Source organism: Homo sapiens, chromosome 15 (assembly GCF_000001405.40).
Source record: "Homo sapiens chromosome 15, GRCh38.p14 Primary Assembly".
Taxonomy (NCBI): Eukaryota; Metazoa; Chordata; class Mammalia; order Primates; family Hominidae; genus Homo; species Homo sapiens.
In genome coordinates, this window is record NC_000015.10 from 31441668 (window position 1) to 32018383 (window position 576716).

Genomic DNA, 576716 nt, shown 5'->3' on the forward strand with positions numbered 1-576716 from the left:
TTGGGATTACAGGCGTGAGTCACCGTGCCCGGCCCTTTATTTTTATTATTCTTTTGAGGCAGTGTCTTGCTCTGGAGGAGTGCAGTGTGGCGATCTCGGCTCCCTGCAGCCTCAGAACTCCTGAGCTCAAGCAAGCCTCCTTCCTCAGTCTCCTGAGTAGCTGGGACCACAGGCACGCACCACCACACAGGTTGTTTGTTTTTGTAGAGAGGTGTCTCACTATGTTGCCCAGGTTGGCCTTGAACTCCTGGGCTCAAGCCATCCTCCTGCCTCACCTCCCAAAGTGGTGGGATTACAGGTGTGAGCCAGGGCGCCCGGCCCCTGTTGATGATATGTTTACATGGCTACAGGGACAGGATAGCTAGTTCACATGAATGCCACTGGCTAAATACGTCCTTGCCAGTATTGGGAGAAGGGCTGCTGCCGGCGGTGGTGAGGGTGATGATGGTAGCCACTGTTTCTATCTTGAGCGCCTAGTGTGTCCAGAGACTTTGCTGAGCGGTTTGCATACAGGGTCTCTATCCTGACTACAGCCCCGCGAGGGTATATCGATTCTTATCCTAACAACAACATTTTACATTGCTGTATAACACATATCAGTCTAAGGCACAATCTCTCGGCCTTTGACGTCACACTTGCTTTTCCTTAATTTCTTCCTTGATGCCCTTTTGCAGTCACTATGGCTGTGTGCCAACCCACCTGGAAACTTAGTGGCTTGACAATGATAACATTTCTTTTACTCTTGAATCTCTGCAAATTGGGTGGGGTTGGCTGGCGGAACGGTTTTAAAGACCCTGCTCTGAGGAGTGTTTTTCCATGACAAAAACCAGTCTCTGTCTGGGGCCACCGAGGCTTGGAGGAAACTGACTGCCAGGACCCAGAGAGCCACATCGTGTTTGATAATTCTGCACCCTAATGCTGGAGGGGGCGCCGATCAGGAGCCTGAGCCCCGCAAATAATAAATGACCCGATCCAAGTCATGCAAAATTACAAAGCAGTTACATTAGGTAGGAAGAGGGGAGACTTGGGTACAAATTGGTACCATAGGCTTCTCTATGACGGTCTGATTTACAGTCATCCAGCAGATGGAGGGAGACAGGGAGCTCAGAGAGGCTTAGCTGTCAGCAGCTGGGCTGGGATCCTAGTCTCCCCACCCTGTGCCTGCAGGGGGACCAGTCTCTTCTCAGAGCAGCCCTTAGTGTTATTTATCAAGACTAGACATTTTTTTCTCATGTAATTCACTTACAACTTTTGTTTTTGTCCTGACGTGTGTGTCTTTTAAAGCACATTCCTCGCATCTTATTTCTGTTTTTCTGACTTCATCTGTTGACTACTCATCACATGTCTATTCATTTCTTCTTGCTTAGTAATAAAAACAGGCTGTGGCCATGTCCCATAAGTTTTGCTGGGCAATTTTCTCATCATTCCCGTCTTATGTAAATGCAGTTTTGTTTTTCTCGGTGAGCTGACATTTCTTTAGGACAGTGGTTTTATTTCTAAGTTTCAAGGGGTTAGATGTTTAAAATTGGGGTGTGATTTACATACATGGCATTTTAAAAATTAAACTTTTAGTTATTGACTTGAAGATTTATTACATTGAGGTTTTTAACCTTATTACCTTTTTTGCCTTTTGGTATTTATTGAGGTTTCTCTGTGGCCCAATATTTCATCGATGTGTATAAATATTGCTTGAATTCTGGAAAGGAAAGTTCTCTGTCTTTGGTGGGTTTTTTTTTTTTTTTTTTTTTTTTTGAGACAGAGTCTCGCTCTGTTGCTCAGGCTGGAGTGCAGTGGCACAATCTTGGCTCACTGCAACCTCTGCCTCCCAGATTCAAGTAATTCTCGTGCCTTAGCCTCCCCAGTAGCTGGGATTACAGGTGCCTGCCACCATGCCTGGCTAATTTTTGTATTTTTAGTAGAGACGGGGTTTCACCATGTTGGCAAGGCTACTCTTGAACTCCTGACCTCAAGTGATCTGCCCCCACTTGGCCTTCCAAAGTGCTGGGATTACAGGCGTGAGCCACCATGCCTGGCCAGTTCTCTATTTTTATATAAAATTTAACATAGATATGACTCATATGTCATAGCCTATAACCACAAAGTCATATGCACACTCATGTTACACCCAGATTATGAAGGCCTGTTGAGACTCCCACCCTCCCTCCCTCCCGTCCCATTGCCAAGGGCACAGTCCTCCATGGAATATGGCTTATGTCCCTACAGCAGTGGAAAGATCAAAGGTACAAACCCAGCTCGAAGCTAGACTTTCTCACCTAGACCAAGTAAGGCTTCCTTTGTTCCCTAATCTGGGCTCTAAGACTTCCTCTTCAACAGTTAGATGACCTCAGACTATGACCTCATGGCCTAGAAATTTACCAGATTGCTCAAGAAAATCTTGGTTTTGGGCCCTCAAACCGATCTCAATCCCAGGAGCTCAAACAGAGCCCAAAAGCCCCAAGAGAGAACCTTTGCCATGGTGTTTCTTCAACCTCACCCACCCACCAGCCTGCATGTGGTCCTCAAGAAAGACTGTTTCCCTTAAAAAAAGAAAGAGTTCACATGACAACTGATGTCTCTGAACAAACGTGTGTGTGTGTGTGTGTGTGTGTAGGTGTGTGTCGGGGGGTCGGGGGGTGGGGGTTGACTTCATTAGCAGTGTCTATTCAATCAGCGATATTGATTACATTATTCAAGGCCTTCATATGCCTGTGGATTTTTAATATACTGCCTCCATCAAAAAGGTGTGAGTGAGGCTGGGCGCAGTGGCTCAGGCCTGTAATTCCAGCACTTTGGGAGGCCGAAGAGGGCGGGTCACGAGGTCAGGAGCTCGAGATCATCCTGGCTAACACAGTGAAACCCCATCTCCACAAAAAATACAAAAAATTAGCCGGGCATGGTGGCAGGCGCCTGTAGTCTCAGCTACTCCGGAGGCTGAGGCAGGACAATGACCTGAACCTAGGAGGCGGAGCTTGCAGTGAGCCGAGATCACGCCACTGCACTCCAGACTGGGCAACAGAGTGAGACTCCCTCTCAAAAAAAAAAAAAAAGTGCGAGTGATACAGTAAAACCTCCCCGTGCAATTGCATTTTTGTCAATTTCCCTTTGTATTTTTTAAAGTTTTCATTTAATACATTTTAGTGGAATAATATTTCCCATGTAAGAAGGATTGTGGAAGTTGTCATTTCATGATTTAGAAAAATAAAATGACCACCTTTGCCTTATTTTCATAGTTGTTGTTTTAGATTCTATTTTCTGTGATTTTTTTTTAAATGTAACATCTGTTCTTTTCACTTACTTGTTTGCAGTAGACCTAGAACATTTTCGTTTGTTCCTTTGCTTTCATTAGCAAATCCACAGTGAGCATCTCCTATATGTATGCCACGTGGTGTCTCAGAACTGGGCTTTGCAGAGTGTCATAGAGACATGGTTCCTACCTTCGTGAATCACATTCCATGCCTCACTCTATTTTAACTGTGTCTCTTATAGCCAGCATATAGTTGGATATTATTTTTTGAGTTTAGTCAACCAATTATGTCTTAGTATAGAGGTATTTGAACTACCCACATTTGTCACTATAACTAATACTTTCGGTATTATTTTTGTTATGCTGTTTCATGCTTTCTGATTTTTTTTTTTTTTTTTGAGACCGGGTTTCACTCTGTCACCCAGGCTGGAGTGCAGTGGCACAATCTCAGTTCACTGCAAACTCCACCTCCCAGGCTCAAGTGATCCTCCCACCTCAGCCTCCCAAGTAGCTGGGACTACAGGCCTGCACAACCACGCCCGACTAATTTTTGTATTTTTAGTAGCGACAGGGTTTCGCCATGTTGGCCAGGCTGGTCTCGAACTCCTGACCTCAGGTGATCCACCTGCCTCGGCCTCCCAAAGTGCTGGAATTACAGGAGTGAGCCACCATGCCCAGTTGCTTTCTAATATTTATGCTTACTTACTCTTTCCTTTGTTTTCTGTCTTTCACTGTCTGGATTTTGTCATCTTTGGTTGTTATATTATTCTGTATTTTATAAGGCATCGTCTCTGCTTCTTTTCTATTAGTAGAGCTCTTTTAGATTATTGCCTATATTAAAAATAATAAGTTTAGAAAAGATTCCTCTTCACCTGGTCTCTTATCCACTCGCTTCTTGGTTCTTAACAAAATAAACTGGCATTGACATCTAGACCACTGGCATGGGACTAGTGCTATGATGTTATGTACTTTCAGCCTTAAGAATAATTCTAAGCATTCACATTCAGTTGTGGAACTGTATTCACAGCACCAGTATAGATTGATCTCTTCTTTCAAGTGATTTATCTGCTCACCATCCATCTTTGACATCATATCACTCTCGTTTTTTGAACCTTTAAATAATTTCATATGTTATTCAATTGGGGTTATGTTTTCAAGAATTTTTGGTGATATAATTTCTGAGCAAGCTTTTGCATATAGTCTTTTGGCTTTTTCACATAAGATGAGATACAATTTAGTTAACTATATAATTCTTGGGTCACAGGCACTCCTTTTTGTAAGTTTCTTAGAAAGAACTTTACTGCCTTCTGATATTTAGCATTGTGGAGAAGTCCGATTCCCACCTTAATTTTTTTTCTTTATAAAGAAACTTTTATTTTTGCTTTCTGCTTAGATATTGGAAGGATGCTAAAAGTGAGGATGTAAAACATTATGGCCACTCTGGAAACCAGGATGGCAGGTTTTTTTAAAAAAAATTAAAGTAAGCATGCTAGAGGTTTATCAATTTTATTGTTTTGATTAACCAGCATTTTACTTCATTGATTTTAATTTCATTGGGTTTTCAGTATAACAACTGTTTTAATATATAATTTGTATGCCTTACAAGTCACCCATTTAAAGTGTGCTGTTCCATAGTTTTAACAGATCCGCTTAAGCCATCACCATAATTTTAGAATATTTTCATCACCCCATAAAGAAACACCATATCAGGCTGGGCGAGGTGGCTCATGCCTATATTCCCAGTACTTTTGGAGGCAGAGGCAGGAGGATCCCTTGAGCTGAGGAGTTCGAGACCAACCTGGGCAACACAGGGAGACCCCACTGTTGCACCACTGCACTCCAGGTTGGGCGACAAAGCCAGACCTTGTCTCAAAAACAACCAAACAAAAATCTTATTTGAGTTCGAAACGCATGTCAATTAGCAGTCACGCCCATTCTTCCCATCCCTCACAGCCCTGAGACAACCACCTGTCTCTTTAGATTTGTCTATGCTGGATGCCTCATATAAATGGAGTAATACAGTATTGGCTCTTTGCCCCTGCTTCTTCCACTTAGCATGTTTTCAAGGTTCATCATGTTGTAGCACGTGTCAGCACTTCCTTTCTATTTTGTATATTATTCCATTGTATGGCTATACCACATTTCGTTTACCCATTCATCAATCAATGCATATTTAGTTTGTTTCCATTTGGGGGGCTGATACGAATAATGCTGTTATGAACATTAGTGTACAGGTTTTTGTGGAGGCATATGTTTTCATTTCTCCTGGGGATATACCGAGAAGCAGAATTACTGTGCCACACAGGAACTCTCTGATTAACCATTTAAAGAACTGCCAGACTCTTCTCCAAACTAGTGGTATCATTTTACATTCCTGCAACAGTGTATTGATATAAGGGTTTGATTTCTCCACATCTTTGCTGACACTTGTCATCTGACTTTTTTTTTTTTTTTTGAGTTGGAGTCTCGCTCTGTCGCCCAGGCTGGAGTGCAGTGGCGCGATCTCGGTTCATTGCAAGCTCCACCTCCAAGGTTCACACCATTCTCCTGCCTCAGCCTCCTGAGTAGCTGGGACTACAGGTGCCCGCCACCACGCCCAGCTAATTTTTTATATTTTTTAGTAGAGATGGGGTTTCACCGTGTTAGCCAGGATAGTCTCGATCTCCTGACCTCGTGATCCACCCGCCTCGGCATCCCAAAGTGCTGGGATTACAGGTGTGAGCCACTGCGCCCGGCCCATCTGGTTTTTTAATCGTAGCCATCATAGTGGTTGTGAAGTGGTATCCCATATCCCACTGTGGTTGAATTTGAATTTTCCTGATGGTTAGTGATATTGACCTTCTTTTTTTTTTTTTATTATACTTTAAGTTCTAGGGTACATGTGCACGAGGTGCTGGTTTGTTACATTTGTATACATGTGACTTGTTGGTGTGCTGCACCCATTAACTTGGCATTTACATTGGGTCTATCTCCTAATGCTATCCCTCCCCCCTCCCCCCACCCCACAACAGGCCCTGGGGTGTGATGTCCCCCTTCCTGTGTCCAAGTGTTCTCATTGTTCAATTCCCACTATGAGTGAGAACATGCGGTGTCTGGTTTTTTTGTGCTTGCGATAGTTTGCTGAGAATGGTGGTTTCCAGCTTCATCCACGTCCCTACCTTCACAGCACGTCTACACTGATGTTGTGGCCAGGCAACTTGGCACTATAGCCTAGCCACGTCGACACACAGACTCAGTCATCATAGTTCACCCCTTGTCACCAGACGCATTTCCTTTAAACTGTACTTCATCTCCAAACAGAGGCATTAAATAACAAGGTCATACTTCCACCTAGCATGATACAACTATTCTGCCTACAACCAAAAATGCACTAACCCTTACCCCAGAAAAAGACAGAAAGTCCTTGAAGGACATTTACTTTTCTTTGATATCCTATAACTTAAACACTAAGATATAAAACTAATACATCTTATATGATAAGGCAATAAGAGATGGAAGAAAACAAATGTTTTTTCAAACACATACACACAAACATATTTGTAACAAAATAAGGAAGAAGCACTTATAACAGTTACAGTCCTTGTTTCTGTCACGTGGTCATAGCTGGTATTTCCAGTTACCCTTGTCTTCTGTGCATTCTGTATTCCCTTTGCCTTCAGTGAGCACCTGATGAAGTGACCTGAACTTCATTATTAAAAGGTTTGGGCCATTAGTAGTTCTGCCTGCGTTGTGCTCTGTTTTTGTTTTTTTTTATGGACTTTAATCACAGGGCATGGTAGTATTAAGAGATGCTCTAAGGGAGCTCTTCTATTCCACACGTGTTCTTCCTTATCTTCTGTGTGCAGTAGCGGTCCGGTTTCCTGTTTGTACTCCAGATCAGTTTCCCCAGCCAGTACAGTAACTCTCTTCTTTGCCTGTTAGTTCATTTGCACAAGGAGCTCAAAGTGGCCGGATGGCAGTCTTAACTTCCAGTTCAATGGAATCAGTATTGTGTCTCTTGGTGGAAGCATTCCTTGCTTTGGAACTAAAACCTCTAGATGAGCAGAGCACAGCACAAAGTTGCAGAGACAGGAAGCAAACAATGTCCTAGTGGTTACTACGCGTAATAGTGAATGGTGCCACTCCCATTTCCATCCTAGATTCCTGGACTATTGAAGAAATCCTGACTATCAGAGAAACAGCACCCTATATGGGACACAGATTCAGAGAATGCACAGCCTGCTGGAGAACCTTGCCCCAGCCCCACAAGGTGTTGCCACCTAGTAGGTGCTGTAACTGCATTTTCAAAAGGCCATTCCACCATTCTATGAAGCCAGCTGCTTCAGGATAGTCAAAAACATAATAAGATCAGTAGATTCCACGAGGATGAGCCAGGGCCACACTTCATGGGCTGTGAAGTAAATTCCTTGATCAGCAATACTGTGTGGAATACCGTGATGGTGGATAAGGCATTCTGGAAGTCCACAGATGGTAGTTTTGGCAGAAGCATTGTGTGCAGGGAAAGGAAATCAATATCTAGAATGTCTATTCCAGTAAGAACAAAACTCTGTCCCTTTTGTGATGGAAACTGTCCAACGTAATCAACCTGCCACCATGTATTTGGCTGAACACTTTGGAAAATGGCACCATGTTGAGGGCTCAGTGTTGTCTCTGCTGAGGGTAGATTGGGCACACAGTAGATTGGGTATATTGTCTCTCTTGAGGGTAGATTGGACACACAGTGGGAGCAATTGCTGGGTCAGCCTTCGTGAGTGGCAATTCTGTGTTGCTGAGCCTGTGCATAGCTTCCATCCCTGCCACCATGGCCACTTTTTGCTCAGGAGCCCATGGATGATGACAAGGGTGGCTGGACAAAGAGGCTGACTGGTGTCATCCTATCCACTTGATTATTGTTATTATTATTATTTTTGAGATGGAGTCTCGCACTGTCGCCCAGGCTGGAGTGCAGTGGCGTGATCTCCGATCACTGCAACCTCCGCCTCCTGGGTTCAAGTGAGTCTCCTGCCTCAGCCTCCCGAGTAGCTGGGATTATAGGTGCCCACCACCACGCCCGGGTAATTTTTTGTATTTTTAGTAGAGACGGGGTTTCACTATGTTGGCCAGGGTGGTCTTGAACTCCTGACCTTGTGATCTGCCTGCCTCGGCCTCCCAAAGTGCTGGGATTACAGGCGTGAGCCACTGTGCCCCGCCTCCACTTGATTATTAAGCTCCTCCTTTTCTGAGGTCACTGTTTGGTGAGCTGTCACATGGGACACAAATATCTTCACTTTTTGTGCCCATTCAGAGAGATCTATACACATACCTACCTTGACACATAATATCAGAGATCTATACACATGACCTCCTTGTCGCCAATTTTCCAGTTATATTCCCTCCAAGTCCCTGACCATCCATTCAGACCATTGGTCATAGTCCATAATTGGTACATAATCACATGTCTGGCCATTTCTACTTCTAAGCAAAAAGAACGAGAGAGAGAGAGAGAGAGAGAGGCTTAAGGGGGAAGGGGAGGGAGAAGGGAAAGGGAAGGAAGACGGGGAAGGGGAGGGAGAGGTGGAAGGGAAGAGGAAAAAGGAGTGGGAGGGTAGGAGGTAGGGAGAGAGAGATTTTAAGAAATTGGCTTGCACTGTTTTGGGGACTGGCAAGTTTGAAGTACGCAGGGCTGGCTGGAAGGCTGGAAATCCCGGCACAAGTCAGTGTTGTAGTCTTGAGTCCAACAGCAATCTGGAGGCAGAATATATTTTTCTGGAGACCTCAGTCGTTTCCCTTAAGGCCTTCAACTGATTGGATGAGGTCCACCCACATGATGGCAGGTAATTTGATTTTACTCAGTGTATTGATTAAATTATTAATTTGAATTAAAAAAATAACTTCACAGCAACATCTGGACTGATGTTTGACCAAGCAACTGGCCCCTGAGCCAAGTTAACCATCACAGTCATGGTGCCTAATCCTTTTTGTAGTTACTGGATTAGTTCTGCTAGTATTTTATTGATGATTTTTGCATTTATATTCATGGGAGATACTGGTCTGTAGTCAATTTAATGGATTTATATTCCTCTACTTCTTATTTCCTTCTTCCTTGCTTTTGGTTTAATTTTGCCCCTTCCCCGGTTTCTTGAGGTAGAAACTTAGACTACTTATTGGAAACCTTTTCTCTATTATTGAAAATGTGGTATTGAAATCTGTAACTCTCATTGCTGAATTGTCTGTTTCTCCCTTCCTTTCTGTCAGTTTATGCTTCCTCCATGTTGGTGCTCCATTACTGGGTGCATAATTTTTAAATAATTGCTTTATCTTCCTGATAGATTAATCCCTTTATCACTTTTAAATATCTCTTTATCTTGACAAACTTTTTTTGGTTTGAAAGTCTAGCTTGTCAGATGTCTGATGTTAGTATAGCCACTCCAACTTTCTTGCAATTGCTTTATGCATGGTGCATCCTTTTTCTATCCACTTACTTCCATCCCACTGTGTCTTTGGGCCTAGTGCATCTCCTGTAGAGAATACATAGTTAGATCATGTTTTTTTAAATCCAGCCAGATAATCTTTGCCTTTTGATTGTATTATTTAATCCATCCACATTTAATGTTATAGTTAGATTTGCATCTGCTATTTTACTTTTTGGGTGCTATATGTTTTACGTCTTTTCAGTCCTCGATTCCCCTTTATGTTAAATATTTTCTAATGTACCATTTTAACTTCATTAATTTTTTTTCACAATTCTTTTAGTTATTTCCTTAGTGGCTATTCTAAGTCTTACTACATACGTCCTAAATTATTAGCATCAGTTTCATATTTATACTAGCTTAGTTCTAGTGATACATAGAAACGTTACTCTTATATAGCTCTGTTCCTTTTATCCCACTTTTGGTGATATTACTGTTATACATATTACATTATTGTTACAAACCCAGAGACTCTTTAATAATTATTACATTATATACTTTTATGTCTTTTAAAGAAGTTTAGAGAAGAAAGAAGACTGAGTATATATTAATAGCTTCTGTTATATTAACCTTCTTCCTTATTTCTAGTTCTTCTCTTTTGTTCCTGTGGACTCAAGTTACCGTCTGTAGCCATTTCTTTAGCCGAATACAGCTTTGTTGCCACCTACCTCCTTTTTATTGTTATTGGCAAGTATATTGCACTTCTATATGTTATATGTCCAACTATACATTCTATATATGTAACTTTATATAATTGCTTTTAAAATCAGTTAAGAGAACAATGAAAAAAACATGCATTTTATATGTCTTTTGCAATTATACGATGTAATTACGTAATTACCTATACCAGCACTTTTTGGGTTTTTTTTTAGGGTACATTCTAATTACCCTCTGGGGTCACTTTGTTTTAGCCTGAAGAACTTCTTTTAGTATTTCTTGTAAGTGGGGAAGTGAAGTCGGGTAGCAACAAAATCTGTCAGTTTTTGTTTATTTGAGAGTTTATTTTACCTTCATTTATTTTTCGTTTTATTTTTTGTAGAGATGGGGTCTTGCTAAGTTGTGCAGGCTGGTCTCAAACTCCTGGCCTCAAGCCATACTTCCACCTCTGCCTCCCAAGTGCTGGGATTACAGGCATAAGTCACCATGCTCAGCTCATCTTCATGTTTGAAAGATAGTTTTGCTGGATATAGTTTTTTTTTTTCTTTTTGAGCATTTTATTTTATTTTTTATTTTTATTTTATTCATTTTTTTTCAAAGTAAACTTCTGCATTTATTTTAAATCACATCCTCGGTGTGACTGCACCTTTTCTGTCCAGCTGTCAGGTGGCCCAATAATGCCTTGGACTCCGTCCCCTTGTCAGTGCCACTGGCTGTTCCTGACTCTAGTTCCCAGGGGAGCCTCAAACTGGGGCCTAGCCAAGAAAGCTACTGGCTAGCATCACATAGCTTCTCCAGCTCAAATAGCCCAAGGTCGGCATGTCTGCCGACCTCCAGGAATAACCGCGGTCACCGTGCCCAGACGACACATCCTCGTGCTATGGGGAGAAGCCTCTGCTGGGTGACCCACCAGCCAACCCTGGGCCAATTTAATTTAGATAAACGCTCAAAGTCCAAACGGCCACAGGAAACCCCTGATGTAACACCTGTTGTGCCGGCCAGCCGTGTCTCAGGAGCTGACTGCAGACACCTGGTCTGGGTCCCTCAAGCCCAGCAGAGCTTGTTATGTCCCCTAAGACAAAGGAGGAAAATGTGGCTCCCCGAGAGGAAGGTGCTGAGCCCCTCACCCCAGGGTGTCACTGAAGATAAGCGGTGACAGTACCGTTGTTCCTTCTGACAGTTGTTCCTTCTGAACAACTTCAAGCTCTTCTCCCTGCTTGAGGTTCTCAGGCTGAATCCCACTGACCGCTGTCCTATAGTCCGTCACGGGCTCGGTTGGTTTGACTACTTGTCATAAACGCACTTCCCCTACTGGTTCATGATGGATACACGGGCGGCCACGCTCTCCTCCCCTTTAGGACTCACGCCCACCATCTCACAGTCCAAGGCTAAGGCTCTTGTCAGGCCGCCGAAGGCCGGCTCTTCCACGAGTCTGAGGCTGACGCTGCCCTCACTGTGACTCAACTGTTTCCTCGCTATCTTGGCCACCTCTGGACCTATGGCAGCTTCGATATCCGCCGGGTCCACGTCGTCAAACCACATGTCTTCCTCGGTGGGTGGGGCAGGGTCTGCCTCCTTAGCTTTCTGCTTCTTATGCTTGATGTCCCCTCATTCTGGAACAATATCACCATTTGTCCTTTCCTTGGTTCCTTTCTTATTGTGCTCTGCTCCGCCGGCCTTGGTGCGAGGTACTGGCGCCTTCCTGTCCATCTTGGAGCCTGAAGGAACAGAGCCCCTGCTGGCCTCTTGGTCTTTTCCCGCCAGCATTTCCTCTCCCTTCACTTGAGGCGAGATCTCTTTTTTGTTTTGCTGGATAATTTTGGGCTTCTTTTTGGAACCCATCTGAGAGATGACAAAAGGCTTTTCTGGGGCCTGAGATTTTTGTTTCAGCAGCCACTCTTGCAGCACCTTCCAGTTTTGAGAAAAGTCTTCTGGTGCCTTTGGAGGTCGCACCACAGCACCAGGGCCGCTTCCTGGCTTCTTGCTTACTTCCTGCGCCTTGCTTTTCCAAAACCTTTTTTTCTTCTTGTTTTTCTTCCAAGTGAGCGTCTTGACAGGACCCGGCTTAGCCACGGGGCTGCTCGGGGCGCGCTTGGAGGTGGGGACCTTCGCCTTCCCCATCCTGCTGCAGTCCAGCGCCTGGGCCGGCCGCCACCCGAGACCCCGGCCTCCCCGGGCCCGGCGCCCTGGCAGCACAAGCGCCTGCCCAGGCCAGGCCGAAACACACCCGCCGCAGGGACCTATTTTTTATTTTTTTGAGACAGAGCCTCACTCTGTTGCCCAGGCTGGAGTGCAGTGGCACGATGTCAGCTCACTGCAACGTCTGCCTCCTGGGTTCAAGCGATTCTCCTGCCTCAGCCTCCCGAGTAGCTGGGATTACAGGTGTGTGCCACCACACTTGGCTAATTTTTGTATTTTTAGTAGAGATGGGGTTTCACCATGTTGGCCAGGCTGGTCTTGAACTCCCGACCTCAGGTGATCTGCCTGCCTTGGCCTCCCAAAGTGCTGGGATTACAGATGTGAGCCACCATGTCTGGCCTGTTTGAGCATTTTAAATATGTGATTCCAGTGCTTTTTGGCCTTTTTTTTTTTTTTTTTTTTTTTGAGAATGCAGCTGTGAATCTTATGGGAATTCTTTTGTAAGGGACATGTTTTTGTTTTGCTTTGTTTTGTTTTTTTGTTTGCAGGTTTTCAAAATTGTCTACTTGATTTTGGCTTTCAGCTTTTTTTTCCTCCAGCACTTTTACTATTTGAGATATAGTACATTTTACTCTTTGTGGATGTCTGTGGTTATCCTACTTGGAGTTTGTTGAGCTTCCTGGATGTATATTGTTTTTCAATCAACTTAGAAATTTTACAGTCATTATTTATTTGAATATTTTTCCTTCTCTTCTGTCTGCTCTCCTGGTATTCTCATGATGTGTATACTAGTGTGCTTGATGGTGTCTCATATATCTCTGAAGCTCTGTTCACTTTTCATTTATTTTTCTCTCTGTTCTTTGGCTTGCATACTCTCTGATGATCTATCTTCAAGTTAATGAATTCTTTCTTCTGCCAGTTTTAATCTTCTGCCAGTTTAATCCACTAAAAACTCTAGTGAATTTTATTTCCATTATTGTACTTTCCAATTCCAGTATCTTCATTTAAAAAATAATTTCTCTCTCTTTGTTGCTATTTCCTATTTGATGTGATATTGTCATCATGCTTTACTTCTTGAATCATGGCTTTCTTTAGTTCTTTGAACATATTATAATGGCCACTTTAAAGTCTTTGTTAAATCTGACACCTATTTAGCTGCTCTTGTCACAAAAAAGTAGCTATAGGAGATGACAGCTATGTTCATCTGCTACACTATTGTAACCATTTTTCTGTGTATACATATAACATCATGTTGTAAACCTCAAATATAGACAAATAAAATTTATTTTTAAAAATCTGACATCGAGTTACTCTCACAGGAAGTTTCTCTTGCTGTTTTTTTCTGAGGTACAGATGATGCTTTCCTGTTTCTTAGCATGTTTCATTATTTTTTGCTGGGATATTTTAGATAACAGATAATATATTGTAGCATCTCTGGGTGCTTGTCCCCATTTCCCCCAGAGGGCTTGCTATTTACTTGTTTATTTTTTAGTGAAGGGCTGGATTGTTTAAGTGAAACCTACTCCCCTGGTGTTGAACATTTGCTATTGCTTCTTCAGGCAGCTTTGGCTCCACAGTCACAGTGATGGCAGTGGTTTTGGCAGTCCCTCTTTGACTGTCTCTTTCCCTGACCACACCAGCTTTAAGCTCCAGTAATTGCTGGCTGATTGTGGTGTTGTTCTCAACAATGCCCTTGAGATTCAATTGCTCTACAGACGGAGTCAATCAAATACAGGATCCTTTGAAGGAGTGGTTCTGGAGGTTGGTACTGTTGGCCCTCCATATCATTGAGTTCCACAGCCATCATTTAACCAACCGCAGATAGAAAATACTGTTAGTTTGTTTTTTTTTAAAGAAGAAGATGGTTGTGTCCATATTGAACTGCCTTTTTTCTTTGTCATTATTCCCTATGCAATACAGTATAACAAATATTTACCTAGCATGTATATTGCATTAGTATTTACCTTGCATAAGTAATTTAATGATTCAAAGTATATGGGAGGATGTGTGTATTTTATATGCAAATACTAGGCCATTTTATACAAGAGACTTGAGCACTCATGGATTTTGGTATCCTTGGGGAGTCCTGGAACCAATCCTTGTGGATATGAACTGAATTTGATATATGTTCTGACTCCAGATGAACTCCTCAGGTTCTCTGGGAAAAATCTCCAAGCAATGGATATTGAGCTGGGGGTGGGGACAAGGGTGCACTTCTCTCCAGGTGATAGTCCCACCTCAGGAGCTAGGCACTTGATGGATGGAGGTGGGCAGTAGCTTTGGGTTTTTTCAGCTTACCTCTTCTGGTGGGGCCTCACTATTCTCAGCAGCACTGTGCCCAAGGCAGAGCCTTCATGTCACGAGTGGTGGCTGGACATCAGGGAGCCCCCACCTCTCGTCACCCTCACCTAGAACTTAACCTCAGGCAGCTGGAGGCAGGATAAGAAATGCTGACCTGCCTCTCCTGGGAAGATACTGTGGACCTCCAGCTGAGACTCCAGGTACAGGGGAATGTGGCTGCTTCTCCTACATGCAGATGAATGCAGCTGCTTCCCACTCATACTTCTGGAACAGTTGTCCCCATCCACTGCACCTTGCTCCTCAGGCTGGAGGGTCTACAGGGCAATTGGACTCAGCACTGCTTCTGGTCCTCTCAGCTGGTCCTGGATGGGCAAAGCCTAATGGGAATCTCAGTCTTATTCAGATGCCTGAGTCTCCTCAGCCCTCCTCTGCTCCTCCTCCCTATGGTGGTGCTGACTGTGGGCATTCGTCCTGTCTTCGGGGCATGCTGGCGCTGCTCCTCTGGTGCCCCCTGGGGAGTGTGGCCGAGGTCAGAGGCCCTGTGGCTGGTGTCTGGCCAGTTTTGGTGTGGACCCCTCGCTGGGCTCTGCCCACCTCGACTCCCCACGGCTCCAGCAACATCACTCAAACAAACTGTGTTTGCACACATGTGACTCAGTGATTTCTTCTGTAGGATTTTATTCTGCAAATGTGCTCATGATTGAGTAAAGACAATGACAAATGTGTTCACTGAAGCAGTGTTTGTGACAAAAGTCAGGAAACACCCAATGCCCACCAAACAGGATGACTTAAGTATCATCCATTCACACAATGGCATGTGTCTTTCCAGAAAGCAGGATTCTGTGATCAAGATATTTGGACATGTGCACAGCATGCTCCCACATGTACAAAGCACTCACACAAATATCCTCACGCATGCGCATATGGCCTTGGGTGTCTGGAGGGACACGTGGCACATTGCAGGCTGTGGCTCCTCGGGAATGGGTGTCCAAACCCCAGTTCTCTGCATCACTCTCTTTTAACTAAATCAGCATTTCATCCCTTTTAAGCCTGCTTTCACCGTCCTTCTACTATATGTGTTTAAAACCCATTCATGACTTTATAAAAACATCTCTTTGGGAAAAAGTGAGCCTGGGAAGGAAGTGTGGATTAGGAGTTTTGTTTTTTCCTTAAGATGATCTATTTTCTCCCTGGTGTTTGCAAGTTATTTTCATGAGCCATTTGGGAATGTCCTTTTTATTTACTGTGGATTCCAGACAAACCCAGACTCTTGTACTGCACAGCACAGCCCGAAGCAGCCTTGGCCCAAGAAGCCGTCTGGGCTGGAGCTAAGAGTGTGACTCAGCTGGGACCTATTTTTCCCAACCTGCCCTGCCTGCCGCAGGGGCACAGGCAGCTGTAAGTAGAGGTGGAGGTGCCCCAAGACAAAAGGGAGCCCCCCACAGGGTGCCTTCTGGTTACAGAAGGGGTCCGCCAGGATCTCTGCCTGCAGCTGTGCGACACCTGGACTGGCCATTTTCTCCCCCTTAGCTTTTGTGGGCAGAGATTCCAGGTGCAACTGCGGAGGAAGAAAACCAATGGCCTCTTCATGCAAAGCTGCGTCCCACGAGGTGGCCTGGTGAACCATGCAGAGCAGGCCTAGCCGGCTTTAGGACCCTGCAGGCTGGGGTGAAGGGAGTGCGGAGATTTTCTAGGTTAGGGGCCTCAGGGCAGGTCTAGTCCCATTTTGTCAAAGTCCCTCTGATGGCAGCACAGATGAGTGGTGTCACTGACTTTGAAGGGATGGACCTGAGTTGAAGCATATGACAAAATGAGCTCCAGCTAGACCTGGGGCAACCCTGGGGGTCTCCCCCAACTCAGGCTGAAGGGAAGCAGAGATATGCTGCAGCCTCTGCCTTTCTTTCCTGGATTTCTCCTTTCTCCAGGGATCCTGTTTCCTTTGATTGGAAAATGGTATAGAGCCCAAGACCTGGGCGCTGGGTGTTCTCCTGGCCACTGGAGAGTTGTTGCTCTAGCCTCTCTTAGTGGACAGAGCTAGGACACATATGTATGTGTACTCACCCATTTGTATATCATGTTAGTCTATTTGCATTGCCATAAAAGAATACCTGAGGCTGGATAATTTATAAAGAAAAAAGTTCATTTGGCTCATGGTTCTGCAGGCTGTGCAAGAAGCATGGAGCCAGCATCTGTTTCTGGTGAGGATGTCAAGAAGCTTTCAGTCATGGTGGAAGGAAAAGTGGGAGCTGGTGCGTCACATGCCACAGAGGGAGCAAGAGAGAGGGGAGGGGTGTCAGGCTCTTTTCAACAACCACCTCTCGTGTGGACTGACAGCACGAAGTCACTTATTACTGTGAGGAGTCACCAAGCCATTCATGGGAGATCTGCCAACATTGGGGATCACATTGGGATCACATCCAAACCATATCATATCCTGTGCCTTTAGTGATTTCTCTCTGTCCCTCTTTGTCCACTGAACTAAGCCTGGATTCACACTGATATCTCAGACTCAAGGCCAGCCCTACAGGACTCATTCCCGCCCCCACTGTTGATCCATAACCCCCCTTCCACACTCGCCACACTGAGACACTGGCTCTAACCACCCAGCATGCCTTCACTTGTTTGTTCAAGCCCAGTGTACCTGTGTGGAAGCTTCGGAATCATTAGCCTGCTCTCACTTGACATGCATGTGCTGAGTAGAGCATCGCTCCCTTTGTCTGCAGGTGTTTCCAGTAAGAACACCGCTTTCCCAACTTACTTAGGCCAGCTCCTCCTCCCACCCCCTCACGGAGGTCATGTTTGTAATTCAGTGAGTGTCTTGTCACAGTCTGTGTTCCATCCTGGGATTCCCCAACCTACTGGTTGAGGTTTTGTAATTTGCATGCACTAAAAATGAACTCTTTGTAATGTGTACAGTTCTATGGGTTTTGACAAACACAGAGATACTTGTAGCTAGCACTCCAGTAGCAGACAGAGTAGCTCCATTACCCTAAAAATTGTCCTGTGCATCCCCTTTATAATAGCCATCTCCTGATCCTCTGAATCTCATAACCCCTGATGTGTTTTCCATCCTTATAGTTTCATCTTTTGCAGAATGTCATATGAATGGAATCATATGATATATAGCGTTTTGGGTCTGGCTTCTTTCATTTATGCTATTTCATTTAAAAAAAACAGTTTCAGTTTCAGCAGAATTTTTAATTATGTGTTTTATCTTTTTGAAAGTAGTAAGCATAGCTAGTTAAAAATCTCCATGTGATATCCTCACTACTTGGGGCTTGTATGGGTCAATTTCTATTGCCTATTGTTTCTACTAGTTTTCGTTTGTGTTGATTTGTCTTCTTGAATTCTTGGTTCTCTTTCATTTTGAGTTGGATATTAAGTATGCAAAACTTTATAAAAATACTTTGAAGCATAGGATAATGATATTATTGTTATTATTATTATTGTTATTTTTACAGAGACTTGCTTCTGGCAGGTTCATAGCATAAACATTCTCTTTAATCCAGCTCAGAAATTGAGGTCTCCTGAGCCACACTGATGACTGAAGCCAGGCTGTAGCCCTCATGAGGGTTAATTTTCTTGTTTTCTCAGAGAAGGCAATCTTTTGGTATCCCCATGCAAAGGGTGACACCCACCCCAACTAGTCTTTCTTTTTTTTTTTTTTGTTGAGACGGAGTCTTGCTCTGTCGCCCAGACTGGAGTGCAGTGGCGCGATCTTGGCTCACTGCAAGCTCCGCCTCCCGTATTCACGCCATTCTCCTGCCTCAGTCTCCTGAGTAGCTGGGACTACAGGCGCCCGCCACCAGCTGGGACTACAGGCGCCCGCCACCACGCTCAGCTAATTTTTTTTTGTATTTTAATAGAGACGGGGTTTCACCGTGTTAGCCAGGATGGTCTCCATCTCCTGACCTTGTGATCCACCCGCCTCAGGCTCCCAAAGTGCTGGGATTACAGGCATGAGCCACCACACCCAGCCTCTTTTTTTTTTTTTTTTTCTTAAAGATGGAGTCATGCTCTGTCGCCCAGGCTGGAGTGCAGTGGTGCGATCTTGGCTCAGTGCAACCTCCGCCTCCCGGGTTCAAGTGATTCTCCTGTCTCCTGAACAGCTGGGACTACAGGCACCCACCACCATGCCTGGCTAATTTTTATATTTTTAGTAGGGATGGGGTTTCACCATATTGGCCGGGCTGGTCTCGAACTCTTGACCTCAAGTTATCTGCCTGTGTTGGCCTCCCAAAGTGCTGGAATTACAGGCGTGAGTCACTGAGCCTGGCCCCAACTAGTGTTTCTATTCTTGGTGGGCCCTGAATTCTGCTTTTTGTCCCCTTAACCCTACAAAAGATCTTCATGTTTCTTTGTCACTCTTCCAGCATCAGCAGTCACCTCTAGACTTTAAATAGTCCTAAACAAGGTCATTCTTTATAACCTCATTAATCTCATATCTTTAGCAGATGTTTCTCATATTTTGAGCATTTTTTTTAAGTTGTTGGCTGGATTGATGGGTGGACAGATTAGCTGGGTTGATTCAGATGAGTTTATTCATCCCTCCTGGCAGTGGAGATCCCTGTTTCTCTCTCGGGCAAGCCCTTCCACCAGATCATTGGCCCCTGAGCTCATTCTCCACTGCAGGCTTGGGATGTGGACTTGTTCTTCACTCTGGGGCACTGAGACCCATTTCTGAGCGAGATCCTTGAACTGAATCTGAGGAACGTTCTTGAGGTGTTGTGCCAGATCCCTACTGACTCCAGTAGCGATGGCAACATGTCTAAGAGCTGGAGCCAGCGAATGAGACCTAGGGTTTATTGGGGCACTTCCAGTGGTGGCAAACTAGACAGGAAGATTGCTACCATTTGTAAAAAGCAGACAGTTTATGTAGCATTTTCACTTAGCACCCTCCACCTAGCAACCTCTATTTAACCCAGAACAAAGGGCTCCTATCCCCTGTACAGTCTGCATTCCAAGGGATGGGCCAGGGGTTCGGATGTCCTTCATGGATAAGGAGTGAATCTCCAAATTGGCCACTCCTGGATTCCTTAACTCAGAACTCTGCCAACACTCTTCTTAGACCATAGGACCATTCCCAGGGTAAGCGCCAGTGATGGCTGTCAGATGCCTCCGTCATACATAGAGGTGACTCACATACCCTGGTGTTCTGTGACTGTGCCGCTGGTGTTTGTGACCAGCACCCCAGAGGAGCTCCGAGGTGGGTCCTGGCATACCTGCTAACTCACCTCCTTCCTGACCTGCATGTGGCCCCACTCAGGGCTTGTTTCTCTTTTTCCAGAAGGTTAATTAATTAATACATAATGTCCAAATTGAAAAAAATAAATATTTCCACCATTTTGTCACGTACATTTTGGAATGACATTATAGAATGCTGTTATAGAATGCCATCTCAGGAGTTCAAAGTCAAGGTGGCAATGACGGAGTCATTTCCTAAAGGCTTGGGAGGGAAGCACAGAAGAGAATTCAAAGTCTTACCTTAAAGCCTTTGGATAGCGACATGAGCGCAGCATTCCAGTTCACAGCCAGGTTCTGCCCAGGGCCCTCTGCCCCCTCCTCCATCACTGACCTTTCCTGTTTGCCCTTCAGCCTGATGGGGCTTGGCACCCCTAAAGCAGTGGGTGCCTTGGCCACAAAGCACCTGCTACACGGCGGACCAGAATAGCAACATGCGTGCCAGGAATAACTGTGAGCACGGACAAAGCAGAAAAGGGCCCGGGGTTTATTTCAGGAGCTTGGGGGAGGAGCCATAAAACAGACTCAAATGAGCCCTCACCCCCAGACCATCAAAACCACTTTTAAAGCATTTTCCTCCAGGGGACAGGGTTGGTTACTCTTATTCCATCTCCCCTGGGTAGAAATTCTCCTCATGGTGGCAGTGCTGAGGCTCTTACAAAAGGATTTTTAAAAACCTGGTACAAAAAGGAATCTAACTAATGAAGTTGATGATGATGATGATGATTTTTTTGCCCAGGAGGGAGTGCAATGGAGCAATCTCGGCTCACCGCAACCTCTGCCTCCCAGGTTCAAGCGATTCTCCTGCCTCAGCCTCCTGAGTAGCTGCGATTACAGGCATGTGCCACCACGCCCGGCTAATTTTGTATTTTTAGTAGAGATGGGGTTCCTCCATGTTGGTCAGGCTGGTCTTGATCTCCTGACCTCAGGTGATCCACCCACCTTGGTCTCTCAAAGTGCTGGGATTACAGACATGAGCCACTGCGCCCGGCCTATGAAGTTGATTATTCTTAAAGAAGTTGTTTTTGAATATGATGTGTTTAGTATCTGTGGTGTTATTATATATATATGTGTTTCTGTCCACGGTTCCTGGCTTGTAACTCCCATAGCCTGTGTTAGGGTCTTTTGTTATAACGTTGGGTGCTTTAGGGCTCAGGAAACAGAATCTCTCTGGTCTTCTCCTGACCTCCTTTTACCTGCCCCAAGACAGGACTCTATTCCTCCTGCACCTTTCTGATTGTGGGTCACCAGACCCTCCCCAGAGGGAGTCCTGCCCTATACCTTGGGAGATGGAATGCTGATGTCATGGAGCTGCCATCAAAACCCAAAAGGAGGCTGGGCACAGTGGCTCACGCTTGTAATCCCAGCACTTTGGGAGGCCGAGGCGGGCGGATCACGAGGTCAGGAGATTGAGACCATCCTGGCTAACACAGTGAAACCCCATTTCTACTAAAAATACAAAAAATTAGCCGGGCGTGGTGGCGGGCGCCTGTAGTCCCAGCTACTTGGGAGGCTGAGGCAGGAGAATGGCGTGAACCCGGGAGGTGGAGCTTGCAGTGAGCCGAGATCATGCCACTGCACTCCAGCCTGGGCGACAGACCGAGACTCCATCTCAAAAAAAAAAACCAAAAAAAAAACAAAACCCAAGAGGACTGGGTTCGGGAGCTTCCCGAGAGCTGAACACGCGGAGGTTCCTGGAGGGTGGTGCCCAGGGAGGGCATGGAAACTCCGTGCCCCTTCCCTCGATTTCATCCTACGCATCTCTTCATCTGTAGTCTTTGTAATATCCTTTATAATAATAAATATTATATATAATAGTAAACGTGTTTCTTACTGAGTTCTGTGAGCTGCTCCAATAAACTAATAGAACCCAGAGAGGGTTGTGGGAACTCTAACTTGAAGCTGGTTGGTCAGAAGTTCCAGAGGCCTGGACTTGCACCTGGTGTCCGGGAGCCGGGCAGTCCTAAGAGAGGATCTGCCCCACTTTCCAGGTAGACAGTGTGGGAGTTGAAGTGGAGGACACCCAGCTGGTGTCTGCTGCCTGGTGTGTAGGAGAAACCTCCACGCCTTTGGTCACAGAAGTCTTCTTCTGTGATGATGGTTGTGGTGGTGTGAGAGCAGAGGAAAAACACAACTGAGAGAGTTTTTCCAAAACAGTATCGTTGCTCATTCCTATTTTCCGGTAGGAAATGTATGGGTCAGGCGTGTTCCTCCAACTGCTTGCTCGTGACAAAGGAGAATAAACTGCTGGGCTTTATTTGATAATAAACAAAGCATCAAGCCCAACCTTCCAATTTTATTACTGTTGGGTGTAGCACAAGTAGGTTATGGATTCCAGATTATGAATTACTGATCAAAAACTGCAGTAAAATCTAGAACTACAGAATTAACTCACTGGTTAAGATACTAGATTTGAAAGGAGAAATAAATAATTGGTTGGCTACAGGCAACTTACTTTTTTTCTCCTGGGTGAGAAGAATAAAACATGAAAAACCCTGATGTGGACACAGCACGTGGCCAACCAGGGGTCTCTTCTTCCACGGTGCTCACCATGCAGGTGTCCAGCTCTCACCTCACTGCTTAGGGCAAAGCATTTTCTGCAAACGTGGGAACTCTGATAGCAGCTGTTCCTTGGACTGGCAGGAAATATTCTACGCTTCACTGGTTCCCACCCCTGAACCAGTCTCTGAGGTGCTCCTGCTGGTCCTGGGAGGTCAACAGCAGACAGGCTGGGGCTCCCGCCTCTCCTCCTCCAGAACTCCTCCTTCCGTTCTGCTGCCGAAGTGCTCAGGTGAGGGCTGCTGAGCTCATCAGAGCAGGGGACACGTGGCTCAAACACCCTCATCCACCCCACAGAGAACTCCAGTTCCAGTGGCTGGGATGAGTTATGGAAACCTGGAAAGTCAAAAACACAGAGCACAAATCTGGAACTGATGAGTGTTGGGACTTTGTTGAGACAGTCCGTGGAGGAAGGCGAGCTAGCACAGTGGGAGCCATCAGTGGCCTCATGCTGCCCAGCTCTAAGGGCTGGGAGGCAGGGACAGACTTGAGTGCAGGAGGGCCATGCTGTCTCCTGCAGTAAAGCCTGGTGGGGACGAGGACTGCTCTGGTCACATTTCCTTCCCTTCATGGCCCCTGCACTGTTTGTGACAATAGGGTGGACACGAAGGGGCCATGGAGGATGGTGCCCGCCTAGCTCTGATGACCTGAGGGCTGGCCAGCACCACCAGCTACTGATGAATGGCCCCTGGTCACTTCTGGCTTCCTGTCCCTCTGCTGGCTTGTCCAGGACAAGTGCAGATTTAGGGACTCGGCCAAGTTACCCTGCAGCCTGGCTTGGCTCCTTCCTCCCTGTGTGACCCTGGGCAGATGATCTTATCCCTTCTGAGCCTCATCCACAAAGCTGCATTGGTGATCCTCCCCGTCAAGGATGTGAGAGTGGCCAGGCTGTGTCACGACAGCCCTGGGCTCACTGTAGGAGCCCCCAGACCCAGGGGAAAGTGGCCACCGCCCTGGCTCTTATTGTCCCTGTTCCTTCTTGTCACAGCAGCGCCTATGCTAACTTTCCTGCCTTCTGTACCACTAAGGGAGGACACTGGGCTGTGTTATTCCTGGACAAATCCACAACACTTAGTGAGCCCAGCACAAAGCAGTCCTCAGGCAGTTTGTGGAAGGAGTGCACGTCCTATCTGCTGGGGTGCCCCTTTGTCCCCTTCTCTGTCTGAGTAGATCAGGGCCCTGTGCAGCCCTCACCTCCACTGAGAAGTCTTCCTTCCTGGGCAGTCCCTGCCTGGGGCAGAGCTGAGCCCTGGTGCTTTGTGGAGCTCCTCCCAGGGCACTCCCAGACACTCCCTGGGAATTGCATGGCAGGGAGTCACCTCTGTTCCCCGGGCAAGGGGCATGCCCAGGCTCAGGCTGCTTACCCAGCTCACCTGGGCGCAGAGGAAGTCTTCTCTTCTGCACCAAAGGAAAGGGTGCTAATCACACCATCGACTGAGCCTTCAAAGGCACAGGGGCAAATCAAGATCCTGGCACCCAGACACCAAACACCTGAGGGAGGAGAGGAGGCACAGGTGAGGCTGACCAGGACAGAGGGCAGAATGTGAGCTCCACCTCCAAGAGGAAGGGAGTAGGAGGAGGCATGAGACAGGGGAGGCTCCTGGGAGGAGGAACACATGGCGCAGGCCTGTGCAAACATGCCATGGGGCATGGCGGGATTCTGTGCTTCCATGCATGTGCCTAACTCAGATGTGGAAAACCCCATGTGCAAGGAACAGACAGCTACTTGGGCTGCTCCAGGTACGTTTGTGGGGGCTACTGCATGGGCACCAGAAAAATGGACGTGGTATGGTCCTGTCTCAGGTAACTGAATCCATTTGCTGGTGGAATGGAAAACCATGCAACCTGTTTAGATCACTGTTTGGCAATTTCTAATAAAGTTAAGTACACACTTCTCATCCTGTGACCCAGCAATTTTACTCTATGTATTTTTTTTTTCTTTTTTTTTTTTTGAGACGGAGTCTTGCTCTGTAGCCCAAGCTGGACCTTTGCCTCTGGGTCTCAAGCCATTCTCGTGCCTCAGCTTCCCCCGTCGCTGGGATTACAGGCGTGGGCCACCATGCCCGGCTAATTTTTTTTTCTTTGAGACGGAGTCTTGCTCTGTCGCCCAGGCTGGAGTGCAGTGGCACAATCTGGGCTCACCGCAACCTCCGCCTCCCAGGTCAAGCAGTTCTCTGCCTCAGCCTCCTGAGTAGCTGGGATTACAGGGGCCCACTGCTACGCCCAGCTAATTTTCGTATTTTTAGTAGAGACGGGGGTTTCACCATCTTGGCCAGGCTGGTCTTAAACTCCTGATCTCGTGATCCACCTGCCTTGGCCTCCCAAAGTGCTGGGATTACAGGCGTGAGCCACCGCGCCTGGCCCCGGCTAATTTTTTTGTATTTTAGTAGAGATGGGGTTTCACCATGCTGCTCAGGGTGGTCTGGAACTCCTGAGCTCAGGTGATCCACCCGCCTCAGCCTCCCAAAAGTGTAGGGATTACAGGTGAGAGAGCCTCCGCGTCCGGCCCACTCTATGTATTTATCCAGAAGAACTGAAAGCCTGTGTCTACCAAATGCTCACAAATGTTCATAGCAGCTTTATTCCCAAACTGGAAATAACCCAAATGTCCATTAATAAGAAAACAAACACAAATGGTGGTGTGGCCAATGCAATAGGAGACTATTCATCAAAAAACATTACAAACTGCTGAAACCCACAACAATCGCAATGAATCTCAGAAACCTCAGGTTGAGCAAATGAAAACTGACTAGAAATGGCACATGCTGCATGAGGTTTATACAGAATAAATCTAAAGTGAGCACACCTGTGCAATCGCTGCTTCTGAGGGCAGGGGGCAGTGGGAAGGGCAGGAGGGTCTCAGGGGTGGTGGGAATGTTCTGTATCTTGGCTGTGATGATGACCTGGGGGGTGTCTTTGCCAAAATTAATCAGAGTATACTTTGATATTTGTGTATTTTACTGTATATAAAATACACCTCAATAAAATTAATTTTATTGGAAAACACTGCAGATTTGAAGGTGAAATTTCTTACTTAGGTAGCCATATTGTAGACTCACAGCAGTGCATCAGGTTTTCCAGAATTCCAGAGCCACCTGACAGGTATGGAGCTCCTTGACTAAACGTGAGCCAGGCCCCCTGGAGAAAAGTCCCTGGAGAAGGGACCCGGCCATGTTACCCCAGATGCCTACTGCCCATGAGCCTGTGGCTTTTCTCTAGGGTGACTGTGCCCTGGGGCAAAAAGAGTTGTTCTAACAAATGTCTCCTCCTGAATTACGGCAGGGGAAAGGAACGCCTTGATAATCTGGTGATTACCTGGCACTGGCTCTGAGATGTCACCGATCTGGGGGACTTCAAGACACTACCATGGCCCAGCAGTCAAAGTGGGGGCTTATGGAGGTCAGATGATAAAAAGTGTTTGGTCCCAGGTGTGAATTTCCATGGGACGGTGTCTGCGGGCTCTCCAGGGGTCATGTCTCCCATTTCTGAATGTACAATTGAAATAGTTCCACTCGGCAACCAGCAGAGCCCCCACAGAGCCCCCACATTGGCTCTTCTGCCACGGAGTGAATGCCATTTTGGTAGAAAGTGGAAAGAAAGGGAAAGTGGAAAGAAAGGGAATTTTCCCTCCCTACTTCAATAGTAAATCAAAAGTAATTAACCCCACATCCTAGGGGAGTTGCAGAGATTAGTGCCGCTATCAACTACTGGAGAGATTTCAGGGTGCAAGTTCCTATTATGTCTCTGCTTCCCTGGCCTGCTTAACCTCTAATGAAGACAGACGCGTCTTGGGGAAATACAGTGCTTCAGAGTGAAGGTAACCAGCTGGTGACTCCAATTGCAGCTGCTGTTCTGGATGAAGCTTCCTCTTTTTTTTTTTTTTTTGAGACTGGGTCTCACTCTGTTGCCCAGGCTGGAGTGCAGTGGTGCAACCTAGGCTCACTGCAACCTCCGCCTCCTGGGTTCAAGCAATTCTCCTGCCTCAGCCTCCCGAGTAGCTGAGATCACAGGCACATGCCACTATGCCCAGCTAATTTTTGTATTTTTAGTAGAGATGGGGTTTCATCATGTTGGCCAGGCTGGTCTCAAACTCCTGACCTCAGGTAACCCACCCACCTTGGCCTCCCAAAGTGCTGGGAATACAGGTGTTAGCCACGGCACCTTGCCTGAAGCTTCTTCATTGGGAGCCACAGTTGCAGCCCCGCAGCACTGAGAGTTGGCTCTTAATCTCTATGTCAATTTCCAGGAACACCAGAAACAGTCTGCTCGTGTCTAGGGCACCCACAGCACCCCTTCCCAGTTTGCCTCAGGGTTATGCCAGTTTTCCTGCTCTCTCTGCCATGATAGCATCCACAGAGATGCCACAGAAAACCATAGTGGGCCACACCATTGACACTATGCTGATTGGTCCTGATGGGACGGGAGTAGCAAGTACATTAGGATCCTTTGTTTCGGGATCTTTGGGGAGTTGATTGGTGTTGATTTTCTTCCTGGAAACCTCCATGGCGTCTTTGTCCGAGTTCTCATCCTGCATCTGGGAAGAATGAGGTACGCAGACAAGTGAAGGGTGAAGAAGACGAAGAACTTTATTTAGTATTAGAACAGCTCAGAGAAGACCCACAGTGAGTAGCTCCTCTCTGCAGTTGGTCATCCCATCATCTCTCCGGCCTCTGGCTGACCGTCCTCTGTCCTGCTCTGGCTGAGAGCAGGGCTGTTATGGACCTCAGAGGGGAGGAAGTGCATGCTGACTGGTCCACTGGTGGCCATGGGTGGGCCAGAGGAGGCACCACGAGTCCCCACTCTGGTCCGTGGGACTGGTAGCCCGGCCCCAGCCTTCAGGCCCTCCTTGACCTGAAGGTGGGGTCTTACAGGGACCCCCCGCCCCCGACTTCTGCCCAGGCCTTCCGTTGCCATTCGTGGCCCCAGGGCTTGGCCCCAACCCGGCTTCGAGATTGGAGCAGGTGCCAGAGAGGAGAGGGGCCAGGCAGTGGAAGCAGACACCCCTGAGCCTGCAGGGATGGAGGATGGGGGCCGAGGCTACAGGCTGCAGAGATGCCCCCGTCCAGCACCTGGGAGGGCTGCAGCTGCACCTGGAGAGCTCCCGCCCCACCAACTTGGAAGGGGCGGGGGTCCTGCTTGTCCCTAGCGCCTTCCTGCTCTGTGGAGCAGGAGGGCCAGGTCTGCAGCCGCCGCTCAGGCAGCTGCACCCAGGAGGGCAGCTCCTACCTGCTCCTGCCCCCCTCCAAGAGCACAGGGAGGCTTGGAAGCACAGCTACAGTTTGGACGGCTGTAGCCTTGTCCAGGAGGGCGGGGCTCCTGCCTTCTTCGAAGCACAGGAGGCCTGGGTCTGCAGCTGTGGGTTGGGCGGCCACAGCGACTTTCAGGGAGCTTCTGCCCCAACTCAGAAACGCAGGGCTCCCACCAGCTCCATGGAGTGTGCAGCCCCAGCCACCTCCCTTCTGCAGCCAGTGTGATGGCAGCAGCCACTGCCATCACCTTGGTAAGACACAAAAGTAGGAGATGAACCCCATAAATGCTCAGGGGCTCACCCACTTGGTGAAGTGGCTGAGGATCCTGTGGAGCATTTCAGGACACCCCAAGAAAGTGAAAGATAAGAGGTCATACCCCAAAATGAGGCATGATGCTTGCTGAGACTTTTTGCATTTTGAAGGCATCCTATACATGATTTGGGGGTGCTATCCCAATGCATTGACCAGGGTGACTTTGAGACTACCAGTTGCAGGTGGGGTCCCCTGGGCCTCATCACCCAACAGATTCAGTGGTGCTCAAGTGTTTGTGGCCAACAGCAACATAGCAGAGAGCTCCAGGAGGTGAACTGTAGTATTGAACTCCATATTCTGGAGCAAACCCATGCCTTCTTCTATATATACATTCTGCTTTCTAAAAAGCAGCTCCTGGCGTACCCCTGGGTCCTGGTAAGGACTGAACAGATGACCGGGGACATCAGCTGACTCTGCAATACTAAGCTGGCCATCAAATACTGGGTGTTACTTGACCCGCCCATCCATAAGGTTGGGCACATGCAGCTGTAAGCTGTCATCAAGTGAAGATCGGGTATGAGAGGATGGGTTGGAGAAAATCCAGAAGGCACGTGTCAGTGTGTGAACAGGTGGCTGAGACCCCTGTGACATGCACTCCTGCTTGTGTTGACTCCTCTCTCAATCTGTCTGTGGCTCACAGAAACTCCCGTGACCAAATGGCTGAGACCAGCCTTCAGATGGTTATCTGGGATAGTGGGTACCAGCTGAGAGTGGGCCCTGGGAATTCTGGAGTGTCCTTGGAAGATGGCAGGGAAGGGAAATTGTCCCAGTGGATGGCGCTTGAACAGAACAAATGGCTCTCGCTTTTCTGGACCGAAAGACAGCCAGAAGAATTAACCTACACTAGTGATTCTCAGCAGTGGGTGCTCTCCAGTTCCAGTCCCCAGGGACATTTGGCAATGTCTGGAGACATTTTCGATTGCCATAACTAGGTGGGGGTGCTACTGGCATCCAGTGAGTGGAGGTCAGTATATTAGTCATGGTTCTCCAGAGAAGCATAACCAATGGAATATAGAGAGATACACAAAAACAACAGATTTATTATGAGGGGTTTGGTTACGTGATTGTGGAGGCCAAGAAGTCCCATGAGCTGCACCTGCAAGCTGGAGGCCCAGGAAAGCCCCTGATGTAGCATCAGTCTGAACCCAAAGCTCTGAGAACCAAGGAGGCCAATGGTGTAAGTCTGGTCTCAGTCTGAGGGCTGGAGAGCCAGCAGAAGGGCAGGAGAAGATTGATGTTTCAGTTCAAGCAGAGAGTGTAAACTCAACCTTCCTCTAGGGGCCTTTTTGTTCTATGTGGGCCCTTAACGATTTGGATGAGGCCCACCCACATTGCTGAGAGCCATCTTTACTCAGTCTATGGATTCAAATGCTAACTTCTTCTGTAAACACCCTCACACACACCCAGAGATAATGGCTTACCAGCTAGCTGGGCATCCCTTAACCCAGTCAAGTTGACACGTAAAACTAACCACCACAGTCAGCTAGTGATGCTGCTGAACATCTTACAATGCACACAGGACTGTTCCCTACAGAAAAGAATGATCTGTCCCCAAATTTCAATAGTGCCACTATTGAAAAACCATGATTTACACTGATTCATGGGCAGGTGAAAACAATTTGACTAGATGCTCAGGAACTTGGAAAGAACAGGATTCCAAGGTTGGTGACAAGGAAGCATGGTAACAGATGTATGTACGGGAAGGTGGAGTAGGATGTATGTGGATGGATCGCTCAGAAGGTGTAGAGAGACTGGAAATATTTGGGTGGCATGTTTATGCTCACCAGGAGCTCCCTGTGCAGAGGAGGCTCTTGAGACTCAGGTGGACAAGAAAGCATGCTCTGTGATGCTAGCTGACCCTCCCACCAGCCATCCTGATGTTTATTCAATGCGCCCAGGACCATGATTACAGGGATGGAGGCTGTGAATGAACACGACATGAATTTCCTCTTGCCAAGGCCAGCCTGGAGGCCACCACTGCTTTGTTGGAGTGATCTTCTGACAGCCTCCCCTGTGGTGCATTCCTGGGGAGGGCCAGCCAGATTCCTGTTGGCCAGCTGGACCCCTTCATAAAGGAAAATAATTTTCCCTCACTGGAATAGGTGTGCCCTGGATTCAGATTTGCTTTCCCTGTCTGCAATGCTGCTGCCAAAAGCCACTATCGTGGACTTAAAGAGTGCCTTATTCATCGCTGTGGTATTCTACACAGTGTTACTTCTGATGAAGAATTTCAATTTTAAAGCAATGAGATCATGCACAAGGATTTCACTTACTCCACATCCCACTGACCCAGAAGCAGCTGGCTTGATAGTGCTGTGGTCCTGCCTAGTGAAGACTCAGTTAGTATGCCAGCAGGGAGACAGCTCCCTGAAAGGTCGGAGTTCTACCTTACAGATGGAGTTTGGGATTTGAATCAGCAACTGCCATATGGTCTGCCATATGATGATCCCATGGCCGGAACACATGGTCTGGGAAACAAGAGGTGGGCATATGAGGAGCTCTTGTCACTATGAAGCCTTGTAACCAAGAATCTGTACCTGCCCCTGCCCCATACCTCGTAACCAAGAATCTATACCTCCCCTGCTCCACACCTTAGCGCTTTTCTGTTTTGTAGTTCTTACTTCCCCAGGGAGCTTCCCAAAAGGCAGCACAGTGATTTCGCTGAACCTGGAGCTGAGACTTGGCCATTTTGGGCTTCTGAGCTAGGTGAATCAATGCAAAGAAAGTCGTTACTCTATTGGCTGGGTGACTGAATGAGTTGTTGCTACATAATGGGGGCCAATAAATGATGTCTGAAATCTAGGGGACTCTTTGGGGTGCCTTTAATTTTGTCCACATCCAAAAATAAGTTAATGGTAAATGATGGCATTGAAAAAAAGGGCTTGTGAGGACTCAGCATCTACAGGAATGAAAGTTTGGATTGTCCTTCAGGTAAAGAATCCCAACAACCTGAGGTCTGCCTGAGAGCAAAGCCAACATGGAATGGTTATGGAAGAAGGTAGTTTCAAACACCAACAGTGCTCTGTGGCCAGCTTCAGTTCCAGGGGGGCCTGCAGTAGGGAGGCATATTTGCCTATCTTTCTTCTTGCTCAGTGTGCGTGTATACACACATACATGTACGTTCATACATGCATACATGCATATATATGCATGTGTGTAGGTGGGTCAAGACACATAAGGACTTGCTCATTCCTTTTGCTTCCAGTTTCTCTCAATGTTGTCTTAGCAACAGCTCTTCACTTGCTAGCTGCAGTTTGTTTCAATTTCATTCTTCCCCCCACAGGAAAGAAGTGGCCAAATCACAGCCTCTACTGAGACACCGGCAACCCCTCCCTGGTGATCTGAGCCTAGCACTGCGAGCCTCCCCCTCTGGCTTCCTGAGGCACAGGCACCAGCTGGGAAGAGCTCCCTTTTCAAAGGTCTGACCTCAACGCGGTGGAGCCCTGCCCTATCTGCCTGTGGATTTTAACAACATGCTCTCTTTGCTTTGCCCCTGACCCTGTGAGGAAGCTGCTTCCTGTATGTTCTCTCCGTGGGACGTGTATGTCTCCTTTTTGTGTTTTTTAGGCTTCCAATACCTGCTTGACTAGTTTCCTATACTAAATTCTCTGTCAAAATAACTGAGGTGACTTCTGTTTTTCTAAATAATACACAGATTTTTTGATTTGGTGGGGAAACTTCAAGAGCCTTGAGTCGCTTTTTACAGAACAGAAACCTGGGGCTGGAGGGGTGAGATGCCTTCCTCAAGGTCAATTCTGGGGCCAGCCCAATCCAGGGTTCCTACCACCATCCTATATAGTCTTCTAAGCACATTTCAAAGCTTCAAATGCAGTATTTTGTCTTTCATACGGGATTCTCTGCTTGTCCTGAACAAACTAAGAACAGTTTCCTGTTTCCTCGTGTAGAAAAACATTAGAGCCAGAAACGGATGGTCCCATTGGCCTTAACAGGATTCCATGGGTATGTAGTGGCCATGGCTCCAGCAAATCCCACAGCCCTGCCAGGTATCTTTCCTGTCCTTCTCCCATCTGTGCTAACTCACCCCCCACCTGGAGCCAGATGGACTTGGGTGTCACCATCCCCCAGACTCTGAGCTCCTCCTGGGCAGGGGCCTTGCCCATTCCTCAGGATGACAATGTACTCTGATGCTGGGAGCACAGACCCTCATGTCAGACACACCTGAGCTGGAATCCTGGCTTTACGACTTACCTCGCCAAACCTTACTTTTCTTCTCTACAACACAGAGATTTTGCTATCTCACACGGTTGCTGCATGGATTGAATTCCACTAGGCACAGAATGTGCCACCCCCCAATGATGCCTATTCAGTGCGTGAGACCCTGTCATTACCTCCTCCATCACTGTCCCAGTGCATGGCACACAGTGGGTTGGGACTGAGTCCTGGGTGCATCACACCTTCTTTAGATAGGCCTGTGGCCTGGACCCCACCCACAGCTTCCTGAGGGGGCTTCTTTCTTTTACAGAGGCAGCGCCTCTCCTCCATAGAAGAGCACTCACAGATAAAAATTCACGGCAAAATCCTCCTCCTCCTCCTCTATGCTCCCAGCTGCCATTCTCTTGCTTATGGTTGCAACCTCTGGTGAAGACATGTTAAGGACAACCCTATTCAGCTTTTGATATGGTTTGGCTGCGCCCCCACCCAAATCTCATCTTGAATTGTAGCTCCCATAATTCCCATGTGTTGTGGGAGGGACCTGGTGGGAGATAATTGAATCATGGAGGCGGTTTCCCCCATACTGTTCTCGTGGTAGTAAGTCTCATGAGATCTGATGGTTTTATAAGGGGTTTCCCCTTTCACTTGGCTGTCATTCTCTCTTGCTTGTTGCCACGTAAGACTTGCCTTTTGCATTCTGCCATGATTGGGAGGCCTCCCCAAACACGTGGAACTGTGAGTCCATTAAACCTCTTTTTTTTTTAGAAATTACCCAGTCTCAGGTATGTCCTTATCCGGAGTGTGAAAACAGACTAAATACAGCTTTCATCCAGATAGAATGTGTCATGGTCATTTTAGAAAGGAGAGAAACTATTTTCCTCTTATATGAATGAAACTTGGCCAGGCGTGCTGGCTCGCGCCTGTAATCCCAGCATTTTGGGAGGCTGAGGCAGGTGGATCACTTGAGGTCAGGAGTTTGAGACCAGCCTGGCCAACAACAGAGTAGTGAAAACCTGTCTCTACTAAAAATACAAAAAAAAAAAAAAAAGATTAGCTGGGCATGATGGTGCGCACTTGTAATCCCAGCTACTCAGGAGGCTGAGGCAGGAGAATATCACTTGAACCTGGGAGGCAGAGGTTGCACTGAGCCAAGATCACGCCACTGCCTGGGTGACAGAGAGCTAGACTCCGTCTCAAACAAAAAAAAAAAAAAAAAAAAAAAAAAAGAGAATGAAATGGTGACAACTGGGTTTACATCTCATCTGGCTGGGAAAACACTTAAACAAAACAAAACTGGTATGGATGGATGTCTGATATAGTCCTCTTCCTCTTGGCAATAAAGCTTTTCTTAGATGGCATTTTACCAAGAACACAGGAGTCAGTGGGCAAATAATTGGACCAACCAATACTTTACAAACATGTTAATTTTATTGAGTAGGCATCAAAGCTTCTCTCTGTGTCAGGTAATGGAGAAGCCATGTCACACAGATTACAGAGCTATTTTTACTTGAAATAATCTTTCATAAAAGAAAGAAATTAAATACAATTCTTCTATAAAAAGTGCAGTAGTCATTACTGGAAGTTTTCCAAAATGAAAGCAAGATTTACTACATATTGCAAAAACTGGTTTAGTGCTTTAATACTTTACAAAGTAATATCCCAACCACAGAAGACAGCTCTTACAATGGGTTTCTTCTCCAAGAATGGACCGGATTGAAAAGGATATTTGCATTGAATTGGAATTAACACCTGCAGGTAGAAAGGGGTTCTGCACAACTGGGTCAAAGTAATGTGATTGACGACCTACTTTTGCCTCAGTGTTTTCCTTTGTCCACAGTAATCAAAGAAAATGGGAGAAATAAAGCAACATATATCATCCAAAAATCAGTCAAAGAAACCAAAAAAGAAAAAAGAGGAACATTCACTGACTTCATTAGGCCAAACGCACGTTTAATGGAACAAAGCAAACACAGGGTGAGGATGGTCCCTTGTTATAATTAACTTCAACAATCCTTAGTTAAAACAAGGCCAAATTCTCAAAGGTGATGGTGAATGGAGTTCAAACTCCGTAGATGAGGCAGTAACAGGTCACTAAGGAGCTTAGTCCCTCTGTGGACCCAGCTAAGCCTGCTCCTTGCTCCTAACAGCGCCTTTACTTGTAGGACTAAGAGCCCAGCCTTTCCCACCTGGGGGCCCAGGGAAGACAAGCTCCTACTGAACGGTGACTGGCTCTGTCAGAGGTGGGGCTTGCCTCTGTGTGTACAGGGGCTGGAGGCCACAGCTGATCTCCAACACATGCTCATGGTGAGTTTCCTAGTTTTGGTCCTAAGTTAGCGGAGACAAGCTGCCCCACTCCCCACTGCCAAGTCATCATTCCGTATCAGGTGTTTGGATTCCATTCCTGCAAGCGGGAAGAATGTGTGCAAAGAGCTGGACAGCCCATAGGGCCTGGGAGACCTTCACGGACACCTGCCATGGAGAAAGTTTGCATGGGCCAAGGGGGCAGGCTCTTGGGAAGCACACACTCCCTCCCTGAGTGCTGGCAGGAGCAGGCTTCCAGTCTGTTTGGGCAGCAATGAAAGGGACACTGTTTATTTGGCAATTCAAGCACAGGAATGCACATGTGTGGGCCCACTCACTGCTGGCTGGACAGCTGCAGAGAGGGCATCACGATGGAGACCTTATGCCCCCTCCCACGAGGGACCTGAAAATATGGCATCAAGAGAAATGACAGCAAAACCACGGAAGTGGATTAAACAGGAGGACAAAGCCTTTAACCAGGCCACAGTAGGACAAAAGTCCCATAAGAAGCTTGTAACAGTATTTTGCCAACAACTCTTAGAAGAAAACGCATTTGGCCAAAGGACCTAGAAGTAAACACCAAAGTTAGGTAGTTGTGAAAATCATCTGGCAGGGGCAGGAAGGTCATTGGAGGACCCACGCCTCCCCTGCTGTGGGTGAGGCCACCTGCCAGCACTGGAGGGCCACCGTGCTGGGGCCTGGGCCCAAGGAGGTGTGTGTTGCTTGGCTCTGTGGTGTCAAGGCCCTGACCTTCCAGTGCACCTCCACCAGTGGCCAATGGGGATACCCGGGGGCCTTGGCTCTCTGGCCCTGCTGCTTCCAAATTTGTCAATGCAGTTACCCAGCCCTGAGCCGGTTAATGTTTGTGACAAGCTCCTCTTCCTCTGCAGCCTTGCTTTGGTGGCTGGAGGATGAGTCCTTCTAATGGTCAGGTGGACTTTCCCTGGGCTGGGCCATCTGCTGCCACCCGTGTTGAACTGGGAAGGACTGGGAGACACCTAAAGACTGATTACAAAGGATTCTCTGGAATGGTCCAGGTCTACAGTGACCTCATGGAGTGATGGGAACCCACTACTGTGCATCTGGCTACAAAAGCTACCTGCAGAAAACTGTCTTCATCCCAGCTGGTTCCAAAATGCTCCCCTGCGAACAGTGAGCCTCATATTTGTGAGGTGGGGCTAGCGGCAGGGCAGGCATTCACTTGTCTGTGAACAGAAGCCACCGCTGCTGCCCGGTGTATCTAACCATCTTGTACCCATAGGAGCCAGGTCACTGGGTCAGCTAAAGTTCTCACAATAATAGAACCTAGATTTGATGAAAGCTGAAATTGACATTTTCTGGCCTCTTAATAGTTTTCAATTTACTGATTTAATTTCCTTTTTTCAATAAATACTTATCCAGTGCCTAATATGTGTCAGGCACTGTTGTAGGCACCAGGATACAGCAATGAGCAAGACATATAAAAGTTCCTGCCCACATGGAGCTTACAGTCTATGGGAGATGGGGAGGCGAGAATCAAATAAATGGATGAATGATTAACATCTGCAGCACTCAGATGGTGATAGGTGCACAAGAAGAAGATGCAGAGAGGTGGGTAGGGAGGGAGGGTGGGGTGTGTTGTCCTTTTAAATAAGTCAGGGAAGGCCTCGTTGAAAGGTGACATTGGAGCAAAGACTGGCAGGTAGTGAGGGGTGAACCATGTGGCTCTCTGGGGAAGAATGTTCAGGTAGAAGGAATGGCATGTGCAAAGGCCCTGAGGCAGGAGGGTGCCTGTGACTAGAAACGGCAGGAAGGCCTACGTCCCAGGGCAGAGCAGCAGGCAGAAGAAGTACTGGGATGGGAGAGGCCTTTGTAAGGACCTGGCTTTTCCTCTGCCATGGGAGGCTGTTTCTTCGTTTAAAGGAGCACTCCAGTGTCTGCAGATAAATTCTAAAACAGCTGGTTTCACTCATTTGTCCTCATTAAATAGGTTGCTTTGGTCTTGAATAAATTCAGCCTATATTTACTCTTAAAACCAAATGGTACTCTTCGCCTTATGTTAAACTAACAAATTATGTATATATATATCCTTGATATGCTCTTTGGGAGGAATAAAAAGATGCAAGCAATGTGCATCATTCTGTATGTACATAATTAGGATTAGTGAGGCCCCCTTTTTTGGCAAGATTAAAATAGCAAAAATGCAATTTTCAACAAATCATTTGGCAAAATAAATAGAAACAGTAACATTACTAGCATGGTTGGAGATGATGGCTTCAGTGCTACTCTGCAACTACGTGTGTCTTCGGCTCAGCCTGGTGGGGCCAAGTTCTTCATACTGCACAGACTGCACATAACTGTTGTTCCCAAGGGGTCCCTGCAGGGCATCTCCCTCGCTCTTTTCTGCTGGGGGTGCAGTGGGGAGGAATAATAGATCTTTTGGCAAAGAAGGGACCTGCATAACTGCTAACAGGCCAATTTGCACAGTGCCCGGAGCTGTCTTTTGTGACAGAAGCTTGCAGAGTGGTCCAGCCTGGATGTGCCGCAGGGCCTCCTGGGGTGAGCGTGGGGGGCTCTCCCCATGGCGTGTGCTGGCCTCTCTATCGTGAACTACCCAGGACCCACTCCCGAGTCAGTGAGGCAGCACTGGCAGAAATACACTCCGGGCCAACAGACCCAGAGCTGTGGAGAGGACACGGGCAACAGGGTGGACTTGAATTAAACAAGAACAAAGCTGAGCGCTGGTCACTGCCCCGGCCAGCCACACTAAAACAGGCCAGCTAGAGTTTAGAGTCAGGAGTAAATGGGAAGGTGGTGCCTCAGATCTCTAGAGAGCCACCACTTTAAGGCGTTTTGGAAGGGGCCACCTGCTCCCTGGCATGCCAGCCACCTCTAGGCCCTTCATACGGTGTGTCTGTCCTCAGCTGGCAGCAGAACCGGACTCAACTAGAGCAGGGGCCGCCTCTGCAGCCCAGCGAGGATGAAGCCAGGGCTGGTAAGGTCTGTCTGGCCCAGCAGGGCTTGCTCAGCCACAGAAACACATTTCTTCTTATCTATTAGAAGCACTGAGGAAAGAAAAAGGACAGAACACTGGGGGTACTTAATTTTAAAGTCCACACCAAGATGAGGAGAAAAAAAATCATGGCCATAAAGAAAGGAGCCCCAAACATACAGTAGATGCCTTCAGCTTTTACTCCAGGTCTCTTCGTAAATAAAAGACTCACATGGAATGGAACTTACACACATGGATTTGGAAAAGTCTGTTTTTTCTTGTACAAATTTCCCACCACTGATAAGTACAGCCCTTTTATCTTAACCAATGGGAAGTATATTTTAAGTTTATTTTTGCAAAGTAGAATAGTTCGCAAAATAAGTTTGTGGACACTAAGTGGGGGGGGGGGGTGATGGGCCCATGACCCCTCCCCAGAGACAGGGCGGGCTCTGCATGGAGGATGTCCACACCCTGAGGTGTGCACCTGGGGGGCATGGAGAGTCCTTTTATCTTCAGCACCCCCAATTCTTGACAGTAAGCTACGAGAAGTAGTAAATTAAATCATTTGGGAAAACATTCGATTTGTAAATAGATTCAAATGCCACTGGGTGGTAATAGGTATGAAAAGGTCCACAGTAATTTAGTGAATACAAAGTATTCATTTAAGAGGAAAGGTGCAGTACCAAAATCCATGAACAGAAAAAAGGAAATCAAGCTTTCAATAAAAAAAGACACTGATACATTCCCACTTTCAGAAGGTATTTGAACAAGCAGCAAAAAGCGTTTAACCCCCCGGAGCCCACAGTGGAGCTCCTTCCCACCTCCAGTTACCCTTCCAAGGGACAACCCTGTGGCAATAACGGGTGCAAAATATTGCTCTGTGGCATGTTCTGAAAATAATACAAAAATAATTTTTATAGTACAGTTTAAACTTGGCTTGTAAAATTTCAACGTAACACAGCATAAAGTCTACCAACAGAATACACTGAAAAACACCTTCCCTTAACAATATTTTAAAAAAATCATTTACCCAGATAACAAATGTGCAGGAAATGTAAAGTAAATTTCTGAAATAACCTTCGCAGGGGTTTAGAAGTATCTGGGATCCTCTGGAAACCTGCAGTCCCTTGGAGACACCTGTCCTTCCTAGAAAGGGAAGTGTGGCCAGATCAGGTGGGGAAGGCTGCTCTCAGGCAGGGTCAGCTAGGGCAGCAGGGCCATGCACCCCGGTAGGACTCACCTTCTTCCCTTTCTCCCTGCTCCACAAAGGGCCCTCACGCCATGGAACACGAGGGAAGCCCTTGGCCCACATGCAGTCAACACAGTTTTTAATAGTTTCTGGCCAGCCTGCTGAAGTTGGTCTCTGGCCAGGGACGAGGTCTACACGCCTCTTCTCAAGGAGCATGCTGTCGGTGCACGGGACTAGCACATTTAATATGACCATCCGCTCTCTCCCTTTTGCATTTTTAATACTGTTTAGAGGAAGGATGGATCCAGCTCTCTCACAAAAGGAAATGGCTATTCCTAAGTCATGTGGACTGAGTGGTAATGTATCAGCCTGGAGCAGGTGTCTACAGGCGTCTGGCGCCTCGTTACCACATTGAGAAGCTGGGGTGCAGGATGCAGCCAGTGGCTTTATCTCAGGCTCTTATTTAGGGCACATCTGTCATCAGATGGTGATGGGTGGAGGTAACTTGGAAATGCAAGGGTAGAATAGGTCCTGGTGTTTTGATAATTACGTACTCTGCCTGGTTTGGAAGGTTTTCCTCTATTACAATGGACGGTTTTTATTCTGTTTTATTTTTTTATTTTTTAAATTAGACAAACCTGGCAGATAGCGTGAGAAAGAAAATATCTGAATTAGCATAGCCAGTTTTAGAAATTTCTGGTTGGCTGTTTTTACATTAAGAAATGAAAAAAACAAGCAAGAATTGACTTTATGCCTCCTTGACATCTTGTGCATATGAGTTTGGTTTCTGAATGGATTATTGGAGCATTTTTAAGGTTGGGTGTCTCAATCTTTTAAGAGTGACGAGCATGAGGAGTGGCTGGCATCCACACCTGAAGCAACACTTTCTGTGATCCCACAGCTTTGGATGCCAAAGCAGCTGCTCAGCGTGACACGAAGAATCAGTCCAGAAAGCTGCCACAGACCCTCTCCATGAGATTTTTAAAAAACCACTTTTGTTTTCTGAGTAATAAAAGAAACCCCAGTAATATTAGGGACATGGATGTTAGTACAGTAATTACCACACATTGAAAATATTGTTCAGCAGGAAAAGTAAAACTTTCAAAAAATTTCTTAAAGATCCTATTTAATAAATAATTTTTGATTTAAGGAACCACTTATGCAAAACTTGAACAAATTACTGAAAACTCCACCTGCTGTGGAATAATTAAAAACAAAAAGGCATTACTCACAGGAGATACTCAATTATTTTATTATAATTTCTCAAACAAGTAAAAAAAATCCCCTCGCCCCCCCTTTTTTTTTGTTTTTGCTGCTCTTTAGTTAGGGAAAAAAGCATCGTTTCTAGAGGAGAAGCTGGCTCCAGTGAAGAGATGGTCGACCTCCTGCTTTTTCTGAGGATACACTCACAGCAAAGCCAGGCGCTTTCTCCTGTCCTAGGATTATTAGAAGCTATTCTAAGGCTCTCACAGGTTTTATAGTATTCTTTGTTAGTGAGGATTTTACCCATCTTATCCTCATTTCTTGGAAACAAGCTCGTTCCTTAGTGAGGCAGATTTAGCTCCTCAGTGTCCTTGGCCAAGAACGGTGTTCTCCGGAGGTAATCTTGGAAGGAAGAGGCTGCATATTGCTGCTCAAAACAGGGTAGCTAAGGACACATTTTTTTTTTCCTCAAGAAATGTAGGAGGCACCAAAAAAGAGACCGCTCAGGGATCGGGCTGCTCCCTCATTGTGTCACGAGACGGAGGCAGGGTCGTCCTGCCCCGTGGAGGGGCCACGATCACAGTGAGTCCCTTTACCTGGCTGAACCCAGACAGATGCAGGTGTGGGGGTGGGCTTCCTTCCTGGTTCCCCCAGCCCCTTCCCTTTGGAAAGAGCAGCAGCCTAGTGGGGGCTTACACAGTGACCAAAGGGTCAATTCCTCGCTGTCTCCCGGGGCACCGATGGTCACCGCCCAGGGGCCCGCCAGCGACAGTCCACTGTGGAAGTGCCTTCAAAGGAGAAATGTGAGCAGCCTGTCCTATCTGCTCCTCTATGAGCAAATCCAAATTGTGAGATGGGAACCCTGCTTTTTGGACCCTAGGTGTCTTTGGAAAGCTCCTGTCACCTGAACTGCCCGGCACTGGGAGCCATCGCTGTACCTCACGGCGCCCGCGAGACGGGTGGTCCAGTGCCCTTTCCACGGCCGCCCGCGGCTTGGATGGCAGTGTGAATGGTGCTTGAGCCGGGGCTGGGGGAGGAGGTTTTGCTTATGAAATGGAGCTGTGTGTTTCTAAAGGGCCACAGTGACCACCAGGGCGTCAGCTGGCGGCCAGGTACCCGCCTTCTCCTAGGCCTCGGGATGGGAGGCAGGTAGAGCTCACAGAGGAGCCTCCACCGCAGCCCCGGGTGCGCGCTCGCTCTAAGCCCTGGGTACTACCAACCGCGCACAAGGGACCGCTACCTGGAAGAGGTCATCGCTAGGGTAGGAGAAAAAAAAAAAAGCAAAAAAAGCATGTAAAACACTCCCTTCTTAAAACAAAGGGCTGCGAATTTCTTTATTTCTCTTACTGAGGAACAAAAATACTCTTGCAATGGCTATTGAGTTTCCACAGGTACGAGGCAGATGCTAGGCTAGCACACCCACTTCCAACAGTATGACTTGTTTCCTATCCGTCTACTACCTGAGTGGCGTCAGTGTAGGTTCAGGCACCATTAGGAACGTTTGACCAAACACGTACACGGCACTGACAGAGGAGGCGCCGGCCTTCCGGTGGACCAGGGCATGTAAAAAAGACACCGACACAATGGAAAAGAAATCCTCGAAGGTAGAACCTCGCCGCCCGCGCCGCGCCGCGCCGCTCAGGGCCGGGCCCCGCGCGCCTCGCGCCGCCGCCGCAGCTCCTCGCGGTAGCAGTAGGAGCAGTAGTGCTCGGTCTCGGCGCGCCCGTAGAACGCACAGTTCTCGCGCTGGCAGCGCCGCTGCACCGGCCCCGGGCCGCCACGGCCGCACTCACCGTTCGAGCGCGCGGTCGGCGCGTCGGCGTCGGCGAACTCCAGGCCGTCGCGCAGGGCGCCGAAGCCGTTGGTGTAGGTCTGCGACTTGTGCTCGGCCGCCCCCGCCGTCCCCGCCGCGCCCGGTAGGGCCCCGGGCACCGCGCGCGCCAGCGACTCGACCGTGTTGACGGTGCGCAGGGCGGCGGCGCGCGCCGGGCTGTAGCTCTGCGACGACAGCGAGCGGTTCTGCTGCGGGTACGTGGCGCACGGCCGCAGCGCCCCCACGGCCGGCGCGCACGCCTCGTCCCGCGCGCCCGACGCCTGCACGTGGATGACGCTCTGGCGCGCTGGCGCCGGGGGGCTGCGGCCAGGCACTGGTCCGCTGGCGCTCGCACGCCGCGCGCCTCCCCCCGGGGAGGCCGTGCCGCCCGCCGCCGCCCGCGCCGCACGCCCTGCCGCGGGCCCGGGGCTCGGCCGCTCCTTGAGCTTGAGCACCAGCTGCGTGGGTGGGCCCGGAGAGGCGCGCTCCGGGACCGGCACGCCCTCCGTCTCCGGTCTGCGCGGCGGCCGCTTGGCCGTGGCGGCGGCGGCGGCGGCGGCAGCGGCGGCCGCAGTAGCGGCGTCGCGGCGCCGCTGCTCCTGCTCGGCGCTGAAGCGCTCCTGCGCGCTCGTCAGGTAGTAGCCGATCATCTCCTCGTGGAACTGGTGCCGGTGGCTGGTGAGCAGCAGGCCGGCGAAGATGAACTTGCGCTCCCCCTGCATGGCGGCGCGCAGGATGTTGAGGCTCAGCTTCACATCCGTGCTGTACTTCCAGGCGTCGCCCCGCGGCCCACCGCCCTTCTCCGCCGGCGACGCGCCCGCTGCCTTGTCTGTGGGCGACGGCGTGGTCTTTTCCGACGGCGACGTGCTGGCCGACGCACCAGACTCCTCCTTGCTGCCCTTGCGCGACTTGGCCTTCTTCTCCTTGCCCCGCTCGGCCGAGTCCCCGTTCTTGCCATTGGCGGAGTTGGCGCGGCCCATCTTGCCGTGCACCAGGCCGCCGAGGCCGCCCATGTTTTTCTTCAGCTTGATGCCCAGCGTCTTGCTGAAGCTGCCCAGCTTGTTGGCCACGGAGTCGGCGCGCGTCTTGTCCTTCTCCTTGCGCTGCTTCTCCTTCTCCTTGTCCTTGCCGTTCTTGCCGTTATTGCTGTTAGAATTGCTGCACACCGAATCGCGGTCCGAGTCCAGCGAGTCGGCCAGGGACTGCACGTCCTCCCCTGCCGAGGCCGTGGGAGACTCCGGCTGTGCCAGGGGCGCCTGTGTGGAGAGGGAGGGCCGGATCGAAGGTGGTTAGAGAAGAGCTGTCCACGCGCCAGCGAGGAAGACACACCTTGCCCCTGTGTTGCCGAGGCTAGGGCCCTGGACCTTCACTGTCCCAGTCCCCACTGTCGCTCTGGTGACTGTGACATCCGGATGGGCGGTGCTGAAGGAGCGGATAGGAGTGGGCTCTGATCTGCTGCGGTAGTAAAAGGATGTAGGGACCTCTTAACTGCGTGTGTCTTCTGGCCAGGGAAGCTGGGGTGTACTCATTCTTTCTCTCTGGGGGACCTCAGGTACTTGGTACCCTGGAACCCTGAGTAGGGTATTGCAGCAGGGTGCAGATACCCTACTTGGTCTTGGTCCCCAGAGCCTTGTCACAATTTAGAACGGTCAGGTTCAGACTCTGGCCTTCCCCCACTGGCAAGGCCGCCTGCTTGACCAGACACAGGTCCCAGGCTGGCCTCTGTAAGGATGGAGGCCTTCAGGTGGGGAGGACACTGGGCCTGCACAAAAGTGCCTCCTCTGAAAAGATGTCTCACCTCACGCCAGGCATGGGACAGAAACCTTGCACTCAACCTCATTCATCGGATCTTGGATCAAACACCCCCTTGATTCAGGGATGCCAAATCGCTTCAGGAGTTCCTTTCTCACTCAGTTTGGCAAGGTGGAATGCTAAATTGAGGAGGATTCTGAAATAGGCCTGCGCTCAGCAAAAAAGATGTTCCCATTCCCAGAAAAGTCCCCCTGGGTGGGGTGGGGTGACGCTGGGGAGCACTTCTTGGATGAGACCCACTGATGAGGTCAACCAGTCTGAGGGGGGCACGACCATATCTGGGGTGGGGGGACCCTGAGAAAAGAGGTGGGAGAGCAGAGAGGCAGGCAGCACCTACTACTACTCTGTAGGGACCTCCCTGGGTGAGGAGAGAATTCTGACCGAGTGTCATTGGACGAGAGGCAGGGCCCATCATGCTGGCCGCTGGGTGCTGCAGGAACTGGTGCTCATACCTGAACAGGCGTCCCTGGCTTCCAGGGGATGAGCCTGGGAGAAGGCCCATTGCTCTCCCACTTAATTTTTGTCCCCCCCTCAAACCCTTCAAGCAAGTTCAAGAGTCGGTGACTCTCCTGTGACCAGGTCACCCCAAAGCAAAGGTGGGCAGAACTGACCCTCACCACCTCCCACTCTGACATTCCTTTCCCCTTCCCACCTGGGATAGGAAGGTGTGAAGTGTCTCAGACTGGTGCGTGAGACACTAAAGGGTGGACACTCGGGCTGGGCCAGGAAGGGAGGTGCGCCTGGTGCTAGCAGGAGCGCACTGAGAGCGGGCTCAGGAGTCCCTGGCTGGAAGGACCCTTCCCACAGTTGTCTGCTGAGAGCCCTGCATCTAACATGAAGGCACCGAGGCCTGGCAATTGCAGGCAGAGCTATTCTCAGCCCGAGAGCCTCCTGATTCTACATCTCGAGCCACTGCCATCACTCCCCATGTGGGTGCTGAAGAAGAACAGCCACAGCACTACGGGAGTGCTCCAGGCCTTTGAGACGCAGGACTCAAACTGCCACCGACTGGCTGTCACTTATGCCATCAGTAAAATGGGGTATCAGTCCCTGCCTCATGGAGCCCTGGGAGATGACGTACAGGCAGAGGCTGGAGTCTGAGAGCACTGAGCAGTGCTGGCCACCGCCCGACTCCTTGACTCATGCCACTCCTTTACTAATTCTTTGTGAGCCCCACTTTAAGTAAATGTCTGGAGAGGACCAATTACTTGCAGGCTGTTTTTTACAAATCCTTTTCCCTGGCAGTTCACTACTGAGATTTCAAAAAACATCAATCAGTCAGATGCTTAAAATGAATCCCTCAGCGTTTGCAAGCAGGGGCAGCCCCGGACCCTCTGGAGGCAGGCAGCCTCATGGGGCGTAGGCCCCTCTCCTCACCTTCCTGCCAGCTCCACCCACCAGTGTGCTGCCTCTGGGAGGGGAGGAAGGGGGCGCCGAGGAATCGCGCTCTCAGTTCCCTGGCTTTTTTTGAGGACCCACACGGTTTGTAATTAATTCCGCTCTGCGGCAGCACATTGTGTTCTGATCTTAGCAGATAGTTTTGTGTTGTGACTTGCCTGTGGCTTGTTTTCTGAGTGGGCGTGTTGATTCCTTCTGCAGAAAATAGGGGGACAAAAAATCCCTTTACAAGAGCGCATGCTTGCATGCACACATGCCTACATGTGTGTACACAGCCACTAGGTCCAGCCAGAGCCACTTCAAGCCATAGCCAGGGTGGCCCCAGCTGCATGCAGCTGGGATGGCTAGGTCAAAGGAGGTGGAGGAGCTACTGGGCTGTGGGTATGGCTGGGGTGGGCGGCCGGGCAGGGGCAGGCAAGAGTGTGGGAGCATTTGGGAGGATGCACCCTGGTCAGACTGGAGCTGAGCAGCCTGGACCCTGCTGCCAGGTCTGGTCCCAGCACAGCCAGGCTCACCCGTGTCTCGGAGGGGATCCGGATCCACGTCACGTTCATGTAGCTGTGCAGAAGGTTCAGCTTGGCTTCTAGCGACAGGATAAGGCTGGCAAGAGAAGAATATCCTATTGAAATGGTCTGAGCTGGCCCTTATAGCACCCAGTCCACTTGCATGCCAGCTGTCCCAGGAGGAGCAGGGGTGGTACATTCCCTCCCCAGGATGCCCCAGCCATAGCCCTCCCTGTGGGCGCTGGGGAAAGGGACAGAGTAGGATCTTACTGGGCCAGCCGGGCGTTATCGTTGTCGTCTTTCCCCCACTCCCAGTCCTTGCCAGGGTCCACTGCAAAGTGCAGAGGCAGCAGCTTGTGCTCAGAATCCGTCAGGGGGATCACGGCTGGAACAGAAGAGACAGAGCCGTGCTTGGAGCCCCGGCAGTCCCCAGGCAGGATGGCAAGGAAATTCCCAAGCCAGGTATCTGGGTGACAAATGCACCGAGTGGACATCTACACAGATCTGTGCCAGCAGGAGCATGAAGACCAAAACCACTATTGCTAGTTTTTAAAATTTCGTATTTATTGCGGACAGTGGAGAGCAGTTGGAAGCGTCACCTGGACCCTGGCTCTCTTTGGGTCTGTCCAATGGCAGATACTCCATTGGGCAGCAGAATGGGAAAAAAGCTATTGCTGCCTCTGCTATTTCTAGGAAGGATCTAGGCAGGTTAGGCACACTTTGGGAGGCCACCTTGCAGGTGGGCCTGGGGCTCAGCTCTCCTGTCTCGTCCCAGAGAAGGGCCGAATGTGCAAGTCAGGTGAGCAAGGGTGTTGCTGACCTCTACTGGTTTGTAATTTTGTGCCACAAGTCTGTATCAGTGCCTGGGACCCATGGACCCACCCGCCCCTGCCCGTGGGAAGCTCACCTGTGCTGGGGACAGATAAGCAGGTTAACAAACATCTCATAATGTCAGGTGGTGATGAGCCCTGGAAGGGTAAACACCAGGCAGAAGGCAGTGATGGTGAAGCCTTTTTCGGATGGGGTCAGGGGGTCCTTTTGAGGAGGTCACATGTAGGTGGAGATTGCAGTGATGAGCCACTGGCTGGTCATTTCTCAGAGGGATTGACTCATCACAAAACTTCTGTGGTGAAACTCACCACCCGTGGGAAATCCTGGCTCACTCCAGAAGGGCTAGGGTGGAGGGGGTATCTACAGGTTTGGGATCTTCTAGGAGCTTCTGAGCTGCTGGGGGACCTGATGAGAGGAGTGCCTAGTGACACGGTTGACTCCTCCCAAGGGCATTGTCAGGGACAAGGGCAGGAGGAACTGGGAGATGGTCTCCCCAAGTCTTTCCTCGCAACAAGCAGCAGCCTCCTCCATGGGCTCCACTTAGCTCCCCTGCAGGCCCCACACCTGGGAGTCACACACAGCAGAGAAGCACAGCCACCTTGGACCAGCTGCTTTGCCTCTTTGCTGGTGCCCATGGTTCATGGCAAGGGTGCCATGGCAAGAACAAAAAGGCAAGGAAATAGATCAAATCGAAGACTGAACACCAATAGTTGATTTGGTAAGAAATTGGAAAAACTGACTCAATGCTGCCCTCCAGTGTTGCTTAAGAGGAAAAGTGGGTGCAAATAATTCCCCTCTCCACCCCCGCACCTCTTCTTCTCCAGCTTCCCCAAGCTGCCAATAAGGGAAATGCAGCTTTGCTGACCAATGACCAGCTCCGGGCTTTTCATTAATCTGGCTTGGGATTGGAAAGTGCAGTGCTCTGATTTGAGAGGTCAGGGGTGGCTTGGCCTGGCTTTGCTGCAGCCTGCTGGGTTCTGCCTTGACGTGGCCACCCTTTCCAGATCTGAGCTGCAGGGCAGACACACCCAGGGAGGGCTGCAGGGCTGGCTCAGGGACAGGTCTCCCTTGGGTGGTGCCCAGCAGCCTGTCCCATAGTTCTATGAGTCACTACACAAACAGAGAAGGGGTTAGCCTCGCTTCTTACTCATGGGGCAGGGGGTGGCACAGGCTCTCCCCATCCACAATGTTTCCCAGAATAGAGCAGTGCAGCTCCTGGGAGTTCCAAGCCCCCATGAATGGATGGGCCAAACCAAAGTGTCCAGGAAAGGGACTCAAAAAGCAACATTTTAAATAAGCATCTCCTGTGGCTTTTAAAATCAAGCAAATTCAGGAAATATTGTTCTAGAACAAGAATAATCTGTTAGAAGCAGTTCCTGTGGGTGCAACTTGGACATTTTGGGTCTGGCTGTCCACCCGCTTCCCAGGGTAGAATTGCTGTTGGAGAACATCAGCCCAGCCACCACTCCATGTCTTAGCCACCCCGGCCCCAGGATTTAGGGGGAACAGGCACCTAGTGGCATCCATGGTCTGTGGGCAGAAGCAATGTGGGAAGTGCTGGGTGATGTGCTCAGGCATGGGGGTGTCTCTCCCCACTCCCCTTCCATGGTGCCTGCAGAAGACAGCAGATCTCCACTGAAGAGCTGCCTGACAATTGAGAACACTCCTTTTAGATTTCCACTGTGTTAAGTCACTGTGATTTTGGTTTGTTTGTTTCAGATAAACCACCTAAGCTAAGACGGCACCCCAGACAGTCACCCTCACTTCCCTATCATGGGGTTCCTGGGGACTCCTCCCCTCAACAGCAGGGCTGGAATGGACTCCTTGGGCTGCCCAGGGCTCCAGTGCACGGTGGGAATACCCCTGAAGGGGCTAGTGCCTGTCCACCTAGAAGGGTCCAGCAGCCTTGCGGCCTAGATCTGGCTGGGGTGAAGGGCCAGGTACTGAGAGGCTCTACGGACATGCCTGCTCACAACTGAAGACACCGAGGGGCTCAAAGGAAGGCTTTTCTGCAGAGGGTCAACTGCGGCCTGTGGTGAGGGCTGGGGCTGCAGAGCCCAGGGACAGTTCCGGCCAGGAGGCCATGAAAACAGGTCCTCCTCGTGAGCAGCGGCTGCTCAGGATGCCTCTGCTTCTCAACTGTACACCCTGACATTTCCCTATTGGAAACCTGGCTTTACCAGTGAGGAGCAGCCATGCAGCGGCTTGCCCTCTGGTGGTAAATGTCTAGAACAGCAACTGCTTTTCAAAATGAGCCTAAAAAGGCCGGAAAGGTGTTTTGTTTTTGTTTTTGAAAGGCCTCTTGTATGTCTTTTAGCCTGGAAACATATAGGCATCATCTCATGCTAGCCTGAATATATTCTGAGTACTTATTTTCTAAAAAAAAATCAAGATTTCTGGTTTTTGTCTCCGATGTGAAAAGCTGGAAGAGCATTGTTCCACCATGAAAACATTCCAGTCAAACTGCAAATTCACAACTTATCTTTAACCCACCAGACAGCTGAAGTCACAGGGAAACCGACTTATCCAATATCTAAGGAAAGACAGGTGCCTCCAAGGAGAGACAGACATGAGCTTAAGAAGGGCCAATTCAGCTGGACCCCAGTAAGAATCATTCAGCTAAAATGGTTAAATTGGTAAAGGAACAGTATCAGCTAGTGAAATAATATGGAACCCTGGGGGCTGAAGATATAAAGGAAATTCACATGCACCTGCAGGCTCCTCTCCACAGGACCTACCTGGTTCTCCCAAAAAAGACTGGCAGGAGTTCTAAGAGAGTGTCTCCATAGATATTTCCATCCTACCTCTACCAAGGAATAAAAGCTTAAACTGCAGAGTGTAGGGCAACAAACACTGGGTGCACTAAGGGTCATCTTCTGTTACTCTGATTAAGCATCTGTCTTAGGCAGGCACTGTATCCCTGGATCTGGGGATGGGGGTGACCTTCCTGGGCTATCATAACTAGACTGGTCCAAACCTAGACTCTGAAAACCTAGCAAAAGGAAAGGCATGCTTCTTTCCAGGAATAAAAGTGATTTACTGCAGTCTTTACTGTCCTACTCAAGATGCCTGGCTTTCAGCAACGACAACAAAAAACCTATGAGGCGAAAGGAAAGATAAAAAAAAAAACCCAACACATTGATAAAAGACAAAGCAGTTTATAGAACAAGACTCAGATATGACACAGGTGTTGAAACTATCAGACAAGGAATTAAAAATAACTGATTAATAAGTTAAGGACTAATAGAAAAGCCAGATACCATGCAAGATTTGATGGTTAATTTCAGCATACAGAACAAATCTATGAGAAAGAAATGAAAATGCTAGAAATGAAAAACACCATAATAGAGGTGAAGAATGATTTTGAGGGGCTGGTCAGTTGACTTGATATAGCTGAGCAAAGAATCTGATCTGTAAACCTCAAGATAGGTTACTAGAAATGACACAAACTGAAACAGAAAAAAAGGAGGTGGGAAACTGAACACAGCATCTAAGAGCTGTGTGACAATATCAGCACCTTAAGTTCTGTGTAAATGAAATCCCAGAAGAGGGAAAGAACAATGCAAAATAAAATTTTAAAGAAATAATGGCTAAGAATTTTTCAAAATTAATGACAACCATCAACACAGATCTAAGAAACTAAGAGAACATCAAGAAGAAAAAGTAACACCACCACAAATATTCCTATAATAGCCTCTTAACACTTCTGAAACCCAAAGACAAAAAGAAAGTCTTGAAGGCAGCCAGAGAAAAAAGAGGATACATTATACAGAGAAAAACAAAGGTACAAATTACAACAGACTTTTCATGGTAAAACAGGTAAGCCAGAAGATAATGGAGTGACATTTTTAAAGTGCTGAAAGAAAAAAAAAAACTGTTAATCTAGAATTCTATACCCAGCCAAAATATCTCTGAAACATGAAGAAGACATAAAGAGTTTTTCAAATAAAAGTGAGCAAATCATTGCCAGCAGACCTGAACTACAGGAGATGTTAAAGTGCAAGAAATATGGTACCAGTAGAAACTTGTATTTACACAATTAAGAGTGATGGAAATGGAATAAATGGATGTGAAAATTCATTTTTTTCTTCTTTTTAATTGCTCTAACAGATAACTGTCTAAAGCAAAGGGCAGCAGTGCATTATGAATTTATAACAGATGTAAAAATAAAATGTCTGATAATAGCAAAGAATGGGAGGGAGGGATTGGTAATACACTGTTGTAATATCCTTATACAACATGTGAAGTCAAGTAATATTACTTAAAATAGAATCTCATTAATTAGACCAGGTGTGGTGGCTCACACCTGTAATTCCAACACTTTGGGAGGCCAAGGTGGTTGGATCACTTGAGGTCAGGAGTTCAAGATCAGCCTGGCCAACATGGTGAAACCCCATCTCTACTAAAAATACAAAAATTAGCTGGGCATGGTGCTGTGTGCCTGTAATCCAGCTACTCTGGAGGCAGAGGCAGGAGAATCGCTTGAACCCAGGAGGCGGAGGCTGCAGTGAGAGCCTGCAAGATCATGCCACTGCACTCCAGCCTGAGTGACAGAGTGAGACTCTGTCTCAAAAAAAAAAAAAAAAACAAATCTCATTAATTAAAGATGTTTATTGCAAACCCTAGGGAAACCACTAACAATTAAAAATAGGGGTATAACAGGTCCATAGTGGAAATAAAACGGAACCATTAAAAAGCTCAATTTACCCAAGATAAGATAGCAAAAGAGAAACAAAAGGAAAAAAGAACTCATACAGTACATAGAAAACAGGTAGCAAGATGGTGGATTTTAATCCAAACATATCATTAATACTATTAAATGAAAATGGTCAAAACGTATCTTTTAAAAGATAAAATTGTCAGACTGGATGAAAAAGCAAAACCCACATATATGCTGTCTACAAGAATCTCATTGTAAGGGCCAGGCACTGTGGCTCATGCCCAGCACTTTGGGAGGCTGAGATGGGTGGATCACTTGAGGTCAGGGGTTCGAGACCAGCCTGGCCAACATGATGAAACCCTGTCTCTACTAAAAATACAAAAATTAGCTGGGCATGATAGTGTGTGCCTGTAATCCTAGCTACTCGGGAGGCTGAGGCAGGAGAATTGCTTGAACCTGAGAGGTTGAGGTTGTAGGAAAAAAAAAAAAGAAAAAGAATCCCATTTTAAATATAAAGACATATGGAGGTTAAAAGATATTCACTAATGGAAAGAGAGCTAGAGTAGCCATATTTATGTCAAAGTAGGCTCCACAACATGGACTGTTACCAAAGAAAAAGAGGAACATTACATAATGCTAAAGGGGTCAATTTTCCAAGAAGCCATAATCATCCTATGTGTATGCATGCTAACAACATAGCTTCAAAGTACATGAAGCAAATACTAACAAAAATGAGAGAAATAAACAAATGTATTACAGCTGCAGACTTTGCTACTTTTTGCTCAGTAACTGACAGAGCAAGTAGGCAGAAACCAGTAAGGATATAGAAGAACTGAGCTGCACTCTCAGAGAATTTGAGGTAATTGACATTTCTAGAACCTAACAAGAGCAGAGTATATATTATTTTCAAATACATATGGAATATTCACCAACACAGAACATATTCTTAGCCAGTCTGAGTGCATTAAAAAGAACAGAAATCATGATGTTTGTGCTCATGTCATAACTGAAACTATAAACCAGTAACGAATATTTGAACAATCCCCCAAAACTTGAAACTCAAACAGCCTGTTTCTAAATAATCCATAAGTCAGAGGAAGTCTCATGGGAAATTAACGAATAGTTTGAACGGAATGAAAATGCAAATATAGCACATCAAAATTTGTATGGTGTAGTTACAGCAGTACTTAGGGGAAAAGTTATAGCATTAAAATGCTCATATTAGATGAGAAAACAGTCTCAAATTAGTAATCAAAATTTCTGCCTTAAGAAACTAGAAAAGGGGTAGCAAATTAAACTCAAAGCAGAGAGGGAGGAGGGAAGTAATGATAGCCTGTACGTGAGGCCAAGGCCAGCCCCTGAGGATCGGGCCCCTAGGCTGGGGCATCAGGGCCAATGGTGGCAGACATACATTCTCTGGCCTAAAGTTTATATGTAGATAAGATATTTGGATTGGTCATTGGTCTATAGACTAAGCTTGCTATTGACTGAATATTTGTGTTCCTCCAACATTCACTGTTAAAGCTTAGTCTCCATGTAAGAGTATTAGAAGTGTGGTCTTTGGGAGGTGATTAAGGCATGAGGATGGAGTCCTTGAGAATGGGATTAGTGCCTTTATAACAACAGGCACGAGAGCGCTCTTCTTTCTCTCTCTTGGCCACGTGAGGACACAGTAAAAAGTGGCTGTGTGTAGACCAGGAGGAGGACACCCTTACCAGACTCCAAATCTGCTGGCTCCTGGATCTTGTATTCCCAGCTTCCAGAACTATCAGAAATAAATTTCTATTGTTTATAAGCCACCCAGTCTATGGTATTCTGTGGCAGCAGCCTGAATTGACTAAGACAAAACTGGAAAAAGTGCTGACCAGAATTAAGGAAACTGTACTGCTGAAAAAACTCTCAGGCTGAGAGAGCGTTCAGCATCTAACACAATTTCTGGGCTCCTGAACTCATGCCAAAAGTGGGTGGTGAAGCTCTCAGCCCCAGAGGGTGCACTCTGTGCACACATCAGATGTGGCCCTGTGGGACAATGACAACTGGGGTCTCCTCAGAGAGCAGAACCAGGATGTCACCCTGGCCCACCAAAAACTCACTCCCCACATCCAGGGCAGTGAGTGCTGGCTGCTCCTGTCCTGCAGGTAGGACAGGTGGCTGGTGCTGCTGCCTCCCAGCCCCTCTCAGAAGCGGTTTTGTTGGAGCACATGTTCTCACTCCAGTACCATGCATGGGAGCATGGAGTCCTCAGGAGCCTGGAGTGGCCAGATGGAGGAAACTGCACATCACACAGAGATGGCTGGGGCCCTCATTTGGGAATCAGGGGCGATGGTGGCTGGTATGCGCTTCCTGTGGGCATGGACGTCTTGGGGAGGTCTGGTGGGGGATCCAGGTGTCTGTGCCTAATTTGTAGCTCAGGAGGGGACAGGCAGGGCTCCTGAGGGGAGGCTGGCATCTGGGTGCACTCTTGCTTTCTCTTCTCTCCAGGCCTTCAGGCATGACTGAAAAACCCTCAGCCAGTTCTTTCCGTGGAGTTAACTGTGGCTGGCATCCCTTTGGAACAGTGCTTTGGGTCCCTGAGTTGATGGTCATTGGGGTAGGGCATGAACCAATCAGCAGATGTATTGTGGATAAACACACCTCGTGCTTTTAATCAGCGTTACTCAGCTCTCTGGGCACCTGCCCACTCTATAAGCTGAAGACAGAGCTCCATAGCCATGAAGTCCCTTCCATAGCTCCTGGCCACCTCATGGTGCTTTGTGATCTGTAGGTCAACAGTGTCAAAGATGACAGACTTGAGAAACAAAGGTCTCAGCTAAAAGTCTGGATGCCCCCAACCCCAGCTCCTCGGCCTCTCACCCCTTAGCCAGGGGCCTTTGCAGACAAAGGTTCTTCAGGGTTCTGTGCTCTGGGGCTCCTGAGAGGAGTGGCAAAGAAATATGGCCCAGTGAGACTGGCCACACACCACAAGGGTAGGCGTAGCTGTGCTTTTTACTCCCACTCTGACCCTATCTTTCAGTGGCAACTGACAAACTTAGAAAGTAGCCAAGAGAAGGGAGACTAATTACAAACGTAATTCAGTTTGGGGGCACTTCTGGTTTCCAAAACCTTCTTGCTGGCCGGGCGTAGTGGCTCACACCTGTAATCCCAGTACTTTGGGAGGCTGAGGTGGACAGATCACTTGAGCTCAGGAGTTTGAGACCAGCCTGGGCAACATGGAGAAACACCGTCTGTACCAAAAGTACAGAAAGTTAGCTGGGCTTGTGGCATGTGCCTGTAGTCCCACCTACTCGGGAGGCTGAGATGGGAGGATCTGTTGAGCCTGGGAGGTGGAGGTTGCAATGAGCCAAGATCATGGCACTGTACTCCAGCCTGGGTGACAGAATGAAACCCCATCTCAAAAAAAAAAAAAAAAGTTTCAAAAAAAAAAACTTTCTTGCCACCATGAACTAAGCTGATTCTTACCGTAATGTCTTGTAATAGGCATTACATACTTCCTCCATTATTTTATTCAGATAGGTACACAAATAGACCAATTTGATTGGTATTTGATAAATGATTTTTTTTTTTTTTGAGATGGAGTCTCGCTCTGTCGCCCAGGCTGGAGTGCAGTGGCACGATCTTGGCTCACTGCAAGCTCTGCCTCCCTGGTTCATGCCATTCTCCTGCCTCAGCCTCCTGCGTAGCTGGGACTACAGGCACCTGCCACCATGCCCAGTTAATTTTTTGTATTTTTTAGTAGAGACGGGGTTTCACCATGTTAGCCAGGATGGTCTTGATCTCCTGACCTCGTGATCCGCCTGCCTCAGCCTCCCAATGTGCTGGGATTACAGGCATGAGCCACCGCGCCCCGCCGATAAATGATTCTTTAACACAATTTTAAAATCAAGTTGAGCAGAATATGTAATGATACTTGTAACATGTAAAGATACATTTCTATTTAAAAAGAGATTGGATCTGTTTATTATAAATTAATCCTGCAAGAAAAAGCATGGTTCATTGTCAAACATATTGAAAACTGGAATGTTACATTCCGTGTGGCTTGGGGAATAGTAGAGCATAGGTGAGCATTTGATTTAACCACGAGCCATACATCAAATACAGATGGAAGGCTGCTTCCATGGCCCGGTGGGTAGAAGTACTCTGTTTGGCTCCCAAGATCCCTAGCAGACACTTATAAACTTGCTGTGTTGTTTCTAAGCAGCAAGAGACAAATTGGTAAGCTGCTCTTTGCAAAAACTTTTTTTTTTTCAAGTATCACATTTTGAATGTGTTGAGTCTCTGTTCCCAATAAAGGGATGGCCAACCTTGGTGTGATCATCTGTAAGCCTCGATCCTTGCAGTCTGCAGCCGTTTCAGAGCTCTCTGTTCACACCAGCATCTCCCCCTCCATCTGTAACCAGTGGACTCCCTCAGGGCTCCTGTGTGCTGCTCTCTAGGTTCCTTAAGTGGGACCCTTGGGGGAAGGCACTGAGGACACACTGAGGGTGCCCTGACCTCTGTGTGGCCCCTGGATATGCCTCAGAGGCTCACAGGCTGTTTGTATATATGAGGGAAAAACTATTTAAATAATTGACTTATATGTTAATTTTTTTTTTTTTGAGATGAAGTCTCACTCTGTCATCCAGGTTGGAGTGCAGTGACGCAAGCTTGGCTCACTGCAACCTCCACCTCCCAGGTTCAAGAGATTCTCCTGTCACAGCCTCCTGAGTAGCTGGGATTACAGGCACATGCTGCCATGCCCAGATAATTTTTTATATTTTAGTAGAGATGGGGTTTCACCATGTTGCCCAGACTGGTCTTGAACTCCTGAGCTCAGGCAACCCACCCACCTCGGCCTCCCAAAGTGCTGAGATTACAGGTGTGAGCCACTGTGCCTGGCCAATAAATATTAATTTTTAAGAAAAGAATAGCCACAGATGGCATTGACACCTTCCATGAAACAAAGCACCCCCTCCCTACCCTCTTCGACCCTGAAGGTTCCTGAGTCCTGGGTCTGAGACGCTATCTTATCCCAAGCAGGCTTTGACTTGGGGTACCACTTCCTGAGCCTCTTCTCTTGGAGATGCCACTCTCTTGGGCCAAGTCTTTGTGGAAGCCTCGCCATCCACCCTCCCAACCCTTCACTGGCTGCAACTATTCCCTGGGGATGGTTCCTCCTTTCTCAATTTCCCCCTCTGTAAAGTGGGGAAGAGGAAATGGGAAGGGTTAAATAGGTATTCCTGGAAAGGACCTAGAACAGCCCTTGAGCACAGGAAGCACCTGCAAATATATGAGCATGAAGGTGGGGTGCAGACCTAGGCAGCACCTGTATGCACCCAGCCCTTCCCAGTGCAACCTGCTGGCCAGGCCGAGAGCTAACATGTACACATGGGTATGCTCTGCACGGCTCTATATCCACCCAAAGGGAAGAGGAGCTGTGGAGATGGGCAAGGCTGTGCTTGGCTTGTTTGGGACTTTACCAAGAGTTAGCTGCCATTTTGGACTGTAGAGCCTCCTGGGGTATTTGAGGGTATGCTCAGCACACCTGTGTCCCCTCTCTGTGTAACTGGGCACCCCACATATGGGTGCCAGGATCTGATTGCTTCATTGAGTTTTGCAGTATGGCTGTGTGAGAATATTTACAGAAATGCAGATTATTTTATTACATTGGTTTCCTTTGATTTCTCCTGATGTGGGGGTACTAAATGGACTTTATTCCAACACAGGTAACATTATCCATGAATTTCATTTCAGGGTAATGAAGAGTACACTGGACAATGTTTGCTATAAAAGGAGGGGAGTTGGGATTGTTGCACTGGATGATTCCAAAGTTCTTTCCTAGGTTCTATGTTTCCAGGAACTATGCGGCACCTCTGCTTCTCCTGTTAATTGATTTGATTTTTCATAATGTACACATTTGCTCAGTGGCCAGTAGGAACTGACCTGAGCTGGGTGCTGAGAGAATGCCCAGATCTGGGTTTCACAGAGCTCCCCTGCAGGCCATTTTAAGATGTGGCTGCAAGGAGGCTGCTTCCTGCAAAAAGCTGAAGGCCCAAGGCTCAGGTTGTCAGGGAGCAAATGACTAATGTCCTCCCCAGGAGAAAGCAGGTGACCATCATGTGTGGAAGCTACCAAGAAAGAATGCATACATTTTATCTAAAAAGTCCTAAGATAAATTTGCAAAGCCTGGGCCACTGAGGTTGCCCATAGCTGACCAGTCCCACCAGCTCCTGACCTTCCACCTCAAGCCCTTCCCTCTCCCCATGTTGCATGCCTAGCCTGGGAAATGGGAGGATTCCTGAACTTGAAGATGGTCAGTGGCGGCATCAGCAGTAGCCGGGCCACGGCAGTAGCACCTATAAGAGGGGGCTTCCCTTAGAGGGAGAGGCACTCGATGAGAAGTTTAAAGAATGCTTCATGGATTTTTAAGCCTCCAGGAGCTGGACACATGTGGATGAGACATGATGGGGCATGTAAACAGAGGAGGAGGAAGTGGGTGGTGGGAAGAAGGGAGCCTTGTCTCAGCCTGAAATACATTTTTTATCTCATTTCCAGGCTCTCAAAGCATCGTTCCGCAGGCACAAGGATGCGGTGTCTGCTCTTCCTGGGGCTTGTGATTATTGTATCTATTAGCCTCTGTCACAGGGTGCTGTTTATAGGACGGACAGGGTACCATGGCAGAGGGTGACACCTGTGCTTCACAGTGGGGGCCGGTGGCATCCTGGGGCTCGATATTCTGGAGTCTCCCATCTCCTGCCTCCCACCAGGTCCTGCGACTTTGCGGTCTGGCCAGCTCACTCCAGCAGGCCTGAGTCTGCAGCTCATCCTGGAAGCTGCAGCCTCACTGTGATTTCCACGTCCCTCTCTGCTGAGATGTCGTGTGACTTGAGAGCACAGCTGGGACTCTGTCCCGTCCCCACAGTGTCCTTTGAGGCACAGAGGGAAGGCTGCAGAGGTGAAGGTCTAAGGGGGCACAAGGGTGCAGGTGACAAAGAGCGTGGCCATGGCACCTGCCCTGCAGTGGGTCGTGGGGACCTTATGGGTGAATGTGCAGCCTGGCCACAGGATGGTCTTAGAGGCAGGGACCTGCATCGCCCCAGGAGGATCCCAGTGGGCTGCTTTGACTGTGAGGGAGCCAAAGACCCACACCACAGTGGCTCTGAGAGGTGCACTGGGACCAGATCCCAGTTTTTAGAAACCAGGTCATCAGAAGTGAAACCACCCACAACTCTGCAAGGCCCTCCTGAAAGGTCCCAAGCCACAGCGCCCTCCATGGGCATCCTTTGAAGGGAGGATGCTTTCATATGTGCCTTGAAAACACCAAGCAGCAGTATCTGGAAGGCCTGGAAGAGTACTCGGTGCCTTTTGCGAGGAGGGGGTCGGGTATCTGAACCCCATGCTCGGAACTGGGAGACGCTGGCCTTGGGACCATCACCTTCTGACCACAGAATCTCCCTGGGGACTGGACAGAGGGCCCCGCCCCTGGCCGATCCCAGGTCCTGAAAAGGCCCTTCTGGTCTCCCAAGAGGCGGGGTCAGCCCTACGAAGAGCTAAATCCCCGGGAAGGAGGTGCAGGCATTCCGCATTCCGGATTGAAAGTGGGGAGACAATGGAAAGACCGGAGCACCTCCGAGGCCTTACTGATTAAATCTTTCCTTCTGTGGCCAGTGCCACATCTGCAAATAATAAAGAACCATGATGTGACATTCTTGTCACGGCCGGCTGTAGCCTCCAGTCGTCTCTCTTCCTGTGACTTGGGTTCTGCGGCTGCACCACGCATGTCAGCTCCTGGGAGCTCTGCATCTGCTCTTGGGAAGGGGTCTCAAATGCCCTGTGCATTTCTCACCTTCAGCTTCTGCTCCACAGCCCCAGCCTCATTCCCGACTCAACTGCCAGGCCAGGAAGTGACACGCTGGTGCCGCCTCTGGCGGAGGGCTGGGGGAGGCTGGGTTCTGTTCATTTGTCTGTGTCCTTTCCTTCCCAGCTGTCTACAGGAAGGAGTAGCATTTGGGAGTCCTAGGGGTGCAATCTTGTTGCTATATTTACTTCCTGAGCTGCACACTCAGTGGAAAAGGTCAGAAGCAGACACCCCTGAGCTTCCTTCCCCCTGTTGGCCCTGGACAGGGCACTTCCCATTCTCTGGGACCATACCTAATGGCAGGGACTCTGAAATAGTTGGTCTTGCCTGTCCGTCTGTCCCCTGGGGGAGTGAGTCTCTGCCTATACTACAAACAAGAATGACAACAGGAAGGGGTTTCCTCTCCACTCAGCTGGTCACACATCCATCAGTAGCTAACATGAGAAAACAGCAATTGTTCCAAACAAAATCCCCCTATTTCCCCAGTAAAGACATTGACTGGTGCCCTGGAATTGTGCAGTGCACAGCCTGTGGGCTGGCCCAACATCAGCAGCACTGAAATGGCTGCTTAGAGGAAACTCAGCTGCAATGCTTTGAAAGGAAATGTTGACCTTTTGAGTTAAAAGCTTACCCTGGAGCAGGGGTGAGCAAACTCTTCCCATAAATAGCTAATTAGTAAGTAAATATTTTAGGCGCTGCAGGCCTTGGTGTCTGTGGCTGCTCCTCTCTCTACCACTGTAGTGCAAAAACGGCCACAGATGATGCATCTGTGAATGAATGTGGCTCTGTTCCAATAAAACTTTATTTATAAAATGGGTGGTGGGCCATAGTTCATTAATACTTGCTTTTGAAGTTTTTTTCCCTTTAATTTATATCTAAGACTAATTGCATTCCTATAAAATATGTATACATGTGAAAGGGAAAACAGTAAAAGCTATTTAAGGGTAGGTTGCCTTTGTTTAGTATTTTAAAGAGAATGTTGTCTTTAACATTGTTATTTTCAATGAAAACGTTCACACATGCATAAGGTAGCTTTATGCAAAAACTGTCACTGCTGAGTGTGCACAGGTGTGCTTCTAAGGGGGGGTCTCCACAATCCACCTCCCCGTGCAATGGGGTCCCTTCTGATGGCTCTGCCCCCACCCTAGGCTCCTGCGTGCACTCTCTTGGGAGACAGGCATACCTTGTTCTCTTTGCTGGTCTCTCTGTTCCATGGACACAAGGGCAGAGAAATGGGCTTGATCATAGGCCAGAACCAGAGGCGAGCAGTGGCATCTGTTGGGAGGGACCTCCAAGGGCAGGTAGATCCCTCCGAATGGGATGGGTGCGAACGCTGTGGACACAAACCAGGGTGAGGGTGTGAGGAGCAGCCAGCTCGAGCTGGGAGGGGAGGCCCCTGCATCCCTGTCCCTCACTACCCCGGGGGGACTCCGTGGAGAAGCGGAGGGACAGGAGGGGTGGATGGAGGCGGTGCTGAGGGATGGGGCTGAGGGTTTCCAGAGTCATCTGTCTGCCCCAGGACTCCTGCTGCCCTGAGACCTGCACAGGTGTACAGGAGCCCCAGGGCTGGGATGACAGTCACCCGAGATTGGTCAGAGCAGTTGCAGCCTGGAAGCCCACCTTTTTCTGGATGTACTTCTTCCTTTCCTAGTGTTTGGTAAAGCATTTGTATACAACAGAGTATGTGCGCTTCTCAAGGGTGTATATTTGCTCTATGTTTTGAGAACCTCTTCTATTGAATTTGAAGGAACCAGTCAGAGAGCTCCAGGACCAAGATGTAAGTCAGATGGGAACTGAGAATCAGAGGGATCAAGTCCTTCAGTGACAGGGACACAATTTCACTCATTTTCTTACTTGTAAAAAAAGAGGGCAGAAAAGCCTAACACCCTCAGCAAAATAGAATAACTTCTGGAAATATCTGTCCTAAAGCAGCATCTGCTTTGAGGTCATGAAACGTCTTTACTTTTGGCCCTAGAGTGAGTGTATTGCTGCACTCCTTGAGCAGAATTCAGGGACGGTAATTTCAGGGATGTCTTTGATGAACTCTTATGAGTTCCTCCGCCATCCTCACTTTGTCTAAATTGATCACTGTGCTCACAGGAGAGTCAGACTGAGAGGCGACAGGGTGGGGGTACCTGCAAGAGGGCTGTGAGTAGCATGGTAGGAAGCGTGGACCTTCCTCTGCCCCGCAACTCAGAGATCTGATGGTGCTGGGAGCTCAGTCCTGGGCTTACGCAGCAGTGCCCTGATGCAAGCCCTGGTGTTGCACGGAGACCTGCAGACCTCAGCAGGCCCGCGTCCCTGAGCCACACAGGGAAGGGGGTGGGCCAGGCAGGACCTGTGTCCTACCAGTTCCCTGGCTACATAACCATCGTGGCCACATCAGATTTTTTATGGCAGCTGTGATTTAGCGTGAAGAGCCACATCCTGATTCGTAGAGCTCCCTGGAAGACCTATGACTTTTGTTAAGGTGCAGGTGTAAATTCAAACTGGGCAGCTGCACGCTGGAGGGAGGACAGGCTTTGGATCACTCCCTGCCCTTGGCTGATCCCCGCTGGGGACATTGCCTAGCCTCTCTGGGCTTCAGTTTCATCTCTGTAAAGTGGGGAGGGTGGTGTCCACCCTGGGAGGTTGTAGCAAGGGCTGAATGGAGGAACATTCTAGAAGGGGCTGTGCACAGAGTGTGGCTTTTGGTGGGCAGGCCATAAACTGCCCTTGCCTCTTTCTCTGCCAGTTCTGATTCTACCATAGCTTTTGCCAAATGACTCTATGCATTCTGTCTTCCTTTCTTTTTAGTCTTTAACACACATGTGGTCTGCGGAGGGGTGGGAACACACCTGAGTGACTGAGTGCCTCCAGGACATGGCCCAGGGCTGTTGGAGGGGTGTGGGCTGTCTGCTATGCCCTAGGCACACGACAGGAGACAGGAGCCCCTCTGGGCTTGGTCCTGGTCCTCACATGACCAGATTTCTCCTGGCCACCTGCCGTTGATAGGCAGGGCAGCTAGTCAAGAACAATCTCTGCTGCCATCAGGGAGGAGAAAGAAACACGTCGAGGAGATCTTTGCACAGAGTGATGCTTTGTGGCCTCTGGGAGCTCGACCTTGTGCTGTGCTATCTGCTTTCTAGCTGGGATGCTATGCTTTCTGTGTCATGAATACAACACATCTCTTTGAGGAACTTACCTTCTCCACCTGAGTCTCTTAACATTGTATCTGCCACAACAACGATGGGCCTTCTTAATATATGGGCTAGGACAAAAACGTGGAACTCTTCCAGGCTCTCGTACACGGGGTCCTCAGAGTTGTCCACACTGTGAAACAAAACAGAGCCAGCTGGTCACTGACTAAAACAGGGTGGAGGATGGAGAAAGTGGGGACTGCTTCATGCAGGGGCTGAGCCCTCCCCACTCTGGATATTATCTTCATGGACCCCGGCAGCTGCGCCATCCTGGGCCACTTCTCATGCCATCCGCCGATGGCAAATGCACAGGTCCCAGCTCCCCTACCCCACCGTGGGAGCGGTCTCAGAAGATGAGTTGGAAAGAGCCCGCAGGTGAAGGGTGCCGGCCGCTGTGAAGGCGAGTCTCTCTGCAGGCGGAGGCAGCCCACCAGAGCCTGTGGTAGCAGGGCTATTGGCTTTCTGGGGGTGTTTCACAAGGAAGCAGTGGGGGCCAGAGGGATGGAGGGGTTCCTCTCCTGTTTATTTCTCTCAGGGACCCAGGGGTTCCCTGGGCACATCTGATGGGCTGGTGGGGTCATTACCACCAAGATCTGAGGAGCCTTCTAGAAGACACTCACCCCAATGGAGGAGAACAGTGAGAAGGCTGTCTGGATTTCAATCCAGAGCTGGAGGGGATGCGATGTGAATGTGCAGCCCAGGTGGCCCAGACCCTCCCTGACCATGCCCAGGCTCACGTCTGAGGATCAGGGAAACCGCAGGCTCAAGAATGCTTCCACTCAAACCCTAAGACGTTCGGGCAGAAGGTGGCAGCCTCGATGTCCCCCCATAGCAAGGCCACCCAAAAGGGAGGTGCACGTTGAGAGGACAGCCAGAGCTCACAGCGTTATGGAGCCTCGGCTGCACCTGCAGTGCCTGCCAGCTGAGATGACAGCACCAGCCAAGACTCCCCAGAGGTGGCTCTCAGACTTGTTCCTGAGTGTTTGAGGAATGCTCAGAATTAGCTGACGGCAGCAGGTGGGGCCAGGGCTGGCAAATGTGGCCCCTGGCATGGCCTGGGGAAAGAGCTTCATGGGTTCATGGGCACAGTTCCCAGCCACCTGGGACTTCCAGAATGCAGGGTGTGAATCCTAGGGAATGCATTACCATCACCTGTGGAATTTTGGTTACATACTACCCATGTTTTTTCTTTTTCTTATGACTCAATTTACCTTTTTTTTTTTGAGACAGAGTCTTGCTTTGTTACCCAGCCTGGAGTGCAGTGGCGTTATCTCAGCTCAATGCAACCTGCTTGAAATGTTTGTTTTCTGGTGGTGTAAAGAAATAGCACTTGAATATAAATTTTTTTAGTAAGGCTATTTTTATATTTTTTGTAGAAAGGGTATACTTGCTCGCAGTTTTGTTATGAGAGTATATTGAATAAAGGAGATAAGGTTATTTATAACCTGACATGTCCACCTTATTGCTGTGTCCAGTTTTTATTGGGTGGAATGGGATTTTACATTTTGTATTTGTTTTGATTGGTTAGTAACTTTGAATTTTTTAAAAGAGGCAAACGCAGAGGAGAATAAAGGAAGGAATGTTGAGAAAGGTAAAAATACTTTTAAATAAGGAAGAGGAACAGGATGTGACTTACTGCTTTCTTGGACTAGTATAAGTATGCTAGGGCAAATATTTAGGCTAAATTGTGGGAGCTAAGAATATAAAGTATACTGATTTTTTTATTATGGCTAGCAGATATTTAAGAATCTTAGCACAGGTCTTTGAATAAATTTTGCTTCTAAGAGAAGTTACTATTTATTTTTAATTAGATGGGGAGGAAAGGCTTTGAAGAGAAAACTCTATTTTACTTTTTACAATTCTCCCTCTTATAATTTTTTTTTAATTTGTCTGTTTTAATAGCTTTAAGAGAAGTAATTTTTCGAATAGGGTGGAGGAGAGTTAGGAGTTAACTTTGTAAGAGTGGTAGAGATAAGTTTTTGTATAAAATTTTGAAGGCAGGGAATAACATAATAGCTTATAAGTATATTAATAAGAGCGAACAAGGTGAGAATTGAAGTTAATTTTTTTTTTTTTTTTTTTGAGGTGGAGTCTCACTCTGTCGCCCAGGCTGGAGTGCAGTGGCATGATCTCGGCTCACTGCAAGCTCCACCTCCCGGGTTCACGCCATTCTCCTGCCTCAGCCTCCCTGGTAGCTGGGACTACAGGCGCCCGCCACCACGCCCGGCTAATTTTTTGTATTTTTAGTAGAGACGTGTTAGCCAGGATGGTCTTGATCTCCTGACCTCGTGATCCACCTGCCTCGGCCTCCCAAAGTGCTGGGATTACAGACGTGAGCCACCATGCCTGGCCACAATTTTTTTTTTTACTTATCGAATTAATGTTTTATTATTTTAGAAAAAGGGTTATTTATTTTAGAATTTTTGGCAAGTTTATTGGATAGTGCTGTTAATTTTTGTAGTGCTTTTGTTATAGTTTTGTTAGGGGCAGTATTAGGAATAAAGGTACAATATTGAGTTTTAATTATGACTTTTTTTTTTTGCTGATATTATATTTAAAGCTTTTTTTAAGGCAATTTGTCTGGTAGGTCCTAATTGCTTAGCTATTTTTTTGATGGCGTTTTCAGTGTAATTTATGAATTGTTGCTGATTGTAACAGATACAGTTTAGTTTACATTTTTTAAATTCATACTTACCAGAATAACGTGGACTTAAATTTTGCAGCTATTTGATTTTGTATTTTAAATTTATTTGAAATTTTTTTTACAGGATTTTAATAGCATTTATATAAACTTGAGGATTAAAGGACTTACAAGGAATTTTTTTTGGCCTGCGGTGTTTTGTTTTTATTTTTTTAGATTGATGAAATGCTAGAGTGAAGGACAGCTAACTGGATTAGTACTGTTTCAAATATTTGGCACAGCGTTTAGTAAAGGTCCTTTACAGTACTACCATATATTTGCTTGGGGATGGCTAAGCATGGATTGATGGGCGAGCTTTTGGAAAAAGCATTTTTTAAATGCTTTTAAGGAATATTAAATTTTTTTCTTGCCATGAGAGGCACAGTGTAAGTTTGGCATTTAGAAAAGGTGCAAGCTGGATTGTCCTCAGGGGCTGACCCGCACAGTGTTAAATTTTAGGAAATAGCAGAGAGAGCTTGGCATGATGGATTATTTTAAGCAGTGGGATTTTGAAAAAGAGCTACTATATAGTTTATATTTGGTTGATGAGGTGACCATTTAAGTGGAAAGGGGATAATTTGGGCCTCTGGAGTACCATGTGTACAAATGTAATAGTGTAATAATTGTTTTTAAAGTGTGAATGGAATATTTTAGCTAGGCATTTGTATTTTGATGTATTGTTTTGATGGCTAAGGTCTGTCTTTAATTTTTTATTTTTATAATAGGCATTCTACTTTTATTAGATGCAGGAGTAACTGGTGTCGGATTTAGAACTTAGGCTACTGAAGAAGGGGAAGATGGGGGAATAATGTGTATTTTAAAAATATTTAGGGTTTTTAAAAATTTATGTCAAATTTCTATATTATAGAAGTGATTAAGGGTAGGTTTAGAGTTAGTTAAGGTGGAGGTGGTGACAGAAGGACAGGGTTATATTGAGAAGGTTGGGTAGGTTTTTTAATGAAATAGATGAAGGGTTTTAGATCTGTATGTTTTTTTTGTGTGTGTGTGGAAGTTTAACTTTGCTCTTGAGTAATTTAAAGGACGTCGTTCCATTTATTATAAGGTTGTTAGGCTGTAGTGTATCCGGAGTTGGTTCCTTCCAGTGGCTTTGTGGTCTCACTGACTTCAAGAATGAAGTCGCGTGTTACACCTCTTAAGTGTGGCACGGACCCAAAGAGTGAGCAGCAGCAAGATTTATTGTGGAGAGAGAAAGAACAAAGGTTCTAAACCATGGAACAGGACCCGAGCAGGTTGCTGCCGCTGCTGGCTGGGGGGCGGGGGTGGCAAGCTTTTATTCCCTTATTGGCCCCTCCCATGTTCCATTTCTGTCCTATCAGAATGTCCTTTTTTCAATCTTCCCTGTCACTGGCTACTTTTAGGATTCTGCTGATTGGTGCGTTTTACAGAGCACTGATTGGTGTGTTTTACAGTCCTAGCTACAGAGTGCTGATTGGTGCATTTTACAATCCTCTTGTAAGACAGAAAAGTTCTCCAAGTCCCCACTCAACCCAGGAAGTCCAGCTGGCTTCACCTCTCAGTAGGAGCAGAAAATTGGCGTTTTGGCTGCAGGTGATTATAACAATAAGTGTTAGGGGTAATTGTGTTAATTAGAGGGCCAGGACATAAATATTTGTGTGAAAAGGCTAGCTGTCATTGATTTTTTAATATTTTTACAAGGTATGATAGAGCAAGCATTAAAGGCAATGGTTTGAGGTGAGTTAGATTTAGTTACATTAATAACAAGGGAGCTATAACAGAATAAGGAAAGGAAAGGAAGTAATAGAGAAAGTATATGAAAATTAAGCTTTTTAAAATTTTAACTTAGTAGGGCTTGATTTTAGTATAGTAACCTAAGATGTTTTCTTGATTTGAGTATAGTGGGTCCTTTTTTTCTTGGCTGTGTGGACAGGGGTCTTAGTGGTTAACAGCATAAAATAGGGTCCTTCCCAGGCTGGCTTGAGTTTTTTATTTTTTGATAAGGATGTGTTTTTGTTTTGTTTTGAGACGGAGTCTTGCTCTGTCACCCAGGCTGGAGTGCAGTGGCGCCGATCTCCGCTCACTGCAAGCTCCGCCTCCTGGGTTCACACCATTCTCCCGCCTCAGCCTCCCCAGTAGCTGGGACTACAGGCGCCCGCCACCACGCTCGGCTAATTTCTTTTTGTATTTTTAGTAGAGACGGGGTTTCACTGTGTTAGCCAGGATGGTCTTGATCTCCTGACCTCATGATCCGCCTGCCTCAGCCTCTCAAAGTGCTGGGATTACAGGCGTGAGGCACTGCGCCAGGCAAGAATGTGGTTTGTAGGCTGGTGCTGATGTACTAGAAATTTTAGGGTTGGTACCTGTGTTAAAAGATTTTTAGTTTTGAGGAAAGGGAAAGTGGAAGATAAATTACGTATATAATTTTTGTTGCGTATTCTGGGGCTTGAGGCCCCATGGTGACGTCTTCTGCTCCATTTCTGCTTAGCGTTGCCTAGGGGACATTGTGGCCCTGCCCCCTCTTAAGGTCTTGGCTTTTTTGTGGCCTTCACCGCCCCTGCGCGTTGTGGCCTTGGGGATGAGGGGCCTTGTGACTTATTCGGCCGCCCTCGGGCTTTGAGAAAGTTAAGCACTATTTTATATTTGATAATGCTTTTTGTATGATTTTATGTTTTTTAACATTAATGTGCTATTAATGTTAAACTTTATTTTAATAAAATTTTGAAGACATTATTTACTTTTAATGTCTGACTATAAGGTAAGGTTTTTATAGACTTTTTAAAACTTTTTATAATTTTTCTTAAAGAGCAGGTTAGTGCTTTAAGAAAAATTTATTGTGCTTTTATTTTAATGTTTAGTTTACAGAAAAATTGGATACCTCTTTAGCTAATATGTTTACATACAGAATTTTCTTTATAATTAATATTTTTAAATTTGTTTAAACTTTTTTTTTTGGAGACGGAGTCTTGCTCTGTTGCCCAGGCTGGAGTGCAGTGGTGCGATCTCAGCTCACCGCAAATTCCACCTCCTGGGTTCACGCCATTCTTTTGCCTCAGCCTCCCGAGTAGCTGGGACTACAGGTGCCTGCCTCCATGCCCGGCTATTTTTTTTGTATTTTTAGTAGAGATGGGGTTTCACCATGTTAGCCAGGATGGTCTTGATCTCCTGACCTCGTGACCGCCTGCCTTGGCCTCCCAAAGTGCTGAAATTATAGGCATGAGCCACCACGCCCAGCCTTGTTTAAAGTTTTAAAACAAAATTTTTTTAACCTTTTAATGTAGGTAAAAATTCATATTTTTATGTCTTTTTGTAATTTTATTAAAAGTATATATTTTTACATATTTTGTATATAAACTGTATAAACTGTTTTTTAAATAGTTTTACATTTAGGAGGCCTAATTACTTTTAAATTACGTAATATTTTTTGCATAAATTTTTTTTATAACTTTTTATGACTTTTATAGACAATTTTTAACATGTTTTAACGTTCTGCCTTTTACATTATTTCTTTTCCTAATTTTACCGTGTCTTTCTTTGATTTTTGTCTTTTCTAGTTATTTTTTTACTTTTTTCTATTTTTTTTTCTTATTTGCACTTTATTTTCCTTTTTTTTTAATTTGCATTTATTTTTCTCTCCCTCTCTGTCATTTTTTGTTTCCTTTTTTTTTCCCGGTCTTGCGGCGCAGGCTGGGCAAGGGACGGGCCCCGCCTGCATGTATGCGCTGCCGTCTGTTTCCCCTGTTTTTTTTTTTTTTCCCTGATTTATTTATTTTTTCTACACTTAGTTTTCTGGGCTGGGTGGGATTTGCATGGCTGTAGTCTTGGCCCCCGGCCGGCTGCAGTCCTGGCCCAGGGCCATCACTGGCCCACAGGCTTGGCAGACACCTGTCGTTAGTCGTAAGAGTTAGGTCCTTTCATCTTGTTGGCTTTTCTTTCTGCGACAGTCCCCGCTCTCTTTTTCACACAGAGCTCGGGTGGGGAGAGGGACTTAATTTTTGGTGTGCCTGGCTGTCTGGCGTCATGCTTGGTGTTTTTGCTTTTTTTTTTCCCCTTCCCCTAGAGGAGCGACTGGCAGGAGTGGAGCTTAGTCTTTTTTTTTTCCCCCAAGAAGAGGGGAAAGGGGAGTTTTGAATATATATATGTATGTATATCTATATGTAACATACATATATATGTATATCTATATGTAACATACATATGTATATCTATATGTAACATACATATGTATATCTATATGTAACATACATATGTATATCTATATGTAACATACATATGTATATCTATATGTAACATACATATGTATATCTATATGTAACATACATATGTATATCTATATGTAACATACATATGTATATCTATATGTAACATACATATGTATATCTATATGTAACATACATATGTATATCTATATGTAACATACATATGTATATCTATATGTAACATACATATGTATATCTATATGTAACATACATATGTATATCTATATGTAACATACATATGTATATCTATATGTAACATATATGTATATCTATATGTAACATATATGTATATCTATATGTAACATATATGTATATCTATATGTAACATATATGTATATCTATATGTAACATATATGTATATCTATATGTAACATATGTATATCTATATGTAACATATGTATATCTATATGTAACATACATGTATATCTATATGTAACATACATGTATATCTATATGTAACATACATATATATGTATATCTATATGTAACATACATATGTATATCTATATGTAACATACATATGTATATCTATATGTAACATACATATGTATATCTATATGTAACATACATATGTATATCTATATGTAACACACATATGTATATCTATATGTAACACACATACATATGTATATCTATATGTAACACACATACATATGTATATCTATATGTAACACACATACATATGTATATCTATATGTAACACACATATATATGTATATCTATATGTAACACACATATATATGTATATCTATATGTAACACACATATATATGTATATCTATATGTAACACATATATATGTATATCTATATGTAACACACACATATATGTATATCTATATGTAACACACACATATATGTATATCTATATGTAACACACACATATATGTATATCTATATGTAACACACACATATATGTATATCTATATGTAACACACACATATATGTATATCTATATGTAACACACACATATATGTATATCTATATGTAACACACACATATATGTATATCTATATGTAACACACACATATATGTATATCTATATGTAACACACACATATATGTATATCTATATGTAACACACACATATATGTATATCTATATGTAACACACATATATATGTATATCTATATGTAACACACATATATATGTATATCTATATGTAACATACATATATATGTATATATATTTTACTATCGGAGGTTTGTGTGAGGTTCAACTCCTCCCCCATGGGGATTTCTCACCTCTTTTTGAGGTTTAACCCCCGACAATGGGGATTTTTTACCTTGAGGCTTAACCCCCCCGCCCATGGGGATTTCTCACCTCTTTTTGAGGTTTAACCCCCACTCAGTGGGGATTTTTTTTACCTTTTTTTAACCTTTAAGACATCCTGGCTAAGAAATATTTTACCACCTCCCATGGCTTTTTGTGTCTAGTCCTAAGGAATGTTTTACTGCCCCTGCAGTTTCTCTCTCCTTGGTATGTTTTAACTAAGGAATGCTTTACTGCCCCGCAGCTTTTTCCTCAGTCTTGATTACTAAGGAAATACTTTACCGGTGTTTTTTCCTGGTGTTTTTTCCTCAATCTGTGCACAGTTTTCTGGTTCACGTGATATGTGAGGAATTGTTTTTTTTTTGCATTGCTGAGACTCTGAGTTTATTCCACATACCGGGTGGGTTTTGAGCTCTTATCCTTGAGGCCACTGCAATGTGGCAGAGGAGCACGCTCCCTTATGAGGAGGGACTGGAGACCACCCCCGGCAGAGAATGTATCCCCATACGGGTCACCAAAATTGTTTGAAATGTTTGTTTCCTGGTGTCGTAAAGCAATATTACTTGAATATAAATTTAATTTTTTTTAGCGAGGCCATTTTTTATTTTCTGTAGAAAGGGTGTACTTGCCAGCAGTTTTGTTATGAGAGTATATTGAATAAAGGAGACAGGGTCATTTATAACCTGACGTGTCCACCTTACTGATGTGTCTGGTTTTTATTGGCTGGAACGGGATTTTACATTTTGTATTTGTTTTGATTGGTTAGTAACTTAGAATTTTTTAAAAGAGGCAAATGCAGAGGAGAATAAAGGAAGGAGGAAGTAACTTGTGGAATGTTGAGAAAGGTAAAAATGCTTTTAAAGAAGGAAGAGGACCAGACTATGACTTAGTGCTTGCTTGGACTAGTATAAGTATGCAAGGCAAATATTTAGGTTAAATTGTGGGAGCTAAGAATATAAAGTATGTTGATTTTTTTATTATGGCTAGCAGATATTTAAGAATGTTAGCACAGGTCTTTGAATAAATTTTGCTTCTAAAAGAAGTTACTATTTATTTTTAACTAGATGGGGAGGAAAGTCTTTAAAGAAGAACCTCTATTTTACTTTTTACAAGCCTCAGCCTCCCAAGTAGCTGGGATTACAGGCATTTGCCACCATGCCCAGCTAATTTTTTTGTATTTTTAGTGGAGACGGGTTTTCACCATGTTGGCCAGGCTGGTCTCGAACTCCTGGCCTCAAGTGATCCACCAGCCTTGGCCTCCCAAAGTGCTGGGATTACAGGCATGAGCCACCACATCCAACCCAATTAACCTTATTTTAACAGTTCAAAAAATTGGCAGCAATCGAAACCTCACAAAATAGTTGCGCACATACAGTAAAAAGAGCTTTTGTTTCCCTGAACCATTTGAAAATAAACAGCCAACCTGGCACCCCATCACCCTGGAAAGTTCTTGCTCATTTTCTATGAACAGAACATCCTCCTACACAACCACCACACGGCTACCGACATCAGGAATTCACACAGTTACATGCAATCACCAGACCCCACGTGTGTGTGCCAGCTGTCCCAATAATGCCTTTTAGAACAAAGGTTCCTGCTCAGGATCAGGTGCTGCATTCAGCGGTGGCGTCTCCTTAGTCTCCTTCACCTGGAACATTTCTCAGGATATCCTTGACTTCCATGACCTTGACATTTTTGAAGATTACAGGTTGGGTATTTTGTAGAATGTCCTTCATAAGGGTTTCTCTGTTTCCTCACAGTTAGATTGGATTGGGTCAAGCTGAGTCCTTCTTGTGACATCTTATCAGGTTGTGTGAACTGCAGATTGTCCCATCACTGGTGAGGTTGTCCCATCACTGGTGAGGTTGACCTGGACCACTCCTTAAGGTCATCTTCCAGGCCTTGCCCCTGCAGACTACTAATTTTTCGTTTGAAATTAACAAGCATTTTGTGGAGAGGAACTTGAACCTATGCAAATACTCCATTCCTCACCAAATCTTTATAGGTTTATTGGTATCACTATGGATTTCTGGTTTTCCATTTTATTCAGTGGGTTATAATCCATTAGTGTGATTATGTGGATGCTCAGATACTCCTTGATGTGGTCAGTGTGGCTTCTCTAAAGCTGGATCTGTGTCCTTTTGACATCCTCATCATTTCTTTTTTTCTTTTCTTTCTTTCTTTCTTTCTTTTTTTTTTTTTTGAGACAGGGTCTTACTGTGTTGCCCAGGCTGGAGTGCAGTGGTGAGATCATAGCTCACTGCAGCCTCGAACTCCTGGGGTCAAGTGAGCCTCCCATTCTGACCTCCCAAGTAGCTGGGACCACAGGCCACCATTATGCCCAGAAAACTTTTTTCATTTTTGTAGAGACGGGGTCTCGCTATGTTGCCAAGGCTGGTCTCGAACTTCTGGGCACAAGTCATCCTTCTGTCTCAGCCTCCCAAAGTGCTGGGATTACAGGTGTGAGCCACCGTGCCCAGCTCCCATCATTTCTTAGAGCACTTTCTTGCTTCCTGGTGCAAAAAGATGGTTCAAGTTCACACTCACACATGGATACATATTTTTGCATGTTTATTTTCATCTTTCTCTCCCTCTCCATGTTTATTTTCATCTTTCTCTCCCTCTCAATATTTATAGAAAACCTTGAGTTCACTGATACCTCCAATTCCAATCCAACCCCACAAAGTTAATTCTATTTGCAACTTTCTTCACTTACTTTCAGAAAACTTGTTCGTATTCATTCTAAAGCATTTCCTTATTTGATCAGTCTTCCCATATGTCAGCCATCTCCCACCTCTGCTCCCCATCCGTGAGGTGGCCCTCTTCACCTGTGTGGCTGACATCTGGCTCTGGCCCCTGGTGTCCTCCCATCCCCCACCCACTCCAGATGCCACCTTGCTTTGCCCCACCTAATGGCTTTAGAACTTACTTTTTCAGCAAGGAAGGAAAGGGAAGTAGAAGAGGAATGTTTTAAATATGTATTGACATGAATACATATTCACACATACACACACATATATTTTATGCCAGGTCTAAATGCAGTGCTCCTGGGTGTGCATTTTGAAACACTGCAGGTGATTAGCCTGCCCAGCCACACCTGAAAGCCAAGCTGCAGTGCCTGGGGGGTCAAGTGCTTTTGGAAGTTGCTTGTTTGTCCCTGTCACCTAGTATGCGTTGAGTGCCGGCGAGTGAATGGTTGAACAACATAATGAACAGCACAGGGGGAGAGAATATGGAGTTAAAACCTGCATACTTGGAGAGAGAAATACCCCAGCTAGAAATGTGGAGCACTGTTCCTTCCCTAATTCAAGGAATGGAGGGGGCAGTGCTGGAAAGAGAGGAGCTGCTCTTGAGTCAGGTACTAATACTGAGAAGCGGGCAGAGCAAGGTGAATGGTAGCCCTCTCAGGCCTGGGTTCTGAGTCCCATCTTCACTTCCTGGCAGAACACTCTGGGATCTGAGCAGCTACACAGGAGGACCCCCATGGTAACAACAGCGTGAAGGCTCAGTATTGGGCACCTTTGTACTGGCACAGCATTCTCCTCATGCAAAACTTAAAGCAGGGCCATCATATTTCCAACCAAAAAACCAATAAATATTCATTGAGCACTTACTATACACTGGTGCTGTGAAAGGCACTGCAGAGGCCCTCAGAGAACTCTGCCTTCATGTAACATCTACCAACCTATCCATCCTTCTTCCTATCTATCTATCCATCCATTCATCCATCTATCCATCTACCCACCCACCCACCCATCTCTCTTCCTTCCCTCCCTCTCTCTCTTCATCCATCCATCTATTGATCCACCCATCCACTTGTCCATCCATCCATCCATCCATCTGCTGTCTGTGCATCCATCTGTCCATCCATTCATGCCATCCACCCACCCACCCACACAACTGTCCACCCAACCACCCATCCACCTGTCCATCCACCCACATGTCCATCTATCCATCCATCCATCCATCTGTCCATCCATTCATCCATCCATGCCATCCACCCACCCATACACCTGTCCACCCACCCACCCATCCACCTGTCCATCCACCCACATGTACCTCTATCCATCCATCCATCCATCCATCCACCCACCCACCTACGCACGCATCCATCCATGTACTCATCCTTCAATTCTTCCATTCAACCATCTATCTGCCCAAGCACCTACTTGTCTGTCCATTCATCTACCCGTCCTTCAAGTTCTGTGCTAGGGCAAAGGCATGGAGTTGGACCATGCCCAGCATGGAGCCTCCTGGCAGAACACTCTGGTATTTGAGTAGCTATGCAAGAGGGCCTCCAAGGTAACAACGGTGCAAAGGTTAAGTATTAGGCACCATTGTACTGGCATGGCATTCTTTTCATGGCTAACTTAAGGCAGGGCCATTTTATTTCAGCAGCAATGATAGGATGGCGGGCCCAGTTGAGAGGTGATGGAGGACAGCTGGAGCAGAGCAGCCTTTCTCCATTCCAGTTTTGGTGTTGAGCATGGGAGCCATGTGAGCAACTGAAACCTGCTCAGTGACCCAGGGGGTGGCGGAGAGGATCCCAGCTCCAGCGGGGGGCAGCCTGAAAATCATAATGATGTTCCCTACTTGCTTCTGGCTCCTTGTCCAAGACTTAGGGAGGGTCCTGGTTCTATACCAGGAGCCTCAGTGTTGAAGGCAGCCAGAGAGCACCTGAGGGTGTAGAGGGTGTAACAGAAACAAAACAGCAGAGGTTGCTGCCTGGGCATTAGAAGTAGAACACCACACCCAAAGACCCAAGCTGGTGGCCAGAGATAAGAACTTAGAGGCGACTCTCTGCCTAGCAGACTGGGCTTTCCACTTTCCCACCACTTCCTTTAAATGGACCATTCAGACATTTGCCCATGAACTTAAAGTGACCCACATCCTATTCCCCTATATATATTTCTAGTTGGATCTCTCTGCCTGAATCTTAATCCCTGCCTCAATGTGACCCTGGGATGGAGCACTGCCCTCCCAACTCATGATGGCCTCCATGCCCAGGATCTATAAGTAAAAACCTTTGAACTTGCTTCCCATTGTGGCGGTGGATTGAATTTGCACCTTCCTTTGGAAGAAGCAGAGGCTACCCCAGGCCATGTTTTCACCAGACGCCAAGGAGAACACAAGGCTGGTCCCAGCCACAGAGCGATGGTCAGGTAAGAAAAAACTAGACACAGGCCAGACAGGAGCCACAAAGCCATCTGCCAGTACAAACAAGCTTCCCATGTGAGGGACATGGGTCATGGGTTAGGCAACCAGGCATTAGGACACCTGCCAGGTAAGAGAAGTATCCCATGAAAGGCACACTGTAAACGCCTATGTCCAGGTCCCTTTTCATTTCTCCTTATTGCAGGTTTTCTAGCTGCTCTGGTACTGGAACTCCAATTTAGCTGGGGGCTCTAAAATGAAGGGCAAACAAGATCTTATCTGGGACGAGAGTTTGGAACTGTGACCTGCACTCTGTGACCAGAGCCCATTGGTAGAAATCAGTTTCAGAAAAACCAATTCTGAAAATTCACTCCCACTTTTAGCCCTGAGACTTCATGTCTTCTTCTTGTGAGTTTGCTGAGCAAATGCGAGATCTGGGATTGTGGGGAGAATCTGGCCACTGGGCAAAGACATAACAATTCCTAAAATGCTTAAAAATCAGTGCTTACTGCAAAGAAGACTGACATGCAATATAATGACTTCATCCTCCAAGATGTGCATGTCCTGAGAACTTCCTAACATGCTTTGGGCCCCACACACTGAGTTCTCCAGGGCACCTACATCTGCTTCTCCAGTGGGTACTTGAGGAGGGAGAATTTCCAGGGTTAGGGATATACCGTCTACCCAATGAAAACACCCTGAGAAAGATGGGGGTGGGCAGAGGCTGAGGAGTCCCTCCTGGCAGGACCAAGAAGCAAAGGTCATGGAGCAAGGTCCAGATGGTATCTCAGGCCCCAGGGAACAGTTTGGGGGCACCCTGGCTTAAGCTGTAGCCACCATCCTTGGAGACCATCCTCGGCAAGAGCGCGTGTCATAGATAAGGAAGCCAGTCTGGGGCCGGCAGGTCTTGTTAAAGGGCAGTCACCCAGCCACCCAGACGGAGAGCCTGGATGAAGCCTCCCAGGTCCCTCCCCATATCCCCTCCTCCAGATGGGGTGTCCACACCTCCTGTTTTGCTTGGGAAAGTCCTGTTCACACATCCCAAGTGGTTAGTGCCCACTTTCCTTCCCCCAAATGAACCAGTTTGGATGATAAATTGTAGTCACCTCACCTATGGGGACATAGGTGTTGGTTTTTGGTGTACCCTTCCATAAAAAAAGTAAGTGCAAGGCCAGGTGTGGTGGTTCACACCTGTAATCCCAGCACTTTGGGAGGCCGAGGCGGGTGGATCATGAGGTCAGGAGATCGAGACCATCCTGGCCAACATGGTGAAACCCTGTCTCTACTAAAAATACAAAAATTAGCCAGGCATTGGTGGCTTGTGCCTGTAGTCCCAGCTACTCGGGAGGCTGAGGCAGGATCATCGCTTGAACCCAGGAGGTGGAGGTTGCAGTGAGCCGAGATCGCACCACTGCATTCTAGCCTGGGTGACAGAGCGAGACTCCATCTGATTAAAAAAAAAAAGTAAGTGCACATCTGTGTGCACACACGTATGAATGTGAGTAAATGCGCATAAACTGTATGCACACATCCTCCCACCTCTAGGTAGCATGTTTATACTCACTAGTCCAACCACTGCCTTTTCCTCCTCCTGATGCATCCTGAGACACCCACAGCACAGTAGGTGGGGATGGTCCTTACTCCTTTTCACAGGTGCAAGGTTCTCCTCATGCACAGATCTCATGGGCAGCATTTCTGAGAGGTGTGCCTCAACCCCTCTCTCAGGTAGGGCCCTGCACAGCAGAGCCAGTCTGAGGAGGCTCAAGGGGCTGAACCCAGCCTATGTCCTGCTGTGGGCCTTTGCCCCTGGTCAAGGACTGTGCCTGCCCAGACAGGCACCTTTTACAAAAGACTCTCCAAAGGCACAGTACAGGCTAGCAGGGACTCTGCTAAGAGCTATGGCCTGGGAAGCTGAGATGGAAGGACGGGGGCCTCCCAGTGCTTCGAAGGGACTGAATGGATCTTAGGCTCTGAAAGACCTTCTAGCAGTGGCCAGTGTGGCTTGAGGAACAAGACTTATTGCTTAGGATCAATAAGCTGAGGTCAGTCATGTGACAAATAGTTACTGATTATCCACTACAGGTCTAGCACTGTGCTGTGTGTGTGTGTGTGTGTGTGTGCACGCACGCGCACTCACACTTGCCCATGTGTGCCCATGAATGCAGGTTTAGGTAGGGAGAGATACTAACACATGATCAAATAAGAAATTATCAGTTATTTTTCTGCATCTATCAAGATGATCATATGGTTTTTGTTCTTAATTCTGTTTACGTGATATATCACATTCATTGATTTGTGTATGTTGAATCATCCTTGCATTCCTGGGATAAATCCCACCTGATTATGGTGTATTATCTTTTCGATGTCCTGTTAGATTTGATTTGCTAGTATTTTGTCAAGGATTTCTGCATTCAATACAATTCAGCATCACTTCATGATGAAAATCCTCAACAAACTAGGCATAGAAAGAACATACCTCAACATAATAAAGGTCTTCTATGACAAACCCACAGCTAACAGCATACTTAATGGGGAAAAGTTGAAAGCTTTTCCTCTAAGGACTGGAACAAGATGAGGATGCCCACTTTTACCACTGTTATTCAACATAGTACTGGAAGTACCCACAGCGCAGTCAGGCAAGAGAAAAAAACAAAAGGCATCCAAATTGGAAAAGAAGGAGTCAGATCATCCCTGTTTGCTAGTGATATGATTTTATAATTAGAAAACCATAAAGACTCTACCAAAAACCTGTTATATTTGATACACAAATTTAGTAAAGTTTCAGGATACAACATTAACATAATGAAAGCAGTAGCATTTCTATATACCAGTAACAATCTAGCTGAGGACTAAATCAAGAAGGCAATCCCATTTAAATTAGCTACAAAAATATCGAGGAATATATTTAACCAGGGATGTGAAAGATCTCTATAAGGAGGACTACAAAATGCTGAAGAAAAAAATTGTCAATGACACAAATGAATGGAAAAACATCCCATGCTCATGGATTCCAAGAATCAACATCATTAAAATGACTATATTGCTACAGTAATCTACAGATTCAATACAATCCCTATCAAGTTACCAATGTCATTTTTCACAGGATTATAAAAAACAATAAATTTCATATGGAACTAAAAAGGAGCCTGTCTAGCCAACGGAATCCTAAGCAAAAAGAACAAAGCTGAAGGATAACATCATCTAATTTCAAATTGTACTACAAGGTTATAGTAAACAAAACAGTATGGTATTGGTACAAAAACAGACACATAGATCAATGGAACAGAATACATAACCTATAAATGAAGCCACATACTTATAACCAACTGATCTTCAACAACACCAACAAAAATATACACTGGGGAAATGACACTATTCATTTTGCGTCATTCACTATTTAGTGTTGGGAAAATTGCATAGCGATATGCAGAAGAATGAGATTGGACCCACACTTCTCACCATATATAAAAATTAACTCAAAATGGATTAAAGACCTAAATGTAAGACCTGAAACTATAAACATTCTACAAGGAAACCTATGTAAAACTCTTTTGGACATTGGCCTATGCAAATAATTTATGACCAAGTCTTCAAAAGCAAATGTAACAAAAACAAAAATAGATGTTGGTGAGGATATAATGAAAAGGGAACACATGCTGTTGGTAGGAATGTAAATTCATACAACCTTTATGGAAAACAGTGTGGAGATTTCTCAAAGAACTAAAAATAGAACTACCACTCAATCCAGCAATCCCACTACTAGGTATATACCCAAAGGGAAATGAATCATTCTATCAAAAAGATACCTGCATGTTTACTCTAACACTATTCACAATGGCAAAAAGATAGAAACCACCTAAGTGTCCATCAACGTAGGATTAGATAAAGAAAATGTATATATATACCATGGAATATGACTCAGCCATAAAAAAGAATGGAATCCTGTCTTTTGCAGCAACATGGATGGATATGGAAGCGATTATCCTCAGTGATATAACTCAGAAACAGAAAGTCAAATACTGCATGTTCTCACTTATAGCTGGGGGCTAAACAACGCGTACATATGGACAGGCAGAATGGAATAACAGACACTGGAAGCTATGACAGGCCGGAGGGTTCGCGGGGGTGAGGACTGAAAAATTACAATGTTCACTACTTGGGTAATGGGTACGCTAAAATCCCAGACTTTACCACAATGCAATATTTGCATGTAAGAAACCTGCACTTGTATCCCCTAAACATATTTAAATAAATAATAAAATAATAAAAAACTCTCAGTAGAGTGATAAAAGGTGGATTCTTTAGACAGGAAGATCAGAGAAGGCTCCTACTTGAGAACCATCCCTAGATAGTCAACTTTGGTCTTATTTTCAATTAGAAATGTCTTTAAAAATTTGAGCCGGGTCCCACATCTGCAAAGTGAGGACACCTTACGTTAGCAGATGCTCTTTCTGCTTGGTCTGCTGGTGGAAGTCATGGCACCTTCAGGAATACACATAAGAATGCCTCCTTTCCTTCACAAGGCCAGCCCATGGCCCGGGAGCACCAGGCTGTGGTGTGGGCATCTCCCAGGAATAAAATGCCTCTTGCTTTTCCTCAAAAGACTGACTGAAATTGACAACTCTCAGACTGTGTGCTAGGAAATCACTTGGGATTCTAGCTACTTCCGAAAAAAGCTAATAAAAAGAAATGCAGCAAACACATTGTCAGTGAAATTTCAGAAACTCAACTACAAAGAGAAAGCAGAGAGGTTAGCATGTGAGAAAAGTAAGGACCTAGACAGAAGATGCCCCCGGGGGCTGCCAGAGGGTCCCCCAAACGGTCCCTCTTGCTCTGCTCTCTTCTCCTCTTTGTCTGTCGGACTGGCCTCTCAGCTTCCACTTAGCCCTTCTCATCAAACAGAAAACAAATAAGTAGTTCTTTTAAAAGTTTAAAGAACAAAAATGATTATTTTCACCATAGTCAAGATAAGTTGTTGATTCCTACTCCTCATGCCTGGTCTGCATTTGTCAAGAGTGTGGGCTTAGGTTTCTTTGGTCAGTTCTAAGTTCAGGTTCTGGCTTTGTGTCTTTCAGGCTGTGGGACATTGGAAGCTAACCTGTGATGGTTAGATAGCTGGTTAAACGTTATTTCTGCATGTGTCTGTGAGGGCATTTTGGGTGAGATTAGCATTTGAATTGCTGGAGAGCAGAAAGCAGAGGGCTTTCACCAATATGGGTGGGGCTCATCTGATCTATTCATGATGGGAACAAAACAGTGGCGGAGGGCGGAATAACCAAACCTGTTTGAGCTGGGACATGGACTTTCTGCCCTCAGCACTCCTGGTTCTCAGGCCTTCAGATTCAGACTGGATCCACACCATCAGTTCTCCAGCTCTTGGGCCTTCGTGTTACACCACTGGCTTTCCTGGGTCTCCAGCTGGCACATGCCAGATCGTGGGAATTCTCAGACACCATAATCACGTGAGCCAATACCTACATTAGATCTCTTTATATGTATGTCTTTTATTGGTTCTGTTTCTCTGGAGAACCCTAATACATTATCTAATTCTCTGAATCTCAGCCTCCTTCTCTGTGATTGGTGATGATAATGACAGCTCATAGGCCTGCCTGACACATAACATGGGCTCAGTAGATGACACTGTTCACATTCCCATCTGACCTCACTAATCCCTCCCCAAGCCCTAGGGAAGGCCTGGTTCTTCCACGTGGCCGGGGCCTGGCCACTGTGAGTCCTCCTGGGAGGCACAGTGAGAGGAAGCAGGTCTAGCTCACACCCACACCTGGTCTCTGGTCCCTGCTGACCTCTTCAGATACGTGACATAGTTGCTTTCTGGGAAAGTAACAAGTTTAAAATGACTCCAGGCCATCATCTGTGTCAAGGACCAATAGTACAGGGGCTGCCCCATCTGTCTCCATACCAGGGGCTCCCAGAGCAGGATGCAGGGCCCGCACTGCACCCTTTACCCTCATCCGTGGGGAACAGGTTCTGGGAAACCCAGGCTGGGATGAATAAAGCCACCTTAGTTCTTCTCGCCATCATGCCTGCAAACTCTCCCTTGACTTGCTCTTTCCTATTCCCGGGTGGCACCCTGGAAATTTTGTGTGGTTCTTCTGGTTACTTTCCTGTGCAGGGGGCTATCAGCCCCAAGCTTGAGCCTCCTGAAAGACTGGGTTAGCTTCCAGCTGGCTTCTCTGTTTCACCTTTTGCCTCCTCCCCTTCTCTGGCTGCTGTCTGTGTCCCCTGTGGGGCCGGCACAGGCAGGGAGGAGGGGCAGGAGGGTGGCAAAGTCTTTCTTGCTGTCTTCCTTCAGGGCCCGCTGGGCTCGCTGGAGGTCCCAGTGCTGACCTGCTGTCTGAGGAAGTGCTTTTTTTGGGTCTTCAGAGCTCTCTGCCAGTTGAGGGGCTGTGTCCTTAGGTCCCTGGGCTGCAGTGGTGGCTCCTCTCACTGACTACTCGTGTCCACCCTCAGCCCTGGCCTCAGGGGCTGGTCTTCTGTGTGGTCCCCACCATAGATGAGTCCTGAAGCCAGCCCGCTTGGGGCCTCCTCCCTGAATCCATGCCTGGACCTCGGGCAGCTCGCAGCATCCTGGCCTTACATCCCCTACGGCCCCATGTCCTGGCCTGTACAGCCCACCACAGCCCTGTGAACCCTGAGCTCGCCAGTTTCTGCCTTCAGGTGCTTCAGTCAGGTGTCAGAAACTCAACCCTGCAGCCCTCAAGCCCCAGAGATGATGCCCTACACCTCTCAGCTCAACATGGGGAGAGAAGACACAGGCAAAAGGCAGAGCAACTGTGCTTGTGCACAAAGGCCTCTCTTGTGGACTCTGAACCCCAAGTGAATTCTTGGAGCAGGTGAGCTCTGGAGCACCCTGTTGGCGAGTCCTGCACAGCTGCACGGGTGCCTTGCTGAGGCGCTCTCTGTCCGTTACCCCAGTCCATGGGACTCAGCCAAAACTCCCCATTCCCAGGAAAATGTTTTATGCCTGGTTCCAAAGGCCTCCCTCCTTGACTGGCCATGCAAAGGTTCCAGGTAACCCAAGGAGGCATCTGGCTACAGAAGCAACTCTGTTTGGTAGATTCCTATTGCATATGCTCTGTCCTCTTCTGAGTTTTTTGTTTTTTTTTTTCCCTTTTTCTTTCTCCACTGGAAACACCTGTTGCTGAAACCCTAGAAATGCCTCCTGCATCACTGGCACAGGATTCTGACCTGAGCATCAGTGGCATCTGTGGGGACCAGGTGGCTGTGTCCTTTCTACAGACTGCTGTATTTGAGGGATTTTGTTAGGCTGTAGAGCCTGGTCAAAAGAGGAGACTTAATGATCAGACCAAATTTTGACTTTTTGGCTCCTTCCATTTATCATTTTTGTGGGGTCTTGGAACAGTTACCTAATCCCATTGAGGCTCAGTTTTTGAATCTGTGGAAGGGGTACTGGAGGCTTGTGAGGCAGAGTTTGAAAGGAGGGGAGAGAGTGCCTAGCACAGGGCCCTCTTATGGTCTCCCCGACCCCACCCCACCCCACCTGTGCTCGCCTCCCTCCTTCCGTTCCCCCAACACCACCCATACCTTCCTGCCTCATCTCTCCATTCTTTCCTGATGGGGTCACTCCCATCCACCCTTGGTTGTTTAGTTTCCCCTCTCTGGCCATTCCCCGGGTTCTTCCTTCTCTTTTGTGATGTGGCAGCCAGAACTATGGCTCCCAGGGGCAGGGGACCAGGCTATCCTACATAAATGGGACAATGTCTGGGCCATTTTGGATATTCCTAAAGGGACCTAATCCTTTTGTTAGATTAAGGTTGATCACTCAGACTCTGTGGGAGATAGGGACAGACACCAAGTGGCCCCTGTGTCCCCATTAGCATCTGAATCCCTCGGGCCCCAGGGAGCAGGCAGCAGGGTACCAGACTGTGGCCTTAGGAGTCAGATGGGCTGACTAGCCATGAGACCTTGGGCGAAGCTCCTCCTGGATGGGGGTACTCAGGAGATGTGTATGTGATGGTCACCTGTGATTGATTTTCACCCACTATCAAAGTCATCATTGCTGCTGTCTTTCCCCACTCCTCCCTGTCCCTGGCAGAGACACCTGGCCTGGATCCAGTCTGCCAGCACCTATCAGGCGTCCTCCCTGTGGCAGGAGGGAGAGAGGCAACTGTGAAAACGATGTCGAGGAACACTTAAGACCCATCACAGGCAGGACTCGGGAGGCGTGCAGAGGAAGAGAGCAGTTTTCCACAGTCGACTGAGTCTTCAGAATGCTTGTCCTCAAATGTCCTGCCAAGATAGACTGTTGGTATGGACATAACATAGCCTTAAAACACAGTGACAAGACAGCCCTGGAGGAAGGGTGTGCCAGCGTATGTGGGTTTCTAATGATTTCATCTTCAAACATGGTCTTGGACGCCACTGCTGCAGCTGCAGCTCTGTGGGAGCCTCTTTTCCAGCCGGGGCCTCCAGGGAGAGCTGGCCCATGAGGCACTAGGCCCTGCCTTGGTGGGTGGGTGAGGACCCAGTTGCCCGCTGCAGGGCCCATGAGCCTGAGGGCAGCCTGGAGCTGCATGCAATCCTCCTTCCATGGGTCTCCCTGGTGTTACTGCTCACACTTTCTCATGTTTGGCTGAGACCTTCTCTAGGAGCAACACCTTTGCTTTCAGGTTCCAGAGAATATGAACTGAAGAATAAGCCGCGGCCAAGGCTCTATGGCTGCCCCACTGGTCTGGCCACGGTCTTCATTCCATACTAGAACATCCAAGGTGTTTCTGTAGGAACAAGCTATTCCTAAACATGCACAGATGTGAAGTCTTTTTGCTGGGAACACATATAATATCCATGGAGCCCATCTGGGAAACACCAGGCTAGCTTAATGAGCTTCTGCTTTCAGGGCAACTTCTTGAAGCCACAAATTAATTAGTTGGGGGAGAAAACCCAAACTTCAGAGCCAGGTTCGTGCGATGGCAATGTGTGGGAATGCTCACCATCACGTGTGACCTCCAGAGGCCTGCTGTGCCCTGAAGGCGCACACCCCAACTGTTGTGCACAATAAAGTTCAAGGAAAGTGGCCTGGAGGCAGCTCATGTGAGCTCACCTCTGCCTGCATAGTGCATGTGGGGGCTGCATACCCTTCCACTAGCACCTGGCGGGGCCAGCCATCACCCACGGTCCTCCCGTGCGTCCTTGTCTTGAAGCTAATGCTGGAAAGCTGGAATCTTTCTGTCTTCCACAGCACAAGAGTCCCACATTCCCCCCCGTGCCATCCCCCCATGCTGTGTGTAGCCCTGGGTGGCCTGGAGCTGGAGGTGACTTCTGGGGAGAGCAGGGGCAGCACTTACCCCCCGCCCGTGCCGCCATTCTTGCTGAAGTGTGTGCGCGGCTCGCTGGAGGCCAGCTTCAGCAGCTCCGTCCACTCCCGCTCCCACTCCTCCTCTGTGTACACCAGCCCTGACTGGCAGAGGGGAGCCGGCTCAGAAGGGGGGTGGGCCACAGCTGCGCTGCCCTCCTCTCCTCACCCTCCCAATCTGGACCAGCCTCACCGGGACCCAGGCCAGGCACATCTGTAGGTAGCTACCAACTATACCAACTGCACCCTCTTGGCCACCTTTGCTATGCACAATATATTTTCAGAAGCCCCAAGCTCTAATTCCAGAGCTGCTGGGAATCTGCCCACCAACAAGGGTCATTCTCAGGGGCTGGGGATGACCGAGCATTAACCTGTGCCTGCACCTAACTGGGGCTGGCCGTTCAGATTCTTCTAGGAGAGCAAGGTCCTCATGTTTACCATGGTTGGGGACAATCGGGAATCCCTTTGGACTGAGCTCACACACAGGGGCTGGGGCCATGGGCTGCACCTGACAGCAGGCAGTCATATATATAATTCATCATCCAAGCCAGGATGCTTTTGGGAATGAAGGTAGGCAGCTTTCATGATTATGCCTTAAGGAAGCACAAGTGGACGCATAGTTGCTGTCTGCCGGGACTCTGCTATTTTAACAGGCTCCTCCTCTGTGGGCTTAAAAGCAGGAGACTTTCCTGATCCCAGGGGCTGTTTCTGCCTTCCCCTCATAAGACTGTCTGGGGCCTGGAGGCCATGCTGTGGACTCGACCACGGCCCGAGGCTGCATCTGGCCTGGGTCCCGGGCTCTGGCCATGCCAGTGGATACCAACCTCCTTATTCTGCTGCGTCTGCTGCCACCTCCACCTCCGCTTCAGGGCTTCCCTCTCAGCTCCCGTCCTCATCATGGTATAGAGAGCTTTCCGTAACACCAGGTCCCGGTCGTGAAACCCCCACATTCCTGGAGCCAGGAGGCCAGGGAGAACAGAGGAGAGAAAGGACATGAGAAAAGACAAGCCAGAGGTGATGCAAACTACCACGACCCACTGGGAGAGCCTCCTGTCTGCACGCAGAACAGCCTCCTTACTCAGCGGTTCTGTTAATTCCCCTCCAGCCTTCTTCCTGAGGCTTCCCATTAAGGCAACTAGGTGAATGAAGCAGCACATCCTGTTCTTAGCAAAACAATAGTGGGTGAAAATCAAGTGCTTTTCCTCTCTGGTGCCCTTGGCAACCCATTCTCAATGTTGCTGGTTTGCTTTGAGGACCTAATGGTCATTATTCAAGTCTTACATTTGGGTGGGGGACTGACTAGGGGACAGGGACAGGCTGTCCAGTGTCCTTATGGAGGGCTCCAGGTGAGGGAGGCCATTAGCATCCTGGCTTCTCCAGGGTCTGCCATTTCCCTCCTCTCCAGCCCTGAGGCATCTCAGCTTCCTGAGAAGCAGAGCGTCAGTGACACCACTGCACACACCTGGCCCAGGAGAGAGCGCCTGCTTCCTAGTGAGAGGGTCTCACCCTGTGCCAGGTGCTGAGAGGATATAGAGAGAAACCAGCCATCTCTGAGAATGTGCTCTGGGCAGCTTAGATGTGATCAAGAACCCCAACTCATGGGAGAAGTGCTCAAGAGAAGGGCAGCTCTGGCTACAAGGGAAAACACAGGGGAATCCATCCATCCATCCGTCCATCCAGCCATCCACCCACCCACGCACCCACTCACTCATTCTAGGTGCTGGGAATATATGTGGCAGTGGCCGGGACACATGAAGTTCCTAAAATCTCATGGAGCACATGTTGTGGGGAAGTGGGAAGTGAGGATAGCCACGAGGCTGGCACAGAGTGTACGATGTTGAGGGTGGCAGCCCCACGAGGAGAGGTGAGGCAGGCAGATCTGCTGTGGCGTGAATGGAGACATAGGAGCAAAGGCTCAAATGGGTGGAGGAAGGAGCCAAGTTGCTGTCCCAGCACAGGGAAAGGCCAGGGACAGACCCAGAGGGGGCAGTACTTGAGAAAAGGCAAGAGGGAAAGGTGGCTAAAGTGGGATCGAGGAGAGAGGGAGAGTGAAAAGGGGGCTCTCGAGGGAACTGTGAGCCTCTGGAGAGTCTACAGAAGGAGAGTAATGTGAACTGATGTTTTCAAAGGCTCAACTGGCTGGGCATCTTTGGATATGCAATAGCCCAGGCCTGCCACAGGCTTCTAGCCAGCAAGGCTTCGCCTTTTTCTATAGGATGGCAGGGGAGGGGGAATGACCACTGTCACTCCTCGCTCATCCTCAGACCTCTTTCAGCTGCCTTCTGGGACTCTCCCACAGCTCCTTGGGCAGGTCTCTCTTGCAGAGATGGCCTCCTTGTCCTGCATATATCTGCCTACAGGCCTGACTCCAAGATGACTGTCATTTCTATATGTGCCCCACAATCCTAGCTCAACGTCAGGCCAGGCCAACAGGGGTTCCACAAGGACTGCTGGTGAATGTCATGTGGCAGCTTTGGGCAGCCCCAGTCCTGCGGAGTTTAGCTATATGGGCACAAAATGAAACAAAGTGCTGGGATAAGAGGACAGATTGCTATGAGCTCTGGGCTTATTGTTGTACAGGGGATTCTTGGAGGGGGGTCTCACAGCCCTGGTCAGTCATGGCCCAGGCTCTCTTGCAGATGGAAATGACCAGCCTGAGGGAGGCTCTCTCTTCCCAGGCAGGCCTGGGAGGCCCACTGTGCTCACAGGGAAAATGCTGTGGGGTGTGGCCTTGCCCCGCTGTTGTGCTGATGGGGACAATGACTCTACATGCTGCAGTTGCTGAGGGACAAAAACATTTCCATGCCCCAGACTTCACAATGAGGCTGCTGTTTGACACAGATGAGAGATTTATTCTTTTAGATTCTTTCTCCAGGTTTTAGAAAGAACAAGGCAAAATATGCTCAATAACAGGGGAATAGTTAATGTTATCCACTATGATAAAATAAGACCCAACTACTTAAAATCATGTGTTTGAAGGATAACAGCAGGGAAAATTCTCAGATTGTAAGGGAAAATGTTGGATTCAAGACTGTGAACACAGCAAGATCATCATTTCACCTGAAGAACAGACAAAAGACCGGAAGATGATGACAATACCAAACTGTTAAGAGTGGCCGCCGCTGGGTGGGGGTCGCTGATTTTCATTTTCTCACCATGGTGAATGTGGAGTACTTTTGCAATGCCAACAAGCAGAATGTGCTCCAATGACATGGAGATGAAGCAGGTAAGTGGCTGCCTTGCCTTTCCTCACTGCAGGTCAAGCCTGGGGAATGCTTCCCTTGTTCTCCATCCTCCTCTGGAACCCTTCAAGACCCTGATGTATTTCCCTTGAAGCCCTTTACAGTCTTATCTCACCTACCTCTTGCTGAATAGGCCTCACCGCAGGTCCAAAGAGAGAGAGGTCTGGGGGCTGGCCCTTGATGTAGGTCATGGCACCCAGTTAAAGCCATGTTTGTTGGGGATGCAAGTTTGACAAACAAGGACTGCATTCCTGTGTGAGGGTTGTGTGTTTTGGAGAGGCGCTATCCTCCAGGGCGGGTAAGAACCAACCGGCCCTGATGGTCCCTGGTGCAAACCCAGACTCACCTATCAAAATGGATTCAGCCTTGTGCATATAACGCTGGGCCTAAAGGGATAACTGAGGTTCCAGAAAGTCGATGATGATCCTCAATTATCCAAATATTTCTGTGTTGTGTGGCTTTGTGTGATCGGGAAGCTCACGTCTCTATTGGACAAGTGTGCTGATCTCTCTGTGGTATATTCTGACTATGCTGACTCCCCTGTGATTTATCTGAGCAGTACCTACGTCTGTTTCCATTAGTCCATGCCAACTGTTGACTGCTGTCAACATAGTGGACCCTCATTTACCCAACCTCATGCACTGCTCCCAAAACTTCCTACTCCAGCTTTACCTCGTTCACCCCTACCTCCAAACACCCTGTCCATTCCTGCCTTTATGCTTTATCTGCAGGGTCTCCCTGCCTGCAATGCCCTCTTCTAGTCTCTCAAGTTCTTCAAGTTTCAGTAAAGATCCCACCTCCTCCCAGGAAGTCCTTTTTATTTGTACCAGGCGACGGTCTCTAAGTCCCATCCCTGCAGCTATGCTCAAGGCCTCCTTCTATCACGCCAGGTCTTTTCTTATGTGTGTTCTGTCTCTCCAGCAAGTGCTACTTGACAAGAAGGGCCAGGATTGTTGGCTCTGTCTCCTGGGGACTTTCTCATGACAGTGACATGGGTGACTCTATTTAGTGTATGCTTTTCCTTCAATAGTGTTTCCTTCAATAGCATATGTCTTTCCTTACGCAGGCCTGGAGCCTGGCCACCCTCTGTCTGTGCTGTGGAGCTTACCCAGTGAAGCAGCATGTAAAAGGCAGTTCCCATCCCCTGTTGTGGCCAGAGGAAGAAGCCGTTTACAGCTCGTGCACACAGTGGACCACCAGTTCAGGCGACCTGGAAAAGAAGCTCACTTTAGAACAGGATCCCAGAAAAGGAAGGGGCCACTGGGGGTGTTTGCTAAGGAGGCATAAACATCAGGGACAGATTTTCTACAGGTTTCAATAGAAAGGGGGAACATTATGGCTACTTCTCTCCTCAAATAAAATATAGATTTCTTTTCCCTTTGAGGACAAGAAGTGGCCAAATCCTCCCATCAATTAGCATGAGCATTAAGAAACTCAAGGCCAGCACCTTCTCTCCTTGAATCTGGAAACGTATTTTACACAAGATAAAACATTTCTTTGTAATTTCCTTGAACACAGCTTTCCCTCCTGAAAGCTATTTTTTCCTTTCACCGTCTTGCTTTTTTGAGGCACACATACCTTTGAAAGTATAGTTCATATTTCATTTGATTCATCAAAACCATTATAGTTACATAGGTGTAGTTATGTTAAATTTCATGAATATTTACATTTAGAGACTTCCACTTCAGGGAAGATAGATCAGATGTACTTTTTCCTATTTCTCTTACTAAGTACAACGAAAAGCCCTGGAAATTATGTATAAAATCATATTAGAAGACTCTGAAAAGTGGAGAAGAAGTGGCAGACTAACTAGGGATCTTGAGACTTGAGGAACGACATAATGGTGGGTTCCCTGGAGTTTCTTTTTGCCTCACATATCCCAGATTAGATACTGTAAAAACGAACCAATGAGAGTAGGCCACAAAAAAAAAAAAAAAAAAAAAGATAGAAAAGAAAAAGCATGCTCTCTCTAGACAGAATACCAGGAAAGGGGTAGCTTAGCAAAACAGTAGCTGCTTAGACATTTCCTCTTCTATTCCAGCCAAACATCACAGAAAAAATTATAACCCGACCACCACCCCTGCCAGCAAAGTTCTAGTGAGAAGCCTAGACTTCCACCCTCACCAGGCTGTAACAAGGTGCTCATCACTGCCTGCTCCATCACCTGGGGAGTGTCAGAGAAGGCTGAGTACAAAGCCAAGACCTCAACCCCACTGGGTGGTAATAAGCACCTTGCCCTCTATCTTCAGAGGACACACAGGGAGCCTGAACTTTCACACTCATCTGGCTGTAATGAGAATCTCTGCCTCCTCTCAGCTAGGAAGTACCCCTGCCAAGAAGTACCAAGCCCATTCCCCAGGTATCAACAGGGGCAGAGGGGGAACCTGTACTTCAATTACCCTCTGGCAGTTGTCAGGCAATGGCCCCCTGAACCTACCAGAGTGGTGTCAGGAGGTCCGCTAAAACACAAGATTTAAGTAAGACCCAGAGTCCTATAACTTAATACCAAATATATACCCTTTTAAACAAACAAAAAAAATCACTTATACCAAGAACCAGGAAGATTTCAAACAGAACAAGAAAAGATATGAAAACTGAGATGACAGATGTTAGAGTTATCTGACTGGGATTTAAAAGTAGTCATCCTAAGAATACTTCAACAAGCAATTACAAACATACCTAAGACAAATGAAAAATTAGAAAATGTAGTAAAGAAATAGAAAGTCTTACCAAAACAATAGAAGATACAAAACAGAGCCAAATAAAGAACAAAAATATGGGCAGATATAATAGGGACTGAAAAATACAACTCTGATTTTAAAAACTCAATGGATGTGCTGAAAAGCAGATTGGAGAGAAGAGAAAAAGAATCAGTGTAATGTAAAGGTATAACATAGAAATCACCCAATTTGAACAACAGAGAAAAATTAAACTTAAAAAAAAAAACACATATACAGAACACAACTCAGGAACATGTGGGACTGCGACAAAAGTCTGGAGTCCGTAGAAGAGGCGAAATAAGGTAGAGCTAAAAAAGTATTCGAAGAGGCCAGGCGCGGTGGCTCACGCCTGTAATCCCAGCACTTTGGGAGGCTGAGGCGGGCGGATCACGAGGTCAGGAGATTGAGACCATTCTGGCTAACACGGTGAAAGGTGAAACCCCGTCTCTACCAAAAATACAAAAAATTAGCTGGGCGTGGTGGCGGGCGCCTGTAGTCCCAGCTACTCGGGGGGCTGAGGCAGGAGAATGGCGTGAACCTGGGAGGTGGAGCTTGTAGGGAGCCGAAATCGCGCCACTGCACTTAGGCCTGGGTGAAAGAGCGAGACTCCGTATCAAAAAAAAAAAAAAAAAAAAAGTGTTCAAAGAAATAATCACTAAATCACTAAAAGGTTCCCAATTTTTGCAAATGAACAAACAAACATACAGATTCAAGAAGCTGAGCAAACCCTAAACAGAAAAAAAACCCATAGAAACTCATGCCAAAATACATCATAGTCAAACTTCTAAAAACTAAAGACAAAGAAACCTTAAAAGCTGCCAAGGAGAAACAACGCCTTACTTATATGGGAAAAACAATTCTAAAGACAGTGCATTTCTCATTGGCTACCGTGTAGGCCAGAAGGAAGCAGGATAAATTTTTTTTTTTTTTTTTTTTGAGACAGAGTCTTGCTCTGTCACCCAGGCTGGAGTGCAGTGGTGCAATTTCAGCTCACTGCAACCTCTGCCTCTTAGGTTCAAGTGATTTTCCTGCCTCAACCTCCTAAGTAGCTGGGACACAGACATGCACCACCAAACTTGGCTAATTTTTGGTATTTTTAGTAGAGATAGAGTTTTACCATGTTGGCCAGGCTAGTCTCGAACTCCTGACCTCAAGTGATCTGCCTGCGTTGGCCTCTCAAAGTGCTGGAATTACAGGCATGAGCCACCACGCCCAGCCAAGATAATATTTTTTAAGTGCTGAAAGAAAATAACTGTCAGCCCAGAATTTTAAAGCTAGCAAAAATATTCTTCAGTAATAAGCAAGGAGATTTTGTTCCTAGCAAGCCTACCTTAAAGAAATGGCTAAAGGAAGTTCTCTAGGCAGAAAGGAAACGATAAAAGAAGGCATTTTGGCATATAAAGAAGGAAGAACATGGAAAGAACAAAAATATGGGCAAACATAATAAGACTTTCCTTCTTCTCTTGAGTTTTCTAAATTATGTCTGATGGTTAAAGCAAAAATTATGACATTGCCTATCTGTTTATATGTTTCAATGTATGTTGAATAAATATTTAAAACAATTTTATTATAAATGGTAGAGAATAAAGAAGCAAAAAGGCAGGTAAGGTTTATATGCTTCACCAATAGTAGTAAAATGTCAACACCAATAGACTTTGATAAAGTATGTGTATATAATGTAATAACTAGAACAATTCCCAAAAAGGTTATACCAAGAGGTATACCTAACAACAACCAATATTACACAAGCTCCTCCAGAAAATAGCCAACATTACCCTGATACCAAAATCAAAAAAAGTACAAAGAGAGAAAAGTGCAGAGTAACATCTCTCATGAATATGATGCAAAATTCATAAGAAAATACAAACAAGTAGAACACAGTAACATATACAAAGAACTATATACCATGACCAAGGGATGCAAGGATGGCTCAATATTTGAAAATCAATCAATATAATTCACCATATTAATGGGCTACAGAAGAAAAATCACATAATCATATCATGAATACAGAAAAAGCATTTGACAAAATTCAATACTCATAATTAAAAATTCCCATAAAACTAGGAATAGGGGGATCTCCATAACTTGATTTAAAAAATCTACACAAACATACAGCTAACATCATACCTAATGGTGAAAGACTGAATGCTTTACCTCTAAGACTAGGAAAAAGACAAAGATGCGCCCTCTCTCCACTGCTATTCAACATAGTATGAGAAGTCCTAGCCAGTGAAATAAGTCAAGAGAAAGAAATAAAATCTGTATTCGCAAATCAGAAAGGAAGAGATAACACTATTCTTCTTAGCAGAGAACATGATAGTTCACACAGAAAATCATAAGGAAGCTACAAAAAACCATAACTAATAAGCAATTTTTTAAGGTCACAGGATACAAGATCAATATACACAAATCAATGGTACAGTCATCCCCAAGTATCTGCACAGGATTGGTTCTGGGACCCCGCCGACATACACCCAAATCTGTGTATACTGAAGTCTGATAGTTGGCTCTGTGGAACCTGTATGTCTAAGAAGTTGGCCCTCCATATACATGGATTTTGCATCCTGTGAATACTGTAATTTTGATCCTCACTTGGTTGAAAAAAATCCACATATAAGTGGAAGTGGACCTGTGCAGTTCAAACCTGTGCTGTTCAAGAGTCAATTGTATTTTGCATACTAGCACAGATGTCTAAGGGGCCATGGAGCAACTGGAGTTTTCATACTTTGCTGTTGGGATTGTAAAAAGGCACAATTATTTTAGAAAAACTTTTGGCAATTTCTAATACAGTTCAACATACTCTGATATCGGTTTGGCTCTGTGTCCTCACCCAAATCTCATCTTGAATTGTAATGCCCAGGTGTCAAGGGAAGGACCTGGTGGTAGGTGATTAGATCATGGAGGCGGTTTCCCCCATGCTGTTCTCATGATAGTGAGTGAGTTCTCATGAGATCTGATGGTTTTAAAAGTGGCAGTTTTCCCTGTGCTGTCTCTCTCCTGCCACCTTGGGAAGAAGGTGCCTACTTCCCCTTCCCCTTCTGCCATGATTGTAAGTTTCCTGAAGCCTCCCCAGTCATGCTGAACTGTGAGTCAATTAAACCCCTTTTGTTTATAAATTACCCAGTCTGAGGTAGTATCTTTATGGCAGTGTGAAATGGACTATTACCTACCTTTACCATATGACCCAGCAATTCCACTCGTGGATATTTATTTACCCAAGAGAAATGAAAACATAAGACTCATATAAGAAATTCAGAGCAGCCTTATTTCTCAATAAAACTAGTTGCTAACACATCTGGGACTGTGTCTCTGAAATAAATAGCCATTGGGAGTTACCTTGGGTTCTGTTTTTGTTTTTTTTTTTTTTTTTTTTGAGACAGAGTCTCGCTCTGTCACCCACGCTGGAGTGCAGTGGCGCGATCTTGGCTCACTGCAACCTCCACCTCCTGGGTTCATGCCATTCTCCTGCTTCAGCCTCCCGAGTAGCTGGGACTACAGGTGCCCACCACCACGCCTGGCTAATTTTTTGTATTTTTTTTTAGTAGAGACGGGGTTTCACCGTGTTAGCCAGGATGGTCTCAATCTCCTGACCTCGTGATCCGCCCACCTCAGTCTCCCAAAGTGCTGGGATTACAGGTGTGAGCCACCGCGCCTGGCCGGGTTCTGTTTTCTAGTGAACTCATGTCAAGACATCTTCATTCACTCTTTCTCAGGAAGCTTCAGGAGGATGTACTCCACAAAATGAGGGTGGAAACCAAAACCAGAGAAATACAGGAAACAGGAGGGAAATGGGTGAATAGCACAGAAGCGAGGCAAAGGTAATCTCCAGGCTGATGGCTACAGGAGACTCTATCCTACCTGATGACAGGTGCATCTGCACTCATGGCTGCTTTTCAAAAGAATGTGTCTATGGAAAGGATAAATAGCCTGGCTCATTTACATGTTAGGCAGGTGACACAAATGTCATCTTACATGTCACTTCTTGGATAATACTAAAATTGTTTAAAAATTGCTTCAAGCTTATGAGTGGTTGTATCAAGCTTCTAATGTTATGTGAAACTTCTAGTGACATATATATGTTTTTATTTGGAGGATGAAATATAACATGCACCTCCCTAGGGCCTTCAACACTTTGGGAACTTCAATCAAATGAGAATGTTTATAATAGATATTTCCAAGAAATTATAAAAGCATTTTAATCAAAAATTCTTTAAAAAAGAGAGAAATATTAATAGGATTTGAACAACTGAAGAAGCAGAACATGTTTTACATTTCTACATTCCATCTGTCAATGGCTAAAGAAAACGTGTAAATACACAGGAGAATACTATTCAGCTATTAACAAGAATGATGTCATTCATTTGCAGCAACATGGATGAAACTGGAGGTCATTATCCTAAGTGAAATAAATCATGCACAAAAACACAAATATTGTATGTTCTGAATTATATGTGGGAGTTAGAAATGTGATCACATAGAGGTAGAGAGTGCAAAGACAGATACCAGAGACTGGGAAGGGTGAGTGGTGAGGGACGATGAAGAGAAGTGGGTTAAAGGGTACACACATACAGTAAGATGGAATACATTCAATGTTGGATAGCAGAATAGGGTGATTCTACTTAACAAAAATGTATTGTACTCGGGTGATGAACACTCTGACTCAATCACTACACATTATATACATGTAACGAAATTTCAGATATACCCCATAAATTTGTACAAATAAAAATATCTAATTTTAATAAAAGGTGTTGTTTCTATCAGAATAGAAATAATGAAATATGAAGGATAAAGACTGCGAGTAAGCTTGAAAATTAAGGCCCTCAGGAGTATATTTATTTTAGAGTCAGACAGTTATTGCCTAATGTGTTGCCATATTAACAAAGTTTAATATAAAAAAACTTCTTGGTTCTTTGTTTAAACTGAATCCTTATCCACTCTTCAGCGCTTTTTGGTTAAGATTCAGTGATTCCATTGTAATAAGTGGCATTACTGATAAAAAATAACTGCGCCCTTAATTCTAAATAAAAGCATGTATTAAAATTAACACTACAAAGTTAAGTAGACGAACATCTATTTATTATATGAAGATGTTAATGCTTACACTAACAAATTGGTATATTCTTACCACCTACAAGTCACCTTATTAAAGCTAAATGAGAAATGCAAGTAAGGGCTTTAACTGACACTACCACTGGATGGACCGTTGTGGACGTCATTGGAAAAAACACGCAGTTACTTAGTCACTTCTTTGTCTCTAGGCTGTGAAATAGCAACCTGTCTCACTTGACTTTTAAAAAGTGTTTATAACAACCAGGCTGGGATACAGTAAAACTGGGTTGCCACAGAGTAAAATAAAATGGCAGGATCTTTGCTTACAAAGGCATAAAACTCAACAAAATGGCTGTAACACCTGGAAATCCGACACATTTGACACCAAAGTGGGCAGCCTTGTTCATCCTCTGCATTGATCTCAGCTGCTAGTGCTCTGGGCAACCATCAGGGAGTATAGGGAACATGAGTAGACAATCAGGGAGAGGAGGGACAGGGAATATGCTAATGAGGCAGGTGGTCTGCATTTCTGCGGCAGACCTCGTTGTCTTGCCCGCCCCACAGCGTTTCCCTCCCATCCTTGCTGACAGCGCCCTGCTTGTGTCTGGGGCTTTTCAGGCAAGCCTCCTTGCCTGCCCCATGGGGCAACGTGCAAATGTTCATACGTCCAAGACGATCTGTGCAATTCCACTCCCCTTGCCATGGACTGCTGTCGCCTGGCTCACAAGATGTAACAGGAGACCTGCTGGGGCTTGCTCCTCCTTCACAAGGGCCACAATCAGGGGCTCTCTCTTGCTGCCCTGAATGATGCAGTGTGAGGATGTGTGGCCTGATGCGGCCACAGCTACACTGCATCCCCAGCTGGAGCTAGCACTGACCCGCTGGGGAGAGAAGAGCAGGGTGCTATGTGTGCCTGGGTCCTCCATAACACTGTGCAGCTGCCAGCCCTGCCATGAACATCCCTGTTTTCAGACTCTGAGTTGTGTGGGATAATGATGACCTCACAGTTTAAGCTCCTGCTGGCTGGGTTAGTGTGTTCTCCTGCACACTGCAGGACCTTCAATAAATCAACCAGCTCTGTGTCAGGGGATGTTATTCCCATTTTACAGAGAAGGAAACTGACGCTCACAGGGAGTAAGTAAACTTGCCCACGATCCGCTGACCCTTAACAGGAGCCCTCACACATCCAGGACAAAATCAGATCACAAAAAAGGCCAGTCTAATTTTGTTTGTTATGGTTGAGTTTGTGGCAAGCCAATTTTAACTTCTCTGACCTATATGATTTCAAAAGCCGTATTACTGAGTAACGAGCAAAACTGGAGCTCAAATTTTGTAAAGTGCCAAAAGAAACACACCCATCACCCAAAACCAAATGAATGTCACCCCTCTGCCATATTTGCACCAGCAGGTTCCTTTCAACATAAAAGAAAAGAAAAACGAGTAAAGATCAAGCTGAAGTTCCCTCTATTTGCCTCCCCCATTTCACTCTCATTCCTTCCTCCCTCGCTGTAACACCAACATGAATTTGGCAATTTTTTTCATTATATCACATGAAGACAGTATTTAAAAATACATTATATATTCAAATCTTCAGATAAATGATACTATTAAATGCTGACGAATATGTGCTGTACACAATGTTTATTCCTCTGCCACCGGTTCTGGGGAGGCGCTGGCTTGGCCTCTCCCCTGCAGTAGAGACTGAGGATTCTTCTTTAAGACTTCTGACTTGTTATTCCTAGGTGGGGAGTGGCTATCCAATGGGTCCATATAATGAGCAAGTGCCTCAAATCCATGTTATCCCATTCCTCCCATATTCCTTCCTCCCCACACCCCAATTCCTTTCCCTTGAGCTTTCTCTCTCCCCAACCTGGCTCACTGCCAGTGTCTAGGCATAGCAGGACTTTCCCCTTCCTATCCCTACAGACTGTGCAGATCAGCAGGGCCTCTGCTTGTTCCAGCCTTTATTACAGATATAAGGAGAGTAACCCAGGGTCATATGACCCCGAGGTCTACACTTGGGAGAAGGGTGAGGAATTAACCCCACTGGAGCATTCAACAATGAGATATGACCATTGTACGTGAACTGGCTGGGAATCTTAAAATATCCATTTTCATGAAAAACAAAAGAAGAGAGAATGTTTTTCAAAAAGTGCATAAAGAGCCATAACAACCAAATGTAACGCATAAAGTTGGGTTTTTTGGAATGAAAATAAATTACAAAAATGACTTTGGGGCCAATTGGGAAAATCTGAGTATGGGCTCTACTAGTTGACATTACTAAGTTAGTGCTAATTTTCTAATGCTGTTAAGTCATATAGGAGAATGTCTTTATTTTCAGAAGAAGTGAAGTATCCACAATACACATTCAAATGATTCAGAAAAAGTGTATGTACTTCCATACACATAAAGAGAGATAAAGCAAATGTGACAAAGTCCCGAAAACTGGTGATTTTTGGTGCAAGATATATAAATACTCATCTTCCAATTTTCCTGTAGATGTGAAGATGTTCAAGACGAAGGAAATGGCATGTGGGTTTACTCTATAGTCTTACAATGGAGACATTCTGTTCTGGTGCCAAAGACAATTTCTATGTAAATTAACTCATTTGTCTCGATTAAGTTTTAAAAATGGGTTGAATTCAGTTAAAAATATTTTGGGCGAATCTAACTAATGCAAACTAATGCTAGTTTGACTAAATTTTTCCGCTGTTTCAATAGATTGAGTTGAAATTTTTAGTTTGGTTATAATTTTCAATTTTTTTGAAGGCACAGAGCCCTGAAGCTAATAGGTGACTTCTCTGAAGTGTCTTCTGTCAATCCCCTCTACACCATAGCAAGCAGCATTGAAAAATCACCACACTTTCCATGGCAGACACGCTAACCAATCATCACTCTTCCCACAAAGGAGGTGAAAGACCTGATTTCCCTTTTCAATTCAGAGGTCTGTGCAATAAAGACCAACTGATTCAAGTTGAAAATGAGGATGAAATAGTGGGCTTTGGAACACCTACCCTTGCAGAATCTGGACTAGAGTGTCTAAGGTAGTCATCAGAGAGGCAGCCAGCAGACTGGTTAGGCACAGAAGCTGGAGTTAGACTTCCTGGGTTCAAATCTCAGTTCCACTATTTCTTAGCAGTGTGGTGTTGGGCAACTTACTTAACCACTCTGTTTCAGTGTTCAATTCTTAAAAATGGAGATAATAATAGTCCTGATCTAACAGAGTTTTTATGAACATTATATTATTTAATATTGGGAAAGTACTTAAGATAGGGCGTGGCATATAGAAAGCCCCATATATGTATTATGCATATACAGGTCCAAAATCCTGAGTTAAATAAAGGAGTATATTTATGCATATACTAATGAATGAATGAATGAGTGAACCAAAATGCTTTGGCTTAAAAGGTACCTTTATACACCAAAGTCCTTTTTAGAGTAAGCACAACTGCTCTGACATTCATGCAAGAAAGACTATGAACTGCAAATAAAGGGAAGCTTTTGCACACAGAGTGCCTGGTGCTGCTTAAAGGGAGGTCAGCTGGTGCACAATGAGGCAAGTACAGAAAATGGGAGGAAGTGTTTAGGAGCTTTTATAGCAATGCGCTTTGCTGTAATATTTTTATTAAATTTTATAGAAGCATAGGGAGACAGTGAATTGGAAATCTAAAGAAAAGAGTTGTCCTTCAACACAGATTGCTTGAGAAGCACTGTCCAGAGGTTCTCAGAAATGCAAATTACACTCTTGAATTGGGTAGACATCTAAATACAGCATGTTAAATTTTTTTTTGCCTACATTCATTGGTTAGATTGTAGTATTAGGATAAAAAAGATTTAAAGAAAAAAGTTGAGTAGATCTTCGGGAAAAGGAACCATGTGAGGAATGTAAGGAAAGACCTGGCCTTTAGGTGTTAAGCCTAATGAACCAAAGAAAGCAACTTTTAAAAACCAATGAAAAGATTTCTTATATCCCTACAAACCCTCATTGATTTTTACTTTTGTTAGTTACTCTATGCTTATTTATTCCTGATTTCTCTGTAATACTTAGCAAAAAATAATTTAAAATAAGATCTTGTGTGAATGCGTGTAGCACTGCAGATAAAGTAGGGGCTGAAGGCTTTGTCTCTGGTCGTTTGAAAAGAGAAATCCCTCTCCCTAAGATGAGCAGGAGGGCACAGATTTAAAGAGGAAAAGAGGTCAGAAAATAAAAATACTTATTTTCAATAATCCTTTCAAATGTATATCCAAGCTTGAAAGAAAGTGTAGTAAATCTCCAACAACCGGAAATAAATATGGGATGGAAATTAGTATGCACCAAACCAGCAACTGCCAACGAGTGAAGACATTTAACTGTTTAATCACTTCATAAGAACTCGAAAAAAGGCTGGAGACCCTGAAATGTGGGGAATTGGGACTGGGGATGGCCTTTTCCTTCCATATAGAGTTAGGATCCTCAAAAACTATATCCTGAATGCAAAGATTAGAAATAATTTTGCTCTGGCAAAGGCAGTTGGGAAGAAAATTTGTCTCTTTTAGCCTAGGCTTAGCAGAGGAAAATAAAAACTTCCCCGGAAATGTTGACTGTCATGAAGACTTGACCTAAATTGATTTGTGGCTTGGAACCAGTAAGCCAAGAAATTAACCTAAAATTGGTTCTAAGTACCAAAGGTAATTCCTCTTGGGAAACTGGTACAAACAAACAAACAAAAACAATCTCTCTAAGAGGAGTACACTCTCAACACAGGCCACACAAGAGTCCCACATATAACATCCTGCTCACAACCCAAAACTACAAACACAACAGAAAACAAGCCACTGTGAGTAAGAGTCATACACACAAAATCAGCAGTTTATAGATACCTATAAACTTGAGGTTAAAAATGATTAGAGACTGTAAACAAGCATGTTAAAAATGTTTAAAATACACAAAAGAATTAAACAAAATATGACCAAAGAATAAGAGGCAGATTTGGAAAACACATATAGAACTTAAAATGAAAGATATAAAAATTAAAGTAAAAAAGTAAGAATCAGTTTAATATCAGGTTGGACACTGTTGAAGGAAAAAGTTAATACATTTGAAGATAAGTAAGAAGCAACAAAGAGGGAAAGAGAAAAGATGCAAGAGAGTTTATGAGACATAAGAATAGACTGAAAAGATCTAACATTGTCCAATCAAAATTCAGAAAGGCATGAATCAGGCAATATTGAATACTGACTGAGGATTTTCCAAAATATGTAAAAATAAACTCACAGATTTTAAAAGTCTAAGACATTCTAAGAACAATAAAATTAATGTCTTCCTTAACATATCCTAGTGAAACTGCACAATATAAAAGACAGGGAGAAAAGATGTTAAAGCACCTAGAGAAAGAAAAAAACCAGATTATCTTCAAAGGAGTGATAGACTGACAGCCTACCTCTTCAAAGGAACAATGGAAAGAAGAAGCCAAAAAAAAAAAAATCTTCAATGTGCTGAATGAAAATAACTGGCAATCTATAATACTAGACCCATGAAAAGTGTTTTCAAAAAATGAGGGCAAAACAAAGACATTTTAAGACTAACAAAAACTGAGAGAGTAAAATTAGCACTCACCTAAAGAAACTGTAAAGGATGAACTTCAAACAGAAGGAAGATCTGACATGCAAGAAGAAATGAGGAGAAACAAAAAAGGTAAGCATATGGGTAAATCAAAATGAATGTTGACTATATAAAACACTAATGTCTGATGAGATTAAAAGTATACAACTAAAATAAATGACAACAACTTACAAAACAGGAGAGAATAAGGATGAATAAAACTAAACTACTCCAAAGTCCCTGTCTTGCCTGGGTGTAAAGTAGGTTAAGATGTTAATTAATTTGAGATGTGATTCATACGCATATTTTAGGGGTAAACTCTTAATAATGGAAAGAGAGGGTATAACTTCAAAACTTGTAGAATTTTTAAAAAGACATGATTAAACAATATTTAATTGATTTAAAAGAAGATGTGTAAGGAGAGAATAAACACCACATTGAATGGGGGAAAATGGCAATTGCATTAAAAATAAATGCACCTGTTAAAAGACAAAGGCTGTGAAACTGATTTTATGAATAAATTAACTACATGCAGCTTGCAAGAGATAAATCTAAAACAGAGGAATACAAAAGTGCTATAGGTAAAGGTATGAAAGGTGGCAAATGGTACATCAGGAATGTTTTAACTTACGGAAAGCTAACATAGCTGAATCAATAGCAGATAAAATAAATCAAAAGGCAAAAAGCATTAGTAGAATTTAATAAGCACCCTCTACACTGTTCAACTGCTCAATTCATGAGGAAGAAATCAGTTTAATTGCTGTATTCAATAACATAGCATTATATTTATGCAGGATTAAAAATCCATAGGAATAAAAGGAGATATAGACAAGTACTCAATCATGATGAAAGATTTTAACACATCTCTATCGGTAATTGAGAGAAAAAGTAAAAAATAAACCAATAAATGTACAGAAGATGTGAAAAACATAATAAATGACCAAATGGACAAATACAATGCAGCCAAAACAGAAGACTAAACATTATTTTCAAGCACACATGGAATGATTTTAAAAAAACTGATCATATTCTGAATCGTGAAGCAAAGTTCTCAAGAGATTTCAAATCATACAGACAATGCTTTTTGTCCACAATGGAAGTAAGAAATCTATAATAAAAATAACTAAAAATATTTAGTAGTTTTTACATACTTGCAAACAAAGAAGCACTTACAATAATTCATGGGTCAAATAATAAACCAAAATGAAAATCAGAAAATATTTTGAAACCATGTAATAACAAAAATATTACATTCCAAAATTTTGGGGATATAGCTAAAATAGTATGGAGAAAAAAATTAATAACCTTAAATACTTGCAAGAGTTAAAAAGAAAGGCTAGGAATTAATGAATTAATCATCCATGTTAAAAAGTTACAAAGGAACAGTGATTAAATCCAAAGTAGAGGGAGAAAATAATATAGATCAGGAGTCAGTAAACTTTGGTCTATAAGAGGTATAGAGGGAAGGGAAAGAGAAAGAGAGAATGAATATGTGATAGAGAACTTACATGGTCTGTAAAGCCTACAACTAGCTGTTAAATATGAAAGTAAAATAATGCCATTTTCAGACAAATGAAAACCTGAGACTTCACTGCCATCAGGGCTGCATCTAACAAAACTTTAGTTTTGTTATTACACCAGGATGGTGTAATAATTCTAAGTGTCTATGCATCCACTAACACAGTTTCAAAATATATAAAGCAAAAGATAACTAAGGAAGAAACAGAGAAACACAATCATAGTAGGAGATCTTAACACACCCTGTTCAATAGCTGGTAGAATAAGTGGACAAAAACTTAGTGAAGAATAGAAAAGATCTGAGCGACAAAATTAACAAACTTGATATAATTAACATATATAAAAAGTACTATACCTAAGAAGGACAGAATTCAAATTTTTTTCAAGTGCACATAGAATATTTATTAAGCTTAATTATATGCTGGGTCATAAAGCAAGTCTCAACAAATTTAAAATGTCTGAATTCATTCATTATACATTCTTTGACCACAGAAGAATTAAGCTAGAAAAAAAAACTCCTAGAAATATCCCCACAGTGATTAAGCAACATATTTCTAAGTAATTTATGAGTCAAAGGAAAAATTATAATAAGTATTTAAAATGATTTAAACTTAATGATAAAGAAGAATAACATCAAAATTGTTGATGGAACAGAACAGACCCAGAATCAGACCCACACCTACACAGTCACCTGCTGTATCTCAAGGTTACACTGCAGCATAATAAAGAAAAGATGATTTCAATAAATGGTACCATGTCAGGTTGATGAATATATGGGAAAATGGACTTTCATTACATAGCACATCATTTATGAAAATCACTTTTAGGTGGATTATAGATTTAAGTATGAAAGGCAGGAGAATATTTTCAGGACCTTGGGGTAGGCAAAGGTTTCTTAAGCTGAAATAGAGGCTCTCAAGTAAGGGGAAAAAAAAGGTAAGTTGAACTATTTTAGTCATGATCTTCTGTTCATCAAAGTGTATCAGTCAGTGAGTGAAAAGGGAACCAGTAGGGTGGGTGAAGATATTGGCAATACACACCTGACAAAGGTCCCATATCTAGAATGTATAAATAATTCCCACAAGTCAATCAAAAAGGCAATCTTAAAAATGGGTAAAAAACCTGAAAAGGCACCCAACAAAAGAGGATATGCAAATGGCCAATAACATGAAAAGTACCTAATTTTACTAGTCATCAGAAAATAAAAATTAAAACCACTGTGTGGATACTCCTACACTTCCAACACAGTAACTAAAACAAAAAGACAAAAAACATGGAGCAACCAGAACTCTCAACAGAGGAAGAGCAACTGGTACATCCACTCTGGAAAACTATTTGGACAACTGTTATAATGCTGAACATATGTAAATCCTATGATCCAGCAATATCACTCCTAAGTACAATTGACCCTCTGTTATCTGTGGGTTCTGAATCTGCGAATTCAACCAACTGCTGATAGAAATAATCCAGAAAAAAAAATTCCATAAAGTTCCAAAGAGTAAATCTTGAATTTGCTGTGTGCCAAATAGTATGTCAAATCCACATGGATGAAATGATGTAGGCATTGTGTTAGGTATTACAGGTAATCTAGAGATGATTTAAAATATATGGGAAAATGTGAGTAGGTTATATGCAAATAGCACACCATTTTCTACAAGGAACTCGAACATCTGAGAATTTCAGTATCTGGAGGGTCCTGGAACAAATTCCCTATGGATACTGAGGGATGACTGTATATATCTTTAGAAATGTGTTCATGGCTTACCAGAAACCTGTACAAGAATGTTCATAGCACCCCACTTTTATTATAATAATGACAAAGTTGCAACAGCTTGTTATGGACTGAATGTGTCCCCTCCAAATTCACATATTGAAATCTTAATCACCAGTGTGGCTATATATGAAGACGAAGACTTCAAGGAAGTAATTTAAATTCATTAAATGAGGTTATAAGGGTGGGGCCCTGATCTCCCAGAATTAGTGTTTGTATAAAAGACTCTAGAGAGCTTCAACTCTCAAACTGTCCCCCACCCCAAGGCATGCACTGAAGAAAGACCATGTGAGAATACAGTGAGAAGGCAGCCGTTTACAAGATAGAAAGAGAATCCTCACCAGGAACTGAATTGGCCAGCACCTTGATCTGGGACTTCTAGCCTCTAGAACTGTGAGAAAATAAATTTCTGTCATTTAAATCACTTGGTCTATGGTATTTTGTTATGTTAGCCTGAGCTAAGACACCAAAAAATCCATCAATAACATAATGGAGAAGTTATTTGTAATACATGTATATACATTGCAGTGCAATACACCAATGAGAATAAATAAGCTATATGGTAATTACACAACTCTATGAATGAATTGCATAAGCTTAATGATAAGCAGAAGAATCCAGAACTTAACCCATTCATGATTCCATTTATATAAAGCTCAAAAAGAGGCAAAATAAACCTATGCTATAAGAAGTCACTTTTCTTGATGTGAGTTTCTTGTCTGAGTCCTTGTTATAGGATGTGATCTGTTCTACACTTATGATTTGCACACTTTCCCACATGTACATTTCAATAAGGAATTAAAACAATGAAAGGGTAATGGGTCTAGCTCCAGAGATGACTCTAAGAGAAAAGACAGCTGGAAGCTGCTTGAACCTGAGATGACATTTTGAAGGCAAAGAAAGGATTCAGGTGGTGAATCTGCTGGATGGAATGTCTTCAGAAAACCCCAATTTGCAAATATTTTCACCTCATTTTATTTTTTCCATAAAATGCAAAAGAGTATGTCTGAAATATTTAAGGGGTACCTTAGATGCTGACTGAGTCTATAAACAAGGCTACAACATAAAACTGTGACTACATATTGTCATTAATATATGCTTTAACATCACATGTTTCTTATTTTTACCCAGAATTGTTGAACAGGCTGGCTTCTCATGGATCTGATACACTGCCAGTTTTATTTTACCACTTCTTAAGACATCTAAAGGTTCTATTTTCTAACCCTTCCTTAACTCCCACCTGAACACATGCTTTTCATTTCCAATACCTAGATTAACAAACAGATTTCTATTTCTTCCTCACAAAAATAAAAGTGAGAACATAATGACAATGCAATAGTGACTTAATGAATATTTTTTGATCTTACGAGCTCTGTTACAGCAGATTCATCACATGACTTGCTTCCAAACTTCAGTCTTGGTGGGTAATAGCTCATCAGTAACATTATGTATCCCTGCATTTTACAGGACTGTTAAAGAAAAATAGAGGCCCCAGTTCAGACACACCCCAAGGCCAACCACCTATAACCATGTAGCCAAAACTTAAGTCATCCTGATTTCCCCGAGATATTAGCTCTAATCATAAACAAAACACAAAACATTGGCTAGTCCACATGATTCAGTGAACCAGCTGTAGACAAATCAGCTTAAACTAACTCTGTTTGCCCTAAAAAGAAGGTTAATGTGTAACAGTCAGTCACAAAAATGGTCAAAATGCTTCCTCCTTTACGCTTTCTCAGCTGTGCTGGAACTGCCGCAAGGTAGGCTTCTTGCCACGCTTGGTCTGAAGTCTCCTGGGCTTGTGAACTGTTCTTCTGTACGTACCATATACTCCTAAAAATTTGATAACTTCATTTGATTTTCTTCCTGACAGGACTTGGGGATCAGTCACTCTGTGTGAGGAGTGTTAAATGTAAAGCTTGGGGACTGCCGTGATTTGTGGGCCTCCCGGGCCACCCCCATCATCTGTGGGCGCCCTGGGCCACCCCCCTTCACTTTGCCTCTGTCAGATGTTCCTGCGCGGTGCCCTCAGCAACGTGTCCCTCTAGAATTGTGTAACTCGGCTGCTGGCTTTCTACTTGGCCTCTCAAAGAGTGTTCCTTTGGAGATTTTCTCTGGTATTGGTGATTTATTCTTTTAAGAAAATCCAATAAATCATGCAATTCATATTTGGAATGGGTCACGTGGCAGAAAGTATCCTGAGGGAAAGGATGACAGTTCCCAACGCTCTGAGCTGAACTGAGGAGGTCTCGTGGCATGGGCAGGATGAGGACATTTCACAGCCAGGCAGCCATGGGCAAACCCTTCGGCTTCCCCAAGTCTCTTCTGCCTGTTCTGTAAAATGAAGAGCATCTTGGCAATTGCATGCAGCCGATGTGAGATCTGGACATAATTAAAATGGCGTATAATACACCTAGCACATAGGAGATCCCCAATACGTGAAGGCTGCTATTATCAAAAGCATAGTTGCCATAGTGCCCACCCCATCCTATCCCAGATGACCACATCCATGGTTCTGATTGTCAAAAGAGCCCAATCAAAGGGTATGATATCTTTGGAGGGCTCAGAGACAAGCTGTTTGAAATTTGAAGCCATCAAGAGTAGAATTCTGGCTGGACACAGTGGCTCATGCCTATAATCCCAGCACTTTGGGAGGCTGAGGTGGGTGGATCACTTGAGGCCAGGGGTTCAAGACCAGACTGACCAACATGGCAAAACCCCATCTCTACCAAAAATATAAAAATTAGCCAGGTATGGTGGTGCATGCCTATAATTCCAGCTACTTGGGAGGCTAAGGCAGGAGAATCGCTTGAACCCGGGAGACACAGGCTGGAGTGAGCTGACATCGTGCCACTGCACTCCAGCCTGGGAGACAGAGCGAGGCCTTGTCTCAAAAAAAAAAAAAAAAAAAAAAGTAGAATTCAGTCCAAATGCATGCCTGCCTCTAGGCACAGTGTGCTGTAACATACCAATCCAAGTGAAATGGTTAAAAGTGGCACATCAGGAAATCAAAAAAATTCCCCTGACCACAACATATTCAGTATGATTTAATCTCTCATTCTGGATCTTTTAGCATAGAAGAATTATCATACTGCAAGTAATGACACTGTATCTGTGGCAGGCAGAATTCTAAAGTGGTCCTCAGATTCCCACCTCCTGGGGTGTACTCCTGTGTCATCCCTTTCCCTTGGGTGTAGGTGGAACCTGTGACTCCGACGGGATGTCACTCCTGTGATTAGGTTATAATATGGGGTAAAGTGAGGGGATTTTGCAGATGTAATTACTTTACTATTCACTGACTCTGAGTTGATCAAAAGGGAGATTATCCTGGGTTGGCCTGACCTAATCTGAGGACCAAAAGAGGGTTTAGTGGTCAGAGAAAAGGAAAGTCAGAGAGATTTACAGAGAAAGGGCAGATGGTAGAATATAAAGGGAATACGGAAGAGGGAAGAGGGAAAGGGGGAGAGAGGAGAGATTCTCTGGCTGGTCTTGAAGCAGTAAACAACTGCCATGCCAAACAGTAAACAACCCAAAGCAGTAAACAACTTCACTGCCATGCCATAAGAAGAGAGCTAGACGGCAAGGATGTGGTGTGGGGTCCTGGATGGCTTTGGACTGACCCCGTTCTTTCCCCTTTCCTGTAGTTCTCAAGCATTACTGTAGGCAACATGCTACTACATACAAAATACTCTACTAAAATACAAAAATTAGCTGGGTTTGGTGGTGGGCACCTGTAGTTCTGGCTACTTGGGAGGCTGAGGCAGGAGAATCGCTTGAACCCAGAAGGTGGAGGTTGCACTGAGCCGAGATCGTGCCACTGCACTCCAGCCTGGGCAACAGAGGGAGACCCTGTCTCCAGGAAAAAAAAAAAAAAAAGAATGTGCTGGGAATGCAGTATCCTGAGATCACGGGAAACTAGCTGGACCAGTCTGGACTCTGTTCTGGTCCCTCCGAGAACAGGATGTATTTCAATGTTTTAGCCCAATAATGACTGTATCCCCCAGGTATCAAACCCACAGCAGGCTGCTTTCTGGGGTCCCTCAGCTGCAGCACAAGACAGCATGCACCCTGGGCACTGTCCTAACTCTTGTGTGACTGTCTTACCCTGAACCCTAGGCTGCTATTGTCCCTCACTGCCTGTCTGTAAGACACCTGCTTTGTGCAACCTGTACACATGCATGAGACTTGGCAAGGAAGCAGCGCACAGTGAACCTGCATCACTCCTGAGTCTCTTGGGTACTCTCTAGGCACCAACAGTTAGCAAGAAAATGGAACCTCAGTCATTCAGCTGCAAGGAACTAAATTCTGCCAACCGCAGGGAACTTATGGATCTGCCCCTAGATGAGCACACAGCCAGGGGACACCTTAATTTCAGCCTTGAGAGACTATGAGCAGAGTCTCAGACCCAGCTAAAGCACAGCAGACGGCTGGCCCCCGGAAGCTGTGGGATGATACACTTGTGCTGTTTTAAGCTGCCAAATGTGTGGTAATTTGTTAGGCAGAAATAGAAATGCATACAGCGTCCTTTAGCCCAAGGATATTTAAATAGGAATTCTGTCCATTCATTTCACATGTGTATCCTGGGAGGCGTATCCTGGGAGTGTTCAGCAGGTGTCTGGGAGGTTTACTCGTGTCCCTGAAGTGCATGCTGCTAACGGGAGCTATGCACAGAGAAACACCTGAATGCTCAAGGGCAAGCAGACAGCTCCTGTAACCTGTGCAGATAACAGTGTGGCCCAGGCTGTTGAGACTGTGCACACCTGGGAGAGGGCAGGTAGGCAGGATGCAGCCTGCTAGAGCAGCTGTGTGGATGGAGGGCAAGGCTTAGTGGTTTGATGTAAGCCAGCTTCTAGAAGTTAAGACTCTTACTCAGTTGAGAGCACTCCTAGGGCTGTACATCAGACGTGACCGCCCTGAAAAGATGGCCCAGCCATGGTAAATGCCAGCACTTTCCAGCCTCCGGAGACCCCATCATGGCCCAGTGCTATTCTAACATCCAGCAGAACCTAGAATGTGGTGCCCGAGATAAAGGTGTGCTCCATACAAGGAGTGCGATTGGGAACATGCAAAGTTTCATGGTTTCATGTTTCTATTCCTGGCTTTGACAGAGTGGTCATTCCCAACTCCCCATGACATAACCACAGAACAGGAACAAGACACGGGCACTGGCATTGTGAATAGCTTGAAAACTTGAGGTTCTGCAAATAAGAAAATCACAGGTGAACACCATTGAGAGAGGCAGGTGGTTTCACACGTGGGGAGCTATTAGTCACTTATTCTGACTTTTCTGAGCAATAGTCCTCTGATTCATCCGTGATAATGGGACCAATTAACTTCAGCTTTGGAGCAGGTGGTTACCACACACTTTAAAATAAGATGTCTTTTTGCTCATCACCCCACGACATTTTGATGAAAGAAAACAAAACGTGACAATTCTCTATCAGAAAGATGAGGGGATTCTTGCCCTAAATGTGACACTGTAACTCCTTTTAATATCACTGGAGTGCTCCCTCCCCACCTGGGCCCTCGGATGTCCCCTCTCTGGGCATCACTGTGCTTTGCACGTGCTTCTGTGAGAGCTCCTGCCATGGGACTGCGGTATTGCCTTCATGTCCTTTGCTCCTCTGGGGCAGGGGCCTTGTGTTCCTCATCTTGGTTGTCCCCAATAATCCTGGTAGTTGATATAGTTTGAGATGTTTGTCCCCTCCAAATCTATGTTGAAATGTGATCCCCAATGTTGAGGGGGGCCTGGTGGGAGGTGTTTGGGTCATGGGGGTGGATTCGTCATGAATGGCAGGGTGCCATCCTCGCAGTAATGAGTGAGTTCTTGTTCTATTGGTTCCCATGAGATGATTGTTAAAAAGAGTCTGGCACCTCCTCTCTTGCTCCCCTTCACATCATATGATACATCTGCTTCCCCTTCCCCTTCTGCCAGGACTGGAAGCTTCCTGAAGCCTTCACCAGAAGCAGATGCTGGCCCCATGCTTCTTGTACAGCCTGCAGAACTGTGAGCCAAATAAGCCTCTTTTCTTTATAAATTACCTGGTCTCAGGTATCCCTTTAAAGCAATGCAAATGGGCTATGACAATAGGATTTGAGACACCACAGGTGCTCAATGTTTACTAATGAATAATTGTAATGCTGGAGAAGATAACTTAGTATTTGGTCACAATTTAAATTCTTTATAGCAAAAAGTGTGAAGAAAGAAAAATAGGAAATACCACTCTATGAAAATAAAAAATTAGTAGAGGAGGCCATTTACTTGATGCTGAGTATGCATCCAGCCCTGTGCACACACGACCTCAGTTCATCTTCACAACAGCCCCACAAGGTGGGCTGCTTCATCACGACGTCACAGAGGAGAGCCTGACGCCCCCTCAGGGGGCTGCACAGGAACCACACTGTGACCACTACGCTGAGGAGATGTGAACCCTGGCCTCTGTCTCTCCCACACTCTGGCCCAGGCCCTATGCCCAGGGTTGCCCAACGCTGCACCTGGCCCACAAAGGAACGTGGTATTTCCAGGCTTGCCCAGAGTCGCAGCCGCGACTCTGCCTGACTGATGGGTGGAGGAAGCTCCAAAGCACAGCAAGGATGGGAAGGCAAACTTGGCAACTGGCCATGGGAGGAGCTGCCTTTGGAAGCAAGGAATGGTCCCAGGTAGCTAGGAGGCCAATGGAAGCCTCACGAGATGGAAGGCAAGGGAGTGTAAAAGTAGCTGGAGGAAAGAGATGACTCACAGCAGCCGATGGTGAGAGCTATAAGGAGAAGGGGAATGGAAGCCACTTCCTGACCTTTCTCTGTATCAAGCACAGTGCAGCATGGCTTCCCGAGAACCTTGCCCTCACAGTCAAACCCAGCGGTCAGTTTCTAGTGCACACTGACTTACTGGCATATTTGGCACCACTGATTGCTCCCTTCTTGAAACACCTTCCACCCTGGGCGTCAGGGTCACTATCCACCGCTGGTTCGCCCTGATTCCCAGGCCCGCACATTCCCAGTCTCTTCTGCTGGCTCCTTCTTCTGTTCCTCAGCCCTCAATACTGTAGGGCCCCAGCCTGAGTCTTTGGAAAGCTTGTTTTCTGTCCATGCTCCAGACAAGTGTGTCCAACTCATGCTCACCACTGCATGGAGCCAGGTTGGGGGCATGGTGGGAGGGTCCTACGAGGAGCTCACTCCGGGATCCCACGGGTTTCACTTTAGGGCACTAACTCCACATCTGCATCCCCAACGCAGGGCTCTCTCTGACTCCAGACCCTCATGTTCATCTGGGCAGCAACTTTACAAGTCTCACTACAGTCTCGGGCTTTGCCTGACAGTGCTGGCCTCTTCTTCTTGCCCTTCCTCCAGGGGTCTGCATCTCCTCAGGCAACATTATCTACCCCCATATTCAGGGTAACATTCTTAGGGCCATGCTGGACTCTTCCCTGCCTGCCAGAGCCCCAGCCCTCCATCATCAAGGCCTGTAGGTCTGCCTTCAAAACGTACCCCATAGCCGTGTCTCTCTACTGCCCCTCACCTGCACTACCACCCCCACGACCCTGCCAGCCGTCTCTCTCTGCCCTGGTCTGGAGCAACTGCCTCTCCCTGCTCTTCCAGCTTCTTCTCTTACCACCCCATAGTCCATTCTCCAGCAGCCAGAATCTGTCAGATGTGAATCAAGACGCGTCAGCCCCCGGCTCAAAACCCTCCAGGGGCTGCTTATCTACCTTCAGTGAAGCCTAAAGGACGAGGCTCCCTAGCGCCCGGCTCCCATTCTCCTGCCCTCCTTTCCAAATCCTCTCACCCTCGCTCCACCAGCTCAGGTGACACTGGCTTCCTTAAATATGCCAAGACTTTGATGTTAGACTCCCTCTGCCAGGAAAGCCAGGCCCGCAGGTGTCTGTTGCTGCCTCCCTCCCTGCCCTCCAGCGGCATCCCGGGATTCCCTCTCCTTCCTAACCTCCCCAGAGTAGCCTCTGAGGCCCCACTTCATTTTCATGCTCCCCTTGTTCATCGGCTTTCTTCCACTGGAATTTCACCTCCCTGAGGGCAGGGGTTTCATCTGCCTGGAGTGTGGAGGTAGCCCCAGACCTGGATGGGGCATTTCGTGGGCATTCAACACAGGCTGACACTGGGTCAATCTGTCTCCATTTGGCCGCCGTTACACATCTCTGACTTTCAGAGGGAAGGAAGTGAGGCTCCAGCCGGCCAAGTGACGTGGCCAAGCTCCCCCTGCCAATCCGGGCCTCAAGCCAGGGTCGGGCTGACTCAGAAGCCCACAAGCCTCCTCTGTAACTTACCATTCTCTGGCAGATTCCCCTCAATCCAATTATCCTCCCCTGGAGCACAACTCAAAGGTGTGCCTAGAGATTTTTCAACATGCGTTTCCATCTCCCATGTATGCAGTGACTCCTGCATTACACAAAAATGCCTCTGCCCTCTGCCCCCAGACACACTGAAGAACCACACCATCTCACCCACATGGTGGTTAGCTGCTGCCACAGGCAGCAGATGATACTTCCCAACCCAGAGACCCCGGTCTCCGAGCCATCTCCTGTGTAAATGCAGCAGGATCAGCTGATGGCAAAAGGAGTGGTTTCTTGCCTTCTCAATGGCAGGCTAGTCATTAAAGAACGAAAGGTGTTTCCCTTCCTCTCAGGAGGTCAGCTGGTTTTAGGCCCAGATGATCCGGCCCTTCTGTTGCCCTGAGACTGTCATGAGGTGGGAGTGGGTTGTGTTTTCCAGGGTTTGAAGACTTGGGGAAGACCAGTCTCCCAGATCTGTGGGTTTTATGGGAGTTCAGACTGGCACCCCACTTGACACAGAGGCCTCAAAAATAGACGGGGCTGCCTATGTGGCTCGGGAGGCCAGGCAGATACCACGCAGGGCCCCAGGAGAGTGGAATCAGGCCCCAGGATGGACAGCTGGATGGTGGGCAATGTTAACTGAGTGAAGGCCACTGTTTGCCAGTTTTCAGAACCACCTGAGCCCTGGGTTCATGTTCTGTCCAAGGGAAAAGGAAGTCCTCCACCCAAAGTCTTATGACAGAAATAATGTTTCCTGCCAAGCACAGCTAGAACTGTCCCTTAAACAAATGGATTTTTTTTTTACTAAATAATTTTTTGACATCTGTATTTCAATCTCTCATGTATTCAGTAAAATAATATTGCATATAAATAGTTTATTCATAAAGATTCTAAGCACTAAGCTATTAGGAAGAGGCATTTACCCTTTGTACCCAGCAATACTGAGCAGCTTTCTTGGATGGCCACTTCATGATGGAAAAGTGGACTGTGACAGTGGGGGCCACGGGAGCAGAGCCTGGCTGTGGGGTGGAAGGTACAGGAGCTGCCAGTGCTTTCCAGTGACCAAACTCCTCACCCAGATGGGCTGTGGGAGACCCTTTAGCACTGGCCGGCTGAGGGTCTTCACGTGAGTCTGAGCATAGCAGGGCACTGAGAAATGACCTAGTCTAAGACCTCGCTTGAGAGCAGAGGAAAGGAGTTCGGAGGAGTCAGATGGATGGTGGGCAGGGGTCAGGTTCATGCTATCACCCAGCCCAGAGACTGCTTCACTCCTCTGAGGGAGCACACACACAGTTGTCTGCGTACCTCTGTTCTTTTTCTTTTTTTTTTTTTTGAGACAGGGTTTTGTTACCCAGGCTGGAGTGCAGTGGTGTGATCATGGCTCACTGCAGCCCTGACTGCCCGGACTCAAGCAATTCTCCCACCTCAGCCTCCTGAGTAGCTGGGACCACAGGCGTGCACCACCATGCTTGGCTAATTTGTTTATTATTTGTAGAGATGGGGTCTTACTATGTTGCTCAAGCTGGTCTCGGACTTCTGAGCTCAAGTGATTCTCCTGCCTTGGCCTCCCAAAGTGCTAGGATTATAGGCGTGAGCCATCGCGTTTGGCCACTTTTATTATTTTTCAGCGTGAGGGACGAGGAAGACATGTTGGCTACTAGGACTCCTGTCCCAGGCAGATCCCTGATCTTCAGGCGCGAATTGCACCACAAGCACCTTTGACCACTCCCTGAAGAGTGAGACCCACTTCCTCAAGGCCTCCTGCGAGTGTAGACCAGATGGCTTCTCCACCACTGGGTGGGAGCCTGAGCTTCCTGCCTTCACTGATCTCTGCTTCCAGTTGGTTCTCTTCGTGGTGCCCAACATAAACAATGAGCTATTCATAATTTAACATCTTAACTCACTAAGTTTGGGTTTTTAAAAGGTATTTTTCAAGACTGGATGAAGCCAGAGTCCCATCTTAAAATGCTAGTCTGGAAGGTAAAATATAAGTGATAAAAATTAAAATGCAAAATATGGAAAAAAATAACAGAAAAGACGTTCAAAAGAAGTGAAGGCTTTTGCTAAGCATGGTAGGGCTCAAGGAGAAGGTAACATGGTGGGGTCTACCTACAACCTTGCATGAGACTGTGCTTCACACGAAACACAGCACTCAGGCAGCTGCTATGATCACCCAAGCTATTAGCAATCGTCAGTGCTGAGCTGTATAAAGGTCTACACCGCCGTAGCATTCAACAGAGAGTAACCCATGAAACTTGTTTCTTTCTTAACAAATACTAATTTCCGCTTCTCTATGAATAGTGAGCTTTTTCTATTGAAAATATCTTATCTGAATTAGTCATATAGAAGCGTCTTTAAAATAGCCAGCCCCCACAGTGAGTGGTTTAGATTATTGCTAATCTAGCTGAATTGTTTTGTTTGTTGAGTCTTGCTGAGGTAAGACAGAGCAAGGCTGTGGGTGCCAGTCATTGGATTGCTCTTGATGGCTGCGAAGCAGCTGAGATGAGAATTTCTCCACAGTCACAACATGAGATCCAGCTGTTGGGAATGTAGAGCCTGTTCTAATGTCAAGCATGCCATTGGTGAGGCTTCTATGAGTCCTGTGGCTACGACCTGACTGCAAGCCTGCCCAACACAAATAAGCCCCACTAGGCACATCTCGTCCTTTGTCTAAACGCATCTTGTGCCTTCCCTCTTGAAAGTGGTGGATGACGACAGCCCTGGGCAAACAATGACAAGCAATGGCATGAAAGCAGGTGTACACGTGTACACAGAAGCCAGGTCTGGTAAAACTTCCCGGCACATTGACTTTCTGGATGTTTCCCATTGGCCCCACAGATCTACCGTCTATCCTTCTCCATGCTGCTCTGTATGCAGAGGGTGACCTGCGTGGACCACATCAGTGAGCTCCCCGCAATCTGCCCTTCTGCCATTAAGAGGCACTGGTCAGAACCTGGATGGTGGAGGAAGAGTGTGGTCAGAGTATTTATTTCCCCAGCATCTTCTCTCTCCCGGATGCCACACCTACTGCCCGTGGCTATCTCCATCAGCCACTCTCATCCCTTGTCTTTTTGCCAGGCCTGAGGGTAGTCCCAGGAACGGTAGTATCCTTCACTAGTGTCCTTAAATCCTGCCCACTCCTTGGAAAGCAGTCCCTTTATGGAGTCCTTTATCTCACAGTTTTGTGCTGCCTTTTCTTTCCTACCAGGGTCCTGATTGGTCCATCCACCAATATCAGAATCATACCAACCTACAGGTACTTCTCTCCTGTCTTCTTCTGGAACTCTAGAAAGTGCTTGGTAATTTTATTGGGTCTTCGCCGAGCACCGAGAAAAGCTCTACTCCCTAACAGTGCATTGCTGGCTGCAGCCCTAAACTCCTGGGATGACACATCTGGGGACGTCTCCACGGACCAAGCCTTGGAAGTGGAGGCTCCACTCCACAGTGGACATGAAGAGCTGGCTGAAGGCTGGGTCAGCACTGGAAGGCGATGCTTCCCCACCCCAGCAGGAGCAGGGCTTCCCACTGGCTGAGGACATGCTCCATGTGCACTGTCAGCCCGTGCAGGCAGGCGGGGCTCCCACTGGGAGGGGCGTGGTGGGCCTGAGGAGACAGCCATAACATCTTCCACATGCGTGCCTGAGAAACCCCCAGATATGTGATTTTGCAATGTTTATAATGTGAATGATTATGAGTGAAACTGGCATTGCTTTGTCTCAGGAAGAACCTAAATCTGTTTTAGACATTTGTTTTGGACTCATTATTTTCTCCTTAAACATTCCAAAGAAGAGAGTTTGTCTTGCTTCTTGAACGCTTTCTTCATTGGGATGTTAGGGTGGTGAGGAAACACTAAGGAGAAGGAAGGAGACTGAGGTCAGGTTTTGTGCTTCCTTAACCTGGAAGCTGGAAGAGGCTGCGCAGGCAGGGAATGGACAGCTATGGAAAGCACATGTCACTTAGTACCCCAAAGCGTTGCCGGGTCAGCAGTCTCCTCATCTTTGCAGATGGAGAAACTGAGGCTGAGAGAGATCACCTGACTTGCCCAAGTCCACAGGAAGTGGCGGGTCTCCCGTTTTCTCTAAAGCCCATGGTCTTTCCTATCTTTCATTCAACACCCACGGAGGAGTTGTCTGGGGAAAGAGAGAAGCAAGGCAAAGAAGCATAGAGTTCTCCTTAAAGGAGGACTGGGATTTAGGAGCAAGGGGAAAACTCGAGAGATTTCAGCACCACCTAGTTATCGGCCCCTCCATCCAGCCCATGCTGGCTAGAACACTGTCGGCCCGTAGAGCAGGAGGTGCGGTGCAGCATCTAGAATCCTAACTGAAAACTGCCCAGAGTCTGAGAACATGTGCCCTTCTCTTGCTCATAGAGTAGGTTAGGCCAGCTCACCATTCACCAAGCCTAAAGAGGGTGGGCCTGCTGGCAGGGGCAACTCACCTGCCTGCTCCAAAGCCACCATTGTTGCCTGCTCGATCAAGTCCCGCTCGATGAAGCTCCTGAAATCCTCGCTGTACACGCTCAGGTCTGGCAACTGGAATGTGTAGATTGGCATCTCCAGGGGGAACTGCTCGTTGTTGCATTCACTTGCCACGTGGGACCGGGCCAGGGAGACGATGGCTGAGCTGGCGTGGGAAATCCCCCGGGAAAGCCGCTTTTCTGCAGGGGGAGAAGGAAAGATAGCCCCAAGGGCTGAGTGGGTGTAGGTGTGGCTCTATGTACATAAACACACATACTATGCACACACAATACACACACACAGGTACACATTCATGCACACAGACCACACACATGCACATACCACACAACACACAAAAATACATATGTGCACACATATGAACACACCATACATGTTCACACATATATACTACATGGCACATGCGCACATACATATACATGTGCACACACACTTATAAGCAGAGATATACATGTGCATACACATACTGCACACATACGCATACACACACATGCACACACATAAATGCTCACACATGAATACGAAAGCATACACAGGATCATATGCATGCACACACTAGACACATATACACTGCACATCCACTTGTATACATACATGTGCACACACTACATAGCATACACATACATGCATGCAGACACACACATAGAAACAGTTGGCACATATACTACACACATATATACATGCCCACGCACATACACTACAGACTATACACATACTATATACGTGTACACATATAGATGTATTTGCACACACAAATACACAGGACACACAGCGCACATACATGTACATACATGCACAGACTATATGCATACACACGTACACATACATGTGTGCACACACATACACATGCACACCCATATTCTCTCTGCAACAGCCCTTATATCCTACAAGCCTTTTCTATCCTGCAGGCCTTCCTGCTGCTGGATTAATCACCACCACCTGGTATGTGGCACTTATTCACAAGAGTCATGAAACCACTTAGTAAGTGGGGAGCTGCAAGCCCACAGTACAACTGCACATCAGCACTGTCAAAGAGCACCAGGCTTGCTCTTGGGTCTGAAGTTACATCTACCTCAATTCCACTGAGTTGTCCTCTCCCAGGACTAAATGGTACAAGGGAGACCGCTCTTTGTCTCGATGCATTTATGCACTTAATGCAAAGAAACAATCATTCAGGCATCCACAGCAGCTCAGGTTTTAAGACAGGTTGTTTTACTAAAGTTACGCTGATAAATGCCTCCTACATGGCCCTCCCAGGACACACAATATTAAGTCAGTCCATGTGTTTCTCTTCTGTCTGGATATTCTTTTGCCACAGCACTCTCAAAAATAATGCTCTCCTCTGGCTTTATTCTTCTTGGGCTTTTCAGCCAGGGAATGAGAAACGCAGTGTAGGATTTCTCTAAGGTACAATATGTTACCATGTTAGGAAGTCGATTACCTAGAAAGTAGATGTATCTTCTTGATGCTGCAAAAGCACGCTTGTTTTTATAAGCCCTGTGTTCTAATGACTAACATTGAACATAAAACAAGAATGCTTAAATATATGTTAAGAATAGGTTATCTTTTCTCATAGTGTTTTCAGTAAGGAGAAGTCTTTTTAGCAGGGCAGTAGATCTTTCATTTTTCTCAGGAAAGCATGGTCTCTGGTGTTTTATTCAAAAGCCTGCTGCCTGTGTTGCCTAAATTAAGTATAAATAAGCATTGTCTAAGCCCTGTGGCAAATTCCTGAGGCTATTCCCTGAGGTCCCAAGGAATCCCACTGTCCTCCAGTTCAGCCTGCCCACTGGTGAGGTCTGTGCTCCTGCAATGCCCCTCTGAGGTCCACACTGACCAGCACACCACGGTCACACGGAAAACCCAGCCCCAGCTTTCACCCGGAACAGCAGCATTTTCCTTCCCCACTTGCAAGAGCACTGGACAGAAATGGCATTCATGGAGTTTTGTTACAACAGACTAAAAAGCATAAGCTTTTGATCCTATGGCAAGTTAGTTTTAAATCCGAAGCTAATTTCCAGAAGGTTCATGTATTTTTCCCATTAAAATGAATACAGAGTCACAGAGACAGACTACATTTCGCAATGGGTGGTTTAGATTCACCTTCAATTTCATTCAGAGACCAACAGGATTAAGTTCTTTGTATTTTGCAGAAAGGTAAAAAGAGAAGTTAAACCACACAGGACATTAGAAAGAAGAGGGAGGGAGCACATGGGCCCAGCTTGGGTGGTGGGGGACGGCCCATTGCTTCCCACGCTGGTTCAGGTCCTTGAGTGCAGGAGCAGTGGAGGCTTGTGTCTTTCTGCCTCGTGCAAGCCATGCTGAGGCCACTCATCTTGCCACAAACTACCATTTTTGTATCTGGGAAAGAAGGAACTGCCCCATTTTTCGGAATCTGATGGAGAGGGACATCAGGCATTAGAGAATCGAGGTGCTATGTGCACCTGCAATCGGTGGGACAGACAATCTCAAGGCTGCTCTCAACAGTGGGCACCTGTTGTCCAGGGGCACCCATGCTCCTCCCGGGCCCATCAATCAGCACCCACATGAGACACTTCGATGGCCTTGGAAACACGGTGATTCCTAGGACAACATGATGTGGTTCTGCAGTTCTAAACATGAAATATTTGGAGTTTGAGGGAAAAAAGTATTTTTGAACTAAAAATATTAATAGATTGCGTTGAAGATCATATAAAATGAGAAATATATGCTCCTAATTCTAACATTTCCTGTGACACCCCAGGAATGCACACATATCATCTCTCTCACACACACACAGAGTCACACACACACACACACATTCACACACTGATTCTTTAAACGTGAACTCAGTGATTCTACTTTTGGATGTATAAATAAAATGTTTTACAGGAATTACCATGATCAAAGTTATGTCTCAGAAAAATACAGAAAGATTAGAAAACAAAACAAAACATAGTACAAGAATGTACAGAATTTCCCTGCCACTGACAAAGGGGAGATGTATTAACTATATATTCTTTTTTCATTTATTTTCCTTTTATTTTTAATTTTTACAGAGATGGGGTCTTGCCATGTTGCCCTGTCTGGTCTTGAACACTTGGGCTCAGCGAGGATTACAGGAATGAGTCACTGCATCTGGCCCTGCGTTTTCTTATTTTCTTTGTTTTTGTGGCTCTGGCACCTGGGACCTCCCTGACTGGGGAGAGGCTGCCCCTCCCAGGTGAGCCAATGTTAAGAGATGGCAAAGGCCTTGCCCCGCAGCACACCTCTCCTATGCGGAGCAGCCAATCCAGAATCTACACTCCTGACTACCCTCTCCAGCTGGCTCTTACTCTCCAGGAGGCAACGTTCCTTTGCCCTAAGCACTTCAGGCCAGGGACCAGGCAGCCGGAGACAGGCCCTGGTACCTGGTACCTGGTGCCTCTGAGCTGGCTGCCGTTATGCACACTAGCTGGGGTAGGGGGCTGCTCCCCCTGCCCTGCCTTCCCATAGAAACCACCTCAAAGGCTTTGGCCCATGCTTCCCCTCACTCCTATCTCCAGATGACCGGCGCCTCCCCGTGTGGCCCTGCATGCTGTGCTGGGCCTCCTGTTTCCAAGGAACTGTGAGTTAAAAAAAAAAAACAACTTCCACCTTCATGACAGTCATTTCTGTGTCTGCGTGTCTTATGACACCTGATTAAAACCGATCCTGGGTATATTTTAAAACAGGTGGACAAAACTTTTCCTAAAGGGTGAGACAGAAATATTTTAGGCTTTGTGGGCCATGCAGTCTCAACTACTCACCTCTGTCTTTGCAGCACTAAAGCCGTCGAAGACAGTACATACATGAGTGAGCGTGGGGGTGTTCCAATAAAACTTTACTTAAAAAACAGCCCAGATTGGGCTCACAGGTCTTTTTCTGGGCCCTGATTTAGAATATGAAATGTTCCATTTTCCATTTTGGCACACTATGGTTTCAGGAAGAACTCAACTAAAGGAGACATAAATTTAATTCAGAAACTCTGTAATTCAATAGGAATCGATATGATTGCTCGCAAGGCTCAATTAATAGGATTATGCTGGGATAGAGTCCTATTTTTTTTTTCTTAAATGATATCTAAGAAAAGTCAGATCACAGTATGTAACAGCTACACTTACTAGGCCCTGATTCTGCCAATCTCTCTGGTAGCAGAGAGAAGGGTCCTTCTAGCCCCTGTACCAGGAGGATAAGATAATGGGTTGGTTTGTTTGCTGCCAGCTCAAAAGAGCAGGACTGCCATGTGGCCATCTGTCTGGATTGCTGCTGCCTGAAAGATACCAGCAGCCTTAACCGTGTGGTGTAGTCAAGGAAGGCCCTGAGCACAAGACCGAGCCAAGGACTGGAAGGGGTGGTTCCTCTGGAGTCAGGTCTAATGGCAGAAATGAAACCGAATTTAAGAATAATCAGCAAGAGGGGCAAGACAGTGCATAGCCTCAGTGTCCTGTCCTCACACACACCTAGAAATCCTCAGGGGCAGGAGGTGGGAATGGGTGAGGCCGACAGAGAGGGCCTGGGGTAGGGCGTCTTGGTCCTGCCTTTCCTCTCCCCAGCATGGCTCCAGCATGGCCTGCCTTCCCTATCATCCCCTAGCCCCAGCCCTGTGCCAGCTGGAGAATGTCAGGTGGTGCTGGAGCACAGCTGGGTGGGGCACCAGTCACCATAAGCACTGCTTCCCTCCTTTCCCTAACACACTGGGGAGCTTGGCGGTTACACCAGAGCAGGGCAGTCCCTACAGGAAACAAGGACTTTCTAGAAGAGAGGAGCTGGGAGCAGCCCTCAGTAGACAATCCAGCTATGCAGAGGGGAACAGGCAGGGAACTTCTAGAGCCCAAATGACAACATCTAAGGCTCTCCAGCTTGAGTACCCTTCCCCGACTCTCATCTGGAGGAGCATCCACCAGAGCCTGTGCTCCAGCACAGTGAAGATGGATGATAACTGCGTGCCCCAGGAGCTTCAGGGAAACTGTTAAAGAAAGGCAACAAAGTACTGGCCAGGAGGACTAGATTAAAAAATGAGCCTAGTAAATACATGCAAAGAGATAAATAGAATATCAGAATGCAAAATAATAATAACAATAATAAAGACAAAGAATTAACTTGGGATTAAAAAAAATGTTAATGGGACTAATAATGCATTCATGTGCAGAATAAATAGGGATGTGAAAACATCAGGTCAAGTGAATCTCTTAGAAGACATGAGAACAAGGTGCAAGAACATGATGGAGGAAGGGTTGGAAGGTGTTCAAAGAAAATAATTTCAATCTAGAGTTTTTAATCTACTAAATGAAAATTTAAGTATACCATGTAAATCTTTTTAGGCACTCAAGGCCTTAGGAGATTCACCATGCAAAAACTGTTTTTGGAAGTAGTCTTTGAGGAAGGTTTTTTTTTTTTTAGCAAAAGAGAAAAGAATACATGTGAATAAATAAAGGAGTTAATTGTTATCTAAATAAGCAAAGGCAACAAAAAGTATCTAAATAAGATTGAGAGCAAGTAGAGGCAGGACAGAACAACATAAAATCATATTAATACATGTATTTTGCAGGGGAAAATATAGTTGTTAAGTTTTTAAAAATAATAGGAAGAAAACCAAAATAATGATTTTAATAGAATAGCAGTAATTGCAATGTGAGTAAAAGTAGAATGTGTAACTTGCAAACCAGTAGAAAAATTTAACTAGATAGAGAAGATAGGACAGAAGAATGGATTGAATTAACCACTCAAAAGACAGAGATTCTTGGATTGGATAATAAAATGAAACCTAATAATAAATTGTCTACAAGAATCACATTTAACATGAAAGGATATGGAAAAGTTGAAATTATATCAGCAGAAAAAATGATATTTCTGGCAAATATGAACCAACAGAAAGCCAGGGTAGCTGTTTAATATCAACAAAAGCAGATTTCAAGATAAAAACCATTATATCAAATGGCTTGACAAAGAGACAGCCTATATATTGGTCAAAAAACACACGAGGAAGATAATCTAAAAAATTATGAATATACATATACCTAACAAGATAGCATCAAAACAAATACAGCAGAAAGGATGAAACTCAGAGAAGACACAGATAATATGTATTAAAATTTCTAACTCAATTATGGCTTTTCTAAACAACAGAATAAACAGTTGAGAATAATCCAAGATATAGATTCAATATAGCTTGAATAATAGGCTGAGCTAATAGAAACAAAGACAGCATTCATTTGCAACAGTTCAGGAGAGTCTACCTAATTCAATAAAATAAAAAACTGAATTAATTGTATAAATATGAAGAAGAACTTACAATTATTTCAGATGATACTATTGTATACTTAGATATCCAAGTGATTCTCTTAGTCATTAAGCAAATGACTAATAAGAGAATTTATGTAGTTCACTGGATAAAAGATAAATAAGTAAAAAATGAGTTTCTTTTTTCCATGCTTAAAATCTGAACAGAATCTGAATATGTGGAGAGGCATACATAATGTTCTTGGATAGAAGAACAATATTATAAATGCAAATTATTTTTAAAATTAAATAAAAATCCATTCCAATTCCACTCAGAATTATAATTTTAAGGTTTAGATGGCAAAATAAATATTCAAAAACAGCACACACAAAAAAAGGAAAAGCATAGCAATAGAAGGTGAGGGTGAGACCCTGTGAAACCACTGAGTCAAGTGTAACAGGGGGGCAGCCACAGGGGTGGGCAGAACAAGGTATGGAAATAGGTCCAGGTATGTTGAGAATTTAATATAAGGCAAAGCTGGCATTTAGTTCAGTGGGAAAATGTACTTGAATAACTCTCTCTCAATCCAGGAGAAAGCAAAACCAGATTCTTTGCTATTTACAAAAATTTCAAATTGATGAAAAGACTCAAAGAACAAAATTTAAATTAAATATAAGAATATATTTCAGGCCGGGCACGGTGGCTCACGCCTGTAATCCCAGCACTTTGGGAGGCCGAGGTAGGTGGATCACAAGGTCAGGAGATCGAGACCATCCTGGCTAACACGGTGAAACCTTGTCTCTACTAAAAATACAAAAAATTAGCTAGGCGTGGTGGCGGGTGCCTGTGTCCCAGTTACTCGGGAGGCTGAAGCAGGAGAATGGTGTGAACCCATGAGGCAGAGCTTGCAGTGAGCCGAGATTGCGCCACTGCACTCCAGCCTGGGCGACAGAGTGAGACTCCATCTCAAAAGAAAAAAAAAAAAAAAAGAATATATTTCAGTAATTCTGTAGTCCAAGAAACCTTCCAAAGTGAGAGAGAAAGCTCATCAGCCATGAGAACAAGATAATGTAAACATTGTGTATGGGAAAATATTCTGAAAAGAAAGTCATAAGGCAAGTGATATGTGGGAAAAACACATATACATATAGAGGAAATATATGTTTTAGTCTTTATTACAAAGAGAGCAACAAATTGATAAGAAAAGACAAACCAATCAATAGAAAAATGGACAAAGTATGCGAACAGCCACGTTACAAAGGGGAAATCCAATGGCCTAAGAAGCAAATGACAAGATGAGACAAGACACCATTTTCCACTCTTCAGAGTAGAAAAACAACATAAACACATTTGATGTAGTTTGAATATTTGTCTCCAAATCTCAAGTTGAAATGTGATCCCCAATCTTGGAGGGGGGGTCTGGTGGGAGGTGTGTGGATTAGAAGCAGATCCCTCATGAATGTCTTGGACTATCCCCTTGGTGATAAGTGAGCTCTTGCTCAGTTCACACGCAATCTGGTCATTTAAAAGTGTGTGGCACCTCCCACCCACCACTCTCTCTCTCTTGCTCCAGCTCTGGCCATGTAAAGTGCCTGTTCCCTCTTTGGGATTTTAAGCTTCCTGAGGCCTGCCATGATTTTAAGCTTCCTGAGGCCTCCCCAGAAGCTGAGCAGATGCCGGCACCATGCTTCCTATAAAGCCTGCAGAACCATGAGCCAAGTAAACCTCTTTTCTTTATAAATTACCCAGCCTCAGATATTTCTTCATAGCAATGCAAGAAAGGGCTAACACAGAAAATCAGTACCAAGGGGGTACCTGAAAATGTGAAAGCAACTTTGGAACTGGGTAATGGGCAGAAGTTGGAAGTCTGGAGGATTCAGAAGAAGACAGCAAGTGAGGGAAAGTTTGGAACTTCTTAGGGACTGGTTAAATGGTTATGACCAAAATACGGATAATGAAATGGACAACAGAGTCAAGGCTGAGGAGGTCTTAGATGGATATGAAGAAATTATTGGGGACTGGAGCAAATGGTCACGTGTTTTGCCTTAGCAAAGAGCTCAGCTGCATTCTGTTCATACCCTAGGGATCTGTGGAAGTCTGAACTTGATGATTTAGGGTATGTGGTAGAAGAAATTTATAAGCAGCAAAGTATTCAAGAGGTGGCATGGCTGCTTCTAACAGTCTGCATTCAGATGCTGCAGCAAAGATAGGAGTTGGAACTTATATTTAAGGGAAGCAGAATGTAAAAGGGAAGCAGAATGTAAAAGTTTGAAAAATTTGCAGCCTAGCCATGTGGCAAAGAAAGAAAAAGCTTTTTCAGAAGAATTCAAGCAGCCTGAGGAGCAACTACTTGCTAGAGATATTTGCATGACGAAAAGGAAGCTAAATGAGTGCTATTACCTAAGACAATGGAGAAAAAGCCTTGAAGGCATTTCAGAGACCTTCACAGCAGCCCCTCCCATCAAAGGCCTACAGGCCTAGTTGGAAAGAATGGTTTCATGGGCCAGGCCCAGGGCCCCGCTACCTTGTGTAGCCTTGGGACACTGCTCCCCACATCCTGGCTGCTCCAGCTCCAGCCTTGGCTCAAAAGGTCCCAGATACAGTTCAGGCTGCTGCTTCAGAGGGTGCAAGCCATAAGCCTTGGTGACTTTCACATGGTGTTAAACCTGTAGACATGTAGAATGCAAGAGTGAATGAGGTTTGGCAACCTCTGCCTAGATTTCAGAGGATGTATGGAAAAGCCTGGGTGTCCAGGCAGAAGCCTGCAGCAGGGGCATAGCCCTCACACACAACGTCTACTAGGGCAGTGCCAAGGGGAAATGTGAGGTTGGAGGCCCCACACAGAGTCCTCATGGGGGCACTGCCTAGTAAAGCCGTGAGAAGGGGGCCACCACCTTCCAGACTCCAGAATGGTAGATCTACCAGTGGCTTGCACCCTGCACCTGGAAAAGCTGAAAGCAGAGAGCAGCCATGGGGGCTGAACTCTGGAAAGCCACAGGGGCAGAGCTGCCCAAGGTCTTGGGAGTCCACCTCTTGCACTGGTGTGCCCTGGATGTGAGACATGGAGTCAAAGGAGATTATTTTGGAACTTTAAGGTTTAATGATTGTCCTGCTGGGTTTTGAACTTGTGTGAGGCCTGGAGCCCCTTTCTTTTGGCCAATGTCTCCCTTTTGGAATGGGAATGTTTACCCGATTGTATCTTGGGAGTGAATAACTTGTTTTTGATTTTACAGGCTCACAGGTGGAAGGGACTTGCCTTGACTCAGACAAGAGTTTGGACTTTTGAGTTAATGCTGGAACAAGTCAAGACTTTGAGGGACTGTTGGGAAGGCATGATTGTATTTTGCAATGAGAAGGACATGAGATTTGGGAGGGCCCAGGAGTGGATTGATATAGTTTGGATATTTGTCACCACCCAAATCTCATATTGAAATGCAATCCGCCATCTTGGAGGTAAGGCCTAGTGGGAGGTGTTTGGATCACGGGGGCAGATCCCTCATGAATGGCTCGGGCCAACCCCTTGGTGATAAGTGAGCTCTCATTCTGAGTTCACATGAGATCTGATCATTTAAAAGTATGCAGCACCTCTGCCTTCCAACTCACTCTCTCCTGCTCCTACCCTGGCCATGTGAAGTGCCTGTTCCCCCTTTGCCTTCTGCATGATTGTAAGCTTCCTGAGGCCTCCCCAGAAGCTGAGCAGATGCCAGCACCATACTTCCTGTAAAGCCTGCAGAACCACGAGCCAAGAAATCCTCTTTTTAAAATAAATTACCCAACCTTAGGTATTTCTTTACAGCAGTGAAAGAATGGCCCAGCACACCATACATTGTAATTTCCAGTGCTGGCAAGATTGAAGGGAAACACCCGGTTTCACACATGGTGAGTAGCAATATATTAGGAAAGAAGCCCTAAAATTATTAAGCTAGAAACACACATGTGTTGGCACAGCAAATCCATTCTGGGAATGCAAACCCATAGAAACAAAAGCACCAGTATGTAAGATTAGAGGTATAAAGATGTTTCTTTCAGCATTGCTTTCAGTGGCAATTAACAAATAATAACAACGACAAAAACCCAAGCAAAAACAGAATCACCATGAATACAGCAGTGATCTAAAAATTAACACATTATAGAATAAAATGTAGCTATTGAGAGATTATGTTCATCATCTCCTGCTCAGTGAAACAAGCACTTTGCAGTGTGCTGTGCATTTGACTCTGATGTGTTTGATTTTGAACAATATAGCAAGAGGAGCAGGAGGAGACCACCAGAATGTTATCAGCCGTCATTACACTGGTGAGATCTGGGAGGTGTGGAGGCGAATGCTCTTAAGTTTTCCTCATATATCTCTGTATTGTTTCCTTTGTTATAATAAGCATATCTTACTTTCATAATGAAGAAAAAGGATAGAGAAGATGGAGCGCATGGGACAAGAAATGTGATGCTGAACAGACTTGGAGACTGTGTTACTTTGGAAATATGTGAAAGAACTAGAGATGTTTGGTCTGAAAAAACCAAGACTCCAGGAGGAATGCTGGCTTTTACTCACTTATTGGGCTTTTGGGGTCCTAGGAAATCAGACTCATTTTTCTGCTTTTCTGAGGTAGAGGTTGGAACCATGGATAGAAGCAACAAAGGACATTTCGGCATAGTGTGAGAAAGAAGGCACTGAGAGGCCAATATGTCTGCATCCGGGAGGTGATGACCCCACCATTCTTTGTACCACGCAACCCGCCTGCAAGCTGCGGTGCACTGGCCTGGGCGGCTGTGCCTAGGCTCAGTCCCTCAGCGGTACCTTGGGCAATGTCGTCCTGCCTCTGCAGGCAGGGTCGCTCCACCTTGTGCCCGGGCTGTGGCTCTCGCTCTGGCTGCTTGGGACCCCGCCCTTCATTGAACACATGTGGCAGATTGGCTGTGTGCACCTGGCGGAGCTGCTCATAGTCGCTCAGAGCGGCTGTCAGGTCCCAGTTTTTGCCTGTGGACAAGAAATGACAAGAGGTGACAATACGAACGCATGAATAACGGTCTCATCATAGAGAAGAACTGTGACAAGAAGGGTTTCCCATTAGGACATAAACTAATGAATTTTTACCAGTAGTTCTTGTTTTTCAAAGGGGAAAAATGGCCCTCTGCATGACTCTAAAAGCAGAATTTCACACCCATAAGTGACGTCCATCTAAAATATGTGACTATATACAGTCTCAGAGCCTTTAGGTTCATACACACACACACACACACACACACACACACACACACACACACACATCTAAACACTGCATCCCTGATCATCACATCCCCCTTTGAAAATCAAGTTGTAGAGCTTACTCTCTGAGGGGAACAAAGCATCAATTAAAGAAAAATGAATTGAAATAATTCTCAAAGTTTCTTTGGGCTTTTGCTCAGAGTTTTACTTTTTATTTTAAGCTTAATATGAGCGAAGCAGAAGCTTGGGAGGGATTCTCTTGTTAGTGAGCTTTGGTGGGAGATAGGCTTCTGAGCTCAGGCCCTGCACCAGGTGTGATGCCAGGCTGGGCAGGTGTGCCCAGCGTGGGTACGCACTCAGCAGGGCTCCCACCCCGACACGGGGTGCTGGACTGGCACTTCGCAGCACTAGGCACAGCTACACTGGGGAGTTGGAGGCAGCGTGGGCACTCTGATTCCCGACTCTGAGAGTCAGTGGGCTTGTAACGGCAGGAAGGAGTATCACACACTACACCCGATTCAGTTAGGCATCATCCTATAGCACGATTGGGCAACTATAGTTAACAATAACTTAATGTATATTTCAAAATAACTAGAAATGTAGATTTGGAATGTTCCCAACACAAAAGAAATGATGCATGTTTGAGGTGATGGATATCCCAATTAGCCAGATTTGATCATTATACATTGTAGGCTGGTATCAAAATATCACATCTGCCCCATCAATATACATATTGATGTATGTATATATCAATACATACAACTATTATGTATCCATAACAATTAAAAATTAAAAAATTTTAAAAAGAAATCAAAGAATTAAAAACTTAGCCTTAATTTTAAGGAGCAAATAAAAATAAGCTCTCTTCTCATCTTTTCCATTTTAAGTTACTGGGAACCCCAACAGATGTCACATCAAGTAAGGATGAGAAGGAAAGGCGCAGAGGCCCATGGTGAAACCTGAGGCTGGAAGACTGGGGCAGCCACAGGCTACATGTCCCTGATGAAGGAATGCAACCCAGAAGAACAGTCAAGAACACAGGTTCTAGGGCCTGGTTTTGAGCCCTGGTTCCACCTTCTAACTAATTCTCTGATGGTGAATATATCATTTCATCACCCAAGGCCTTGCATTCCTTCCTGTACAATTAGGATAACACAATCCATCTAATGAGAATTCTTATGAGGGTTAAATGAGAAAAGGAGATAGTGTTTGTAAAGTTCTTCCTTTATGGAAAGCACTAATACATGGTAGTTACCATTATTCTCATTAATTATAGGTTTCTGTTTTATGTTTAACTTCCAGCACTCAGAGTTAAAAGCCAGCTAGTAAGCAACGGAGCTGAGATTCAAATACACGGACTTATCTATACTCCGTGAGTTTCTCATTCAACTGTTACTAATGCCATCTCCCAAACACACTGAGGCCATAAAGTCCATGGGAGGGCAGTAGAAGCCTAATTCTAACATGGATATTTTCACACTTCCTCTTCTGCACCCTGGGACACTCTATGGTCCCTTCACTGTTTCCTTTGCCTCTTCCTGCCCTTAAAACACATGGATTCCCCTAATTTTTCTTCTTGCTCTTCTTTTCTCTTAATTTATACCCTCCTTTGAAGATTAATTCCATCTCTATGAGAATAAGCTTAATTCTAGTTACAACTTACATCCTAAGTTTTAAAGCCAAATATTTGACTATGGGAGATATTAGCTGACTATCCAATTTCTAGTCTCCTTATCTAATTCTATATGTTCAGAATTCTAATTTATTTTGGATAGCAATACACACAGCTGAAAATATTCATTTTCTCCTGCAGATCTTCAAACTGTATTCCTGTTGTCCTATCTTTCTGTATTTGCTTACTCTGTTTCTTCTTCCAGGAATAGTTCCTCCAAGCAGCAAGACAGTATAGCTGTATGGAAGAAGACCTTAACCAAAATAATTCAAAGACTGAGGAAGCTTCCTGTGAAGTTTTTCTTCCAGGATGCCTCAATTTCTGATTATCACCAAAAAGCAAGTTATTGGATTACTAGTAGACACAGATTTCATGGTAAGAACTACAACCTCTAGTACAGTTTACTGCTGAAAATGTTTATGCCTTAAACTCCTAAATCATTTGATTTTTTTTCATTGTCTTAAGAGGCAGTGGATTTCAAGTTAAACTTAACATATGTATTTTGGCACTCAGAGAGGGATGAGCTGCTTTAATTTAGTACAAAAGTATCACAGCTCTGAAGAAAAACTATAAATCAGATATACATGAACTCACAGGAGGAGGTGAAACAGAAACTGACTAAACTCAGGGGAAAAAGGAGTCAAACTGTTTTAGGAATGAAGTTAAATTATAAGGGAGAAAAGAGAAAACAGACTGCAGATAGCATAGTAAGAATGATAAAAATGAAAAGTAAAGTAGACAAAACAGAAATAAAGAAACACAGGGTTAAAGAAAAATGTTAGATACCGAGTATAGGTAAAAAAATCCAACATACTCATAATTTGAGCCCCAAATAAAAAACCTGAAATAATGGAAAGGAAAAAAAAAGAATTTAAAGACTTTAATTAAAAAAGCAAACTTTTTGAAATATTTGATTTTACACATTTAAAGGGCACACTGTATATAAGGAAACTGTTCTAGTATAGCCAATACCAACATATTTTAAAATTATCCTCTTTTAAAGATAAAGAGAATTTTTTAAATATGTAAGCAAAAAAGAAAGAAAATCAGGTTAGCAACATACTTCTTGGCAGCAACAGTCAATGCCAAAAGACAATAGGGCCACATCTACAAGATACTGAAGGAAAGAAAGCAATATGAGCTAAGAAAGCTTTATGCCCATCCAGTCTACTCTTTTCTGTATAAAGGCTGTAGACAAACCATTTTAAACATGAATCGTTCAGAAAACATTTCTCAAATGGACACTTTTTGAGAAAATTAATAGAGGATGAACTCCAGCCAATCAAGAGATGAATAAGAGTCTGGCAAAGGAGCAGTCAGGCAGCAGTAAGTTTATTTAACTGCACATCTAAGGAAAAGCAAAGGTAGAGATACAAGTGATGAAGAAGAATATCAATATTCTGTCAAAATGAAAATGACACAATCAACAAAAATGGTAGAATTTAGAAAGCAGAATAAATTTGCAATGCCTCAGCTGTTATACATGAGACTGCAAAGATAATGTTTACAGTTGACAGATCAGGCCAGGTGCAGTGTTTCACACCTGTAATCCCAGTACTTTGGGAGGCCAAAGTAGGCAGATCACTTGAGGTCAGGAGTTTGAGACTAGCCTGGCCAACATGGCGAAACCCTGTCTCTACCAAAAATACAAAAATTACCTGGACATGGTGGGACACGCCTGTAGTCCCAGCTGCTCAGAAGGCTGAGGTACAAGCATTGCTTGAACCTGGGAGGTGGAGGTTGCAGTGAGCTGAGATTGCACCACTGCATGCCAGCCTGGGCGACAGAGCAAGACTCCGTCTCAAACATAACAACAACAAAAAAAACAAAACTACAGTTGACAGGTCAAATATGTATATGTAAGCATATTTAATAGTAGAAGGGCAAACAATAAGAACAGACAAAAGATATACTATTGGTTAAATTAGATGGTAGAAGAGAGAGGGGAGAATGAAGGAAGAAGATAGAAGCTTGTTTTATTGAGGCATATAGGGAATAAACTGATATTGTCTAAAGAAAAAGGGATATAGGATATTACATAAAGGCAAACTTATATAACCACTAGTTATAAACATAATTGTATTGTTATACTAGTGGTTAAAAAAGTAACCATTAACATAGTTTTTTAAAATATCAGAAAAAATATTCTAAAATAAAAAGCTAAGATAACATAGTGAAAGACATTTAAAATATTTACACAGAAAAATAGAAACTATGACAGAACTAAAACCAACCGTATCTGTGAGAGCAATAAATTTAAGTAGGCTTAATGCAACTATTTAAAGAAAAGGATTTTTACATTATCTCTAAAAAGAAAGATGAATCATTTGCTGTATATAAGAGACACACCTAGAGCAAAGTGATTTATAAAGGTCACAACTAAAACAGATAGATAATAGTTTATCAGGTACACAAGACAAAGACAAAACAACAGTAACAACAAAACTGAGATTATGATCTTGTATCAAACAAGGTAGAATTCAGGCCAAAAAGCATTAAGTAATATGAGGAAAACCACTTTATAAGGCAAAACTGTTCAATTGGCAATGAAGTATATTAATCATGTTTTTTATTCTTTGTATTTTATGACGCTTTGACATCTTGGGGCCTTTGTGACCTGGGAGAAGCTGCATCTCCTTGGGCTAGCAAATTCCTAGAGATGACAAACTACTTTTCTGCAAGCCTGCCTTTCATATATAAACCCATTAATCCAAAGCCCAGACCCCTCAACCACAGCCTTTCCTACACTGCAGGCCAATATTCCCCTCCTCTAATCAGCCCAGGGCCAGGTACCAGATAACTCAGGACAGCCCCTCCACTTTGGGCCTGCTGGAATTACTCAGACTAGCCAACCCTCAACCAGCTTAGCCTGCTTGCCGTGCCCTGCCCAATCCTTCCCATGGAAACTGCAACAAAGGCTCTTGCTCTGGTTTTCCTCCTACTCACTCTGCCTCCTGACTGTGAAACAGAAACTGATTAAACTCAGGGGGGAAAAGGAGTCAAACTGTTTTAGAAATGAAGTTAAATTATAAGGGAGAAAAGAGAAAACAGACTACAGATAGCACAGTAGGAATGATAAAAATGAAAAATAAGTCAAGTAGCCAACCTAAAACAGAAATACAGAAACAGGGCTTCCCCATGTAGCCCTGTGTGGTATGTTGTACACCCTGCTTCCAGGGAATTGTGAGTAACAAACTTCTTCCTTTATAACAATAATTTCCATATCTGCATACCTGATTAAAACAAATCCAAAGTACATATGAAAACAGAAGATATAAGAGGTATGAATATCTGCATAGGAAATTAAAAGGCAGAAACTTTATAAAGTGGAAACTACCATGAAACACACTACACTGACACCACAATTACCTAGAGCGTACCATAAACAGCAGGAGTGACTATAACATGGTAACAAACAGCCTCCAAATCCTAGAGGTCATAACAACACAGGTTTACTTTTTGCTTGTTCCACACATCCACCATGGGTTGACTGAACTCTGTGACATAGCTTGTCATTCCAGGATTCAGGCTTATAGAGCAGCCACTATAAGCCTATGACTGTGGAAGAAGGATAAAAAGCCAGGAGCATCTCCCATCAAAAATCAAATACTCTGGTCCAGAGGTGATATCTCACCTCTGTTACAATCCATGGCAAGAACTAGCCACAGGCTCCCTCCAAACACGGGGCCCAGGAACTACATCCTCCCATGTGCCCACAAGCGGGAGGCAGAGAGCTGGACATAGTCCGTGAAGGGCATTAGTGCTGAATACACGGGATGTGAAATGAACACACATAAATAAATAGCCTTAATCTGTGAAGAAAAACATGTTAGAAGACATAATGGAAGAATATTCCATACACAATTGCAACTAAAATGATAAAGTACTGAGGGATATATTTAAAAGAAATGTACACAATGTGAAAGAAAAATAAATCTCAAGACCCCAAAATCACTAAGCCAAAGGGTGTCAGGCAAACCTGCCTCCCATTTTATTCCTAAATAAGATAGCTAAAAAGATAAAAAACACTACATACCTCCCTCACAATTTGCTCACCAGGAAATTCCTTATGGGCCTCAAGATCTTTCTTTAGGGACTCAGAGCCCTAAAACAGTTCTGTGGCATTTTACCCTGGCAATGTAAATTGATAGCTTATCCCACAGGTGTGGGACAAAGGACAGACAGAACTCTAAGTCATCTCTCTGCTCACCTGAGACAAATGCATATCTGGTTGCTTCCTCTGCCCTATTGTTTATGTAAAAATTCAGATTTACTGAGTCAGACTAAGGCATAAGTGATTATTCCTCTACCTGCCTCTCACATGTAAATTGTGTATTCAGTGAAAGGCTGATCAAAGACATAAAAGAATGCAAACTTTTATCTCTTATCTACCTATGACCTGGAAGCCCCCAGGTCAAGTTGTCCCACCTTCCCAGACAAAACAAATGTACGTCTTACACATATTGATTGATGTCTCATGTCTCCCTAAAGTGTATAAAACCCCACTGTGCCCTGACCACCTTGGGTACATGCACTCAGGATCTCCTGAGGGCTATGTCATGGACCATTGGTCACTCATATTTGGCTCAGAATAAATATCTTCAAATGTCTTACAGAGCTTGAATCTTTTTGTCAACAACAACATAAATGTGGAAAACTTAGAATATTCCTGAAGGGCATAAAAGTTAAACTGTGTATATCGTAAACTGAAAATAAAATCCTAATCCCCACCAACTAACCAAATGAACCCTCTCTGGGCCAAGAGGACCTCAGAGATGCCTGAAAAACTGAATTCCTGGACATGGCTGGAAGGGAGGTCAGACACACCTTGTAATACCGCCTTTCTTTTGGAGTTTAGACACAACAGACCAGCATTAACATTAAAATAGAGATCATAAAATAGAGATCACCAAACAGACTGTGTAGCAATGAGATACCAAATTCCAACCTGACTCTGGTAAGCATCACATGACAGATAGCAGACTCTAAAGGAAATCAAATATATTTTACTCCAAAATATATTTCTTTGAAATATTTTTAAATGGCTCTGCAAAGCTATCTTTGTGGGGGAAATTTGCATCTGTAGAGACTCTCCATTAACGCAGCTAGCACTTTCCTGGATTCAGGAAAGATTAACTAAGAGTCTGACACGTTGTAAGGTCTGAAACATTTGCGATGTATTCTCTCTGAAGGCTGCTAGCTGGAGACTTCCTCTACAAAACAAGAGCCTCGGCTTCCACAATCCCCTTATCTTAACTCAAGCATTTCTTTCTACTGACTTCAAATCTTTAGGCAAAGCTGAACTCTTTCAACAAATTGCCAATTAGAAAATCTCTCTGAATCCACCTATGACCTGTGACCATCCCCACTCCTTGCCTTTCTAAGCATCTTTGAGACGTCCCACCTTTTTAAGCTGAACCAATGTATACCTTACATGTATTGATCCATGTCTTTGCTTGTAACTTCTGTCTCCCTAAAATGTATAAAACAAAACTGTAACCTGATCACCTTGGGCGCTTGTTCTCAGGATCTCTTAAGACTGTTCCCTGGGTCATGGTCATTCGTACTGGCTCAGAAGGGCGACAGAGCAAGACTCCGTCTCAAAAAATATATATATATTTTACAGAATTTGGTTTTTCCATCAACAATACTATGTTCCTAGTTTAGGAGACTTAATGTTGTAATTTATTCCTCTAACTTATACATTTGATTTGATTCCAGTAAAAAAAAAAAAAAACAACACAGAAGCAGGTTTTGTTTTCCTTCCTTGGAATCGGACAAGCTGATTTTAAATTCACATCAAAAAATAAGCAAGAATAACCAGAGAAACTCTGAAAAGTAAGTACAAAGAGAAGGAAGGAGCACTCTGAGACACTGGCATGAACTCTACTGCCTCAATGACTAGTCTCTGATCAGACTCAACAATGGAACATAATAGTGTAAACCAAAAATAAAATTTGAAGGCCCCCCGACAACCATCTAAATAGGCTCCCTCCTTGGCCAGGGTACCCTAAAATTTAACCTGAAAGACTGGTTCAGGCCAAGGTGGGAAGTAGGAGTCAGACAGGCCTCATTATGCCCTCCTCTTTTTTGGAATGCAGGAAAAGCTGACCAGCATTTAACATCCAGCATTTAACATTTAAATATCCACATTTAATATCCAGCATTTAAAAGCTGACCAGCATTTAACATCCACATTTAACATCCAGCATTTAACATCTAATTGGACTTAAGTCTGATAAGAAACATTTAAAATCTATTCTCTCTGAAGCCTGCTACCTGAAGGCTTCATCTGCATAATAAAACTTTGGTCTCAACAACCTCTTTATCACAAACCAGACATTCCTTTCTATTAATAACTCTTTCAACCAACTGCCAATTAGAAAAATTTTAAATCTACCTATAATCTGGAAGCCCCCACTTTGCACTGTTTCACATTTCCAGACCAAACCAATGTCCTTTTTTTTTTTTTGAGACAGAGTCTCACTTTGTCACCCAGGCTGGAGTGCCGTGGTGCAATTTCAGCTCACTGCAATCTCTGCCTCCCAGGTTCAAGCAATTCTCCTGCTTCAGCCTCCCAAGTAGCTGGGACTACAGGCGCCTGCCACTACGCCCAGCTACTTTTTGTATTTTTAGTAGAGGTGGGGTTTCCCCATGTTGGTCAGGCTGGTCTCAAACTCCTGACCTCAGGTGATCTGCTGCCTTGGCCTCCCAAAGCACTGGGATTACAGCCATGGGCCACTGTGCCTGGCCCCAGTGTACATCTTAAATGTATTTGACTGATGTCTCATGTCTCCCTAAAATGTGTAAAACCAAGCTGTGCCCCAACCACCTTGGGCACATGTTATTAGGATCTCCGAGACCTGTGTCATGGGCCATGGTCACTCATATTTGGCTCCAAATGTCTCTCCAAATATTTCAGAGTTTGACTCTTTTCGTTAACAATGAAAAAGCCCCAAAGAGAATCAAATATGCACAAAATGTTAAAAGACAGTTGTCGATTTGGGAAAATGTTTGCAACTCATATCACATACAAGAGGTTTGTATCTGAAGAAGGTCAGGTCCTGGAAAAATCTGAGGAAAAAACATGAGGCAGGAAGTTTGTAAGGGGATTGGGCAGAAAAAGCAGCAGGCCCACAGTGCAGGTGCAGTATATTGTAACAAATACTGTAATAAAAAATATCTTTTTCTTTAAGTCAGGAACTTTCACCTTTTCACTTAAAGGAAGCACACTATGGCTTCTCTTTGTCTTATCCAAATTGCCAGTATCACTGTTCTTGTACTTTGGGGCCACTATTAAGTAAAAGAAGGGTTACTTGAACACAGGCACTGTGATGCCAGAATAGCTGATCTGATAACCGAGATGGCCACTTAGTGATGAACGGGTGGGTGACATGTTCAGCCTGGACCCACTGGACAAAGGGATGATTCACATCAGAGTGAGATTTCATCATGCTACTCAGAATGGTGCATGATTTAAAACTTATGATTTCTGGAATTTTCCATTTAGTATTTTCAGATCGTGATTGACCACAGGTAAAACTGAAACCTTTAAAAGTGAAACCGTGGATAAGGGGGGCTATTGTATGTATGTGCATGTGTGTATGTATATATGTATATATGCACATGTATACACATGCACACACATACAATAGCTCCCCTAATCCACAGTTTCAATACATATATACTCTCTCTAGATAGTATATATGTGCACTCATACACACTATATATATTATGTGTGCGAGTGCACGTGTGCATATCTGTACCACACAATCCACTGTTTTGTGTTTTCCATTACTTGGAGCCCAACGCATTCCTAAATAATGTAGGGAAAAATACAGAGAACAAACAATGGCAGTGAAAACTATGTGCTATGTAGAAGTACAGATTCCACCAGGATATCTAGGAAAGAACCACTATAATTTGGGATCCAAGGGGCTCCCTGGGAGAAGTGTCATTTTAGTCTGAGATCAAAAAGAAGAGTAAAAGTTGTCTTGGCAAAGAATCCAGCAGGGTGAGCAGGGAGAGGGGTGTTACTGGACAGAAAGTTGCGTCTGGATAAACCTGAAAGTAGAATGGGCAAGTACATTCAAGGTACTGAGGTCATTAAGTGTGGATGAAGTGGAGGGCAGCAGGAGGAGAGGTCTGGTTAGGATGATGGTAGCAGGGCGGCAGGGAGGATGAGATGCCAGGAGAGAGATGCCCTGCAGGAATTGTACAGTGGGGTTTAGATTTGACCTCAAAGGCAAAGATGAGTCACTGAGGCATTTTCAATAGGGGTGAAACTTGATGAGATTTTTAATTTAGAAAATAAAGTATTTGCATTTAAGAAAAATTACTCTGGTTGCATAGCAGAGACTGCATTTGCATTTGCGCAATACTGGTGCAAAATGAATGCTAGGTGGACACCTGTATTAGTCTGTTCTCATGCTGCTAGTAAAGACATACCAAAGGCTGTCTAATTTATAAAGGAAAGAGGTTTAATTGACTCACAGTTACACATGGCTGGGGAGGCCTGACAATCATGGTGGAAGGTGAATGAGGAGTAAAGTCATGTCTTACATGGTGGCAGGCAAGAGCTTGTGCAGGAGAACTCACATTTATATAACCATCAGATCTTGTGAGACTTATTTACTACCATGAGAACAGTATGGGGGAAACTGTCCCCATGATTCAACTATCTCTACCTGACCCTGCCCTTGACACATGGGGATTATTACAATTCAAGGTGAGATTTGGGTGAGGACACAGCCAAACCATATAATTCCACCCCCGGCCCCTCCCAAATTTCATGTCCTCACATTTCAAAAATTATCATCCCTTCCCAACAGTCCCCCAAAGTCTTAACTCATTTTAGCATTAACTCAAAACTCCACAGTCCAAAGTCTCGAGGCAAGGCAAGTCCCTTCCACCTACGAGCCTGTAAAATCAATAGCAAGTTGGTTACTTCCGAGATACAATGGGGGTACATGCAATGGGTAAACACTTGGCCAAAAGGAAGGGGCTACAGGCCCCATGCAAGTTCAAAATCCAGCAGGGCAGTCAAATCTTAAAGCTCCAAAATGATCTCCTTTGACTCCATGCCACTTCCAGGTTATGCTGATGCAAGAGGTGGGTTCCCATGGTCTTGGGCAGCTCCACCCTGTGGCTTTGCAGGGTACAGCCCTCCTCCTAGTTGCTTTCACAGGCTGGCATTGAGTGTCTACAGCTTTTCCAGGTGCACAGTGCAAGCTGTTGGTGGATCTATCATTTTGGGGTCTGGAGGATGGTGGCCCTCTTCTCACAGCTCCACTGGGCAGTGCCCCAGTAGGGACTCTGTGTAGGGGCTCCCATCCCACATTTCCCTTCCACACTGCACTAGCAGAGGTTCTCCATGAGGGTTCTGCTCCTGCAGTAAACTTTTGCATGGACACCCATGCATTTCCATACATCCTCTGAAATCTAGGTGGAGGTTCCCAAACCTCACTTCTTGACTTCTGTGCACCTGCAGGCTTAACACCATGTGGAAGCTGCCAAGGCTTGGGACTTGCACCCTCTGAAGCAGTGGCCTGAGCTCTACATGGGCCCTTTTTAGCCATGGCTGGGATTTGAGACTGCACAAAGCAGCAAGGCCCTGGGCCTGGCCCATGAAACCATTTTTTCCTCTTAGGCCTCCAGGCCTCCTGTGATGGGAGAGGCTGCTGTGAAGACCACTGACATGCCTGGAGACATTTTCCCCATTGTCCTGGCAATTAAAATGTGATGCCTCATTACTTACGGAAATTTCTGCAGCTGGCTTGAGTTTCCCCCCAGATAATGGGTTTTTCTTTTCTACTGCATTATCAGACTGCAAATTTTCCAAACTGTTATGCTCTGCTTCCCTTTTCAACATAAGCTCCTATTCCAAACCATATCTTTGTGAATACACAAAACAACATGCTTTTAAGAGCACCCAAGTCACCTCTTGAATGCTTTGCTACTCAGAAATTTCGTCTGCCAGATGCCCTAAATCATCTCTCTCAAGTTCAAACTTCCACAAATCTCTAGTGCACGGGCAAAAAGCTACCAGTCTCTGCTAAAACATAGCAAGAGTCACCTTCGCTCCAGTTAGCAACAAGTTCTTCATCTCTATCTGAGACCACCTCAGCCTGAACTTTATGGTCCATATAATTATCAGCATTTTGGTCAAAGCCATTCAGCAAGTCTCTAGGAAGTTCCAAACTTTCCCACATTTTCCTGTCTTCTTCTAAGCCCTCCAAACTGTTCTAACCTCTGCCTGTTACCCAGTTCCAAAGTTGCTTCCACATTCTCAGGTATCTTTACAGCACCACCCCATTCTACCACTACCAATTTATTAGTCTGTTCTCATCCTGCTAATAAAGACATACCAGAGACTGGGTAATTTGTAGAGGAAACAGATTTAATTGGCTCACAGTTACACATGCTGGGGAGGCCTCACAATCATGGTGGAAGGTGAATGAGGAGCAAAGTCAAGTCTTACATGGCAGCAGGCAAGAGAGCTCGTGTAGGGGAACTCTCATTTATATAACCATCAGATCTCATGAGACTTATTCACTACCACAAGAACAGTATGGGGAAAACTGCCCTCATGATTCAATTATCTCCACCTGGCCCTGCCCTTGACCCATGGGAATTATTACAATTCAAGGTGAGATTTGGGTGGGAACATAGCAAAACCATATCAATACCACAGCAATGTCAATGAGGGATGATGAGGATGAAGAAGTGGAGGGTTGGAGAGGTAATGAGGGCAGAATCTGCAGTGCTTGGTGACCAACTGGAGGGAGAAGGGAGGGAAAAGGAAGTGTTCATGATCTACTTGGCTGGCTGAATTACTGAAAGCCACATCTGGAGTATTAATCAGCATTAAAAAGAAGGAAGTTGCATGTACATATGATTTGAGGGATTTCAGTGAAGGATTGTTGAGTGAGAAAAGCAGTATGCTGGAAAGTGTGTTCAATGCAACCCAGTTTGGCAAAATAAAGCAACAGCGTCCTTGCCTGGTCCATGTTGTGCCTTACTGTCCAAGGTCAGTGTCAGTTCTGCACCACCACTGCCTTTCTCCATCCCTGCAGCACTGCAGGAGAGAAGCTTGCAGGACTTTTCCCAGAACTCTCTTTCTGGTGCAGTCTAGTGATAGTCTCTAGCAAGAGGCATTCATGCAAGGTGGAAGATGAAGCCAGGCCACTTTTCTATGGATGCAGTTGCACAGATGCATGGCAGAGGCAGACATGAGATTTGCTGCAGCTGCCAGGGAAGCTCCTGTGAAGCACCTGCTTTGTAAATCCAGGCCACTGAGAAGGGTAGTGGCAGAGATGCTGATATGGTTTGGCTGTGTCCCCACCCAAATCTCATCTTGAATTGTAGCTCCCATAATTCCCGTACGTTGTAGGAAGGAGCCAGTGGGAGACAATTGAATCATGGGGGTGGTTTCCCCCATACTGTTCTCATGGTAGTGAATAAGTCTCATGAGATTTGGTGGTTTTATCAGGGGAAGCCCCTTCTGCTTGGTTCTCATTCTCTCTCTTGCCTGCCACCATGTAAGACATGACTTTTGCCTTCCACCATGATTGTGAGGCCTCCCCAGCCATGTGGAACTGTGAGTCCATTAAACTTCTTTTTCTTTATAAATTACCCAGTCTCAGATATGTCTTTATCAGCAGTGTGAAAATGGACTGTGTGATGCTCCCTGGGACTCATGAGGTGTCCATGACCTCCAGGGAACCCTGCTGAACCTCCCGTAGTTAGCAACGCTTCTCTGATTTCATGCAGTTGCACTGGTTGTGTAAACCTCTAGTTCCCCTTCCTACTTGGAATACCTAGAACAGCTTCTGTCTCCTTAAGCAAATGTTGATGGATACAGAATTTCATACTGGAAATGGTTCCAGGAAAACAGAGCACAGAGATGAGATGAGGTCTCTGTCAGTGCAGGCAAATCAACAGCTGGTATAGATTGACAACTCTGATGAAAAGAAAGAGCACAAAGACAGCAGGGTGGGCTGACCCTTCATGACTTATCTAGAGAGCAACAGGAACACAAGGGAAGCTTTAATTCTCAGCTCCAGGTATAGCTGTGGAGTCACAGCTCCCAGTTCCTTTAAGGAACCTCTTAGCTCTTATAGCCATGGAGGCATTGATCCAAAGAGCCAGACCTTTCTGACACTGCACACTGATGAATTACACAAGTTTAATTGAAAGCCTTGCTAGACCTCCTAAGAACATAGTATGGCAGTGATCACAAGACTGGGGCTTTGGAGCTGGATGGGATCCTGAGAACACTTAAGTGGTTTTTGACAAACCAGAGGGCCTTGAAATCCAACATCAACATCAACTGACCCGCCCTGGGCTCAACAAAGCAGCCTCTGCTCACTTGACTGAGAGAAGCTTCTCCTTGTCTGAAGACCTGCTAATGACCTTGCCTGAGCAGACAAGTTACAGGGGGATGCCTACGTCACCTTAAAACCCAGCTTGTTTTGGAATCAGATTCTTAACTACGAAGACAGCCTGGGAGGATATACCATACACATCCAAAGAATCGCAAGATTGTTGCCAGTAGAAATCTGAAGAAAGTACATAGGAACATGTCACCAGCAGCAACTAATGCTGAGCTCTTTGGATATGAAAGTCTGGGTGCTTGCTGCAGACAAGGGGTGCCCAATAGATGCAGTGGAAAAGGGTCACAGACACGTCAGCTGGAGTCTGCAAGGTGCAGTGTTCAAGATCATGATGGCCTGCCTATTTCTCTCCGGTTTGGTGATTTATCTAGTGGAGTATAGAAATCCTATGTGCCCTCTTGCTTCCTTGTCATATGCCATAAGACCTATTGATGAGGAGAAATTAAACTCTTAATTCAGTCTTTAAGGTATAGTTTATCACAAATGGGTTGTGAGTGAGCTAGATGGCAAATGAACAAAACTCAAGATGGGTTTGGTGACTTGGAGGACATTGCGCCTCCCTTTGTTGGTGAGATGCATGCACATTTCCAGTGGAATGAAGAAGAGTAAAATTAGCAGGGCACGATGTTACTGCTGTTGCTTGCTGGTTAGATATGGGCCAAAGGATATGGATGGGTGAGGATTTGACAAAAGGGGTGGATGGTGCTGGAGAGCCTGTGCTCAACCTTTCCCCTCCCTTCATTCTCCTCTGCGTAATTTGGGAACAGCCTGGAATGGCACTTCCCAGAACTGCTTTCCAGACAAGCTCTAGGTTCTCAAATGACAAACATTCATGCGAGGCGTGGAAGGCAGCAGGAGAAGTCTTCGAATACTGAGGTTAGCTGCGAGCAGAAACAGACAGCTTCTGGCCCAGCTCTGGGGAATCTCATCCTCAGCAGCCCAGATGGTGACAGTGGCTCTGCCTGTGAGTCATGCTGCACCCAGGAGAATACCTACAGGTGAGCTGCTTCGGTGCTCTGGGGCAGTAGGCTGTGACAGCACAGTGCGTCCCCACCCGGCATCCCCAGGGTTGAGAGCTTGACCTTTGAGTTATGTGTTTCTATCTGCGGCTTCCCTGCCCTTCACTCCTCTACCCTTCCAGCTGGGGTGCAAGCCTCTAAGTGGTGGTCTGAAAATCCTTCTCACTTGCAACCTCCAGATTCTTATGTGCTCCAGAAAGAGCCCCGGCTGTATTCATATGTGTATACATATATGTGTATACATAAAGATGTATATGTACATAGGTGTCTACAGACCACTATTTGAGCTTGGAGAAAAATATGGAAGAACACATACTAGCTTGCTCACATGGGTTTCCGGGAGTTGTAATGACATCAATAGAGAGAGGAAGGAGGGATTGGGATGAGCCAAGCAACAAAGAAGACTTTTTCTAGAAACAAATGATATATATGTTATGATACCATTCATGCAAAATGACATATGCATGTGAATATAAATGTATACATTAAAATAGAAGAAAGGCAGGTAGGGTCAGGATGGTCCCTCAGCAGGAATTCTGAAGGTGAGGCTACGCTGGTTCACCCTATGGAGAAAGGCTCCTGCCAGTTACGATTACTATTAACCCTTCCTATTACTCTAGGAGTGAATCCATTTATCTGGTTTCTTTCCTCCAGGATAGAATGACCAAAGAAGGGAAATGCAGGCAGAACATAAAGACTCTGCAGACAGCGCAGATGTGGTGGGTGGGAGGCTTAGCCTCAGCTTTTATAGTCAATTTCTTTAAATGAATTTACCCTGAATTTAAATGAAAGTCTAAATTCCATACATACAGTGTGAATAGCTCACATACCTATCAATTTACAACATGGCTATGGTGTGTTAGATAGCAAGTCCTAGAAGGACTGAGGGTAGGGTTTTCTGCACAGCAGCCCCCCAGGGCTGTGGGTACCACAGGCATTCACTCAGGGGTGGGAGTCAGAAGAGCGGGGAGTGTCAGGGGCCAGATTTTGGCCACAGCCCTGCTGTGAGCTTGCCTTGTGACTTTGGGCAACTTCTGCCTCCTCTTTGAGTCCCAGTTTTGGCAATGTTAAGGAGAGATGGTTGAGATTCATCTCTAAGGGGCAGTGTAAGTCTGAAGAGTCTGAAAGTTAAAAACAACACGATTGGCCCACTCTCCTCATTTTCCTCTCATTCCCCGACTCCCACCACTCCCCTTACACCACCCATGTCCCTAGCACTGATGGCCTGCACTTTGCCAACCCCAGGAACACTGAGAGCTAGCCACTCCCTTAGCCATGTTCTTCTTGGCATCTGGGATGCCACATTCCCTTGGCTTGCCCCCTCTCCACTACTGCTCAGCTGGGTCTCCCCTGCTGGGTCCTCCTCCTCCTCCTGGCCTCTGCTTGCTGAAGGGCTCCAGCCCCAGGACCACTGCTCTTCTCCACCCACATTGCCCGCCAGGGCTGCTCGCTGTGAGTGCCATCTAAATACTGATGACTCCTGGAGTTTTGTCCTCAGGCTAACTCTTGACTCACACATCCAGCTCCTGACTCAACACCTCTGCTCGGCTATCTAAGAGCATCCCAAGCCTAACACAGCCTAAGCCAAAGATCCATGCATCATGCTTGACTCTGTTCTTACCCTCACACCCGACATCAGCAAGTCCTTGCAGCTTCACCTTAAAATATGCATTCTTGATCTAATCATAATCAAAATCTCTACCATTGCCACCCTAGGTTGGCTGCATCTCTTGCTTGGATTATTGCCAGAGGCTTCTGGTTCCTCTCCTTACTTCCACCCCAGTGTGCCCTGTCACCTGTTCTCCACAGGACAGCCAGAGTGGCCCTTTGAAAATGTAAATCTTGGCCGGGCGCGGTGGCTCACGCCTGTAATCCCAGCACTCTGGGAGGCTGAGGCAGGTGGATCACGAGGTCAGGAGTTCAAGACCAGCCTGGCCAAGATGGTGAAACCCCGTCTCTACTAAAAAAAAAATACAAAAATTAGCCAGGTGTGGTGGCAGGCGTCTGTAATCCCAGCTACTCGGGAGGCTGAGGCAGGAGAATTGCTTGAACCCAGGGGGAGAGGTTGCAGTGAGCTGAGATTGTGCCACTGCACTCCAGCCTGGGAAACAGACTGAGACTCCATTTCAAAAAAAAAAAAAAAGAAAATGTAAATCTTATCATGTTCCTCTCCTTTGAAACCCCAGGGACTTTCAATCACTTTCCAAATAACTTCGGAGTCTTCCCCATGGCCTCCAGGCCCTTGGCAATCTGGCCCCGGGCACCAAGTGACTTCGCCTGCTGTCCCTCTTTGGGCTCCAGCCACTCTGACCTGGGCCAGGGCTTTCTGCCATAGGGCCCTAACGCTCACTGTTCCTTCTGCTTGGATTATGCATTCTCAAAATATCTGCACTCTTTCTCCCTCACTTCATTGTGGTCTCTCCTGAGCTATCACCTCATCAGAAAGGCTCTCCCTGACCTTTTTATCTAAAATACCCTGTGTCCTGGCATCCAGCAATCCCACTTGTTGGTATAATCCCTACAGAAATGCCCGTACATCTGCCATATGCACATAGAGCCACTAAAGATGCATACAGCAGCCCTGTTCATAACAGCACAAAAGAGAAACAAGTCAAATGTTCATCAAAAGTAGAATGAACAAATACATTTGGTTTATTCAAACAATGGAATGCTATGTGGCAATGAAAAAGCAATTTAATTCCATACAACAATACAGAGGAGTCTCAGGAATATCTTGTTGTAGGAAAGGAGAAAGTTCCTAAATATTCATGCAGTCTGGCTCCATTTATTTGAAGGCCAAAGCTTGCAATACTAAGCAACATATTGACTACAGGTGCAGACATGCATGGCAACACGCTAAGGGAAAGCAAGGGAAAGGTAAACACAAACTTCAGGTGAGTGGTCGTTTCCCAGGGGGAGGCAACATGATGGGTTAGCAAGAAACACAAAGGGATTTCAAAGTTAATGACAAATTCCATGCCCCTCACCCTTTCTAAGCTGGGTATTTTCATAATGAATTCTGATAAATTAATTTTGTACCACCTCAATATTTAACAGAAATAATGAATCAGGGTAGGTTAAACTGTGGCAATCAGTAGAGCCTCCTGCCTCCCATCAGGAGCTTAAACACAAAAGGCCTATTCCTTTCTGCACACAGCAGTCCAGGGTGGAGTCCAGGCCTCTGATGGTTCCGCTCCACACACTCATCCAGGGATCCAGGTACCATCTTCCACACGTGGCTTCCAAGGCTGCCTGGGCGGCAGCAGCCCACTCAACCAGCAGGGACAGGGGAAGTCCCTCACAGCCGAGACTGCTTTTCCAGGGACTATGGCAGCCTGGAGGGCAGGGATTGCTACTCAGAGGGGAGGAGGGCCTCTTCCTCTTGGCTTCACTGCAGACTCTCCTCAAACTTCACCTCCTCAGGCAGCCTATGATGGGCCAGCCTAGAAGGGCACATGGCACACTTTCTGTTGTTCCACTGTGGGGTGGGTGACATGGCCACATTGAAGTGCAAGGGAGACTGGGACATGAGGCCTCGTAGCCTGCTTAGGCAGAAGGAAAGATGGGTTTTGGAAACAGCTAGTTGCTTCTACCTCAAACATTTGAAAAAGATGTATGCTACAAATCCTGTGTATGTATACATATACATACACGCATATTACATCTACACACACGTGTGTATATGGATATGTGTATGGAGAACTGAAAGAAGAGATATCAAAATAGCCTTGGGATTCTCTTTAAAGAGTAGGATCAGGAGTGACTTTTATTTTCTCATTTTGTTTTTCTGGGTTTTTTTTTTTTTTGAGACAGGGTCTTACTCTGTCACACAGGCTGGCGTGTAGTGACATGATCTTGGCTCACTGCAACCTCTGCCTCCCAGGTTCAAGCAATCCTCCCACCTTAGCCTCCCGAGTAGCTGGGACTACAGGTGTCCACTGTCCTGGGCTTGTTTTTTTTTTTTTTTTTTCTGTAGAGACGGGGTTTTGCCATGTTGCCTAGGCTAGTCTCCAACTCCTGGGCTCAAGGGATCTGCCTACCTCGGCCTCCCAAAATGCTGGGATTACAGGTGTGAGCTACCATGCCCACCTGTATTTTCTCATTTTGTTTGCATTTTTTCAATGAATTTATACTAATATCCTCAGGGCCTCAGTTTACCTAAATGCCTGGCGGATGTGATTGTTTGGGTAACTAACTGGCTCCTTTTGGTTATTTTTAATGAATATGCAGACATCCAAAAGCTAAACTAAATTGTGTACTCAACTATTTCAAACAACTGGCTAAATAATGTAGAAAAGTAAATCATTCAGTTTTAGTACTGAATGATAACTATTTTGTGTTACTCTGTAAGATTAGTATTGAAACTATCAATCTCATGGTAATGTAAAATATAATTAGTATATTCTTATGATAAAAGGATAATAATTTTGGGAAAAAAACCTTTCAATTTGGTTATATATATATCAACTGAGTGAAAGAAGAGCAAGTTATAATTATACACACACATACATACACACACCATCATGTGCTATATGACAATTCCGTCAATGACAGACCACATACAATGGTATTCTCACAAGAGTATAGTGGAGCTGAAAAATTCCTATTACCTAGTGACATCACAGCTTTTGTAACTTCATAGTGCAACACATACCTTTTCTATGTTTAGATATACAAATACTCACCACTGTGTTACAATTGCCTATAGTTTTGTAGCTTACGATCAATAGGTTATAGCCTAGAGCCTAGGTATGTAGTAGGCTATGCCATCTACTTCATGGAAGTGAACTTTAATATTTGTGCAATGATGAAATTACCAATCACATGTCTCATAAGGTATTTCTGTCATTCAGTGATGAATGACTATATATGTGTGTGTTTATTATTGTATATGTGTGTATGTATATAGTATGTGCATAGTGTAATTTGGTGTATGTGTATATACACATATACAATAATAAATTAAACACACATATATCATCATTCATCACGTGATGGAAATACCTTACACACACACATACATACATAGCAGGCATTAATTCATTGTTGACTTATTCCACAGACGAAATTATCTTATTGTTGTATGAATAGATAAAAGAATATGTACTTACAGCCTGATAAATTCTACTTTTGGGCTTCACACACTCCATATCTTATAAACAAAGTGAATTCTTAAGTATTTCCAGATGCTTGGGTTCTCTGTACTCAGAATACAATTAATCTAAACAATGATGCAAATATATGGTAAAAGCGTTTTCATGGCAGCTGAAGAAATAGCTAAACTGAACAGCCTATAGCTACAGAAAAGGAAGTGCTCCATGCTGTGCCTTAGGGAAGGCTGGCTGGCTTGTGGCCATGGATTCACTGAGCATACCCCCACGAGGCTCCCTGTACGTGCAGGCATCCTTGGGTGCTGATAGCATGGATATGAATAAAGATGCGTATGTGCTTCTTAAGAGGCTAACAGAGTAAGAGGTAAGACAGACATGGGAACAACTGTCATGGACTGGGATGACTGAGAGGTATTGCAGAGGAGCCAGGGGGTCTGCACAAGGGCTGACACATCCTGCTATTTGTGAGCGAGGAGTGGAAGCTTCCCGGGAGAGGAAGAGGGAGGGCAATATGGGGCATAGAACATAGAAAGGCTCAGAGGCTTGCAAAACCACCATCTGCATAGAGGTGTTGGGAGTTTGAGAGATTTGGTGGCTTAACAAGGAAAAGAGATGAGACCACAAGCAGGCAGCGGCATGCACAAGCTTAACTGGGAGAGCTTGGAGTGGTCTGCAGCGGATACATGGGGAAGGGGCACATCCTCAGAGCAGGAGCTTACCTAGACAAGACATTTGCTCAGACATTACTCGAGGTGTATCTGTGAGGGTATTTCTGGATGAGATGAACATTTAATTTTGATTTGTAAACTGGGCAACGCACATTGCCCTCCCCAACATGGATGGGCCTCATCTAATCCACGGAAGGGCTGAGTAGAACAAAAGGCTAAATAAGAGGAAACTCACTCTCTCTGCCTGACTGTCATCGAGCTGGCCTTGGACTCAGCTGGAACTTACACCCCCAGCTCTCCCAGTTCTCCAGCATGCTGACTGCAGGTCGTGAGACTTCTCAGCTTCCATAACCTCATGGGTCAATTCCTTATAATAGGTCTGTCTCTCTCCCCCACTCTCTCTATAATATACATGTACATGCACACTCACACACAAACATGTATGGATATGTGTGCATACTGCACATTCATGTGCCACTTAACAATGGAAATACCTACTGAGAAATGCATCACTAGGCGATTTCATCATTGTGCGAACGAACATCACCAAGGCACTTACACAAACCTAGATGGCATAGACTACTACACACCTAGGCTCTGTGTACAGCCTACTGCTCCTAGGCTACAAACCTGCACAGCATATAACTGTACTGAATACTGTAGGCAACTGTAACATAATGGTAAGTATTTGTGCATCTAAACATGTCTAAAAATAAAAAAGTACAGTAAAAATATGGTATAAAAAATAAAAAATGGTACACCTGCACAGGGCACTTACCATGAATGGAGCTTACAGGACTGGGAGTTACCCTGGATGAGTCAGTGAGTGAGAGGTGAGTGAATGTGAAGGCCAGGACATTACTGTACACTACTGTAGACTTCAGAAACACTGTACAAGTAGGCTATACTAATTTAATTTTTTCTTTCTCAACAATACATTAAACTTAGCTTACTTTATTTTATAAATTTTTAAAACTTTTTGACTCCTGTATTACAAAGTGTTACTAACACTTAGACTAAAATACAAACATATGTACAACAGCACAAAAATATTTTCTTTCTTTATATCCTTATTCTATAATCTTTTTTTAAAAAAAAAATTAAACATTTTTTCTTAGCCTAGGCCCACACAGGGTCAGGATCATCCGTATCAGTGTCTCCACCTCCACATCCTGTCCCACTGGTAGGTCTTCAGGGGCAGTGACATGCATGGAGCTGCCATCTCTTATAACAATGTCTTCTTCTGGAACACTTCCTGAAGGACCTGCCTGAGGCCATTTTACATTAACTTTAAAAAAATATATAAGTAGGGCCGCGCGGTGGCTCACGCCTGTAATCCCAGCATTTTGGGAGGCTGAGGCGGGCAGATCACGAGGTCAGGAGATCGAGAACATCCTGGCTAACATGGTGAAACCCCATCTCTACTAAAAATACAAAAAATTAGCCATGCTTGGTGATGAGCGCCTGTAGTCCCAGCTACTTGCAAGGCTGAGGCAGGAGAATGGCGTGAACCCAGGAGGCGGCGCTTGCAGTGAGCCGAGATCGTGCCCCTGCGCTCCAGCCTGGGTGACAGAGCAAGGCTCTGTCTCAAAAAAAAAAAAAAAAAAAAAAAAAATATATATATATATATATATATATATATATATGTATATATACACGTGTATATATATATGTATATATATATATATAGAAGGCATGCACTCTAAAATGATGATAAAAAGTATAGCATAGTAAATACATAAACCCATTACATAGTCATTTGTTATCAAGTATTATGTACTGTACATAGTTGTATGTGCTAGACTTTTATACAAATGGCAGCACAGTAGATTTATTTGCAGCATCCCTGCAAATACATGACAGCTACAATGTCATTCGGTGATAGGAATTTTTCAGCTCCACTGTAACCTTATGGGACCACCATGGAATATGCAGTCGATCATTGACTTCAAAGTCATTATGTGGCACATGACTGCACACAGGACCTACATCTCCTATTGGTTCTGTTTCACCAGAGAGCCTAGACTGAGACACGTGCCCAGGTGATGTCACTCAGAAGTGGGGTCTCGGGGTCAGAGCTCTGAGGGCAGCAGCATCTCGGGGCTTTATAGACACAAGGCTCTATCTTACCAGTGGGCAGTGGATGCTGGGGAGGTTTCATGCTGGATGCAAAGCTGGCAGGCTCTCCGTGGCGAAAACTCTGCTTATAATTGGCCTATGTTTAAAACAACTGGATATGTAAAAACTTGAATTTGGGGCGGGCAGACTTTCAGCAAATGGGTCTGCAGTGAATGGGTCCACCAGCCTAGGGGCCAGGACATGGAGGCCACCTCTGGCTCATGTATACAACAGGAGGTCAGCGGGGCTGGGCTGTAGGGCGGGACCAGAGAGGACCAAAATGATAGTCCAGCGGGGGGGACTTTTAGAAAATATATAATTTCATTTCAAAGTGTCAGATGAATTTTTAAAAAACATATAAGTTGATTTTAAAGAGAAATAAATGAATTCAGTGGCTATATTCATTTCTACTCAGCCCCACTCTCTGCCATTCCCCCGATGTGTAAGCAACAGTGTTTCTACTATTGCCTCAGTGCAGGTGGGAACCTGTTGGAATAAAACGTCATGCTGCAGAAAGCCAGAGTTAACTTGCAAGTCAATCTTCTCACTGAGCCCAATCATCTTTCTAGACAGCCTAAAAAGCTACTTACTGAAATCAGCAACACCGTTAACTTCATTCACCAAAGTAAGGTCTCCTGGCCTTTAACCTTAAAATGGTTCTTAAAAAGGAATTGAAATACTGATTTTCATAAAAATATCAAAGACAGTGAAGCCAACTGTCAAAATGAATTCAGTCCTAAAAATTAAAGTATGCTTGCTGAGAGTGACAGCAGCCTTCTCATGTGGGATTTACCAGGCACTCTGCACCCTGGTTCTGAGATCTGCACGGTACTTAAGAAAGAAATCCATTCCTTTCAGTTAAATCGTTTCAGTTAAAAATTCCCGAGGCACCTTTTTAAAACTGAAATAAAACTAAATCCCAAAGACATGAGAAATAAATCACTTCATGTCTCTTGAGTGTTTTCCAATCTGGCTTCCAGGAGGAGCTTAATTTGTCACTTCTAAAGAAAGCCTTCTAGCTCTTTCCATCTTATTTTACCAGGAAGTCCACTCGCTTCCTTCCCACAGTGTCTGTGTATGCCAGGGTTAGCAGTGGAGTCTGCTGCAAGCCACCAGGGTCCAGGCCTCACACCCTGGCCAGGTCATCAAGCCCAGAGCACAGTTAGAGAGCTGGCGTGGGTGGCCAACCAGCCTACACAAATGACAGAAAAAGGCTGCTTGTCCTAGGAAATTTCCTGCTTGTTCAGATTCAATGAAATCCTGCTGGATCTCTATGTCTACAAAATAATGAGCCCCCACTCATGGAGGGATCAGAATTTGGGTGAGCAGTGCCTGCCCCGCTCTTCCCAGGTTGCCTGGTGCAGAAGGCTGGGTACCCAGGAGAAGCAGATGAGGGTGGTGACAGGGATGGGTGCAGGTGCAGAACCCACTGTGCTGTGTGAGCCTGAGGGCTGGGAGGCCCTGTCCACCCAGGAGCACTTGTCTTCCCAGGAGACTGCATCCCTCAGTGACCTGCATGCATCAGGGGGACTGTGTCCACCCAGGAACCATGTTCAAGCATTCATCAGAGATTCAGGGGGCACCTACTGTGTGCTGTTTTAATACTCAGGCACCAAACAGTTCCCTAATAAGATGACTTCAGGACAGACATCTGAAGAAATGAGGAAGGGAGTGATGTGGCTATTTGGAGGGCAGCATTCTTGGTCATTAGAACATCACGGTCAAACTGTGCCCTGGGCCTGTGTGGCTGTAGAGTCTATCGATGAGTTGGACAGGGAAGCCTGTGCCTGGAGTGTGCAGCATGGGGCCATGGTAAGGACGCAAGATTTTACCTTGGAAGAGACCAGACCATTGGCAGATTCTTAGCTGCAGAAATGTTCTCACAGTCTTTCATTTAATTAAAAGTTTTAAAATGTATCTTTCTGTGCTTGGCTTGTTTCACTTACACAATTACCTCCAGTTCCACACACGTTGCTGCAAATGACAGGGTTTTATTCTCTTTTATGTCTGGATAATTTGTACATGGTAGAATGAATGCCCAGAGCTGTGCCCAGCTGGGTGAACTTCTTCAAGTGTGCACATCACTGTAACCACTAGCATGATCAAGTAGATCACGGCTACATCAAGTTCATCACATCAGATGGCCCCATGCCCCTCCCAGCCAATCCCTCTGGCATCATTTCCTACAAAGTATCACACACATAGTAGCTTAAAACAGTGCAAATTTACTATCTCACAGTTTTGTAGGCTGGATGTCCAGTAGGCTCAGCTGGCTTCTCTGCTCTGAGTCTTACAAGGCTGAAGAGGTGTCAGCAGAGCCGTGGTCCCTCCTGGAGGCTTGAAAGAGAATTGGCTTCCAGCCTCCTTCAGGTGTGCCAGGACCCTGTTCCAGGTGGCTGGCTGTAGCACTGAGTCCCTGTTTCCTTGCAGGCTGTCAGCTGGAGGTCACTGTCAGTGTCCAGACACCACCTATGTTCCTTGGCTTGTGGCCCCTTTCTCCATCCCCAAGCCAGCAATGACTGATGGAGTCCCCTTTATACTTCAAGTCTCGGTGACCTCTTCTTCCTCTTCTCTCAGGGCCCTGTGTCTTCCTCTTTTGCTTCTAAAAGCCCTTGATATTACCTTGGGCCCACCTAGATAATCCAGGATAATCTATTTTAAAGTCACCTGATTAGCGACCTGAATTCCATCTGCAAAGTCCCTTCGCAGTGGTAACCAGAGCAGTGTTTGGCTGAATGTCAGGGAACAGGAATCTTGAGGGACATCTGTAGAATCTTGTCTTCTACATGGCCCCTGTGCTCTTGAGCTCCATATAAATGGAATCATGCAGTAAGTGTCTTCCGTGTCTCTCCTGGTGTGCTCAGAATAAGGTCTCTAGTTTCATCTGTGTTGCAGCATGCATCAGTAGTTCACTGCTTTTAACCATTGAGTACTATCTACTGTGCGGATGCGCTGCAGTGAATTCACCTATTCACTCGCTGAGGGATATGTGCGTTACTTCTAGGTTTGTGTGATTATAAGTAAAGCTGCTACGAACATTCCAGTAAGTCTTTTTGTGGACATATGTTTTCATTTTTCTTTAGTTAATATCCAAGAGTAGAATTGCTGGGTTAAGGGCTTAAATGTATTTTTAATTTTGTAAGAAACCACCAAACTGTTTCCCAAAGTGGTTTTATTATTTTGCCTTTGTAACATTGGAAAGTTCTATTTTTCCACATCATTCTAATACTTCGTATTGTCAGCATTCTTAATTTTTTTTTGTTTTGGTGGGTGTGCAGTGATATCTCATTGTGGTTCTAATTTCTATTTGCCTGATGACTAATATGAAAATTTCCTCATGTGCTTACTGGTAATTCATGTATCTTCTTCTTTTCTGTTTTTAAGTCTTTTGCTCACTTTTCTATTGTTTGTATTTTTATAATTAATTTGTGGTTGTAATTTATTCATTCTAGATACAAGTGCTCTATCAGATACATGTTTTATGAATATTATTTCCCAGTTTGTGGCTTACCTATTTATTTTATTTTATTTATTAAGACATGGTTTTACTCTATTACCCAGGCTGGAGTGCAGTGGCATGATCTTAGCTCACTGAAACCTCTGCTTCCCGGGCTCAAGTAATCCTCCTGCCTCAGCCTCCCAAGTAGCTGGGACCACAGGTGCATGCTATCATACCTGGCTAGTTTTTTTTCTTTTTTTTGTAGAGACAGAGTTTTGCCATGTTGCCCAGGCTGGTCTGGAATTCCTAAGCTCAAGTAATCTGCCGGCCTTGGCCTCTGAAAGTGCTGGGATTATAGGTGTGAGCCACTGTACCCAGCCTATTTATTTTAAGTGTCTTTTGATGAACCAAAATTTTTTGTTTTGGTGAAATTCAATTCATCATTTGTCTTCCTTTCCATAGCCCTTTTTTGGCCTCTCTAAAACATGTTTGCCAACTCCAAGTTCATGAAGATTTTCCCTCCATGCCTTCTTCTAGAAGCTTTTTAGGTTTTGTTTTTACATTTAGGCCTAACCTGCCTTGAAGTAATTCGTATGCATGGTAGGAGGCAGAGCGTCAAGGCCCTCCTTTTTTTTTTTTTAACATACCATTTTACAGTTGTTTCAGCACCTTTGTTGAAAAGACTTTCCTTTCTTCCCCTTGCCCTTGGTGCAGGCCTCTCTCTGGACTCCATCCTGTTCTGGGATACACGGTCTCTGTGTATGCTCATATTACCCAATCACTTTAGCTGGAAGTCAGGGCCTGCAAGCCCTCCAGCTCTCTTCTGGAGGACTGTCCTCCCCTAGGTCCTCAGAGATTCAGTACAACCCCAATCAGCTTCCAGCAGTACCCCACCCTGCCCAGCCCTTCTTGTTTTTGGAGAAACTGAATGACTTCTATTTTATATTTGGCTCTGGCTGCTGTCTGAAAAGTAGAAGCAGTGGGCAAGGCAAGGGGCATAGAGCCTGGGCTGTGGACCCCCATAGAGGGGCTGCTGGGCTTCTGAGGGGAGCCAGCAGGATTTCTGATGACCGGCTGTGGGTGTGAGTAAAAGCAGTGGGAACTTTCGAGTTTTCAGACAGGAAGAGCAGCGTGTTTCCAGTCCCCTGTGGCCAGGGCTGAGATGGGCTGAGTGGCCCTGGAGGTTTATATGATGGCCAAGGGAGCCTGGTCCGGGAGAGCCTGGGAGTTCTGTGGTGGTGATGTTGCCCCTAGGTTAGGGGAGGCTCTGGCTCTCCGCTCGCAGTCAGCCAGCGAAGTTCCACCTATTTGACATGTGGGCACGCCCTAAGATTTCAGTTGAAAACTATATTCAGATTGATGGCAAGATGGTTGAATAAGAACAACTCCAGTGTGCAGTTCCCAGTGAGATCGACGCAGAAGGCAGGTGATTTCTGCATTTCCAACTGAGGTACAGGTTCATCTCATTGGGACTGGTTGGACAGTGGGTGCAGCCCACAGAGGGCGAGCCGAAGCAGGGCAGGGCGTCGCCTCACCCAGGAAGTACAAGGGGTCGGGGAATTCTCTCCCCTACCCAAGGGAAGCCGTGAGGGACTGAGCCTGAGGAACTATGCACACTCCGGCCCAGATACTGCACTTTTCCCATGGTCTTTGCAACCTGCAGACCAGGAGATTCCTTCCAGTGCCTATGTCACCAGGGCCCTGGGTTTCAAGCACAAAACTGGGCAGCCGTTCAGGCAGACACCAAACTAGTTGCAGGAGGTTTTTTTTTCCATACCCCAGTGGTGCCTGGAACACCAGAGAGACAGAACAGTTCACTCTCCTGGAGATGGGGCTGAAGTCAGGAAGCCAAGTGGTCTGGCTCAGTGGGTCCCACCCCCATGGAGCCCAGCAAACTAAGATGCACTGGCTTGAAATTCTCGCTGCTAGCACAGCAGTCTGAGGTCGACCTGGGGCACTTGAGCTTGGTAGGGGGAGGGGCGTCTGCCATTGCTGAGGCTTGAGTAGGTGGTTTTACCCTCACAGTGTAAACAAAGCCGCAGGGAAGTTCGAACTGGGTGGAGCCCATCACAGCTCAGCAAGGCCGCCGTGGCCAGACTGCCTCTGGACTCCTCCTCTCTGGGCAGGGCATCTCTAAAAAAAAAGGCAGCAGCCCCAGTCAGGGACTTATAGATAAAACTCCCATCTCCCTGGGACAGAGCACCTGGGGGAAGGGGTGGCTGTGGGCGCAGCTTCAGCAGACTTAAATATCCCTGCCTGACGGCTCTGAAGAGAGCAGTGGACCTCCCAGCACAGCGTTTGAGTTCTGCTAAGGGTCAGACTGCCTCTTCAAGTGGGTCCCTGACCCCTGTGTATCCTGACTGGGAGACACCTCCCAGGAGGGGCCAACAGACACCTCATACAGGAGAGCTCTGGCTGGCATCTGGTGGATGCCCCTCTGGGAGGAAGCTTCCAAAGGAAAGAACAGGCAGCAATCTTTGCTATTCTGCAGCCTCTGCTGGTAATACCCAGGCAAACAGGGTCTGGAGTGGACCTCCAGCAAACTCCAGCAGGCCTGCAGCAGAGGGGCCTGACTGTCAGAAGGAAAACTAACAAACAGAAAGGAATAGCACATTCACTCAGAGATCCCATCCAAAGGTCACCAACATCAAAGACCAAAGGTAGATAAATCCATGAAGATGGGGAGAAACCAGCGCAAAAAGGCTGAAAATTCCAAAAACCAGAACGCCTCTTCTCCTCCAAAGGATCACAACTCCTCGCCAGCAAGGGAACAAAACTGGACAGAGAATGAGTTTGGCAAATTGACAGAGGTAGGCTTCAGAAAGTGGGTAATAACAAACCCCTCTGAGCTAAAGGAACATATTCTAACCCAATGCAAGGAAGCTAAGAACCTTGAAAAAAGGTTAGACGAATTGCTAACTAGAATAACTGGTTTAGAGAAGAACATAAATGACCTGATGGAGTTGAAAAACACAGCACAAGAACTTCGTGAAGCATACACAAATATCAATAGCCGAGTCGATCAAGCGGAAGAAAGGATATCAGAGATTGAAGATCAAATTAATGAAATAAAGCAAGAAGACAGGATTAGAGAAAAAAGAATGAAAAGGAATGAACAAAGCCTCCAAGAAATATGGGGTTATGTGAAAAGACCAAATCTACATTTGACTGATATACCTGAAAGTGATGGGGAGAATGGAACCAAGATGGAAAACACTCTTCAGGATATTATCTAGGAGAACTTCCCCAACCTAGCAAGGCAGGCCAACATTCAAATTCAGGAAATACAGAGAACACCACAAAGATACTCCTCGAGAAGAGCATCCCCAAGACACATAATCCCAAGATACATAATCGTCAGATTCACCAAGGTTGAAATGCAGGAAAAACTGTTAAGGGCAGCCAGAGAGAAAGGCCAGGTTACCCACAAAGGGAAGCCCATCAGACTAACAGTGGATCTTTCTGCAGAAACCCTACTCAACACAACCCAGAATTTCATATCCAGCCCAACTAAGCTTCATAAGTGAAGGAGAAATAAAATCCTTTACAGACAGGCAAATGCTGAGAGATTTTGTGACCACCAGGCCTGCCTTACAAGAGCTCCTGAAGGAAGCACTAAACATGGAAAGGAACAGCCGGTACCAGCCACTGCAAAAACATACCAAATTGTAAAGACCATCAACACTATGAAGAAACTGCAGCAACCAACGAGCAAAATAACCAGCTAGCATCATAATGACAGGATCAAATTCACACATAACAATATGAACTTTAAATGTAAATGGGCTAAATGCCCTAATTAAAAGACACAGGCTGGCAAATTGGATAAAGAGTCAAGACCCATCAGTGTGCTGTATTCAGAAGACCCATCTCACATGCAAAGACACACACAGACTCAAAATAAAGGGATGGAGGAATATTTATCAACAAATGGAAAGCAAAAAAAAGCAGGGGTTGCAATCCTAGTCTCTGATAAAACAGACTTTAAACCAACAAAGATCAAAAGAGACAAAGAAGGGCATTACATAGTGGTAAAGTGATCAAGGCAACAAGAAGAGCTAACTATCCTAAATATATATGCACCTAATACAGGAGCACTCAGATTCACAAAGCAAGTTCTTAGAGACCTACAAAGAGACTCAGACTCCCACACAATAACAGTGGGAGACCTTAACAACCCACTGCCAATATTAGACAGATCACTGAGACAGAAAATTAACAAGGACATTCAGGACTTGAACTCAGCTCCGGACCAAGCAGACCTAATAGACACATACAGAACTCTCCACCCCAAATCGACAGAATATACATTCTTCTCGGCACCACATCGCACTTTTTCTAAAACTGACCACATAATTGGAAGTAAAACACTCCTCAGCAAATGCAAAACAATGGAAATCATAACAAACAGTCTCTCATACTACAGTGCAATCAAATTAGAACTCAGGATTAAGAAACTCACCCAAAACTGCACAACAACATGGAAACTGAACAACCTGCTCCTGAATGACTCCTGGGTAAATAATGAAATGAAGGCAGACATAAAGATGTCCTTTGAAACCAATGAGAACAGACGCAACGTACCAGAATCTCTGGGACACATTTAATGCAGTGTGTAGAGGGAAATTTATAGCACTAAATGCCCACAAGAGAAAGCAGGAAAGATCTAAAATCGACACCCTAACATCACAATTAAAAGAACTAGAGAAGTAAGAGCAAACAAATTCAAAAGCTAGCAGAAGACAAGAAAAAACTAAGATCAGAGCAGAACTGAAGGAGATAGAGACACAAAAAACCCTTTAAAAAAAATCAATGAATCCAGGAGCTAGTTTTTTGAAAAGATCAACAAAATAGACCGCTAGCCAGACTAATAAAGAAGAAAAGAGAGAAGACTCAAATACACACAATGGAAAATGATAAAGGGGATATCACCACTGATCCCACAGAAATACAAACTACCAGAGAATACTATAAACACTCCTATGCAAATAAAGTAGAAAATCTAGAAGAAACGGATAAATTCCTGGACATATACACCCTCCCAAGTCTAAGCCAGGAAGAAGTCAAATCCCTGAATAGACCAATAACAAGTTCTGAAATTGAGGCAGTAATTAATAGCCTACCAACCAAAAAAAGTCCAGGAACAGATAGATTCACAGCCGAATTCTACCAAAGGTACAAAGAGGAGCTGGTACCATTCCTTCTGAAACTATTCCAATCAATAGAAAAAGAGAGAGTCCTCTCTAACTCATTTTATGAGGCCAGCATCATCCTGATACCAAAACCTGGCAAAGACACAACAAAAAAAGAAAATTTCAGGGCAATATCTCTGATGAACATCAATGAAAAAATCCTCAATAAAATACTGGCAAACCGAATCCAGCAGCACATCAAAAAGCTTATCCACCATGATCAAGTGGGCTTCATCCCTGGGATGCAAGGCTGGTTCAACATACGCAAATCAAGAAATGTAATGCATCACATAAACAGAACCAATGACAAAAACCACATGATTATCTCAATGGATGCAGAAAAGGCCTTCGACAAAATTCAACACCCCTTCATGGTAAAAACTCTCAATAAACTAGGTATCAATGGAACATATCTCAAAATATTAAGAGCTATTTATGACAAACCCAGAGCTAACATCATACTGAATGGGCAAAAACTGGAAGCATTCCCTTTGAAAACCAGCACAAGACAAGGATGCCCTCTTCACCATTCCTATTCAACATAGTATTGGAAGTTCTAGCCAGGGTAATCAGGCAAGAGAAAGAAATAAAGGGTATTCAAATAGGAAAAGAGGAAGTCAAATTGTCTCTGTTTGTAGATAACATGATTGTATATTTAGAAAACCCCACCATTTCAGCCCTAAATCTCCTTAAGCTGATAAGTAACTTCAGCGAAATCTCGGGATACAAAATCAATGTGCAAAAATCACAAGCATTCCTATACACCAATAATAGCCAAATCATGAGTGAACTCCCATTCACAATTGCTACTAAGGGAATAAAATATCTAGTAACACAACTTACAAGGGATGTGAAGGACCTCTTCAAGGAGAAGTACAAACCACTGCTCAAGGTAATAAGAGAGGACACAAATAAATGGAAAAACATTCCATGCTCATGGATAGGAAGAAACAATATCATGAAAATGGCCATACTGCCCAAAGTAATTTATAGATTCAATGCTATCCCTATCAAGCTACCACTGACTTTCTTCACAGAATTGGAAAAAACTACTTTAAACTTCATATGGAACCAAAAAAGAGCCCACATAGCCAAGACAATCCTAAACAAAAAGAACAAAGCTGGGGGCATCACGCTACCTGACTTCAAACTGTACTACAAGGCTACAATAACCAAAACAGCATGGCACTGGTACCAAAACAGATATATAGACCAATGGAAGAGAACAGAAACCTCAGAAGTTAACACCACACTTCTACAACCATCTGATCTTTGACAAACCAGACATAAACAAGCAATGGGGAAAGGATTCCCTATTTAATAAATAGTGTTGGGAAAACTGGCTAGCCATATGCAGAAAACTGAAACTGGACCCCTTCCTTACACCTTACACAAAAATTAACTCAAGATGAATTAAAGACTTAAACGTAAGACCTAAAACCATAAAAATCCTAGAAGAAAACCTAGGGAATACCATTCAGGACATAGGCACGGGCAAAGACTTCAGGTCTAAAACACCAAAAGTAATGGCAACAAAAGCCAAAATTGACAAATGGGATCTAATTAAACTAAACAGCTTCTGCACAGCAAAAGAAACTATCATTAGAGTGAACAGGCAACCTACAGAATGGGAGAACATTTTTGTAATCTTTCCATCTAACAATGGGCTAATATCTAGAATCTACAAAGAACTTATACAAATTTACAAGAAAAAACAAACAACCCCACCAAAAAGTGGGCAAATTATATGAACAGACACTTCTCAAAAGAAGACATTTATGTGGCCAACAGACATATGAAAAAAAGCTCATCATCACTGCTCATTAGAGAAATGCAAATCAAAACCACAATGAGATACCATCTCACACCAGTTAGAATGGCGATCATTAAAAAATCAGGAAACAACAGATGCTGGAGAGGATGTGGAGAAACAGGAATACTTTTACACTGTTGGTGGGAGTGTAAATTAGTTCAACCATTGTGGAAGACAGTGTGGCGATTCCTCAAGGATCTATAACTAGAAATACCATTTGACCCAGCAATCCCATTACTGGGTATATACCCAAAGGATTATAAATCATTCTACTATAAAGACACATGGACACATATGTTTATTGTGGCACTATTCACAATAGCAAAGACTTGGAACCAGCCCAAATGTCCACCAATGATAGACTGGATAAAGAAAATGTGGCACATATACATCATGGAATACTATGCAGCCATACAAAAGGATGAGTTCATGTCCTTTGCAGGGACATGGATGAAGCCGGAAACCATCATTATCAGCAAACTAACACAAGAACAGAAAACCAAACACCGCATTTTCTCACTCATAAGTGGGAGTTGAACAATGAGAACACATGGACACACAGAGGGGAACATCACACATCGGGGCCTGTTGAGGGGTGGGGGGCCAAGGGAGGGATAGCATTAGGAGAAATACCTAATGTAGATGACGGGTTGATGGGTGCAGCAAACCACCATGGCACGTGTATACCTGTGTAACACAACTGCACATTCTGCACATTCTGCACATGTACCCCAGAGCTTAAAGTATAACAAAAAAAGAAAGAAAACTATATTCAGCTGCTTCACAAAAATACTTGCAAATAGCTGCTAGAGCAGTGCCTTTACATAAAGTGCATTAAGTTAGTAACTGGCTCATGCATGTGGCCAGAGAAGTGGGTCAGAGGACAACCTGTGGCTCCCACTCAGGAGCCCAGGGGAGGACTTCCAGGGCAGGGTGGGGTGAGAAGCTCAACAAGATGGGCAAGTGTGCTCAGGGCTTGTGGCAAAGCTGTGCCCCTCACCTCTGTGCCCTGGAGTCCAGACTGGCTATTGGACTGGAAAGGAGGTCCTGCATGAGACTCCGGGTCTAACTGAGCCACCAGGGAGCCAGAAGCTTCTACAAGCAAGAGGCACGACGAGCAGAGCAGCCCGGGAGGCACAGGGCGGAACAAAGGCTCTGCTCTGGGTGCAGTGTGGCTAGGACGCATGGCCAGGCCAGGAGAAAGTAGGGCCTTCCACAGCTGTTTGTTTCTTTGCTTTTGTATTTGATTTTAGTTTGCTTTTGATGAGATAATTTGCATTTTGGGTGGGAGTTAGAACTTACTCTCTCTGTGCTGTGTAGAATCGGTGCGTGTGGGTGTGCAGGGGGAATGGGTGGTAAATATGTTATGTGGCATGTGTGTGGCAGGTGTGTGTTGGGTTATGTGTGCACAGCCTGAGGCTCTCCATCATTCTGGCTCCCTCTATCGCAGCCACAGACATCAAGGACCCTGCATCAAAGGAATGTGGGGGCCACTCTGGACACACAGGGGTGTGCTGGGGACAGTGGCCACGCATCTGGTCACATGGGACCACAGGCATTTGGCACCTGAGTTCTCTCCTCTGAAACATCACCCTGGGCCCTCTGGGGTGGGTGGACGGCTGATTCTCCTTGGTGGCCTCTGGGCCTGCATCCTAACTGGGTAGGGCAAGGAGTGGCTCCAACTAACAGCATGGAAACTTCCCTGGCTGTGAGGGGCTTCCTATTGGGCAAAGCCATTAGGGGGCGCCTCCGTGCTCACTTTCCAATGTAGCCTGCAATCATGGAACAAATCGATTAAAGCAGAGAACAATCAGTTATTTTTTCAGACTCATTTTCTTAAATGGCTTAATCTATGCCTCAGGCCACACAGACTGTTGGTTACGTAAGCAACTCCAGTGACTGCATTCCTGTGACATCGCTACAGTGCTGCATGCAAAAGCTGGCCTCTCTACTCCTGAGCAGACTCTGCTCTTTCCACGCCCTCTCTCCAGCCACCGGGGAGACTGTGCCACTGTGCCCGTGGACAGGGAGTGACAAAGGACAGAGCTCCCATTCTAACCAGTGAACCATTTCTGCTGGAGCCTGTGGGGAAACCACAAATGCCAACATCAACAGGCCTTTCTGTATACTCTTGGAGTCCAGTTTCCATTTTAGAAGAACATTATTAAAAACAAACCTAATTTACCACAACCAAAATTAAACAGCTAGATGACCTTCAACCAATGTCTCTGGTTTGGATCCAGTGATCTGCATGTGGCCTCACATCCCCATCATAGTTGCTCTTTGCTTGCAATTTTTAGCTCAGTGTAAATGCAGAATAACCTATATTTCACATAAACAACTCTTGCTAGATATGCAGGGTTGTTGTGAAACTTTGTTTAACTATTTTACCATCTTCATGTGCAAAGCTCTGGCAGGTATGCTTTAGCCTCAGGGGAGGGAGAGACGAAGTGGTGCAGAACTGAGGTAGGTTTCAGAGGCCTCCGTTATGAACACACACGTGACCGTGCACAGAGTTAGTAGCTTGAAAAATGTTACATTCCCAACATGGGAGTCACTTCTTAGTATTGGTGGCTTTTGGAGTTGTTTAAAATAAATTAGTCAGAAATGGATGAATAACAAAGTTAACTGGATTTTTTAGTATGACTAGTAAAATGTAAACAATAGCAGATCATCTGTGTTCATGACGTTGAAAAAAATCCCTATACTGCAAATATGTACTAAGTCAGACAGTAATGGAATTACACATCCTGCACCAAATTCATCTGTGTAAACTGTAACACTACAAAGCTGATGTCAACATCTGTCACATTAACTGTCTAACGCACGACTTCTGTTTTGGAAGTCAGCAGCCCTTTATTCAATTGGCAAAACCAGATACCCTCTAGGCATTAAATGGGTAATATTTACAAACACTTTTTTTCATGTGTGAGTTAAGTAATAACATTTTATTTCAAGATTAGTTATATAATGCTGACATTATATATCATATAAATCAGTTTAGAATTCTTTCATAAAAATTTTCATACACAAAACTACTACTGTCCGCTTATTCCAGCAATGAAGTAAGTGTTTATCAGTGATAGCACAGTAAACAAATTCAAACTGCCCTGGGGAGTTTCGCTTCTGGAAATGGTGGAGTAGGTTGTTTTACAACAATACTGACACTGGAATAACTAGGAAACATGGCAAAATATAAGAAAGAGATCTGTTTGATGACATCAGAGAGTATAAAGGCAGTGAGGAATGTTAAGCTGAGAACTAGGAGAGGATTAGAGACAAGAGAGATAAACTAGCATTTGGAGTTACTTTCCCCATTGGGAATATTGCCAGTGACAAAAGCAGTGGCTGAGAGGCTGAGGAGCTGAAGAGAGCTTTTAACAAGTCTTATGGATCTGGGCAGATAGAAACTAGTACTCAGGGCCCTCAATGAAGAACAAACCTTGGCCAACACCCCAGGCTTTTGGCTGGGAACTTGAAGGGCTATACCCCAAGAGTGAGAGTAAACTAAAAACAAACTAGCCATAGTAGGGAATCAAGGCCAGCTTCAAATTACTTAAATACCTGATTGGCTTAAAGTGGCCTTGGATTACTAATGTCCTCACCCCAGTTGCCTAAAATAAGCAAACTTCACTTTCTCAGGAAAAAAAATAAAATCACCCATAGCCTAAAATTATATCTCAAAATCTTAATATATAATATCCAAGACCCAATTAAAATTACCAGTGGTCCCTTAAGATTAAAATGGAGCTGAAAAATTCCTATTGCCTAGTGATGTTGAAGGTGACATAATGTTCTAGTGCAATGTATTACCTTTTCTATATTTATATAGGATTACATGCACAAATACTTAGTATTGTGTTACAATTACCTACGGTACTGAGTGCAGTAACATGCTGTACAGGTTTGTAGCCTAGGAACAGTAGGCTATACCATATAGCCTAGGTGTGTAGTAGGCTGCACCATCTAGGTTTGTGTAAATGAACTCTGTGATGTTTGCACAATGGGGAAGTTGCCTAACAATGCATTTCTTAGAATGTATCTCATCATTAAGTGATGCATGACTGTAGTCTAAAATAATTATATTTAATATGGTAGATGTTAAAGAATTTTGGGCTGGGTGCAGTGGCTCATGCCTGTAATCCCAGCACCTTGGGAGGCTGAGGCAGGCGGATCATGAGGTCAGGAGATCGAGACCATCCTGGCCAACATGGTGAAACCCCGTCTCTACTAAAAATACAAAAATTAGCTGCGCATGGTGGCACATGCCTGTAGTCCCAGCTACTTGGGAGGCTGAGGCAGGAGAATCGCTTGAACCCGGGAGACGGAGGTTGCAGTGAGCTGAGATTGTGGCACTGCACTCCAGCCTGGAGACTGAGACTCCATCTCAAAGAAGAAAAAAAAAGAATTTTGGCAGGGAATTGAATTGAGAAACATAAAAATAAGTCCAGTCTAGAACTGAAAAATAGATGAACTAAAAATAAGAACTCGGTGCATATGGTTAAGAGCTGACTGGGCAATCAAGAAAAGAGAATAAATAAAGTGAAAGATAAGTTCAGAAGAAAATATTGTTTGAAGCAGACTTACAGACATGCAGACACACAGACACACAGTGGGAGGTGGAGGTGTGGAATGAGAGCTAAAAGCACAAGACCATACACATAAGCATGGGAAAGGGGCTTTTTGACACATGTGCACAGAAGCTCCTCAACTTGCCATGGAGTTATGTCCCAACAAACCCATCCTAAATCAAAAATACTGTAAGTGCCTATTATAAAGTTGAAAAATCGTAAGTTGAACTATCATAAGTCAGTGACCAGCTGTAGCTGAGTTCCAGAAAGGAAGAATATACAGGATGGGATAGAAGCAATATTTTAAAAGATAATGGTGGACATGAGGCAGGACTAGACTGTAGCTCCAACTTGGAAGAACAGAGCAGCGTGCGGAGGCTCGCATCATGAATTTTAGATCCAGAATGACTGCAGGAATAAACCAGGAATCTATAGACCCTCTGAAAGAAGCAGACTGCTCCTGCAGGACCTGGTAGATGCCCCAAATACTGGGAGTGCCCAAACTGCAGAAGCAGGAAAGGGAAATCCTCTGCCCCCAAACACACACTCTCACTGGGGAAACTGAAGGTCTAGTTTGTGGGAGAAGTTTCTGACCTTACCTGGAGCAGAGTCAATTTAGAGAGCTGAGCGAAATACAGGGGTAGAGGAGGCAGCGGGAAAGGCCCTGGGAGCTCACTGGGTCCCCAAGCAGGCCATTCTTGCCTGTCACCACAGGGATCGGGGGGCAGTCAGAGGCAAAGGAAAAGGAAGTCTCAAGCTGAACTTTTTAACAATTTGAACTGGGCAAGAGCCTCCTGGCCAGAACTCAGGGGAAGGCGCGAATCTGACGTGTAGCCTCCACAGGATGGGGAGGAACTAAAGCCCTTTTCTTTTGCATCTGGGAGGTGGATAGCCTGGGGTAAGTTCTCAGCTTTGCTTGCCCACTGCCAGGAAACAAACTTGGTGCCGTTAGCAGGCACACGGTGGAAGTGAGACTGGCCCTTCAGATTGTGTGGGAGCTGGGTGAGGCCTGTGACTACCGAATTGCCCCACTTCCCTGACAGCCTGCATGACTCAGCAGAGGCAGCCATAATCCTCCCAGGAACACAACTCCATTGACCTGGGAACCTCACCCCCATTCCCTACAGCAGCCGCAGCACAGCAAGACCCAACGGAGAGTCTGAGCTCAGACACGCCTAGCCCTGCCCCCCATTGATGGTCCTTCCCTACCTCCTCTGGTAGCTGAGGACAAAGGGCATATACTCTTGGGAGTTCTAGGGTCCCACCCACTGCTGGTCCCTCTCCATACTAGCACAGCTGATGCTCTCTCGAAAGCGCTACCTCCCGTCAGGAGGCCAACCGGCACAAAAACAGAACATTAAACCACCAAAGCTAAGAACGCTCACAGAGTCCATTTCACCCCCCTGCCACCTCCACTGGAACAGGTGCTGGCATCCATCGCTGAGAGACCCATAGATGCTTCACATCACAGGACTTTGTGCAGACAACCCCCAGTACCAGCCCAGAGCCGGGCAGACTTGCTGGATGGCTAGACCCAGAAGAGAGATAGCAATCACTGCAGCTCAGCTCACAGGAAAGGGGGAGAATACTACATCAAGGGAACACCCTGTGGGACAAAAGAATCTGAACAGCCTTCAGCTCTAGACCTTCCCTCTGACAGAGCCTACCAAATGAGAAGGAACCAGAAAATCAGCTCTGCTAATGTGATAAAACAAAAGCAGAAGTAGCTGTTCTTATATCAGACAAAACAAACTTTAAAGCAACAGCAGTTAAAAGAGACATGGAGGAGGGGTATTATATAATGCTAAAAAGCCTTGTCCTGGAAAACATCACAATCCTAACCATATATGCACCTAACACCGGAGCTCCCAAATCTATACAACAGGTACTAATAGATCTAAGAAATGAGATAGATGGCAACACAATAAGAGTGGGGAACTTTAATACTCCACTGACAGCGCTAGACAGGTCATCAAGACAGAAAAGTCAACAAAGAAACAATGGATTTAAACTATACCTTAGAACAAATGGACTTAACAGATATATACAGAACATTTCATCCAAGAACTGTAGAATACACATTCTATTCAACAGCACATGGGACTTTCTCCAAGATAGACCATATGATAGGCCACAAAACAAGCCTCAATAAATTTAAGAAAAATGAAATTATATATATATATATATATATATATTTTTTTTTTTTTTTTTTTTTTGAGACGGAGTCTCACTCTGTTGCCCAGGCTGGAATGCAATGGCGCAACCTTGGCTCACTGCAAGCTCCGCCTCCCAGGTTCACGCCATTCTCCTGCCTCAGCCTCCCAAGTAGCTGGGACTACAGGCGCCCGCCACCACGCCTGGCTAATTTTTTGTATTTTTGGATTTTTAGTAGAGGCGGGGTTTCACCGTGTTAGCCAGGATGGTCTCGATCTCCTGACCTCGTGATCTGCCTGCCTCGGACTCCCAAAGTGCTGGGATTACAGGCGTGAGCCACCATGCCCGGCCAGAAAAATGAAATTATATTAAGCACTCTGTCAGACCACCCTGGAATCAAACTGGAAATCAACTCCAAAAGGAACCTTCAAAACCATGCAAACACATGGAAATTAAGTAACCTATTCCTGAATGATCATTGGGTCAAAAATGAAATCAAGATGGAAATTAAAAAATTCTTCAAGCTGAATGACAATAACGACACAACCTATCAAAATCTCTGGGATATAGCAAAGGAGGTGCTAAGAGGAAACTTCATAGCCCTACACGCCTACATCAAAAAGACTGAAAGAGCACAAACTGACATTCTCAGGTCACACCTCAAGGAACTAGAGAAACAAGAACAAACCAAAGCCAAACCCAGCAGAATAAAGGAAATAACCAAGATCAGAGCAGAACTAAATGAAGCTGAAACAAACAAACAAACAAATACAAAAGATAAATGAAACAAAAAGCTGGTTCTTTGAAAAGATAAATAAAATTGACAGACCATTAGTAAGATTAACCAAGAAAAGAAGAGAGAAAATCCAAATAACCTCATTAAGAAATGAAATGGGAGATATTACAACTGACACCACAGAAATACAAATGATCATTCAAGGCTACTATGAACATCTTTACTCACATACTAGAAAACATAGAAGAGATGGATAAATTCCTGGAAAAATACAACCCTCAGCTTAAATCAGGAAGAATTAGATACCCTGAACAGACCAATAACAAGCAGGGAGATTGAAATGGTAATTTAAAAATTACCAACAAAAAAAAGTCCAGGACCAGACGGATTCACAGCAGAATTCTACCAGACAAAGAATTGGTACCAATTCTTTTGACACTATTCCACAAGATAGAGAAAGAAGGGACCCTCCCTGATGCATTCTATGAAGCCAGCATCACCCTAATACCAAAACCAGGGAAGGACATAACCAAAAAAGAAAAACTATAGACCGATATCCTTGCTGAACAAAGATGCTAAAATCCTTAACAAAATACTAGCTAACCAAATCCAACAACATATCAAAAAGATAATCCACCATGATCAAGTGGGTTTCATACCAGGAATGCAGAAACGATTTAACATATGCAAGTTGATAAATGTGATACACCACATAAACAGAATTAAAAACAAAAATCATGTGATCATTTCAATAGATGCAGAAAAAGCATTTGACAAATCCAGCATCCTTTAAGATTAAAACTCTTGGCAAAATCAGCAACAAGAGACATACCTCAATGTAATAAAAGCCATCTATGACAAACCCACAGCCAACATAATACTGAATGGGAAAAGTTGAAAGCATTCCCTCTGAGAACTGGAACAAGACAAGGATGCCCACTCTCACTACTCTTCTTCAACATAGTACTGGAAGTCCTAGCCAGGGCAATCAGACAAGAGAAAGAAATAAAAGGCATCCAAATCGGTGATGAGGAAGTCAAACTGTCAATGTTGGCTAACAATATGATTGTTTACCTTGAAAACCCTGAAGACTCCTCCAGAAAGCTCCTAGAACTGCTAAAAGAATTCACCAGTTTCTGGATACAAGATTAATGTACACAAATTGGTAACTCTTCTATATACCAAGAGTGACCAAGCGGATAATCAAATCAAGAACTCAACCCCTTTTACAATAGCTGCAAAAAAATAAAATACCTAGGAATATACCTAACTGAGGAGGAGAAAGACCTCTACAAAGAAAACTACAAAACCCTGGTGAAATAAATCATAGATGACACAAACAAATGGAAACACGTCCCATGCTCATGGATAGGTAGACTCAATATTGAGAAAATGACCATACTGCCAAAAGCAATCTACAAATTCAACACAATTCCCATCAAAATACCATCGTCATTCTTCACAGAATTAGAAAAAACAATTCTAAAATTCATATGGAACCAAAAAAGAGCCTGCATAGCCAAAGTAAGACTAAGCAAAAAGAACAAATCTGGAGGCATCACACTACCTGATTTCAAACTATACTTTAAGGCCATAGTCACCAAAACAGCATGGTACTGGTACAAAAGTAGGCACATAGACCAATGGAACAGAATAGAGTACCCAGCAATAAGCCCAAATACTTACAGCCAACTGATCTTTGACAAAGCAAACAAAAACATAAAGTGGGGAAAGGACACCCTTTTCAACAAATGGTGCTGCGATAACTGGCTAGCCACATGTAGGAGAATGAAACAGGATCCTCATCTCTCACCTTTTACAAAAATCAACTCAAGAGGGATTAATGACTTATATATAAGACCTGAAACTATAAAAATTCTAGAAGATAACATTGGAAAACCCCTTCTAGACATTGGCTTAGGCAAGGATTTCATGAGCAAGAACCCAAAAGCAAATGCAATAAAAACAAAGATAAATAGCTGGAACTTAATTAAACTAAAGAGCTTTTGCATGGTAAAAGGAACAGCCAGCAGAGTAAACAGACAACCTCCAGAGTGGGAGAAAATCTTCACAATCTATACATTTGAGAAAGGACTAATATCCAGAATCTAGAACCCAAACTCAAACAAATCAGCAAGAAAAAAACAAACAATCCCGTCAAAAAGTGGGCTAAGGACATGAACAGACAATTCTCAAAAGAAGATATACAAATGGCCAACAAACATATGAAAAAATGCTCTACATCATTAATGATCAGGGAAATGGAAATCAAAACCACAATGTGATACCACCTTACTCCTGTAAGAATGGCCATAATAAAAAAATCAAAAAACAGTAGATTGAGGCATGGATGCAGTGATCAGGGAACACTTCTACTGCTGGTGGGAATGTAAACTAGTACAACCACTATGGAAAACAGTATGGAGATTCCTTAAAGAACTAGAACTACCATTTGATCTAGCAATCTCACTACTGGGTATCCACCTAGAGGAAAAGAAGTTATTATATGAAAAAGACACTTGTACATGCATGTTTGTGGCTGCACAATTCACAACTGCAAAATCGTGGAACCAACCCAAATGTCCATCAATCAATGAGTAGATAAAGAAACTGTGGTGTATATATATATGTATACACAATGGAATATTACTCAGCCATAAAAGGGAATGAATCAAAGGCATTCGCAGCAACCTGGATAAGATTGGAGACTATTACTCTAAGTGAAGTAACTCAGGAATGAAAAACCAAACATCATATGTTCTCACTGATATGTAGGAGCTAAGCTAAGAGGACACAAAGGCATAGGAATGATACAATGGACTTGTGGACTTGGGGGAAGAATGGGAGGAGGGCAAGGGAAAAAAGACTACAAATAGGGTGCAGTGTATTACTGCTCAGGTGATGGGTGCACCAAAATCTCACAGATCACCACTAAAGAACTTACTCATGTAACCGAACACGACCTGCACCCCAATAACCTATGGAAAAATAGAAAAAAAAAGACAATGACTGAGAATTTTCTAAAATTAGTGAAAGATATCAAGCCACAGATCCAGAAGTGGTATGAACCCCAAGGAGCATAAATATAAGAAAAATGCAAGTCTGCATGTTATAATAAAACTGCTGAAAACCTATGATAAAGGAAAATATTTTAGAAACAGTATAAGAAAAAAGACTACCTTGACTTTTAAATGGAAATAATAAAGGCCAGAAGAAAATGGAATATCTTCAGAGTTCAAAAATAAGTAAATACATACATAAATGCCAGTCTACAGTCCTATATCTTGTAAAATTATTCTTTAAAAGCAGATGCAAAATAAAAAAAAATTTCAGACACTTATCACCAGGGGACCACACTATAGAAAATACTAAAAGGTGTTCTTTAGGTAGAAGGAAATAATCTCAGATTGAAGCTCAGAGCTACAGGAAAAAATAAAGAACAACGGAAAATCATTATAGCCAAGTGGGTATTGACCCTATAGAAAATAACGTTGCCCTACGGAATTTGAAAGAGAATCAAATTATGGGACAATATTAATATACAAGGCAGAAGGGGCTAAATGGTGTTCAGAAGTACTAAGTTCCTTGAATTGTCCAAAGTATGGTACAAGTACTATTTTAAGGGAAACTCGATAGTCAAGGATGTATATCGTAACCTCTATCGTAACTACCAAAAGAATAGTAAAGGAATGTACCGGGAAGAAGCTAATAGAATAGAACATTAATAAATACTTTGATTTATACAAAATTATGCAGGAAAGATGAAAAAGGAAATGACAGGGCAAACAAAAGCAAATAATGAGATGTTAGATCTATAACCAACTAGATCAGTTATCACATCCAATGTAGGTAAACTAAAATGCTTCAAGTAAAAAACAGATGATCAGACTGGATTTAAAAAACCTTAATTTTACATTGCTTACATCTGAATCACAAACTGTCACAAAGGTTGAAAGTAGAATGATTTTAAAAATATATCATGCAAACACTAATCAAAAGAGCTAATGTAGAAAAACCAATGTCAGACAAGTTGACGTTAATGAAAATAAAACTTTAGTAATGACAGAAAAAAGTTTATAATAAAATATCAGTCCTACAGGAAGCTATGACAAGTCTATTCTTAACTTCAAATTATATAAAGGAAAAATCGACAGAAAATAAAGAGAAATATACAAGTCCACGATCATAGTTGGAGGTTTTAACAAAGTGCTGTCAGTAGCTGATAGAACAAGCAGACAAAAATAATCAGTATGGATTTAAATCACATGAAAAATACGATCCAATTAACATATACAGATCACTGCACCAAGAATCACAAAATCCACTTTTTGTTTCTTTGTGAACATGGAACGTTTACCAAAATTGATCATATGCTAGGCCATAAAGCAAGTCCCAAATTTCAAAAGGCTGAAATCATTCAGACTCTCTTCTCTGACCAACTGGAAGAGGACAGGGAATTGTAGGGGACTGGCTGTGCCACCGTGCCCAGGTGACCTTCCAGGTACCAACAGAGACCCCACAGGCACAGGCTTCAACCGCGGTCTGAGTCTTGGCAGAATGCCTTGGGATCCTTCTGGCACAGGGGCAGATGGGAGGTCTGTCAGGCACTGCTCTGAGGACATCTCTCCCTCACCTTCTCTCTCCCCTGCAAGGCAGTCATCAGACAGCTCCACCTGGCCTCACTGTTCTGATGAGGTATGGGCCTTTCTTCTCCCACCCCCTCAGGATGGTAGACATGAATGAAAATAAAACTGTAATAAAGCGGTGAAACCTCTTAGCTGCAGCGCAGAACAGGCTCCCCAGCAATGGGGTCTTGCACAACTCATGCAGCACTCCATCCCTTTTGTTTCAGTGTCATGCTTTCTGGCATGTGAAACAAGGACCTGGGAGCTGGCACCTTGGCTACTCTCTCCTTTGCTGTCTATGTAAGTAATAAACCGTCTGCATCTAAAACTGGCCTGTCGCATCCTTACTGGTTGAATCAGGCAGACCTTGCTCTTGCCTTGTCTGGTGTGTGCGCTTGACAGAAATCAATAACAGAAAGAGAAGTGGAAAATCCTTACATGCTGAGGAATTAACTGGAAATGTATAACCATTTATATATATATGTGAAAAGAAGAGGCTGGGCCTCAACAATCTAAGTTGGGGGTTTGCAAATTATGACCCATGGGCCAATTCCACTCTGCCCCTGTTTTTGTACAATGCATAAACTAAGAATAGCTTTTACATTTTACTTTTATTCATTTATTTGAGACAGAGTCTTGCTCTGTCTCCAAGCTGGAGTGCAGTGGCGCAATCTTGGCTCACTGAAACCTCCACCTCCCAGGCTCAAGCGATTCTCCTGCCTCAGCCTCCCGAGTACTGGGATTACAGACAACCACCACTGTGCCTGGCTAATTTTTGTATTTTCAGTAGAGACGGGGTTTCACCTTGTTGGCCAGGCTGGTCTTGAACTCCTGACCTCAGGTGATCTGCCCACCTCGGCCTCCCAAAGTGCTGGGATTACAGGCATGAGCCACCGTGCCCAACCAGCTTTTACATTTTAAGTTTAAAAGAAAGAATATGTGACAGGAAGCATGTGTAGCTTGCAAAGCCCAAAGTACTTACTATCTGTCCTGCCATGGAAAGAAGTTTGCCAACCCCTGATCTGAGTACCGATCTCAAACAGTTTTAAGAAATAGCAAATTTAACCAACAAATAAAGAAGGAAAAAAGGAGAAACAACAAGACCAAGAAAAGAACTCACAAATGCTGAGAGGGTAGATCTACAACCAAATATATCAAACATTTATGAGGATAACATCAGATTTTAATGGAACAGACGACAAATGATAAAGAGAATCGATGAAGCCAAAAAATGGTTCTTTGGAAAGACTTAGAATAATCGATAACTTGGCCGGGTGCAGTGGCTCACGCCTGTAATCCCAGCACTTTGGGAGGCCGAGGTGGATGGATCACGAGGTCAAGAGATTGAGACCATCCTGACCAACATGGTGAAACCCCGTCTCTACTAAAAATACAAAAATTAGCTGGCCGTGGTGGCAGGTGCCTGTAGTCCCAGCTACTTGGGAGGCTGAGGCAGAAGAATTGCTTGAACCCGGGAGACAGAGGTTGCAGTGAGCCCAGACTGTGCCACTGCACTCCCCTGGTGACAGAGTGAGACTCCATGTCAAAAAAAAAAGAAAAAAAGATAACTGATAACTCTGGCAAGACTTATATACATTTATATCTATGTGTCTATGTGCAAAAGAAGGCAGATACACAGGAATATATACTGCATGATTCCATGTATACAAAGCTTAAGCACAGGAAAGACTAACCTAAGGTGTTAGAAGTCATGACTGTAGTTCTAGTTACCTCTGGGGAGAAAGAAGGTGCAGTGATAGGAAGAGGGAAGGAAAGAGATTTCTGGCTGCTGATAGTCACAGTTTGATTTGATTTCCTTTTTTATTTTTATTTTATTATTTTTTAATTTTTTTATTATACTTTAAGTTCTAGGGTACATGTGCACAACATGCAGGTTTGTTACATATGTATACATGTGCCATGTTGGTGTGCTGCACCCATTAATTCGTCATTCACATTACGCATATCTCCTAATGCTATCCCTGCCCCCTCCGCCCACCCCAAAACAGGCCCTGGTGTGTGATGTTCCCCTTCCTGTGTCCAAGTGTTCTCATTGTTCAATTCCCACCTATGAGTGAGAACATGCGGTGTTTGGTTTTTTGTTCTTGTGATAGTTTGCTGAGAATGATGGTTTCCAGTTTCATCCATGTCCCTACAAAGGACATGAACTCATCATTTTTTATGGCTGCATAGTATTCCATGGTGTATATGTGCCACATTTTCTTAATCCAGTCTATCATTGATGGACATTTGGGTTGGTTCCAAGTCTTTGCTATTGTGAATAGTGCCTCAATAAACATACATGTGCATGTGTCTTTATAGCAGCATGATTTATAATCCTTTGGGTATATACCCAGTAATGGGATGGCTAGGTCAAATGGTATTTCCAGTTCTAAATACCTGAGGAATCGCCACACTGTCTTCCACAATGGTTGAACTAGTTTACAGTCCAACCAACAATGTAAAAGTGTTCCTATTTCTCCACATCCTCTCCAGCATCTGTTGTTTCCTGACTTTTTAATGATTGCCATTCTAACTGGTGTGAGATGGTATCTCGTTGTGGTTTTGATTTGCATTTCTCTGATGGCCAATGATGATGAGCATTTTTTCATGTGTCTGTTGGCTGCATAAATGTCTTCTTTTGAGAAGCGTCTGTTCATATCCTTTGCCCACTTGTTGATGGGGTTGTTTTTTTCTTTTAAATTTGTTCGAGTTCTTTGTAGATTCTGGATATTAGCCCTTTGTCAGATAAGTAAATTGCAAAAATTTTCTCCCAATCTGTATGTTGCCTGTTCACTCTGATGGTAGTTTCTTTTGCTGTGCAGAAGCCCTTTAGTTTAATTAGATCCCATTTGTCAATGTTGGCTTTTGTTGCCATTGCTTTTGGTGTTTTAGAGATGAGTCCTTGCCCATGCCTATGTCCTGAATGGTATTGCCTAGGTTTTCTTCTAGGGTTTTTATGGTTTTAGGTCTAATGTTTAAGTCTTTAATCCATCTTGAATTAATTTTTGTATAAGGTGTAAGGAAGAGATCCAGTTTCAGCTTTCTACATATGGCTAGCCAGTTTTCCCAGCACCATTTGTTAAATAGGGAATCCTTTCCCCATTTCTTGTTTTTGTCAGGCTTGTCAAAGATCAGATGGTTGTAGATGTGTGGTATTATTTCTGAGGGCTCTGTTCTGCTCCATTGATCTATATCTCTGTTTTGGTACCAGTACCATGCTGTTTTGGTTACTGCAACCTTGTAGTATGGTTTGAAGTCAGGTAGGGTGATGCCTCCAGCTTTGTTCTTTTGGCTTAGGATTGACTTGGCAATGCGGGCTCTTTTTTGGTTCCATATCAACTTTAAAGTAGTTTTTTCCAATTCTGTGAAGAAAGTCACTGGTAGCTTGATGGGGATGGCATTGAATCTATAAATTACCTTGGGCAGTATGGCCATTTGACGATATTGATTCTTCCTATCCATGAGCATGGAATGTTCTTCCATTTGTTTGTATCCTCTTTTATTTCATTGAGTGGTTTGTAGTTCTCCCTGAAGAGGTCCTTCACATCCCTTGTAAGTTGGATTCCTAGGTATTTTATTCTCTTTGAAGCAATTGTGAATGGGAGTTCACTCATGATTTGGCTCTCTGTCTGTTATTGGTGCATAAGAATGCTTGTGATTTTTACACATTGATTTTGTATCCTGAGACTTTGCTGAAGTTGCTTATCAGCTTAAGGAGATTTTGGGCTGAGACAATGGGGTTTTCTAGATATACAATCATGTCATCTGCAAACAGGGACAATTTGACTTCCTCTTTTCCTAATTGAATACCCTTTATTTCTTTCTCCTGCCTGACTGCCCTGGCCAGAACTTCCAACACTATGTTGAATAGGAATGGTGAGAGAGGGCATCCCTGTCTGTGCCAGTTTTCAAAGGGAATGCTTCCAGTTTTTGCCCATTCAGTATGATATTGGCTGTGGGTCTGTAATAGATAGCTCTTATTATTTCGAGATATGTCCCATCAATACCTAATTTATTGAGAGTTTTTAGCATCAAGGGTTGTTGAATTTTGTCAAAGGCCTTTTCTGCATCTATTGAGATAATCACATGGTTTTTGTCTTTGGTTCTGTTTATATGCTGGATTACATTTATTGATTTGTGTATGTTGAACCAGCCTTGCATCCCAGGGATGAAGCCCACTTGATCATGGTGGACAAGCTTTTTGAGGTGCTGCTGGATTCGGTCTGCCAGTATTTTATTGAGGATTTTTGCATCGATGTTCATCAGGGATATTAGTCTAAAATTCTCTTTTTTGTGTGTGTCTCTGCCAGGCTTTGGTATCAGGATGATGCTGGCCTCATAAAATGAGTTAGGAAGGATTCCCTCTTTTTCTATTGATTGGAATAGTTTCAGAAGGAATGGTACCAGCTCCTCCTTTTACCTCTGGTAGAATTCGGCTGTGAATCTGTCTGGTCCTGGACTTTTTTTGGTTGGTAGGCTATTCATTATTGCCTCAATTTCAGAGACTGTTATTGGTCTATTCAGAGATTCAACTTCTTCCTGGTTTAGTCTTGGGAGGGTGTATGTGTCCAGGAATTTATCCATTTCTTCTAGATTTTCTAGTTTATTTGTGTAGAGGTGTTTATAGTATTCTCTGATGGTAGTTTGTATTTCTGTGGGATCGGTGGTGATATCCCCTTTATCATTTTTTATTGTGTCTATTTGATTCTTCTCTCTTTCTTCTTTATTAGTCTTGCTAGCAGTCTATCAATTTTGTTGATCCTTTCAAAAAACCAGCTCCTGGATTCATTAATTTTTTGAAGGGTTTTTTGTGTCTCTATTTCCTTCAGTTCTGCTCTGATTTTAGTTATTTCTTGCCTTCTGCTAGCTTTTGAATGTGTTTGCTCTTGCTTTTCTAGTTCTTTTAACTGTGACGTTAGGGTGTCGATTTTGGATCTTTCCTGCTTTCTCTTGTGGGCATTTAGTGCTATAAATTTCCCTCCACACACCGCTTTGAATGTGTCCCAGAGATTCTGGTATGTTGTGTCTTTGTTCTCGTTGGTTTCAAAGAACATCTTTATTTCTGCCTTCATTTCGTGATGTACCCAGTAGTCATTCAGGAGCAGGTTGTTCAGTTTCCATGTAGTTGAGCGGTTTTGAGAGAGTTTCTTAGTCCTGAGTACTAGTTTGATTGCACTGTGGTCTGAGAAACAGTTTGCTATAATTTCTGTTTTTTTACATTTGCTGAGGAGTGTTTTACTTCCAATTACGTGGTCAATTTTGGAATAAGTGTGACGTGGTGCTGAGAAGAATGTATATTCTGTCGATTTGGGGTGGAAAGTTCTGTAGATGTCTACTAGGTCTGCCTGCTGCAGAGCTGAGTTCAATTCCTGGATATCCTAGTTAACTTTCTGTTTCGTTGATCTGTCTATCGTTGACAGTGGGGTGTTAAAGTCTCCCATTATTATTGTGTGGGAGTCTAAGTCTCTTTGTAGGTCTCTAAGGACTTGCTTTATGAATCTGGGTGCTCCTGTATTGGGTGCATATATATTTAGGATAGTTAGCTTTTCTTGCTGAATTGATCCCTTTACCATTATGTAATGGCCTTGTCTCTTTTGATCTTTGTTGGTTTAAAGTCTGTTTTATCAGAGACTAGGATTGCAACCCCTACCTTTTTTTTTGTTTTCCATTTGCTTGGTAGATCTTCCTCCATCCCTTTATTTTGAGCCTATTTGTGTCTCTGCATGTGAGATGGATTTCCTGAATACAGCACACTGATGTCTCTTGACTCTTTATCCTATTTGCCAGTCCGTGTCTTTTAATTGGAGCATTTAGCCCATTTACATTTAAGGTTAATATTGTTATGTGTGAATCTGATACTGCCATTATGATGTTAGCTGGTTATTTTGCTCGTTAGTTGATGCAGTTTCTTCCTAGCATCGATGGTCTTTTCAATTTGGCATGTTTTTGCAGTGGCTGTACCAGTTGTTCCTTTCCACATTTAGTGCTTCCTTCAGGAGCTCTTGTAGGGCAGGTCTGGTGGTGGCAAAATCTCTCAGCATTGGCTTGTCTGTAAAGGATTTATTTCTCCTTCACTTATGAAGCTTAGTTTGGCTGGATATGAAATTCTGGGTTGAAAATTCTTTTCTTTAACAATGTTGAATATTGGCCCCCACTCTCTTCTGGCTTGTGGAGTTTCTGCCGAGAGATCAGCTGTTAGTCTGATGGGCTTCCCTTTGTAGGTAACCCGACTTTTCTTTCTGGTTGCCCTTAACATTTTTTCCTTCATTTCAACTTTGGTGAATCTGACAATTATGTGTCTTGGAGTTGCTCTTCTCAAGGAGTATCTTTGTGGTGTTCTCTGTATTTCCTGAATGTGAATGTTGGCCTGCCTTGCTAGGTTGGGGAAGTTCTCCTGGATAATATCCTGCAGAGTGTTTTCCAACTTGGTTCCATTCGCCCCCTCACTTTCAGGTACACCAATCAGACGTGGATTTGGTCTTTTCACATAGTCCCATATTTCTTGGAGGCTTTGTTTGTTTCTTTTTATTCTTTTTTCTCTAAACTTCTCTTCTTGCTTCATATCATTCATTTGATCTTCAATCACTGATACCCTTTCTTCCAGTTGATGGAATTGGCTACTGAAGCTTGTGCATTCGTCGCGTAGTTCTCATGCCATGGTTTTCAGCTCCATCAGGTCATTTAAGGACTTCTCTGCATTGGTTATTCTAGCTAGCCATTCGTCTAATCTTTTTTCAAGGTTTTTAACTTCTTTGTGATGGGTTCTAACTTCCTCCTTTAGCTCAGAAAAGTTTGATCGTCTGAAGCCTTCTTCTCTCAACTCGTCAAAGTCATTCTCCGTCCAGCTTTGTTCCATTGCTGGTGAGGAGCTTCGTTCCTTTGGAGGAGGAGAGGCACTCTGATTTTTAGAATTTTCAGTTTTTCTGCTCTGTTTTTTCCCCATCTTTGTGGTTTTATCTACCTCTGGTCTTTGATGATGGTGACGTACAGATGGGGTTTTGGTGTGGATGTCCTTTCTGTTTGTTAGTTTTCCTTCTAATAGTCAGGACCCTCAGCTGCAGGTCTGTTGGAGTTTGCTGGAGGTCCACTCCAGAACCTGTTTGCCTGGGTATCAGCAGCAGAGGCTGCAGAACAGCGAATATTGCTGAACAGCGAATGTTGCTGCCTGATCTTTCCTCTGGAAGTTTCGTCTCAGAGGGGTACCCAGCCGTGTGAGGTGTCAGTCTGCCCCTACTTCGGGGGTGCCTTCCAGTTAGGCTACTCAGAGGTCAGGGACCCACTTGAGAAAGCAGTCTGTCTGTTCTCAGATCTCAAACTCCGTGCTGGGAGAACCACTACTCTCTTCAAAGCTGTCAGACTGGGACATTTAAGTCTGCAGAGGTTTGTGCTGCCTTTTGTTCAGCTATGCCCTGTCCCCAGAGGTGGAGTCTACAGAGGCAGGCAGGCCTCGTTGAGCTGCAGTGGGCTCCACCCAGTTTGAGCTTCCTGGCCGCTTTGTTTACCTACTCAAGCCTGAGCAATGGCGGGCGCCCCTCCCCCAGCCTCACTGCCGCCTTGCAGTTTGATCTCAGACTGCTGTGCTAGCAATGAGCGAGGCTCCGTGGGCGTGGGACCCTCCGAGCCAGGCGTGGGATATAATCTCCTGGTGTTCCATTTGCTAAGACCATTGGAAAAGCGCAGTATTAGGGTGGGAGTGACCTGATTTTCCAGGTGCCATCTGTGACAGCTTTGCTTGTCTAGGAAAGGGAATTCCCTGACCCCTTGCACTTCCCGGGTGAGGTGATGCCTCACCATGCTTCGGCTCATGCTCGGTGCGCTGCACCCACTGTCCTGCACCCACTGTCTGACAAGCCCCAGTGAGATGAACCCGGTACCTCAGTTGGAAATGCAGAAATCACCTGTCTTCTGCATCGCTCACGCTGGGAGCTGTAGACTGGAGCTGTTCCTATTCGGCCAACTTGGAACTGCCCCACCGATTTGATTTCAATGATATTTGCACTGATGCTACATTTTCTGAGAATTCATTAAGTTGTACAGTTATGTTGTAATTTCTAGAGGTATGCAATACTTCAATAAGAAACTTTGAAATATTTTGACTTTGTCTTATTGGCTTTGCTTTGTAGTAGGTTTTGCAGTGTCACTGTAAAGTGGCTACTTGGAATACATTTGATGTTAAAAAGCTGTTACTTTATAACAAAACATCAACAAGCAGGAACTGAGCACATGGGCATGTAGTTTTATATACCTGCACCATTTAGATTAGTCTGACCATTATGATTCACTCAGTACAAATTTAACATTAAATTAAAATCAGTGGTACTTATCCTAGAGGCCTGATTATAATCAGCAAAATAATTCATGCTAAAAGCTGCAAGATTGCAAGGTAAGCATTAATATTTCACAAGAAACCATGGAGAATACTATCCAAGGAGTCACCATGACTAGTTAGGCAGAGGACACATAGAAACAGAAGGAAGAAAACTTTCCAAATATCAAGAAATAAAAACAAAACGATGATAAAGCTGGCTTTTTCAAAGGGCTTCTCAGTGGTGTACTGGGTTGGCCCCAGAGGGACTTTGGCAAATCTAGTCCTCAAAAGTAAAATGAGAGAAAATGACCATTGATGAAGGGCATAAAATTGCATTTTGTATGGAAATATTCATAACTGTCCTCTGTTCAGGCCCTATTATGTTCCATTTCAGTGTTGCGGATACCTTGTTTCATTCATTCATACCACCATTTTATAACTGCAGAAACTAAGGCTTGGCAAGTTAAACTACTTGGTTCAGGAACCCCAGCAGGCCAGAGAAGGGTGATAAGTCAGACTCAGGATGTTCTGACTGGCTTCAGCAAACTGCACAGAAACACATGGGCTCCATGCTGCTCCTATGGGTCCTGATTACAATCTGCCTCCCTGAGGTGGCTGCTTCCACCTTCTCCCCACGGGGTGGCCACCCTCCAAGATAGCCCCCAAGGATCCCTCTGTGTGGCCCCCTCCACTTTGTACTAGGGTTAGTCTGTATGACCGATGGATTATAGCCTATGTGATGGGATGTCACTTCCGAGATTACTCCATGACACACTGTGGCTTCCACCATAAGCTGTCGCTTTATCTCTCCCTCATCACTCACTCTGAGGGAAGTCAACTGATGCTTTACAAGGTTGCCCAGGCAGCCAGGGAAGAGGCTGTGGTGAGGCTCTGAGGTCTCCTGCTGACCGCCAGTGAAGAATTGAGGCCACCAGCAGCCCTGCGAGTGGGGATGGAAGAAGGTCCTGCAGCCCCAGCTAGACTGTAGCCTCGAGAAGGACCCTGAGCCAGTTACACCACGCTTGGATTTATGAGCCTCAGAAATGGTGTAAGAAATATATGATGGTTATCTTAGGCTGCTAAATTTTGGGATGATTTTTGTATGCGGCAATAGATGACTAGTACACCACAATATCAGACTTCGACTAAACATTCCTGATTTAAAAAAAAAAAAAAAGAACTGCAATGGAATGACATACAAATGCACCAGAATGGCTAAAGTTAAAAAGACTGACAACACTAAACATCAAAGATGATGGAGCAAGCAGGACTCTCGTATGTTGTTACAGTGGGAGTATAAAACAATATGAACACAATTGAAAAGGTCTAGCAGTTTCTGTAATACTCAACATACATCTGCCTATGACCTAGCTACATCTACCTGGGATCCAGAGAGTTCACTCATAGGTGTTTACCCAAGAAAAGCAAAGCCACATCTCCATAAAAAGACTTCTACAGAAATGTCTGTAGTAGCTTTACTGATAGTAGCCAAAGCCAGAAACCACCCAGATACCCATTAAATAGTGATGGATAAAAAAACAAACTGTGGTATAGCCACACAATGAAACACTACTTAGCACACTTCATTCTTTCTTCAAAAGAAATGAACTGCTAATATACTCAACATAGATGAATTTCAGAAATGTGCTTGGTGGAAAAACCAGACACAAACCTTGCACACTGTACACTTTCATTTATACGAGGTTATGGAACAAGCAAAATCAATCTAGGAATGCAAAAAAAAATTGAGAACAATGGTTGCTGAGGGGTGGGCTGAGGTGGGGAGGGGTTTTGACCAAGAAAAGAAGTGAGGAAACTTTTTGAAAGGAAGGTAGTGTTTGATTTTTTTATTACAGTTTCAGACACAAGGTGTGTCTATTCGTCAATACCTATTAATGGCATACCTAAGGCTTGTGCATTTCATTGCACATAGATTTTACCATAAAGAACCAAAAACATATTGCACTCCAGTTAATAATAGCCAGGCGGAAACATTTAAGGTGAAATGTAAGCTACGTATCTACAACTTACCTTGAAATATACAAAAAATTAGATGAATTGATGGATTCATGGAAGAATGGGTAGATGGATAGGTACATATATGTGACAAAGAAAGTAGGGTAAAATGTTAATTGTAGAATCTAGGTGGTGGGTACATGGTGTTCATTGAGCAATTCTTTCATCTTTTGCATGTTTGAAAAATTTAATAGTATACTAGTGGGGAAAATATTTGAGAGTGGTGGGTTCTGTGTGTGCATGGAACTATCTGTAACTTGGAGGAGCTAGAAAAATCCATTTGGACAATGTGTTCATGGACTCAGAAAATCAGAATATAATTTTTTTTGAGGCAGGGTCTCACTGTGTTGCCCAAGTTGGATTGCAGTGGTGCAATCATAGCTCACTGCAGCCTTGACCTCCTGGGTTCAAATGATTCTCCTGCCTCAGCCTCCTCAGTTGCCAGGACTACAGGTGTGTGCCACCATACCTGGTTAATTTTTGTATTTTTAGTAAAGACAGGGTTGTACTATATTGCCCAGGCTGGGCTCCAACTCCTCGCCTCAAGTGATTCTCCTGCCTTGGCCTCCCAAAGTGCTGGAATTACAGGTGTGAGCCACTGCACCCGGCCTATATTTGTTTTTTTTTTGTTTTGTTTTTTTGTTTTTATGGTTTCTTTTTTACACCTTAAAGATTACTTTATTGTTAAAAAAAAAAGTGCTAACAATCATCTGAGCCCTCAGCAAGTTGTAATCTTGCTAATGGGGGGTCTCTCCTCCACGTTGATGGCATCTGATTGATCAGGCTGGTAGTTGCTGAAGGTTAGGGTGGCTATGGCAACTTCTTTTATTATTATTATTATACTTTTAAGTTTTAGGGTACATGTGCACAATGTGCAGGTTTGTTACACATGTATGCATGTGCCATGCTGGTGTGCTGCACCCATTAACTCGTCATTTAGCATTAGGTATATCTCCTAATGCTATCCCTCCCCCCTCCCCCCACCCCACAACAGTCCCCGGAGTGTGATGTTCCCCTTCCTGTGTCCATGTGTTCTCATTGTTCAATTCCCACCTATGAGTGAGAACATGCAGTGTTTGGTTTTTTGTCCTTGAGATAGTTTGCTGAGAATGATGGTTTCCAGTTTCATCCATGTCCCTACAAAGGACATGAACTCACCATTTTTTATGGCTGCATAGTATTCCATGGTGTATATGTACCACATTTTCTTAATCCAGTCTATGGTTGTTGGACATTTGGGTTGGTTCCAAGTCTTTGCTATTGTGAATAGTGCTGCAATAAACATACGTGTGCATGTGTCTTTATAGCAGCATGATTTATAATCCTTTGGGTATGTACCCAGTAATGGGATGGCTGGGTCAAATGATATTTCTAGTTCTAGATCCCTGAGGAATCGCCACACTGACTTCCACAATGGTTGAACTAGTTTACACTCCCACCAACAGTGTAAAAGTGTTCCTACTTTTCCACATCCTCTCCAGCACCTGTTGTTTCCTGACTTTTTAATGATCGCCATTCTAAGTGGTGTGAGATGGTATCTCATTGTGGTTTCGATTTGCATTTCTCTGATGGTCAGTGATGATGAGCATTTTTTCATGTGTTTTTTGGCTGCATAAATGTCTTCTTTTGAGAAGTGTCTGTTCATATCCTTCACCCACTTGTTGATGGGGTTGTTTGTTTTTTTTCTTTTAAATTTGTTTGAGTTCATTGTAGATTCTGGATACTAGCCCTTTGTCAGATGAGTAGGTTGCAAAAATTTTCTCCCATTTTGTAGGCTGCCTGTTCACTCTGATGGTAGTTTCTTTTGCTGTGCAGAAGCTCTTTAGCTTAATTAGATCCCATTTGTCAATGTTGGCTTTTGTTGCCATTGCTTTTGGTGTTTTAGACATGAAGTCCTTGCCCGTGCCTATGTCCTGAATGGTATTGCCTAGGTTTTCTTCTAGGGTTTTTATGGTTTTAGGTCTAATGTTTAAGTCTTTAGTCTATCTTGAATTAATTTTTGTAAAGGGTGTAAAGAAGGGATCCAGTTTCAGCTTTCTACATATGGCCAGCCAGTTTTCCCAGCACCATTTATTAAATAGGGAATCCTTTCCCCATTGCTTGTTTCTGTCAGGTTTGTCGAAGATCAGATGGTTGTAGATATGTGGCATTATTTCTGAGGGCTCTCTTCTGTTCCATTGATCTATATCTCTGTTTTGGTACCAGTACCATGCTGTTTTGGTTACTGTAGCCTTGTAGTATAGTTTGAAGTCAGGTAGGGTGATGCCTCCAGCTTTGTTCTTTTGGCTTAGGATTGACTTGGCAATGCGGGCTCTTTTTTGGTTCCATATCAACTTTAAAGTAGTTTTTTCCAATTCTGTGAAGAAAGTCATTGGTAGCTTGATGGGGATGGCATTGAATCTATAAATTACCTTGGGCAGTATGGCCATTTTCACGATATTGATTCTTCCTACCCATGAGCATGGAATGTTCTTCCATTTGTTTGTATCCTCTTTAATTTCATTGAGCAGTGGTTTGTAGTTCTCCTTGAAGAGGTCCTTCACATCCCTTGTAAGTTGGATTCCTAAGTATTTATTCTCTTTGAAGCAATTGTGAATGGGAGTTCACTCATGATTTGGCTCTCTGTTTGTCTGTTATTGGTGCATAAGAATGCTTGTGATTTTTACACATTGATTTTGTATCCTGAGACTTTGTTGAAGTTGCTTATCAGCTTAAGGAGATTTTGGGCTGAGACAATGGGGTTTTCTAGATATACAATCATGTCATCTGCAAACAGGGACAATTTGACTTCCTCTTTTCCTAATTGAATACCCTTTATTTCCTTCTCCTGCCTAATTGCCCTGGCCAGAACTTCCAACACTATGTTGAATCGGAGTGGTGAGAGAGGGCATCCCTGTCTTATGCCAGTTTTCAAAGGGAATGCTTCCAGTTTTTGCCCATTCAGTATGATATTGGCTGTGGGTTTGTCATAGATAGCTCTTAATATTTTGAGATATGTCCAATCAATACCTAATTTATTGAGAGTTTTTAGCATCAAGGGTTGTTGAATTTTGTCAAAGGCCTTTTCTGCATCCATTGAGATAATCATGTGGTTTTTGTCATTGGTTCTGTTTATATGCTGGATTACATCTATTGATTTGTGTACATTTAACCAGCCTTGCATCCCAGGGATGAAGCCCACTTGATCATGGTGGATAAGCTTTTTGAGGTGCTGCTGGATTCGGTCTGCCAGTATTTTATTGAGGATTTTTGCATCAATGTTCATCAAGGATATTCAGCTAAAATTCTCTTTTTTGTGTGTGTCTCTGCCAGGCTTTGGTATCAGGATGATGCTGGCCTCATAAAATGAGTTAGGGAGGATTCCCTCTTTTTCTATTGATTGGAATAGTTTCAGAAGGAATGGTACCAGCTCCTCCTTTTACCTCTGGTAGAATTCGGCTGTGAATCCATCTGGTCCTGGACGTTTTTGGTTGGTAAGCTATTGATTATTGCTAAAATTTCAGAGCTCGTTATTGGTCTATTCAGAGATTCAACTTCTTCCTGGTTTAGTCTTGGGAGGGTGTATGTGTCCAGGAATTTATCCATTTCTTCTAGATTTTCTAGTTTATTTGTGTAGAAGTGTTTGTAGTATTCTCTGATGGTAGTTTGTATTTCTGTGGGATCAGTGGTGATATCCCCTTTATCATTTTTTATTGTGTCTATTTGATTCTTCTCTCTTTCTTCTTTATTAGTCTTGCTAGCAGTCTATCAATTTTGTTGATCCTTTCAAAAAACCAGCTCCTGGATTCATTAATTTTTTGAAGGGTTTTTTGTGTCTCTATTTCCTTCAGTTCTGCTCTGATTTTAGTTATTTCTTGCCTTCTGCTAGCTTTTGAATGTGTTTGCTCTTGCTTTTCTAGTTCTTTTAACTGTGACGTTAGGGTGTCGATTTTGGATCTTTCCTGCTTTCTCTTGTGGGCATTTAGTGCTATAAATTTCCCTCCACACACCGCTTTGAATGTGTCCCAGAGATTCTGGTATGTTGTGTCTTTGTTCTCGTTGGTTTCAAAGAACATCTTTATTTCTGCCTTCATTTCGTGATGTACCCAGTAGTCATTCAGGAGCAGGTTGTTCAGTTTCCATGTAGTTGAGTGGTTTTCAGTGAGTTTCTTAGTCCTGAGTTCTAGTTTGATTGCACTGTGGTCTGAGAGACAGTTTGTTATAATTTCTGTTCTTTTACATTTGCTGAGGAGTGCTTTACTTCCAACTATGTGGTCAATTTTGGAATAGGTGTGGTGCTGAAAAAAATGTATATTCTGTTGATTTGGGGTGGAGAGTTCTGTAGATGTCTATTAGGTCTGCCTGCTGCAGAGCTGAGTTCATTTCCTGGGTATCCTTGTTAACTTTCTGTGTCGTTGATCTGTCTAACATTGACAGTGGGGTGTTAAAGTCTCCCATTATTAATGTGTGGGAGTCTAAGTCTCTTTGTAGGTCACTCAGGACTTGCTTTATGAATCTTGGTGCTCCTGTATTGGGTGCATATATATTTAGGATAGTTAGCTCTTCTTGTTGAATTGATCCCTTTACCATTATGTAATGGCCTTCTTTGTCTCTTTTGATCTTTGCTGGTTTAAAGTCTGTTTTATCAGAGACTAGGATTGCAACCCCTGCCTTTTTTTGTTTTCCATTTGCTTGGTAGATCTTCCTCCATCCCTTTATTTTGAGCCTATGTGTGTCTCTGCACATGAGATGGGTTTCCTGAATACAGCACACTGATGGGTCTTGACTCTTTATCCAATTTGCCAGTCTGTGTCTTTTAATTGGAGCATTTAGCCCACTGACATTTAAAGTTAATATTGTTATGTGTGTATTTGGTCCTGTCATTATGATGTTAGCTGGTTATTTTGATCGTTAGTTGATGCAGTTTTCTTCCTAGCCTTGATGGTCTTTACATTTTGGCATGTTTTTGCAGTGGCTGGTACCAGTTGTTCCTTTCCATGTTAAGTTCTTCCTTTAAGAGCTCTTTTAGGGCAGACCTGGTGGTGACAAAATCTCTCAGCATTTGCTTGTCTGTAAAGTATTTTATTTCTCCTTCACTTATGAAGCTTAGTTTGGCTGGATATGAAATTCTGGGTTGAAAATTCTTTTCTTTAAGAATGTTGAATATTGGCCCCAACTCTCTTCTGGCTTGTAGAGTTTCTGCCGTGAGATCAGCTGTTAGTCTGATGGGTTTCCCTTTGTGGGTTACCCGACCTTTCTCTCTGTCTGCGCTTAACATTTTTTCCTGCATTTCAACTTTGGTGAATCTGATAATTATGTGTCTTGGAGCTGCTCTTCTCGAGGAGTATCTTTGTGGCGTTCTCTGTATTTCCTGAATCTGAATGTTTGCCTGCCTTGCTAGATTGGGGAAGTTCTCCTGGAAAATATCCTGCAGAGTGTTTTCCAACTTGGTTCCATTCTCCCCATCACTTTCAGGTACACCAATCAGACGTAAATTTGGTCTTTTCACATAGTCCCATATTTCTTGGAGGCTTTGTTCATTTCTTTTTATTCTTTTTTCTCTAATCTTCCCTTCTCGCTTCATTTCATTCATTTCATCTTCCATCACTGATACCCTTTCTTCCAGTTGATTGCATCGGCTCCTGAGGCTTCTGCATTCTTCACGTAATTCTTGAGCCTTGGCTTTCAGCTCCATCAGCTCCTTTAAGGACTTCTCTGCGTTGATTATTCTAGTTATCCATTCATCTAGTTTTTTTTCAAAGTTTTTAACTTCTTTGCCATTGGTTTGAATTTCCTCCTGTATCTCAGAGTAGTTTGATCGTCTGAAGCCTTCTTCTCTCAGCTCGTCAAAGTCATTCTCCGTCCAGCTTTGTTCCGTTGCTGGTGAGAAGGTGCGTTCCTTTGGAGGAGGAGAGGTGCTCTGCTTTTTAGTGTTTCCAGTTTTTCTGCTCTGTTTTTTCCCCATCTTTGTGGCTTTATCTACTTTTGGTCTTTGATGATGGTGACGTACAGAAGGGTTTTTGGTGTGGATGTCCTTTCTGTTTGTTAGTTTTCCTTCTAACAGACAGGACCCTCAGCTGCAGGTCTGTTGGAGTTTGCTAGAGGTCCACTCCAGACTCTGTTTGCCTCAGTATCAGCAGCGGTGGCTGCAGAACAGCGGTGCCTGTAGAACAGCGGTGGCTGTAGAACAGCAGATCTTGGTGAACCACAGATGCTGCTGCCTGATCTTTCCTCTGGAAGTTTTGTCTCAGAGGAGTACCTGGCCGTGTGAGGTGTCAGTCTGCCCCCACTTGGGGGTGCCTCCCAGTTAGGCTGCTCGGGGGTCAAGGACCCACTTGAGGAGGCAGTCTGCCCGTTCTCAGATCTCCAGCTGTGTGCTGGGAGAACCACTACTCTCTTCAAAGCTGTCAGACAGGGACATTTAAGTTTGCAGAGGTTACTGCTGTCTTTTTGTTTGTCTGTGCCCTGCCCCCAGAGGTGGAGCCTACAGAGGCAGGCAGGCCTCCTTGAGCTGTGGTGGGCTCCACCCAGTTCGAGCTTCCCGGCTGCTTTGTTTGCCTAATCAAGCCTGGGCAATGGCAGGCGCCCCTCCCCCAGCCTCACTGCCACCTTGCAGTTTGATCTCAGACTGCTGTGCTAGCAATCAGGGAGACTCCGTGGGCGTAGGACCCTCCGAGCCAGATGCGGGATATAATCTCCTGGTGTGCCGTTTTTTAAGCCCGTTGGAAAAGCACAGTATTCAGGTTGGAGTGAACCGATTTTCCAGGTGCCGTCTGTCACCCCTTTCTTTGACTAGGAAAGGGAATTCCCTGACCCCTTGAGCTTCCCGAGTGAGGCAATGCCTTGCCCTGCTTCGGCCCACGCACAGTGCGCTGCACCCACTGTCCTGCACCCACTGTGTGGCACTCCCTAGTGAGATGAGCCTGGTACCTCAGATGGAAATGCAGAAATCACCCGTCTTCTGTGTTGCTCACGCTGGAAGCTGTAGACCAGAGCTGTTCGTATTTGGCCATCTTGGCTCCACCCCCCTGTATTTGTTTTAAACCAATTTTGATCTCTATCTTGGAGGGAGATCCAGTTCATTAGAGATCATTCCTATGGATGCCTCTCCAACTTCTACACTAGATATTCATTTCTCACCTTAGACCTTTCAGATGATCCTCTGCAGTGAATTCTTATAATGTTATGCTTTCTTGGTACCTATTTTGAATGTATGTTGGACTTTCTCATACCAGAAGCAGGGCTTAGTCATCCTTGAAAGTTTCCAGGTCTCCACCTCTTCCCAGGCCCTCAAAATGGTCGATCCAGAGATGTGCCTTATATAGCTGCCTCCTGGTGACCAAGTCCCTAAGGGACAGCTAGATGCAACCTACTTGACCCACCCTGCAGACCCTCACACCCAGCATGGACTGCTCAGATATGCTGCCATGACCACCCTTCACTCACAGCATGGCCTCCTGTAACTTGTGCCTACCTGCTCTAACCCAACGAATTACAACTCCTTGTGGGGAACCTGCTGGGGTGATGGCCTGGACCCCATAAAGGCTTCAGCCCTCAGAGCCCACACTCCATCTATCTTGCTCCCCACCCGCTAGCGAGCACACAGGTCCTGACGGCTCCCCTAGTCCAGCGTGCTGCCCTCTTCTCTCCGGACCTGCGAGGAACTCACTGCTTCTGGTATTTCATAGGTTTTGTTGAGTGGCCTCCTCTGTGTCTCACTCGACCGACACACCTGAACCTAACTTCTTTCCAAATTCAGAACTGTCCTAAAGAGTGGCTATCTTGGTAGGCTAAATAAATAAATACACCAGACACAGACAAGAGACTCAAGGGTGTCTAAGAGGGTAAACAAGTCTCCCAGGAGAGACCTGGGCACAGGTCAGACACAGGGATTCTGCCATCCACCAGGATAAAGAAGTACCCCGTGAAGGCACATCATAAACATGCACAACCACCTCCCCTGGAGCCCCGTCAGGGCAGGGCTGGACTTCACAGCCACTCTACAGAGAGAGGGAGACCTCAAAAGCAAACTAAAAAGAGAAAAATGCAACCCCCTCTCTCTGCCACTGCTGACAAAAGCCAGTCTATGGCAGTTTAAACACAGCAAGCAAACCAGCCATGACCTCGCGTTGGGTGTCTCCTCTTCCACGACGTTTCTCTACACACACTCTTCCCAGGGCACCTGGACCTACTCCCTGCCTTTACACAGCATACATGTCCCTGCCAGCAAGCCACAGCACGTGCTCTGTGTTCTGCCGGGATGTTCTCCACCCGTCTCCACCCACCATGCCTCTGTCTGTCAAGGCCTTCCTTCACGGAGCTCTGTGCATGCTCATGGCCGGAGTTCCCTCCTTATCCCTCAAGGCCTCCCTTCCTACAGGCTTCTCCCGGCACAGTGCCCATCTGCCCTGTATACAGCAGGCAATGTTCCTGCAGGTCTGCACCAGGGCATGAGTGCCGATGACAGCGATGGAGTCCCGTTCCCCTGTGCTTCACAGAGCAGGGGCTGCCCCACACAGAAACCGCCCAAGGCTTCCCCAGTGTCCTCGCCTCAGTCTGGGGCCCTTTTTTCCTGAAGGTTTCTATCGGGCTCTGACTGAAACCTTTAACCAAAGGGAGTGTGAAGCAGGACAGAAGGACAGCAAGCTTTCCTCAAGGTTGGGACCCTGGGGACGCAGACAGGACTCTTCCCACCTTCTGGAACCTGCCTCTGGCACCCAACCATTCCCAGTCTTACTGGATGTGACAGGAAGGAAATCAGCTCTAACTTCAGTTCCACCTTAAACTCCAAAGACACCATCAGCAAGTCCTAGGTCCTTAGTGGTTCTTGGTTTCTGCCTTCTAAAGCAAGGGGTTTGAGCCCCTCCAAGTCTGTGACTGAAGCTTTTAAACCCCAAGCAAAGCTCCATTCATAGTCCTTCTTGGCAAGTTTTGACCCACTGCTAGTCCTTCCCTATCTAGAAAGACTCTCCTTTGTTTTGACCCCAAGTAGCCCCCATTTCCTCTTAGGAAAACCTGGTACTAAATACGGCACTACCTTGGTGCTCCTGGGACCTACAGGTCACCTTGCTCACTGCCCTCAATTTTACAGATGAGAAAACAGAGCAAGAAGATCAAGAAACTTGTTGAAGATTGCACAGTAAATTAGTAAGACCTAGGGCTAGCGGAGCAAATAATATTTCCTGCCTGAAAACACAAAGACCTCCCATCCAAGCATCCTTCCCAGCAGCCAATGGAACCAGGCGGGGAGAGACCTGGGGGCAGAGAGCCCCGACACTGCCTTGCCGCTGCACTGAGGATGGCACCTGGTGCTTCCAGGGAGGGTGTATGAAGGCGCTAACTCCAACCTGGATGTTTTAGAAAGCAGACAGTGGGGCATGTACTACAACTCTCTTATTCAACATAAAAGAATGCAAATGATAAAATTCTAAGATGCCTAAGTGGGGTTTGAAAAAGTCGATGTAACTGGAGGTTAAATGTGACATGTGAAACCCACAAGCAAGTGAAGATCTGAAAACTGTCTTGTTAATTCACTTCAGGCTGCCCAGTTTTTGTAGGGACAGCTGTGGCTACAAACGGGGGCCATGTGGGAAGGGCACTCTCCCTGCACTGTCACCTGCATGCCCAGGATTGGCAAGGAGAGCCACTGCCCCCCACTTGCCAGCTGGTCTCCGGCAGCATGAAAACAGGGGGCGTGGCAGTTCCTGCCATAAAGAGGAAAATGATACACCTTATCCCAGACGCCAGGTGCTGTCTGCATCAGTCCTTTTAAAAATTTAATCGCTTTATACAATTGACACCAAATAAAATGCACATATTTAAGTTTATAATTTGAGAAGCTGACACGTGTCCATACAGACACACCTCATTTTACTGTGCTTTACTGTATTGCCCTTTGAAGATACTGCATTTTCTTTTTACAAATTAAAGGTTTGTGGCAACCCTGTGCTGAGCAAGTTTATTGGCATCATTTTTCAAACAGCATGCACTCACTGTGCATCTCTGTGTCACATTTTGGGAATTCTCACAGTATTTCAAACTTTTCCATTAGGATTATATCTGTTATAGTGATCTGTGCTCAGTGATCTTTGATGTTACTGTTGTAATTACAACAGTTCTGGTTCTGGGGCACCACGAACCACACCCACACATACCGATGAACTTAATAAACGTTGTGTGTGTTCTGACTGCTCCACTGACCAGTGATTCTCCTGTCTCCCTCTCCTCAGGCCTCCCTATTCCCTGAGACACAACATATTAAAGTTAGGCTATTAACAACCCTAAAATGTCAAGTTGTTCAAATGGAAAAAAAAAAGAATTTCATGTTTCACTTTAAATCAAAAGCTAGGAATGGTTAAGCTTAGTGAGGAAGGCATTTTAAAAGCTAAGATGGGCCAAAAGCTAGGCCTCTTACACTAAACAGTTAACTAACTTTTGAATGCAAAGGAATAATTATTGAAAGAAATTAGTAGTGCTACTCCAGTGAATACACAAATGATAAGAAAGTGAAACAGTCTTATTGCCGATACGGAGAAAGTTTCAGTGGTCTGTGGTCTGGATAGATCAAACCAGTTACAATATTCCCTTAAGCCAAAGCCTAATCCAGAGCAAGACCCTAACTCTCTTCAATTCTACGGAGGCTAAGAGAGGTGAGGAAGCTACAGAAGAAAAGTTAGAAGCTAGCAGAGGCTGGTTCATGAGGTTTAAGGAAAAAAGCCATCTTCAATAACATAAAAGTTTCATGTTATTGCACTGGGGAAGTGGCAAGTGCTGATGGAGAAGCTGCAGCAAGATCTCTAGATCTTAGAAGATCTAGCTAACATCGCTGATTAAGGTGGCTACACTATACAACAGATGTTCAATGTAGACAACACAGCCCTCTATTGGAAGAAGATGTTATCTAGGCTAGATGAGAATAAGTCTCTGCCTGGCTTCAAAGCTTCTACAGACAGGGACAATTGTAGCTGGTGACTTTAAGTTGAAACCAATGCTCATTTATCATTCTGAAAGTTCTAGTGCCCTTAAGAATGACACTAAATCTACTCTTCCTGTGCTCTATAGGAACAAAGAAGCCTGGGCACAGCACATCTGTTGATACCTTGGTTTACTGAATATTTTAAGCTCATTGCTGAGACATGCTGCTCAGAAAGAAAGATTTCTTTCAAAATATTACTGCTCATTTGACAATGCACCTAGTTACCCAAGAGCTCTGATGAAGATGTACAAGATCAATGTTTTCACGTCTGCTAATACAACATCCATTCTGTACTCCACGGATCAAGGAGCAATTTTGACTTGCAACTCTTATTACTTAAGAAATACATTTTATAAGGCTATAACTGCCATAGATAGTGATTCCTCTGATAGATCTGGGCAAAGTACATTGAAAACCTTCTGGAAAGGATTCACAACTCTAGAAGTCAATAAGAACATCTGTGATTCATGGGAGGTGGTCAAATTATCAACATTAACAGGAGTTTGTAAGAAATGGATTCCAACTCTCATGGATGACTTTGTGGGGTCCAAGACTTCAGTGGAAGAATTAACTGCAGATGTGGTGGAAGAGAACTGGAATTAGAAGTGGAGTCTGAAGATGTGACTAAATTGCTACAATCTCAAGTTGGGGAGTTGCTTCTTATGGATGAGCAAGGAAAGTGGTTTCTTGAGATGGAATCTGCTCCTGGTAAAGATGCTGTGAACACTGCTGAAATGACAAAAAGGATTTAGAAATTACAAAATGCATTTGATAAAGCAGCAGCAAGGTTTCAGAGGACTGACTTCAATTTTGAAAGAAGTTCCACTGTGGGTAAAATGCTATCAAATAGCATCACACATGCTACAGAGAAATCTTTCATGAGAGGAAGAGTCAATTAAATGCATCAAACTTCACGATTGTCTTATTTTAAGAAATTGTCACAGCCACCCCAACCTTCAGCAATCACCACCCTGATCAGTTAGCAGCCATAAACATTGAGGCAAGACCCTCCACCAGCAAAAAGATTATGACTCACTGAAGGCTCAGATGATTGTTAGCATTTTTGGCAATAAAGTATTTTTTCAAATTAAGTTATGTACATTTTTTAGATATAATGCTATTGAACACTTAGTAGACTACAGAATAGTATAAAGATAACTTTTTTTTTTTTTTTTTTTGAGACAGGGTCTTGCTCTGTCACCCAGACTGGAGTAGAGTGGCGTGATTTCCACTCACTGCAACCTCTGTCTCCTCGACTCAAGCAATCCTCCCACCTCAGCCTCCCCAGTAGCTGGGACGACAGGCATGCACCACCAAACCAGGCTGATTTTTGTAGGTTTTTGTTTTTTTTTTTTTCAATAGAGACGAGGTCTCACCATGCTGCCCAAGCTGGTCTGGAACTCTGGGCTCAAGCTATCCGTCCTCCTTGGCTCTCAAAGTGCTGGGACTACAGGTGTGAGCCACTGTGCTTAGCCAACATAATTTCTATATGCACTAGAAAACCAAAAAATTCATGTGACTTGCTTTATTGCTATATTTATTGCAGTGGTCTGGAACTGAATCTGCAATACCTCTGAGGTCTGTTATCACTGCAAGATACCATACATATATACCACTCTCAAAAGATTCCTCAGGCCAGGTGCGGTCGCTCACGCCTATAATCCCAGCGCTTTGGGAGGCCGAGGTAGGCAAATCATGAGGTCAGGAGATCGAGACCATCCCGGCTAACACGGTGAAACCCCATCTCTACTAAAAATACAAAAAATTAGCCAGCCATGGTGGCGGGTGCCTGTAGTCGCAGCTACTCGGGAGGCTGAGGCAGGAGAATGGCGTGAACCCGGGAGGCAGAGCTTGCAGTGAGACGAGCTCGCGCCACCGCACTCCAGCCTCTGTCTAAAAAAAAAAAAGATTCCTCAGCTGCTTTGTAATCCCCACTGCTCACTGCTGCCCTCAGCCCTGTCTGAGGCAATCACTGACCTGCATTCCATCGCTATAGATCACTATGCATTTCCTAGACTTTACATAAGTGGAATTGCACAATATGTAGTTTTTTTTTGTCTCACTTCTTTCACTTCATGTAATTATTTTGAGAGTCATCTCTGTTGTTGCACGTTATCAATAATTCACTCCTTTGGATTGAGAGCCGAGTAGCATTCCAGTGTATGTATCTACCACCATTTGTTTACCCGTTTACCTGTGATGGGTATTTAGGTTGCTTCCAGTTTTTTAGCCCTCACTAAGAATGCCAAAAACATCTGTGTACAAGCTTTGCTATGGGCAAAGGCTTTCGGTTTTCTTAAGTAAATAAATAGGAGTAAAATTTGCTGGATTGTACACTAGGTACATGTCTAATTTTGAAGAACTTGCTGAATTGTTTTCTAAAGTGGCTGCACCACTTTCCATTCAAAACCAGCAGCGTACAAATTTACCAGTTTTTCCACATCCTTGCTGAGATTTGGTATGCTCAGTATTGTTGGTTTTAGTCATTCTCATAGGTGTGTAGTGCTATCTCATTCTGGCTTTAAGTTACATTTCCCTAAGGATTAATGATGTTGAGCATCTTTTCACCTGCTTATTTGCTATCCATGTATCTTCTTTGGTGAAGTCTGTTCAAAGCTTTTGCTTATTTTTAATTGGATAGTTTTTACAAAAATAATTGAGTCATGAGAACTCTTTACATATTCTAGAAACAAGTACTTTACCAGATATATGATTTGCAGTATTTTCTTCCAACTTGCAGTTTATCTTTTCATTCTCTTAACACTATCCTCAAAAAGCAGTTTAAGTTTTTAATGAAGTCCAATTTATTAATTTTTCTTTTATGGATTGTTCATGGGGTATCATGTCTAGAAAATCTTTTCCTAAGACAAGGTTAAAAAGATTTTCTCATGAATTAATGGCATTTGAGCGACCTGGATGAGACTGGAGACTATTATTCTAAGTGAAGTAACTCAGGAATGGAAAACCAAACATCGTATGTTCTGACTTATAAGTGGCAGCTAAGCTATGAGGATGCAAAGGCAGAAGAATGACACAATGGACTTTGAGGACTCAGGGATAAAAGACTACAAATAGGGTTCAGTGTATACTGCTCGGGTGATGGGTGCACCAAAATCTCACAAATCCCCACTAAAGAACTTACTCATGTAACCAAACACCACCTGTACCCCAATAACCTACGGAAATAAAAAAAAATAATAAAAATAAAATAAAAAGATTTTCTCCTGTGTTTTTTTCTAGAAGACTTTTTTAGCTTTAGGTTTTATATTTAGGGATACCATCCATTTTAAGGTAATTTTTGCATATGAGTGAGATGTAAACCAAAGTTCATTTCTTTTGCATATGAAAATCCAATTATCCCACAATTTGTTGAAAAGATTATTTTTTGCACTGAATTACTTTTGTATGCTTATTGAAGACCAGTTGTCCACATATGTGAACTATTTCTTAACTTTCCAATTTGTTTCATTGATCTAATTCTCTACATTAAAAAAACTACTTTATTGTATATATTAAGGTATATGATATGATGTTCTGATACACTTATACATAGTGAAATGGTTATTATAGTCAAGCACATTAGCTTATTCATCATTTCACGGTTACCCCTTTGTGCATATGTGTGTGTATGTGTGTGTGTATGTGTGTGTGCCTTGAAAGCAAATTTTCTAGTACACTATGCAATATTATTAATGATAGTCTTCATGTTGAACATTTGATCAACATCACAGTTTTGATTACTGTACTCTTATGAGTTTTAATATCAGGTATTGTCAGACTTCTGATATAGTTTGGCTCTATGTCCCCACCCAAATCTCACTTTGAATTGAAATCCCCATAATCCCCACGTGTCAAGGGCATGAGTGGGTGGAGGTCATTGGATCATGGGGGCAGTTTCCCCCATCCTGTTCTTGTGAATAATGAGTGAGTCTCACGAGATGTGAAGGTTTTATAAGTGTCTGGCCTCTCCCCTGCTTGCACTCACTCCATCCTGCTGCCCTGTGAAGAAGGTGCCTGCTTCTCCTTTGTCTTCCACCATGACTGTAAGTTTCCTGAGGCCTCCCCAGTAATGTGGAACTGTGAGTCAACTAAGCCTCTTTCCTTTATAAATTACCCAGTCTTGGGTATTTCTTCATAGCAATGTGAGAACAAATATGCTTTCTAACTTTATTCCAATTTTTCAAAGTTTGTTTTGTTTATTCTCTGTCCTGGGATTTATGTATGAATTTTAAAGTCAACTTGTTAATTTCTACATAAAAAGCTGGCTTGGATTGTTATTGAGATTATACTGAATTTAAAGCAATCTAGGGAGAACCAACATCTCAACAATATTGAGTCTTTTGACCCATGGATATGGTACATTTAACCCTTTATTTAGGTTTTTCATCTCTTTAAGCAATGTTTTGAAGTTTCAGTTGTAAATTTATTCATATTTTATATTTTTGGATGCTACTGAATAAAGTATTTTTAAAATTTATTTTAAAAAATAATGCAATTATTCATTGCAATTGTAAAAATGCAATTGATTTCTCTATATTGGTTTTGTATCTTACAACACTGCTAACTTCACTTACTAGTTCCAAAAAATGCTTTTAAATTCCATTAGATATTCTACATATGTCATCATGTCACCTGTGAATAAAGATAGTTTGCTTCTTCTTTTCCAATCTGGGTGCTTTTTAATTATAATTTATTGTTTGACTGCACTGGCCAGAATGTCCAGGAAAATGTTGGATAGAAGTAGTGAAAGGGCGCATTCTTATCTCCCTCTTGATCTTTGGGGAAAAGCTTTCTTTCATCACTAGGTGTCAGGTTAGCTGTAGGCTTTTTTGTAAATACTTTATATAAGATTGAGGAAGTTTTCTTCTATTCCTAGTTTTCTGAGTGTTTTCTAAAAATCAAGGACGAATGTGGATTTTACCAAAAGCTCTTTCTGCATTTACTGAGATGATTGTATACCTTCTGTTTCTCAGTATGTTAATATGGAAAATTATGTTGACTGATTTTTGAATGTTAAACTAGTTTTGCATTCTTGGGATAAAACCCACTTGGTCATGAGGTAGTATCCTTTTTATATGCTGCCAAATTCGATTTGCTAAAATCTTTTTCAGTGTTTTCACACTTTTCTTCATGAGGAATATTTGTCTGTAGTCTTTCTTGGTTTTGTATTAGGGTAATGCTGGCGCAAAGAATGAATGAGTTGGGAAGTATAACCCCTTTTCAATTTCCTGGAAGAGCTGGTATAATTTTTTCTTTATATGTGTGGTAGAATTTACCAATGAAGCTATAGATGCTTGCAGTTATCTTTGTGAGAAAGTTTTCAACTACAACTTAGATTTCTTTAATAAATATAGACCTATTCAAATCATTTTTTTTTTTTCTTGCATAGGCTTTGGTATTTTGTACCTTTCAAATAATTTGTGAATTTCATTTAACTTGCTGCATTTATTGGCATAGAATTGTTTATAATATTCCTTTATAATCCTTTTAATATCTTGAGAATCTGTACTGAGGTCATCTCTTTCATTCTTGATATTGTTAATTTGTATCTTCTTTTTCCTCTGATTATGTGGCTATGGGTTTATCAATTTTATTGATCTCAAAGAACCCACTTTTGGTTTCACTGACTTTCTCTACTATTTTTCCATTTACTATTTCACTGTTTTTTGTTCTGGTCTTTATTATTTCATTTCTTCTGTCTGGGTTTAATTTGCTCTTTTTTTTTCTAGTTTTCAAGATAAAAATTAAGGTAACTGATTTGAGGCCCTGCTTCTTTTCTAATAGAGGTGTTTAACTTATACATTTTCTTATAGGTACTGTTTCCTTGAATCATTTTTTCCTATTGTTCATGCCTCTCCTTCAAGGATTCCAATTACACTTATTTTAGGCTGCTTACATTTTTCCACAGCTCACAGATGCTTTAATTTTTAATTATTTTTTCTTTTTTAGAGATGAGGGTCTCATTATGTAGCCCAGGCTAGCCTCAAACTCCTGGGCTCAAGCAATAATTCTGCTTCAACCTCCCAAGTAGCTGGGATTGCGGGCATGCACCACTGCACCTGGCTTTCACTGATGCCTTTAATATTTCTTTACTTCTATTTTTTTCTGTGTTTCATTTTGGATATTTTCCATTGCTATGTCTTCATGTTCACTAACCTTTCTCTTTTTTTTGTATTAAGCAATGTGCTGTTAATTCCACTGAGTTACTTTTTCATCTCAGATGTAGTCTTCATCTCTGGAAGTTCAACTCAGGCTTTAAAAAGTATCTTCCATAACTTTACTTAAACATCTGAACAGCATGTCAGTATGTACCTTATTCTATTCTATAGAGTACAGTTATAATAACTTTTAGTGCCCTTGTCTGATAATTTTAACATCTCTAGCAGTTCTGGTTTGACTTTGATTGAACAGTTTCTCCTCATTATGGGTCCTATGTTCCTGCTACTTTGCATTCCTGATAACTTCTGATTGAGTGCCAGACAGCAAGACTTTTACATTATTTGGTGCTGGACAAGTTTATATTTCTATAAATATTATTGAGCTTTGTTGTAGAATGAAGTTACATTTCTTGGAAATACTTTTGAGAGAGGAGGTAAAAAGAGACCAGCTAGGCAGATAGTTAGGGCAGAGAGTCCTTGGCAGAACTTCCCTTCTAACAAAAAGCAGCCCAGGAAATCACTCCTCTTCTAATAGAAAGCAGCCTGGAAGACCGGGCTGCAAACAGATAAGGAAGCTGGAGCTTGCACGGGGGGATGCTTGCAGCTGCACAGACAGAAAGGGGTACCTGGGGCCAGGTGTGTCCACCATGGAGGCTCCACCTCCCCCTTTGAAGCACATACACAGTAGGAAAGCAACGTGGAGTAGCTCAGGCAAAAGACCTGCCTGTATAATAAAAGGGTGGGGTGGGGGATGCCAGAGATTCATGCTCTACGCAGATGGCACACCTGGGGTTTTTCACACCCTATGTAGGTAAGATAACACCTCACCTCCCCACTAGCTAGCTTATAAAAACCCTTGCATTTCACTGCTGAATGGCAACGCTTTTGGGGATCCCTCTCTGCTGCAGAGAGCTGTTATCTTTCTTTTGCCTAATAAACTTCTGCTTCTGCTCTAACCTCACCCTTGGTGTGGCCGTGTCCTTGACTTCCTTGGCTGTGAGATCAAGAACTTTGGATCAGGCAATGAGGCCATTTCACTGTGATCCTTGTGGATCTTGCTTCTTGCTTTTAAGGTTCATTAGGTATGATCAGAGTGATTTATTTACTTTTATTTTTTTAGAGTCAGGGTCTTAGTGTTGCCTAGGCTGGAGTCAGCAGTGTGATCATAGCTCACCATAACCTCGAACTCTTGGGCTCAAGTGATCTCCTCAACTCAGCCTCCTGAGTAGCCAGGACCACAGGTATATGCCACCATGCCCAGCTAATTTTTAGAAGATTTTTGTAGAGACAGAGGTCTTGCTATGTTGTTCAGGCTGGTCTTGAACTCTTGTCCTCAAGCGATCCTCCTGGCTTGGCCTCCCAAAGTGTTGGGATTACAGGTATGAGCTACTGTGTCTAGCCCTAGAAAAGTTTTCATTACAGGGCTAATTATTCCCAATTACTGAGGCAAGATCCTTCTAGGTATTATATTCAGTGCTTGTCCAGCCTGGCTGGTGAGCACAGGCACTTTCCATGGCTCTGTATCAGCCCCAGGCACTGTTTCCTCTAATCCTCTCAGGTGGTTCTCTCCCCAGCTGCACACAGCTTCCTCACACACAGGCACTGATCGGCACTTGGCTGAGTGGCAGAGGCAAACCCTCTGTGAATCGCTGCAGTTCTCTCTGTGTAGCTGTCTCCGCTCTCAGGCTCTGACCTGTGGACTCCAGCCTCCTGGACTCCTGGGACTCTAAGCTCTGTCTCCTTCCACTGTGGAGTCAGGCAAGCTTCCTCTGGGTTCCCCCTCCCTGTACCACGGATTAGAAACTTTCTCAAGGCAGTGAGCTGGGCAATTACAGGACTAACCTTGTTTGTTTCCAATCTCTTGGGGACTACTGTCCTTTACTGTCTAATGTTCAGTGTCTTGTTTATCATATTTGTCTTTTTCTTTTTCAGGCAGGAGGGCACACCCACATTCTGATACTTCATCTTGGCTGGAAGTGGAAGTTTCCTGGTGCTGTCTGTTTTAAAACTTTTTATTATGGAAACATTCGTACATCACTTATAATAAACCTGTTTGCATCTACTATCCAGGTTTAATCAAAATCAACTCATGGATAATATTGTTTCATCTCCTCTCCCACCCATTCGCCTGTCCCCAGAAAACCCCTGCATGATATTACTTCATCCATCCACGTCAGTATGTATCTTATTTTTCTTAGCACTATCATAATAAAAATATCATATCTAAAAGTAGTTATTCTTTAATATCAAATATCCAGTAAATGTTAAGTGCTCACATTTCCCAGATTGTCTTATAATTTTTCTTTTTTAGTTTGTTGGAATCAGTATTCAAATAATGTGCATACATTATCACTGTTTGACAGATCTCTTAAGCCTTTTTTAATCTACAGCACAGGTTGGCAAACTACTGCCCATAGGCTGGCTGGCTGCCTGTTTTATAAATAAAAGTTTTGTTAGAACACAGCTGCCTATAGATTGCTTTAGGCAGGAAGGACCTTGAAGGCAGGGCCTACTCTTCTTTCTTCCTGGGTCTCCCACACTCAGCCCAGAGGCCCTCAACGCCTGCTTGGAGATTGGAAACATGAAGGTTTGGCTTAAGTGGGAGTTCTTAATATGCAGCAGCCTCCTCTTTCCTGCCTAATCAAAGAAAATAGTTTAAATTGATTTCAGTTCGCACAGCCAATTTTTTATCTTAAAAAGTGTTTAACGACATGACTCTGAATCTGAGGGCTTCTGGTTGTTTTTTTGCTCCTTCCCTCTTCAGCTTACGCCCACATTACTGAGTGCCCACTCAGGACAGCTCATCCACAGGGCTGGGGCTCTCAGCCATGTGAAAGGGAATGGCATGGAATTCCTGGACCTCAGGGAGCCCTGGAGTGGTGGGCACATAAGTGAAGCAAAGTGAAAGGACACAAAGTGGTGGGGGGCACGGGGGAATGGGGAGGCTTTATCCATGCACAGACACCAAGAAAGACGCTGGGATGAATACGGCTGGCTTTCCAGAGAGGAAGTGTCTTTCTTTCTCTCTTTCTCTCTCTCTCTTCCTTTCCTTTCCCTTTCTTTCCTTCTTTCTTTTTCTTTCTTTTTTGTTTTTTTTTTTTGAGACAGAGTCTCACTCTGTTGCCCAGGCTGGAGTACAATGGTGTGATCTTGGCTCACTGCAACCTCTGCCTCCTGGGTTCAAGCAATTCTCCTGCCTCAGCCTCTTGAGTAGCTGGGATTACAGGTATGCACCACCACGCCTGGCTAATTTTTGTATTTTTAGTAGAGACAGGGTTTCACCATGTTGGTCAGGCTGGCCTCGAACTCCTGACCTCGTGATCTGCCCGCCTTGGCCTCCCGAAGTGCTGGGATTACAGGCGTGAGCCACCAAGCCTGGCCAAAGTGTTTAATTTTAAGCAGCCACAATGGCACAGACTTCTGAGTAAAACCAACAAAATAGGCCAGTGATGGTACCTGGGGGTTACAAGCTTCCCCAATAGGAAGGAAATAAGATCTACTTAATTGATCAGCGTGACACAAGGAAACTCACTGCAAATGGTCTTAATGGGTCTGTTTAAGAGTATTTAAATACACTCATCTCTCTAAAGGAAGAATGTGTCTTCCTGAATGAGGCCAGGCGAGAGGGAGTATCTTAGAATTCTGATCTGGAGATGTTTATTTTTATTTTTTTTGACATTTTTTCCCCAAATACGTCTGGTCTAACGGCAGAGCTCTCTCTAGTGGGAACGGGACACTTGGAAGGGCAGCCAACGGTTTCCTTTCAGTATTTCTAGACCCACTGATGGTCCCAGCCCCGGCCAAGGGCCATCACACCTTGTGGTCGAGTGTTAACTCCTGCTTAGGATTCATGGTCCCTAGACCACCTTTTTGTTCCCATTCAAGGGTGTGGGATTTGCCCATGGCAGTCCTCTAATCGCACACACTTGAAAACGCCAGAGCCGTGAATTCTGCTAAATCAGTGGCATGTGCTCAAGACTGGGCAAATCCAGCTTGATAAGCATGTGATGAATTATAAAATAAGGCACAACCAAACACAAGCTGCAGCAGAAGTCCACAAAGTTCCACAGGAGGGCAAGGAATTATCAGTGAATCCTTACCTCGTCATAGAAACTTCTTCCTCCAGACATCCACGTGGCTTGCTTTCTCACTTCCTCAAATCTTTGCTCAGATCCTATTTTTTTTAAGTGAAGCCTTCCTTGACAACCCTAATTTAAAACTGTACACACTCATACCTGCTTCCTTCTCCCCGACTTAGTTATCTCCACAGCACTAATGGCTAACACACTATATAACTTATTTCCATCTGTCTCCATGTGGGCAATTTCTGTCTGGCTGCTCATCACTGCACCTCAGCAGCTATTAATAGATCACTCTACTGAGGGACTCATACGTGCTGGGTGTTGGGCAAACAGTGAACAAAACCTTGTATGGTCCTTGCTGTCGGGGAGTTCATGATCCATCGTGGAGGGAGAGCTGAATTTCAACAGGGAGGCAGTGTGTGCAGGGGGAGGAGCAGCAGGAGCAATGGGCGGAGGCAGAAGCACAGAGGTGGGTGTCAAGTCAGGGAAAGGGATGGTGAAGAGATGCCTCAGGTAATGAGGGGAGGGACGGAATAGGACTAGATGCTGAAGGGCTGGAGTACCAGGTGGAGAAGTTTATTTTGCAGGTAATGGGGACGGAGTATGAAAAATTGGAGGAAATGGAGTTACCTGACTTGAATTTGTTTGGGAGAACCACTTCAGGGACATGCAAGGGACTGATATGAAGATGAGATGGAGCAGAGACCCCTCTTAGGGGCCTGCCGGGCACCTGCCCCCAAGCATGGAAATAAAAGGAAATCTTGAGTTCCTTCAAAGGCATTTCCAGGTACCTAGCCAGCACTGGGAAGTAAATGAGCAACTGAAGCAAGAAGGGAAGAATAACTTAAAACAATAGCCAGGGAAGTTTAAGTCACAGAATAGATCAAAGTTCCCACAGAGACTAAAGATAACATTTTAACACAAGTCCTTGAGCTGATTTCCAGAAACCAGGACACCAACAAATGAAAAGTGCTATCTGCTGGCATGCAGACCTCAGACAGGGGAAACTGAGGACTGAGCTTGGACCACCACTCTTTGTTCTAAATTTCTTCCTGAGGGGCCTGGAGGAAGTCATGCCCAGAGACCAGAGCTAACGTTCTTTTCTCCTGATCACAAATTTGCAGACAAAGCTTCGTCTCCTTAACCCATTGTAAATCAGAAAATCTTCAAATCTACCTATGACCTATGCCCTCCACCCCACATCTGGTTCAAGATGTCCTGTCTTTTTAGGTCAAACCAATGTACAGCCTCCGTGTATTGATTTATATCTTTGCCTGTAACTTCTGCCCCCTGCCTTTATTTTATTATTATTATGTTTTCAAGATGGAGTCTCGCTCTGTCTCCAGGCTGGAGTGTAATGGTGCGATCTCAGCTCACTACAACCTCCGCCTCCTGGGTTTAAGCGATTCTCCTGCCTCAGCCTTCTGAGTAGCTGGGATTACAGGTGTATGCCACCACACCCAGCTAATTTTTGTATTTGTAGGAGAGACAGGGTTTCACCATGTTAGCCAGGCTGGTCTCGAACTCCTGACCTCAGGTGATCCACCAGCCTAGGCCTCCCAAAGTGCTAGGATTACAGGCATGAGCCACCACGCCCAGCCTCTTCCTGCCTGTAAAAACGCTTACCTATATGGCACTGGGGGATTCAGGGCTTAAACATGAGCTGCCCAATTCTCCTGGCTTCCTGCCCTGAAATAAATGTCTCACTTTCTCTTACTGCAGTCTTGACGCCAGTTTTTGGCTTTGCTGTGCCAGAGAGCCAGACCCAACTTTGATCTGGTAACACAGGAAGCAGGTGAACAGGCAAGGCCACCCTCTTCTGTTTGGAGGCAGGTCAGTGTTCACTTGCCTCAGTTTACCAAGGTTGTGATCAGCCTCTGCTCCTCCTTTCTCTTATTGGCCTCCCTCTGCTGTACTGTGATTCCCATCATTGCAGTGTTTTTTTAACTTTTTTTTTGAAATAAATAAAAATACAAGAAGTTACAAATGAGGACCATGTACCTTCCGCTCAGCTTTTGCCACCATGAGGATTTATTTCCCTTTAGACATCTCCCCTCTAAATTCCTACATTACTGACATCCTCCCAATACACATCTTTCTGAGGACTTACAACAAAAATATTTCATTCTTTGAAACACTGGGTTTAGAGAAATCTTCACCCAAATAACTTTGACACCTTAAATAATCCATCATACACAATGGAACCACAGTCCTCTTACCTGTGAAAGCCAAAGGCAGGACCCAGCAGTGGGTGAGGTGAGTGAGCACTCACCACTGCCACCCTCTGTCCCACTGGGTGCAGCCGGGACCCCTGGACAGCGTGCAGGCAGCAGCGACCGGGCTCAGGAAGGTGGATCACAGTTGGAGGTGCTGATGCAGAAAGGAGACCACAGTTGGAAGTGCCACAGAGTTGGAGGTGAGCGAGACACTTCCCTTCCTCCAGTCTCCCCAGTGTGGAGTCAATGCAGCTCCTAACCCAGAGTGGGCACTAATTCCAGGAAAAGCCCAGCCAACTCGGGTACAGAAGCAGGAAAGGGGTCTCTACCGTTCTAAGAAAGTCTGGAAATCTCTAATTTATCCTTTTTTTTTTTCTTTTTCTTCTAAAATTTTTTCTTCTCTGTGCCCCAGACCTCAAGAAATTTTGTGGCCCTAGTGAGAAATGGCAGATAATTAAAGTCATCAGGCCAGGCAAACTTCCTTTCCAACCAGAGAGTCTGAGGTCCCCAGAGGGTGGGGAAACCTTCATGCTTTTTCTCTCTGGCTTCTCGCTGCTTAGCTCTGACGTGGTTCAGTCAAGTGCACCAGAGAGTAGGGTAAATCAAGCCTCAACCACCCAAGCTGGCTGGAGGGCTGAAAAGGTAGAGCCCAGGGACCCAGACACTACTGGGCAGGTTACAATGAGGAAGGGCTTCGGGAGAGCAACCCCTGAAAGTTGCTCATGAACTCTTGGGCTTACCCTTGAGCTCTACATGTATGGATCCGACCCTACACGGACCACACAGACTTTGAGTGCTGAAATGTGGGATAGATTACCACCAGAGTCCCAGGCTGGCCACTAGGTGGCGCTTGTGCCAGACAGATCCACATCTCACAGACTCACAGCAACCACAATCCACACAAGTCTTGCAGGAACTTGGAATTTGTGGTCTGAACCCATTTGGGGTGATTATCTTCTAAAATAAAGTTAATAATGTTCACTGTAAGATTTTAACAATAACCAGAATCTCAAAACATAGTATTTAAAATGTCTAGGATACAATTCAGCATACTGAAACCATACTCAGCATACAAAAAGCCAACAGCTACTCTGAGATGAAACAGATACTGGAATTATTTGACAAAGATTTTCAAGCAGTTGTTAAAAATATTGTACAAGTAAAGGAGGGTACTCTTAAAACATATAGAAAATTTTGCAAAGAAATGGAAGATATGAAGAAGAACTAAGTGGAAATATTAGAAATGAAAAAAATCAACTACAAAAATAGAAAACACACTGGCTGGGCTCACTACTGGGATGAAGATGATGGAGGAAGTAGTCAGTCAGTTCATAAATAAATTAATAGAAATGACTGAATCTGAATAACAGACAAAGCTTGAAAACCTTGAACAGAACCATAGAGACCTTAGGTAATAACAAAAGGGCCGAGCTTCCTATCATCTGAGTCCCAGAAGGAAAGAAAAAAAGGGCAGAACATAGAAACATGGAAAGAAATAGCTGAAAGTCTGGTTTACCACTAGAAGGCAATCAGTTTAATCTAGTATAGCAACAGTTTAAAGCAAAAAACCCACTTGATCTTCATTTTAAAAATTCAGTATCTATTTATTATAAAACGCTCAGCAAACTTGGAATAGAAAGAAATTTTCTTCACCTGATAAAGACCATCTACTAAAACCTATAGCCAACATTCTACTTAATGGTGAAATACTGCTTGTTCTCAGAGATTAAGAACAACACAAGGATCTTCTTTTTTAACACCACTATTTAACCTTTTGAATAGTCTTCGTCAGTGAAATAAGACAAGAAAACCAGAAAGGCCTAGAGACTGGAAAGGAAGAAATAAAACTGTCCTTACTCACAGATAACATGATCACCTATGTAGAAAATCCCAAGGAACACACACACACACACACACACACACACACACACACACACACACACAGCCCTCCTAGAACAAACTGAGTTTAGCTTTAGCAAGATTGCAGGATGCAAGATCAACACACAAAAATCAGTTATATTTCTGTATATTGCCAATGAACAAGTAGAAACTGAAATAAAAAATACCATGTACAATAGTTTACAACCCCGCCCCCCAATACACATAGAACAAAACATGTATAGGATCTACATGCCAAAAACCATAAAATGTTGACGAAAGAACTTAATGGAGGCCCAAGCAAATGGAAATTATGGCACTCCTTCATGGACTGAAAGACATAACATAGGATTGAGTTGTAGATTTACTAAAATTGTAGACAAAATCTCAGCAAAACAGTTTAGAGTAGATAGAGGTAAGCAGATCCTAAAGTTCACATAGAAAGGCAAAAAAAAAAAAAAAAAGAATAGCTGAAACACTCCTGAAAAAGAAGAATAAATTTAGAAAAATCACACTATCTGATTTTAAGACTCATTACAAAGCTACAGAAATCAATATGGCACAATGTTGATAAAAGAACAGACATAATGATCAATGGAACAGAACCACTGTCCAGAAATATATTCCTTACAAATACCCTCAGTTGGCTTTTCGTCAAATTGCAAAGGCAATTCAATTTCAATGAAAGAAGGAGGATATTTTCTATAAATGATGTTGAAACAATTGGATATCCGTATGCATAAAACTGAATCTGGACCTAAATCTCACATATTATACAAAAATCATCTCAAATGGATCATAGATCTAAATGTAAAACATGAAAGTATAAAACTTTTAAAAGACCAACTACAAGAAAATCTTCATGACCTGGAGTTATGCAAAATTTCTCAGATATGTCACTCAAAGCATGATCCTCAGAAAAAAGTCAGTTGGAACGCATCAGAATTTAAAACTGTGCCCTGTAAAAGGCCCTGTTAAGAGACTGAAAAGTCAAGCACAGATTGGGAGAAGATATTCACAAATCACAAATCTGAACAAAAGATTTATATTCAGAATATGTAAAGAACTCTTAAAACTCAATCAAACAACTCAATTTAGACATAGGCAAAAAGCCTGAACAGACATTTCACGAAAGAGAATAAAAAGATGGAAAATAAACAGCATGAAAATTTTCAACGTCATTAATTATTAGGAAAATGAAAATTAAAACCATGAAGAAATACCATCACACAGCTATCAAATGGTTAAAATGAAAAAACAAAAAAGGAAGAAATACCAAGTGTTGACAAGGATGTGGGGCAGCTGGAGCTCTCAGGCACTGCTGGTAGGAATGCAAAGTGGTACAGAACTCTGGAAAACAGGTTGGCAGTTTCTTACAAGGTTAACATGTATTTAGCCTAGAAAAATTAAAACTAGGCCAGGCACAGTGGCTCACACCTATAATCCCAGCCCTTTGGGAGGCTGAGGCGGGCAGATCACGAGGTCAGGAGCTCAAGACCAGCCTGGCCAATATGTTGAAATCCCGTCTCTACTAAAAATACAAAAATTAGCTGGGCATGGTGATGCGCGGCTGTAATCACAGCTACTCAGGAGGCTGAGGCAGGAAAATTGCTTGAACTGGGACCCAGGAGGCGGAGGTTGCAATGAGCCGAGATAGCGCCACTGCACTCCAGCCTGGGCTAGAGTGAGACTCTGTGTCACCAAAAAAAAAAAAGAAAAAACAAAGAAAAATTAAAACTATATTCACAAAATCCTGTTCTTAAATGTTTCTAGAAGCTCTAGTTGTAACTGCCAAAAATGGAAAACAACTGAAATGCCCCTGGACAGATGAGTGGAGAAATTCTGGAGTACCTGCAGAATGGAATACTACTCAGCAACAAAAAGGAACCGGCTACTGACACATGACTTGATGAGTCTCAAAATGATCTCCCTGCATGAAAAGGAGCCAGTTTCAGAAGATTAGGCTCTGTAGGACATTTATCTGACATTCTTGCAAAGAGACAAAACTAGTGATAGAAAACAGAGCACTGACTGCCAGTGGTTGGGGTAGGGGAGGGTCTGATTATAAAAGACATCAGGACAGAGAATCTGGAGGGGATGAAGTGCTTCTGTGTCCTGAATGTGGTAGTAATAACACAAATCCATACATGTGTTAAAGTTCATAGAACTAGACACAAAAAACTCAATTTTTCTGTATCTTAATGTGAAAAATATAAGTAAAAAAAATAAAGAAAAGAGATGACAACTCTTGCTTCCTATAAGGCTGTCTAGACATTAATACTGATGTTAGTACTAATTACAATAATGGCCACCACAAGCATGGTCTTCTATACTTTTTTGAGCATCTGCTACATGCTGCTTCTTTACCACACATTTTATATCACAACTTCTAATATTCACAGTCACCTTGTAAGGTGGGTTAAGCTCAACATAGAAGAAATCTCAGGGTAAGGGAAGTAAAATAATTTGTCCTATATCTCATAGTTGATAAGTGGCTGAATCTGAACTCAAACTCGGATTTCACTGCCGACCTTATTCCAAGCCTGCTTCTCCACTCTGCTGCCCACTTAATGAAAATAATGGAAACTGACAGGGAGACATTATATAATATAAATAGCAGGAAGGGAGAATCATATTTTGATTTCCATAGATTGCAAAAACTCTCAGCATATTTTATTCTAAACTTGGAGTTGGTTTGAAATTCTAATAGGTTGGGGAAAATTTAAAAACTATGCTTTTGCCATTGCCATTTTTTGATAATCCTCCAGTAGGTGGTTCTTAATTTTCAATATGATTGAATAGTTCTCTCCACTTCTGCAAATGTACAATAATTCTTATTTTCCCTAAGTGACTTAAAGAATCATTGTGACTTACAATTCTTGACCAAGTATTTACTAACTCCACAAATTGCAGTTTATACATTTGAAGTAAAGAGTAAACATTACAAAGTTCTCTCCTCTCACACAGCTGACTGTCCTGAGAAGTTGTAACTGGTCCCTCCCACCTTTACATACCACTGCCGCCATCAGAAAAAAAAAAGAAAGGTAAATCCATTTTAGAGACATAGAAACTACACTTTCATTTTAGTTCACTATGGTTATGGCTGAATACATATCTGAAAACATCATACATACGGAGGATGCAATTTCTCATGCAGCAAATGGTATCTACGTGAAAAGCTGGAGGATGAAGGCTGTCTTCTTGCTTGTGAATTACTCCCAGTGGCTTTCCTGGATAGTAGGTGCTTTTTCCACCAAAAACCCTGGCCTAGAGTATTTTCGTCTCCGCTAACACAGAGATATGAAACTAAGGCCTACCACAAAAGTATTTTCTTGAATGTTTTATAATTTCTGCTCCATTGAACATATTTTCTTAAATATAATAATTAGTGATAAAATTTTGACTTAATATCGGTAAGATGTAACACAAAGCAAAGCCCACTTAGTGCTCAAGTACCACTGTCATCAGGTATTGGAAATCTTCTTATTTGGAAGGTGGTTATGCCCAGAATGGTGGTGTGGGGAACAAGGAGGTGGGCTTACCTTCCAGCAGGTCTCTGGCCAGACCAGGTTCTGCCCCCGTGGACCGAACAAAGTCTGACAGGACTGCGTCCATATCAAGAGTCATAGGATCATGTAGAAGTGCTGCCCAACACTCAGCCGAGGTGGGGTTTGGAAGCACACTAGAAACCATCCATCTGCAGGAAAGAAGAGAAAGGGCATTTTACCACGTGATGGAAATGGAGCTGCAAGTGACAACTACATGCAGAGACCTGAGCGAGAGAACCCTCGAGGGTGGAGCCATTTCCACCTGCTGTCATATTTTTTAGAATTGGTTTGGTCCAACTGCCTGATTCTTCATGCAAGACATTATATTATAGAATGCTAACTAAAATTTCATCCCTGTGTACATGCCATGTGAGAGAAGGGGTATTATGAGCCAAATGTTTGTGTTCCCTCCCAAAATTCATATGTTGATATCTAATCTCCAAGGTGATGGAGAAAGACAGTGCCATCTATGAAGCAGGAAATGGGCCCTTACTAGACACCAAATCTGCTGGTTCCCTGATCTTAGACTTCCCAGCCTTTAGTACTGTGTGGAATACATTTCTGTTGTTCATAAGCCTCCCAAGCTATTGTATTTTGACATAGCAGCCCAGATAGACTAAGGCAAGGGGTCATCACTATCTCCAGCACTCCTGAACTTACATTTTATTAATTCCAATAACTGATGAGGAAAAAAGACTATTTTAAAATTTCAAACACCTAAGTATACCTAGAAAAATTCAGTTGGAGTTGCTAGATTTCTAATCCTCTTCCGAATTGTATAGACTTGTAATACTTCCACAATGTGATGAATGTTACCCACTCTATTCCAATTATGCCTTTATCAGTGTGCCATCCTACCCCCTCAGCTCTCACCCCTTACTTGGCTATTAGGAAAGACTAATAGCCAAGGTTAATCCACAGTTGACGGAAATACCACACTTGCTGAAGATGGCTACTGAACTATCTACCATCCCTCTAAGAGCTGCCATCAATCCAACAACATTCTTAAGAATGTCAGATTTCCCAGGCAGCATGATCCCAGCCAGAGAAATAGAATGGATGTACAGCAGCTTGACCCAGGCTGACTGTAGCAGCTGACTGCTGGGGAAAAGCAACTGTGACATTACAAGTGAGAGTAACTTACACTAGTGAATGGTGCTGGGGCCCCAGTGGGTGCTCAATCTTTGCCGGTGGAGTGCAAATGCATCCTTGTGTTTGTGTAGATAAGAGGTCTGCAAGTTATAGACCATGGGCCACATGTGGTCTGCCACCCATTTTTGTAAATGAAGTTTTATGGGAACACAGCCATACCCACTCATTTGCATAGCGTCTGTGGCTGCTTTTGCACCTGGCTGAGTTGAGTAGTTAAAACAGAGACCCTTAAGGTCCACAAAATTGAAAAGATGTACTTCCTGGAACTTTATGGAAAAAGCTTGCAGACCCCATTACAGGCAATGGAAAATTTTATGCTAGGAAGTATGTAATTAATTTTACATATTGTGGGGTGAGTTTGAATCCCATGCTATTGATGACTGTCCTCTGTTCTTTCTTTCACAGTAACCCACTGGGATGGGTGCTGCTTGGTGGAGTAGGTCCTGTGTCAGTGGCCCATGCTTTAGAGCCAGGCACATAGCCTGATTTGACCCTGGCCCTGCCCCTGTCCAGCTGTGACATGGGCTTCACCTCTCTGAGCCCTCCTGATTTTCTGTAGGAATGCAGGAAATGAGCTCACCTAACGTGCAAGACCCTGAGGACTGAGGGTCTCAGGCAGGGAGGTCTGTACCCTCAGAGACATTCACTGTGACCACCCCGTCTTGCACACAGCTCCTATTGGGTACAATTTTTAGTTGATGCGGCCAGAAAAGAAGAAAATTATTTGACCTGATGTATATGGTACCAATTAGGAAATTGATTTCTTCCTTCTCTCCATGCACTGGGGCCTCGGCCGGGAGAGTCTCTTCTTTCGTCACTGCCACCTGGGGGACAGATCAGAGAACAAGAGCATGTGATCTCCTTACTCTCAGACTGAGGCCGAAGGCTTGGCTTTTTGTCACAGGAGGCTGGATCTTGGCCTTGGCCAATTGCCTGAGGCATGTACTCTGTCTTCCTGGGCCCTACAGGTCCCCGCTTACCAGCTGACCAGCAACTCCCATGCCCGGGCCTGGCCAGGGGCTGTCTCAGCTTTCCTCGTTTTAGCAAGCACATCTATTTCAGTGAGGATTACTTGCACAGCACAGAGCTGTTTTTTCCTTTTCCTTTTTCTTTTTTTTTTTGAGACAGAGTCTTGCTCTGTCGCCCAGGCTGGAGTGCAGTGGCGCGATCTCGGCTCACTGGAAGCTCCGCCTCCCGGGTTCATGCCATCCTCCTTGCCTCAGCCTCCTGAGTAGCTGGGAGTACAGGCGCCCACCACCATGCCCAGCTAATTTTTTTTTTGTATTTTTAGTAGAGACAGGGTTTCACCATGTTAGCTAGGATGGTCTCGATCTCCTGACCTTGTGATCCGCTCACCTCAGCCTCCCAGAGTGCTGGGATTGCAGGCGTGAGCCACCACACCCAGCTTTCCAGATGTATTTCTTAAACCTCACACTGCCACCATCACCACACCCTCACATTCATGTCCCATGATGATATGGGAGGGACTGGGCTGGTGGGGACATTTGACCCCAGCTACCTGGGCCATCCTCACCCACTGCTCCGTGCCATCCTCCCAAGCATGCACTGTGCCTCTCAACCTGCCTTGTGTGGTCTAAAGCACTCACTCAGCCGCTTTGAACAGCATGAGGCTCTGGGTGGCCGTGCCCTGGCCCTGCATTCCTGTTCTCCTCAGTGCATCCTAGCCCTTGGACAGAATGTCTCTGAAGGTCTCATCAGCCACCCCAGGGAGAGTAATGTGTCCCATCAATGCATGGTGACTGCCTTAGGAGGGGCAGTGCCGTGTGGGGACAGAGCGTTGGCCCTGGAATCAGTCTCTGGGGCCAAAATGGTTCCACCACTTTGTGTGACCTTGGGCATGTTATATCGCCTCTCTGTGCCTCAGTTTCCTCATCAATACAATTATAATAATAATTGTATCTCACAGTTATTATGAAATTTTAAGGAACTCATGCACAAAATGTACTGGCCCATAGTACATGCTCAATATACATTAATTATGAGCCAATGAATGAACTCTCAACAGGGACCCTGAGACCACCCTTGCCTTCCCAGGTCTCCACTGAGCAAGAAAACTGCTTCCACCAGCTTGCTGAAGGCAGGAATAAGGGGCCTACCTCTAGTGCCTTGGCTTGGAATCACAGAGGGTTAAACTGGTGGGGGCTCCTGCCTTCAATTCCGTCTTCTTTCCCGTATCCGAGGTTGCAGTGTTCATTGATCACTTAAGCAACCTTCATGGAGCTGCTACTCTGTTCAGGCCATGACTGCAGGGACTCTGTGGGAACTATGAGCCCCCTGAGCCTTCCCAGGATCTCCCCAGTAAGCAGAAAGGGACAGACACACACATACAGGTCTCAGAGACCAACTGCTGGATTTGGAAGACACTTAGTGGAGGAAGTGGTCCAACCAGAGAGAGTAAAATTGCAAGACAGAGGTGTAGCAGGATAAAGACCAAACTACCTCAGGATCCATTTTTCATTAACTTCTGTTTTGGCCAGGTGCGGTGGCTTACACCTGTAATCCCAGCACTTTGGGAGGCCGAGGCTCGTAGATCACCTGAGGTCTGGAGTTCAAGGGCAGCCTGGCCAACATGGTGAAACCCCGTCTCTACTAATTAAAAAAAAAAAAAAAAGCCAGGTGTGGTGGCAGGCACCTGTAATCCCAGCTACTTGGGAGGCTGAGGCAGGAGAATTGCTTGAACCTGAGAGGTGGAGGTTACAGTGAGCTGAGATCGCGCCATTGCACTCCAGCCTGGGCATGAATGAATGAATGAATGAATGAATGAATGAATAAATAAATAAATAAATAAATAAATAAATAAATAAATAAAATAAAATTAAAACTTCTGTTTCAATGAAGCTCAAATAAAACACTGCTGCATTATATTTGTAGATGTTATAACTGGACACTGGAAGGCAATAAAACGGGTAGATGGAGAATGAGACTGGGAGATGATGGCAGAGGCTTGTGGTCTGATCCCTGGGGACAGGTACAGGAAGACTATGGGTGAATGAGTGCCTGGAGGTTACTCTTCACTCTCAGGACAGCAAACAGGGTAGTGAATGCTTTTAACATCTGTCTTAACAGAGGGCCAGCTGCCTGAGAGCTGGGATCCACTTCATCCTCCTTTCTATCCTCCTGCTCACAGTGCCTGGCACACAGCAGGGCCAACTCTAAGGTGAGGCGAGGAGGCACCTGCCACTGCTGCAGAATCTAAGAGGGTGCAAAAACACTCAGGAATCGACATAAACAACATTTTAGTGCTATATTTGCAAAAATAAAAATTAGCGCAAAAATATCTTTGAGGAACAAAATGTCAGCCTTTTAAATGAAGGCAAGGTTGGCATGACCATTTTTCCTTTGCCCCTGGCTCTGCAGGGCTGCCAGGCCCTGGCATGAGCTCAAAGCTGCTGCCTGGGAGGCAGGTGGTTGGGAGGCAGCCCAGTGAACACCCATCACAGCCAGAGAGCCTGACCTCAGAGAGGGCCAGCGAGGGCCACGGGAAGGGGCACACAAGTGAGTGGGGAGTGGGAGCTCGCTCTCATCAGGTCTGTTTGATGATACAGCACACTGAACACAGGGATAAGGGAACAGAGGGGTGGATGAACAGATCTGGGGTCGAGCACAGGCTTGGGAGCTGATGGCCTGGCTGGGTGCAAAGCCCCTGCAACCCTGGAAAGGCTACTTCATTTCTTGAAGCCTTGGTTGTCACATCTGAGCAATGAGGGTGAGAACAACCCTGCCTCTTAGAATTGCAGTAAGGATACAGTGAGATGACACTGAAAGAACATGCACTATTACTATTATTACCATTGACATAGATTAAAACAATAGGCAAATGTACTGTTCTGGTATTGAGAATCCACCCTTGACTACCCATACATTTATACATCCCTGTTAAGGGGGTGAATGGTTAAATATGAAAAAAGGTCAGGCATGCGTTCATCTTGTCCGGCCTGGCGAGGAAGCCCACCCTGGTAAGAAGATCAGATGCCTGGGCTCCCGTGGTGAAATGAATTGGATGTCTCAACTCAGATGTCAACATTCCAAGAGCCTGTGTGGCCCATCCCTTGCCAGACGCCATTGTGACCTTGGGCAAGCGTGGTGCACTAGGGCAGAAAGGCTTCTGTGGATGCCACATTAGGGAAACACATCTTCCAGAGCATCTTCACGGTTTAGATGAAAATTAAGAAAGCCCAGTGTCTTTCAGTGCGGGGGCATGAGTTCTGGGAAGGTTGGTTCTGCCAAACATTCATATGCGTAGAGCACATTATCATTTCCAAAGCTTGGCCACGTATATTACTTACATAACCTCCACAACACCAGCTAGAGATAAAGATGAGTCTAAGAGTAATTTGGACTGTGATGAAGCAAGTTCTCCAGGAAATTCAATGTAAAAAGCCCTGGGTGAGGAGAGGAAAGGTGCTTCTTTCTGAGGAATAAGAAGAGAAGTTTGGCCAGACAGCGACAGATAGGGCTGTGTGAAAATCAAAAGTGGCTATAGGAATGTCTGTGGGGCACATTGAAGTTCTTCGCATTGTTGCAGGATCATTTCACTCTTTAGTTTTCCCCTTGTTGAAGCTGATATTCTCAAACACATTGTCTTGTAGGAACTGAGGAAGGCTCCAGCAGCAACAGTGGGCAGTGCTGGGACACACCACTTGTACCTGAGGCTCGGAGAAGGCACATGTGTGGGCTTTGAGCCCATTTCACTTGTCCAGCAGGTGCCGCGGGCTGGACACCCAATGGGCCCAATGGGAAGGAGACATGCCTTCTGTTCAGGGGCCATGACTGGGCCTTGTGCCAGCTCTCAGAGCATCTGGTGCCTTTAAAATAAAATACGTGCATAGATGCATGATTGGAAGCAAAACAATTCCTTAGTTGACACTCACTTATTATACTTTTTCATAATTTTCTCCTAGTATGGAAAGATGGAAGAAAAGTCTCTCCTAAAATGTATAACTTTGGGAATAGCAGTAAGTGTAGGATCTACTGGGGTTTTGTCTTACATGCATTGAAATGATATACTCATCAATGACATATCAAATTCTTCAATGGTTCTTAATACGAGTTAAACAGTAGTTTAACTGACAGGAGAAAGTGGGGCACTAGAAATTGTAAATGGCACCTCAACATTCCAGTCTCTCTACTCTTGAGCTTAGATTTTTAGGCTAACAAGGAGAACACAGAATTACCTGATGGTATATATTTTAAAAATATTTTTCTAATAAAAATTTAAATATGTATAAAAGTAGACAGAAAAGGATATTAAAGCCAATGTACCCATGCCTCAGGCATGACAATCATCAATTCTTAGCCAACCATGCTTCTTCTCTATCTCCAACCCTTCTCCTGCTCACATAATTTTGAAGCAAATTCCAGATAACACATTATTTCATCCACAACTACTTCCATCTCTCTCTAAGACTCTTTAAAACATAACCACAGTACCATAATCCCACCTAAAAATAACAAAAATTCTTCAGTGCAATATCCAGTGTGCAAATTTCCAATGATATCAAATGTTGTAAGTTCACATATTTACTTTTTCAGTTTGTTTGAATCAGAATTCAAGTAAGATCTCTTATTGTAATTGGTTGATATGTCTTTTTTAATCTACAGATTTTGCCTCCGTCTTTTTCCCTCTGTTTGTTGAAAAATCTTATATATATATTTTTCTCTAGAGTTTTCTATCATCTGGCTTTTACTGATTGCTCCTATGGTGCCATGTCACATGCTCCTCTGTCCTCTCTATTTCATGTAAATCAGCACTGGGATGTAAGACTCGATCAGATTCAGATTCAATTTGGGGCACACTTTGGTGCTGTCTTCTTCCATCAGTTGGCACTGAGTATCTGTCTCTGCCTGTGATGGTCGCAGCCACTGATGATCATTGCCTAGACCCAGCAATTCAAGAGGGGTTGCGTATACTGGCAGCATAATTCTTTTATTCATTCTTTATTTATTAGCTGGAATTCTTAAAGGGAAATTTCTACTAATCTACTATTTGGTCACCCAGTGGTAGACACCTAATAGAAAAGGCAAGATAGATGCTTTATTTATGACCTTTTAATTCATCATTTTACTTGGACAAGTTGGTTCACTAGCTTCCTTCCACGGGATCAATTTGTTACTTCTTTTTTTGAAATATTTTGCATTCGTCGATTTAAACATATTTTATGCATTTCAATCTATCCAATATAGAGCAGTTGTTGTCTTTATTGATGCTTAAGTCCTGAATCAAGTTCCCTTGACACTAGTGTAGCTGATAGAGTCTTTTCTACATATCTTGTGTGACAAAATGTTTCAGGTCCCTTTTCTACATTTACTGTTCCGGATCTAGAATTCAACATTTCTCCAAAGAACTATGAGTCTTTTTTATTGAGAATGGTTTTTCAAGACCACAATCTGAATGCTTGGTGTACCCATAACTAGTGGTTTAGTCATTGTTTACAGGACTTCTTGGACAGCTAAGAAATATGTTTGTTTTAAAAACAAATTTTGAGTTCATTCTAATATTTCCAATTCAAATTGAAGACTTAGGAGTTTTTACTTAACCTAATCTCTTTTACAGATGAACCTCCTTCCCACACCAAATCCTAGTTCCTAATAAAATCAGGAATGATAGCATATTACACAGTTACTCTTTCAATTTATCCTGCTCAAATCAAAGCTATTGATTTCTGTGTGCTAAATTTATATCTTGCTATTTTACTAAGTTCTTACAATTTATAGCAAATTTTCAGTTTTTTTTAGTTTTCCAGATACACAATCATATCAAATGCAAATATAGTTTGTGTTAACTCTTTTTTTTTTTGAGATGGAGTATCCCTCTATTGCCAAATCCTGTCCGATTTCCTTGATTAATGCATTCAATATAATATTACATACTATGAGATGTTATGGGCATCTTTGCTTTGCTCCTAACTTTAGTGGAAATAACTTTGGTGTTTCCACACTGAAAAAGATGCTGGGTGTGGGGTCTTGGGCTAAACACACACACACACACACACACACACACACACACACAAGTTTTTAAAAATTTAAAGTTCCAGGATACATGTGCAGGATGTGCAGGTTTGTTACATAGGTAAACGTGTGCCATGGTGGTTTGTTGTACCTATCAACCCATCACCTGGGTATTAAGCCCTGCATGCATTATTTATCCTGATGCTCACCATCCCCCCCACCCCCCGACAGGCCCCAGGGTGTGTTGTTCCCCTCCCTGTGTCCATGTGTTCTCATTGTTCAGCTCTCACTTATAAGTGAGAACATGTGGTGTTTGGTTTTCTGTTCCTGTGTTAGTTTGCTGAGGATAATGGCTTTCAGTTCCAACCATGTCCCTGCAAAGGACATGATCTGTTTCCTTTTTATGGCTGCATAGTATTCCATGATGTATATGTACCACATTTTCTTTAAAAAATTTTTATTTTTCCATAAGTTATTGGGGTACAGGTGGTGTTTGGTTACATGAGTAAGTTCTTCAGTGGCGATTTTTGAGATTTTGGTGCACCCATCACCTGAGCAGTACACACAGAACCCTATTTGCAGTCTTTTATCCTTTGCTCCCCTCCCATCCTTCCCCCCAAGTCCCCAAAGTCCATTGTATCATTCTTATGCCTTTGCGTCCTCATAGCTTAGCTCCCACATATCAGTGAGAACATACGATGTTTGGTTTTCCATTCCTGAGTTACTTCACTTAGAATAATAGTCTCCAGTCTCATCCAGGTCACTGCAAATGATGTTAATTCATTTCTTTTTATGGCCAACTAGTATTCCATTGTATAAATATACTATAGTTTCTTTATCCACTCATTGATTGATGGCATTTGGGTTGGTCCCATGATTTTGCAATTGTGAACTGTGCTGCTACAAACATGCGTGTGCAAGTATCTTCTTCGTATAATGATTTCTTTTCCTCTGGGTAGATACCAAGTAGTGGGATTGCTGGATCAAATGGTAGCTCTACTTTTAGTTCTTTAAGGAGTCTCCACACTGTTTTCCATAGTGGCTGCACTAGTTTACATTCCCACCAGAACATTCCCTGTTCACCACATCCATGCCAACATCTACTGTTTGTTGATTTTTTTTTTTTATTACGGCCATTCTTGCAGGAGTAAGGTGGTATTACATTGTGGTTTTGATTTCCATTTCCCTGACCATTAGAGATTTGAGCATTTTTTCATGTTTGTTGGCCATTTGTATATCTTCTTTTGAGAACTGTCTATTCATATCCTTAGCCCACTTTTTGATGGGATTTTTTTTTCTTACTGATTTGAGTTTGTGGTAGATTCTGGATATTAGTCCTTTGTCAGATGTATAGATTGTGAAGATTTTCTCCCACTCTGTGGGGTATCTGTTTACTCTGCTGGCTGTTCCTTTTACCATGCAAAAGCTCTTTAGTTTAATTAAGTCCCAGCTATTTATCTTTGTTTTTATTGCATTTGCTTTTGGGTTCTTGCTCGTGAAATCCTTGACTAAGCCAATGTCTACAAGGGGTTTTCCAATGTTATCTTCTAGAACTTTTATAGTTTCAGGTCTTAGATATAAGTCATTAATCCCTCTTGAGTTGATTTTTGTATAAAGTGAGAGATGAGGATCCTGTTCCATTCTCCTACATGTGGCCAGCCAATTATCCCAGCATCGTTTGCTCAAAAGGGCATCCTTTCCCTACTTTATGTTTTTGTTTGCTTTGTCAAAGATCAGTTGGCTGTAAGTATTTGGGTGTATTTCTGGGTTCTCTATTGTTTTCCATTGCTCTATGTGCCTATTTTTATACCAGTACCACGCTGTTTTGGTGACTACGGCCTTATAGTATAGTTTGAAAGCAGGTAGTGTGATGCCTCCAAATTTGTTCTTTTTGCTTAGTCTTACTTTGGCTATGCAGGCTCTTTTTTTGGTTCCATACGAATTTTAGAATTGCTGTTTCTAATTCTGTGAAGAATGATGGCAGTATTTTGATGGGGATTGCACTGAATTTGTAGATTGCTTTTGGCAGTATGGTCATTTTCTCAATATTGATTCTACCCATCCATGAGCATGGGATGTGTTCCCAATTGTTTGTGTCATCTATGATTTCTTTCACCAGTGTTCTGTAGTTTTCCTTGTAGAGGTCTTTCATCTCCTTGGTTAGGTATATTCCTAAGTATTTGATTTTATTTTTGCAGCTGTTATAAAAACGGTTGAGTTATTGATTTGATTCTCTGCTTGGTCTCTCCTGGTGTATAGAAGAGCTACCAATTTGTGTACATTAATCTTGTATCCAGAAACTTTGCTGAATTCTTTCATCAGTTCTAGGAGCTTTCTGGAGGAGTCTTTAGGGTTTTCAAGGTAAACAATCATATTATCAGCAAACAGTGATAGTATGACTGCCTCTTCACTGATGTGGATGCCCTTTATTTCTCTCGTCTGATTGCTCTGGCTAGGACTTCAAGTACTATGTTGAAGAGGAGTGGTGAGAGTGGGCATCCTTGTCTTGTTCCAGTTCTCAGAGGGAAGCTTTCAACTTTTCCCATTCAGTATTATGTTGGCTATGGGTTTGTCACAGATGGCTTTTATTACATTGAGGTATGTCCCTTGTATGCCGATTTTGCTGAGAGTTTTAATCATAAAGCGATGCTGGATTTTGTTGAATGCTTTTTCTGCATCTATCGAGACGATCACGTGATTTTTGTTCCAAATTCTGTTTGTGTGGTACATTGCGTTTATTGACTTGCGTATGTGAAATCATCCCTTCATCCCTCGTATGAAACCCACTTGATCATGGTGGATTTTTTTTTTTGATATTTTGTTGGATTCTGTTAGCCAGTATTTTGTTAAGGATTTTAGCATCTATGTTCAGCAAGGATATCAGTCTGTAGTTTTCTTTTTTGGTTATGTCCTTTCCTGGTTTTGGTATTAGGGTGAGGCTAGCTTCATAGAATGAATTAGGGAGGCTTTCTTCTTTCTCTGTCTTGTGGAATAGCGTCGAATTCTGCTGTGAATCCATCTGGTCCTGGACTTCTTTTGTTGGTAATTTTTAAATTAAGATTTCAATCACACTGCTTGTTATTGGTCTGTTCAGGGTATCTAATTCTTCCTGATTTAAGCTAGGAGGATTGTATTTTTCCAGGAATTTATCCATGTCTTCTAGGTTTTCTAGTTTATGTGTGTAAAGGTGTTCATAGTAGCCTTGAATAATCCTTTGTATTTCTGTGGTGTCACATCTTTTGTATTTCTGTGGTGTAATATCTCCCGTTTGTTTCTTAATGAGGTTATTTAGATTTTCTCTCTTCTTTTCTTAGTTAATCTTGCTAGTGGTCTTGAATTTTATTTATTTTTTCAAAAAATCAGCTTTTGTTTCATTTATCTTTTGTATTTTGTTTGTTTCAATTTCATTTAGTTCTGCTCTGATCTTGGTTATTTCCTTTCTTCTGCTGGGTTTGGGTTTGGTTTGTTCTTGTTTCTCTAGTTCCTTGAGGTGTGACTTTAGAATGTCAGTTTCTGCCCTTTCAGTCTTTTTGATAGGTGTTTAGGGCTATGAACTTTCCTCCTAGTATCCCCTTTGCTGTATCCCAGAGGTTTGATAGGTTGTGTCATTATTGTCGTTGAGTTTGAATAATTTTTAAATTTCCATCGTGATTACATTTTTGACCCAATGCTCATTCAGGAACAGGTTATTTAATTCCCATGTATTTGCATGGTTTTGAAGGTTCCTTTTGGAATTGATTTCCAGTTTGCCTCCACTGTGGTCTGAGAGAGTGCTTGATATACTTTAATTTTCTTATATTTACTGAGGCTCATTTTGAGGCCTATCATATGGTCTACCTTGGAGAAACTTCCATGTGCTGTTGAATAGAATGTGCATTCCGTGGTTGTCGGATGAAATGTTCTGTACATATCTGTTAAGTCCATTTGTTCCAAGGTATAGTTTAAATCCATTGTTTCTTTGACTTTCTATCTTGATGACCTGTCTAGTGCTGTCAGTGGAGTACTGAAGTCCCCCATATTATTGTGTTGCTGTCTATCTCATTTCTTAGGTCTATTAGTAATTGTTGTATAAACTTGGGAGCTCCAGTGTTAGGTGCACGTATGTTTAGGATTGTGATGTTTTCCTGTTGGACAAGGCCTTTTACCATTATATAATGGTCCTTCTGTGTCTCTTTTAACTGCTGTTGCTTTAAAGTTTGTTTTGCCTGATATAAGAATAGCTACTGCTGCTTGCTTTTGGTGTCCATTTGCATGAAATGCCTTTTTCCACCCCTTTACTTTAAGTTTACGTGAGTCCTTATGTGTTAGGTGAGTCTCCTGAAGGCAGCAGATAGTTCATTGGTGAGTTCTTATTTATTTTGCAGTTCTGTATATTTTAAGTGGAGCATTTAGGCCATTTACATTCAATGTTATTATTGAGATGTGAGGTACCATTGCATTCATTGTGCTATTTGTTGCCTGTGTACCTTGGTTTTTTCATTTTTTGTTTTTGCTTTTTAACTTGTATTTTTGTTTTATAGGTCCCGTGTGATTTATGCTTTACAAAGTTTTGTTTTGATATGTTTCTAGGATTTGTTTCAAGATTTAGAGCTCCTTTTAGCAGTTCTTCTAGTGGTGGCTTGGTAGTGGTCAATTCTCTCTGTATTTTCTGAAAGGCTGTATCTTTCTATCATATATGATGCTTAGTTTTGCTGCATACAAAATTCTTAGCTGAAAATGGTTTCATTTGAGGATACTGAAGATAGGGCCCCAATCCCTTCTAGCTTGTAGGGTTTCTGCTGAGAAATCTGCTGTTAGTCTGACAGGTTTTCCTTTATAGGTTACCTGGTGCTTCTGTCTCACAGCTCTTAAGATTCTTTCCTTCATCTGAACTTTAGATAATCTGATGACAATGTGCCTAAGTGATGATCTTTTTGAGATGAATTTCCCAGGTGTTCTTTGTGCTTCTTGTATTTGAATGACTAGGTCTCTGGCAAGGCCAGGGAAGTTTTCCTCCATTATTCCCCCCAAATATATTTTTCCAAGCTTTTAGAAATCTCTTATTCCTCAGGAACACTGATTATTCTTAGGTTTGGTTGTTTAACATAGTCCCAGCCTTCTTGGAGGCTTTGTTCATATTTTCTTATTATTTTTTCTTTGTCTTTGTTGGATTGGATTAATTCAAAGACTTTGTCTTCGAGCTCTGAATTTCTTTCTTATACTTGTTCAATTCTATTGCTGAGATTTTCCAAAGCATTTTGCATTTCTATAAGTGTGTCCAGTGTTTCCTGAAGTTTTGATAGTTTTTTCTTTAAGCTCTCTATTTCCTTGAATATTTCTCCCTTCCCTTCTTTTATTGTTTTTTGGATTTCCTCACATTGGGCTTTGCCTTTCTCTGGTGCCTCCCTGATTAGCTTAATAACTAACCTCCTGAATTATTTTTCAGGTAAATCAGAGATTTCTTCTTGGTTTGGATCCATTGCTGGTGAACTAGTGTGATTTTTTGGGGGGTGTTAAAGAGCCTTGTTTGGTCATCTTAGCAGGGTTGGTTTTCTGGTTTCTTCTCATTTGGGTAAGCTCTGTCAGAGGGAAGGTCTAGGGCTGCAGGCTGTTGTTCAGATTCTTTTGTCTCATGGCGTGTTCCATTGTAGCAGTACTCTCCTGCTTTTCCTATAACTGTGGCTTCCTGCCAGCCAAACTGCAGCGACTGCTGTCTCTCTTCTGGGTCTAGCCACCCAGCAAGTCTACCTGGCTCCAGACTGGTACTGGGTATTGTCTGTACAGAGCCCTGTGATGTAAACCATCTATGGGTGTCTTAGCTGTGGACACCAGCACCTGTTCTCCTGGAGCTGGTGGTGGGGTCAAATGGACTCTGCAAGGATTCTTAGCTTTGGTGGTTTAATATCCTATTTTTGTGATGGTTGGCCACCTGCCAGGAGATGGCACTTTCCAGGGAGCATCAGCTGTGGTAGCATGGAGAAGAACCAGTGGTGGGTGGGGCCCTAGAACTCCCAAGATTACATGCCATTTATCTTCAGCTACCAGGGTGGATAGGGAAGGCCCATCAGGTGGGGGCAGGGTTGGGTGTCGTAGTTCAGACTGTCCTTCGGTGCGTCTTGCTGAGGCTGCTGTGGGGGATGGGGGTGAGGTTCCCAGGTCAATGGAGTTGTGTACCTACGAGGATTATGGTTGCCTCTGCTGAGTCATGCAGGCTGTCAGGGAAGTGAGGGAAAGCCGGCAGTCGCAGGCCTCACCCAGCTGCCATGCAGTCCGAAGGGCCGGTCTTCTCCCACTGTGCCTCCCCTAACAGCCCCAAGTCTGTTTCCAGGCAGTGGGTGAGCAGAGCTGAGAACTTGCCCCAGGTTACCTGCTTCCCAGCTAGAAAGAAAAGGGCTTGGTTCTACCCCCGCCTGTGGAGAGTCTGCAGGACAGATTCGCACCCTCCCCTGAGTTCTGGCAAAGAGGCTTCTCACCCAGTTCAAATTGTTACAAAGTTCAGCTGGAGACTTCCTTCTCCCTGTGGTGTTTTTCCCCCCTCCTCTGGCTTCCCTCCCAAAGGATCCCTGTGGTGCCAGGCAGGAATGGCCTGCTTGGGGACCCAGGGAGCTCCCAGGGCCTTTCCCACTGCTTCCTCTACCCCTGTATTTCACTCAGTTCTTTAAACTGACTCAGCTCCAGTTAAGGTCGGAAACTTCTCCTGCAAACAGACCTTCAATTTCTCCATTGGGGGTGTGTGTTCGGGAGAGCAGGATCTCCCTTTTCCACTTCCGCAGGTGAGCACTCACAGTATTTGAGGTGTTTCCTGGGTCCTGCAGGAGCAGTCTGCTTCCTTCAGAGGGTCTGTGGGTCCTCTCAGGACTGCTGGTTTGTTCTTGCAGTCGATCTGGAGCTAAAAATTCACGATGCAAGCCTCGGAATGCTGCTGTGTCCATCTGAGTCAGAGCCATGAAGATCCCATATTTTCTTTATCCAGTCTATCACTGATGGGCATTTGGGTTGATTCCATGTCTTTGCTATTGTGAATACTGCTGAAATGAACACACACATGCATGTATCTTTATAACAGAATGATTTGTATTCCTTTGGGTATATATAGTAATGGGATTGCCGGGTCAAATGTTATTTCTGGTTCTAGGTCTTTGAGGAATCGCCACACTGTTTTCCACAATGGTTGAACTAATTTACATTCCCACTAACAGTATAAATGCATTCTTATTTCTCCACAGCGTCACCAGCATCTGTTGCTTCTTGGCTTTTTAATAATTGTCATTCTGACTAGCACGAGATGGTATCTCATTGCAGTTTTGCTTTGCATTTCTGTAATGACCAGTGATGTTGAGCTCTATTTCATATGTTTGTTAGCCACCTAAATGTCTTCTTTTGAGAAGTGTCTGTTCATATCCTTTGCCCACTTTTTAATGGGTTTGTTTCTTTCTTGTAAATTTGTTCCTTGTAGATTCTGGATATTAGACCTTTATCAGATGGCTAGATTATAAAAATCTTCTCCCGGCCGGGCGCGGTGGCTCACGCCTGTAATCCCAGCACTTTGGGAGGCCGAAGCGGGCGGATCACGAGGTCAGGAGATCAAGACCATCCTGGCTAACAAGGTGAAACCCCGTCTCTACTAAAAATACAAAAAAAAAATTAGCCGGGCGTGGTGGCGGGCGCCTGTAGTCCCAGCTACTTGGGAGGCTGAGACAGGAGAATGGCATGAACCCGGGAGGCGGAGCTTGCAGTGAGCCGAGATTGCACCACTGCACTCCAGCCTGGGGGACAAAGCGAGACTCCGTCTCAAAAAAAAAAAAAATCTTCTCCCATTCTGTAGGCTGTCTGTTCACCTGACAACAGCTTCCTTTGCTGTGCAGAAGCTCTTTAGTTTAATTAGATCCCAATCTTTGCTTTTATTGCAATTGCTTTTGATGTTTTTGCCATGAAATCTTTGCCCATGCCTACGTCCTAGATGGCATTGCCTAGATTTTCTTCTAGGGTTTTTATAGTTTTGGGTTTTACATTTAAATCTTTAATCCATCTTGAGTTAATTTTTGTATAAGGTGTAAGGAAGGGATCCAGTTTCAATTTTCTGCATATGGCTAGCCAGTTTTCCCAGCACCATTTATTAAATAAGGAATCCTTTCCCCATTGCTTGTTTTTGTCAAAAATCAGATGGTTGCAGATGTGTGGTCTTATTTCCAAGATCTCTATTCTGTTCCATTGGTCTATGTGTCTGTTTTTTGTAGCAGTACCATGCTGTTTTGGTTTCTGTAGCCTTGTAGTATAGTTTGAAGTTGGGTAGTGACACACACGTTTAAAAGGTATACATGAACCTCTTCTACTGAGTGGTTTTATTATGGATAGATGTTGACTTTCATACTATTTTTTTCATAAAATCTACTAATATGATGAATTATATTAATGTGCTTCCTAATACTGAACCTAACTCATGTTTCTGGAATAAATCTCCTTTAATCATTCATTGATGTTTCTTTTTATGTGCTTTTTGATTTGGTTTTGCTAATTTTTATTTAAAACTCTTTTTTAAACGATTCCCATAATACTTGTTTATTTTTTTCTAACTTTTACTTTAGGCTCGGGGGACATGCACAGGTTTGTGATATACGTAAACTGCATGTCATGGGGGTTTGGTGTACAGATTATTTTGCCACCCAGGTAATAAGCATAGGACCTGCTAGGTAGTATTTTTATCCTCATCCTCTTCCCACCCTCCATCCTCAAGTAGGTCCCGGAGTCTGTTGTTCCTTTCTTTGAGTCCGTGTGTACTTAATGCTTAGCTCCCACTTTTAAGTAAGAACACGCGGCATTTGGTTTTCTGTAAAATTCTTAAATTAATATTAATAAACTAGATTGAGCTATGGTTTTTACTTTTATGTGTAATCGTTGTCAGGCTTTATAGTTAATATTATATACATAAAACAAAATTGAAAGTTTCACTTTATTTTCAATGCTCTGGATTAACCTAAGTAGCACCAGGGCCATTCGATATCTGAAGGTTGGTAGATTTGACCCACAAATCAATCTTCCTGGTCCTTCTTTTTCAGGGAGCTCTTTTACACCTTCCTCTAATTTTTTCCTGTGGAAATTGCTCTGCCCAGTCTTTCTATCTCTATATGGTTTAATTTTGTTAGGTCATATTTTCCTAGAGATTTATCCATCTTAACTTGGTTTTCAAATTTATTTGAATGGAGTTAAAAAGATTCTTCCCATGGGCCTAAATCCCCTATCTATCTCACTAAGGAAAATAAATGTTACTTGCTGAGTGCCCACAATTACATTGATCGTGCTTACTGCTTTAAGGGTGAGTTAACTCTCCTACAGGCAACAATTCCACAGGGACAGTGGTTTAGTTCCACTTTACTAAAGCCCAGAGTGCCCAGTGGCAGAGTAAGGATTCCCACATAGACTCACTTTGATCCAAAAGTCACCATTGTTCCATCACACAATACCATCCCTTTACAATGGAACGGGGTGTCTTCAAAAGGTGTCAGGTCAAAACATCTGGTGCCTTTGAAATATATTATGTGCATAGATGCATGATTGGAAGCAAAACATTTCCTTAGTTGACACTCACTCAGTTGTACCTTCCCATAGTTTTCTCCCAGTATGGAAAGATGGAAGAAAAGTCTCTTTTAAAATTTACATATTTGGGAATAGCAGTAAGTGTAGGACCTACTGAAGTCTTCTCCTGTGTGCACTGAAATGATATACTCATCAATGGCATATAGAATTCTTCCAGGGTTCCTCCTATGACAGCAAGTGTATAGCTGTCATTACAGTCATGGGCTTAGGATCCCAAAAAGGTTACAGACTGTTCATAAAAACTACAGATGCTCAATTTATGATGGGGTTATACACCAATAAACTTACCTTAAGTTGAAAATACATTAAGTTGAAAATGAATTTAATATTCCAATAAATCCATCTTAAAGCTGAAATAAGTCGAACCATCGTTAAGTCCAGAAGCTCCTTGACTTATGATGGGGTAACCTCCCAAGAAATCTATCCTAAAGTTAGAAAATCCTAAGTCCAACCATTCTAAATTTGGACTAGTTTGTAGACAATTCCTAAAGTATCCACAAGGAATAATAATCAATAGTTTTGAAGAAAAGTCTTAAACATGAAAGTGAACTTTGTAAGGACCCAAAACATGGTAACACTTGTTCTGACTTGTAGAAAACTACAATCTTGCAACAGTGTAATGTGCCCACACCCTGAAAAGATCACCTTACACGAGAACCTCCATGTCACAGAGATTATCTCATCCCTGAAAATGCGCAGCAGAGCTTGACTGACAATTCTAAACCCTCAGCATTGGAATGCTTGCAAGGCCGCTTTGCTTTGAAAGATTTATGTTTTTATTCTTCAGGCTCACAAATCTAGCTGTTACACTGGCATAAAATATGTGCCTGAATCAGACCAATGTGCCATTGACAAGGGTTTAAAAAAAATCCAAAAACCTTACAAATCAGGTTGCTACTTTTCCTATCGATTCCAATCATTAAATCAGTTCTTCTGGGTAAAGGCACCTTATTTTCAAGGAAAAGACAGCCTAATGGGTCAGCCTCTTTTCCTGGCCTGCCATTGTCATTGTGACAAGTGTTGGGGCACACTTTGCGCATTGAGCTGTCACCCCAACCTACTTGCCTCCTTCTTCTCTCTGTGAAGGCTGCCCTGGAGGACAGGGTTCATGTTTTATTTGTCTTAACATCACCACAAGCTGGAATATACCGGATAATAAGTATGCTGAATAAATGAACAAAAGGAAACTAAAAACACTAAACCTACCTTCATACTCCATTCTGATGGGCAGACATGAAAATACCCAAAATTCCACCTAGATTGGAATCAGTACTCTAATACTGCTTACAAGTAAACCCATTGGAATATAAGAAAGGAACAGTTCTCTGTGCCTGGCAGATGAAGACAGCTGAAGGTAAGATAAATTTTTTAGGAGGATTAAGGAAAAGTGCAAAGAGGGCATTCTGGGCTGGATGAGCAGCATGGGTGTTGGCCGGGCACAGATACCCCAGTGTGTCCAGGAGAGCCGGTGGCCAAGAGGCTGGGGATGAAGGTGAGGGCCAGCCCTGGGGGCTGCCAGGGTGAGTAGCTTACCTATGTTATGAGGCCAGTGGGAGGCTGATGAGAATTTCAGAAGACAGAACTGACAGGAATGACATGCTTTAGGAAAATAAATGAAGATACAAAAAATTGGCATCCAGAGCCTAGAAGGCAACGGGCAGGTGCTAGCCCAGCTTCTTAGATGTTGTCCACTGCATACCCTTGCACCTACTGCAGACTGAATCTTGGTTTATCAGGGAGCAGTTGAGACCCTGGATTTCAGAAAAGACAGACAAAATTCCTAGCACCCAGGGATGAAATGCAATTGGTAAAAGCCCGTTATTCCCTGACTTGTGATTCACCAATCTGCATGTGCCATGCTGGACGACGATCCAGTCTACCTGATGGAAATGGTTGGGTTTCCAACTGGTTGGGTTTAGAGGAAAGCACTTGCTTACCTGATAGAAAGAGACAGGCTTAAATGGAATAGTCCTTTCTCATGATGCCTTTTTCCCCTTCTTTCTGCCTTGAGTGAGGAAATAACATCTGCAAGTCCACCCACCATTCTGGGAGTACAAAACATAATGCAAGAGGACAAAACCCAAGAAAAGTTGGGTGGAGTAGGAAGCTATTTCCGATGGTATCATGGAACACTTGCACCAGCCGTAGACAGTCCACCCGTGGACTTCTTATTATACTTCTCATCTAAGTATCTATTTTTTCAAGCCAGTTAAGTCAAATGTCTGGTTACTTGTAGCTGAATGTATTCCTAATTGATAGACAAAGGTAAAATGACTTAGAGGTCTGAACTAGAAAAGAGGCAATAGAAAAAAAAAACCCAAGGCAAATACCATTTATAAACATAGATGTACAACTTAAAATTAAAGATTAGCAAATGAGTCCATAACACAGAAAAAGACATAAAGAGACAAATTAGAGCCTTGGAGCTGCTGCAGCCATCTTGGGTGCTTGGTTGTGGGGGTTATTAGGGTGGAAAGAGATGAGTCTGTGGGGTTCTAGAGATGCCATTACCAACCCTGGAGTGCCTCATTCTCGTACATGTGAGAGAAGTGAATTCTCCTCTTGTTAAATCTGCCATAATGTCTCCTCTCTGTTACTAACAGCCAAACATGATTCTCATGCCAATACACTATCTTAACAAATTTGAGGAGAAAAACCATACGGTCATCTTAAAAGATGCCAAAAAGCCCACAGTTATTCATTATACCACGTTGAAACAAACCAGGAATAGAAGGAACCTTTTTTTCTACTTATTAAATGATATTGATTCTAATTTTTTAGGACTTATCAGACCTAATAATGAAAACTTTAGAAGCATTTCCATCAAGGTTTAGAACAAACTCATGACTAAGTATTGTAACAAATGAGAACATTTTAAATGGCTGGAACAAGATCAACATCCAAAAATCAACACTTTTCCTACATGTCAACATTAGCCAAGTTAGAATTTTAAAAACAACACAAAAAGATCTATTTCATAATAGCCAACCAACCCCCACCAAATATCCTGTAAGTTAATTAGGAAAAACACACAAAAAGAAGGAAACCTTTATTTTTTTTCCTTTGCAGAAAACAATAAATCTTTAATGAGGTATAGAAAGAGAACTTCAATAAATGGATGGGAAGACTATATTGGTAAGTTGCCAGTTCCTCTCTAATATGTATAATAAATTGAATGCAATCAATACAGAATTTTTTGTGGAAGCTGACAAACAGTTTCTAAAACTTAGAAGAATAAGCCAGTAATTCCAAGACAATTTTGAAGAAAATAAGTTGCATGTTTGTTCTCCCACACTTCACACATAAAGATATTGTGACTAAAGTGATGGATACACAGGAACAGACAGAGACACATGGACCTGTGGAGGAGAACAGAAAATGCAGAGATGTGTGAGGGTAGTGGGAGAAGAGAGAGAGAATTTGGTAGATGATAATGGCAGATGCCCTTAACTTCCCATCCAATACCCATTCCCCTTCCTTATTGCCAACAGACCTTTGCTTTTGCTCATGGCTACAATGTGCTCAGCCCCATGTAGTAAATCCACGGGCTTAATACATGGGCTGATGATTGGGCTAAGTGAATCAAGACAATTCTGACTTCTGCTTTACCAGTTTTTCCTGCAGCTAAAAGTATCCATGTGGCCAGTTCTTTCTCCTCCATGAGCTGCCAAAATGCAACAGGAAATCTGCTAGGCTACTTTTGGCAAATGTTTTGCTTTCCTAAGAGGTATGCATAGAATCCTTCCACCTTGAAGTGATGTGATACGAGAAGCTGTGCTGGCCTGTGACCATGAGGGACGGGTCAAGAGAACCTGAAAGATGCTGCCATGACATCACTGAGCAGTCAACCCAATGGTGCACTGGCTCCCAACTCTGTCTTGTGAAATTAAACATCTCCAACGAAGCTGAAAGCATCGCTAACTGACAGAATGACACACGTGGGGAATCCCAAATTTCTGAAAAACCTGTGGGAAAAGGACCACATTATAAAATTTATAAAATAAGTTGGAAACCTAATTGGAAAAAATAAAGCAAGATTCCCTACATCATATCACTGACCAACAAATTCCACAGGAATTAAATACACATAGACAAGAAGTAAAACTGTAAGTGTGCCAGAGAAAAGTATAGGTGAATACATTTATGACCTTGCGGTAATAAAGTGTGCTGGAGACCCTGCCTGATGTTGACCATGGCCCTTGCCTTTGTGTTTCTAGGTCACATTTCTTGGCCTCCCAAGGCCAAGCAAGGTGTGGCCACGTGACTTAAGTTCCATGAAAATAGAATATGGCATGGAAGGAACGTGAGCCATTTCCAGGCCTGGCCCCAGTCTCCCACTGCATCCCCACTTCTCCCTTATCTCTTATTTGCCAGCTCAGCTCATTAGAGAGGATTCAGCAGAGAGTCAGTGACTCCAGGGGATAGTAGAGCTGCTGGATGGGAGAAATGTGGGTCCCTACATGATGGTGTGGTCTCTATCAGGCTGGCACATGGCAAGAAATAAAGCTGCCTTGTGTTAAAGTGCTGAGATTTGTGGGGATGTTCATTTTAGCATTTAGCCAGCCCTAACTAATAAATAAAGCCTTTTTAAGAGCTAAAAAGTGAAGGTCCATCCAATATGGTTTGGCTGTGTCCCCACCCAAAATGTCATCCTGAATTGTAATCCCCATAATCCCCATGTGTCAAGGGTGGGATCAGGTGGAGGTAATTGGATCATGGGGGTGGTTTCCCCCATGCTGTTCTCATGATAATGAGTGAGTTCTCATGAGATCTGATGGTTTTTATAAGTGCCTGGCATTTCCCCTGCTTGTATTTCTCCTTCCCGCTGTCCTGTAAAGAAGGTATCTTGCTTCCCCTTCACCTTCCACCATGATTGTAAGTTTCCTAAGGACTCCCCAACCATGCTGAACTGTGAGTCAATTAAATCTCTTTCCTTTGTAAATTACCCAGTCTCAGGCAGTTCTTTATAGCAGTATCAAAACAGACTAATAGAGTAAATTGGTATCACAGAGAGTGGGGTGCTGCTATAAAGATACCCAAGAATGTGGAAGTGACTTTAGAACTGGGTACAGGCAGAAGTTGGAACAGTTTGGAGGGCTCAGAAGACAGGAAGATGTGGGAAACTTTGGAACTTCCTAGACTTGCTGAGTGGCTTTGATCAAAATGCTGACAGTGAGATGGACAATCAAGTCCAGGCTGAGGTGGTCTCAGATGGAGATGAGGAACTTGTTGGGAACTGGAGCAAAGGTGACCCTTTTTATGCTTTAGCAAAGAGACTGGTGGCATTTTGCCCCTGCCCTAGGGATCTGTGGAACTCTGAACTTGAGAGAGATGATTTAGGGTATCTGGTGGGAGAAATTTCTAAGCAGCAAAGTGTTTAAGAGATGACTTGGTGCTCTTAAAAGCATTTAGTTTTATTCATTCACAAAGATATGGTTTGGAATTGGAACTTATGTTTAAAAGGAAGCAGAGCATAAAAGTTCAGAAAATTTGCAGCCTGACAATGCGATAGAAAAGAAAAACCAATTTTTTGAGGAGTAATTCAAGCTGGCTGTAGAAATGTACATAAGTAATGAGGAGCCAAATGTTAATCACCAAGATAATGGGGAAAATGTCTCCAGGGCATGTCAGAGGTCTTCACAGCAGCCCCTCCCATCACAAGCCAGGAGGCCTAGGAGGAAAAAAACGGTTTTGTGGGTTGGGCCCAGGGCCTTGCTGCTTTGTGCAGTCTCAGGACTTGGTGCCCTGTGTCCCAGCTGTGGCTAAAACGGGCCAATGTACAGCTCAGGTTGTTGCTTCAGAGGGTGCAAGCCCCAAGCCTTGGCAGCTTTCATGTGGTGGTTGGCCTGCAGCTGCACAGAAGTCAAGAATTGAGGTTAACCTCTGCCTAGATTTCAGAGGATCTATGGAAATGCTTGGATGTCCAGGCAAAAGTTTGCTGCAGGGGCAAAGCCCTCATGAAGAACCTCTGCTAGGGCAGTGCAGAGGGGAAATGTGGGGTCACAGCCCCCACACAAGAGTCCCCACTGAGGCACTGCTTAGTGGAGCTGTGAGAAGAGAGCCACTATTCTCCAGATCCCAGAATCGTAGATCCACCAACAGCTTGTACTGTGCACCTAGAAAAGTCGCAGACACTCAACACAAGCCTGTGAAAGCAGCCAGGAGCGGGTCTATACCCTGCAATACCACAGGGATGGAGCTGCCCAAGGCTGTAGGAGCTCACCTGTTCCATCAGCATGACCTGGATGTGAGACATGGAGTCAGAGGAGATCATTTTGGAACTTTAAGGTTTAACATTGCCCTACTGGATTTTGGACTTGCATGGGGCCTGCAGCCCCTTTGTTTTGGCTAATTTCTCCAATTTGGAATGGCTGTATTCACCCAATGCTTGTACCCCCATTGTATCTAGGAAGTAACTAATTTGCTTTTGACTTTACAGGTTCATAGGCATAAGGGACTTGCCTTGTCTCAGATGAAATTTTGGACTTGGACTTCTGGGTTAATGCTGGAATAAGTTAAGACTTTGGGGGACTGTTGGAAAGGCATGACTGTGTCTTGAAATGTGAGAACATGAGATTTGATTTGGAAGGGGCCAGATGTGGAATTATATGGTTTGGCTATGTCCCCACCCAAAATCTTATCTTGAATTGTAATCCCCATGTGTCAAGGGTGGGACCAGGTGGAGGTCATTGGATCATGGGGGTGGTTTCTCCCATGCTGTTCTCATGATAGTGAGTGAGTTCTCATGATAGTGAATGAGTTCTCATGAGATATGATGGCTCTCTAAGTGCCTGGCATTTCCACTGCTTGCATTTCTCCTTCCTGCTGCCCTGTAAAGAAATGTGCCTTGCTTCCCCTTCACGTTCCGCCATGATTGTAAGTCTCCTGAGGACTCCTCAGCCATGCTGAACTGTGAGCCAATTAAACCTCTTTCCTTTATAAATTACCCAATCTTGGGCAGCTCTTTATTGCAGTGTGAAAACAGACTAATACACCATCAAAATAAAGTTGATAAAACTGATAATAGCAAAAACCAAAGACAATAAACAAAGTTCTATATGAGAAAAAAATCATAGATATTTTAAAGTTACATAACAGAATAAGAAGTTCTGGAAAAAACATAAAAACAAGGCATTGGTATTCAAAGGACCAATTAAAAAATTGGCATATTATATGATTGTGTAATTTACAGGAAACTCAAATGACTAGTCGACAAATGAAAAGAGAATCAACCTTAGTCATAATGATGAAAATACAAATTCGACAAGATAATCACTAACCACCCTCACCCAAGCCCTCATGCATCAAATTGGCAAGGGAAAAAAAGCCTGAAAACATCAAGTCCTGGTGAAGTGAAATTGGTAGTTTTTAACATTGCTAGTAGGAGAATATTGGGCTAGTGGTGAGGTCAGCAGGGGGCATTTTTTTAGTATCTAAAATTGTTTTTAATATAGAATACACATTTTAATATAGAATTGTAACTGTACAATTCTGCCATTCAGTATCTTCCTGAGAGAACACTCTAATTATGTGTACAAAGAGGCATGTCTAAGGATGTTCCCTACAGCATAGCTGGAAATGTAAAAAAAGTTTGTCCATAGGAGATTGACTGAATCAAGCCTATTATATCAGTACCTGGACTACATTACAGGTGTCATCATGAAAGTGTCTCTAAGATATTAATGTGTTATAGCGTGATTAAACAATACTAACGGGAAAAAGGTCTCATGGGTAGAAAACTGTCCAGAAGGAAAACTGGCTATGGTCATGAGGGCTCTTAGGAGCTCAGGACCCGGGAGGGAAGGAGCAGGACACTCATCTCTACTTTAAGGCCTCCCAAACTCTTTGTCCCCTGCTCACATAATAAACCATACTTCAAGCATCATTTCCTACTGAAACTATTAAATAAGATACAAGAAATGACAGGGGACTGGGCTCCAGATGGAGGCAGATGCAAGCAAGAGAAGAGTAGAAAGGTGCACTTTGTTTAGCAGCTGAAGTGATGTGGGCTGGAGAATCCATGCAGGCTGTGCTGGCACAAACCCCGGGGAAAGGCAGGGCTAGTTTTGAGTTGAGGTTTTGCCATTCTCTTCAAGTGTGGTCTTTAGGAAGTCACTAAACCCCTGTGAATCCACTTCCCCATCAATACATGCGGAAGATACCATATCTTTCTTAGAAATTTGTTAAGTTTAAATAAACCTAAATAAAAATATATGTATCGGTCTGCCTGCCTGTCTGTCCACCTATCATCTATCTTCAATCTATATTCTATCTCTCCCTTTCTTGTTCCACCCACCTACCTACCTACCTATGTATCTTTTGATATATATTTTTTCCTGTCCGTATGTATCTATCTTTCTTATTAATTTTCTCATTGTCTGTCTGCCTTCCTCTTTCCTGATTTTCTGTCTCCCCTTCTGTTGGTCATGTGTCTGCTAAGTAGATGTCTAACTATCCATGTTTCTTTCTTTCTGCCATCCTGTCTATTTCTACCTGTCTCCATCCATCCATCCATCCATGCACCCACCCACCCAGCCACCCACCTATGCATGTTTCTGGGTGTCTATTTGTCAGTATGTCTGTAGGTCTTTGTGCTATATATCTGTCTATATGACCACCTGTCTGTCTCTCTATGCTAGAAACTCTCTGTTTTTCTGTCTGTCCATCTGGAGTCTCAATGTTTTTCCTTGTCTGTATGTCTTTCAATCTATCTTGTTTGTGTGCATATCTACCCGTATGCCTATGAATGTATTTATCTGATTATCCAAAACCTGCCTGAATGTCTGTCTATATATCCCCCTCCCTCCTTTCCTTTCTCCCTCTATACCTTTCTGTCTGACTGTGTTTCACTGTCTAATAATGACTGTCTAATTTCTCTCTGACAGTCTAATTTCTATTGACCACTGTTGACCTACCTTCATGGTGCTTGACACAGAGCAGAGCCTCACTCAAGGCTAGTTTACTTCCCCCTTTTCAGTTCCTTTCACTCTTTCATTGCTCCATTCTTACACTCAGCTGCCATTAACTGGGCCATTGCTCTGTGTTATGTGCTAGGGATACAACCTAAAATTAGGCAGGGTCTCTACCTTCTAAGAGTATTTGGGCTGCTGGCCTAAAAAGCAAATTAATGAGGCAGTTATATGATGCTTAGAGCTATGAGAGACAAGATGGTGTCAGGCACAAGGGAAGGGCACCCATGCTAGACTGGAGTGGAGGAGAGAGTGAGAGAGGCTCTGAGGAAGTGACATCTCATCTGAAAACCACAGAGGACTGGGGATTTTGCAAAGTGGAGGGCTGAGCTCCATGTAATTGGGGAAGAGGTATGGACAGTGGTGCAAAGCTAGAAAAAGGGAACAGGGTCCATGTAGACCTGGAGAACAACAGAGCCAGGACACAGTCAAAAATTCTAACTAAGGAATTCACAAAATTCAGACAAAAGAGACCAAAATTGACCTAAATAGAGAGATGTATTGTTTTTATGGATTGTAAGATATACCACAGTTAAGATGTCAAGTATAGTCACACTGATCTATAAATTCAGTGCAATCCCAGTCAACATTCCAGCAGGTTTCTTTGTAGGCACAGACAAGCTGATTCTAAATCTATATAGAAAGATAAACTAGATTAGCCAAAACAACGTTGAAAAAGAAAAAAGTTAGAGGACTCGCACACTTGATTTTAAGATGCATTATAAACCTCCTGTGGCCAAGACAGTATAGTATTGGGATAGTAAAGGATAGACACGTTTACTACTAAAACAAAAGACAACTGATTTTTGACAAAGGCACAAAGACAATCCAATGGAGAAAAGATAGACTTTTCCAAAAAATGATGCTGGAGCAAATGGACTTCAGTAAAGTAAACTCAATCTACATCTTACACCATATATAAAAATTAACTCTGAATGGATCATAGACTAGGTGTGCCTGTATGTTTAGGTGTCCATGTGTGAGCATGTGCATGCATGTGCTGTGTGTGTGCATGTCCATGTGAGTGTGCATGTGTTTAATAGTGTGTATGTGTATTTGTGACTTCTGTGTGCATGTTTATGTTGAGTGTGTGTGAATATATGTGCATGTTTGCATGCGCATGTGTGTATGAATGTATGTGCACATTCGCATAACTGTGTGTGACTGTGCGTGTTAAAAAGGGACACAGGGAAGGGTGTCTAAGGGACATTTGGTTAGAAATTCCAGTGGGCTGGTTGCTTATACTTGGAAGTTTCCAGACCACTTAGAGTAAGTGGAATCAAGATAGTCAACGGCAGTGGCTCTTTCCATTAAGAAAAAATAATTTAGATTTCACAAATACAGGAGAATTTCAGCTTTTGGGCTTTCTTATCGGCCCATATTAGTGGACTACTTACACATGTCAGCGACTGGTAAAATTCAGTGTTTTATTTTAGTGTCTATCTTTTCAAATAGAATAAACAATTTTCCAAAATAAAAAAATAAACATAAAGGAAATAAATATCTGTCATCATGTATGGCTCTGAACTTTTAAAATAGATAACAGTGAGATAGGTGGATTCTGAAGAACCCACCCAGCTTTCTATAATACCCTGTCAACTTTATGACCTAATAATCTAGTAATTGTTTTCTTCTTTAGTTTCTTGGGTTTTCATTTTTAGTCACTAGAAACACTTATATAAATACAAATCCATGCAGGTATTCCAAAAATTCCTGGGGACAATTTATGTGTAGTCCCTGGTTCTCACTGACTCAGTTTTGAAATGAGGATAGCAGTTTCTATTTTAATATGGTTGTGGTGGTGATTACATAGCATAGTGCCTGGCACATAGCAAGTACCAAAAAAAGGATAGGTACCTCATAAATATATACATCTACTATACACCCACAGAAATAAAAAAATTAAAAAGATAGGTATGATTATGATTATTGTGGCCATTATTTATGTATTTATTTGCAACATATTCTTAGATTAATAACCTTGGAAACCTAACAAAACCGTCTGGAGTTCTATTCCTTCAGAAGATTTGCTTTTGGTACTTTTTATATCAAAATAACATATAATTTTTAAAAGGTTGGTTCTGAATTGAAACTGATGACTATGAAGTCCAAGTTTATAGGATCAGCTGTTTGAGTCAGAAAGAAACTGCATTCTTAAGCAGAAAATTTATTTGTCCACACTCCCCTGAGGAAAGAATGGTAAAGCCAATTTCATTCAAACACTAAGCATTGGCTCAAGACCAAATAAGAAGCATTGCAGCCCTGGATGATGTAGCCACAGTAAGTTGGAAGCAATTGATTTCAACAAAGAAAACGATTTTGCTACTGGCCAAGGATGGGGAATCTTTCTGACTTGCACATTGTCTCCACAAATAAGGTGCCTCTAGTTAAGCCTCCCTAATCAATGGCCAAGGATGCAATTACAGTTGCAGAGAAGTGGAACTCAAATGGAGTGGGAATAAAGAAAGGAAGATTAATAAATAATAGGAAAGCGGGAGTAGAGAAGCAGGAGAAAGGAGATGGGAGAAGCTGGCAAAGATGAAACACAGCTCTGCTGAGAAGCATATATCCAAGAACAATCAACACTATAAATTTCATGGATGCTGCATCAGTTACCTATTGCTGTGAAACGACAACTCCCAGATTTAGGGACTTAAAATAACACATATTCATAATCTCACCATTTCTGTGGGGCAGAAGTCAGAGTGCACCTTAGCTCAGGGTCTCTCACAAGGCTGCAACCAAAATGTGAGTTGAGGCTGCAGTCTCGTCTGAAGGCTCAAATGAGGAAGCATTCTCTTCCAAGCTTACTCATGTGATCATTCACAGAATTGTTTCTGAGGGTTGTTGAACTAAGAAGCTCAGTTCTTTGCCACGTGGGCCTTTCCATAGGTGAGATCACAACATCAGAGTTGTTTCATCAGAGCAACCACGTGAGAAGAGTCAGAGAGAGCCTGAGCAAGACAGAAGTCGCAGTGTTTGTATCCTGGTCTTGGAAGTGACATCTGTCACTTCTGCTGTATTTTGTTTATTAACAGCAAGTCACCATGTCCAGCCCACACCCAAGGGCAGGGGACAACACAAAGATGCGATGTCAGGAGGCAGGAATGCTTGGGAGCTGTGTCAGAAGCTGCCTCCCACACATGGCCTTGCAGTATCTACACCGGAGCTCAAGTGCATTGTGCAGGCCAAAAAGCAGCACCTTCACCCGGTGCTACGTGATCACTCACAACTTGTCAATCACCATATTTTAGCTGATTGTTATGGAAACGTTGATTCCAAACTTGAAAAAGGGAAAAATGATGATTTCTGGAATCTGTGATATTCTGCTAGAATGCAAATAAGTCTGATTGATCCCATTCTGAAGCTCTTGAGCAGTGTGACAAATATTTATCTAATCATTCACAATTGGTTAAAATAAAGAGGTTTACAGCCCTGTGAGATTAGCCTGCAGAATTGATAGCTTATGACTTTTACTGCCTAGTAAACAAGTTAACTCCAAATTTGGCATTTTTTTCATTGCTTTGTAGAGGTTTGCCTTAACTTAGCATCTTATTTCCGCATTTGTTTCCCAACTGACCTTAAAAATCCCAGTTACTGGCTGGGTGCGGTGGCTCACGCCTGTCATCCCAGCACTTTGGGAGACCAAGGCGGGTGGATCATGACGTCAGGAGATCAAGACTATCCTGGCTAACACGGTGAAACCCTGTCTCTACTGAAAAAAAAAAAACAAAAAACAAAAAAATTAGCCGGGCGTGGTGGCGGGCGCCTGTAGTCCCAGCTACTAGGGAGGCTGAGGCAGGAAAATGGTGTGAACCCGAGAGGTGGAGCTTGCAGTGAGCCAAGATCGCACCACTGCACTCCAGCCTGGGCGACAGAGCGAGACTCCGTCTCAAAAAAAGATCCCAGTTACCAAATGCTTGTGGAGCCAGATCATTTGTCTTTTTGCTGGTTCCCTTACTGATGAGTTAAATAAAGCTTTGGAACATGGCAACAGACGACTTTGCCTGAGAATTGAGCTTTTGCACGCTCTAGGAGTAAACCAGAACCAAGATGGACATAGGGAATTCAGCAAAGTGCTGAATAGACACTGGGTTCCTGGCCTTCTCTTGACTGGCTGACCCACCTTCACACACTTATGGGGCACAATGTCTGTGTGGATCGCAAGCCCCCAGGGGATTTAAGAACTGCCCTGAGGGTGTGTCTTCAAGCCTTTTGTGAATTTATACTTATGCCATCTCACGGGGGACTGTGTCTCTTTCCATGGCTCAGCACCAGGGCTTTGAAGAGTAAGACCCAAAACCAAGTTCTGGGTGTGAGGGTTTCCTGGCTGGTGATGCTGTTGAACCCACACTGGGGAACACATACTGCCAGGCTGCTGCTATGCAGAAGGGAACAGGAAGAGGGAGAGGCCTGGCCCAGGGCTGTGGAGAAGGAGGGGTCCTTTTCCCCTGAGTGTGGCCAAGCACCTGCAAGCCTCCTGGGAGTGGGCCTCTCTGCAGGGGCTTTGCCTTGGCTTCCAGCCACCTCCATTTGGTTCTCCAGCACACAGGCCATGAGCGTGGAGCTCACTCAAGACTAGAGAGCTCAGGTTTCCAAGTGGACAGACATTCTGCAGGATGTGCTTTGGGAAACTGAAAAAAAGCAGCCCTGATATTTCCATCCACACACTCAAGTGAAACTCAGTGATTTCCTTGGTGTTGATGCAGAACCAGAGGTTTGCTTTCACCTGCACTTCACTCCTCCCATAACCTTTGGGTTTGCTCCTGGGAAAGCAGAAAAGACACAGTCCCATCTCCAAGGAGCAGATCCAGAGGACGAGGAGACAAGCAAGGATTCCTGGCATGTAAACAGCTGGTAAGAAGGAAAAAGGAGATGTGGAAAGGCTTCAGGGAAGCCTGGGGCTGGAGCCCACCAGAAGAGTCCTCCGGTCCTGGCAAACCCCAGGCTGGCTGGGTTGATATTGCCCCAGAAAGCAGAGGAACCCCACAGGGCCATCCCTTCAAGCTCAGCCCGACAAGAAGCCAACAGAAAGCATGTCATTTGGATGCAGGACACAGAGCGGTCTTCTCTGTGAGCACCAGCTCTCATCTGCTTTTAAGAGTTGTGGGGAAGAAAATGAGGCAAGTAACCTTTTCAGAGGAAGTATTTTTAAGATATTAACATGTTTTCCAACAGCAATGTTTTTGAAGACTCAGTCTAATTCATATTCGTGTGTAGCTTCTAAAATAACCTATATTTTCACAAACTGTTTTCTTGGTAAAATTTTCAAAACATTCTCAAGGAAGATGCATTCTGTGGCAATGGGATGCCAATAAAACTAAAAGGACTTGATTTAAATAGAAAAAAAAAAAAACCACACATAATCTTCAAATAAAAGCCCAATTGGTTACTGACTGAAAGGCAAACCGACAACAGACTAGGGAGGTTCAGGCCTAGCGAGGGGAGGCAGTTAAGGCTGACCGAGAGCAGGAGGAGGAAGCCGATGGGGGAGTGCACATCGGGACAGTGTTCGCTGATGAATACTTCCTGCCATAGTGGTTTCATTCCCTATGCAACCTTTTAACTGCAGGGACACAGAGCGTGGGGCCTCTGCTCTGTCACTCAGATTTATTAGCATTTTTGCTAAAGGTCTTATAAGAGATCTCAGGAATAAAAGCAGCATCCAGTGGCTCTCGCCCATGTGTCTTGTGTCTGATAATAATTAACAGCTACTGCTTAGCAAGGCCAGCCACAGGCTGTACCCTCTACCATATGCCTCCTGCGATGGTCACTCCCAGTCTCCTAATTGTAATTATAAGGACACTGAAGGTTTGTGAGGAGAAATGTTTGCTCGCAGTCACCTGGCTGTTGTATGACAGAGACAAGATGCATACCTAGATGCCTATCTGAATGGTCTAACTTCAGAGTCCTCCTCTTGACCACCTCAGTATATGCTCCCTTGTGTGATGACCCCACAACCACAGAAAATGTGAAACATGAAGGACTATGTGACAAAGAAAGTCTGAGGTCCCAATAAACTAATGGGTTAAAAATTATAATAACAACCATCAAGGGATGCTAAGATCACTGGATGAAAATCAGCCAGGGAAGAGAATGTTCACAGGGCTTCAAAGTTTGCCCCATTGCTTACTAGTAAAAGACAAAGAATGTAAAAAGTGACTTTACAGGCTGGACGTGGTGGCTCACACCTGTAATCGCAGCACTTTTAGAGGTCAAGGCAGGTGGATCACCTGAGGTCAAGAGATTGAGACCATCCTAGCCAACATGGTGAAATCTCATCTCTACTAAAAATACAAAAATTAGCTGGGCGTGGTGACGGGCGCCTGTAGTCCCAGCTACTCGGGAGGCTGAGACAGGAGAATTGCTTGAATCCGGTAGGTGGAGGTTGCAGTGAGCCGAGATCGTGCCACTGCACTCCAGCCTGGCGACAGAGCGAGACTCCATCTCAAAAAAAAAAAAAAAGTAACTTTATAAAGAGAACTCTTGTAGAAATGACCTTAGCCCAGTGAACAAACTTATCACCATGAGCCACGGTGTGCCCACTGATGTGCTGGAAAGAGAAATGGAGGAAATGTCTATCTGAATCTAAGTATGAGGAAATAATCAGACAGGTCCAGATTGTGCAGCACTCCATAAAACAAGTGGCTCAGACTCTTCAAAGACGTCAACATCACGAAAGAGAAAAACGAAAGCAGGCCTTTAGTTCAGATAAAAAGAGGCGTAACTGAATTCAGTGAGTGATACTTAATTGAACACTAGGCAGGGAAAAACAGCTATGATGAATATTTGGGGGACAATCAGGGGTATCTGGGTAGGGACAACATATTTGGATAATATCACTTTATCGATATTATATTTCACAGTGGTAATAGTGCTATACTTTTGTAGAAGGTAGCTGTGTACTTAGGAGATGATGCCAGAGTGTCTCATGATGTCAGCAACTTACTTTCAAATGATTCAGACAAAAAGAATCAAACACACACAAACACATATTTACCACCTGTGTGTGTCTGTTTGTGTATAAACAATTGGTAAATCTGGGTGAAGAATTACGGGTGTTCACTTTTCTATTCCTTCAAGTTTGCTGTAGAATTAAAGCTTATAAAATAAAAAGTAGGCAAGAAGGTATATAAAAATTTTGTTCCAAGAGTCATAAAGCAAAAGAATGGTTATGCTCTCAGTCAGATTAAAATTGTATTATTGGATAAGAAGTAACAGGAAACAGTAAAAGTAAAAATAATTAGTGTGTTAAGATAATGGCACTATTTTTCTTTTGCTTATAATATTTAAAAAATCAATAATGGTTGCAACAGATGACAAATTTTGCACTGGTATAAATCAAGTCACTTGTCAATCACTACAGTTGTTTTTTTTTTCCTTTTAAAGAATAATGCCTATTATTCCAATCTCAAATTCTAATGCAGTATGAAATACATTTCATGACTCTTTCTCAATGAACCTTACACTTTATCTGGGCTTTAGATCTGATTTCCAGGGAGTCCACAGAACCACTACCAGCTCTATTGTCAGAGGCGGTGACTGCACTTGCCCCTTTGGCCTGCCACTAAGACCCCACGAACACAGGACTTACTTTTCAGACACCTGATTCTGGAGGTGTGTGGCAGTCAGGCATGCAGGCCAACACTGCGCCGTCCCTGCTGGAAATGGCCCATTGTTGCCCCAGTGGAAGGTGAGACCACAGCGCCTGAGAACTCTGGAAAAGACAATGAGAATAAAAGAGAATGTTCACACTTCATGGGAAGTGAGAATTAACAATTTCAATTTTAGGATTAATTTTTTATAGTTTAAAAATTAAATATTAATGTTTCAAATTTTTAAATGATTTTAAATATTTAACATGCATTTGAAATTGGCTGGTGAATCCCACAGCCCTGAATCCCACTCCCAACACACGATCCCACCCTTTAATTTTCAAATGAATGTCCCATCAGGAGACAGATGAGGATCAATGGGAAAAGTCTCATCCGTGTGGACTTAACAGACGTGAGGGTGGGCTCAGAGCCCCTAGAAGCTGATGTGCCAGGGGAGGGGACTGTGCTTCTCAGCGGGGCTCAAACACTGAACTCTGACTTCTAAGATTCTGGGAGAGAAGTTCTGGGGGTGTGATCTGCAGGGAACCTCAAAGTGAGGGGGCTGTTCATGTTCCACACAGTGGAACCAGGTACACCCCATCTCGACTGGGCATCCCCTAGGTCAGCAGATGTCTGTATATTTTTACCTTTTGAGGCCATTTATTTTATCTAATAACTTATACATAAAATTTAATTTTTACTCAGTCAAATAACATATACAACCTCTAATTTCCACATAGGATAAGGTCCCTAGTTCAATCTAATTCCCATCTCTTCCTCTGATACCTGCTATATTTTGTTGAAATCATTTAAAATGTTGATTTGAAATTGCTTTTGATTTTTGTGTTCTACTTTCTTAGGAATCATAATTCTTAACAACTACTTTAAGCTTCAGTTCTATATTATTACTTGTAACACAACTGTGTTTTGGTGTTTGCTAACTGATCACGAATAATTTGCATATCTCTCATTGGTCCTTTATTAAGTTTTAATTTTACTAGAAGGCTTGAGTAGTACTTTCAAAATGATTTTGTAGGCAATAAATTTTCTGACTTCTAATGCAAAAGAACAGAATCAATAGCCAAGACAATCTTGAAAAAGAAGAATAAAGTTGGAAGTCTCACACATCTTGATTTCAAAACATACTATGAATCTATGGTAATCAAAGCATGTGGTGTGGGCATAAAGACAGATTTATAGTCCACACAAGGTAGACCAGAAATAAATCCTCAAATACATGGTTAAATCGTTTTCCACAAGGGTGCCACACATGGCCTCGCATAAATGGCCAAAGGTTTTCCACAAGACCATTCCATGTGGAAAGAACAATCTTTCCAATAAATGGTGCTGGGAAAACCGCATATCCACATGCAAAATAATGAAGTTAGACTCTTACCTAACATTGTATGCAAAAATTAACTAAAAATGGATCAAAGACCTAAATGTAAGAGCTAAACCTATAAAACTCATACAGGAAAATACAGAGGAAAAGCTTTATGAAACTGGATTTGACAAGTATTTCTTGGGTATGACACCACCAAAAGAACAGGCAACAAAAGGAAAAATAGATAAAATGGACTTCATCAAAATTAAAAACTTTTGTGTACCAAAGGACATTATCAACAAAGTGAAAAGGCAACCAACAGAATGACAGAAAATATTTGCAAATCATATATCTGATAAGGGATTAATATCCATAACATATACAGAACCCCTGTAACTCAACAGGAAGAACCTGAAAAAATGGAAAGATATCCCATGCTCATGGATTAGAAGAATTAATATTGTTAAAATGTCTATATTAACCAAAGTGATTTACAGATTCAATGCAATTCCCATCAAAATACCAATGACATTCTTCACAGAAACAGAAAAAAGCCTGAAATTCATATGAAACCACAAAAGACCTTGAACAGCTGAAGTGATCCTGAGCAAAAAGAACAAAGCTAAAGGCATCATGGTTGTGTTTTCAAATGATACTACCAATCTATAGTAACCAAAAGAGCATGGTACTGGCATAGAAACAGACACATCAACCAATGGAACAGAACAGAGAACCCACAAATAAATCCACACACTTAACAGCCAACTCAGTTTCAACAAAGGTGGCAAGAACACACACCAGGGAAAACACAGTCTCTTTAATAAATGGTGCTGAGAAAACCAAATATCCATATGCAGAAGAATGAAACTAGACCCTCATCTCATCATATACAGAAATCAACTCTAAAATGGATTAAAGGCTTAAATATAAGACCTAAAATTATGGAACTACCAGAAGAAAACACTGGGGAAACACTTCAGGACATTGGTTTGGGCAAAGATTTTTGCATAAGATCTCAAAAAGGCAACAATAGAAAAATGGGTTTATATCAAGCTAAAAAGCTTCTGCACAGGAAGCAAAACAACTAAGTGAAGAGACAACCCAGAGAAAGGGGGAAAATATCTGCAAACTTCCATCTGACAAGGGATTAATAACCAGATTATATAAGGAGCTCAAACAACTCAATAGCAAAAAAACAAATAATCTGATTAGAAAATCAGCAAATGACCTGAATAGATGTTTCTCAAAAGAAGACATACAAACAGAAAACAGGCATATGAAAAAATGCTCAATATCACTAATCACCAGGGAAATGCAAATTAAAACCACAATGAGATATCATCTCACTCTAGTTAGAATTGGCTTTTATAAAAAAGACAAAAAATAACAGATGCTGGTAAGGATGTGGAGAAAGGGAATGTAAATTAGTACCATCATTATGGAAAACAGTATGGAGGTTCCTCAAGAAACTAAAAATAGAAGGACCACATATCCAGGAATCCCACGGCTGAGTATATATTAAAAGGAAAGGAAATCAGTATATTGAAGAAATATCTGCACTCCCATGTTTATTGCAGCACTGTCTGCAATAGCTGAAATGTGGAATCAACCTAAGTGTCCATCAATGGATGAATGGATAAAGAAAGTGTGGAATATACACAGAACGGAATATTACTCAACCATAAAAATAATGGAATCCCGTCATTTGCAGCATCATGGATGGAACTGGATATCATCATGTTAAGTGAAATAAGCAAGGCACAGAGAGACAAATATCACATGTTCTTACTCAAATGTGGGAGCAAAAAAAAGTGGGTCTCAAAGAGGTAGAGAGTAGAACAGTGTTTACCAGGGGCTGGGAAGGGAAGTGGGGAGGAAGAGAAGTTGACTAATGGGCACCAACATGCAGTTGGATAGAAGAAATTCATTCTTGTATTTGATACCATAGTAGGAAAATTATAGTTAACAATAAACTACTTCCTGGGTCCCTTTCTTTGTTCACATTTTTTCCCTCAGGAATTTTCAAAATTCCTGTTTTCTCCTGGCTCCACTCAAGACCCAGCTCAAATGCCATGTTTGTCACGAAGCTTACCTAAGAACAGCCTTTGACCCAGGGGTCCTGTCTCCCATGCTGGACTTGGTCCCCTGCCCACCTCTGGGGTGTTCACTCCACGGACGTGCAGTCCCCTGGCTGAAAGAATGAAGGATGCCCATCCCCACCACTAACAACCCTCACACACTTGCACTGGGACAGACACTTTTCCTGGCTTTATCTCTTGGTGGATGGCTTTATCTCTTAGTCTTCCTAAAAGCTTCAAGAGAAGAGTGAGTTTCTAGGAAATGGGCTTTAATTCACACAGTGATCACTCGGTCTGTCTCTCAGGAAGGTGCAGGAGAGATGCTCAGGCCAGGTGTTCATCTCTGCCTCAGGCCTGCTGGTAAGTGGTTTTGTTTATGGTTCCCTAATGGAATAAAAACTTACAGCATGTCCAGGAAAAATTTTCAGGAAATTTAAATTCAGGAGAAGTCTGTAACAACTTCTGGAAATAAAGAGGAGAGTCTCTTTTTTTTGTACTCTAAGATACTGTAAGTCCAAAATATGTCCGTAATGAATTATGTAAAGATCTGGAAGGCTGAAGTGCTTCTCGAAATGCCAATACCTCTAGAGGGAAATGCAAGAAAATAGCCATTGGGTAAAATAAGTTCAGATCCACAACAAAACAAAAGGGAGGGGGGTAAGGCTATCAGCTAAACTAAGGGTGGGATGAATGCTTCCTGCACATTTTAATCCTGGGGAGAACAGTAGTTTCTAAAACAAAACAGGCATTTTAGACCTGTATTCTGGCTCTGAAATGCAGAATGTGGCTGGATTGGATGTGGTGATGCCAGGCAGACACACCCTTCTCAAAGCCCCCAGGGCTGACAGCGGGCCCAGGGAGTGTGCTAACGCTGTGGACACACCGCGTGTCTGGGGCGCTCCAGGTGAGAGCAGAGACCCAGGTCTGTAAGGTGCAAGTGAAAGCCCAAAGAGGCTGTTCTAGCTGAATCCTCCTCTCCATCCAGCCCCTTGGTGTCACTGAAGGCCAGCACACACGGGAAACCCATCAGCCGGGCTTCCCCAGGTCTGGGATCAGTACTAGTCATGTCCCCTACTTGCCTATGGTCTAAAAAGCCACCACAGCTGCTTTGTCCCTGCATCACCACGGGACTTGGGCTGTTCCAAAGGTCCTGGTGAAGATGAAAAGGGACCTCTGAAGATGCTCCAGGGACCCGAAGGATTCACTGCTCTAAGCTGACACTATTGTAAAGTAAAAATACAAGGCACTGAGAAGGGCTCAAGATGAAGGCAGGACTACAGGACCAGAGATGCTTCCAGGACTGACTGCTGGGAAACAGCAGGTACAAAATGAGCAGCAGCTACCCAGCAGGGTGCCATGTGACCTTAGTGACCCCAGAGTGGCGCTCAGAAGCCAGGACACTGCCCTCACAGAGCCAGTGGAGGGGGCCCACGCAGCGCAGGTGTGTGAAGGGTCAACAGGCACTGGCATGCTCTCTGGCATCCCTCGGCTGGGGGCCTCCTCCCTCAGGCTACCTGGATCCTGGGCTCTTACCGCTCTCCTTGTCCCCCACTCCTACCTAGGTTTTGCTGTCTTTTTTCATTCAGTTCTCCCTCTCCCTGTCATAACACCCCTCCACCCTTCACAAGCCCAGATCCCCTCAAGCCCCCTTCCCCCGGGAAACCTTTGCTCATCATTCAACCAAAAAACTTTTTGTAACACCAGTTTACTTTATTATTATCTACTCTCAGCAAGTTTCAAGAATTTTTAAGGATACATCGTTACAATAGTTACCATGTTATAATAGTCCCCATATATCCCTTGAACTTATTTATCCTGCCTAAATGAAATTTGTATCCTTTGACCAACATCTCAACCCACCCCACCTCCCCCAGCACCTGGCCAACACCATTCTGCTCTCTGCTTCCGTGAGTTCACCTTTTTCGGATTCCACACATAAGTGAGATCATGCAGTATTTGTCTTTCTGTGCCTGGCTTATTTCACTTAACATGATGCCCTCCAGGTTCATTCTTGCCGTACGTGACAGGATTTCATTCTTTTTATCACTGAATATTATCCATTGTGTATTTATACCACGTTTTACATTTTCTTTTTTTTTTTTGAGACAGAGTCTTGCTCTGTCGCCCAGGTTGGAGTGCAGTGGCGCGATCTCGGCTCACTGCAAGCTCCGCCTGCTGGGTTCACGTCATTCTCCTGCCTCAGCCTCCTGAGTAGCTGGGACTACAGGCACCCACCACCACGCCTGGCTAATTTTTTGTATTTTTAGTAGAGACGGGGTTTCACCGTGTTAGCCAGGATGGTCTCGATCCCCTGACCTTGCGATCCGCCCACCTCGGCCTCCCAAAGTGCTGGGATTACAGGCGTGAGCCACCGCCCCGGCCATGTTTTACATTTTCTTTATCCATTCATCTTTGGATGAGCACAGGGTGGTTCCATGTCTTGGCTATTGTGGATAGAGTGCTGCAGTGAACATAGGAGTGCAGGTAACTCTTTGATGTACTGATTTCATTTCCTTTGACTATATACCAGCAGTGGGATGGCTGGATTACATGGTAGTTCTAGTTTTATTTTACTGAGGAACCGCCACACTTTTTCCGTAATGGCTGCACTAATTTACATACCCACCAACACTGTACTAGTGTTCTCTTTTCTCCACACTTTCACCAACACGTATCTCTTCTCTTGTGGGTAACAGTCATCCAAACAGACATGAAGTGATTGATATTTCACTGTAGTCAGCTAGCAAAACTTTAGTTTATTATTCATTTGCATAAAATCCAGATCCTGCACAAACCAGCAACATTTTAATGAGCACTTACTATGCTAGGAGGTGTAGGCCACGAGGCAGAAATAAAGTTGAGTGGTTTTGCCGTCAAGAGCCCTGTAATCTGAAACAGGAGACAGACCTGGAGACCGACACCCGCAGCTCAGCCCGCTCCCTGGTGAACGCCTGAGATGCAGAGCAGCCCCCGTCCAAGGGAAGTCACGGCTTGCCTTGTCATCTGCCTCCGGGGAAAGGGAACTCTTCAGAGAGAAGGAGATACTTGGCTTGGGCCTTAAACTCTAAATAAGAGTTCCCAGAAGGGTAAGGAGGGCAGAGGTCTCTGGTGTTTGCTGAGGGCCTATTCTGTGCCAGGCCTTCACTAGGCAGGCATTGCTAACTTCTCTCAGGTAAATTCTCTCACACACACCTGAGGAAGAGGGGCTCAGGCACACACAGGCCTGTCCTTCTACTGCCCCACGGAGGAGAATTCTCCGCAGAGAACCTCCAGTGCAGACACGGGTTGGGGGTGGGTGGCCTGCACACGAAGGAGTCCCCTGTGCAGGGGGTTGGGGAAGGATTTGGTGTAGCTGTGGGTGTGAGTGACAGGGCACAGGGTTGAGGGGGGCACAAGGGGCTGGGGGTGGACAGGCAGAATGGGCTGTCCCTGCAGCATCATTACAGAGAACTCCTCTCCACAGAGGGGCAGCCGCTGGCGTGTTGAGGCCAGCAAGGGCTCAGGCCAGAAGCGCATTTTGAGCGTGCCTGCTGGCAGCATGCTGGGGACTGCCAGTCTGGCAAGTCACAGGCAGCACCTAAATCTGCTGAAGGGAGAGGGTCTCTGCAGCTCTCCTGCAGTTCCCTCTGATCTGAAATCTTGGTGCCTTCCCTGCACTAGGGCAGAATCTGGGCCCATCGCCTTCTCACCATCTAGATGATGCCTGTGTGCCTCTGCACCCGGGCCCCGTGTCCTCCATGGACTGTGCCTGCTCCACTTCCTCCCACACCTGCCTGCATCCCTCACCAACATATCACACATATTCCACTCCATCCCAGTGTGCGAGCCGGCCCTTCAGCTCCAGAGAGACCTCAAAGGGCCTGTGTCCCAGTGCTCAGAGGCACGCGTCCTGGTGAGAGGTCAGACCCAACGGCTGCTGGTCCACCACCCAGATGACTCAGAGGGACTCAGAGGGAGTTAGGGGAGTTCCCATGAGTAGCAGCCTCTGTCACCCAGATGGGGGTGGGTGCCCACTTGGAGGGCCTGGGGCTAGGTGTCTGCAGCCTTTCAGGGCAAATGCAGCCAGGAGAGGAAAATAGAGGAGGAGTGGGGAGTCCAAGCATCTTGTTGCTCAGCAAAAGCTGCCTTTGTGCCCAGGCATCAAGGTCAGGGAGAGGAGACTGCTGCTCTGTCACCTGTCCTGGGTGTGGGGTGGCCTCTGCTAACTTCTTCCCTGGGGGAACTATAATTCTAAAATGTGTTCAAGTTTCCCAAGAGAAAGAGGGTGCTGGCTGCTCACCTCTGCTTCCTGACCTCACTGTTAACCCAACTTCTCAGAACCAAGATAAATCATCCCTTTTTTAGCTTCTACTTGCTTTCAATTGCCTAAGCACAACCAACATTGCATTTGACCTGCACGCCAATCCCAGGGCCCAGTGACATGTCCAGGTGACCTGGGATTTCCCGAGTGGACTCCTCCCCTCCACCTGCCTCCTTCCCCAGGCGGCCCCTCCTCACCCTCAGGTTTAATGCTGCTACCTCCTTAGAAAGGCCCTCCTTGGCTGCCCTTTATGAATGATGTTTCTCAACCTTTGCTTTCACTCACTCACCCACATTACTTTCTGTGGCGTTAGCAATCACCCTGTTAATCTGTTTACTCGCATGCTGTCTGCTGAATCTTGCTAGGCTGCTATCCCATTCGGGTTGTGACCAGGGTCCTCCTGAAGCCTGGCCTCCAGGGGGCCACAAAGACCCAGCATCTGTGGTTTTAGGCTCAGGGGCCACAGAAGACAAGGGTTTCAGAAGAATGAGACTTAGAGCTACTTGGGGTTCAGGAGGTGAAATTGAAAAGATTCTTCTACCTGACCTTGAAGCAGAAGAGGACATTTCTGAGTGTCTCCTCGTACCAGGCATGCGCCATATTCTCTATCATTACATTTTCACAACAACCCCGCGCTGCAGGGGCTAGCTAGCATGCACACCTGCTTAAAGACCACCTGTCCTGAGCCCAGAGGAGTGAGACAACCTGCCCAGGGTCACACAACCAGTCACCTGCAACCTGAACAGCAAAGCCAATGCGCTGTGTTAGCATTGTGCCACTTCTCGAAATGTGCTGAGATGTGAACAATGCTTTATCCCAGCTTGAAGACACTGGTCACCTTATCTCCACAGCTCCTGAAGCCCCAGAGGCATCTCCGCCATCTAAAAAGTCATTCCCTGATAATCGAGCCCATGGTCCTGCTACTGCTCATCAGGCAGCTTCACTGACTCCCACCAGGACAGCAGCCAAGCATTGTTCCTTCCTCCAACTACACACATTCTTTCCTAACCCTTCCCTCCCCTCCAAGGATATTTTCTATTTCAAAATCGTTAAAATTATGCTAGTGACAATTCCATCTTTTATTAAATATAATTTTTTTCAAACTAGGAATGGAAACAGTCCCTTATTCTCTGGTTATTTGTTCAAATTTTCACATCAAAGCTAAGCAGCTGAAACACATTTTACTCTAATACCCTGGCATTTATCCAACTTGGTCCCTTTTATTTATGTTCCTTCCCTGGTATCATGACCTGTTGATACTTCTGCAAAGAGACCGGCAAGAGGGGTCCCAGAGAGTCATCCCTCCACCCCAGCTCTTCTCCTTCCAGTTCACCCAACCCATGTGGCACTGACAAGCCTGAACAGTGGTTCTCAAAGTGAGGCCCCTGGCCCACAACATCAGCATTGTTGGAGATTTGTTAAAAATGCAAGTTCCCAGGCTCCACCTAGACCTGCTGAGTTGGAAGTGGGGGCACTGCCCAGCAAGCTGTGTTTGCACCAGCCCTCTGGGGTGGAGAACCACTCATCTAAAGGCTACCGAGGCCTGGGCCCCAGCCTCTGCTAATAGCTTCATCTTCTCTCTTTCTTCTTAAGCAGTCTCAGGAGCACATTTGTTCTCATTTCTCAGGAGACCCGCCTTTCACAGTTATCCCTTTGCTGCTCTCATACCTGCAAGCTCCTCCTCTCTAATCCTTTTTACTCCCAGCTTGTTTCAAACACACCCGGGGGCCTCTTGTTGTGAAGGCATCTGCCCTCCTGTCCCACAGAATCAGTTCCCGCCTCCCTTCTCCTGGTGTGTTGCTTTGGCAGTGTACTTACTCTTTCTGAGCATCACATTGCCCTTCTTAAAAATAAGAGTAATGGCACCTATTTAACAGGATGGTAATAAGGACTTACTGAGATAACATTCGTAGAGGGATGTGCTAGGAGGGTTAATTCCAGCAGGTCTGAAATTGGCCTGAGCTGCTTTGCTGAAGTACGAGACATTCTGCATCAAACTATGAAAGGCAGTGATTAATACTTTTTTTTTTTTTTTTGAGATGGAGTCTCGCTTTGCCACCCAGGCTGGAGTGCAGTGGTGCGATCTCAGCTCACTGCAAGCTCCACCTCCTGAGTTCATGCCATTCTCCTGCCTCAGCCTCCCGAGTAGCTGGGACTACAGGCGCCCGCCACCACGCCCGGCTAATTTTTTGTAGTTTTAGTAGAGATGGGGTTTCACCGTGTTAGCCAGGATGGTCTCAATCTCCTGACCTCGTGATCCGCCCGCCTCGGCCTCCCAAAGTGCTGGGATTACTGGCGTGAGCCATCACGCTCAGCCAATACTGTTGTTTTTACCCTTGGGTCCGAGGTGAGTTTCAGGGTAGGTTCTGCCTGTTTGTCCTCATTGTTTATGGATGACTGTGAGACTGATGTTTTGCACGTGTTTGGGGAGGGGGCTCTGATGTTAGAGCTGCTCATGTAGCAATAATATGCTTATGTGACCAGAAGGCTGCAAAAAGCCCCACTGTGACTCCACTGGGCTGCTTGGATCTGAGGTGTTCCTTCCTTGCATGGGTATGTGGTTCTGAGAGAGAAAACACATCTGGCTCAGGCCTGCAGAGGGAAGACCATTGGAGGCAGCCCGTATCGGCCTCAGTGTGTCCACACTGCTTGCTGTGAGGCAGCCTTTGGATGCAAGGCAGGTCCTTGCCTTCATGCTTGTTGCTCTATCACATCCCTTCTTGTCAATAAACCACAGACTTGTGAGCACTGTCCTTCTGGGCCCTGTGAGTCTTCTTTAGCAATCGAATCTGTCTGACTGCGCTGTTAGTGGAAGTGACGTTACAGTTATGTTTCCCTCTGCATTGTTAACAAAGAAAATTCCCCGTTGAACCGCTCACAATAATTGCTGTCCACTTCTTTCTTCATCACTTACTGCGTTCTCTGCACTCTCCTATCCCCTGCCTACATCTGGATTCCATCCCTACCACCTGACTGAAACCACAGCCACAGAAGTCACCCCCTGCTAATGACGGAATCACTGACCTTCTAGCTCTTAGTTAACACAGTGGTCATGCTGCCACTGTGAACTCTTCCTTATACATGGCACCATCGTCCTTCATCTCCCCATGACTTCAGTTTGTCTCACTGATTCCTTTTCCAACAAACTATGGGTATTCTCCCAACTTTGTGCTTGGCTTGGCTCTTTCTGTTGGATAACTGATTTATACTCACTAAATATTCATAACACCTGTGTTCGGGTGACTCCCAAGTGGCCCTCTCTAGTCTTGTTCTCTTTTCCACCCTTTGCCCTGCTCTCTGATGGGATGTGCACTTATACGTCTCACAGGTACCTCAGATTTCTTAGAACCAAACCTGCCTTCCTTGCAAAACTTACCTGTTCTTCAAGTCAGTCAAGACTGAAAAATTGAATTCTCCCTTGACTTCGCCCTCTCCATCTCAATGAGTTCTGAACTTCAGATCTCTTTCTCTGTGAATCAGTCTTTCTCTTTTCCTCTATCTCTTTCTCTGTATCTCTCACTCCTCACCTCTTCTCCCCAATTCGGGCAATCATAAAATCATGATATTCATAGAGAATGGCCTTTTTCTGCTTTCCTTGTCCCTTGTATAGATGCCACTATCACAGGCCACCTGATATCATTCAGTGGTGTAAGAATATGTCTTGAGGATTTTCCTCTGAGCCCCCAAACCTTTCTAACTCAAAGGTGTGATGAGAAAAAGATACCTGCATCATAGTCTCAAAGTATCTCCTGCAAGATATTTACTAATGACAAATGGAAAAATGGTAACTTTGCACTAGAGAAACCTGACAGATAGCACCTTAGTCAAGGGACCAAGGTCAACATGCCAGTATAAGACATATCAATAGCATGTGCACCAGCACAGAAACAAGCAGAGCACATCAGCCGTCTCCTTCCCTGTAGTGCACAGCCTCACCTTGATCTAGTTGTGAGAAAATATTAGACAAACCCAAATGGAAGGTCATTCTACCAAATAACTGACCAGTTCTCTTCAAAAGTATAAGGGTAATGACAAGGAAAGACTCAGGAACTGTCGCAGATTAAAAGCGACTAATGAGACATAATAACCAAATGCAGGGTAGGACCTAGATTGGATTCTAGAACAGAAAGAGGACATTAGTGAGAAAAGTAGTGAAATTTTTGTAATGATGTTGGTAGAATAGTTAACACGGTTGTGTCAATGTTAATTCTCTGGTTTTGATAATAGTACTGTGGTTTCGTAAAGTGTTAACATTTGGAAAAACTCGGTGAAAGGTAAATGGGAACTCTAAACTTTTTACAATTTTTTCCTAACTTAAAAAATTATTATTTAAAGTTATTATAATTTAAAAATATATTTAAAATAAAAAGTTTAAAAAGATGACACAAATGATCAATATCTGGAATGAAAAAGGAATATTGGCCCTGGAGGCATCAAAAGGATAATATGGTAATATTATGAACAATTCTACATATATAAATTTAGCAACTTAGATGAAATGGACCAATTCCTTGAGAAGCCCAAACTACCTTAATTAATCTAATATGAAACCGGTCATTTGGATAGTCCTACAACTATGGAAAATTAAATTCAGAATTTAAAAGCCTCCTCCAAAGAAATGTCCAGGCCTAGATGGTTTCACTGGAGAATTCTACCAAACATTTAAATATGAATTAACACCTATTCTACTGTCTCTTCCAGAAAATAGAAGAAATGAAAACACTTTCCGACACTTCTACGAAGCCACAATTACTCTCATACCAAAACCAGACAAACCCAATGTAAACAAATAAAACTATAGACCAATATCCCTCATGAATATAGATGCAAAAATCTTTAACAAAATATTACTGATGGGATTCATCAATATTGAAAAGTAATTATATACCATTATTAAGTGGGGTTCATTTCAGAAATGTAAGTCTGGTTTGATCTTCAAAAATCAGTCAATGTAATCCACCATATTAACAGACTAAAAAGAAAAATCACATGATCACATCAGTTGATGAAGGAAAAAAATTCATAAAATTCAACATCCCCTTCATGAAATAAGAATAGAATACTTTCAACTTAACAAAGAGCATTCACAAAAAACCTACAGCTAACATCATATTTAATGGTGAAAGAATGGTTTTCCCCTAAGATTGGGAACAAGCAAGGATGTCTGCTCTCATCACTCTTATTCAGCATAGTGCTGGATATTCTTGCCAGTGCAATCAGGTAAGAGAAGGAAATGAATGGCATGTATATTAGAAGAAAAGGAGTAAAACTTATTTGCAGATGACAAGATGTCTAATGCAGAAAACCTCAAGGACTCTGAAAACTTTTAGAACTAAGAAGTGACTACGGCAAGGTCACATGACACAAGGTCAACATAAAAATCAGTTGTATCTCTCTGTAATATCAATGAACATGTGGACACTAACATTAAAAATGTAATTCTATTTATAATCATTCAATAAAAATAGTTATAAATCTAACAAAATATGCATAGGACTTGTATGCTGAACACCATAAAACATTAAAGATATAAAAATCTACTAATTAAATAAATGTAGAAACATACTGTGTCCACAGATTGAAAAACTCAATACACTAATGATGCCAATACTCCCCAAATTGATGTATAAATTGACAGACAATTCCTGTCAAAATTCAGCAAGATTTTTAATAGATATGGACAAAGTTATTGTAATATTTATATGGAGAGGTAGAAGAATTAGAATAGTTAAAATAATTTTGAAAAAGAAGGATAAAGTGAGAAGAATCAATCTAGCCAATTTTAAGGTTTACCATATGACTACAGTAATGAAGACTGCAGTACTGGTGAAGGAATAGAAATATAGATTGAAGGAACAGAATAGAGAACCCGGAACTGATTTTTGACAGAGGTGAAAAAGCAACTTGACAGAGGAAAGATGGTCTTGGCAACAAATGGTGCTGGAACAAGGGACAGGCATAGGCACAAAAAACAAGAAAAAAAGAAAGAAAGAAAGAAAGAGACTTGACCTAAGTCTCATACCTTGTATACAGTAAAAATTAACTTAAAATGGATCACAAACTTGAATGTAAAATATAAGACTACAAAACTTTTTGAAAATAAACATACGAGAAAATCTTAGGGATTTAGGGTTAGGAAAGAAGTCGTTACTAGACTTCATACCAAAAGCATGATCCATAAAAGTAAAAATTGATAAACTTGAACTTTTTGTTCTGTGAAAGAGAGTAAAAAGACCAGCTACTGACTGGGAGAAAATATTTGCAAACCATGTATCTGACAAAGGACTACTATCTAGAATATATAAAGAATTCTCAAAACTCAACAGTTAAATCCATTAGAAAATTGGCAAAAAAACCACAAAGAGACATTTCACTGAAGAGAAGGTATATATGACAAATAAGCACATAAAAATGTTCAACAACCTTAGCCATCAAGGAAATGCAAATTAAAACACAATGAGTTATCATTACACATCTATCAGAACAGCAAAAATAAAAAACAGTGACAACACCAATAGTTGACAAGGACGCAGAGAAACAGATCACTCACATGCTGTTTGTGGGAACGAAAATGACACAGCCACTCTGGAAAGCAGTTTCTCCTAAAACTAAACATAAAACTACCATGCAACCCAGCAACTGGATTCCTGAGCACTTATCCTAGAGAAATGGAGTCTTAACATTCACCCAAACACCTTTATAAGGATGTTCATAGCAACTTTCTTCATAATAGCCTGGAACCAGAAATGATCCAGAACCCTCAAGGAGTGAATGACTAAACAAACTGTGGAATGCCCATACCATGAAATACTACTCAGTAAGGAAAAGGAATGAACTCTTGATAACCACAACAACTTGGATGAATATCCAGGGAATTATTCCAAGTAAAAAAAAATCCCCAAATTACATATTATATGATTCCATTGATATAACATTATTACAATACAAAATTGTAGAAATGGAGACAGATTAATGGTTGCCAGAGGTTAAGAATGAGGTTGGGTAAGTGACTGTGGATATAAAGAGCAGCACTGGGGAACCTTGTGGGATGGAAATGTTCTACATATTGACTACATCAACATTAATGTCCTGGTTGTGATATTGGACCATAGTTTTGCACAATGCTACCATTGGGAGAAAACAGGTAAAGGGGACACTGGAACTCTATTATTTCTTACAACTGCAGATCAATATACAATCATCTCAAAATAAAATGTTTAATTAAAAACATACTTTGCCCACTCCTGGAGACCCTTTACAGCTCTTCCTTAAATACTGATTTTTCCTTAAGTACTGCCTGTATCAGGGCACTACTGTCACTGAACATTTTGAGGCACTTTTTTTTTTTATCTTACCAAGTCTCTGCCTAGCTTTATTGGGCTTTCACATCTTGACCTGTGCCGACCTATTTCTCAAATATACCTATTTGAGTTACGTAAGTTCTGAATTTTTGTTACAGTCACTCATAGCAGTTTAATCTGGACAAATCATGGACTCTGCCAATTTCTGTTTCCTCATCCACTTCCTTGCTGTTCACAGAGCTACTTTAATTAAAGATATCTCTTTAATTAAAGGTACGGTGAAAATTCAGACATATAATGTCCCCAGTGTTCCCCCTCAAAAACATTATCCAGAAAGAAAATGAAGTCAGACCCTATGCTGACTTCTAGCCAAGGCCATTGCAAGCTGACGGTTCACAAGATGCACTCTTTTCTTCTGGAGATCTGTCCTGGAATATTCTGTAACATTGACATGACTGCCATAATTTGCAGAAGCAAAGTTCTATTCTTCCTCTTAAAACTCCTAAACAGTGTTTATTTTATGAAAATTCTCAGGGTGTGATCAAAGAAAACCCCCCTGGATACGCCGTGGATTTCATACAGTACTTTTGCCCAGCTGTGTTGGCATCTGCTGGTGCTCATCAGAAATTAACGTTCTCAGGCCCCACTCAGACCTACTGAACCAGAACCCACATTTCAACTGTATCGCCAGAGATGCTTACACACAGCAAAATTTGAGAAGTGCTGCTCTATAATGGATATAATGTAATCCCTGGCTCACAGGGTTGATGTGAGAATTAGCAGAATACCCGGTACTTACTCTTTCCTTTTCCATCACAGTCAGCCTAGTGTCAGGAAATTACTTCCCTCTAGCCCTTCCTTGCACTGGCCAAGAAATGAAGACAACCTTTCAGACACGATCGGCCCACAGGATGGAGAAGCTCAAGGCCCTGATGAGTTGGGACCCATTTATCCTGTTCTAGTTTCCTGCAGCTGCAGAAACTCACATGAAGTTGCTGGTTAAGTGACAGCTTTTGCTTCCCACTTGAACAGCTGTTTTTTATTTGCTTCTTTGCTTTTATCTTGTAGTCTATACTCACTGTCCCATTTCCGTCAGTACTGACTTTCATCTTGTTAGATTCAGTGCACCACAACTCCTGCCTAGGACAAGCCATCTGGACTCCTTTTGGCTCTAGTTGCCCGGCCTAACCTCCAGGCAGAATCACACACTCACAGCTCTGCGTACTCACAGGACCGGATCCACACCCCAGGGACCTCACTATCTTAAGGAGCATCCCATCTCATTCACCTGCTATCTCCTCACTGGGAAGTTCCTGGAGATCAAGAACTGATACATGCATATTTGCAACCCTACGACTTAGTGCTGAATAAAACTTAACCAAATAAATGACAATTTGATCTGTGGGCCACGAATGTTCTCACTGTGCAAGAGTAGGTGTCAGGGCACCTCAGCCTGCCCATCAGCTGCCTGTTTTTTATAAATTAAGTTTTACTGGAACACAAGCACAACTGTTCATTTATGTAATGTCTATTGGCTGAGTTGGCTGGTTGTAAACAGAGACCATAGAGCCTGCAAAACTTGCAATATTTACTGTTGATCCTTCATGAAAAACTTTGCTAACCCTTATTCTACAGCATTTAGAAAATGGCTAGATGGGAAGGAAGACACAGCCTCACAGCAGTCTGCCAGAGACCCCTTTCTAGGCTTAACTAAAGGACTGACAGACAAATGTGTTCTCTGTATATAGTCATTGACAATGGTGACTCCTATCTCATTAAAATGACATTCAGGCTACACTTTTCCCATCTTTACCATAGGACTGTCATGAGGAATTTACAAGAGCAGAGTGTTATAGCTTGAAGGGACTTTTGAAGTCACTTAGATCCCAAACTTTCATTTTACAAATGGAAAATCTGGTCTTGAAAGTGAAGTGACTTCTCTAAAGAGAATAACAGGTAAGTGAGGGTTTAGAGATTTGAACTCAACTCTTCTAATTCCAAATAAACTTTTTTTCACAATTACACTATGCTACCTCTTTAATCAAACGTACTCCAAAAATTCAGATGTATAATGTCCCCGGTGTTCCCCCTCAAAAACATTACCCAGAAAGAAAATGAAGTCAGACCCTATGCTGACTTCTAGCCAAGGCCACTGCAAGCTGACGGTTCACAAGATGCACTCTTTTCTTCTGGAAATCTGTCCCGGAATATTCGGTAACATTGACATGACTGCCATAATTTGCAGAAGCAAAGTTCTTTTCCTCCTCTTAAAACTCCCAAACAGTGTTTAGTTTATGAAAATTCTCAGGGTGTGATCAAAGAAAAGCCCCCTGGATGCGCCGTGGATTTCACACAGTACTTCTGCCACACATCTGCAATCAGCGCCTGGTCCCTGAGGTATCTCTGTTGCCTCTATCTTCTATTTGTCCGTATACATGGGATGAGGAAAGGGTCCAATAATTTTCTTCCCAATTTATATGAAATGATGCTAATAACTTATTAAACATTGTTTCTCCTTGGATTCTATGTATGAGCACCAGGTCTAGTTTACCATGTAGTGCACACTTGTCTTATCCTGAGAGTTGCTACCACGGTATGCCATGTGTCTTGCATGTCAAGATTCTATTCAGATCTATTCAAGATATTATGGAATGTGTTTTCTACTTTTGAAATATAATTTCAAAGAACTGTGGCTTGTGTTTAAAAATGGTAAGTTCTAATTAAATGACAGCACAAGTATAAACTGGAACATAGATACTGAAATTACATTTTTGAAGTTTTATATTTCTTGGGGAAACACTTAGGAAGTGAAAAAAATCAAGAGAAAACCATATATATTAAAAAACCTCAAGAATGTAAAACTGCATATGTAAAAGACTAAAGGAAAAGATGCTAAACTGTTTTCATATAGCCATATCTGCCACTCTATTTCTTTATCATTCTGGGTTTCCTGCATTATTTAAGAAGACCTCTCTCAATTGAGATTATATGGATCACATTCTACTCTTTTTCCTACTATTTACATAACTGGATTTTTTTGCTCTACATTTAGGTTCAAAACCCATCTGGAATTTATTCATGTACGTGCCTCAGTGTTGGCATCCAATTTTATTCCCTTCCAACATCATTGATTACAACAAGATACTTATTAAATATGCCATCTTTTCCAAGTGAGTTAAAATATATCTATACTTTGATCTGTTTGCAAAATCTCTTCTTTCAGTGATTTTAATTTTTTTCATTTTTGGCACCAATACTATATTTTTTGATGAGTGTAGCTATGTGACACCTTTATAGATGACACAAGACCCCTCTTACTATTCTTCTTGAAGAATTTCTTGCTGACATTGCTGGACAGCTTGGGCTCAGTTAAAACAAAAACCTAGAGTACTGACCAAAATTGCATTACAAATACATGTTAATTTCAAAATAACTGATGGCTTCAAATTCAGCTTCCCCATCCAGGAGTACAGTATAATTTTTCATTTATCTAGATTTTTAAGTCCTTTAATAAAAAGTCATACTTGTCATACTTCTTGCTTTTGGTATGAATTCCTATGGTAAAACATAAATATAATATATACAAAGTAAAAAAGAGATTGGGAGAAACTTCCAACCCATCTGACCAAAAGTTAGAGTTCCTAATATATAAAGAGCCTGCACCATAGAGAATTAAAAGGGAGAACAGCCTTAGGAGACAATGGGCAGGAGCCACTTCTGTAAAAGAGAGGCTGGGGACAGCTGACAGCCTGTGAAAGCACACACCACCTGCCCCGCACAAGCAGTCAAGCAAATGTGAGATGACACAAGACACTTTTGCTTTTTAATCTAATGAGACTGTAAAACTTAAAAAGAGTTTCTAACATCCGGTGGTGGTAAAGATGTGGGGAAACAGCACTTCATACATTAATGGTGAGAGCATGGATCGAAAAAAGATGAATCAGCAGATTTAAAAAGTTAAATTGCACATGCCCTTTGCATCACAGTGTTAGGATTTTATTCCACAGAAATTAAGAGTTTTAATAAAGAAGAAGACATGTGTAAGAGGCTTTCCCCTCCTCAGCATTATTTGGGATGGCAAAAGCGTGACCACCATCCATAGGGGAGAGGCGGGAGGAATTTGGACGCAGCCGCACTATATTGTAATGAGCATACACTTTCGCACTGTCATATCTTTCTTCCTTAAGTCATGTTTCCTTTGCAGCCCTCCTCTTTAAGACTGATTTATATTCAGAATCAAAGAGGCCACTGATCAGCCCTGAGCCTTAGTGCTGACTTTTCTTAACCTCCTTAGCAAGAATATCCTCTAGAAATCCAGGTTTATTGGAGGAAGAGGAAGCAATTAACCAATTTTCTAAATTCCAATAGCTCCATTAGCATTTCAAGGGTCTTTTGAGGGAGACCCAGACAGAGAATTTTACTATCTGTCACGGACAAGGGGACTTCAAGACTCGATGACTAAGAAATGGAAAGCCCCACTTCAAGGGACTCTGACGGGGAGGAAGCTGGGGAAGGAGGCAGTGAGAGATACAGGTGGCCTGGGCTGTTTCTGGGCCCAAGGCCCCAGTGGAGGGGAATGTCAGAGAAGATGTGAAAGTGACAGCAGTCGAGGAGTAGATTACACTCTGCTCCTCTTTGGGATTGTGGGAAGAGACTAGACAGAATCCGAGCGGAATGCCACAGCATACAAGGTAATGCAAAAGACCTGCAGGACAGAGAGGGAGAGAAAACACAGGCCACTCCCAGGTCGTGCCCAGGAAGAGCTGTGTGCGCTCCTGCAGAGGGCTGAACAGGCCAGACCTCCTAGCTACGCCTGCTAGAGCAAGGATGCTATGGCCTAGGACCACAGGATGAATCCCCAAGACTCAGGGCTGGAAAAGCAGGACTGGCAGACTCAGAAGCAGAGAGCTGAGGGACCCAGGGGCATGAGCACTCACAGGAAAGGGCAGGAACTCCATGAGATGCAGACGTCCACAAAGGTGCCAGCGGGGCACCACAGGTGTGGACAAACCCAGCAGCATTCTCTGGACACCAGCCTGCACACACGTGGGGCACCTGGGAACCTGCATAGGGACAGCTATGAGATCCCCGGATACACTTGTGGCTCCAGTGTCCTTACTAAAGTGCCCCCTCACTCCCAAGAGTTTTACATTTGCACAACAGATGATGTGGCCAGGGAACCAGGAGGAGATGGGGTCCTGAAGAACCGGGCATTCACCAAAGAGGATTTACAGCCGCAGAGCATGGGATGACACTGATGGAAAGGCTGAGGGCGGGAAGAGACAGAACACAGAGCACAGGAGGACACATCAGTTAGAGGAAAATAAAGCTCCATTTGCTTTGCATATCTGTGTGTGGTGGTTCTATATGCAGGCCTGCTGCCCATGAAAGAGGACTGTGCAGCTGCCTTAAAAAATGTTTTTGTATGTGTGTATATGCAAATATATGTGTATATATATATACACACACATACATTATACACACACACAAGTGTGTGTGTATCTGGGAATGCTTCCATAGTTTATTGTTAACTAAAGAAAACAAGTTGCAGAGGAATATATGGTCTAAGTCCTTTTGTTAAGACAAAACAAACAAAACAAAATAAAACCCTATAAATAGTCATGTTTGTGTAAGTACAGAAAAAGTTATGGAAGTATAAACTGCATCCTGGGAGATAGAACAGAAGTGGGAAAAGAATACGACAAATAGAGTCACTGGTCACCACGAGTGTGCACTGATTTTGTAATAGAAATAAGGAATAAAAATGTTATCAGTCACAGCCATGAGTGATAGGATCCTAATTGTCACTTTTGTCTTTGTTTCTTATGTGTTTTCTGCACTTTCCCTAATAGACATCTGTCTTTTTTGTAATCAGAAAAACGTAGATATTAAACAAACACAAAGGCACTGAAGCCTTCAACTCCATTTGCTATTTATCACAGAAAGGGCTTTTTCTAGTCAGGCCACAATCAATTCAGTTGAATGAACATGAACTGAAACGCACACCTGCACGTGCTCCTGGGGTGAGTGTTCTGAAGGACAGGCACCCACCACTGGGCCACCAGGACATGAATTTCACCCAGCCGCACGGCCATGGGAATACCTGCCAGAAAAGTTCTCAGACATCCAGAATGGCCTCCAGCCCTGCATAGAGGTGCAGAGCAGGACAGCAAGACCTCAGGGCAGGGGGCACCAGAGGGAGACCTGGGAGGACAAGGCCAACAGCTGGGCAGTAAGAAATAAGAAGAATGTGTGTTCTTCTGCTGCCGGGTGGAATGATCTGTGAATGTCTGTTAGGTCCACTTGGCCTACACTGCTGTTCACACCCACGCTTCCTTTTTGATTTTCTGTCTGGAAGAGCTATCCATTATTGAAAGTGGAATACTGAAATCCACTATTATTGTATTGCTGTTTCTCCCTTTGCTGTCCATAGAAGCAGTCCCAGTCAATTTCTACAGCTTTACCTCCTGCAATAGCCAAGCATCTGGGGCCCCCAGGCCACAAACTTGGGGTAGGGGAGTCTTTCTTTCTAATTGCCCAGCTACCTTGTCCTCCCAGGTATTCCCATGGCCGTGCGGCTGGGTGAAATTCAAGTCCCGGTGGCCCAGTGGTGGGTGCCTGTCCTTCAGAACACTCACCTGAGGAGCATGTGCAGGTGTGTATTTCGGTTCATGTTCATTCAGCTGAATTGATTGTGGCCTGACTAGGAAAAAAAAAACAAAACCCTTTCTATGGTGAATAGCAAATAGAGTTGAAGTGTTCAACACCTTTGTGCTCATTTAATATGTATGTTTTTCTGGTTACAAAACTGACAGATGTCTATTAGGGAAAGTTCAGAAAACACATAAGAAACAAAGATGAAAATAACAATGATCTAGAATCCTATCACTTAAAGGCTGTGACTGATAACATTTTTATTCCTTATTTCTATTACAAAATCAGGGCACACTCATGGTGATCAATGAATCTGTATTTGTCATATTCTTTTCCCGGTTCTGTTCTGTCTCCCAGGATGCAGTTTACACTTCCATAACTGGAAGCCCACATAAAACATGTTTTCCTTCCTTTGTTTCTCCCTCTCTCTTGCCTTACCTTACTTTATATCACCACTCTCCAGAATTCTGCAAGCTTCACTTGCTATAAATCACCTTGAAGACACCTGACTCTCCAGGAGGATTAAATTCTAAATTATGCAATGATATCTGTAATACCTACAGAGTTTTTGGAAAATGGAAAAATACAAACCAGGAATGACAAAGGCATCACCTCCCTAACATCTCTTAGAGCAAGATACTTTGCAAAACTGCACTGCTTTTAAGTTAGAGAGTTGATTCCATGTTTTATACTGAGGTTCAAAGAACATATGAAAAGAATGCATATTTGAGATTATTGGAAATAAAGGAGAAGAAATGCCTTTGATGTTTGTGTCATCTCAGATTAAGATACATCAACTGCATTACTTAAAGTGGCTTTCCCTGTGTATAAATGCTGAGTGGCTGGAAGGCCATGGCCACTTACCAGGACAATGGCCTGAAAGGTGATTTTTCCTGCTTCCTTGGCAGATGGCGGTTATTGTGTTTTTGTGTTTCTGTCTCACTTGAGCGTCTACATGGTGCAGCAATATGAAAGCTCAACTATGGCCCAGAGCACTTCTGGGCTAGTGGGAGGCTTCCCCTCACACAAGAGTGACCCTCCTGAGTGATCAGCTACCTCTGCTTAGGGCGGTGCAGAGGGTCAGTAGTTAACTGCTCAAAGGAAAACTGAAAGAGCAGGACTTTGGGGATGTAATCAAAATGCAACTTATTTACTTATTGTTTTAAATCTCTTTCTGGCCCCTTTAAAATGCATTTAGTTGAGAGAATTCCAAAGGGTCCTTCCTGGGGAAGGTGCTGTGCCTGGCATCTGTCTTCTGCTAACTGCTCTGGGGTAGTGGTGTGGAGGTGGGGGAAGGAGCATTTTGGACTGAAGGGACTGCTTCATGTCCTGTCTCGGGCTTGGGGTCCGGCCACCGGAGGAGGCTCAGCTGCTCTCCTGGGAGCCTCTTTGGAGATTTCCACGGTGGGGTCACTCACGTGCAGCATTCCTACCGCAGGCAGCTGCACGCCTCCTCTTAACAGTCACTTTCTGCAGTGTCAGCGTACTAGGCATCTGAAGTCCTCCTCTAGCTTCTTGCTACTCGGGTCCCTCTCTCCTTCCACGCTGCCCCAGTGACAGGGCCCAACACCACCCCTGCCAGCTCCCACAGGCACGGCCCATCCGGGGGCCATAATGGTCCTCACGCACTCTGACAACCGTAAGGAATGCATCCTGGTCCCTTTCCTCACTCATGAGATGCCCAGATCCAAGCATTGGCACCTTTATCTTCAACACTCTCTTGATCCTCAGCCTAAAGGCTCCAGGTGAGGGGTAGGTCACCTTCCCCAAGCCCCAGAAACAGAAGGACATTGAGTTGACAGTGGCATTCTAACAGCTTTTTCAAAAATTTCTCTTCACAGAATCCTTTCTCCTCCCTACATCTGATTCCTTCTTTATATTCTTGATCAGTTCAAGGTGTTCAAAAATGAGGGAAATGATCCTAGCTCATTCCTTCCTAACTGGGGCTTCTGGCCTGGCATCTCATTTTAGATGTGTCATCTGTTACACTTCCATATTGCTGTCAAACTTCAATACTGACATTCTGTTGCATGTGGCTTTATAGAGGTCATATTTGACAAAAATGACATTGTGGAGTATTTGAGAGAGTATTTATGTCCACAGTAAATGTGCTGAGTCCATGGGAAAGCCATATGAGAAAATCTGTCTTCTTACTTCACAGTATACATGAAAATCAACTCCAAGTTGATGGCGTTTCTGAATGTAGAGGGTAAAACAATAAATCCTCTAGAAAGCAACATGGAGGAGCATCTGCATGAACTTGGGATGGGCAGAGAGTTCTGAAACAAGATGCCAAAACTACTATTGAAATGGTAAAGTACGCTGGGCACGGTGGCTCACACCTGTGATCCCAGCACTTTGGGAGGCTGGGGCGAGCAGATCACTTAAGGTGGGGAGTTTGAGACAAGCTTGGGCAACATGGTGAAACCTTGTCTCATCTAAAAATACAAAAATTAGCCGAGTGTGGTGGTGGGCGCCTGTAGTCCCAGCTACTCGGGAGGCTGAGGCAGAAGAATCGCTTAAACCCAGGAGGCAGAGGTTGCAATGAGCTGAGATCGTGCCACTACACTCCAGCCAGGACAACAGGGAGAGACTCTGTCTCAATAACGACAACAATAAAAAACCCTAACAGATAAAGTAGATACATTAAGAACTTCTCTGCACTAGCAAACAACCTAGAGAAGGTGAAAAGCAACCTACACAGAGAGAAAACATCATTGCAATCCATAGACTCAGTAAAGGACTGGTACCCTGAATAAACACTTCAGAAGTTAATAAGAAATAAACAGTCAATTCAATAGCAAAATGGAAATATACTTGTACATACACTTCACAAGATGACATCTGAATGGCCAAAAATCAATGAAAAGTTGCTCAACCTTATTAGTCATCAGTGAAATTAAATGAAAATGAAAATTAGATACCCACCAGAATGTCTAAAATTACAAAAATTGAAAATACCGAGTGTTGGCAAAGATGTGACGCAACCAGGGCCCTCCCACGGAGCTGGTGTGAGTGTAATTAGTAAGGCAACTTGGAAAAACCGCTTGGCAGAATCTACCACAGCTCATCCTACACATCCCCTGTAAGCCAGTACTTTCAGCACTCGGTACCTACACAACCAAAATGTGTACACCTGTGCACCAAAAAATACAGGAAGTATCGCCATAGGACTAAGAACTAGAAGCAGCCCAAATGATAACCAATGGATCCACTGGACAATTGGAATATATGGATAAACTACAGTATACTCACACACGGACAAATAGTACATGAATAGCGTAGTATGAATGAATGAACTGGTGGTACACACAGCAAACATTATTTCATTCCATTCATCACACTGAGTTTAAAAATAGGCAAAACTGCAGGTGAGAGGTCAGGAGAATGGAAAGACTGAATAAAGGAGAAAGAATAGGGAGAAGGCTCAAGGGGGCAGATGCCTGCATCTCATGTTCTAGTTTTTGAGCTGGGCAGTGATTATTTAATAAAAAGGCATATTTACATTTTTTTATAATTCATGAAGTTGTACATTTGATGTGCATTTTTCTGTATGTACATTATTCTTCAATAAAAACAATGAGCCGCAAAAATCTACGGGCCATAAAACAGCCCTTATGCAAAGCTAATAAATAAGCTTGTGAAGGACTTTTCCAAATTCTGTCAGCACACATTTTTGAAAAACAGCATTACTGGCATTCAGCTGGACATTTGCTGGTGTGCTATTGATCAGTTCATTTAGTTTAAGTATTTTTACTAACATGAGCAAACCACAGTCTGCCCCTTTCTCCAATTTCTTCTCAACACAGCCACAAGAATCTTTAAAAGATGTAAATTGGCCAGGCGTGGTGGCTCACGCCTATAATCCCAGCACTTTGGGAGGCCGAGGCAGGCGGATCACCTGAGTTCAGGAGTTTCAGACCAGGCTGGCCAACATGGTGAAACCCCGTCTCTACTAAAAATACAAAAATTAGCCGGGTGTGGTGGTGGGCACCTGTAGTCCCTGCTACCTAGGGTGCTGAGGTAGGAGAATTGCTTGAACCTGGGAGGCTGAGGTTGAAGTGAGCTGAGCGCACCACTGCACTCCAGACTGGGCAACAGTGAGACTCTGTCTCAAAAAAACAAAACAAAACAAAAGATGTAAATTATGTCACATCCTACCTTGCTTGAAACCCAACAATAGCTTCCCACTGCACTGGAGTGAGACCAAACTTCTTTCCAAGCCTTCGACTGTCCTGCCTCACTTCGCTGTTCCACCTCTGCAGCTTCAGATGGCGCCTGGCTGTCCAGAACCAGCACTGCAGGCTGAGCCTTCTGTGTGCCCCACACACAGCCTGCTGCTTCCTTGGCCTCTGTGCCCTGGGACTGACTTCACCTGGAAGAGCTTCCACAGTGCTTCCCTTCCCCCTCCTTTTAGTTCAAGTGTCTGCTTCAATTTCACCACTGCTAAGAAGCCTTCTCTGACTTCCTTGCTGAACTACATTCCCCATTATTTCACTGCAGTACCAATCACTTCTTTTGTAGCACTACCATTGTCTGTAATAACACTACATACATCATCTGTCCATTCATTGATCCATCCAGCCAGTCATATATGCCATTCTGTTCCCTGGAGAATTTAAGTTCTGGGAACTTGCTTGTTTTGTCTTTTCTACCCTTGGGACCTTAGTACACAGTTCAGGGGATGCTGCAGCCACTCAGTGAAAACAAGTTGAAGAAATAAATGAAAATTATAAAGTCAACTGGCCATTCAACACATTCCTCTGCTTTATCTCTGAGCATTTCATCCTTTTCCTAACTCCAAAGTGACCCTTTCTTGAAGGGTACACTGCTATTTCCATTCAAGAAAATTCTATCGAGTCCTTCCTACAGGTGCTAGGCTGTGCGCTGTTCTGAGGGTACAATAAGAACGGGTGCTGCCCACAGTGCAGTGGTGCAGTGAGACGCAAATAGAGAGAGCTGTGGCTCATGCTGGTTTGTAAGGAAGTTAGATAGTTATAAAAACTATAAAAACGAATATATACATATTAAAATGTTTATAATTTATAATATAAATATAAAAACGATTTTTTGGCAGAAACCCAAAGAAACAGATAATAGCATGAGAAATATGTGTTTTTTATATATATAAAATAATTTACAATTATATTATTTAAACATATTTTATATATAATAGTATATAAAATACATATAACATAATACACATGTATTATATATAAAATACACAAATATATTTTTATATATTTATATACATTATATAATACATACTACATATTATGTATTATATGTAATATTGATTAATATATTACATATGGATTAATTACATATTATATATTATTACATATGTTATTTCAATAATGGAATTTGTATTAACACCTTTGCTCTGTGTTCTAAAAGGAGATCATCTTGTTGAGATACATTAGCATTCAAAGATGGAGGAGCAAATGACGTGTGAGTGGGCACAGCCTCCACAGAGAGCAACAGGACAGCGGGGAGCATGAGCCTTCAGACCATGGGCACACATGGACCAGCGATGGCTCCCGTGAGAATGTGCAGTGGGGAGAGACAACACATGTTCTGATACCTTTGTTACCGCATCTCAAAGGCACGCTGGAGGCAAACTGATGAGAATCCAACAGTGGGGAATGCTGCATGGAACCTGGCCTATCAATTTTAGTGAGATACTTTGCGGATTAAAAGTTATCAAAAGATGAAGACTTCCCAGGGCTAGGTACCTGGACTACACTATGCAGAATCTGTGCATACGGACAAAGGGAGGAGGCTGCATGGGGAAGTCCCTGGCTGAAGCTGCCCAGAGGCCTTCACCGTGGGGATGAGCCACAAAGCCTGTGGCCTGTGGGGCCGTCACACATCCTGCTCGATAATGTGGCATAAAAGGCCTTCTTTAACTCTGCCTACTTTATTTAAAATTTTATTTTGAAATAATTTCAGATATATAGAAAACTTGCAAAAATAGTATACAGAATTCCTACATAACCTCACAACTAGATCCCCTCAAAGGTTAAAGTTTTACATTTATCATTCTCTCCACATACAAGTCTGTTCTACAGATACTATTCAGGTTTCATCCATTGTCCCAACAATGTCCTTTGTAACAAAATGGTTGTTTTCTGTCCAGGATCCCACATTGCATTTCGTTTTCATGTTTCTAATCTAGTTTTTGAAAATCTGAAACAGTTTCTCAGTCTATCACTTTTTTTCTTTTAAAAAATTTTTATTATACTCTAAGTTCTGGGATACATGTGCAGAAGGTGCAGGTTTGTTACACAGGTATACATGTGCCATGGTGGTTTGCTGCACTCATCAACCCGTCACCTACATTAGGTATTTCTCCTAATGTTATCCCTCCCCTCGCCCCCCAGTTCCCAACAGGCCCCAGTGTGTGATGTTCCCCTCCCTGCGTCCATGTGTTCTCATTGTTCAACTCCCACTTATGAGTGAGAACATGCGATATTTGGTTTTCTGTTCCTGTGTTAGTTTGCTGAAAATGATGGTTTCCAGCTTCATCCATGTCCCTACAAAGGACATGAACTCATCCTTTTTCATGGCTGCATAGTATTCCATGGTGTATATGTGCCACATTTTCTTTATCCAATCTATCACTGATAGGCATTTGGGTTGGTCCCAAGTCTTTGCTATTGTGAACAGTGCTGCAATAAACATACATGTGCATGTGTCTTTATAGTAGAATGATTTATATACCTTTGGGTATATACCCAGTAATGGGATTGCTGGGTCAAATGGTATTTCTAGTTCTAGATCCTTGAGGAATTGCCACACTGTCTTCCACAATGGTTGAACTAATTTACATTCCCACCAACAGTGTAAAAGCGTTCCTATTTCTCCAAATCCTCTCCAGCGTCTGTTGTTTCCTGACTTTTTAATGATCACCATTCTAACTGGTGAGAGATGGTATCCTTGGGCAGAGTTCAGTCTATCATTCTGCAACCCTGATACCCTACTTAGGGTAGAATGTCCCCAGTCTGGGTCTGCCCTGTGAGGCCTCATGATTAGACTCTGTTGTGTATTGCTGGCAGGAACACTGTGGAAGTGATGCTCTGTCCCCTGTGAACCACCTCAGGGACAAATCATGTCTACTTGGTCCATGTTGATGATGCTTATGTTGACCTCTTGGCTAAGGTGATGTGCATCAGGTCCCACCCCTAAATAGTTACTATTTTTGTGTTTGTATCTTGCAGAGATATACTCTTTGTAAATATTGTTTCTCATTAAATTTCTCCGCCATTGGTTTTAGCATGGAATGAAATTTCTGTTTGCAACAATTAGCACTTGGTGGTCATCAAATGGTGACTATTTCCTTCCTTTCTCCTACATTTATTAGCTGACACTCCACTATAAGAAAGCACTTTCCCTTCTCCCCCATTTATTTCTCTATTCATCCATTTCTTTCTTTTAATACAAACATATGCATTTTTCTTAAGAATCATCACCTATTTAATAAATAATCACCTGTTACTATAATTAGTAGTTTGAGGCTCAAATTGTCCCAGTGCTCATCACACAAGCCCCATCACTCTTTGGCCACTTGTTTTTTCCTGAAGTGCTAGTTCTGCAAACACATCATGCTTCTCTGCAGCTCTTCTAATGGCACCACCCACTTATTGGCTGGATAATTCCCAGCACTTGTTAAACAGCCCACTTAGAAGCTTTCCCCAACTTCTAATGTTCCCGTCCCAAATCTTGCTGCTACCACATGACTCCATTGTTATCATGGACTGTGCACTGTGCTTGTTTGTTTAGGCTTATAAGCAGTTGGTTTGTGATTCACATTTCTTTATTATCCTTCTAAGGCACCTCCCTGGTCCACATGAGGAACTCAATACATGTATGCTGAATAAGTGATTAGGAAAAAAAAAAAAACTGTGTAAACCCTCTGACTTTATATAACCTGCTATTCTACAGGCTTCTATTAGATAGAGTCTCATCACTTTGTTGTTGGGATCTATGTCTTTGGTCATTTTTTCCCATTGTTTTACATTACTGAGAAATGCATTATTGGTTCACATTCATGAAAGTTCTGGCATTATGTTTTATTTTTATTTTAGAGACAGAGTCTTATTCTGTTGCCCAGGCTGGAGTGCGGTAGTGCAATCATAATTCACTGCAGCCTTGAACTCCTGCACTCAAGCGATCTTCAGTCTCCCAAAGTGCTGGGATCACAGGCGTGCACCACCATTGCTCGCCCATGCATTATGTTTGAAATCCCTCCTTCATTGTTGGCTCCAACATACTCCCTTATTTTCTCAAGAACTTGGACATGTAATGCACATCTGAAAGTAAACATGCCAAAACTCAGCTGCAGAGAGGCTGGTATTTCCTTGCAAATCAAACTCTCCTGTAATCTTCCACATCTCTGATCAGGGCAACCTCAAGCTTCCATTTGTTCAGACCAAAGATGCAGGAGTCAACTTTAACATTTTTGACACCTGCATCTGGCCGATCAGCAAGTCCTGTTGGGTTCTAAATATAATTTGAAGAGACAGCCCTCCTCTTGGCACTGTTCCTCTGCTACTATCCTCAAGCACCGTCATTCCTCCCTTGCAATACTGCAGCTCTCTCCTTGCCAGCGTCCCTGCCCTGCCACGCTGACTTCTGGTTTTCAAACACCAGCCACGGTGATCTTGTTAAACTGAACTGGATTAAGTCCCTCTGCCCAGGCCTCTCCAATGACATCACATCTTACTCAGAAGAAAAGCCAAGTCCTACCACATCTTACAATGCTCTGAATGATGTGATACCCTGTTCCTCTCTGATATAAACTACTTCCTCTCCCTTTCTCCCCACCAGCACACTCCCTCTGGCTACTCCCTGAAAGTGTCCCCTCACCCCTCTGACCATACACACTCCAGCCTCAGGCCTCGACCATCCTCCCCGTCTGGGGATAGCCCATGTCCCCTTCCTCAAGTTTCCTGGTGCTTCAATATATATGACACATATATACTATATTTTTTCCCTTTTAAGCTTAAACGCTAATATAATTTCTATTGACAGAATAATTAAGAAATTCAGCTGCTCTCTGTAAAGGCTTAATAAAAATGTAAATTGTAATATAATGGAGAATTAATTGAAACACTCCAAAGCAGAGAAAGAATCGTGGAAAAGTTTAAAATTGCTCACAAGACTAACAGGGAGCCCGGTGAATTGGCCATATTGTATAGAGTGTTTATGTAGCTTCCATCTGTGCCACATCCAATAGTTGTTATTTACAGTCATGTGCAGATAGATCATGATGTTCCAGTCAATGGTCTGCATATACAATGGTGGTCCTATCAGATTATAATGAAAAATTCTCATGACCTAGTGACATCATAGCTGTTGATAACATCATGGCACAGTAACTTCATTTTTTTTTTTTTTTTTTGAGACGGAGTCTCGCTGTCGCCCAGGCTGGAGTGCGGTGGCGCGCTCTCAGCTCACTGTAGGCTCTGCCCCCCGGGGTTCACACCATTCTCCTGCCTCAGCCTCCCGAGTAGCTGGGACTACAGGCGCCCGCCACCTCGCCCGGCTAATTTTTTGTATTTTTAGTAGAGATGGGGTTTCACTGTGTTAGCCAGGATGCTCTCAATCTCCTGACCTCCTGATCTGCCCGCCTCAGCCTCCCAAAATGCTGGGATTACAGGCGTGAGCCACCGCACCTGGACAGTAACTTAATTTTTAAAAATAAATTTAGTGCAGCCTAAGGGCACAGTGTTTCTAAAGTCTACAGCAGTGTAATGTCCTGGCCTTCACATTCACCACCCTGGCCTTCACATTCACCGCTCACTCACTGACTCACCCAGAGCAGCTCCCAGTCCTGCAAGCTCCATCCATGGTAAGTGCCCTAGACAGGTATACCATTTTTATCTTTTACGCTGTATTTTTACTATACCTTTTCTAAGTTTAGAAACACACATACTTACCATTGTGTTATAGTTGCCTGTAGTATTCAGTACAGCAACATTCTGTACAGGTTTGTAGCTTGGGAGCAACAGGCTATACCACATAGCCTAGGCATGTAGTAGGCTATGCCATCTAGGTTTGTACAAGCACACTCTACGATGTTCACACAATGACAAAATCACCTAAACGTATTTCTCGGATTGTATCCCTGTGGTCAAGCAACACATGACTGTACCTCTATGTAATCAGTGTGTATGCTGCATGCACACATCTATGTATCTATATGTCTGGATACGCAGTGTGTGTGTACATGAATGCTTGTTGCTTTTGAGGTCAGCAGGGTGCAATATTTCAGTACAAGGCAGCAGATGGTTTACAACTGGGGAGAAGGCATTAGAACAGTATCATGAGGTTTGTGTGAAGGCCATGCTGATGCTGCTTCAAATGTCCACACTGTAAACACACAGAGCCTTTGGGCCACCACTTGTCTCCTGTGCAGTCATAGTAGGTGGCTTAGGTGATTAATTTCCGCCAGAGATGCTGCCTTTCCTTCGTCAATGCAGGTTTTGCTTTCTCCTCCCTTACAGTGGTCTTCAGCCACAGTTAGCCTTTTCAAGCATTTTTAAAGAATGAGTTGAAAATCAAGTAAAAAAGACAAAGCCCTATCACTCATTTCCTCCTCCATCTTTTGAGAAAGACATTAAGAACTCTGTCTAATAGAAAACAATGTAATCATTTCTAAATCAACGTGATCAACAGTTGGTTTCCTTTTTCTGCCCATAAAATTAAAATTTTACCTTAAATAAATGAAGACCATTGAAAAACCATGAAAGTGTATCCCACAGAGAAGACCAGGGATGCCTGCTCCTCACAGCCTGGCTGTGTCACGGGACTGAAGGCAAATGCGCTGCACAGCAGCCTCCGCATCGGACCCAGGCTCCTAGGCCAGGGACTGCATCTTTTTACTGAATTCCCGATGCCCAGTGCAGCATCTGGCTCGAAGTCGGTGCTCAATAAAACTCTGCTGCCTGCCTGCCTGAGGGAATGGATAAATAACTGAAGGAGAAGAGGCGGGGTCTGCTTGTGTGAACTTAGACTAAGGGAGGATCTGCCAGGACTGTGCCATGAAGGCACAGTGGCACACAGTCTGTGGCACAGTCTCATCAGCCCTTGCAGGTTCTGGTTATTGAGCCATGACATACCATAGGGAGTGAAGGGCCCCCGATCCCTCTGAGGTCAAGGGAATCTCTGGCAGGGACTGGGAGAGGGTGTAGGATGAGCTCTGATTGGTATGGACACAGTCAGTCCCTCCTCACCTCAGCCACGCAGGAATGGCCCTGAAGTTTCCAAGCCTGCCACAGCTCCCATCTAGAGAAAACCAAGCTGTCCAGGTCTACACAGGTATATATTCTATGGCCATTACACAAGGCTTCTTGGTAGATATTCATGGATCTCTCAGAAAATGGGCAGCTTCTCACAGAACAGACATGGGTGCCCACCGACTCCAAACACTCTCACTGGCTGGAAATCGCAGGTTTGCAAACACACTCCTGAATGCACTGCCAGTTTCAATGCACAGCCACGTGGCATGGAGTGACAGTTTGCATGGAATGGTGGCCCTGTCAGGGAGACGAGGTTCATCACAGAAAGAGGTCTGGGGATGCTGGTTTGAAGAGGGATGGAATGCAGGCAGGACCACTGCGGCCCAGGGAGTGACCAGAGCCAGCAGAGTTGCCACCACCCAGGGCCCAGGAGGAACTGCTAATGAGCCAGGCTGGGCTGCAGGATGTTTGGGTTGAAAGGTCCCTAGCACAGTGGTCCTTGTCCACTTCGTGGTCTTACAGTTGGCAAAACAGAGGCCTAGACAATATAAGATTACATCCCAGAGACAGCAATACACACAGAGGCCATGGGATTTCCAACTGGCTGTCAAAAAGGAAAGTTCTGAGTCCCTGGCCTGTCTGATTGCCTGGGCAGCTGTGACCCAAATCCTCTTAGCCCCCTGACAGCAGTGTAGATGGGAAGAGAGCAGGGAAGATGTTGCTGGCTGGAGTGCCTCAGCGTTGCTGGAAAGATGACCAGCAGTCCTTCCTACTAGCTAGGACAGTGATTCCACCATGAGGACCATGGGGCAGAAGTCAGGAGAGTGGAAGATAGGATGCAGGAGGGCAAGGAGGTGAAGGAGGCAAGGACCTGGAGCCCAGCCAGAAAGGAGGGGAGCTCCTGCAGAGCCTGAGAACTCGGGATGGCTGCGTGGCAAGGGATTGAAACTGCTGGAGGAGGCCCGGAGGCCTGCCAGCCAACTACTCAGCTGATGGCGCAGCTCTGGAGGTGCTGCCCCACCTCACCACACAATCTGCCCTTGTTTGTGGTGCCAGTGCTACATGGGGCACAATTGCCCTGCCGCCTTCTGAAAGTATATGTACCACTCCCAACTGCCCCCCGCACCGCACGCCACCCCCCCCCCCCCGCCCCCCGTTTGCCCATGAAATTTGGCCACTTCATCTCGGAGGCCAGCCTTGCCGAGAGAAAGAAACGCAAGTCATACATCCTTCTGGACTTTCCCTTGACACTCAAGCCCTCAACTTTTTCAATGATATAATTAAGATCATATGATATGTTCTTGGGTGATTTGTTTTTCCTATGCCATAGATATTTCTCTGTGTCACCAGAGAGAGCTAGTTCATTTCCCCCGACTTGCTGCATTGCTTTCCCTTGTGTACATGTACTGTGATTCCTTTAACCATTTTTGTTTCATGGGCTTTGTCTTCCTATTACAAAACAAAAGTAAAATTGGGACACTTGTCTGACTCTCTCAGCCTGCAGAGGCAGAAGTTGCTGTAGAAAAAAAATCCTGCAAGTGGAGTTGCTGGGTCAAAATGGAATTGCAAAATTTAGACAGAGACCGCCATATTGTCCTTCAAGGACCATATACCAAGTAACGCATCACCAGTCACTAGCCAGGTGAGTGCCGTCTCCCCACACCCTCGCCAAGACTGGACATCTTTCTTATTTTGTTTGCCAACATAGTAAGTAAAACGTGGTACCTCAGAGTTTTGTTGTTGTTGTTAATTGGCTCTCCTCTGATTACTCACGGAGCTGGTTAACTTTTCACATGTTTATTGGCTATTTATATTTCTTCTTTGGTGAACTGCCTATGTATATATTTCCTGGTTAATTTTACTTGCTCATTTTTCTTATTGATCTGAGGCACTCTGTGTATTACGGGCATTACATTATCATTGGTGGCTTGTCTTTTCATTTACAAAAACGATTTTCCCTACAGAAGTTGAAAATTTAATGAAATAAAATCTGTGCTGTTTCTCTTCTATGGCTTGTGGGGTTTTGGGTTTGCTTAGAAAATTCTTCCCGTAAAATAAATACTATTCTCTGATATCTCCTTGTAATAGTTCTTGGGGTTATTTTTCTCCTAAATGTTCACACTTTAATGCATCTGGAAGTAACATTTGCAAATGGTAAAGGGTTTCCCTAGTGAATTGCTTTCACATGGATGACCAAGTGTTACTACACAGTTACATGATCTGTGCTTCATCAATGATTTGAAATACCACATTTATCATACACAATATGCCTCTGATGCAATCCTAAGGAGATAGGAATGGGTGATAGAAGCTGGAGTGGGGCTTCAAGGAACTGGGATTGTTTCTGCTACTCACAGAATGGGGGCATACATAGAAGCTGAGCCATGCAGTTGCTCTCACACACCTGAGATCGCATCTTTCACAGTCAGAATACAAGGGCAGGAGTGCTGGGGTCCTGAAACCAATGTGAAAGGACCATCCAGCCTTTACCTGAAGGAATGTTCCCTGGATTATGGTTGTTTGAAGGCTGACTCACACACAGTGGAAAAACTAGACACGATGTTTTAGGGAAAAGAGCTTAAGGGTAGGTCCTCCTGTTGAAGCCAGCTACAATTAAGTCAAGAGAGGGGCAGGGGTGGGGGGCACGAAAGCAAAGAAATGCCACTTATCTGAAATCTCCAAGAGGAATGTGGATGGCAACTGGCACCTGCAGCTGATAGGGACCCACCAGATTCCAAGCCTCTGGGCTGTGAGTGATTGCGGGGCAGAGGGATCGGGAGCCTCATGTAGCAGAGACCTGGGACTGCTCCAGACACAAAATGAGCCCAGAGCCCCCCACATGACTACAGGTAGGAAGCAGGCTGAGAAAGCTGCGAGCTTGCAAGGATGCCATGGTCTCTTTAGTGCCCTATTCTCCAAAGAGGAGCTAAGGCCAGGAGAGTAGGAGATGAAGTCCCTGCCCTGCTGGGAAACTGAACGACCAAGGGTGATGGGACCTCACAGCCTCTGCCCAGTGGAATTTCAGGGTTTCTATGGCCATTGACAGTCGCCTGTCTCCCAGTTATTCCATTCCTGTTCTACTACTGCATGTTGTTGTGTGGGTGTGACTGTATGGTTGCGTGGTATCAGCTAACTTGTTCTTTTATTTAGCCCATGGGTCTCCAGACTCAAAGAAGCTATATCTGCATCTTTCAAAGAGACCACTGGGCATCACGCAGAAGCCCGTGACTTTGAGGCTGATGAGACTTTAGGATGTCTCCCACTACCTTTGATATTTGTGTAGCAAAAAGACTGAATCAAATATTCAGTGACCAGAAGGATAGACTGTGGTTGGCATTAAAACTGTTCACTAATATCCACTTTTCTTCTGCTTCTGGGCTCTCAGAAGAATTGCAGCTCCTGGCCTCCCCAAAGCTACACGTGGCTCTGTAACTTGCTTTGACCAATGAAATATAAGTGGCAGATGTCATTTTAAGTGGATGCATTTAATTGCCAGTGCTTACCTCTCCAGTCCTTCTCTTCCTCCTGCCCCTAAGCCTGGTGACCTCCTGATGGCAGCGCTCCATCAGCCTGGAGGAGAATGGCATGTAGCAAGCCCTGACTTCCCTGTGCACCAGGAGCAGAAAATAAACCTTTGTGGTTTGAGCTGCCGAGATCTGGGGGCTATGTGTTACTGTATCTAACTTAAACTAATTGAAAGTACCTTCATTCATTCCCATGGACTCAAATATCTCTATATTGATGACTCTCAGATTTATAATTCTAATGCAGTCCTCAACCCTGAGCCAGACAGAGTTTTTTTTTTTTTTTGGTTCTGCTTTTCTTAACCTATGAATATTCAAGCGCCCAAGACTCCGTGTTGAGCTCCTTTTTCTTCTCTGTCTACACTTTCCTCCCTTGTAATCTTATTCCCTATCGGGCCTTAAATATTTAAGCACCAGTGTCTTCCAAATTTAAATCTCTAGCCCTGACTAATACCTCTCTAGTACACATCGCTTAATTCCTGGATAGTTCCTACATGACTCTGGACTCTTGAAACTGAATTTAAGCATTGTCTCTGTCTCTCGAATTACACACACACACACACGCACACACACACACACACACACTTTGTGAAATAGTGTTTGCATTTTTCCCACTTAAGTAGTAAGACTGGAGCAAATTTCATAATTAAAAAAAAATCCCTTGAACAGTGTAGCTAAGAAGAAAGGAAGGAAGGAAAAAAGGAAAGGGAGATCTAAGCTTGATCACATCAAACAGAAAATGTAAACACTACGGACAGAATGTTATTGTACCCCATTAGCAACCTGGCTTCAACAAATCATTTTGCAAAGCAAGAATCAGAACCTAAACTAGCCCCTTTCCCAAGACGTATATTCCTTAAGAAATATGCCCTTGAGAACATTGCTCTCACAGGACACTTCAGTCATCAGTAACTTCATGTGGGCTCCAATGGCTGCAATGATCCACTGTACCTACCAGCCAAGAGCATATTCTAGAGGATTTCTCAATGTTAGAAGTGACGATGGCATTGCCACGGTTCTTTTTGTCAACAGTGTTCAATGGGAAGATTGTTCCTGCATGGGTCAATTTCTAGGAAAATCCACTTGAATTAGCGATGGAAAACAGCAAAAATAGTAACAGAAAAACACATGCGGCCTGCTTCACTATGTCCTATTACGATACATGGAAACGTCTGAAATCTTCACTTACATCTCCCTATTTTGACTCCTCATCAGAGAGGTGAGGCTGACTGAGAGGGAGACAGGAGGCTGTGGACCAGGGCCATGGGCCATGTGGGAGCAGGTGCTAGGTCCAAGCGCTCATTCTCCCCTAAGAGACTCTCTCCCCTACCAGGTCTCAAATCCATCACCCCATCATGTCCAGCACAAGAACTTGGCCATGCATCCATTCTCAGCCTGGTATCCCATACTCCAAGTGGCTCATCTCTCAACCTCACCTCATATCCCCACCTTTCCCAACCTTCCCACAGCAGAGCTTGTGCTGATTTATAAGGCTGCCTCTATTTTGTACAAGTTCCTACATAGTCCAAGGCCTGTTCTAGGCTTTCCAGTTTCTCCCACAGTACCAGCCCAGGCAGGAATACCACATATTGTAGTTACTGTTCATTTAAAACATTGATCTCTCCATCCACCCTCCTTTTTTTCCCCACTGCTGTCTCAGACCTTTAGTATTCAATAGGTATTTTAGAATTATTTTGTCAAATTCCACAAAAATCCATGTTGAAATGTTGAGCATTTGGACTGTATTTTGAGACCAATTCATGAGGAACTGTCATCTCACCACACTGAGTCTTTTGATCTAGAATGAAATTCCAATGAATATCCTTCATTCATTCTTCAACCTGGTGCCAGCTGGCCTCAGCTTTGGCCTTTCCTCCAAGACTATTCTTGCTAAGATCCATGGGATGGCCCTGTTACCAATACTGTGGGTGTTTCATTCCCTGTTGTATTTGCCTCCTTGTGTTTGTTGTCTTTGATGACTTCTTCCTTGAACATTCTCCTCTGTTGCTGCAATAACACCTGGCTCTCCTGTTTCATCTGAGTACTTCTCAGCCGCCCCTTCTGACTCTTCTTGGCTGGCCTTTCTGTGGCTATCTGACATGTAAATGACACCCCAGGGCTCCACTCTGAGCTCCTTTATGCTCACTTATGCTTTCTCCACAGATGAAGCTGTCAGTAGCCACGTCTTTAAATATCACCCAAACGCCAACACTTTCCAGGTTTATATTTCAAGCCCCCAACTCTCTTCTGAACTTTACCTTGGTTTTGTACATCTGACCACTTAGTCTCCACTTGGATACCTCACAGTTATTGCAAACATAATGAGGCAAAAAGCACATGTGGCTGTCTTCTTTGAATTGGCTTCTCCTCCAATTTTCCTGAGTTTAGTAAAAGTTCTTCCATCTACTCAGTTGATCAAACCAGTATCCCGGGAGCCATTCTTAAACTGCCTTCTTTCACGATGCATCAGTAATTTCATGGCAGGATTTCCACCTTCAAAATAGCATTGAGGCTACTGGATTCTCCCCATTTTCACTTCCACCATCTGCCCCAGCACAGAGCAGCTGAGATGGCCCCTCATTCCTCCTCTCTGTCCCCACCTCAATCCATTTTCCGTTTAGTGATCTGTATGATCTTTTCAATGGGTTCATACTTTTCCTTCACCTTAATTCTACAGTTACAGAGAATTACAGAGAGAATTAAACAGAAGACCCTTTCTGTGACCTGGGCAGCCCCTGCCTAACTCTCCACCTCTCTACGCATGACCTTTCTTTATTCCTCATCCTCCTGCTTTGTGAGCTTTCTTCCCTCAACACTCTCAGGATCGTTCCTCCTTGGCCCAGAATCTTTCCTGTAAGGACTCACACATATCCTTTAGGTCTCAGGTGCTATGTCACCTGCTCAAATGCTTTCCTTGGTTAAATTATCTCAACGAAGTCCCACCTTTATTTTCTCACGAACCCACTTTTTTCCTTTACTATGCTTCACATTCATTGCAACTATGTGCATGTGTGTGTTACTAGCTTATCTTTTATTATACTGTGACGTCCAGGTAGGGATGGACTATGTCTGTCATTCTCCCCTGGAGATCCAGCAGTTGGCCTGATGCCCAGTGCAGAGATACCTAGAGAGCACCAGCTAAAAACAGATGTGTATACAGTAGTCCTGCCTTATCTGTGGTTTTTCTTACCCATGGTCAACCAGGGTCTGAAAATAGGTGAGTACAGTACAATAAAATATTTTGAGAGGGCGACAGAAACCATATTCACATAAATTTTATTATAGTATGTTGTGATAATTATTTCTAAATTATTGTTGTTAATCTCTTACTATACCTAATTTATAAATTAAACTTTATCATAGGTAGGTATGCAGAAAAAAAGTTAGTATATATAGGGTTTGGTACTAGCTGCAGTTTCAGGTATCCACTGGGGTTTCGGAATGTATTCTCCACGTATGGGGGTGTTAAGGGGTTACTGTATCTGTTTATTGAAGAAATAAATAACTAAAGTTTATAACCATGATACCCTGTGGATGAGCAAAAAAAGCATGGGCTGTTAGTCCTGGTCTGTAATAATAACTCTGACACTGACTGTCATGACAAAGAAGAAATAACAGCATGGTGACTTCAATGCCTAGCATATGGCAGGCAATGGGTTATGGCCACAGTCACATTAATACGGAAGCTTGCATTTAAAGTAGTAAAGAACATGGCTACTGAGTGTGGCCCTTTTTTGGTTTTCCTTTTAAAGTTAAAACTGGCACTTAGATCTGATATCTAGTTTACCTTCACGGGCATTCCATGTGGTACCTGGGAAATAATATAGCTAAAATTGGGTATTATTTTCATTTTCACTTTTAGATTTAACCCTCTGCTTTCTGTGTGCTTAATCCCACCTCACCCACATGCATGCCCTGAGGTCAATGCACCTTTCCATAAGCACACCTCACACTCTCCTTGGAGGGCAAGGCTCCTCCAAACGATGGTTGCAGCTGTAGCCTCCTGCTCGTTGTCAGATTTCTTAACCTTCCTATCCACATCTGCTCTATCAGTTCCTTCTCTCTACATGCTTCCCAGCCCTCTGCCCTTTGTCCTCCACTCTTATTCCTCCCACTGGGTCTCATGTGTGCTTTATTTTTCCTTCTCTCTCCTATGATACTAATGATTCCTGTTATGAACTGAATGTCTGTGTCCCCACCAAATTCATATATTGAAACCCTAGCCCCCCAGGGTAATGTTATTAGGAGGTGAGGCCTTTGGCAGGTGATTAGGTCATGAGGGTGCAGCCTCATGAATGGAATTCGTGCCCTGTTAAGAAGAGACATCTGCTTCCTCTCTCTCTGCCATGTGAGGACACAGCAAGAAGGTGGTTGTCAGCAACCAGGAAGAGAGCCCCACCAGAACCAACCATGTTGGCACTCTATTCTTGGACTTCCCAGCCTCCAGAACTGTGAGAAATAAATGTCTGTTGTTTAAGCCACCCAGGCTACAGTATTCTGTGATAGCAGCCCACGGTGCCTGAGAGACAACCCTCTGCATTTAAAGCTCTTACCTCCCATTATGAGATTTTACTTTGTTTCCCCTTCTCCATAACTACCTTTAATGCTGGCTCTCTCCCTTCTCTAACTGCCTTGTTCTGAATGGGCCTTGCTTGAGAGAGTTCATCCATCCCTGTCAAAGGCATCAAATTCCCTCTATGAGTTTGGCTCTGAAATGTCAACCTTCTGGCCAGCCTCTCAATTCAAACTCAGTTCAGTCTCCAGTTGTCTGCTGCAGAATTTTATTTCCTGGCGTATACACTGAAGTGACCACACCAGATGATGAGAGGTCAGATTCAGCTGCTGCCAAGGTGTAGTAAGAATGCAGTTGGGTGGAGATGACCTAGGTTAAATCCCAATGCTACTATTTCTCAACTGTGTGACCTTGGGCAGGATACTCAGGCTTCCTACGACTTCTTGTTCTCATCTCCAACATGGGGGCGGTGGCAGGATTGCTGTCATCCCCCAGAGCACTGAGCCCACGGCCAATACAGAGTGAGCCCCACATGGTCTACAGGAGGTCAGTGATGGACATGATGGAGGGATGGAGGACCATTGATAGTTCAAACTCAGGTACTGCATGCTTTCTCCCTGGAGAAGAGTTTAGTAGCACCTTGGTCAAGTTGCTGAAGTGTCAAAGGAAAAACTACAAAATATACGTACAAAATATCCTTAGGACTAAATCCAAGGTCCTCTCTTCTCCCTAATAGTTGAAATGATCTCTTGGGTCTCAGGGGATGTGCAGCACCAGACTCCTGGGATAATGCATTTGTGGCGTAATCTGTTTTGTTATAACTGTTTGATGTTTCAGTCAAATGCTGGTGAATCATGTGCATTTTCTCCTTCTCTAAAGGGTGATCTCTTTTTACATCCCTATGGAGTTTTCCACATTCAGGAATTGGGAGTATTTTCTGATTTTGCATTCTAAAAGAGTAAGATAAGAACGCAGATGTTTACAGCAGATTTATTCATAATTGCCAAAACTCAGAAGCAACCAAGATGTCCTTCAGTAGGTGAATGGATAAATAAACTGTGGTACATACAGACAATAGAATATTATTCAGCACTAAAAAGAAATGGGGTATAAGGCCACGGAGAAAACTTAAGTGCATGTTGCTAAGTGAAAGAAGCCAATCTGAAAAGGCTGCATACTTTATGACTGACATGTTGGAAGAGGCAAAATCACAGGGACAGTAAAATGATCAGTGGTTACCAGGGGCTAGAGGGAGGAAAGGATGAACAGGTGGAGCACAGAGGATTTTAGGGCAGTGAAACTACTCTGTATGATACCATAATGGTAGATGCATGTCATTATACATTTGTCTAAACCCGTGGAGTGTACAACAGCAAGAGTGAACCCAGATGTAAATCATGGACTCTGGGCAATAATGATGTCTCAATGTAGGTTCATCAGTTGTAACAACTGGACCACTCTGGTGGGGGAGGCTGAGACAATGGAGGAGTCTATGCATGTGTGGGGTTGGGGGTGAACAGGGACTCTTTACACCTTCCTCTCAATTTTGCTGTGAACCTAAAACTGCACTAAAAGTAAAGTGTATTAAAAAAAGGGTAAGATAGGAAATTATCCTCAATGAAAAAATATATAATCACATAAACAGACATTTCCCTTTCAGTAACACTTTTTGAAACTGTCCTAGTGCTTTGCGGGGAACAATGCCAACCAGGAGGAGGGAGATACAGGATCCTGAGAGCTAAAGGTGGGCTAAGCTCTCTCCTCTGTCTTCCCTGGAATTTCTACTTTCATATTAAAATCATGTCTAAAAACAGACTAATCATCCCCTCAGTCTCTCCTACACTTCATGGCCTTTTCCTACAACTATTTTTCTTTACTTAGTCATGCAAACAGAACACCTGGAGTCAGTGGAACTCATTAAACAGCAGAAACCATGTAGATGCATTCTACTGTCATAAGAGAAGTTATTCCTGACTGGTACACATGCGCAGAGCTGGTGTCTCCTCTGTCCCTGGCTCTGCTGTGGATAACTTTGAGGAAAATGAGGCTCTGAGAGATGCCTGATCTCCCCCAAGGGGAAGCTGGGGTTAAAAGGGTACATGTGGCCTCCTAGTTGTGATTTGATTGTGCCATGCTTCATATTTATATCAAGGAGAGGATATTTGTAGTTGCATGACTACAGCTTAACAGGCTATTGAAACATACAATTCATGTTAGAAAGCTGTTCATAACACACGGCTAAAACAACTAAAAAGTTGGTTCTTGGAGAAGTCTACTCTAGTCACTTGGAAACGCCACAGCGTGGATTTCAACTGGGGCATACGTAACAAGCATGCACTTCCCAAGTTTCCTATGTACAGGTGGCTCTATCAATTGCATCGCACTCCAGAAAATATTGTATTAGTGAAGACAGATTCACACTGTGGAAATAATTCACCCTAAGTGGAAAGAATGACAAAGAAGACAAAGAGTGACAAAGAATTCTTTCCACCTCCAAGTCCTTCTTCCAGGGCTTCTTCACACAGAATACTTGCTTACTTGTTTGGTTTCTGTGTTACTCCCCACTTTCCTAGTTGTGCATTCCTTTGGATATCAGTCTCCATGTTTTGCTAGGGTTGCAAAAAATCTTACCCAAACCACAATCTTGACGTCCTCCCCTCAACTACTGGTTCAATCTCTAATTGCTCCTTCACACAGCAGACAAAACATAAGAATTAAAACTCAGCCAGTCTCCTGAAAAAAAGCTCTTTAACAGCATCTTAGTTTGCCACAGTGGGCTCTGGAGCCCGAGTTTCAGTCCTGACTCATGATCCTGGGGACGTGCAAACCTGGCCAAGTTGGTGATGTATCAGCACTCCATTTCCTTACATCTTAACTCAATGGATTGCTGTGAGGGTGAACTGAGACAAACACAAAGGGCTGAGAACAGAGCCCAGCTCAGAGCAAATCTAACCAGATGACACTGACATCTGTCACCATTACCTCCCCTGAGTTTGGTCAACTCTGGCTCTTTCCGACCCTCCACCAACACCCCCTCCTTTACCAGACTCACCGTGGGCCCCACTCACTATCTGAGCAACTGTAGGATTTGTGAATAAGCTGTTTCTTCTGCCTGGGTGTTCTTTCCACCCTCTACCTCCTCTACCCCAACATTCACATCCTGCTGCTCAGCCTGACTAATTCCTATTGGTCCTTCAGAGTTCAACTTAAACGCTTTTTCCTCTAGGAAGCACCCCCTGGCTGCCCAGACCAGGTCAGCCCTCTGGCTCTCTATCCCGAGCATGCCCGTGGCTCTATCAGGGAACAGAGATTACATCTGTCTTGTTCACCATTGTCTCTTCAGTGTCTAGCATGGCACAGGGCCATAATACCCGACAAATATCTGCTGAATAAATGAAGTCATGGCTGGAACTGTCACCATGGGGTCAGCTATAGACAGGATGCTATCTGAGTGCTCTCAAATGGCAAGTTTGTCAGAAAAAGAATTCAAGACTCAAGTCTTAGCCACATAATGGGGAAATACAATCAGCAGTCAAGAGAAAGAGGAGACCCAACCAGCCATCCAAAACAAGAGTGTTCAGAGGATGCCTGAAAGCTACAGGTACGGAGACAGGACAAGCTAGAGAAGCTGATCATGTTTCAGCAGGGGCAGGTGAAACACGTTAATATAAAAAATGTCAATTTTTTCAAAATTAACCCAAAGCTGGAATACACTGTCAAGCAGAGTTCTAATACTGCATTTCGGGGAATTGGATACAATTATTTTGAAGTATGAACAAAAGAACTGATAATAATAGTAGTAACACACCAACAACAGTCAAGCCAAGAGCTAAATCAGGAATGTACTCCCATTCACAACTGTCACAAAAAGAATAAAATACCAAGGAATACAGCTAACCAGGGAGGTTAAAAATCTCTACAAGGAAAAATACAAAACACTGCTTAAAGAAATCAGAAGTGACACAAACAAATGGAGAAACATTTCATGCTCATGGATAGGAAGAATCAATATGATTGAAGTGGCCATACTGCCCAAAGCAATTTATAAATTCAATGCTATTCCTATTAAACTACCATTGAGATTCTTCATAGAACTAGAAAAAAGTATCTTAAATTTCATATGGAACCAAAAAAGAGCCTGAATAGCCAAGATAATCATAAGCAAAAAGAACAAAGCTGGAGGCATCATGCTACCTAACTTCAAACTATATTACAGGGCTACGGTAGCCAAAACAGCATGGTACTGGTACAAAAACAGATACGTAGACCAATGGTACACAATAGAGAGACCAGAAATAAGACCGCACACCTTCAACCATTTAATCTTTGACAAACCTGACAAAAACAAGGAACGTGTAAAAGACTCTCTATTTAATAAGTGGTGCTGGGATAACTGGCTAGCCATGTATGGAAGATTGAAACTGAACCCCTTCCTTCCACCATATACAAAAATCAACTCAAGATGGATTAAAGACTTAAATGTAAAACCCAAAACTATAAAAGCTCTGGAAGATAACCTAGGCAATACCATCCTGGACATAGGTACAGGCAGAGATTTCATGATGAAGATGCCAAAAGCAATTGCAACAAAAGCAAAAATTGACAAATGGGATCTAATTAAAGAGCTTCTGCACAGCAAAAGAAACACCAACAGAGTAAACAGACAACCTACAGGATGGGAGAAAATTTCGGCAAACTGTGCATCTAACAAAGGTGTAATATCCAGTATCTATAAGGAACTCAAACAAATTTACAAGAAAAAAACCCCACTAAAAAGTGGGCAAAGGACATGAACAGACACTTCTCAAAAGAAGACATACATGTAGTCAACAATCATATGAATAAAAGTTCAATATCACTGATCATTAAAGACATGCAAATCAAAACCACAATGAGATACCATCTCACACCAGTCAGAATGGCTTTTATTAAAAAGTCAAAAAATGGCAGGGCATGGTGGCTCATGCCTGTAATCCTAGCACTTGGGGAGGCCAAGGCGGGGGTGGATCACCTGAGGTCAGGGGTTCAAGACCAGCCTGGCCAACATGGGGAAACCCCATCTCTACTAAAAATACAAAAAAATTAGTTGGGTGTGGTGGCACACGCCTGTAATCCCAGCTACTCGGGAGGCTGATGCAGGGGAATTGCTAGAACCTGGGAGGCAGAGGTTGCAGTGAGCCAAGATTGAGATTGCGCCACTGTACTACAGCCTGGGCAACAGAGTGAAACTCTGTCTCAAAAAAAAAAAAAAAGTCAAAAAATAACAGATGTTGGCAAGGTTGTGGAGAAAAAGGAACATTTATACATTGCTGGTAGGAGTGTGAATTAGTTCAACCATTGTGGAAGATAGTGTGGTGATTTCTCAAAGACCTAAACATAGAAATATCATTCAACCCAGCAACCCCATTACTGGGTATATACCCAAAGCACTATAAATCATTCTATTGTAAAGGCACATGCACCTATATGTTCATTAAAGCACTATTTACAACAGCAAAGACATGGAATCAACCTAAATGCTCATCAATAACAGGCTGGATAAACAAAATGTGGTACATAAACATCATGGAATACTATGCAACCATAAAAAAGAATGAGATCATGTCTTTTGCAGGGACATGGATGGAGCTGGAGGCCATTATCCTTAACAAACTAACGCAGGAAAAGAAAATCAAATACCACATGTTCTCACTTATAAGTGGGAGCTAAATGATGAGAATACATGGACACATAGAGGGGAACAACACACACTGGGGCCTACTGGAGGGCAGAGGGTGGGAGGAGGGAGAGGATCAGGAAAAATAACTAATGGGTACTAGGCTTAATACCTGGGAGATGAAATAATCTGTACAACAAACCCCCACAACACAAGTTTACCTTTGTAACAAACATGTGCCCCTGAACTTAAAAGTTATAAAAATAAGATTAGTAGTAATAATGATAAAAGCAGTGAACACGTTTACACTTGTAGTTGCACTAGCAATGGGTGAGGGTAACTCCACCCCCCCAAAAAAAAGATTAGCCACAGCTTGATAATTACAGAAGCTGGGTGATGGGTACATGGGACTCAGCATATTACTCTGTATATATTTATAGATGTTTAATATTTTCCATAGTTGAATGTTTAAAGATGTAAGTAAAACAAAATAAATTTAGCAGAAAACAAAAAAGAGGTGCTGTCTTAAGCTCTTCAGATATATTAACATACATCCAAACTCAAACAAGAAAACTGTAGAAAAGAATGACAGGGAGGGAGTGTACGCCTCACACTGAAGCTGTGCCGACCAATGCACTATGAGATCAATGTATGTTCCAGGTGCCATTTCCGTCCCCAGGGAAGAGTAGTTTATTTAACAGACAGAGCTGGCAGAAAACAAATCTATATCCTCCCACCCTCAACACAAATAAGTTTTGGATAAATTTAAAATATAAATGTAAAATAAAATAACCGTAAAAATATTAAAAGAAAATATATTCAAATATTTGTATGACTTTGTATTTGTATGACTTTGGCTTAAGACCTTCTTTTTTTTGGGGGGGCGGGGGGACGGAGTCTCGCTCTGTTGCCAGGCTGGAGTATAGTGGCACAATCTTGGCTCACTACAACCTCCACCTCCCAGGTTCAAGTGATTCTCCTGCCTCAGCCTCCCAAGTAGCTAGGACTACAAGCACACACCACCATGCCCAGCTAATTTTTGTATTTTTAGTAGAGGCAGGGTTTCACTGTGTTGCCCAGGCTGGTCTTGAACTCCTGGGCTCAGGCAACATGCCTGCCTCTGCCTCCCAAAGTGCTGGAATTACAGATGGCATGAAGACCTTCTTAAGCAATGTAGGATAGGTAGAAATCATAAATAAAAATAATAGAAATATTTAACCAGATAATGTTTCTTAATATGGCAAAATAAACAATATAAAAAGACATTAATATACTTAGAAAAATCGTTGAAACACATACACAGGCAAGGGACTAACAGCCCTCTAAACAAAGAACTGCTATCCACTATTGAAATAGAGACAGACAACCCCACAAAAACTCCAGCAAAAGACACGAACAAGCGGTTTACAGAAATGGAATCAAGATGGCCAGTAATGCATCAAAAAAGGTAGTCATGAAAAAACGACGCAAACTGCCAATGCCATATCATTTTCACACAAACTGGAAAAACCCTGGGGATGACATCCAGGGTCAGAGGGATTTATTGAGCACTGCATGCACTTGCATTTTGGGGGAAGATGTGAACTTCTATGCCCTTTTTGGAAAGTAATCTGGAAACGGCGATTCAAGTTCAATATCTAAGAACTTGTTGACTCAGTGGTCCCATTTTTGGAAATATATCTTACAGAAATAAGAGCAGGAGTATATTAGAAAGTGTTCAATGATATAAAGAATTTTTGAAGTGGCAGAAACTGGAGAAAGTCAGCATGCTTCTCAGCAGGAAATAACTGGATAGACTGAATGTGTTCATACGGGACTATCACACAGCATTCGAGAAAGAAATTAGACTGGATTTGCTCATCTGGAAGGACATCCATGCTGTACAGTTTCCTGAGGAAGGGAAGCTTCAGAATCATATGTATTGTAGGGAATCATGGACAGTCACTGGTTGTAAAAAAGTATCTATTTATAAAAGTGCATATTTATGTTCATAAATGTATAGGTGTAGCTGGTAGTTTGTACATAGTATCTGTTAGCTCAAGGAAGTATAAATTGGGTGGTATTATTAACATTTTTTAGCTTCTTTTCATTGTTTCACTGGCTGTAAAAATGTCACTATTTTTGCGAAAAAATTAATTGAGAGCATTTTTGTAAAAGGTTAACAGTTTGCCAGAGAAAACAAGGCAGAGAATTTCCAGGAGGGAATAATTAGTTAAATAGGAGACAGCAAAGACAGAAGAACTTGGGCATGGGGGGATGGGGAGAGAGGGAGGAGGGAGAATGGCAGGGGGCCTGGAGCTAATGATGAGGATTCCATGGGGCCAGATGAGGACCTCTGTGGATCCCTTATCTCCCATCTTTATAACTGGCATCCTAAGTGTAAAGAGGAGAGGTGAAGAATTTGGCTGAGGATGGAGACCTGAGCATGCAATAAGTCAGAATGGAAGAGAAGAAGGAACTCCAGCCACCACCATCAGCGCTGAATCTACAAAAGAGGTCCAGGGAGGGAGATCAGTTGCCTGCATCCTCCTTGGAGCAATCCCATAGTTTCCAAGGGTCCCAGAGGCATTCTGATAGAGCATGACAGTGATCCCTAATTTGACAACCCAGGAGGATTATCTGCCATGACAGTTTTCTGTGGAGGAAAGGACCAGCACCTATGCTGCCTCCGCTGATAGGGCTGTTACCCCCTGTACATGCACACGCTGCTCCTCTGCAGCTCTCTCCGCAAGTGCAGCCTGTTGACTCCTGAAATCCAGCCTTACAATCACAGTGGCCCCAAAATGATTGTTTCTTGGGATAGTACGCAAAGGCACACTGCTGATCTGACAGCGTGGATGCCAAAAAGCTTAGAAGCAGCCTTCCTGATTTTAAGATGACTCAAATTACTCTTCAGCGGACGATTTTAAACTTTCATTTACACCTATTAAGTATCCTTAAAGCAAGGGATTCCCACACCATGCCAGGATTCCTGTAAATGCCACATGGCATCAGATCAGATACCAAGTACAGAGGTCTCTGAGGACACTGGACCTGCTGGGGAAGGGGCTGTCCACTCGCTGGGGGCTTCAGAAAGGCCACGGTCTTATGAAAGCACACATTTCTGGGGAGCAGCCCAGACTTGTCACAGAGAAATTTCTGGATGTGGGTCTGGGACTGATTTACAAACACCCCAGGTATTGTTATGCCACTCATCTTGGATCAAAAGACTTTGGAAACCACTCAAAACTCTCATAGTACTGAGTGCTTGGAGCCAGTGTAGGGACCCAACAAACACCTGTGGATTGGCTTTCTATAATGAATGCAATTTGAGGTTCCATGTCTACTAGTCGCCTGATGTCATCCAGTCCAATGCTAAAAGTATTGGATTCAGTATATCAAAAACAACTGGATATTCACTCTTGGTTGTACCCTTTCTCAAAAAATTAATGAAATAAAATGAAATGAAATAATATCTTAAAAGTAGTCACAAGTCATTGCAAAATCCAGGAGGAAAATAACAGTTTGGCTAACTTTAGACTTAATTAGATAAATATGCACGTTGCCATTTCTATGGTAATGTTAACATAATAGACAAAAGAGACATAAAACTTTCAAATAACTACTAAGGTTTTTAAAATGCAATGCCCACATTTGCTCACCATATCTTTTTTTTTTGGAGACAGAGTGTCACTCTGTTGCCCAGGCTGGAGTGCAGTGGCACCATCTCAGCTTACTGCAACCTCCACCACCCAGAATCAAGTGATTCTTGTGCCTCAGCCACCAGAGTAGCTGGGATTACAGGCATGCACCACCATGTAGTAGAGATGGGTTTTTGCCATGTTGGACAGGCTGGTCTTGAACTCCTGGCCACAAGTGATCCACCCACCTCAGCTTCCCAAAGTGCTGGGATTAAAGGCTGAACCACTGCGCCTGGCCTCACCATGTCTTGAATGCCTACACTGGGCCAGGCCCTTCTGAGGCACTGCAATGTATCAGTGAACAGAAGAGGCAGAAATCCCTCATGTGGCTTCTTTTCTAAAAGGGGCAGACCCGTCTTTGAATGATGCTACACTTGGTGCTCCAAACAGGATTTTACAGGTGACAGACTACTACCACGGTGAAAAGACAACAGAAAAGGGCAGGCGAGAGGAAGGCCTAGCGGAGTGTGAGGACATGAGTGGGGTGGCCGGAGCAGGCCTCACTGAGAAGGTGATTCTGGAACAAGGATGTGGAGGAGGTGAGCTGGTGACTTGAGTGCCTGGCAGGGCAACAGCCCCAGAGGCTGGAACAGCTTCTGGTGGGCAGGTGCGTCTGAGTGCCTGGAGCAGAGGTGGGGTCGCAGCTGAGGCCTCTCGGGTTGCCGGAAGCCCCAGGAGACTCTCCGCTTTCCCTCTGTGTGAAACCAGGAGTCGCTGCAGGCTTTGGAGCCCAGCTGCCTCATGCTAGAGCTCACATGTGATGGGGCTCACTCTGGCTGCTGCTCAGTGAGCAGATGGTGGGGGGAGGGTGGGAGGTGGGAGGAAGGAGAGAAGCAAGGAGGAGATGAGTCAGGAGGCCACTGCCTTCCCAGAGGAAGGAGGAGAATGGTCTGGCGAGGACGGCTGCCGTGGGGGTGAGACAAAGTGGTGAATTCTCAATGTATTTTGAAAAATTGGTTTAAAAAAGAATCCAAAAGAAGGCATAAGTGAGAGGGGGAAAAAAAACAGAAGATGTGAAACAAATAGAAAGTACAAGAGGAGCTGGGTAGAGGTGAACCCAAATGTGCCACTAATTAAATTAAATGTAAAGAGACCAGATGCTCCAGTTCAAAGTAATAAATTGGCAGACTGAACGCAAGATTCAACTATATGCTGTTTATAGAAGACATCTAAAGCATACACAGAAAGGACAAAATTAAAAGGATGGGTAAGAAATACATCATGTGAATTGTAACCAACAGAAAACTGGTGTAGCGACATTAATAACAGACAGAATAGACTTTTAGGTAAAAAGCATTTGCTAGTGATAAAAAGAATTACTTCAGAATGACAAAAGTAGGACACAGATGTGAATGTACTATTGACAAACTTTACTTAAGGGTCATATAGAATTATACTCTCAAGAGCTGCAGAATACAAAATGCTCTTAGTACAAATGAAACATTTACAAAATATTTATCATACTCTGAGCCATAAAATGCATCATAAAAAATTTAAAAAGAAGAGATCATACAGACCAAGTTTTCTGACCATACTACAATTAACTTAAAAAGATAACTAGCAAATCCCCATATGGTTAGGAGATTTAACACATACTTCCAAATAACCCATAGGATTTGCTTCAAAATAATATAGGAGGTTGTGGTGGGAACAAGGATATAGAAAAAGTAAGATTGGCCACAACTTCATAATTTTTTAAAAAAATTTTTTATTACACTTTAAGTTCTAGCGTACATGTGCACAATGTGCAGGTTTGATACATAGGCATACATGTGCCATGTTGGTTTGCTGCACCCCAGAACTTCATAATTATAAAAGTTGGGTGATGAATACATGGATATTCACTTTATTGTTCCATATACACATAGATATTTAATATTTTCAAGAGTTAAATGTTAGAAACGTAAGTAAAATGAATACAATCTGCATGAAAAATTATAAAAATACAATAACCCAACAATGAAAGAAGAATCACAACTGAAATAATAAAATATTTTGAACTAAATCATAAAATATTTCACAAAAACGTAGTAAGAGACAATAAAAGCCATAGACAGAGAAAGTTTTATTGCTTTAGATGCATATACAAGAAAATAAAAAATACCAAAAATTTAGGAGCCAAATGTCCATTTCAATAAGATAGGAAAAATAGCAAAATAAACACAAAAAAAATTAGAAGAAAGACAATGATGAAGATCAGAAATTTTTTAAAAACCCCAGAAAACAAATATATGGTAGACAGGACCAAGAAAATCAACCATTAGGCTTATGAAAAGAATAATAATATTGAGAACCTCTAAAAATAATTCTATGCAAATAAATTGGCAAATATGAACATAACGGACACAGTCCTAGAAAAATAAAACTTACCAAGGCTGATTAAAATAACAGAAAACTTGGATAGCCCTATAACCACTAAACAAGTTAAATCAACAGATACATACTTTTGTTTTTCTTTATAAAAGGATCTCTAGGTGCAGATGGTTTTCTCAACAAATAAAGAAATAATTCAGTCTTACAATCTAATCCACAATAAAGAACAAGAGGGTACAATCCTAAACTCAGGTTATGAGACTAGCACATAATCTTGGAATGGAAATGTGACAAGAAGTAGTAAGAAAAAAGAAAAAAAATAACAGGGCAATCTCATCCACAACGATTGGTTATATACATTTATTACAATCATGGCAAACTTCTGTTTATTACAGGAATGCAAGGATGGTTTAACACTACAATATTTGCCACATCAACAGATTAAGGGAAAAAAAATTGTGTTACAACACATGCATGTAGATAAGGCTTTTTAAAAACTGAACCACTGAGATTTTATAAATCTAAGCTAGAAATGGAAGGAAATTTCTTCTATCTGATATACGGCTCCTTAGAAAAAATCTGGCACAACATTGTTCATATTTGTAACATGTCAAAAGCTTTTCCTACCACAGAAAAATAGAACTAAACCTAAACATATACATAATTGAATTAAATGCTAATGGACAAACTGCAGAATATTATTTCCAAGTTGCATACAGAGCATTTATTTTAATTAAGTCAGAGATAGAAAAGCAAAACCCGAATAGACTTTATTTACAGATACTCACTTTAAATATAAAGACATAGGTAGCGCGAATGAAAAGGGGTTAAAAATATATATGACATGCAAACTGTGAGCATAAGAAAGTTGGAATGGATGTATTAAAATCAAACAAAAGAGACTTCAAGAAAAAAGTATTACCAGAGATAAACACCTCACTATAATGAAAATATTAATTCACCAGGAAGACAATAAATATATATAAATACACGACTTCAAAATATATAAAGCAAAATATGACAAGACTAAAAGGAAATATAGACAAATCCATAACCATAGTGGATGATTTTGATGTCTATTTCTAAAGGAACTGCTAGAACAACTAGACAGAAAAGGCACGGATATAGAAGACCAGAACATCATCAACAAATATAACCTAATTGTCATTTACAGAATACTCTAATTCAAAACTGTAAAATATAATTTTTTTCAAGTGCAAAAAGAGCCTTCATATCTTGGTGAAAAAGCCATATGCTGATCCACCAAACATGTCTCAATAAAATTCAAAATGCTGAGATAACACAGAATATGTCCTAAGACAAAAAAGGAATTAATCTGGCAATCATGAAAAATGAGATATGTAAAAAAGTCCCAAATATTTGGATACTAAATAACATGCATGTAAATAACTCATGAGAGAAAGGAAAAACACAAGGGAGGTTAGAAAATAATTTTAAACTTGAAGATAATAAAAACATATAATTTTGGTAATGCAGCTAAACTGTGCTTCCAGTGAAAGTTATAGTACTAAACACATAAATGAGGAATGGCTTAAAATTAGTGATCTAAGTTTTCACCTTAAGTATATATGAAAGATAAGCAAATCAAGACCAAAGTAAGTAGAAAGAAGGAAAAAAGAAAGGTGAAATCAGCGAAATAGAAAATAAATAAAATCAACAGCTGGGGATGGTAGCTCATGCCTGTAATCCCAGCACTTTGGGAGGCCAAGGCAGGCACATCACTTGAGGCCAGGAGTTTGAGACCAGCCTGGCCAACATGTTGAAACCCCATCTCAAAAAAAAAAGAAAAGAAAAGAAAAGAAGAGAAAATTAAACAATCTAAAATTTGATTCATTGAAAGATTCATAAGACCGGTAAACAAACACCTAGCAAGACTGATGAAAGAGAGAAATGAGAAGGTGAGGGAGGGAAAGAGGGAAAGCAGGAGCTCGCTTATATCATCAGCATCACAGATGAAGGAGGGAACAGCACCTCAGATTCTACACATATAAAAAGAATAAGAAAATACTGTGAAGAAATATGTTCATAAATTAGACATTTAGATTAATTAGACAAATTTCTTTTAAAACACAACTTACTAAATGTGACATAAAAGGAAACAGAAAATCTGAACTGCATATTTTATTCTGAATCTGTATCTGCTAAGAAAATCGTATTTATTATGAAAATTCTTCCCTTAAAAAAGACATAGATGACTTCACTGGTGAATTCTATCAAATATTTAAGGAAGAAATAATAGTAATTTTATACAACTTTAAGAAGATAAGAGAAAGAAAAACTCATTTCCCAAGTTTGGCATGAGGCTAGCATACCTCTGACACTAAAAGAAGAATGTGAAAAGAAAAGAACAGATCAACAACCAACATGAACATTGCCATAATCACTCATACTGTATTAGTTGAGTCCTGTAATAAATGAAAAATAATCAAGACCAAGTAGAGTGTATCCCAAGAACATAAGATAGGGCAAACATTCAAAAACCAATAAAAATTATTTACTATATTAACTAAAAAAGAGTAAAACATTTGCTAAATTTAATACCTATTCATTTAAAAAAAATCCTGCAACCTTGAAATAAGAAAGAATTCCTCCTGCAATACAGGGCATTTTTAAAAATTCTATCCTTGAATCTTACTTTATGATGAAACGTTGAATTATTTTCCCTTATGATTAAAAAGAAGTTAGGCATATTTAGTCTTAATACTTGTACAAAAGATTGTAGCCAGTGCAATAAAGTAGAAAAGAGGGATAAAGGTTAAAAAGGAAAAATGAAAAGTTTTGCTATTTGTAGATGATATGAATGTCAGTGTAGCAAATTCTAAAAGCTCTATAATTAATAAATGCATTTAGTAAGGCTGCAAGTTACAAGGTCAATATGCCAAAAACATCAATTATATTTTTATATACTAGTAGCAAAAAGTTGGAAAATGATTATATACTAGTAGCAAAAAGTTGGAAAATGAAATTAAAAGAAATCAATTTATAATGGCTTTGAAAAAACATAAAATAATCCAGAATAAATTTAGCAAAAGGTGCCATGGCTTTCTACACTAAAACAAAAACCTCTGTTGAGAGACATTAAAGAAGACCTTACAAAATAGAAAAATATATTACATTCATAGATTCAAAACATCAATATTAGGGTCAGTTCTCCCAAAATTAATCTACAGATTCAAGACAATTCTATTTCTAAAAATCCCAGTAGGCCTTTTTGTAGAAACTGACAAAATTATTCAAAATTTTAAATAAAAATACAATTGATCTAGAAGAGCCAAAATTATCTAGAAAAATATAAAGCTGGAAGCATTCCAGAACTTAAAGAGTTACTATAAAGCTACAGTAATCAAGACAATATGATATGGGCATGAAGGCAAATATATAAATCAATGGGACAAAGATGAAGATATAGCTCAATAGTACAAAATACAGGAGAGCTAGAAAGAAACCCACAACCATGACAAGGTAATTCAGAGGTAGAAGGCCTCAGCAGAGGTTGCTGGGAATAGCTGCATTTTCATGTGGGAAAATAATGTACTTCAATTCCTACCTAATGCCACAAACAAAGATTAATTCAAGATGGGTCACAAAACTAAACATTAAACCTACAACTATAACCTTTTTCAGAAGTAAACACAGTCTTCTATCTTCACAATTGGGGGTAGCTACAGATTTCTCAGAACACAGAAAGCAGTGATCATAAAAGAAAAAAATGAACATGTTAGACTTTATCAAAACATAAAAACTTCAACTCACTGAAAAGCATCATTTAGAAAATAGACAAATCCCCAAATGAGAAAAAAATATTCACAAGACAGACTTGACAAATGATTTAATTCTAACCTCTATGATAAAAGTCCTATGGCAACAATGAAAAGGCAGATTATCCAATTTTTTTAAAAAAATTGCCAAAAATTTGGAAGAGGAACTTAAAAGGAAGATATACAAATGGTCAACAGTAGATGAAAAAGTGCTCAACATCATTAGTTATCAGGAAAATGAAAATTTAGACCTCAAACAGATACCACTTGATACCCACTAGAATGGCTAAAATTAACATCTTACAACATCAAGTGTTGACAAGGATGGGGAGCATCTGGAACTTGCTTACATTACTGGAGGGAACATAGAAATGATGCCACTCATTTGGAAAAAGATATGATAGCTTTCTATAAAACTAAGCAAACATCAACCCTATTATCCTGGGGTTTCCCCACTAGGTATTTATGCAAGAGAAATGAAAACATGTGTCTACACACACAAAGACTTGTACAAGAATGATTAAAACAGCTTTATTAATAGTGACACAACACTGAAAACAACCCAAATGTCCATCAAGAAGAGAATGGGTAATGACTGTGGTGTGTATTTATGTACATACACACACCACATACACACACATATGTATACATATGTTCTTTACAATAGAATACTTACTATTCAATGATAAAAAAAGAACGACATATGGATATACTCGGCCATATGGGTAAATCTCATAGAAGCTGGAAACAAGGTAAATCAAACTCCATAGTAGTTTTTACATATTTTTTTTTTTTTTTTTGAGACAGAGTTTCACTCTCATCCAGGCTGGAGTGCGATCTCGGCTCCCTGCAACCTCCACCTCCCAGGTTCAAGTGATTCTCCTGCCTCAGCCTCCTGAGTAGCTGGGATTACAAGCATGCGCCACCACACCAGGCTAATTTTGTATTTTTAGTAGAGACAGGGTTTCTCCATGTTAGTCAGGCTTGTCTCGAACTCCTGACCTCAGGTGATTCACCTGCCTCTGCCTCCCAAAGTGCTGGGATTACAGGCATGAGCCACCAGGCCCGGCCTACCTGAAGTTTTAAAATTGGCAAAACAAATACAGTCTAAATAATTTTTAGAAAACTTGTTGCTTTTGGAGGGTATTAACTGGAACAGGGCACAGTGAAGCTTTCTGGGGTGAGAGAAAATTTCTGTATCTTGGTAGGGGTGTCATTTATATTGGTAGATGCGTTTGTCAGAATCTGTTCAATTGCACACTTAAAGTGTGCTTTTTACTGATGTAAATTATACCTAAAAATACTACCACACAAATGTTGAACTATACTTGGTTGATTTTTTTTCTTTAGTATTTGATGGCAATTCTGATACCACTTTCTGTGTATTCTAGATTTGAACAAATGAGTAAATATATTAAGATTATTGAAAGCAAAGTGTCTTACTACTGGTAAAAGGAGTTACCAAGATGGGAAGGGTTGTGCAGATCGGGGCTGAAAGTATCAATATAAGTTCTCATTTTTGATACATACCCACATTTCTTAATTATGACAACGCCTAGAAGCAATGAGCACATCCAGCACCCAAATTTTTATTTCTAAATAACATTCCCTAAATAAAAGAAAGCAGAACTTCCTAGGAAAAGGCTGATTTCAGTGCTGGAGCAAAGACTGTAAAAGGAAATCCTAGACAACCTCCTTGCACCAGAAAGGAAGGAGGTGTTGAGAGAACAGTGGACACAAATCCAAAGGACAGAGAGCTAGTTTGAAGGGATTCCCCACCCATCAAATCTGGGGCAACCTGAGCATCACAATAAATAATGGTAGTAACAGAATATAATCTACTGGGTAAAATAAGATCCATAAGTCCATATAAATAGATGATTAAGTAAATGGAGAAGAAAAACCTCTTACATACAGAAGAATGCCAGTGTAGGAGGAATAATAGTTAGAAATTCATCAATGAGTGCTAAAGCTAGTAGATAACCACTAGATAAAAGTTTAATGAGCAAAATCCTATTAATTACAAAGGGAAATAATTTTACAGGGGAGAAACTTCCACTACCTTAACCAAGTGACCAAAATTAACATAACCAGTAATGGGACAAATCAACACCATACGCCTTTTTGATGCAATGCACTGAGGGACATAACATCACTTCCGTGGCACTGCTGGCAAAAATCCATAACAGGACTTTAAGAAACCTCGGAAAAATCAAATTGGCAGACATCCTACAAATTAACTTGTCCATGCTCTTGGAAAACACCAAATCAAGAAAGAGAAAGGCTTAGGATCTGCTCCAGATTAAAAGAGACTAAGAAGACATGACAATTAAGTGCAACCTAAGATCCTGGATTGAACCCTGGACCAGGAAAATAATGGCTATAAAAGACATTATTGAGAGAATTGATAAAATTGAATATGGAGTGTAGATTAGATACTAGAATTGTATGTGTTAAATTTTCTGATTTTAATAATTGCACTATAGTTATGAAAGAGAGTGTCCTTTTTATAAAAGAAAATATGCACTGAAATTTTCTGTGGTAAAGGGGCATGATGTCTCTACCAGTCTCAAATGGTTCAGAAAAAAAACTCCACGATGATATACACACACACACATATAAATATATATTCATAAATATGCACATGTGCCTATATATACACAAACACACATAACTATTATATATATTTTATATATATGACACACCATATATATAAAATATGACATACCATATATATAAAATATATATAGATAGAGCAAATGAGTTAAAAGGTATACAGTTGCAATTGGTTGATTTGAGTAAAATATATATGGGGTCCTTTGTGTCATTTTTGCAACTTTTCTATACATGTGGAAGTAGATCAAAATAAAATACATGAGAAGGTTTATTATAATGATGGGACTGTAAATTGGGACAACTACCCATTGAAAACCATTAGGCAGTATCTACCAAAGCTAAACGTACAAATACCCTATGAACCAGCAATTTCATTCCTAGGTATTACTCAATGGAAATACATAGATATGGCCATTAAAAACATGCACAAGAATATTCATAGCAATGTTATAATAGCATAGCATTCCTTTGCGTCAATATATCACAATTTATTTTTGCATTATACCCTTAATAGACATTTAGGTTGCTTCCAGTGTAGGGCTCTTACAAACAGCATGGAAAGGTGCTGAACTTTATTAGTTACCAGTGAAAAAAAGATACTCAAACATTCACCATGTGAGCACACATTTTAAAGTCTGTCCTTTGTAGGAACATGGATGAAGCTGGAAACCATCATTCTCCGCAAACTATCGCAAGGACAAAAAACCAAATACCGCATGTTCTCACTCATAGGTGGGAATTGAACAATGAGAACACATGGACACAGGAAGGGGAACATCACACCGGGGCCTGTTGTGGGGTGGGGGGAGGGGGAAAGGATAGCATTAGGAGATATACCTAACGTTAAATGACGAGTTAATGGGTGCAGCACACCAACATGGCACATGTATACATATGTAACTAACCTGCACGTTGTGCACATGTACCCTAAAACTTAAAGTATAATAAAAAATAAAACAAAAAACAAATTTTGGTGAGGATGTGGAGTAAAGTGAGCTCTCGTACACTGCTGGTAGAAGTATACATTGGCACATCCACTTTGGAAAACAGTTTGGTATTCAGTGTGTGAATTTGAGACAGATATCCCCCATGAGCCAACAACGCCACATCATTATATACCCCTAGACTAACCTACGCACATAGACACCAGAGTACAAGTCTGAGAAGGCTAATGGCAGTGTTATAATAGTTCCAAACTGCAAAGAATCCAAATGCTTACCCAGTAGAGTGCATTTTAAAAGTGGCATATTCAAACATCACACTGAATGGGCAAAAGCTGGAAGCATTCCCCTTAAAAACTAGAACAACATGAGGATGCCCACTTTCACCACTCGTATTCAACATAGTGCTGGAAGTCCTAACCAGAACGATCAGGCAAGAGGAAGAAATAAAAGGTGTACAATTTTTTTTTTTAAAAAAAGGAAGTCGAACTATCTCTCTTCGTGAATGACATAATTCCATACCTTGTAAAACCCTAAAGATGCCATGAAAAGGGCACTAGATCTGATAAACATAGTAAGTAAAGTTTCAGGATACAAAATCAACGTGCAAAAATCAGTAGCATTTCTATACACCAATAACATTCAAGCTGGGAGTCAAATCAAGAACACAATGCCATTTACAATGGCCACACAAAAAAATACAATACTTAGGAATACTTAACCAAGAGGGTGAAACATCTCTAAAGCAGAACTCAAAAACGCTGATAAAAGAAATTACGGATGACACAAATGGAAATGCATTCCATGCTCATGAATTGGATGAATCAATATTGTTAAAATGTTCGACCGGGCATGGTGGCTCACGCCTGTAATCCCAGCACTTTGGGAGGCTGAGGCGGGTGGATCACTTGAGGTCAGGAGTTCGAGACCAGCCTGGCCAACATGGTGAAAGCCTGTCTCTACAAAAAATACAAAAATTAGCTGGGTGTGGTGGCAGGCACCTATAATCCCAGCTACTCAGGAGACTGAGGCTTGAGAATAGCCTGAACTTGGGATGCAGAGGTTGCAGTGTGCCAAGATCATGCCACTGCTTTCTAGCCCGGGCAACAGAGAATCTGACTCAAAAAAAAAAAAAAAAAAAGTCATAGTGCCCAAAGCAATTTACAGATTTAACACTATTGCTATCAAATCACTAATGTCATTTTTTGCAGAATTAGAAAAAAAAATCCAAAATTTACATGACATCAAAAAGAGCCTGAATAGCCAAAGAAATCCTGAGCAAAAAGAACAAAGCTGGAGGCATCTCATTACCCAACTTCAAACTATACTACAAGACCACAGTAACCAAAACAGTATGGTACTGACACAAAAGTGGACACATAGATCAATGGAACAAAACAGAGAGCCCAGAAGTAAAGCCACACATCTACAACCAACTAATCTTCCCACCCTTTAATACTATGTATAATTATTATTTGTGTCAGGATAAGTTGAACTAGTCATTGTTGAATAGAAACAAAGTTGACAAAAATAGGCAATGGGGAAAGGACTCCCTTATTCAACAAATGGTGCTGGGAAAACTGGTTAGCCATATGCAGAAGAATGAAACTGGACCCCTCCCTATCGCCATATAAAAAATTAACTCAAGATGGATTAAAATCTTAAATGTAAGACCTCAAACTATAAAAATCCTAGAAGAAAACCTAGAAAATACCCTTCTGGACATCAGCCTAGGCAAAGAACTTACGACTAAGTCCTCAAAAGCAATTGCGACAAAAACTAAAATTGACAAGTGGGACAAAATTAAACTACAGAGCTTCTGCACAGCAAAATAACAGAGTAAATATACCACCTAGAGAAATGGCAGAAAATATTCACAAACTATGCCTCTGACAAAGGACTAATATCCATAATCTATAAGGAATGCAAACAAATCAATAAGCAAGGAACAACCTCATTAAACAGTGGGTAAAGGACATAAAGAGACACTTCTCAAAAAGAGACATATGAGTGGCCAACAAACATATGAAAAACTGCTCAACATCACTAATCATCAGAGAAATGCATGCCGAAACCACAAAAAGACACCATCTCATACCAGTCAGAATGGCCATTATTAAAAATCCAAACAATAACAGACAGTGAGGCTACAGAGAAAAGGGAACACTTACACACTGCATGTGGGAAAGTAGATTAGTTCAGCCACTGCAGAAAGCAGTTTGGAGATGTCTCAAAGAACTAAAAAGAGAACTACCATTCAATCCAACAATCCCATTACTGGGTATCTACCCAAAAGAAAATAAATTGTACTACCCAAAAGATACAAGCATACGTATATTCATTGTAGCACTATTCACAGCAACAAAGACATGGAATCAACCTAGATGCCCATCAGTGATGGACTGAAAAAAGAAAATGTGTTTCATATACACCATGGAATACTCTGCAGCCAAAAAAAGGATGAAATAATGTCCTTTTCAAACAACATAAGTGGAGCTGGAGGCCATTATCCTAGTGCAATTAACACAGAAAACCAAATATTGTATGTGAGAGCTAAATATTGGGTATGCACAGACATAAAGACAGGAATAACAGATGCCAGAAACTCCAAAGGAAGAGAAGGAGAGAGGGGGGCAAGGGCTGAAAAACTACCTGTTGGGTACTATGTTCACTATGTACATGATGGGATCAACAGAAGCCCAAACCCCAGCATCACACAATATACCCTTGTAACAAACCTGCACACATAGCTACTGAATCTAAAATTAAAATTTTAAAATAATTTATAAATGAATGTGGCATATTCATATACAAATAAAACACTGAATATGAAAGAACTCCAGGTACCTACAGTGATGCTTTGATTCAATGTATATGTTGAATCAAACAAGAAAGAAAAACACAAAATGTATACAGTATGATTCCATTTATGTAAAGTTGAAAACATGCAATGCTAAAGTATGATGTGTATGGATACATACAAATACAGTACAACTACAAAGCAAAACTATGTTGTTTTGGATGACGTATATGAGGAAAATCTATCCTCATAGAGAAATGTAGTTGTAAAAGTGAGGAGTATTTTAGTAGGTTTTTCAAATAATTGTAGGATATTCTTTGATATCACTCTGAAACTTGACAAGTGATAGTTGCTTAAAAGCTAGTGGCACTGTGGAATCTAACATGACATCAATGAACATTTTGTACTCTGTTACTCTAAAATCCATTGGTCTAGCTTACACTTCAAATGAATCTTTTATTCATGCATAATTTTGCTACATCATGCATTAGTCATCTGGAAAACATTAGCTTGCTGAGTTATGAAACTTTTTCAAATGTTGACATACTATATATTATGCAATATCAAAAATCACATTCACTAATATTACCGCCAATATTAATGCAGAATTTAAGTGCTGGTAAGCTATTTAGGTCATGTTTTAAAGAATATGAATGTTGACTGGAAAGCAACAAATGGTATTAATTGTTTTAACTGAGAGACTTACCCTCATCATTTTTGAAAAAAAAAATCTTTGCCATATAACAAAGTCTGAGTAAACATAGTTTGTCAGTCATTCTTTCAGGTAAAAGTGGTGTTTCATGGAAAAGGGGGCCAGTTCAGCTTGCAACTGAAACAACTGCACAGATGGTGATTTCGTTTTAAGACCACCATCATCATATGCAGCAGAAGTGCTCAGAATATTAAAACGACTTGTAGTCAAGGGTCAATATTTAATAAAATGAATCATTTTTACTGTTTCATCAGGGACATTACTAAGGGAAATTAGCATTTACTTTTACATTGTGCAAAACAGTGAGGAATACAATGACTAATGGCGCAGTTTGATGCCACAAGCTTGATTCAAGCTAAGGTGCCAGCAGTTTTACCACCATTACTTCTTGTACCATGGCCCAAATGTTCACATAGTGAAAAAGGCAAATGACTTTTTTTTTTTAAGCAAACTCCCAAAAAAAGAAATCTCCAGATCCAGGCAGTGTCACTGAAGAATTCTACCAAATATTTATTTATATTTCCATAGGTTATTGGGAGACAGGTGGTGTTTGGTTACACGAGTAAGTTCCTTAGTGGTGACGTGTGAGATTTTGGTGCACCCATCACCCAGGCAGTATACACTGTACCCTATTTCTAGTCTTTTATCCTTCACCCCCTTCCCACTCTTTCCCCAAGTCCCCAAAGTCCACTGTGTCATTCTTATGCCTTTGCATCCTCATAGCTTAGCTCCCACTTATGCATGATAACATACAATGTTTGGTTGTCCATTCCTGAGTTACTTCACTTAGAATAATGGTCTCCAATCTCATCCAGGTTGCTGCAAATGCCATTAATTCATTCCTTTTTATGACTGAGTAGTATTCCATCATATATATATATATAACCTGTGAGATATATATATATATATTATATATATATATATATATTATATATATATATATATATCTCACAGTTTCTTTATCCATTCCTTGATTGATAGGCATTTGGATCAGTTCCACATTTTTGCAATTGAGAATTGTGCTGCTATAAACACACATGTGCAGTTATCTTTTTTTGTATAATGACTTTTCTCTGGGTAGATACCAAGCAGTGGGATTGCTGGATCAAGTGGTAGTTCTACTTTTAGTTCTTTAAGGAATCTCCACACTGTTTTCCATAGTGGTTGTATTAGTTTACATTCCCACCAGCAGTGTAGAAGTGTTCCCTGTTCACTGCATCCATGCCAACATCTACTATTTTTTGATTTTTTTGATTATGGCCATTCTTGCAGGAGTAAGGTGGTATTGCATTATGGTTTTGATTTGCATTTTTCTGCTCATTAGTGATGTTGAGCATTTTTTCATATGATTGTTGGCCATTTGTATATCTTCTTTTGAGAATTGTCTATACATGTCCTTAGCCTACTTTTTAATGGGATTTTTTTTTCTTGTTGATTTGAGTTCATTGTAGATTTTGGATATTAGTCCTTTGTCAGACATATAGATTGTGAAGATTTTCTCCCACTCTGTGGGTTGTCTGTTTACTCTGCTGGCTGTTCCTTTTGCCATGCAAAAGCTCTTTGGTTTAATTAAGTCCCAGCAATTTATCTTTGTTTTTATTGCATTTGCTTTTGGGCTCTTGGTCATGAAATCCTTGCCTAAGCCAAGGTCTAGAAGGGTTTTTCCAATGTTATCTTTTAGAATTTTTATAGTTTCATGTCTTAGATTTAAGTCTTTAATCCATCTTAAGTTGATTTTTGTATAAGGTGACAGACAAGAATCCATTTTCATTCTCCTACATGTGGCCAGCCAATTATCCCAGCACCATTGTTGAAAAGGGTGTACTTTCCCCACTTCGTTTTTGTTTGCTTTGTTGAAGATCAGTTGGCTGTAAGTATTTCGGTTTATTTCTGGGTTCTCTATTCTGTTCCATTGGTCTATGTGCCTGTTTTTATAACAGTACCATGCTGTTTTGGTGACTATGGGCTTATAGTATAGTTTGAATCATGTAATGTGATGCTTCCAGATTTGCACTTTTAATATTATTATGAAAATCATTTTGACATTGTGAACCTCCTGAAAGCTTCTCAGGGACCCCAGGGGTCCACAGACCACAGTTTGAGAACTGCTGGAGTAGGGGTATGAAGGAGGTTCTCCTGGAATAACTGGTTGGTCTCCTTATTAGTCTAGTTGGCTGGCACAGAAGGAAGACGAAGAGAGTGAGAGAGACAGAGAGAGAGAGAGAGATGGTGTGTGTGTGTGATTATGTGTGTGTTCCTCTGTGTTCGTGTGTGTGTGTGTGTGTGTGAAAGAGAGAAGAGAGATAATTCTATTTAAGGAGGAGAGAGATGAAGGGAAGGTGGGAAGAGGGGAAGTGAAGGTGGGAGAGAGAATAAGGGAAGATAGGAGAGAGGGAAGGAGGAGGAATGGAAGGAGGGGGAAAGTGAGGAAGTATTAATAATATGTGGCATACATGGTTTTTTAGCCTGATGGTGCCAGAAGCATTTGAAAACACAAGAGAACTTCTTCATATATCTGAGGGCGAGCTAGAATGCTACAGGGTGAGAACTCTCAATGGGGCCTTTCCTGTCCATTAGTATCAGATAGGAAGCATCATGTAAGGAAAACCTAAACTGTGCAGTCCTTAAACAAAAGTGCTAGTCTTTGGCTGGGCACGGCAGCTCACGCCTGTAATACCAGCACTTTGGGAGGCCGAGGTGGGTGGATCACGAGGTCAGGAGATCGAGACCATTCTGGCTAACACGGTGAAACCCCGTCTCTACTAAAAATACAAAAAAATTAGCCAGGCGTGCTGGCGGGCGCCTGTAGTCCCAGCTACTTGGGAGGCTGAGGCAGGAGAATGGTGTGAACCCAGGAGGTGGAGCTTGCAGTGAGCAGAGATTGCGCCACTGCACTTCAGCCTGGGAGACAGAGCGAGACTCTGTCTCAAAAAAAAAAAAAAGTACTGGTCTTCAACGTCAAAGAAATTTTCAAGTAAGAATGGTGTTTTCACTGAAATGCTTCTCAATCTACCTTCGAGCTTTGGCCTTGCCTGTTTGCTTGTTTTCCACCCAGTGGCGGCCTAGGTCTGTTAACAGACTGGCAGCCAGGCAGGCAGCAAGGCAAACAGGGGGTGTGCAGTGGCTGGTGTTGTCTACCTGGTGTCCGCTAGAAAGGGGTTATGGGCTTAAGCCTTCTGCAAAGGCGTATCATGAGTCACAGAGCAAGGGAGCAGAGCTGAGGACTCCAGCCTCACCTCCAGTGGGGACTCCGCTGAAGATGAGCCCAGCTGCTGCCCCTTGCCCAGTCTTGCCCCACTGGCCATGGAGTTAGCTGTGCCCAGTAACACTTCAGCGCCTGTGGACACCTGCTTTCAACTTCCACACCTCTGACTAAGGGCCTGTGGGTCCTCTGTTGCTTTTTCTTTCTAAACACAGAATAACTCTTTTACAGTGTATCTTTCTTTTTATTTTGTAGTTTGAGTTTTACATTATTACCATTCATCATTATTTTAACTTCTCTTTACTTATTAAATTGGAACAGGGATTTCTCCTGCAAACAATAATTGTGAGAATAATGTAGACATTAAAGAAAACCTTTTTGTTTCTCCTCTCAAGGTACTTTTCAGGGCCCTGGAAATGTCTATAAGACAGTCTTGCCACTGTGGTCCCAGAGAAGGCCATAAAGTCAGTGCTGACGCACAAAGTCACTGTCCTCGTGATGTAATCAACTATGGCCTCAATGCTCCATCCCCCAAAGCTAACATGGCCAGGGTGACAGAGACAGGGCTGCCCTCTCATCCATTCACTGGGTCCTTTCTGAGGACAGGAATGCATAAAAACCCAGTGTACCCAACACACACACACACACACACACACACACACACACACACACACACACACACACACACACTGCTTTTAGTAACTCTGAACCAGCTCAAGTTAAATAAGAATATGGGGATAGCCTATGCAAGATAAATAAATTAGATGAAATCAGCTTACAATTTACCATTATTTGGAATTTTGACAAAACTTCTGGCCTCACACCAGCTACTGCGGACCTAACAACTACTCAGCATCCCTCTTGCTTCTAAGGAACAGTACGCACAAGAAAGCAGTAAAGATTGTATACTGGGTATGTGGGGGCCACCGAAGTTGCTCCATGACATAGAAATGATGGCAGGAAACCATCCTCTTCCTCAAAGCAGGAGATCTCTCCTGTCTCCTCGGAGCCACTGGAATGCCACTGGACTGAGCAGGGTTAGATGGCACAGGCACACATCACATGGAGGCTCTTTAACCTCTGTCCCTGTCCAGATGAACCCAACTTCACTGTGCTGTCATATCCACTCCCATACCCCAGCTCCTGCTTTTCTCTAAGGCAGAGGCAGATCTCATTAATCCTGCACCTCCTGGTGCTGAATCTCCAGGGATCTTAAGTTGGAGCCCAGACAGCCAGGGATCTAATTCTAACCCCAAAGTTTGGGGAAGTTACTTCATCTCTTCTTTTATACAATGTGGATGGAAATGGCGCCTTCCTCATAGGGTTACTGCAGGGATGAAATGAAATAATATATATATTATATATATATATACGTTTATATATATAAAGGGTTCTTGGCACAGAGAAAGGACTTGCTAGAGGTTAGATCTCACTATACCACTCCTAGTACCACTGCTACTGCTACCACTTAAACACAATGGTCAAGAGGACAACTGCAATATTATTTCCAATAACCCCAGAAATACATAAATACATAAATCAATGTAACAAGGAGATTTGGGAGCCAGCCCCTGGACATTACCAGCCAGCCGCAACGTATTCCCATGTATTGTATTCCCATGAATTGTACCATGGGCAACCCTGGCCCTAAGGAGACAAAATCTCTCTTCCAAGACACAAACCCACAGTCACTAATGAAATGTCAATTACATTTCAAAGTGTAATTGTGGGTCACTTTCATCTGGACAAAGCAGTTTATATGGTAAATTAGAATTTGATAAGGAAGCCCTTTAAAATAATTCTATAGAATTCTTTGAGCATTGTCAGTGCCTTGAGTAAACAAATATTCCACAAAAATTAATAGGAGGATGTGAAGAGGCTTTCACAAATGAGGTTGACCCACTGATGATCGTTAGAACAGATGTGGCAAGATCTGTGTCACCCCAAAACAACGGCCAGATTCTCACTTGAACAAGCATAACAATATTCAATGCTAGGTAGTTTGACATATTTTAAGGGAACTCACAAAAATAAATGTCTTCGATTTTTATTTCATATGAATCCTAAAACGTAGGTTTTCATTTACTTTTAATGTTGACAAATTATCAAAATGGACTGAGGGACCTTAAAAGTCATGTAGTCAAAGTTCAAAAACTGCCTCAAGATAGCTACCTCCTCTTAAACACATATAAAACTGTAGAAATGGATAGTATCATTTAGATAAAGGGAAATACCAACATGTCTGTCACACACACACACACACAAAATCAAACACACAAACAAGCAAAACAGGAAACAATAGTGCCTTCCTGCTAAGCATGTGGTCATCGCCCTCTGGGCACACAGCCAAGAACGGCCCTGCTGTGTAAGTCAGGAGCTTCAGCTGGTCTCATTCTACTGAGTCTTTCTCCAATCTGGGCCTTTGACTCTAAAATTAGCAGGTACGATCACACAAACTCTGCAGAAACCTCCCTTCCCCGACGCTCTTCTAACTGCATTTTACAAGCATCCCACATCAGTGCCAGAACTGTATTCTCCTCTCTAGCTATGGGAATACTGCTCGAACCAGAGAGCAGACATGGTCATTTATAAAGACTATGACTTGCATTGGAACATCACAAAACTAATATGTTCTAAAAATATATAGCAATCAACAATTCACCCATAGTGGGGAGGATTATTTTGCTTCAGCTCAAGACTTTGCCAAGCTCCAGACCTGGAGCTAATGGCTTCTTTGACATCTCCAACTGGATGAAGCACAACTTCCTCAAACTCAACACGACTCCATCAGAAATCATCAAATCTCCACTCAACGCTGCACCCCACCCAGTATTTACCATACAAAAAAAACTGGGGAGCTTTTTTAATGTCCTGATTTAGCCTGGGCTTCAACCACAGTGATTTTGATGTAATTTTGATTTTGATGTCTGGGATGCTATCTAGGCATTGAAGTGTTTTTCTGACCTGCCCCCTCCAGGGTTTAGAATCACTGCTCTAGATATTTTAAATCCCTAATAATTTAATGGGTCTACACCTCCTCTCGTGGGTTGTCAATCTTAAAATGCTCTAAGATTGCTATAACCCTCCACCCAGGGACACTGCAGTCCATATCAATGTGCCATTGGGAGCTATGCAAGGCAGCAGCTCTGTATTTCCAGGCCTCGAGGTCTCCAGCACTCCACGCTCTCTTGTAGCAGCCATCAGCTCTGTCTCTGTATTAGAATCACTTGTGCATCTTTTAAAAGACACTAATGCTCAGAGATCCTGAACCAATGGGCTTGAATCCCACTGATAAATTTTTTAAAGGTCCCCAGGTGACCATAATATGTGGCCAGAGTCAATTACCACTTATTTGGCACCTACCCCAAAGAGAACTACTAATTTCTGCAAGGTATCCAATGGCCATGTGTGCATGAGTCTGCCCTTCTCAGGGCCTACATTCTGCTAATCCTGTCACTTCTCACACTTTCCTCCTTCTGAGTCCTGCTTCTTTAACTGCCTCACCTAATAGATCGTGGCTTACCACATTGGCATGCATTTTTGCCTTTTCGTTTTTGAGATGGAGTCTTGCTCTGTCACCCAGGATGGAGTGCAGTGGTGTGATCTCAGCTCACTGCCACCTCTGCCTCCCGGGTTCAAGCAATTCTCCTACCTCAGCCTCCCGAGTAGCTGGGATACAGGCGTGCACCACCATGCCTGGCTATCTTTTGTATAGTAGTGCAGGGTTTTGCCATGTTGGCCAGGCTGGTCTCAAACTCCTGACCTCAAGTGATCCTGCTGCCTCAGCCTCCCAAAGTGCTGGATTACAGGCATGAGCCACCACACCCGGCCAGAGTCATGCTTTTACACATAATATTCATGCTTTGTCCATGCTTCCCTCTACTCTGCATCACTTACTCTGGACTTGTACCAAACCTGAACATCACTGGAAAAAAATCTTAGAACTCTGATGACTAGGCTGTCTTCAAATTTATATCATATAGGCACTGAAAACTGCTAAATTGTTTTATTTTCATGGAAATTTCACTTTGTTATTCCCCAAGATGACAATTTCATACTTTTCTGTTTTTCTCAAATTTCCAACAAACTCTTTCCCTTCAGTCTCCCTTATAACTTTGCTACCTACTCCACACAGTGGTCTAATGGAGAACTCTTGATCTTCCCTATCATTATTCTTCAGCTTCTGTACCCTCATCCTTCATCCTTCTCTCACCTTACCTCCCTTTGGATGCTACCCTCCTCACCTGCTAAAAGTTACTAAGGGACATCATCCTTCCAATTAGCCCTGATTTCCACTGTTTCATCACTTCCTTCTTCTCTATATGAGATGTTTTTAAGTTGCTCATCTTAAAAATCAACTTCATATCTCCCTCCAGCTACCAATCCTTTTTATGCTGTCCTTTATAGCAACAATCTTTGAAGATTTATCTATACTCTCTGTCACCAAATGCTCACTTCTTCTCCCTTCATTTTATAAAGATACTTTCACTGGAATTAGAATTTTAGTTTTGCAGGGTTTTGTATTGAACACATTGAAGTTATCTTCCGTTGTCTTCCAGTTCCCAGTGTTGCTGTTAAAAGATATCCCATATTCATGGGCCAGAAAATGCAATGTTGCTAAGATGGCAATACTCCTTAGATTAATGTACAGATTCAACCCAATCCCTTTCAAAATTCCAGCTGGCTTTTTTTTCAGAAATTGACAAGCTGACCCTAAAATTCATATGGAAATTCAAGGGATTGAGAATAGCCAGGATAATCTCGAAAAACAAAGGAGGACTCACATTTTCTGACTTTAAAATTTATGATAAATCCACAATAATTAAGATAGTATGGTATTGGCATAAACCCTTGCATTTATGTCTGGTTGATTCTTTACAAGAGCAGCAAGATAATTTTGTGGGGAAAGAACAGGTTTTTTTGGGTTTTTTTGTTTTTTTGTTTTTTTAACAAATAATGGTCGGGCAACTTAGTATCCACAAGTGAATGAATAAAGTTCTATCCTTACTTCACACTGTACACAAAAATTAAGACAAGATTGATCATGAGCCTCCTAAACCTAAGAGACAATAGCATAACAACACTTAGAAGAAAACATAGCAGTAAATCTTTGTAATCTTGAGTTAGGCAATAATTTTGTAGGTACAATAACAAAAGTACAATCAACAAAAGAACAGATAAATTGAACTTCATCAAAATTACAAATATTTATAGTTTTTTCTCAAAGAACACTATCAAGAATATGGAAAGGCAACCTACAGAATGGGAGAAAATATTTGCACAATGTACATCTGATAAGGGACTTGTATACAGGATATATACAACTCAATAATAAAAACACAAATAACCAATAAAAATGGACAAAGGATTTGAATAGATATTTCTCAAAAGAATACATAAAACCAGTCAATAATCACATGAAAAGATACTCAACATCACTAGTCATTAAGGAAAAGCAAATCAAAATCACAACGAAATATAACTTCACACCCACTAGGATGGGTATAATAAGAAAGACAAACAATAATAAGTGTTGACAAAGATGTGGAGAAACTGGAAATCTTATACTCTGCTGGTAGGAACATAAAATGATACAGCTACTTCAAAAAATAGTTCAGCAGTTACTCAAAAGTTAAGCATAGAATTCCCATATGACCCAGACATTCTACTCCTAGGTATATACCAAAGAGAAATGAAAACATATCTGTATATGAATTGTCATAACAGCATTACTCATATTAGCCAAAAGTAGAAAAACCCAAATATCCATCAACTGATTAACAGATACATGCAATGTGATATATCCATACAATTGAATATCAATCAGCAATGAAAAGGAAGGAAGTACTGGTACTTACTACAACATGGATGAACCTTGAAAACATTAAGTGAAAGAAGCCAAACACCAAAGATAATATATTATATGATGCCATTTGTATAAAATGCCCTGATAAATCTGTAAAGACAGAAGATAGATTAATGGTTGCCTACAGAGGGGGGCATGTGTGTAAGTCACTGGTAATGGGTAAGAATTTCTTTTTGGGGTAATGAAGTGTTCCAAAATTAAATTGTGCGAATAGTTTCATATATCTGTGAATATACTAAAAATCAATAAACTGTACTTTTAGTGGGTGAATTATGGTATGTGAATTATATCTCAACCAAATTGGTTTTTCAAAACTAACAGTAAAATCAATGATGTGGTAGCAATTCTGCAGTGGCAGGAGTGGTGGCCACAGCTTCCAGGCATGTTCCTAAAACTCTGAGGGAGGGGAATTCTCCTCTCTGCCCACAGGAGCTGTGGTCTCAAGGGCTTGGAGCAAATCCTCATTGCTTTTTTTCTCTGTCCTCCCACCATTTAACCTCCACACAGATAAAGTCATAAAGTACAAGACAAAGCAGGGACACTAAAGCCCTGGCTATCTGATCAAAGGACACTGAAAGGAGCATAAAGAACCAGAAAGACTGTGAAGAGGAGGAGCTCAAGAAAGTAACCCTGTAAAGGGAGGTGTGATCTTCTGGCTCACCTCTGAGCTGTGCATGCACGAATCTAACCCTAAACAGTACACCAAAGGCTTTGATTATAGAACTATAGGACTAGCTATCATCCAGGTCCCAGGCTTGCCACTGAGTGGTGCGTAAGCTATAGAAGGATCCAAATAGCATAGCGAAAGCTCTGAAAACAGACTCAACTTTGGAACCACATCCCTGAAAGGGTCAGAACTTGAAGCCTGAACCTAGCTATGTAGATTGCCTGATAAAACAAACAAAATCAATATTCTCCTTATGATAAGACATAGAGTCTGATAACGTAATATTCCAAATGTCCAGGATTCAATCCAAATTACTTGGTACACAAATGACCAGGAAAATCTTTACTACAAGAAAAGAGAAAAACAACATATGCTACTCCGAGACGACAAAAATATTGGCAAAAGCAGACAAAAGCAGCTATAATAACCATGCTCCAAGACGTAAGAATAAACAAATGTAAAGACAGAAGTCAGCCAGGTGCGGTGGCTCACGCCTGTAATCCCAACACTTTGTGAGGCTGAGGCAGGCGGATCACCTGAGGTCAGGAGTTCAAGACCAGGTTGGCCAACATGGTGAAACCCCATCTCTACTAAAAGTACAAGAATCAACTGGGCCTGGTAGCATGTACCTATAATCCCAGCTACTGGGGAGGCTGAGGCAGGAGAATCACTTGAACCCAGGAGATGGAGGTTTCAGTGAGCAGAGATCGTGCCACTGCACTCCAGCCTGGGCAACAGAGCGAGACTCCATCTCAACAACAACAACAACAACAACAACAACAAAAGACAGAAGTCTCAGTAAAGAAAAAAGATATAAAGAAGAATCAAGTGGAAATTTTAGAGATGAAAAATACAATAGCTGACATGTAAAAAATGTTCTTTAGATGGGTTAAATGGCAGAATGGAGATAGCAGAGGAAAGTCACTGGACTTGAAGAGAAATCAATAGAAATTATCTAATTGGAACATCGGAGAGAAAAAAATGAAAAAAATTAAGAGACTCAGGAAACTGAGGGAAAGAATTCAAAAGGTTGAACATTTGTGTCACCAAAGTCCCAAGAAAGGAGTAAGAGTCTGGTGTGGAAAAGAAAATTTGACAAACGGTGGCTGAAATCTTCCCAAATTTAGTGAAAGACAAATTTATAGATTTAAGACACTCAGGGAACCCCAAGCAAAAGAAAATAAAAGAAATCCAGGCCCAGACAAATCATAATCATGTGGCTGAAAAACCAAAGACAAGATTTTTGACAAAAAGCCTGAATACAGCAAGGAAAAATCACCGCATTATAAATAGGAGAACAACCCTCTGAATGACTGCAGAGTTCTCATCAGAAACCACAGAGGCACAACATTTTTAAAGGAATGAAAGACAAGAACTGTTAACCCAGAATTCTATACTAAGTACAAATAATCTTCAAGAATGGGGAGGAAACAAAGATATTCTCAGATGAAAGAAAATGAAGAGAATTAGTCAATGGAGCTGCTCTGAAAGATATGTTAATGGAAGTTTCTCAGACAAGAGTGACACGGGAGGGAAACTTGAAACTTCAGAAATAAAAAGCAACAGAAATGGTACATATATGGATAATATAATAGATTCTTCTCATAATTTTTTTGTTACAAAACCCCAAATAATTTTAATCTCAATTTGCAACATAATCCACATTTTACATATCTATAAGCAATAGAAGTTTTAGTATACAAATGCCTTAGAAAGAATTCAATTTGGTCCAATAATTTTATAGCCAGGATAAAGTCATATTTATAATTCATAATTTTCTGTCAAGGTTTTTAATAAAAATCAGTAATGTTAAATGGAACACTATCATTTTATAGAGGAATAGTATGAAATTACATTGAGAAATGAGAATAGTCATTAAACATTAAGATTTTATTACAACCCAGGCATTATATATTTCTTTACACTTAAGGAATAGATATGAAACAATCTTGAAGTAAAAAATAGAAGGCAACTTGCTTCAAGTTTGTACCAAGTCAATCAAGCAGAAACTGAAGAACCTTGTTTTAAGATGAGAGTCATTTATACTTGGCAAGCGTTTTCTTCCAATGTAAAAATAAAGTCAATGTGCCATTATCTTGACACTTATAAAAATGTTTATAAAAAGCATTTAGGCCATTGATTCTCACAGTTGGATGAATATTGGAATCACCTAGATTAAAAAAAAATACTAATCCCTATACAACATCCCCAAAATTCAGATTCAATTAGTATAAATTAGGCCCTGGGCATATAGGCTGTTTTAAAACTCCTCGGGTGAGTCTAACGTGCACCAGTTTGAAAACCACTAGCTTAGAGACCTGTTCCATCATCATAGAAGTCAGTCTTTAGCTGAATGATTCTATATGCCCTGATTTCAGTGGGTAATGTTGTTATTTTAAGCATCTGATAGGTGTATCTCCCTTGATTAAAAAATAAATACCTTATGGAAGAGATTATATGTTTTATTTATCATTGTCTCCGCATATCTGGAATAATGAAAGGCACATAGCAGTTGCTAAATAAATATCTTTTGAATGAATATATGATTGCCTTATACTTCTTTTACATCCTCATCTTCTAATAGATTATGAAAATTAGAATTCAAAATATATATATTGAACAAATGAATGACTGAAGCAGTTGGGGATAATATTTAAGGCAAAACCAAATCTGATAAAATATATACATATTTTAAAAACACATACATATATATATAAATAGATCAAAAGTGGAAAAAGAATATATAGAAGAGTGCAACATTTGGCAGCTGAGAATTATTTCATTGAGTTTTCAAATATTCTTCACATTCTTATACTTAGAAACAAAGAAGTAACCCCAAACAACTAATTCATTAGCTAATATCTCAGAACTTGCACATGTGCAGATAAATTTTTTTTAAAAAACAGAATTACAGTTTAATCCCTAACACAGCTCAGTTTTCAAAATTCAAGTAAATAAAATTTTAGCACACATCATGATAGCCTTACTGGATAGCTGTGTTAAAAACAAAAAGTATATGTTATGTGCTCTCAATTGAGATCTAGTTAGTTTCCTAGGAGTCTCACATTGATAAACATCTATTTTGGCACTACCTTACATAATGTGTTTATTTAGAAATACCTTATTAATGACAGACTTCCTTTTGAGTAGCTACATTCTCAGATATGGCTTCATTTATCAAAGTTCCACAAGTATTACATACTTTTTAATTCAGCTAGTATCTTAGACTACAGAACTTTGGTTTTCTTAAAATCAGCATTGGTTGCTTGATTGTAGGTTTGTCACCAAAAAGTGCTGCTTCACTCTCCATGGTTGGAAATCTTTTCTGATATATCAAAGGATATTCCTTCTGAAACTATTTTAGTTTTTTTCTTTTCTCCTTTAGAGGTAAAGTCCTGTTTTTAACAATATTTTCTAAAAGTTCTGCAATTGCAGCTTGAGAGGTAGAAATTTTTTGCTCATCAAACTCCTGAGCACTAATCTGCTTACCGTATGAGTAAGTTGGCAAAGGAGCAAATAGTCCATCTCCAGGACTTTCAATATGTCCCCTTTTTAAGTAGTCAAGATGTTTTTCCACTGCAGTCTGCAAGTAAGAGGGTACTTGAAGAATTTCCTGATCATGATCCATTAAGAAAGAAACTAATCTTCCAGCAAGAAGCTCATCAAGGTCCACTTCTTCAGCACAGCATAACACACATTGAGAAACGGTATGTATCAACAGTGATCTCGCACCCATTGCATCATGAAGTTTGGGCATATCAACATTTTGACTCATTCGGGAAATCATACGCATTAAAAGTTGAAGCTTTCTATGATTTGGTGGGGGAAATAACAAACAACATAACTGTAGAGCATCGATGGCAACCCTCTCTAAATGAGGTTGCAGCAAACTTTGTGTGCCAGTCAACACAGAAGAAGCTGGAAGTAAAGAGTCTTCTGAAAGTTCTATTGTACTTTTGCAGAGTCTTTTATTGATTGTGGCACTAGACTCTCCAAGTTCACTTTCCATAGCTGTTTGCACACTTGTGCTGCCTTGTCCAACATTTGGTTTCATGGTAATTTCAGCCACTGGTGTATTGATAATAACTATTCCTTCTTGTACTACTTGTTAAAAGCAAACTCTGAGACCTTCAAAGCTGTTCTGACTTGCATTTCCCATTACACAACTCCTCTTGGTCTTGAACAATCAAAGTAGAGGTTCTCTTAAAACCAGCACTGAATGGCTTTTGAATATTTTCCTCTGAATGAAGATTCAACAGGAATTCCTGTTTGGGCTTAGACTCTAAAAACAGTTTATTATTTTGTCCTTCTATGTTCGGAAAAGATTGATGGAAGACACTGGATGCCTCTTTACTTGAATTCCCTGACACATCTACAATTCCTTCCAAAGAATAGCACCTTGGTTTGCTGTTAGAGGATAGATCACGCATACTACTTAACCCTATTAAATTATGACAACTTCCTCCCATTATGTCATTAGCACTCACTCTTCTGTTTCTTAAATTAACTAGCTGCATTTTCTTAGCACATCTTTCTTGAAATCCTGGATTGCTTATCTGTAGTCTCTCAGTAGAATCTGATTCTTCTTTATTTTTTTTTCTCTACGAAGCAGACTGAGAAGGCGGCACTCAGTTGATTTGAAGGAACTCAAATTGTTTAAGTGAAGGAATTTTGAAGACTGGGGATCATCTTGGATTTTATGTATCCCACTGGATCTATCTGAAACTGTTATGTAGCCACAAACAACTACCACGAAATGAAACAAAAATGAAGATGCAACCAAAATGTTCACAAGTAATTCGTAATATTCAAAAGTAAGTAGAGGTTCAGGGAGATCTAGAAAATAATCTGTGATTGTTCTGAATACATGTCATTCAAATCCAACATAAGTTGGATTATTCATATCATTGCTTCTTGGCCAATTTGCTAGGCACTTCATGGCAGATAATACCCAGTGAGGGAGGTCATCTGATTTGTTTTGTAGTATAACTACTCCATGTTTACTTGTATTGGCCCCATTATATATTGGGGAATTACTTGTTTTGGATTTATGACTTCTTCTAGGGATGGCACACCTAAAATAGTTTGCAGGTAGATCAGAATAAAATATCTCCAAACTTCTTCAACGTCTTCCTGGCTTAGTTCTCTATCATCAACTGCATTTTCTTGATCTTCATTTATTATTTCATGTTTTATTTTCTCGGCATTTTCCTGAGATAAATGTAATCCATGCTTTTCAGCAGTTCTACGAGATAAGTTTTGTAATTTAAAAATACTATCTTTATCTTTGGAAAAGTTCTCTATGCTGTTTTTTCTCAATTCTGGATGCCTTCGTGGTAGAGTTTTAAGTGGCAACGTTGCAGGAAATCTGAAGAGCTGGTTGTTATCATCAACATTTTCTGATCCCCACCTCCCTTTGATATCTTCAATTATACGATTCTTAAGAAATTTCCTCAACAGTTGTTGCCTTGTAACTTCAGGACCAAAATTGCTATTATTTCTTAATAGGTCATAAAGCCAATCCCCTGCTTCTCCTGCTGTGAAACAATTGCCATATTTTTTAAAGTGTTGTCTGTGTTTTCTTAGAGGCATTCCTGCTCGAAAAGATGTGGTAACTTCATTCCACAGCTTGGTGGCCCGATAAGGCCCGGGAGGCACAACCCGACTCTCCACAGGTCTGTCAGCGTCCGGTGGCATCCATGGCAGTGTAGGTGACACTCAAGACCCAGCAGCCCGGGCAGCGGCGAGTCTCGGCACAACCATTGGCTCTGCCGCCAACTTGTATAGCATAGAGGGCTGCGTGGATTGGCCTCACAATTTCTATACAATATCTATAAAGTAAAAGTGATGCCAGGCATGGTGGCTTATGCCTGTAATCCTAGCACTTGGGGAGGCCAAGCCAGGTGGATCGCTTGAGCTCAGGAGTTTGAGACCAGCCTGGGCAACTTGACGAAACCCTGTCTCTACCAAAAATACAAAAATTAGCTGGGCATGGTGGCACATGCCTGTGGTCCTAGCTACTCGGGAGGCTGAGGTGGGAGGCTCACTTGAGTCTGGGAGGCAGAGGTTGCAATGAACCGAGATCGTGCCACTGCACTCCAGCCTAGGTGACAGAGACCCCATCACAAAGAAAAAAAAAAAAAGTGATAACACTGGTGGCACTTTCGGCGTCTGCAGATGTAATACATAAGACACCTACAACATAAAGGGGGTGAAGTAAAGGGACCTATATGGTGGTAAGGTTTCTACATTCCATATTGAATAGTTAAATGTTGTTCTACACAGACTGTGAAAAAATAAGTATGAATATTGTAATCTCTAGAGCAATCACCAAAAAGCATACAAAGAGAATATAAAAACAGAAAAGTTAAAATAGAATACTAAAAAAATTCAAGCATCCCAAAGATAGGAAAGGGGAAACAGGTACAAAAAAGAAAGAACAAACAGTAAACAAATAACAAAAAACTGTCCATCTAAGTACAAACAAATCAATAATTAAATGCAAAGGGCTGAAATATGCCAACTAATAGACATCGATTATTGGAATGAATTTAAAAATAAGACTCAACAATATGCTTTCTCTATGAAATCCACTTTAAGTTCAACAAAATACATAGGTCAAAAGTAAATGATGGCCAAAGATATGTCATGAAAACATTAATGGAATCAAAGCTACAGTAGTTCTATTAACATCAGATATATTGTCATCAGATACAGTAGACTAGAACAAGGGAAATTCCAAGGATTAAGAGAGATAATATGTAATGATAAAAGGTTCAATTCACCAAAAAGAAAAAACAATCCCAAATGTGTATGCACCTAACAACAGAGCTTCAAATTACATGAAGCAAAAAATACCTGGAATACAGTTGGGCAGTTTTTAAATAAAATTAAACATATACTTACGCATGACACAGCAATCTCATTCATAGATACTTATTCTAGGGAAATGAAAACTTAGTTTTCCCAAATGCCTGTTCACGAATGTTCATAGCCACTTTATTTGTGATAATCCCAAACTAGAACCTCCCAAATATCCTTCACAGTGTGAATGAATAAACAAACGGTGGTGCATCCACACAATGACATACTTTTCAGCAATAAAAAGGAATTAACTATTGATTTCACACAACAAGGATAAATCTCAAATCTGCTATGCTGAGTGAAGGAAGCCAGTCCAAACATAATACATAGCATATGATTCCATTTTTATGACACCCTGAACATAGCAAAACTATAGGGGCAGAGAGCAGATTAGTGGTTGCCAGGGGTTAGTTAGGAGTAAAGGAAGGGCTCACTACAAACGGGCAGCTTGGGGGAGTTTTGCCAGGTGATGAAATTGTTCTGCACACTGATTGTGATAGTGGTTAAATAAAATCTATATGTGTGTTAAACTCAGAACTATACAACAAAAAGTCAATTTTGCGGTATGCCAATTCAAAAAATAAAATTAAAAATGTAACTATATTAGAAAAGACAGGTATGAAATTAATAAGCTAAGCATCCACCTTAAGAAACTAGAAAAAAAGCAAGCTAAACACAAAAGCAGAACAATGAAAACAACGAAGACCAGAACAGAAAACAGAAAAATAAAATATCAAATGGTGGCTCTTTGGAAATATTAACAAAACTGACAAACCCTTAGTCAGATTACCAATAATTCAAGAGAGTACAGAAATCACAAAAATCATGAATGAAAGAGGGGACACTGCTATCAAAACTACAGACACCAAAAGTATTAATTACATGGGAATATGAACTACTTTATGTAAAAAAGTCAGAAAACTCATATTAAGTGGACAAATTCTTAGAAATATACAAATTACCAAAGATTATACAAAAAGAAAGTAGAAAATCTGAATAAATCAATAACAAGCAAAGGAATTAAGCTGGTAACAATACTCTTCCCACAAAGTAAAGTCCACCCTGAAATGGTGTCACTGGTGTATACTACCAAGGACTTAAAGAAAGTATAATATTAATCCTTCACAAATGCTTTCATAAAATACTGGAGGAGGGAACACTGCTCAACTTATTCTATGAAGTTAGCTTTAGTCTGATATCAAAGCCAGACAAAGAAAAGAAACTATAGGCCAATATCCTTCATGAACACAGACATAAATGGTCTTAACAAAATATGAGCAAACCAAATTCAGCAACATATTTAAAAAGATACACCATGACCAATTTGAATTTATTCCAGTAATAGAAGGTTGGTTTATCATTAGAAAATAATGATATTATGTTAACAGAATAAATGAAAACGCCAAATAATAATCTCACTAGATACAGAACATACAGGAAAGCCTTTGACAAAATCTACCATCTATTCATGATAAAAAATTCTCAACAGATTAAGAATATAAAAGGACTCCCGCAACCTGACAAAGGGCATCTTTGAAAACACACAGCCTATATCAGACTTGACGGTGCAAGTGTGCATGCTCTGCACCTACGATCAAGAGCAAGGCAAGGATTCCCTGCGCTTGCCCCTCATGGTCCACATTGTACCAGAGGCTCTGGCCAATGAAATAAGAACAACAAATTAAAGGCATACATATTGGAAAGAAATAAATCTCAACTGACTTTACTCACAGATGAGTTTTTTAGAAAATTATAAAAAATGTACAGAAAAATTACTAGAACTAACACTTGAGTTTAACAAGGTCATAGAAGGGTAGATACTGAAAGAGGAAGAAGAATGTTTCTGTTCAGCTGCTTATGTTCTGTTTCTTGGTCTGGGTACCGGTTTATTGGACTATCTATTTGTCAGCTCCATTTAGATGTCTATCTGGCATCTCAAACTTAATATGCCAGATAGAAATACCGACTTTACTTTCAAATCCACATCCACTGGCAACGGCCCATGAACCATCTCCCTTCCCACCAAATGACATCAACATTTACGTGATTGCTTAGGTCAAACGCTTGGAATTGTCCTTGATTCCTTTCTCTTCCTTGCATCACGTATGCAATTCACCAGTGATGCCAGTGGGTTCCTCCAAATACATCATGAATGCACGTCTACTACACCACTCTTCTCCAGGCTACTATCATCCCTTACTTGAATGAATGCAACAGCCACCACAAAGAACTTTTAAAATGGTTAACTAGAACCTTATCTCCATCTCCACCTCCACCCTGACCCCAGCCTCCTGGCCTAAAATAACCAACAGCATCACAATGTTTGAAGTCTAAGTCCAAAGTCACTAGCATGGCTTCAAAGCCCCTGCACCAGACCCCCCTCTCCAACCTCTTCAGCCTCTCCCATGGGACACTTCAGCCTTCTGTTTGGCCTTAGAGCCTGCCAAACTCCTTCCTGACTTGTAGTGCTCATCCATGTTGTCTTGATGCCTGGACCTATATTTATTCTCCCTAACAGCCTCTTGTTCATGACCTCCTTCTCACTTTCCACAATGTTTAAAAAATATTTTAGAGTGGGGGCCGGGCGCGGTGGCTCACACCTGTAATCCCAGCACTTTGGGAGGCCGAGGCGGGCGGATCACGAGGTCAGGAGATCGAGACCATCCCGGCTAAAACGGTGAAACCCCGTCTCTACTAAAAATACAAAAAATTAGCCGGGCGTAGTGGCGGGCGCCTGTAGTCCCAGCTACTTGGGAGGCTGAGGCAGGAGAATGGCGTGAACCCGGGAGGCGGAGCTTGCAGTGAGCCGAGATCCCGCCACTGCACTCCAGCCTGGGCGACAGAGCGAGACTCCGTCTCAAAAAAAAAAAAAAAAAAAATATTTTAGAGTGTTGATTTATTTACCTGTAAACTGTTTATATCCCTCTGATAGACTAAAACTGCAGGAGGGCAATGCTATGCCTTTTTCATTCACCTCTATGTGCCCAGCATTTGCATAATCCCTGACAGATAGTTGGCAAGGGTACAGTGAGTAAAGGAATAAACGAAAAAAAATGATGAGTTGTGGGGCATACACAGACACTAAATCTGACGATTCTCCATGCACTGCATACACCAGGGATTCCCAAAGTTTGCTGCACATTAGAATTACTTAGGTAGCTTGGTAAAATCCCAATACACAGATTAAACCCTATTCAATCAGAATGGCTGGGACTGACAGCCATACACTAGGACATTTGAAAGCCCCCCAGCTGATTTCAATGTGCAGCAAAGTTGGGGAACTGCTGACATTTACTTTTTGAAATAAAAGCATATAAAAACAAACTCTTAAAAAGAAAAATATATTCCTTTTATGTATATTAAACATATATGAAGTTCAAATAGCACCTACAATATACTTTATAAGCCCAAATATATCTAGACGTGCTATCTTAAATTCTAACTGTGGTTAATATGCACAACCATTTTTACCTGTTAATTTGCAATGTATTAAAGAAGTTTGTATATAATGTCAAGTAATGCTACAGGAACACTTTGTTTCAATATTAACAATGTTGAAAGTGGTGTTTTTCTGTACTATTTTCAATTTTTAGCTGATTTTACTGGTTACTCGATACTACCTGGCTAATATAATTACAGATATGTATATTTTAATATGTAGATATAAACCTATCTATGTATCTGTATATATGAATATAAATTCTATAAACATTTAATGAACGATTATTATTTAGCATGTACTCCATTTAAATGACAAAATGCAGGAAACTGAAGATGGAGTTTTGTTTATATAAAACATTTACATATTGACATTTGCTAAGATGAGTGATATGTCCTTTGACAGAATTCATTATCTGGTGAAGCAACATCTTCCACACTCAGTCTAGTTAGTTCAGGCTGCTATAACAAAAATACCATTGAATATGTAGCTTATCGACAATTTCTCACAGTTCTGGAGGGAAGAAGTCCAACATCAAGGCACCTGCAGATTCCATGTCTGATAAGGGCCTGCTACCCATTTATAGATGGTGCCTTCTCCCCATCCTCACATGGTAGAAGGGGCAATGGAATGTCTGGGGTCCCCGTTATGAGGGCACTAATCTCATTCATGAGGGATACACCCTAATGACCTAATCACTTCCCAAAGGCATCACCTTCTAATATCATCACCTTGGGAGTTAGGATTTCAACATATGAATTTGGGGGAGGGGATACAAACATGTAATCTGTAATACCAGTTTAATCCCAGCTTCCACTATTAACCATCTATATAAATTTAGGGGACTTTGTTAATCTTTGTGTTTCAGTTTTTCATCTGAAATGTGAGAACAGCAAACTGGATGCTGGAGTTTTTGATGGGTTTAAATATATGAAATACACACACACATTTGCAGTCGACCAACAGATGCTTATGTAAATGCTCCACTCCTCAAAACATTTTAACATGCCATACAAATAGTGAATGAGATGGTGGGAGGCTGGGAGAGGCAATTTATAATCGACTCACAATCTGTTGACCAGCACCTTTAAAATTGACAACAAAAAGAAATAATTATCAGCAAATGCACTGTTTAATTGTCAAGAAGAACACTTTATCAGTCATTGAAATGAAGCTAATGGCACAGTGGGTAAAAAGTAAAAACAAGGCTATCTGAAGACATGCCCAGAGCAGCCACACAGCCATGCACTATGAGAGAATAGTCTGAGAGGCTTCTTTTCTTCCCCAAATAAAGTCCTCCCAGTTGAGCTCCATGGAAATGCATTCTGGAGTTGACGGCTGCTCAATGGTTTCCTGGGCCATACAAAAAGCCATGGGACAGCAGCAAATTCTGACGAGCAAGGTGCTCTCTGCAGCCCAGGAACAGGCTGAAGCAGGCTGCCAGCTGAGTCAGTCAGCCCAGGGACAGCTCCATAACCAGCCCTGCGATCACCCTGTGCCTTGCACCTAGGGGCCTCCTGCCGGCTCTTCATGACGCTTTAGACTGCTTTAAAATGTCTTATCACCAAAACATTTGAACACCTTGGAAAATACTGTCCTCTATGGAGGAGAAAAAGAGAACTTTGAAAGACCAGCCCAGAAGGAAAGTGAATGACTATCTGCCTGCCATGAAACATTCTGGCTTGAACTTGCCACTCTGAAATAAAGCTCCAGCTCCAGCACACTCTGTTAATGAGGACATGTTAGTATCAGGCACATAAACACAGTCAGGTGCATCTCCAGAGGGGGATCTCAGATACTTACTGCTAGTTGCTGATTACAGCAACATCAGTTTCTGTGCCACATCCAGAGATTTTTCTGCACACTTTTTATCAAGGCTTCAAACATGATCCCAGTTGTCTGGGAAATACTATCAGCCACTTAAGTTTCCCCTTAATTTAGGAAAGGAAGATGTATTTTCACCATAACAGCAAAAGCTTATAACACTTGTCTTTTAGAATTAAGAGTCAACAACCCAGGGGGATCCACAGACCACCCAAGTGGATTGTGACGTTGTCCTGGCCTTCTCGTGGGGGTCAGGCCATCTCATCAGGCAAGGACGACCCAATGCCTTCTCGGTGGAACAGTTTTGATTGAAAAGATAGTTAAAAAAAAAAAGTGATACTGCTGTAAAAAGAGACACAACATCACATCCAAACACATTATCCTCTCCTCTGACCTATGCATGCACGTGTGTACGCTCCCATGTCCATGCATTTACACACACACACACACACACACACACACACCCCTCCCCTCTTCAACACTTACCCATTCCAAAGTTTTATGGAGTTTCACTTTGACTACGCTAATCATCTTTATTCACTTTCTGAAAGACTCAGCTGCTCAAGAAAATAAAATGCCAAAATATATGGACCCAAGGCAGTTTTAAGACCAACACTGTAGATTCATTTAAAAATAACAAAAGCCACATATTCATTCATTCAACAAATAATTATGTAATGAGGATTATTTTAGGTGCTCAGCACACATCAGTGGATGAAAACCTCTGCCTTTGTGGAGTTTATACTCCAATAAGAACAGAGAAAAAAATAAATAAATTAAACAATAGGTTATGAGTCTGTAAGTGCTGTGACTACAACAGAAGACCTGGCTTGCTGGGCAGGACAGGGTGTCTGAAGAGTGGGTTGTAAAATTGAAGAGACTCATTGAGATGACATTTGTGCAAAAGCTTGAAGATCAACTGTGCAGATATCTAGGAGGAAAATACTCTTTGAAGCTGAATTTTTTAAGTAACAAAACGTGATCTGTTTTCCCCACAGAGGATACTACTCTCCTAACCCCGTTCTACTAAATGGGCTTGTAGTTTAAGGGGAAAAGATTTGCTCCTAGACGCCTGAAGGAATGAGTGTAGACATGGGCATGGCAGCAGGGGCAGGAGGCGAGAAAGGGAAGAATGTGAGTGTATCCCTCAGGACAGGTTCTGAATCAGCTGAACCTGGGGCTGGAAAAGCCAAGCCACATCCAGGGGAGAGCCTTGATTTCTCAAATTCATGTTTGATTTCCAGCAGCAGTGCATTCAAAGCTTAATTTCAGTCCAGAAGTCACCAAATTAATATCTGAGGTTAAAACGCACATACACATACACACACAGACACAGAACTGATGAACATTTCCAGGGAAAGACACACAGGGAAGAGTACAAGGACAGAGTGCCACTGCCACGCAGCCACCTGCACCTGTCCACACACTGCAGAGGCGCCCCGTCATTGTGCAGGGAGAGGGGAGGTGCATTCTGGGCCTATGCTTCGGGCTGCCCCTGACAGCTGCCCCAGGCCAGGTCCCCTTACCGCCTGGTACCGCTCCCAGTAGGGCCTGGCAAATGGCCTGGCTGTGTCTTAAGCTTATTCCACATAATACTTCCAGTGTGGGACTTCCAGATAGCGACACATGTACTTCCTAACCACTCGGGCTTTGCGGGAATGCTCCAAAGGGCCAAGCCCTTGGTGTGACTTTCTGGTTGGGTCTTCTTGCTCAGTGTATTTCCTGGATGGTGGCTGCCAGAATCTGTGGGGAGAGTGGGAGCAAGGCACAGGGGCAGCCTGCAGCCTGTGGTGTGACTGGAGATCTGACAGCACATGGCCCCTCCCGACTCTCTCCTTCCTTGGTAAGAAGTGGCAGCTGCCCTGTCCTAATAAGGTTCACCTTTCCTTGCATTCAGCCTCAGGTATGTGGGGACAGGGGCATCCCAATTCAGTGGAGACCTGCCTTCCTCTACTAAAGCTACAACCCAATTAAAGGCAAAGACCCCAAGACTTAGGAATACTGAGGAAAACAATGCATGCCTGTGTGTCAACAGCTTTGCAGTGTACTGTGACTGCCAGGGTCTGAAGGAACCGGGGGTCCTTACTCCTCAGGGGTGTGAGCTGAACTGTTCATGTTAGTTTGTCCCTGAAAGTGGGCATTTGCTAGTAAGTGAAATTGGGCTTTAAACGCATACTAGGGAGGCTTGCTATCTAATAGGTTCCTAACATTAATCCCCAGCATGGCACATGTATACATATGTAACTAACCTGCACATTGTGCACCTGTACCCTAAAACTTAAAGTATAATAATAATAAAAAAATGCTAAAAAGTAATCTAACTCTAAAAAAAAAAAATGGAGCATTTTGTTACAAGGCCACCTGCCCCCTAGCTCAGTGCATTTGGACAGCTGTAATGTGATACCATAAACTGGGTCGCTCATAAACAGGCATTCATTTCTCATGGTTCTGGAGGCTGGGGAGTCCCAGATCAGGTGCTGGCAGAGTAAGTCTGAACAGGGCCCTGCTCCTGGTTCATACACGGTGACTTCTCCCTGCATCCTCACATGACAGCCTTTTGGCAAGGGGTCTCTCTCAGGCCTCTCTTACAAGGGCGCTAATCTCATTCCACATGACCTTATCACCTCCCTAAGGGCTCACTTCCCAATCCCATCACCTTGGGGGTTAGGTTGAGAGGGACATAAATATTCAGTCTATAGTACCCCAATGACTTGTACTTCCTGGTTCAAGGTTATCCAAATGGTCAACGCTGAACCATAATTAAATGCAATCCTTACCCAGTGGGCATTAGGACCTTCATGTGGACCCTGGATGAACTGTGGGGTTGCCAGGATCTTGGGTCAGCGCTGGCACTCAGGATGGACAGAAAATGGAGGGGTCCTCCTTCTTCACCCTATGAAGGCAGCTGGGCTGCGGGCACCAGCACAGAGCAGGCAGTGTGTGTGGAGTGCAGTGTAGAGGCTGGGGTGCTACTGCAGGCCCCCCATCCCCCACCCTCAGCCCAGGCCCCCAGGCAGCCAGGCAGGGGCTTCCATGTTGGATGCACATGGAAGAGATCTCATGGCAGCCCCTGGAGTAGGTGGGTGCGTGGGTTCTGCCTAAAGGGGGCTGAGTGAGGGAGTTCTGGGGGCAGCCCACAAACTCTGAAAGCTGTGTGCAAAGAGGCTGAAGGCAGAGCCTGGCAAGGGGGCAGCTGCAGAATTGAGAGCAAAGAACACAAGCGGCTGCATTTGCAAGCACCCAAGGCAGTGGCAGAGGGCAGTGAGGGAGAGGATGAGCACAGCGGGTGACACAGGTGGAAATGATGGGCTGATGGGAGGAAATGGAGCGGCTCTTAGACACGGTTCTGGTGGCCGGCCATGGGTAGGACAGCAGGATCTAGGGGTATCATCAGTCTCCAGAAGAGGCCTGGGCTGGGGGATTGATCTGCCCAGTCATCAGCACCATGGGAATGGCCGAATGTGCAGAGAGTAATTCTAAGGACAAGAGCCCAAGAATACGCATAGAGAGAGGGGTACAAGTACCATACCCAAGGAACTCAATAGCCCATACCTTGTCTACAAGGCTGTTCTGCAGGAATTCCGGGGGTCAGCAGGGATGGCTCTGACTGGTCACTTTGTAGCAATAATCTTCACAGGTAAAACCATGGAGAGAGACAACAGGTGAGGAGAAATATACCATGGGGTGCAGCTGGGGGATTCCATCTGGATCCCTCAAAGTGATGGGAAGGACCAGGAATAGCAAACTCACTCACTGCAAATTGTATATCCAAAGGAAAGAGAGATGGAAAAAAATTTCCATTTACCTAACGAAATAGCACATGCTCTAGTTGACCAATGCCCTGAACTACATACAATGCACACAGTGGCACGGAGTGGGGCTCTGTCCCTCGTGAGGCAGCCCTAGTGTTTAGGATGCCCACTCCAATGCTGCAGGTGCTGGTCTGCAGGCTACAGAGTGTTTGAGTGTGTGGATTCGTGGAGTGCCTGCCTGGGCAGAAAAGCCTCTCCTTAGCCAAGGGACATTAGGAAAAAGTGAAATTAATTCGTTGAAAAAGTAAACAAGATGTGTGTGTCTCTCTCTCTCACACACACACACACAGACACGCACATACACACACACACACCGAGTGGGGGATTCATTTATTTCTCTGCTCTTCCTTTCCCCGCTCCCAGCCCCATCATCAAGTATAATGTCTTCACTATTCCGTTTAATGATTTAAACATGATTAGTGGAATGCAGATCAATGCAGACATGAATTCTTGGGGTAAAAATGCAGTATTTCAGCACTGTGGAAGAAAAACTAAACAGAAATGGAAGCTTGGGGAAACAGCTACATCTTGAATGAATAAATTCTACTTGATGAATGTGAAACATTATTTTAGGAATTTTTAATATATCTAAATACTCCATTTCCACAGCAGAGCTTGGGTCACATTTTAGAAGATTGTCTTCCCTCTGTAACACTCTTCCAGAATTCCCCTCCAGAGTTAAGACTGTCCATTCCTCACCCAGGTGCCCTATTTAACCAAAAGGCCAAGGGCACCTCCTGGAGTCCCTGGGTTCCATTTCCTTTATGGCACTATCACCCAAAACAAAAACTGGGCTCAGAACTCTGAAAAACAGCTCTCCTCAGGAATCGTCACGCTGGCACTAATGCAATCTGAAAAGTACGCTTCACTGATATAAACTTTCACTGGAAGGCATCCAGGCAACATGTGCTTTTTATCCACATTTTTAGAGGCTACAGGAGACACCTCTGTTTCTCACACTGCCAACCTGTTACATTAGAACTATCTTGGTGTAATGGAGCAAATTATTTCATATAAACAGCATTTGCTTTACAATAAAAAACAATGCACCATTCCTGTGTACAAGGTAATTGACGGTAAAGAAGCAGGTAGAAGAAGAAATCTCCTTTCCGTGGCCTTTGTGTGTTGAAAAAAGTCTGGATCTCAGAGCCTGGGAAAGGATCTCAATGTACTGTTTTCCTTGTACAACACAGCTTCTGGCTCCTAGTGCAACTTCCTGAACATCGGCCTAGGTTGTCACTGTTAGGATCTGGACACCAGAGTCTTCTTTCCGGGCCACTTTGGAGCCCTAGGGGTGGATGAGAGAGAAATGGAGGAGGTGGGTGCAGAGGGTACCATGCACCAAGGAAGGCCTTGGTCCTCCTGGATCTGTTGTCGGTAAGATGGGGGTTTGGAACTCATTCTCTCCAAGGTTCTTGCCGACCTCAACCTGTGATTTGCAATCACACACTCTGACTGCTTCTGGTAAGGGCTTTTGGAGTCTTCTCAGTGCACCCCAGAAGCCTTCACAACCCAGTCCAGGACAAAGTGCTGGGATCTGCTCCCTCCAAGGAGGGAGCATGTCATCCTCAAACCAAGAAGAGAGTGCCTGGGGTGATTAACCAACAAGGATGGCAGAAGCAGACAGGCCAGCCGCGACAGCTGTCAGGAAATGACTCTTTCTGTAGTATCTGCCCCTCTGGTTTACAGAATCACTTAAAAATAAAGCAGCCATGCATCAATTTCACTCACATCAAGAGATTTCCCACTGTTTTCTTCACTTCCAGTAACACACACAATAAACATTTAACGTTCAAACTAGCTCGTATTTTATTTACATGTATATATGCATTTTTAAAATGGGGCTTCTTCTACAAAGTTAAGAAATGGCTGTCTTTTGGAAATTAAGAGGAGAAAATCAACTTTACTATAGATTAAATTTCTGATTTAAAATAAAAAAAGTATAAAAAACCTAAATCAAGCCTCCCTGGCAGGTAGGCAGGCCCTCTACTCAATACTTAGAAGCGCTGGCAGGAGCCGGCGGGAGCTGTGGGAAGGTGGCTACCTGACTCCAGATCTGTGGGCTCCGCAGCCCCAGCACTCAGTGGTTCTTGAAGACACCACCACCTGGGAAAGACACTAACGAGGGATTTCTCACAGAAAACCACCGAAGTACAGCATATGGGGAGAAAAGATGAGCTAAAGTGAGTTATTGAAAGAGATCTTCTTTAATAAGATCAAGAAGCAAGAAAGAGCTTCTCAAATTGCCTTCTGTATTGGAGAAAGGGCAAAGGGAGCCTCTGAGTATTCCATCAACTTTGCTTGCCAAGTACATCTCTATAGAAAAGAGGGCTGTCATTGGATCTGATGGCTGGAGACGCTAGCCACTGCCATTCAATGTCTTGCATGTTCATGTTCTAAAAAGTCAACAGCTTCTGTCAACTTTCCACAGGGGAAGGAATACAGTGACTGTAGGTACAAATATTCTTGATGTACTGAGCAGTTATATTTTGTATGGCAAATTTAGAAAGTGGGTTTATACATCGGCCTCTTGTTTAGTCAGTTAAATAATGGCCCTTGTGGCAAGCTGTGTTTTCTAAAGATGGTCCCAGCAATGTGTCTCTTCCACAATGTGACCTTTTCAGCCCTTCCAGTGAGAGGAGGGGTTCTGTGACCTATGCCCTTGCTTCTCAGTGGGCTCAGGACTGCTAGGATCAATAGAATACAGCAGACAGGATGCAGTGTGACTGCTAAGGATGGGTGATGCAGCCTCGTTCACTAGAACATGTACACTTGGAGTCCTGAAGCTCCATTTAAGAATGACCCCAAGGTCAGCATGCTGTGAGGAGGCCAAGCCACGTGTAGAGGCCACATGTGAGCACTCCAGTTAGCAGTCCCCATCTTTGAGTCATCCAGACCCAGCTCCAGAATAAGCCTCTGCATGAGCCCAGCCCCAGTCTTCAAGGCTTCTCAGCTGGGGTCCCAGACATCATGGACCACACAGGAGCCATCCCACTGCACCCTGTCTGAATCCAAGGTTGTATTAACCATTAAGTTTTGCAATCTCATTCATGCAAACATATTTTGAAACCTGACTGCACCAATGTATACATCTTCAAAGGTAATGCACACCCCAGGCTCAGATAGCACCTCTCCTTAAATTCCGTCAGTCACACTTCTTCTGACTGTTCACCTGGCATCCAGTGCCCCCTATGGCTGGACATGACATAGTGATTGCAGCCTCAGGGATGCCATCTCTGCTCGAGCCACACAAAGCCACTAATCTCACCCATCATTGACTGATTTCACCATCATCCTATTCAGGGACACTTTCACTGCTTCCAATGAAAATGGCTGACTTTATCTACTATCAGATAAATACCCTCACATATACATCTGTATCCTATCTTCAGCCATTTCCATCAGAAAGATTCTTAAACGTGGAATCGTGGGAGACTGAGTATTAGATTTCAGGATCTTGGTGATACTGCCAAGTGGTTTTCCTGAAATCAATTGCTAGTGAGAATTGAACACAGTTATAAAGCTTGTTGCTCACTTTTATTTTTCTTTTATGAACTGTTTATCCCAGTACTTCAGTCACGTAAGGGAATGGGTTTTTCTAACAGACTGGTAGGTGCTCTGTAGGGGTGTCCTCAGACGTGACGCACAGTGACACAACCCCTCTATGCTGCTGTGAACAGGCAGGCACTGCTGGCATGGGCTCACACTGCAGGGGAACCTGGCAGGGTAGCTGATAATGCAAAGGGCCTGTGGTACTGAGGGAGGTGCCAAGAGTAATGTGAGACAGCCATCAACAGAGGGTGTGCAGGAGCAGCTGGGAGGAGCAAATCCCGGTCTCTAAACTGGACCCAAAGGAATATCACAGAAGAGCATAACCAGTCCTGGAAAGCCCAGAGGTGGCAAAAGACTAGGTATGTTCCCTGAATACGGCAAAGGTCAGTGTGCTTGGATCTGAGACACAAACTGAGGTCAGAAAGCCAAGGACAAGCCAAACTAGGCAGGAGCCTGTAGCCACAGGCAGATGCTAGGATTCACAGGAACCACAGTGGGAGGCCCTGAGGGGTAGTGAGCAGGGACAGCCACACCCAGGGGCACGGGAGATGATGTGGGTGACCCTGCAGGCCTGGTGAAGGGTGGCGGCAGCAGTACTGGCCAGAGGCGCTGGGACCCAGGAGAGGAAGCAGCAGATCAGTAATGATGATGGAAAGAAAGTAATTTGGTGAATAACTTCTCGTGACTTCATGACTGATTGGCTTGGGGGTACAGAGAGAGAGTAAGGTGTCAAACATGACTTCAAATTTTCTGATTATCTCAGTATTAAAGATGCCACTTCTAAAAAGAGGAGGCCTGGAGCAAGAGCTTGGCTGACAGCAGGATCAGAGGTCCCTGTGGAAACCATGGAGACATCAACTGGGCAACTAGTAAACTGAACTGGAGTTCAGCAGAAAGTTCTGAGCTGGAGGTGTAGCTTGGGGAACCTGCACAAAACTGGTATTTAAAGCCGTGGAACTTGAGACCACCCAACAAGAGCTGAGTTAAAAGAACACAACTCAGGGCTGGGCCTTTGTGAAGTCCTGCATTTAAAGGTCAGATAGAAAAGGAAATACCATAAACCAGCAAGGAGAAGGGAAGGGAACAGCCACTGAGCCGGGAAGAAACCAAAAAGCAGTGGCATTCTGGAGATCAAGGGAAAAGAATGCTTAAAGAAGACTGGCAACAAAGGAAAGAATTTCTCAGCTGTTAGAAACCAGAAGAAATGGAAAATCAGAGCTTAACACCAATACTTGCTGCTGAAGGAGTGTGGAGGGGACAATCTCTCCCCCGTCTAGGGGCTTACCTTTTAATGTCATGCAGGAATCCCAAAGCAGAGGTTCCAAAAGGTCAAGACTATTTTCATGATCATTCAATGATCATTCTAAGGAGAGATTTGCTTTTCGCTGTGTTGACATTCATGGTATCGAAGCAATGGAAGAAGCCGCACAAATTAAGGCAATAGCAACCACTGTGCCAGTAGTCTTCATATTCTTCACCATCAAACACTCAAACTTACAAAAGCCAAAGAACAAAACCCAAACAGAAACCGAAAACAGTTTAAGAATATCTTTGATGAAGCAGTGAAAAGTATTAATTGTATTAACTAGCAACCCTTGTGTGTAAGTGTTCCTGATATTCTAAGTATCTCTGCTGTATGCCAAAGAGCGATGGAGGTCCTGAGGCAGAGCACCTGTATGACTGCCTGAGTTGCACCCTGAACTAGCTGTATTTCCATGGAACATCATTTTCCTCACCTTCTATTCATCAAAGCATACTTGCAGGGTTTGAAAGAATAACTGAAAACGATCATTTTTCAGACACTGGTGTCTGGCAAGCATCCTCTTGAAAATGAATGTAGTGAGCCTGTCACTTTAAAGAGAATCCCAATAGTATTTTATTATCGATGATAAAATCTGAGCTTCCCCATGAAACTTCTTGTATCTACTACTGTGAATCTGACTGCTCCCAATACTCAGAGACTTTTCTGATGAGACTAGTGGTGATATTAATGAATGTGATTTTCTGAGAGTGTGTAATGAAATGTGACAATGCTTAGAAGAGCCACCTAACTCAATGGACCACTATTTTCCAAGCGATCAGTGTATCATGTTACAGATCATATGTAGATAAGTGCAAGACAGGGCAAAGAACTGTAATATAATGGAGTATGAAAAGTTTACCAATGTGGCTTCAGATTCCATGTGGCAACTAATTTTAAGAAACTACTTGTTGTTGAATTCAGATGTAGTGTCAAAGATATCCACAATTACCTGAAAAGTCAACTGAAATACTCCTCCCCTTTCCAACTACATAGCAGTATGAGGTTAGACTTGCTTCTCACACTACAACTAAAACAACACACCCCAATACATGGATTGTGGAGCAGATATGAAAATCCAGCTGTCTTCTATTAAGCCAGTCGAAATTTACTAAAACATAAAACAATGCCATCCTTTTCGTGATATTTTTTGTTTTTGAAAAATTTTTCATAAAAGCTTATCTATGTTTACATGTAACAGGTTTATAATTGTAATTTTAAAATTGATAGGTATTTTATAAATTCTCAGTATTAATTTCCCATGCAGTAAATATTAACAGACATACCCCACAAAGAAAAGCTCTTTAGGCACCACGATAATTTTTAAGAATGTAAGGGAACCTGACATCAAAAATTTTGAGAACCAGCATCCTAAAGCATTTGCTTCAGGAAGAAGGAAGTTAAACCCAAAGAGAAGGAGGGCATTCCAAAAGCAGCGGGCTTTGTATTGTCTGAGTGCTTGAAATGTTTCACAATTAAAATTTATTACTTTTTCAAAAAGAATGAATAGAAGGTGAGGAATGGCACAGTGAAGGTAGATGATTCTCCTGAGTGTTTTATTGAGAAAGAGTAGGGGAAGGTGTGGAGGCAGAATGGGGAGGCTGGAGTTAAAGTAGGGTCAGTTCAGAAGGGAGCGGCACTGCCCACCTGTGCTTATCTCTTAAACGCGGGCATACAGATAACACGAACACATGATCTATACCCTGCAAGTATGGCACTGATGCATGTAAATCCTGCAAGTACATACTGATGCATCTAGACCCTGCAAGTACACACTGATGCATCTAAACCCTAAGTACACTTTGATGGATCTAAATCCTGCAAGTACACTTTGATGGATCTAGACCATGCAAGTACACTTTGATGGAACCAGACCATGCAAGTACACTTTCATGCATCTAAACCCTGTAACTACACACTGACGCATGTAAACCCTGTAAGTATGCATTGATACATTTTCTCAGCTGGTCCTTTCAGAATTTTGGGTAAGCTTTCGGTACATTTGAATTTTTAAAAATAAATTCTAATCTGTAGATATTTTTATTTGAAACATGTCTCATATTTTTCTGTTTAGAAACTGCTTCTCTCACTCCAAGATTATACTAGCTTTTCTTTCTTTTTTAAATGAAAGAGGAACAGCAAAAAGGTGTGTCCCATTTCCAGACCTGGCCTCTGGAGCTCCCCACACCTTCCACAACCTTCTCTCATTACTGTAGTACAAGGGCAACACCTATTATCCTGACCAACTTGGAAGCTACTGGTGAAGATGGCAGTGCCCCCCAAAACTTGATGCCTTCCATGATTCTGACTCTGGCCCCCAAGCAACCACTCCAGACTGTAACATTCCTGCTGTACCCCAACCAGTGCAGCAGGCATGTGACTTGGGTCTGTTTGCAAAGCAGTGAGAGCCTGCCCTATTTAAGCCATAGATTAGCTGTGTGGCTTTGGACAAGTGAGATAAACATACTTTGCCTCAGTTTCCTCATCCACAAAGTGAGGAGAGCAGCACCTTCCTTGGCCAGAGAATTAAATAGTACATGTAAACACACAAAGCAGGTATGGTGCTATGGTTTGAATGTCCTCTCCAAAACTCATGTTGAAACCTAATTCTCAATGTGGCAGTATTAAAAAGTGGGGTCTTTAAGAGGCAGAGCCCTCAGGAATGGATTAATCCATTCAAATCCATTCATGGATTAATGGGTTATCATGGGAGGGGAAATCATAGCTTTATAAGAAGAGGAAGAGAGACCTGAGCCAGCACGCTCAGCCCTCTCGCCATATGATGCCGTGCGCCACCTGGGGACTCTGCAGAGTCCCCACCAGCAAGAAGGGCCTCACCAGATGCAGCTCTTCAACCTTGGACTTCTCAGCCTCCATAACTGTAAAAAATAAATTCCTTTCTTTATAAACTACCTACTTTCATGTATCCTAGGCAACAGAAAACAAACTAATACAGCTGGGCATATGATAAGCACTAAATATTAGCTACTATTATTATTTATAATAAATGTTATTATCCAGTAGAACAAATTCTCTATCCTCCGACAAGTCTTATTGCCAAATTTGCCTATGCACTTAAGGCAAAGAGGCCAGGAATGTGGACAGAGTGTCTCATTACTGGAACCTCCTTTTGTGTGTGTGGCACGTCTGTGTGTGAGACAGGGTGTGTGCCTGGACAGGGTGTGGATGTGGAAGCTGTGGGTGAGGCTTGGTGACAGGTGAGGGGTGTGTGGCTTTGTGGGCGTGTGGTGCTGTGGGATGTGTCACTGGGTTCTGTGGCCCTCATGCCCTGCTGCCCCTCCACCCTTTCACTTCATTGTTACGTGAGATGCCTGCAGAGAGGTGTCCCTAAGAAGGAAGCCAGGTAGTGAGTCCTAGAATGGAGGCTTCCAGCAAGCAGGTATAGTTGCCTTGATCTGGGAAAGGGAGGTGTAAGCAGGTCTCCCCCTCAGGAGCTCTGAGAAGGCAGCTATGTGGCTCAGAGTCGAAGCATCCCAGAGTTCTGACCCAGGACCCCGCAGTGATATCACAGACAGACTGTAACCGCCCCCCTTCATTCCATCTCATTATGAAATGTGTGTGAGGCCTGTCGTTCTACAAAACAAAGACCCTAAGGAGGAGGGGAAAATGTTGCTTTACATATAAAAGTCAATGTTTAGCTCTAGGTATGTTTTGGGCTTTCTTAGTGGAGACACTGAAAGGGGACTAGTCAGCTTTTTCTCATCAAACAACATGGCATACATGGCCAGAGATGTGGCCACAGACGAGGCTGTTTGAACCTGCTCCAGAAATGTTGTACCAGGATGTGATGATGGAGAACTGGCAATTTGATCTCAATGCTAGACACTGTTTTTCTGAACCAGATGTGATGGCCTTATTGGAGCAAGGAAAAGGGCACTTGATGGTTATAAGAAGCATGAAGACTGTACAGTTATTGGTTGCCTCACCAAGTAGGGCTAATTGGTTACCTTGGAATTTAATTCTTAAATGAAACAGCAAGAAAGCATTTGGTTTTCTAATACGAATTATAAATTTTCCAAATTTGGAACCAAGATAGGAGCTAATCAGCTACGAAAAATGTTCACTTATAAAAATATACATCTCCTACTCTCCATCAAAGAGTTAAAGATGGAGGGAAATTCAGTGACCTCAAGGAATGCTAAGCCTAGGTGGCAGCCTTAAAATACATCAGAGAGTTCATAGTGGAGAGGTACCCTATGAACATGACTAGTGTGGGAAGGCCTTCAGTGCACATCAACAACTTTCTCAACATCAAAGTACTTAGGCTACTGAGAAAGACTTTGAATGTGATAAGTGTGGAAAGTTCTTTTGACTTAAGCCTCAAAGTACATGATAGAATTCATAATGGTGAGAAACCCTTTGAATAAAAACAATACAGGAGGCATTGGAAATGGCAGGCAATATCATATGTATCATAGAATTCATAGCAGTGCAAACTCCTTTCAATGAATAGAACACAGGAAGTTCTTTAGGCAACAGTTCAGTCTTTTAGAGAAATCAGGGAGGGAGCTCACACTGGCATAAGACCCTAGGAATATATCTAACATAGGAAATCCTCCAGTAATGGTCCAAGCTTTGTTTAACATCAAAGAATTTGTAACATGCTTTATTTAACATGGAAAGCTTACTGCTATACAATTATCTTGTAGTTGGCCACTTTACTGTACACTCTCATAATTCTAAGTCATTCCACAGTGCCAGACCCCACATGGCACTCAATAATTAATTTTTGAGTAACTGGATTAACAGATGGGTTCTCTTGCATTTCTAGGTAAATTATATTGATTCTAGGAATAAGTTTTGTTTTTGTCTTTCCAATATTTACATCTTTTTTCCCTTCTGTTTATGAATGCCTTAAATCAGCCTTGTAGACACTAAGAAATATGCGTAAGACTTTGCACTAATGTGCCTGATATGGTGTCATCATGCCAAAGGACTCTTTGGGCTACAAACCACAGGAACCCACAAGTTAGCATAAGCAAACAAGGGAAGGCCAGACACTCCAAGGATCAGAATAGATCTGGGCTTCATGACTGGGCGGGAACCATGGCCATGTTTGCCATGTCTTCAGATGGATGGTCCTTTCCTCCTTCTCATCTCTTTTCTTGTTTTCACTCCAAAATGGCTATTGATGGGCAAAGAGAACAACCTAGTTTCGATGATACAGGTTAACCTACTCAAGGATACAGGACTCTTCTGAGAAGCTATTTTCACATTCCCATGAAAGAATGCCCTAACCGTCAAGTAGCCCATCTTGGCCAATCATCCATAGTTGCAGGTGGGGATTGTGTTGGCCCCAGAGTGGGTAGGGTACCCATCACTGGGTGGCAGCTGCAGGAGGTGGAAGGGCCAGGCCCCTTTTTATAAACATTGCAGCAATGTGAATGGAGGAGAGAAAAGGTACCCTTAGAACAGAGACATTGAGAAAGGTACCCCAAAGCTATCCACAGCATACAGTAGATACTTCAGAGCTCTTTGTAGTTTAGAAAGAGCTTACTCATATAATCTTAACTGCTCCATCCTTCATGGTAAGGCTTTATTTTTAATGTTCATTTTGCATATGAACAGGCTGAGGCTCAAGGAGGTGCAGTGACTTTTCCAAGGCCATAGGATTCCTAAATGCCAGGACCCAAACCCTAGATTCCATTCTATCTTCAGTCTCTCTGGATTGTTGTCCTACAGCCATTACCATAATCTTACACCCAGTTAGATCTCTGGCATCACTAAAGTCTTGAAGAAGTTGGAAATAAATTTCATTTTTTTAATACTCTGAGGGGAGATATACCATTGTAAGTGCTATGTAATAGACACAGAATGTCTTCTAGCAGCCACTCTAAGCAACACTGACTGAGCATCTCCTCCAAGCCCACACCTTCCTCATGCAGGGTAGAAACCAGGAGAAACTGCTGGGCCTGTCACATCCAGCCTCTGTTCAATCAGATGGGAATATTTCTGGTTCCTCTCCCACTGTGGTGTTCCCCAAGAAATGCAATCATCTGAAAGTAATCCAAGATGTCTGAAAGTAATCCCCCAAATTTTAACACTGTAAATGTTTCTAATACTAAAGGTTAATTTTAGAAATAAAAATTGAAGCCAGATGATTTTCATATGAATGTTCTGACATGAAAAGGGCAACACATTTCACTCCTCCACAATTATGTTTCCCAAAATTGAAATGCTTCCTGTCCAGTTCAGTGCTGTTGAGGCTCAACATCGTGCCACTCATACAGTCTGGGCATCTTCACTCATGGCTTAATTCTGATCTCAGCAGGGTGGCACATTCAATAGAAACATATCTGTCTCTGCAAGAAAAATTGCAGTTACTGGGAGGGGCAGAGGTAGAACTGTGGAAATCCAATGCTGCCCTTTTTTTTTTTTTTTTTTTGAGACCGAGTTTCACTCTCGTCCAGGCTAGAGTGCAATGTCGCGATCTCTGCTCACTGCAACCTCCACCTCCCAGGTTCAAGCGATTCTCCTGCTGAGGTTGGGAGTTCAAGACCAGCCTGACCAACATGGAGAAACCCTATCTCTACTAAAAATACAAAAGTAGCCAATGCTGCATTTTAACCCACCAGCCTGGCCCTACCTGCCCATCACTGCCACTGTTATGCAGTTAGAGGTACAGGGTGCCAGAGCGGGGAGACTGGCTGACTAATGCCTAGCAAGCCTCAGGATCCTCAACAACTGGGAGAGGGAAGAGGATACAATTTAAACTCCACAAGGCCAAGTCCATCTCCAGATTCTACCATGTGGAGCCACCACCGCCCTATAAAGTCACATTGACGGGAGTACATCACACTTCCTAGATGTGTCAGGAACAACAGCAACCAGAGCCCTCTGACATCATGGCTCCTACATGGCGTCAGGATCCCTGCAGGGCCTGTAAAAACTAGGCGGCAGGGCCACCCCCAGAGACTCTGATTCAGTGGGGCTGGGGAGGCCCCAAGAGCCAACAACATGCACTTCTAACAAGTTCTCAGCTGATGCTGATGCTGCAGGCCTAGGGGCCACACTTTGAGAACGTCTGCCCTGATGTAGCTAAAAACCTTCATGTTATGAGAACAGTGAGGCCCTAAAAGGAGAGGCCATGTCTGGAACCCAGGTGTTTTGATTCAAAAACTAGAATTGCTTTATCAAGAGACAGGATAAATAAAAAAGAAGAGGAAGGAAGGATAAAAAGAGAAAGAGATTAAATAGATGCCCTTAACAGAGAAAACAAAACAGCTCCCTGAAGACTGCAGTGTGTGGGCAGGGCACAAGTCCAACCTGGGGTGGAATTTCTGGGTGTGAACCTGGCCTGTGACCTGGTTCTGCACCCATTAATGAGCTGCCTCCCACCAGCCAATATCATGGAAACAACTCAGAAAATGCAGCCATCTCTTGTGCCCTGAAGACCTCCTCTGGGGCCTCTGGCCCTCAATCCATGAATGACAGCCCTGGGAGCTATAGATGCTGCCTCATGATGGGCCCCAGAGCATGCAGGAGAGGCTGCCCCCTTTATGGAACTGCCTGAGAGACAGAGTCACAGGCTGAGGTCCCCTTTTCAGGTTAGGATGAGAACTTGACAATGGAGACACCTATGGAAGTGACATTTTTCCACAGTATTCATGGTAGAAATAGTGGACTGGGAGGTGCAAGTCTTGAGTTTTAGTCCTGACCTACAACTAATGGTCATCTTTTTTTGTTTGTTTTGTTTTGTTCTTTTGAGACGGAGTCTTGTTCTGTCGCCAGGCTGGAGTGCAGTGGCTCGATCTCGGCTCACTGCAACCTCCGCATCCTGGGTTCAAGCGATTCTCCTGCCTCAGCCTCCCGAGTAGCTGGGACTACAGGTACATGCCACCATTCCCAGCTAATTTTTGTATTTTTAGTAGAGACGGGGTTTCACCATGTTGGCCAGGATGGTCTTGATCTCTTGACCTCATGATCTGCCCGCCTCAGCCTCCCAAAGTGCTGGGATTACAGGCATAAGCTAACGCGCCCAGCCCTACTAATAGTCATCTTAAGGGAGTTGCTTGGTTCCTAGGAAATTTTTTTGTTAAATATAAGAAGTGGGTTGATGACTCCTCTGGGATTCTTCAAATTTTGTATTCCATCATCCCACCTTCTATTTTGGTTCTCTTGCTGTGTCCCTCTTTTGAGTAGGAGGGTCAATGAAATGCCCACATCTCTGCTTCTAGTTGTAGAATAGGGAAAGCTCAACTAAAGGGACGCATGCGACACAGACACATGATGGATGAGTAAGGTACAACACGTCCCGGACCAACCCCAGCATCTAAGAGGCTTTCTATTCAGCTTTGTGCTGGCTGGCCTTTGTGCTGATGTGGGTTTCTAGGATCATTCATGAAGTGTATTTTATATTAATTAGCCTTCAAGAGAATTCCATCCAGCTGGCCCCCTCCCTCCTTCTGAAACATGGCCTTCCTTTGGCTGTCTTGACACCCCACCCTCTCCTGGTCCTCCTCCTTCATCACTGGCTGCTCCTCAGACCCTGTTGACAAATGTCATGGAATGCAGGGCTCAGCCTGGATTGCATCTCATCTCCATTTATGCCCTCCCCAAATGCACTCCCATGAAGGCTCTAAATAGCACCTGGATGATGTAGAGAAGATACTCAGTCCTAACCGAGCTCCCCACTTCACATGCCTACTCACTGCAAACCAAGTACTGCCCAACCAGGACTCTTGACTTCCTACCACCACTCCCTCTCCCACTTCCTTCTTCTCAGCACCCACCAAGTTTCTTAAGCCAAAAATCAAAGCCCTCCGCATTTCTCGTCCGCTCCTCAGCAACTATGTGCAATCAGCAGGCAGATCCAGAACACATCTCAAATCCCTCCACCTCTTGTCATCTCTCTGCCACTTTATTTACTTCATAAAACCTCTTGTCTGGCTGCCTGAATGTGTCTCCTGACTGACACCCCTGACTACATTCGATTCTCCACACAGCAGGAAGGGTCATTTTTTAACACAGAAACCGGATGCCATCACCTCCAGTTTAAAACCTCCCAATGACTTCCCATCACATTTGGGCCAAAACCCATACTCCATGGCCAGGCTCACAGGACCTCCACCTGCTCCAGTCCTGCCGCCCTCTCCATAGCATCCCTTGCCCTCCCCTCTCCCCATATTCCCTGACTTGGGCCAGCTTGTTCATCCTGCACTGAGACACACTCAGTCCTAAGCTGGAGCTTCTTTTGTCCTGTATTCCCTCTGTCTGGCCCCCACCTTTATTCAGGTTGCACCTTGACTTTCTTCTCCTCTGGGACCCTTGCTGACTCCTCAGTCTGAGGCAGTCCTCAGTCTCTCTCTCTCACAGCAGACTGTTTCATTCTCTGCACAATAGTGACCACCACCAGATAAAATTCTTCTTTATGTGTATGTGTGTTCTGCCATCCCCCACTGGCTTCTGAGCACAGTCCTCCATTGTGTGTTCACCTCTATGCCTCAGGGAACAGTGACTGGCCCCAGTGGGACACAAGGGCTGGGTTGAGGGGCTGTCCTCAGGGAGCTCTTCTGTGCAGACCCCAGGGTGGGAGGGATACAGACTAGTGGCAGGCTGCCCCCCTGCCTGGCATGCCTGGGGATTCTAAGCAGTCCTGCCACACTGCCATGCAGATGCTCATCCTCCTCACCGCCGGCCACGGGAGACACCACGTGCCTCACACCACACACCAATTGACAGATGGCGTGTGGGCACAGGAAATGAGCCCCAAACTGATTCGACCCATGACACCACTGCACACACAGCACTCAGGAGACTGTGCGGCTGTGCTTCTGCCTCCAGCTTCCCAACCCCCCATGCACCTTCCCCGGAAGCAGCAGGAATGTCCTTTCTGATAATGCGGCAGAACTTGCTCTTCCTGCCCCTGCCTGCATCAGCATCAGGAGTCTCTGGCCTCTTCAGTTCCTACCCTCTGGGCTGATTCTGGCCTGGTAGTAACTGATGCCCTCCTGGGTTATCTGACCCCAGGTGAAGGAGAACCCCACACTGTGTCCAAGAGCATCACACAAGGCTTTTTCCTGCAGCCTCCATGGCTTCCCACTGGGCCAGAGGTGCACTTCCTGCCCCAACCTGGTCTCCCTGTGTCCTCTCTCCTCACTGAGTCCCCCATCCCTCCTCTATGGTCCATTGTTATCTTCTTCTTAGAAGGCATTCCTTCTACTTATTTTGTATGTCTCCTCCTACAAACCAAAAATACATGTTTCCTTCTCATTCTCCGTCATCCTTAAATTACAATACTGGAAGGGGTACGAAGGTGCCATTTTCTTAAGTCCTCCTGGGTTTGCAGCTAGAGCCACCAGTGGAAGGCTTAATGGAAGGAGATGTCCCATCGTACTGTCATTCATAAAAGACCATTTGATTGCCTTCCATTGCACACTTCTCTGATTAAAAATGACTTGGAGCATGTTTCTTTTGCTTTTTAGCCCTGTGGCTTTCCTGTTCTGTAAAATGCCTGATTATACACTTTGGCCATTTTTCCATGTAGGCTCTTCTTGGTTGCTGTTGATTTGAAGAGTTCCTTGTACATCATGCCTTGGTATTCCAGAGATGGTCTCCCAAGCTGTCATCTGTCTATTGATGCTACCAAGGAAGCCTATGTTGATCAGAAATTCTTAATTTTGATGTGATCAAATTAATTATTTTTGCCTTATAATTTGTGCTTTGAAGTTTAATTTTAAAAACCCTTCTACATCTAAGCCTTCTTTGATTAACATTATAGTTTTATCTTTCACATTTAAACCTCTATTTTTAACCTTCATGTAGTGTTTGGTATGGCTCTAGGTTCATTTTTCTCTATATGGAAAATTTTCCCTAATAGAAGCTTACCCTGTGGATATGTGGTTCTACCTTAACATGTATTAAACCTCAGTCACACAAATATCTGTCTCTAAGCTCCCTATTCTGTGCTATTGGCCCATTTGTCTGTATTTACATCAGGACCACCATTTTCAATCACTATAGATTTGCAGTATGCAGTATGCCTTAATATCTGTCAAAGTTTTCCTCTTTACATTGATGGTTATTTCTCAAAAGAGATTATTTAATGTTCCTATCACATGAAGCAGAAAGCAATGTGACAATCTCAATGATACATTCAAATATTCAAATATAAATTTGTCACTTCCTATTTTTGTTAAGTACCAAGCATCAAAGGTATAATATGGGGGAGGGAGGGTGGGAGAAAGCCACAAATTAGTAAATGTCTAATTGATTCATTCATTCAACTAATATTAATGAAGCACCTACAAGTGCTGGCTGGCCTTGTTCTAAAGGCCGGGAATAGAATAGTGAAAAAAAAAAAAAAAATCCTAACTTTATGGGACTTACATTTGAGTGACAGAAATCAGAGAATCGCTTCATCCACCTCGCCCCCCAGCCCACCGTCTGGGGGATGCTCCTTCCCTACTGGGCCCACCTGGGCTCCTCCAGTGAGCAATTCATAAGAAGAGAGCCAATCTTAAGTTGCAAATAAATACAGTTATTGTTTCTCCTGGGGTTTACAATCAACCCAGATATATGAATTAATTTACTCAAGATTTAATTTTAAAATAAAAGTCAATGTATTTAGCTTAAGTAAAATAACAGGTCATTTCCTTTGTTGTCCAGAGTTTAGTCATTGGTCTGATTTTGAATAGAGATCTATAAAAATGAAAATAAGATTACTGCGGCTATAAATCTTTTAAATAATAAAATCTAGTTATTCTCATTATGCTTTTAATATTACAAATGAGACTATCCTTTGAAGAAAGTAACTTGGGCCTTAAAGAAATCCAGACAATTCAGATCTGCCTGCTCATTCGAATCCTAGGATAAAAGGTTACTGGGTTACAGACTCAGTTCCTTTGGGGCCCACAGGTGAAATGCACAGACTTTTATGCAGGAAATTTCTCTGCAGCTGGCCTCTCTCCCAGTCAGTGGGAATCACGGTATGATTGAGGCTTTCATCTACTAGGCCCTTGTCTTCGGGAAGGTTGAACAGAGTCGCTAGCACCATCAGTGGCTGCACTTTCATTCTGCAGCCCCTAAAAACCTGGTTCAGACCTCTTCATGGGTCTCAGCCATTGTGAATATTGGAGTGCTGACCTGGAGGAGTGGGTTTCTGAAACTCCAAAGAGGTCTGAGTTGAGAGAGAATTGGAGTTGGGGGATGAGAAAATCGGAGAGGTGTAGCTAGCAGTATGATTGGCTGATCTCTTCTATCTTTCTGGGAGGTGAGAACAGTGGGTTGGAGTGCCAGGGCAGATGCCATGGAGTAAGCACACCTCCCCATGGAGAGTGGGGCATGGGAATATGAGGCACAGTACAGTTACACACCCAGCCACTCTCCCCGGCCTGCACGTTCCTGAAATGCAAATTTTGCTCTCTCTTTAAAGAACACTGGTGCTAGGAGCACAGCACCTGAGACAGGCAGGCTGCCACTCCACAGCTGGGTGACTGGAAGCATGCTTGGGCCTTTGTGGGCCTCAGTTTCCTCTTTGTAAAGTGAGGAACAGGCCCATATGTATCCCTGTAGGGCAAAGAAAGACAGCACAGGAATGTAGTCACACACACCACATGCCCTACCGGAAGCATGGTGTTCAAGCTTCTCTGAGCCTGGCCCCTAGGTAAACACTCTAACTGCTTCATCTCCTGAAATGTTCATGCGGACCCTGCATCATCCTCGTTTCATAGAAGGCTCAGTTAAGGCTTGGAGAGATGCACTAGAAGCAGAGAGTCACAGCAGGGATCACCACCATATGCAGTGAACTTGAGTCTCTGTAACATTAGGGGTTCTCCAGAGAAGCAGAACCAGTAAGGGGTGCGTGTGTGTGTGTGTGTGTGTGTGTATCTATGTATGTATCTATGCATTATCTATCTATCTATCTATCTATCTATCTATCTATCTATCTATCTATCATCTATCTGTCTTCTATCTTTCTAGAGAGATTTAAGGAATTGGCTCACATGATTGCGGGGATTAGCACATCCAAAATCTGCAGGGCAGATGGGCAGGTTGGAACCCCAGGGAAGAAATGATACTGCAGCTGGAGTCTGAAGGCTGTCTGAAGACTGATTTCCTTCTTCTTTGGGGAAGCTCAGTCTTTTTTCATTGGGCATTCAAATAATTGCATGAGGCTCACCCACATTAAGAAGGGCAATCAGTTTTATTCAGTCTTCTGATTCAAATATTAATCTCATCTAAAAATTACCTTCACAGCAACATTCAGATGTATTTGACCACATTTCTGGATATTACGGTCTAGCCAGATTGAAACAAAATTTAATCACCGTGATTGTTACACAATTAATGTAAAAGAGCATAAGGAAAAAAGTAGCCACCAAGTCAATGGTGACCCAATGCTCTTCTATTGCTTCCAGTTTTTATTTCATACTTATATTTAGACAGAGCTTTCAAACATTCCTCTTTTCTTTGAGACAGAGTCTTGCTCTGTTGCCCAGTCTGGAGTACAGTGGTGCAATCTCAGCTCACTGCAACCTCTGCCTCCCAGTTTTAAGTGATTTTCCTGCCTCAGCCTCCTGAGTAGCTGGGATTACAGGCATGCACCACCATACCCGGCTGATTTTTATATTTTAGTAGAGACATGGTTTCACCATGTTGGCCAGGCTGGTTTCGAACTCCTGACCCCAGGTGATTCACCCGCCTTGGCCTCCCAAAGTGCTGGGATTACAGGCGTGAGCCACGGCACCTGGCCTCAAACATTACTCTTGCACTTGCACAAGCATGGGGGTGCGGGGGGAAGCAAAATAAATCAGTTAAGATGTTCCAGGAGCTCCTCATTCAGAGCTGCCCTAGTGGATGATGGCACCTCGCTGGTGTCATGCCCCTTGAACTCAGGAGCATGGGAGCCCGCGCTGCCTCTGAGACGTGATTCTAAACTGCCAACCCTCCCCAAAAAGCTGGGCGGGTGGAGGTGTTTTCTCGCTTAGGATGGCTGAGTGATCTTTTTTTATGTATCTTGGTCACAAAACAGAACACAAACCCCTCTACTCATAGGGACCTTCCTTCTTTAGGTTCCATAAAGCAGCAAATTTTTATTGGCAGTGAAGGGAATGTAGACTGGCGGTCACCTCTCAACGACGAGTACCTATTCCATTAATACCGAGTCTAAGCACAGCTGCTCTGTTTCTGGCTTTGCTCTCAGCACCCTCTCCCTGTAGCCTGTCTTTTCCCCCAGAGGACAAGCTCCAGGAGGCCAGGGCCTTGCCCTGTCCTTCTTCACTGAGGGCCCAGGCCCCACCATGCAGGCTGCCTGAAGGAACAGCCCCCATTCCTCAGGTGACACCTGCAAATCGCATGCTTTGTACTCCAAAGGGAGTCGCCCGCCTTCACTCCCAAACTCTATCCTAAGCCTGGACGCATGCTTACAGAATTTTAAGTGCCCTTCCAAAAAGCAAAGACGTGTTCCTATTGCCACTGCCCCAACGAGTGGTCCCTGTGTGTGCTGCTTCTCCGGTGCTGGGAGGAAGTATCACAGCACATCAGTTATGGAACGTTGTATTAGTGTCCCAGTGCTGCCACAAAAAATGCCCAAAAACAGCTGGGCTTAAACAGCAGGCATTCACTTTGCACCGTTCTGCAGGTGTGAAGTTTAAGATCAGGGTGTCAGCAGGGTTGATTTCTCCTGAGGCCTCTCTTCTTGGTTGGGAGACACCCGCCTTTTCACTGCGTCTTCACATGGGCATTGCTCTGTGTGTGGACATCCCCAGTGACTGATATCTTCTTATAAAGACATCAGTCATATAGGATTAGAGCTCACCCACAGGGCCTCATTTAAACATGATTACCTCTTTAAAGACCATATCTCCAAATAAAGTCACATGCTAAGGTATTGGGTAACGTTAGGACATCAACACAGGCATTTTGTGGGGGGGTGGGGGTCCCAATTTAGTCCATAACAAATGTGATCTTCCCCAAAATTCTGAGAGAGGGTGGCCCCATTTGAAGCCAAAGTTACTGAGATAAATGCTGTGCCCGTGAGCTGCCTGCTGTCCTGCATACAGTTCAATCTTTCACTCAAGTGTTTGTGGTGTGCTCCCGATGCCCCCTCATGCTTGCTGTCCAGGTGTCCAGGTGTGGCCATGGACAAGTCAGAGCAGATGCCCATGCTCATGGACAGAGGCATAAAGGCAAAAGCACATAAAATGAACAAGGCAGCTCTGGCACTGACGAGTATTCTGAAGATGACCAGGCAGCATCAAGGAGGGAAGTGGAGTGCATGGGCCTGACAGTGAATTTCCCCTGCATGCTGCACCAACCTGCCAGGGAAGAACCAAAACCTCACTGAGGATAACCAGGAGTCAACTTGCTCCAACACCTTAAGTGCCAAAAGTAAACAATGAGGCTCACTGGACCCCAGCAGGACAGCTGACCCTTATAACAGAGCAAACAGCAGGGCATCAGCTACGTTGTTCTGGTTCCCAGCCCCCACGGCCCCAGAGGCCAGAAGGAAGCCAGGGGGAGGCTCAGCTTGGGGGGGGGCTCCTGTCATGGCTGAGGAGCTCTGTGCCTAGGGAACCCATTGCTTTGCTAGTGGGCAGAAAGCAGATCTCTCCTCTTTTTGCAGGGAGCTGCAATCTCACCTCTCAAGATCACCACTTTCAAAAAGAACTCTGAGACACAGCCTACTGGAAGAGGGGTCACAGGCCTTCAAGGAGGGGCCAGGGTGGAGAGGGCCCCACAACCAAGAGGCAGCCACACAATTATCTGGAGACAGAGATTTCTGAGCAGAGCAAATAGCAAGTGTACATGTTCTAAGCCAGGAGTGAGTCTGGGGTGGATCCTTGAACAGAGAGAAGGCTGGAGTGGCTGGGGTGAATCCAGCAAAGACACGGGAGAGGAGGGCACCTGGACATGAACAGTGGGCTGTGCGGGCCTGCAGGCCATGGAGATGGCTGCGTCTCCTTAATCCAGACGGTAGCCCCAGAATAACACAGTTTCATTCTCAGTTTGCAGATGAGAAAACACTTTCAGAGAGGGAAGCAAGTCTCTCCATTACACAGTTCCTAAGTGGTGGATCTGGGGCTATGTTGGGGGCTGAATGTTTCTGTCCACCCCATATCCCTGTGTTGAAGACATAACCTCCAATGTGCCTGCATGTGGAGGTGGGGCTTTTGGAAGATAATTGTTTAGATGAGGTCATGAGGGTGGGGCCCCCATGATAGGATTAGTGCTCTTATAAGAAGAGATTCTGTCCCCTCTCTCTCCACGTGCATGCTTAGGAGAAAGGCCATGTGAGGACACAGGGAGAAGGCATCCACCTGCAGGTCAAGAAGAGGGCCCTCATCAGACATGGAATCTACCAGCACCTTGACCTTGGACTTCCCAGCTTCCAGAACTGACTGTGAGAAATAAATGCCTCTTGCATATACCACTCACTCTGTAGTACTTTGTTATGGCAGCCTGAGCTTACTAAGACAGGCTGGAATCCAGATCTTTCTGGCTCACACCTAGTTGCTCTCAATGCCTGGCTGCTGCTTGACCCAGGACATGGGGCTTCCCTTCAGTCAAGGTTCACAGGCTGTGGTGGGACAGAAGGCTGAAGATACGGGGGAAGCACCACTGAGTTAAAGATCTCTTCACATGCAACCCAAACTTTTCTTCAGGTGAATGGGGGGAACCACACATTATGCTCTAATCACTGAAACCACACTTCAGACGCAAAAACAAGAAGGTTGTTTATTACACCAGAAACCGCAGAAAGTGAGAAGGCTGGCATAAGGTTGTGACTCAGGCAGAAATCTGGCAGTGATATTAGGAGCACACATCCCATTTGTGGCCAGATGATTATTAATAACACAAGGTACTCAGTGTGCACTGAAAACTCACCCTGGAATATGAACACAGAAGTCCTCCCATGAACGTCAGCTCACCAAGTAGGAGCTTTAGAGCCTGGAAATGAGCCCAGGCTGGCCTCACCTAGACGCGCAGCATGTTTCTGCTCCCAGGCAAAAAGCCCGGGAGGCCTGTACTCTTGTACCTGAGGGTCAGCCAGATATGTGCACCTTGGTCCAGCCAAGGAGAGGCCAGGCACCTATGCCCAGGGTCCTGGTGGCCCATGGTCTCACCACCCCCATGCACTCTGCCAGCAGCCAATCGAGGACACTGAGCTTCAAGCTCATTGTGTGTTCCTGAAGGTCGGGACTCCCCAGGATGCTGTGGGGCCATCAGGATGCAGCCAGGAGGGACAGGAGAGCCAACCTACCCAATGGCCTCTGTGGCTGGTTACTGTGGTGGGTGTCCCCTGGTCACTCCTGGAGGCCCCAAGTTCCCATGCTCTGCTGCACAGAGCCAGGTCCGGGTCTCATCCAGCCTCCCATTCTTAGGCCCCTCTGGGTTACAGAGCTTCTCACCACCAGAATGAGCAGAAGGAGACGCAGGGAAGGTGATACTGCACCTAGTTCACAGTGGAGGAGAAGCAGCCCCAGCGTTTTTTTGTTTTTTTCTTATTTATTCTAAGACCCCTCATAGGTGGATGGCTGTGTGCTTTGCTGATTCTTGCTGACAGCAGCCATGGCAGCGTCTACAAACAGGTCCCCCTTTGCTGTGGATTTCCTGCAGCCCCTGCTGTGCACATGGGCATCCCTCCATGGGTCTCAGAGGCATGCTCTCAGGGTCTCTGCATGCTGTGCCAGAAACAAACAAACAAAGCAGGAAACAACAACCTACAGAAAATACACACGCAGCTTAATGTAGAGCATTATCCAGCAGCCTCAAAAAAAAAAAAAAAAAAAAGCAGAATCAGGTTTCCACAGATCATTCTGGAAAGTAGATATTCCCAGAAACTCCACACTGCAACTAGTCCTCCTAATGAACAATCACTAGCACATTCAACACACTCAACACAGGCAGGATGGTGTGTGCCAGGGCCAGCGGGCATTGCTGAGTCGGCCTCGAACCCCAGGCAACTGGGAGGCCAGGTGCAAGGGCAGAGATAGGTGTACTACTCTCACAGGAGATGGCCTGGCCTGGGGTCTAGCGGAACACCAGGAACTGCACTAACTCAACTCTCCCAGCCTGATGGCAGGTGGCCAGGGCTCTGACTGCCTCAGAAAACAATTTGCCAGAACCCAGCCCTTCTGGTTTGCAGAGGCTCTGGTTTGCAGAGGCTCTGGGCAAACTCTGGGCTGGTTCTGAGCTGCCACTATCTAGGCCAGCAGCGGGCACATCACCTCAGATACAGAGGCATTTTCTCAAAATGCATAAAATTGCATTTTTGGTGCAATAATAACATTTTAAAGTATCGATTAACAAAACAAAAATGAAAAGAAACATCATCTACTTTGTGGGTGCTAAAGTAGCTTATTTCTGCTACATTTCTACATTGTGCTGTGTGTATGTGTGTATGCAAGAAATATGAGGTTTACTATTAAATTATTTTCAATCCACCACTAACAGCCAAGAGAAATCAGGATGGCTTTAAATCCTAAACCTATGATATGTGACTGATTTTTTACATAAATAAATAAAATTAAAATACTGTCATGATAAATAAATGTAAAATTATGTTTTTTATTTATATATTTTTATATAGACTGATCCAAAGAACCATCATTCACACAGCATAATTGACACACATGGTGTACGCATCTACACATTACACTCAAGTGACACTACTTTAGTATCCTGCAAGCTCCATGTACCAGGAGTGCAGTTACCTCCCATTTTGTTATGGGTTTTACATGAAATCACAAAAAAATAAGGTGTATTAGTTAGGGTTCTCTAAAGGGACAGAACTAATGGAATATATATGTGTGTGTATATATGTGTGTGTGTGTGTGTGTGTGTGTGTGTGTGTGTGTGTATATATATATATGTAAAGGGGAGTTTATTAAATATTAGCTCACATGATCACAAGGTCCCACAATAGGCCGTCTGCAGGCTGTGGGGCAAGGAGAGCCATTCTGAGTCCCAAAACTGAAGAACTTGGGAGTCCAGTGGTCGAGGGCAGGAAGCATCCAGCATGGGAGAAAGATGTAGGCTGGGAGGCTAGGCCAGTCTCTCCTTTTCACGTTTTTCTGCCTGCTTATATTCTAGCCACACTGGCAGCTGATTAGATTGTGCCCACCCAGATTAAGGGTAGGTCTGCCTTTCCCAGCCCACTGACTCAAATGTTAATCTCCTTTGGCAACACCCTCACAGACACACCAACGATCAACACTTTGCATCCTTCAATCCAATCAAGTTGACACTCAGTATTAACCACCACATAAAGTATAATAATATTCACTCTCACATTACACTTCATTATATGCTGATATCCAGATTATAAGTAACTACTTATGGAGTCAATTTGATGTTATTAAAATTCAGTGCTGCAATAGCACATTTGAGATGTGGGATTAAGAACGCTTTGAGGTACATTTAACATCTCACATCTTTTTTAATAGACCGGCTTATTTTATAGAAAATAATTAAATAAAGTCATAGTCACTTCCTTTTTTTACTCAGTCTTTGAAAGGCAATTACCATCTCTTTGATATAAAAATACTACAAGGACTACTTCAGGTCAAATTCTTCAGGCCTGAATTGAACCCCAATTGAGTGTTGGTGCAAACACTGCTGAGGTTTGTCAGGCTCCACAGTGACGTGGAAGGAGAGGAATCTCTGAATTCACCCAGTCAGGAGGTTCTCCCAGGCCTCTAGGCGCCTCTAAGTGACCTTTTGGCTGAGGGAGAGAAGGATCAAGGGGCAGGTCTGTCTGTCGACTTTTGTGGGTAAGACTTCACTTGAGCAGAGCATTCCCAGACAAATGAAAATAACACAGTTGAAAACCACTAAATCCACATAACCAATAATCATGCCCCAGAGAAGGGGACAGAAGCTCAGAGTGGCCCAGGTCACCAGGTCATTCAGCAGCAAACTCCAGACTAGGAACAGCATTTTCACATTTCCAGGACACATTGCCTGCTGCCCAGGGCACTAGAATAAAAACATCTTGCCGTATCAATCTATATCACTTCAACAACCTTAAAAAAAAGTTATTTGCTAAAATATCATCTTTCCCTTCATTTCTTACCTATTCACAAAACATTCCTTAAAGATTGTATATTTTAAGCTTGCTTCTTATTGTCCCCAAGACACTGATGGCTCTGATTCTCCAGCATATACACCACCAACACACCACTCTGTGCACAGTGACCAAGCTGTCCAGGAAGGCTCAGGGGTGCCTCTGCCCTTGTCTTGCTGAGAACACTGGGGGAAGCACCCTTTTCAAGGCCTCAGCTAGCAGGAGCTCCACAGGGAGCAGAGACTCCACTTCTTTTCCATAAGTGCTGCTGAGTCCCACAGCTAAAGTCACAGTCTTTTCATTATGACTCGGAAGACTGGCTGGCTGAGGTGTGTCACCCTGTTCTCAGAAAGTTTCCATCGCTGCAGTGAGTCACATAAGTGCCTTCCACTGTGACCATCTGAGAGCAACGCTTTAATGCAGTGACCTCCAGAGCAAACAAACAGCCCTGGTGGGGTAGGGGACAAGGTGAAAAGCCAGTGGAGGCCCCACCCACAAGTGCATCTTTCAGGATGCAAGATGGAATTCACAATAAGTTCTCATCCCAGCTGAGCACATCTGCTAAAAAGCCCAAAGCTTCCTTCCCCATGGTTTCAGATCAAGGTGATGATACCAGATGACAAGCTTAATCCCCTTATTGGTGGGTACATCAGATGCCTCCCTAACTCCAGGGGAGCAGAGGATGACAGGGGGGATGAAACAAAACATATTTGGTCTTGCTTGAAGTTAATCAATTTAATCATTACACAGTCCTCAGCCTTTACCTACTATTCACCCCTAACTCTTCAGGATGGCTTCCAAACCTTCAAGGAACAGACCCTTTCTTCAACTGAAATTGCACAAACATAATTTCAAGATATAAAATACCTTGAAGAGAAAATGTGTGGGACAATAGGAAGAGGCAGCTCCCCCTGGCATTGCTACCAACGTATGTCCAGGAAAGCTTCTTGGACGCAACCTTAAAACCACAGCTCTGATGGAGTGCCTACTTTTATGGTTCATTGGAAACACCCGGGTCCCCCAACTCCCTGAATTAGAATGTCCTTAAAGGGACCCAGGAACCTCTCCCTGAAGTTCAGGGCTGGCTCCCTCCTCCTTTCTGGACCAACCCCTCCCGAGGGACTAAGCCCCCTCCTCCCCTTTCTCCTCCATGGAGACCTCAGGATGTAGTGCTGTGAGGGGTCTGAGAATTTCTGCCTCATTCTCCTACTGCCCCTCGACTTCACAAGTCTGAAGGCTGGTGCAGTGAATGATGGCAGACTTCAGAAACCGACACCTCTCTTGTGCTGGGGAGGGGTGGGGCAGGGATGGCCAATCCCAGCCATGCTAGATGGAACCGAAGAAACTCTCCTTCCCCAGAGGAGCTGTCATCATGGGGGTTCCATAAACATCATCTCACCTGGGCTGGAAATCACCTGCTGATGCACCCATGACAAGTGATAAGTTTCAAACCAACCCACCTGGCACAAAGCTAAATCCTGTGTTTATATAGACCACTTTGGTTTAAGTGCCACTGAGCTATTTCTGTTAAGCTCTAGGAGAACTGTTCACAACATGTGCAGAAGCAATTGCTAAAGAAATAATGGGTACAGCACATAATAACATCATAATTGTCCCAGGCACCGTGTTGAAAGGCAAGGAAGAAGACAGGCATCAGAAAGCAGCTGTGTGCAGAAGCTCCTCGGCTGGCCAGGCATCTTGAACAAAGAACAGCCAGGAGCCATCCTTGGCCTTTTCTTGCCCGATCTCCACATACACACAGCCCCTGCAGAGGCAACAGGTCGGGTGAGTTAGTTTCCCTGTAGGGTCTAGGATCTGTTGGAAGGCTGGAAGACAGCACTAAAGAGGCCCATCAGCCCAGAGGCTGCCAAGTGCTGAGGGAGGAGTAGTGAGCCTGATTTGTAATGAAATAGAAAAGGCAGGTGTAACCAACCTGGTAACCTAGAGAGCTGGACAATTTGGCAATGGCCTGCACTGGCAGGCTCCTGTAGATGCACCTTGGCAAAGGACAGGCCTGGGCTCCTCCTGACCCTCCCCAGGGCCCACTGAATGCCTGGGATGCCAGCCGACCTCACAGGGCCCTGTATGCAGGAAGGGCCTGACGCGTGAACCCTCTCTTCTATCCACCCCAAAAGATAACTTCCCTGTCTGCACAGGGCCAGAGAGAATATAACCACATCACCACTAAAGGGAGGCCTGTGATTTATCAAAATGTGTCTGTCTTTATAGAGAGGCATATTTGGAACTGACAGATTTGTAGTTGGCAAAATCTAAGACCCACTGACATCACATTCAGTGCCTTTACTTCAATCCAGATGAATGTGAAGAGAGTTACAGGGCAGGAGGAGAAGGTGTGCTTCTCTGCACAGGGAGCTGCCTGAGGTCCCTGACTCCCGCTTCAAGGCAGACAGCTAAGAGACAGCCTGAGTTCTCCGGAGATCTTCCTCCTCCAAAACCCAACAATAAGAACTACAAATATCTACATTTAATCAATTAACACAAACCAATTAAAATGTACTCTCAGCAACCAAGCAAGGGAGGAGACAAGAGTAATATAAATGTTTTTAAGGCACTGTGGTTTTGCAAAACATCCACAAGGCCATATTATTTAAAACACATTTTAAGGGGGTTTCTATATGGAACTGTAACAAAATATATTTTAAAGATTTGTACATTTTCTACAAGTTTAGGAATTACATTCCAACTAATCTATCATAATCTTAGCAATAAAATTCAAGAGTTTTATGCAAAACTCTTGTTAGCTTCCAATCCTGAAACCTCTGGAAGTTTATTCAGTCCAGAGAACTAAGATCATTTTCTACTGTTAAGCATTAGGGTAAGATTTTTGCTTCAGTTGATATCATTTTCTGGGTCTCATTCAATGCAAAAAGCACATGGCTCATCTTGCAATAATTGGTGCATCTCTGGACAGGACTTTTCCCTGGAGTGTCATTTATGTGCCTTTCAGAAGTACATTTGCACTAATGAGAGATTCCTCATGAATCAGTAGGGCTACCAATGTTATTGGCAACACATTTAAGAAGAGATCATCCAAGCCAGCCTCTTATAATCACTGGAAAATGAGTCAAAGCAGAATGTAGTCTGTTTAATATATTGAACCAGACATTCAAGACTTCTGTCATTAAAAAGGCCTGTTACAATTTTTACTTAAACCCCATCCTTCCATGCAGACCCCTCGTGGAGGGTCTAGTGGGTTGCTGCAAAGCCAACAAGGACCCCCAATGACCACTGCTGGTCCTGGGGGTCAAAGGCTGATCATCCCATCCTTCAGCCACTGTCCCTCCATCAAGTAGCACAGCCAAAGTCTCTTGTCCCAGGATTATGTATAGAAAACAGTTCCCTCTAGCTAAAAAGAGAGAATTTATCAAAATATGTTATCAACAAAAGTGACCACAGAGCATTTCACAATCCAATATAAATGGTAAGCAGGAGAACTGAGTATCTCACAGGAAAGGTATTCTGCCGTCCGTGCTCTGCCTCTGGGGCATCCACTATGGACATGTGGTCTGCAACCCTGGGGATGAAGGCAGCAGACACATAGTGCCCTGACACTGTCCCCATCCTAAGCCATCACCTGACGTCCTGGGGATGTGTACTCATTCACTTTTCCAAGAAGTGGGGTGGCCTTGGCCACATGTGCCACTCTACCACTCTTCCCTCTCCCATCTGGAGATGTTGTAAGCCTCTGGGCTATTTCAATTCAATCTGTTCAATTCTCCCTTATTTGTCAGTTCCTATGTGCCTGGCAATGTACTAGTCTTTTTATAAACATGGCCTCATGGAATCCCCTTATAAGCTCAATAGAGTCAATAACACCGTTCCCATTTTGCAGGTGAAATCGAGCCTCGGAGAAGCTAACTAACTTGCCCACATTGGCTATGGTTCACACTAGATCTCCCCATTGCTGAGCCCCAAGCTCTTCACTGCCATCTCCCAAGAGACAGAGTCTCACAGGGACATGCATGTGTTTCACACCTGTGAAAGGGCTCACACAGGTGAGTGCATGAGTTACAAGTCATTAAAGTTGATGAACGTGATCAATGACATTCTTAACTCTAAGTTCCTTTTATTAAACTCGTACATGTTATTTTCTTTGACTGTCCCCCAAATTGCACACAAGACATGCCACAGGAAAGGCAGAAAAATTCCCAGTCTCCTACCTGGGGAGCTGGCAGTTAAGATCCCCAGCTCCAGTTTTGGCAGGATTATAGAGGGAGAGTTTGGGAAGTGCCTGTCGTGGATTTGGTGGGTTAAGGGTCCCTGCCTAACACTACGGCTATGCTCAGTAACACTTGTCTGCCTGAGATGGTTTAAAACCATCAGCAGAGCCCCCTGGAGCTGGTCTTCCAGGAATTAGTATGCTATATTTGATTAAGATGCTTTCATTCCTAAAGAAGTAAAATGGAAATCATATACCAACCACCTCCACTCCCCCAACCCCCCAAAAAAACCCACAAATACACTGAAGCCTCACAGACTGTTGACCTGAACCTTTCCCAGGAATTTAGAGGAAACCATCCAATTGAGAGAGCCGCTGTTACCAATATGCTGTTTCTTGTATTTAATAACCTCGAGGAAGCTTCCCTGCTGCTGATAGGTGCCAGTTTCGTCTGTCAGTTGAAGTTAGCGACACTCAGAGCACGTAGCACTTTTACATAGAGGAGGGGCCAGAAGAGAGAAAACCCCAAAACATAATATTTTGTTATATAATTGAGCTAACAAATGCCAAACACACACACACACACACACACACACACACACACACACAAACAAATCCTCACCAGGTTTTTCCTTCACAAGGTTTCAACTAAAACACAACTCAAGAATTGACACTCCATCAGCAAGTGCCAGGATGAACTGTCAAAGCAATGAAATAAAACAGCAAAACCATCTTCCTACTTGAGCAGCACTGCCTTTCCATTACAGGAGCCCCTGTATGGAGCGCTGGGCTTCTTGAAACACAACTAAGCTTCAAAAGTGATACCCACTGCATTTCCCCAGCACAGACCTCATTCACAGGAGCACTTTCAGAGCATGAGCCGCGACAAGCTTCTCAGAAAACAGGCTCTGGAAAGAGGAGAAGGTGCCTGACTCGGAGGTCCAGCATGAGCTTGAGTTGTACCGTTGTTCTTGACACCACCTCCTTTTGGGTCAGCCCTGGCCTCGGGGTCACTCTCCACATTTACCTAGGACCTTGTTTCACATATTTAGAAGTCTGAGTGTAAGAGACCCTGATGCACTTCCCTTTTAAGGATGCCAGAGCATGACATCAGTTCTGCTTCATATTCTTGACTGTTCCAGACAGCATGATCCAAGGCCTCACCAGGCTCCATCCACAGCAGCACTCACATCAGTGTGAGAGTGGACAAAAGAATGAAACAAGATGCATATTCCCTCCCCTGAGCCTCACATCTGCAGAGCCAAAGTGTGGACTTCATTTAGCAGACAAGCCTGGAGTAGGGAGCTACAGAGCTGGACTGAAGGAGTCCAACTTCAGGCTGCGCAGGCCCCACACAGGCTAGGCGAGGCTGGGGCTTGCTTCCTTTTACATTGTCTAATCGTGTGTGGCTCCTGCCTTTCCTTTTTAAACTTGCTGGGCAATTGCTCAAAGTGGAGACTGAAAAGCAAAATCACTGAGAAGCCAAGGGACCAAGAAGTGCCTGGGGGACCATGAGACAGACTCTGACAGGAGAGGAAGCAGGCATAAGCACAGTGTAGACTGCAGGGTCAGCTTCCAACACCTCCATTCTGACTAGAGAGATACACACTGACTTCAAACCAGCTGAAACTCTGCTCTCGATTTGCATCCCTGGTGCTACTATTTTTAAGGAACACTGAGGAACGTTCCTGTAATAGAATCTGGTATCCTTTCACCACTGGCGATTCTGAATTCCAGCTCTTAGGAAGTAAAGTGTATCCTGGGAGATACATGACCATCCTTTGCTGTCTACCCAATGCCAATCCCTTTCTTCTGCCTTCCCATCAGAATCTGGCTTGAGCGGTAGTGGTGGGTTACTGCGTCTAGCGTTGGGCAATGGATATAGACTACTGTAAGACAATGGTGACAGTACTGTTTCCTGCTTTCCCTGCCTCTATTGCAGTTAGTGCTAGTGCAATAAAACCTGAGCAGAAACCCAGTTCCAGCCAAAAAAACTTAAGCATAAACCTGCCCAGCAGATTTCCAGGAAGTATTTGCAATCCTAATAAAATAGTATCAGAAGCAGCTGGTACTGACCAGCTTTTCTTCCCTTGAACTAGGACACAATGGCTAGTGCTTCAGCAGCCACCTTGTGGCCATGTGGTCCAGAGAATTAGAGGTCAGCCTAGATGGGTCAAGCCTTTACACCAAAGCCAGTAACCTTGAGACTCTTCCTTGTGAGTGAAAAGCAAGCCACACTCATTGGTCAGTTTTCTGTTACTCAAACCTGAACAGATTCCTAAATAATACACAAACAAAAGCACTTTATTTATGCACATCAGTGATTCAGTGATAACAGCTACAACAATTCATTTCCTGTGTATAACTATTTCTTAGTCCGTTAAAGACTTCCACAAAATGTATCTAATTAGACCCAGTAACATCTTGTTACCAGGTGAGTGTGTCTTCCCCACTTCAGAGATAAGAAAACACACTTGGAGAGGTGAAGGGGTAAGTGCAAGGCACTCACAGCCAGATCTTCTCCAGGGCTTCTATGGAACCACCTTCAGCCTGCAAGGTGGTGCAGATGGTGCAGTTCTTCAGGCAGCTGGAGAAGGGCAGCTTCGGGAGGCCAGAGGGGTTCCTCCACACAGCAGCCCAGCACACTCATAGTTCTACGGAGCTGGGTCTACTTACAGAGAAGGTGCAGGTGGGACAACAGGGATGCTAAGGTGGGCAAGGGCCTACCTGAAGAACCAGTGGAGCCTCACTGAAAATTTCACCACTGTCATGAACAGAACTGTGTCCCTGAAAATTCCTATGTTGACGTCCTAGCCACCAACATGACTGCATTTGGAGATAGAGCATTTAAAGAGGTAATTAAGTATAAATGAGGTCATAATGGTGGGGCCCTAAACCAATAGGGTTTGTGTCCATATAAGAAGAAAAAGAGACACCAGAGATCACTGGTTCTAGCTTCATGCATGCGTAGAAAAGAGGCCATGTGTGGGCACAACAAGAAGGCGGCTGTCTGCAAGCTGAGGAGAGAGCCCTCACCAGAAACTAGCCCTGCCAGCACCTTCATCTGGGATTTTCGGGCTCCAGAATTGTGAGGAAATCAATGACTGCTGTTTAAGCCACCCAGTCTGTGGTATTTTGTATGGCAGTCCAAGCAGACTAAGGTAGCCACCTCAACTAATGCCAGTGGCCTCTATGTCTGCTGCTCCAAAGAGCCATTTTAGTAATGGTTCTCTACTAACTGTTGGAGGCTAGGCACTACAAGGACTAGGCTGGCCCCTTCTGGAATTCTGTCCAAAAGTCAGTCTCTCCTAGCTCTGTGGTATCAGCCAGCTCAGGCCTCCATCCCCAGGAGGCTCTGAGCCCTAAAGGACACCCAGCAGGGCAACACAGGGTACTCTCTGATGAGAAAGTCCCCAGTCCATGAGGTGCAAAGCCAAGCCACTGCAGCCTGTATTGTGTGCCTGTGAAGGAGTGTGCCTTGCATTGAAAGTCTCAAAGCAGGGTCCAGGATCTCCTATGGAGCAGGAGGGGCTGCAGTGAGAACAAACATTATACACAGGTGAGGCATGCAGAGAAGGTGCACGGATTCAACCTCTGTCTCAGTCCCCACTTTCAAGGGCAATTTAAATCACATTTGGTGGAAAATATAATAATACTTCTAGCTAGGGAGAGACAGTGATGGCTGCATCTAGTAGAGCAGGAATGGAAAGAGGTAGACAGAGGGAGAGATGTTTAGGAAATGAATTATTGAGACCTTTTGGTTGATTTGATGTGTGTGTGTGGCATGGTGTGTATGTGCATGGTATGTGTGTAAGTGCGTGTGTGTGTGGTGTGTGTGATATGTATCCATACTTGCATGTGTGGGGGGGTATGATGTGGGCTGTGTCTGTGTGTGTGGTATGTGTGAGTGTGTGCTTTGTATGTATGTATGGTGTAGTGTCTGTAGATGTGTGTAGCGTGATGTGTATGTAAGTGCATGGGTATGTGTATGACATCTGTGGGGTGTGTGTGCGTATGTGTATGTGAGTGTGCGTTTATGGGCATTTGGCATGTGTGGCTGGAAAAGGAGACAGTGAGAAGCCGCAGGAGTGAGCAGGATCTCCACCGCACTCCCGGGGCTCCGGGTGCTGGTTAAAGGGTAGTAGAGAGGTGCCTTCCTCTTGCCCTCACAACTGCCTCACCATCCTCACTCTGTAGGGAGGATACAGAGCACAATGAGGTCTGCCATCCGCCCAGTGCCGCCAGCTGGCTAGGCCCTGCTGCGGGCAGTCCGCCTGGCCAGAACACCATGTTCCCTGGACTAGGGCAACCTGCTTTTTCCTATCAGCCTTTCAGAGCTGTACACAGAGCAACAGTGAGCATTCACTCACTCGCTCACTCTGCACAGCGGGAGGGGTCAGCTTCACTCTCGCTGGAGCCCACCCCTGAGGAGACCTGAGAGAGGACTGAGGCTGCGGGAGGATGCTGGTCACTGCTGCCTTGCTTCACCCAGCCTTCCCAGGGATGGGGCAGGTGGTGACCAGAGCAAGGCCTTCTGCACTGGTGGAAGCAGCAGGGGTTGAGGGAGCATTAACAAACAAGTGGGCTCTGCAAGTGGACCCCGGCTTCTGACAGTATCAGAGCCTCAACCCGTGCATCACATGGGCCTCATCTCCCAAACATGTCCTGGACCCACTGCCATACTAACCAGAATGCCCCAGCTGACCCTGTTCAGGGAGCCCAACCAGGGCTTCCACACTCCTCCACAGGCCCCCAGCTCACCACACAGACGTGCAGGAATCAGGCAGTTACGGCATCAACTGCCCTTCAGCTACGCCTTCCAAGGGTGGCCACATTAGCCACCCTGAGGTAATTTGAATGTGAAAAGGACAGAATTTAAATTACTCTGCCTCATTTACAGTTGTCCTTGCTGGAGGAGAGAAGAAAGAGCCTTGGGAGAAATTTCAGGTGATGGTTAATAGCAGCTTCCAAGAAAATGCACGCCCTGAAGCCATTTCATGGGCCAGTAAAAAGAGCCAAATCTCCCTTTTTGGTGCTTGAACGAATTCCAGAAGACCTGCCTCATGGAATGCCTATTTCTGGACCTCAAGAACCCACCTACTAATGGCTGCAATGAAATGCATTCAAGAGACAGAACACTCCAACTATACCATAAAGTGTCCCTATCCCCTGCTCCCACTCCCTGCAGTCTCAAATAGTGTCACCCTTCAGAATGTCCCCGAGTACATGGTATAACTGCCAAGTGTGAAGTTTCAATCCATCCACCATGTGAGGAGCTTTGCTAGTCCAAGCCACACACCCCAAGCTGAGTCTCCCCTTGGTCCTCAGGACCCTTGATCTTAACATGCAAGTGATAAACATCTTCTAAAATATAAGGGTTTAGCTGTCATTTCTAAGGGCACTAAGCTCCGCACACACACACAGGTATGAGGTCATGCCACATCATCTATTCTCCCTCAGGATGGATTCTCAAGGCCAGGCCCTTCCCTGGCCACTTTCGGAACCCAACCCAAAACACAGAGAAGGTAGAAGCAAGACACCTGATGCGGCAGCTGTCAAACGCCGGGGAGCCCGGGAATTGCTGGTAGCATGTGCTCAATAGAGATCCTCCAGCCTCATGTTAATAGAGTTCCATTCAGCAGGTAATGGTCCAGGCCAAGCACGTGCAGGTATACGCATGCCCTCCCCATGCCAATGCCGTTGCTGATGCAGATGCTGATACCTGGGTCCATGGATCAGGCACAGAGTGTTCCACTCACTACCATCCAGCATTGTTAGGCTTCTGTACAGTAGAAACTCAATAAATTTTGGTTAAAAGACTAGAAAAGGAAGTAATTATGTAAAGTGTCTTAGGTCACGATGATTTACTGCATGACACACCATATAGCTTTCTGACATGAAGAACTATTCTACTGCTCCAAGATTCAGCAAATGCCACATTCGTGTCTTACCCTCCCCATAAACACTGGGTCTGATAAATGTGTGGGGGAGGTCAGGGGTAAAGGAGGACATTCTTTGGTCAAATAAGTTTGAAGAATACTGGATTCCACTGAAATAAACAATTTCTATGTTGCAGGCCTTCTCAGAGCCTTTGACATGCTAATGGACATTGTGCATCTTTAAGAAAAAAATAGTACATAACATTCAAGCTTATTGAGTCAAAGAACCTTTATTTTGTAATGGAAGATATTTTAACATCATGAAACATAACTTGGGAAACTTCCAGTTTCAGCATTTCACAAAGCTTTCTAGTTTTCAAAATGTTTCTGTAAATATCAATCTCCTAGAATATCCAGGCCCAATTCCTGCCTCCGCAGTGACACCTGGACAACAGTCAGGAGGCTCTACTTACGTTCACCTGAGAATGCTTGAAAAGATTCCTTAACTGGGAATTATGGAAAACCACCAGAGGAATTACTGTAATGCCTTAATTCTAAGACACATGATCAGCCTGATAAGAAATTGGCAAGAAAAAATAAAAAAAGAAACGGTGAGAGCATCAATCCATGTAGACTAGGTCACCATGGGGTAACAAATAGACCAGCCGAAACCCTAGTAGCTCATACCCACAACAGCTTATTTCTCACGCATGCTAATTATGCACTATAATCAGCCAAGGGCTGTGCTCCACAAACCCTCTTTCTGGGTTTCAGGCTGATGGAGCAGACCACCCAACCACTGGCATCGGCCATGCAAGGGTGCTCTAAAGGATCATGTGCCAACAACTTACTCCAGCTGGAAATTACACACAGCACTCCCATTCACAATTCACCAGGCAGAATCATCCCCTAGGCCTGCCCTGCCGCAAGAGGCCTAGGAGTCAGCCCAGCCGAGTGCCCTGAAGAACTGAGAATCCCACCAACAGCACTGATGATGACCATGGAGGGCTATGCCTGCTGTAGCCCTGTTCATGTGACACGTCCTAATTCAGGGATACTAAGACATAAACAAGAGCCTTAACATTTAAGAAAATGGAATTCAAAAACCTTGCGTAAGTTCTTTTTTTTTTTTTTGAGACAGAGTCTCGCTTTGTTGCCCAGGCTGGAGTGCAGCAGTGCAATCTTGGCTCACTGCAACCTCTGCCTCCTGGGTTCAAGTGATTCTCCTGCTTCAGTCTCTCAAGTAGCTGGGACTACAGGCATGCACCACCACACCCGGCTAACTTTTGTACTTTTAGTAGAGATGAGGTTTCACCATGTTGGCCAGGCTGGTCTTGAACTCTTGACCTCTAGTGATATATCCGCCTAAGCCTCCCAAAGTGCTGGGATTACAGGTGTGAGCCACTGGGCCCAGCCTAAAAATCATGCGTAAGTTCTATTCATGTTTACTGGGCAGTTATTTTTTTGCATAGATATGAATCTATGCAATATGGGCCAAGTATCTATTCATTATACCACAGCTCTGAGTAAATACCCTGCCTTGCCATGGCTGGAATGAACTCCTAGGGCAGAGTCCTGAAGCTCCCACATTGTCCCTGCCATGTTCCCTGACTCTCAAATCCCAGGCTTGCTGCAAAGGAGACAACTGGGTTTCTTCAACATTGGTTCCCTGTCTCTGAACAGAGGCACACAGAACTCCCCAGCCCTTCTGCTGCTTCCAGGGCCTTCTAGGGTGCTGTATCTAAATCTGCAATTGCACAAATCTATGCAATGTGGAAACTCCCCTCCAAACACCCCCTGCCAGGACGTTTGTGCTGCTGTAGCCATAGCAGCAATTACATACAGACCTCTGATTTTAGCAGAGAAAGCAACATGCCCAAGTGGACACTGAATCAGAGGGCTCCCAGCAGAATGACACTGCTGCAGAAACCAGAGCCACTGTCAACTCCTCAGTCCCAAAGGTGAGTGACCATTCGCATCTGTTCTCCCATCTGATCATCACAGCCATCCCTCAAGGGTGGCTGGGGTGATGTACAATCATTCTGACTTACAGATGAACAAACATCTACCCAGCAAGGAACGAGCTCAAGGTCACTTAGCTAATTTGTGTCTGAGTTCATTGAACATCCAGTGCTTCTGACCTCTCTGCCACTGGCCTTCTGCCAAAGCCCGTGAGGGGCTGGAACTGTGTGAGTTCACTTTGCAAAGATCCTCTGGTCTATGGTTGGGTCCATTCCGGAAACAGGGCGCTAGGCTATGAAGTGGTGGCGGCAGGATGGAGCCAGGCTGGGGGGCCTCTCCCACCACGGGCCATCTTCCTACCCAAAGCATAGCATTGGAATCCCACGGGGGTTGTTTTGAAAGTTGTGTCGTGACACATAAATGTACGCATTCGGTAACAATAATGAATAGAAAACTTCTACAGAGATGAGGAACACTCTCTCACAAGGACATTTATTGGCAGCTCTCTCTCTTTGCCCATAGGACAGATGTTCTGGGAGAAAGGTCCCCACCATGTTCCCAGCCGGCACAGCAGGTGGTGACTTACACCATTCGCCATGCTCCTCCCTCAGCCAACAGTGACCGACCAGAGGAGGCACATGCCCCAGTTTGGGCCACTGATGCATGAGGAGATTCTGCTGGCCTCCAGGAAAAAAACCACTGAACGAGTGAAGCATTGCCTGCTCTGGGCACAGGTGAGGATGCTGCTTTGAGGGCTCCGGCCTCTTTCCAGCCCATATCAGAAGATGAAAAGCAGTGTGCCCTGGAATGCTTTTCATCCAATCACTCTGTGGTAACATCAAACCTTGGGTAGAGGGCCCACAGGTACACATGCAATTCTAGCATGTCCTTCCTGGACTAAACAAAGGAGATATTTGATTCCTTCTTCACAAAACCAGAAAAGGGAGGAAAAAGCTGTCTAAAATACTAGTCAGTTTCTTCCCCTTAACAACGAATCCCACTATATTAAGAAAAATCACTTTAAAAATTAGAATCACATGGCTGGGCACGGTGGCTCATGCCTGTAATCCCAGCACTTTGGGAGGCTGAGGCGGGCAGATCACGAGGTCAGGAGATTGAGACCATCCTGGCTAACACGGTGAAACCCCGTCTCTACTAAAAATACAAAAAAAAAAATAGCCTGGCACAGTGGCGGGCACCTGTAGTCCCAGCAACTCAGGAGGCTGAGGCAGGAGAATGGCGTGAACCTGGGAGGCAGAGCTTGCAGTGAGCTGAGATCGTGCACTCCAGCCTGGGTGACAGAGCGAGACTCCGTCTCAAAAAAAAAAAAATTAGAATCACATGTTAAACATACACTGAGACATTTACTACTTAAAAGAATCCTAGGGTAAATCCTTTGGCAAACAAATTATTAATGCCAGAATTTAATTTATGTATATTAGATTTATAACTGTGTTATGTTTTTCATATGCACTCATGCCTGCGTGTCCCATGGGAAGGGCGTTCTCAGCAAGGGCACTTGAGAGGGGATATGAACCGCAAGAAGGTGTCTGTCATGTGACGGTACATTAAGAAAGGCAAACTAATAAAGAAACCAAATAACCCCAAAACTTGCCTCAATTCACTTAATTCACAATTACAACAAAATTTCAGAATTACATGTTCAGAACCCAAATAAGCAGAAAATAATGAAGTGATGCAGCTCTTGGGCACGCCATCATGCTGAGGCTGTGAACTAGTTTCTGTCTATGAGCACCGTTTCCCTGGGTCCTCTGCTTGATAGGTTTTAAAGGTCCAAATATTTCAACCGGGTGGCTCCCATTGCTGTCCATGCTTTTCATCCAATTTAAGTCAGTTATTCACATCCAGTTTCTCCTGTTTGTATTACACCACCCTAGATCATTTGCCCCCCCCCATCACTCATGGCTTATCAGTGAGATCTTGCTGAAAGTCTAGAGAAGCATCCTGTGGTCAGGACTGATTAAAAATAACTCCATTCTAAGGAAGGAGATGCCCTTCTGCAATCGAGAAATCAAACACCAGGAGATTAGGTGCCTTTTAGTGACATTTTTCTGTTTTGTTGTGCTCCATCCAGAAATTCAATATAATTTATGGACTAGAATGAATTCTATAGAATAAGTATCTCTCCTTTGGGTCTTTCCTTTGCTGATCTTTGAAAAACCCAAGGCTTTTGTTCTCCTGTGGGCTCCGAAAGTCAGGACATGTTGGCAATTTCTGAAAGCATGGATTGACTCTACATGGGAACCTAAGCTTCCTGGGTTTTTGGTAAGTCCTGCCCACAACTAAGGTGATGTCCTGTGTCACCTCTCAGGCCAAGGGCCAGCAGAGCCTGAAATCCAGCCACCACCCATGCCCTTGGCCTGGGCTGCAAAGGGGCAGCACCTTATTCATACCAACCTGCTGCCCACCTGCCTTTCTCCAAGTTGTACACAGAGGCACTGCTGCAGCTTAATGGTATGTGTCCTTCCAACATTCGTAGATAGAACTTAAGCCTCAAGGTGGTGGTATTAAAAGCTGAGGCCTCTGTGGGTGATTAAGTCATGAGGGCCTCCCACTCCTGAGTGGGATTCATGCCCTTAGAAGAGAGCCGTCAGAGAGCTGCTCCCTCTTCCATCTCTTCTGCCATGTGAGGATGTCACGTTCATCCCGTTTGCCCTTCTATCTCCCCCCAACTGAGGAAACAGCAACAAGGCACCATCTATGGAGCAGAGAGCAAGGGTGCATCAGACAATGAATATGCCAGTGCCTTGAAACTGGACTTCTCGGACTCCCAAACTGTGAGAAATACATTTCTATTATTTATAATTACCCAGTCTAAGTGATTTTGTTATAGCAGTGAGGATGGACTAGGCAGGTACCACATATGCTAGCAACAGCCTTGATGCCAAACATTTTAACACAGTCCTTCCAAGTCTCTAACTGTATCTTTAAAAAATAAAAGGACAGGAACAAAGAGGTACAGAGAAAAGATGATGTTCATTGCATCTCTCTTTATAGGGAGAAAAAAATAGAAACCACTAACATTTTCAACAAAAGGGTATAATGGTAGTCACAGGTGTTACTAACCAAGTGTGTCTGGCTTCCCTGCTTCCAGGTGAAGGGAGACAGCGGCCTCCCTGTCTTTGAGGGGTGAGACCATGGGCCTGGCTTTGACTGATAAAGAGTGGGCAGAGAGGTGATGTGCCTCTTCCAGGTGGAAGCCTGAGAGCCACGGCCTGACCTCCCACACTCCTATCTCCATCAGCCACTGTGCAGTGGCTGCTCTTTGGACCTGCAGTGTGACAGCCCCTGCTGACTGGGGATGGACAACGGATGGTAGTAAGACATAAGCTTTTCTAAACCACGGAGATTCTGAAGCTGTTTATTACTGAAGCATTACAGAACTCATGGTGATTGATACAGAAATGAGCATCTGCTAGTGGTCTGCTGCTGTAAAAAATTTAAAAATAATTTATGTAGTCCTGGTATCATGGGATGGGTGGAGAGTTTGGTAAAACTACTTCCTACAAGCATCTTTCAGGGCAGGTCCTCTACTTGATGAGAATAAGTGGAGGACAAAAGGTCAGTCCTGTGGGACAGAGGGACACTGACGGCTGGGTTTGGCAAGGTGATACAAGAAAGAGATGAGCTCAGAAAAGAACTGGCCAGTTTGTAAGCAGAAATGAATGGAGTGGTCCATGCATGTAGAGATTTATCAGGCTGGAAGATGAAACAGCTTCTCTTCTCCAAATAATAAGAGATTAAGGATGGACTCTGAGCTAGAAAACCACATTTTAAAAGCAAGGAGCTAATGAAGGGCAGAACCCTTGAATTGCTGTTATAAATCACAAATGGAATAAAGGCCCAGTAATTTCTTTTTGTTGGATAAATGGCTTAGGGGGAAAAGTATAACCTAAAAACTAAGAATATGACACTTTTGGGGAAGCCTGATGAGCTCAAGAAGGCTGCAAATAAGTTGGGTGCTAGAGAGAGGAAAGTAAGCATGCTTTCTGCAACTCTTCTGTAAGTCTAAAATTATCTAAAAACCAAAAAGTAAAAAAATGTAGACCTGCATTTATTAATGCACATGGATGTTTAGTAAATATTCAGAGAGAAAAGAATATGACTAGTGTGATCTATATATTTGTAGAGCTAAATAAATAAAATCTGGAAGGACAGATACCAGTATTGGTTGTTTGGGAATATGGAATTTTGAAATTCCAATGTATTTTATTTTGTCTATCTGTGTAGTCTGTTTTTTTCTAACGTAATCATATGTGTATAATTCAAAACCACTTCATTTTTATACAAACATATATGCTTATATACTTACATATACATACTTATATATTATACAGGTAACATAAACTAAATATACTACATTATATATAACATATAAGTAACATGTAACAAGTCGTTATATATTATGTCATATATAATGTATCAGTATATATGTTATTTTTATACGTAATATCAAATATATTCGATATATGTAATTATCAAAATTATAATGACAGTATTTATGGTTTTGTGATTATGGAGTAGGTATACAGGCATTTTAAATATCTAGTCCCTCACCTCCACACTGTGAAATGGTTATCATTCACATGGCAACTAAGAAGTTGAATACAACTCACATGCTGAGTGTCAGATGCAAAGGCTGATTAAAGAAAGTCCACTCCTGCCCCACTCCATCCTTAAACATTCTTATTATTTGCTTCTGCTGGCAACCACTTAATACTTCATATCACAGGAAGCAACAATGGAAAGCTAATAATAGCAAAACACAGAAATCAGTAAATTATCTTGCAAGCAGGCAATGGAGCATATAAATTACTACTGAAAAGTAACTGAGACTGTCTATAAGATGACTTCAAGTCTATACATTTAAAAATATAAGGTATAGATGTATCCCACTTAAACAATCACCCACACACCATTTGCCTTCAAAGTTTCAAGTAATAAAGTCAGAGTTAAATCCCGTTTTATCCTGGCACTTCTCTTCAGGTTCCTTTAGGTTGAGATCATCACTTGACTATTTTTTGAGCTATATTTTCTACGAGATATCGCACGATTCTTCCCCATGTAAACTGACATTGATGCAATCGTTATGGTCAACATATACAGTGTGTCAGGCACAGTACTAAATGCTTCCCATGCATTTATTTATTTTAATCCTAGTAACAAGACACTATTGCTATCCTCATGCATGGATACCTATTGCTCTCTCTGCCTGCCTGCTTCATAGAAAACTGGCCCCACCATTTTCTGGTAGCTGTGCTCTTATAACAGGTCCCAACACTGGATCCAGTGGTTGGCTGCCCACAAGCTAGACCAGAGTACTTCTCCAGGAATTTGAAATCAGGGCTGAAAGATTCTTTTTATTTTTTCAATTTGTAAATTTTCATTTTTTGACCAGCTTTATTAAGATATAATTCACTTACCATAGAATTCACCCATTTAATGTGCACAGTTCAATGGTTTTTAGTATATTCACAGAGTTGTGCAACCATCGGCACAATCTAATTCTAGAGCATTTTCATCACCCTGAAAGAAACCCTGCACCCACCAGCCGTCACTTACCATTCCCTCCGAGGCCCCCAGCCCTAGGCAACCACGAGACTACTTTCTGTCTCTATTGGTTTGCCTATTCTGGGCATTATATAAATGCAATCATATAATATGGGGTCTTTTGTGACTGGCTCCTTTTGCGTAACATATTTTCCAGGGTCAATCGTTGTGGCATAAATCAGTTTTTCATTTCTTTTTTTTTTTTTTTTTTTTTGAGACGGAGTCTTGCTCTGTCACCAGGCTGGAGTGCAGTGGCGCAATCTCAGCTCACTGCAACCTCCACCTCCCGGGTTCAAGCGATTCTCCTGCTTCAGCCTCCCGAGTAGCTGGGACTACAGGCGTGTGCCACCACGCCCAGGTACCTTTTTTTTTTTTTTTTTTTTTTAGTAGAGATGCGGTTTCACCATGTTGGCCATGATGGTCTCAATCTCCTGACCTCATGATCTGTCTGCCTCGGCCTCCCAAAGTGCTGAGATTACAGGCGTGAGCCACTGAGCCCAGCCCAGTTTTTCATTTCTTTATGTTGCTGAATAATAACACAATATACAATATGCCATTGTATATTACATTTTATTTAACCATTCATCAGTTGATGGGCCTTGGATTGGTTCTAGTTTTGGTTATTATAAATAATGATAATAAACACTCATGTACAAGTTTTTGTGTGAACATGTTTTCATTTCTCTTCCCTAGAAGTGGAATTACTGGGTCATATGGAAATTCTATGTTTAATTTTTTGAGCAACTACCAAACTATTTCTCAAAGAGCTGTATCATTTTATATTCCCACCAGAAACATACATTTGATAGTTCCAATTTCTCTACCTCCTTGTCAACACTTGTCTGTGTTTTTGATTCTACACATCCTAGTGGATGTAAAGTGCTGTCTCATTCTGCTTTTGGTTTTTGTGTTGTAATGACTGATGATGTTGACTATCCTTTCATGTGTTTACTGGCCATTTGTATATCAACTTTGGAGAAAGGTCTGGTCAAGTGTCTTTTCTATTCGTTATTGAGCTGTCTTTTTATTATTGGGTTCTAAGAGTTCTTTATATATTCTGGATATGAGTTCCTTATCAGACATGATTTACAAATATTTTCTCCCATTCTATGGACTGTCTTTTTGCTTCCTTAAAGGTAGTATTTGCAGCATAGAAGTTTTTACTTTTGATGTGATCTAATATATTTATTTCTTCTCTTGTTCCTGGTCTTTTGGTATCGTACAGTGGTAGCTCTCTGAAGTGAGGCAGCTACTGGTGGTCATCTGCTCCCATGTGTATGAGGAACTCAGTAGGGAGACAGAAAATGGCATAGTGAGAAACGGAGCCATGTAGGCAGACACAGGCATGGGCTTCCCAAAGCGCTGCTCTCTGGGGGCAGGCATACCCTAGACCCAGCTGCACCTGACTGGGAACCCTTGGGCATCACGGACCCCGCACCCTAGCTCCCTCCAGTTTCTGTTATTTATTAGGAAACAGACAAAGAAGCAACAAAGAAAACAAGAAATTCGACCAGCGTACCTAGTTTACAGATGAGAAAACAGGTTCCAAGAAGGTCCAGTCAACAAAGCAGGTGCTGTGGAGGGACTGTGATTCCCCAGCCTGCACCCCCAGCCTGGCCACCCTGCCTCTTTGTGGGCAGAGAAGAAACATCACAAATAACCAGACAAGCTTCTCTTCACTTGCAAAGAGATTCACAGAAAACTTTCTTTAAATAGCACACTGCAAGTGTCAGTTGCCGGGACTTTCTTACATAAGAGAGATCAGCAATTGTAGAGCCTGAAGAGACTTCATCTCTAATCCAGGCAGACCCCTCAGGACCAAGAGGGCAAATCACTTGGGAAATGCACTGTAACACACATTTCTGGAAATATCTTTGTATAGACTTGACCTCAAAGTGGAGGGGAAGGCTGCGTACCCTAACGGAGGACTCTAAGATCTCCATAGACAATAACTACTTAAAAAGACACTCTTAATTTTATAAATTCTCAGAATAAAACCTACAAGACGTATGGTTCCATGTAAAAACTACAGAGAGTAAAATGGGGCAAAAAAAATTTGGCCTGTGGGGCATGCATTTCAAGGGGTTGGAGAATAATGTTCAAAGGATGTTCCAGCTACATGCTGAAAACTTTGTCAGCCTCTCTGCAGCCTGTGTTTCAAAGACAAAAAATACCATACACATAAAGCTCTGCTCCTCGATGTCTCCCCAGGACACCTCTTTCGCACACAAAGCCGGTGCTGTGGAGGGACTGTGATTCAAACTCAGGCCTGCACCCCCAGCAGAAATCGAGAAATTCACCAGGCAGGTAGGAGCATCAGCGACCTCCCACCAATCTTATTAAGCTGGGCTTCGAGGGAGGAGGATGAGTGTCTTTGCTCCATCCCCAGGGGTGTGGCCTTAAGAGGGAGCATTCCACATGTTAGCCAGTAAATCACAGCTGCTTAAACAAAATAGCTAACTTATGTATTTGATTGTCAAAATGCAGACTCCCACACCAAGCAATCTCTGCCAACAAAGAGGATACATTTATTTTAAAAGAGCTAAAATTACTCATTATCCTGTTTTTGAGAGTCGCCATATCTGTTACATAAATATCCTTACAGCAAAGAATAGGTAAGCGTAAAGTTAGCAAAATCATTACACTCAAGGTTTTCAAAGGACACGCCTCCTGAACCTACCTGACGTAAAATATCTCAAATTATTTTCTTCTCAAGCAAATATAGACAAGGATCTTGGCTGTGAACTTCATTTCTCTGATTGCACGTGTACCTTAGAACCTAAAACTCAGAAGAGAAATTCATGTGGTTCACAGGAGGACGCCAGAATATCAAACTAGAACTGCCTGGTCACGAGCCCTCAGCAGCAGCCTAAATCCCATGCTGGAAAATTTGGATTTCATTGTGTTTCCAAAAGGAGGTCTACTTCAACAATGTCAAACTTAAAAATAAGAAACAGTTCATGGCATAAACTGTCATATGTCATTAACCTGACACCCTGAAAGAATCCATTCATTCATGGGTTATTTCATTCATAATGCATCTTTATACATTCATTGAACATCTTCCAGACAATCTTACAGGCTGGTTAGGTAGGCGAAAAGACGAAGACACAGTCCAAGGCATGAAGAGCATAGTAGGGGCAGCACTAGCCACTAGGCAGATCACCTGTTAGAGCACCAGCAAAGCAGGGACACTGAACCAAGGCCTTTGTTCAGTTTCTGGAACAGACTCCTTCATGCTCAGGACACTGAAGCCTGCTCCTTATGCCAGGCTGGCTCCAGCTCAGCATCTGGGTCTTATCCAAGCACTCCTCAGAGAGGCCTTCCTGAGCCACATCTCACCCCCGACCCTCCATCACTTCACCTGTTTTATTACCATAGCAACACCTGCCGCTTTGCAAGGATGCTCCATGCATGAATGCCAGCTCACCAGGTATCCTCCATGCCCACAACACACTGAGCATTCGGCAAGTCATATTTTTCACTACAAAGATAATGAAAGGAAAGGAAAGACAAGACAGCCAAACAGAAAGAGCTGCTAAATTTCAGAGAAATGCCTCTTTACTGTAAGAAATGTCTTCCTAAATGATTGTTCTAAAGATAACAAAAACATTATGAAAAGTCTTGAAGTTATCACCCTCATTTTTTAAAATAGCCTCTTCGACATAGTGATCGTCAACTGTTTTGCTAAGAAAGATGAAGCCATTAGATATTCACACATCCGCTCCCTTCACCCAGCCAAAGACTCTCCTAAGTTATAATACTATTTGCAAGGTTTACATCATTTACATCACATACTTTCACTGTAATTCATGCAGATGGCCTGTCTTATTTTTATGTTTATACATATCCAAGGTTTGCCACCCATTTATACTAAGCTCTGTACTTTTATTCACTTCTATTTTGGCTGGATTTTGATATTCAATAGTTTTATTCAAAACCCTTATTCAAAAGAGCTCATAGCAGCTAAGCTCTCTGATTTATGGCAGGCTTGAAAAAAATCTATTATCTTTGTCTTTATACTTGGGACAATTTGGCTAAATAGGAAATCACTGAGGGCCCCATTGTTCCACTCAGAATTTCTCAGAAACCAGTATCTTTCAGAAAGTGTTGCTTGACAGACGCTGACCCAGTGTGATTCTACCTACCTATGTTCCTAACCTTTTCTGCTTTTGTGCCAGGTAAGAATCACCATGGAAATCGAGAAATTCACCAGGATGTCAGTCAGTCTTGTTCAGTCTTTTTAATGCTTACTTTATTAGTCCATTTTCACACTGCTGATAAAGACATACCTGAGACTGCGCAATTTACAAAAGAAAGAGGTTTAATTGGACTTGCAGTTCCATGTGGCTGGGGAAGCCCCATTATCATGGCGGAAGGCAAAGAGGAGCAAGTCACATCTTACATGGATGGAAGCAGGCAAGGAAAGAATAAGAAAGATGCAAAAGTGGAAACCCCTGATAAAACCATCAGATCTTATAAGACTTATTCACTACCATGAGAACAGTATGGGGGAAACTGCCCCCAGGATTCAGTTATCTCCCACTGGGTCCCTCCCACAACATGTAGGAATTCTGGGAGTACAATTCAAGATGAGATTTGGGTGGGGACACAGAGCCAAACCATATCATTCCACCCCTGGGCCCTGCCAAATCTCATATCCTCACATTTCAAAACCAATCATGCCTTCCCAACAGTCCCCCAAAGTCTTAACTCATTTCAGCATTAACTCAAAAGTCCACAATCCAAAGTCTCATCTGAAACAAGCCAAGTCCCTTCCACCTATTAGCCTGTAAAATCAAAAGCAAGCTACTTATTTCCTAGATACAATGGGGGTACAGACATTGGGTAAATACTACTGTTCCAAAGGTGAGACATTGGCCAAAACAAAGGGGCTACAGGCCCCATGCGAGTCCAAAATCCATTGGGGCAGTCAAATCTTAAAGCTCCAAAATGATCTCCTTTGACTCCATGTCTCAAATCCAGGTTATGATGATGCTAGAGGGGGGTTCCCATGGTCTTGGGCAGCTCCGCCCCTGTGGCTTTGCAGGGTACAGCCTCCCTCCCAGCTGCTTTTTGGGCTGGCATTTGGTGTCTGTGGTTTCTCCAGGCCCATAGTACAAGCTGTCAGTGGATCTACCATTCTGGGGTCTGGAAGATGGTGGCTCTCTTCTCACAGCTCCACTAGGCAGTGCCCCAGTAAGGACTCTGTGTGGGGCTCCGACCCCACATTTCCCTATGCACTGCCCTAGCAGAAGTTCTCCATGACAGCCCTGCCCCTGCAGCAAACTTCTGTCTGGGCATCCAGGCATTTCCATACATCTTTTGAAATCTAGGTGGAGGTTCTCAAACCTCAATTAATAATTTCTGTGTACCCACAGACTCAGCACCACATGGATATTGCCAAAGCTTGGGGCTTGCACCATCTGAAGCCACAGCAGAGCTCTGCGTTGGCCCCTTTCAACCATGGCTGGAGCAGCTGGGACACAGGGCACCAAGTCGCTAGGCTGGACACAGCTTGGGCACCCTGGGCCCAGCCCACGAAACCACTTTTTTTCCCTTGGCCTCCAGGCCTGTGATAGGAGGGGCTGATGTGAAGACATCTGACATGCCCTGGAAACATTTTCCCCATTGTCTTGGGGATTAACATTTGGTTCCTCATTACTTATGCAAATTTCTGCAGCTGGCTTGAATTTCTCCTAGGAAAATAGGATTTTCTTTTCTATCACACTGTCAGGCTGCAAATTTTTCAAACTTTTAAGCTGTTTCCCTTTTAAAACTGAATGCTTTTAACAGCATCTAATTCACCGCTTGAATGCTTTGCTGCTTAGAAACTTCTTCCACCAAGTACCCTAAATCATCTCTCTCAAATTCAAGGTTCCACAGATCTCTAGGGCTGGGGCAAAATGCTGCTGGTCTCTACGCTAAAACATAACAAGTCATCTTTGCTTCAGTTCTCAACAAGTTCCTTATCTCCATCTGAGACAACCTCAGCCTGGACCTTATTGTCCATATCACTATCAGCGTTTTGGGCAAAGCCATTCAACAAGTCTCTAGGAGGTTCCAAACTTCCCCACATTTTCCTGTCTTCTTCGGAGCCCTCCAAACTGTTCCAACCCCTGCCTGTTACCCAGTTCCAAAGTTGCTTTCACATTTTCACGTATCTTTTCAGCAACATCCCACTCTACTGGTACCAATTTACTGTATTAGTCCGTTTTCACACTGCTGATAAAGACATAACTGAGACTGGGCAGTTTACAAAAGAAAGAAGTTTAATGTGACTTACAGTTCCATGTGGCTGGGGAAGCCTCACAATCATGGCAGAAGGCAGGGAGGAGCAAGTCTGGTCTTACATGGATGGCAGGAGGCAAAGAGAGAATGACGAAGACGCAAAAGCAGAAACCCTGGATAAACCCATCAGATTTTGTGAGACGTATTCACTACCATGTGAACAGTATGAGGGAAACCACCCCATGATTCAATTATCTCCCACCAGGTCCCTCCCACAACACGTGGGAATTATGGGAGTATGATTCAAGATGAGATTTGGGTGGGGACACAGAGCTAAACTGTATCATTTACCAAAATGCAATTGTTCCTTTTGAATGACAGAGCCAAGTCTGGCCTGTATATTTACACAGTTTTCTTTTTATTGTATACTTTAATGTTCTCCTTCTTTTCTAAAACTCTTTGTTAGAAAATCAGGCCAGGTATGACGGCTCATGCCTGTAATCCCAGCACTTTGGGAGGCTGAGATGGGTGGATCACTTGAGGCGAGGAGTTTGGGACCAGCCTGGCCAACGTGGTAAAATCCTGTCTCTACTAAAAATACAAAAATTGGCTGGGCATGGTGGGGTAAATCTATAATCCCAGCTACTCAGGAGACTGTGGCAGGAGAATTGCTTGAACTTGGAGGGGCGGGGGTTAGAGGTTGCAGTGAGCCGAGGTCACACCACTGCACTCCAGCCTGGGTGACAGAACAAGATTCCATCTCAAAAAAAAAACCACATAAAATCAAATTATGGTGAGGCTTTGTTCCTTTTGTGTGGTCCTATCCTGTCCATGGTGTTTGCATTGTCAAGGAGGCTTCCTATTTTGTGGCTTCCTGGTTAATCTCTGTGATGGCATCATTTTGGTTTTTTCTTTTCCACTTTCCATCCTGAATTCTGTCAGCTTGGGCCCTACTTTCCTCCATCTCACTCGCTCCTCTGAGTCTTCCTCCTATGCTTAAATTCTGCTTTAGAGATCAGCAGTTTCTTTTTGAGTATGGAAATTTATTTTTTTGAACTCTTGAGCTGGTCACTGAATCATTCAATTCTTCCTCAGACATTTGCTTATGTCTTTTTTTTTACATTTTTGTTAGTATTTTCTTTTTTAATTTTTAAAAACTTTTAATGGACACATAACTGTGTTTATTTCTGGAGTGCAATGTAATGTTTCAATAGATGTTTACATCGTGTAATGTTTAAACTGGGTAATTAGCATACGCATCAAACATTTACCATTTCTTTGTGGTGGGAACACACAAGATCCTCTCTTCTCATAGTATATTGTACAGTAGGATAACTATAGTCAATGACAAGTAATTATACAAACTCTTTCTTTTTTATGTTCAGGTTTTTCTGCATGCTTGTTCTTTTGCAGGCCTTAGTCATCTTTGAGATCAGCTACTCATGGAAGGACAGTATGGAGAAAACGGGTGAAATAAGGTGAGAGAGTGTATGGTTCTGATTCAAATTTGCCTGGAATATTTTATCACCAATCTGTACTTTTTTCTGTCCTGGGAACCCATCTCCCTGAGCTTTTGGCCTTCAAGGGTAGCACTGGCTAATACAAAGCATTTATTGTCCCTGTCCTCTGGGCAGGGATGTGTCACAGCTGCCTCCCGCATCTCCCTCTCCCGCTTTACCCCAGGCAGGTCCCTAAGCCAGGGGCCAGAAGATGTACACTATGACTGGAGGAGGGCATGGTCCCTTCTTCATTGCTGTGCCTCTGAGTGTCCATGCATTGAACTGGCTCTATCCAAGCAGAGAAAAGTGCTCATGCTCATTTCCTTTTGCATTTGATGCCCCTGGTCCATTGTACATGCTCCATAAACATCTGTTAAATGAGTACATGATCATGTCAACTAATGAAGCAGATAAAACCAAAGAGACCAACAGAAAGGTGAACACAGGCAGCAGGCAAAGCAAACTATGGGGCAGTAGCGGAAGCGCCCACAGGTCAAGACTAGAGACATGAAGACACCCTCCCTCTCCTTGGAGGACAGGGGTGGCACTAGACCTGGGACAGGGTCTGCTTAGGCACTGTATTATTTTCTGTGGCTCCAACAAATTCTCTGACTCAAGCGTGGCCTGGCACCATCAACATGGTAAGGAACAGGTTCCAGACAGGGAGGCCTCCCACATTTGATCTTTCATCCATGCTGGTTTTGTTCTGGAAGTCACACCCTGTGAAGATGAAAGAAGGCTTCTGCCATCTTTCGTCTTGGTTCCATGGGCTTCTGCCCACTACTGGGTGAAAGCTCCAGGAAGTGGAGACCATCTTGGCATGATATGAGGATACTAGACATTGGGTTGTTCCAATAAAGATGTCAAACATTCCCAACCTTCACCATGTGCAGATACCTGTAATGCGAGGCAAGTAAATGCATGGACACTGCAGAGCCTGTCTGTGTGGACCAATGCCCACCAGCCTCAGGGTGGCCATTCCCTCTTGGGGACCTCCCCCTTTCAGTTCTGAAGAAAGATCCTATCTCCAACACAACCCAGGGAGACAGAAAACATCCAAAATGATTCTGGCACAGGCTGTGTGGAATGGGAGCTCAGAATCTAAGCAGACTCACAGAGAAGGAAAAGGCTGTTCCTTACACCTGAGTCTTTTACCTGAGACCCAGACACACTTAACCTAAGAGTTGGAAACACTTCCAAACAAGCCTCAAAGCCACTGCTCAGGGCTCAAAGTGAACACGACAATCTCTGCTGCCGTGGTAGCCTCTTCTTGCCCTTCTCTTTGTCTTTCTCATGCCCACCTGTTCCTTGTCTGGGGCATTCACCCTTCCTCTGGGTTAAGGGACTTTGGGGCATTCCAAACATACCTCAAGAGGCATGAGGCTGGTGGCTGTACAGTCTCATCACCACCATCTGCTGCTTGCTCGAGTCCAAGCATCTGTGTCCCACAGTTCCTGTTTCTTGTTCAAACTTGCCCAGGTTTATGCCTTAAATCAAAACCTTCAAGAAGGCAACAGCTGGCTCTTTAAGTCTGTAAACACTCTTAGTCAATGATTTTAAACGTTCTGTTCATCAATGCCAAATCAATACCAAATCAATGAAGTGAGACCTCATATCTGAGTCAGACACAAAAAATGGAAATGAAACATCTGTCCTTCCCTCTGAATATCTGCAATACCAATGGAGAGAGAAAGGTCAAGACAGCATTTCAGGATGTTACAATGTTTTAGGTCCTACAAAGTGCTTTCACATGCCTGAATGGATCTGTGTCTGACAATGACCTTGAGGGGTACTGTCTTCATTTTACATATGACAGAAGTGAGGCTCAGACTCGTCAATTTTGAAAGATTAGAGAATGCTGCAAAATAAAATGGCCAAGGTCAACACTGGAACTAAGCAATTGGAGCTACATCTTTTTTCTCTGCTACAGAATGAAAGATCTTAATTAAAATTGTTTCACCCTGTTGTTCCTGAACTGACCTCCCACTTATACCACAATGATGTGGTGATAGTACACAAAGATGTGAGCTCAGTTTCCAGAATCCAGTATGAAGAGACACATTTACTGAAGATGTCCTATGTGTATGCTGTGCCTGATGTCATTGTCAGAATTTTCTTAGTCATCACCATCACTCAGTGACATCGTTGCCATGTTATGCACAAGGAAAGTGAGTGTGAGCCAACAGGTTAATATTACAAACTCAATCACATTGGAGCACAGCTGAGAACATGGGATAGAAGTTTGGGATGTTAGTACAAGGGCATGGTAATCAAGGCAGTGTGGTAATAGCAGGACCAACAATGGAACAGAATAAAGGGCCCAGAAATAGACCCTCACTTACATGACCATTTGATTTTTGACAAAGGCACCACTATAATTCGTCATGGATAGGATGGTCTTTTCAACAAATGATGCTGAAAAATTTGGGTATCCACATAGAAAAAAGAAACTTGAATCCCTACCTCACACTATACACAAAAATTAGAGATGAATCACAATGCTCAATGTAAAAGCTAAACTATAAAGCTTTAATAAAGAAAACAGAATATCTTCATGCCTTAGCATAGGCAAAAGTTTCTTAGGACACAGAAACAACAACCACAAATAAAAAAATAATAAATCAGACTTCGTAAAAATTTTAAAATTTTACTTCCCCAAAAAACTAGCTGCAAGTCAACAAGTACAACAAACCTAGTAAAAATCAGTAAAAGAGATGAATAGGTAGTTCGCAAATGAAGAGTATGTGAATGATCAATCAATGTCTTCAGCATCGTCAGATAACAGGGAAATGCAAATGAGAACTGCGATGAAACCCACTACTCACCCACGCCAATGCCCTAAGAAAGCAGGCTGCCAGTGCCAAATGCTGGTGAGGACGCCCAGTGCCCAGAACCCTCAGACCTTGTGGGCAGGAGAAGAAAACAGTTTTGTAAACTTCTCTGTGACCCGATACCATTCCTAGGCATTAACCCAAGAGAAACTAAAGAATCCGTTCACAGAAAGCCTTGTACAAGAACGTTCACAGTAGCCTTATTCCAACAAGCTCCAAACTGGGAAGAGCCCAGGATTCTAGCCACAGGAAAGTAGCCAAGCAACCCCTGGCACGGTGAGGCAATGGAATGCAGACAGTGACGAAAAGGAGCAGGACACTGATAAAGCAGCGGCACAGATGGATCACAGGGGCGTTCCGCCGAGCAATGACTGCCCATTGTGGATCCCTTTCATGTGAAGTTCTAGAATAGGCAAAATTAATCTGTGATGGAGAAATCAGACAGGTTGCCTGGCGGAAGGGCTGGGGCAGGGCATGAGGGAGATTTCTGGTATGATGTGAATGTGAGTGTTCTGTATCTTGATATGGACTTGGATTACACAGGTGTATGGATTTGTCACGGCTCATCTCATTTGTGCATTTCATTTTACCTCAAAAGAAAAAGAAAAAGTTGGGCTGGTAGGTTGAGAACCTGGGCCAGTGTTGCAGGGAGCCCTTACCTCCAAGCTTGACCCAGAGGTATCTCAGGCATCCTGCCTCCTCCGCTGGGGCTCTCTTGGCCAAACCTATGTCAGATGATGGGGAGCCAGAGAAAACCTACAGGGGTTCTTGGCATGGCAACCTGAAAGGGAACCTCATGTGCTCAAGAGTGTCATGTGACAGGGAGAGCACAGGCCCATCACAACACTACATCACAATACAGAAACATTTACACGGGCACAGGAAGGAATGAGTGGTCTTTCCATCTCCAGACAGACACAAATCATTGATACTTTAAAAAAAAATAGTGGTATATTATACATAACATAAAATTTACCATCTGCAACATTTTTAAGTGTACACTTCTAAGGCATTAAGTATATTCACACTGTTGTACAACCATCAACAGAACTGTTTTCATCTTGTAAAACGGAAACTCTGTCCCCATTAAACAACAGCTCCACATTACCCCCCTCATCCCTCGTCGCCCACAATTGTACTTTCTGTCTCTATGAATTTGACGACTCTAGGTACCTCATGTAAGTGGAATCATTTAGTATGTGTTTTTTGTGACTGGCTTATTTCACTTAGCATAATGTCCTTGAGGTTCATGCATGTTGTAGCATATGTCAGAATTTGCTTTCTTACAAAGGCTGAATAATATTCCATTGTATGAATATGCCAGATTTTGCTTATCCATTCATAGATTGAGGGTCACTTGGGTTGCTCCCACCTTTTTGCTACTGCTGCTATAAACACGGATGTACAGATTTCTGTCCAAGTCTTCATGTTCAATTCTTTTGGACATACACCCAAAAGTGGGACTGCTGGATCCTACGGTAATTTTATGTTTAATATTTTGGGGAACCACCATTCCTATCAACAGTGAGCAAGGGCTCCAACTTCCCCAATTCCTTACCAGCACTTATTTTCTGTTTTTATTTTTGATAGTGGCCATCCTAATGGGTGTGCAGTGATGTTCTTGATCCTTTTTAAAAGAGGATACAAGCCTATGCTCCTTTCCCAGAGAAAAAATGAAGAGGCCTTTATTTCCAAGATGATTTCCCAGCAGAGGGCTGAGCTCCACAGCTGAGAATTGAGGCAGAGAATGCCCAGGGATGGCAGTGGAGGCTCTTTCTCCTCAAAATGCCCAACTCAAGTGATCTCCCTACACATTTGCCCACGAGGTTTGGCCAATACACATTTGATGCAAGCATGTGTATAATTTCTGGTTATTAGAAACTAAACAGATTTCTTTATGCTCCAATGCAGAAGGTAAGAAGCAGAGAATATTTACCAAATAAACCATTTCCATTTATAAAATCTGTATCCAGGCTTGAGGGCTGCAGAAACATTCTCACGAATGGCAATAGCCTTGCAGCAAGTGGTATTTATTTGCTTCCTATTGCATCAAAATTGTAGGAAAATATCCATTCTGACCACTGAAAGACCAATGCTTAGCAAATATGTATTTATGCAGTTTAACCAATAAAATGTATTTAAGTCAATATAAAAGTGTTGTAGTTACTATTTATTGACACTCTTTTAGAACCAGGCTAGATTTAAATATCTTAGAATTCCAGATATTAGCAGTTATCGAATTCCTCACTTCAGTATTTTGAGTGAATAGATCATTACAAACAAGATTTTAAACTTTCTTGTAAGTGAATTTAGCTGAAAATGGTAGAAATCTGAGAATCCATCATAAACTTGGGAATACTGGGCTCAGTTTTCACAAGCCATAGAGAAGATGGCCCTGGAGGCCCCGCTCTGCTTTTTGGGGGGTCCTCCCCTACTCATCTCTGTGCAGAGCCCACATTCTTCAGAGCCTTTCTAATGAAACAGGGAGGCCGTGGAGGGCCTTCAGTTTAGCTGCTGTAAAGCTTCCTATGATGTTTTTTCTAACTTTACATTAAGGACATCTGTCCTGAAAAGAGTAATATTCTTTAGCTTTTGCTTTGGGCAGAGTCATAATTTGAATGGCCTCAGGTGCCCTAAAACCAGCCAAAAGTGCTAACAAGAGTCACAGGCATTTCCTTCCTCTGGGTTGAAACAAATCAAACAGATAAAAGAATACATTCATAGCAACAAGGTTGGAGTTCACGGTGCAATTCTGCCAACTGCCTGGAACAGAACAAAGCAGAAAGGAACAGAACAGGAAGCTCCAGGGACCAGTGTTGCTGTAAAGAGAGATGGCAGGATGACCGCCAACAGCTCTTTCCCCAGTCAGTCTTCGTCTTGCTGGTATATGGTTTTGTTTTGTTTTGTTTTGTCTTTAAATTAATCAATCATGTTTATTTAAAGTTTTCTTAACATTAGACATTTTTAATGGGAGTAAAAATATTAGTGAACATTTTATTTCTTCTCTCCTATTCTAGCCACATAAGCCAGTTTAATGGATGGTACAGATTTCAGATGTAATTTGTAAAATATTCCAGGAGCTGCCTCTTGCTGGATCTGGTGTCTCAAGGTGTTGACAGAGAAGTTCTATTATGTATGTATTCTTTAGGCCAATTGTCGAATCCAAGCACTATACATGACTCAAGACAATGCTTATGATGGTTGACAACTTAAGTAAAGCATGCAATAGATAAACGCTGTGTCTGCTTCTATATCTGACCCAGGAAGTATGTAAAAGTGGTTATCTGCAGTGTATGAACACTACTAATTCAGGCAGCATCCTAAAAGGGTAATTGCAAATAGGACTGAGGTGCAGATGTGTGGATGAGTAAGAATCTTTCTGAATAATTAGATGCTGGCAAGACAAATGAAGTGAGATCACTGTGAAGAGTAAGTGTGAGTGAGCAACGATGGTGCAGGACACAAACTATTATGGGGAGGGGTGTAACACCCCATCCCCCAGCCCAGGGCTAAACATCTTGCCACAAGCACCAGTGGAAAAAATTAAATACATATTACACAAGGTCTGCCAGCCTGTTCATCTGCCAGGAAAAGATGACTGTCTCAGTCTATTGCTACAGATTTTGACGCTCTCCCTGTAACTTATTTTGCTTTTACCTTGGATGAAAGTGAACAAGGTTCAAACACAGAAAAAATATGGAGAAAAGCTAGGTTTACCAGATAAAACAGGATGTCCAATTCATCTTGAACTTCAGATGAACAACGAATATTTTAGTATAACCATGTCCCATGTAATATTTGACTCAAGCATATGTTAAACCATTATTCATTATTCATCTGAAATTCAAATTTAACTAGGCATCCCGTATTATTATCATCTTCCAGCTGGCAACTAAAAGAAGCACAAACTTGTTTGACCTTCCAAAAACCATCTTTCAGCTGGGCACCATAGAGAATGGTGAGGCCATGTGCAGCAAATCCCCACTGATTTTTCACCGCAAATAATAAGTACAAGGCAGCCAGGGTTGGTCTTCATTGACAAGAAATGCAAGTATGCTGTTTTATTCCCTTTCAAAATTATATATTCCACTTTGTTCTCCAAACTGCCCTATTGTTTGGACCTAAATATAGATATTTCACATACGCACACACACATATACACACATACACATACATACAAACACACATACACATATATACCCACATACAAATACATAGGTATATACATGTACACACATATATATACATACACACATACATATATCTGTATACACATACACATGTATGCATACACACATACACATATGTAAACATACACACACAGACACACACACATGGGTTGAGTATCCCTTATCCAAAATGGCAAAATGCTTGGGACAAGAGGTGTCTGGGATTTGGGAATATTTGCAGTATACTTACTAGATGAGGATCCCTAATCTGAAAATCTGAAATCCAAAATACCCCCAATGAGCATTTCCTTTGAGTATCATGTCAGCATTCAAAAAGTTTTGGATTTTGGAACATTTCAGATTTCAGATCTTTGGATTAGGGGTGCTCAACCTGTATATACACAAGTTGAGGAGACTAACTCAATATTTAAAGCATATCCCCTGTGATAACACCACCGAGAAACCAAAACTTTTTTTCCGAAACACAGCACTGTTTCATAATTCGCCTCTGATTCAAGACACATTTTCAAGCAAACTCCAAAAGTGATGTTCGGTGGTAACATTTTAAAATGCTCTCTCTAATGCAGAATTGTGGTGCAGAAGTAGTCTTTCACAATTATCCCCAGGGCAGGCCATTTTAGAATCTAAAAAAAGGGTACTTGTATAACTTAATCACTTTTCAGTTCTTCTGAAGTACTCTCCTTTTTTACTCTCTTTGCACTTTTCATGAACTTATATCACTTTAGATTCAGAAGATCTAAACAAAATTTACAGTATGGAATTTAACTCAAAATTCCTTTCTCAGAAATCCTTGCTAAGGATAATATTTTCCCAACTAATTGTATGAGGCTCATTTTAAGATACCAAAGAGAGTACAGAAAGAGTACCAAGATGCCTCATGAAGACAGACACAACAAACCTCCACAAAATATTAGCCACTAGAATCTAGCAATATGTAAAAAGAATTACGTACCATGACCAAGTAGGCTTGATTCCAGGGATGCAAGGCTAGTTTGATATTTTTAAAAATCAAGCCATATAATCCACAATATTAACAGGCTAAATCTAAAAACCACCAGATCATATCAACTGTCTCAGAAAAAGCATTTGGCAGATCCAACATATGTGCATGATATAAAAACACTCAGCAAACTAGAAAAGAACTTTCTCAAACTGATCAAGGCCATCTATAAAAAACAGATAGCTATATCATAATGAATGCACAAAGACTGGATGCTTTTTCCTTATGGTCAGAAAACAGAAAAGAATGTCCATTCTCACCATTGCTATTCCACATAGTACTAGAAGTTCTAGCCCATGCAATAAGGCCCAAGAAGGAAATGAAACACATAATGATTCATAAAGAAGAAATAAAGCTATCGCTATTTACAGATAACATAGTCTACATAGAAAATAATAAGGAATCTACAGAAAATCTTCTAGTACTAGACAAATTCAGCAAGGTCACAAGATACAACATAAACATACAAAATAAATTGTGTTTCTATATACTAGCAATGCCCATATGAAACAAATTAAAACAATATGATTCATGATCACTCAAAATAAAATGCTGGGCCAGGTGCAGTGGCTCACACCTGTAATCTCAGCACTTTGGGAGGCTGAGGTGGGTGGATCATGAGGTCAAGAGTTCGAGACCAGCCTGGCCAACATGGTGAAACCCCATCTCTACTAAAAATACAAAAAAAAAAAAAAAAAAAAAAAATTAGCCAGGTGTGGTGGTGTGTGCCTGTAATCCCAGCTACTCAGGAGGCTGAGGCAGGAGAATCGCTTGAACCCAGGAGGCAGAGGTTGCAGTGGGGCAAGATTGTGCCACTGCACTCCAGCCTGGGTGACAGAGCAAGACTCCATCTCAAAAAAAAATAAATAAAATAAAATACAATGTTTAGGTATAAATGGAACAAAACATGTATTGGACTTGTATATTGAAAGTCACAAAGCAATGATGAAAGATATAGAAGAATAAATGAATGGAGAAACATACCATATTCATAGATTAGATGACTCAACATAATAAAGATGTCAATTATTTCCAAATTCTTATCAAAATCCCAGCAAGGTGTTTTTGTAAATATGGACAAGCTTAATCTAAAATATTTATGGAAAGGCAAAGAAGTTGGAATAGCTAAAATAACTTTGAAAAAGAGGAATTAAATGAGACAAATCATTATACCTGATTTTAAGGCTTATTAAGTAACTATAGTAATCAAGACAGTGTAGTATTGGTAGAGGAACAGACACATAGATCAATGGAACAGAATTAAACAACATAAATAGATCCATACAAGTACAGCCAACTGATACTTGACAAAGTAGAAAAAGCAATTCAATGGAAGAATCACCTTTCCAAAAACAGTGCTGGAGCAATTGCACATCCATAAGCAAAAAAGTGAACTTTGATCTAAATATCATGTCTTATAAAAAATAATCAAAAATGGATCACAGCTTTACATAAAATGCAAAACTACAAAAGTTTAGAAGAAATTGTAGGAGAATATGTTTTGTACCTAGCACTACATGAAAAGGTCTTAGATGTGACGCTAGTCACTTTTTTTAAAAGTACGTTAAAAGTAATAAATTGGACTTCAGCAACATTTAAAAACAAACAATAACAACTTTTGGTCTACAAAAATTTATTTAGCAGAGGCTAAAGGTTAGTCATCTCTACCTCAACCACTAGCACTGCCATCATCCAGGGACCAAGCCAGAGACCATGGCCCTATCCTCCACATCACCCTCTACCTCTCCACATTCAATCCACCCAAACCCACAAAGACCAGGTCTCCAAGCCAGGCCTCTCTTCCCATCTGCACCCACTGGTCTAAGCTGCCACATCTCTCTCCAGGAAGCCTGCAGAACCACCACTCCCAACTGATCTCAGGCTACCCCCACTAATAATCTTGAGGACACCCACCACTGCTCACTGATTTTGAAGATGCTACACTATTCCTAACTGATCTCAAAGACCCCCCCCCACTACTCCTAAGTGATCTTGAGGGACCCCCATTACTCCTAAGTGATCCTGAGGGACCCCCATTACTCCTAAGTGATCTTGAGGGGCCCCCACTACTCCTGATTTTGAGGGCCCCCTACTACTAACTCATTTTGAAGGCCCCCTACTAGTCCTAACTCATTTTGAGGGTCCTCCACTACTCCTAACTGATCTTGAACCCCACCTCCTTTATAATCCACTCAACAGTCAGAGAGACCTTTGCCAAATGCATGTTGGGTCATGACTGAGCCCTTTTCCTTTGAGATCCACAAATACCATAACAGATCCGATGGACTGGAGGACCCAGACAGATAGCTGGGTTGGGGTGGGGAGTTCATGACACTGGTGTGCTGCTCTCCCAGCCCCTGCTCCATGGCACTCCATAGGGACAGCTGGTGGGAGAACCAGCAGAGTGGCTGGCCAGGTGAGCCCTGGCCTCAGGGCCAGGTTCCTCTGGCTTGGAGCACCGTTCGAAACACCATGCTGGGGAAAGGGGCACCCTCGTCCTGGCCAGCAGTGGCCCCAGGCTCCAGCAACTGGATTGCTTCCCACAGTGGGCAGGCGCTGGCCTCAATACTGGATGTCACCACTATTCAGTGACAAAGCCACAAGGCAGTGACTACTTTGGGGAACAGGACACATGCTCACATTCCCATTTCTTCTTCTGTTTGCTCGTCAGCAGGATGGTATCCATGGGGCCAGGTAAGCACCTTGAGGGCCCTTGGACCAAATAAAAGAGTGGACTGGCTGTGACCAACAGGATGAGGGCTCACAACAATCTTATTTTAAACTCTAAAGGAAATGTAACCTAATTTGAGGTGGTAAAACAGTAGAGCCAGGCATATCCTGCCAAAGACACACCCCTTGCTGCAGCCTGTCCTGGCATCCACTCAGCACCTGCACAGAAGCACGTGTGAGAGCCCTGCTCTCCTCTTCTATAAACTTCTATGGCTCCATATTCCAGGGACATCCCGGCTCCATTGAACCAAAAAGTGGGTTGAGAAACTAACTTGTGTGTGTGAGGGGATTCAGACAAGCTCTAAGAAGGGTGTCACTGCACCATGGTCAGGTATAAATAAGGGCATCGGTCACCATGTGCAAAGCCTCTTGGGACTAAGTTGGGATATAAACTCTTATATCAAGGCTGGGATTCTTAAAACAACATTAAACATCTTGTAATAACTTCCCTGGGAGATACTGTGGGCACTCACTTAATAGATACAAAATATAAATGATATTTTGGAAGTTGTATTATTTACTTTAAAAAAACTTTTTTTTGTTTATGTTATTTTGTCTTGCTAGCTCTTTAACTTGACCAGACTCTAACTACACAAAATAAAATCTCTTTTTAAAATAAAAATGACCTACAATGACTAGCAATCCCCATTAAAATTTCAAGACACAGGCAGCAGTTTCTGAAATAATTGTATAGACTATTATAAAATTGAAGCTTAGGCCAGGCATGGTGGCTCACACCTGTAATCTCAGCACCTTGGGAGGCCAAGGTGAGTGGATCACCTGAGGTCAGGAGTTCAAGACCAGCCTGGGCAACATGGTGAAACCCCATCTGTACTAAAAATACAAATAAATAAATAAATAAATAAATTAGCTGGGTATGGTGGCGCACGCCTGTAATCTCAGCTACTCAGGAGGCTGAGGCACGAGAATCATTTGAACCCGGGAGGTGGAGGTTGCACTGAGCTGAGATCGCACCACTGCACTCCAGCCTGGGCAATACAGCAAGACTTCGTCTCAAAAATTAAAAAATAAAAATAAAAATAAAAAATAAAATTGAAGCTTAAAGCTCACTCTCTAAATGATAGTAGTCTATTCTATTAGAATGATGAAAGGTAACATTACACTCTAGAGGTTATCAAGCGTCCTTTAATGTTACATATAGCATGAAGTTAACTGGACTGTTTTTCGGTCTTTTTTTCCCCCTTTAATAGACACTGGTAGTGGTGGAAAACATGCTTTTAAGGTAAATGCTCAGGTTTCAGAAAATACCACACAAGAACAGGAAATATTAAAATGGACAATAATGCCCAAATATTTCTCTTGAGGATTTAGATTTCACATTACTCAATCTAGTACATCCCATTACGAGAGTTTCCTAAAATAACTTTATAGAATTTGCTATCTACCACGGAAAAGGAATAGAATCTACTATCTATCACTATCCATCTACTACTGAGGATACAATCTACTATGTGCCATGGCAAAGGAATACCCAAAGTCACAGGCTTGTCACAGTACCACGCTGGGAGGGCTTCTGACAGACCACAACACCCTGCTGCTGAGGAATGCCGTCACCTGTGCAATGTGGAGAACAGAAAGTTGAACCTCTGCCAAGCAACAGAAGAGCCTGTGGTCTAGGTGGACCTATTAATCATCACTATAAAATAAAGCACCACCTCCAATACATCTGCTTGGTACACAGAGGTGGGGGCTGTGGTGTGGCAGAATTGCCTGGGGTGTGTGGTCAGAAGACTCAGGCTAAGCTCCAGCCCCTTTTTCTTCGTCACAGAGTCCCTTGGCAAGGCACTCAACTTGGACTTCAACCCAGGACCAGAAGATACTGTTGGCCTCAGAGAGAGTGAGAGGTGATTCTGACAGAAGACAGAGCCTGGGTCAAACCATGAACTGCCTCGGAAATGAGGCTGCTGAATGGTGGATGTCCTCAGCGTCCAAGGCACGCTCTGAAACACAGCCCTGACGATGCAGGACACAAGGAAGCCTCGAGGACACATGCAACAAGTGGTCAGTGACAATGTGGTGGCTCTACGCTGCCTCTGCCCCTCTACATAGTCACTTCCCTTACTACCCACCGAGTCAGTGTATCAGGGACAGCATGTGCTCCGCTGGTGGATGACACTGGCTGAGCATAGCAAGAAAAAGTTAATGGAGTTGCACGAACAAACACTGAACTAAAACGTCTTCATTTAAATACAGAATCTGCCTCTGTCAAGACCAGTACTCCTCTCTCAGATTTCTAAGAGTAACTGCTTACTAAAATGCCACTGTATTCCTGCTTGACCCAAAATTAATCCAAAATATACTCCAGGGCAATCAGAAAACTTCATGTACTCTACCTGGAAACCTTATTCTAGCTTCTACCTGCTGGAAAGAGTATTTTTGGAGAGATGGAATATGTCCTATGCTGAAGACCTGCATACCTGCCACCCAGCAATTCCACTCCTAGGTCCACCCAACAGAAATGCATCCAGATGTTTGGCAGAATATGCTTTAGAATGTCTCTCTTCCCATCTCCACCCATGCTCTAGAATGTCCAAAGCCATACTGTTCATAATAGCCCAAACTGGCGACCACCTGCATGCCCATCAACAGTGAATGCTGTATATTTGCACTGCACTGAGAATTAATGAGCTACAACTACACACAAGGCCCTGTATGAATCTCACACACATAATATTGAGTGAAAGGAGCAAAATGGAAAACATGCATCCTGCATGGTCCCACATACATAAAGCACAAAACAGGCAAATCTATGGTGTTAGAAGTGAGAGCAGTGGTGACCCCAGGGGGGTATGAGGGGCTCCTGCAGTGTGGGTGTGTTCTGTGTCCTGATCTAGGTGTGGATTATGAGGTGTGCTCAGTTACTTGGCTGCATTTATTAAGCTGCAAACTTCTGACGTGGCCTTTGTGCATGAGATTCTACTGCCATAAAAAGTGGTGCAGCCAAGGACTAAGGGAAAGAGAGGCTAGCAAGAGGGAGTGCCTCTCATGCCCTGCTCCCAGAACTTGTTTTTTCCCACCAGTTAAGCCAGCAAGAGATCAGATTTTCACAGCCGGAAGTGAAGCTGAATCCCTCTGATGGCTGGTTTCAATGGAGACTGTACTATCTACTCCAGGGAATGGGGGCTGGTGGGGGACAGAGAGGACACTGCACAGGCCAGTAATTAAGGTATGCTATTTAACAATATCACAAACGCACTCTGAATTCTGACAAGATTCGTGACTCTCCAAATTTACTGTGACTCACCTGTGATCTCCTCAAAACTGTGACAAAACCCTGACCTACTTAGGGCTGGGAAAGTGCCTGTAAATCACATCGCTGCCTCCCTATTTAAAGCATGTCTCTCATGACTTAAGCCATAGTAGAACAGAAGAAAATCCCAAATCCACTGTTGGGCCCAGAATTCCAAAAGATGGGCTTATATTTGCTACCTGCTCCAAAAACCCCAAATGCCAGTGTGACATGCATCCTAATTAATGCTCTCGGTTCCAGGAAGCCAAGGGCTGAGGGAATGGACGAGAAACTGCTGTGCACAAGCCTCCTAGAAGCACTGCTCCCTTCCTGCACACATCCAGGCTCACACCACTGCTATGCAGACCCTAGTCCCCATCCCACAATAGAAATGAGAAGGAGGACAGCCAGGCCTGGCTGCCCTTGTGCTCTGTCCTCACAGCATATGTGAGGAGTCGGGAAGTCTATCCCACTGGATTGCTTTCCTGAGGTCCAAGGGGCAAAATTCCCTAGGAAGGTGGCCTGGACGCTGGGAACAGTTACCTCCCCAACTTCTGGGGGAATTTCTCTTAGAAGGTTTAGTCTTCCCAGTGACAAGACATTTTTTTTTTCTGATCATAGCATTATAACTCAAGACAATTTTTAAAATATTTTTTCTCCAAAAAAAAAAAAAAAAAACCCCAACCATTAAGCCTTAACACAGTCAGTCTTCTTGAAAACATGTTCTGGCAGTGATCCTTATTTCTTTTGACAGTGATTTTTCCACACCTATGCTACTTTTCCAGCTCTTCCTTTAAAAATGTATCATTTTGAAATGACAATCTGTACAATTTCCATTTAACACAATTACAGCAGCCTTCTAGGCCCTGGCACAGAAGCAAGGCAATGTCCACAGCTTCTGCAAACATCTGTAACAACATCACAGATGAGCCCTTGCTTGGCAGAACCCCTGCTGAGCTGGGTGACAATAAACAAACCCTGGCTGTGTCACAGTCATTGTTTTTGGTCTGTTTTGTTTTTTGTTTCATTTTTTCTGCTACGCCTAACTCAAACTTAACAGGTTAAGGACTAGCAGGGCCACCTGCATCACATAATGATATGATGTCCAGGAGCATATGTCTGTTCCCTGTGGGCAGGTTCCAAGCCCTGCACCAAAGCACTCTTTGATGGTCCCCGATACACTGGAGTCATGTTTACTCCCTGCTAAACCACACGGTTTACATTGTGAGGTTCACAGTTTACACGGTTCGCACTGTGAGGACCACCCAGCCAGGCAGGAGGGCCATGACCTCAGGGGAGCAGGGCCACACCTTCAAGTTTTCCAATCAATCAGACCTCATTAATTCTCTCTGCAAAGCCCATCCAAAGTTCTAAGGACATACTCACTTCGACGGAATATTTGAAAATCAGGGGGAAAGAGTGAACTTTAATCATCTTATCATTTAAAGACACTTTCCACCTTTTCTCTGTGCCTTTTGACCTCTAGCATCCCAGGCACCCACACTGACACAGTACAGGATATGACAGAAAAGAGAATCAAGAATCGCACACTGCGCTGGGTGCGGTGGCTCATGCCTGTAATCCCAGCTCTTTGGGAGGCTGAGGCAGGTGGATCATGAGGTCAGGGGTTCGAGACCAGCCTGACCAGCATAGTGAAACCCCGTCTCTACTAAAAATACAAAAATTAGCCAGGCGCACGCCTGTAATCCCAGCTACTCAGGAGGCTGAGGCAGGAGAATCACTTGAACCCAGGAGGCGGAGGTTGCAGTAAGCCGAGATTGCACCACTGCACTCCAGCCTGGGTGACAGAGTGAGACTCCGTCTCATAAAATAAAATAAAATAAGAATCACACACTGGTTCCATGAGACCCCTTCCTGATGACACTGGAGATGCCTTCTTGTCCTTGGCCTCCTAACAGCCTGCTGTGAAGATACCTGCCTGTGTCTCCTGGTTCCTCATATACAACTCCCAGAACTCCTGATTCCATAGCCAGTAACGTGTCCCTCAAAAGGTGGAGGTTCCTCTACACAGTTCACCTTACTAAGCAGAAAACATCAATTACAAAAGCAAAACCAACACTCCCAACCTTCCGTAAAGGAAAAGACCTGATGCCACATAGGTAGATGGGTCCCACAGGAGGCCACGAGAGGCAATGCCCTGCCAGGAACAGTGCAAATCCTTTCTTCCTGTCACTCAGGGCCCTGCTTACTGCCTCGGGGACCATTCCCAGGACTTGGTGTCCCCATCTGTGAGCTGGAGACATGGCTACCACTGGCAGAGCTCCCATAAGAATTCATGTGGGATACAAGGAAGACCCTGCTACCCCCAGCAAACAGAGAGCCTCCTGTATGAGCTCTTCTCTCCTTCACAGTCGATAGGAGGCACCCTCCATGGTGGGCTCCTGAGAGAGCCCCGAAATAGGCTGCCTTCTTGCCATTCAAACCCCTTCTGGTTCCCATGTTACAGCTGGTTTAAAATAATAATTAAAAAGCAGGATTCTTCAGCATGCCAGCCATCCCTCCTCCCCAGGCACTGGGCATCCTCTCACCTGCGCTAGGCGACATAAACCTGTTTCCCTCATGGCTCTGAACACACCTTGTTCCATGTCCTGTACCTCTCCATCTCAAGGGGAGGAGAATTGAAAAGGCTGCGGAGCCACACTCAGTGCAGATTCTGGCCCCTACTTCTGTCCTGATTCTGCCCCAGGTTTCAAGTAGGTAGGGTGCACACTCGTGCACATCAGAAACCACGCGGGTAAGCCACAGGAGTAGCCAATATTTACATGCACCCACCATCTCTCTCGTCCTCTGTGAAGCTGGCCTCACGCCGGCTCCAACCACACGATGCACCCAGGGCCACAGAGGATCCGGCTCTGGGCAGGGGAATCATGCTCAGCACTTGGCCATGTTTTACAGATCCCCAGCCCCCAACCAGCATGTTGAGGCCCCCTCAGGAAGGGCTGGCCTGGGGACTCTGCGACCTCCCACTGCTCTTCATACTAGGCCCCTCCTAGCACCTCTGCAATGCCATCTTCCACCCTGTACCCTCTACCCACTCTGGCAGACGTGCCAGGACCCAGTGGTATTCTAACCTGGCCTAAGCACTTGCCAGGGAGGGCCTGAGTGAGCATGGAGCACAAAGCGCTTGGAGTGCAACCACAGACAATCCACAGACCCGTTGGGGGTTGGTGGCTCCCCCATGCAGGAGGAGGTCTGGGGACTCTACGGGACACCATGCACAAGAGAGCCCACAGGCCTGGGGTCTGATAAGGAGGATCTCTCAGGATGGCGGCCCCACAGTGTGGGATGCCAGGGACTCAGCTGTTCCAGGGGCTGCCTCCACCTGCTCCTCCCCTGCCCTTGGCTGGCTCTGCCCCTCTGCTGGACAGGCTCTCGGGCTTCAAGCCCCTGCAACTCCACAGCCCTGCTCTGCTCACCTTTGTCCTTCAGACTCTCTCTACCTCCTGTCTTCTGGGACTCTGCTCTTATTTCCAGTTGTCTGATTTCTTCCATATTTCCCAATTCAGATCCCCAAGGAATCCCACTTTCAGATATGATCAACATGACTCTTTCCTGAGCGCTTTCCACCAGATGGGTAAGTTGGCCCACTGGCCAGTCTAGAGCCTGTGGCCCAAACTGTCTTTTTCTTTTTTGGGTAGAGGTTTGTGGAGGAAGGGTATGGGATTACATATAAACTCTTTGGGTATGTTGCCAAGGACTAAGTTAAGAAAGCTGGAAGGAGCACATATTGCAGATATCAGAGTAAAATTGTGAAGGGAGCCCACTGAGAACCCTAAAGAACAGGAAAAAGGGGAGAACTCTGACAATGGAATAAGAACGGGCAGGAACTGGTATGGCTCACTCGTCTCCAATGACCTGCCAGGCTGCACTGGCAAGATTCATCTACTCAACCTGGAGCACCTCCGCAGCAAAGCCATGGTGCCCAGCCCCCGGTGAGCCCCCATCAATATCCAGTTCAACAACCACCGCACATTCAACACAGTGTCACATGGCCACTGAAACCTCGGTTTAAGAAGAATATTTATAACACGGAAAAGGCTCAAGAAATGATGTCCGTGACAAGAAAAACCAAACCAGATAAAACATTTTTTAGCATATATGATTATTTACTTTTTTCGCATATATGATTATTTATGTCTTCTCCAACGAGTAGGTATTTTTCTAAAGAGTACTTGCTACTTTCACGAGTTTAGACAAAAAGTCTGTTGAAAGAATAAGCAGATGACACAATGCCAAGGGCAGCAAGATTTAGGATAGACTAAATTTAGAGATAGAGACAATGAAAAGCCAAGGGTCGCCTTGTTGTTCCCTGCTAGGCAGGGCAGGGAAGGACAGTCCTCCTCCTCTCCCAGGCTATGCCAAGAGGGCAGGGCACCCCGCAGGCCTGCCGTAGCCTGGGCATCCTTGTGAGTGAATGGGCCTGCAAGGGGCTAGCACAGTATGTCAGGGCACACAGAGGGCGTGATGGGGCTGCAGTGGACCCTTTCCATAAATATGTGTCCCAGGTGTAAATACAGTTCATACATGCTGCATGCTTCTGAAACAATTCCACCCATTCCCAACATGCAGGAGGGCAGTGCCTAGAGCCAGGCCACTGTGCACACATGCCTGATACTGAGTTGGTTGTGAGTACATGATAGAAATGAAAAAAGGGTGTGATCATGGTCAAAGAGCAAGACAGCCGCTCTCCTCCACTAAGGACTAGTGATGTTCCTTCTCGTTCCTTTACTACGAGAAGGAGGCTATTTGTAAAGGTCCCAGGTCACAGTGACTTGGTAATACATACTTTACTCCAGGGAAGCAGTAAAATGGCCTCTGACTCCCACATCTACTGGGGTTGGTTACTGCAGGGCTCTGTGGGGGCACTGAAGGCATAAGGGTTTGCAACACAGGGAAGACCTTGCTTTGGAGATCTGAAGAGCTCTGATAATGTCGTGACCATGAAAATCACTATTACCATGGATAAGATTCACAAAGCCATGCGGACCTGTGTCTTAGTCCATTCACGCACTGGTATAAAGAAATACCTGAGACTGGGTAACTTATGAAGAAAAGAGGTTTAATTGACTCACAGTTCCACAGGCTTAACAGGAAGCATGGCTGAGAGGACTCAGGAAACTTACAATCATGCTGAAAGACCAAGGATAAGCAAGCGCGTCTTACCACATTGGAGCAGGAGAGAAAGCAAAGGGGGAAGGAAGTGCCACACATTTTTAAATGATCAGATCTCGTGAGAACCCACTCACTATCATGAGAACAGCAAGAGGGAAGTCTACCCCCATGATCCAGTCACCTCCCAGCAGCCCACACCTTCAACATGTGCAGATTACAGTTCCCACATGAGATTGGGGAGGGGACACAGAGCTAGATCATATCAACCTGCAACTTGCCCTTCAGGAGTGAGGTCCCTAACTGCAGAGTCCCTCGAAGAACACACATTCAGTGAGGCAGGCTCATGGCTTACAGGAGCGGCCTCACTGCCTGCAGGTGCTGAGCAAGGAAAGGCAGGGAAAGGCTTTGGGAAGGGAAACCAAAGGTGTCACACGAGAGGCAGGGGCTAGGGTCTTGAAGAGAAGGCCCTGCTGGGCACGCAGGGAGGGGCAATAGCAAAAACAGGGGTAAGGCAGCCATGACTGCTGTGGGATTGAGATGAGGGGGACGTGCAGACCAGTCTGCCTGGGGAAGCATCAAACCCTGAACTTTAAGTAATGGTTCCCCAGTTGTAGGTAATACTCTAAAAAACTGTGCTTTTTATTTTTAAAAAAAAACAGTTTTCTCTCACTGAGCTTGCAGAATTTAAGAAATTTCAGTCAGAAGTCCACAAATAGGCTCCAGAACATCCCAGCCATCAACCTCTAAGCTGCCTCTCTCCTTTCTTTGCCCTCCGGCCTTCCCAAAGCCTTTCCCTGCCTTCCCCTGGTCTGACTCAGCAGTCATCTCTTGAGATCATGTGCTCTTCCATATCCAATGCTTTGTATTTTTTAATCTCGTTGATAGCAAACAAATAGAGTTCTGAAAAATATGGTATGCTCAGTTGTGAAAGGCTGGTGAGTTCTTTGCCTCTGCCCAGCTGAGAGTTCCTGGAGGGGCCCACATTGCTCCAACAGTAGCTCAGCACTCAAAGTCAGAGAGCATGCACTGGGCACTCTCAGGCCTTGGCATACAAATGCACCAGTTGCTGCCCTGTCCTTTTATGGATCCACATCCCAAGCTATTTCCAACTTCAGAGTTAGAAACAGGCCTGCAGTTGCTTGTCTGTAAGGATTTTATTTCTCCTTCACTTATGAAGCTTAGTTTGGCTGGATATGAAATTCTGGGTTGAAATTAAGAATGCTGAATATTGGCCCCCACTCTCTTCTGGCTTGTAGAGCTTCTGCTGAGAGATCCACTGTTAGTCTGATGGGCTTCCCTTTGTGGGTAACCCGACCTTTCTCTCTGGCTGCTACCTGACTTTGAACTACACTACAAGGCTACGGTAACCAAAACAGCATGGTACTGGTACCAAAACAGAGATATAGACCAATGGAACAGAACAGAGCCCTCAGAAATAATACCACACATCTACAACCATCTGATCTTTGACAAACCTGACAAAAACAAGAAATAGGGAAAGGATTCTCTATTTAATAAATGGTGCTGGGAAAACTGGCTAGCCATATGTAGAAAGCTGAAACTGGATACCTTCCTTACACCTTGTACAATAATTAATTCAAGATGGATTAAAGACTTAAATGTTAGACCTAAAACCATAAATACCCTAGAAGAAAACCTAGGCAATACCATTCAGGACATAGGCATGGGCAAGGACTTCATGACTAAAACACCAAAAGCAACGGCAACAAAAGCCAAAATAGACAAATGGGGTCTAATTAAACTAATGAGCTTCAGCACAGCAGAAGAAACTACCATCAGAGTGAACAGGCAACCTACAGAGTGGAAGAAAATTTTTGCAATCTACCCATCTGATAAAAGGCTAATATTCAGAAGCTACAAAGAACTTAAACAAATTTACAAGAAAACAATCGACCCCATCAAAAAGTGGGCAAAGGATATGAACAGACACTTCTCAAAAGAAGAAATTTATGCAGCCAACAGACACATGAAAAAATGCTCATCATCACTGGCCATCACAGAAATGCAAATCAAAACCACAATGAGATACCATCTCACACCAGTTAGAATGGTGATCATTAAAAAGTCAGGAAACAACAGGTCCTGGAAAGGATGTGGAGAAATACGAACACTTTTAGACACTTTTACACTGTTAGTGGGAGTGTAAACTAGTTCAACCATTGTGGAAGACAGTGTGGCAATTCCTCAAGGATCTAGAACTAGAAATACCATTCAACCCAGCGATCCCATTACTGCGTATAAACCCAAAGGATTATAAATCATGCTACATAAAGACACATGCACATGTATGTTTACTGCAGCACTAATCACAATAGCGAAGACTTGGAACTAACCCAAATGTCCATCAATGATAGATTGGATTAAGAAAATGTGGCACATATACATCATGGAATACTATGCAGCCATAAAAAAGGATGAGTTCATGTTCTTTGTAGGGACACAGATGAAGCTGGAAACCATCATTCTGAGCAAACTATTGCAAGGACAGAAAACCAAACACTGCACATTCTCACTCATAGGTGGGAATTGAACAATAAGAACACTTGGACACAGGGTGGGGAACACCACACACTGGGGCCTGTTGTGGGGTGGGGGGAGTGGGGAGGGATAGCATTAGGAGAAATATCTAATGTAAATGATGAGTTAATGGGTGCAGCACACCAACATGGCACACATATACATATGTAACAAACCTGCACGTTGTGCACATGTACCCTCAAACTTAAAGTATAATAATAATAATAATAATAAAGAAAGAAAAAGAAATAGGCCTGCAGGCTCTCTGGTTTGTGGCTGGCCCCATCCTTCTGCTCACACCCACCACAACCCTGATGCATACAAAGCACTTTTACAACCTTGCTGCAGGCAGGACAATGCACCAATAAAGGGCACAGCTTCAGAAGGTTCTCACCTCAGAGAGCCACTTAAGGCTCCAAAACCAACAACCCAAGGAGTTAACATGCAAAGCGGCCCATGGTACTCTTGGAGGCCTGACAGAAGCAAATACAACCTCATTGGCCAGGCACATCCTGAAGCCAAGCCAAAAATGAGGCTGCAATCCAGTGACAAAACAAAAGCAGCAGTAATTCCCCAAGAATAAGAGCCAACAGACACAGAAACAGCAGAACCAGACAACAGCTCCCACCCCACCAACACCACTACCACCAAGCTCAGGTAATAAATGATTACTTGGAGACCAAAATAATGCTTTAAAGGTTGATTCAAGCATTTTTAAACATGATTAAAACACTAAGTAAACAGTATGGCAATATTAAAAAGACCAGGGTGATGAGAAATGAAGAGAATGTGTGTAAATGAGTACTATAATCACAAAATCAAAGACCAAGAGGCTGGTTTTTAAAGTGGATTTGACATGGATTAGGTAGAAGGTAGATTCATGAAGTGGAAGGATGCATTGAGGGAATTATCCAGAATGTACCAAAGAGAGCTGGAAGAACAGGTAATGTGAGAGAATGGCTAAGAAATTAGAAGATGTAATGAAAAGGATCAATAAATGACTAATTGGAGATGGAAAGAAAAGAGAGAAGAGGTAGCAGGCAACCTATGAAGAGTTAGTGGCTAGTAATGTCATAGAATCAATGTCATACATGGATTCTCTACTTAGGAAAGGCCAGAGAAACTGATGGTTCATTCTCTAATCTTCTCAAGTAACCCAAAAAGATCAAGACGGCTAATTTTCCAAGATATCACACATTCTGGTTGTACAGGTGACCCCAGGATGTAGTGTTTTCCAAACACCAGTTTATTTTGTCTTTTCTCCACATTTGCAATAATACCATGATGGAGTTGGATGGAGGTGATCATTTGAACTAATCCTTTGGGTCCTGCTGACCTCCTGTTTACAGGGATGCTAGGGCTTGGCCCTTCTGGCTTCTCTAAAGCCAGAGTTCACCAGTTACACATCCCCATGATTGACAATCCCATGTGAACTCTACAAACTTGGAGGCAGGCAGAGAAAGAAAAGTATTTAGATACTTCAACTGATTGCCATTTTGTGTTTTGTTTGTTTTGTTTTGTTTTGTTTTGTTTTGAGACAGGGTGTCGCTCTGTCGCCCAGACTGGAATGCAGTGGCACAATCTCAGCTCACTGCAACCTCCGCCTCCTAGGTTCAAGAGATTCTCCTGCCTCAGCCTCCCTAGTAGCTGAGATTACAGGCGCGCACCACCATGCCCAGCTAATTTTTGTAATTTTAGTAGAGACGGGGTTTCACCATGTTGGTCAGGCTGGTCTTGAACTCCTGACCTCATGATCCGCCCTCCTTGGCCTCCCAAAGTGCTGGGATTACAGGCATGAGCCACTGCGCCCAGCCCTGACTGCCTTTTAACGCAAGGTAGACTTTTTGCCAGCAATTGAAGACAGTAAGTGTGGGTGCCCTCTCCCTTTCACACCACTTGCTGGCAGGAGCCCCAGGGGCAACAGACTGAAGGAAGTGCCCACAGGACATTCCACAGTAGGCCAGGCTGAAGGGAAATCTTCATCAACTCTTGTTCCTTGGAATTTAGGATTTCTCACTTTTAAGTCGCCATGGCCTTTGAAACTAAGTTTTGCAGATGGAGAAACTAAAAAACTAAGGGTTGTTAACATATAACTATTTTAAACTGAGAATTTAAAACAAACAAATCTCAAATTATTGCAATAAACTATTCCAAAATACAGTTTGGGTTCACAGATTTGTAACTACAAATAGCTTATAATACACAAAGTTCATAACCTTCAACTTGATCTGATAAAGTACCTACATGCCTCCTCCATACAAAGGACCAAGTCAGACATTTACGAAGACAGCTTGTGCCATGTGAGTGGCCAACTGGCCAATTCTGTGCTCCTCAATGGGCTCATCTGTGAAGTGGGCTTGAACACTGATACCTGCCTGGCAGGGTAGCTGTGAAATCTAAACTAGATAATATAGGCAAAGCACTTGGCAATGATTGCTACTCTTATCACTTAGAAATTACAGCGCTAATTTAATATTCATTACATTAATGATTTAATTAAATTACTAAAGCAGTAAGAATTCATTCAAGGTTATACTGATGAATACCCAAAAGGTCACAGACTTCCAAAAGACAGGTGGTCACTCCAAGGCCACCAGGACCAGGCAGTATACAGGGACAGGCTGAGGAGGTGGGGAAGAGTGGGGACAGACGTCCAGGGTGGTACCTGCCACCTCCCTTCCCCCCAGGCTGCTCTGCAAGGAAGGGCCTGGGTGGCCCTCGCTGGGATGCCAAATCTCTAATACAATAGCTTGTCTAATCTAATAAAAGAGCCTTTGTGAAGAATTGTTCTGGAGTCAAACAAAAACTCTTCTTGGAAAAGGAGCCCTAAAGTTACTACACAATGCTCAGCATCCGTGCAAAACAGTGACCTATTTCTCAAAGCACAAGAAGTCCCCAAAGATTACAAGCAAAACCCCTCAGCATCCACACAATCATCCAGCAGACAGCAGCTTCTCAGCTTCGAGCAAACAATCTACTCCTCCACACTTTCTTTGAAAGCCCCAGAAACAATGAAAAAGGAAAGGGAGAGAGAAAACTAGAAAGAGAAATATATTCCACCCCCAACAAATCAAGGAGACAGACACAACCACAAGCCACAAACTACTGAGTGTACCAGAACCAATGCAATCAGGAACAGACACAGAGAGCCAGCACCCACCTCCTGAACCTGGGGAGGCACATGGGCCCCGCCAGGAGAAATGGCCTAGCCCCAATGTGGTTGGTCATGAAAGGGCTGTGTGGATACAGAAGCATGGCCACTGAGCAGGCCTCAGCCTGTGGACTCGGCCTTGTACAGAGAGAAAGGCAGCAAATGTATGACAGAAACACAAGAGGTCTGCTATGAACAACACCCAACTTAAACCCTGAAATCTAGGGAACACAGCCTGCCTTAGACAAAGGGAATTCATGTGGAATAAATGTATTTCAGACCACAAACTTGAATCCAGTGTGCATCCCGCCCTGGCTTCACCCTCATCCTTCTTCTTCAACAAAGACCTGACCCCATTCAAAAGTGACTAAAATCACAAAGCAACCAGCATGGGAATCAGGCACAGAAGAGAGGGTAGGGAAGGAGAAGAGCAAATGCAGATGCCTGAGAAAATACCCATAAAGAAACAGATAAAGTGACTTTATAAAAATATTTCCCATTTTTTCTATTAGTTTTTTATTACTACTGTAACAAATTACCACAAACTGAGTGGTTTCAAGCAATATAAATTTATTTTCTTATAGTTTTGAAAGTCGGAAATCTAAAATCGGGTTAAAATCTAGCTGTTGGCAGGGCTGCATTCCTTCTGGATGCTCCAGGGAGGATCTGCTCCTTGTCTTTTATGCTTTTTAGAGGCTGCCCTCATTCTTTGGCTTATGGACCCCTTCCAGGAAACACATCACTCTGACCTCTGCTCTCACTGCCACAACTCCTATGCTTCCCTTGTGATGACCTGGGGCCCACCTGGGTCGTCCAGGATCATCTCCCTGTCTCAAAGACCTTCACTTAATCACACCTGAAAACTCCCTCTTGCCACATAAGATGACATATGCAGAGGTTCTGAGAATTAGGACAGGAACATCTCTGGGGGGTCATTATTCTGCCCACCATAAAGAGAAACGTTTCCCTCTTCTTTTACAGCTTCTGAAACCCCCATATGCTTCAGCTCTTGGTCCCCCACCTCCAATGATGTCAGGCAAAGTCCTGAAGCTGCCATCACTCTGGTTCTCATCTTTCTGCCTCCCTCCTTCCACTTTTAAGAAAGACCCTACTGATTATATTGTGCCTATGCAGACAATCCAGGAATAGTCTCCGTATTTTAAAGTCAGCTGACTAGCAACCTTAATTCCATGCTCAACTTCATTTCATTTTTCAGTTCCAATTTCCTGCCATGCATGGTAACATATTCACAGGTTTGGGGGATTAGGATACTGACATCTTTGAGGGGTTGTCTTCCTGCCTACCACACTTTCCTAAAAAGGAAAAAAAAAAACAACAACAACAAAGAAGAGATCATAAACCAACAGAAAGAGAATCAGAGCATGGAAAAGAAATGAAGAAATAAAAATTAAAATAAATGGAATAGGGATGAAAACCATATTAGATGCAACTAAATAATAGAATAAAGGCAATCAACCCCAGAGATAAGCAAATGAAATGGAGAAGAATATGAAATATCAACTTTATCAAAGAGATGACAAATATAAGACAAAAGAAACAATGTGCATATAATTAACATTCTTGAATTGTTAACAGAAAAAAGGTCATAGATATAATACAAGAAAACTTCTGAAATAAACTGACTTATCTCTGTCAATTACAAGGGTTTTACTTTACTTAGTTTAAAAGAAAGTGATACAGCAATACCAGCATCCAGAAACATTCAAGTAAATTAACCGAATTAAAAGAATCACATGAACATCTAGGCAAAACAGGCTGACTTCAAATTTCTCATAACTCTGTGCTAAAAGACAGGAGAAATATCTCTATATAGTTTTAAAGGAAATTATGCAACTCAAGACCTTTATAATCAGGCAAGAGTTATTTTCAAGCTTGCAAGAATTCTTCAAGTTTGAGTGTGCCATGAGCCATGTGAGAAGAGAACAAGAAAGGAGGAAAACAGAGCCAGGGATTAAACAAACTATACAATGAACTCCAGACAACCGAAAAACAAATCGAAAAAAAAATCCTCAAGAATGTATCCACTGGAACTACTGATAAAAAGACTGATACTGTGTGATCCTGGAATCTATTTAAACAGAGCACTAAGAATAAGTAACTGTGGAAACAAGTTATCTAAGAGATGACCCATGTTATGTTCCTTGACAATGTAAAAAGTTATAGGGTGAGTAACAAAATAGGGAAATGGGTGGGAGGAAAAGGAAGCACTAATATGCAAATTTAGTAACCTTTCAACCCCTGAGTGAGCAGATGCCAACCCTAAATACACAGTAGTTTGCAAACAGCAAATGCAACATTAATAAACAGCAACAAGCAAACAGGTATTTCATAGGTTTCCCCTAATTTTACAGGGATTGAATGGAGGCTATAGTTGCTCCCCAAATCCATCTCTTGTTCCTGGGCACTCAGCTAACCCACAGGACTATAAATTGAGTGGCCGGGGGACATTACTTCCTGCACATCAGTTGGCTCTGCTATAGGAGCCATGCCTGGGAGGGGCTGCCACGTCAATGGTAACTCCAGGCTGGTCTACCCAAACCAAGAAAGGGAACTTTTAGAAACTTTTATGCTCTAAGAAATAAGACATGTAACTTAAATTCAGCAAGTCTTTAATCACTAAATAAAAATATAATTTAACTGAGTACTTTTTTAGTTAAAATAGCATGTATTGTAGACTAAAAATGTAATAATCTCCAACAAGTATTCTATGTATGTTCCTATGTGTTTAATAGTCTTGGATATCCACAGACCATTTCTAGAAAGATGCACAAGGAGCAATTAGTAGTAATGCCTCCTGGGAAAGGCATGGGGATTGAGGGAAGAAAATGACTCCCATTTTACTGTTTTGCTGAACTTATTCTTTTAACCTGTGCAAATATTAGATTTTTTTTCATGAAAAATAAATAAGCAAAGGAAAGAGTAAAAACTAGTATGACTCGATTTTTACAGAACAATGTACTCCCACTGCCTTGCTGTATGCACAGAGAGGAACAAAATGCTGAGAGTGTGGGGTTTGAGAAGCTCTGTATTAGTTTTATCTTTGTAGATGTCACTGTTTTTCATGGAACATGTTTCACAAAGTTTCCCCCAAACAGATGGTTACACTCAAAACACCACAAGCAAAGTGAAGCTCACTCAGGACCGGCTTCTTCTCAACCCCTCCTCGCCACACGTTAATTAAACTCATCTACAATCTATGTAAAAATTAAAGTGATGACGCACAGCGGACAAAGGTTTGAACAATTCTTTGGTATGCTCCCTAAAAAGGAAAGAACACAAGGAAATTCTGACGTCTGCCCAACGGGTCCAGATTGTCATTTCTGGCTCTGAGCTCTTTCGCAGCCGGGAGCATCACAGAAGTTGGTGGAGAAGGGGCTTGTTGGACAGAGCGCTGTCACTGGGCCAGCCCCTGCCCACTGAGCCCCTCTCTTTTTCCAGGTGACCTTTCTCTAATAGTTGACGGCCGGCAAACGCCAACCATCCCTCTGTTGTCCTCACAAAAATAATCCTACAAGAACAATCCTGAAAGGTACCTAGTCTTACCCTCATTCCACAACATGGAAATAGAGGCTTAAAGAAGTGAGACACTTCCTTGAGACGCCTCAGCTCCCAGGCTGATTTTAGACCCAGCTCCTGGCCCAAACTTGCCCCAGCCCTGAAGAAAAAATGAATGCACCTGGACAGTCTGTGCTCTGTCCTGAAGGAAGAGGGGCTAGGAAAATAGCCAACGAGAGCCCACGGTAGCACCTAGGGCCTGCTGTCACCTGTAAGGCAGATGTCACATACAGGGACACTGGAGCTGGTAGCTGAACTGCCTTAGCCAGGAGCCGGGCCTCCCAGCAGGAGGCAGCACAAATGGAAAGCAAACCCAGTGTGGGGGCAGGGGCTGGGAGTATCTCACTCTCACCCAGGCCTGGCCTGGGCACTCGTAGTCCCCTCTGCTGGCACTTGGGTTCTCACGCCCTCCCCCTTACACACTCGGGAAAGGAAATCACATAGGGATGGCAAGCTGTCCTGGGAGAAGCCTGGGACCCAGGAGGAGTGTACAGATAGAGTAAATGCAAGCCACAGGGCAGTCAGCGCAGCCTGAGCCGGGCCCCTCGATGTTAGGAAAATTGTGACATAAACAGCACATGCTCCAGGGCGGGGATGACATGTGACTCCAGACTGCCCCCCACGTCCTTCAACACTTGGCTTTCCCTTGCTCTGCTATCCTGGGCATCTCCTGGACCATGAAGGGTATTACCACTTGATTGCTCACTTTTTCTTAGTAATGTCTACTTTGGACTTTCAATTCTGAAAAAGGGCTTTTCTGCTGAGACTGCAGCACTGAACCACAAGCCCTCTCTATTATAATGTGTGCAGTAGTTCAGTTCCTTCTTGGGCAACTTTTCCAAGAGAAAGAACATTGAAAGGGAAAAAGAAAATCAACAAGGGAAGGTTAATTACTTAAAACCAGTAGTACTTTACGAAGAACGCATGGTTTCCCACTCAACACCTTGGGGACAAAAGTATGTATATCACTGTGTCGTGGCACTGTTGTCTTCCCGGAAAGGGCAGAACTTATTCTCCTGCCAAGATAAAATAACAAGGGGGCAGGTGATAAGGAGTATTGTTCAGGGGCAGAAAGGTGAGGTCAAAAGGCCCGAGCAGCCCGCTGAGGACCTCTTGGAGCAGGGAGAGAGCCTATAAGACAGGTGTGGCAGGTAGCCAGAGGGCAAGGGTGGCAAGGAGACTGAGGCGGACCACAGCCACTGACCAGAGTAGTCATAGTCAAGATGTTCTGGGAGGCCTGAATGCCTGAGCCCTGAGGTCCAATGCCTCTTGCTGTGCAGTGTGGCTAGCATGGAAGGCTTCGTTCAAAGATCCCTCTACAAAGGGGAAATTCCAGACAGAGAAAATTGGGGCCAGAGGAAGAGGCAGCAGCTCAGCCATGTACATCTGCCAAATGCCCAAGTGCAGGGGGATGGGACCCACCTTGCAGAACAGGGCAGCAGGAATAGTTAAGGGCACAAAGACTCGTCCAAGGAAAACACTATTAAGGAGGGAAAGCAGGTGTTTGCTCTCACGGATGTACAATGCTATACAGATGCTGCTGCCACAGAAGACAGCAAGCCTAGAGACACAGGAGAATGAGGCAAACATAACAAGAACAACGGCCAGGTTCCCCGTCTTGCCTCACATCCCCATCCCACTGCACACCACCAACCCGGCCAGCCCCACCATTCACTGGGCTAGCCGCTGTGTTAGCCTCGGCAGAGTCAGCCTCACAGTCTTCATTTCAGCCTCTCACAGACGTCACTAAAATGTCAGGGAGGCAGTGGTGGAGCCCACCAGACCAACTATCACCAGGTGAGGGGCAGTCACATGGGGCCTGAAGACAGGGCATCCCAAGTGTGCCAGTCACTCTCACCACCGTGGAAAACCACAAACTGCCATCCTCAGTCTCCTCAACTGTAGAATGGGAACAACTTCCCTCCTGACAACAGAGTTATTGGGAAGATCAAATTAGATAATCTACACAAAAGTATTTTGCAAACTGCAAAGCACTATAAAACTGCAAAGACATGATGATATGCTGTATGCAAGTTAACAAACCTGGCAAACAGTTTGATTTCCTTCTGCATGGCTGTACATCTTACTATTGTTTGTTTTACTAACAAAATTGTATTTTTTTGTTGTTATTTTATTTTTTAACTTGACAAAACTGTATGTTTTTGTTGTTTATATTTTGGTGTACAACACATCATGTTGTACATGGAAGGGCTAAATAGAGCTAATCAATGTATGCCTTACCTCACATGCTTATTACTTTTTATGGTAAAAACACTTCAACTCTACTTTTAGCAATTGTCAAGTCTATAATACATTGTTATTAATTTAGCCACCACATTATACAACAGATCTCATGAACATAAACATTTGTAAGCCAGCTATATATTCAGTTAAGTGATATAAAATTATCATTTGATCAAATAGTAAAGGTTCTACCAGTTCACCTTGCAGATGTCTTTCAATTTTCTGCTTTAAGGAGACCAACTTTCTTTCCCCCTTGTGGGATAATATATAAGAAGAGAAGAGGAACTCATGGTCCTCCCTGTTTCTCCTGGACCTGTCTCCCTGCATTTATAAAGTTACAAGAACTTCCTTGAAGCTAGTGGTTCTCAAACCCAGAATCAATAGGGGCTTTTATAAAAGTCCCAATGGGTTCCAAGGTTGCGGCTTGGTTGCTGATATCAGAACCTCTAGAGGAAGTGCCCAGACATTAAGATTTTTAAAGTACCCCTATCGTTTCAATAGGAAGTGGAGGACCTCTGGCCCGGGCCCTTCAGAGAGCCAGGACAGCCGCAACTCTGAGCACGTACCCAGCAGTGACACAGGCCTGGCAGTGGTATCTTCCTTTCTGGGGAGATATTAAGAGATTTTGAGGTTTAGGATTTGCCACCATTTTTTAACATAGGAAGGTATTGTAATCAATTATCTTAATCGATCACATGTCTTTTCTTCCATTATGAATTTTCTTTTTTCCTTAAGGATTGTTTCAAATATGACATATCCATGTGACCTTCCATTTTCTCTTTTCTATCACTAACATTTTCAAGGTAGTACAACTAATTTATTTCATTCTTAAAAATCTATGGAATGGAAAATCTGAAACTATAATTCTTCTTTGAACTCACACTCTGCTGTATGACAAGCAAGTCCCATTACAACTAATCAGTAAATTATCTGGTTTTTGTTTATTTGCAACCCAAGTAAACACAATTTTGCATGCCACTGAACTGCAAGCTTAAGTATGAAATGTTTCAAATTTTATATAAGCAACTTTCTCAACTGCGATGCTTTTGAACTCATGGGAGCTAAGCAATTCGAGAAAAAATGATTAAATTTCTAATTTTAATTCCCATAGAGCTATTAAATGCATTTAACAAACATGAATGGAGAGACTGTTCTGAACAAGGTGCCTCAGAGATGTAATAAAAAATAATGCATGAGCTTCTCCTCAAGGGCTTAAGAGTCAAAGGGAGGAACGATGTCCACACAACTCATTTCTAATTATAAATACTTGTTCAAATGCTCAGTATTCTCCTCGACCCCAGAAGTGGAGATATATATATATATATATATATGTATGTATGTGTGTATATATAGATGTATGTGTGTATATATATATATATATATATATGTATGTATATATATATATTTTTTGGGACGGAGTTTCGCTCTGTTGCCCAGGCTGGAGTGCAGTGGTGCAATCTCGGCTCATTGCAAGCTACGCCTCCTGGGTTCACGCCATTCTCTTGCCTCAGCCTTCCAAGTAGCTGGGACTACAGGCGCCCGCCACCATGCCCAGCTAATTTTTTTTTTTTTTTTTTTTGTATTTTTAGTAGAGACGGGGTTTCACCATGTTAGGCAGGATGGTCTCGATCTCCTGACCTCGTGATCTGCCTGCCTCAGCCTCCCAAAGTGCTGGGATTACAGGCATGAGCCACCACACCCAGCCAGAGATAAATATTTTTAAAAGACACCTAATTTTTCCTACCTGTTCTCTCACAGCATTGAGCAGGGCTTCCCTTCCCCTTGATCACTCAGCACTTTGGGAGAACTAGGGAACTAATTTTGTACAGAATCATGGAGTTGAAAGGGGTATCAGAGTAGGCAGCTGCGGTTCTTCATTTCACATGTTCAGTTAAGACCTAGAGAATATCCCCAGAGTGGGGACCCAAGCCAGAATGAGGCCTCCTCTAGGCTGGGGGCACTTTCTTTCCCCAGCCTGGACCAGGTTCTCTAGTCACTAGTCAACGGGCATGGAAAGAGTCTAATGTGAATGCAACCACACACCGATCTTCTAATAAACCATACATGCTAAGCAGTGGGCTGGCTCACCTGTATCCACTCCTTTTCTAGGCCCCTGAAGCACCTTTTCTGATGATGCATTTCTGAACATACTGCTTGCCAGATTGTAAATGGGATAAGTCAGCTTTGGTAGAAGAAACCTTGTCTACCTCTTCCAGAACAGGCAGAGGACCCTGGAGGGATGTCCCAACTGGTTGCATGCCGTGTCTGAGAACCCAGAGTCAGTGGGCACTTAAAACCACGTGGACCCAAGAGCTGAGTTCACATTCAATACCTCAACAAGGTAGAGACAGAATAATCAAGAGATTTGGGGATGAACTGCAACCCATCCTGGCAATTCTAGGACATATTTCCAAGGGATTAAGTACAGCCTTTCAATGTGCCTACCCAATAGCTGCAGACCCACAATGCCAAGTTAAACAGACAACCAGAGAGTTTTCACTCAATCTAATAATCTAATGCTGTACTTGCAAAGGACCCACATCCTTCCTTGGGGGGACCATGTCATCCCACAGATGGCACAGACACCCCTGTGTCCTTCACCATGGCAGTCAACACCAATGGCAAGAGATGGCCAGTGGTCTCAGAGCCAAGGACATGCTCTGGGAGCAGCTCTAGGCTCTGCAAGGGAATATACTTAGGGTGGGGGTGACAGTGCAGACCCTAGCCTGGTGTCATGCCTCCCCCAGGGGAAAATGCCAAGACCACCCTCTCTGGTAGTACCTCAGGTCACAGTCACTGCCCACTCTCCTCCCTGAAATCTACTCCCAGGACTCTACCTTTGGAATGCTATTCTTTTCCTCTCTCCCACCCCCTAGTTTTTCATGTAAAGGACTAATCTTTCATCATCCCCAAGGATAAGGAAGTACGTTCTGTAATGATCCTGCCCAATGAGCCCTTGTATGCCTGTTATTCTTATGCACAGCAGCACCTGAGATACAGGAGACATAACCGGCTTCCTGGGGAGTTCACTATCTACTCTGAGTGAGAGGAACTTCACTTAGCATGGCTTAACAGAGCTTGCTTGTATTAGTTCATTTTCACACCACTGATAAAGACATACCCGAAACTGGGAACAAAAGGAGGTTTAATTGGACTTACAGTTCCACATGGCTGGTGAGGCCTCAGAATCATGGCGGGAGGTGAAAGGCACTTCTTACATGGCAGTGGCAAGAGAAAAATAAGGAAGAAGCAAAAGCGGAAACCCCTGATAAACCCATCAGATCTTGTGAGACTTACTTATTATCACGAGAATAGAACAGGAAAGACCATCCCCTGTGATTCAATAACCTCCCCCTGAGTCCCTCCCATAACATGTGGAAATTCTGGGAGACACAATTCAAGTTGAGATTTGGGTGAGGACACAGCCAAACCATATCATTACGCCCCTGGCCCCTCCAAATTTCATGTCTTCACATTTCAAAACCAATTGTGCCTTCCCAACAGTCCCTGAAAGTCTTAACTCATTTCAGAATTAACTTAAAAGTCCACAGTCCAAAGTCTCATCTGAGACAAGGCAATTCCCTTCTGCCTATGAGCCTGTAAAATCAAAAGCGAGCTACTTACTTTCTAGATACAATGGGGGTACAGGTATTTGGTAATACAGCCATTCCAAATGGGAGAAATTGGCCAAAATAAAGGGGTTACAAGGCCCAGGCAAGTCCAAAATCCAGCAGGGCAGTCAAATCTTAAAGCTCCAAAATGATCTCCTTTGACTCCATGTCTCACATCCAGGTCACGCTGATGCTAGAGATGGATGCCCGTGGTCTTGTGCAGCTTCACCCCTGTGGCTGTGCAGGGTACAGCCTCCCTCCTGGCTGCTTTCAGGGGCTGGTGTTGAGTGTCTATGGCTTTTCCAGGTGCACGGTGCAAAGTGTTGGTGGATCTCCATTCTGTGGTCTGGAAGATGGTGGCCCTCTTCTCATAGCTCCACTAGGCAGTGCCCCAGGAGGGACTTGTGTGGGGGCTCTGACCCCACATTTCTCTTCTGCACTGCCATAACAGAAGTTCTCCATGAGGGCCCCACCCCTGCAGCAAACTTTTACCTGGGCATCCAGGCATTTCCATACATCTTCTGAAATCTAGGTGGAGGTTCCCAAACCTTAATTCTTGACTTCTGTGTACCCACAGGCTCAACAGCACCTGGAAGCTGCTAAGGTTTGAGGCTTCCACCCTCTGAAGTCACAGCCTGAGCTCTATGTAGGCCCCTTTTGGCCACGGGTGGAATGGCTGAGACACAGGGCACCAAGTCCCTAGGCTGCACACAGCTCGGGGACCCTGGGCCCAGTCCATGAAACCACTTTTTCCTCCTGGGCCTCCAGACCTGTTCTCCAGAGGGGCTGCCATGAAGGTCTCTGATGTGGCCTGGAGACATTTTCCCCATGGTCTTAGTGTTTAACGTTAGGATCCTTGCTACTTATGCACATTTCTGAAGCTGGCTTGAATTTCTCCTCAAAAAATGGGGTTTTCTTTTCTACTGCATTGTCAGGCTGCAAATTTTCTGAACTTTTATGCTCTCTTTCCCTTTTAAAATGGAATGCTTTTAACAGCACCTAAGTCATCTTTTGAATGTTTTGCTGCTTAGAAGTTTCTTCTGCCAGATACCCTAAATCATCTCTCTTAAGTTCAAAGTTCCACAAATCTCTAGGGCAGAGGCAAAATGCCACCAGTCTCTTCGCTAAAACATAACAAGAGTCACCTTTGCTCCAGTTCCCAACAAGTTCCTCATCTCCATCTGAGACCACCTTGGCCTGGACCTTATTGTCCATATTGCTGTCAGCATTTTTGTCAAAGCCACTCAACAAGTCTCTAGGAGATTCCAAACTTTCCCACATTTTCCTGTCTTATTCTGAGCCCTCCAAACCGTTCCAACCTCTGCCTGTTACCCAGTTCCAAAGTCACTTCCACATTTTCGAGTATCTTTTCAGCAATGCCCCACTCTACTGGTACCAATTTACTGTATTAGTTTGTTTTCACCCTGCTGATAAAGACATATGCGAAACTGGGAACAAAAAGAGGTTTAATTGGACTTACAGTTCCACACGGCTGGGGAGACCTCAGAATTACGGCAGGGAGCGAAAGGCACTTTTTACGTGGTGGTGGCAAGAGAAAAATGAAGAGGGAGCAAAAGCAGAAACCCCTGATAAATGCATCAGATCTTGTGAGACTTATTCACTATCACGAGTATAGCATGAGAAAGACCAGCCCCATGATTCAGTTACCTCCCTCTGGGTCCCTCCCACAACACATGGAAGTTCTGGGAGATACAATTCAAGTTGAGATTTGGGTGGGGATACAGCCAAACTATATCATGGCTAATGACTTTTAACTCCAAGAATCCCCAAGCCACAGAAGCCCCTCCATTCTTTTTACCCACACCTCCTCTTCCTACACACACACACACACACACACACACACACACACAAGTCAAAGCAAGTTCATCTAAGCAATGCCTTGGTTACAAGTGCAAACTATGACTACATCAACTGTCAAAGGATAGAAACTGGGCTGATGGTAAGTGAGACAAATACTGTCTCCAGTTCCTTTTATTGAACAACTTATCAATCTAGAACTTAAGAACCCATGGCATACACTCACTCATCTGCTCCACCCTAAAGCCTACAGGATGGCCCAAGAGATATTCTGCCCTTGTGGCCCCCCCCTGGGGTTGTGCCCAAGGTCACACAACTGGTCATCAAGTCCAAGTGAGCTGGAAGCATGTCTCATTTATTTTTACTGTTCAGTGATGATTCTTTCAAGAGATGGTATATTATTTAACAGACAGTCAAAACAAATACTCCAATTCATACATTTTAAAAAGAAAAAGTTAACTATGTACCTCTTGGATGTCAAACAATTTTTGTAAAAGGCATGAAAAATTATACATGCAAATGTGTTGCCCACACTACAATAACACACGTTGTCTTGAAACCTCAAATCATCATTAGAGGAATTGTGAGGAAATGGGCTGCAACCATGGTATGGTTTTTAGACCCCCAAGATAAAAGGGTATTGCATGGACTTCAGGGATGATGTAAGGTGATCTGGGGAAGGAGGACGTGCTGAGTCCCAGGACACTGTGCATTGTGTGGTCTCTTCTGCAACGAAGACATGACAGGCTAACAGGCTAACCCTAAGCTTACTGTAAAAACTCGGAGAACTTAATTCATAGAAAGTTCCTAAAATGTGAGCGCAGAAATTATTTGGGTAAATTATTTGAAGATGGGTGTGTTAGCCCTGGGGGCATGAAAACTGGGGTCTTCTCAGAGGTAGCAAGGTTCAACCTGTCTGCACCACAGACAGACGTCTGCTCTCACTCCAGGCAGCCACCTCCTCTTGAGTGAGCTCCTAAACCTTTGTCTCAGTAACTGAGAAACTTAATCTAATCTCACAGAGGGATGGGTGTATGGTCTGTTCACACCAATCCCCAGCACCATGTGAAACTTAACAGTAATCTAATAAAACAAATGAAACGCTGAACAGACAAGGAAATGAATTTCCAAGGTCTAATTTTATATTTCATAAAAGTCAATACTGCATCTTACTCATGTGTATTCATTCAGACATCAAATTTCCATTATATTTATAAGGAAAACGAGATTAAGAATAAAATATGCTCAAATAGAAAATATTTCCTTGGAAGGAGAAACGCAAAATACTTCAATCCTACAAAATGAGTTTACTTTAGACTTATCTACTTAACTAAGAGAGATGTATTTAAAACTTGTATTAGCATTAATGTGTATTTGACTTCTCAGAATGTGAGATGCTGTAGAGCAGTAATTGCTAATAGCAAGGACTGGGGTTTTGTGGAATCATGCAATTTTACCAAACAAGGCTTTAGATGCATGGGAGACTAACTCTTTCCCTTTGCCAAGAGGAACCTAGAGCACGACAGGCCAGACCTTGGCCAGCTGTAGCTGCTGCATGGCCCACTCCCTCCCAGTCCTAGTCTATACTCCCCCACTTCCTGGTCCAGAAATGCTGTGTGCAAACCAGCCAGCTAAACACGCCTCCACAACACAGGCAAGTAATAAGGCAGCGTCCGGCCCTTCTCTCCATTTCAGCTTTTTAAAGACTTATTTTTAACCCACTTCTCCCGTCTGTTACTATGAATGATGAAGAACACCATTCCAAAAGTGTGATGAAGGCGGTTCCCCCCTTGTGGCATCTGTGTTAAGGCCATCTTATTCTTGGTCTCACACACAAACTTTTTGGGAGACATGGCAGTCTACCAATAGGCAAATAAAATTCTTTTTCCAAGGTTCAAGGGTAAAATATTTTCACATTAAATACGTTACAAAAAAGAACCAGCATATCTTATTCCCATTTTGTCCTCAAGGATGAACAGCTTCTAAAGGGATTTGGCATCACCTATTTTACATGTAGTGGCGCTTCCCCTTTAACCATTTACAGTGTTCAATCAAGGTGAAGAGCCTGATTCACTAAAGCTGAAAAACATGTTATTCCCATTTGCCCCCTTGAAATCAGTAGTTCAGTTTTCCACACAATTTAAATGGAATGAGAAGCATAAAGAAATGCCCAGTCATAGCACTGGGCTAGTTCTCTAGTAGGGCATCTGTGAAACTTCTTTCCTTTTAAAGTGTGATGTTCCCTTTCGCATGGGGCCTCCATGAGGAACCTCAGTAGGAGAGAGGAGTCTTTGGTCTTCAGTAACACACCCAGATGCTGCAATGACCATCTAAGCATGGGAAACACCCATCCCAACTCACCAAAATAGCCCTGGAGCACAAGCTGGCCTCTCTGAGTTCAGTCCCTGCGAGGAAAAGTCTCCCAGGGAACATGTGGTTGAATAACCTGGCACACACTTAAAATCAGATAAAGCACATTTTAAGTGAAAAAGCACAGTTGCTTTTTCTTGTTTTCATTTTATAGGGAAAAATAAAAGCACAGTAACGAAACGTTTTTCATCAGAGAAATTTTGAGGCCAAGAGCCCTTCCCATCTCATTTAGGCACGTCATGGAAATAAATGTGGCACCATCAGAAGGTCAGAGGCCATGACTTGCACACAGCTTGCTCAGAGCAAAGTGCCCCTTCCCTCCTCCACCAGGCTTGGGGGCCACAGGAATTACTTCCTAAGTGGACATCCGCCACCTATAATTCAGTGCAAGGGGTCAAATAGGCCCCTCTGGGAAGTACTACCACACAGGGTCCCAGGGCCTAAGTCAATCGGGAGTCAAAGCCAGGAGCAAACATCAAGGGTGTGCAGGAGAGGATTTCCACGGGGTTGCCCTGGCTGGCACATTCACGCCATGACCAGGACACCAGCCTGTAGTTCACTGAAGTCAACTTTCTCCTCTCCAAACTAACACTCACTTCCGCAGTCTGAGAAGGCACTCAATCCTGAGACTCAAAGTGTGCTAAGAGCCACCTTCCAAAGACATGGAGCCACTGAAGCAATCTCTGCTAGGGAGGCCTACATTCCAGACTCCACAACCTCTGGTCATTCAAGTATGTGCCCCCAACCCTTCCTTAAGTTTCCATCTCTTGGAAGACAGGCATGCGGGAGCGGAGGGGGAGGGGCGGGGGGCGGGGGCGGAGCACACCGGCGCACACACATGCACCCACCTCAACTTGGAGATCCACTCCCAAGGTGGCTCTGACACAGGCCCGCCAAGCCGCGTTTAGCACGCCCCCTGCTGGCCCACAAGAGCTAATTCAACCTTTCTTCCGTGGGCCTAAGGCATGAATAAATGACCTTAATATCCCAAAGGGAACAGAAAGAAAATCAGGGCAATTTTTACTTCTTAGAAACGGAAGATGTGACAGTGATCTCTTTTGGGAAATCACTGACAACTCCCAAATTTAAGCACTCTAAACATACAAGCGGGATGAAGAGGCTTTAAAGCGGTTGTTTTAAAATGTTTTGGGGAAATAAGTGACCCATACCTAAAGATTTAGTGGAAACACTTCCGTTTGAAGTTTTACTAGTACTACAGCGAGTTAAACCATAAACGTGGTGAATATTTTCACGAGTCTACAGGTGAAAACAAAAAGATGGATACGGGGCCAGATTGATTTCACAGACTCCATTTTCAAAGAGTTTGCAATGCAGACCCTGAAAAACCAATCTTCATACTATTGAGGACATGTTGTAAAGAAGAATCTCTGCCACAACTCAAGAGTTAAGTTCTACAGCAACTACACACAGCGGGAGCAGTGTCATCCAAAAGCAGCTCACTTGGAGCCAGTTTCTCATCTCACTTAGGCACACCATTGGGAATAAATGCGGCACCATCAGGAGGTCAGAGGCCAAGAATTACACACACTTGCTCAGAGAAAGGTGTCCCCTCTCCTTCTCCACCAAGCTTGGGGGCCTCAGGAGTTACTTTCTAAGGGAAAACCTGCCATCTATGATCCAGGCCCAAGTGAGACCCGCACGTGGCAATACTTCGTAAAGCGGCGATTTCCACCCATTATCAGCCTGAACACTAAAGGCCTAAGTAACCACTGTTTTCCCATTCTTTTCACACCAATACAGGGTTCAAGAGATTGAAGTTCCTAACCAGGTCCCAACTTTTGAGTGGCATATGGTATTAAATTCCTTACAGATCCAATAAAATCACACTAACAATTTAAGGCATGCTTATTTTAACCAATTAGGAGGTGTCATTAATTATTAAATACAAAAATGTCAATACTTTTGTCCCTTATTGGATATCCTTTCGATATGATAGGCTTGAGTAGATACTCAGATTGCCTTGGGAACTTGCTTAGTTTTGTTCCCATAAGAATTGGTACTAATGGCACACTCACAATAAAATAATGGAGTGTTGATCCCATTTAGTGGGGAATGTTTATCCAGAACTGAGTGTGCCGTGCAGATCTACCTCTGTTCTCGTGAACCCTCTTTGGGTCTTGAAGAGGCCTTTGAAGCTGGTGGGACACACGGCTGCTGGGAGGACCCTAGTGAACCTGCCTCCCCGCCTTCGCCCAGGGCAGGCTTCTCCGGGCACACCCTGGAGGAGGAGGAGGAGGATGGTGAAGGACACCTGCAGATTTTCCTGAAGCAATTAAGACCTGTAAAGATTTAGGCCCCGCTGTCAACCTTTTCCTGGACACATTATCTGCCTCATCATATTTTTAAAAATTGTTCCTCTTACAGCCCACTTCCATTTACAAAGGTATCACCTGGCGGTAACCATGTGCATGTCATACATGACTTTCCCCTGGATCCTTGTGCTGTGGATGAAGCGTTTCCCTGATCGGGGTCTCACAAGTTTCCCTTCAGCTACTCTTAAATCTATACATTCTCAAGCCAATAGACAGAAATAAAAGTCATTTGCACTTGTGTGAGGTAGCTGAGTTTACAGAGCAGAGGCAAATCCATTTTATTACAGAGATTCTCAAAGGGCTGCAATAGCTTCACCGGGAGGGAGGAGGGTACACTTGAGCGGTTGTGTCCAATGAAGGAAAGTTTTAGTTAATGATGACATCACTGACATCTCCCAAATTTAAAGGAGCACTTAAAGCACCGCAGATGCAATTTTTTCCCCTCCAGTGAGGAGATACTAGGGAAGGCCTCTGGGTTCACAGCCAAATTGCCTTAATGGTTTGCCTGCTGTCCAGCGAGACCCAGCAGAGCGAGCGGGACGGCGGTGCGCCGGGCCGCGGGGACCCACGCAGTCACAGCTCCGGTGCCCGGCGAGCGGCCTCGCGCGCGGCTCGGGGCCGGGCCCTGCCCGGCCGTCTGCAAGAGCCGCGGGACCCCCGACGCGCGCGCACGGACCGAGGGGTCGGTCGCCCCACGCCTGGCATCACGTTCCAGTGCGGACAGCCAAAGGGCTGAGCGGAGGCAGCAGCCCCGACCCAGCGGTAGCGCCGCGCCCTGCCCGAGAGAGGCGCGCCACGCCGGGCCGGAGCCGGTGGCCCGGGAGCCCGCGGGGTCCGGAGCGGAGCCCGCAATGCAGACGCGCCGGCGAGCCCAGCCGGGGCCCGCGCCCCCCGCGTCCCCGCGCCCCGGCCCCGCGGTCGCCCGGCCTCAACGCCCACCTGCCTCGCCACGGAGCTCGGGAAGGAGACGGCGCCGGCCCCGCGCCCGGAGAGCGCACCTGCCTGGTCCGCGGGCCCGGCCCCGCCGCCCGCCGGCAGCACCGCGGCCAGCGCCGTCTTACCTGCCGCGCCGCGCCGCTCCGCTCCGCCAGCCCGCAGCGCCGCAGTCGCCGCTACCCGACTTCCATTTTCTCTCGCTTTAAAGGAAAACCAGATCAGCTGTTTTGCTCCCGCTCGGGCTCCGCGGCCCCCTCCCCAGCTGCCGCTCGCGGTCCCGGTGGCCTCTCCTCCCCCGCCTCCTCCCGCGCTCCGCTCCGCCCCTCGCGCCCCTCCGCTCCGCCCGCGGCCGCGCACAACGCCCGCCTCCCGGCTCCGCCTGCTGCCTCCGGGCGCGCGCCCTCCTCTGACGTCACCGGTCGCGTTCGCGCCCCGCCCCCGCCCCGCGCGGACGTGCGCGCGCCGCGCCTGTGCCCCGCCCCCGCCCCTCCGGGGCCGGGCACGGAGAGCGCGTGCTCGCGGCCGCGAGCCGAGGAGGGGACGTACAGCGCCCGCGCGCCCGCGAGCCCGCTCCGGCTCTCCCATGCTTGCCCCTCGGGGTGCTCCTTCTGCGCTCTCCGCCTGGACTGCAGGAAAAGGCTGCTTAAACAGCCTGCCTTTTCCTGCTGCCTGACTCGCGCCATCTGCGGCCACCTGTCTCGTTTCTTCCCCCTGGCTGGCGCACCCTTCCTTCCTAAACATCCCAAACTTTCTCCCACCCAGGCTGTCCAGGCTGCAGTTTCTACGCCCTGCGCTGGGGCCTGTGCATCACGCCTAATCCAAAGCTGGTCCTTTTACCTCCCAAAAAGGTTCTCTGACCTTTTCCCATTTTTTGCCTTCCTCTAAAGACTTTTTCACGCCACCCCTTCAGATGGTTCCCCTCCCTGATGGCAAGACCTGCTCGCTGCTCTGGGCCCTTCTCACGTCACCCTGTAGATGTAGTCACGCTTCCTTATCCCAAACAGGACGTTATATTGCAGATGACCCATACCATCCTGGTGTACTTCTAAACAATCATTATTTTACTTTTAGTTTAGGACTTTTTGCTTGACTTTAAACATTGTATATGTTTAATAGTGTTTAATAATTTATTTGACTTTTAAAATTGATATTCAGTAAAATTGGTTATTTGATATATAATCCTGTGATCTTGAACCCTTGTTTGGATTCATGTAACCACTAGCGCAATAAAGAGCTCCCTAGTTCTGCCCTTTTATAACAGCGCCCCCGCCAACCCTAACTTTTGGTAACCACTGATAGGTTCTCCATTGCTACGGTTTTGTCTTTGTGAGTGTGTCGTATACATGGAATTACGCAATATGTAACATTTTGAAACTGACTTTATTCCCTCATCATTATACCTTGGAGATTCATCCATGTTATTGTGTATAGTAATAGTCCTTTTTATTGTTGAGGGGAGTCTCATTATTTGTACCACATTTTGTTTAGTCACCCACTGGAGAATATTTGCGTGGTTTCCAGTTTTTGGCGACTGTGAATAAACATTCTATAAACATTTGCATGCAGCGTTTTGTACGGACAAATTTTTTAAATTAGTTGACTAAATATCTAGGAGTGCAATTGCTAGATCTTATGGTAAATTTGTTTAACTTTATAAGAACCAAACAGTTTTCTAGAGTGGCTATAGCATTTTTATAACTGTCAGCAAATATGAATCCCTTTCCTTCATCCTCACCAGCACTTGATATTGGCTATCTTTATCTATCTATCTGTCCATCCATCCATCCATCCGTCTATCATCTATAATTTTAGACATTCTAGTAGGCATATAGTGCTATATCGTTGTTAATTTTCAATTTTCTACTGAAAAATTATGTGGAGCAACTTTTCATATGCACCTGTATATCTTCTTTGGTGAGATGTTTGTTCACATCTTTTGCCCATTAAAAAAAAAAGGTTGTTTTCTTATGGTTGAGTTTTAAGAGTTCTTTGTGTATTTTGGATAGAAGTACTTTATCTGATACGTGTTTTGCAGGTATTTTCTTCCAGTGGAAGCTTGTCTTTTCATTCTCTTAACAGTCCTGTCCTGAATTTAGGGGAAGTATCCAGTTTCTTACCACTAAATATGATGTTAGCAGTAGGATTTTTTTAGTTCTTCTTTATCAAGATTAGGAAGTTCTCTCTATTCCTAGTTTGCAGAGTTTTTATCATGAATGAATGTTGGATTTTGCCAAATTCGTTTTCTGCATCTATTGATACGGTCATGTGATTTTATTTTCTTTAGCTTGTTGATATGATGGGTTACATTGATTTTCAATTGATTTTCAAGGAACCGGTCTTGCATACTTGGGTCAAATTCTACTTGGGCATGGTATATAATTGTTTTTATACACCATTGTATTCAATATGCTAATATTTTGTTGAAGACTTTTGCATCTATGTTCATGAGAAATATTTGGCTATAGTTTTCTTTTTTGTAATGTCTTTAATTTATTTTGGTATGCCGGTAATGCTGGCCTCATAAAATGAGTTAAGAAGTAATATTTACTTGTATTTTCTGTAAGAAATTGTAAAGAACCTATATCAATTCTTCCATAAATGTTTGGTAAAATTCCCTGGTGAAACCATCTGAATCTGGTGATTTTTTTGAGACTTCATTAATTATTGATTCTTTGTGGATACAGAGCTATTAGGTGATCTGTTTGCTTTTCTGTAAAATGTAGTTGTATCATTCAAGGAATCGGTCCTTTTTATCTAATATTCAAACTTGTGGGTGTAAAGTTGTTCATCATAAACCTTTATTATTCTTTTAACATCTATGAAATTAGTAGAGATGACGCCTCTTTCATTTTTTGATATTGGCAAACTATGCCCAATGTCTTTTTTTCTTGGTTAACCTGGACAGGTTTATTAATTTTAATCATCTTTTCAGCTTTTTCTTTGTTTTGTTGATTTTTTTCTATTGTTTTCTATTTTCAATTTCATTCTCTAATTTTTATTATTCCTCTTTGTTCTGCTTGTTTTAGGCTTAAATTGCTCTTCTTTCTCTATTATCCAAGGTGACAATTTAGGTTGTTGATTTTAGATTTTTCTTCTTTTCAAATGTATACATTTACTGCTATAAATATCCCCGCTTTTACTGCATCCCACAAATTTAGAAAAGTTGTACTTTAATTTTTATTTAGATCAATGTTTTTAGTTATTCTTGAGATTCCTCTTTGACCCAAATGTTTTTTAAAAATGTGTTGTTTAGTTTCCAATAATTTGGGACTTTCCAGCTATCATTCTGTTCTTGATTTCTAGGTTACTTCCATTGTGGTATGAAGACATACTTTGTTTAATTTCTATTTTTCTTTAATTTGATAAGGTGTGTTTTATAGATCAGAATGTGGCCAATGTTGGTGATTATTCCATGCCAGCTTGAGAAGAATGTGTATTGTGCTATTGCTAGATCTACAAATATCAATTAAATAAAGTTGATAATGCTGTTTAGGTCAATTATATCCTCACCGATTTTTTGCCTATCTGATCTTATCAATCATGGATAGAGAAATGTTGAAGTATCCTATGATAGTGGATTGGACCATTTTTTCTTTCAGGTTTATCATTTTTTCCTCACTTATTTTGACATTTTATTCTTAGGCACATGCATATTTAGGGTTATTATGTATTCTTGGAGAATTAGCCCCTTTATGATTATGAGTTTCTTACCTATCCCTCCCCTCACATCCCTGATAATTTTCCTTTTTCTCAAGTCCCTTTTATCTGAAATTAATGCAGCTACTCCAGTTTTCTTTTGATCAGGGTTAACATGGTATATCTTTCTTCATCCCTTTACTTTTAACCAAACAGATACTTTATATTTAATGTCAACAAGATATAGTGGGGTCTTGTTTTGTTATCTACTCTAGCAATCTGTGTCTTTTAATTGGTGTATTTAGACCATTCACATTTAACACAATTGTTGATCTATTTGGATGAATATCAATCATATTTGTAACTGTTTCCTACTGGTTGCCAGTGGCGGCTTTTTCTGCCTTCTCCGATTTTAATTGAGCATTTTGTGTGGTTCTATTTTATCTTCTCTTAAAGAGTATCAATTATACTTTTTAAAGAATTTTTTAGTGGCCATTCTAGAGTTTCTTTTTTCTTTGCTTTGCTTTTTTTTTAAGACAAAGTCTGGCTCTATTGCCTAGGCTGGAGTGCGGTGGTGCCATCTCGGCTCACTGCATCCTCTGCCTCCTGGGTTCAAGCCATCCTCCCAGCTTAGCCCCCTGAGTAGCTTACCATGCCCAGCTAATCTTTGCAATTTTTGTAGAGACAGGATTTCACCATGTTGTCCAGGCTGGTCTCAAGCTCGTTAGCTCAAGCAATCTGCCTGCCTTGGCCTCCCAAAGTGCTGGGATTACAGGTCTGAGCCATCATGTCCAGCCTAGAGTTTCTAATATAGATTTTCTTCTTTTACTAATGTGTGTTCACCTTCAAATCATGGTATTGTTTCACATGTAACGTAGATATCTTATAAGAGTGTGTTCCCAATCCTCCCTCCCATTCCTCGTAGCATTGCTGTTAGTCTTTTCTCTTATCCATATGCTACAATGACCTGTTACTATTTTTGCTTTAAATAAGAAGTTATCCTTTAAATTATTAATGAAAATAAAAATAAAAGATTTCATTTTACCTCCATTTATTGCTTCTCCAACACTTCCTTTCTTAATATAGATCCAAGTTTCTGACCTACATCATCTTCCTTCTGTCTGGAGAAAATCTTTTAACATTTCTTGAAGGACAGGTCTGATGGTGAATTACCTCAGCAAGTAAGTCCCTATTTTTCTTCTTCTTTTTTTTTTTTTTTTTTTTTTTTTTTGAGACAGAGTCTCGCTCTGTCGCCCAGGCTGGAGTGCAGTGGCGCGACCTCGGCTCACTGCAAGCTCCGCCTCCCGGGTTCACGTCATTCTCCTGCCTCAGCCTCCCAAGTAGCTGGGACTACAGGCGCCCGCCACCACGCCCGGCTAATTTTTTGTATTTTTAGTAGAGACGGGGTTTCACCGTGTCAGCCAGGATGGTCTCAATCTCCTGACCTCAAAATGCGCCTGCCTCGGCCTCCCAAAGTGCTGGGATTACAGGCGTGAGCCCCCGTGCCCGGCCTCTCCTTCATTTTTTAAGAATAATTTTTCTAGATATAGATTCTTAGTTGGTTATTTTTTGTCTTTCAAACCTTTAAATATCTCACTCCACTCTTTACTTGCTTGGATGGTTTCTGATGAGAAATTCCCTGTGTTTCTTGTCCTATTTTTCTATAGGCAAGCCACTGCACTCATACCCCCAATTCAGCTTTTTTCAAGATTTTCACTTTTTCTGTCCTTTTTTTTGTTGGTTTTTGCTTCGGTATTCTGCAGTTTGAAAATTATATGCCTAGTTTCATTTTTTGTTTCTTTAATCCTGTTTGTTTTTGTCTGACCTACACAGCTTTACAGCTTGGTGTCTGTCATTCATGTTGGAACGTTCTCAGCTATTATTACTTCAAACATTTATTCTACTATGTTCTCTCTTCTATTTTGGTCAAATAATTACACATATGTTAAAACTGTTGAAGTTATCCACAGATCTTGGATGTCTGTACTTCTTTTTCCATTTATTATTATTTTCCCATTTCAGTTTGGGAAGTTTCTGTGGACCTATATTCAAGCTCACTGATTCTTTTCCTCAGCCATGTCAAGTTGTGTGACAAGCCCATCAAAGGCATCCTTCATTGTCTGTCACAGTGCTTTTGATTTTTAGCATTTTTTTTCTTAGAATTTACATCTTTCTGCTTACATTACCCATGTATTCTTGCAGGTTGTCTACTTTTTAAAAAAATTTATTTATTTTTATTTATTCATTTATTTTTTATTTTTTATTTTTTTGAGATGGAGTCTTGCTCTGTCATGCAGGCAGGAGTGCGATGGCATGATCTCGGCTCACTGCAACCTCTGCCTCCTGGGTTCAAGCCATTCTCCTGTCAGCCTCCTGAGTAGCTAGGATTACAGGTGCACACCACTAAGCCCAGTTAATTTTTGTATTTTTAGTAGAGATGGGATTTTGCCATGTTGGCCAGGCTGGTTTCAAACTCCTGACCTCAGGTGATCTACCCACCTCAGCCTCCTAAAGTGCTGAGATTATAAGCATGAGCCATCGTGCTCAGCTGCAGGTTGTCTACTTTTTTCCATTACAGCCTGTATCAGCCAGTGTTCACCAAAGAGGTATATATAATACACACATACATAAATACACATACACACACACATATATATATAATACACACATATATTAATATTTAAACATAGGTATGTATGTTTAAGGTCTGGTGTGGCTGTAAGGATCAGAGGCTTCACATTGCTCTAGTGTCCTTGTTTCTGTCTCCTCTCTTGAATTTGGGCCTCCCTGTGTACTCCTCCTTAGAGACAGTCTGTGTTGTATAGTTCTTTATTTGTAAGCCATTGTGATTACAGTGGGGCCCTGTTGGTGTGGTGGTAAGGTATGGGTAAGGGGAAGTGTTGTATAATCTTCCAGTGAAATCTCAATCTGTTAGTGAGCCTGTGTCCCTGTCTCAGCCTGTTAGTGGGCCTGTGACTCTCATAAGTGTTTCTTCTGGCCCAGCATTCCTCCTTCCCGCTGCCCCCTTAGGTGAGACAGAGACATCCAGGCTGTGGGGCTGGGTTGAGAGGAATTTCCTTTTCCACAGCTCTGGGAAAAGATGCTGATAAAGGTTTTTTCCCATTAAGAGTAACCCTGTCACATGGAGAATGCTCTGGATACACTTCACAAGGATTGCTTTTTTCCTCTTTCTTCCAGAGCCAGGAGGGACTCTTCTTTGGCTTGCCACTGTGAAACCTGGTGATGTTGATGGAGGTCATGTTCCTGAAGGTATGAGGGCCCTCCCGAGACTGAGCCACCAGGCGTTTCTCACTCTCAAGCTAGTCCATGCCCAGACTCCAGTAATTTGTCAAAATTACCATTTAAGTGTTCCTATCAGTTTATAGCCCTAGCAGCTTCTTCAGGTAAGCAGATTTCAGCTGTGACTGTCTGGTTTCACCTGTCTCTTCAGATTTCTGGATGACAATTTGTCCTACAACTCAATTCTCTGATGGGTCCAAAAAAAGTCATTGTTTTCCCATTTTTCCAGTTTCTCTGATTGTAAAGACAGCTGCAACAACATCCAAGCTCTTTACAGTCAGAGCCCAAACCATAATTCTCACTTTTCTTGTGGTTTTAATACGCAATTTCCTAATAGCTTATGATATGGAGCCTCTTTTTATGGATGGATTCACCATTCTTGTATTCTTTTTCATTAACTTTCTGTTCAAGTAATTTTTTTTCCATTTTGATGGGATTTTAAAATATTCTTACTGTTGAGTTTTGGGGTTCTTTACACATATTCTTTATATAAGTCAGTTATCAGATATGTGATTTACAAACATTTTCTTCAGCTCTTTAGCTTGACTTTTCATCATATTAAGAGAAGTTTTCTTTCACAGCAAACATTTTGCATTTTTATGAAGTCCAATTTAGAATTTAAAAAAATTATGTGGCTTGTGCTTTCGGTGACACATCTAAGTACTCTTTGCTTAATTCCAGGCAACAAACATCTTCTGTGTTTTCTTTGAAAAACTGTATAGTTTTGCAATTTACATGTATATCTCTAACCCATTTTGAGTTAATTTTTATATTAGGTGTGAGGATTGGGTCCAGGAACATTTTTGGGGTCATGCAGATATCTAGATTTCTAGCACCATTTGTTGAAAAAGCTATCCTTTGTGCATTTAGTAATATTTGCACTTTGTTCAGTTGTCAAAAATCAATCATGTGGGTCTGTTGGGTTTGTTGCTGGATTTTGTTTTGTGTTGTATTGATGTATTTGTCTATCCCTTCAGCAACTGCATGCTGTCTTGACTACTGTGGTTTTTATTGATTTTTTAAATCAGATATTGTGAGTACTCCAGTTTGTTCCTTTTCAAAAAAATGTGGCTGGGCTAGTTCCTTTGCCTTTCTGAATAACTTAGAATCAAGCCTATGTGTACCTATAAAAACTCTTTCCAGGGTTTTGATGAAAATAGATTTAGATCTGTGGCTCACTTTGGGGAAAATGAAGACTTTTTTTTTTCTTTTTTTTTTTCTTTTTTTTTTTTTTGAGAGGGAGGCTCACTCTGTCTTCCAGGCTGGAGTGTAGTGGTGGGATCTTGGCTCACTGCAACCTCTGCCTCCCGGGTTCAAGCGATTCTCCTGCCTCAGCCTCCTGAGTAGCTGAGATTACAGGTGTGCACCACCACACCTGGCTAATTTTTGTATTTTTAGTAGAGATGGGGTTTTACCATGTTGGCCAGGCTGGTCTTGAATTCCTGACCTCAGGTGATCTGCCCGCCTCTGCCTCCCAAAATAGTGGGATTACAGGTGTGATCCACCATGCCCAGCCATTAATATCTTAATTATATAGGGTCTCCCAACAAGTATACATGGTATAGGTCTCTCCATTTATTTAGGTTTTCTTTGATTTTTCTCGTTAATGTTTTATAATTAAACATTCAGATTCTGTACATGGTTAGGTAGATTTATTTCTATTTCCTTTGTAGATGTAGTCAATTAAAAATTTTTTTCCATTTCTACCATTCATTACTAGTATATATAAATATGATTGATTATTGTCTGCTGACCTTATATTCTGCAACCTTATTAGTTCTAGGAGCTTTTTCATACACTCCATTGGATTTTTCTGTGTAGATAACCTTGTGTTCAGTGAATGAAAGCTGTTTTCTTCTTTTTACCCATCCATATGCCATTTATTTATTTTTCTTGCTTAATTACACTGGCTAAAACTTCTAATGAAAGAATGAAGAGAAGAGATGGGCGTAGACATTCTTGCCTTGTTTCTGGCCTTAGGGGCACAAATTCAACCTTTCATCATTAAGTATGTGGTTAGCTGAAGGCTTCTGTAGATACCATTTGAGGTTGGAGATCCCTATTAGTTCTGGGAGGCTGAAGCAGTTGGATCGCTTAACCCAGGTGTTCAAGGCTATGGTGAGCTGTGATTGCACCATTGCATTCCAGCTTGGGTGACAGAGTGAGACTCTGACTCTAAAAAATAAAAAAAAAATAACAAAATGAAAAACCACAAAACATTTGTTGAAGGCTGAATGTACTTATTTGCGAAAATATTTTTACATGTCCCTTCCCCTTTTGAAATACAATTTTCTATCTACTAGCAAGCCTTGGGATATAATGATGATGAAATCTGTGCAGTGGTAGGAAGTATAGTCAAGGAATATTATTTTGTGTACTACATAAAATGTATTTATGTATCACGTGTACTACATCATGAAATGAATAAGTGAAATGGGGACTGTGACTTTAAAAAATTATAACTTTTCCAAGTATATGCAAAATTATGATCATTTTCAATGAAATTCATTAATTATGGCGAGCATATTGCAATAGACTGTGAAAAATGTATTAGCTTTCTAAGACTGCCATAATAAAGTACCAAATATTAGGTGGCTTAAAACAACAGATATTTATTTTTTCAGTTCTGGAGGCCAGAAGTCCAGAATCAAGAAGGTTGACCTTTTCTGGAGATTCTAAGAGAGCATCCATTCCATGCCTCTCTCCTAGGTTTTTGTGGCTGCTGGCAGACTTGGGCATTCTTTGGTGTTATGGATGGAATGTTTGTTTTCCCAAAAAATTCATATGTTGAACCCTAGCCCCAAATGTGATGGTATTTGAAGATGAGACCTTTGGAATCGATTAGGTCATGAGAGTGAGGCCTTGGTCTGGTGGGATTAACGCTGCTGAAACAAGAGCCTCCAGAACACTTGATATCTTTCTCTCTGTCTCTCTCTCTCTGTCTCTCTCTCTCTGTCTCTCTCTCTCTCTCTCTCTCTCTCTCTCTCTCTCTCTGTCTCTGCACACACCAAGGAAAGGCCATGTGAGCACACAGTGAGAAGGCAGCTGTGTAGAAGCCAGAAAGAGCCCTCGGCAGAACCTATGTTGGCACCGTGATCTAGGACTTCCAGCCTCCAGAACTCTGAGAAAATAAACTTCAGTTGTTTAAGCTACCCATTCTGTGATATTTTGTTATGGCAGCCAGAGAGGACTAAATATGCTTAGCATCTAGATGCATCATTCTAATCTCTGTGCCCACCCTTTCATCCTTTCTCTCTGTGTTCTTTCCTTTTCTTTCTCTTACAAGAACACTGGCCATCAGATTAGGGACCTATCCCAGGTCATCCAGATGATTTTAATCTCAAAAACTATAACATAATTTTATGGGCAAAGACCCTACTCCCAAAAAGGTGATATTCACAGGTACTGAAGGGTAGGACTTGGACATATCTCTTAGCAGGAGAGGAGGGACAGTTTAACCTGCTACACATGGAATGGAAATAAATAGTTTCATGGGGGTGAAATCTAGGGGTGAGAGGACAAGACATTTTCTCATCATCTTCAATGTGTTGGGAGGGCTGGAGACATGACTGCATTTCAGTTGTCTTCATAGCAAAAGAGGTCATGCATAGATGACACTGACAGGTTTGTCTTTGACTCCTTGATAAAAAGAAAGTATGGTTAAGGAGCAGTATTTTAAGGAAGTCATCAGTGATGAACTACATTAAATAATACTGATACTGTGTCCCCGATGAAAATCACCAGCTGAATAGAAGAGTCTGAGAAGAAGCCAGCAGTATCGATTTGGAACCTCCCTAAATCCCCAGGTAAAGAGAGAGCAACTAATAAAATAAACCAAATATACTTATCGTATCCCAAATACCAATGTCAGAAAGAATGGAGACAAGCCATCAAGAAAGAATAGCCCAGTGCGGTTTCAGAAACTATGTGAAGAAGTGAAAGGAAGAAAAGGAAAAATAAAGATGGTTGCAGCTTGATGTAAATCCCTTCCATTTCTTTCTTACTAAGAGTATCATGCATGCACATTGACCTTTAAAAACAGTTTTACTGGCTGGGCCAGTGGCTCACACCTGTAATCCCGACACTTTGGGAGGCCGGGGTGGGTGGATCACTTGAAGTCAGGAGTTTGAGACCAGCCTGGCTAACATGGTGAATCCCTGCCTCCACTAAAAATGCAAAAATTAACCAGAGATGGTGGCAGGCACCTGTAGTCCCAGCTATTCAGGAGGCTTAGGCAGGAGAATCGCTTGAACCTGGGAGGTGGAGGTTGCGGTGAGCCGAGATCATGCCACTGCACTCCAGCCTGGGCGACAGAGCAAGACTGTCTCAAAAAACAAAACAAAACAAACAAACAAAAAAAACAAGTTTTACTGTATAATTGACATGCGATAAACCAAACATACTTAAAATGTACAGATTGATGGATTTTGACATACATGTACACTCAAGAAACCATCACCACAATCCAGGCAATGAACATTTCCATCGCCCCCTAAGTTTCCCTGTACCCCTAAGTCATTCCTTCCTCCAGCTTCTCCCTACTCTTCCCCCATCCTGTCCCCAGAACACTACTGATATGTTTTCTGGTGTTGACAATTTTAAAAATACTTTCTCTGCATTCACTGAAATAGTTTTTCTCCTTTAATATTTAATAATTTTTATAATGTTATTGCATACTATTTTCTAATGCTAATGCATACTATTTTATACCTTCTTTACTAATGTTCTCCTTAGGATAATAGCATTTATATTTGTAAATAAGATTGGCCTATGGTTCTTTCTCATGATCTTCTTCTCTGCTTTTGGTATCAAAGTCATACTAGATGCATAAAATGAGTTAGGGAAGATATCGGTCAGGATAGGTTAGGTTATAAGGCACAACAAAAGAGACTGAAAACCTCAGATAGTTAAAAACAAAACAAAACAAACGTATATTTCTGGCTCTTGTTACATATCCATCACTGATCACTAGGAGCATCTATGCTCCTCATAGGCACTCAGGGCCCACATGAGTTCCTTTCTACACATCTCCACCACTGCTGCAGAAGGCAGAAGAGAGCATCATGAACCTCGCAATGGCTCAAGGCCATTTCCACTCACATTCTATTGGCCAAACCAAGTCAGACAGCTGTGACTTCTTACCAGGCGAACTTCCCTGATGACTATCACCATCTGCCCTTCTGTCACCAAATACTCAGTTCTGTCTTCTTTCTATGCACAGAAGAGTACACCTTTTCATCAAGTCCAGATGTGGCTCTCCTTTGACTAGAGACCTGTGGCCTGAAGTGACAAATTGCCTTTTTGCACTTCACTCCTCTGTCTCTCTACCTTTCTCCACCCTGCTCTGGGCCGTGGGAGGACAATCTGCATCAAAAGCCTCCCTTCTTCTCTGGCTTCCAGTTGGGTTTGACAAGAGATGAGAAAGAGGAAACTGAGTGAGGTTGGGTTGCATATTGCTTTTGCTCCCCATCTGTGAGATGGCCACTGGCTGGCGAGCTAGCTGAATTTGGCCTAATTTCCAAGGGAATCGAACCTGCAGTCCACCTGTGCCTGAAAGGAGATATTAGCATTGCATCCATGTCTACTCCAGGAAGAATGGCCTCTGTTTCTCTGGTATTTGGAGATGAGGCCTTGCTCATATTACCTTGGGAGGTAATGTGAACAAGATGGAAATTAATACTTATTGAACATTTTATGTAATGTGCTTATTAAACTATCTGAGGACTTATTTTTTGTTATTTCTTTTTGTGATGCCATTTGTTTACAGTACAAATACAGATCATAAATTTATGATTCAATGAGTTTTGTCAAATGCACACATGCATATAACCCGTACCCCTATCAAGATGTAAAACATTTTCAACACTATGGAACATTCTTTTTTCTTATTCAAGATATATTTTTACTCATCCTTAATCTTTGTATTTCTGTACATTTTAGAATCAGCTTGTTCATTTCTACTAAAATATCTGCTGGGATTTTTATTGGCACCATCTTTGATTCTATAGATCACTTTGAACATACTAAATATATTGTAATCCTAAACATATTGAATCCTCCAACCCATTAACATGATATATACATAATACATGTATTGACGTCTTCTTTAATTTCCCTAAAAGTGTTATATAGTTTTCAGTTTACAGGTCTTACACATATTTTATTAAATTTATCCCTAAGTATTTAACTATCCTTAACTATTGTAAGTGGTATATAAATGCTAATTTTTCAAATTATTTTTGGTAGGATGAAAAAATACACTCAATTTCATATATTGACTTTGTGTATTGCCACCTTGCTAAATTTACTCATTAATTGATTTTTTTTTCTTGTTGTGGATCTCTTAGGATTTTCTATTAATACATAAGTAATCATGTCATCTGTGAGTCAAGGCATGTTTACTTTTCTTATTTCCAGTATTTATGCTGTTATTTCTTTTTCATGTCTTAATGTACTGGCTAGGACATCTAGTACAATATGAAGATGAAGTGGTAAGCATATATTTTGCCTGGTTTCAGCTTTTATGAAGGCACCATTTGTTTTCTCACCATTGCATATGTTAGCTGTAGGTTTTTTCTAGAGATCCTTTATTAAATTGGGGAATTTTTCTTCTGTTTTTACTTTGCTGATAATATTATACTATGAATAGGTGCAAATTACTGTCAAATGCTTTCTCTGTATCTATTATGATGATTTATGATGTTTTCTTCCTTTAATCTGTTAATGTAGTGAAATACATTGATTTTTTAATAGATAAACCAATAATGCATTCCTGGGTACACCTCACATGTTCATGATGTATTTTTATATTTGATAGGGTTGATTTCTTAAGGTTTTATTAAGGATTTTTTGTCATTCTTCATTGTATTTTGTATCTAATTTTCATTTCTTGCAATGTCCCTGCTTGGTTTTATGTCAGGGTTATACTAGCCTCATCTATTCTCTCAATGACTTTGTGAATACTTCATCGTCTTTATTTAAGTATCCCATTTCTTTAACAGATACATGCAGACTTTTTATATTAATATATTGCTGTGTCCATTTTGTTCAGCTGTACTTTACAAAGAATTTCATCTTTGTTTTTTAATTTATTTGCAAAAAAAAGTTTATTATGTTTTCTTATTATCTTATGTCCATAGGACCTGTAGTGATGTTGCATTTTTTCTGTTAGTGATATTAGCATTAGTAATTTTTATTTTTTTTTTTTTAGGCAAAATCTCATTCTGTCACCCAGGCTGGAGTGTGGTGGTATGATCTTGGCTCACTGCAACCTCGACCACCTGTTCTCAAGCAATTCTCCCATGTCAGCCTCCCAAGTAGCTGGGACTGCAGGGACATACCAGCATGTCTGGCTAATATTTTTAATCTTTTGTAGAGACAGGGCTTCACCATGTTGCCCAGGCTGTAAATTTTTGTTTTGTTTTGTTTTGTTTTGTTTTGTTCTTGATCTATCTTGCTAGATAGATCAAGGGTACATTCAACACAATTTATCACTGTTGATGTTGACCTTAATCACTTGGAGATAATGTTTGATAGGTTTCTCCATTGTTAATTTACTTTTTTTTTTTTTTTTTTGAGACGGAGTCTCACTCTATCACCCAGGCTGGAGGGCAGTGGCGCCATCTCAGCTCACTGCAAGCTCTGCCTCCAGGTTCACACCATTCTCCTTGCTCAGCCTCCCAAGTAGCTGGGACTACAGGCGCCCGCCACCATGCCCAGCTAATTTTTTTGTGTGTTTTTAGTAGAGACGGGGTGTCACCGTGTTAGCCAGGTTGGTCTCAATCTCCTGACCTCGTGATCCGCCCGTCTCAGCCTCCCAAAGTGCTGGGATTACAGGCGTGAGCCACCGTGCCCAGGCTGTCCATTGTAAATTTACTTTTTTTTTTTTAACTTCTCCATACTTTATTCTTTGGAAGAAATTTACTATGCACAGCCCACACTTAGGGAGTAAGGCGTTATACTCTACCTCCTAATGGGTAAAGTATCTACCTAAGCTGTTTGAAATTCTTCTGCACATAATATATTTCTCTTCTTTCCCATTAACTTATTTAATCATTTATCTATGTCTGTATGGATATATGGATATTTATTTTAAACTTAGGGTTATAATCTAAAACTACTTTGTTTATTTTGTTTCTCAAGTTGTTCTAGGCTTGACCATTGGGGGCTTTCTGTGTTATTTTTATTAGTAGAATTTTTTATTGAAGAATAATTGAAGTACACTAAAGTGAACATACCTGAAGGGATCTGTTTGATCAGTTTTGACTTGCATATATGCCTATAAAGCCATTACCACAAACAGGATAACAAACATTTCCATTTTACCCAAAATTCTCTCTCCACCGCTATCCCAAAGCAACCATGATCTCATTCAGTCACTACATGTTAGTTTGCATTTTCCAGAAGTTATATAAATGTAATCACACAATATGCACTTTTACCTTGCTTTTCCACTCAGCATAATTGTTCTGAGATTCATTCAGTTGTTGTGTGAGTTGCTGAGTAGTATTCCATTGTATAGATATACCACAATTTATAAATCCATTCACTTGTTGATAGTCATTTGACTTGATTCCAGCGGTTGGCCGTTATAAATAAAGCTGCTATGTACATGTCTACAAGTCTTCGTGTGGCCATATGTTTTCGTTTCTTTTGGATAAATAACCGGAACATTGACTTATATGGTAAGTGTATGTTTAATTTTTAGGAAACTATCAGATTGTTTTCCAAAGAGCATGCCAATTTGTTTATATTCTTGCTAACTCTTGGTACTGTCAAAGATTTTTTAATACTTTGGTGATTACAATGGGCATGGATGGTATCTTATTGTGATTTTAATTTGATTTCCCTGAAGACTAATACCGTTGAGCATATTTTCATGTACTTGTTGGCTATTTATATTTCTTTTGTGTGAATGCTTATTCAGATATTTTCCTCACTTAATATTAGCTTGTCTTTAGTTTTTGTTTTGTAAGAACTCTTTCTTCTGAATACAAATCATTTGTCTGATATGTTTGTTGTAAATATTTTCTTTCAGGTTATAGCTTGCTTTTTTTCTGTTGTTAAAGTTTCTTAATGGTTACCTTTGTATGGCAATTTTTTATTTTGATAAAATTCAATTTTTAAAAATAATTTACCATTGTTGTGTTCTATCTAAGAAATCATTTCGTACCCTGAAGGTCACATAGCTTTTCTACTGTTGTTTTTTTTTTTAACAAATTTTATAGTTTTAGGTTTCAGCTTAGGTTTTTTATTCATTTGGAATTGTGTTTATGTTTTGAAGTAATGGTTGATGTTTGTTTTATTGCAAATGGCTCTCCTATTGTTTCAACACTCTTTAATGAAACTGACTTGAAACTGTTGTCAAAATGAAATCTAGCCTCTCTGTTCTGTACATTTATCTATTAGTCTGTCTCCATGCCAATACTGCACTGTCTTGATTACTGTTGCATTATATGATGTCTTGACATCAGGTGGAGTAAGGCCTCCAATTTTTTTTCATTTTGGTTATTTTTCTTGTTTATTTTTATAAAAGGCCATTGCATTTTTATATAAATTTGAATATTATCTAGTCAATTTCTTTTTAAAAGATTTCTGGAATCATTAATCTATATATCAATTTAGGGATATTTGACACATTAACAATATTAAACCTTAACAATATTGTGTCTCCTGTTTCTTAAGAGGGGCTTGCCAATATCTGGATTTTCATTTATTTAAGTTTCTTCGCATTCTTAGCGCTCTATGGTTTTGTAGGTTGTTTGGTTTCTCGCCTTGTACTTTTTATATCTGTGCTGACTTTCTATATCCTAAGTAGAAGCAGAAGCCATTTTTCTATAGTTTATTTTTAGCTTCTGATTCAAATGGTTTATAGCTTCTTTTTAAAATTTGTTTTTATTATTTTCTTTATAAAATAGCTTTATCGCAATATAGTTGAAGTGCAATAGTGTACACAACATTTAATATGTACAGTTTGGTAAGTTTTAATATAGTGAAACGGTAGGAGTTTTCCCTTATCCCCCCTCGCAGGGCAGCTCAAACCCCTAGGGGGAGCATGCAGACAGGCAGGTCGCGGGGAGCTGGGGCTCTGATCCCACAGCAGCCTCTGGGGTTGAGTGTTCACAGCTCCCGAAGCCCCAGTTGATGTGTGTTACAATGTGCTCTTTCAGCTTAGTCGTCCGCAGGCAGCTTGTGTTAATCAGATCAATTAGACCCTCTGCCTTATCGCAAGATAGAGAGCTTTCTGTATCCCAGGTTCTTGCCCTAGTGTATCAGAAAAATCAGATCACATGTGGGCTTGAAGAACGAGTGCAAGGTTTTATTGAGTGGTTAAGGTAGCTCTCAGCAGACGGATGAGTAGACAGAAGGGGGATGGAGTGGGAAGGTGGTCTTTCCCTGGAGTCCAGCCGCTCCATGGCCGGGCTTTCCTCTGACCTCCCTGGGCTGAATTTCCCTCCGTGACCGTGTCGCTGTGCTGTTAATGGCCTGCCGGCATCTGTCGGTGTGTTCTTCTGCCAGTGTGTTCCTCTCAACGCCCAGCTGCTTGTGTCTGTGCCCGCTAGGGTCTCGGAGTTTTTATAGACACAGGATGGGGTGTGTGGCGGCCACAGTGGTCTTGGAAAATGCAACATTTGGGCGCAAAAACAGGAGTGCCTGTCCTCACTTAGGTCCGTGGGGACAGGCCTGAGGGTGGTGGCCTCCCCAGGGACTGTCCCCCCTTCTCTACCCAGAACTTCCCTGCCCTGCTCCTGTATCAATAGTATACACCTATTAAGCTATCATCACAATCAAGATAATGAATATATGACATTCTCCAATATTTCTTTATGTCCTCTTTGAATCACTCCAATACCACTGCCCCTATACCTAGGTAGCCACTGATCTGCTATAACTATGTATTGGTTGCATTTTGTAGAACTTAAATAAAATTCTGCTTCCTTCACCTGTCGTAATTATTTGAGATTCATCTGTGCTGCTGCATGGATCGTCTGTTCATTGCTTTTGTGGCTGAGTAGTATTGCATTGTATGAATACAGCACAGACTGTTTATCTATTCATCTGTTGAGGGGAATCTGGGATGTTTCTGAGTTTGAGGTATTAAAAATATGGCTTCTATAAACATATCTGCTCATTTCTTTATGTGGATGTATGCTTTTATTTAACTTGGGGAATAAATTCATAGGAATGAAAAGACTGAAATACATGGTATATTAATTAAGTGATTTTCAGATGTTAAATCAACCTCGCATTGCTAGGATATATCCAAATTGGCCAGGGATATAATCTCTATTATATAGTGCTAAGTTTGGCTCGCTCACATTTTCTCAAAGATTTTTCTGTGTTTATGAAATAACTTGATCTGTAGTTTTCTTGTAATGTCTTCACCCGGTTTTGGCATCAGAGTACTTCTAGTCTCATAGAATCAATTGGGAAATATTCCCTCTTCTTCAATTTTCTGTAAGAGTTTGTGTAGAATTGTTTACCATCCTCTGTGAAGGCATTTAACCTTGGAAGATGTTTTCTGTTTATTTTGTTTGTTTTAAGGACGTCAAGTACAATATTAGTTTCTTTAGTAGATAGATAATTCATATTATCAATTTCCTCTTAACACTCTAGTTTGTATATTTTAAAAATATTATCCATTTCATCTAACTTGTCAAATTTATTAATATAAAATTATTCTAATAATTCATAATTATTTTGCATATCTATAGATCTGTAGTGACATTCTATCTCTCATTCCTGACACTGTAATTTATGTCTTCTCCCTGTTTTCCTGATTTGTCTGGCTAGTGGTTTACAGCTTTATTAAGCTTCTCAAAGAACAAACTTTTTATTTATTTATTTTTATTATTTTTATTTTATTTTATTTTATTTTATTTTTTTTTGAGATGGAGTCTCACTCTGTCGCCCAGGCTGGAGTGCAGTGGCACGATCTCGGTTCACTGCAAGCTCCGCCTCCTGGGTTTACTTACGCCATTCTCCTGCCTCAGCCTCCCAAGTAGCTGGGACTACAGGTGCCTGCCACCACGCCCTGCCAATTTTTTGTATTTTTAGTACAAAAAATTATATTTTAGACGGGGTTTCACTGTTAGCCAGGATGGTCTCGATCTCCTGACCTCGTGATCCGCCCGCCTTGGCCTCCCAAAGTGCTGGGATTACAGGCGTGAGCCACAGCGCCCGGCCCAAACTTTTTAATTTTATTGACTTATTTCTATTGCTTTGTTTTTCTGTTTCACTGAGTGACACCTTTATCTTTTGATAATTTCAGTTCTTCCATGTACTTTCCATTTCATTTGCTTTTTTTCCCTGGTTTCCTAAAATGCACTCTAAGGTCATTGATTTGAGACAATTTCCTTTTCTAATTTAGCTGTAGTGGAAGCCCACAAATTTGACCTGCTGTATTTTCATTTTTTCATTCAATTTATACTTTCTCATTTCCCTTTAGAGTTTTTCCTTGATTTGTGTTCTTTAGCAGTGTGCTACTTAGTTTCTAAATGTTTGGGAATTGATTTTTCCAGAGCTCTTTCTATTATTGATTTTTAGTTTAATTGCTTTGTGGTTAGAGAACATATTTTGTATGACTTAAATTCTTTTAAATTTAATAAGATTTGTTTTGGGGCCCTGAATATTATTGACCTTTGTAAATGTCCTGTCGCATGTGGAAAAAATATATATTCTGTTGTTGGAGGTTGGAGTGTTGGAGTGTTCCATAAATGTCAACTAGGTCAAGTGAGTTGACATTTTTGTCAGTCTTCTCTATCTTTGCTGACTTCCTGTCTACCTGTTTTATTAATTATTGAGAAAGGGTTATTGAAATATTTGCCTATAATTAGTAATTTGTTTATTTCTCCTTACAGTTTTATCAGTATTTGCTTCAAATATTTTGAAACACTGTTAGTGGATGTATACATTTTTAGAATTTTTATGTTCTCTTGATAAATTGAACCCTTTATCATTGTGAATTAATGTTACTTTTGGTCAGAATATTCTGCAGTCCAAAATTGACTTATTCTGTTATTAATCTAGCAACTGTAGCTTTCTTTAGATTAATTTTAATACATTATATAATTTTCTGTTTTTTTCTTTTATGTATTTTGTTGATTTATATTTAAAATTATCCTTTTTGAAGACAACGTACAGTTGAGGCTTGGATTATCTGATAATACTGACTTTTAATTAAAGTTTTTAAACTCTTTAAAATTGCTGTAATTATTGACTTGCTAGCTTTAAATATTGCTATTCATTTCTATTTGTCTTTTCTGTATGTTGTTTCCCTTTTCACCTATTTTCTGCCTGCTTTGGGGTAAGATGAGTATCACTTATAATTTGATTTTAATACCTGTTGGCTTATTTGCTATAACTCCTCATTTTGTTGCTTAGTGGTCTTTTTAAGGTTTATAGTATACACGTCTAATTTATCGCAGTCCTCAAATGATGTTATTTCACTTCAAATATAGCATAAGTACCTTACGACAGTATATTTTTAGGTGTCTCAGCTTTTGTGCTATCCTTATCATACATGTGATTTTACATATTTTATAAACTCCACATTACATTGTTATTATTGTTTAAAAAGTCAATATATATTGTTTAAAAATCAATCATCTTTTCAAGAGATTTAAATACAAGGAAATAACCTTGTGCATTTATCCAAGGTGGTTACCATTTTTGGTTCCCTTCACTCCTGTGTGTAGATACATACTAACTTCCTTCTGCCTGATGGACTTTCTAGAGCATTTCTTGTTATGTGGGCCTCATGGTGATGAATTATTTTGGCTTTGCATGTCTAAAAATGTCTTTATTTTTTCTCATTTTGAAACGTATTTTTTTTTCTGGGTATAAGATTCTAAGGTTTTCTTTCACTGCTTTAAATATATTGTTCCACTGTCTTCCTGCTGGTCTTGGTTTTTGTTTTATGAGAAACTTGCTGTCATCCCTATTTGTGTTCCTGTGTGCATAATAAATCTTTTTCTTCCCCCCTGGATGTTTCTCTTTCTCAGGAATTTTGAGCAATTTGGTTATGGTGATTATGGTGCCTTCATGTGATTTTTTTCATGCTTCTTGTGCACAAAGTTTGTTAAGTATCTTCAATAATTGGGTTTATAATTTTCATCAAATTTGGAAAGTTTTTGGCTATTATTTCTTCAGATATTTATCTGCCCTGCCCCTTTTATTAACACTGATTACACACGTTAGGGCTCTGAATGTTTTGTTATACAGATTACCTATGCTCTTTTCATGTATGTATTGAGTCTGTTTTAATTCTCTCTGTGTTCCTTCTTGGGTAGTTTCTACAGCTATGTCTTCAAATTCGCAAGTCTGTTTCTCTGCAATGTCTACTTAATGCTATTCAGTGCATTATATTTTTTATCTCATTCTTGTAGTTTTCATTTTTCAAGTCTGATTTGGATCACATTTCTATTTAACCTTTTGAACATGGGGAATAGAGTTGCAATAACAATTTTAATATTCTTGTATGCTAATTCTAATATTTGTATCAGTTCTGTGTTGGTGTGATTGGTTACTTTTTCTTCTCGTGTTACCTCATATTTTCTGCTTCTTTGTATGCTTGATAATTTTTCATTGGTTGCCCAACAATGTTAATTTATCTTGTTGAGTGATGGATTTTTTTGTTTTGCTGTAAATATTCTTGAGCTTTGTTTGCCACTAAGTTACATCGAAGCAATTTGATCCTTTTGCATGTGCTTTTAAGATTTTTATACAGGACCTCATGTTCAGTCTATGGCTACTTATTCTCTGCTACTGAGGCAAGACCCTTCTGAGTATTCTAGTGGCTCAGTCCATTTGTGCAGCCGTAACACAATACATGAGAGTGGGTAATTTATAGAGAATAGAAATTCATTTTTCACACGAACATTCACACAAAATTTATTTTCTGAAGTCTGGGAAGTTCAAAATCAAGGCACTGGCTGACTTAGTGTTTGGTGAGGGTATCTTCTCACAGTGTCTTCACATGGTGCAGAAGGCAGAAGGGATGGAAGGGCCAAAGGCACTAGGGTGCTCCCTTCAACCTCGTTTATAAGAGCACTAATCCATTCATGCAGGTGACACCATCATGACTTAACACCTTAAGGCCCAGTCTCTTAATATCATCACCTTGGGGTTTCAGTTCCAACACATGAATTTTGGAGGGACACATACTTTCAAGTCATAGCATTTACACAAGGTCTCATAAATTATCTACCAGTTTGGCCACAAATTTTGGCCTGGTATGAGTGCTAGGCACTGTTTAATTTTGGGGAGTTCTTTTCTTAGAGTATTAGTCAGGTTCGCCAGAGAAACAGAACCAAAATAGATATATATAGGATATATTCTCTCTATATATTATAATAAATATTATATTAATATATTGATATATTAACATTAATATATGATTATAATATAATATATAATTATATTAATATAATTATATAATATATTAACATGAATATATTATATAAAATGTTAACATTAACATATGTGTTATATATATATCATCATGATAGATAAATATATATATTTATTTGCTAATTATGAGGAATTGGCTCATGTGACTATGCAGGTGGAAGAGTTTCAGGATCTGCAGTCTGCAAGCTGGAGCCCTATGGGAAAGTAGATGGTGCAATTCAGTCTAAGTCCAAAGGCCTGAGAACCGGGGGGAGTCAGTGGTGTAAACCCGTGGGAGGGCAGGAGAAGTCAGAATGATATGTCTCAGCTCAAGCAGTAAGGCAAGAAAAATGGGACAAATTCTTTCCTCTGCCTTTTATTCTTTTGGACCCTCAGTGGATTAGATAATGCACCCCCACCTTGAGGAGGGCAATCTACTTCACTGACTCTACCAATCCAAATGCTAATCTCACCCAGAAACACCCTCACAGACACGCCCACGACAATGTTCCATCTGGGTACCCATGGCCCATTTAAGTTGACACATATAATGAAACATCACACCCAACCTCCGGTAGTTTATGCACATGCATGCCTTGATCAGTACTGCTGAACACTCAACAAGGACTCTATGCTGATCTCTGGAGTTTTCTCCCTGTGCAGCTCTGTTCTGTGCACGCTATCTGCCTTGTTGTCCTGGAATCTCAGCTGTCTCTTCAACTCAGGGACTCTTTAGGGTTCTGCCTGAGTTCCACTTTTCTATGCCATAGCGTGGAGACAATGTCAAGGCAACTGTGGAGTTCACCGTTTTCTCTCTCTCAGGAATCACTGTCTTTTGTTGCCTAATGTCTGGGGACTTAAAAACTGTTATTTTGTATATTTTTTCTGTTTTTTTTTCTTGGCTGTCTCAGGCATGAGAGTAAATGTATTTCCTGTTATTCCATTTTATCTGGAAGGTGAAGTTAGCGTTTCTTTTTTGCAGAGATTACTACCTCCCTGGCCCATTGCGAGGCCTCCTTTGCAATTATGATCCATCACACTTGTGACCACAGTATCTCCTTTTTTGTTTGTTGGTTCAGTGGGATGAACAGCCTCAAATTTAGGTCCCAAATTCAAAATATTGATCAATTTCAAATCCGTATAAATCAAATTATTTTAAAGTGCTAACTGTGCTGCATATCTTTTCAAGCCCGAAGACAAAGAAAATGACTCACTGAGGAGCAGTAGAAGCAATGACGAGGATGATGTCACACATTTGCTTGGTGTCTACTCAGCACTTGTGCTTGACATCTATGATCTCATTTGGTTCTGAATCCCCCAGAGTGGTGGGCACTATTACCATCTCCATCTGATGTATGAGGAAACTGGGGACACCGTGTATGGAAGGATGACCGAAGATTGGTTAAGACTAAACTCTCAGCTTTGCCGAAAGTAAGACAGCCCATCAGGAAGGTGAAGAGCCTTGGACAACTGTGCCTCCATCAGGGCCTTGGTGGTAAGGTTGGCTTTTCTGGTGGGAGACAACCCACTGCTTTCTCAACCCTTTCTGTTCTTACCTTAAAGTCCTACCCAAGTAGACCTCATTTCCAGGAAGTCTCTTTAATAAAGGGTGGCTCCCTCCCATCCCAGTTCCTTAGTGACCTCCTGTAAGTGGTATCATTTTAGTTCCACCTCTGGGGAATATGTGCATAAAAACCTTGGGTTTTCAAAACAAGGCTCAGGAGAGAATATCTGAGAGTAAAGGACATGAACACTTCTCTTCATATTCCCAGGACCCTCCAGTGAACATGCCTTGTTTCCATCTGCCCATCACCTTTTCCTGCCTTCTTCTGATGTTAGGATCATTCTTTTCTGGGAGTAGACCACTTATAAGGATTTAGGTGGGTTTCCCAAGCAGATATCTCATGTTCTGGGTCTGCTTGGCAAGCCAGAGTGCCCCAACCCAGATGATGAGCATGGTTCAGGAATATGCATGTAATCCATATCAGGATGATCAGAATCCACTCAAAACTTATCTTTTTACCAAAACTATTCAAAAGCCCTCCTCTCCTAGGGTTGGGAAGGTGTATATGGAGCTAGAGCTTCTACAGCATGGAAAGAACCTGTGAGCAGTGCAGGAGTCAGAGCCCAGGGATGTTACTGGGTGTCTTGACCCAGCTGTGCTCCTGGACATCCAAGTTTTGGAAACCAATACTTCTAGCTTTTGTTCATGTTCATTTGAGCTTAATCTCTCTAGCTTACTCGTTTTTAGCTTTCTACTGAGAAGCCATATCCTCTCCACTAACTGTTCCAGGAGTGATTAATCACCTTACGAAGGAAGACCTTGCCTAACACCAATTTTCAGATGATATCCCAACATTCATGAGAGGTGGAGGGGAGTGTTCCTCCAACTTGACCCAGCAATCATCCCAGAGCCCCTGATGTCATCACAGCAGCCTGGGCTTGCTCACCCGTGTTGTTGTGAGCCTCAGCGATGATGGTGCTGGGTCTGCAGAGTTCTGGCTGCAGGATGGAGTTGGAATATTGTACTCAGTGGAACTGAGCTGGGGCTGAACAAAGGCAAATCTTCTGCCCTGGGGATTAGGCATTCATCTGTGCCAACTCTCTTAAATATTTACAGATGTGGATTCGTGACAATAAAATTTGTGTAGGTTATATTTAGAGAGAAAACGAAGAAACATCTGAGGAACCCCTGCTGTGTGCCATGTCCTGTGCTGGATGCTTTCTCAAGGTACTTCATCTCATCTTCACAAGCTTCCTGGGGGCTATTTTGGATGCTCCATTTTATAGATGAGGAAACTGAGGCCGAAAGAGATTATATGACTTACCCAAGGCCATGCAGGTCAAAGTTCTAAATGATACAGCCAGGACTCAGCCCTAGGTCTTCTACTCTAAGTCAGGTTTGCTGTGAGTCGTGAAGTGGGTTAAAATGCATGTGACAGAATACCAACAAAATAGGGTTGGTCAGGAGATAGGCAGCCTACACTCTAGAAAGTCAGCAGGAACCAAGGTACCTTCTGACTGTCTCCTCTCCCATCCTAATCCTCATCCTCATCCTCACACACACAAGCTAGAGGCCACATCTTGTCCATATTCCAAACAGAAAGAAAGGGAAGGGGAAAGTCCAAAAATGGATGTTCCAGCAAAGTCTGCCCCAGTATGAGATTTCTGCTATTGCCATAATAGCTTACCAAAAATGTAGTCACTTTGAACAATGCAAAGTTATTATTTGAGAGTTCTTAATGTCAGAAGTCTGACACCGATCTCATTGAGCTAAATCAATAGAACAAAGGGGCTGCCTTTCTTTCTAGAGGTCCTGGGGGAACATCTGTTTCTTTGCCATTTCTAGCTTCTAGAGCCACCTGCATTCCTTGGCTCATGGCTCCCATCTCTCATCATCATAGCCAGCAGTAGGGTGAGTCCTCACACTACATTTTTCTGAGTGCTTCCATCATCACATCTCTCTCTTTGAACAGAGCCAGAAAAGGTTCTCCACTTTTAAGAACACATGTAACTAGTTGGGGCCACCTGCATAATTCAAGAAAACCTCCCTATATCAAGGTCTTTACCCTTAATCACATTTGCAAAGTCATTTTTACCATATGAAGTAATACATTCTCAGGTTCTAGGCATTAGGATGTGGGTTGGGTGGCTGTTATTCCAATGGCCACAGCCCTCTTCTAATAAAGTTTCCCTACAAGCTTCATGTAAAATGTCTTGGCCATAATAGAGTCGCCAAGTTATTCCTGCAAGGGAAGCTGGGAAAAGTAAATTGTTTACTTAACTGGGCACATTGGCTTCACCAGCAGGGAAGACTGAATATTAGGTAATCTACTTGCTATTTCTCCTACACAGGCCTAGAGTTACACAAAACGTACTTGGGAGTTAACTTTCTTTTCTAACTCTCTGAAAAGGTTTGTCCTTGGCAACACATCTCCTTCCCTTTCTTTGGCCCCCAAGTGATACCTCATGATAGATGTATCCATATACTCACCTATAAGTGTATCTATCTATCTATCCCTCTATCTCTATATTTGCATTAAGTAGACACAGAGAAAATATTTGTTGAATAAATGGAGATTTGATCTCCTATATCTCATGTATTTAGCCTGAAAAAAATGCTAAGATTCTCTTAATTTCATAGAACTGTGATATAGATCTGTGATACAGCAGAAGTAACCCTGCAGTCTAAAGAGAAGATCTGAATTCAGTTCTACCTTTGCTGTATGCTAGCTTGGATGACAAAAGGCAAAATGTTTCACTGTCCTTAACTATGACATATAAACAATGTCTATCCCAGAAGACAGTTTTAAAATTAAATATACTAAATGGTACAGAAAATATTTCTGATTCCAGTAATATTTTGCTCTGTACAACTTAAAAATTCTTACAAAGCTCTGTAAATACTGTATAAAATAGAACAGACATGTTTTAAATGCATAGGTGAGCTTTCAACAAGGAAGAAGAAATCCTTGTGTGATAGAATCAATAAGGCAGCTTAAAAACCAAAAAGGAAGCATAGAATGCTGTAGATAGGTTTCACATTTTTTCTTCTAATGTTGAGACCACATTTTTCTGGGAGTAGACCACTTATAAGGATTTAGGTGGGTTTCCCGCAGCAGAGAGCTCATGTTCTGGGTCTGCTTGGCCAGCCAGAATGCCCCACCCCAGCTGTCAAGCATGGGGGATTACAGAAAATTCTAGGCCCCACAGGAGGCAGGTTTGAGTACTAGAACTGAGAATTCTGTATGAATGGTAGACCAAAAAAGAACTGTACCTCTAGAAAAGAGTGGCTTAGTAAAGAAATATAGTCATTAACTTAGAAAATCAACCAGAAAACTTACCTATCTCTGCTTGGACTCTGGGTAAGAGAAAAAGTTCAACACACATATTCAAAGCCAGAACTTGCATTGCATGGATTTGTGGAGATCAAATTTGCAATAACTGTGTCTTTCCAAAGCTCATAATCTAAAAAAACTAATATAAAAATAGATTCCATGCCAGTTATAGCCAAAATCTCTAAGCAGGAGAAAATCATAGAACAGTTATGTAGTAGATCTTACAGGAGAAAAATTTACATGTCAAAGTTATACCACATTTAAGGAAATAATCCACAGTGAATGAAAGACAGCAGAAACAATATATAGCATTAGAGTTCCCTAGGAATATTAGAACTGACAAAGACTGTAAAACTCAATTAGTATTTAAAAAGCAGATTTGACACAATTGAAGAGAGAAATAATAAACTGGAGGATAGGGAACAGGAAATTACTCAAATGCAGTATAAGAAGATAAAGAAGTGAACAAAAGATTAAGAAGCACCAAGGACAGAATGAATAAATCTAACATGTCTACTTGAAGAAAAGGGGAATAGCAAAAATGAAAGAGAAACAATATTCAAAGGGATAATTGTAAAAATAATGGAAAATATGAATTTTTAGATTCAATATTCATAACAGATCTTGGGACAAATAATTTAAAATATATTCATATCTGGACATGTAATTGGGTCAAAATTTGTATATTATTTACTGTATTTACTTTTATTTAATGTAATTCTCAAGCATTTTCTCATATGATAAAAACAGTTGTCCCACAATTTTAGTGTCTGTTCAATATTCTAATGTCTCATGATTTATTTACTCACTCACTGATATATAAATATTTATGGATTTATCCCTCAAACTAATATTTGTAGAGGTAACATGATGTTGCTCATCACTGCATAGAAATCTTCATACATTCAAAATTTACTTAGAATTCTAAAAGCAGAACTATTAAATGATATAACCTTTTTACGGCTCTTAAATTTTTTTTCAAACTTCTGGATTAATCTGACAAACACTACCTCAGGTGATATACATCGATATCAACAGTGATAAGTCATTTTGACAGTATGTGATGAATTGATATGATATGGTGTGATGAGAATGACCTGTTACCTACGTGGTTTTCCTCCCAAATTCATGTAACTACAATATAATCATTTCAGTTGAAGCACATTATTTATACTAAATACCTGACTTGTACTCCTCAAAATGATCAAAGTCATCAAAACTAAGAGAGACGCAGTCTCATTCTGTCACCCAGGCTGGAGTGCAGTGTGTCATCTCTGCTTACTGCAACCTCTACCTCCTGGTTTCAAGCAATTCTCCTGCCTCAGCCTCCCAAGAAGCTGGGATTACAGGCACCTGCCACCACACCCTGCTAATTTTAAAACTAAGAAAATTCTGATTAACAATCACAGCCAAGAGAAGCCTAAGAAAACATGACAGCTGCACATAATGTGCTATCCTGAATGGGATCTTGGAATATAAAAAGAACATTATGTGAAAATTAAGGATATCTGAACAAAGTATGGGATAGCTACTATAAAGACACATGCACACGTATGTTTATTGCAGCACCATTTACAATAGCAAAGACTTGGAACCAACCCAAATGCCCATCAGTGATAGACTGGATAAAGAAAATGTGGTACATATACACCATGGAATACTATGCAGCCATAAAAAAGAATGAGTTCATGTCCTTTGCAGGGACATGGATGAAGCTGGAAACCATCATTCTCAACAAACTAACACAGGAACAGAAAACCAAACACTGCATGTTCTCACTTATAAGTGGGAATTGAACAATGAGAACACATTAACACAGGTAGGGGAACATCACACACCGGGGCCTGTTGATGGGTGGGGAGCAAGGGGAGGGATAGCGTTAGGACAAATACCTAATGTAGATAACGGGTTGATAGGTGCAACAAACCACCATGGCACATGTATACCTATGTAACAAACCTGCACGTTCTGCACATGTATCCAAGAACTTAAAGTATAATTTAAAAGAATAATAATGTATAGCTCAGTGTAAAGCCATCTGGGCCTGGGCTTTCTTTGTGGGAAGATTTTTAATTACTAATTTAATATTTTCCCTTGTTATAGGTCTATTAAGATTGTCAACTTCTTCTTGAGTCAGTTTTTGCAGTTTGTGTCTTTCAGGAAATTTGTTTATTTCACTAATGTTATCTAATTTGTTGGCATACAATTTTTTCATGATATTCTTTTGTAATTCATTTTTATTTCTATAAGGTCAGTAGTAATGTCCTCTTTTTTGTTTCTGATTCTATCAATTTAAGTCTTCTCTTTTTAAAAATTCTGATCAATCTAGCTAAAGTTTTGTCAATTTTGTTGATACTTTGAAAGAATTAGGGTTTGGTTTCATTTATTTTCTCTATTGTTTTTCTTTTCTGTATTTTATTAATTTCCACTCTAATTCTTATTATTTCCTCCTGATATGGTTTGGATAGTTGTCCCCTGCAAATCACGTGTTGAAATGTGATTGACATTTCACATGTGAAATGACCCCCAGTGTTGGAGGTGGGACCTAGTGGGAGGTGTTTGGGCCATGGGGTCAGATCCCTCATAAATGGCTTGATGCCCTCCCTGTGGTAATGAGTTACCAGGAGATCTGATTGTTAAAAAGAGTCTGGGACCTCCCTCCTCTCTCTTGCTCTCTCTCATCATGGGATGTGCCTACTTCCTCTTTGCTTCCTCCATGATTATAAGCTTCCTGAGGCGCTCACCAGAAGCCATGCTGGTGTCCTACTTCACAGCCTGCAGAACTGTGAGTCAAGTAATTTTCTTAAAAAATTACCCATCCTCAGGTATTCTGTAGAGCAATGCAAAATGGATTAACACAACTGCCTTATGCTTGCTTTAGGTTTAGCTTGCTCCTCTTTTTTCAGTGTCTTAAAATGTAAGTTTAGGTTACTGATTTGATAACTTTTTTCTTAATATAGACATTTGCAGCTCTAAGTTTCCCTGTGTTATATGATACTGCTTTTACTGTGTCATATAACTTTTGATATGCTTTGCCTTCTTTTTCATTCATATCAAAGTGTTTCCTAATTTTTCTTTTTATTTACTTTTTGACCCATTGACTATTATAATAGCGGTACTCCCCAAACTGATCTACAGATTCAATTCATTCCCAATCAAAATCCCAACAGCCTATTTTGCAGAAATAATAAGCTAATTCTTAAATTCATATGGAACTGCAAGGAACCAGAACAGTCAAAACAATCTTGAAAAAGGAGAATAAAGTAGGAGAAGTCACACTTCCTGATTTCCAAACTTACTACAAATCAAGAGTAACTAAGACAATGTGATACTGGCACAACGATATACATATTTATCAATGCAATGGAATTGAGAGTAGAAATAAACTCAGATATCTATGGTCAACTAACTTTCAACAAAGGTCTTAAGACTATCCCACGGGGGAGGAATAGTCTTTTCAACAAATGTTGTTGGGACAACTGAATATTCACATGCAAAATACAATTTTTAAGAATCTATGATTAAAGGTGGAAAAAAATATTGGGCTAGAGGTCATAAGATTTAAAGTTTAGCCTTGGCACTGCCAGTAAATAAGAGTGTAACTTTGGAACAATTATTGTACCTCTTTAGGCCTCTATGAGGGTTTTGGAGCAAGTAACATGGCTGCTCAGGTCCTATCCACATCCAACCTCTTCTTAGCCTGTGATGACTGTATCTCATGAGCTGTGATGATGTAGTGACAGAACAGGTGGCGCACCTTGGTCCAAAGCCAAGAATACCATTTTCACATATTCAGCACTTTGCCCCACCATCTGATGCTACTTGGCCTCCTTTGCCTGACCCTAGATCCTAGAGCATTCCTCCAGGGATAGGCATTTGATATGGTTAGACTTCGCGTCCCCCCCCAAACCTCATCTTGAATTGTAATCCCCAGGTATTTAGGGAGAGACCTGGTGGGAAGTGATTGGATTATGGGGGCGGTTCCCCCATGCTGTTCTTATGATAGTGAGTGAATTCTCAGGAGATATGATGGTTTTAGAAATGCTAGTCTTTCCTGTGCTGACTCATTCTCTCTCTTGCCACCCTGTGAAGAGGCGCCTTCCGCCATGATTATAAGTTTCCTGAGGCATCCCCAGCCATGTGGAACTGTGAGTCAATTAAACCACTTTCTTTATAAATTACCCAGTCTTGGGTATTTCTTCATAGTAGCATGAGAATGGACTAATACAGCATTTCAAAGTGTCTCCACAGTAACTACATTGTAGTTTATAACTTTGAGCAATTCCCTCATGTAGCCCTGTTATGTGATAGAAGGCTTTTATTTACTTATTTATTTATTTTTCCAGGCTGTAAGGCACAGAATGAGCCTTGTTCAAGTGACTATAAGGTGAAAAGTTTTATGTGAAAATATTGGTACATATGGAGAAACACAGGGTGTGTGATCAGCAGGGGATCTGGTCTTCAGGGGAAGTCACATACCTATTCAGGAGCCCATGGAAAGTCCTCACAGAGGGTGGTAGGCCTTGAATCAGGCCCCTGTGTCTGGCTGGTGGCTCAGGTGTCAAGCCTAGTGTTGTATCCAGGGTTGCACAGTTCCATAGCACAATGTGCAGCAACTCACCAGAAAAATGCATCTCAGAAGGGGGCCAAGGGCTTCACTAGACCTTGGAATCCCATGGAATATCAGAATGATGGTGACTCATAAGAATAGCCATTCTGTTTTGAGTAGTCACTTTCCAAACACTAGTTCCAACACTCCCATCCATGCAGGATATATGTTACTCTCCCTGTTTTCCAAATGAAGAAAGAGAGGCTCAGAGAAGTCAAGTGACTTGCTTGGTCACAGCCAGTGGGTTTCACAGTCAGGCCTCTGCCCTGATGTGTCTGACTTCAATCCTGGATATTTTGCCCTGCACAGTCTAATCTATTCTACTCAGACCTTGATTATTTTGGACCCAGCAGATGGTGTAATAATGTCTTGTTCTAAGTCATGATGCAGTGGAGTGAGTTGTTATGGCCTGAGTTGTGCCCCCTTCCCCACATTCTTATGTTGAAGTACTAACCTGCAGTGTGACAGTATTTGGAGATAGGGCCTTTAAAGAGGTTAATTAAGGTTATATGAGGTCATAAGGTGGGGCTCTAACACAATAGGACTGATGTCCTTATAAGAAAAGGAAAAGACAACAGGGCTGCAAATGCACAGGGAGAAGGCCGCGAGAGGACACAGCAAGGATGCGATCATCACAAGCCAAGGAGAGGCCTCAGGAGAAAACAGCCCTACTGAACCCTTGATCTTGGACTTTCAGCCTCCAGGTTGAGCACCTGGATTTCTGTGTTGTTTGTTTGTTTTGTTGTTGTTGTTGTTGTTGTTGTTGTTGTTGAGATAGAGTTTCGCTCTTGTCACCCAGGCTGGAGTGCAATGGCACGATCTTGGCTCACTGCAGCCTCCGCCTCCTGGGTTCAAGTGATTCTCCTGCCTTAGCCTCCTGAGTACTTGGATTACAGGCGCCCACCACCATGCCCAGGTAATTTTTGTATTTTCAGTAGAGATGGGGTTTCACCATAATGGCCAGGCTGGTCTCAAACTCCTGACCTCAGGTGATCCACCCGCTTTGGCCTCCCAAAGTGCTGGGATTACAGGTGTAAGCCACTGTGCCTGGCCTGGATTTCTGTTTTTTAAGACCCCTACTCTATGATATTTTGTTATGGCAGCCAGTTCTCAACACTGAGAGAGAGAGTCAGGGTCAAAGATCTCTGCAGTCCCTTCCAAAATCTAACGTTGTGTCAGTCGAGAATGTTTGAACTTTTCATCTGCTTAGATCTCTGGACTACATAAAACTCCTAATTCCAACGTCTTGTTTAGAACCTAGCGGTTCACCTAGCCCTTGAGACTGCAGGAAAAGTGTCCAGCACTCATTCTGGGCACTGTATTTGGGGATTTGCATTTGTCTGTCCTTCCGCAGAGGGTCCTTGCTGTGCAGAATGGCCTGGGGTTCTCTGGGTAGGTGGCGCACAGCAGGTCTTCTGAAAGTGGCATTTCCTGCCATAGGAACGAGCATGGAGACTGTCCATAAGGATATCCTGGGTCGATGTCAAAAGCCCTGGGGCCCAAGTAACCAAGGGAAATCCCTCAAGACTGAATTGGGGGTGGAGTGCTGTATAACAACCAGATTGGTGAGTGAGGCTGCCTCATTAAAAAGATAGGTAGGTACAGTGCACCACAGAGGTAGTGATGTTCTGCCCCCGAAAATTCACATGATGGACCCAGGTGTGTGTTTGTTATGTTTTTAATATTATAAATGCTTGAGATACACTTTAAATTTCACAACTTCACCAACATGTTTCTTCTTCCTATATGTTCCCTCCAAATACTGGTGAGCCCGGGCGCCTTCCAGCCCAGCTCATCAGCATACACTTTGAGTACTTCTTTCCTTGCCGTAGGGAGAAGCTCGGTGATTTTCACCATTGAGAGCCAGCCTGAGAGCCCAGAACAGCTCTGGTGTGTGGCTTGAGGGCAGAGCCCACAATATCCCCCACCCTCGCCTGCCACAGAAATTCATCCCATAGGTGAAGCAAGGAGGCTCCACTCACTCCGCGATTAAGATGCAACCCCAGCCCAGAGCAGTGTGAGACAATGTGGAAATGCTTCGGGTTGAACTGTTGTATCAGCTTAGCTCTTAAGGAATAGAAGAAAGAGATAAATCTTGATGTCTAAATTTGAAGGGAGTTGGAGGGCTGAAGGGCTGTATGTGGGCAGTGTGAGGAAGTTAGGAAGAACTGGGTCCAGGTGAACCCACTGTCTTCCCCCAGTGTCCACAGTAGTCTCTGGGAGCCCTGCGTGGAGGGTACCCAGAGAAAGGGGGACCCAGGCAAAGCCCTTTGCCCTCCACTGTGCCTCTCTGCAGCAGGAAGAGAACAGAGACCATACAAAGAGAACACTCATACTAAACTTCTTCAGGTCCTTCCATTTCCCTCCAACCAGCCTACCCAGCCTCATGCTTCTAAAAAAGTCCCCCTAAAGCCACCGACATGACTGTACAGTCAGGACCGGCCACGCTGGAGAGCTGCTCCAAAACTTCAGGATGAAACCTGGTCTCTCAAAGTAATTCAGCCTGTGATTTTCAGCAATTCAAAACTCTATTTGTTATTAGTGCTACCAATAAATCTGAGAGAGACAAAAAGCCCCTTCCAAATGGCATTTCAATATTTACCTCTGCAGTTGGTAGTATGTTGATTGTTGATACCCAGAAACAACAGATTTCTTTTTCACAATGTGTCCAAACTGTCCCGCCTTGCCCCACTGAGGCATCAGCCAGCACCTCCTGCAAATAACATGCACGGTAGAGCGTAGAGAGAGACTTGGCATTTCAGAGTCTACTTTAAATTTTATCAGCATTACACTTTCGAGATTCAAGTTTGAAGCAATAGTCTGAAAGGAAAGCATTTTGAATTTCAAAAGCTGGGCCCTGAGAAACAATATGCCTTCATACTGAGTTTGTTTTCTTCACCCTGAAAAACAGATGATGTTTTCCTGGGCTGGGGAAGGGATGAAAGAATGTCAGAGGAAAAAGCAAGAAGTGGAGTCAGGAGATCCAGGAAAACGTGCAGGGCTCTCCCCAGTGCCTGAACCCTAGCAGCGAGGACAGGGTGGAGACAGTGGAGAGGCGGGGCGGAAAGGTGGAGCTAACCCCACTTCCTCTGAGTGCCCTCCCTTCTCCCAGTGTGGAGAAGGCTCTGGCTATCCTGCCACTTGGACTGACGGACACACACAGTATCACAGAGTTCCTTCCCACTCCAGCGTCGCCTGGGAGGCAGTAAACTACTTCCCCCTTGTCAGGAGTCAGGCACCTGAGTCCTCCCATGTTCCCTCTGGCCGCAGAGTGCCACAGGCTGCAGAGGGCTCCTTCCAGACCCCTAGGAGTGGCCTGAAATAGCTGGGAGGATGCTGTACTGGAGGGGCCCTGCACCCAGGAACAAGGGGTGACTGAGCCTCGCCCTGCACACACTGACGTTCACCCTGACAATGCAGCCTCAGGGATGACAGACAGGAGATGATGGGACAGACACCCAACCCCAGCCACCCCTAGGTCATGGCACAAAGGAGCCATCCAAAATAGCCACACTCGGTGGCAGCTGGGACAAGACACACACATACGTGCATGTGTGCATGTGTGTGCGAGGGAGACCTACGTTCCTTGGAATTTCCTTTCCGCCATTGGTGGAAGGGAGCTTACAAAGTAACTTCTGTTGTATACACATAGAGCTACATTTTTTGGAAACTTTGGGATTCATGTCCTACTAGTTTCTTTCATTTATGCTTTACAGCTAATGTTAGGCACATAAAAAAAGATATTATTGAGAGTAAACTTTATTGCCAGCACTTTAGAGTACAAATAGATGTAATCTATTTCCACCTGCAGTTGAAAACTTATAAAAAAAATTCACTATGGAGTGAATATTTTACTGCTATGGGAACTGTAAAACAAAACAAAACAAAAAAAACCTGTAAAAAATCTGTAAAAACAAAACAACTGTTAAAAAAAAACAAAGACACATAAAATTACCATGTTTTTAAATCCCTGAGGCAAAACCATCAACAAAATAAATAAATCCATTAGACTTTCAAATCACAATAATAATGCCCACAATGATTTTCTTCTGCTGTACCTATAAAACCCCAAATAAGAAACGATCTCATCTATAGATGTAAGGCGATAACAATTCACTCCACCTAGCGTGAAGCCCACAGTGAATGTGGAAGCTCAAAGAGACATTTCTGTGCCCACTGGCAGAAGGGCTATCAGGGGATGTGACATTTGCTCGTGGATGTCAACATGGAGAGAAAGCAAATCTTCAGTTTAGAAGAACTGGGTTAGATCAAAGCCACTCACCCTTATGCAAGAGAAGGGATCTCTTTTGAGAAGCCCGCAAGTCACTAGCAGACAATGAAACCATGAGAATGGCCTGGCGTGGTGGCTCACGCCTGTAATCCCAGCACTTTGGGAGGCCGAGGCAGGCGGATCATGAGGTCAGGATATCGAAACAATCTTGGCTAACATGGTGAAACCCTGTCTCTACTAAAAATGCAAAAAATTAGCTGGGTGTGGTAGTGGGCGCCTGTAGTCCCAGCTACTCCGGAGGCTGAGGCAGGAGAATGGCGTGAACCTGGAAGGAGGAGCTTGCAGTGAGTAGAGATTGCGCCACCGCACTCCAGCCTGGGCAACAGAGCAAGACTCCATCTCAAAAAAAAAAAAAAAAAAAGAAAGAAACCATGAGAATGGACATGCGTTGAATGAGGACTGCTACCAGGAATACTTTACATGTCCTATCAGTGTAATTCCTGCAAAGGCCCCTGTGAGTGGGCTTGGTCTGCATTTATTATGCAATTCCCCAGGCGTCCTCACTCTAGCAGGGGAGCCAGGATGATGCTTCAGGTCCCCAGGCATCAGTGTCACCTCAAAACTGCCCCTGCACATTAATGTTCTCTGCAGACTCACATCTCATGGACCTAGCCCAGTTCACGGCCTGTGACCTGGCTTCTGGGGCTAAATGCAGGAATGTCTGAACCCTCTTGGTTTCTGCCATAGAAAGCAAACCCCTGCCTCTCCGAGACTAGAATTTCCGCAGAGTCTCTGTCTTAGTCTGCTCAAACTACCATAACAGAACACCATGGACTAGAGGGCTTAAAGAATAGACATGTATTTCTCACAGTTCTAGAGGCTAGGGGTTGGGAATGGGGCGGACCAGGGTCCACTTCTGGTGTGGGCCTTCTTGGATGCAGACCTCTGCCTTCTCACTGAATCTTACATGGCAGAGAGAGAGAGAGCAAGAGCAGTCTCTCCCTACAAAGGCACTAATCCTATCCTGACAGCCCCACTCTCAGGACTTTAGTGATTCACCTAATCACTTCCCAAAGGTCCTCCCTCCTGATAACATTGGGGATTAGAGCTCCAACAAGTCAACTTTGAGGGGACACAAACATTTAGTCCATAACAGCTCCAAATATAGAAAACGGTGTCAGTTGTGCAACAGCCACAAACAAACAGTGAAGACCCCGATTCTCCCTCTCTCCAGCAGGGGCGGGCCCGTGGGTGAATTTACTTGAGTGGCCAGGATCTCATGTGGTACAAGATGCGGCTTCCTGGCACGGTTGGGAGTGTTAGGGATAATTCAAATGCTGGGAGGTTGGGAGCCTCAAAAGCGCAGACTCTAATCCTCACAGAGGGTCCAGCTTGCCTGCTAGTGGCTGTGGTTCTGCTACCAGGAAATACCTACAAAGCGAATGAGGTATTGGCTGCAAGCTTTTCATGTGTTCCTGGCTCCTGTGTGACTGAGGCCCCAGGTACAGGCGGACATTTCCCGTTTCCTGATACACTGCAAGTGCTCACACTTGGATGCCTTGGTATGTGCAGCTCTTTCATCCTCGCACATCTTCCCCATTTGCCTTCCCAGCAAATTTTCTTTTCTTTCTTTTTTTTTTTTTTTTTTGGAGACAGAGTTTAGTTCTTGTCGCCCAGGCTGGAGTGCAATGGTGTGATCTCGGCTCACTGCAACCTCCACCTCCCGGGTTCAAGCGATTCTCCTGCCTCAGCCTTCCAAGTAGCTGGGATTTCAGGTGCCCGCCACCACGCCCAGCTGTTTTTTTGTATTTTTAGTAGGGACAGAGTTTCACCATGTTGGCCAGGCTGGTCTCGGACTCCTGCCCTCAGGTGATCCACCCGCCTCGGCCTCCCAAAGTGCTGGGATTACAGGCGTGAGCCACTGTGCCCGGCCACCAGCAAATTTTTGCTCACTCCGCAGCACCATTTCAAATATAACTTCCTGTGACACCTTCCACAGTCCACTAGGCAGTGACCACATCCACAGGTATAGAAACATACTTTGGCTCTTTCTCTTTTACATTTCATTATAATTATAATTCTTTTGTATCGTGAGCCCTGGTTTTACATTTCATGCCACAGCAGATGCTGCTGGTGCCCTGCCTGTCCAAAGGCTGCTTCCCACACACACCTGAGGTTGTTTGCCTGAATGCTGTGTGCTGGTGTTGGGTGTATACTTGAACCACACACAAGGCAAGCCAGAATGTGAGGTTCCAGAAGCAGCCCTCAGCCAGAGAAGCTGGTGGGGAGTGGGTAGGTGAGCACTCAGCCTCCCCAGCCTTGGGTAGGATGACTATGAGCATGCTCAGAGCCTCGTCCCAGAATGGGCTCCCAGCGGTCCCCAACTCAGACAGGTCCCCAGCACCTAGGTCAATGCCTGACTTCAATTAGGTTCTGAATAAGTGTTTGATGAATAAAATCAGCCCTGAAGTTGATCACAAATTCATTCAGTTATTCATGGATGCAATTAACATTTCTGGAAGATCTATCAGATTTCAGCCACTGTACTAGAGGCAACATCATATATTTGAGTCATCATTTTAAAGAGACTAAACCATAATATAGGAGATAATACATGCAAATACATAGTATAGTTATCTATCTTGGTGTAACAAATTACCCCAAAATTCAGCAGCTTAAAACAACCATTTATTATCTTACATACTTCCTCTGGGTCAGGATCCACATGTGGCTTGGCTGGAACCCTCTAGCTCAGGGTCTCCCATGGGGTTGTAGTTGGGCTGTCAGCTGGCACTGCATCATCTGAAGGCTGGGCTGGGGCAGGGGGTCCACTTCCAAGGCAGCCGCTCACATCGCCGGCAAGCTGGTGTTGGCTGCTAGGAGGAGGCTCAGCTCTTCTGTGGACCCCTCCATAGTCTGCACGCATTTGCTGACATGGATTCTAAGTAACTTGGGAAAAATGTCTACTCTCGGCTCTCAGCTTTGTTCTGTCACCCTCTTGGTACCTTGACTTCAGGAAGAAGTCAATAAGCAGTATCCCACAACTTTCCCTTGTTGATCACTCACTGGGAAGCTAAAAATCCCTTATGCACAAAGACAAGAATGTTAGAGATATGGAACCACTCAGCTCCACACTCCTGGGGAAGTTGGGATTTCCAGCAGAGCCAGGGAGAAGCCCTCCTATTTCCTCATTCTTGCCATACCAGCAGCCAATCACCTGGGTGCTAGCTTGGCCACCTGCCAGCTATTTGACTTTGGGGAGGTTATTTAGCGCTCTCTGCCTCAGTTTCCCCATGTGCAAACTGGGGATGATAATAGCACCCTGGGAAGCATCCCTGCTGCTCAGCGGTGTTCTGGTGTTCAGGTCTTTTTTGAAGCTATGGAGATACTAAAATCAAAAGGGTTCTTAGAATGAGATGCTCAGTTCCACTTGAATGAGGACTGGGGAAAGATGAACAGCGAGACTGATATGAGCTGAGTGGGGGCAGAGCTCAGGAAGTCTGGGTACCCAGAAGGCAGGGGGAGGGAAGGCAATGGAAAGAAGAGTGGCAAGCTAGCAGGCCGAGAGTGGCAGCTACTGAGGTACACTCCGGAGAGCAGACCACTTGCCTGGGCTGCTCAGTGGGTGGAGTGGTAGGCATGCTGGCCCATGGGGATCCTGGCAGGGGGTGGGTTCTGGGTGCAGCCACATAGATTTTTTGGGACAAGTGTGAAGTGGCTTGAGAATGCAGAAGGCATTCAAGTTTTAGGGTGGCTTTGGCGAAGCCTGAGGGAGTGTTGGTGTTCTTGCTCCAACATCCATCCAGGCACATCCATCATTGTACCTGGAAGATGCCGGAGGCTAGCATGGGCCTGTGGGCAGAGGACGATGGAGGGGGAGAGTCAGGAGCAGCATCCAGAGGAGGGATCACAGAGCACGCTCTTCTAAGCTGTCCCTTCTTCCCAGCAGTGTGAAGTCCCAGATCTGCCAATTTTTCAAGAGGTGCCCATATGTTAATTAATTATATTAATATTGATAACTACTTCATAGTTGAGATCTGCACTTGGCAAGCAGTGATGAGGCCTGTTTCATGCACTGCTTCTAGTCCTGACATTGCAATGCCCAGATAGGAGCAAGACACTTGAGCCTGTAGAGTTACAGAGCTTATGGGATGCCTCTGGCTCGCCTGCAGCCACCTCAGGTGACTAGCTTTAGGAAAAGACCAGACAATGCCTTGGGTCTAAATGAGAAGAAACCAGAAAGTCAGCAGCAAAGGCCCCACTTGGCAGAGGTGATAAATTCAGGTCCCAAAGCAGGAGCTCCTTGCTTTGTCCTACAAGTAAGTCACCCTGGGCCCATGGATTGATTGACACAAATATCCACAGGGCACTTTTTGTGTACCAGGCTCTGAACCAGACTTCTGGTGGTAGAGACAGATGAGTGACTACACATTCAAAATGCGTTGTGCTCAGTGGAGTAGACGTTTGCAGGACATGTGGTAGAACAGGGAGCAGCCCTGAAGGAGACTTGTTGGAGCATCAAGTTGCGAGAAACTGACCCCCAAACAGGTCTTTGAAAGGAGAATGGCAATTTGATATTAGGCAAGGAGGAAAAGGTCTTATCAGTGAGAGGATCAGTAAGCATGAAAGTTCCTGGATAAGCTTGGGAATTACCAAGTGTTGAGAATTCATGTGATGTTGAGGTAGAGGTGAAGCGATGATTCAATGTAGAAGGCTGAGGATGCTGCTGGCCAGATCACAGGGACTTCTTCTTGCCAAGAACAGAGAACTGTTGTGCAAATCAGTTGTGTAAACAAAACAAAAATGTCTGCAGGAGGAACAGAAAGCCAAATACCACATGTTCTCACTTATAAGTGGGAGCCCAACATTGGGTACTTATGGACATAAAGACTGGAAGGATAGACACTGTGGACTCCTAGAGGCAGGAGGGAAGGGAGGGAGCAAGGATTGAAAAACTATGCACTGGGGACTATACTCAGTACCTGGGGGAGGGGATCATTCATATCCCAAACCTCAGCATCACAAAATATACCCAGTAACAAACTTGTGCATGTACCACCTGAATGTAAAGTAAACGTTGAGATTATAAAAAAAAAAAAAATTCTGCAGGTACTGCCCTTAATCACTTTCACTTGTGTTAGAATTATTTAACTGAATGTTAAACTATTTTGTGTTTAAATAAAAATGTAATAACTACAGTTGACCGTTGAACAACATGACCCATGAACAAAAATTCTTTTTTTTTTATATTATTATACTTTAAGTTTTAGGGTACATGTGCACATTGTGCAGGTTAGTTACATACATATACATGTGCCATGCTGGTGTGCTGCACCCACTAACTCGTCATCTAGCATTAGGTATATCTCCCAGTGCTATCCCTCCCCCCTCCCCCTACCCCACAACAGTCCCCAGAGTGTGATGTTCCCCTTCCTGTGTCCATGTGATCTCATTGTTCAATTCCCACCTATGAGTGAGAATATGCGGTGTTTGGTTTTTTGTTCTTGCGATAGTTTACTGAGAATGATGACTTCCAGTTTCATCCATGTCCCTACAAAGGACATGAACTCATCATTTTTTATGGCTGCATAGTATTCCATGGTGTATATGTGCCACATTTTCTTAATCCAGTCTATCATTGTTGGACATTTGGCTTGGTTCCAAGTCTTTGCTATTGTGAATAATGCCACAATAAACATACGTGTGCATGTGTCTTTATAGCAGCATGATATATAGTCCTTTGGGTATATACCCAGTAATGGGATTGCTGGGTCAAATGGTATTTCTAGTTCTAGATCTCTGAGGAATCACCACACTGACTTCCACAATGGCTGAACTGGTTTACAGTCCCACCAACAGTGTAAAAGTGTTCCTATTTCTCCACATCCTCTCCAGCACCTGTTGTTTCCTGACTTTTTAATGATTGCCATTCTAACTGGTGTGAGATGGTATCTCATTGTGGTTTTGATTTGCATTTCTCTGATGGCCAGTGATGGTGAGCATTTTTTCATGTGTTTTTTGGCTGCATAAATGTCTTCTTTTGAGAAGTCTCTGTTCATGTCCTTCGCCCACTTTTGGATGGGGTTGTTTGTTTTTTTCTTGTAAATTTGTTTGAGTTCATTGTAGATTCTGGATATTAGCCCTTTGTCAGATGAGTAGGTTGCGAAAATTTTCTCCCATTTTGTAGGTTGCCTGTTCACTCTGATGGTAGTTTCTTTTGCTGTGCAGAAGCTCTTTAGTTTAATTAGATCCCATTTGTCAATTTTGGCTTTTGTTGCCATTGCTTTTGGTGTTTTAGACATGAAGTCCTTGCCCATGCCCATGTCCTGAATGGTAATGCCTAGCTTTTCTTCTAGGGTTTTTATGGGTTTAGGTCTAACGTTTAAGTCTTTAATGCATCTTGAATTGATTTTTGTATAAGGTGTAAGGAAGGGATCCAGTTTCAGCTTTCTACATATGGCTAGCCAGTTTTCCCAGCACCATTTATTAAATAGGGAATCCTTTCCCCATTGCTTGTTTTTCTCAGGTTTGTCAAAGATCAGATAGTTGTAGATATGCGGCGTTATTTCTGAGGGCTCTGTTCTGTTCCATTGATCTATATCTCTGTTTTGGTACCAGTACCATGCTGTTTTGGTTACTGTAGCCTGGTAGTATAGTTTGAAGTCAGGTAGTGTGATGCCTCCAGCTTTGTTCTTTTGGCTTAGGATTGACTTGGCGATGCGGGCTCTTTTTTGGTTCCATATGAACTTTAAAGTAGTTTTTTCCAATTCTGTGAAGAAAGGCATTGGTAGCTTGATGGGGATGGCATTGAATCTGTAAATTACCTTGGGCAGTATGGCCGTTTTCACGATATTGATTCTTCCTTTTCTCTCATGGGTAGAAAAATTCTTTTACACGGATTTTCAGTAGAGTTCCACTTTTACATGGATTTTCTTCTGCCTCTGCCACTCCTGAGACAGCAAGACCAATCCCTCCTCTTCCTCCTCCTCCTTAGCCTACTCAACGTGAATACAATGAAGATGAAGACCTTTATGATGATCCACTTTCTTGTAATGAACAGTAAATATATTTTTTCTTCCTTAAGATTATCTTATAACATTTTTTTCTAACTTACTTTATTGTAAAAATATTGCATATAATACATATGACATACAAAATATGGGGTAATTGATTATTTACATTATCAGTAAGGCTATGGTCAACAGTAGGCTATTAGCAAAGTTTTTGGAGAGTTAGAAGGTATATGTGGATTTTCAACTAAGCAGAGGGTCAGTGCTCCAACCCCCATGTTGCTCAAGGATCAATTACAATTTAAATAATACTATTAAATATATATTTAATAGCATACATTGTGTATACATATATATTTATATATCTGAAATATATACACACATTTGTAAGCATTCAAAAATAGATATCTTATATTTTGTTAATATTTTGTAACATAGTCATAAAATAAAAGGTGAAAAATATAGTATTCACGAGTTACACCTACACCTTGACCCTATTCCCCTGCTGTGTTCTCTCCTCGTTGGTGCATTTGATTGCAAAGCCAATTATTTGCCATGTTTTGCGGAGAGGAGAGAATGAAGATAAGACCCTCCCACAGCACTTCCTTTGGCCAAAACATGGTCACCAACATTTGGGAAATATTTTTGCTAGATCAAATCACAGTTTAAGTAAGTGCTAAATTTATTACTTTTCCATCACGTTCCTCTCTCAGAGTTTCCTCATGCATTCTGGAACCTGGGTGCAAACAGGCCAGAGTCAGAGTCTATGGGCTGGATGTGAGGAATGTTTCCAGAGTGGTGCACAGGTGGGGAGCAGCCCTGCTGAAGCCTCATCAACCCCCAAAGGCAGTGCTTGTCATGTCCCTACTGGGAAAGACTTAAATCCTGTCTCCTCAAAACACTAACAACCAAGGCTAAGCATAAGTGTGGTTTCCATTTCCATTAAAATGTACGTTTTTGCACCTGGCTATGTTAAGGCTCTGCCGTGTGGAATGTGATAGGCCCAGCTGAGCATGCTGTTCACCCGTGTCTGATAGCCTGGACAAGGAGACCAGTCACCTGGGGGTGACACATGGTGCATGGGTCTCCAAGCTGCTCATTCCCAGGACATCCATCTGGAGCAAATAAGCAATAATGATGTTAGGAAAGGAAGTCTTTCAGTAAGTGCCTCAGGAATTCTCAACAGGCCTCCACGAAGATAAGATTACAAACATGTATATCCATAAACACACATCACTGCTTAAAATTTTTCTCCCAGTAGAGAGCCTCAATAGTAGATGCATTTAGACAAATCTTTTCTGTGGGAATACACTACTTCTGCTCTGGAGAAATAAATATCAAATACAGTCTAATGAAACTGCATTAGGGAAACAAAGCATTAAGGAAAAGGAAAACCCAGGACAGAGAATAGATTTGGGGTTTGGGCTTTTCAGATGCAAAAGAGAGAGCCAGTCTCCTTTGAGGGGTATCTGTCTGGCATCTGCTTTATTTCATCCTGTTAGTGAGATTTGAAGGAATAGAAAAGTGATTTCATGTTAATAGGATTGGACAAGAGAGCATTATCTAGGATGGCATTTTCCTTAGATGAGGTTTTGGGTACTTCTTATTGCAGTCAGTTCATTTATATTTTAAACACCTGCAAGACTACAGTGAAATGAACTCCCTCTTAATCATCATTATGGAGAATGAATAAATACATGCATTTATCTTGCACCAGGTAATTGGCTGTGAAGCATTCTGTGATCCTTTCATTAGGGTGATGAGATCCAAAAATAGATGGCAAGTAGGTTTATTAGAAACTAACAGGCCCACCTGAGGTGTAAAAAAATCCTGTAAATGCAGTGGTTTGCAGCAATTGTGTGCATGTGTGTGTGCGTGTGTGTGCATGCATGTGGGTTTTGGAGGGAGCAGCAAGGTGGAAAAATGCAGGAACTACCTCATTCTTCTACCTGCCTTAGGTGCCCTTCTGTGAAATGAAGCGAAATGTTTAGAAAGAACGTATTTCAGTATTTTAAATATTGTTCCAGCCATACTTACATATGCTAGTCTCATATCTGTCCTATATAAGCACTCTGCAAATTTTAGAACACTATATAATTTCATAGGCTCTATAATGCTTTGATTAATTAACAATTAATACTTTAATTAGCACATTGTAGTCTGTAATATAAAATGTAATTATCCATAACAGTCAATCTTGCATCATTAAATTGACCTAACCAGAACAACGAAAAAGCAAATAAACAGTGTAATTCACCCTCTTTGGAAAATCCCTGAGAGGGTTTCTCCACTCCTTCCTCTAGTGTTCCAGTTTGAGATCCTGTTGAGTAGATCTAGTCTGTTTCCATGAGCTCCTCTTCCGCCAGCATTACCTGCCATATTGAAATGCTGCATCACTTCAGCTGAGGATTAGGCTTTGGCTAATTATAATGGTATATTCAGAGCTCTGACTTGGATCCTAGCAAGAGTGACAGTATGGAAGGCGGAATGTTGGTTCCCCATGATTCTGACCCTCCAATCTAGTGATACATCTGTGAATATGTCGAGATGGCAACAGAAAAAAATGAATACAGCCTGGGCGCGGTGACTCACACCTGTATTCCCAGAACTTTTGGAGGCTGAGACAGGAAGATCACTTGAGCCCAGGAGTTCGAGACTATCCTGAGCAACATGGCGCGACCTCGTTGCTACAAAAAATACAAAAATTAGCAGGGCATGTTGTCATGTGCCTGTAGGCCCGGTTGCTCAGGAGGCTTGAGGTGGGAGATCGCCTGAGCCCGGGAGATAGAGGCTGCTGTGAAACAAGACTGCACCACTGCACTCCAGCCTGGGTGACAGAGTGAGACTTTGTCTCCAAAAAGAAAAAAAAAAAAAGGAGAAGAATATAGAATTCAGTACTTGGAAGTGGTGTCCCGTTATAATAAATTCCTAAAAATGTGAACATAGATTTGGAATTGGGCAGTGAGCAGAGGCTGAAACCTTTTTGAGAAGCATGATAGAAAAGGCCTATATTGCCTTCCACAGACAGTAAAGATGCATATTTTAAGGGTTCTGGTAGTGAGAACTCAGAAGGAAGTAAAAGACTTGGTAGAGAAACCATAAATTCTCTTAGAGAGTAGCCATGTCACCACAAACATACTTGCAGTGAGCCAAGATCGCGCCCCTGCACTCCAGCCTGGGCGACAGAGCGAGACTCCATCTCAAAATAAAAAGAAATGCTATTGAAAACTAAAGAGAGGGGATCCATGTCATGTATTGGCAGAGAGCTTAGTAAAATTGTGCCCTGCAGTTATATGAAATGTATAACATACACAACAATCTTTGTCATTTAGCTGAAGACATTTCCAAACTAAGTGTTGAAGGCACAACCCAGACTCATCTTGTTGCCTATAATAAAACATGAGAAGAGAGAGATACATTCAGAAAATAACTGTTAAGCAAAAAGGAACCATGAGTGAATGATTTGGGAAGTGGCAGCCTATCCAAATAGCAAACACTGCTAAAATGGAGAAAATCACTGTCAGGAATGCATACTCTTGAGAAAAACTGAGAGTATGGTTTAACAAACTTTTGCTAGTGTCTCAAAAACATTAAAAAATTGACTTTATTTTTGATCATTCAGTGACACAAAAAGCTTTTGGAAGAGATTGAGAGTGTGTGAAATCAGTAATTTGAACAAATCAAGGAGGAAAAAGTTCAAAAAGTTAACATAATTGTGTCTATAAAAGTGTGGTGAATGAAGGTCGCAGAGCACAATGTTTGCCAAATAGAAAATTGTCTATTTAAGTCCAAGATCCAGACCTTTCAGCTGCCCTGGAATTGGTACCTTCCTTGTGTGCATAACACTATAATATTTTTTTAAACTATGTGAAAATGACGGAAACTAAAATTGAAGTAGAGCCTTCATGATTTCCGTTTGTCTTTGGTTTTCAGTTCTTTGAATACGGTGTGACTCTTTTTTTGGGTATTTATTCTGCTTGATATTTTCTGAGCTTCACGGGTCAGTGGTTTGGGGTCTGCCACTAATTTTGAAAAATCACAATTGCCCAATTTTTACTTCTTCAAATGTGTCTTCTTTCCTGCTCCATTTTTCAGCTCTTCTGGGATTCCAATCATCTGTATGTGAGAGTGATACTGTTGCACAGCTCTTGAAACACTTGTTTTGTTGGATTGTCTTTAGTATTTTTTACTCTTTGCGTTTCAGTTAGGGCAGTGTCTACCTCCCTAGCTTCAGTTTCAGGCACATGAATCTGGATCTTGGGAGTATGCCTTGCACAATTGTTACAGCCTCATCTCCACTTGGAATGTGATGTCTAGCAGTATTTCTGCTCCTCTATTTAGGGTAGAGCTTTATTTATTTTCTTGTTCCCCTCTCCCATCTGAGGTGGATTTTTATGAGAGCCTCAAGCTACAATTTTTCTTGCTGTTTCCCTTGCAGACTGGCTTTTGTATCATAGGGGAGATAGACGAGATATTTGTAGGTAGAATTTTATCAGTTGCAGCCCTCTCATTCCTTCGTCAGTATTATGAGGATGAGGAAAGCTTTCCCAGGAACCTCCCCAGTCATCCCCATGAGTACTTGGTGGGCTTCCTTGTTGGGTGTTGAGGGGGGACCTAACAGAGGGTAGCAACTACCGTGTGTCCGCAGCCCCCAGGCATCTCACATGCCTACAGTAGTACCCTAATGACTCTTATGGTATCTGTTATTGTCTGCCCCTGGTAAATAAATGTGAGGGTCCTGTTTCTCCCCCTGGTAGCCTGTGTCTCTGTACATTTTAGTTTAGTGGCTTGGCCTGAGTTCTCAGTTCTCTGATGGGTTAAGGAAATCATTCCTTGGTTGTTTGTTCAGCATTTTTGTTGTTGTTGTAAAGATGAGTGTGAGATTCCAGCTGCTATATCTTGAGGGTGAAACTGGAAGCAAGCATATTGCCTTTCCAGTCCTTACCATGATGCAGAAACTTTGCATCCATCCAAAGAGTCAAGATAGGGTATTAAGAGAAACCACCATCTCTGTTTATGTTATATTTGTTATGTAGAATAAGCATATCCAGTTTAATATGGAGAAAAATTAATAAATATAGTTTATCAAAAAATTAAAGGCACTCCAGTTTTGTTTTGTTTTTACTGTGCATTTCTTTCAGAAACTGCATTGTTAAAATTGGATGGTAAATCATATTTTATTCCTAGAAAGAATGCTACAATTGAGGCTGAGTACCCAAGTAATCATTTAGGATCAAATAAATCACAATCATAATGATACACTAACCACTCAACCTTAAATTTTTCTGACCATTTGAAATGGCTAAAGTAGGCTCCAATCCCCCATCCCAAGTAGTCATAAATATATTACCCACTCAATTTATTCTAGATTATTAAGGATATAAAATGATCTATGATGTACCACAGAGTTAACAGTAGAAATCTGAACTGTAACACAATTAAACCTGAATTTAATAAGATATATTAACTAATATATTAATGAACTATGATTTCTCTCAAAATTTAGAAAGACTTCTAATAAATAATTTGTAAAACTTAAACCTCTTTAGTGGTCTCATGAAGTTCAAACTGAGGTTTTCTTTTTCTTTTTTATAATGAGACAGAGTCTCACTCTGTCACCCAGGCTGGAGTGCCATGGTGTGTCTCGGCTCTCCACCCACTGGGTTCAAGTGATTCTCATGCCTCAGTCTCCCAAGTAGCCAAGTAGCTGGGATTGCAGTCACATGCCACCATGCACCACCATGCACCACCATGTCTGGCTAATTTTTGTATTTTTAGTAGAGATGGGGTTTCACCATGTTAGCTAGACAGGACTCAAACTCCTGGCCTCAAGTGATCCACTCGCCTTGGCCTCCCAAAATGCTGGGATTACAGGTGTGAGCCACCCCGCCTGGCTGAGCATTTCTTTATGTTGCTAAAAATGCCCTTAAAATAACATGACATACTTGATAACTATTTATTTATTTATTTTTTAGAGACAGAGTCTCCTTCTGTCACCCAGGCTGGAGTGTAGTGGCACAATCATAGGTCACAGGAGCCTCCAATCCCTGGGCTCAAATGAGCCTCCTGCCTCAGTGACCTGAGTATCTAGGACTACAGGCACTTACCACCATGCCCAGCTAATGTAACTTTTTGTAGAGACGAGATTTTGCTATGTTGCCCAGGCTGTTCTTGAACTCCTGGCCTCAAGTGATGCTCCTGCTTTGGCCTCCTGAACTGCTAGGATTATAGGTATGAGCCACCACACCTGGCCGTCAATACCATTGTTCAAAAAGTAGACTGCATTTTCCTGCAGCACCTCCTTGCATCATCAAAGTAAAGAAAGGTTGTGGATATTTATATACTAGGTTTCACAAAAATGGTAAATGAAGCACAGATTTCAAATCCAGGGAAGGTTGTATAGCTCATCTACAGAAGTTCCTGCAATCCTCATTAGGGTCAAACCATTTATTATTACTGCCTTGAGAGTTGGACTTTTATAGGCTGCTTGGGTCCTCTTGGTTCCCAAACTGCTCTGGTGAATGTGCCTGTTGGAATGCAGGTCAGGGGCTGCTGAGTTCTCCCATTCGTTTGCATCAGCTGCCCTGGAGCAAGTCACAGTGTTGGCTGTGCACCCAAACCTGGACCAGAGTCTTACAGAATGGTGGAGTGAGGGGGAAGGCAAATTCTCTCCCAAAAAGCAATGATAAAACTGAACAAAACTTTTGTCAAAAACATCCATTTCAGGACTCTGAAACTGGCCAGAGATGTACAACAAATTTATAAGAGTTTATTCAAGAAAGACTGCTTTCAAGTAATAGCAGTGGAAATTTGGGGTGTGTTAGCCTGGGATTTCTCCCTCTTTATGTTAAACTTGACAAAGACCCCAAAGAAACTGTCATATGTATGTTCAAAGAACTCAAGGAAAACTTTTAAGAAGGAAAGGAAATAGGAATGTATGAAGATCATGTTTTCTTACCAACTTTGTTCAGCAATATTTTGTGGCTTTCTATTAAGCCATATGACACAACTTTCCTATCTGATATTAACATAGAAACACTGGGTTTCTTGTGGTTAGTGTTTGCAAAGTGTATTTTTTCATTTTTTTTTTCTTTCAACATTTCTGTGTCCTTGAATTTAAATCAGGTCTCTTGAAAACACCATATCGTTGGGTCAGCTTACCCTGTTTTATGATGTATTTTTCAAGAAGTGCTTAATCTATTTCCTTTTAATGAAATTTTTGATGCAAATGAGTGTACATCAACCATCTTGCTATTTGGTCACGATTTGTGTCATCTGACATTTTATCCTTCATTAGTTAGTTTTCTGACTTTTCTGGATGATGTATTTTTATTACTGTCTTTTTCATTGAGTTTTTAGCTATATCTATATTTTTAAATATTTCTCTTGAAATTACAACATGACTTAAGAAATAGAACTTATTTTTTAGACCAGTTTTAGGTTCACAACAAAACTGAGCAGGAAATACAGAGTACCTATCTACCCCTCCTCCCCTATCTTCACCACAGGCACAATTCCCCCCTTTATCATTCTCCTGCACCTTAGTGGTATAGTTGTTATAATTGATGGCCCTACCTTGATGCGTCATCACCACTCCAAGTCATAGTTTACACTAGGGTTCGCTCTTGGCGCTGTATATTCTATAGGTTGCGAAAAATGCATAATGACATGTGCCCACTGTTGTAGTATCCTACGGAATGATTTCACTCCACTAAAAATGCTCTGTATTCTGCCAATTACAACATATATTCTTATTAAACATTTTGTCTTGAGATAATTCCCATGCAGCTCAATACTGAGATAGATTTATGTATATTTGTCAAAGATAATACAGAAAGATCCTGTGTACTCTTTACCTAGGTTCTCTCAAATACAATAATCTTGCAAAACTATACCATGGCAGCCAGGAAATTGACATTGATACAATCCACTGATCTTATTCCAGTTTCTTCAGTTTTATAGTACTCACTTAGGTGAGTTCAGGTGTGTGTATTCAGCTCTATGCAATTCTATTACATGTGTGGTTTTATGTATCCACCACTTCAGCCAAGATACAGAAGAGTGCCACCACAGGGATCCCTCACTTTGCCCTTTTATTACAATACTCACTTCCCTTCCACACTGATCCCATTTCTAATCCTGGCAATCACTAATCTGTTCTCTGCCTCAGTTATTTTTTTAAAATCTCAATAATGCTATATAAATGGAATCATACAGTATGTAACATTTTTGAATTGGCTTTTTTCTTCACTCACTGTAACTCTCTGGAGATTTATCTAAATTGTCACATATATCAATAGTTTCTTCTTTTTTATTGCTGAATATTATTCCATGGTATTCACATATCACATTTTTTTAAAGCCACAGACCTACTGAAGGACATTGCTTCCTAGATTTTGTTTTTCTTGTTATTATGAATAAAGTTGCTAAAAACACTTGTGTACTGATTTTTATGTGAACCTCAGTTATCGTTTCCCTGGAATAAATGCCCAAGAGTGCAATTGCTGGATCGTATACTAATTGTATAGTTATTGTATAAGAAGCTGCCAAACTGTTTCCTAGAGTGACTGTACTAATTTACAGTCCTTCCAACAATGAGTAACTGATTCAGTTTTTCTGCATGCTTGCCAGCATTTTATGCTGTCACATTTTTGTTTTAGCCATTCTGATAGCTATACAGTGATATCTCATTGTGGTTTTAATTTGCATTCCTCTGGTAAACAATGAAACTAAACATTTTTATGTGCTTATTTGCCATCTGTATATTCTTTTCAGTGAAATGTCTATTGATATATTTGGCTTATTTCTAACTGGATTTTTGCTTTTTTACTGTTGTGTTTCGAGAATTCTTTACATGGTCTACAGGGTAATACTTTTTTGAGTATGTGTTTTGTAAATACTTTCTCACAGTATGTAGTCTGCATTTTCATTGTTTTTACAGGGTCTTGTGCAGAGTAAAAGTTTTTAATTTTGATGAGGTCCAGTTTTTATCTTTTTTTCCTTTAAAGGATCGTGCTTTTTGTGCCTAAAAAGTCTTTCCTAGCCCTAGATCTCAAACACCCCTCCTGCTTTTTTTTCTAAAAGTTATACAGTTATAAATTTAAGTCTGTGATCCATTTTGAGGTTTTTCTTTTTATATATAAGGTGTGAGGTTTTGGTTGAGATTCCAATTGCTCCAAAAGATCTACTTCTTCCATTGAGTTGCTTTTGCCTTTATGTCAAAAATCATTTCAGGATATTTATATGGGTCTATTTATGAGTTCACTATTTTGTACCACTGATTTACATGTTTGCTTCTTTACCAATACTACACTTTCTCCATTACTGTAGCTATGTAGTAAGTCTTAGTATTGGGTACAGTGTTTTCTGTCACTTTATTCTTATCTTCCAAGATTATTTTTTGTCTACTCTAGGGTCCCTGCTTGTCCATATAATCTTTAGAATAAACTTGTCAACATCTACAAAAACTTGCTTAGATTTTGGAGGGAATTATATTAAACCTATAGGTCAATTTGGAGAGAAAGTGTACTCACCATGTTGAGTCTTTAAATGAACATAGTACCTCTCTCCACTTATTTAGGTCTCTGATTTCTTTCATTAGTATTTTGTCATGTTCAGCATTCAGATACTGTACACTTTTTGTTGGGTTTATATCTAAGTACTTCATTTTCTTTGGAGTAGTTGTAAATGGTATTGTGTTTTTAATTTTGGTTTCTGCATACTCATTTTTAGTATATAGAAATATTGAGAGGTGAAGTCAGCTGGACTTCCTGGGTCGAGTGGCGACTTGGAGATTTTTTGTGTCTAGCTGAAGGATTTTAAATGCACCAATCAGCACTCTGTAAAAACGCACCAATCAGTGCTCTGTGTCTAGCTAAAGGATTGCAAACACACCAATTAGCACTCTGTAAAATGGACCAATCAGCACTCTGTAAAATGGACCAATTAGCGCTCTGTAAAATGGACCAATCAGCAGGACGTGGGCGGGGTCAAATAAGGGAATAAAAGCTGGCCACCCCCAGCCAGCAGCAGCAACGCGCTGGGGTCCTCTTCTGTCCCGTGCGTAGTTTGTTATTTCGCTCTTCACGATAAATCTTGCTACTGCTCACGCTTTGGGTCCGCACCACCTTTAAGAGCTGTAACACTCCGTGAGGAGGTCCACGGCTTCGTTTTTGAAGTTAGTGAGACCACGAACCCACTGTCAGGCAGAAACATCTGAAGGAACAAACTTCGGACATAACATCTTTAAGAGCTGTAACACTCACTGTGAAGGTAGGCGTGGCTTCATTCCTGAAGTCAGCGAGACAAAGAACCATCCGGAAGGAACCAACTCTGGGCACAATGTGATTAATATTTTTTGTGTTGATGTTGTATTCTGTTACTTTGCTGAAGTGACTTTTAGTTCTAGACCTTTATTTTTGTATATTCCTTGGAATATTCTATGAAGATGATCATGTCATCTGCAATTGGAGGTAGCCTTATCTTTTCCTTTCTCTTCTGCATGTTTTTGCTTTTCTCTCCTTGCATTATTGCAGCAGATAAAACTTCCAATATTATGTTAAATACAAGTGTTGAGAGGCGGAATCCTTGTTTTGCTCCTGATCTTAGAAAGAAAACATTCGGTTTATCACCATTAAGTACAATGTCAGCTGTAGGATTTTGTAGGTGTTTTTTATCGAGGTCACTTAGTTCTTCTGTATTCCTAATTTAGGGAGTTTCTAGCATGTGTCAGTACTAAATTTTGTCAAATTCATTTTTGTGTCATTTCCTTCTTTAGCCTGTTAGCATGGTGGATTACATTAATTGATTGCAAATGTCAAACCCACCTTACATTCCTGGAATGAATCACACTTGATCACTATTTAAAAATGTTTTTGTACATTTTTGTATTTAATTTGCTAATATTTTGTTGATGGCTTTTGTGTCAAAGTTTATGAAAAACGTTTGTCTATATTTTTCTTCTTTGGTACTGTTTCTGTCTTGTTTTGGTATCCGCCTTATAAAATGAAGTATGAAGTGTTCCTTTCTCTTCTATTTTCTAGAAGAAATTGTGTAAAATTTCGTCAGTTCTTTAAATATTTGGTAGAATTCTCCAGGGAAATGAAGTGGAGCTGCAAGTTGTTTTTTAGGAGCTTTTAAATTATGAATTCCATTTTTAAATAGTTTTCTTTACTAGAACCACTTAGATTATCTGTTTCGTGTTGGTTGCATTTTGGTAATTTTTGGTTTTTGAGCAACTGATTCATTTTTTCTACATTGTCAAATTTATGAGCATAAAGTTGATTATAATATTCCCTTTCTGCCATTTTAATGGCTGTGGGCTTTGTGGTTAGTTTCATTACTGATACTGTTGATTTGTGTCTCTTCTGTTTTAATTTTGCCAGTCTTGCTAGAGTGACATTGATATTTTTGAAGAAGCAGCTTTTTGTTTTATTTTTTCTACTTTCCTGTTTTCCGTTTAGTTGATTTCTGCTCTCACCTTTATGATTTCCTTCTGCTTGCTTTGGGTTTCTTTGGCTAATCTTTTTCTAGTTTTTTGAGGGGAAAAACTTACTGTTTTGAGTCCTTTCTTCTTTTCTAACATAAACGTTTAGGGTTATAAGATCCCCCTCAGCTCTGCATTAGCTACATCCCACATATTTTGATCTATTGTCTTTTTATTCTTATTCAATTCTATGTGTACTTTTTGAAATTTCCTTGGATCTCCTTCTTGACCATAGACTATTTAAAGGTGTATTATTTAATTTCAGAGTATCTAGAGATTTTTTTCTGTTGTCTCTCTAGGTCATGTACTTTTAACTTATCACAATCTATTTGTGAATAGTATTGTGAAACTTCATTAAAAAAGTGTAAGAAACTTACAACAGTGTAATTCTATTTTCCCCTCAATCTGGAGTTGAGCTGGTTTTGGTCTGGGTTGTAGATTTAATTAATTTCAGTTTACCACAGGTTTCATATATTTCAAAGGTAGCAGCCAGGGCCCTCCTTTCATTAGGAATAGAGAGCTAAGACTCTGAGGTCTCCCTAAGCTTTCTCGCTCATTTCCAGCTTCCCGTACCTTGGAAGAAATCCATGTTGCAGCCTGCCCTGGCTTCCGACTCCACAGGACCTCTCCTTCTGTCTGCCATCCTACCCTGTCCCAGGTGCCCAGCCATCACTCTGTATTTGAGATGAAATGTCTGAACGAAAAGATTTATGGGGCACGTAGATGAGTGTACTTTGGGGGCGCTTCTGGGTTTGAATCCATCACGCCTGGCCTACAGGGTCCTTCTAGATTTCTTTGGTTTCTTTTTGTCTCAGCCAAGAGCCGAGTCCTCCCTGCTTATGGCTGGCTTGTTCTTCCCACCACACCCCAGAGATAAAAGCAGTTGCAGGTTTTTATTGCTTTGGACAGGCTCGTCCCTCCCTTGAATGTTGTGCGTTTAGACTTCTATGCATTTTCAGGTCTCTACTGATTGTCACGTGTGATGATTGGAATAAATCAAGATTTCCTCATTGTTATATTGCGAGCAACAGCTTTTTACAACCTTTTACACTCTAACAAGAAGCAGAGCTCCCACTATTCTGTTTAACCAGCAAAACCTCTCAGCAACCTCATCTGTCACCCATGGCCTTGGAGTTTGGGAGCTAATGGTTTGGTTTCCAACATGTTTGAAAAAAATGTCATAATGCCTCCCCCATAATTTTGTCACAAATCGTATCTGTCTTTTCCAAAGTGCTACTCTCAGAAAAAGATACCTCTATCTCACAGATACAAAAATTCGGGGAAATCTTAGTTATTCCAACAGGTTGAGTAATTCTACTTTTCTCATTCAAGGCTGGAATTGGACACCTATTAATATTAGACCCTCATGTAAGTGGTACCTAAATTCTCACCTCTCCATACATGAATAAGGTCACAACTTTAACTGCTATGTCTTGCTTCAGAAGTTGGGCTAAGTAGGACTTCCTTTAAGTTAAGCACTATTCTGAGCACTTCAACAGACCGAGTCTTTTATAAGACTTACCTATCAACAACCTTATAAGGCAAGTATCATTATAATCCCCCTTTCAATGCATAGATACCTTGAGTGATGTGGCTAACGACCCATGGTTAGAAACCGAAGACAGGAAGTGTAGAGTCAAAGACAATGATCTGGCCGAGCACAGTGGCTCATGCCTGTAATCCCAGCACTTTGGGAGGCCAAGGTAGGTGGATCACCTGAGGTCAGGAGTTCGAGACCAGCCTGGCCAACATGGTGAAACCCCGTCTCTACTAAAAATACAAAAATTAGCCGAGTGTGGTGGTGCATGCTTGTAGTCCCAGCTACTTGGGGTGCCGAGGTAGGAGAATTGCTCGAACCCGGGAGGCAGAAGTTGCACTGCAGTCCAGCCTGGGCGACAGAGTATATGCCATCTGAAAAATAAAATAATCAAAAAGACAATGATCTTTTCTTTTCCTCTAAGCTATATTGCCATGCACAGTCTGTGCCTCATTACCATTGGGTCATAATGTCTATGGCTGAGCCAATGATGCCTAATTTAATCATTTTGAGGAGTATGGTCAAGTCAGTTGCAGTCACAAAGAGAACACCTCTGGTTTGTACCATTTTTTTATTTGTTTGCTTTGGTTCAGAATTCTGTTTTTTAAAATGATTTCTTTTACTCTTACTATTATTTTATTACTGTTACTTTAAAAATTGTCATTACCCCATCCTATCTCCTTATCTACCCAAAGCTAACCTTGACATTGGTGTGGGGAAGACTTAACTTTTTGTGAAAAGTGTTTGCTGCCCTTCTTGAGGCTCATGCCTGTAATCCCAGCACTTTGGGAGGCCGAGGTGGGCGGATCACGAGGTCAGGAAATCGAGACCATCCTGGCTGACATGGTGAAACCTCGTCTCTACTGAAAATACAAAAAATTAGCCGGGCGTGGTGGCGGGTGCCTGTAGTCCCAGCTACTTGGGAGGCTGAGGCAGGAGAATGGCGTGAACCTGGGAGGTGGAGCTTGCAGTGAGCCGAGATCGCACCACTGCACTCTAGCCTGGGCGACAGCGAAACTCTGTCTCAAAAAAAAAAAAAGAAGAAAAGTATTTGCTTCCCTTTCCTGGGGGAGGAGTAGTTTCTCCACCTTGCTGCCATTAGGATTGGCTGTGTGAATTGCTTTGGCCAGGGAAATGTGGGCATAAATGATCCTTGTCCCTTTCAGCAGAAGTAGTTTCACTTTTTCTTTTCCGTGTGCCATGAGCCTGGCAAACTCTGAGAGTGTCTGCTTTATCTACCAGATTCCAGAGTGAAGAGGATTTGGTGCCATGGTGTGGCTGATGGATATGTAACATAATAGGATGGGAAAAAAAGCGAGGGGGCAGGGGTGTGGAGCATTATTTGTTATTGCAGCATAACTTAGCCTTTACTTATAAAGGGTGCCCTGCCAAGACATGTTTTTATGATTTTACTAAACGTGTTATATAAAATATATCTCTAAACCATATGTGAATTGGTTCTCAAAGTGTGATCCCTGGATCACAAAAGGGTGAAAGCAAGATAAAATGGTTTCAGTCTTTTGGGGGGAAATAAGATAAAATATATTTACATAATAATACTAAGACATTATATGAAATTTTTTTACTCTCATTCTTTCATGAGGATACAGTGGAGCTACCTAAAGGTGTAAATGCTCTGATGCCTAAGGAAATGAATACTTGCATTCTTGTGTTTCAAAACTTTTTTAGCTTTAATTTCTTATATAGAAAAAATTAATAAATGCAACCCAAATGAAATAAATCTCTTTGGAACTTCAATAATTTTAGGAGAGTAAGAGATTCCTAAAACCGAAAAAGAGAAACATTGATGTAGTTTGCTGTTTAGTATATTTATAAATTTTACTTAAGTGATATTTGGTGACTTGCTTTTTAAATTCAACATTCCGTTGAGGTCTATCCCGATAGGTCTTTTCCTGTAGCCTGCACGTTGTTGGAAATGCCTCATAGAGTAACTCTGTGATTTTACTTTACTTACAGGACTATTGTTACATCTGTGGGAAGGAACCACAAGACAGTTGCTGAAGTATGAAAAAGACAGTTACTAAACTGTCTTTAGTTCAGTAACTGTCTTAGTAAAGACCTGATAATTTACTTTTTTACCTTAGGTATTGGCATATTCCACACATCTGTACTATTCTTGAATTTGATCACTTAGGAACGAATATGATTGGAACTCATTCATGTTTAGAGAGGGTGTCAAATTGAGAACCAGGCAGATCCACCTACACTAAAAATGACCCTAAAGTAAATTGGTGGAAGAAATCAGATCCCAAAGACTACTGGTGAATTTTGAAGTCTTCGTCAGTATATCCATATTAAAAGGAGATGACAGAAGCCAAAATAAAAGAATTATGGGTTGACAGGACAACTGGATTAAAATAAATGTCAGTTTCATTTGAAAGGGCTAACTTGAAGGTAATTTTTGAAAATAAATTTTGACTCCAGCTCTTCAGAGGATCTAAAGTGACCTTGATGGGCAGTGGAAGAAATCAAAACATGAAATTCCTTGAATAAAAATTTATTGACTTTACAAAATAAGTAAATAAATGAATTCAACCTTCTCTCGCTAAGTTAGTGTATGAAAGTGGGTACACATTAGACTGAGCTCATTCCTTTCAGCTGTTTATACTGTTATAAAATAGTTTCAAAAAGCGGAAAATACCTGCTCTTCAAAGTTTTTGGAGCATGTGACTTTATAAAGCATATGCATTTGATCACCTTCCCAAATGCCTTTCTTGTGCCAATGAATAATACATTTGCTTCACAATTGAAGTAATATACCCTCCTGCTCTGCTTCCTATCCTATTGCCAAATTCAGTGACTGAATGGGCATTTTCATATTCAGTCCCCTAACTATGACCTCTCGATTTTACAGAGAAGCTTAATCCCGGTTAGTCTCATTCTCTCACTGGGGATTCTCTGTTTCCTTGAGGGGCCTCTGAGATGAGAACAGCTTTGCAAGGACTGGGAACCTGTGATGAGCATAGTGTTGGAAACACTTGAGGCCTTTGTTCTTCCAGAGTAGACATCTCCAACTCCCAGGGACCCCTGCTTTCCCTCTGTCCCTGAATGCTGATTATGGGTCATGAGATTATGTAACAGACAGTTCATACCCTCTGCATGCAATTTTTTCCTACATATTTTGTTAGGGAAAAAATAAAATATACACAGTAGAGAGACTAGTATACTAGTAATCTAGTGTACTAATAACCTAGCTTCAAAATTGCCAACACATGGTCCATCTTGTTTCATTCATTTCTTCACCCACTCCACACTCTCCCCACTGCGTTATTTTTAGTCAATTAGTAGACATCATACATAAATCCTACAGTACTTGTCTCCGAAACACATTGATTCTTTTTTAGAAAACGTAACTGCCGGGGGCCGGGCGCGGTGGCTCGAACCTGTAATCCCAGCACTTTGGGAGGCCGAGGTGGGCAGATCACGAGGTCAGGAGATCGAGACCATCCTGGCTAACACAGTGAAACCCCATCTCTACTAAAAATACAAAAAAGAATTAGCTGGGCGTGGTGGCAGGCGCCTGTAGTCCCAGCTACTCGGGAGGCTGAGGCAGAAGAATGGTGTGAACCCGGGAGGCGGAGCTTGCAGTGAGCCGAGATTGTGCCACTGCACTCCAGCCTGGGCGACAGAGGGAGACTCTGTCTCAAAAAAAAAAAAAAAGAAAAGAAAAGAAAAAAGAAAACATAACCGCTGGGCATGGTAGCTCTTGCCTATAATCCCAGCACTTTGGGAGGCCGAGGCAGGTGGATCACCTGAGGTCAGGAGTTCAAGAGCAGCCTGACCAACATGGTGAAACCCCACCTCTACTAAAAATACAGAAATTAGCTGGGCGTGGTGACTAACGCCTTAATCCCAGCTACTGGTGAGGCTGAGGCAGGAGAATCGGTTGAACCTGGGAGACAGAGGTTGCAGTGAGCTGAGATCGTGCCATTGCACTCCAGCCTGGGCAACAAGAGCAAAACTCCATCTCAAAAAATAAAATTAAATTAAAAAAATAAAAATTTAAAAAACATAACCATAATACTGTTACTTATACCTGAAAGTCTACAATTCTTCAATACCACCGAGTTATCCAGTCAGCATTCAAACTGCTCATTTCGCATCAAAAACGTTTTTATAGCCGGTTTTTTGGAATTAGGTTTCACAAAAGGTCCAGACATAGATTGGTTATGTCTCAAATCTATCTGTAGGTTTCCCCTTCCCTATTTTTATATCTTGCAAGGTGTCTGTTAATAAAACTGGATCCTTTGCCCTGTGGAACATCCCACAGTCTAGATATTGCTGATTGCAGCCCTGGAGTGTTGAACACGTTCCTCTGTCCCTTGTATTTCCTATAAACTGGTAGTAAAACATGGTCTTAATTAGATTCAGGCTCAATATTTGTGGCAGGAACGCTGTATGTTTAGTGCATTTGCTTGCTATTATGTTGCATCAGGAGATACCTATTGTCTATCTCCTTTTTTGATGTTAATATTGATCTGTGGGTTCAGATGTTATCAGGAAGATCTATCCATTATAAAATTTCCTATCAAATAATAGTTCCAGCTGCCAATGATGACCATTGCCTGCATACATTACTTCATTAGGGGTTTGAGAAAGCAAATATTCTAATTCGATCATTTCTTCTGAATTCATTAGCTGTAAAGGAATGCATGCTCATCAGCTATTGGGTTACCGTGAGTTATGAGTCAAAAGGCAAATGAGGTGAATTGTGCATGTGGCATTCCCCCACCCACTCTCCATGTGCTCAGCCTTGTCTGTGCCCTCATGGGCTGCATCAAAGGCTCTGTTGCCCACTGGATTCTGCTTGGGTATAGCTCATGGGAGTCCTGGAATGAGATCAAAGGGAGGAAGGAGAATGAGGATGGAGTTTATTCCCCTGTTTCCTTCCCTGTGCTGTGCCCCGGCGGGCTGCATCCATTACAGCTGTCTCTGCACAGACCTCTCTTACCTGGGTTTTGATAACCACTCCTTCTTTTGCTCCTCCGATCTGCATGAGATCATGGCCCCCTAAATGCCGTGGTGATCATGGCATCGCCACCCTGTGGTGCTGCCCTATTCCTTGTGGTTTCCCTACAAATACTGCCCGTAGCTTTTATACAACCCTTTTACTAAGTCTCATATTACAAAATTTGACTGTAGTGCCTGTTTCACATTGGGAGGTATATTATCCTTCCCCTCTTCCTTGTTTTTTGTTTTTAAATTTTATGGACATAACAGCTGTACATATTTATGAAGTTGATGTGATATTTTGGTACAAGCATACAATGTAGAATGATTGAATCTGGATAACGGGGATATCCATCACCTCAAACATCTATCATTTCTTTGTGTTGGGAACATTTCAAATCTTTTCTTCTAGCTATTTTTAAATATACAATAAATTGTCATTAACACCAGCCACCTTATTGTGTTATCAAACATAGAACGTATGTCTTCTATTGAGCTGTATTTTTGTACCTGTTAAGCAACACCTCTTCACCCTCTGCCTCCTCAGCACCCTTTACAACTTCTAGTAACCACCATTCTATTCAATTCACTGTGTCCATGAGATCAGTTTTTTTAGGTCCCACCTACGAGTGGGAACCTGCAGTATTTTTGTCTTTCTGTTCTGACTTAGTTCACGTAATGCCCTCCAGTTCCATCTGCATTGCTGCACGTGATTTCATGCTGTTTTATGGCTGAATAGTATTCCGTTGTGTCTATCTACCACATTTTCATTTTCCATTCATCTGTTGATGGACACTTAGTTTGATTCCATATCTTGGCTATTATAGATAGTATTACAATAAACATGGGAGTGCAAATATTTCTTTGATACTGATTTCCCTTCTTTTTTTTTTTTTTTTTTTTTTGAGATGGAGTCTCTCTCTGTCACCAGGCTGGAGTTCAGTGGCGCGATCCCAGCACACTGCTACCTCCAACTCCCCGGTTCGAGCGATTCTCCTGCCTCAGCTTCCTGAGTAGCCAGGAATACAAGCATGCGCCACCATGTCCAACTAATTTTTGTATTTTTGGTAGAGCCAGGGTTTCACCATGTTGGCCAGGATGGCCTCGATCTCCTGACCTCGTGATCTGCCTGCCTCAGCCTCCCAAAGTGCTGGGATTACAGGCATGAGCCACAGTGCCCGGCCTAATCTGTTGTCTAAATCTAATTTCTATGATGAGAGTTCCCATTTTTAGGAATGCTCCTTGGTTACTTTCAAATGTGCTCTGTTTTTACAGTCTTGTCTTTCTTCAGCATACTTTTCACCCCCTCTTTATGACCTCAAACATTAAATGTGTGTATTTCATGCTCTGCGGCATAATTCCAATATCTTCAGGCTTTATGTATCAGCTTCTGAAGTTTGTGGTTTCTGCTGACGTGTGTTCGTGATGGCTTTTTTTCCTTCACAAATTCAGTCATTTGGATGAGCTCGTGTTCTTTGGAATTTTGTGGGAACTTTTAGGCCTGAGTTTAAAGCATGTTTTTGTGGAGAGGATTTTCGAAGAACTTTTTTTCAGTACTCTATCCTGCAGCACCCCTGAGAGAGCTATATAGACCTGCAACCCGCTCTGCAGAGGAGTTGTCACCTGGTGCACCCACTGAGGAGCTGGGTTCCATTCAGCCCCTCTCTCCTCTTGCTGTGCAGGCTCTCTATGCCTCTCCACCTGAGTTGTATGCTATAACTCTTGCTTTAGATTTAGACTAAGGATTTTTTGTTTATTGCACAGCTTGTCTCCAACTCATGGACTCAAGCGATGTTCCCAACTCAGCCTCCCAAGCAGCTAGGATTACAGGCTTGAGCCACCACGCCTGGCTAGACTAATGATTTTCAGACAGAATGTTGCAAACCCTTAGTAGTTCATGCTTATTTTAATAGATTACAAACAGGATTTTAAAAACAGACAAGAATAATATAACAGAAAAATAAAATGTTTGGCTGCCTCACAGACAGGGTTGTTTTGTGAAATTCAGTTTTAGATATAAACGTGTGGGTGCATGTTCATGCATGTGTGTGTGTGTGTGTGTGTGTGTGTGTGTATTTGAAGGTATGTGCACTGGGTAAAGACATATAAAGTTAGAAAAACACTGCTGTAGATCAGCAGGGACCAGAATATATCCTCAGGACAAACTCTAGCTCTTCGTGTTTTCTCATTTCTGACTACATTGTGTCATTGAAGAAATCTTTACTACTTTATGGTTATAAAGTAAATCTCCTATACTCTCTTTTTAAACTTTATTGCTTTGCTTTTTGCCTTAAATTTATAATCCACTTGGAGTTGATTTTTACGTATATGGTGAATTCAGTACAGTTGTTCCCCCTTATCCACTCCCGTGTTCTTTTGACACAAACCTATTAGTGTTTGATAGCTAACTTGCTTTCTGGCACACAAAAATCCCAGATTCATGTAAAGTTTTTATCCCAAACCTGTAATCGTTTATTTCGCCAAGGGTCCCTGGTTCTTTTCTTAAGGCAAATGATACATACCACAATTTGTGTCCCAGAGGTGTTCGCTTTTATGTCATAGGCATTACTTTTAAGTTTTGAGTGGGCAGAGCTGGGAAATGCATTTACTTTTTCAAAAGGAGAGACAAGAAAAGAGATTGTACTAATGTTTCCAATTCAAATGTAAGTCTATAGGAGTTTTACTTAACTTCTTCATACTTATGTTAGAAATCTTGGTTTCTGATGACAGTAACCACTATTTGCTTCATTATACTATATATGCACACACGTAACTGTTTTAAAACAATACTAATATTAATAATAAAAAGTACACTACTGAGTAACAATAGTTCTTTTAGTTCAGTGCATCTATCTCACTGAGGGTGTATAGTTAAAGTGTTGTGGTTGGGGTCACTTGAAATAAATCTTCCTGGAAAGTTTTTGCCACCAACTTCTAAACCATTGGGATTAGTCACATCAGTCCTTACTGATGGACTTTCAAGGTTGTCTTTTGCTGTCATAAATAGTGCTGTGATACATAACCCTGCACATATGTCACTTCATATATTTGCAGTGTGTTTTATGGATAGATTCCTAGAAATGGGATTCCTAGGGAAAAGATAAAACATTTTTCTTGATTTTGTGAAATTCCCCTCTGTTGGCATGGGGGCATTTCATACCCCCACATTATATGACTGGGAGTGCCAGTGCCAGTTTTTCCACAGCTTTAATGTATATTTTTAAGCTTTTGGGACTTGCCAATCTGATAGGTGAGAAACGGTATCCCAGTGTAGTTTTAATTTGCATTTTTCTTATTATGGTAATATTGAACTCAGCCTCATAAGGTGTCTACTGTTAAAGTGAGGACATTGATGGGGAAGGAAAGGGGTCCTGTGTGGGAAGCCCTAGAAGACACACTTTTCAGCAATGCTTTGAGGAATAGGTTTGTGAGGGGACTCCTGCATCCTTAAAGAGCTCCCTGACCGCTCTTCTCTGCAGGCCGGACCTTACAGTGGGAACCATAGTTACTCAACTGGAAAGCTTAAATGCAGTGGGAATAAACGGATTACAGGATGTCAGGGGCCAAGTTGTGGAACTCAACTGCAGAAAACAAGGTGGGCATAGTTACTGTAACGAATAGCAGAGACAAAGCAACAGTGAGAATAGTCTGACTCATGTAGACTCATGGCATTGGGTAATTAGTCATGCGTTCCTAGAAGTAAAGTAGATAGGAAGCCCACTACATTCTTCCTTCATATATATAAACAAAAAACTTCCAGGTTAAATGAATGGAAGTCTAACTCAAATCCTAAAAACAGAGATTCACAGCCCCTCAATAAATTCCCAGACTTGAGCAGTTTTCAGACTCAGAATCCCTTGAATGAAGGAGAAGCTAGATCCTCTTGAGGAAGAAGCCTGGCACATTACTGACAACTTATACTTTTAATCTTTCTGTTATCCTTCCCAAAGGGTCCTGGGACCTTCTGGCAGGGTAACTGTGCATTTCCAATAAAGAAATAATCAGAACTTTCAGGGACTGCTGCATACTGTCCTTTAACTGACATTTATTCCAGGAGACCTGAAATATCACTGGCCCTCCAGGTAGAGTTGAGGCTTATGGAGGTCAGGTAATCAGTAGATTTTTAGCTCATGTCCAACTCACAGTGGGTCCAATGAGTTGTTGAACCCATCTTGCGGTTATTTCCCAATTGGAATAGACATACTTAGCAGCTGGCAAAATCTCCACATTGTTTCCCTGACCCGTGGAGTAAGGACCATTATAGTGGGAAAGGCCAAGTGGAATCCATTAGAGGAAAGTAGTAGATTTAAAGCAATCCTGCTACCCTGGAAGGATTACAGAGATTAGTGCTGCCATCAAGGACTTGAAAGGTGCAGGGCTGGTGATTCCCACCACATTTCCATTCAACTGTCCTATTTGCCCTGTGCAGAAGACAGGTGGAGTCCAGAGAATGACTGTGGATTATCATAAGCTTAACCAAGTGGTACTCTAGTTGCAGCTACTGTGCAAGATGTGGTTTCATTGTTTGAGCAAATTAACACATATCTTGGTACCTAGTTATGCAGCTGATCATCTGGCAGGTGCCTTTTCTCCATACCTGTCCACAAGGACTATCAGAAGCAGTTTGCTTTCCAGCAATACACCTTCATTGTCCTACCTCAGGAGTGTATCAATATGCCATCCCTATGTTATAATTTAGTTTGCAAGGAACTTGGCTATGTTACTTTTCCAGAAGACATCACACCGGTCCATTATATCGATGATAAACTGACTGCATAAAAACACTCAGCAAGAAGTGCAACTAGTGAATAAGAAGTACAAGTACCCTAGATTTATTAAGACATTTGCATATCAGAGGGTAATAAATAAATCTGACTACAATTCAGGGGCATTCTACTAAACTTCTAGGGATCCAGTGGTGTGGGACGTGTTTAGATGTCCCTTCTAGAATAAAGCATAAATTGTTGCATCTGGCCCTTCTAAAACCGAGAAAAAGGCATAGTGCCCTTTTCTTATAGTGGGTCTATTTAAATAGTGGGTCTATTTAGATTTGGAGGCAAAATAATGGATCTGTTTAGATTTAGGTGCAGTCAGTTTATTCCAGATTATGCATCTGGAACAGGGAAATATCCACAAGATGGATTCAAGGACCCACTGGACCAACTGCCCATCTACCTAGTGACTAAAAACGCTGCTAGTTTTGAGTGGGGCCCAGAGCAGGAGAAGGCTATGCAACAGGCGCAGGCTGCTGCGCAAGCTGCTCTGCCACTTGGACCACATGGTCTAGTGAATCCGATGGTACTTGAGGTGTCAGTGGCAGATGTTGAGGCTGTCTGGAGCCTTTGGAAGGCCAGTGTAGGTAAGTTGCAGTATAGGCCGTTAGGATTTTGGACAAAGACTCTGCCATCATTTTCATATAATGATTCTCCTTTTGAGAGACAGCTCTCGACCTGCTATTGGGCCTTGGTAGAAACTGAATGCTTGACCATGGGCCATAAAGTTACTCTGCCACCTGAGCTTATCATGAACTGGGTGTTTTTGGACACAAAAAGCCATATAGCTGGGTATGCACAGCAGCACTCCATCATCAAATGGAAGTAAAATATACATGACTGGGCCCGAGCATGTCCTGAAGGTACAAGCAAGTTACATGCTGAAGTGGCCAAATGCCCATGGTCTCCACTCCTGCTACACTGCTTTCTCTCTCCCTGTATCTATGACCTCGTGGGAAGTTCTCTATGATCAGTAGAGATCACACTAGAAAAGACTAGAACCTTGTTTACAGATGTTTCTGCAGGATATGTAGGCATCACCAGAAAGCGAGCAGCTGTGGCACCATGCCCCTTTCTGGGACAGCCATTAAGGACAGTAGTGAAGGGAAATCTTCTCAATGGGAAGAAATGGCCAGATGTGCAATTGTATACCAGATCCTGGGCTGTAGCCTGTGGGTTGGCTGGATGGTCAGGGACTTAGAATAAGATTGAACTATTGGTGACGAAGGTATCTGGGAAAGGAGTATGAGCATAGACCTCTCTGCATGGGGAAAGAATATGAATATATTTATGTCCCATATGAATGCTCAGCAAAGGCTTAAGTGAGCAGAGGAGGACTTTAATAATCAAGAAAATAGGATGACCCATTTTGTGGATACCACTCAGCTTCTTTCCCCAGCCACCCCTGTCATCCTTCAGTAGGCTCATGAATAATTTGGCTATGGTGTCAGTGATGAAGGTTTTCCAAGGGCTCAGCCACATGAACTACTCTCACCAAGGCTGACTTGGTTACAGCACCATAATAAAGGGATAGCATTTTGTCCTCACCGAAATGCATATTTTCTCTGGATATAAATTTGCCTTCCCTGTATGCAATGCTTCTGCCAACACTACCACTCATGGACTTACGGAATGTCTTATCCACCATCATGGTAACACTCTGGGTGAAACCATTCAGATCCGCACTGTTTTCACTGGAAGGTTAATAAATCTGCATGTAAGTTTTTGTTGTGTTTCACATGTTTATCTTGTTTCAAGTATGGTAGGTTGTATTTTTCTAGAAAGTTGTCCATTTTATTTAATTTGCCTTTTTAGGGTACAGCAAATTCTTACTTTCTTTTTTTTAGTTCTGTTTTTTTTCCTACTATTTCTTTTTTTGCAATCAGTTTTATCAAGGACTTATTAATTTTATTCATTTTCTCAAAGTACAAGCCAATTGTGTTTACATGTTTAGTTTCTATTTGGTTAATTTGTTCTTTTACTTACAATTTCCCTTTTTTCCATCGTATGTGAAAAAAATGGAAAGATATACCATGCTCATAGATTGGAGACAATATTGCAATACCATCCCAATCAAAACTCCAGCAGACTTCTTTATTTTGTGAAAGTTGATGACCTGATTATATACTTTATGTGTTGTGTATGAACAAAGCAAGAGAAATGACACACTGGGGAAAAGTATTTGCCTTTATATAGCAGACAAGTAATTTGTTTTCTTAATCATTTCAAATCAATAAGAAAAAGACCAACAAACCAATATTAAAACATGCAAAGGACTTGAATAGTCAGATCACAGATGAGAAGAGTTAAATGAGTCTTAAACATAGGAATGATGTTCAAAATCATTTAAAATATTTAAACTGAAACTTAATGAAGTAAACATGTACAAAATTACAATAAAAATGGACATACCCATAACCATGAAGAAAATTTTAGTATTAAAGAAGCCAATCAGACCAAAAGTTAGTAAAGATAAAGAACATTTGAATAGCATAATTAACAAGCTTGAATTAATGAATATATGTTGTAGGAGTTTGTACCCAATTAGGGATTATATAAACTTTTTACTGACATTGGAAAGTACTAGGCCACAAAGCCAACCCCAATGAATACCAAATAATCAATTTCGTACACATAAGATGATAGTCTCTAATAACTATTCAAAGATGAAAATCAATGCCAAAATATAGCCAAAAAGCCTTATTCCTTTGGAAATTAAACATACTCTGCTAAATAATTCAAGGGGTATATAAATCAATTGAAATCATGAAATATTTATAAGTGAATGATAAAGAGTGACTGTGTATCAATACCTGAGTGATGCTGCTAAAATGGTAATTAGAGGAAAATTTTGAACTTCAGGGGCATCCATTAGAAAAGAAAAAAGACTGGCCATTATTGAACTAAGTTTGCAAATCAAAATGCTGTAAAAAGAAGTAATCCCAATGAAAGCAGAGCAAAGTAAATAAAGCAGAAACAAACATGTATCAATGAAAGATGAAGCAAAGAAACCATGATGATAGTCAATCCATGAGCTATTTCCTCAAAAAGGGCCAGATGTAACTATACGTCTGGCAAGACCAAACAAGTGAAAGAAAGAAAGTACCAGTAAATAATATTAGAAGGACTATATCATCAGATACAGTCATAATTTTAAAATTATAAAAGAAAACCTTGACAAAACAGTTTGTCATTACATTAGAAAAATTAAATGAAATATATAATTTTCTAGAGTATATGTAAAGTACCAAACTTGCCACTGAAATGAAAAAAAGAAGGCATATGAGTAATCCCATTAGCATTACAGAAATTACAATTGAAAACCTCTCATGTTCTCCTTCAAATTGTACTAGGCTTATGGTGTTTCAAGTGGGCTTTAGAAAACTTTCAAATAACAAATACTAATGGCTTCAATTTCATTGCTACATAGAATACATAGAGAAGGAAAAGTAATCAGCTTAAATCATGAGGCTAACATAAGCTTCATGCCCAAACCTGAGACAGACAGAATACTAATTTTAATTACAGTAATGTGGGGGAAAAAATCACAAATATGTTAATACAGGATACACTTCAGAAATGGTTGAATTGAGAAAATTTTCCAGTGGAACTTACAGCACTAAAATATGACAAGTAAATATGTGATTATTTCAAGTTCTTGAAAATGTGCAATAAAAAGCCATTTATGATCAAATATTTATCATAATAGTAGATTTTCATCATGATTATATTATGTATTGAGATTAATATTATATAATAAAAATTAAAACAAATATTATACTTAATGGTTAAATTTCAGAAGCGTTTTCTTTATATTCAGGACAAAACAAGAATATCTGCTATGTTGATTTTCCTTCAACAATATCCTAGAGATCTTACCAAATGCAATAAGAAAAGAAAAAGGTAGATTAAAAAATAAAGTGTCTGTTCATATCCTTGGCCCACTTTTTGATGGGGTTGTTTTTTTCTTGTAAATTTGTTTGAGTTCATTGTAGATTCTGGATATTAACCCTTTGTCAGATGAGTAGATTGCAAAAATTTTCTCCCATTCTGTAGGTTGCCTGTTCACTCTGATGGTAGTTTCTTCTGCTGTGCAGAAGCTCTTTAATTTAATTAGATCCCATTTGTCAATTTTGGCTTTTGTTGCCATTGCTTTTGGTGTTTTAGACATGAAGTCCTTGCCCATGCCTATGTCCTGAATGGTATTGCCTAGGTTTCCTTCTAGGGTTTTTATGGTTTTAGGTCTAACATTTAAGTCTTTAGTCCATCTTGAACTAATTTTTGTATAAGGTGTAAGGAAGGGATCCACTTTCAGCTTTCTACATATGGCTAGCCAGTTTTCCCAGCACCATTTATTAAATAGGGAATCCTTTCCCCATTTCTTGTTTTTCTCAGGTTTGTCAAAGATCAGATAATTGTAGATATGCGGCATTATTTCTGAGGGCTCTGTTCTGTTCCATTGGTCTGTATCTCTGTTTTGGTACCAGTACCATGCTGTTTTGGTTACTGTAGCCTTGTAGTATAGTTTGAAGTCAGGTAACGTGATGGCTCCAGCTTTGTTCTTTTGGCTTAGGATTGACTTGGCGATGCAGGCTCTTTTTTGGTTCCATATGAACTTTAAAGTAGTTTTTTCCAATTCTGTGAAGAAAGTCATTGGTAGCTTGATGGGGATGGCATTGAATCTATAAATTACCTTCAGCAGTATGGCCATTTGGATGATGTTGATTCTTCCTACCCATGAGCATGGAATGTTCTTCCATTTGTTTGTATCCTCTTTTATTTCATTGAGCAGTGGTTTGTAGTTCTCCTTGAAGAGGTCCTTCACATCCCTTGTAAGTTGGATTCCTAGGTATTTTATTTTCTTTGAAGCAATTGTGAATGGGAGTTCACTCATGATTTGGCTCTCTGTTTGTCTGTTATTGGTGTATAAGAATGCTTGTGACTTTTGCACATCGATTTTGTATCCTGAGACTTTGCTGAATACTGGGGCTTGTTGTGGGGTGGGGGGAGGGGAGAGGGATAGCATTAGGAGATATACCTAATGTTAAATGACGAGTTAATGGGTGCAGCACACCAACATGGCACATGTATACATATGTAACAAACCTGCACGTTGTGCACATGTACCCTAAAACTTAAAGTATAATAAAAAATAAAAAAATAAAACATTTGCTATTTATAGACAAGTTTATTATTATTATTATTTTACATAAAAACCCAAAATAATCTGAAGACAACACATTTAGAACTATTAACTGAGTTTGGGTTATCAGTTTCTGGATTCAAGCTCAACATATAAAAATCAATGGTGTTTCAACACATCACCAGCAATTAGTAATTTAATCTTTATCCATTTTCTAATGACCTTGCATTCTTTATGTGATCAGAGTTCTGATCTATGTTATTTTTCTTCTTGCTGAAAAATATATTTTAACATTTCTTGCAAGGCAGGTCTACTGGTGACAAATTCCCTCAATTTTTGTTTGTCTGAGAAAGTCTTTATTTCGCCTTCATTTATAAATAATAAGTAAACTAGGTACAGAATTCTATGTTGGTGGGGTTTTTTTCCTTTAAACATTTTAAGTATTTTACTTCAGACTCTTCTCACTTGCATGTTTTCTGAGGAGACGTCTGATGTAATTCTTATCCTTGTTGATCCATAGGTGCTTGTTGCTGTGTTTTGTCCTTTGACTTCTTTTCAAGATTTCCTCTTTGTCTTTAGTTTTCTGCCATTTGAAAATGATACGCCTACATATCAGTTTTTTGGTATTTCTCCTGCTTGGTGTTCTCTGAACTTTTTGGATCTATGGTTTAGTGTCCATTTTTAGTTTTGGAAAATTCTCAGTCATTACTACTTCAAATATTCTCTTTCTTCTCTCTCTGGTGATGTTTCTCCTTTTGTAATCGTTTAATGGTTTTTGGATATTTTGTTCTATCTTTTTCAGTGGTTCTCTTTGCATTTTAGTTCTGGAAGCTTCTTTTGGAATTTCCTCCAATTCACTGGTTCTGTTCTTGGCCATTTCCACTCTGTTGATAAGCCTGTCAAAGACATACTTCATCTCTGTTGTAGAGTTTCTAACTCCTAGATTTATTTTTGATTCATGGAGTTTCCATATTTCTGATTACATCAGTTATCTGTTCTTGCATGGTGGCTGCTTTTTCCATTAGAGCCATCACATTTTAATCATAGTTGTTTAAATTTCTAGTCTGATAATTCCAAATTCCCTGCCATATCTGAGTCTGGTTCTGATACTTTCCTCTGTCTTTTCAAACTATATTTTCTTTCTCTTTTCATGTGCCACATAATTTTTTTCGTTGAAAGCCAGACATCATGTGGTAGGTAAAAAGAACTGAAGTAAATAGGCCTTTGTGTGAGGCTTTATGTTTATCTGGTTAGGGGTTAGGCTATGTTTATAGTATGCTATAGCCGCAGAACCTAGCAGAACCCCTGGAGGTAAAACTCATGAAAATATGAGTTCTCTTCCCCCAAGAATGGGCATCCCTTGAGTTTTTATCTCTCAAGTTTGTCCATAGCAACTTTAACTCTGAGATTGTCGTCTAGCAACTCATCAATGACAGTTTAGTTTTCCTACCCTGGTACTCACTGTAGTGTTGGTTTCTGCTCCAGGGTTTTTGCTTTTAGGATATACGTGGGCTGAAAGTGAAGGGTTGGAAAAGTATATTATATGCAAGGAGTAATCAAAAGAGAGCAGGAGTGGCTATATTTATAGCAGAAAAAGTAAGCTAAGTTAAAAACTTTTATATAAGGCCAAAAAGGTCATTACATAATGATAAGGTGGTCAATTCCTAAAGAGGATATAGTAATTGTAAACGTCTCTACACCTAACATTGGAGCACCTAAATATGTAAAACAAATATTAACAGAATTAAAGGGAAATATAGATAGCAACACAGCAATAGGGAGAACAATACCCCTGCTTACAACAATGATCATCAAGACAGGAAACAGTAGACTTAAAACAACATTATGGACGACATTTACCTGACAGACATATACAGAATATTTTGTATATTTAAAAGCAGCAGAATACACATTGTTTTCAAACACACTTAGAAAATTTTCCAGGATAGTTGACATGTTATGCCACAAAACAAGTCTTAACAAATATAAGAAGGCTGTAATTATAGCAAGTATCTTTTCTGACCACAATGGCATAAAACTAGAAATCAAAAACAGGAGGAAAATTGGAAAATTAACATTTGTATCAAAGTGAAATAACATTTCTGAACAAAATTAAACAAAACTTCTGGTAAAAATCTAAAAAGAAATAAAAAAAGATCTTGAGACAAACTAAAATGGAAACACAACAAATCAAAACGTGTAAGATGTGCCAAAGGCAGTCTGAAAGGGAAGTATGTAATGATAAACAACTACATTATGAAAAAGAAAGATATGTAACAAACAATCTACACTTCAAGGAAATAGAAAAAGGAGAACAAACTAAACCCAAAAAGTTAGCAGAAGGAAGACAATAATAAAATTCAGAGCAGAAATAAATGAAATTGAGTAAAATCTAATGGAAAGGATTAATGAAACTAAGACTTGTTTTTAAAAAACAAACAGAACCAACAAACCTTTAGTTATATTAACTAAGAACAAAATGAGGAAGGAACAAATAAATAAAATTATAAAATAAAGAGGAATCATTAGAACTGATACCACAGAAATATAAAGGATCATAAGAGACTGCTATGAACAATTATATGCCAACAAATTAAATAGGCTGGAAGAAATGGATAATTTCTAGAAACAAACAACCTTACCAAGACTGAATTATGAGGAAATATAAAATCTGAGCAGACAAATAATGAGTAAGGAGATTCAATTTGCAATGAAAATCCTCCCCAGAAAGAATAGGACTGGATGGCTCCACTGGTGAATTCTCCAAACATTTAAAAAATTAATGCCAATCCTCAAACTCTTCCAAAAGCTGAAGAGGAGAGAATACTGTCAAACTTATTTTAAGTCCAGCATTTCCCCAATACTAAAGCCAGACAAGTCCACCAACAAAAAAAAAAAAAAAAGAAGAAAAAAGAAAATTAGACCAATATCCCCGATGGACATAGTTGCAGATATTTTCAACAAAACAATAGCAAACCAAATTCCAAAAAGTCCAATGCCACGGCCAAGTGGGATTTATCCCAGGAAAGCAAGGATGTTTCAACATATGAAAATCAATAAAGGTAATACATTACGTTAACAGAATAAAGAACAAAATGCATATGATCATCTCAATAGATACAGAAAAAAGCATTTGACAAAACTTAACATCCCTTCATGTATACCTCAACATAATGAAGTCCTTATATGACGGGCCCACAGCTAGTATCATACTCAGTGGTGATCAGGAACAAGACAATGATGTTTTTTGCTACTTCTATTCAATATAGTATTGGAAGTCTTACCTAGAGCAATTGGGTAAGACAAAGAAAAAAATGCATCCAAATTAGGAAGGAAGAAGTTAAATTGTCTGTGTTTGAAGATGACATAGTCTTGCTTATAGAAAACCTTAAAGGCTCCACTAGAAAAACTCTTAAAACTAATAAAAATTTAGTAAATTTGCAAGATACAAAATCACCATACAAAAAGCAGTAGTATTACTCAAACAACAGACAATACGAAAAAGAAAATAAAGAAAATAATCCCATTTACAATAGCATCAAAAAATACTTCGTGATGAATTTATTCAAGGAGGTGAGAGATCTCTATATGGAAAACTATAAAACATTGATGAGACAAATTGAAGAGGACACAAATAAATGAAAATAAATCCTATGTTCATGGATTAGAAAGCTTAATATTGTTAAAATATCCATAACACCCAAAACTATGTACATATTCAGTGCAATCCGTATCGAAATTTCAATGACATTTTTCACAGAAAAAGACAATTCTAAAATTCATATGGAATCACAAAAGACCTGATATAGCCAAGATGAGAAAAATAAGCTGGAGGCATCACACTACTCAATTTCAAAATACTTTCAAAACTATAGTAATTAAAGCAGTATGGTACTGGCATAAAAACAGACATATAGAACAATGAAGCACAACAGATATCCCAGAAATTAATTCATACATTTATGATCAATTGATCTTCAACAAAAGTGCCAAGGATGTACAATTGGAAAGAATGGCGTTTTCAATGAAAGATGTTGAGAAAACTGAATAATCACATACAGAAGAATATCATTGGATTCTTATCTCATACCATATACACAAATCAACTAAAAATTGATTAAAGACTTAAAGGCAAGACCTGAAACTGTAAAACTACTAGAAGAAAACCTAGGGGAAAACTTCTTGAGATTGATCTGGGTAACGATTTTTTGGATATGACCTCAAAACTACAGGCAACCCAAGCAAAAACGAACAAGTAAGATTCCATCAAACAAGTTCTTTGCTTGCTCTAGAAGTATTCACATTTTCTACTTCTTTTTGAGTTAGTTTTGGTAATTTGTGTCTTTCTAGAAATTTGATCAGAGGATGTTTTGTCAGAAGTCAGCCTATTCTCAGGAGGGGGTTGTATATGGTTCAGGCTGAGAGTGGGCCAGAGCTCATTCAGGGGCCTGGAGGAAGAAGAGATGCTTAACAGAAGTTTGATTAGAAGCATTTCGTTCTGACTGATCTTTGTGGACAAGCAGTACAGTGAATCATTTATGAAGCAAAGAGTAGGAATTTCAAAGGCCTATTTCTGACCCTTTCATAGATAAACAAGGGGACATCTATGAGTCTTATCAAAATCATTTGGGAAAGGGTCGTTCTTTGCAGTAAGCCCTTTTACAGAACACTAAGGTTGGAGGGATTCTTTTTTTAAAAAATTAAATTTTATTTTAGATTCGGGGGTAAATGTGATTATTTTCTGTATGGGAATACTGCATACCGGTAGGGATTAGGCTTCTAGTGTACCCATTACCCAAATAGTGAACATTATGCCCAATAGGTAATTTTTCAACACTTGTTTCCCCACCCTCCCCCTTTTTGGAGTCCCCAGTGTCTATTATTTCCATCTTTAAGTCCATGTGTACCCATTTTTTAGCTTCTACTTACGAGTGAGAATATGTAGTATTTGGTTTTCTGTTTCTGAGTTAGTTCACTTAGGATAATGACTTCCAGCTGCATCCATGTTGTTGCAAAGGACACAGCTGTATTCTTTTTTATGGTTGCATAGTATTCCTTGGTGTGTATATGCCACATTTTCTTTTTCAGGCAACCACTGATAGACATTTAGGTTGGTTCCATGACTTGCTATTGTGAATAGTGCTTCTATGAACATAGAAATCCTGAACAGATTAATAACAAGTAGTGAAATTGAATCAGTAATTTAAAAACTTCCAAAAAACAAAAGCTCAGTACCAGATAAATTAACAGCCAAACTTTACCAGATGCACAAAGCAGAGCTAGTACCAACCTTACTGAAACTATTCCAAAAAATAGAGGAGGAGGAATCCTTCCTAACTCTTTCTACTAAACTTGTATCACCCTGATACCAAAATCTGGCAAGGACAAAACTAAAAAAGAAAACTACAGGCCAATATCCCTGATGAACAGAGATGCAAAAATTCTCAGCAAAATACTAGCAAACCAAATGCAATAGCACATGAAAAAGATAATTCATTATAATCGATTGGGTTTTATTCCAGGGATACAAGGATGGATCAACATTTGCAAATCGAAAAATGTGATTCTTCGCATAAACAGAACTAAAAACAAAAATCATATGATCATCTCAATAGATGCAGAAAAGGCATTCAATAAAATCCAACACCCTAATACCAGCCTGAGCAACATAGAAAGATCCCTGTTCTACCTAAAATAAAAATAACCAGGCATGGTGGCACACATTAGTGGTCCCAACTACTGAGGAGGCTGAGGCAGGAGGATTGCCTGAATCCAGGAGTTTGAGGCTGCAGTGAGCTATGATTGTGCCACTGCACTACAGCCTGGATTCCAAAGCAAGACCTTATCTCAAAAAAAAAAAAAAATCCAACATCTCTTCATGATTAAAATCCTCAGCAAACTAGGCATCAAAGGAACATGCTTCAAAATAATAAGAGTCATCTATGACAAACCTACAGCTAACATCATACTAAATGGGGAAAAGTTGGAAGCATTCACCCTAAGAACTGGAACAAGACAAGGATGTCCACCCTCATCACTCCTGTTTAACATAGCATTGGAAGTCATACCAGAACGACGAGGCAAGATAAATAAAAGGCATCCAAATTGGAAAAGAGAAAGTCATGTTGATGACATGATCTTATATCTAGAAAACCCTACAGACTTCTCCAAAAGACTCCTAGACTTGACAAATGATTTCAGTAAAGTTTCAGGATAGACAAGCAAGGTAAAAATAATTAGGAAGGATTTCTTAAACGTCATTGTTTTTCAGGATCATGGGACTCAGGAAAATTCAACATTGTTGCATTGTACAAAAAAAAGCAGAAAGGCAGATCCTTGGGAAAACATAGACTATTCCCAAAATGGTTCCAGGACAATTGGTTTTAGGTATAAAATAATAATAATAACCATGCCACACCATAAATAAAAACCAATTCCAGAAGGATTACAAATTTAAATGAAAGTTATATTTTCAGCAATAGGGCAAACTAGATTGTCTGGAAAATCTCTCATTGTAAATCTCCTAAAAATGATGGATAAATTTTTTTTAAAGGGAAGATAAAACTTCAGAATAAATAAGAGACTGCACCAATTTATAGTTGACCCTTGAACGACATGGGTTTGAACTGGCACAGGTCCACTTACACGTGGATGTTTTTCAACCAAACAGAAATACAGCATTTGTGGAACGTGAAACCCTTGTATAGGGAGAGCAGACTTTTCTTATACGTGAGTTCCGTGGCAGGGGTGACTGCAGGAGTTGAGTATGTGCAGATTTGGGCATGTGCTTGGGCCCTGGAACCAATCCCCTGCATATACTGAGAGATGACTATATATATTAAATATTAATACAAGTACCTTAAATATGTAATTATAATTCTTATGCAACATATATTTATAATATTGGTATATGCATGTATTTAAGATATTTACATGCAATTTCATAACTATATATTAAATAAGAATGCATATCTATGTCTATATATCTATTAGAACTAACTGAAAGAAGAGACAGATTACCTACAAAGGAATAAAGTATAGAAGCAGTATGAAACCAGTAGAAGTTAGAGTAAGTTCTGGGAGAAGATAACTGGCAACTTAGACTTGTATACTCCCTGAAACTTTCTTTCAAGCCATGTGGGCATGACCTTTATCCTTTGGAAAGATTTTTAAATACCAGGTTAATTTCTTTACTATTTTATTACTTTTTTTTTTTTTTTTTTGAGACGGAGTCTCGCTCCGTCGCCCAGGCCTGGAGTGCAGTGGCGCGATCTTGGCTCACTGCAAGCTCCGCCTCCTGGGTTCACGCCATTCTCCTGCCTCAGCCTCCAGAGTAGCTGAGACTACAGGCGCCCGCCACCACACCCAGGTAATTTTTGTGTGTGTGTGTATTTTTAGTAGAGACGGGGTTTCACCGTGTTAGCCAGGATGGTCTTGATCTCCTGACCTCATGATCTGCCCACCTTGGCCTCCCAAAGTGCTGGGATTACAGGCATGAGCCACCGCGCCCGGCCTACTATTTTATTTCTAAAATAATTTCAACTTTTATTTTAGGTTCAGGGGGGTACATGTGCAGGTTTTGTTACATGGGTATATTGTGTTGATGCTGAGGTTTGACGTATGAATAGTCCCATCATCCAAGTAGTGAGCATAGTGCCCAATAGGTAGTTTTTCAGCTCTTGGTCCCCTTCTTCTCACCCCCTTCTAGTATCCCTAGTGTCTTTTGTTCTCAACTTCATGTTCATGTGTACCCCATGTTTAGCTTCTATGTATAAGTGAGAACATGTGGTATTTGGTTTTCCATTCTTGCACAAATTTGCTTAGGATAATAGCCTCCAGCTGCATCTGTGTTGCTGCAAAGGACCTGACTTCATTCTTTTTATAGCTCTGTAGTATTCCATTTTATATATATATATATATACACACACACAACATTTTCTTTATCCAGTCTACCATTGATGGGCATCTAGGTTGATTCCATGTCTTTGCTATTGTGAATAGTGCTGTAATGAACATACTGGCGCATGTGTCTTTTTGGTAGAATGATTTATTTTTTCTTTGGTTATATACCCAGTAGTGGGATTGCTGAGTGGAATAGTAGTTCTAAATTCTTTGAGAAATCTCCAAACTGCTTTCCGTAGTTGCTGAACTAATTTACATTCCCACCAACAGTGTATGAGTGTTTCCTTTTCTCTGCAGCCTTGCTGACATTTCTCTGATGATTGGTGATGTTGAGCATTTTTTCATGTTTGTTGGCTGCCTGTATGTCTTCTTTTGAGAAATGTCTGTTCATATCCTTTGCCCCTCTTTTAATGAGGTTATTTGTTTTTTCCTTGTTGGTTTGTTTAAGTTCCTTATAGATTCTAGGTATTAGACCTTTGTCTGATGTATAGTTTGTGAATATTTTCTCCCATTCTGTAGGTTGTCTGCTCACTTGTTGATAGTTTCTTTTGCTGTGCAGAAGCTCTTTAGTTTAATTTAGTCTCACTTGTCAATGTTTTTGTTGCAATTGCTTTTGAAGACTTAGCCAAAATTTATTTGCCAAGGCCATTGCCAAAATGGCATTTCCTAGGTTTCCTTCTAGGATTTTTATAATTTGAGGTCTTACATTTAAATCTTTAATCCATCTTGAGTTAATTTTTGTAGTTGGTGAAAGGTAGGGGTCCAATTTCATTCTTCTGCATATGGCTAGCCAGTTATCCTAGCACCATTTATTGAATAGAGAGTCCTTTCCCCATTGCTTATTTTTATTGACTTTGTTGAAGATCAGATGGATACAGGTCTTATTTTAGAACTATTCACATTTTCCGCTTACTTTTGAGTCAGTTTTAGTAATTTGTGTTTCGCTAGCAATTGTTCATCTAGTTGTGTAATCTATTGGCATAAAGGTGATGATAGTATTCTTTGATAATTATTTTCATTTCTGCAAGATCTGAAAGAGAAGAGATGTCTTCTCTTTCACTCGTAATTTTGCTAACTTGTGTCTTCTCTGCTTCATTACCAGTCTGTGCAAAGGTTTAGCAATTTTTAAAAAATTTCATTTTATTCACATTCACTATTTTTGTTTTGTCTGTTTAATGGATTTCCTCTCTAATCTTTATTATTTCTTTTCTCCTGCTTGTTTAAGATTTAGTTTACTCTTCCTTTTCTAGTAAATTAAGATGAAACCTTACTTTTTTCTTTTCTAAAAAAGTCATTTAAAAACCACGAAAATTTCCCTAAGCACTGCTGTATCCCATAAATATTGATATACTGTAATTTCATTTTATTTGATACTAATATAGACACTCCAGTTTTCTTAGGGTTACTATTTGTATTGTTTATCTATTTCCATTCTATTACTTTAAACCTATTTGTGTTCTTAGATGTTCTTAGAAAAGGTGTCTCTTAAGTCTTATTATTTTTACCCAATTTGACATTCTCTAAAACTATTATTGAAATGTTCAATCTATTTACATTTGGTGTAATTATTTATGTGATTTAATGTATATCTTGTTTTGCTATTTAATTTTATATGTTCCATATCTTTTTAATTCATACATTGCTTTTAACTGTCTTTCGTGTTAGATACTTCTATTGTACTGTTTAATTCTTTTCTTTTTTTTTTTTACTACATTTTAAGGGATTTTTTATGGTTTATTTGTGGATTACAATACGTATCTTATCACAATTTGTGAATTACAATATGTATCTTAATTTATCACAATCTGCTTCAGATTAATACTAACATTTTTCCAGTAAAATATAGATATCCAATAGAACTCTATTTCTCCCCTTCTTTGTTCTATTTTACTGTTTATATGAAATTTACCTATTATTATAATCTATAAGTATAGGTTAAAATCCAACAATTCTAATTTTTCTCTGCAAAGTGTTTAAAATAAGAGAAGAATATAAGAAATAATATACTTAAGCAGATTTTATATTTACCTGTGTAATTATTTTTACCAGTTTTTTTTATATATACAGATTCAAGTAACTGGTGTCATTTCTCTTCCGTCTTTGTTTATCTGGTAATGTCTTTATTTTACTTTTTTTTTTGAAGGATAGTTTTGTTGAATACTTAATACTTGGTTGACTTTTCTTTTTCTTTTAGCACTTTGCTTTCTAGCTTCTGATTGTTTCTGATGGAAAATCTCATCACAATAAAATGTTAATTTTATTGTGGTTCCTTGTACTTCATGAGTCATTTTTCTTTTGCTGCTTTCAAAATTTTCTCTTTCAACAATTTGATTATAATTTGTTAAGGTGTGAATCTCTTTGAATTTATTTTAGTTGGAGTTTGTTGAACTTCTTGGAAGTGTAAATTAGTTTAAAAAATCATGTGTGGGATATTTTCAGCCACTGTTTCTTCAAATATTTTTTCTGCCTTTTTCTCTCTCCTTCTCTGGGAGCTGTGTTCAATTTTTTAAAAAAATTCTCTCTGTTCTTCAGATTGGATGGTCTATATTGATCTGTCCACAAGTTTGCTTATCTCTTCTGCCAGCTAAAGTCTGCTACTGAAACTCTTCAGTGAAATTTTCACTTCAATGACAGCACTTTTCAACACAATAATTTTTATTTTGTTACGTTTTATAATTTATATATAGTTATTGATAGTTTTAATTTGATAAGCCATGGTCATCATACTTTTGTTTTATTCTTAAACACCGTTTCTTCCGTTCTTTGAACATATTTATAATAGTTGGTTTATTATCGGTGTAGGGTACCTCAGAAACAATTTCTATTGACTGCTTTTTCTCCTGTATATGGGTAGCACTTTCCTGGGTTTTTTGCTTGTCTCCTAATTTTTTCTTGAAAACCAGTTTAGATCATATATTACAACAACTCTAGATTCCGATTCCACTCTCCCCTTCCCCTAGGGTTGTTGTTTCTTTTTGTAAATTTTTTGTTAATTTACTTACTGACCCTTCCGTACCAATTCTTTAGAATGGTTTCTTCCAAAGTATGCATCCAAAGTTGTTTTTCCTCATTAAAAAAAAATCTTGTTTTCAATTTTTAAGGCTGGATTCCTAGGGTTGCCACTTGGTCAGCATCATGTAGTGATCAGCCAATTACTGGTCAGCGTCTATGCTTAAACGTCTTGATCCACAAGGCTAATGGTTCCATGTCCGAGGTGGGAAATTCACTGAATGTTCAGGCAGTTTGTAGGTTTTCTCTGGTCTCTGCTTTCTGCCAGCTATTCCTGTTTCTCCTTTGAGCATTACATTCTGTTAGAGAGGAGAGGCATCTTATTCCATGTAGCGCTGCTATAGTAGAATGCCTGAGACTGAACAATTTGTAAGGAACAGAAATTTATTTCTTACAGTTCTGTTGACTGGGAAGTCTAAGATCAAAGTGCTGGCACCTGGTGGAAGTCTAGTCTCTGCTTCAAAGATAGTGCCTTGAATGCTGCATCCTCCTGAGGGGTGGAACCCTGTGTTATCACATGACGGAGGAGCAGAAGAGACCACATCCACACCTGCAAGCCCTTCATACAGCAGCTCTAACCTTGACCTAAACACCTCCCGTTAGGCCCCACCTCCCAACCTCACTGCTTTGGAGATTAAGTTTCTAACACATGCATTTTGGGGGATACATTTAGACCATAGCCAGGGTCCTCTCCAGTCTGGTCTGGTACATTTCTGGATGTCAATAAATATACTTTGAAAACATAATATGTAATATTTCATAATATATTATTTTAAAAATATCTCATTTGTACCAATATTTAATCTTTTAAATCATGTTCAAGTGGACTTTCTTTTTCTTAAAAGTTTATTCATATTTGCATTTTTTAAAAGGCTGGGTTCTTATAAATAGACTGATAATACAAAAATACCAATATATTGTGGTCAATCTTAGAAACCCACAACTCCAATAAAAGTCTTTTAGACTTATCTTCCTCTCCCCTGTGTCCACAAAGTAGAGAATGCAATCCTTCAATTTTCAGGAGCTCATAGCTTATATCTGTTTTTGGCACCCCTTCCCCAATTCTTCCCAGTATTATATTTCCCTGTGTCTTAATCACCTACTTGCACTATAAACCTCTTAGAGCAGAGGACTGCCGCTTTCTTCCATCTCTAAGCTTGCCCTGTCCCCTGCACCAAGTCTCACACATAGTAGGTACTCAGAAGGTGTTAAGTGGGATTTTAGCTGGCTGAAAAAGGAGCACTCGCTCTTGGCTTCCCATTCCTTATATGGGCCACGAAGCCCCTGTCTCCAAGGCCCTTTGTGTCTGTGACATTCTCGGGCTTATGCTTCTTGTGAACATTTGTGGGATATTAGTCATCTTATGTAGAACAGGATATATCTGTCACTTCTCCTCTGTGAATCCCTCCTTTCAACAAGATTTATTTTAAGAACTGTGTGAAAAGAGAAATTTTCATAGGCAACCCTGTGAAAACGCAGTCATTTGTCAACATGTGGAATTAAGTGCCCTGAGTTCCCATCCAACTGTCCTGGCCCTGCCCACCAGGGGGCCCCTCTAAGGAGGCAGCATCCAGGCAAGGGTCTGAGTTAGCCACAAAGGTGCATCTTAGGGCCCCTCCTGTTTCCTTGCTCTCCAGTGCTCCTGGCATGGTGAGTTCTCCGTTCTCTTGAACAGTGCAGCTGAGGAGTACACGTGAGACCTCATTGAATCCTCAAGGCTGCCTTAGGAGATCAAAATGACCCTGCTACAGAAAGGGAAACTGAGAGCACACAGCTAGAATGTAGTGGAGCTGGACTTTGAGCTGAGGCCCTTTGCCTCCACATCCAAGGCTGTGTCCGTTAGCCTGAGCTGCTGTGAGCAGCAGGGGCCACTGGCTTTCTCTCAAAACAACAAGTTGGTGATCTGCAAGATTTCATTGAGTTTGGAGCTGACGGAGCCAGATAGCTTTTGGGCAAGAACCAGAGGTCTTTGAGGAGATGCAGGAGGGAAGAGGTTATCACCCAAACCCCAGCTGGGGGCAAGGCTCCCTGACCCCTGTCCTGCCAAGGGAGGGAGTGTGGCATGTGGCCACTCCATGGGGCAGTGGTGCCCCATTGTCTTTGGCTATTGGCAATCCCTGCATAATGGATGGCAACCCTGGGCCTCAGTTTCACTGTCTCTGAACTGAGGTGGGTGAGTTCAATAAGCCCTGCACTTTCCCTGAGATCAGAAGAGGGAAGGCTCTCTTTTCAAGGCTGGAGTTAGCAGCAAAAGAGTAGAGCGGCTTCCTCCTCCGCGCTCTGGGATGGCACATGTTGGGTGAGAAATGTTGGGGGCTTGATTGGGAGCTGCCATGCTCATTGCACACGGCTGCATGCATCAGCTGCGAGGATTCACACCACATCCTCCAGACACCCCCACTGGGAGTTTCTATAGCAACTTTCTGAGAGGAATTTCCAGGGCTTGCAGATTCTGTCATAGTAACCCAGTGAGGGAAGAAAGCTCAGGGTGTGTGAGTAGGGGGCAAAGGATCCGTGTGTGCTGAGGTCCCTGTGAGGCCAGGAGGGCAGAGTGGGTGGGCTCTCGGAACAGCCACAGAGCTGAGCAGTCAGGGGCTATGGTCCAGTCTTCTTCCAGCTCCTTAACAACAGGCAGGTCACAAGTCATCCCTGAAGGTCTCACTTTAGATCATAAAATGTACCTCAAAGATGGTCATGAAGATTAAATGAAAGAGACCTGCAGACTTCTCATTTATCTTTCCTGAGGATTAGGGCAGGACAAGCTGGGAGTGTGATTCCAGTGGCGGGCTGCCTGTGGGTGTCTGTAGAATAGAAATGAAATTATGCAAGCAGATGGCTTGATGAAGAGACAAAAATATGAATATAAAACACTATAGCCATGGAGATGCTAATTTATTTTTACTTTTAATAATGACACAACTTGGGATATCAAAGGTGTCTTCTTGCTTTTAGATATATTCAGCCCTCAAAATAAAATCTTTCAACAGAACACAGCTCCAAATCACACAAAAACATTCTGAATTGGAGGATCAGCATGCCTGCCTGTTAATATGCAAGCACTGAGCATGAGCAGTTTATCCCAACAGTGAATCCACACTGCAGATATACTACACACACAGCATTCTAGGGAATGGAGAAATGAAATGCACAAAGAGCTCTGCCCTTGAATTGGTAGTGACTAGTGAAACAGTCCTTACAAATGTTATACAATTAATCAAGAAAAAAGGGGGGAGAAACAGCTCAGCATTAATCACTAGGTCAGCTTGTTCTCTGACCTGCTTCCTCATAGCTGTTTTCCGTCTGTTGCCCTAGAATCATGTAGATTCTAGATTATAGGTCCCTGTAACTGCTCTGTAGATAACAGCCTGGGCATTGTGAAACATTAAGTTTTCCATCTGAGATATTCTTTCAGGTCTTGCAAACCAATGAAACTACTGACTCAGCTTGTCCGAAGGGCCCCATGAGAAGATGACTCACCAAAGAATGCAGTTTCCCACATCTTAATGATTTCATCCCCTTTACCTGGCCAATCAGTGACCCAATTTTCCAGCCCCTTGCCCTCCACAATGATTCTTTTAAAAATCCCTGTCTAGACCTCCTTGGGGAGATGGATTTGAGGGTCCCTCCCATCTTCTCACTCAGCTATCCTATCAATCATCATTAAGCTCTTTCTCTGCTGCAAACCCTGCTGTCTCAGTGTATTGGTCTGCACATGCACAATGGACTAAGAAACCTGTTGGTCCTGTAACAGTAACAGGGGAGATGAGACAGATTAACCATTGCAGGGATAGCTAGATATATTTAAAGGAATATAGAAATGCCTCTGGTGGCAACATCCAGCTGGGTCTCCAGTGTAGCAGAGCTAAGGCTAAAGCCAGGCTCTGGGGGAGGGTGAATCACAGCAGAAACGTGAAAGTGCAGGAGGGTGCAGATGGGGGTGAAGCTGCAGGCTCATCCCATTCTGCTTATGCCCCTCAAAGCAATCACGAGTAAGCCCCTAACCTGCAGGCCTCGGGTGTTTTCTCTAGCAGACAGTAGAAATACCTCCTCTTTAAGCCCATATGGGGATAATTTACTTCAAGAAGTCATCTCTGTTCCTGGCATACAAAAAAGCACTTAACAGATTATAAGACAAACAATAAAAAAGTAAAAGCCATGCAAGTTGAAAATGAATTTAGAATCCTGCCTTACACTGTGTAGGGACAACAGTATCTGTGAGTGTGGGGGATGATTGGATGACTAGACCACTTTGGGACATTTTTCTAAAAATTCTCTGGTGAAACTTAATTTGTCCACTCACTCTCAGCCACACCATGCACTGCTCTGCCCTAGGACAGCCAGTGGAATGCACTTGGAGCCCTTCCTCAGGACCAATGTTGAGGCAAGCCTTCTTGCTCACAGTCAGGGGTGCTAAGTAAGTGATCCAAGCTTTGCAGAGAGATGTCTTTAGTGTTTTCAGCACAGTGTGGATCATTCATACTGCTAGGCATTAGGGAGGATACAAGAAGATGTGTTCTGCCTTCAGGGAGTTGGGATAGGATCAGAAAAGGAGTGTGTTGAACAGAGGAGCTGCAGAGCTCACATGATCCTGTGGGTGGGACAGACACCGTGGAGGAGGCCAGCCCTGTTGCTGTCCCACCCAGACTCCTTGGAATCCCATTGGTCAGCACTGGGCCTCTCCAAAGCTTACTTTTGTCCCTGATAGCAGGAACCTGTGATGCTTCTTCACATGACTTTCCCCAGGCTACTCTGCTCCTATATTCAGAGGACATCCCCCATGACAACCCTCAGCTTAGGAAGCTTGAAAGGGAGTCTACATGGGATGTTTCTGAGATATAATTTATACCCAGACTTTATCCACGGGGTGCATATCATGGCAGGCATAAGGATGACTGCAATTGGGGTTTGCAGTAGGGGAGAGAGATGGGGCTTATCTCTGAATGCAAAAGGAAACGGGGGAATTTATGGCCAGGGAGCATGGTAGGGATCAGAGGGTAGAAAATTACTAAGAGGTAATCAGGGCTAAGGAGGTTTTTTGTTGTTGTTGTTGTCATTGCTGTTTTTGTTTTGTTTTGTTTTTTTGCTAAAGTGACCTCACAGGATTCTTGCTGAAGCCAGGCCAAGGTGATCAGACATCACCTGAGGGATGGTGGAAGAGGAAGAACCTGATCAGATATCAAGGATGATCAGATATCGACGGTGGCATGTTCTGGCTAAACCAATTAAGAAGGATTCTTGCTAACACTGGACAATGCAAAGATGGACTCAGACATACACACGTCAGAGCCTAGTTGAGAAGAGAATTTAAGAAGCCTGGCTAGAGTTAGGTCACACTCTGAGATCAATCTGAGGCTACTTATTCTGGGACTTTGCTTGAAATTTTACCCTGTTCAGCCCCTTCTCATTCCTTGCCCTGCTTCCTCATCTTGGTTTCTTCTGGTGGCATTTCCACCACAAATAACTCATAGAAATCTTCACCTCAGAGTCTGCTCCTGAGGAATGCAACTTGAGACAGTTGGTATGGAAGTAGTCCTGGGAGCTCATCACCAATGACAGGAGCATGTGAATAGTTGTGGTTTATCTGGGGTAAATAGGGACAAGGTACAATTAGAAAAAGATGCAGTGGCTTGTGCAATAACTCTGGTGTGTAGGACATGTGGTGAAATAGTCACTAGAAGGATGTAAAATTGGTTGATGCTATGGATGTGTTGAGGAAATAACAAACTTAAGTGAGCCAATTACTGATTTAAGGCACAGTGGTAGGTCCAGTTGCAGCTGGCTGGATATGCTGTCTTTACAAGGGTATTCAATGTAGTTTCTAGTATGTGGCATGCAGCTTTTGATCTGGTAGATGCATTTTTTATTAGACTTTAGAGCAATTTTAGTTTCAAAGCAAAATTGAAGGGAAAACACAGAGGTTTCCCACATACTCCCTGCCCATCTATATATAACCTTCTCCACTATTAACATAACCCACCAGAGTGCCAATTGGAGTGAAATATAGAAGCCTCACATTCCTTTTAGTCCCTTTATCTTCTACTGTGTATAACATAGTTGTCTTAAATATTTTCTATAATAGATTTAAAACCACATAAGATAGTGTTATAGAGGGTGTTATAATTTTTGCTTTGGCTGTCAAACATAATTTAGAAAACTCAATAGGAGAAAGAAAATGTATTATATTTATCTATTTTTAAAATTCTTTCCACTGTTCTTTCTCCCTTTCTCATGTTCCCAGTTTCCTCCTTTTATCATTTCTTTCTGTTTAGAGAACTTGGTTTAGCCATCTAATATACTTCGGATATTTGTCCCCACCCAAGTCCCATGTTTAAATGTAATCCCCAATGTTAAAAGTGGGGCCTGGTGGGAAGTGTTTGTATCATGAGGACAGATCCCTCATGAATGACTTGGGCCATCCCCTTGATGATAGATGAGCTCTTGCTCTGAGTTCACATGAGATCTGGTTGTTTAAAAGTTTGTGGCACTCCCCTCAAATCTCTCTCCCTCCTGCTTTTGCCATGTGAAGTGCCTGCTCCCATTTTGCCTTCTGCCATGAGTAAAAGCTTCCCTCCTCAGAAGAATGTTCTAGTATTTTGTTTCCTATATAGCCTGCATGTGATCCAACTAAATCTTTTTGTCTTATAAATTACTGTATTAGCCTGTTTTCACACTGCTGTAAATAATGACCTGAGACTGGATAATTTATAAAGGAAAGAGGTTTAATTAACTCATAGTTCTGTATGTCTGGGAGGCCTCAGGAAACTTACAATCATGGTGGAAGGGGAAGGGGAAGCAAAGCATGTCTTACATGGCAGCAGAAGAGGTGGGGTACTGCCAAACACTTTTAAACCATCAGATCTCATGAGAACACACTCAGTATCACAAGAACAGCATGGGGGAAACCACCCCCATGATACAATCACCTCTCACCAGGTCCCTCCCTCAACACATGGGGATTACGATTCGAGATAAGATTTGAGTGGGGACACAGAGCCAAACTATATCAATTACCCAGTCTCAGGTATTCCTCTGTAGTGATGCAAGAACAGCTTAACAGAAAACTGGTACTGAGGGGTGGGGCATTGCTATAAAGATATCTGAAAATGTGAAAGCAACTTTGAAACTGGGTAATAGGTAGAGGACGGAAGAGTTTGGAGGGCTCAGAAGAAGACAGGAAGATGAGAGAGAATTTAGAACTTCTTAGAGACTGGCTAAATGGTTGCAACCAAGATGCTAATAGAATTATGAACAGTGAAGTCCAGGCTGCAAAGGTCTCAGATGGGAATAAGGAACTTACTGGAAAATGGAGCAAAGGTCATGCATATTATGCCTTAGCAAAGAGCTTGGCTGCATTCTGTTTACATCCTGGGGATCAGTGGAAGTTTGAACTTGAGAATGATGACCTAGGGTATCTGGTGGAAGAAATTTCTAAGCAGCACAGCATTCAAATGTGGCCTGGCTGCTTCTAACAACCTATGCTCAGATGTGGGAGCAAATGAATGACTTAAAATTGCAACTTATATTTAGAAGAGATGCAGAGTATAAAAGTTTGGAAAATCTGCAGCCTGGCCATGTGATAGAGGAAGAAAAAGCTTTTTTAGGACAGGAATTCAAACAGTCTGCAGAACAACACTTACTAGAGATATTTGAATAATCAAAAGGAGGCAAGTGGTAAGCGCTGACAGTCAAGACAATGGAAAAAAGTCCTGGTAGGCATTTAAGAAGTCTCTGGGGCAGCCCCTCCCATCATAGGCTCAGAGGCCTAGGAAGGAAGAATGATTTCATGGGCCAGGACCCCTACTGTCCGCACAGCCTTGGAGCACTGCTCCCTGAATCCTGGCTGCTTTGGCTCCAGCACCAGCTGTGGCTCAAGGAGGCCCAGGTATGGCTCAGGCTGCCATTTTGGAGAATGCAAGCCACAAGCCTTGGTGGCTTCCATGTGGTGTTAAGCCTGCAGGTGCACAGAGTGCAAGAGTGGTGGATTCTTGGAAGCCACCACCTAGATTTCAGAGGATGTATGGAAAAGCCTGAGTGGGCTGGGCATGGTGGCTCACACCTGTAATCCTAGCATTTTGGGAGGGCGAGGCCGATCGATCACGAGGTCAGGAGTTTGAGACCGGCCTGGCCAACATAGTGAAACCCCGTCTCTACTAAAAATACAAAAAAAAATTAGCTGGGCATGGTGATGTGCACCTGTAATCCCAGCTACTTGGGAGGCTGAGGCAGGAGAATCATGTGAACCTAGGAGGTGGAGATTTCAGTGAGCCGAGATCACGGCATTGCACTCCAGCCCAGGGGACAGTGCAGGACTCGGTAAAAAAAAAAAAACAATAAAAGCCTGTGTGTCCAAGCAGAAGCCTGCTATAGGGGTGGAGCCCTCACAGAGAACCTCTACTAGGGCAGTACGGAGGGGAAATGTGGGGTTGGAGGCCTCACACAGAATCCCCACTGCAGCATTGCCTAGTGGAGCTGTGAGAAGGGGACACCATGCTCCAGATCTGAGAATAGTAGATCCACTGACAGTTTGTACCTTGCACCTGGAAAAGCCACAGGCACTCAACAAGCTTTGAGAGCAACCTTGGGGACTGAAACCTGCAAAGCCACAAAAGTAGAGCTGCCCAAGACCTTGGGAGCCCACTCCTTGCACCAGTGTGCCCTGGAGGTGGCACTATTTTGGAGCTTTAAGATTTAATCACTGCCGTGATGGGTTTTGGACCTGCTTGGGGCCTGTAGCTCCTTTCTTTTGGCCAATTTCTCCCTTTTGGAGTGGGAATGTTTACCCAATGCCTATTTACACATTGTATCTTGGAAGTAAATAAATTGCCTTTGATTTTGTGGGCTCATATATGGAAGGGAATTGCCTCATCTCAGGTGAGACTTTGGACTTTAGACTTTTGAATTAGTGCCAGAATGAGTTAAGACTTTGGGGGACTGTTGGGAAGGCATAATTGCATTTTGCAAAGTGAGGACATGGGATTTGTGGAAAGGCCAGGAGTAGAATGATGTAGTTTGGATATTTGTCCCTGCCCAAATCTCATGTTGAAATGTAATCCCCAATGTTGGAGGTGGAGCCTGGTGGGAAGAAGTTTTTGGATCGTGGAGGCAGATCCCTCATGAATAGCTTGAGCCATCCCCTTGGTGATAAGTGAGCTCTCACTCTGAGTTCATATGAGATCTGGTCATTTAAAAGTGTGTGGCCCTCCCAACTCCCTCTCTCACTCCTGCTTTTGCCATGTGAAGTGCCTGCTCCCACTTTGCCTTCTGCCATGAGGCCTCCCCAGAAGCAGATGCCAGCACTGTGTTTCCTGTATATCCTGCATAAATGTGATCCAGTTAAACTGCTTTCTTATAAATTACCCAATCTCAGGTGTTACTTTACAGCAATGCAAGAATGGCCTAAGACAACATCCTTTTAGGGTAAGTTTACTTTTGAAAAATTATCTTAATTTTTCTTCATCTGAGAACATCTTGATTTTCCTCTTATATCAGAAAGCTATTTTCACTGGATATAGAATTCTGAATAAACTATTTCTTTTGTTTGTTTGTTTGTTTTTAGCACTTGAAAAATCTTTTACCATTTCTTTCTGGCCTCCAATATTTCTGATAAGAAATTGACAATAATTCAAATTGTTTTTCTCCTATGGGTAATGTGTTATTTCTCTCTGGCTGCTTTCAATATTTTTTTTCTTTCTTTTTAGTTTTTAGAAGTTTGGCTATGATGCATCTTGATGTGTACTTCTCTGCGTGTCTTGTTTAGGGCTGGCTCAAAGCTACAGTTTGGTTTGTTTGATCCTCCAGAGCTCATTTGAAATCTGATCCCCAGTGTTGCAGGTGGGGCCTAGTGGGGGACTCATGGGGGAAGATCCCTCATGAATGACTTGGTGCCATCCTTGTGGTAGTGAGTGAATTCTCACTCTATTAGTTCCCATGAGAGCTGGTTGTTAAAAGGAGCCTGGCCCCACCCTTTATCTCTTTCTCATTTACTCACTTACCATGTGATCTCTGCACATACAGCTCCCCTTTTTCTTTCACCAGGAATGGAAGCAGCCTGAGAGTCTCACCAGGAGCAGATGCTGATGGCATGCTTCTTCTACAGCCTGCAGAACCATGAGCCAAATAGATCCCTTTTTCTTTATAAATCACCAAGCCTTCCATATTTCTTTATGGCAACACAGACTAAGACATGTACCTTCTTGAATCCTTTGGTTTATGGAAATTCTCAGCCATAATTCTTTGTGTTTTCAGCTTTCTCATATTCCTGCTCTTCTTTCAGGACTGTGATGACACACTCTTAGATTTTTGTTATAGTCCCACAAGTCCATGAGGCTATACTCATTTTTTAATAGTCTGTTTTCTCTGTCATTCAGGTAATTTCCATTGTTCCACCTTCAAGTTCACTGATTCTTTCCTCTATCTACTTGTACTTGCTGTTGAGTCCATCCATTGATTTTTCTAAATTTTGTCTATTTTAGTTTTGTGTTCTAAAATTTCCATTTGGTTTTCCTTTCTATCTTTTACTTTTTTGCTAAGGCTTTCTAATTCTTTTTTCTTTTGTCCCATTGTATTGTAATTGCTCAGTGAAGAATATTTATTATGCCTGCATTAAAACTTTTTTTTTTTTTTTGAGATGGAGTCTCGCTGTGTCATCCAGGCTGGAATGCAAATGGTGCAATCTTGGCTCACTGTAACCTCCGCCTCCTGGATTCAAGTGATTATCCTGCCTCAGCTTCCCTAGTAGCTGGGATTACAGGCATGCGCCACCACGCCTGGCTAATTTTTGTATTTTTAGTAGAGACAGGGTTTCATCTTCTTGGCCAGGTTGGTCTTGAACTCCTGACCTCAAGTAATCCACCCACCTCAGCCTCCCAAAGTGCTGGGATTACAGATGTGAGCCACCATGCCCAGCCTCTGCATTAAAATTTTGTCAGATAATCCTAACATCTCTGTCATCCAACTGTTGGTATTTACTGATTTTTTAAAACTCAAGTTTATGTTTTCCTGATTCTTGCATATAACTAGGGACTATTTTTATTGAAAACTGGATATGTGCAGTATTATGATAGTCTTGGTATTATTTAGGTCTTCTCTTTCAGATGGTTGCTTCTGACATCACTCTGGTGGAGGAAGTTAGACCTTTGCCTTGCAGCAGCTGGTGGATGTAGAAGTCCAGGTCCCTCACTCAACCTCCATGAACACCCAAGAGACTCCCCATTACTGCTGAGTGGAGTGGGGTTTCTGACTCTCTGACAGGCCTCCACTAAAATCACCCTGGCTGGTCAGAATAAGAATGCCTCTCATTCCCCACATGACCTGTGCCGACACCACCGAGAAGTGGCTTTATGATGCCCAGGTGGTAATGAAAGTTTTGGCTCCCAAGCAAGTCTCTTTTACATCACCTTAGGGTGGAGGAAGGGCACCTCCTCACTGTCAGAGGAGAGTGGAAGTTCAGACTTCCCATGGGGCCTCCATGGGGCCTCCACTGACACCACAAAGGGAGAGGGACTATCGCCTCCTGGAGATGAAAATTCCAGCTCTTGACTTGACTATCTCTGATACCACCCTGATGTTGGGGAGGAGGATTGGGGCACCTGATTGCAGCTTGGTGAGAGTAGATCTGTAGGCTCCCTGCCACCCCTCACTAGTGTGGATATGGGTGAGGCCACAGTTTCTTTTGTGGTGTATGGTGGAAGTTGAATAATGACTGTTTTAACATTTTCTACCTTGCTAGGTTGAACCTTTCCTGACCTTTAACTAAAGAGAGAAGTCTTTTGTTGTGTTGTGTTGTTTGCTTGTTTTCTTGTTTGTTTGTTTTTCTTTTTTCCCCCTTTTCACCCATGGTCTGTGAGTTGTCAGCTTCTCTAGCTTTAAGCCTTGGATATGTGAAATGGAAAGAAATCCCAGAGAACATATCGCCATGTGTTCTTTTGGTCCTGGGGTTTCTAATATGTCTGTTGCTTTCCACCTTTCAGAGCCAGGGATTTTAGTTGGACTTAGTCGGAGGAATTGGGAAAAGTACATCGATTCCACTTTCCCAGAGGTGGAAGTCCCAAGCACATCTTTATGAAATATTTTATCTAGCTTTTATAATTATGTTTAAGGGTATTGATCAGAATTACATAGTCTACTTGCAACCATTGCTGTTTTCACATAGCTTCATATTTTTGTCTTTTTTATCATTTTAGAAATATGGGATGGAAGAAGGAGTATAGCATTTGGCCAGTAACCTTTTAAAGGAAGCCTTTGTTAAGCACATGCTGAATGGCAGTGAAGTCCAACAGTGACAAGGGAAAAAACCACTGCAGCCAGGGATATGCAGTCTAGGGAGTGGCTACTGCCCACAGTTAGGGTAACAATGGAAAATGCTAACTTCTTTCTGAGCAGCTTTCACTCAGAAATGACACCCAACCAATTCTTGTGGGCAAGAAAGATTTTCTCAGGTTTATTAGTCGTAGATCTCCAGAGAAACAGAACCAATAGGAGATATCTATATCTCTATATTAATATATCTGTAGGTATACATATATCTCTATATCTATGTCTCCCTCTATCTACCTATCGATGTATTGTAAGGAATTGACTCACATGATTATGGAGGCTGAGAAGTCCCCGGATCTGCAGTTGACAAGGTGGAGACCCAGGAGAGCCAATAATATAGCTCCAATTTGAGTCTGAAGGCCTGAGAACCAATGGCGGGCCAATGACGTAAGTTCTAATCTGAAAGCCAGCAGGTTTGAAATCCAAAAAGTCAATGTCTCAGTTCAAGTCTAGTTGATGGCCAATTGATTATTTTATGAAATCATGATGAGAAACCAATGGAGAAAGGCATCTATAATCAATTGTAGACCAAGGTGGCATAGAACAGTGGAGAAAGAATATGAAATGCTGACTCATTTAATATTCATGTGGAAAAAATTAATCTTTACCATCACCTCACATTGTACAGAAAAGTCAATCTCAAACGGACTTAGACCTAATTGTGAAAGGTAAGATAATAAGGCTTCTAAAGTAGCACAGAGTATATTCCTGACTCTACGGTGAGCAAATCTTTCTTTAAAAAGACACCACAAAGGAAACTACTTTAAAATTTTACTTTATTAAAACCAAGAATTTCTATTCCATAAAAACAAAACTATATGAGGCAGAAAAAAACGGCATATGAGAAGATGTTTGCAATACACACCTGAGAAGAACCTAAAAATTCTAAAGCACTTTTACAGATTAATCAGAAAAAAAAAACCAACCCAATTTAAAAAATAGGCAATTGTCTTGAATATTTTATTTTTAAAAAATTTCATCCAAGTGCCCTCAAAACATATGAAAAGGTCATCAGTGTTATATAGTCATCAGGGAAATTCAAACTGAAACCAGCAGCTACCATTCCGTCCTCCATTCCCAAGTGGTCCAGTGTTAATGAGATTAAGGAGCAACAGAAACTCTCATACATGCATTTGGGAATATTACTCTTTGGCAGTGTCCACTAGACTTGACAAGGTAATAACATTTGTAGGTATATATACCCCATGCAAATGCACTAAAAGATGTTTATACAAATGCTAATAGCAGCATTATTCATAATAACCCCAAACTGGAAACAAGCCAAATATTTATCAATGGTAGGATAAGTAAATATGTTCTGACAAAATCACAATAAAATACTTTAAATCCCTGAAAAATAATAAACAACTTCAGTGTACAACTACATGGATGAATCTCCCAAGCCTAATGTTTGTCACAAAATGCCAGACGCAAGAGTATGATGTATATAATTCTATTTATGTAAGGTTCAAAATAGATAGGAGTAATCTATGTCGATAGATGTTATAGCAGTGGATACCATTTTTAGGATGGGTTTGACACGGGATGAGGGTGCCAGAAGGGCTCCTGAAGTGTTGGTAATGTTTTATTTCTATAAATGGGTGTTGATTACATGAATATATTCAGTTTGTGAACATTATTTGAGGTAAAATAGAATTTGTATGCCTTTCCGCATGTATGTTATTCTGCAATAAAAATTTATTTAAAATGTTTTGTATTCTTATTTTTTCAAGTACAAAAATTGTATGAATTGCATATTAAAAGCTCTCTTCCCCACCTCCCCGCCTACCACACATCATGCCCTAGAAAATGCCAACTCTTTGCAGGATTCAAAGAAATACAGTGGTGGTTCTGGATTCACAGTTCAGCTTTCTTCTGGTGCTTGCACTTCCACTAGAGGATACAGGGATACTCCACATTTAAACATGAAATAAAGAACCCAGTGAGGCTGGGGAATTGCCAGAGAAGTGTTCGTCAGTGACTTACAGGGTGGTATTTACCTCAACACACTTATTTCGGAATCTCAAAACCTCACAGGTAAATGTTTACCCTCAAGGCTTTAATAAGCGTTGTTGTTGTTGTTGTTGTTGTTGTTGTTAAGATCAATATCTTTTTGGTTGCTATTTTAATGGAATATTTAAAAATTCTATTTCTGGTTCTGCTTGATTTGGTAATTTAAAAGAATCATTTTAGTTTTTTAAAAAGAATTATATATTTTTTAATGCACAAAAGTAATACAAGGTAATTGTAATAAATCAAAATATAAAAGTACATAAAGAAGCTAATAATTCCCCTTTGTTTCCTTTCCCACTCCTGTATGTAATGATTCAAACTATTTTCTATTTTCAAACAACTAAATATGAATATACATGGATAGCCTGCTCCCTTATTTTTTTCACAAATGGAATTAAATCAACTGTATTATACTTCCATTTGCTTTTTAATCTTTTCAATAGCTGCATAATATTCCATAATGTGACAGATTAAAGAATGCCACAAATCATTTGTGGATCCTTCCATTGAGAGGCCTAATGCCCTGATCCTTAAATCTGGGTTGAACTTGATGACTTGCCTAACCGATAGAATGAGGCAGAAGTCATGCTGCCTGAAGCTTCTGCCTTGATCTCTGGAACTCAGGTGTCATGCTGTGAGGAGGTGCAAAAGTTCCATGGAAATGCATATGGAGAAGATCCAAAGCTCCCAGGTACAGCCCTGGCTAAGCACCCAGAAAAGAGTCAGCACCAATTTGCCAGCCCTATAAATGAACTTGGTTTTCATGTTAGTGAAATAAGTTTTCAAGCTGAATCCTCTAGCCACAGAAGAGCTGCCCCCATTGATGTTGCACAGAGCAGGGATAAGCTGTTCCTGTCATGTCCCACTCAAATAGCAAATTCTGAGCAAAATACACTGCCATTATTGTATTAAGTTGGTAGATTTAGGGACGTTTGTTATACATCCATACATAACCAGAATACATAGAATCAGAACAGCTTAATTTACTCATTATTAACTATTACACTACATATAAACAGATTTTTTTCCTCCAACTTCTAATAGCTTGCAACAAACATCTTTGTGTACTTCTAATTTTTGCCATTTAAATAATACTGCATTGCCGCATTGTCGATTTACTTCATTTGATGCTTTTATTTTATGCTGTTAGTTTTTCTTCATATGTCTTATGACTTTTGTTTTGTGGTATGTAATTTATAGAAAAGACATAATATTTGGGGTGTTTCTAAGCTTTTAGGCTTGCCCTGCTTCTCTGCCAATCACTCATTCTATTTTTTTGGATGCGTTTTACTAGTGACAGATGCTGACTCCTTTTCTCACACATTAAGGAAAAACACTTATTTGATTTTTTAAAAAATCAACAGGATGAGTCATGATACTCTTTAAAATCTAATCTTTGAGAACTCCTCTATCTGCCATCTTGCTACATCAGTCTCTTGTTTGTTTCAGGAAAACTAGTGCAAGCAGCAAAGATAATGCTCCCTTGAAAATGCTTCCTGAAACCACAAAATATGGGTCCTTTGTAATTTATTCAGAATTTATTTGAACAAGGAAACCATGGTATTGGTATTTTTTTTACTGTCCACTGAGAAAAACAGTGTTTTTACAAGTTTTTCTTTCTCCTCATCATCGTTAACATGATTTCAAAGCACAAGGCTGGAAGTGCTGCGCAGTTAGTCTAATTTCAACAAAATATGCTTGCTGCTTTCAGACCTAGCACATCAGAGCTGATTTGATGCTTGATGTAGCATTGCAGCATCTTTGTGCTAGTTTCTTTCAAGCTCCATGTGAACTAATGTAACAATTCCCCTTGAAATCATTTGATTCCTATTATTTTGGTATATTAAACATGAAAATAACAGTTCAGCTTTCTTCTGGTGCTTGCACTTCCTCTAGAGGATACAGGGAGGGACTCCACATTTAAACATGAAATAAAGAATCCAGTGAGGCTGGGGAGTTGCCAGGGAAGGGAAACTGCTCGTCATCGACTTACAAGGTGGTATTTACCTCAACACACCACTTTACAAAACCTGAGTCTCACCTTGGCGAGATTTTCATCAGCAAATGGGGAACGTGGCCATCTCTCTGTGATGATTTGCCAATCGAGGTACGAGGGAGCACAAGTAAAAGTTGAATGTCAACTTGCTCATTTATAATGACTGATGAGAAACATAAATATATTTACAAGTTCTCTCATTTCCTATATAAAAATCTTCACTGAAATGTAATGCCTAGGGCAACCACTTAATAGTTTATACGAAGAAATCCACTCAAAACACTATAGAAAAATCAAACTAGAATTGTAAAAAACGTTCAAACAACCCACAGGAGGCAGAAAGAAGAAAACAGTAAAACAAAAAACTCGGAGGAAACAAACAGAAAACAAACAAACCTGCACGTTGTGCACATGTACCCTAAAACTTAAAGTATAATAATAATAAAATAAATAAAATGACAGATTTATTTCCTAATGTATATGTAATCACATTAAATATAAGTTGTCTGAATACACCAATTAAAAGACAGAAATTGACAGAGTGAATTATAAAATGAGCTAACTATATGCCAGCTACAAGAAACTCACTTTCAATCTAATAATATGGTTAGGTTGAAAGAAAAGATCGAAAAACTATATTACATATAAACATTAATCAAAGTAAAGTTGAAGTGTATATGTTATCCTAGAGGACAGACTTCAGAGTGAAGTAACAGAAAGGAACATTTCCTAATGGTAAAAGGATCAGTCCCTGAAGAAATCATAGCAATCCTAAACATGTATGCACCCAACAATGGAGCTGCAACATATGTGAATAGAAAACTGATAGAAAATTGAAAGGAGAAATAAACAAAATTTTAATGGGAGACTTCAACACTCCTCTCTCAACAATTTATAGAACAATACCATTAGCTGACAGGATCTAAACATTTAGAGAACAATTCACCCAACAACAGTAGAATCCGCATGTTTTTCAAGCCCTCACACAACGTTTACCAACTTAGACTGTATTCTGAGCCATTAAATGAACCACAGCAGATATAAAATAATAAAACTCGTACAGAGTTGGTTCTGTGGCCATCATGGACTCAAGCTACCAAGCAATAACAGAAAGATAACAGGAAAATCTCCAAACATTTGAAAACTACAAAATGTGCTTCTAAATAATCTGTGACTCAAAGAGGAAGTATTTTAAATTTAAAAATAGCTTGAACTGATTGACAATATAACATAGAAACATTTATGGGATGGAGTAGACATATGTTTCCCTATTCCTCCTACTTAGTGCAGCGAAAGCCCCTTAACATTATATACAAAACAAGACAACTCTGAAAGGTGGAGAAAGGAGGGCAGATCAGTCAGGGCTTTGTGTCCTGAAGAATGACATGATAGTGCGTTTCTTTGCTCTTCTTAGTGCCTTATATATCTCGCACTGAGTGCTGCAGAAACCTGAAAATGCCAATAGGAAAATACAGACTCCCTTATCCCCCAGAAAACAAACAAACAAACAAACACAAAAAAACCCTGCTTTCTGCAGCCACAGAACAAGAAAAGGGGCAGCCAAGCAAGACAGAACATTTTTAGACAATAACCACACTCCTCTTCAGCCAAACTCCATGGAAATAACCACTGCCCCAGCCCCACCCCAGTAGCAAAGGCCACCTGGCGAGCTTAGACTATCACCCTTGCCAAACTGTAGCAACTGCTCCTCCACGCTGTGGTGATGTCAGAGAAGGCCAAGTGGGAGGTCAGGACTTCCATTGCTGACCAGTGCTAGTGAGGCCCCATCTCTGGCCGTGCCAGTGGGGACCAGTGGGGAGCTGTGGCCACGCTCCCTGCCTTTCATGGAACTCTTACCCCTGCCCAGCAGTGATGAGAAGCCCCTCCTCTTGGGGGCCAATGGAGCCCAAGCGGGGATCTGAAGTTTGACCCCCACCTTGCAGTAATAGGTGAAACCCTCTCTACCCATTCCTTCCTTCAGAGGAAGCCTGCTAAAACAAAAAATTTAAATAAGGTTTGGTCTCATAATACCTCAGATGTGCAGATATCATTGACAATCCCTCATCATACCAAGAACTAGCAAAATCTCAAATGGAATGAGTAAAAGTGATCAATGGACACCAATAAAGAAGTAGCACCGATGTTAGGATTTTCCAACAAGGATCCTAAGGCAGCCATCACAAAAATGCTTTTACTAAAAATTTTTTAAAAGAGAGAAAAAAGGCATAAATTACCAATATCAAGAATGAAACGGGATATCAATATAGACCATGCAGATGGCTTAAGGATAATAAGGGAATATTGTGAACAACCCTACACACATAAACTTGACAATTTAGTTTAAATGGACCAATTTCTCAAAAAACACAATTACTATAATTCAGTAAACATGAAAGAGAGAATTTGAATAATCCTATTATTAAGAAAATTTAATTTGTAATTTTAACCCCCCCCCAAAAAATAAATCTTTAGAACCAGATGATTTTACTGTGAAATTTCCGAATTAACATTAACTCTAAAAAGTATCTTCCATAAATTAGAAGAGGAGGAAGCACTTCCCAACTTATTTTACAAGATCAGTATTACCTGATACCAAATCTAGACAATGATAGTACAAAAAGAGAAAAAAATACAGATCAATATCTCTCAAGAGTATAAACACAGGCCGGGCGCGGTGGCTCATGTTTGTAATCCCAGCACTTTGGGAGGCCGAGATGGGCGGATCACGAGGTCAGGAGATCGAGACCATCCTGGCTAACTCGGTGAAACCCCGTCTCTGCTAAAAATACAAAAAAGTAGCTGGGCATGGTGGCGGGCAACTGTAGTCCCAGCTACTCGGGAGGCTGAGGCAGGAGAATGGCGTGAACCCGGGAGGCGGAGCTTGCAGTGAGCCGAGATCGCGCCACTGTACTCCAGCCTGGGTGACAGAGCAAGACTCCATATCAAAAAAAAAAAAAAAAAAGTATAAACACAAATGTCCTCATAAAATATTAGCAATCAAATCCATCAATGTACAGAAAGCAGTGGAGTTTGTGTCAGGGGTGCAAGGCTGATTCAATCATTAAAATCAATCAATATAATGTGCCATATTAACAGGCTAACAAGGAAAAAAATTACAAGTTTATATCAAATGATGCAGAAAAAAATTTGACAACTAACATTCATGACAAAAACTCTCAGCAATCTAGAAAAAGAGGGAACTTAGACAATTTGATATAAAATAAAGATAAACAGTAGACAAAATAAAAATATGACCCTTGTAATCACCTATTGAGGTGAAAGCTACCATGGTCTGGATTTTACTAATGGGGGTTTTGGTGTGGCAAGGAGACAAGAGGTAGCCTCCGGAATTTACTCAGCTCTTAAGTGAACAGGTAGGGACTTGAACCTGGTTGTTTGGCTCCAAGTAAGAAATAGAGTCCAGGTGGTCTGGCTCCGTAGCCTGGGATGGTGACCACCCTGCTGTGCTGTTGCTTACCCTCCAGAGCTCCCCACCTCCCCCAGCAGGTCCTAGACCTGGACAACAACCTGGTTTCTTGAAGGAGGTGATACCCATAGTACATAAACAGTGTTGGAACAGAGAGACAACATGGAGAACCTTCATCCCTCATTCAATGATAGGGTGGGGGTCTGGGGACAGCCTAGGCATGGGCAGACACATTTTCTGTGGCAGACGGAGGAGGCTGGGAGCTGGGCATTGCTCATGGCATCCGTGCAGCTTCAAAGTGCTCACCGTCTGCACCCTCACCCTCACCACCGCCTGCTGGCCACTCAGCAGCCCTGGAGGCAGACACTCCTTTGACCCTGTTTGACAGGTGATGACGCTGAGTTCCAGCGATGTTGAGCCTCAAGGTCAAGTTACCCAACTCCAGGAAGAGGTGGGCTTGGGTGGGGGCAGCTGGACTCCCCAGCTGCACTGGAAATTCTATGCCACATTGCCAGGAATGATAAATAACTCCTTCTGCATTAGGAAACAAGCAGGACTTCCTCAAGACAGACAAATGATTGAATATATAGAATTGTCCAGAATCACACCCCTCTTAAATGGATATGCTCAGACACACGAGTGGGACTGGAAGTGGAGGCCGGGTGAGGAGACGTTGGCTTTGCAGTCAATACACTTCTGTTTTGTTTTTTTTTTCCAACAAATGTATTCATGTGTTGCACAATTTTTAAAAAAGGTAAAAAGAGATGGTGCTATGTATATAATAGAGCTGTTATAAAAGTTTAAATTAAGTTATATAATAGTCGCAGTATCTGGGACATAGTAGGTGCTCAAAATAAACATTATTTTGCAAAGCGTCTTAGTCTGTTTGGGTTTCTATAACCAAAATACCATAGACTGGGAGACTTAACAGAAATGTATTCCTCACAGTTCTGGAGGCTGAGAAGTCCAAGATCGAGGCACTGACACATCTGGTGTCTGGTGAGGACCCACTTACTGTTTCATTGATGGCACCTTCTCCCTGTGTCCTCACATACTGGAGGAGGTTGCTGACTCCCTGGGGCCCCTTATATAAGGGCAGTAATCCCATTCATGAGAAACATTCAGACCACAGCATACATTTAAAATGCTTTACAGAAGCAGATCAAGTGAGACGATGATGGGCTCTCAGAGACCCATGCTCTTCTACAATCTATCTGCAAAGAAGACCTGGCTGGAGGTGGAGAGTATAAAAGCCAATCAGGACTACAGCGAATCAGGACGGTCTCTGATTAAAGGTGTTAACGACGTGACCTAGCCCTGGCTGGATGCAGTTCAGGGCCTCCCTGGGTCTTGGTTGCAGCCTTCATGAATATAACAGCCCCCCACACCACGCAGAGCAGGTTTTGTTCACTCAAGCCATGCAAGAGGCATGGGCTCAGCGTGCAGCTCTGTCTTCTCCAGCAATCTGTCCGGTTTCTGTCTCTTCAGCTCCAGCCACCTCCATGCGCTGCATGGAGCCCCTCCCTGCACTGGGTCCCAGAAGTTCTGCTTGTTTTCAGCGATCACACTCCCGCACTGTCTGTGGCTCAAAGTCTGTAAATAATGGTTTAGCATATTTCATCCACTTTTCTACCTGGACAGAAAGTGTAGTGTTGTTAGTTGGTCAGAGCAGGAGGTGGTTCTGTGTGTTTTGTCAGCCTTCCAGATGTCCCCAAGCAGCAAGAGAAGGAAGGGGCTGTGCACAGCCTTTGCCTGGGGCTTCCTATGTCCATCGGAAAGAGAGTGGATCGCATAAGCTCTCACAGAAAGAATGAATGAGCGAGTCAGTTGCTTCCCTGAATGGCTTTGTTCTGTTCTGGTGCATCCTCTGCTTGGGACCCACCTGCTAGGGCGTGGTAGAGTGAACAGCTACGTGTCTTTGTTCAGCACCTGCTTAGTGCCAGGACCTTTCTCTCTGCTTGGGAAATTGCCGTCTTTGTTTCACAGAGGATGAAGCTGAGGTTCGTAGGCTGAATTCTGGTGGCCCAGTTTTCCGGCCTGGGCTCCTTCCACTTGTAGAGTGGCCTATCTCAGTGCTGCCTATGCCGTTGGGAGGGGTGGTGGCAAAGGCAGACCAAGAGTCACCAGGCAATTTCTTAGGAGCCTGAAGTCTGCAATCCTCCAGTGAAGCTTTTCAGATGAATGTCCTTCACACCCCAAGAATTCTAGAAATGCTGAGCCCCTAGCCTGGAGGGCAGGCTTGGTGCCTGCAACAGAGCATGGGCCCAGCGACCCCTATGGTCTGAGAGAGAGGGTGAGGTGGGAGGACCATCCACTCTGGGAGACTTGGGCTGGCCTTGCAGACTGAAACCTCTCCTGTAAAGTGATGTGTGTCCTGGACCTGCAGGGAGGGAGGGGCCTCTGGAAGTCAGGCCGATTGCCAGGGTCTGTGAGGCATCTTCTGAAGCCCAGGCCCTGTCTGGCTTTTTCTTGCCAGGAGTCTGGCTCTCTTGCTCCACATGAATGACTGAAGTTATTTGAAGAGGTCCCCCAGAGAGTCATCAGGCCTCTGGTGGAATTGCAGGGGCTCAGGGAAGGCACAGAGATAGGGCTGTAATGCCCGGGGAGGGAGCGGCCCAAGGCCTGCCCCAGACCACTGCAAGCCTGGGTGCTTGGAGAGGAGACGGCCATTAGCATGGCTGTTAAGAGCCGCTGCTGGGGGCACTGGCAAGGGACCTGTTCAACAGCTTCACCCACTGGGCCATGCACCTGACAAGCATTCACCAACCACTCTTTCTGTCTTACAGGAAAGTGATGGGGGTGGGGAGCAAGGTTGCTTTGGCCTGAGGTCAAACCATCAAGATCTGCATATGTCTACAGTTATTGATCCTTCTATTAGGTAAAGAAAAGAATTGTATAAAAACCATTCAGAGCTGCTGAAGATGTTGTTACACTTGCCAGATCTGGGAACTGCGATTTTCCTTTGCAGCTTCAACAAGAGAAGAAATCTCACAGGGGAGGAAGGGGTCGCTGAGCGTCCTCGGCCCATGGATACCTTACTTTGTGGCGCCACCTAACGGCTAAAGGTTAAAATTGCAAATCTTAAAGATTCCTCCGGCAGAGGAAGAGGTGGGAAGGGGCCGGGTTTTTGAAGAGCAGGCTGAGAGAGCTTTTTTGGGAGATTTGTTTCCTGCTTTCTGGGCACATGCACCTAATGACGATACAATCCTACGACCCATCTCTGATTCTTCCCCTGACCCACTCTGGTGTAGCCCTGCGGAGATAATTGGCAATTGCAAAGTCACCTGCCTTTGACTTCTGACCCAGTAACCCAGGAAACCTTGCCAAAGATACTCTAGCAAGAAATACGAGTCGGGTTTACACGTGCCACACCCTACGGAATTTTTTGTTATCGTAAGAGACTCAGAGCGATTCACATGTGCATCAGAGAGGGCACTGATGGAAGCAAACCTCGTGCATCCCACAGAGTTACAGCCAGCAGCGCTCAGGCTGTGTGGCTGCCGCAAGTGCCCCTGAGCCCCCTGAGCCCCAGTGGCTGGCGACAGCCCCGCTCCATGTCGCCTTCATCCAAGATCTGCGCCGCGGGGCGGCCGCCATCTGGAGCACGGCTGGCCACGGTCAGCCCTAAGCTGGTGGGTGACACTGCGTCTGCGCACACTTCGTTGCTCAAAGCCAACTGTATGTGCTGACTGGGTGTGCCTTCTAGTGTCCTGTGTTCCTGCTGAGTGCCTAGCATGCATACTTCCTTTGTGCGCCCAGTGTTGTGTGCCTGTCACTGTGTGTCCAGTATTGAGTTATGTGCATGGTGTTATGCACCAGGCATGGTGTGTCTGACTTTGTTTGCCCAGTGTCGCGTAGCCAGCATCTGTGTCCAGCCTGTGTTCTTGCCATGTGCCTGGCCCTGCATGCCTAGTGTGGCACCTGGCTGTGCATACTCCGCATTGTATGCCGGGTTTGTTTGCTCCCGTCTGTGAGCCTTGCAGTGTAATCCTGGAGCGTATGCCCTGTGTTGTTTGCCAACTGTGTGTGCAGGTACTGTGTGTACCTGGCGCTGTGTTCCTGCTTGTTTGTGCCTAGTGGGCATGCCCAGTATTGCATGCCTGGTGTTGTGTACCTGGTCCTGTGTGCCCAGTATTGAGATCCCAGAGTGTCTGCCCGGCCTGGGTGCCTGCGTTGTGTGTCCGGCCCTGTGTGCTCAGGTTTGTGCATCCAGCTTGGTGGGCCCAGAGTGTGCCTGGCATACGGGCTTAGTGCTTTCTCCCTGGCATTTTGTGCCTGGCATGTTTGCCCAGCACTGTGTGCCCTGCATGGTGTCCCAGAGGCTGCGCCTACTATGGTGTGTCTGGCTTTGTGTGTCTGGCATTGCATGCTCATTGTTGTATACTTACTGTGTGTGTCCAGCATGGGGCGCCTGCATTGTTTTCCTGGCCCTGTGGTTCCAGAGTTCTGTTTCTGCACTGCATGCCTGGTGTTGTGTGGGTGGAATTACATGGCTGGTGTGTACATGGCTGGTATGTGACCCAGCGTTGTGAGCTCAGTGTGGTGCTCCTGGAGTGCCTGGCCCGGAGTGCCTGCTGGTGTGTGTGTGGTATGTGTTTGGCATCATCTGTCTGAGGTTTTGTGCATAGTGTTGTGTTCCCACAGTGTGTGCTGGCATTAGTGCCTGGACTTGTGTGTGCCTGGCATTGCACCCTGGCTTCTGTGCCCAGCATGGTGTGTCCCAGTGTTTTGTGCCCTACAGTGAAGCTCAGCATTGCGTTTGGTGTGTGTGTTCAACATGTGTTACAAGCATGGGTTCTTGCCGTGTGTGCATTGTGTATGTGATGCTGTGTCCCTAGAGTGTGTGTAGCATCTGTGCCTGGTGTGTGCCCGATGTTGTGTTCCTGCAGCGTCTGGTGTTGTCCCCAGTGTGTGCCAGTGTGTATTCCCAGTGGGTGTGCCAGCTTGTCGGTCATGGTATGCCTGACCTTGTATGCCCAGAGTTGTGTGTCCAGTGTGTCCCCAGCTTCAGTGTCTGTGGCTGGAGAGTGTGTCTTTCCTTCTGTGTCTGGTGTTGTGACCCAGCATGGTTTGTGTGGCTGTGTATGCTTGGCAAGCGTGCCCACTCCTGTGTGCCTGGTGCTGCGTGACTGGCACGTGTACCTCGAATTGTTTGGCTGACAGTGTGTGCCCAGAATTTTGTGCCCACTGTGTGGGCCTGTGTTGTGTCCTGTGCTGTGTGCTCTGTTGTTAGCCCTGTGTGTGTGCTCTGTGTGTCTTGTGCTGTGTGTCCTATGCTGTGTGGCCTGTGCTGTGTCCTGTGTGGTGTGCCGTGCACTGTGTGCCCTGTAGTGTGTGTCCTGTGCTGTGTCCTGTGTGGTGTGCCGTGTGCTGTGTGTCTTGTGCTGTGTGTCCTGTGCTGTGCGCCCTGTGTTGTGTACCCAGTACTTCTGTGTGTCCTGGGCTGTGTGTCCAGCACATGTGTCTGCTGCCCCACTGTGCTGAGTCCCAACACCCACCTGTGCGCCTGGCACTGCCTCGTTGTTGGGGAGGACACCCTGTGTGGCCGTCCTCGCCACCTGCTCGAGCAGAGCTGAGGATCCCATCGTGGCCTCTGCCCTCACTTCCACCGCAGTTTGCCTTCCTTCCTGGGGACACTCCTGCCTGGCAGCTCCCCATGTTTAGCCTGTTCCAGGGATCAGCTTCCACCCCAGGCACTCTCCATTTATTTGGGGAGTTCCCACAGGATGAGGCCCTTAAGGGAGTCCCTCCTCTCTACTGGGGATACCCCTGAGCAGGTGGGGACTCCTGTCCTTCATTCAGCTCATCCCCAGCCCTGGCTGGAGCTTTCCCTCCTTTGCGGAGGTGGGCTCAGGCAGGCCTCGCTGGGGAGCTCACCAGGCCCTGTGCGTGGGGCTCTGCAGGCCCAGCCAGTCCTGACTCTGCCGTGAGCCCCGCACCAGGATGGGAAGTGCCCTGAGAGCTCATCTCCTACCACCTCCAGGGCTGGGGCTGGCGCCTCCTCCAGCCTGGCATCTGGCCGCGGCGGTCTCCCCAAGCAGCCACCAGGGGGCAGAGCCACCCTCTGTCCACACCCCGATCCTCCCTCACCCCTTCAATTGCTGGACAAGGGACCCTTGCCTGAGGACGCCCTCGGATCCCTCCTGTGAGACAAGGAGCTGCAGATAACCCCAACCTCTACACAGACAGAAAGGAGCAGATTTCATAAAAAGCAGGGAATTTTTAAAATGTGAGTAATTTTTAAAAATACAATCTCCGCGTAAAACCCACTTAGAAAACCTTGTGCTTTCTGATTAATAGAGAGCAAATCACTTACCCAGGGCTATTGGATGCTGTAATTTTTTAAGGTTTTAAATATGCTTTTATTTGTTTCCCCCTGATGGTCTGAGGCTTCTATTCTTGCTAACTTTTTAGTTCTCCTTGTCCTGGGGACACAGGGTATGGGGCAGGACCTCCCTGGATTAAAGGAAGTGAGTCAGACATGCCACCGCCCGCAGGTTCCAGGACAGTTCTGGTCTGAATGCAGTCCCGACGCGAGTGCTGTTCCCTGGGAGCTGAGACCCGCAAAGATGCCCTTCCACCACCCTCTCCCCACGGTTCTTTCGTGCTGCTGCGTTCCTGGAGGCTGAGCTTCTGTCCCATCCTGTCTCCTTTGTGTGTTTCAAACCTCTTTCCAATTTCTGTTATACTGATGCTGTTCTCCTTTCCGGTACTATTACATGATTTTCTTCCCATTTCTCATGATTCAGAGCCCATGGTGGGTGAGGGGGACAGTTGGGTGGTCCACACCTGAGACTTCATGCATCCTGTGAGGCTGAGTCACAGGCCTGGGGGTCCTTGAATCCCTCTTATCCCACAAGGGAGATCCTCCTGGAATCTCAGCAGATTGGAGAGCCCAGCTGAGAAGAATCTGCTGTCCTATTAGTGCCCTTGGTTTTGAGGTGGCTGTAAAATCCCTTGCTAGAGGCGGAAGAGAGAGGATCGCACCCCAGTATCGGACTGCTGTGGGCAAGTTGGTGAAATCAAATGTATTGTTACTTTCTGAGAATCAGCACCCACATTTTCTGCATTTAAGGATTTTATGGAGCACAACGAAATCCACAGCAGTCACAGCAACTGAGAGAGAACGCCAGGCCACACTCCCTAGGCATTCCTGGAGAGGTGTTCTATGCCTTAAGGATGAACAATAGAGAATTTGATTTAAAAAATTGATGGAAAGTTAATGTTGAAAGAAGTCAGGGTGAAATAAAAGCATGAGATGCTGTATGGGATGTGAAGATTTCTAGGAGACAATAATAATAGACAAGCAAATGAAGACTGGTGTAGAGTGAAAGTTAGGTGGCCAGGATACGACAAGGGCACTGCAGCCAGGATTCCTGTCCCGGGGACAATCGGCACAAAGAGTCTGCACCCGGGAGGACAGGGGCCTTCAGTGTGTGATCTGTACTGAGGGTCTGCACCTGAGAGGACAGGGGCTTTCAGTGTGTGATCCCTACTGAGAGTCTGCACCTGGGTGGACAGAAGCCTTCTCTATGTGATCGGTACTGAGGGTCTGTACCTCAGAGGACAGGGGCCTTCAGTGTGTGATCTGTACTGAAGGTCTGCATTGAGAGGACAGGGACCTTCAGTGTATGATCTGTACTGAGGGTCTGCACCTGGGAGCACAGGGGCCTTCAGTGTGTGATCTGTACTGAGAGTCTGCACCTGGGAAGACAGGTTCCTTCAGTGTGTGATCCGTACTAAGGGTCTGCACCTGGGAGGACAGGGCCCTTCAGTGTGTGATCTGTATTGAGGGTCTGCACCTGGGAAGACAGGTTCCTTCAGTGTGTGATCCGTACTGAGGGTCTGCACCTGGGAGGACAGGGCCCTTCAGTGTGTGATCTGTATTGAGGGTCTGCACCTGGGAAGACAGGTTCCTTCAGTGTGTGATCCGTACTGAGGGTCTGCACCTGGGAGGACAGAGGACAGGGACTTTCAGTGTGTGAACTGTACTGAGGGTCTGTACCTGGGAGCACAGGGGCCTTCAGTGTTTTTTGTTTGTTTGTTTATTTGTTTTCTGTAATGAGAGTATGCACCTGGGAGGAGAGGTGCCTTTGGTGTTTTTTTTTCCTGTACTAAGGGTGTGCGCCTGGGAAAATAGTGCCTTTTGTGTGTGATCTGTACTGACAGCGTGCTCCCATGATGACAGGGTCTTCAGTTGTAATCTTCTCTTAGAGTTTGCAAATGTTTGGACATTGTGTCATCTTTTGATGTTTGGTATTGAGTGTCTATATGGGTGAAGTTAGGGGCCATTTTTTTGTCACTTGCACTGAGAGTGTGCACACGAGACCTGCGTTCCTTCCATGTGTTATTTGTGCTGAGAGTCTGTGTGTTCTGAAAAGCCCCTTCACTTTGTTTTTCACTAATACTCTGCACATTTGAGGACAGGGATCCTTCTTTGTGACCTGTAGCGACCATCTGCACCAATGAAGGAAAAAGGCCTCCAGCATTTGATCTTGCTTAGATTGTTGCTTTGTGTGGATGGGATGGATTTCTGCATAGATCATTCTCAGTCTGTTTTTGTACAGAGATGATTGATTTGCTTTTCTATTCTCTGATCTGTGTCATCTCATGCTATCCTCAACTTTACTTGCTTTACATATAAATTGAGTATTGCAAAATTAAGTAAACTCTTAATAATGAGAAGTAAACTTCTTAGTAATTCTTAGATGGGCTTAATTACAACCTTTCATCTTACTGCTTTGTCCTTGGCACACACTAATTACTTCCTGAGTCATCTGGTTTTGGTTTCCTTATGCTGTTGCTATGATCATTCAATGGATCATGGATGTAGAAAGAGTATCTTGCTCCCCTGGAATACTCACAGATGGAATGAGCTTGTTTTGTATCTTGGAATGGTTTAGGGAGCCACAGACGGACAAGGAAGATTTTGCCTTCTATGCCACAGTAGAAACATGACAATGTACGGGGATGGGAACAGCCTGGTGTGCTCAGAGACCAGACTAAGCTTTAATTTAATTGTAATAACCCTGGTGATTTGGGGAATGAGGGTTAGAGATTGGACAATGTGAACTGGAGACAGATTCTGAAGGACTGGTAGAGTTTGGATTATGGAAGGGTTTAAGCACTTGCAAACAAAATTGATTTTTTTGTTCTTACTCACACCAATGTGTGTTCAACTGGGGAAAGATCGTAGAGGTAACTCCTGAAGAAATTACTGTGGTGGGTCCAATGGGTGCAATAGATTTGGATCCATAGAACTTGTCCTGGTGGAAGATAAGGCAGGCATCAAACAGGGGTGGAGAGCAGATGGGAATACTGTGTTTCCTTATTGATCAAGGAGAGGGAGGGAAAGGAAGAGGGACTCCCAGTGTGCAGGGGCAGAGAGCAGTGTAGAGCTCAGATGTCTTTCTGGTCCAGGGTTGACCTTGGAATCATATATCTGCTCACGTGTCTTTTTATTTAAGACATCTTTTGCCTATAGGTGAGGGGGCGAGAGGACCTTCTCCCAATTAAATAACAATAATAATAGTAATGACTTTTTAACGGCATGTCCTAAAGTCTATTATTAGAATATAGTACGCCTGCTGCAGGCTCATAACCTCATTAACTTGGAAATAATGCAGTATGGGCAATTAGGATGATAAACCACTTATGCAATTTCATAGTATGACATTAATGAATGTACTTGGGAAGCATTTCCTTAGCACCAAGGCCACAGGAAAAGTCAAGGGGAGACAGGTGCCAGTGGATGTAAACAGTACAGATCAGTGGAGGGCCGTATATTTGAAAGCCTAGCTGTGTGTTGGTTGAGTAGGTCCCTTCCAAACTATGCTGTGCAGGTTATGATGGGGAAGGGAACAGAGACAGCCCAGCGCCTTGCGGACGGGGCAGGAAGGCTCTGGGCTCTACAGCACTGGACATCCAAAGTTTCCTCTATGCCTATACCCTGGGGTCTCTACCAAACCCAATTCCTGGGTAGAGAATGCTCACCTTAAAGAAATGCTGGAAATCCAGAGACCCTTACACTGGTTCATAATTAAGAAAGCAATGCTGACAAAATCCCAACAGGAGCCCCATGCAGAGGATCTTGGCTGGCTATGTCTTTTAGTGATCCAGAACAGTGCCTGGAAAAGCCATTAAGAAATTACGAGTTGAAGATTAGCTGAGAAAAGGCAAGAAATTGAATGAAGTCAGTCTAAGTGTGCCATCAGGCATTTTTCTAGCTGTCTGCTCAGAAAGGTCTTTAAAGGGTGACCAATCAGCATGTCAGAGATGAAATTGGATGCTGTGAGAATCTCAGGTAAGCAGCCCATGAAAAGGAGGGAGCTTTCCAGATATGCCTTCTTCCTGGAGACCTTTCCTCTCTAGTGCATGTTTATGGATGGTTCAGGATCCAGGGGCATAAAATTCAGCCAATTTACAATAAGCAGAAAATATTGGCAAGATTTCACTTAGGAGATTGCAGATCCAGGTGTGTGAATCAACCACAAACACCACCACAGAGTACTCATGGTGGATGGTGCCCCCACACCAGTGCCCAGGACAGGCAAACAGGCTGTCAGTTCTGCCCATCTGATGCTAGACACCCAGATGGAGCTCTGCACTGCACCAGGCCGTGTGTGATGCTCACTGGAGGGCCTACGCACAGCCTTTCCTCCCGGGGAACTATGGCCATGTCTGCCGAAAGAGGTAATTCTCTGACAGTACAGCAACTGGAAATGAGAAGGTCTCAGGGGAGCATGGAGTTATAGAAAAATGAAGCAGAAGACATTGAGGTTGTTTCCCAAGACCTGTTCCCAGAGACCTCATAAATATCTCTGTCCAAGAGCAGAGGATCCCGCTCCAGTGGCCTGAGCACTCCAGGCTCCAGTTTGCTTTTCTGTAGGCTCTATGCTCTTTCCTTAGGCTTATGGCTTCTTCCTTTTTATAGGAAACACTCCTTTTTTTTTTTTTTTTTGAGATGGAGTCCTGCTCCTGTCACTCAGGCTGGAGTGCAGTGGCACAGTGGCACGATTTTGGCTCACTGCAACCTCCACCTCCTGGGTTCAAGCAATTCTCCTTCCTCAGCCTCCCAAGTAGCTGGGATTACAGGCTTGCACCACCACGCCCGGCTAATTTTTGTATTTTTAGTAGAGATGGGGTTTCGCCATGTTGGCCAGGCTGGTCTCGAACTCCTGAGCTCAGGTGATCCACCCGCCTTGGCCTCCCAAAGTGCTAGGATTACAGGCGTGAGCCGCTGTGCTGGCCAGGAGACACTGCTCCTGATACATCCAAGCTACAGCCATGATGCTGTTGGCGTGAGCCTAGGAGATAGGTGCACGCTTCCCACTGGCACAAGCTTCCCTGTAGCCTCTCGAACAGTTCTGAAGCTGTGACTAAGGAGCAGCTATACCAAGGCCTCCCACACCCATATTTGTTCTCCTTCTTGTGGAGTGCTCTGTCGACCTGATGCAGGGTAAGGATTGGCCAGAGCAGATCCCCGAAGTCGTGTGACCCTGGCCCTATGAATCATCATGGAAAACAACTCCTCCTTGGGGAAGGTGCCTAAAAAAGAGGAGTTCAAGACACTTTATGCATAACCTAATATAATAGCTAAGGAACCCAGCAAAGCTGCTTGATTAAAAAGCTCTGTGTGTATAGGCCGAGCGCGGTGGCTCATGCCTGTAATCCCAGCACTTTCGGAGGCCGAGGCGGGCAGATCACGAGGTCAGGAGATCAAGACCATCCTGGCTAACATGGTGAAACCCCCATCTCTACTAAAAATACAAAAAAAATTAGCCAGGCCAGGTGGTGGGTGCCTATAATCCCAGCTACTTGGGAGGCTGAGGCAGGAGAATGGCATGAACCCGGGAGGCAGGGCTTGCAGTGAGCTGAGATCATGCCACTGCACTCCAGCCTGGGCGACAGAGCGAGACTCCATCTCAAAAAAAAAAAAAAAAGCTCTGTGTGTATATGCAAATGTGTGCACACATGGGAGGGAGTGCTGTGTGCGTGCTTCAGCAGGGCTGAGAGGAAGAACGGGAAGCTGGAGACAAGTGTGTCCTTGTTTTTATGATTATCTCCTAATAGTGTGTCAGTTAGGATTCTACAGGGAAATCGAACAAACAGAATGTTGCTGTAGTTTGGATATCTGACCCCTCCAAACCTCATGTTGAAATTTGCTCCCTAGTGTGTTGGAGGTGTGGCCTAATGGAAGGTGTTTGGGTCATGGCAGTGGATCTCTTATGAATGGCTTGGTGCTGTCCTTGTGGTAATGAGTCCTTGCTCTATTATTTCCCACAAGAACCGGTTGCTACAAAGAGCCTAGCATCTCGCTCCCCTCTCTCTTGCCTCCTGTCTTGTGATCTCTGCACACACGGACTCCTCTTCGCCATCTGCTATGAGTGGAAGCAGCTTGAGGTTCCTATCAGATGCAGATGCTGGCGCCATGCTTCCTGTGCAGGCTGCAGAACCATGAGCCAAATAAACCACTTTTCTTTATACATTACCCAGCCTCAGGTGTTTATAGCAATGCAAATGGAATAATGCAGGTGTATACACACAAGAGGCGATTCATTATAGAAACTGGCTCACGTGGTTATGGAGGCCAAGAAGTCCCACAATCTGTTGTCTGCAATCTGGAGAACAAGGAAGCTAGTGCTGCAATTCAGTCTGAGTCCAAGGGCCTGAGAACCAGGAGAGCAGATGTCCAAGGACAGGAGAAGATGGAGTCTTAGCTTAAGCAGAGAGGGCAAATTTTCTCCTCCACCTTTTTGTTACATGCAGGCTCTCAGTGGATTAGATGATGCCCACCCACATTGGAGAGGGCCTTCTTCTTGACTTAGTTCACCAGTTCAAACAATAATCTATCCTGGAAACACCCTCACAGACATACCCAGAAATGATGGTTTACCAGTTGTCTGGGCATTCCCTCACCCGGTCAAGTTAACACATAACATTAGCTGTCACACATTGTAAAGGATGAAATTCAGATCAGAGGATTGTCGAGGGCTGGAGGTAGGTCCTCAAGCTCACACTCCTGCCTTCACCCAGGAGGCAAGAGAGACTAGAAGTCCAGCTGAGGTGAAGGTGTAATGAGCCAAATAGAGTCAGGACTGAGACTCCAGCCTCCTGAATTCTACTGCATCAAACTTCCCCTGCACCTCTTGCAGATGCAGATTCCCACAGGCCCCTCTGCATCTTTGCTTAGGGTGCACTTCCCCACTCCCTGTCTGCCTAGATGAATACTGCATGGGCTGTTGAACAGCGTGATTGGGGTTGTACCGATATGCACATTCCATCCAGTCTGCCAACGTGAGTTGAATTAATTCCAATTTCGTTAAGGAAGCTGAGGACAACCTGAAGTTCTACTGAATGGAATCCTTTTCAGAAGAGAAGAACATTTAAGTAGATTACAGTTTGATATTGTTGGCCATTTTCTGTTGAATAGTGGAGGGATGGGGGTAGTGAGCTGCATCGCTTCATAGGGTGGAAAATGGCTTATTTCTGGCTCATCTGAAGTTCCATGGCTTTTTTGATATGATTAAACAAGGCATAAATGAAGCACTGGCACATGTTCAATGCAACAACACCCCTTTGTGAATCTATTATACACTGGGAACCGAGCTGTGTCCTCAGGATCTAAAGCTGAAGGAGGCACAGGCATCAGGATGGTGGCAATCTCGCAGCATCACTCCAATAAAGGAGGCATCTGGCATTGTGAGAACACAGACTAGAGAGCAATGCATACTTCCAGGAAGTGGATAGGCTTGAGACATGCTGGAGGCAGGAGGCAGCCTTTGACTGAAGCTTGGGGCAAACCAGTTGGGGCCTGGGACAGAGGGGGCAGATGGCCATGACTGCTGTGACTTGATTGGGGAGTGTCTGGACATGAGACTTGACAGGCCTGGGGCCTTCAAGGGGAGCCTCACGGGAAGCAGTCGTTGAAGACAGAAGTGGCAAAAAAAGAAAAAAAAATGTGGTTCCTTTTTTAGAACAAAGACTCTGGCCACAGTGCGGGGAGAGAGGGCACAGGCTGCTGTCTTTGCAGGAGTGTCAGGAACCTTGTAGAGAAGATGCCAGGCTGAGTCCGAGCCCAGCTGTGCAGGAGAGGAGGGACAGGTATGATGGATGTTTCTAGGGCAGAACAGACAGGAAGCGGGGGAGGGAAGGAAGGAAAGACGGAGGTGGGGATGCATCTGAGGTCTCCCGTTTGAAAGCTGGGAGAAGAATGACACCTTTTAATGAGACAGGCCAGTTGATGGAGGTTTGGGGAGAAGCAAGGTGTGCTCATTTAAAAAGTTTTATTTTAGAATAACTAGACTTATGGGAAAATTTCAAAATAGTACAGAGAATTCCAGTAAATCCTTCACCCAGCTTCCCCTAATTGTGAGCATCTACAGTGCGATGATCAAAACCAGGAAACAAACAATGATACAATATTATTATAAAAACTACAGAATTTATTCATATTTTTCCAGCTAAGCGGCTTATTTTTAGATCTCTGGGTTGAGGTGCTAACAGACTTCCCTGGAGCCCAGGATTATAACATGTGTAATGAGACCTTTGCTTTCTCTTTCCATCTGTGCTCAGCTCCGCACTTCATTTCATTTACCTTATTGGTGGATAGATGATTTCTTTTTCAATCCCTTGGATGTGATTTTATTTTAGGTTATCATATAAGATGAAAGATACACACACACACACACACGTGTGTGTGTGTGTGTGTGTATCCTCTTCCCCTCTGTGATTTCAGAATTCTTTTTAACTTGCAACAGTTCAATCCACTTACCTCCACTGCGCCTTCCCAGTGGAACTCTCACAGTCACCAGGCACGTCCTATGTGCTAGTGCGGTACTATCTGCTCAGTCCTCACACTAACCCTGCAGGCAAACCACGACACACTGGGATCCGGGAGCTGATCAGCTCACCTCCTGCAGGCAGCCGAGGAACCGAGTGTGAACCCCGAGCGCTGCTCCTAACTGTCATGTGCATAAGCATCTCAATGCACGTTTTGCTTGTGTTTTCTCGATTTCCTGTTCCTTATGTTTTCTCAATTTTTCTTCACAATGATATCTTTTTAGGCCCTTTTCCTTTCCCTTGTGATTTGGAAGGTGATAGTCTTTTCACCTTACCAGCAGTTGTTCTTACGTTGCTGGAACTCCCCTGCAAGCTCTTATCAAGTGCTTCCCTGCTGTCCCATCCAGTGAATTCACTTCGTGTGGTCCTCATCCAACTCAGCCCCTGAGCAGCTTTGGGATTGGGGGACCATGCCTTCCTTCTCCAAACTCTTCCCTCACTCCTTCTATGACACCAGAGCTGCACCTGCCTCCCTGCTGGCACCCCCTGTTCTACTGCACTCTCTATGTCAGTTTGCCTTCAGCCTTGGACCTGGGGTATTTCCTTGTCTCTCTTTATCTGCACCTTTCCTGTGTGATCTCCTACAGTCGGTTGCTCTACGTCCCAGCCCCAATCCATAGCTCCAGGTGTAATCCCTCTTCTGCGAGACTGACTGCTGGAAAACTCAGCTCGGACGTCCCATAGGGGACTCACCCCTAACAGGCTGGTTATTGCACTCTTGTTCCCACATGCTCTCCTGTCCTGCCCCAAGGAGTCACTCTTTTTTCCTCCTTTCCCTCACTCCCCGCAACCAAGTCATCAGCAAGTCCTGCAGATTCTAAGAAAATGCATATCGCTTTATTCACTTCTCTCTGCTTGCCCTGCACCCATAGCTCTTCCAAGGTCAATTGCAAGGCCTAAGTCATCTCCTCTACCTCCCATGCACTCTCTTTGAGTGGACTTTTGTCATTGTAAGTCCATTATGTCACTCCTTTGCTTAAGGAAACAAGTGCTTCATCCACTGCTTGTGAAAATGCAAAATGTTACAGAACACAATGCAGGGAAATTGGGAATGTCTGTCAATATGACAAACGCAACTACCCTTTGACTCAGTAATGCCTTCCAGGAATTTGTCTTTTGTACATATTTGCACACATGCAAAGTAATAAATGCACAAACTTATTGTAAGCAGCATTGAAACAACAAAATTTCCAGACAACTCAAAATCCCATCAAGAGGAAGCTGGATAAATAAGCTATGGTAATCAACACAATAGAACACTTTGAAGCAGTGAAAAAAATTTTGAGGAAGCCCTCCATATGCTGATATGAAAATATCTCCAGGATATACTGTTAACGAAAAAGAAGGTTGAAAATAGTATTTTATAGTATGCTATCTTTTTTATATAAAGAGAGAAATAAAAATTTATCTTTACTTGAGTGTGAGGGTGGTGAGGTCAACAAGAAAGAGAAGTGAGGCTTCCCATTGTATAATTTATGATAGTGTTTTTATGTGATTTTTGAATCTTGTTGAATATATTAATCACTCTCTCTCTTTCTCACATACACACACACACTCACACTTCAGGGACTTCTACCTGCTTCATGCTTCTAGTGGAGATCCGCACTTCTTCACATGGGCTACTCAATCAGGTCTCCCCCTCCTCCTCCATCCTCCCGCTGGATGTTCCCTCTCACTAACTGCTCAGCTACTTGGCCTGTGTTCTGTTCCTTGCCAACTTCAGGCCCCTCCAGTCTCCGTGCCTCCCTGGAACACACATTTCCCTGCTCTTCACGTGGCTGGGTCTTCACCTTTCTCAGGGTGCAGCACACAAACCAATCCTGCAGAAAGGGCCTCCCTGGCCCAGCAGTGCACAGGGCGTTGTCTCCCATCTTTCTCCATCCTTAACACCATTTGTTGTTGGTTTCTGGCTAGTTTGTTTTCCCCACTAGCCAGCGTGCTCCAGGAGAGCAGACACCACCTCTTATTCAAAATCCCAGGCACTCGATCTATTTTGGAATATATAAAAAAATCATGCTTAAGCCTAATTATTTATATTTATCTAATCACAAATTTTCTAGCAAAGTTATGAAAAAGTGACTTTTTATTTTTTTCCATATTCAATGAAGAATTTTGCTCACCTTTGCTTCCTTTGATGTTCAATCTCTCCAACTGCCTCACCCCTCTCCACAAGATACTTTGGAATCTTTGGGAATTTGTCCGATTTTTTTAAACAATGTATAATTGATCTTTGATATTTAAATGTTCTTTTAAAAAACATTGGATTTTGCATGCAATTTGTTACTACGTTTATAACATATTTATACCTAAAACTATATGTTCAAACTGTTTTGATGGCTACATCAACAATTCTGTCTCTTTCTTATCTTTGGATTCATTTTCATGTTTGTACCATGCTGCTGAAATATACCTTCTGTCTTCAGTCTGCTCAGGCTGCCATAACAAAATAACACAGGCTGGGCAGCATGAACAACTGAAATTTATTTCTCACAATTCTAGGTTCTAGAAGTCTATGCTGAAAACACCAGAAAACTTGGTTTCTGGTGAGGGCTCTCTTCCTGGCTTGTAGACAGCCACCTTCTCACAGTGTGCTCACATGGCTTTTGGCCTCTGTGTGTGTGTGTGCAGAGAGAGAGACAGATTGCTGATGTCTCTTCCTGTTCTTGCAAGGACACTGGTTCTGTTGGATTAGGGCCCCACCCGTATGACCTTATTTAACCTTAATTATCTTTTTAAAGGCCCTATCTCTGAATACAGCCACACTGAGGTTTAGGGTTCCAACATATGGATTAGAGTGGGGCACAATTCAATCCGTAGCATTCCACTCTCAGGCCTCCTCAAATTTATGTTCTTCTCACATACAAAATACACAAACCACCATTCCAACAGCCCCCAAAGTCTTATTCATTCCAGAATCAATCTAAGTTCAAATTCTCATCTGGATGTCATCCAAATCAGCTATGGGTGAGGTCCTCTCTAGCTGTAAACCTGTGAACAGACAAATTATGTGCTTCCAAACTACAATAGTGGGACAGGCTTAGGACGTACATTCCCATTTCAAAGGGGAGAAGTCAGAAAGAAAAAAGGGATGATAGGGTCCAAGCAAGTCCCAGACCCAGCAAGACAAGCTCCATCAGATCTTAAGGCTTGAGAGGAAAATCCTCTTGGGCTCAATGCCCTACCTTTGGATCCAGTGGGGCAGCACCTTTGCCTCTGGGCCTTGTGGGGCAGCCCTGCTCCTACAGCTCTGTAGGGCAGTCCCACCCCAGTGCTTCTGGTGGAGGCCATCTACCTGCTGAAACCAAAGTGGTGGCCTGAGCCTGACCCTTTGAAGACAACGAGGCAGCCCTGATGTTCTCTGAAACACCTTCCACGTCGTTCTTCCATTTTCTTGATGAAACAGTCCACGTTCACAGCCAATTAGCACCACTGTCGTCGCCTGCAGAGTTTAAGAAGTGCCACCACCCTCCTTCATTTATTCCCTCTCTCATCCCCTTCAGTGTAAGCCAGTGGTGTAGGTGTTTCTGCTTGTATTCCCTTCAATGAGCCACACCCTTGGTTCTCTCTTCAGGATACACTTTCTCATTTTTATTTTTTATTTGCCACATGGACAGACTAAGAATTTTCCAAATCTTTAAGTTCTTGTTTCTTTTGATGTAATAATTTCTTCTTCAATTTATCTGTCTTCTGTCACATTTTACTACAGGCATATCCAAGAGATTTTGGTTTGGTTCCAGACCACCGCAATAAATGGTCTGAATGTTACAATAAAGTGATTCGCAGAATAGACTGCTATACTGTAATCTATTAACTGTGCAATAGCATGTTTTTAAAAATGTACACATCTTAATTAAAAAGTACTTTATTACTAAAAACTGCTAATGATTATCTGAGCCTTCAGTGAGTTGTAATCTATTTGCTGGTAGAGGGTCCTCCCTTGACAGCTGCTGACTGATCAGGGTGGTGGTTGCTGAAGGTTGGGGTGGCTGTGGCAATTTATTTCTTTTTTTTGTTTTTGTTTTTTTGAGACTGAGTCTCACTCTGTCGCCTAGGCTGGAATCAGTGGTGCAATCTCGCTCACTGCAACCTCCGCCTCCCGGGTTCAAGCAATTATCTTGCCTCAGCCTCCTGAGTAGCTGGGCCTATAGGCACGTGCCACCATGCACAGCTAAGTTTTTGTATTTTTAGTAGAGACGGGGTTTCACCATATTGGTCGGGCTGGTCTCGAACTCCTGACCTCATGATCTGCCTGCTTCAGCCTCCCAGAGTGCTGGGATTACAGGCGTGAGCCACTGCACCCGACGGCAATTTCTTAAAATAAGACAACTGTGAAGTTTGCTGCATTGATGGACTCTTCCTCTCATGAAAGATTTCTCTGTTGCATGCATTGCTGTTTGTTTTGGTAGGCGTGGCGGGGGGGAGCTTAGAAAAAATGTCTTATATAATACCAAGACCTATTATTCAAACCGATAGGGAGCCATTTCCATTCTTAAGCTTTATTTTGAAATATATGTCTTCATTTTTATAGGATGTGAGCAAAGCTTTGAAATTAAATTATTCTGTTTAAATTCAGCCTAGAATTCAAGGATAAATATTTATTCTATCAAAGTAGAGTTTGAATATTCTTCTCCATGTCTCCTCAGCCTCTTCCAACTTTTTCCTTCATTTCTCTCTGCCTATATTTTTTGCACTTCCCCTGCATCCATCTTTCTTCTACATGAGCCCACCTTTCATTTCCCTGTCGCTTCTCCTGGGTTCTTCCATCACGCTGTCTCTTATGTACAAATTGCTACCACTCTATTGGTCTGTCTCCAGATTCTTTCTGTCACTGTTTTTCTTCTGCTTGCCCTACCCTCTCTTAAAATTCTGCTGCCTTCTCTCAACTCTTGTCACTTTTAACTTATATACTTATTCAAATCTTTTTTTCTCATCTTTTTTTTTTTTTTTTTGAGATGAAGTCTCACTCTGTTGCCCAAGCTGGAGTGCAGTGGCACGATCTTGTCTCACTGCAACCTCCACCTCCCAGAGTCAAGCAATTCTCCTGCCTCAGGCTCCTGAGTAGCTGGGACTACAGGTACACAGCACCAAGCTTGGCTAATTTTTTTGTATTTTTAGTAGAGATGGGGTTTCACTACGTTAGCCAGGCTGGTCTTGAATTCCTGACCTCATGATCCACCCACCTCCGCCTCCCAAAGTGCTGGGGTTACAGGCGTAAGCCACTGGGACCAGCCTTTTCTCATCATTTCTTAAGTTCTTATTATATGTGGGCCTTTTACCTTACCTCTTAGCTCTATCAGTGTTTTGCTTCCTATGCCTGAGAACACACACATTCCCTGTGGGAAGCAGGGGTAGAAAATTCACACAGCAAGCAACCAGGGGTGGAAGGGCAAGCTGTGGAGATATCCTGCTCAGCAGAGCCCTGCACACCTTGCAGGCAAGGGCATTCCATCCAACTTCACACCGACATTTTGCTAAAGTAACCAACAGTCTTGGTTTGCCCGGGACTGTACTAGTTTGTCACTGAAGGTCTTGTGTTCTGGGAAATATCTCAGTTTCAGGCAAATCAGGACAGCTGATTACTCAACATCTTACTTTCTTTACATCTTTTTGCATAGCCCTTTCATCAAACTATGCTCACCTCAACATTCAGCCTTACATTGTTCTTCTTTCTATAGTAACTGCCTGGTGGGACCATTGTTGTTACCAAGTCTCCCTTGCACCTTGCCCAGATGAGTGCAGTACTGTCTCTTGATTGACACATTGTTGTTGTTGTTGTTGTTGTTCCCTGGCTTTAGCCTACCCTGTACTTATCCTTTCTCTACCTGTTTTAGCATGTACCAGGCAGACTCAGTTATGGGAACCCGTGTGGCCCCATTGAAAGGATGCTCTTAATGCCGGGAGGTATCTTTCTCTGTACATAAAAATCACCCCTGGTATGTCATCTTGTTTATGGAGTAGTGCCAGAGATACCTGGCCTTACCTCATACTTCACCTCCTTTTGCCTACTGTGATCTCTCTTTCTGCCCACCCTAGCTGGCCCAGGGCTTACTGAGCCTCCCCATGGCCTTTGAGCTATGGCTGTATTTATTGGTGTCTAATCTGGTTTTACCATTCAGCTTGGTATCTACCTAAATGACTCCAACTTGAACTTGACCTGCATACCAGGCCCTATGTGGCACAGAAGATGCTAGGTGCAGGAGGCAAGCCAATTTTCTGCCCCTGCTATTAAGTCTTCCCTAAGCCGTCTCCTTGAACTTGTGTTTCTCTGCATGTTGGTGCATTTAACTCTCCCAGTGGATCTGTTTTCATTTCTCAGAACCCTTATTCTCTCCTGCCCGGTGCTTCTGTTTCTTGGTGTTTTAGCCAGGGATGATTTGGTAACAGGAAGAAGGAAGCCACTCAAACTAACTTATAAAAAAGTTGATAGCAGGCAATAAAATAATAAATAGATAATATGAACTTCATCCAAATTTAAAACTTGTGTACATTGGACGACACTATCAAAAGAGTGAAAAGACAACACACAGAATGGGAGGAAGTATTTACAACTCATATGTCGATAAAGGATTATTATCCAGAATGCATAAAGAATTCCTACGGCTCAACAACAAAAAACAGTATCTGTTCATATCTTCTGCCCATTTCCTAGTTGTATTTTTTGGTTTTTTTAATATTGAATTCTTGAGAATCTTTATATATCCTAGCTATAAATCCTTTACTAGATAAGTGATTTGGAAATATTTGCTTACATTCTTTAGCTTATAGATTTATTCTCTTCAGGGGGTATTTTGTAGAGCAAAAGTTTTTAATATTCTTGAGCTCCAAATTATCTGTTTTTGGCATCAAATTTGAGAAAACTTTGCCTACCCTAGATTCTGAACATTTTAAAATATTTTTTTCTAAAACTTTTATAGTTTATATTTTCCCTTGAAGGCTATAAAGCATTTTGAGTTCATTTTTATATAAGATATAAGGTTTATTTTTTTCTTACCCAATGGATGGCCAATTGCTTCTACACCATTTTTTGAAAAGACTATCCTTCCTCCATTTAGCTGCTTTTATACTGTTGTTAAAATCAATTAGACATATGTGTTTGTGTCCATTTCTGGGTTCTCTATTCTGTTTCATTGATCTATGTTTCTCTCTCCTCAATACCACAATGTCTTGATTACTACAGCTACACGGCAAAACTTAACACCAAGTACCATGTTTCCTCCCACTTTATTATTCTTTTTCAAGATTGTTTTAGCTATTCTAGGATCTGTGCCTTTCCATATAAATTTTAGAATAATACAAATTACAACTATATAAAATATAATAATATAATAAACATTACACTATGATAATAATTTTAAAATAATACAAATTTTATCTATGTCTACAAAAAGTCCTTGCTGAGATTTTAATAGGAATTGCATTAAACCTATAAATCAATTTTGGGAAAATTGACATTTTTGCTATTTCTGAGTTTTCTAATCCATGAACATGGTACACTGCCTATTTATTAAAAGGTACACTGCCTATTTATTATCAGATCTTCTCTGATTTCTTTCTTTCTTCTCTGATTTCTTTCTTTCTTCTGTGAAGAAAGAAATTTTCAGCATACAGATCTTACAGAGGTTATAAATCCATAATTAAGTTTTAATTTTATTTGGCATGATTGCAAATGTTATTTTGGTTTCTGCATACTCACTGTTAGTATACAGAAATGGGATTGATATTTGTGTGCTGACCTTGTAAACTAGGACTTTGCTGAACTTACTTATTAGTTATAAGAGTTTCCTTGTAGAATCCTTGGGATTTCCATGTAGACAATCAAGTCATTTGCAAATAGGAGCAGTTTTATTTCTTTCTTTCTGATCAGTGTGCCTATTTTTTTTAATCTTATTAAAGTGGCTAGAACTTCCAGTACAAGAGTGGTGATTGCTGAGATTTTTCCTCCTGTTTCCAATTTGAAGGAGGAAAAAAGTATTAAATGTGATGTAAGGTATAATCTTGAGCTTTGTTTTTATTTTTCAAGTGGTCTTTATCAAATTGAGAAAATTTTTCTTTGTTCCCAACTTGCTGAGAATTTTTATCATGAATGGATGTGGGATTTTGTCAATTGCATTTTACATCAATTATCAAAAGCGTATTACATCAATTGATAATAGCATATGGTTTTTTCCTTTAGCTTAATGACATGGTGCATTACAGTGATTGACTTTAAATGCCAAACCAGCCTTACATCCATGGAATAAATCCAACTTGATAATTCAGTTGATAATACTTTTGAGAATTTTTGCATATAAACTCATGGGAGGTATTGGTCTACAGTTTTCTTTTTGAAAATACTGTCTTATACTGGTTAGTCACGGTAATACTGGCCTTAAAAAATGAGGCAGAAGATGCCCCTCACTATGTTATTTCCTGAAATAGATTGCATAAAATTGGTGTTATTTTTCTTCAAATGACTTTATAATTCATTGGTGGAACCATATCAGCCTGGAGATTTATTCCTCCAGACACTTCAAATTGCAAATTCAATCCTTTTAATGGGCATAGGGATACTCAGAGTATCTATTTTATCTAGCATGAGTTTTTGTAGCTTGTGGAGCTTTTTTGGAAGTTTTCCATTTCTTCCAAGTTTTTGAATTTATGAGTAATTGTTCATACCATCCCCCATAATATCTTTTTAATAGCTGAAGAATCTGTAGTAATACCCCCTGTTTTATTTCTATTATTATTTATTTGAGTATTCTCTTTTTATTTTTGCCAGTTTTGCTATAGGTTTACTAATGTTATTGGGTTTTTTCCCCCCAATGAACTAGCTGTTGGTTTCATTTATTTTCTTTATTTTTTGTTTTCAATTTCATTGATTTCTGATCTGTATTTATTATTTCCTTCTTTCTGCTTACTTTCCATTTATTTTGATCTTATTTTCCTAGTTATTGAAGTGGTAATATAGGTTATTTATCTGAGATATTTTCTAATTTTTAATGTAAATATTTAGCAGTATAAATTTCCCAGTAGTGCAGTAACTACATTCCATGAATTTTGATATGGTGTGTTTTTGCTTTTATTCAACTGTATGTCTTTTAAAATTTCCTTTGAGATTTCCTATTTAACTCATGGATTATTCAGAGTGTACTTTAATTTGCACTTGGATAGAAATTTTTCTGATATATTCCCATTATTGACTTCTAGTTTAAATTCATTGTGGTTAGAGAACACACACACTCACACAGTATTTTGGTTCTTTTGCATTTGTGGAGATTTTTTTTAACTAGGAAATATTTCTATTCAACACTAATAATGGAAGACCTAGCCAGTATCATTATACAATAAAAATGACACTGTTCACTGACAAATGATTGTTTACATAAGAAACCCTATAAATTTTACAAAAACACTGCTAGAAGTAATAAATAAATGTAACAAGGTTGCAATAATTGTGGCCCATAAACAAAATACAACTATATTTTTATATACTAGTAATACACAATTAGAAAATAAACTTTTGCTTCTTTTTAAAATTTTTAGTTTTAGATTTACATATAATAATTGTTTGAAACTGTAAGTTTCTCTCTTTCAAAAGATTGGAAAAATTTTCCACCATCATTGTATCAAATATTCATTCTTCCACACTTTCTTTTCTTCTTCTAAGGCCTTGGTGGTACTATTTTTGAATGAATCTCTTGTTATTGTCCACAGGTCTCCAAAGGATTGTTCATTTTCTTTTGGTATATTTTCTCTCTTTTGTACAGTCTAGGTGAATTCTATTAATATGTTTTCAAGTTCATTGATTCCCTCCTCTGACATTTCCATTCCACTATTGAGTTCATCCAGTGGGCTTTTAAAACTTTCTCTTACTATGTTTTTCAGTTCTATAATTTCAAGTTAGTCATTTTTATACCATATGCTATTTTACTAAACTTTTCTAGTTTTTATTTTTATTTGTTTTGAGAGCATCTGTAGTTGTTGGCTGAAATATTTTTACAACTGCTTTAAAATCTTTGTCAAATAGTTCTAATGCCTGTTTCTTCTTGTTGTTGGTGTCAGTTGATTGATTTTTCTCATTGAAGGTGATTTTTCTTATGATATAATTTTCAACTGTGCTCTGAAAATTATATCTGTTAGGCCAGGAGACTTTGAGTCCTATTTATTTATTTATTTATTTTATTTTGAGATGGAGTCTTGCTCTGTTGCCCAGGCTGGAGTGCAATGGCATGATCTCGTTCACTGCAACCTCTGCCTCCTGGGTTCAAGCAATTCTCCTGCCTCAGCCTCCCCAGTAGCTGTGATTACAGGTACCTGCCACCACGCCTAGCTAATTTTTGTATTTTTAATAGAGATGGGGTTTCACCATGTTGGCCAGGTTGGTCTGGAACTCCTGACCTCAGGTGATCCACCCGCCTCGGCTTCCCAAAGTGCTGGGATTACAGGCCTGAGCCACTGTACTGGCTGGTCCTATTTAAATATTAAATATTTTATTTTAGCATGCTGTCAACCGGTTCAGATTCAACATGTGGGTCTTAGCCTACTCTTACGGGTTGTGGTTCCAATAGCAATTTAACATTCAGAAACTTTGCAGTGTTATTTTCCTCTGCTTGATTCTTCCAGTGCCCATAAGGCTCCCACTGTAGTCTGCTGGTGGTGCCTGTAGGGAAAAAGTGATTTTTCCAGGTATGGCAGTCAGATGTCTCTTGATGTGGGAGGGGTCTCACTTTAAGCTCCCTCCTCTCTTTCTCGGTGTCTCTGAGTGAGGGAGGAGAGTTTTGGGCTCACAGGATCAAAGAGGCTTCCAAAGCCTGATCACTTGATGTGACCAGGTCTTATTCTTTTCTGCCTGGCCGTCCCTGCGTCTGCACTGGGGAGAAGAATTTGGCAATTTTATATAAATTAAGCATCCACCTAATCTATGATCCAGAGTTCTATTCCTCTGTATCTACCAAAGATAAATAAAGATTTAGGGATGTGAATGCCCTTGAAATGACAAATGGATAAATAAACTATGACACATTCATATAATAGAATACTATTCAACAATAAGAAGAAACAGATGATGCATGCATGTGACAATAAGGATGATTCTTCAATGTATTCTGCTAAGTGAAAGAAGAAAGGTCCAAAGGCTATGCATCATGTGATTCAATTTATGTAATGCTGGAAAAGGCAAAACTGTCAGAAGGAAAGAAGATCAGTGGTTGTCTTGGATTGGACAAGGGGTTTCATATATAGGAGCAGCAAAGGGGAAATTTGAGGATGATGGAACAGTTTCATATAAAACTTTGGTGGCTGACACAGTTTTACAGACTCTTTTCATTTGTCAAAGAACAATTTACCATAAAAAATGAATTTCATTGACATAAATTTTTAAAAATCAACCAGGATGTGGGGAAAAGATTGAGTCCCCAGACTGTGATGATGAGTTAAACCATATTACAAATGAATTACATAAGCACAGTGAGGGCATGAGGAACAAAAGAGCTGACCTAAGTCATTTCAAAAAGCAGTGTTTTAAATGGTTACTGTAAGACTAAAGAAAAAAAGAACATAAACGAAGACTGCTTTTGTTGGCATATTTGTTTCCCAGAAGGGTTGGATTGAGAATTCTGGGCTGGGCACTGTGGCTCATGCCTGAGGTGGGAGGATCGCTTGAGGCCAGGAGTTCTAGACCAGCTTGGTCAACATAGCAAGCAAGACCTCAACTCTACAAAAAAAATAATAATAATTAACATGGTGTGGTGGCAGTGCCTGCAGTTCCAGCTACTTGGAAGGCTGAGGCTGCAGGATCACTTGAGCTCAGGAGTTCTAAGCTGCAGGGAGCTATGACTGAGCCACTGCACTCTAACCTGGGTGACCGAGCAAGATCCTGTCTGTAAAAAAATAAATAAATAAAAAGAATTCTGAAACCACTTTATTTGTATAGTAGTGTTGAATAAATAAGTAAATATATTTGAAACAATGGAAGCCAGGTTCTCCTTATTGTAAGAAGTTACAATAAGGAAAGAGATAAGTCTAAAATGGATTAAGTGATGCTGCATTGAAGTTTGAGAATCAATATGAACTCATGAGTGTGCATGTATGTGTGTGTGTGAATATATGAAAGTAGATGCAGAAGTAAATGTAGATGTATGTATACATGAGTTAGCATATATATCTCCGAGCCCTATCCACTGATAGGAACTAGATGCTCTGACACCCCGTGGCAATGAGCATGCCTTCTCTTCAGCTCGTGGTTTTTTTTTTTTTTTTTGAGACGGAGTCTCGCTCTGTCGCCCAGGCTGGAGTGCAGTGGCGGGATCTCGGCTCACTGCAAGCTCCGCCTCCCGGGTTCACGCCATTCTCCTGCCTCAGCCTCCCAAGTAGCTGGGACTACAGGCGCCCGCCACTACGCCCGGCTAATTTTTTGTATTTTTAGTAGAGACGGGGTTTCACCGTTTTAGCCAGGATGGTCTCGATCTCCTGACCTCGTGATCCGCCCGCCTCGGCCTCCCAAAGTGCTGGGATTACAGGCGTGAGCCACCGCGCCCGGCCCAGCTCGTGGTTTTTAATTACCATTCTCCAACAAAAGGAAAACATGGTTCTTTGCAGGTGTGGTTAATTCCAGGCCTGTGGCAGGGAAGCTTCACAAAGATTCTGTAACATCTTGTAGTGCCAGTAGGAAGGAAGTGCTAAAATAAAACAAAACAAATTAAGCCAGCAAAGGAAAAGCAAAATGGTTTGAGGGAGTGTCAAAAGAGCACAGGAGTAAACCTAAAAGGGCTCTAAGCCTAAAGAACAATGACCTTGCAGTCATGGAAAAGAATGAGATCATGCCCTTTGCAGGGACATGGATGAAGCTGGAAGCCATCATCCTCAGCAAACTAACACAGGAACAGAAAACCAAACAGCACATGTTCTCACTCATAAGTGGGAGTTGAACAATGAGAACACATGGACACAGGGAGGGGAACATCACACACCCGGCGCCTGTCAGTGGGTGGGGGCAAGGAGAGGGAGAGCATTACAACAAATACGTAATGCATGCGGGGCTAAAACCTAGATGACGGGTTGATGGTTCAGCAAACCACCATGGCACATATATACCTATGTAACAAACCTGCACATTCTGCACATGAATCCTCGAACTTAAAAGTAAAATTTAAAAAATAAATAAATAAATAAGAGCAATGACCAAAGCATTCCCCATGAACAACTTGGACTAAAATGTAATGATCGTGTTGGAATATAATCCAAAGAATAAAATAAATGCCCAGGAATCCATCCAATGTAAATGGATAACTGAATACATAAATTAATAAAGAAGTGATCATTTTCCCTTTACATAAAAATTCCAGTCAGTAAGCGCAGAAGAAATTGGGGATATTCTAAAAACACCATTAGAACACTACAGGTACAGTTGTCATAGGCAAGATACATTGGTGAATTTTAAGTAGTGGGCAAATTTTAAGCAGACAGTATTTACAATATTCACAATAGCCAAGACATGGAATCAACCTAAGTGTTCATCAATGGATGAATGAATAAAGAAAAGGTGGTATATGTACACGATGGAACACTGTTTGGCCTGATAAATAAATCCTGTCATTTGTGACAACATGAATAAACCTAGGTGATATTATACAAAGTGAAATAAGTCAGATACAGAAAGACAAATACTGCATGATCTCACTTATACATGAAATCTAAAAAGTTGAATTCATAGAAGCAGAGAGTAGAATAGTGGTTATCAGAGGCTGGCGTGTGGGTAGAACTGAGAAAATGTTGGTCAAAGGTATAAAATTTCAGTTAGATGGGAGGAATAAGTTTAAGAGATCGCTTGTACTTTATTGTGACTACAGTTAATAACAGTATATAATATGCTTGAAAATTGCTGAGAGTAGATTTTAAGTGTGCTAATCATAAAAATATGAGGTAATATATATTAGTTAGCTTGATTTTTTAGCCATTTCACAATATCTACGTATATCAAAATGTTTTATAAATGATAAATATATATAATTTTTGTTCCTCAATTATAAACAGAGATAAAAAAGTAAAATCATTATAACAGAAACACAGAATACCTTTGATGGACTCATCAGTAGACTAAGCACAGCCAAGGAAAGAATCAATGAGTTTTAAGAAATGTAATAGAAACTTTCAAGACTGAAATGCATAGCGAAAAAGCAATTAAAACAATGGAACAAATTATCCAAGAACTATGGGACAATTGCAAAAGATGTAACATATACATAATGGTAATATGAGAAGGAGAAATAAGAGATATGGGAACAGAGAAAATTTTTGAGACAATAATGGCTGAGAATTCCCCAAATTAATGTCAGACACCAAGCCACAAATCCAGGAAGCTCAGGGAATGCCAAGTAGAATATATGCTGAGAAATCTACATGTAAGCATGTCATACCCAAGCTGCAGAAATTAAAAGACAAGGGGGAAGTATTGAAAGAAGTCAGAGGGTAAAAACCACCTTATCTATTGGGAAGCAAGGATAAAAATTACATCTGACTTTAGAAACCATGCAAGCAAGAAAACAGTGGAGTGAAATATTTAAGGTGCTTATAGGAATAACGAAAAAGCCTAGGATTCCACACTCAGAGTAATTATCTTTCAAAAGTTACAGAGAAATAAATAACTTTTATAGCCAAACAAAAATGAGGGAGTTTGCCTAGCAGGATATGTTTAAAAAGTTGTTCAGAGAGAAGGAAAATGACATAGGTTAAAAACTTTAATCTATATAAAGAAAGGAAGAGTATTAGGGAAGGAATAAATAAAGATGAAATGAAGCCTTTCATTTTTCTTTTTCTTAATGGATCTAACAGATAATAGTTTGTTCAAAGTAATAATAGTAAACAGTGAATTGTGTGGATGTAGCACAGAGATAAATGAAATGAATGACAGCAATTTTATAATGAGTAGGAAGGAGAAACTGTAAACACTCTATTTTAAAACCTTTAAAATGATTTAGCATATTTGGAGACGAACTTGGATTGTTGTAAATGTATGCTGCAAACTCTAGGGCAATCGCTGAAAAACATTTTAAAAGAGTAAAAATTGAGTCAGACAAAATGCTCAACTAAAACCAGATGAGGCAGAAAAAGAATGGGAGACAAAAAAAAAAAAAAAAAAAAGAAAGAAGCAGAAACAAAGATATTTAATAGAAAACAGTAAGAAACTTGTTAGATATTAATCCAATTATATCAGTAATCCCTTTAAATGTCAATGGTCTAAATACATCAATTAAAATAGTGTCCGAGTGAAGAAGAAAATAAGACGCAACTATATGTTGTCTACCAGAAACTCATTTTAACTATAAAAACACATATAGATAAAAGTAATAGAGTAGAGAAACATATGCATGCTAACGCTAATTAAAAGAAAACTGTGGTAGCTATATTAATTTCAGAAGGAACAGACTTCAGAGCAAGGAAAATAATCAGGGATAAAAATGTACATCACATCATGATAAAGGGGTTCCATCACCCAAACATCACAATTCTTAGTGTATGTGCACCTAAAAAGTGTCAAAATACATGAGGCAAAATATTATTAAATTTTGAGGACAAATAGATGGGTCTATTCTTATAGGTGGAGACTTAAATATTCTTCTATCAGTAATTGACAGACCCAGCAGGGAGGAAATCCATAAGAACATGGTTGAACTGAACAACACCATCAATCAACTGGATCTAATTGACACTTATAGAATACTTCATTCAACAACAGCAGAATACACAGTCCCCTCAATTTTACATGCTTACATTCATGAAATAGATCACATTCTGGACTATAAAACATACCTTGACAAATTTAAAAGAGTAAATGAAAACAAAGTGATACAATAACTATATTAGCTTTTCACAGCACTCAATTAATTAGTGGATGCAGGCACTGGGTATCATTAGTTGGTGACATCAAAACAGTGAAAACCAGCCACAATGTGAAAGGCCACAACATAAACAGTGAACTTTCAAAAGGACTGACCCTGAGTTTGACTGAGCCTCTGGATCCCACTGTTATTTGGTAGAAAATAGGGCAGGGATACATGCTGAGCTACATAACCAGTTTGAAATCCACGCATTAGAAGACTCTACAGGTAAAAGAGCCCAGACTCAACAGACAAATTGTATATTAAAAAAAGAAAAGGATGGAGGAGTAATCTCAAGATTGACTGAAAGATAAGTATATACCATAGCAAGCTGGCAAAATAGACATAACTGTACTATAGTGACTACTATCCTCACTTGGTAAGATTATGAAGAAAGGCAAGGAAATGTCTGTTACAAAAATCAATATAACATAGTTACATTTACAGGAAGCAATGTAATTTGGCTGGGGCATGATGGAGGGCTTTTGGGTTTGTTGCAAAGTTCTGTTTTTTGTTTGTTTTTGTTTTTTTTCTGAGACGGAGTCTCACTCTGTCACCCAGGCTGGAGTGCAGTGGCGCGATCTCGGCTCACTGCAAGCTCCGCCTCCCGGGTTCACGCCATTCTCCCGCCTCAGCCTCCTGAGTAGCTGGGACTACAGGTGCCCACCACCATGCCCGGCTAATTTTTTATATTTTTTTAGTAGAGACGGGGTTTCACCATTCACAGGATGGTCTCGATCTCCTGACCTCATGATCCGCCCGCCTTGGCCTCCCAAAGTGCTGGGATTATAGGCGTGAGTCACCGCGCCCGGCCAAAGTTCTGTTTCTTGACCTGGGTAGTTGTGACAAAGACATTTGCCTTATAATCATAATTAACTAATCTCTACATTTTTTTGGGTCTGGTTTTCTGTTTCATCTTAAAACAAAAAGATAAATAATAAATAATGCATACATAAATCCAAGGAAAAAAGTTAATGGGGCATGTGTTCTGGAAATCGAGGGAAGAAAACACATATGGAGCGGGGAGCAGAGTCTCCTGTCTCTGTGTTTTTCTGCACAAATCACACCCCACCCCACCCACCACCCAGTGGCCATCAGCAGGGATAGTCCCTCACAATAAGTTTCTCTAGCTTCCAGCTTGTTCAACTGTAGAGGGAGCAATGGTCAGATCCTACATGTTCTGTCCCTTGTTGAGTGTGTTTTGGGGTCTTTGTGCCTTGTGATATTCTGAATTCTCTCTCTATAATGCTGAATTAATTTTTTTCTCTATTTTTAGCATCTTATTGTTTGCCTATAAGAATTGCCAAGTCATTCAATCTTAAAACCATCAAGTTATTACATCTGAAGATTTCTGAGTCAATCTGAGAAGCATCATTATCTTATCCTTATTCTGTGCTCACTGTGCAAATGCTCGGCTATACCGATTATTGCCTAAGCAGTATCCATTATCTTTAAAAAGGACAAACAAAAATTAATCTCAATTTGGAATTTCAACTGTTCTGATAGATGCTATTTCTTCAATGAGCTGGAACTGTAGAATCGAATCCTCTAAGGAAGCCTCAGGTACATGAGTCTCGCAGCTGCAGATACAACCCTCTTCATTCATGGTCAAACAAGTTAAGGCTGGCTCTAGAAATGAACATTCCTTTGCACAATTGCTAGAGGTTCACATTTATGTTTTCTGTGTATTGATCACTAAAATAGAAAATCGGTGCCATCATATCAGAGAATCACTAAGTCATGGGTTTTGAATATCTACAGAATCATGGAATCTGAGATCTGCTGAGTCATGATATTTGAAAATTACGTTTGCACACAAGCCTTGATTTGCATTTTCAGGATATTAAAATCAAAACTGCAGAATCCCATAGTCATTCTCTTTGAAAACTTCAGCTTTGATTCAAACATTCTGCAGCTGCCAATTCATAAATTCTGAGAAATTAAGAGTCAGATTGAGATTGTACAATAGCAGACACATATTCCATTACTAAAGGAAGTCCCTGGAGGGACTAAGATATTCAAAGTGGTGAGAGAAAGAAATACTAATAATTTGTTCTATGTTAGCTACATATCACTACTTCATATAGGTCCTCCACTGTATGTGGTATTATCCCCATGTTAGAACTGAGGAAACCAAAGTTGAGGATGATTTGATATCAAGTAAGTTCATAGGTTCCAGAGCTAGGACTTCAACTGCACATCTATCAGAAGCCTTGATTGACAATCATGAAATCATGGAGAGAGTGAGAGGATCATGGAAAAGTCAGCCTCTGTCTGGCCAGGGTCCCATCCCAGCTGCCTGCAAAGTCTTCTAATCACTTGTACCCATGCTCCATTCAGGCAGAATAACAAGACCAGACCTTCAGCTAGCTCATAGGGTTTGCAAATGATTTTTGCTGATTTATTTGATGACTAAAGTACCCACACATCCTTACTCTTCCCCTGCTTGAATTCTGGGGCTATTCTGGGAAAGGGTCTAGGAGTGGATCCCAAATTTGTGGGTATGCAAGTTACAATCATCTGCTGATCTTCAGAAACTCCCCAAACCCTGGCCACATCCAGACAAGTTAAACCACAATCTCTGGGGAATGGAACTCCAACATGGGCATTTTTTAAGCCCTTCAGATGATTGCAATGGGAAGAAAAGTTTGAGAACAATGGGCTTATCCTGTTATTCCTGAAAAGCAGTGATTTCATATATGAATCACGTAAGGGAGGTTTTTAAAAAGCACTGAATCCCAGGCCCAGAACAATGGGGTTAGAATCTCTAGGAGGCTGGGCATGGGTGATTAACAAAAGCTCCTCATGCTGATCGGTGAAATTTCTGGAAGGTCAAGGCAGGAGCTCCTTGAATGGTTTAATCCTTTCCATATGGAACTCTGCAAACTAGGTTTCAGGGCTTTCCTCCCTGTTAGTCAAAAAATCATCTGCTTTTGCTTAACTAGTGAGGGTTGGGTTTCTGTCACTTGCAAGTTCTGGAATTGACCAAGCATCCTGGTTTGCCCGGTACTCTCCTGGTTTCAGCTCTACAAATCCCACATACCAGGAAACCCTTCGGTCCCAGACACATCTGGATGGTTTGTCACTCTACTTGTAATCAAAGTATTATGGTTATTTTCTTACTAGATTTATTGAGATGTCCTCTCTTTATCCTTCTAACCAGTGCTCATAAAACAACCACTACCAAGATTAACTACCTGGAACCCTGAGTACATGCCCCACATATATCCTGAGATGTCATCCCACCCATCACAGGCTCCCATTCTCCCTAAACAACTCCTTCTTCACTCCTGATCCTTACACAACACAACCCCTGCACCCTAATTCACTGACATTCCTAAGTCAGAACCACACTCTCAACTTTACCTCCACAAGCCATGTGAGGGGGTACATGGCTACCCCACCATGTGTGGCTCATAGCCATTGAAAACTGAAGCATGAAGCCCTCCCTCTAGCTATATGTTCTTTTTTTTTTTTTTTTTTGAGACGGAGTCTCGCTCTGTCGCCCAGGGTGGAGTGCAGTGGCATGATCTCGGCTCACTGCAAGCTCTGCCTCCCGGGTTCATGCCATTCTCCTGCCTCAGCCTCCTGAGTAGCTGGGACTACAGGCGCCCACCACCACGCCAAGCTAATTTTTTGTATTTTCAATAGAGACGGGGTTTCACCTTGCTAGCCAGGATGGTCTCGATCTCCTGACCTCGTGATCCACCCACCTCGGCCTCCCAAAGTGCTGGGATTACGGGTGTGAGCCACTGCGCCCAGCCTAGCTATATGTTCTTATGCTTGACTGTGTCTTCTTGATCAAAGCTGGAGTCCACCTTCTAGAAAGTTAAGAAATCAAAGCAATGATTCATTGGGGCTTGCTTGCTTCATGGAACAGATTTTCTCACCCCACCTCACGTAAGTGGGAATATATTTTAAGGATTCATTTAAGAAAATGGAAAACAGGAATCTTAACCATGGGGTAGGTCTTCACAAGAACTCAGAGAAAACTGAACAACCAAGCTTCACTTCCAGGTCAGGAAGACCAGGCCGGCCACCAGGGAGACTTGAGTGGGATGGCATCCTGAGTGTTAATGCTGGAGACTGACATCCTCAGCAGTGGGAGTCCCAGGACCTCCACTCCAGGGTTCCGCTGGCAGATCACTCAGCTCTATGCTGTCTGTCCATTCCTCCCTGTGCGGAGCCACCTTCTGTTTGCCTACCAAGGAGCTCATTGCTACCAAACTTCTCACTTCAAATTCCAGACAGGTAGAACCTACCTTGCTCAACTGATATCCCTAACCCTGCCAGGGAAAATCTTTCCATTCCAGACCACACCTTAGACCCCTGTTAGTGTGGTTACCTTCAGCCCATCACCAGACTCTAGTCCATCAGCTATGAACTGGGAGTGGGGGTCATGACATGAGTACCTAAGGCTGTCCTCTTAGAAAGGTCTATATGGGCACAACCATGGGAAACCCTGTAATGGGCATGCCTAATAAGATAAAATCTTAGCACTGGATGAGTCCATGTGGATAACAGAATGCAACTCTAGCCTTTTAGGGATGAAGATAAGGTGCTATATATTGAAAAGAGTCAAAAATATTTGACCTTGGACCTCAGCTTCTTTTTACCAGTAGACCTTGTGCAATTTACATCACCTCTCTTGATCCTATCTGTAAAATTTCAGATGAGAATGCTTGCCTATTGTGTTTGTCATGAAGATTAATTTTTATAGTCTCCATAAGCACCTGGCATACAATAGGGCCTTCATAACTACTAGTTTCCAGTGTGGACTTAGGCACTTCATTCCCCTGTCTCTTTGTCCTCAGCCATCACGATGCATCATGACACAGCACAACAAGGGCTCTTCAATCAACTCTCAGTTCTACTTTGGATGGAACGCAAGCTGGTTGGATGTGGGCACCCAGCAGCCCTCCATCAATCTCCAGTCTCTTGTGTAATCCAAGCACATGATTTGAGATCCTCTACTTTAACCCCAGATCATCAATCTCAGGGCTAATGGAATATAGAAAAACGCTTTTCCCTGGAAGATTACTAAAAGGTCACAGTCTTGTTTTCCCCTGATAGATTTTCTGTCATATTACATAGTAATGTTCCACTGGGTGGCAAGATTACTGTCGTCCTGAGAATAATGGTCATCTCTGTAGCTGTATTATCCAACTCTCCAACTGGGCTGTGAATTTCTCCACAGATGACTTTTAGTCACTAGCATCCAATTTATAACTGGTTTTGTTTTCTAAAATTACAGATGGACTGGGCGCAGTGGCTCACGCCTGTAATCCCAGCACTTTGGGAAGGTGAAAGGGTGGATCACCTGAGGTCAGGAGTTTGAGACCAGCCTGGTGCCAACATGGTAACACCCCGATTCTACTAAAAAATTACAAAAATTAGGCAGGCGTGGTGGGGCACACCTGTAATCCCAGCTACTTGGGAGGCTGAGACAGGAGAATTGCTTGAACCCAGGAGGCAGAGGTTGCAGTGAGCTGAGATTGTGCCAGCCTGGGTGACAGAGCAAGACTCTGTCTCAAAAAAAAAAAAAAATTACAGATGAACAAAATTAACTAGACTATATGCCCCAGTTTATGGCACACTTACCATCAGTCTGTACAAAGTTCCCTTTTTTCTTTCTTTTCTTCCCTCCTTTCTTTCCCTCGCTCCCTCCCTTCCTTCCTCCCTCCCTCCCTTCTCCTCCTCCTATTTCTTGCTCTCTCTTTTCTTTCTCTCCTTCCATCCTTTCCTTCCTTCTTTTCTTTCTGTTAGTTATTTAATCCATCATTCCTTTTCCCATTCCACTCCCTACCCTGACCTTCACAATGTACATACATTCTATCTAAAGAGAATCTTTTCAAACCATTTTTATATATTCATGTAAATATATGTAGGATATAGAGTAGTTGTGTGTTCATGTGATTAATGTAAATAATGCTTTGTTTATTAGTCACACATATGTGGATATATATAAATCTAATTCCTTACATGGACCACTGTTGAGATCTAAACAGTGCAACACACATCCTTATCCATTTCTGTAAGGAAGGCTTTCAGATTAACCCCAGCTCTTTGCTCTCATAACCAAGGCTGAATGCATAATTTTGTAGAGGTCTCTCTGTGCTTACCACTGAGATTTTCTTTGTGGGATACATCCTGGAGAAGAATTCCCAGGTTAGGTGGCATACACATACATAATTTTTAATGATTGCCCTCCAGAATGGCTTCACTGGTTTTCAATTTCCAAAGTAAACAAAGGTTTCCATTTCTCCACATCCTCACTAGGATTTAACATGATCAAATTTTCTAATTTTGCCACTCTGATGTCAGTACGGCAATATGATGTTAGGAGTTGCATGTCTCAGATGGTGAGGTTAAGCATACATGCATCGGTTGGCAGGTATTCTGTCTGGTTTTCCACCTGAAGAGCTTTCTCATGTCCATGGTCCATTCTTTTTCTATTGGATGGTTGCCTTTTCCATACTGATTTGCAGAAGTACTTTGTGTGTTTTAGGCACTTAAAATAGTAGACCTCCATCTGTTATCTGTATGTTAACTTTACCTTGGCTACACAGAAATAAATTCTGAGTGAGTGATGTCCATCAATCCTTCCTTTCCGTGTGTGTGATTCTTGGATCTTGTTAAGGAGGATTTATCCAGCTGAGTTCACAAAGGAATTCTGCATCTTCACCCGTTAGTTTAGCAGATTTACTTTCTTTATAGAATTTTAACTTTTTCAATACTATTTTTGTTCACATGTAAGGTAGGAATCCAGTTTCATTTCACTCAGTGGGCACTCAGTCTGTTTATGCAACACCATTTATGCAGTAATAAACAAATTCTTGTGAATGGTAATGCAACCACCATCATACACTGTATCCCTGAATATATGGGTGGCTGTGCCTGCACTGCCCAGGCTATTCTATTACTCCTGTTCTAGTAGCACATTATTTTTTATTACAATAGTTTTGTACTATGTGTTATTTTAAGGTAGGATAACTGTCCAAACTTGTGCTTTATTTTCAGAATTTGTTTAGTAATTTACAAACTTCTAGAGCCATTGTTTCAATTTTCCTTAAAGAAGATTACTATAAAAATGAAGCCTGGTTATTAAAAGGAAGATTATTATGCAGAGTGCTATCTGGCAAAGTTATACCCAAAAATTAAAATGCAAATAAGTGGAATATCAATGAAAGGAATTGACATAAATGTACTAGATTTTTTTAATTATAAGAAACTTCTTTTAAACATGACAGATTAAGCCTATATTTAAAATTTCACTGAAATCAGAATAAAGAGAAAAAGTAAAGCATCAGTGGAAAAGGACAGAGCAAATAAGATGATATGAGATGTTACAAACTTTTAAAAGTGAGAAGCTCCATTAGTTTACTTTCACACTTTTAAAAGTTTGTAACATCTCTTAATGTTACAAACTAAGTCCACGGAAAGCTAAGTGCCTGTGGGGAGTGAGGCCAAGGAATAAAGCAGGATGCTTTTAAAAAGCACGCAGAAAAAAATTCTTGGAAATAAAAAAGTGTGATGGGAAAAACAAAATATTTGATTGAAGGGCCAGAGGATAGAGTGGAATTGTTCTCTCAGAAAGTTAAAGCAAAACAACAAATGAAGTATAAGGGAAAAGAATACCTCTGGAAGGGCCAATATCCAAATAATTACACTTCTGAAAGGCAAGGACAGATAAAAAGGAAGAAAAATGACAATGAAATAATACTAGAAAGTTTCTCAGATTCTCAGGGCATAAGCCTCCAGATTGAAAGGTCCCACTGCACACAGTGTAAGATGTGGAATCGCGTGAAACTAACCACTGTGGTATTTTGGAATATCAGGGGAAGAGGCAACATTATGGATTTTAAAAAGACGAATAAAAAAGGTGACTCGTGGAAATGACCTCAGACAATAAACAATGCCTTGACCTTCCTACTAAAGAAAAGATATATCCAATCCAGACTTCTGTATAACAGTCAGTCAATCTCATATGGGGACACAGTGAAGATGCTTTCAGCTAGGCCTCAAAGCGTGTGATTGCCAATTCTTGTGCACGCTTCCTTAAAAGTATTTGCTATACTAAAATGTGGCAGTAATAGAAGAAAGAGGTAAGTATGGGACCAAAAAAATTTCAGAAAACAATCAAAGAAGAATCCCCAGATGATGAAAAGAGAAAACTCTAGGATGACAGTTGGATGTTTCAACCACAAGAGCACAAGTAAACCAGATTAAGAATTCCATTTGAAGAGTATCTGGGAAAAAAATGGGATATTATTAATGGCTTGGAAGTACTCTCCTCTTAGAGAGTGAAGTATTTATTTTATATACATTTGAAAAACAATTTGATTTAAACATTTTTGACAACAATTTTATGAACAGCTATAGAGGACTAAATATAAAATTCTTAATGGATACAAAGATACAGTTAGATAGATGAAATAAGTTCCAGCATTTGACAATACAGTAGAAAAATTATAGTTAACAATAATTTATTACATATTTCAAAATAACTGAAAGATTTATAATACTCCCAACATGCACAAAAAAGATAAATGGTTGGGGTAATGGATGTCCCGATTGCCCTGATTTGATCATTACACATTGTATACAGGTACAAAATGTCACATGTACCTCAAAATATGTCCAACTATTATACACCAAGTTAAAAAAAACTAGATGAAGTAAAAAATTTTATGAAAAAGCTTAAAGTAACAAATTTGGTACCAAAAGAAAGAAAAATGTTACAAAGGCCAATAGCAAATAAAAATATTTAAATGGTGATCAAATTTTCTCCTTGCCCAGAAGCTGCCAACCCAGACAATATTACATGGGTAAATTCTACCAAACTGTCAAAGAATGTGTAACCCATATTTTAAATAATCTGTTATGGAAAACAGAACTTGAAGATGAGCTTCCAAACTCATTTAATGAAGTCAGTTCATAACCTTGCTACCAAAACAGAGCAAGTAAATTACAAGCAAAGAAAATGACAGACCGATTTCATGGGTGAACATACACTCAGAATCAGAAATGGAATAATGGAGTAGGCTAATTAAACCCGAGTGTATTTTTAAATTAATGAAACAAAATGATTGTGAAGCATTTATACCAGGAAAGCAAGAATGCCATCAGAAATGATTCAACATCATATTATTTTATTATCAGAAAAATCTACCAGTGTAATTTTTTTACGAGTGCAGATAAAGAAGAAACTTACATGGTTTTTTTCTCAATGCATTCTTACAAACATCTTTACAGTTAAATGCTATTTGCATTGGAAACCCATAGAAAAAGAGACTCAATAGACAAGCTGTAAGAACAACAAAGAGAATCTGGAGACATTTCCAGATCCAAGACCAGCATATAAAAATGAATGGTATCCCTTGAAACCAGTAATAACTGTTAAGAAAATGTAATAGACAGTAAGACTCAATTTACAATAGAAACAAAATCTCTAAAATATTTAGTAAAATCCAACAAAGAAATTCATGCAATCTGTATGGAAAAGAAAATCACACTATTAAATAACTGCTCTTTTTTCATTAAACTTTAAAAATGTTGGCATAATTTTAGATTCATATGTAATTGTAAGAAAGAATATGGAGATATGTTGTGTAGCCTTTGCCTAGTTTCTCCCAATGGTAACATCTCAAAAGTATATATTACCCCAATTTTACATGCATGTACTCATTTGTGTGTGTGTGTTTTGTTCTGTGCAATTTTATCACATGCATAAGTTATGCATCCTCCACCACAGTCAAGATACAGGACAGTTCCATCACTACAAGGCTCCCCCATACTGTCCTTTTACAGCCACACCCACCTGTCCACCCCCAACCTCCATCCCTTGCCCTTGGCACCTGCTAATCTGTTCTCTATTTCTATAATTTTGCCATCTAAAGGATAAAATGTAAATGGAATTATACACTATGTACTCTTTTAGGATTGTTTTTTCTTAAACTCAGCATAATTCCCTTAAGATCTGTCCAAGCTGTTTTGTGTTTATCAATGTCATTCTTTTTCATTGCTAAGTAGTCATCCACTGTAGTGATATATCGCAGTTATATTTAACCATTTTCCCATTGATGGATGTTTGGGTTGTTTCCAGTTTGGGGCTATTAAAAGTAAAGTAACTATGAACATGTGTCTACAGGTTTTTGTGTGAACATGAGTTTTCATTTATCTGGGATAGATGCCCAGGAGTGCAAGTGCTGTGTCTGTACTAATCATACATTTACTTTTATAAGAAATTGCCAAACTATTTTCTAGAGTACCTATGCCATTTTACATTACCACCAGCAATAAGGGCTAGTTTTTAATATAACAGCACAATTAAGGGTATGTTAATAAACCTGCAAACATTATGAAAGGGTACAAAGGTAAAAGTGCCTCTTACCTCATTTCCAATCACTACAATTAATGACTGCCAACAGTTATTTAATTGGCTTTTAGAACTGTTTTACCCAAATGAGATAATATTCTATGTTTCATAAACTTTGTTAATATGTAGTTTTTTGTGTGTATTCACTTATCTGTGTGTACATATTTATGTCCCTCTTTTAAGGTTACAAAGCATTCTAGTTCATGGGTATGCCATCCTTTATCCACTTGTCTCTTCATGATGGGTGCATTAGGCCATTTTTGCATTGCTATAAACAAATACCTGAGGCGGGATAATTTATGAAGAAAAGAAGTTTATTTGGCTCACAGTTCTGCAGGCTGTACAGGAAGTGTGGTGCTGGCATCTTCTTGGTTTCTGGTGAGGCCTCAGGAAGCTTACAGTCATGGCACAAGGCAAAGGGGAAGCTGGTGTTTCACATGGCAAGGGCAGCAGCTAGAGAGGGAGGGGAGATGCTACACTCTTTTGGATCCTGCAAGAATTCACTCACTATTGTGAAGACAGCATCAAGCCATGAGGGTTTTGCCCGCAGGACCCAAACACCTCTCACCAGGCACCACCTCCAACACTGGGGATTACATTTCAACATGAGATCTAGAGGGGACATACATTCAAACCACATCAATGGGCTTTAGGAAATGTGTTGTTCTTTTTTGTTAATGTAAACAAAACTGTAATAAATATTTTAACATATATCTTAAATGTATATATTACTCACTGTATTCTGTAGGCTAATTTATAAAATTATTGTGTTAAATAGGATGCAAATTCAAATTTTCATGTATATTCTCAATTCCTCTCCTAACAACCGTGCATGTGAGTGCACCTTTTCTTAGGCCCCTCAGACTTTGGCCTTCATCAAAATTCTTCATCTTTCCTTATTTGATGGGCTAAATGTGGAATCTCAACTTCAAGTCAAAGCAGCACTGAAAGAGCCTGTGCTGAAGGCTCCCTCTTCTCTAATCACATAGATAAAATATGCATGGGAATAAAACCTAAAAATGTGTAACCAGGCTGTAAAACAGGAAAAGCATATCTGTGGCTGAGAAATCTAGAAAAGCAGAAGGTGCAGAGCTGATGGAAGCCTCTGGCACCCAGGAAGAATGGGAAGTGAGCCATCTCAGTGCTTAAAATGACCTCCTGCCCCCACAGCCTCCTGCTCTTGAAGGGTGGGGAGAAGCTGCTGCTTCCTGGGACAGCTGGGAAGTGTGAACCCCAATTGGGAGCACTGAACCGTGACATGGACCTGGCCTCTGCTGACCTGGGGATGGTATATGCAATGCCCCCAGGTTCACAGAGAAACACACACTGGACTCAATAAGATGAAATGTGGTTTCGGACTGAGGGTCCAAGGATGTAGATATTGTCAGTTGCAAAATTGTTAGGTATAGTAGAATAGGGAGGAGAGGGACATGGAAAATAAAGTTCCCAAACACATAAGGAATTCTTATGCTAAGAAAGTCTAGCCTCTTCCCACAAAATGCCAATAAATAAAGCATATTTTCACTGAAAAAACTAATGAAAATAATAACATCATAAAAATAGGCAGCAGGGGCAACTAGTTCTGGAACCAAATGGAATGACAGAGTTCTCCCCATTTCTCCAGCTAAGCCCTGAACATTATACAGAAAACAAACATCAGATGCTGAAGGGGAGAGAGAAAAAGGGAGACCAACTAGGGATGTCAGGACAGAAAAATAACTCAGCAGCGAGCTCCCTGGGATTTATTTCTGCCTTGCATATTCCAAACACTGCCAACAGGTACAGACAAAACAAAAAGTCTCAACAAAAGCCTGCTTCCCTTGGCTAAGGACCAGGAAAGAGGCAACCTAGAAACAAAACAGGTGGAAATGAAATAAGATTAAGTGGACTCAAACAATTAAAAATAATAAAAGTGAAAACATATAGACAATGACATTTATAAACCTCAATGGACAGAATGAATACATTTTAGATGATTAATGAATTCAAAGTAAAAGTGAGGATCACCGATCATAGATCATAGTGAGGACCTTCTAAACAGGGAAATTTTTGAAAGTGAAAAGGGCATAGTAATTTCACAGGGACAACATGCAGGGACCAAACTATCCCATGCAAATAGGGAAATACAGTCCACACACCCACCACCAACCTCAGAGTTAGAGACAAATAAAAGTTAATGAAAGGACAGTGATTAGAAAGCAAAGGAAAAGTAAAAGTTTCCAACATAAATTTGGCTGGAATTTCAGAATAAGAAACCAAAGGAAATGGCAGAAAAGCAATTTTACAACAGAGAATTCAGATATTTTGTAAGGTAAGGGAGCTTTCAAATTAAAATTGACTAGGAGTATCAAGTGAGATAAATAAAAACATACACACCAAGGCATGTCTTAGTGAACCCAAAGATGGAAAAAAAAATCTTAAAAGCTTTTGAAGAGAAAAGATAAGGTAGCTACCTAGGAATGACAGAGAATGGTCATAGAGTTTGCAAAAGCAATTGTCAGAACATTGTGAATAATATCTTCAAAAGGACTGAATATAAACAAGTATCAAACGAGAATTTTATATACAGATTAAAAAATTTTTCAAGGGTTTTTGGAAGATGGTACAAGTAGCAGTATTGTTTTTGAATTTCTCTAGGCGCCCCCATGAACACACAGAAATGGAGACAGCAAAACACAAATTCAGTAGCTATCTCCTACGGTAAAGCTAGATAACCCAGTGTCCCTAAGAGCTCAAAACACAAGAGGAGAGATATGAACCACTGACCTCCAAAAGACATGCACGGCTCTGGCAGAAGAGAGAACAATGGTTGTCTGACAGGCCTGAGGCCTTCAGTATGACTGACTAGAAGGCAGGCCTGACTTTAAGGCCCTGCCACCAGTGCCCAGAAGGGGCTCTCACTGGGAAGTTAGTGATTGATCAGCAGTTGCTGTCTAGAAATTCTTAATGAGTTCATCTTTAAACTTGTCCAATAGTACATGGAGCATGCACCAGGGGTTTGGAGACTCAGCACCTGTGTGGCCCTGGGTCTCACTGCCTCCCTGCCTCTGCATAATGTGTTCTCAGCCCTCTGCTTCCCTGCCTCTGCCCAAGGACCTCAGCCACGCTTCATCTCCTGTGGGGACCTGGCACCAGGAGGCCTGGGGTTGGGCATGTGCGCCCCAATGAAGGGAACTGTGGATTGGGGCTTTGGGGCCTATAAAGGTTTGCACTCACCCCACAGGTATTCCTGGGCTCAAGTGAGTACAACATTAAACAGCAAATAAAAGTCACCAGAACAGGTTCGGAGAGAGATCACAGAAAAAAGGGAAAACATTTTTTCTTTCTTAATTTGAACAAGGGTTTTACATTTTTGTTTTACATTGGGTCTCACAAAAATTACATGGCAAGCCCAGTGTGATGGTTGATATTGAGTGTCAACTCGATTGGATTGAAGGATGCAAAGTATTGTTCCTGGGTGTGTCTGCGAGGGTGTTGCCAAAAGAGATTAACATTTGAGTCAGTGCACTGGGAGAGGTGGACCCACCTACCCTCAATCTGCATGGGCACCATCTAATTGGCTGCCAGCACAGCTAGAATAAATCAGGCAGAATTTGGAAGGACTTAGCTTTCTGAGTCTTCTGGCCTTCATCCTTCTCCTGTGCTGGATGCTTCCTGCCCTCCAACATCAGACTCCAAGTTCTTCGGCTTTTCAACTCTTGGACTTACACCAGTGATTTGCCAGGGGCTCTTGGGCCTTCAGCCACAGACTGAAGGCTGCACTGTCGGCTTCCCTACTTTTGAGGTTTTGGGACTAGGACTGGCTTCTTTGCTCCTCAGCTTGCAGACGGCCATTGTGGGATTTCACCTTGTGATCATGTGAATCAATACTCCTTAATAAACTCCCCTTCATATATACATCTATCCTATTAATTCTGTCTCTCTAGGGAACCCTGACTAATACACCCTGCCAATGGCTACTTTCTGGAAATCCCCAGAAGGCCAACTTTTGAAAGCAGCTGGAATTGGGAAGGATTTGCTCATTCTTAAAGCCAGGGAGAGCCAGAATATCTCAGAAAGGACAGCAGAGCAGACAAGGTCCTGAAAACGCTCAGTAATAATAAGCAAACCTCCCTTCAGGACAAAGCCCCAAAATAGGAGGAAACTGGAAGGGCAGAGTTCAAATTGAACTGGATGGAGATAACAATAGAGAAAACGGGAATTAAAATCCAGTTATGACTGGGGAGGCGAATAGAGTCAGACTCCTAGAAAGCAAAATGCCATGTTTTCGAACACTTTCTCAAAACAACAGGTCACTTGTGTTAGCAGTCACAATTCAATCAGAGAAGCAGCACCACTAGCATGTCTGTGTGCGTGTTTGTGTGCATGATTGTGTAACAGCAAATCTTAGGAGCTGCTTCACCAGCCTTTGAGAAGCTGTTATATTTGCCTCTGGAGCTGCAGTCTGGAGTTCACACCGAGGCAGTTAGCCAGGAAGGGAAGATGTCTGTACAGTGGGGAAGAGCAACAGCAAGCAGGAACTCACAAGCACATGTTGGAACCTTGTGAGGATGGGATGACATCTGGGTCAGACTTGCTGCCCCCGACATTAGTGGAAGTGGTATCCTGCAGAAGCTGTGGCTCTGTGTCATGGAGCTAAACACATGCTTGGCCCAGAAGATGCAGAAGCTGAAGGAAGATCCAGTGGAGGATGAAGCCCAGCCACTGCTTCACACCAAGAAAGTGAGTCAGCAGATCAGTTCCAATACCTGTAAGCTTCAAAATGGCTGGTGTTCCAGGTCTTCCTTCCAAAGCTCCCCCAAAAACCTCTCTAGTCGAGCCAAAAAAATACAGTGAAGGGAATTCTGAAAAACAGTTTGGCCTTGTCAAATAGGCACATTACAAAACTACCACAGTACTCGAGAGCTGTGATACAAGAAACGCTTCTAAATCATGCCTCCATTCTGAAAATTTAGAACTATAATGTCATGTAAAGATAGTAACAGGGAAATAAATCAAAGGAATGCAAACATTCTATGGAAAAAATGTTAAATGCTTGCCAGAACGACATTTTGATGAAAGGATTAAAAGTGTACCAACAGAGGGATACACTTTGATTGTTTATAGAAATCTATATCCTATAACTTTTAAAGTAATTGTCTAAGAAAATAGATGGAAAAAACAAAAGAACAGTGTAAATTAAATGATAGAATTCAGGGGCCAGGCGTGGTGGCTCACGCCTGTAATCCCAGCACTTTGGGAGGCCAAGGAAGGTGGATCATGAGGTCAGGAGATCGAGACCATCCTGGCTAACACGGTGAAACCCTGTCTCTATTAAAAATACAAAAAATTAACTGGGCATGGTG

General features: G+C 42.8%; 1 protein-coding gene, 2 long non-coding RNA genes, 1 other non-coding gene and 2 pseudogenes across 6 annotated transcripts, besides 25 other annotated features; 3 read left to right on the forward strand and 3 right to left on the reverse strand.

Annotated features, from left to right (window-relative positions):
* Positions 11534–12591, reverse strand: LOC400347 (REX4 homolog, 3'-5' exonuclease pseudogene; annotated as a pseudogene).
* Positions 22754–23254: an enhancer, noted in NCBI's record as "H3K4me1 hESC enhancer chr15:31756624-31757124 (GRCh37/hg19 assembly coordinates)". NCBI's record gives its function as "activates a minimal SCP1, AML or CMV promoter by ChIP-STARR-seq in naive H9 embryonic stem cells {active_cell/tissue: H9 hESC(naive)}" and the evidence as "EXISTENCE:reporter gene assay evidence [ECO:0000049][PMID:30033119]".
* Positions 33731–429006, reverse strand: OTUD7A (OTU deubiquitinase 7A). 3 transcript variants are annotated; one of them, NM_130901.3, is made up of 14 exons: positions 428840–429006; positions 247692–247814; positions 215316–215410; positions 213429–213583; positions 128351–128530; positions 117302–117520; positions 89040–89141; positions 85514–85641; positions 84682–84773; positions 62024–62151; positions 60023–60172; positions 45785–45899; positions 45527–45611; positions 33731–43057 (listed from the first exon to the last, which is right to left on the reverse strand). In NM_130901.3, the coding sequence occupies exons 4-14, from the start codon at positions 213577–213579 to the stop codon at positions 41627–41629; spliced, it is 2781 nt and encodes a 926-aa protein (NP_570971.1). In that variant the 5' UTR covers positions 213580–213583; positions 215316–215410; positions 247692–247814; positions 428840–429006; the 3' UTR covers positions 33731–41626. The 3 variants fall into 3 exon arrangements, with proteins under 3 accessions (NP_570971.1, NP_001369566.1, NP_001316836.1); NM_001382637.1 differs by lacking the exon at positions 247692–247814 and having other exon boundaries at positions 84682–84794; NM_001329907.2 differs by lacking the exons at positions 33731–43057; positions 45527–45611; positions 45785–45899 and having other exon boundaries at positions 59742–60172; positions 84682–84794.
* Positions 48148–48797: an enhancer, noted in NCBI's record as "H3K27ac-H3K4me1 hESC enhancer chr15:31782018-31782667 (GRCh37/hg19 assembly coordinates)". NCBI's record gives its function as "activates a minimal SCP1, AML or CMV promoter by ChIP-STARR-seq in primed H9 embryonic stem cells {active_cell/tissue: H9 hESC(primed)}" and the evidence as "EXISTENCE:reporter gene assay evidence [ECO:0000049][PMID:30033119]".
* Positions 48303–48453: a silencer, noted in NCBI's record as "fragment chr15:31782173-31782323 (GRCh37/hg19 assembly coordinates)". NCBI's record gives its function as "represses an EF-1alpha promoter that drives an FKBP-Casp9 reporter gene in an ReSE screen in phorbol 12-myristate 13-acetate-treated (for megakaryocytic differentiation) K562 erythroleukemia cells {active_cell/tissue: K562(+PMA)}" and the evidence as "EXISTENCE:reporter gene assay evidence [ECO:0000049][PMID:32094911]".
* On the forward strand, positions 80732–83512 carry LOC105370753 (uncharacterized). The gene is made up of 3 exons (XR_932064.3): positions 80732–80817; positions 82034–82209; positions 83433–83512. It is a non-coding gene; the product is annotated as an uncharacterized LOC105370753 (long non-coding RNA).
* Positions 86811–87310: an enhancer, noted in NCBI's record as "H3K27ac hESC enhancer chr15:31820681-31821180 (GRCh37/hg19 assembly coordinates)". NCBI's record gives its function as "activates a minimal SCP1, AML or CMV promoter by ChIP-STARR-seq in primed H9 embryonic stem cells {active_cell/tissue: H9 hESC(primed)}" and the evidence as "EXISTENCE:reporter gene assay evidence [ECO:0000049][PMID:30033119]".
* Positions 96409–96947: an enhancer, noted in NCBI's record as "H3K27ac-H3K4me1 hESC enhancer chr15:31830279-31830817 (GRCh37/hg19 assembly coordinates)". NCBI's record gives its function as "activates a minimal SCP1, AML or CMV promoter by ChIP-STARR-seq in naive H9 embryonic stem cells {active_cell/tissue: H9 hESC(naive)}" and the evidence as "EXISTENCE:reporter gene assay evidence [ECO:0000049][PMID:30033119]".
* Positions 112641–113224: an enhancer, noted in NCBI's record as "H3K27ac-H3K4me1 hESC enhancer chr15:31846511-31847094 (GRCh37/hg19 assembly coordinates)". NCBI's record gives its function as "activates a minimal SCP1, AML or CMV promoter by ChIP-STARR-seq in naive H9 embryonic stem cells {active_cell/tissue: H9 hESC(naive)}" and the evidence as "EXISTENCE:reporter gene assay evidence [ECO:0000049][PMID:30033119]".
* Positions 163508–164258: an enhancer, noted in NCBI's record as "H3K4me1 hESC enhancer chr15:31897378-31898128 (GRCh37/hg19 assembly coordinates)". NCBI's record gives its function as "activates a minimal SCP1, AML or CMV promoter by ChIP-STARR-seq in naive H9 embryonic stem cells {active_cell/tissue: H9 hESC(naive)}" and the evidence as "EXISTENCE:reporter gene assay evidence [ECO:0000049][PMID:30033119]".
* Positions 167260–167815: an enhancer, noted in NCBI's record as "H3K27ac-H3K4me1 hESC enhancer chr15:31901130-31901685 (GRCh37/hg19 assembly coordinates)". NCBI's record gives its function as "activates a minimal SCP1, AML or CMV promoter by ChIP-STARR-seq in primed H9 embryonic stem cells {active_cell/tissue: H9 hESC(primed)}" and the evidence as "EXISTENCE:reporter gene assay evidence [ECO:0000049][PMID:30033119]".
* Positions 167816–168370: an enhancer, noted in NCBI's record as "H3K27ac-H3K4me1 hESC enhancer chr15:31901686-31902240 (GRCh37/hg19 assembly coordinates)". NCBI's record gives its function as "activates a minimal SCP1, AML or CMV promoter by ChIP-STARR-seq in primed H9 embryonic stem cells {active_cell/tissue: H9 hESC(primed)}" and the evidence as "EXISTENCE:reporter gene assay evidence [ECO:0000049][PMID:30033119]".
* Positions 227762–228864: a meiotic recombination region, noted in NCBI's record as "meiotic double-strand break mapped by DNA meiotic recombinase 1 chromatin immunoprecipitation followed by single-stranded DNA enrichment and sequencing in the germ cells of some male individuals with the PRDM9 A/A genotype". NCBI's record gives the evidence for it as "EXISTENCE:chromatin immunoprecipitation-seq evidence [ECO:0000229][PMID:25395542]".
* Positions 227762–267286: a biological region, named in NCBI's record as "distal CHRNA7 low-copy repeat recombination region". NCBI's record gives its function as "recombination_partner: LOC106736476".
* Positions 228070–228628: a non allelic homologous recombination region, noted in NCBI's record as "sub-region 1', recombines with sub-region 1 within the proximal CHRNA7 low-copy repeat recombination region". NCBI's record gives the evidence for it as "EXISTENCE:nucleotide sequencing assay evidence [ECO:0000219][PMID:20506139, PMID:19898479]".
* Positions 238862–240236: a meiotic recombination region, noted in NCBI's record as "meiotic double-strand break mapped by DNA meiotic recombinase 1 chromatin immunoprecipitation followed by single-stranded DNA enrichment and sequencing in the germ cells of some male individuals with the PRDM9 A/C genotype". NCBI's record gives the evidence for it as "DESCRIPTION:chromatin immunoprecipitation-seq evidence [ECO:0000229][PMID:25395542]".
* Positions 252374–252470: a non allelic homologous recombination region, noted in NCBI's record as "sub-region 2', recombines with sub-region 2 within the proximal CHRNA7 low-copy repeat recombination region". NCBI's record gives the evidence for it as "EXISTENCE:nucleotide sequencing assay evidence [ECO:0000219][PMID:20506139]".
* Positions 256027–256167: a non allelic homologous recombination region, noted in NCBI's record as "sub-region 3', recombines with sub-region 3 within the distal CHRNA7 low-copy repeat recombination region". NCBI's record gives the evidence for it as "EXISTENCE:nucleotide sequencing assay evidence [ECO:0000219][PMID:20506139]".
* Positions 258892–258938: a non allelic homologous recombination region, noted in NCBI's record as "sub-region 4', recombines with sub-region 4 within the distal CHRNA7 low-copy repeat recombination region". NCBI's record gives the evidence for it as "EXISTENCE:nucleotide sequencing assay evidence [ECO:0000219][PMID:20506139]".
* Positions 263829–264026: a non allelic homologous recombination region, noted in NCBI's record as "sub-region 5', recombines with sub-region 5 within the distal CHRNA7 low-copy repeat recombination region". NCBI's record gives the evidence for it as "EXISTENCE:nucleotide sequencing assay evidence [ECO:0000219][PMID:20506139]".
* Positions 265779–267286: a non allelic homologous recombination region, noted in NCBI's record as "sub-region 6', recombines with sub-region 6 within the distal CHRNA7 low-copy repeat recombination region". NCBI's record gives the evidence for it as "EXISTENCE:nucleotide sequencing assay evidence [ECO:0000219][PMID:20506139, PMID:19898479]".
* DEPDC1P1 (DEP domain containing 1 pseudogene 1) lies at positions 322434–326618 on the reverse strand (annotated as a pseudogene).
* Positions 323788–334368, forward strand: LOC124903455 (uncharacterized). Its single transcript, XR_007064558.1, has 3 exons — positions 323788–323873; positions 326944–326946; positions 334358–334368. It is a non-coding gene; the product is annotated as an uncharacterized LOC124903455 (long non-coding RNA).
* Positions 357137–357636: an enhancer, noted in NCBI's record as "H3K4me1 hESC enhancer chr15:32091007-32091506 (GRCh37/hg19 assembly coordinates)". NCBI's record gives its function as "activates a minimal SCP1, AML or CMV promoter by ChIP-STARR-seq in naive H9 embryonic stem cells {active_cell/tissue: H9 hESC(naive)}" and the evidence as "EXISTENCE:reporter gene assay evidence [ECO:0000049][PMID:30033119]".
* Positions 426179–426473: a silencer, noted in NCBI's record as "tiled region #11410; HepG2 Repressive DNase matched - State 12:CtcfO". NCBI's record gives its function as "represses a minimal TATA promoter and a strong SV40 promoter by Sharpr-MPRA in HepG2 cells {active_cell/tissue: HepG2}" and the evidence as "EXISTENCE:reporter gene assay evidence [ECO:0000049][PMID:27701403]".
* Positions 428969–429038: a silencer, noted in NCBI's record as "silent region_6268". NCBI's record gives its function as "represses an Ori minimal core promoter by ATAC-STARR-seq in GM12878 lymphoblastoid cells {active_cell/tissue: GM12878}" and the evidence as "EXISTENCE:reporter gene assay evidence [ECO:0000049][PMID:35858748]".
* Positions 463323–463824: an enhancer, noted in NCBI's record as "H3K4me1 hESC enhancer chr15:32197193-32197694 (GRCh37/hg19 assembly coordinates)". NCBI's record gives its function as "activates a minimal SCP1, AML or CMV promoter by ChIP-STARR-seq in naive H9 embryonic stem cells {active_cell/tissue: H9 hESC(naive)}" and the evidence as "EXISTENCE:reporter gene assay evidence [ECO:0000049][PMID:30033119]".
* On the forward strand, positions 486636–486767 carry LOC124900362 (small nucleolar RNA SNORA18). Its single transcript, XR_007064812.1, has one exon. It is a non-coding gene; the product is annotated as a small nucleolar RNA SNORA18 (small nucleolar RNA).
* Positions 534031–534713: an enhancer, noted in NCBI's record as "H3K27ac-H3K4me1 hESC enhancer chr15:32267901-32268583 (GRCh37/hg19 assembly coordinates)". NCBI's record gives its function as "activates a minimal SCP1, AML or CMV promoter by ChIP-STARR-seq in primed H9 embryonic stem cells {active_cell/tissue: H9 hESC(primed)}" and the evidence as "EXISTENCE:reporter gene assay evidence [ECO:0000049][PMID:30033119]".
* Positions 535279–535845: an enhancer, noted in NCBI's record as "H3K4me1 hESC enhancer chr15:32269149-32269715 (GRCh37/hg19 assembly coordinates)". NCBI's record gives its function as "activates a minimal SCP1, AML or CMV promoter by ChIP-STARR-seq in naive H9 embryonic stem cells {active_cell/tissue: H9 hESC(naive)}" and the evidence as "EXISTENCE:reporter gene assay evidence [ECO:0000049][PMID:30033119]".
* Positions 535846–536411: an enhancer, noted in NCBI's record as "H3K4me1 hESC enhancer chr15:32269716-32270281 (GRCh37/hg19 assembly coordinates)". NCBI's record gives its function as "activates a minimal SCP1, AML or CMV promoter by ChIP-STARR-seq in naive H9 embryonic stem cells {active_cell/tissue: H9 hESC(naive)}" and the evidence as "EXISTENCE:reporter gene assay evidence [ECO:0000049][PMID:30033119]".

Excerpts from the sequence above, each read along its gene's own strand:
- OTUD7A (NM_001382637.1), bottom strand. The coding sequence starts at position 213,579 with ATGGTTTCTAGTGTGCTTCCAAACCCCACCTCGGCTGAGTGTTGGGCA. Across the intron at positions 85,642-89,039 it reads TTTACATGCTGCTTCACTGG|GAATGTGGGGGTTTCACGAC; the intron begins GTAAGCTCCACA and ends TCCTGGCTCCAG. Across the intron at positions 84,795-85,513 it reads AGACGCAGCAGAATAAGGAG|TCAGGGCTGGTGTACACAGA; the intron begins GTTGGTATCCAC and ends CCCCTCTGCCAG.